At 40.9% G+C, this 576,716-nt stretch overlaps 9 protein-coding genes and 1 pseudogene across 15 annotated transcripts; 4 read left to right on the top strand and 6 right to left on the bottom strand.

The window, feature by feature from the left end:
- Window positions 1-17,520: 17,520 nt before the first annotated feature.
- Window positions 17,521-20,075, bottom strand: LOC125381420 (spermidine/spermine N(1)-acetyltransferase-like protein 1). Its single transcript, XM_048397943.1, has 2 exons — window positions 19,263-20,075; window positions 17,521-17,577 (listed from the first exon to the last, which is right to left on the bottom strand). The coding sequence occupies exons 1-2, from the start codon at window positions 20,073-20,075 to the stop codon at window positions 17,521-17,523; spliced, it is 870 nt and encodes a 289-aa protein (XP_048253900.1).
- Window positions 20,076-20,236: 161 nt separating this feature from the next.
- Window positions 20,237-22,171, bottom strand: LOC125381419 (spermidine/spermine N(1)-acetyltransferase-like protein 1). Its single transcript, XM_048397942.1, has one exon. The coding sequence runs from the start codon at window positions 22,169-22,171 to the stop codon at window positions 20,237-20,239; it is 1,935 nt and encodes a 644-aa protein (XP_048253899.1).
- A 13-nt stretch (window positions 22,172-22,184) lies between these two features.
- LOC125381418 (spermidine/spermine N(1)-acetyltransferase-like protein 1) lies at window positions 22,185-23,009 on the bottom strand. The gene has a single exon (XM_048397941.1). It carries the CDS (start codon window positions 23,007-23,009, stop codon window positions 22,185-22,187), a length of 825 nt encoding a protein of 274 aa, XP_048253898.1.
- A 34,914-nt stretch (window positions 23,010-57,923) lies between these two features.
- LOC125381417 lies at window positions 57,924-58,774 on the bottom strand (annotated as a pseudogene).
- Window positions 58,775-157,086: 98,312 nt separating this feature from the next.
- On the top strand, window positions 157,087-158,766 carry LOC124116192. Its single transcript, XM_046477445.2, has one exon. The coding sequence runs from the start codon at window positions 157,087-157,089 to the stop codon at window positions 158,764-158,766; it is 1,680 nt and encodes a 559-aa protein (XP_046333401.2).
- A 20,190-nt stretch (window positions 158,767-178,956) lies between these two features.
- On the top strand, window positions 178,957-454,670 carry LOC124116188 (nephrin-like). 5 transcript variants are annotated; one of them, XM_046477440.2, is made up of 22 exons: window positions 178,957-179,201; window positions 385,409-385,540; window positions 401,944-402,120; window positions 418,197-418,529; window positions 419,245-419,535; window positions 421,800-422,102; window positions 424,190-424,315; window positions 426,180-426,344; window positions 431,004-431,312; window positions 431,943-432,227; window positions 432,770-433,048; window positions 434,629-434,747; window positions 435,284-435,467; window positions 442,735-442,923; window positions 443,232-443,330; window positions 446,292-446,447; window positions 448,373-448,536; window positions 449,200-449,344; window positions 452,108-452,202; window positions 452,486-452,660; window positions 453,169-453,206; window positions 454,095-454,231. In XM_046477440.2, exons 1-21 carry the CDS (start codon window positions 179,126-179,128, stop codon window positions 453,195-453,197), a joined length of 3,831 nt encoding a protein of 1,276 aa, XP_046333396.1. In that variant the 5' UTR covers window positions 178,957-179,125; the 3' UTR covers window positions 453,198-453,206; window positions 454,095-454,231. The 5 variants fall into 5 exon arrangements, with proteins under 5 accessions (XP_046333396.1, XP_046333393.1, XP_046333397.1 ...); XM_046477437.2 differs by lacking the exon at window positions 453,169-453,206 and having other exon boundaries at window positions 454,095-454,670; XM_046477438.2 differs by lacking the exons at window positions 178,957-179,201; window positions 453,169-453,206 and adding an exon at window positions 368,065-369,661 and having other exon boundaries at window positions 454,095-454,670.
- A 12,016-nt stretch (window positions 454,671-466,686) lies between these two features.
- LOC124116187 lies at window positions 466,687-473,069 on the bottom strand. Its single transcript, XM_048398298.1, has 3 exons — window positions 472,838-473,069; window positions 467,671-468,714; window positions 466,687-467,286 (listed from the first exon to the last, which is right to left on the bottom strand). Exons 1-3 carry the CDS (start codon window positions 472,908-472,910, stop codon window positions 467,063-467,065), a joined length of 1,341 nt encoding a protein of 446 aa, XP_048254255.1. The 5' UTR covers window positions 472,911-473,069; the 3' UTR covers window positions 466,687-467,062.
- Window positions 473,070-475,958: 2,889 nt separating this feature from the next.
- On the top strand, window positions 475,959-492,234 carry LOC124116186. Its single transcript, XM_046477434.2, has 4 exons — window positions 475,959-476,112; window positions 478,853-478,991; window positions 480,615-480,664; window positions 483,923-492,234. Exons 2-4 carry the CDS (start codon window positions 478,885-478,887, stop codon window positions 485,743-485,745), a joined length of 1,980 nt encoding a protein of 659 aa, XP_046333390.1. The 5' UTR covers window positions 475,959-476,112; window positions 478,853-478,884; the 3' UTR covers window positions 485,746-492,234.
- Window positions 492,235-517,303: 25,069 nt separating this feature from the next.
- On the bottom strand, window positions 517,304-518,292 carry LOC125381487. The gene is made up of 2 exons (XM_048398057.1): window positions 517,836-518,292; window positions 517,304-517,663 (listed from the first exon to the last, which is right to left on the bottom strand). The coding sequence occupies exons 1-2, from the start codon at window positions 518,178-518,180 to the stop codon at window positions 517,637-517,639; spliced, it is 372 nt and encodes a 123-aa protein (XP_048254014.1). The 5' UTR covers window positions 518,181-518,292; the 3' UTR covers window positions 517,304-517,636.
- Window positions 518,293-523,315: 5,023 nt separating this feature from the next.
- Window positions 523,316-545,782, top strand: LOC124116185 (putative L-amino-acid oxidase YobN). Of its 3 annotated transcripts, XM_046477432.2 has the most exons (12): window positions 523,317-523,594; window positions 527,271-527,323; window positions 529,082-529,164; window positions 533,141-533,216; window positions 533,569-533,602; window positions 534,469-534,758; window positions 537,671-537,755; window positions 538,274-538,411; window positions 538,939-539,040; window positions 542,286-542,692; window positions 543,406-543,667; window positions 543,850-545,782. In XM_046477432.2, the coding sequence occupies exons 6-12, from the start codon at window positions 534,483-534,485 to the stop codon at window positions 544,320-544,322; spliced, it is 1,743 nt and encodes a 580-aa protein (XP_046333388.2). In that variant the 5' UTR covers window positions 523,317-523,594; window positions 527,271-527,323; window positions 529,082-529,164; window positions 533,141-533,216; window positions 533,569-533,602; window positions 534,469-534,482; the 3' UTR covers window positions 544,323-545,782. The 3 variants fall into 3 exon arrangements, with proteins under 3 accessions (XP_048254254.1, XP_046333388.2, XP_048254253.1); XM_048398297.1 differs by lacking the exon at window positions 538,274-538,411 and having other exon boundaries at window positions 523,316-523,594; XM_048398296.1 differs by lacking the exons at window positions 523,317-523,594; window positions 527,271-527,323 and adding an exon at window positions 528,056-528,074.
- The last annotated feature ends 30,934 nt before the right edge of the window (window positions 545,783-576,716 follow it).

Raw genomic sequence — 576,716 nt, 5'->3', positions numbered from 1 at the left:
TGATAAATCTCCCCTGACCAGGTATCAATTCCAGGCTGTGCTAAAGAGGCCACGCGAACATAGCGGCATTTGCACAGCAGCATATTCTTGACATTCCTGACAACGGATTGAGTTCAGATTTGATACAGCACTTTGGTAGGTGGGGGTCAGAATGTTATAAAAGCTATATACGCATACCTGCAAACATTTAAATCGCCCAACCAGGCAAGAACAGTTTTCTTCCGCTACTCGTGCTTTCAGTATGATTGGTGGGGTCCAGCTTCCTGACCTGGGCGAGGCAGCACCTACAGGACAGTAACTTCCGTATCCCAGGGGGATGTCTCTGGTTAGCAGGTGGGAGGAACTGACCAAGCTGGTAGACATCAGAGACTTGAACTTTTTCACATGCATGACTTTTACATGATGCGAGGTAACCTCAAAAGTATCTGTCTCAGAAAACTTTTTGGTGTGTGGATGCATTCATGGATGTCCAACTCTTATGAAAAGAACTGGCACAATTCCATCTTAAGTCATGATTCACCTTGGTTCTAATAACCTGGGCACGGTAAGCACATGCAAACTATATCACGAGATCAAGCTGGCAGTCCTGAGGGTACACCTCCTCCTCCCTCTGCTGTCCTTCTGTGGTCAGACATGCTGCCACGGAGGTACTGGCATGTAGCCAGCTGTGCCCGGCTCGATTGCCAATTGACAAGGACGACGCCATGTTTGTTTGTAAACACCAACAGTAGTACCTACCTGATCTTTCATGTTTGCACCTTTATCTTATATGACCCCATAGATACCGTTTTCATCAGTTGGCTTTCTCCTGCAGAGAAACTTACCCATTATATGATAACCATGACAGATCTCACTTAATTCACTTGACAGAGGTTTAAATGCAGACTCCAACATTAGTGTTTAGAGGATCAGCGTTAATCATGCAAATTATCAAAAATTGATCTAATTATTTTCTGTGTCACAGTTCCCTCTCAACTTCTAGCGCAACAGGAGCAAAGGTGACAACATAATTGATCAAGCGTAAATATGAAGTATAAATACAGTTTTTTAATCTCATACTGTCATTTACAACTGTGAATTAGAAACCTTGCTGCATTCAATGTTTTAATTGTGAAAAATATATATGTTAAAGAGCCCCTTACACACTACACTGTACTTGGAACATCACCATAAATGGTCAAGGATTGCAAGCTGCCTGCAGTCTCACACACAGTCTAACTCAGAACGTTAACAGGATATTAAAACATTTGATTAGTTATATGGATTAAACATCATCTTAATGTCAAAAGTTATGTTCAAATAAATGGGTAAGATAAAACAACCAGTGAAATTGATGCAGTCAGAAATATTTGTACGAGGCTCATTACCCAGCGCTGGAACAAGCCTGGGAATGGCCTGATTAGTAGTATAGCTTGGGGTGCACTCTCATATAGAAATTATCCACATTTAATGAGATTTTATTGGTTTGACTGCAGTGTGCATCTTGTTCAGCAGACACTATAATCTGTTTGGTTCCAGTGGCCCCAGCTTGGCACTGACGAGGAGTCAGCGCAGCTGAAGCAGCAATCTCAAATTCTCGCCCTGGGAACTCTCTGAAGCTAGGGATCAATCTCTGGTAAAGCAATATGCCTTACCCCACCAAACACACTGTAATCTTAAATTCTATATATCATATTTAATAAAACGTTTAAAAAATTAAAACCGCCAAAACTTAGTTCAATTACATCAACACTGATTACGTGCTTTTTGTGCAACCAAATGACATTTATATCTCATTATTTTGTAGTTCTGCATATTAACTGCGACCCTCTTGACAGCAAACTTTCCTTAATTTTGGTAGACACTTACTTGTAAGTGACTTGAAAAATTATTTTTGAGAAAATTTGCTGGATATTTACTGATCTCTTGTTTCAGAGAAAGGTACCTGTATTGCTAAACTTATTATCAAATACAAATTAACTGATTCAATCTCATCAATATAAATGTGTAAAGAAATCCGATCAGTGAGGCTTGGCCGTCTTTAACCTTTGGTCCTTCGCCTCTTCCCGAGGGGGCGCAAGGTGGTTGCTGATTTGGTTTGGAGCCGTGTTGCTGAACACAGCTAGTTTCCGGATTATTTGGGAGTTCCTTCCCTTGGCAACAATATTGCGGTATAGCGCATAGGTGACAACTTTTGCTTTGAGGTCACACACAACTTATGGCAACAAGCAAATTTATCAGGCCATCTGTAAGGTCACTATGGTGTCAGTGAGTCTCACTACTTTTCCCACGTTGTTCGGGTAGGGCAGAGATATCGTTAACTGTTTGTGTCATATTCCCTGGTGACGTGGTGGTTCGCCCAGACTGTAAATGTTTTATGACCTGTTTATGTTTGATAACTACTCTATTTTCTTGAGTATAGTGCACACTTTTTGAAAAGAAACACGGCTGTGTAGAAGGGGTTGTGTATTTTTCACACCATAATGAGTTTTGATGTTTTTAAGACATAAGACATGAATACACAATGCCCTTTTGGAAAGTGGTCAAATGTAACCGATGTTATTATTTGGGATAACTCTTTCTTAGTAAAGTACAGATTCTCGTACTTTTTGGGGTTGAGTCCCGGCCGTGCCAATTTACACTTGTCAGAGGGGTACTCAAAGTACGTGATCTAGACTACCAGTTGTCGGACTTTCATTTTTGTGGAAGCCTCGGTGCCTGAGTGGGCTAGATCGCTGACTTTGTGTGCTGGCGATTAGGTGCCTCACTCTGGCAAGTGTGGGTTCGAATCGCGGACGGAACTCAACCCAAAAAAGTACTAGAAGCTGTACTTTACTAAGAAAGTGTTATCCCAAATATAACATCGGTAACAGAAGACATTACCGTGAGCACGTAACACCGGAAATACCATGTTAACAAATCCGTATTGGAGTAGGCAATGTAATCTAATCACACTGTCTGGTTATAAAAAGTGTTAATTGTATATCTGGACTTGTGTTTGTAACCTATTTCATCAATTTTATTCAAAATTACAGCAACCACTGTCAGATTACCACTATTGATGCCTTGAAACAAACTTTAGTTGACAGAGAATGGATACATATATCATAAATGCCCTACTTTGACTCATTAAAAGTCATGTTCGCAATCATGTTCGCGGGAGATTCAATAGTGACTGGTCAAATTGTCCCATGTGAAAAAAAATATCTGGCATTAGCGATTAGTTTTCCATGGTTTAGCCACAGCTTCTGAGGCAGATTTAGAAAATCCAGAGGCTTGCATCTTTTGCAAGATAACTTCCAGGCGGTGAGATTTAGGCTTGGAAGATTTTCATAGAAGATGTTGACCTGGGTTGACACAGAAGATCTCAAAGTGGAGGTAGTGGGTGATGATCCTACATTAGTAGGGACAGAAGTCTGGGAAACCACAGCCTATTGGCCCAGATTGGGGCGATCAGAATGATGGTACAGTCCCCATGAGTTCTGCTTTTTAATCAACTTGTCTAGGAGAGACCATGGAAGGAATGTGAAAGCGAAGAGATCTGTCCAATCCATTGACAGGGCTTCGATCTGTAATGCCTTCAGGTCTGGTACTGTTATCCGATGATTCAGGCAAGTCGCAAACAGATCCAGATGTGGAGTTTCCCATACTGATATGATCCAGGGGAAGATGTCTCCATGGAGTGTCCATTCCGTAGCTACAATCCTTTTGCATCTTGACAGACTGTCCGCTAGGATGTTCCATTTCCCTGGAATATTTCTCGCTTCCATCAGGCAGTTGTATGAGTCAGCCAAACTGAATAAACAAGCAGTCTCTATTATCAGAGAACAAGACTTGGTTCATCCCTGTTTCTGTACATAAGCCACTACCATGGTGTTGGCAGTGGCGATCAGGACTGAGGAACTGACAAGGAGATATTTCCAACTCTGGATTGCGTAAAAATCCACCTTCATCTCCCTGCTGTTTATTTGGAGATCCTTCTCCGTTTTCGTCCATGAGGCCTGTATCTGGAGATCTGTGGGCCCTCCAGCCCGAATTCGAGGCATCCGTGAACAGATGATGTTCTGGAGGTAAGTAAGTACGAGAAATGCCCATCATGACATTGAGTCCACCAAAGTCGAAGGTGTTGATAGGTGTTAGGTATAGGAACCCAGTTTTCCATGGATTTATCCTGAAGTTCGTTGATCCAGGCTTGTTGGGGACGCAACCATAATCTTCCTCTGTTAGTCAAGTCAAGGAGTGATGTTATCCTTTTGCGGAGGGACATCCACTATCTGACCATGTGGATCGGCTGGGTTAGTGCATCGTCGATCATGAAGACCATGGAAACAAAATGATCTTCCCGGTGGGCAGAGAATGCGCTTGTGAAGGAGGATACAGTTGAGACCAGTCCTGGTCTGCTGCCAGGAAATCACCTAAGTATCTGTGTAGATGAACCAGATGGAAATGGGCAAAACTGATCACTGGTGGCACTATTCTGGCGCAATCAAGATCCCAAACGGGAGAACTCTGAACCTGTAACAAGGTTCGTTTGTCCAGCAATGTGTTGATGGCAAGAACTGCGGCCCTTAGATTTGCTCCTCCTCTTTGCGGTAGTCATAGATTGTAATCCATAGACAGAGCCAGATCAATAGGGTTTGTGAATGAAGTGGAGGGGAGAGTCATCTACAGCCACTTCTGCTGGAACCCAGACATTTGTAGTCAGGCTGACAAAAGGAATCTGATTGGTGTTGGGAAAGATCTGTTCATCAGAAGGGTTGAAAGGATTCCTTGCCAGAAGGAATGAACTTTTTCCTAGCTGGTTCCCAGAAGGAAATGTCACTGGATTGGTCTCTTGGTTGTCTGATGATTGGTTGTTGATGTTGGATGATTCATGAGCTTTGACCGCTAAGTTGATTGTACAGACGTGTCTCTCAGCCGTGTCTTGTCTGACCTCATCCACAATCTTCCCAAGTTGATTATTATTTGGGTAGATGGCTGGTTGGGTTCTATAACCCTGTCCGGAGGCCGTGTGGCCTTAGCACTGGTGAAGGTAGACAGACGTTGATAGAGACGAAAGACAAGATTCAAATAAGGAGGCCATCTCGGCCTTCTTTTGAGCAAATAATTACTCCAGCAGAGTAATAGGGATGTCCGAGGAAGAATACGAAGGTAGAGTAATCTTAGGAGTGGTCGGTTGATTAAGTGGTGGTGCAGATGACAGGTTGAGACATTATGTCATGAACAAGAGACTCCATAGGCTTTAAAACAGCTTTCTAGGAGAGGGGAGTCCAGATGTCTCTGCATGTACGTAAGGGTAAACTTCTCTATATTTAATAAATGTTCCTCCTGACTTTTCTGGGCATTTGGAACATAGGCTTTAGGATTACAGATTAGATTTATCATTGTATTTAAATACGAGTTGAATATAATTATTTACTATCTTAATTACCACATGTTTTACATGAGATGTTTTATATTTACATGTCACCATTAATAACAATTGCTTGCAAGCTCAACACAATTGATAAATACTCTAAAACACATGATTGAAAATATTAATGTACGTTGAAAAGAATATATATTGTAAATGCCAAAATGATGTATCAAGGATCAAGAATAAGTTATATTGACAGTAGTGCTTGGAGTCTATTCAACAGACCCGTGAAAACAAATAAAATGCCCCGCCAAACTTCATAAATATTATCCCTGGAAATTGTACTACAGACGTTATATGTCAAATCACACAAACTTTTCAATGACAATAACATTTTCCTGGATCATGCATTCTAATTAACACCACAAGAATTTATATAGAATTTTTAAGCTAATGGTTGTATATATTGAAGGATCTGATTGATCACAAAGGTACTCATATTTTCCTACAAAGTCACAACTGAAAAGGAGACATCAGCAAGTACATATCACAATGTGTTTTCACATTTTTCGTCAGGACCTGTACAGTTTCAGCTTACATGGGTCCTCCTTTGCTCAAAAGTTTGTTCCCTCCAAAATGCATGTGTCACGGGGTCCACACGGGTGACCAACGGGGTGCACAGGGGTTGCGTCATGCGTTGCCATGCATGTAAGGGGAATGAACTTCCAGGCGATAGTACAAAGTAAGGCTTACAATCCTGCAGACAACGCCAATTGTCATCTAACTGACTGACACCATAATTCCCTCACAGATGGCCCGATAAATTTGCCTGTTGCCTTACGTTGTGAGTAACCTCAAAGCAAAACTTTCTGAGCAAGACTGTTGTAACCAGAGCACTCAACTGCTATAAAGTCGCCAAGGGAAGCATCTCCCCATAATCCGGAAACTGGCAGTGTTTGGGAACACGGTTCCAAACCAAATCATCAACCACCTCGCCGCCCCCTCAGGAAGAGACGTGTGCTGAACGAAGGACCAAAGTTGACAGACAGTCAGGTATCACCAATCAGATTTCATTACATAGGCTGGTATATATCTAGCATCCAGCAACACAAGTGTTTTAGGTGAGCAAGCATTCTGTTAACCTGATATCTGCTCTACATGCAAATTTTAGTGACAGCTGCAGGCATTTAACAGGTAGAGTTGCCTCCCCTGAAGTAGTTATGACTAGTTACATACGCCATGCATGCAGCGGATTACATTAGTAAGATACAAGGCAATAACTCACATTGGTTACATATTGTAATCAAGTTAATGAAGAGTGTTTGCTCAATTTTCATGATTATATGAATATGAATCTTTTTAGTGGTACAGGCATCAATGCATCTATGAAAAGTATCTATTTAATTCACCCAATCACACAAATGCTATTCCTCAAATAATCATCAGTTATTTTAAATGCTTATTGATGTGAGAATTTATAACAATATTTTATTTCACATTGCCAGGAATTAAATCATTATCTGTTTTCAACTGACGCTACAGCTAGAGTATTTCAAAAATGATCAAAGGGCAAAGAGTAAATTAATAAAGTAGAATTCACTTTCATCTGATTTTATCAAAAGTGCAGACACAGAAGATGATAACTATGAACGGCCATTCGGTCAAGAAATACAAAGTTAAAATATAGGACAAACGTATGTAATGATAGTCAAATGTTATGAATAAAGAATGAATGTTACAAATAAAGGTTATTATCAACATACGAATAATGAACTCAAAATACAAAACAATACCAATGAACAACTCGCAAACAAAATATGTCATATGTAAAGAAAGAACAATGTGTACCGAAGAATGTCAGTGCACAAGAAGAACACTAAACTGTCAAAGGACAACTTTGAGTATAAAAAACACCAGATGGCGCCGCTATTTGTAAAACATTCCAAGTTAAATCAGCTTGTTCAGCTGTGTATATGATGCGTGCAGAAGTGCTCAATGTATTATGTCATTCCCCGTGCACTCAGTGTATGGCATCATATTTATGCATACATGTATATATGTGTTTATATTCTATCTATACATGTCGCTTATATATCGAGCGTGTAGTCATCGTCACCAGAAAAAGCGGCACGTTTCGATAAATAGTATACTGTGTGTAATCCCCATCTGTCTAATTAGTACATTAGTATTCAGCACACAACCTTCAATAAACACTCATTTAACACTGCACATAAATGTATTTCGTTCAGATGTTTGAAACAACAAAGGGCGAATTGTTGCACAATTCTTTTATCGGTGTGTCGAAATTTGCTCTTTTTACACGTAACAAAATCTTGGACAGCATTTTGCAGCAATCTGGCATTCTTTATTGTCACTATTGTCCTTTAGCAGTTTAGTGTCCTTTTGGGGCACTGATGATCTTTTGTACTACTTGTTCTTTCTGTACATATGACGTCTTTTGTTTGCAAGTTGTTCATTGGTATCATTTTGTATTTTGAGTTTCTTATTCGTATGTAAATATTGACCTTTATTTGTAACATTCATTCTTTATTTGTAACATTTGAATATAATTAAGTACATTTGTCCTTTATTTCAAATGTTTTGACGGAATGGTTGCCCCCAGATAACACTCCAAAGACAAAAATTAAACAAAACTGAACAATTCTGTGCCTTTTACGTGAAACTGACATGATCTGCATGTACATTATCATGTGCACATTTGCACTCTAAGTAACATGATGTGATAACTTGGAAATATAGTGAAATATGTGAGTCAAACTACAGATGAAGAATAATAACTTAACTTATGTTAGCTGCAGTCAGGAATGTTTTTCAGTTCTGGATGACATATCTACAGTGTTGTTATATAAGTCCAGTGAACAACATAGTTCGGTTGAAATAAAATGCTTACTTTACTGAAGCTATTTGTGCAGTTATGTTGGTCTTTGATTGTTCTTGAGCTGAGATGAAAACGATGATGATTGAAAACGCATCTCATGGATTTCATGATGCCTTTGTAGGGATATAATATCCCCCTGAAAGTGAAAAACACCAACTCTGAATAACATCAGCCAGTGTGGCCACACAATATACCCTGTACAACCCATGTGCACCCTGTATCCCACGCCCATTATACCTATGTTGGTACAATGTTGCACGAACATCATGCTGCCAACATTGGACAAACAGGAAAACGCTATGCAAAAGTTTTGTAGGACCAACATCAGCTTCTATCATCAAACCAACGTTAAGCGATACAGGTCAGCACTTATCCAATATCATTGTGTTTGCTGGGACATGTATAATAAATAGAATTTAATGTCAGATTTGAGTTATCAGTTGCATTTGCAACGCTGTCTTATCTGTGTACAGAAGTGGCTCCCTAAGTATTATCTTACATTAAATATGCAGGGTTAGAAATCATTAGTGCCATCGTGCCGAGGGCACACCTAACACTGTAATGGCACGGTGAATTCCTTACCTGCGTGACCCTTTGGCACACTTAATTTATTGATGAAAGTGATTGACAAGTATTTCTGTAGATAATTATGACTTGTATGTAAAATATTTTTCATAAATATGTGCAAAAACAAATTAAATTTCCTTTTTTGAAAACGATGATCAACCTGATTTAACTCTTTCAACACCAATGCCCCAGACACTGCAGGCCGGTAGACTGGCCAAGCTGTAGTACCATCAAAATAGTATATAATTTTATGAACCTACCTGTCATATCATTTATTTATTAAATCTGTCACGTTTCACAATGTCTGAAATACATATTCTAATTCAGTTTATTATTTTATCCTCTTTTCGGGAAATTATCTGCTTGTAAAACATCTTTGCTACTACATGTTTGGCCATACACTATTTGAAAGGTCTAATTAATCCTATTGTTTATAAGTATGAAAGTTATGTGTATTACATTATTTAAATAATTTATTAACAACTTAATAAAGTTTGTTTTAAATAAAAATAATGTCAGCTAAAACATTCATAACGTCCAGATTAAGGACCAATGAAGTGAAATTTAACGATTTTCGGCAAATATAAGATTTCATAAAATCCACTTGTATTTTTCTTTTTTCTTTTCATTTGTTTACATATAATATCTGTCATCACCCATTTCCCGATGATAGCAGCTATCCACTTACTAACATGAGGAAATACCTCCGTTTTCGAAGCTTCGTATGAATTACACATACGTCGAAGGCTGCAATGTCAGTATACATTAAAAAAACTTATAATCTGCTACAAGGTTCGTGATTGGTCAAATTCCTCGTGTATAACTTTCAGACTTTAAAGAAAGGTTTGGGTTAAATCATGTTATTCTGAACGTTTTAAGCATGAAATCGCGATCTATAGTAAAAATATGGAACTTCATGGATGCACAGTGCTAGGTTACGAGCTGTGACAAAGATTTCTTAAGGGCCCCCCACACTGACGCAGCGCGCGTAAAAAAATCGCAACAGTGCTATTTCAATGAACCGCCCATGCTCACGCGGCGCGCCAGCGGCGCACGGGCGTCATGATTTTCGAATCGCTCAAAAAGCGATTTTTAACACGTGACGTCCCGACACATGGGGGGATCCCCTAGTTGTGATGTCACTTCCTTTCTCAAAACACAACACGTGCTTGAGGACAGTTTTATTAATTGCTAACAAAATAGACAGAAGATGCCAAACAAAAACATTGACGAGGAGAAATTAATAATTGAAATACAGAAATACCCTTTTCTGTATAATGTGGATTCACCCCACTACAAAGACAATGAAACGGCATTAAATGCCTGCAAATCAATCAGTTCGACATTTGAGGCTTCAAGTGGTAAGTATTCGTATCATTATTATCAAAATACATTTAACAAAGAAATACTGGATACAATTTCTCCATGGTTAACGTTCATTCAGCTGACCCCTTTCTGACGGCAGCAAATTGCCATGGAACCTCCCCAGCTGGAGAGTTGAAATACTGGCAGAACTGGACAGCAGAAGAGGCTGCATGGGTACTGATTCCACCGATGTCTGCTAGTCCTTGTCTGTTAGCTTCTGCAACGGGTGCACATTCCTGTGTTTGTGGAGTATCCTGCTGAAGGAAGTTATGAAGGACACACGTAGCCAATATGACCTTCCTTACACTCTCTACCTTTAGGTTGTTTCTCCTCTGGTAGATTCTCCATCTACTGGCAAGGATGCCAAAGGCATTTTCAACGACTCTGCGACTGCGTGATAATTGATAGTTAAAGATGCGCTTAGATTCCTGGATATGGCCTCATAATGTTGTTTTTGAGCGGAAACGCTTCGTCAGCTACGATCACATACGGCATTGGTCCTAAGTCCTGAGCATCATGCAGTACAGATTCTTTGGGAAGATTGAGTTTCTGGTTTTCCATTGCCTTTCCAAATTGTGAATTTGCGTAAGTTCCACCATCACTATTTCTTCCAAAGGACCCAACATCAATGATCAGAAATCAATAACCAGCATCAACAAGGGCTAGCAGTACCATTGAGAACGTACCCTTTTAGTTGAAATATCTTGATCCTGTGTTGTCAGGGGCCTGTATAAGAACATGTTTGTCGTCCAGAGCTCCTAGACAATGGGGAAAGTTCCATGTCATGAACCCATCTGCCACTTTAAGCCAGTCTTCTTCTGTTTTGGGAGGAGCTCATTCGATAGCTGAATGCAATTGTCGAAGTTGAATCCCCGGTTGCCAAATATCTGAAATTGTAATAAACAAACGTATAGTTGATATTGGGATCAAAATGGTATTCAATATACCATATGTTGTAAAACATAGCATACTTGATATTTTTGCAATTTTCAGTGGGTGAATGTAAAACTCGTTGGAAAAGTCTACGGGATCGATACATTCGCAACAAGAGAGAACAAAAAAACAAGAGTGGTCAAGGTTCCAAGACCAGAAAACCGTGGAAATTTGCACAACTTTTGACGTTCTTGGACAGATATATTCAAGAAGCCGAGTGAGTATATTATACCTCTACATATCAATCTCATTCACAATATCAATAATCATTTCATCAAACAAAATAACATTCAATTCATACAGTTACTTGTTCGCAAGATATTAGGATAACATGATGATTGTTTAATTCCAGCACACAGAGTAACCTGACTTTGTCCGACCAAGAGGAAGAGGAACCTATGCCATCTACCTCCCGATCACGAGATACCAGTCAGGAAATGTCTGAATATGAAAACGATAGTGATGTCACCCTATTGCACAATCAACATCCGCTGTACGTATTCCAAAGAAGCCTATCAAACGCATGCGCAAACAGGAAGAAATTGATCCTGTCGGAGTTTCAATGTTGGACTGTCTAAAACGAGACGAAGCCATGGCTGCTAAATCAAGCCAAGAAAATGCGAATGATGAAGATATTTCACAAGTCCAAGCACTAAAGCGCCTACCCCCAAAAAACGAGCGGAAGTTAAGTTTTTAATCCATGAAATGATGTACAAAGCCGAATGTCTCCCTAATTCCAACATGTCTGTTCAGGTTCTACCAATGCCAGGACAATCTACGATGGGAACCAACCAGTATGGTATGAACCAGGAGTGGAACTATAATGACACACCAACCTATCAATATCTGTAAATGATATATTCAGTGAATATACAATGTACATGACATTACCTCAGTGTTATGGCAAGACGCTCTCGGGGTGAAATCGCCCGTCTACAGTTGGTTGATTTTGATAAAGATGGTCCAATATACCTAAATATTTCGTCAAACTTGGTCTTCGGCATTCTGAAATACTCAGAAAACACATTATCATCAAGTCCTAGTTCTTTCACCAATGTGTTGTATTCTCCCGTTTCTTTCTTTTTTCTTGTAGTTTATGTATCCACTTGGATCTTTTTGATTTTGTTTGTCTTCTCCTCATGAGATACAACAGGATTGCGTTTTCGTTGTTTCTGTTGGATTCTAGTCATGGTTAATGATCTGGAGCAAATAAAAGACTGTTAAATAAAATTGGATCTGTGATATATTGATATCCTTCACGAATGGTCAAAGGCATAAAACCATAATTTTTCCTTTAACGCGCTGCTTCAGTATGGGCGGTAAAGCAGCGCGTTATTGTGGAGAAAAAACGCGTTGTCGCGCTGCGCCGCTCGCGCGCTGCGTCAGTGTGGGGGAGCCTTTAGGCATATATTTGGCATTAAAGACATCGTGTCCGAGCCAAGACGTGACTTGGACGGTCTCCCCTGTGGTGTCTGGTGACTCGTGGCTTCTTGGCCGTTGTACCGGCCAACAGTGTTGAAAGAATTAAACTGGTCACCACTGCGCTTTGCGTTGACAAGCTTTGATGGTATTAGAGAAGGATCCCAACAAGAAAGATCAGAGTGACTTCCCTTTGCTTTAATGCTCAACGAGGAAATGAAATCTTTTTTATTTGAACTTTTGGACTAAAAGATGGGCTGTAATAAAAAAATTGGGTAATTTTCATTTTTTGGGGACTTTTTTTTACTTTGAAAGAGCGGCGCATCCGTAAACCAAGAAATAATGGCAGTCCCCTGTGTTCCCCTACATAATGGCCATCCCCTGATGGCGCTACAGTGTGTTCCTCTACATAATGGCAGTCCCCTGTGTCCCTGTACATAAAGGCAGTCCCCTATATCCCTGTACATAAAGGCAGTCCCCTGTGTCCCTGTACATAAAGGAAGTCTCTTGATGGCAGTTCCCTGTGTCCCTGTACATAAAGGAAGTCCCTTGATGGCAGTCCCCTGTGTCCCTGAACATAAAGGCAGTCCACTGTGTCCCTGTACATAAAGGCAGTCCACTGTGTCCCTGTACATAAAGGAAGTCTCTTGATGTCAGTTCACTGTGTCCCTGTACATAAAGGCAGTCCACTGTGTTCCTGTACATAAAGGCAGTCTCTTGATGGCAGTTCCCTGTGTCCCTGTACATAAAGGCAGTCCACTGTGTCCCTGTACATAAAGGCAGTCTCTTGATGGCAGTCCCCTGTGTCCCTGTACATAAAGGCAGTCTCTTGATGGCAGTTTTCTGTGTCCCTGTACATAAAGGCAGTCCACTGTGTTCCTGTACATAAAGGCAGTCTCTTGATGGCAGTCCCCTGTGTCCCTGTACATAAAAGCAGTCCCCTGTGTTCCTGTACATAAAGGAAGTCCCTTGATGGCAGTCCCGTGTCCCTGTACATAAAGGCAGTTCACTTTGTCCCTGTACATAAAGGAAGTCTCTTGATGTCAGTTCACTGTGTCCCTGTACATAAAGGCAGTCCACTGTGTTCCTGTACATAAAGGCAGTCCCCTGATGGCAGTTCCCTGTGTCCCTGTACATAAAGGCAGTCCCCTGTGTCCCTGTACATAAAGGCATCCCTTGATGGCAGTCCCCTGTGTCCCTGTACATAAAGGCAGTCCACTGTGTCCCTGTACATAAAGGCAGTCCCCTGTGCCCCTGTACATAAAGGCAGTCCCCTGTGTCCCTGTACATAAAGGCAGTCCCCTGATGGCAGTCCCCTGTGTCCCTGTACATAAAGGCAGTCCACTGTGTCCCTGTACATAAAGGCAGTCTCTTGATGGCAGTCCCCTGTGTCCCTGTACATAAAGGCAGTCCACTGTGTTCCTGTACATAAAGGCATCTCTTGATGGCAGTCCCCTGTGTCTCTGTACATAAAGGCAGTCCACTGTGTTCCTGTACATAAAGGCAGTCCCCTGATGGCAGTCCCCTGTGTCCCTGTACATAAAGGCAGTTCCCTGTGTCCCTGTACATAAAGGCAGTCCCCCGTGTCCCTGTACATAAAGGCAGTTCCCTGTGTCCCTGTACATAAAGGCAGTCCCCCGTGTCCCTGTACATAAAGGCAGTCCCCTGATGGCAGTCCCCTGTGTCCCTGTACATAAAGGCAGTTCCCTGTGTCCCTGTACATAAAGGCAGTCCCCTGATGGCAGTCCCATATGTCCCTGTACATAAAGGCAGCCCACTGTGTTCCTGTACATAAAGGCATCCCCTGATGGCAGTCCCATATGTCCCTGTACATAAAGGCAGTCCCCTGTGTCCCTGTACATAAAGGCATCCCTTGATGGCAGTCCCCTGTGTCCCTGTACATAAAGGCAGTCCACTGTGTTCCTGTACATAAAGGCAGTCCCCTGATGGCAGTCCCCTGTGTCCCTGTACATAAAGGCAGTTCTCTGTGTCCCTGTACATAAAGGCAGTCCCCTGATGGCAGTCCCCTGTGTCCCTGTACATAAAGGCAGTTCCTTGTGTCCCTGTACATAAAGGCAGTCCCCTGTGTCCCTGTACATAAAGGCAGTCCCCTGATGGCAGTCCACTGTGTCCCTGTACATAAAGGCAGTCCACTGTGTCCCTGTACATAAAGGCATCCCTTGATGGCAGTCCCCTGTGTCCCTGTACATAAAGGCAGTCCCCCTTGTCCCTGTACATAAAGGCAGTCCCCTGATGGCAGTCCCCTGTATCCCTGTACATAAAGGCAGTCCACTGTGTCCCTGTACATAAAGGCAGTCCACTGTGTCCCTGTACATAAAGGCAGATTCTTGATGGCAGTCCCCTGTGTCCCTGTACATAAAGGCAGTCCACTGTGTCCATGTACATAAAGGCAGTCCCCCTTGTCCCTGTACATAAAGGCAGTCCCCTGATGGCAGTCCCCTGTATCCCTGTACATAAAGGCAGTCCACTGTGTCCCTGTACATAAAGGCAGTCCCCTGTATCCCTGTACATAAAGGCAGACCCCTGTGTTCCTGTACATAAAGGCAGTCCCCTGATGGCAGTCCCCTGTGTCCCTGTGCATAAAGGCAGTCCACTGTGTCCCTGTACATAAAGGAAGTCCCCTGATGGCAGTCCTCTGTGTCCCTGTACATAAAGGCAGTCTCTTGATGGCAGTCCCCTGTGCCCCTGTACATAAAGGCAGTCCCCTGATGGCAGTCCCCTGTGTCCCTGTGCATAAAGGCAGTCCCCTGTATCCCTGTACATAAAGGCAGACCCCTGTGTTCCTGTACATAAAGGCAGTCCCCTGATGGCAGTCCCCTGTGCCCCTGTACATAAAGGCAGTCCCCTGATGGCAGTCCCCTGTGTCCCTGTGCATAAAGGCAGTCCACTGTGTCCCTGTACATAAAGGAAGTCCCCTGATGGCAGTCCCCTGTGCCCCTGTACATAAAGGCAGTCCACTGTGTCCCTGTACATAAAGGCATCCCTTGATGGCAGTCCCCTGTGTCCCTGTACATAAAGGCAGTCCACTGTGTTCCTGTACATAAAGGCAGTCCACTGTGTCCCTGTACATAAAGGCAGTCCCCTGATGGCAGTTCCCTGTGTCCCTGTACATAAAGGCAGTCCCCTGTGCCCCTGTACATAAAGGCAGTCCCCTGTGTCCCTGTACATAAAGGCATCCCTTGATGGCAGTCCCCTGTGTCCCTGTACATTAAGGCAGTCCACTGTGTTCCTGTACATAAAGGCAGTTCCCTGTGTCCCTGTACATAAAGACAGTTCCCTGTGTCCCTGTACATAAAGGCAGTCTCTTGATGGCAGTCCCCTGTGTCCCTGTACATAAAGGCAGTCCACTGTGTCCCTATACATAAAGGCAGTCCCCCGTGTCCCTGTACATAAAGGCAGTCCCCTGATGGCAGTCCCCTGTGTCCCTGTACATAAAGGCAGTCCCCCGTGTCCCTGTACATAAAGGCATCCCCTGATGGCAGTCCCCTGTGTCCCTGTACATAAAGGCAGTCCACTGTGTCCCTGTACATAAAGGCATCCTCTGTTACAGTCCTTCATGGCAGCCTGTCTTTTGCATGAAAATGTGGCTCCCTCACGTCAGTACGGTTCTGCTCAACAAGATGGGAGTAAAACTGAATAACCTTAAATGGTACCACCTTTTTTTAGATTAATGGAAGAAAAAAAAACCTCTCCACTGTGACATCTAAAATGTATCACTGAAAAAATTACATTAAAAATTTGGGCTTATTTATTCTCCTTCAAGATAAGGATGAGATAGCAACTGATGTCTCCTAAATCTTCCACATGGTCTATTAGGTTCTTTCACTTGAGCAGTGGAAGCTCCCGCTGCATGATGGAGACACAATCTTTGGCCAGACCAACCTCTCTCCAGAATTATTAAGATTGACTAACCCCATGTCGCTGATGCTGGGGAGATGGGTAACAGGAGCCATTTCTAACAGCTTCCTTATCAAGTTATTTAAAATTTTCAGGAGGATCTCATTTAAAAGAGCAACATATCTTTTTTCTTCATGTACTGATTCAGGTAGGGAAAAAATACACATTTAATTAGTTGGTTACACATAAAAAAAAAATATATATATAATACAATATGTAGTGGGATATAGAGAATCTCACCCGAGTGTCTTTTGATATCAAATATATCAACATGAGTTGATAAAAGTGGAAAAATTCCGAGGCTTGCCGAGGATTTTTGCCACTTTTATCAACAAGTGTTGATATATTTGATATCAAAAGACACGAGGGTGAGATTTTATTTATCATCCAACATCATTTTTCCAACTTTTTCAATTTGTAGACAGTAATTAGCAGTGTCTTCAGTGTAAAAAGTACTGCTAACAGCTTCAGTAGCAGAGCCATTAGTGATGTTAACCAGTGACGTCACAATGGTCTGCAAAGCATTGTGATGTAATTTCATTGCAGCGATATCTACAGTGTAGATATCGCTTGATCTAATCCAAGCGATATCTCCTGTGGGAGCCAGTTTTGGATGATAAATTTTGTTTGCAAATCAATAAGTATCAATATGTAATAGTTTGTGGCAAAATGCATAAAAACTTTATTCTAATTGGTAAAAGACGAGGGCTGATTGTTTTCCTTATTACTTCATGATGTCAAATGTTAATGTGAGGCAACACCAATATGTCATTTGACTGAAAAATGGAATTCATATAATAATACTAGAAATATCTCAGCGGCGCCAGCTTCTAGACCATGTGGTGTGTCGATTTTTAAGCAATTTGATAAATGCATACAATATCACTGTACACAAAGGACACAATGTTTCTTAATGTGCAAAAATGATGAATGTACAGAGCAATGTTGTACAACAACATCACTCTTTTTTTCTGATTGCCATAAATAGAGAAATATCCAACTTTATCGCATCACTTCATTGGAGGCCATGTGACCATGGAAAGGCATCCAACATGGCTGGTGGTGATCCTTGGCATCCAGAGCCTCAGAGCTGCAGAGTGCTGGTAACCTCACTTCCAACACTGTGAGATTTCACAGGGCACTGGCACACAAGCAACCCAAGCTCAGCATACACATATTCAACCGTGTTCAGGGCAGAACTGACAAATGTTCCCATTTCTTATAAAAAGTTCCCTGGCACTGTAGCTCCCTTGGATAACTGGTCAACAGTTTATAATATATCAACAAAGACAGACACATAACAAATGTTTTTGATATTCAGATATGTTCTGCCTAATATTGAGGATGAAAGCACGACCACATTTGTAAAGACTTTCAACAATATTTCTAAAAACAGTTGTTTTCGTTGTTATACACTAAGTTTGGTGATAAAACATTCACACTTCAAGAGAAAATTTACCCACACTTTAGTTTGCAGCTGTTATCTTGTGATTTTGAGTTCTCATGACTTATCAACTGATATAATTAATTGTACTTCCACCATCTTGCCAACAGCCTATCTCAGAACAAGTTGTCAAATTGTTTTAAGCAAAATCGGTTTAATAGATTACAGAGAAAAGAAAAAACTTGTAAGGTGGACTGTTGCATCTCAGCATTGTGTTAAGAGTTTCTGGTACAATACATTCTGAGAAAAGATGACAAAGTAGATTTCTGCAGCAACATCTTTGGCACCAAAGTTGACTTTTAGCACTGATCACAGTGCCTGGTTGACCTTTGGCACTGATCACGGTGCCTGGTTGACCTTTGGCACTGATAACGGTGCCTTTGACAATATGCACTGATCACAGTGCCTGGTTGACTATTAGCACTGATCACAGTGCCTCGTTGACTTTGAGCACTGATCACGGTGCCTGGTTGACTATAAGCACTGATCACGGTGCCTGGTTGACTATAAGCACTGATCACGGTGCCTTTGACAATATGCACTGATCACGGTGCCTGGTTGACTATTAGAACTGATCACAGTGCCTCGTTGACTTTGAGCACTGATCACGGTGCCTGGTTGACTATAAGCACTGATCACGGTGCCTGGCTGACTATAAGCACTGATCACGGTGCCTGGTTGACTATAAGCACTGATCACAGTGCCTGGTTGACTATAAGCACTGATCACAGTGCCTGGTTGACCTTTGGCACTGATAACGGTGCTTTTGACAATATGCACTTATCACAGTGCCTGGTTGATTATAAGCACTGATCACAGTGCCTGGTTGACTACAAGCACTGATCACAGTGCCTGGTTGACTATTAGCACTGATCACAGTGCCTCGTTGACTTTGAGCAATGATCATGGTGCCTGGTTGACTATAAGCACTGATCACAGTGCCTGGTTGACTATAAGCACTGATCACAGTGCCTGGTTGACTAAAAGCACTGATCACAGTGCCTGGCTGACTATAAGCACTGATCACGGTGCCTGGGTGACTATAAGCACTGATCACGGTGCCTGGTTGACTATAAGCACTGATCACGGTGCCTGGTTGACTATAAGCACTGATCACGGTGCCTGGTTGACTATAAGCACTGATCACAGTGCCTGGCTGACTATAAGCACTGATCACAGTGCCTGGCTGACCTTTAGCACTGATCACGGTGCCTGGTTGACTATAAGCACTGATCACGGTGCCTTTGACAATATGCACTGATCACGGTGCCTGGTTGACTATAAGCACTGATCACGGTGCCTGGTTGACTATAAGCACAGATCACAGTGCCTGGCTGACTATAAGCACTGATCACAGTGCCTGGCTGACCTTTAGCACTTACCACGGTGCCTGGTTGACTATAAGCACTGATCACAGTGCCTGGTTGACTATAAGCACTGATCCTGGTGCTTGGTTGACTGTAAGCACTGATCATGGTGCCTGGTTGACTATAAGCACTGATCATGGTGCCTGGTTGACTATAAGCACTGATCACAGTGCCTGGTTGACTATTAGCACTGATCACAGTGCCTGGTTGACTATAAGCACTGATCACGATGCCTTGTTGACTATAAGCACTGATCACGGTGCCTGGTTGACTATAAGCACTGATCACGGTGCCTGGTTGACTAAAAGCACTGATCACAGTGCCTTGTTGACTATAAGCACTGATCACAGTGCCTGGTTGACTATTAGCACTGATCACAGTGCCTCGTTGACTTTGAGCACTGATCATGGTGCCTGGTTGACTATAAGCACTGATCACAGTGCCTGGTTGACTATAAGCACTGATCACGGTGCCTGGTTGACTATAAGCACTGATCACGGTGCCTGGTTGACTATAAGCACTGATCACGGTGCCTGGTTGACTATAAGCACTGATCACAGTGCCTGGCTGACTATAAGCACTGATCACAGTGCCTGGCTGACCTTTAGCACTGATCACAGTGCCTGGTTGACTATAAGCACTGATCATGGTGCCTGGTTGACTATTAGCACTGATCACGGTGCCTGGTTGACTATAAGCACTGATCACAGTGCCTGGTTGACTATAAGCACTGATCACAGTGCCTGGTTGACTATTAGCACTGATCACAGTGCCTGGTTGACTTTTAGCACTGATCACAGTGCCTGGTTGACCTTTGGCACTGATCATGGTGCCTGGTTGACCTTTGGCACTGATAACGGTGCCTTTGACAATATGCACTTATCACAGTGCCTGGTTGATTATAAGCACTGATCACAGTGCCTGGTTGACTTTTAGCACTGATCACAGTGCCTGGTTGACCTTTGGCACTGATCACGGGGCCTGGTTGACTATAAGCACTGATAACGGTGCCTTTGACAATATGCACTTATCACAGTGCCTGGTTGATTATAAGCACTGATCACAGTGCCTGGTTGACTATAAGCACTGATCACAGTGCCTGGTTGACTATTAGCACTGATCACAGTGCCTCGTTGACTTTGAGCACTGATCATGGTGCCTGGTTGACTATAAGCACTGATCATGGTGCCAGGTTGACTATAAGCACTGATCATGGTGCCTGGTTGACTATAAGCACTGATCACGGTGCCTGGTTGACTATAAGCACTGATCACAGTGCCTGGTTGACTATAAGCACTGATCACAGTGCCTGGCTGACTATAAGCACTGATAACGGTGCCTGGTTGACTATAAGCACTGATCACGGTGCCTGGTTGACTATAAGCACTGATCACGGTGCCTGGTTGACTATAAGCACTGATCACAGTGCCTGGTTGACTATAAGCACTGATCATGGTGCCTGGTTGACTATAAGCACTGATCATGGTGCCTGGTTGACTATAAGCACTGATCACAGTGCCTGGTTGACTATAAGCATTGATCACGGTGCCTGGTTGACTATAAGCACTGATCACGGTGCCTGGTTGACTATAAGCATTGATCGTGGTGCCTGGTTGACTATAAGCACTGATCACGGTGCCTGGTTGACTATAAGCACTGATCACAGTGCCTGGTTGACTATAAGCACTGATCACGGTGCCTGGTTGACTATAAGCACTGATCACTGTGCCTGGTTGACTATAAGCACTGATCACGGTGCCTGGTTGACTTTTAGCATTGATCGTGGTGCCTGGTTGACTATAAGCACTGATCATGGTGCCTGGTTGACTATAAGCACTGATCACAGTGCCTGGTTGACTATAAGCACTGATCACGGTGCCTGGTTGACTATAAGCACTGATCACTGTGCCTGGTTGGTTATAAGCACTGATCACAGTGCCTGGTTGACTATAAGCACTGATCACGGTGCCTGGTTGACTATAAGCACTGATCTCAGTGCCTGGCTGACTATAAGCACTGATCACGGTGCCTGGTTGACTTTTAGCATTGATCGTGGTGCCTGGTTGACTATAAGCACTGATCATGGTGCCTGGTTGACTATAAGCACTGATCACGGTGCCTGGTTGACTATAAGCACTGATCACAGTGCCTGGTTGACTATAAGCACTGATCACAGTGCCTGGCTGACTATAAGCACTGATAACGGTGCCTGGTTGACTATAAGCACTGATCACGGTGCCTGGTTGACTATAAGCACTGATCACGGTGCCTGGTTGACTATAAGCACTGATCACAGTGCCTGGTTGACTATAAGCACTGATCATGGTGCCTGGTTGACTATAAGCACTGATCATGGTGCCTGGTTGACTATAAGCACTGATCACAGTGCCTGGTTGACTATAAGCATTGATCACGGTGCCTGGTTGACTATAAGCACTGATCACGGTGCCTGGTTGACTATAAGCATTGATCGTGGTGCCTGGTTGACTATAAGCACTGATCACGGTGCCTGGTTGACTATAAGCACTGATCACAGTGCCTGGTTGACTATAAGCACTGATCACGGTGCCTGGTTGACTATAAGCACTGATCACTGTGCCTGGTTGACTATAAGCACTGATCACGGTGCCTGGTTGACTTTTAGCATTGATCGTGGTGCCTGGTTGACTATAAGCACTGATCATGGTGCCTGGTTGACTATAAGCACTGATCACAGTGCCTGGTTGACTATAAGCACTGATCACGGTGCCTGGTTGACTATAAGCACTGATCACTGTGCCTGGTTGGTTATAAGCACTGATCACAGTGCCTGGTTGACTATAAGCACTGATCACGGTGCCTGGTTGACTATAAGCACTGATCTCAGTGCCTGGCTGACTATAAGCACTGATCACAGTGCCTGGCTGACCTTTAGCACTGATCATGGTGCCTGGTTGACTATGAGCACTGATCAGTGCCTGGTTGACTATAAGCACTGATCCTGGTGCTTGGTTGACTGTAAGCACTGATCATGGTGCCTGGTTGACTACAAGCACTGATCATGGTGCCTGGTTGACTATAAGCACTGATCACAGTGCCTGGTTGACTATAAGCACTGATCACGGTGCCTGGTTGACTATAAGCACTGATCACAGTGCCTAATTGACTATAAGCACTGATCAAGGTGCCTGGATGACTATAAGCACTGATCACGGTGCCTAATTGACTATAAGCACTGATCAAGGTGCCTGGATGACTATAAGCACTGATCACGGTGCCTGGTTGACTATAAGCACTGATCACGATGCCTTGTTGACTATTAGCACTGATCACAGTGCCTTGTTGACTATAAGCACTGATCAAGGTGCCTGGTTGACTATAAGCACTGATCAAGGTGCCTGGTTGACTATAAGCATTGATCATGGTGCCTGGTTGACTATAAGCACTGATCATGGTGCCTGGTTGACTATAAGCACTGATCACAGTGCCTGGTTGACTATAAGCATTGATCACTGTGCCTGGTTGACTATAAGCACTGATCAAGGTGCCTGGTTGACTATAAGCATTGATCGTGGTGCCTGGTTGACTATAAGCACTGATCATGGTGCCTGGTTGACTATAAGCACTGATCACAGTGCCTGGTTGACTATAAGCACTGATCACGGTGCCTGGTTGACTATAAGCACTGATCACTGTGCCTGGTTGGTTATAAGCACTGATCACAGTGCCTGGTTGACTATAAGCACTGGTCACTGTGCCTGGTTGACCTTTAGCACTGATCATGGTGCCTGGTTGTATATAAGAACTGATTAAGGTGCCTGGTTGACTATAAGCATTGATCACAGTGCCTGGTTGACTATAAGCACTGATCCTGGTGCCTGGTTGACTATAAGCACTGATCACGGTGCCTGGTTGACTATAAGCACTGATCACAGTGCCTGGTTGACTATAAGCACTGATCACGGTGCCTCAGTGACTATAAGCACCGATCATGGTGCCTGGTTGACTATAAGCACTGATCATGGTGCCTGGTTGACTATAAGCACTGATCACAGTGCCTGGTTGACTATAAGCACTGATCCTGGTGCTTGGTTGACTGTAAGCACTGATCACGGTGCCTGGTTGACTATAAGCACTGATCACAGTGCCTGGCTGACCTTTAGCACTGATCACGGTACCTGGTTGACTATAAGCACTGATCACAGTGCCTGGTTGACTATAAGCACTGATCCTGGTGCCTGGTTGACTATAAGCACTGATCCTGGTGCCTGGTTGACTATAAGCACTGATCACGGTGCCTTGTTGACTATAAGCACTGATCACTACACCACCAAGTCTCTCTGTAAGGTAGTACACTATCACTACACCACCAAGCCTCTCTGTCAGGTAGTACACTATCACTACACTACCAAGCCTCTCTGTAAGGTAGTACACTATCACTGCACCACCAAGCCTCTCCATAAGGTAGTACACTATCACTACACCACCAAGCCTCTCTATAAGGTAGTACACTATCACTACACCACCAAGCCTCTCTGTAACGTGGAACACTATCACTTCACCACCAAGCCTCTCTGTAAGGTAGTACACTATCACTACACTACCAAGCCTCTCTGTAAGGTAGTACACTATCACTACACCACCAAGCCTCTCTATAAGGTAGTACACTATCACTACACCACCAAGCCTCTCTATAAGGTAGTACACTATCACTACACCACCAAGCCTCTCTGTCAGATAGTACACTATCACTGCACCACCAAGCCTCTCCATAAGGTAGTACACTATCACTACACCAACAAGCCTCTCTGCCTTGTTCAGATTTTCAAAACCTCAACAATGCTGATTAAGTATAAAATATCATTCCCCTTCAGCAAAAACATCCAGCACATTAACCATCCCCAGATGCCCTACTTGAAAGAATATAACCATTTTGTTCCAAGGTGAAGCATCCAAATCTCCATTCACCTCATAATGGCCCCATCCTTGAGTTGTTCTGGAGTCCTGCCGTCTCTGTTAATGGGCGGGAAGCATTTGTAAATGTGGATGAAGTAGAGATGTGAAGAGCCATGTGTCTGAGAGCCTCGACATTCAGTAGTACAACTGCCGTGTGTCATTTCACATCCATTTCTTGTTTATTTCAACTTAAAACATAATTTTCTTCTGAAAGCCTTTGAAGATGAGAATTTATTATAAACGTAAGTCATAATGATGCTTGGCTGGATTGCTGTTTCTTGTTGTTTTTGTTTGGCAAGTGACCACAGTTTATGTAGATGAGAGAATCTGGCATTGATATTATTTCAGCAATATTTCAGGGTAAATCTAAAATTAAAAACCTTTGAAGTCAATATAAGGCCGTCACATCTATTTCTACCCATTTGTACATAGGGTTGTACTTCACAGCATAACACTGCCAGTGCAGCGTCAGTTGGAAGACAAAACACATAAATTCTTGCACTACACTCTCAGTGTGCTATACACGTAGCACATTGTTTAGATCTCTACAAGTATTGAGGTAAAAACTTGCAAGCCATGATGGCAAAACCAATCACGATGGCTCTCTGGGTACAGATAATTCATTATTGCAAGATTTGAGTAGGGCATTTAAATAAATCGAAATGCAGACAAATGTGTTTTCCCTCTAAAGAAATTTATCATGTAATCATTGCAGTAATAGTTTGTGATATTACGAAGAAATAATTGATGATGATTGCCACAGTCTCTTAGCAAACAACAAACTGGCCAATCAACCTCAAGAATCAGTGACATATTACAATAATATAAAAAAATGTTATTTCACTTGACCCTCAGTATCTGCAATAAAGTTGGATGGCTTTGGTGTAGAAAATAATGGTTGTTAAGAATCCTGCAATGGTACAAAGCCCAGGAGTTTGGCCCTGTCCTCACATCAGTCAACCCAGAAACCGTCTTTAATAGTGAAGGGCTCCACCCAACTCCCACCACCTCCACCATCTGAGACTGGAAGGTTCCACCCAGCTCCCACCACCTCCAACATCTGAGACTGAAGGGCTCCACCAAGCTCCCACCATCTGAGACTGAAAGGCTCCACCCAGCTCCCAACACTTCCACCATCTTAAACTGAAGGGCTCCATCCAGCTCCCACCACCTCCACCATCTGAGACTGAAGGGCTCCACCCAGCTCCCACCACCTTCACCATCTGAGACTGAAGGGCTCCACCCAACTCCCACCACCTGCACCATCTGAGACTGAAGGGCTCCACCAAGCTTCCACCACCTCCAACATCTGAGACTGAAGGGCTCCACCCAGATCCCACCACCTCCACCATCTGAGCCTGAAGGGCCCCACCCAGCTCCCAACACCTCCACCATCTGAGACTGAAGGGCTCCACCCAGCTACCACCACCTCCACCATCTGAGACTGAAGGGCTCCACCCAGCTCCCACCACCTGCACCATCTGAGACTGAAGGGCTCCACCCAGCTCCCACCACCTCCACCATCTGAGACTGAAGGGCTCCACCCAACTCCCACCACCTGCACCATCTGAGACTGAAGGGCTCCACCAAGCTTCCACCACCTCCACCATCTGAGACTGAAGGGCTCCACCCAGCTCCCACCACCTCCACCATCTGAGACTGAAGGGCTCCACCCAACTTCCACCATCTGCACCATCTGAGACTGAAGGTCTCCACCCAGCTCCCACCACCTGCACCATCTGAGACTGAAGGGCTCCACCCAACTCCCATCACCTCCACCATCTGAGACTGAAGAGCTCCGCCCAACTCCCACCACCTGCACCATCTGAGACTGAAGGGCTCCCACCACCTCCACCATCTGAGACTGAAGGGCTCCACCCAGCTCCCACCACCTCCACCATCTGAGACTGAAGGGCTCCACCCAACTCCCACCACTTGCACCATCTGAGACTGAAGGGCTCCACCCAACTCCCACCACCTCCACCATCTGAGACTGAAGGGCTTCACCCAACTCCCACCACCTGCACCATCTGAGACTGAAGGGCTCCACCAAGCTCCCACCATCTGAGACTGAAGGGCTCCACCCAACTCCCATCACCTCCACCATCTGAGACTGAAGAGCTCCGCCCAACTCCCACCACCTGCACCATCTGAGACTGAAGGGCTCCCACCACCTCCACCATCTGAGACTGAAGGGCTCCACCCAGCTCCCACCACCTCCACCATCTGAGACTGAAGGGCTCCACCCAACTCCCACCACCTGCACCATCTGAGACTGAAGGGCTCCACCCAACTCCCACCACCTCCACCATCTGAGACTGAAGGGCTCCACCCAGCTCCCACCACCTGCACCATCTGAGACTGAAGGGCTCCACCCAGCTCCCACCACCTCCACCATCTGAGACTGAAGGGCTCCACCCAACTCCCACCACCTGCACCATCTGAGACTGAAGGGCTCCACCCAGCTCCCACCACCTCCACCATCTTAAACTGAAGGGCTCCACCCAGCTCCCATCACCTCCACCATCTGAGACTGAAGGGCTCCACCCAGCTCCCACCACCTCCACCATCTGAGACTGAAGGGCTCCACCCAACTCCCACCACCTGCACCATCTGAGACTGAAGGGCTCCACCCAACTCCCACCACCTGCACCATCTGAGACTGAAGGGCTCCACCCAACTCCCACCACCTGCACCATCTGAGACTGAAGGGCTCCACCAAGCTCCCACCATCTGAGCCTGAAGGGGTCCACCCAGCTCCCACCACCTGAGACTGAAGGGCTCCACCAAGCTCCCACCATCTGAGACTGAAGGGCTCCACCCAACTCCCACCATCTGAGACTGAAGGGCTCCACCCAACTCCCACCACCTCCACCATCTGAGACTGAAGGGCTCCATCCAGCTCCCACCATCTGAGACTGAAGGGCTCCACCCAACTCCCACCACCTGCACCATCTGAGACTGAAGGGCTCCACCCAACTCCCACCACCTCCACCATCTGAGACTGAAGGGCTCCACCAAGCTCCCACCATCTGAGACTGAAGGGCCCCACCAAGCTCCCACCACCTCCACCATCTGAGACTGGAAGGCTCCACCCGTCTCCCACCACCTCCACCATCTGAGACTGAAGGGCTCCGACCAGCTCCCACCACCTCCACCATCTGAGACTGAAGGGCTCCACCCAGATCCCACCACCTGCACCATCTGAGACTGAAGGGCTCCACCCAACTCCCACCACCTGCACCATCTGAGACTGAAGGGCTCCACCCAACTCCCACCACCTCCACCATCTGAGACTGAAGGGCTCCACCCAGCTCCCACCACCTCCACCATCTGAGCCTGAAGGGCCCCACCCAGCTCCTACCACCTCCACCATCTGAGCCTGAAGGGCCCCACCCAGCTCCCACCACCTCCACCATCTGAGACTGAAGGGCTCCACCCAGCTCCCACCACCTGCACCATCTGAGACTGAAGGGCTCCACCCAACTCCCACCACCTCCACCATCTGAGACTGAAGGGCTCCACCCAACTCCCACCACCTGCACCATCTGAGCCTGAAGGGCCCCACCCAGCTCCCACCACCTGCACCATCTGAGCAGAAACCTTCTTCAGTATAGAAGAACAGTCTTAACCAAAATATACTTACAGACTTTTATCTCACCACATGGCAGACATTAAACAAAACGAGAATACTGTAGTCATTGAACGTGAGGAAGTACATTTTATTTTCAGCAGGATCATGACAGTGTTTACACCTTTGAATTGTTGCTTCCTCTCTCTGTCAGATGGTGCTTACTGGGTTCCACACACTGCTGACATGGCATGCACAGGGGGGTGGGGTGCACACTCTCTTTCTTAGGCTTACTGATTATATATCCTGTACACTGCTACACCTGGGAATGAGTTCCTCTACTAAGTTGTAGCTTAGGAATAAACCATCTTCCTTTTTCCAGGATAAGATTATGTGGACCTAATCTAAATAGAGCTAATGCCATTCCATGCTTCATAATGTCTATACCCATCCAATACCTTTGAAACGATGTGTTTTTGATATGCAAGTACAACCTTGGGTCACTTAATGCAGTGATGTTATTCCATGCTTCATAATGTCTATACCCATCCAATACCTTTGAAACGATGTGTTTTTGATATGCAAGTACAACCTTGGGTCACTTAATGCAGTGATGTTATTCCATGCTTCATAATGTCTATACCCATCCAATACCTTTGAAACAATGTGTTTTTGATATGCAAGTACAACCTTGGGTCACTTAATGCAGTGATGTTATTCCATGCTTCATAATGTCTATACCCATCCAATACCTTTGAAACGATGTGTTTTTGATATGCAAGTACAACCTTGGGTCACTTAATGCAGTGATGTTATTCCATGCTTCATAATGTCTATACCCATCCAATACCTTTGAAACGATGTGTTTTTGATATGCAAGTACAACCTTGGGTCACTTAATGCAGTGATGTTATTCCATGCTTCATAATGTCTATACCCATCCAATACCTTTGAAACGATGTGTTTTTGATATGCAAGTACAACCTTGTGTCACCTAATGCGGTGATGTTATTCCTCCAGATCTGTTCCTGCATATCCTTTTGTCTAAACTTAAAAGATTGAAGAAAACCTATTTCATTGGAAACATGTTCGATATTCCAGTTATACTCAACCAGATATCATCAAAATGTCCTTAAAGTGGCATCTGTGATATTTGGGCCCGATTTGTAACCATGGATGAGACCTGGATTCATCACTTTCAACCAGAAACCAAAATTCAGTCTAAACAATGGAGTGAGTGAGTGAGTATGGTTTTACGCCGCTTTTAGCAATATTCCAGCAATATCATGGCGGGGGACACCAGAAATGGGCTTCACACATTGTACCCATGTCAGGAATCGAACCCGGGTCATCGGCATGACGAGCGAACGCTTTAATCACTAGGCTACCCGACCGCCCCCTAAACAATGGAAGCATCTAGAATCACCAGCCCCCCAAAAAGCCAAGTCGGTTCCTTCTCCAAGGGTATTCTGCTGATTGACTATCTTGAAAAAGGCCAGACTATCAATGGAAGATATTATGCTGACCTACTGAGACAGTTGCCTGAAGCTATCAAAGCTCAATGCTCACTAAAGGAGTCCTGTTCCACCAAGACAATGCTCCTGTTCACAAATCGGTGGTTGCCATGTCAGCAATCCATGATTGTGGCTTCGAACTCATTGACCATCCCCCTTATTCACCCCGCCAGACTTCCACCTGTTTCCCAAAATGAAAAAGGAACTAGCCGGTCGCCATTTTCCTAGTAATGATGGTGTCATTTCCGCTGTGAATGACTTTTTTAGGGTCGCTGAAGAAAATTTCTTCTTGCCCAGCATCCAGGCCTTGCAGCATCGCTGGCAAAAGTGTGTAAACCTGGAAGGGGACTATGTGGAGAAATAAAGGAAAACCATCGACTTGGTACGGGTCTTTCACAGTTAGGCTTAGAACTTTTCAGCCAGCCCTCGTAAATAGACAAAGTGTTTGGAGAGATCATAGATACTCAGACTGAAACGGATATTAATCGTTGCAGCAGATGAAGGATTGGTGAGGACGAAACGTGAAAGGGATCCCAGATTGTATTGTACATCCAAATCCCCCGAACAAAAAATACATAGGACAAGTGTGGATTTAATGATCAAACTCAGTTTTGTGTGTGAAAAGTCTGTGAAAGAAAAGGAAATCCCAAATTAAAGTTGTCTTGGAATATGTGTATTGGGGTTTTCGTTTATCGTAAGTATCTACAAACGTTCTAGAAATGTCTAATGTAGGTCAAAGCATCTAGTATATTTCATTGTATTGTTACTAATGTGCATTGTTATGTTGACATACATGACATATTAATATATTGTAGTCAAGCTAAGAAATATTGGCGCAACTTCTGGTGCTTCAAATTAGGCCCCTTCCTAAAGATTAGTTGAAAAAGCTGTGTAATAATTGAAGTTTCATACATATAATCTGATTATTGTGTGGTATAGATCTAACTGTAACATGCAAATGACCAAAACGAAACAAGGTCACCCTACTTACTCTACCTGGATGTAATATTGACAATTCTAGTAGAGTATTATAAAGTAAGTTTTTACAATTATTAACCATTTTCTTTCCAGGCTACCCTCCCACCCTTCTCAAAATAATAACTTAGTTTGTCAACATTTACCACCAACGCCCATGGTCCACAGTAAGAATGAAGTTAATCTAAACTCTTCTGTAATCCTTAGATAGACTCCCTAATGAGTTCCAAGTCATCAGCACATCCCGACACTAGATAGGAAATACAGAATACTACACTCATTCTCGTTGGATACTATTTTTACGAAATGAGTGGTATTATAGCAGAAATCAACAGTCTTGATACTCTCAATTGATGTTTATTGTCCGTTATTCGTTGACAATAATAAATGAAAAGCTCATTCTTTTGTATCCGTTAACATGCTTTTCCTTTTGGTTAGCGTTGAAATGAACAGTGTTGAGGTTCAAGAAACTAGAAAATAACAAGAAAATGTTCTAAGTTACAGTGTAAACAGTGAATTGGCTAAGTTGTTACAAATACAAAATTCTACAAATATTATATCATTTGAAGATAAATGATAGCTTCAACATTACTTTAGATGAACACACATTGTATAAATATGAAGAAGCAGGTTAAAAACTTACATCTGTGTTCTGCAATAGTTCATGACATGTTTCTCCAAGATGGAGACCTTTCAAACTGAAGGTGACAGTGGATGAGGTGACAGTGGATGAGGTCACATGACTAATCCCATGATGCAACAGAACTGATTATAAGTCACAAAAACTTTTGCCTGAACCTGGGATTGAACCCTGGACCCTTATGCAGCTAGTCCAGTGACATAACCAACAGACCATTGTTAAGGTTGATATCTGTACATGAAATTCATAACATTTTTGCATAACAGATTTGTAACATAAATTATACTTTCTGCACTAACACACTCGGCCTCTTAAACAGACGGGCTGTTTAACACAAATATAACAAACAGTGCAGAAATCACAAGCTTGTATATACAGACACACTGGGTTTTGACTGATGGCTAAATTTGACAAAATCACGACTTGCTGGATAACAGCAATATAAGCTTGCTGATCGGTCGACGTAATTCACCAGTTTGAGTTTTCAGTACAGCACTCCTGACAAAACCCTTCTGATCAGGTTCAACCGACTTAACACGAGCCATGGGCCACTGAAGTCTCGGTAAACCGTCATCCATTATCAGGACAATGTCATCCACTTGGATATTCCGTTTTGGGATCGTCCATTTTTGCCGTTGCTGCAGTGACACCAAATACTCCTTTCTCCATCTGGACCAAAAGACATTGGCCAAATATTGGATCCGTCTCCACCTTTTCCGCATGTATACATCATTCTTCTGGAATTGGCCAGGAGGTGGAACAGACACGCTTGTTTTCATCTGTAGGATATGATTTGGAGTAAGTGGACATAGGTCATCAGGACTGTCAGATACTGTGGTTAGTGGCCGAGAATTGACAATTGCCTCAACTTCGCACATTAAAGTTCGGAACGATTCATCATCCAAGCGTTCATTGAAATCGTGCAAGAGAGAATTCAGGGTTTTTCGAACTGTTCTGATCATCCGTTCCCAGATGCCACCCATGTGACTGGCTGATGGAGGGTTAAAGTTCCATTTGATGCTACTTTTCAACAGGTCGGATTTGATACTATCTTGATCCATTTCTGACACAGCCTTCTGTAGTTCTCGTGATGCGCCCGTGAAGTTGGTTCCATTGTCACACCATATCTCTGAGACTTGTCCTCTACGTGCTATGAAGCGTCTTAGAGCATGAATAAAAGAGTCAGTGTCAAGTGAATTTGCCGTTTCAATATGCACTGCTCGGCTAACTAAGCACGTGAAGAGTGCCCCATAGCGTTTTACGTACTTGCGTCCATCTTTGATAACGAAAGGTCCGTAAAAATCCACACCCGTGAAGGTAAAGGGTGGAGCAGGATTGACTCTCCTAGATGGCAAGTCAGCCATTTTCTGATCACATGTTGAACCACGCAGACGTCGGCAGGTAACACAGTGTGACAAGACGTTGCGGACAGCAGAGTTAGCCTTAATAATCCAGTAGGTTTCTCTCAGCATGGAAAGTACATGGTTACGTCCTGCATGGGCTAGCTGTATGTGCTGGTCTGTAATAATCAGTGACGTCACGTGACTTCTGTAAGGAAGTATAACTGGGTGCTTCATCTCCTTGGGGATATTAGCTCTGCTAATGCGACCCCCGACTTTGAGAATTCCACTTTCAATGAATGGGTCAAGTTTATACACTGAACTTGTCCTTGGAACTCGGCCTCGTGTACCTTCACATCCTTGAAGCAGTTCAAACTCTTTGTTGAAGTGTATTTTCTGCACAAATTGAAGAATACTCTTCTCTGCTCGACTGAGGTCCTCCACAGAAAGCGATCTGTTGCTTTTAGCATGCTTCTTATTTTTGTATTGATGCTCATCGCTCCGTGACTTGAGTGAGTCAAACAATCTGTGATATATGGCTACAACACGCTTCAGACGATACCAGCTGGAGTAATGTTCCAACAATTTATTCACAGTGTTGTGAGAGCAGTCATCCTGTGATGCATCGGTTGCTGTGACTGTTTCTTCATGCATCTTCTCATCATGGATAAGATGTGGCTGTACTGGCCATTCTGATTCTGAAGAAGAAAGAAATTTGGGCCCATGAAACCAGTTCATACAGGTAAGCAGATGTGATGCAGATACACCTCTGGATGCAACATCAGCCGGATTGCTTTTTGAATCTACATACTTCCACTGAGTAGGTTCTGAAAAGTCTCTGATTTGCTTGACACGGTTGGCAACGAAGATTGGAAACCTCTTTGTTTCATTGCTGATATAGTGTAACACCGTTGTTGAGTCTGTGTGGTAGGTGACACTTTCAGGTGTAGTCTCCAGTTCCTTCATTAACAGTTGTCCGATGTGAATAGACACGTTGGCTGCAGTTAATTCCAACCTGGGAACAGTGATAGTTTTCACTGGAGCAAGCCTAGACTTTCCAATCAAGAAAGCTGTGTGAATACCGCCTTCATCGTTAGACATACGCAGATATGCTACACAACCGTATCCAACAGTGCTTGCATCGGAGAATACATGTAGTTGAACAGAAACAACATGTCCAAAATCAGCAGGTTTGAGACATCTGTCAATCCGTAGTGTATTCAAATGGTGAAGCTCTTCTATCCACTGCTCCCATGATGCCTTGTATTCCCCGGGTATGTCATCATCCCATCCGAGCTGCTTGTTGATGCACAGATCCCGTAAAATCTTCTTGGCTGGTAACAAAACCGGTGCAACAATTCCTAAAGGATCGTAGAGTGACGACATCGTAGACAATAGTCCTCTTCGTGTGAATGGCTTACTCTTCAGGTGAACTGAGAATCCAAAAACATCACCGTTGATATGCCACTGCATCCCTAGAGCGCGTTCAACAGGTAGTTCGTCATAGTCTAAATCACGTGTTTGGAGTTCTTTTGAGTGATGTTCCTGTGGTATGGATCTGAGAAGATTGCGACTGTTAGCTGTGAACTTAGTAAGCTTGAAGCCACCTTCTGCACATGATTTCTGCAAAGAGTCCACTAAGTCAATAGCTGCCTCTTCCGTGCATTCCGATTTGAGACAATCATCAACATAAAAATTGTTGCAGATTGTGTCAGCAGCAAGGCTTCCATATTTCTCTTCAGCTTTCTTTGCAGCAGCTCCAAAAATGTGAACAGCCATCCTATACTCATGTAGCTCCGAGTTCAAGTCACCATTTGGCCACCACAGAAAGCGTAACAGATCATGTTGTTGAGGAGGAACACGAACTTGATAAAACATGGCTTCAATATCAGCCATGAAGGCAACTGGTTCATTTCTGAATTTGGTAAGAACACCTATTAGCGAGTTTGTGAGATCAGGTCCTTGCAAGAGTCTGTCATTTAAAGAAAACCCTTCAAACTTTGCTTTGCAGTCAAATACTACGCGGATTTTTGAAGGCTTCTTCGGATGGTATACACCATGGTGTGGCAGATACCAAACCTTTCCTGGTACAGGTGCTAGCTCATCACTTGGGACCTTGTAGGCATATCCATTGGAAAGCAGACTATCCATAAAGGCAGTATAATGTTCATGATACTCATCATCATGTAGCATTTTCTTCCTTTGCCACATTGCTCTCTTCTCGGCTTGTTCTTTGTTGTTGGAAAAATCAATGTCTGGATCCCTGAGAGGTAATGGCAATTCAAAGTGGCCGTTAACTTCCGCGATGCCTTTATTTGCCATGTCGATAAACTGATCATCCTCTCTAGAGAAACCACGTTCACCAGGTAATATTCCAGTGTCCTTGGGATTAAAATCCATTTCAAACATATTCAGTATCACATCAGTGAGACATTCTTTTGCCGAGGTGAGTTCTTGGAAGAGCACACGATTGCATGTGAGCGTATTATCAACTGGGTTGAACTTGATATGAAGCGGCCCACTGACAGTCCATCCATGTCTGTAGAGTACGGCGAAAGGACCTTCACCTTGAGATGGAATCACTTGCTGAGGTTGAAGTGCAAGAGGACAGTTACTCCCAATAAGAAGACCAATATCCAGATGAGGTAGGTATTTGGGCAACTTGTCAGCCATAGCACACAGATGAGGCCATTTCTTCAGAATGTCAGGATTGGGAATCTGACTATGACTTACAGGTATCTCCTCTCGAGTGAAAGTTCTTGGAAGCGTCACTGCATTATCACCATTGAGATCTGACACAACAAGACCTTCCACAACATGCGTACTCACAACATGAAGTCCGTGCATAGTCCGAAGTTTCAGTGAAGATTCTGTAGATGTAGTCTCAAGTCGCTGTCTAAGATCCTCCGTTATAAAGCAGCCAGTACTCCCGTTGTCAAGTAGTGCATAGATCTTCACCAGCTTGTCACTTCCCTTTTGTTGAATCAGAACTGGAAGAATCGCTTGGAGCACAGTATCTGAAATAACAGGTTCAATGTTGTTGCATGAGGATGACACAGACTTCTCTTGATCTGGAGATACAAGAGAATCACAAGCTTCAGAAGACTTCTGTTCTACGTTCTTACTTGCAGAACGGAAGTTCTCATCATGCAGTATTGTTGGATGACACTTTCCACACTTCTTACAGCTTCGTTTCTTCATACAGCCCTTTACCATGTGATTGAATCCAAAACATCCAAAGCACATTTTCTTCTCTTGAAGATATGTCCTCCGTTCACTGAGAGATTTCTGACCAAACTGTTTGCAGGATTCAATGTCATGAGGTCCTCTGCAGAAGTAGCACGAAACACTTCGGTATTTATCCTGCTTGTGGTTCGAACTGTCTACACCAGTCACGAAACTACTTGACTTGGCTCCATCTTTCTTTGAACTCTTGCCTTGTTTGGATCCCCAGTGAACTTGGCTCTTGGATATAGCTTCCTTTCCAAACACAGGCTCATTAGCAGATCTAGAAGCAAACTCAATGAAATGCACAAGATTTTCAAAGTCAACAGGCCTGTTGTTATGAAGTTGTGCTCTGGTAACATGATCACGCCATTTATTCTGTAGATGCACTGGCAACTTCAACACAACTGCTTGCAAGTTAACAGAATGATTAAGAACAGTCATGTGTGACATAGTCTTCATTGCATGAAAACACTTGATGAGGAAGTGAGAGAATTGTTTAAGTCCATGACAATCATCATGCTTGATCTGAGGCCATGATAGAACTTGATTAACATAGGCAGTTGAAACTTTGTATGGGTTACCATACTCACTACCCAACAGGTCCCTGGCTTTAATGTAGCCTTCCTCTGGATCCATGTAGAGACATCCAGCAATCAAGTCCTTTGGTTCTCCCTCAAGCTGCTGTTCCAGGTAGTAGAGTCGATCTATAGGGCTGCTAGCATGAGGAACTATACGGGCATCAAAAGACATGATAAATGCACCATATTCTGTAGGGTCACCTTTAAACTTTGGCACCTTAGGCTGAGGTAACAACATAGCTGTTGCCATCTGTCTATGAGCTTGCAAAATCAGTTCATTCTGGTCATGTAAATGCTGGGATGTATCTTCTGTCCTAGAGCTTTTCATACCAGGAGACTTTGAAAAGGATGGTTGAAAGTCAGAAGCATTAGGGTTAAGCCCTTTCTGATGCTCGTTATCGTCCAAAGTTTCATGTTCGAATACAAGATGAGGTCTTTTGTCAAAAGGTTTCAAAATGGGGTTACCACTTTGAACAATACTGGCATTTGACAACTGTAGCTTAAAATCGGCACTATATGAACTACCTACTTCAAGACACTCGGGCATGTTGCCAGGAGATCTTAGCATATCAGGCACAGTAGCTTTGACATCAGGCATAGAAGACTTGACATCATGCATGGAAGGCTTGACATCAATCATAGAAGGCTTGACATCAGGCATGATAGGATTGACACTAGGTCTTGATGCTACAGAGATCCTTTTATCATGATCAACTAAAGTTTCAGAAACATAAGGATTACACTCCACTACACCAGGCGTATAAGTTCTTGGGTCTGCTTGTGAATCAGCATAGACTTTCTCACGTGCCTGAGATTTAGCAATTTTAATGTCTAACTTCAAAGATTGCAATTTCTTAGACTCTTCAAGTAAAGACTTTTCAACTAAAAGTTCAGCCAACCTTGCACGCTCCTTTGTATATGCTGACCTGGTTGAACTCCTGGAATGTCTCGATGACTTGAAACTTTTTGATGACTTGAATTCCCTAGAAGACACACTTTCAAGGTGATCCGCCAGGACATTCTCCATGCTAGTAATCCAATTTTCTACTTCACTACGAAACTGTAGAATGGAAATCTCCCTCTCCTGGTGACGCATCTGCTCTGAACTCTGCACATCCTCTGAAATAAGCTCTTCATAATAATTTGTGAAACATACAGAATACCTTTGACACAATTCTTTAAATTCAACAAAGGTAAGCTTAACAACATGCAAATTGTCACTACTGCTACTGAACAAGAGTCTAGAAAGTTCTGTTCTCTTCTTAGTAAGAGAAGAGAGAACACCAGTCACTCTGGTTTTCATCAAACGAATCTGTTCAGCTTTCCCTTTCTCAGTAAGTGTTCTTTGACGACCAGAACGACGTAGAATGTTCTCACCACCAGAAGCACTATCCTCCTGAATGTCATTACTCACTTCATTACCTTGTCCAGTCTCAATCACACTTGCACTTTGAGCTTGTTGTTTCTGTTCTGTAGCAGTCTCATCACCACTATCTATCAGCATCCTTTCTTCTGTGTTTATGCCTCCGTTGTCATCTTGAGCGTTGTCGTTGGGCAATACACCGTTAGGATTCATGATGTTGTAACAATCACCAAACTTCAATGAAAATTCACAAAATTCAAAATCCAAAATATGTGCAGTCTACGTTCAACAGTCTACACAATGTCTTCCTAATCATTTAGATGCAGGGAAGATTTTCTTGAACTTTATTATAGCAGAAATCAACAGTCTTGATACTCTCAATTGATGTTTATTGTCCGTTATTCGTTGACAATAATAAATGAAAAGCTCATTCTTTTGTATCCGTTAACATGCTTTTCCTTTTGGTTAGCGTTGAAATGAACAGTGTTGAGGTTCAAGAAACTAGAAAATAACAAGAAAATGTTCTAAGTTACAGTGTAAACAGTGAATTGGCTAAGTTGTTACAAATACAAAATTCTACAAATATTATATCATTTGAAGATAAATGATAGCTTCAACATTACTTTAGATGAACACACATTGTATAAATATGAAGAAGCAGGTTAAAAACTTACATCTGTGTTCTGCAATAGTTCATGACATGTTTCTCCAAGATGGAGACCTTTCAAACTGAAGGTGACAGTGGATGAGGTGACAGTGGATGAGGTCACATGACTAATCCCATGATGCAACAGAACTGATTATAAGTCACAAAAACTTTTGCCTGAACCTGGGATTGAACCCTGGACCCTTATGCAGCTAGTCCAGTGACATAACCAACAGACCATTGTTAAGGTTGATATCTGTACATGAAATTCATAACATTTTTGCATAACAGATTTGTAACATAAATTATACTTTCTGCACTAACAAGTGGACTTTCTATGGTATCTGACCAAGCGAAAGCGTAAGTGTAAATACATAACAACTTTCGTTTGTTGACGAACCTAACTGAAATTGGTTGCAAAATTTGGTTGTGCTTGAATATTGATATATGCCTAAATATGGGCATTGTTGACATTTCTATGCATACGCATTAACAACATGTGCCTGCAGTTGTGTTTGCAAACATAACAGCACCAGCACTCAATATCCTTTTGGAAGAATTTCTTCAACTTATGGTAATTCAAGCGCCATGTTCTTTGTACGCAGGACATCTATAAGAAAATTGTAAAGTCACATTAGCACCGCGCTTTGAATATCGGACCAACAGTCGGTCATTCGCACTGCCAGGGTCCTGTCTGTGCATTCAAAATGGTTCATTTTCCTTGATTCAGCTGAATTTATATCATGTCTGTACCATTTTGGGAGAGGGAAATCAGAGTGTTCGCTAAAGACATTCATGTTAACTGTACCACCATATACTGAAGACGTGAAACTCAACAAACTCAAGTCTGCTTGCATGTCAGTGACAGCTTCGAACAAAGGGCAAGGTCACCACTGGAATAAGAAAAGACAACCATGATCTACTCATAGCGTTTTACCCTAGAGATAGGGAATGTTATTGTTCACCTTTGAGATATTTTGGGCCACATAATCAGAAATCAGGCACACTTCTTGAGAGTTTTCGAATGATTTGTATCGGAAATGTTCACTTTGAGTGATCTGGTCATACAGTCGTGAACAAACAACTCCCGAAACAGTGCCACAAAAAACGCTTCGAAGAGGACACTGATGACACAACCGGATCATCCCAAGTAAGTCTAGATATCTGTCCAGATAGTTTAAGCTGACTTCATTTCACCAAGCTTATCCTTTTTTGTTAAATCAAATTGGAATTTGCAAAAGCGGTCAGGTGCATCATGCTCATTTGGGACCCTCGATCTATTGAATGGTAGTCGTACATTGTAAATGGATATAGCTCGATTATATAATATCTGTGGAAGCTCAATACATAACTTATATAGGAAACCGATTTTGATCCGTGTGACTATTTTGTTTGGTTTAATAAAGTGTTTGTTAAGATCTCTCGCTCTCATGAGATTGCTTCAGCTCTGCCTTGTAGTTGCAAAATGAATGACGTCTCGCGATTTTTTAATGAATGAAAAAAGTACTCCCGGTGTGACAGAGGTCACGGTTTTCCAATCAAAACGAATAAAACAAGGTCAACCTTGTACAACACACGTGTGACGTATGGATTTAGTACCTCACCACCTGTATCTTCACCATGTGGGTAATAAGATGTAATATCAGCCTGGCCTACTCGTCAGCAGATGATATGCAGCCAACAATAGGTGCCAGTTTCACCCTGTCCAAATCCCAGTGATGAAGAAATGTGTGATGTAGTTCTCAACAAGTGTGACACAAGATTCCACATCAGTGTACAGAGTAACCTTAAACAAATTGAGCTTATATCAAGACTATATATCCAAGATAGTCTATATATCCAAGCTGGTCTATGTCCAAGCTGGTCCATATCCACACTGGTCTGTATCCATGTTGGTCTAAATCCATGCTGGTCTGTATCCATGTTGGTCTAAATCCATGCTGGTCTGTATCCATGTTGGTCTGTATCCACGCTGGTCTATATCCAGGCTGGTCTGTATCCACGCTGGTCTATTCACGCTGGTCTATATCCAAGCTGGTCTATATCCAAGCTGGTCTGTATTTACGGTGGCCTATATCCACGCTGCTCTGTATCCACGCTGGTCTATATAAACGCTGGTCTATATCCAGGCTGGTCTATATCCACGCCGGTCTGTCTCCATGCTTGTCTGTATCCACGCTGGTCTGTATCCATGCTTGTCTGTATCCACGCTGGTCTATATCCACACTGGTATGTATCCATGCTTGTCTATATCTACGCTGGTCTGTATCCATGCTGGTCTATATCTACGCTTGTCTGTATCCAAGCTTGTCTGTATCCACGCTGGTCTATATCCACACTGGTCTGTATCCATGCTTGTCTGTATCGACGCTGGTCTGTATCCATGCTTGTCTGTATCCAAGCTTGTCTGTATCCACGCTGGTCTATATCCACACTGGTCTGTATCTACGCTGGTCTGTATCGACGCTGGTCTATATCCACACTGGTCTGTATCCATGCTTGTCTGTATCGACGCTGGTCTGTATCCATGCTTGTCTGTATCCAAGCTTGTCTGTATCCACGCTGGTCTATATCCACACTGGTCTGTATCTACGCTGGTCTGTATCGACGCTGGTCTATATCCATGCTTGTCTGTATCGACGCTGGTCTATATCCACACTGGTCTGTATCCATGCTTGTCTGTATCGACGCTGGTCTGTATCCACACTGGTCTGTATCCATGCTTGTCTGTATCGACGCTGGTCTATATCCATGCTTGTCTGTATCGACGCTGGTCTGTATCCACACTGGTCTGTATCCATGCTTGTCTGTATCCACGCTGGTCTGTATCCATGCTGGTCTATATCTACGCTGGTCTGTATCCATGCTGGTCTGTATCTACGATGGTCTATATCCATGCTCATCTGTATCCACGCTGGTCTGTATCCATGCTTGTCTGTATCCACGCTGGTCTATATCCACGATGGTCTATATCCATGCTGGTCTATATCCACACTGGTCTATATCCAAGCTGGTCTGTATTTACTCTGGTCTATATCCACGCTGGTCTGTATCCACACTGGTCTATATCCATGCTGGTCTATATCCACGCTGATCCATATCCAAGCTGGTCTATATCCATGCTGGTCTATATCCATGATGGTCTATATCCACGATGGTCTATATCCACGATGGTCTTTATTCGCTGGTCTGTATCAGCGCTGGTCTATATCCACCATGGTCTTAATTCGCTGGTCTGTATCCATGCTGGTCTGTATCCACGATGGTCTGTATCCGTGCTGGTCTATATCCACGTTGGTCTATATAGTCGCTGGTCTATAACCATGCTGGTCTATATCCAAACTTGTCTATATCCATGCTGGTCTGTATCCAGGCTGGTCTGTATCCACGCCGGTCTATATCCAGGCTGGTCTGTATCCATGCTTGTCTGTATCCAGGCTGGTCTGTATCCATGCTTGTCTGTATCGACGCTGGTCTGTATCCATGCTTGTCTGTATCCAAGCTTGTCTGTATCCACGCTGGTCTATATCCACACTGGTCTGTATCTACGCTGGTCTGTATCGACGCTGGTCTATATCCATGCTTGTCTGTATCGACGCTGGTCTATATCCACACTGGTCTGTATCCATGCTTGTCTGTATCGACGCTGGTCTGTATCCGCACTGGTCTGTATCCATGCTTGTCTGTATCGACGCTGGTCTGTATCCACACTGGTCTGTATCCATGCTTGTCTGTATCAGCGCTTGTCTATATCCACCATGGTCTTAATTCGCTGGTCTGTATCCATGCTGGTCTGTATCCACGATGGTCTGTATCCGTGCTGGTCTATATCCACGTTGGTCTATATAGTCGCTGGTCTATAACCATGCTGGTCTATATCCAAACTTGTCTATATCCATGCTGGTCTGTATCCAGGCTGGTCTGTATCCACGCCGGTCTATATCCAGGCTGGTCTGTATCCATGCTGGTCTGTATCCAGGCTGGTCTGTATCCATGCTGGTCTGTATCTACGATGGTCTGTATCCGTGCTGGTCTATATCCACGTTGGTCTATATAGACGCTGGTCTATAACCACGCCGGTCTATATCCAGGCTGGTCTGTATCCACGCTGGTCTATATCCAGGCTGGTCTCCTAAACATCAGGAGGTTCCACAAATAATCCTCATGTGACCTTTGACCTTGTTAATGGTGATCCACTGAGCATATATTTCCCAGCAATCCTTAAATGTTGTTCATGTTGTCCTACTATCAGGTGGATGATAGATACAGAGCCATGCTGTTCTGGTCACCAGGGGCTAATTAGTCTTAGAAGATGTGTATCATCTGCATTATAGGTCTCCCATTAGCTCTTAATCCATGCTACCAATTAAAGATATAATTATAATCTTGAACACTGGAGCTTTCACCAACACAAACATTCCTGAATGTATTTGGTCCTGCAGCTGTTGAGGGTGATCAATGTCTACCTTGGGTTCCATCCTGCCCTTCGTCCTCATCACAGGACATCACTTCAATCTCAATGACATAACACCAACCAATAAAATATATTGCCAGGCCATTACCCACAGAATGTAATCATCAGTTGCTGCCATAATCTTGATTACATTTCTACCAGTTTCCATAATTCCACTGTTTGTGTAGGAGGTTATTATGAGACAGAAAGGCAATGTAATGAATACAAAATCGAGCTCATTTCCAATCCATCAAAATGGGCTTCCGGACAGATCTTTCCGACATAAGAAACCCTTTCTGCCCTGACACTGCTACCTGACATGAACACGGAGTGCTCACAATAGCCACGTAGAAACTTTCAATCATCAACTTTATATGAGAGAGACAAGGCAGGTAACCATATTGTTTTCCCTATCAGAACTTTCATAAACTAACCTTGTTATAGTGCTATTTGTAATCAGTGTATGAACGGGCAAAGATGTTGACTCCCATCACTCTATGTCAAAGTAGATTACTTATGGCCATATAACTGAAGATGATGATTACGGAATTGCTGTAAGATTGATTAAATGACAATGGACTATATCAGGCTGCAAAAACACACTCATTTCTGGAGTACCTAACACGGTTTGCACCTAATGCCAGTCTATTAACAATATCTGGCCATCTCAGAATGTTTTAGAAGATATTGCTATCTTGCTGATGAAATCTGAATTCAATTTCCTGAGCACCAATAATGATTGCCTGAACATTTTGATTTAATCTGTCACACCGCTGAGGGCAAATCTGCCAAGTTCACATTGAAACATGACATTTTTGTCCATTTAAACACAAAGTTTGATTATTTCAATTTTTACCAGAGGTATAAAGTTTTAAAAATGAAATACACTAATGTGCAAATTTTCATTTTAACTTTTCCAAGATTGAAATCAAAAGTAAGTGAAAACATTAACTGTTAAAAAGCCTAAAGATTAGGGAAACAAAGGAGATGACATTCCCTGCCTACACATGATCCCACCTGCAACCAGGAGATGACATACCCTGCCTACACATGATTACACCTGCAACCAGGAGATGACATACCCTGCCTACACATGATTACACCTACAACCAGGAGATGACATACCCTGCCTACACATGATTCCACCTGCAACCAGGAGATGACATACCTTGCCTACACATCATCCCACCTGCAACCAGGAGATGACATACCCTGCCTACACATGATTCCACCTGCAACCAGGAGATGACATACCCTGCCTACACATCATCCCACCTGCAACCAGGAGATGACATACCCTGCCTACACATCATTCCACCTGCAACCAGGAGATGACATACCCTGCCTACACATGATCCCACCTGCAACCAGGAGATGACATACCCTGCCTACACATGATTCCACCTGCAATCAGGAGATGACATACCCTGCCTACACATGATTCCACCTGCAACCATGAGATGACATACCCTGCCTACACATGATTCCACCTGCAACCATGAGATGACATACCTTGCCTACACATCATCCCACCTGCAACCAGGAGATGACATACCCTGCCTACACATCATCCCACCTGCAATCAGGAGATGACATACCCTGCCTACACATGATTCCACCTGCAACCATGAGATGACATACCCTGCCTACACATGATTCCACCTGCAACCATGAGATGACATACCCTGCCTACACATGATTACACCTACAACCAGGAGATGACATACCCTGCCTACACATGATTCCACCTGCAACCAGGAGATGACATACCCTGCCTACACATGATTACACCTGCAACCATGAGATGACATACCCTGCCTACACATCATCCCACCTGCAACCAGGAGATGACATACCCTGCCTACACATGATTCCACCTGCAACCAGGAGATGACATACCCTGCCTACATATGATTCCACCTCTAACCAGGAGATGACATACCCTGCCTACACATCATCCCACCTGCAACCAGGAGATGACATACCCTGCCTACACATGATCCCACCTGCAACCATGAGATGACATACCTTGCCTACACATGATTCCACCTGCAACCAGGAGATGACATACCCTGCCTACACATCATCCCCACCTGCAACCAGGAGATGACATACCCTGCCTACATATGATTACACCTGCAACCAGGAGATGACATACCCTGCCTACACATCATCCCACCTGCAACCAGGAGATGACATACCCTGCCTACACATCATCCCACCTGCAACCAGGAGATGACATACCCTGCCTACACATGATTACACCTGCAACCAGGAGATGACATACCCTGCCTACACATCATCCCACCTGCAACCAGGAGATGACATACCCTGCCTACATATGATTACACCTGCAACCAGGAGATGACATACCCTGCCTACACATCATCCCACCTGCAACCAGGAGATGACATACCCTGCCTACACATCATCCCACCTGCAACCAGGAGATGACATACCCTGCCTACACATGATTACACCTGCAACCAGGAGATGACATACCCTGCCTACATATGATTCCACCTCTAACCAGGAGATGACATACCCTGCCTACACATCATCCCACCTGCAACCAGGAGATGACATACCCTGCCTACACATGATTACACCTGCAATCAGGAGATGACATACCCTGCCTACATATGATTCCACCTCTAACCAGGAGATGACATACCCTGCCTACACATCATCCCACCTGCAACCAGGAGATGACATACCCTGCCTACACATGATTACACCTGCAACCAGGAGATGACATACCCTGCCTATACATGATTACACCTGCAACCAGGAGATGACATACCCTGCCTACACATGATTACACCTGCAACCATGAGATGACATACCTTGCCTACACATGATTACACCTGCAACCAGGAGATGACATACCCTGCCTACACATGATTACACCTGCAACCAGGAGATGACATACCCTGCCTATACATGATTACACCTGCAACCAGGAGATGACATACCCTGCCTACACATGATTACACCTGCAACCATGAGATGACATACCTTGCCTACACATGATTACACCTGCAACCATGAGATGACATACCCTGCCTACACATGATTACACCTGCAACCAGGAGATGACATACCCTGCCTACACATCATCCCACCTGCAACCAGGAGATGACATACCCTGCCTACACATCATCCCACCTGCAACCAGGAGATGACATACCCTGCCTACATATGATTCCACCTCTAACCAGGAGATGACATACCCTGCCTACACATGATTCCACCTGCAATCAGGAGATGACATACCCTGCCTACACATGATTCCACCTGCAATTAGGAGATGACATACCCTGCCTACACATCATCCCACCTGCAACCAGGAGATGACATACCCTGCCTACACATGATTCCACCTGCAACCAGGAGATAACATACCCTGCCTACACATGATTCCACCTGCAACCAGGAGATGACATACCCTGCCTACACATGATTACACCTGCAACCAGGAGATGACATACCCTGCCTACACATGATTCCACCTGCAATTAGGAGATGACATACCCTGCCTACACATCATCCCACCTGCAATCAGGAGATGACATACCCTGCCTACACATGATTCCACCTGCAACCAGGAGATAACATACCCTGCCTACACATGATTCCACCTGCAACCAGGAGATGACATACCCTGCCTACACATGATTACACCTGCAACCAGGAGATGACATACCCTGCCTACACATGATTCCACCTGCAACCAGGAGATGACATACCCTGCCTACACATCATCCCACCTGCAACCAGGAGATGATATACCCTGCCTACACATCATCCCACCTGCAACCAGGAGATGACATACCCTGCCTACACATCATCCCACCTGCAACCAGGAGATGACATACCCTGCCTACACATCATCCCACCTGCAACCAGGAGATGATATACCCTGCCTACACATCATCCCACCTGCAATCAGGAGATGACATACCCTGCCTACACATGATTCCACCTGCAACCAGGAGATGACATACCCTGCCTACATATGATTCCACCTGCAACCATGAGATGACATACCCTGCCTACACATGATTCCACCTGCAACCAGGAGATGACATACCCTGCCTACACATGATTCCACCTGCAACCAGGAGATGACATACCCTGCCTACATATGATTCCACCTGCAACCATGAGATGACATACCCTGCCTACACATCATCCCACCTGCAACCAGGAGATGACATACCCTGCCTACACATGATTCCACCTGCAACCAGGAGATGACATACCTTGCCTACACATCATCCCACCTGCAACCAGGAGATGACATACCCTGCCTACACATGATTCCACCTGCAACCAGGAGATGACATACCTTGCCTACACATCATCCCACCTGCAACCAGGAGATGACATACCCTGCCTACACATGATTACACCTACAACCAGGAGATGACATACTCTGCCTACACATGATTACACCTGCAACCAGGAGATGACATACCCTGCCTACACATGATTACACCTGCAACCAGGAGATGACATACCCTGCCTACACATCATCCCACCTGCAACCAGGAGATGACATACCCTGCCTACACATCATCCCACCTACAACCAGGAGATGACATACCCTGCCTACATATGATCCCACCTGCAACCAGGAGATGACATACCCTGCCTACACATGATTACACCTGCAACCAGGAGATGACATACCCTGCCTACACATGATTACACCTGCAACCAGGAGATGACATACCCTGCCTACACATGATTACACCTGCAACCAGGAGATGACATACCCTGCCTACACATGATTACACCTGCAACCAGGAGATGACATACCCTGCCTACACATGATTACACCTACAACCAGGAGATGACATACCCTGCCTACACATGATTACACCTGCAACCAGGAGATGACATACCCTGCCTACATATGATCCCACCTGCAACCAGGAGATGACATACCCTGCCTACACATGATCCCACCTGCAACCAGTCATCAGGTGATGACATAGCCGTGTTCAGCCATGTTCTACGGCCTATCGCGTTGACTCACTCCCCTCTCTATCATGTCACAGACGTGTTCAAAGGGGGAAAGTACGATATCGTAGAGTCTGCTTTCAGGTCAGGATATCAATTATTATGACAGATAGATGAAGGTCATGACAGACATGACAAAAAGATGACAGACAGATGACATGACATCTGACAGACAGATGCACATACAGATGACAGACAGATGACAGACCGAGGACAGACAGAGGACAGACAGAGGACAGACAGAGGACAGATAGTTTCACAGATTTGATGACAGAGAGATGCACAGACAGATGAGACATAGGTGCTAGACAGATCCACAGACAAATGCAGACATCTGTAGGGTGTCGGTCTGAACCAAAGAACCAATTTACAGTAGTTCCAAAATGTAGAAAAAACTCAGACTGACGCTTCATACACACAGAGATTAATAGGCAGACAGACAACACATCAAATGAGAACAATAGGATTTTCCAGCTTTGTATTCGACCTCCACTAATACATCATTCAATTAACTGCAAGATAAGACACCAAGGAAGCTCATATAATTTCATAACAAATACTTCTCAAAACTTATTGTAACTGCCAATGACTCTGAAATGAAACACGTCTGTATAATTCACATTTGTTCCGTACTGGTTACCCCTTGCACATCACTTAACCATGGAAAGATGACATTTATAAGCACCATATGTTGAACAGAAGAAGCATCATTGAAGCTTGTGCTGTACCAGGACATTTTAATGAAGTCCCCCCTCCGAAATACTTAATAAATATACACATATGGCTCCTCAAATGGCATTACAGTACCTTAATCAATTTTGATACAGTGAAATAGCATGCCTCAGTTTGTAAAGCTCAGGAAAGTCTATGATGTTTACCCCCTCAGATACACAAGTTGTGTCTTATACTGCATGGAAACATGCCATACACAAGTTGTGTCTGATACTGCATGGAAACATGCCATACACGAGTTGTGTCTGATACTGCATGGAAACATGCCATACACGAGTTGTGTCTGATACTGCATGGAAACATGCCATACACGAGTTGTGTCTGATACTGAAATGGAAACATGCCATACACGAGTATTGTCTGATACTGAAATGGAAACATGCCATGCACGAGTTGTGTCTGATACTGCATGGAAACATGCCATACACGAGTTGTGTCTGATACTGCATGGAAACATGCCATACACGAGTTGTGTCTGATACTGCGTGGAAACATGCCATACACGAGTTGTGTCTGATACTGCATGGAAACATGCCATACACGAGTTGTGTCTGATACTGCATGGAAACATGCCATACACGAATTGTGTCTGATACTGCATAGAAACATGCCATACACAAGCTGTGTCTGATACTGCATGGAAACATGCCATACACGAGTTGTGTCTGATACTGCATGGAAACATGCCATACACAAGTTGTGTCTTATACTGCATGGAAACATGCCATACACGAGTTGTGTCTGATACTGCGTGGAAACATGCCATACACGAGTTGTGTCTGATACTGCATGGAAACATGCCATACACGAGTTGTGTCTGATACTGCATGGAAACATGCCATACACGAATTGTGTCTGATACTGCATAGAAACATGCCATACACAAGCTGTGTCTGATACTGCATGGAAACATGCCATACACAAGTTGTGTCTGATACTGCATGGAAACATGCCATACACAAGTTGTGTCTGATACTGCATGGAAACATGCCATACACAAGTTGTGTCTGATACTGCATGGAAACATGTCATACACAAGTTGTGTCTGATACTGCATGGAAACATGCCATATGGTGTGTCAATACGCCCTGTCCACCCCAGCATTGTCACATTCTGTATCATCTACTGTAATGAAACACTTGGGAGGCAGTTTGTCTATTGGAGGAATGGCGATGTAATTACTTTCTTTAATCTTTTATTGAGCTTCAGGCCAAATTGGTATGATCTGGGACAAGAGTGTCAGGAAAAGGAAATAGCTAAATGAGTCATTCCATTGTTCTGAGATTAAATGTCTAATTATGAAAGGGGATCATGTGACCTGAGGGCATGCCATATGAGGTCAGGGAAATGCTTTCATTCTCCTGGAAACAGATACCTTGAGATGGGACGGAATATACCCACTCATATGATCTCAAGTATCTCGTCTGACAGACCCCGACATCTCTCAAGTCTCTGACCTTCCCCACTCAAGTATCTCACCTGATATCCACACTCAAGTCTCTGACCTGACATCCACACTCCAGTATCTGACCTGATATCCACACTCAAGTCTCTGACCTGACATCCACACTCTAGTATCTGACCTGATATCCACACTCAAGTCTCTGACCTGACATCCACACTCCAGTATCTCACCTGACATCCACACTCAAGTCTCTGACCTGACATCCACACTCTAGTATCTCACCTGATATCCACACTCAAGTATCTCACCTGATATCCACACTCAAGTATCTCACCTGACATCCACACTCAAGTATCTCACCTGACATCCACACTCAAGTCTCTCACCTGACATCCACACTCAAGTATCTCACCTGACATCCACACTCTAGTATCTCACCTGATATCCACACTCAAGTATCTCATCTGACATCCACACTCAAGTCTCTGACCTGATATCCACACTCAAGTATCTGGCCTGACATCCACACTCAAGTATCACACCTGACATCCACACTCAAGTCTCTGAACTGACATCCACACTCAAGTATCTGACCTGATATCCACACTCAAGTATCTGACCTGATATCCACACTCAAGTATCTGACCTGCCATCCACACTCAAGTATCTCACCTGACATCCACACTCTAGTATCTCACCTGATATCCACACTCAAGTATCTGACCTGACATCTACACTCTAGTATCTCACCTTATATCCACACTCAAGTCTCTGACCTGACATCCACACTCTAGTATCTGACCTGATATCCACACTCAAGTATCTCACCTGACATCCACACTCAAGTATCTCACCTGATATCCACACTAAAGTATCTCATCTGACATCCACACTCAAGTCTCTGACCTGATATCCACACTCAAGTATCTCACCTGATATCCACACTAAAGTATCTCATCTGACATCCACACTCAAGTATCTGGCCTGACATCCACACTCAAGTATCTGACCTGACATCCACACTCAAGTCTCTGACCTGACATTCACACTCAAGTATCTGACCTAATATCCACACTCAAGTATCTCACCTGACATCCACACTCAAGTATCTCACCTGACATCCACACTCAAGTATCTCACCTGACATCCACACTCAAGTATCTCACCTGACATCCACACTCAAGTCTCTGACCTGACATACACACTCAAGACTCTGACCTGACATCCACACTCAAGTATCTCACCTGACATCCACACTCAAGTTTCTGAACTGACATCCACACTCAAGTATCTGACCTGACATCCACACTCAAGTATCTCACCTGATATCCACACTCAAGTATCTCACCTGACATCCACACTCAAGTATCTCACCTGATATCCACACTCAAGTATCACACCTGACATCCACACTCAAGTATCTCACCTGACATCCACACTCAAGTCTCTGAACTGACATCCACACTCAAGTATCTGACCTGACATCCACACTCAAGTATCTGACCTGACATCCACACTCAAGTCTCTGAACTGACATCCACACTCAAGTATCTCACCTGATATCCACACTCGAGTATCTCACCTGACATCCACACTCAAGTATCTGACCTTCCCCACTCAAGTACCTCACCTGACATCCACACTCAAGTCTCTGACCTGACATCTACACTCTAGTATCTCACCTGATATCCACACTCAAGTATCTGACCTGACATCCACACTCAAGTATCTGACCTGACATCCACACTCAAGTATCTGACCTGACATCCACACTCAAGTATCTCACCTGACATCCACACTCAAGTATCTGACCTGACATCCACACTCAAGTATCTGACCTGACATCTACACTCTAGTCTCTGACCTGACACCCACACTCAAGTATCTCACCTGACATCCACACTCGAGTCTCTGAACTGACATCCACACTCTAGTATCTCACCTGATATCCACACTCAAGTATCTGACCTGACATCCACACTCAAGTATCTCACCTGCCATCCACACTCAAGTCTCTGACCTGAAATCCACACTCAAGTATCTCACCTGACATCCACACTCAAGTCTCTGACCTGACATCCACACTCAAGTCTCTGACCTGACATCCACACTCAAGTATCTCACCTGACATCCACACTCAAGTATCTCACCTGATATCCACACTCAAGTATCTGACCTGACATCTACACTCTAGTATCTCACCTGATATCCACACTCAAGTATCTGACCTGACATCCACACTCAAGTATCTGAACCTGACATCCACACTCAAGTATCTGACCTGACATCCACACTCAAGTATCTCACCTGACATCCACACTCAAGTATCTCACCTGACATCCACACTCAAGTATCTCACCTGACATCTACACTCTAGTATCTCACCTGATATCCACACTCAAGTATCTCACCTGATATCCACACTCAAGTATCTCACCTGATATCCACACTCAAGTATCTCACCTGACATCCACACTCAAGTCTCTGACCTGACATCCACACTCAAGTATCTCACCTGACATCCACACTCAAGTATCTGACCTGACATCCACACTCTAGTATCTCACCTGACATCCACACTCAAGTATCTGACCTGACATCCACACTCAAGTATCTCACCTTACATACACACTCAAGTATCTCACCTGACATCCACACTCAAGTATCTGACCTGACATCCACACTCAAGTATCTGACCTGACATCCACACTCAAGTATCTCACCTGACATCCACACTCAAGTATCTGACCTGACATCCACACTCGAGTATCTGACCTGACATTCACACTCAAGTCTCTGACCTGACATCCACACTCAAGTATCTGACCTGACATCCACACTCAAGTATCTCACCTGACATCCACACTCAAGTCTCTGACTTGACATCCACACTCAAGTCTCTGACCTGACATCCACACTCAAGTCTCTGACTTGACATCAACACTACTAATCTTGTCTCTTCCATCAGTCAAACACAACCAGGTTGGAGAGCAGACAATCTCTTTACAGTGATAAAAATGTCTATCAAAACATATTCATTTCATATTAACTTATGTAACAAAATTGACAAAGATGAAACCAACTAGAATTATTTTCTCTTCTCTTCAAAAATGCTATGACTGATCTCAGTTGAAATTCCCAGAGGCAATTCAGGTCGGGTAACAAACAAACTGTCCATATTGCGTGTAGCTCACTTTACAACAGAAACTGACAGCTTGCATTGCTGATGCCAAGAACTGTTCAACTCATGTTATGTAGGTATATTATGTAGGAATAACACACATATTTACTATGTCAACTTCTGTTGGTCATTCATATTCAATCCCCACCTGACTTTCAGCCTTAGTGACTCAGTGTTCCCAGTACCATCTGGTGATTAAGGCATAAACTACTCTCATTAGCATCTGGTGTTTCAAGCATAGAATATTCCCAATACCCTGTCGATTCAAGCATGGAATATGCCAAGGAAATCTGGTGATTCAAGCACAGAATATTCCGAGTAACCTCTGGCAATTCAAGGATACAATATTCCATGTAAATCTGGTGTTTCAAGCATGGAATATTCCCAGTAGCATCTGGTGATTCAAACATACACTCTTCAAAAAAAGAAACGCACAGGTAGTATGTACTTTATTGAACCTGACTACACAAAAAATCTGATATATAAATTGGATATATGTGATTGGAAAATGTTGGTGGCCTGATATTTGACAAACAGTGCATCAAAACACAGCCATTGTGGATCTGCAATGTCTTAAACGGCATTGTTTTGACACTTGTTCAAATGTCATGGCAGAAAACAGTAAAGCAAAATGGATGTGCAAGTTATGGCATTCGTAACTCATGGTAGTGGCTATAAAATGGCAAGTAAGTATAAGCCAATAATTTGTCATTCAATTGTCAACATTTTTCAAGTTTGAAAATGCTGAGATTCAGCGCTGCCGATCAAAACATCACCATAGGATGTATCCGAAGAGGGGAATTGCAGTCCACCACACACAGTTGCACACCACTTCAATGTCCACCACAGCACCATTTGCCACCTTTGTGACCGATACAGACAGTTCAATTCCACTGCAGACTGTCCGAGAACCAGCCGACGAAGAGTTACCACCCCTGCATTCGACTGTTCCACCTTATTTTCATTTAAATGTTTCATGTTATCACAATGCCACAGCTATGGAGGCTGCAGGATGCATCCCTGGTTTGTGGAGGATATCAGACCAGACTGTCAGGAAAATCTTCGCGAGGCTGGAATAAGACCCAGAAGACCAGCTGTCGTCCCTGTTTTGCAACAGATCCATCTACAGCAATGCTTGCATTGGTGCCATATCTTACAGCCTTGGAATTTAAGAAACTGGAGACAGGTGTGGTTTAGCGATGAATCACAATTTCTTCTTCACGGGCAAGATGGAAGACAACGTGCTTATCATCATCGAAATGAGCGTTTTGCCCCACATTATGTACGTGAATTTGACAAATTCGGTGGTGGTAGTGTCATGGTGTGGGGGGCCATATCCTACACCACAAGATCTGACTTGGTTGTGGTTCAGGGAAATTTGAAAGCAAATCGCTACATGAATCAAATTCTTCAACCTCACCTTCTTCCAATCATGACTGCCAGAGAGAGCTGTTTCAACAGGACAACACTCCTCGGCACACAGCTCGTGTCACGGTAGACTACCTTCATAATGCCAACATCAACGCTTTGACCTGGCCGCCGAGATCTCCAGATCTCAACCCATATGAACATCTCTAGGATGAACTCGATCGCGGTGTATGTCAACATCAGAACATGCCGCAGACACTCACACAACTGGCGAATAAAGCATAGTCTACCCCCAGTACCCTCAGGTGAATCAAGTATAGTCTACCCCCAGTACCCTCTGGTGAAGCAAGCATAGTCTATCCCCAGTACCCTCTGGTGAATCAAGCATAGTCTATCCCCAGTACCCTCTGGTGAATCAAGTATAGTCTATCCCCAGTACCCTCTGGTGAATCAAGCATCGTCTACCCCCAGTACCCTCTGGTGAATCAAGTATAGTCTATCCCCAGTACCCCCTGGTGAATCAAGTATAGTCTACCCCCAGTACCCTCTGGTGAATCAAGCATAGTCTATCCCCAGTACCCTCTGGTGAATCAAGCATAGTCTATCCCCAGTACCCTCTGGTGAATCAAGTATAGTCTATCCCCAGTACCCTCTGGTGAATCAAGCATAGTCTACCCCCAGTACCCTCTGGTGAATCAAGCATAGTCTATCCCCAGTACCCTCTGGTGAATCAAGTATAGTCTATCCCCAGTACCCTCTGGTGAATCAAGTATAGTCTATCCCCAGTATCCTCTGGTGAATCAAGCATAGTCTACCCCCAGTACCCTCTGGTGAATCAAGCATATTCTACCCCCAGTACCCTCTGGTGAATCAATTATAGTCTATCCCCAGTACCCTCTGGTGAATCAAGCATAGTCTATCCCCAGTACCCTCTGGTCAATCAAGCATAGTCTATCCCCAGTACCCTCTGGTGAATCAAGCATAGTCTATCCCCAGTACCCTCTGGTGAATCAAGCATAGTCTACCCCCAGTACCCTCTGGTGAAGCAAGCATAGTCTATCCCCAGTACCCTCTGGTAAATCAAGCATACTCTACCCCCAGTACCCTCTGGTGAATCAAGTATAGTCTACCCCCAGTACCCTCTGGTGAATCAAAATATGATATTTCATACACCCTCCTTTGGTATCACACCAAACATGGTGCCACACAGATTCTGCTGCATCACACATGCCTCACACTAGTTCTATCTGGAACTGCAAGGTGAGCTTACAGGCAACAAGCCTGATGGACACAATATCTAATTTTCTAAAAGCAAGGTTATCTCCGACTGCATGACACAAACAGGAAAGTAATGAGGAGTGCAGAGTGGTGTTTGGGTGTACAGAGCTCAGGGGTGCACCAGCATGGAGATTACTACTGACAATAATGTGAGGTGGTGAAATTGGGTTTAACGTCGCGTCCAAAATTATTGCACTTATATAGCGATGTGCATGAACGTGTGTGTGTGTGTGTGTGTGTGTGTGTGTGTGTGTGTGTGTGTGTGTGTGTGTGTGTGTGTGTGTGTGTGTGTGTGTGTGTGTGTGTGTGTGTGTACTAGTCTGGACTGATGCTGATTTCATAATGCTTGCGCACTGAGATACCATGCCAGTTTATTTAAGATGAATACCCCACTCAAACACAGTAAATGGACTCCAAGCCGACCATTCCTTGTTTTAGCCCCTTTATGCCGTGTGCCAGGCAGGGTAACAACAAGTACCATCTTTTAACGTCTTTTGGTATGATGCGGGAGGGGATCAAAACCCCGGACCTTCCACACTGCTGGCAGATGCTCTACCACTAGACCATGGAGGGGGTTGACAATATTGTGAAGTACACATGACTGTAACACACCACTCCTCACTCCTTAGTCCACTTTTTTATTCATGGATTTAGCTTCAGTGTTTTGTTGGAACATAGAGGTTTTTTGGACTTTCAGCTGTGAATGATTAAATCAATTGACTTGTTCAATTTTGAAATCATGAAACATTAACCGAATGTTAAAAATAATGACTGGTGACTTGATCACAGTTATTTATATCTTTATGTAGAAAATTTCCCCAATATGGAAAAGTAAACAATGAACTGAGTGCCCTGAGCAAGTGGTCAGACCAGCAGTCATGGGGCTCTTACTGGTGAACGGCCTGTATGCCGGCAGTATGTTAGACTTGTGATCATGTGTATTGGAGGATGTGCTGTTTCAGTGCTTACATTACCTGGCACTGTGTGGTGGACATATTGAGCATTTTAATCACGATAATTAAATTAATAAAACTAGATTAATTGGAAACTCGTCTCAAAAATCCACCACATGACTGACCTGACAAGAGGCAACTGTTCAGCATAAATAATATCCGGAAGGCTATCACAGAAGGATTGTTCACGAAAAAACGAGTTCTAAACGATCTAACCTGACAACGCCAATTATTGGATTCTGGGATAATATTAATAGTTTGTTTGTGACAAGAAACAACAAATAGAACAAATTACACTTCCAGGTTCACGACGTCATTCAAGTGTCTGTTATTAACGTATGGCGCGGTACTGGAGATATAAGAGACAGTGCAGCTGCAGTAACCTGAATACCACAGAACGTTTAACAGAAGTATATATTTTAATAAACTCATTTATGAAAGAAAACAAATGAAGTCCAGTTGAAAGATCTAATTCATTTACATTCGTCAACCAAACACATGTTACTCTTTAAGGAAGAGAATATATGAATGTCAACTATATTATAAGGAATACAACGTTTTGGAGTATATGCTTACTCCTTCATCAGGTGAATGAATGCCATGAGACAGAGAACATATATATGTACATGTAAGGACAACAAAATTAATAAGATAACAAAAGGTGGAAAATAACAAAGGGTAGACACTAACAAGGGAAGCCAACAGATGACTGGCGCTGATAGGTGATTAACAATAGACAATGGATGCCAACACTTTATAATTCGCGTAATTCGCGCTGATAGTATGAAAGCTAGTACTTAAGTTATCATAGATAAGTAATAGGCAATGGACACTGGGCAAACGGGAGGCCAGGGGTAATTAGCACTGATAGGCGAAAGAATGGACATAGCAAAGGGCAAATTGAAGCCAGCTAGGTGACAGCACCGACAAAGATCAAAGCAATAAGTCCCAAGCACTAGGCAGATAGGTTCCCTGGTCACAGTTCATGACTGGCTGGTGTCTCCTGATGTCAATGGCTTCTCGTAGTTTCCTTTGTTGCCAGTTGTTGTTGTTGGTAGACAGGACTTTGGTGGCTTCCCATATGATGTTATGGTTTTGTTTCTTCACCGCTCCCTCAACTACTATCCTGTTCACCTAGTCTCCAAAACCATCTGCAAGACCCTCATGAACTCCGACCCCAGGCCCGAACCAGCTCCTTCACCCATCAGAATCACCATACCCTACCATGGCCCTGTCACTTATCAGATTTCCCGCCTCATCAAGAACAAATCCAACACAGATGTCACCTTCTCTAGCGGCAAGACCATCAAGACCCATCTACAAGCCAATGGCAGAGGCACAAGCAGCGCAAGTCCCAACCCCCAAGGATGTATATATACCAGATCCCCTGCAACTGTGGCCACCAGTACATTGGAGAAATCCTCAGACCCCTCAACACCAGACTCAAAGAACATCGGACCTCTGTAAACAAACTGGACCTGAAATCCACTATTTCCGAACACAAGAAGAACCAAATGTTACCTTTGTCATGTAATCACCTACATGTTCTATTTGGTAGTTTCTTACAGACTGCCGCCACGTGCCCTTCAACGAGCTGAAAAGTCGCAAATCTAGAGGCTGTATCAGGTGTGAAGCATGTTCTTGTAGGCAATATAGTTCAATGCCATTATCCCTACAGATGTCAGAAGCTGTCATGGTTAGATGAGTAGAAGGTCCATCAACTAGGAGCAGGAAAGGGCACTGAACTCCACGCTGATCAAGATCTGGAATAAAAACATCTTAGATCCATGTAGCAAAGAGTTCAGAGTCCATCCACCCATTCTCTGATCTTCCTATGACAGCTTCTTCAAAGCCCTACAACGAATTGTATGCAAATCACTGACCTGGGTACACAATAAGAGGTGGCATGTAGTGGCCACTTGCGAGAACACATGAAGTACAGTTATTTGAGACTTGTCATAGGCAGTAAAATTGTACAGCACCTGCGAGACTCTTTGTGCTAAAACCTTCCAACTTTTTGGACACATTGGGAAGCCATTATCGTCGGCGTTATAGATCCTAGTTGGATCATGAAGAAGATCTGGCTGGTTGATCTCTACAGTGATATACTGTTTAAAGTTGTCAAACCAGCCCCTCATCTTTGCTGGCATTACAAGTGACCGCTCTTTAGCTGATTGTGCCGGTGATCTTGCGGAGATATTTGGGTGTCTCTTGAGGAACCCCTTGTACCAATCTTTTCCGGGCTTGTTCTCTTTAAAAAGACTGCCATCTTCTGTTAATATTTTCTGAACTGTGGAAAGTAGCTCTTGTTTCGTTTGTCCAAAACTGATTTTCACCATGGCAATAAACCACTTCTCAAGTTTGAGTTCTGTCCTGGAACACTTCTATGGTCATATTTGCCACTATAATGATCATGAAGTGTTGTGTAGGGAATGCCATAAACTTTAGATGCTTTAGAAATTGAAATTTCATCACAGAAACAGCTTCACTTAAAATTTCTTGTGAGTACTTTTGCCTTTCTGTGGTAGACCCGTATTGGCGATTTATTGTTTCCTGAAATAAGATTACTATTTAAGGACCGCCGTCATATAGCTGGAACATTGCTGAGTGCGGCATTAAACAACAAACCAACCAACCAACCAACCAACCAACTATTTGAAGATCGCCGTTTTAAAAAGAGATTTACTCCACTAAATGCTATAATTATTTGTTAATTTTTATCAATGTGATATTACGATTTTTCATTGTATTTTTGGTGAAAATACTTCACGGTACAATATATATTGTATATTATATATTCATAAATATATATAAATATATTTATACTAGATCTATCATGTATTTTATTTTGTTTTTTAAATTTATTCACATGAGCGCATTACTTTAGGTATGTGAATAATTTCATCTAATTGTAAATCGAGTGAACACGTCTTTCTTGTGTATTTTGCATTCTATCTTATTAAGTGCAATTTTTTTATATATTATGTATAAATCTCATATATGTTAATTTTAAATAAAGGAAACATAAATATCAGTCATTTCAATTCACTGAATATTTACATATACAACTAGGACTATCGGTGGTTAATCAAGTTGGTTCGCAGTGGAAGACTAAACTAAACGAAACTAAACATGAACTTACCTTGCAATCAACTAAACGTGAAATCCCCTTGTAATCAACTTAACGTGAAATCCCCTTGTAATCAACTAAACGTGAAATCCCCTTGTAATGTAATGAACAATGGAAATGCGATAAGATCAAAAGAAATGGATTTGATACTTAAAGTGAAGTTGCCGTATGGTAACAATGTAAATGGGTAACTCTCTCTACTATTTCAATTCTATTCTATTTCTGTACTATTCTAATTCACTATTTGGTAACTTAGAGAGAGATATCCATTTGAATGCCAGAAGCCAACTGAAATAAACAGTGTCTAGAGCATGCGCATTTCGCGCTCATCCAGCAAGAAGCAAATGCTTCATGCCAACTTTAACGCTTTCCGCGAAGCTGTTGTGTACCCATGAATCAACCACTGTGTCCAGGAACATGAGACTTGTTCCCGGACAATTGTTCCCGGACGCTTCAGAACACGAGTTATCGGTAAATGCCGTACTCAAGTTTCAAGTGGAGGCCTTTTCCGATGCAGACTGTAACGACTGCCAATGTGGTGGGAAGACTGCATTGTGGGACAGAAATACGTCATCGGAAGCTAGTCTATAAATATCTGGTGGAAACCCAACTTCAGCAATTGGCTTAATGTCATGAAAATTACTGCCACTTAGTGGGTTAGAGTTCAAGGAGGCCGTGTCGCACATCGATTGTTATGGATTGATAGTACATACTTTTTGGCAATCGAAGCTTCATTCCAGAAGAGGAAGTATACTAACTATTGACATGCGCATTTATGATGGTAAATGTGTATCTTTAACGTGTTTGAGATTGGATTTATAAGTCCATTGGTAAATACCACACCATCGGTAATACCCGCCTCCGCTCTACATATGTCCCAAGTTTGGTAAAGAAATATTGTAACGTTATCAAGATCTGCTCCAGAAACAAGCACTACCGCAATTTCCATCCTAAGTCAAAGTTGTTGCCATGTAAGTTCGAAAGCTTTTTTGTCAAAAATCCCAAACTATCAAAAGTCACCAGTTCACCAGTAGACCTATCTATGTGCGCGATTAGGTGAAGGAATAATGGTACATTTTTCAAGGTCTGCTCCAGAAAGGAGCACCACCGCCATTAACAGCCTAAGTGGAAGTTGATGCCATGGAAATTTGAAAAAGATTGTTGTAACTATCAAAGGCATCAGTTCACAACTAGACCTATCTTTGTGCCAAGTGCGGTTTTCAAGATCTGCTCCTGAAACGACATATTGCATGGACCGACTGACAGTTTTATTACCCCCCACAAAATGTGTTGCAGGGGATATAAAGAACACTTGTCACTACTTCCATTAGAGAGAAGATTCACTAAATGACAAGTGAAATTGTCACATAGGCAAGCACATTTTCATGTTTGAACTCCATGTTCTATTTCCTGAAAGATGAGGATAAACATTCCTGCTGTTGATTTCACTGAAGACAGATCAACAGCTGAAGTTAAGTTTTTGAAGACAGCAGATGACAGTTTTCAAACTTTTACAGTTCAAAGGCAGGGATAATCAAATTCATTTCATGGCGTATTTTAGGCCAGCCGTCTCCACTCACATTAATTTGGTGACAAATTTCATGATTTACAGTCTTCGTGAAGAATATTTAATGTAGGATCAACCGCACAGGACAGTAGAGCTGATATGGTCGTTGCCATCACAGGTACTACAGATATGTACCCCAGGTACATTTCAGGGTACAGAAATGTACCCCAGCCACAATCAGGGCCTTCCCCAGAGGTAGAGGTAATTATGAAGAGGGACATGCTAAGTACCAGTAAGTACCTTATGATATTCATACCAGCTCAAAAGAGACTGATTTATTCTTATAGTATCTCCAAATTAAGTAGGATTAAACTGATATGTTAAGATGACATAAAAGTGAACTATTTTTGCTGTTTACTTATCAAAGTCTGCAACATTGTTTAAGACGCAGCAAGGCCACACATTCTCAACATGCCCTACAGTGATTCCTCGATATACTGCTGCCACCAGGGTCCAAGATCTGACCCAGGTTCTACAAACGAATGTTATATAAATATTCATTGCTGATGATAAACACATTACATAATTATGGCAGTGAATGGAACGTAATTGCTAATTTCACAAGCACATGAAGTATGTGTAGTTGAAATTATAATTTCATGAGTAAAACGCAGTAGATGTGATATTGGTATCTCCTTCATAGCACTCATTACCAGGCAATTAAAAGCCGGAAAATCTTGTAACGACGAGATTCTCGCGAGAAGCCCTTCTAAGATTGGACGAAAAACCATAATAAGAGGTTCAACGAGTATCCGAGTCTATAACATTTTAATTATTTTAAGTCAATAAATGCGAAACGCACAGAGGACCAACAAGTCCGAGATTGGAGGGAACACAGAGAGATTCATGATGTTCCTCAGCAAATCCAAGGCATGACATCACGTCTGGGGTGCACTCGAGTGGCCAATGGAAGAGAACAAAATCTGATTATGCTCTAAGTCTGAGTAGTGACGATGATACATTAATCAGGTTATACAACACACAAGGAGGAAGTGGGTGGGAATATCCATCTACTACGTTTTAATCATGAAATTACAATTTCAACTACACACATTTCGTGTGCTTGTGAAATTAGCAATTTCACTTCATAAGAAATGAAGTAGACATGATATTGGTAGTTCAGAGCCTGTCTGTCTGCCGGACTGTGGTGGCATTGCTGTTGCTGGCTGCAGGTCTCCGCAGATTAAAGTATTTGAAGGTTGATGCGTTTGACCAGTTTCCCAGCCTGAGAATATCAGCAAGCGAGGTTCCCTTGGCAAAGGCCTAAGATGTAGAAGTGCCTCTGATGGAGTGAGCTATGAAAATGTAAGTGTTAATCCCATGATGAGATGCTCCAGAGGCTGCGGCCCATCTAGCCAGAGTTGCTGATGAGGCCACTTTGTAAGGCCCTACATAGCTAGTTCTGTCCTCAGATCTCCATGAGGAACTCAATAGGTAGGCTTCAAGGCATGTAACTAAGCAAAGATCAGTATTTTCATTGAAAGATTCCAGTATCAAGGACTCAGGAGTCAAACCTGTCTTAGTGACCCTTGTTGGTCTGGTGAGATGAAACTCCACCATCTCCCCTCTGTCAGACATGCAGTTGATATCTAGGGCGAGTAGTTCAGAGGCTCCGGAGGCTCAAGTCAACATAAACAAAATAGTGAGGTTCGGACAGACCCTTATTGGTCAGATTCGCATTGGACCATCCAGGAAATGTCTAGATTCCCACTCTGCCTGAATGTTCTCCACTCCCAGGAGATAGATTGCACACAGATTCAGGTGTTTTTCCAGACAAAACTCCCAGATTTGTTTGGCTATCATGAGGAGGGTAGTCGTGTAACCCTTTGGTGATTCACATGCATGACTGTGGTTCGGTTGTCTAGCTGTAACTCTATGTTCTTGCAACAAAGAGTCTTGCAGAAAGCTAGGAGGCCTAGCCTAACTACCTTTAGTTCCAGAGCATTTATGTGAAGTTTGCTCTCATCCTGGGACCAACGTCCTCCTGTGTCAGTTTGTTGGCAGACCACCCCCAGCCCAGGTTGGACACATCTGTCTGTCGGATCAGATCGGGATGGGTTGCTCGGTTGTTTGACAACCACTGTAGTTCTTGTCAGCAGTTCTGAGATAGGGTTATCTCCAGGAGGCTGGCAAGTTGGCGAATAGACACCAGAATGGAGTCCCAGGGACGAATTAACAGTTCTATCAGTTCCACCAAGCAGAGAGTGTCGTCCAGGTAGATTTACCAACCTTTTGCCCGCCTGTCTCAGGAGACATGTGACTGGCCACAGCAGCTTTGGGGCCAGTTCGAATGGAAGGCTTCCGAGAGCTCTTGAGATCTGTAGCAATAGGGACTGTCAAGTAACGTGCGAAAACTAAATAAAAACTTCAAAACTTACGTACGAATAGATCAACGTAATGTTACGTTTGAGGCCATAATGTAGAAGGGCTTCTGGGTAATCTCGCGATAATCCTGTCATTACGAAATTTGCTAGCTTTTAATGACCTGTTAATGAGTGCTATGAAGAAGATGCTAATATCACATCTACTACATTTTATGAAGTGAAATTATTTCACAGTGGCATGTGACATGAATGTGGATATATGTAACGTTGATGGTAGACGATGATTCAAAATGTACGCAGACATTAGATAAATAATGATTAGTTCAAATTAATCATAGTATTATCTTACGACTGGATGTAATATATATGGAAGCCAACTGTTGTTATATTCTGGTTTCCCGGAAGAAACCTGGTCCGTTTGCCAACTTACTCACATTATCAGTCGATGAGAGTGCATTACCAAGCCAGACAAGAACTGCAGCCAAACTGATGTGAGACCAAGGCTGTGATTGGTTAATATATGATGACATTTCAAAATAATGAAAAATCAGGACACAGTCGGCGCTCTGTATGCACGTTATATACATATACATTACGTAGATATCTTCACGGTTATTTGAGCAATTTTAACAAGTTATCAGACATCTGTCTGTCTGTATACAAGAGTAGTTATTGATGAATCAAAACAATACCATGGAATTTGGATTGTTGAATAGTTTTTTTAGTTCTGCTCCGGAAATGACACCTACTTCCACTTCAGTCTAATCTGTTTCCATGGATAAAATCCAAGTTTGAAAAATTCCTAAAGAGCAAAAAGCACCACTTCATGACTTATCTGTCATGCCATGATAAATTTAACAACTGCTCATCACCTGTGTTCACATCAAGAAGCAAGTTTATACAATGTTGATTGTAAAACCTAGGTATTACAATTGAAATGTAAGACCTCAAAGCAGGTTTAGAAGTTATCTATTTCAAAACCCAGGTTTGGAAGAGAACCGCTTCAAAAATAGGGCTTGAAAGATGAGCTGGTTCCTAGGTTTACCCGAGGTGTTACGGAACCTAATGTAATATAGGGTAATACAGTGATAGGTTTATAAGCGTGTGCTTAGCTCAACTGCATGAGTGATTGTGAGTTTCCTTCTGGGTGCACACACTTTGGCTTGTGTGTGCAGATGTATCACGTGCTGTTTGTACATTGGATGAAATTTCATTGTGATTAGACGTTGCGTTCAGATGCAATGCCACGGTATTGTAAATGTTCACCTCAATGATAGCTATATCCAAATCATTAGTTCTCTAATTTATTGTTGGTAGCATATAATAACAGGTAATTTGAGATGAGCTATTGTGATCATATACCAGAGAAATACTGACTGATGGCAGCCATTACTATCACCAGAGGTCGGAAGTGCTGAGTTTCAGGTTTCAGCATTACTGATATAGCCAGAAGATGAGTCTCAGACAGTTTCAATTAGTTTTAACTTATCTAGCTCTGTCTTTGACTTCAATAAGCCATCACAAACAACCATCACCAGCAAACAACAACCAATCCAGCCCAAGTCCCATAATATACAGGCTGAATCATTTCTTCAAACCAAACAATTTTCACAAAACCTGTTAATACCCATGCGTTCACGGTATATTTCCCCTCCACACATTGCCAAACATGTTAACGCACATGCTGACACAGTATATTTCCCCTCCACATATTGCCAAACATGTTAACACCCATGCTGACACAGTATATTTCCCCTCCACACATTGCCAAACATGTTAACGCCCATGACGACACAGTATATTTCCACTCCACACATAGCCAAACATGTAAACGCCGATGCTGACAGGGTATATTTCCATTCCGCACATTGCCAAACATCTTAACTCTTTCAATACCGTAGGCCGGTATATAGGCCAAGAAGCATCGAGTCACCAGACACTGTAGGCCAGTTTCCGGCCAAGCCCTAGTCATGTCAAAACAGTATATATTTTTATAGACCTACCTTTAATATCATTCATTTATTAAATCTATCACATTTCACAATGTCTGAACTACGTATTCCATTTCAATTTATCATTTTTTATTGATGAATTAAAAAATTATTCACTATTTCCCGCAGTGTTATTGAAAATATAACTCTCAGACACACACTTCGACAACGGGTCCACATCGAACATGTCAAAGAGCAAAATAAAGACGTTTTAAACAAATCTTTAAATATATTATACAAAGTAATAAATAAAATCAACAAAAATATATCTAAAAGTAATCAAACTTACATCTAAGTTATTATTTCCATCTTTTCGTGCGATCGAGTGTAATGTAAGTCAAATGACATCTCAGCTTTCGTCGCCTTGAATTCTCGGCTCTGACACGATGTTTAATGCAAAAATTTATGCATGAAAAATCTTTGTTACAGCTCGTAACCTTGCACGATACATTCACGAAGTTCCATATTTTTAATATATACTCAACAACAAAAGTTCCTGTGACACCAATATTTTAGTGTATTTTTCAAACAAGTAACGTTTGGTTTTCAATATTGTAGTATGGAATATTGTAGTAAGTCACAAAAATGCAACTGCTAAAGAAAAGCATGCATTCAATGCAAAAGTTGACTTTTATGTAAGCCCCATACATTTCACTACCCAAGAATGGGTATAAAAACATGTGCGTTAACGGAATTCCATATGCATTGTTTAGCATTGTGCTGACAACAACCACTCAGAAAAACAACAAAATTATGCAATTATTCAACATTACGAAATGCCACGCCTGTCCGAAAATGAGCGTCTGCGAGCCATTGGTATGCGTGAAGCAGGATCGAGTCAACGTGATGTTGCAAGACAATTTAACGTCCACAGAAACACCATTTGGTGTTTATGGCAACGTTGGTAACGGACGAATGCAGTCAGAGACCATCCTCAGAGTTGCAGGCCACGCATAACCAATAATCGACAAGACAACTGTATCGAACAACACACCTACGAAATCGATTCCAGCCAGCAACAGTGACTGCAAGAAGCATCCATGGCCTTCGACGAATATCTTCACAAACCGTACAATGTCACCTCAGATGTGCAGGGACTGTCGCCAGAAGACCCGCCAGACATCCCATTTTGACAGGAAACCACCGTCAAGCACGTCTACAGTGGTGCAGACAGCGTCTACGCTGGACGGCCATGCAGTGGGGACAAGTTCTATTCACTGACGAGTCTCGTTTTCACAGCCACAGCGATAGACGGATTCGAGTGCACCGACGTCGAGGTGAACGTTAGTCAATCATTGTGTCATGGCAGAAGATCGGTTCGGGGGCGGAAGCGTTTTGGTATGGGGTGGGATTACAGCATGAAAGAGGACCCGTTTGATCGTGGTAGAGGGAGATCTCAATGGCACTGCTGTTCTACCGTTTTTGCGTCGTCATGGCCCAGGCATGATCTTTCAACATGACAACGCCCAGCCTCATATTGCTCGGCTTGTTCAGGATTCTCTTCAACAAAACAATGTGAATGTCATCACCTGGCCGGCTCACTCCCCTGATCTCTCACCAATCGAGCACATGTGGGATGAGATGGATCGGCGCCTTCGACGTCAATTCCATTATATTAAGATGTGTTACTTGCATCGCAACCAGAGATGGACACACACACTATTGATTTGTAAATTGACATTTTGGCATGTTCATGTTTTTTTATGAAATCAGCCATTTTCTAAAGTCAGTATGGCAAATTAAACTATTTGAACACTTACAGGAGTCTTTTATCTGTCGCAAACCAAAATTGTTTCAGATTTGGTAAAAAACATAACTTTGCATTAAATCTTATTCAATGTCACAGGAACTTTTGTTGTTCAGTATATATAGTGATTTCCTGCTTAAAACGTTCAGAATAACACGATTTAACAAAAATCTTTCGTCAACTTCTGAAATTGATCATATACAAGCTTGGTATCACAGCTGTAAGTTGATTGGCTTGCTTAGATCACGTGCTCAAATTTGACCAATCACGAACCTTGTAGCAGATTTCAGCAAGAAAGCGCCATTAGAAACCAATTTTAATCCGATGAAATCACTTGTTATAACTACGAAAAAACTCCAGGCGATGTTACGAGCGTGTAGATGAAGGAATAAGCTTTCCAGTGATGTGTCATATGTCAGTCTTCGACGAACATGCTATTCATACGAAGTTTCGAAAACGGGTGTATTTCTTCATGTTACTGAGCGGACAGCCGCTGTTATCGGGAAATGGGTGATGACAGATACTATTTATAATTCTTTTTAAAAAAAAATTCCAATTACATAAACAATGAAAATAAAACAGAAATAGGTAAATGGATTTTATAAAATCTTATATTTGCCAAAAATTGTGTTAGCTTACATTTTTTTATTTACAACGAATTTAAATAAGTTTTTAATGCATTATTTTAAATAATGTGAAAAACATGACTTTCATAATTATAAACCATGGGATCAGACCTTTCAAATGGTGTACATGTAGTAGCAAAGATATTTTACAAGCAGATATTTTCTTTGATAAATGTTGGCTTCATCTATCACACAAGAGTCTCTGGGAACTCAGGGCCCAGCAGTAAACACTTCTGGTTGACTGGAGTTAACACCCATCCTGACAGTGTATATTTCCCCTCCTCACATTGCCAAACATCTTAACACCCATCCTGACAGGGTATATTTCCCTTCCTCACATTGCCAAACATCTTAACACCCATGCTGACAGGGTATATTTCCCCTCCTCACATTGCCAAACATCTTAACACTCATCCTGACAGGGTATATTTCCCCCCCTCACATTGCCAAACATCTTAAAACTCATCCTGACAGGGTATATTTCCCCTCCTCACATTGCCAAACATCTTAACACCCATCCTGACAGGGTATATTTCCCTTCCTCACATTGCCAAACATCTTAACACCCATGCTGACAGGGTATATTTCCCCTCCTCACATTGCCAAACATCTTAACACCCATCCTGACAGGGTATATTTCCCTTCCTCACATTGCCAAACATCTTAACACCCATGCTGACAGGGTATATTTCCCCTCCTCACATTGCCAAACATCTTAACACTCATCCTGACAGTGTATATTTCCCCCCCCCCTCACATTGCCAAACATCTTAAAACTCATCCTGACAGGGTATATTTCCCTTCCTCACATTGCCAAACATCTTAACACCCATGCTGACAGGGTATATTTCCCCTCCTCACATTGCCAAACATCTTAACACCCATGCTGACAGGGTATATTTCCCTTCCTCACATTGCCAAACATCTTAACACTCATCCTGACAGGGTATATTTCCCCTCCTCACATTGCCAAACATCTTAACACTCATCCTGACAGGGTATATTTCCCCTCCTCACATTGCCAAACATCTTAACACTCATCCTGACAGGGTATATTTCCCCTCCTCACATTGCCAAACATCTTAACACCCATGCTGACAGGGTATATTTCCCCTCCTCACATTGCCAACCATCTTAACACCCATGCTGACAGGGTATATTTCCCCTCCTCACATGGTCAAACATCTTAACACTCATCCTGACAGGGTATATTTCCCCTCCTCACATTGCCAAACATCTTAACACCCATGCTGACAGGGTATATTTCCCCTCCTCACATTGCCAACTATCTTAACATCCATGCTGACAGGGTATCTTTCCCCTCCTCACATGGTCAAACATCTTAACACTTATCCTGACAGGGTATATTTCCCCTCCTCACATTGCCAAACATCTTAACACCCATGCTGACAGGGTATATTTCCCCTCCTCACATTGCCAAACATCTTAACACCCATGCTGACAGGGTATATTTCCCCTCCTCACATTGCCAAATATCTTAACATCCATGCTGACAGGGTATCTTTCCCCTCCTCACATGGTCAAACATCTTAACACTCATCCCGACAGGGTATATTTCCCCTCCACACATTGCCAAACAAGAACAAATAGGAGAAGATAACATTTAATTAAAATTTTAAAAATGCATGGAAGTGAATTAGGTTTGCCTGTATTACCCCAGTCACCAAAGTTAAACAAAGTTGAGAAATGCAAGATAGCCAATTAACAAGGGCAGACAGCTGGGCAGCAATTGCCTGAGTCATTGCAGGTTCTTACTGAAAATGTACTAAAAGAGCCTCTCTCAATGCAAGTCCACTGTTCTGCAGTGATTAAAACTCCAAGCTCCTGTCAGTGGTAATTATGTTACATTCAGTGAGACAGGAGAATTAACTCTCACTTAACATTTCTCATTAAACTTACAATTGACGCATGTCAATCAGATAAATCTAGATTTCTCTGTAATGATGTCTAAACAGCATGGAAGGGTAGTGACACTCTTACTGCAGCAACATACATTGATACATGTACCATTAGGTGGACTCAAATAAGTCTCAACTGAGTTGGAAATCCAATAAGAGAGATTAGCTCACCTTACACTGAATATTAATACCTAGGTAACAAAGGGGTAAAACTGGTTGCTAGAGAAGGGTGCCTATCATCTAATGCAATGAATGTCATGCCGCAGATTCTCATGTACACAGTTCCCTTCTTCAGATCCTATACTTAATGATGCCCCTTATTATTGCCGGTGTGAACCATATTGGACAGTTGATGTTTTATTATAAAAAAAACAATTATTCAAAATCGGTAATAGAAAATGACAAGATAAAAAAACATGTACTTAAAGTTCTGCAGACACGTTTATCATGCTTGGGTGCACTGTCCAGTATTCGATCACACCTGCAGAATTGACGTCGATCTCTTTTAAAGTCCCGTGCTACACACATGGCTCAGTATCGGATGTGACCCCCACCAGCAATGATGCAGGCCCTAACACGACGACGAACTGAGTACACGTGTCTCCTGACATCCTGATATGGGATCCTACCCTATTCTTCCTGCAGGGCAATTGCCAAGGCATCCCTTGTCAATGGCGGCTGTTGATGTTTCCGAATCCTGCATCCAAAAATGGCCCCAGAGGTGCTCTATGGGCGACAGGTCCGGTAATCTGGCTGGCCACTGTTATATGGTCAAGTTTTTGGCGTTCAGAAAGTCGCTAGTGACTGGAGCTGAGTGAGGGGTGTCGGTGTCCTGCTGAAACAGCGGCCATGGGTGTTGTTGCAGGAAAGGCAGTACCACAGGCCGCAAAACCTCATCAATGTAACGACGTGCAGTGAGATTTCCATTGATGATGACCAGATCTATCTTCTGGTTCCCGCAGATGCCACCCCATGACACTACCACCTCGATGAGGCTCCACTTCTTGGACACAACAACGTGCCGTTTGTTCACATCATCGGTAGATTCGAACCCGCCCATCAGACTTGAAGAGCTGGCACCTACTCTCATCGTTGAAGAGCACTCTTCCCCAATTTCTCTGCTGTCACTGCTGTACAGTCCTGGCCCATCTCAGTCTGTGACGTCGGTGTAGAAACGTTAATGTCATGCCCTTGAAAGGTTGATAGGCACGGAGACCATACAGGCGGAGTCGTCTAACAACGGTCCTTCTGCTGACTGGATGTCCAGGCTGTTTGCGGATGATGACATCACAGTTAGGAATCTGGCCTTTAGGTGAAGCACCCGTAAATATAACGGTCTTCCTGTGGGGTCGTGACCTTGGGTGTTCCACTCCTCGGCCTGTCTGCAGTACTGCCAGTTTGCCTGCGACGTGTGACAAGTCTGGCAATGGTGCACTTGAAGCAGCCCAAGATCCTGGCAACATGCTCCTGCGTCGCTCCCATTTGCAACATTAGGATGGCACACTTCACATTTTTTAGTGATTAAATTCACTTTTCTCGCAAATCACGTGAAGTACGTGCACATGTTCACAGGGAATAGTTAAGTTGCATTCTAGCAATGTGTTGCCAACTGTTTTCGTGCTGTTTGGCAAATTTGTTGAAAACTGACGACCATTGTTTATTTGGTGCGTTTCTTTTGCAAGCTAGTTTATTACCATTGATAATGTTAATGGAGCACTTATCCATGAGAATCCGATGTCAGCTGAATTCACAGACCACTAGACCACAGTAAAGCACCAGAGAGGAACTTGTAAACATTATTGTCATTACTCACCACAGAACTTAGCAACCTCATTGGCCAGTCACCGTCTTGTAAAAATACATACAATATCACATATCAATATTTATCATAATATCTGATGTGACATCACTTGCTTGTCTGTTCTCACTTGCGTTATTATACTGAGAATGTTACCTGCCTGTGGAATGCTTAGTGTCTTAGAACCTATACCCAAAATGTACAGGGAAATGAAAGAAGCATATATGATATATATACCTCAATCATGCAAAATTATCTGAGTAAAATTTTCTTTGAACTTTATAACACCATAACAAGTTGAAAATGATATCCTAATAATTACAATATGAGAGCACTTAATCCAGCTTTCTTTGAGAAAGGAAGGGTTATCCTTTCTGATCACTTAAAGTACCTGTAGATTTTAAAAATATATTTCAATTTTGATTTGCATCCAAATTAAATAATACAGATAATGCTGATGCAAGAGGTTACTAATCATGGTATCCTTCAACAACTAAACTTTCAGTAATTGAAATATTCTTTGAGAAACATTAGAACATCGAACATCTGAATAAAGGCCATACGTCAATGCAAACAAAGTCTGCTATCACAACTTTATGGAGCAAATATTACATGGTTTGTTGTAGAATAGCTCAACAAGAAACATCACCTGTTTAAAAAACAGTTGAAATAAATATTTTGCTTTCAATAGATGCTGGAGTTCCAGTTGAGATGGAGACTTACCCTTCATCGTTACTGGGTATAGTGATGAAGTCCCTTGGCTCAGAGGCTGGTGTCAGTTTATTCTCTGCTCATTTCCTATTATATCTTATTCACAAGCCCATGGAATTACATTCTCAGTTGAAGAGAAATTAAAATACAATGTAAATAAAAGATCCAAACTGAACAGGAAATGTTCCAAAGCATTCAAAATAAAACTTACAGAATTTTGTAATATCAGTGGCATAAAAAAGCACCAAGCAGTGTTTTATCTGCATGTGGGTTAGCACTGACATTTATACATTATGTACACCAACAATCTGCTAAAGCAGTTTCTATTCTTCAGATTAAATTTGCATAGCCAGGGCTCGACACATTCCAGTGGGGGAATGCCTCTGTGGTGACATACAATTTCAGCATCCTTTTTCAAAAACTGGGTACCGGTACACTAAATTAAACTTTGAGAGGTAAAATGTATTAAATTCCAAACCAGTGAAACCCCTTTTTTAAAACATTCTTTTCATATCAGAGTACATACAGTGTTTAAGAAATATCACAAACATATTATTTTTCAATGTTGCCATGAATATGTTTATATAAATGTGTGCACGTTGTTGTAGTTTGAACACAAACACAGTGATTAAGTTCCTCATCAAACAGCAGTTTATATTCATTCAAGTTTTGGCAAAACAGTTAACTGATGTCAGGTCTAGCTGGTATTCTGACATAACGGATCTCAGGTCTAGCTGGTGTTCTGACATAACTGATGTCAGGTCTAGCTGGTATTCTGACATAACAGATCTCAGGTCTAGCTGGTATTCTGACATAACTGATCTCAGGTCTAGCTGGTATTCTGACATAACGGATCTCAGGTCTGGCTGGTTATCTGACATAATGGATCTCAGGTCTAGCTGGTATTCTGACATAACTGATGTCAGGTCTAGCTGGTATTCTGACATAACGGATCTCAGGTCTAGCTGGTATTCTGACATAACTGATCTCAGGTCTAGCTGGTATTCTGACATAACGGATCTCAGGTCAAGCTGGTATTCTGACATAACTGATCTCAGGTCTGGCTGGTATTCTGACATAACGGATCTCAGGTCAAGCTGGTATTCTGACATAACTGATCACAGGTCTGGCTGGTATTCTGACATAACTGATCTCAGGTCTAGCTGGTATTCTGACATAACTGATCTCAGGTCTAGCTGGTATTCTGACATAACGAATCTCAGGTCTGGCTGGTATTCTGACATAACGGATCTCAGGTCTAGCTGGTATTCTGACATAACTGATCTCAGGTCTAGCTGGTATTCTGACATTACTGATCACAGGTCTTGCTGGTATTCTGACATAACTGATCTCAGGTCTGGCTGGTATTCTGACATAACTGATCTCAGGTCTAGCTGGTATTCTGACATAACGGATCTCAGGTCTAGCTGGTATTCTGACATAACTGATGTCAGGTCTAGCTGGTATTCTGACATAATGGATCTCAGGTCTGGCTGGTATTCTGACATAACTGATCTCAGGTCTGGCTGGTATTCTGACATAACTGATGTCAGGTCTAGCTGGTATTCTGACATAACTGATCACAGGTCTAGCTGGTATTCTGACATAACTGATCACAGGTCTGGCTGGTATTCTGACATAACTGATCTCAGGTCTGGCTGGTATTCTGACATAACGGATCTCAGGTCTAGCTGGTATTCTGACATAACTGATCTCAGGTCTAGCTGGTATTCTGACATAACTGATGTCAGGTCTAGCTGGTATTCTGACATAACTGATCTCAGGTCTAGCTGGTATTCTGACATAACTGATCTCAGGTCTAGCTGGTATTCTGACATAACTGATCACAGGTCTAGCTGGTATTCTGACATAACGGATCTCAGGTCTAGCTGGTATTCTGACATAACTGATCACAGGTCTAGCTGGTATTCTGACATAACTGATCTCAGGTCTGGCTGGTATTCTGACATAACTGATGTCAGGTCTAGCTGGTATTCTGACATAACAGATCTCAGGTCTAGCCGGTATTCTGACATAACTGATCTCAGGTATAGCTGGTATTCTGACATAACTGATGTCAGGTCTAGCTGGTATTCTGACATAACAGATCTCAGGTCTAGCTGGTATTCTGACATAACTGATCTCAGGTCTAGCTGGTATTCTGACATAATGGATCTCAGGTCTAGCTGGTATTCTGACATAACTGATCTCAGGTCTAGCTGGTATTCTGACATAACTGATCACAGGTCTAGCTGGTATTCTGACATACCTGATCACAGGTCTAGCTGGTATTCTGACATAACTGATCACAGGTCTAGCTGGTATTCTGACATAACTGATCTCAGGTCTAGCTGGTATTCTGACATAACTGATCTCAGGTCTGGCTGGTATTCTGACATAACTGATCACAGGTCTAGCTGGTATTCTGACATAACTGATCACAGGTCTAGCTGGTATTCTGACATAACAGATCTCAGGTCTAGCTGGTATTCTGACATAACTGATCACAGGTCTAGCTGGTATTCTGACATAACTGATCACAGGTCTAGCTGGTATTCTGACATAACGAATCTCAGGTCTAGCTGGTATTCTGACATAACTGATCTCAGGTCTAGCTGGTATTCTGACATTACTGATCACAGGTCTTGCTGGTATTCTGACATAACTGATCTCAGGTCTAGCTGGTATTCTGACATAACGGATCTCAGGTCTAGCTGGTATTCTGACAAACTGATCTCAGGTCTGGCTGGTATTCTGACATAACTGATCACAGGTCTGGCTGGTATTCTGACATAACGGATCTCAGGTCTAGCTGGTATTCTGACATAACTGATCTCAGGTCTAGCTGGTATTCTGACATAACTGATCACAGGTCTAGCTGGTATTCTGACATAACTGATCTCAGGTCTAGCTGGTATTCTGACATAACTGATCTCAGGTCTAGCTGGTATTCTGACATAACGGATCTCAGGTCTAGCTGGTATTCTGACATAACTGATCACAGGTCTAGCTGGTATTCTGACATAACTGATCTCAGGCCTGGCTGGTATTCTGACATAACTGATCACAGGTCTAGCTGGTATTCAGACATAACAACTGATCTCAGATATGATGAGTCTGTTGTTTAAATGGATCACATTTACCCATTTCCCGGAACATTACCATAGTACCTTGACCACTGTGCATGCCGAAGTATAATGCGCATCCCCCCCTCCAGGGGATTCAGTATTTCAGAGAATTTTCGAGTACCGAAATTATGTGGAGAAAACAATTACATCATACAAGGAATGGTCACAAAGTTCTAAGCCTGACTAACTTTCAACTATGGACCATAACAAAGTGAACTGGTCAATGTAGTACATTGTTTGAGTAGTTCATTGCAAGTGTATTTGGTATGTTGAGGCCGTTTGTATATTAGTGAACATGTTGAACCAGTTGAATGTGATAGGGGTCCAAATGGACACAGAAATGGAAAAGAACAAGTACCAAGCAGTCATCAAGTTCTTTACTTCAGAGTAAAGTACTCCCCAAGAAATTCATGACTGCATGTCACAAGTGAATGAGGATAAGTACCTCAGCTATTCCACTGATAAACGTAGGGCAGCTTTACAAGCCTTGATGATGACCCTAGGTCTGGACAACCCTCAACTTCCATCAATAAAGATTCATTCAAGGAGAAAGAAAAACTTACACTGTCAGACAGACGTATTCCCATTGCTGAACTTGAGGAAGACGCAGGTGTGAGCCTTGGATCCATTGAAACTATTATTCATGAACATTTACAGATGAATAAGATATCTGATCATTGGGTGCCAAAGTTTCTAAATTCTGATCTTAAGGAAAAAAGAACTGACATTGCCACAGAACATTTAGAACTAATTGAGGAGGATTTTTGTCAAATTCAAAGAGAGATTAGTAACGGGGAAAAAAGAACTGACATTGCCACAGAACACTTAGAACTAATTGAGGAGGATTTTCGTCAAATTCAAAGAGAGATTAGTAACGGGTGATGAAACATGGATCTACCACTATGATCCCGAGTCAAAATGTCAATCCATGGAATGGCACCATTCCACTTCTTCGGCCCCAAAGAAATTCAAGTCTTCAAGATCAGTGAAGAAAGTTATGGCCACTGTATTCTGGGATGCAAAGGGTGTGATCCTTGTTGATTTCTTAGAAAGTCCAAAGAAAATTACTGGTGGCTACTATGCAGATTTGCTTCATCGCCTGAGAGATAATATCAAAGAAAAGCGGCAAGGAATGATGACTGCTTGAGTTCTGCTACTTCATGACAATGCCTCTTTTCACACTTCTTGACTTGCAAAGGCTGCTGTGTGGCTATGTGGGTTCGAAGAACTTCTTCACTCTCCATACTCGCCAGATCTGGCACCAAGTTCTTTCCACCTGTTTCCAAAACTGAAAGAACACCTACGTGGAAAGCGCTATGATGACAACAATGACCTCAAAGCTGCCATGAATGGGTTTTTTAGGGTGGCTTTTAAAAACTTTTTCAGGACTGGAGTAAAGCAATGAGAATATGTTGAAAAATAAACTTGAAAACACTTTCACAATTGTTGGTTTTGGTTGCTAGGCTTAGAGCTTATTGCCCAGCCATCGTATCCCTTCAGTGACTTCAGATAAACAAACAGGTGAAAACAAAATAAAACTTGGTCAATACAAATTAGAAATTTAAGATAAAACATCACAAGACATGATGATTTACATTAAATATTTAAGTTGACATTGTTTTATATGCAGAGATTAAGATTATCTTGTGCATCACTTCACACATGATTTTGCCAAATTAATGTAAATAATACTGAATAATTTCATACTTTGAAGTTTACAATGTTTCTTTCATGCTGATTGGCTGAAGGGGTAGTCATCTGATCTGATATTTAGAGTTCACACACCTGTGAACAGACAAAAAAAGTTCACACGATGTGAACAATTTTTTGTGAAATTGATCGTGTGAACTTATGCCGAAACTACTTTTTGGAGTTTCCCCAAATACTCGCTCAGTGTTTACAATCTACTCGTTTTTCTATTTTCTATTTAATCCTTGCATTTATCAGCAATATAATTAATTTAGTATTGTTGCCTGGTCTTGTAACATTTCATCTGACTTATAAATAAATAAATAAATGCTTTGGTTCACACTTCAATGAACGAATCCAAACTGACGTTCAATTCTCATAATTTCACACACGACAAATCCAAACTCTAAATATAACACACCCTGATGTTGAAAATTAACACAAAACACACAAGTTTCAGAGCACTCCGTTCAATCCCCACCAGTTCATTCCACATCGTCTGAATAGGTTTGCGATTATCCAAACACAAGCAACACATTCATAAATCGGTGATATTACCAATTTGCTAGGGCCATGAGAAGGTTCACATGTTGGGGTGTTTTCCATGACTGCTCCATAAACTTCATTTTCAACAGCAGTAAGTATAAATGCGCCAATAGTGTTGGCTGGTTATTAGCGGTACGGAAGACTCCCGAGTTACCTCCCTTGTCTTCGCTCTTCTCTCGCTCATTATTTTGTACTCGCCTCGTGGTGTTCGGAAATAAAACCTCTCGCAACCGAAAAGCCTCTCCATCTTGTGTCCCAATCGTCAGTGGCCTAAGAGTGTCCGTCAAACCTTACTGGCGTGGTGGCAGTGCTACGGACAAGTTCCCACACCTGACATTCGGTTGGATCGTGCAAAACACTCAAAGTATCACAATCGCTTCACAGCAGACGATCAGTCAGTATTGCTTTTACTGGATAGCACAAGTTACACTCTCATCATGGCTAGTACTGCGAGAGCACCTAAACAGTGGTGTTTAACCAAACACGAGACAGTTAATTCATTTGAGAACTGGCGTCAAAATCTTTTGTATACATTGTCACTAGATCGGAACTTTGCTCCATTCCTAGCGACAGGTGCTACATGGCTCAAGAAAACCGCCCATGCTCCCTCGCGTGGATTTACGGATGATAATGAGGAGGTTCCCGTCGCGTTGCGACGAACACCTCTACAAAAGGTCAGTGCCCTGGAACTTATGCTTGGACAAGTAGCCAATTATTGCCCCGTTATCTCAAGGAACACTATGGTGAAGAATTCTACATCCATTGGTCAGATCTGGCAAGTTATCAGACTCCATTATGGATTTCAGTCTACCGGAGCTCACTTCATAGACTTTTCTGACATTAAGCTTGACCCTGAGGAACGCCCAGAAGATTTATATCAGCGCCTTATGGCCTTTATTGAGGACAATCTCTTGCGTCGGGAGGGTGCTATTACGCACCATGGAGTGATAATCAACGAGGACGAGGAACTTTCTCCCACTTTAGAGAACTTTGTTATACTCACATGGCTACGATTGATTCACCCTGAATTGCCAAGACTGGTCAAGCAAAGATATGGAACCGAACTACGCTCACGGACCTTAGCTTCCATCAAACCGGAAGTCTCACAGGCGCTTTCATCTCTCCTAGATGAAATACGGACAGGGGATGACGTGAAGATTATGAGGGCTGCAGCGTCCTCAGATGGCAACCGAAGATCTCCATTTACCAACAGACCTCCAAAGACCTCCCCCCAACGCCCAAACAAGATGTGTCCTATGTGCAGCCAAGCTGGTCGTTCAGACATACGCCACTTCCTCAGTGTGTGCCCACACCTGCCAGAACGGGACAGGAAATACATGATGAAGGCTAGACAGATATCGCACATTTTAGACATAAACGACAATGACAATGAGGAGACAGAGGATGTTTTCACCATCGAGCCCCCAACATCATCTAAGTCTAACCTCTCAGCACTTAGGATCCAGGTCCGCCAATCTCCATATATTGATGTTTTCCACCATCATCATGGTGTCCGCTTCACACTCGACTCTGGAGCAACCGGCAACATGATTCGCCTGTCAGCCGCAATACGTCTAGATGCTAAGATTACCAAGTCATCACAGTCAGCCCATCAAGCAGATGGATCCTCGCCCCTAGAAGTCGGTGGAGAGACCTGCATGACATTTGCGCGCGATGACAAACAGTTTTTGTTCGAAGGCTTGGTGGTTAAGGACCTCGATGTCGATGTCATTGCAGGAACCCCCTTCCTTGAGTGCAATGATGTGTACACTCGACCAGCTAAACGACAAGTGCACGTCGGTGACAATGCTACATATACTTATGGCTCTACCGACGAACCGACCACTCGTCACACTGTGCGGCGTGCAAGCCTTATACGAGCTCCCTGTGTTGCTACAGTATGGCCTGGTGAATATCTGGAGGTCAGCCTTCCCGACGACATGTACTCTCAAGATGGAACCGTGGCAGTTGAGCCACGTATCGACTCTAGACAAGTGACTACAAAAGACGACTACATGTGGCCTCCACCTAGCCTCTTAACAAGTGTCTCAGGCAGGATCCGCATCCCAAATTTGACTGATAGTCCACAGGCCGTGAGACGACATGAACACTTTTGTCAAGTCACACCAGTTGCTATCCTACCGGACAACAATGCGACAGACCATGACCCTCCAACTTCGTGTCTTAAAACCTCAACTGTTCATCACCAGGGCGCAAACTACTCTAGCCATGTCAAGTTAGATCCTGATTCTACTATTCCCCCATTGGTAGTGGCCAGTTTCAAGTCGCTTCTTGAAGAGTATGACACTGTTTTTGACCCCCGGTTCCAGGGTTATAACGGGAAGTCCGGTCCATTCCAAGCTGTTGTGAACATGGGACCTGTACTACCGCCGCAGCGCAAAGGACGTGTTTCCCAATATTCCAGGGACAGACTTTTAGAACTACAGACAAAGTTCAACGAACTTGAAGACTTGGGTGTCTTCGTCAGACCTGAGGATGCCAATATCTGCGTAGAGTACTTAAACCCATCCTTCCTAGTCAAGAAGTCTAGCGGAGGCTTCCGGGTTGGTCACTGCCTTTGCAGACGTTGGACGTTACAGTAAGCCACAACCATCCCTGATGCCTGATGTTGACTCAACGTTACGCCAAATAGCCCAATGGAGACACATCATTAGCACAGACCTCACAAATGCCTTTTACCAGATTCCACTCTCACGTGAGTCTATGAAGTACTGTGGTGTAGCGACCCCCTTCAGAGGAGTGAGAGTCTATGCCAGGTCAGCCATGGGCATGCCGGGGTCAGAAACTGCTCTTGAAGAGCTCATGTGCCGAGTGCTAGGAGAATTACTTGAAGAGGGAGTAGTTGCTAAACTTGCTGATGACTTGTACTGTGGTGGGGATACCCATGAAGAGCTCTTACATACATGGAAGCGTTTCTTACAGGCCCTACACCGGAATGGTCTCCATCTGTCAGCCGCTAAGACTGTTATCTGTCCTTCTACGGTCACGATTCTGGGTTGGATATGGAACCGAGGCACCATTCACGCTAGCCCCCACCGAATAGCGACCCTCTCGACATGCGCTCCTCCAGAGACAACACGGGGACTTCGTTCGTTCATTTGAGCTTATAAAGTACTAGCCCGTGTCATTCATGGATGTGCCACCCTCATTTCACCGTTGGATGAAGCCGTAGCAGGTTCACAAAGCAAAGACAAAATCATATGGTCAGACGACTTGTCAATGGCCTTTGCTAAGGCCCAGGCTGCATTGAGTTCCAACCGTACTATTGTGCTCCCACGTCCGGAGGATCAGTTATGGATCGTGACCGATGGTGCTGTCAAGTCTCGTGGTGTCGGAGCAACACTTTACGTCACACGCGACAGTAGGCAACTTCTTGCAGGTTTCTTTAGTGCCAAACTTCGTGGACGCCAGGTTTCATGGCTTCCCTGTGAAATTGAAGCGCTTTCTGTTGCTGCGGCCACGAAACACTTCAGCCCCTTCATCATCCAATCTCACCACAACACATGCATTCTTACTGACAGCAAGCCTTGTGTTCAGGCATTTGAGAAATTGTGCAGGGGTGAATTCTCAGCGAGCCCACGCATATCAACTTTCCTTTCCACAGTCAGTCGATATCAGGCTACTATTCGTCACCTGGCTGGATCGGCAAATGTACCCTCAGACTTCTCAAGTCGGAACGCCCCTGATTGTACTGAGCCAACTTGTCAAATTTGCTCCTTTGTCCGGAAAACTGAAGACTCGGTTGTCTGTACAATGTCAGTTCAAGAAATCATCGCCGGAGATGCTAAGTTACCCTTCACCAGCAGAGCTGCGTGGCACGACATACAATCTGACTGTCAAGATATGAGAAGGACCCATGCTCACCTGCTTCAGGGTACCAGGCCATCTAAGAAGCTCACCAACATCAAGGATGTCAAGAGGTATCTCCATTCAGTCACCATAGCTAAGGATGGATTGTTGGTTGTGCCAAGAGTTGAACCTCTAGCCCCAACTCGTGAACTCATAGCAGTACCCCGCAAAGTCCTAGATGGTTTACTCACATCCATACATATCCAGTTAGACCATCCCTCCTCCCACCAACTTAAACAGGTAGTGCACCGTTTCTTCTATGCTCTCGACATGGATAGAGCTATAGATCAAACAACGAACAGTTGCCATCAATGCTCATCATTACAGAAGATGACCCATACCATCATAGAACAGTCGACCTCTGACCCCCCAGAATCAATAGGTACGTCGTTTGCTGCAGATGTCTTGAAGCGGTCACGACAACTCATTCTTGTCTTGCGAGAAACAGTAACCTCGTACACAAGCGCATGTCTCATCGAAAATGAGAGGGGAGATACACTATGCGATGGTCTCATACGCCTTTGCGTTGAACTCAGACCATTAGACGGTCCAGTAGCTGTGATCAGAACAGACCCTGCCACCGGATTTGCCTCTATCATCAATGATAAGCTCCTTCACAAGCACAGAATAAATCTTGAGATAGGGAGAGTGAAGAATGTCAATAAAAACCCTGTTGCCGAAAGAGCCGTCCAAGAGCTAGAAGAAGAACTTCTACGCCAAGATCCTTTGGGTGGCTCTGTCACAGTTCTGACGCTTTGTGTGACCCTAGCCCGGTTGAACGCTCGTATACGGGGACGGGGCCTATCGGCCAGAGAAATGTGGACACAACAGGACCAATTCACTAACAGTCAGTTACCTATCAGCGGTTGATAACTGACCAACATTCCCAGCGTTCCAGTAATCACCGCCACAGCCAGAAGTCAAAAGCCCCGAAGGGAGTTCTACCCTCTAGTGCCCAGGTACAGGTTGGTGACCTGGTTTATCTTCACACAGACCGTAACAAGACTCGAGCTAGAGACCGCTACCTTGTGGTCCACTCAGATGGTTCTTGGTGCAACATTCAAAAGTTTGCCGGGAAGCAGTTGAGGAGTGCTTCATACAGAGTGAAACAGTCTGAGTGCTTCACAGTACCTAATTTCATGCCGCTGACGTCAGTACGCACTCATGCAGGGGCCAATGAGGATGACGACACTGAAGGAGACAAGTCAATGGCAAGCTGCCATCAACCACCAGACCCCCCTCATATTCCTCTAATCCTTTCTAGTCCTCCAGAGAATGACCCTATACCTGAGTATCAGACTCATGAGATGCCTGCACCAGCCTGCAGTTCCCCTACTATCCAAACAGACCAAGAAGATACAGTCAGCGATATTCCCGGCCACGTCTACACCTCTGAACCTGTGACTAGTCAGGTACAGACACAGAGGTACCCTACACGCTCACGTCATCTACCCAGCCGTTTACGTGACTACGTCCTTGACTGATATAGACAATCTGTGAGTTTATTCTCAAGCGAGTCATTGTGGACTCACACAGTGTGTTGGGCAGAATAATCCCATAGACTTGAGGGCAGTCTACCCTATGACGGTCTATCCTATGCTTCATACATTTTGTTTGTCACTATTCCCATAATGTTACCTTTTCTCGTACATTATAGGCAATGTTTGTGTTACATTTAGTTCACACGGCGGTTAGTGTATGGTGCCACCATTATGTCCATCTTAATTCCCAGGCAGAAAGCCCAATTCTTTACTCAGTTTCTGTTACTGGCCTTCTGGAGAAGGAAAGAAGAAGTTACGCCAATAGTGTTGGCTGGTTATTAGCGGTACGGAAGACTCCCGAGTTACCTCCCTTGTCTTCGCTCTTCTCTCGCTCATTATTTTGTACTCGCCTCGTGGTGTTCGGAAATAAAACCTCTCGCAACCGAAAAGCCTCTCCATCTTGTGTCCCAATCGTCAGTGGCCTAAGAGTGTCCGTCAAACCTTACTGGCGATGTCATCCTTATGCTCCCGTTCGACTCGAAATGCACAAACTTTACAAACTTATGTGACATCATATATAAATCCACTCGGTGCGTCGAGGTCATGTTTATATTTTTGTTCACTTTCCTGTAACCTATTTTTAAGATTTGATTTATCCCAAATATTGTTTGTTAATCTGTTCAGAGAATCAAATTATGTTGACATATTTCTAGATTATGTTGTATATATTCAAAGAACTATTTTTCTTTGCATAACTGAGTATGAGTGGGGAAAAGTATGTGACAGAGAGCATACCGACAAAATAACATTGTTGCAATGTTCTTCAGGGAAACCAGAGGACTTCTAATTTAAGCAAACATTGTTACAATATTATTCAGCAAGACCAGTAAACTACAAAGTATGAAATTATAACAGTTGAACTACAGTTTGGATGGGTTCATTGAAGTGTGAATGATTTAAAAGCGCTGGTTAAACTGTGTGAACCTCTGAGCTTGCGAGGAGGTTCACACGAAAGTTTAACCAGCGCTTTTAAATCATTCACACTTCAATGAACCCATCCAAACTGATGTTCAATTCTTAAATGAAATTTTGAATAAAATAGGTTACAAACATAAGTCCAGATCTACAATGAACACTTTTAATTACCAGACAGTGTAATTACATGGTTTATTTGCATACGTCAGTATGTATGTCAACAGTATGTTGACATGGTATTTCCGGTGCGACTTGCTCACAGCAATGTCTATGAGTTAGTGGGAAATTAAACCATCCAAACTCGTTATGCCTTGTTTAACGCGCACTCCCCTTTACACAACTGTGGTTTTTTTTGAGAAAGTGAGCACTACTATCCTCAAGAAAATATAGTATGTCGAAGGCTATTTCCATTTATTAGTTATGAAAATGAAGGGTATATACATTGCAGTTTTAATTACATGTTTCTTGTCCTTGTAAAAGATTCTGACACTTTGGAAGCCTTGGTTGGGTGTATGGTATATTTATGGACCGTGGGACAGGTAGTGTAATGGTCACATTCAAAGACACCTGCCAGGAATTCTTAATGTACTCAAATGCAACATATTTACAGAAAATGTATTTTAAGAGTAGTCAGCGTGGTGAGAAAATACATGCAAGTAGCACACAAATGGCCAGCAATAGCCATAATTAGTTCAGGAATTCATTCAGTCAATGATGTTGACAAATCCATTTGTGTGATTTTAAGGTTATGGAATTTGCTGAGGTACCTGTGATGTGAGTGAGTGAGTTTGATTTTATGACGCTTTGAGCAATATTCCAGCAAACCACGGCGGGGGACACCAGAAATGGGCTTCACACATTGTACCCATGTCGGGAATCGAACCCGGGTTTTCGGCGTGACAAGAGAACACTTGAACCACTAAGCTACCCGACCGCCCACCTGTGATGTGAAGCTATAGCATGATTGGTTGTTAAATTACCACAGGATAACATCTGCCCCTGCACAGCTCATGTGTCAGTGGCATCAGCAGATCTACAGGAGCGACATATGCTGATTCATCAAACTGTTCCATACATAAGATATACCCCAAAGCGCTAGGCTTATGTGTCTTTTCAATTTTCAAATATGTATACTAAAAGTAACGTCTAAAATAAAAACATGTAAAACAAGAAGACAAAGTCAATCAGTATCCCCCGCCCATCGTCCAATGTTAAAGACAATGACATGTGCAATCAAATGTGACATTATAAATTACCAGTTTGTCCACCTGTTTGTGGAAGAGGTTAAACACAAGAACTAATGTTCAATTAACATCTCCATAAAACTTTGTACAAATATCTGTTTTAGCAAGATGGTAATGATAAACAAAGGTGATAATCATCTTCCAGTATGTGAAGGCTAAGATATTTTTTATCCTTCAGCACTGTACAATTCACTCATTTATATATCATGAATTGTTTTGTAGAGCATTGTTATACAGGCAGGTATGGTTGCAGCTCCACCCTTTACGGGTAGTGGCCAGAGTAAGGTACACGGTATAGATAAGGTACAAAAGTTGTGGGCATGCCTTCAAAACCTGGTGAATTTCTTATACATCTACTATGAATGCTTTTATAGCTGTGTTTGTTGCAGAGTCTACTGGTGTGCCATTTAATTGAAACAACCTATAACTTGAACACTACTCCATGGATTCTTTTCCATCTGGGAGTACAGTTTTTATACCCATAGGAGAGGTGCAGTGCAAAGTTAAATTTCAATTAGTGTATTGCTTTTTTATGTTTTGAACTTAGAAATATGATGGAGTCGAGGTCGGGGTATTAGTGAGGGTATTTTGCATTTATCAATTCAATGTAAACAGCTTTTCCGCCAATGATCCAAGAGCATCAGGTATTTTTGTCAATGCCGCCTTCCCACTTTTAACAGTATCTAACAGTTTAATGATTGTGTGTTTAAGCAGCTGCTAATAATTCTATTTTGGAGATCAAGTTATCATTTGGGGGAAGGCAACCGTTTTTTTGTTATGTCAACTATATGTCCATTGTCTTGCCATTTTATTACATTTGTGTCATTTTTTCATTCAGTCACCCATGCACATGGAGAGGCCATGGATACACTTGAAGATCACCCCATGATTAGTTCTTCTGACTCTTCATTTGAGGACTGAAAGAGCTCTCCTCAGCTACTCAGCCCAAGTTCTGACTTATCATTTAACAATTAAATAAAGGTCACCTCAACCAGAATTTTACAGCCATTTTGTGACAGTAATAATAAATAAATAAATATTATATAACCTAATTGTACATGTAATTAAAAACATTTTGATATTTTTCTAGGCCATATTTCAAACTATCCCATGGTGCCCTGCCAAAAGTGAGTTCATTTCACTGACTTGCTGTTTCATGGATAGAGTCCAGAGTGAATTCAGCTTGCAGAATGTACTGCTTGCAACCTGATGTCTTAAGTAGATTGGTACAAACATTTCAGGCTGCCTGGGAGGTATTGAGGAATAAAACAATGTTGAGCTATCAATGTTGGGCCAACATTGTCTTGACGGGTGGACCAACATTGGCTAAATTATGTTGAGCCAATGTTTGATGAAGAACATGTTGGCCCAACTTTGGGCCAATGTTGAAAGCCAACATTGGCCCAACATTAGATTAACGTCTGTCATATTTATGATCATACAGAAACACAATATCCCCTCACCTGTTTGCTAGTCATCATAAAGTAACACAATGTGCCCCTACCTGTTTGCTAGTCATCATACAGTAACACAATATCCCCTCACCTGCTGAGTGCTTGTCATACAGTAACACAATATCCCCTCACCTGCTGAGTGCTAGTCATACAGTAACACCATATCCCTTCACCTGCTGAGTGCTTGTCATACAGTAACACAATATCCCCTCACCTGCTGACTGCTAGTCATACAGTAACACAATATCCCCTCACCTGCTGAGTGCTTGTCATACAGTAACACCATATCCCCTCACCTGACTGCTAGTCATACAGTAACACAATATCCCCTCACCTGCTGAATGCTTGTCATACAGTAACACAATATCCCCTCACCTGACTGCTAGTCATACAGTAACACAATATCCCCTCACCTGCTGAGTGCTTGTCATACAGTAACACAATATCCCCTCACCTGCTGACTGCTAGTCATACAGTAACACCATATCCCTTCACCTGCTGAGTGCTTGTCATACAGTAACACAATATCCCCTCACCTGACTGCTAGTCATACAGTAACACAATATCCCCTCACCTGCTGAGTGCTTGTCATACAGTAACACCATATCCCCTCACCTGACTGCTAGTCAAACAGTAACACAATATCCCCTCACCTGCTGAATGCTTGTCATACAGTAACACAATATCCCCTCACCTGCTGTGTGCTAGTCATCATACAGTAACACAATATCCCCTCACCTGCTGAGTGCATGTCATACAGTAACACAATATCCCCTCACCTGCCTGCTAGTCATACAGTAACACCATATCCCTTCACCTGCTGAGTGCTTGTCATACAGTAACACAATATCCCCTCACCTGCTGAGTGTTGTCATACAGTAACACAATATATCCCCTCACCTGCTGAGTGCTTGTCATACATTAAAAAATATCCCCTCACCTGCTGAGTGCTTGTCATACAGTAACACAATATCCCCTCACCTTCTGAGTGCTTGTCATACAGTAACACAACATCCCCTCACCTGCTGTGTGCTTGTCATACAGTAACACAATATCCCCTACCTGCTGAGTGCTTGTCATACAGTAACACAATATCCCCTCACCTGCTGAGTGCTTGTCATACAGTAACACAATATCCCCTCACCTGCCTGCTAGTCATACAGTAACACAATATCCCCTCACCTGCTGAGTGCTTGTCATACAGTAACACCAAATCCCCTCACCTGACTGCTAGTCATACAGTAACACAATATCCCCTCACCTGCTGAATGTTTGTCATACAGTAACACAATATCCCCTCACCTGACTGCTAGTCATACAGTAACACAATATCCCCTCACCTGCTGAGTGCTTGTCATACAGTAACACAGTATCCCCTCACCTGCTGACTGCTAGTCATACAGTAACACCATATCCCTTCACCTGCTGAGTGCTTGTCATATAGTAACACAATATCCCCTCACCTGCCTGCTAGTCATACAGTAACACAATATCCCCTCACCTGCTGAGTGCTTGTCATACAGTAACACCATATCCCCTCACCTGACTGCTAGTCATACAGTAACACAATATCATCATACAGTAACACCCTCACCCTCACCCTCAGTAACACAATATCCCCTCACCTGCTGAGTGCTTGTCATACAGTAACACAATATCCCCTCACCTGCTGAATGCTTGTCATACAGTAACACAACATCCCCTCACCTGCTGAGTGCTTGTCATACAGTAACACAATATCCCCTACCTGCTGAGTGCTTGTCATACAGTAACACAATATCCCCTCACCTGCTGAGTGCTTGTCATACAGTAACACAATATCCCCTCACCTGCTGAGTGCTTGTCATACAGTAACACAACATCCCCTCACCTGAGTGCTTGACATACAGTAACACAATATATCCCCTCACCTGCTGAGTGCTTGTCATACAGTAACCCAATATATCCCTCACCTGCTGAGTGCTTGTCATACAGTAACACAATATATCCCCTCACCTGCTGAGTGCTAGTCATACAGTAACACAATATCCCCTCACCTGTCTGCTTGTCATACAGTAACACAATATCCCCTCACCTGACTGCTAGTCATACAGTAACACAATATCCCCTCACCTGAGTGCTAGTCATACAGTAACACAATATCCCCTCACCTGAGTGCTTGTCATACAGTAACACAATACCCCCTCACCTGACTGCTAGTCATACAGTTACACAATATATCCCCTCACCTGAGTGCTTGTCATACAGTAACACAATATCCCCTCACCTGAGTGCTAGTCATACAGTTACACAATATATCCCCTCACCTGAGTGCTTGTCATACAGTAACACAATATCCCCTCACCTGACTGCTAGTCATATAGTAACACAATATCCCTTCACCTGAGTGCTTGTCATACAGTAACACAATATCCCCTCACCTGAGTGCTTGTCATACAGTAACACAATATCCCCTCACCCGCTGAGTGCTAGTCATATAGTAACACAATATCCCCTCACCTGAGTGCTTGTCATACAGTAACACAATATCCCCTCACCTGCATGAGTGCTAGTCATACAGTAACACAATATCCCCTCACCTGCTGAGTGCTTGTCATACAGTAACACAATATCCCCTCACCTGACTGCTAGTCATACAGTAACACAATATTCCCTCACCTGAGTGCTAGTCATACAGTTACACAATATCCCTCACCTGAGTGCTAGTCATACAGTAACACAATATCCCCTCACCTGCTGAGTGCTTGTCATACAGTAACACAATATCCCCTCACCTGACTGCTAGTCATACAGTAACACAATATTCCCTCACCTGAGTGCTAGTCATACAGTAACACAATATCCCCTCACCTGAGTGTTTGTCATACAGTAACACAATATCCCCTCATCTGAGTGCTTGTCATACAGTAACACAATATCCCCTCACCTGCTGAGTGCTTGTCATACAGTAACACAATATCCCCTCACCTGCTGAGTGCTTGTCATCATCTGTTTACAATGTCCACTTAGTTCATCACCTCCATACAGAACAGACAGCCTGCAGCTACAAGTAATCAGTACACTTTATTGTCTGCCTCATAAAGCTGTAATCTTTTCAAAAGTTTTCTCTTTCATCAATTTTTCAAAATGTGTTTTATGTGTCTTTTCTTATCTTTCCTCACTGTTAAAGTCATGTCTGATAAACAAGAATTCACAACTTCACAAAAACACTTCACATGCCTTAAAAATTGTGAAAGATTTTCTAAAAAGTGCTCCAGACAGTATGCTGTGGTCGTATTCCAGAAGATACCAGTCTGTTAGTGCCGATTCCTTTGTTAATCTCACACCCATAAAAGTCTTCCCAAATATTCCCTTGTTGAAATCAGCCTGAACAAGCAGGCCAGCACCCCGTTTTTCATGGTTCACAGTCAATAGTTGTCCTTCCTGTGAAATTTCCATGCTTGGCATGCATAGTTGAAATAGTTATAGACAATGAAATCTTTAAAACAAATAACCAACAATAAAAGATATCCAAAGGAGCTATTTTCATCTCAATTTTATTTTAATAGTAAACATTCAATCTCATCAAAGGATCACCCCAAGAATTTGAGTGTGGCTGATCAAAGGGAGGTAACTGGGGACTGACTAATGGCTCCTTCAATGTTAGCCCACCACACAAGGCAAGACAGTGACAGCAGGTGAGGTGAGGTGAAATTTGATTTAACGTCGCGTTCAAGATTATTGCACTTATATAGCGACGTGCATGCACATGTATGTGTGTGTGTGGCTGCTTGTACTAGTCCGGACTGATGCCGATTTATAGTGCTAGCTCACTGAGATACCATGCCGCAGTTTAACATGAATACCCCACTCAGACACAGTATACTGACTCCGAGCCGACCAGTCCTTGTTTTAGCCCCTTAATGCCGAGCGCCAGACAGCGTAACAACAAGTACAATCTTTTAACGTCTTTTTGTATGACGCGGCCCGGGATCGAACCCTGGACCTTCCACTCTCCGGGCGGACGCTCTACCACAAGACCACGGAGGCGGTCGACAGTGACAGCAACTGTATATATATATATATATATATACACTATACCAGTGAACAGGCAGGATGCTGACACCAATTGAGTTCAGTGTACCAGTAAACTGAAATTTTAACTCAAATGTATGTTGCTTCACACACAAATAAAATGTTCAATTTTTAAACAGATTTTAGCATTTACATATAATAAAATGAACAATGCCTTGACATTACCAGTGCAGGTGTTCTAGCCTTATATACATGTACTCTAGCATGGTAGTTCCCCCATAATGGGGGATGTACCACATTATCACCGCATGGATGTTTCTAGGATTCCAAACTAAGTGTCCATGCCAGCCAAATTGGGAAAACATCATTATTTTGTTCAAAATGGGGATTTTTTTTCCAAAAGAAAAGTCCCTAATTTTGGAGGAATGTTGACATTGCATTCTGTGCAATAATATAAAACTAAGAACTAAAGCCTCTTCCACCTTATTTGTCCTGTTGTCAGTGAACTACAAGTTACCGGTACAAAGCCAAAACACTGGCTATAAGCATGCTATATTAGCATGAATTGGGAAATGTTTAATTCCAATTTGGGAAAACCTACTGTCTTTTGCCGCAGACTTGGGGCAAAGTATTGGCCTTTGAGCAGGTGGAGGTAGATCTCTGCAGCAGGGTGAAGGACCAATTGATCACATTAATTGTTGACTAGTTTGTTGCAATGGCTGAGCTGCTCAGTTTGATGAAAATGTCCCTCTTCATGAAATCTAGCTTTGCGAAACAAGAGATGTTTTCAACTTCGCTTACTATAAGGCCTAAGTTATAATGCTACGTTTGTTTGTCTGCATTTTCACAATGCAATCTTCTGATTGGAGAAAAAAACAATACATATTTCTATGAAATGTTTACAAAATACTGTGGGACAAGGCTGACCACATTCTATAGCTACAATTAAGGTGGGACTTGTATTCAAACCCACGGTAAAATAGGGCAATGTTATTTTAAGAACCTTTTGTTTATCAAACAAGACCAAAGTCAATATGTCTCCAATTTAAACATAGTGTCCAAACACAATACATAGAATCTAATTCTATTAATGCTGAAATCTATCCAAAATAAACTCTTTAAATTCTTTGGCTTTCAAATTTAGGTTTAGTCAGTAGACATTTCTTTCACAAGGCATAATGTAACATGAACTGCTATCCAATCTATAGTAATATTAAACAACGCAGTCAATATGCAGGCACGTCTTCCTTCTGGAGTGACGAAAGTGTAAGAGTGGTAAAATAACTGTTTTCTCCCTATAATTGATACTTTTATTCTCACAAGATCAGCAAAATATATCATTGTGTATTTGTTACCAATGACTGGCACCGTTTCGAACGCCAGCAAGTCCATCATCCTGTCATTGTCCTCCATAGAGCATGCTTGGCCTCATTAGTCGATACTTCGATCAACTCATATCAGTCCTGAAATACTTCTGCACGTGCAGACGAAATAGACACCGATATTACCCGATGTCAACACCATCAATATCTTTAACGCTAAATCATCCCACGATGCCAATCAAGCCAAGAAATAAACACCATCAGCTATTTCATTTCACACTTCATTGCAAATGAATACAAACAAATTTTATGAGTCTCACCTTTTGCGCTCGATTGACCAAAGCTGTAATACATCAACATTGTACTCCGACATTAGCAATCAGGCAGGTGCCAAAAATGGCGACCTCACGTGACCCGTATTGCACCTCGCACGTGCAATAGGTACATCAAAGGTGCCGCCTTCATCCCGTAACTTCTTTCACATGAGCAATTTATTCAATTTCAATTGAATACGCCCAAAAGCAGTCGTATATAAATAATATATTAGCTTATTAGAAAAAAAATGCCGCTTGAAATTTCGATGACAAAGATGTATCATGCCGATGATTATTTTGCCAATTGCTATATATGCCCGTGGGAAGTGAAAGAATTCAAGCTGACATTTTATCAGATGTTAAGACCTTTCAGTGATGAACTGCCGTGTGTCAGGTGTCGACAGCGACCACCGCACGCCCCACTGCTGTTAGGAGATATATGTAACAGTAACATGTTATTGGAGTGTATACAGGACATTAGGTTTCAGGCCAACATCAACCAGCAATTCGTGCCAAAAAAAGGGTAGATAAAAGTGTAGGAATTGTTCGATGAATTTTCATTTGCCCTTATTGAATAGGCAACCTGACAAATTCTTTATAAAAATTGCTAGGAATTTGCATGATTTTGTAAATCAAACTGCATGAGAATTTTATTATTCCTTCAAACATTTTGCAATGAAGTTGACGGTGTGTGTGTGTGTGTGTGTGTGTGTGTGTGTGTCTAACTTCTTTTCTTCCACACAGTGGACAGGAAACTTTTGGAGAATGGTGTATTGGCCCGAACTAACTTTGAATGCTCAGTGTTCAATTTGATTGTTGAACTACATTTGATACTTTGTATTAGAAAAGACCAGTGTTGATGGGATGGGTCCGGTCTGTCTCTGGTTCCAGGACGAACGAGAATAGCATCTAGTTACTTACTATCCCGGCCGGGGTAGTGGAGGATGTTAGGAGATTTGTGTAAACCTATGTGTGTTACAGACTACAGTGTCACGTCATCGGTGTTAACTTGTGTGTCTTACAGACTACAGTGTCACGTCATCGGTGTTAACATGTGTGTCTTACAGACTACAGTGTCACGTCATCGGTGTTAACTTGTGTGTCTTACAGACTACAGTGTCACGTCATCGGTGTTAACTTGTGTGTCTTACAGACTACAGTGTCACGTCATCGGTGTTAACATGTGTGTGTTACAGACTATAGTGTCACGTCATCGGTGTTAACTTGTGTGTGTTACAGACTATAGTGTCACGTCATCGGTGTTAACATGTGTGTGTTACAGACTACAGTATCACGTCATCGGTGTTAACATGTGTGTGTTACAGACTACAGTATCACGTCATCGGTGTTAACTTGTGTGTGTTACAGACTATAGTGTCACGTCATCGGTGTTAACTTGTGTATGTTACAGACTACAGTGTCACGTCATCGGTGTTAACTTGTGTATGTTACAGCCTACACTGTCACGTCGTCGGTGTTAACTTGTGTATGTTACAGACTACACTGTCACGTCATCGGTGTTAACTTGTGTATGTTACAGACTACACTGTCACGTCATCGGTGTTAACTTGTGTGTGTTACAGACTACAGTGTCACGTCGTCGGTGTTAACTTGTGTGTGTTACAGACTATACTGTCACGTCATCGGTGTTAACATGTGTGTGTTACAGACTACAGTGTCTCGTCATCGGTGTTAACTTGTGTATGTTACAGACTACACTGTCACGTCATCGGTGTTAACTTGTGTGTGTTACAGACTATAGTGTCACGTCATCGGTGTTAACTTGTGTATGTTACAGACTACAGTGTCTCGTCATCGGTGTTAACATGTGTGTGTTACAGACTACAGTGTCACGTCATCGGTGTTAACTTGTGTGTGTTACAGACTACAGTGTCACGTCATCGGTGTTAACTTGTGTATGTTACAGACTACAGTGTCACGTCATCGGTGTTAACTTGTGTGTGTTACAGACTATAGTGTCACGTCATCGGTGTTAACTTGTGTATGTTACAGACTATAGTGTCACGTCATCGGTGTTAACTTGTGTATGTTCGGCTACACTGTCACGTCGTCGGTGTTAACATGTGTATGTTACAGACTACAGTGTCACGTCATCGGTGTTAACTTGTGTATGTTACAGACTACACTGTCACGTCATCGGTGTTAACTTGTGTGTGTTACAGACTTTAGTGTCACGTCATCGGTGTTAACTTGTGTATGTTCGGCTACACTGTCATGTCGTCGGTGTTAACATGTGTATGTTACAGACTACAGTGTCACGTCATCGGTGTTAACTTGTGTATGTTACAGACTACAGTGTCACGTCATCAGTGTTAACTTGTGTGTGTTACAGACTATAGTGTCACGTCATCGTTGTTAACTTGTGTATGTTCGGCTACACTGTCACGTCGTCGGTGTTAACATGTGTATGTTACAGACTACAGTGTCACGTCATCGGTGTTAACTTGTGTATGTTACAGACTACAGTGTCACGTCATCGGTGTTAACTTGTGTGTGTTACAGACTATAGTGTCACGTCATCGGTGTTAACTTGTGTATGTTCGGCTACACTGTCACGTCGTCGGTGTTAACATGTGTATGTTACAGACTACAGTGTCTCGTCATCGGTGTTAACTTGTGTGTGTTACAGACTATAGTGTCACGTCATCGGTGTTAACTTGTGTATGTTCGGCTACACTGTCACGTCGTCGGTGTTAACATGTGTATGTTACAGACTACAGTGTCACGTCATCGGTGTTAACTTGTGTGTGTTACAGACTGCAGTGTCACGTCATCGGTGTTAACTTCTGTATGTTACAGACTGCAGTGTCACGTCATCGGTGTTAACTTGTGTGTGTTACAGCCTACACTGTCACGTCGTCGGTGTTAACTTGTGTATGTTACGGCCTACACTGTCACGTCATCGGTGTTAACTTGTGTATGTTACAGACTACACTGTCACGTCGTCGGTGTTAACTTGTGTGTGTTACAGACCACAGTGTCACGTCATCGGTGTTAACTTGTGTATGTTACAGACTACACTGTCACGTCATCGGTGTTAACTTGTGTATGTTACAGACTACAGTGTCACGTCATCGGTGTTAACTTGTGTGTGTTACAGACTACAGTATCACGTCATCGGTGTTAACTTGTGTATGTTACAGACTACACTGTCACGTCATCGGTGTTAACTTGTGTATGTTACAGACTACACTGTCACATCATCGGTGTTAACTTGTGTATGTTACAGCCTACACTGTCACGTCATCGGTGTTAACTTGTGTATGTTACAGACTACAGTGTCACATCATCGGTGTTAACTTGTGTGTGTTACAGACTACACTGTCACGTCATCGGTGTTAACTTGTGTATGTTACAGCCTACAGTGTCACTTCGTCGGTGTTAACTTGTGTATGTTACAGCCTACACTGTCACGTCATCGGTGTTAACTTGTGTGTGTTACGGACTACAGTGTCACGTCATCGGTGTTAACATGTGTATGTTACAGCCTACACTGTCACGTCATCGGTGTTAACATGTGTATGTTACAGACTACACTGTCACGTCATCGGTGTTAACTTGTGTGTGTTACAGACTACAGTGTCACGTCATCGGTGTTAACTTGTGTATGTTACAGCCTACACTGTCACGTCATCGGTGTTAACTTGTGTATGTTACAGACTACAGTGTCACGTCATCGGTGTTAACTTGTGTGTGTTACATACTACAGTGTCACGTCATCGGTGTTAACTTGTGTATGTTACAGACTACACTGTCACGTCATCGGTGTTAACTTGTGTATGTTACAGCCTACACTGTCACGTCATCGGTGTTAACTTGTGTGTGTTACAGACTACAGTGTCATGTCATCGGTGTTAACTTGTGTGTGTTACAGACTACAGTGTCTCGTCATCGGTGTTAACATGTGTATGTTACGGACTACACTTTCACGTCATCGGTGTTAACTTGTGTGTGTTACAGACTACAGTGTCTCGTCATCGATGTTAACTTATGTATGTTACAGACTACACTGTCACGTCGTCGGTGTTAACTTGTGTATGTTACAGACTACAGTGTCACGTCGTCGGTGTAAACTTGTGTATGTTACAGACTACAGTGTCACGTCATCGGTGTTAAATTGTGTGTGTTACAGACTACAGTGTCTCGTCATCGGTGTTAACTTGTGTATGTTACAGCCTACACTGTCACGTCATCGGTGTTAACTTGTGTATGTTACAGACTACAGTGTCACGTCATCGGTGTTAACTTGTGTGTGTTACAGACTATAGTGTCACGTCATCGGTGTTAACTTGTGTATGTTACAGACTACAGTGTCACGTCGTCGGTGTTAACTTGTGTATGTTACAGCCTACACTGTCACGTCATCGGTGTTAACTTGTGTGTGTTACGGACTACAGTGTCATGTCATCGGTATTAACTTATGTGTGTTACAGACTACAGTGTCTCGTCATCGGTGTTAACTTGTGTATGTTACAGACTACAGTGTCACGTCATCGGTGTTAACATGTGTATGTTACGGACTACAGTGTCACGTCATCGGTGTTAACTTATGTGTGTTACAGACTACAGTGTCACGTCATCGGTGTTAACTTGTGTGTGTTACAGACTACAGTATCACGTCATCGGTGTTAACTTGTGTGTGTTACAGACTACAGTGTCACGTCATCGGTGTTAACTTGTGTGTGTTACAGACTACAGTATCACGTCATCGGTGTTAACATGTGTATGTTACAGCCTACACTGTCACGTCATCGGTGTTGACTTGTGTGTGTTACAGACTACAGTGTCACGTCATCGGTGTTAACTTGTGTATGTTACAGACTACACTGTCACGTCATCGGTGTTAACTTGTGTGTGTTACAGACTATAGTATCACGTCATCGGTGTTAACTTGTGTGTGTTACAGACTACAGTGTCACGTCATCGGTGTTAACTTGTGTATGTTACAGCCTACACTGTCACGTCATCGGTGTTAACTTGTGTATGTTACAGACTACACTGTCACGTCATCGGTGTTAACTTGTGTGTGTTACAGACTATAGTCTCACGTCATCGGTGTTAACTTGTGTATGTTACGGACTACAGTGTCACGTCATCGGTGTTAACTTATGTGTGTTACAGACTACAGTGTCACGTCATCGGTGTTAACTTGTGTGTGTTACAGACTACAGTACCACGTCATCGGTGTTAACTTGTGTGTGTTACAGACTACAGTGTCACGTCATCGGTGTTAACTTGTGTGTGTTACAGACTACAGTATCACGTCATCGGTGTTAACATGTGTATGTTACAGCCTACACTGTCACGTCATCGGTGTTAACTTGTGTGTGTTACAGACTACAGTGTCACGTCATCGGTGTTAACTTGTGTATGTTACAGACTACACTGTCACGTCATCGGTGTTAACTTGTGTGTGTTACAGACTATAGTCTCACGTCATCGGTGTTAACTTGTGTGTGTTACAGACTACAGTGTCACGTCATCGGTGTTAACTTGTGTATGTTACAGCCTACACTGTCACGTCATCGGTGTTAACTTGTGTATGTTACAGACTACACTGTCACGTCATCGGTGTTAACTTGTGTGTGTTACAGACTATAGTCCCACGTCATCGGTGTTAACTTGTGTATGTTACAGACTACAGTGTCACGTCGTCGGTGTTAACTTGTGTATGTTACAGCCTACACTGTCACGTCGTCGGTGTTAACTTGTGTATGTTACAGACTACACTGTCACGTCATCGGTGTTAACTTGTGTGTGTTACAGACTATAGTGTCACGTCATCGGTGTTAACTTGTGTATGTTACAGACTACAGTGTCACGTCGTCGGTGTTAACTTGTGTATGTTACAGACTACAGTGTCACGTCATCGGTGTTAACTTGTGTATGTTACAGACTACACTGTCCCGTCGTCGGTGTTAACTTGTGTATGTTACAGCCTACACTGTCACGTCGTCGGTGTTAACTTGTTTATGTTACGGACTACAGTGTCACGTCGTCGGTGTTAACCTGCGTATGTTACAGCCTACACTGTCACGTCGTCGGTGTTTTGTATGTTGCAGTGCCACGTTATCTGTGTTTTGTATGTTACGGTGTCACTTTATCGGTTTCCATGTATGTTACGGTGTCACGTCATCGGTGTTAACTTGTGTGTGTTACAGACTACAGTGTCACGTCATCGGTGTTAACTTGTGTATGTTACAGCCTACACTGTCACGTCATCGGTGTTAACTTGTGTATGTTACAGACTACACTGTCACGTCATCGGTGTTAACTTGTGTGTGTTACAGACTACAGTGTCACGTCATCGGTGTTAACTTGTGTATGTTACAGACTACACTGTCACGTCATCGGTGTTAACTTGTGTGTGTTACAGACTATAGTATCACGTCATCGGTGTTAACTTGTGTGTGTTACAGACTACAGTGTCACGTCATCGGTGTTAACTTGTGTATGTTACAGCCTACACTGTCACGTAATCGGTGTTAACTTGTGTATGTTACAGACTACACTGTCACGTCATCGGTGTTAACTTGTGTGTGTTACAGACTATAGTCTCACGTCATCGGTGTTAACTTGTGTATGTTACGGACTACAGTGTCACGTCATCGGTGTTAACTTATGTGTGTTACAGACTACAGTGTCACGTCATCGGTGTTAACTTGTGTGTGTTACAGACTACAGTACCACGTCATCGGTGTTAACCTGTGTGTGTTACAGACTACAGTGTCACGTCATCGGTGTTAACTTGTGTGTGTTACAGACTACAGTATCACGTCATCGGTGTTAACATGTGTATGTTACAGCCTACACTGTCACGTCATCGGTGTTAACTTGTGTGTGTTACAGACTACAGTGTCACGTCATCGGTGTTAACTTGTGTATGTTACAGACTACACTGTCACGTCATCGGTGTTAACTTGTGTGTGTTACAGACTATAGTCTCACGTGATCGGTGTTAACTTGTGTGTGTTACAGACTACAGTGTCACGTCATCGGTGTTAACTTGTGTATGTTACAGCCTACACTGTCACGTCATCGGTGTTAACTTGTGTATGTTACAGACTACACTGTCACGTCATCGGTGTTAACTTGTGTGTGTTACAGACTATAGTCTCACGTCATCGGTGTTAACTTGTGTGTGTTACAGACTACAGTGTCACGTCATCGGTGTTAACTTGTGTATGTTACAGCCTACACTGTCACGTCATCGGTGTTAACTTGTGTATGTTAAAGACTACACTGTCACGTCATCGGTGTTAACTTGTGTGTGTTACAGACTATAGTCTCACGTCATCGGTGTTAACTTGTGTATGTTACAGACTACAGTGTCACGTCGTCGGTGTTAACTTGTGTATGTTACAGCCTACACTGTCACGTCGTCGGTGTTAACTTGTGTATGTTACAGACTACACTGTCACGTCATCGGTGTTAACTTGTGTGTGTTACAGACTATAGTGTCACGTCATCGGTGTTAACTTGTGTATGTTACAGACTACAGTGTCACGTCGTCGGTGTTAACTTGTGTATGTTACAGACTACAGTGTCACGTCATCGGTGTTAACTTGTGTATGTTACAGACTACACTGTCACGTCGTCGGTGTTAACTTGTGTATGTTACAGCCTACACTGTCACGTCGTCGGTGTTAACTTGTTTATGTTACGGACTACAGTGTCACGTCGTCGGTGTTAACCTGCGTATGTTACAGCCTACACTGTCACGTCGTCGGTGTTTTGTATGTTGCAGTGCCACGTTATCTGTGTTTTGTATGTTACGGTGTCACTTTATCGGTTTCCATGTATGTTACGGTGTCACGTTATTGGTTTCCATGTATGTTACGGTGTTACGTTTATTCACGCCATGATGTCACATCATCCGAGGTTATGTATGTCGGTAACGAAGATTAGTAGGATGTGCGACCGCGTTTCGGCATCTTGGCCGCTGAGAGTTTAAAGGGTTTAGGACCTGCCCCACACTGACGCACTTCCAGCACATCTGGTGCCTTTAAATTGGTTCGAAATGTGCCTCTGTTCACCCAGCAGAGAATGAGTACAGAACAGCTTCCACCAGTGCATCACGGCAGTCTACAGTACAGCTTCCACCAGTGCATCACTGCAGTCTACAGTACAGCTTCCACCAATGCATCACGGCAGTCTACAGTACAGCTTCCACCAGTGCATCACGACAGTCTACAGTACAGCTTCCACCAGTGCATCACGGCAGTCTACAGAACAGCTTCCACCAGTGCATCACGGCAGTCTACAGTACAGCTTCCACCAGTGCATCACGGAAGTCTACAGTAAGCTTCCACCAATGCATCACGGCAGTCTACATTACAGCTTCCACCAGTGCATCACGACAGTCTACAGTACAGCTTCCACTAGTGCATCACGGCAGTCTACAGTACAGCTTCCACCAGTGCATCACGGCTGTCTACAGTACAGCTTCCACCAGTGCATCACGGAAGTCTACATTACAGCTTCCACCAGTGCATCACGGCAGTCTACAGAACAACTTCCACCAGTGCATCACGGCAGTCTACAGTACAGCTTCCACCAGTGCATCACTGCAGTCTACATTACAGCTTCCAGTGCATCACGGCAGTCTACAGTACAGCTTCCACCAGTGCATCACGGCAGTCTACAGAACAGCTTCCACCAGTGCATCACGGCAGTCTACAGTACAGCTTCCACCAGTGCATCACTGCAGTCTACAGTACAGCTTCCACCAGTGCATCACGGCAGTCTACAGTACAGCTTCCACCAGTGCATCACTGCAGTCTACAGTAAGCTTCCACCAATGCATCACGGCAGTCTACATTACAGCTTCCACCAGTGCATCACGACAGTCTACAGTACAGCTTCCACCAGTGCATCACGGCAGTCTACAGTACAGCTTCCACCAGTGCATCACGGCAGTCTACAGTACAGCTTCCACCAGTGCATCACGGAAGTCTACAGTACAGCTTCCACCAGTGCATCACGGCAGTCTACAGAACAACTTCCACCAGTGCATCACGGCAGTCTACAGTACAGCTTCCACCAGTGCATCACTGCAGTCTACAGTACAGCTTCCAGTGCATCACGGCAGTCTACAGTACAGCTTCCACCAGTGCATCACTGCAGTCTACAGAACAGCTTCCACCAGTGCATCACGGCAGTCTACAGTACAGCTTCCACCAGTGCATCACTGCAGTCTACAGTACAGCTTCCACCAGTGCATCACGGCAGTCTACAGAACAGCTTCCACCAGTGCATCACGGCAGTCTACAGTACAGCTTCCACCAGTGCATCACGGCAGTCTACATTACAGCTTCCACCAGTGCATCACGGCAGTCTACAGTACAGCTTCCACCAGTGCATCACGGCAGTCTACAGTACAGCTTCCACCAGTGCATCACGGCAGTCTACATTACAGCTTCCACCAGTGCATCACGGCAGTCTACAGTACAGCTTCCACCAGTGCATCACGGCAGTCTACAGTACAGCTTCCACCAGTGCATCACGGCAGTCTACATTACAGCTTCCACCAGTGCATCACGGCAGTCTACATTACAGCTTCCACCAGTGCATCACGGCAGTCTACAGTACAGCTTCCAGACATGCACACACACGGTCTCGTATGCACACTTCACGACGCATATTGCTCGCGTTGTTATAGTCAACCTTCTGACGTTGTTCAGACATAGTGCCTCAGACTATTACAGAAACAGACATCACAAATAAACAGTGAGCACAAAACACAAGCCACGGACTCCACTAATTTACAGCATTCTATTGCCCAAAAAATCCGTGTGAGACATGGACTATAAATACTACTTGCTACGGAATGTGCTCGTCATAGTTTTGCTCCTTCGTGTGGCGTCCGCACAACAAAAGCGATTTTAGTATACTGCTAGTGCCGCTGTTAATGATGCACTTTGCCAAACTCACCACTGCATGTGTTGTTGAAGTTAGACTGGGGAGTATATTACAGATACCAGGGTCGGGGTAGGAGTAGAAAGGGACATTATTTGTGGAACGTGTTTGTTGAAGTCCGGACAGTATTGCTGATAATAATGCCAGCTAATTAACAAGCTGCAGTCAACAAATGCTTTGGAATGGCATGTACGGGTATTCAACCATACCATAACGAGTTTGTGCTTGGAGTAATGTTTGGTCTTCCTCCGGTTCGTCTGATACCGTGTACTGTTTAACCGACCCCCACCCCCAACCCCAAAAGATTAAAACAACCCACAAAAACAACATCATGTGGATCATGTAAGACGGCAGAAAGTGACGTCACTGTGTCACGTGTAAGGTCAACATATAGGGTCAGAAGATGATGAACGCTAGCCGTGAAGCGAAATGCATTACGAGTAAAAACTTTGACCAATAGGAAATCCATGCAGATTTACGCGTAACCAAGCTTGCAAAGCATAAAACTAACATAGGGGTACATACTACTTCCGAGGGGTAACAAAGGGGTACAGTGTATTTACAAGGAATAACATAGGGGTACAGACTATTTACAAGGGGGTAACATGGGGGTACAGACTATTTACAAGGGGTAACATAGGGGATAAAGACTATTTACAAGGGGTAACATAGGGGTACAGACTATTTACAAGGGGCAACATAGGGGTACAGGCTATTTACAAGGGGCAACATAGGGGTACAGACTATTTACAAGGGGGTAACATAGGGGTACAGACTATTTACAAGGGGTAACATAGGGGTACAGACTATTTACAAGGGGCAACATATGGGTACAGACTATTTACAAGGGGGTAACATAGGGGTACAGGCTATTTACAATGAGTAACATAGGGGTACAGACTATTTACAAGGGGTAACATATGGGTACAGACTATTGACAAGGAGTAACATAGGGGTACAGACTATTTACAAGGGGTATTATAGGGGTACAGACTATTTGCAAGGGGCAACATAGGGCTACTGACATTTTACAAGGGGTATCATAGGGGTACAGACTATTTACAAGGGAAACATAGGGGTACAGACTACTTACAAGGGGTAACATAGGGGTACAGACTATTTACAAAGGGCAACATAGGGGTACAGACTATTTACAAGGGGTAACATATAGGTACACACTATTTACAAATGAAACATAGGGGTACAGACTACTTACAAGGGGTAACATAGGGGTACAGACTATTTACAAGGGGTAACATAGGGGTACAGACTATTTACAAGGGGTAACATATAGGTACAGACTATTTACAAGGGCTAACATAGCGGTACAGACTATTTACAAGGGGTAACATAGGGTTACAGACTATTTATAAGGGGTAACATATGGGTACAGACTATTTACAAGGGGTAACATATGGGTATAGACTATTTACAAGGGGTAACATAGGGGTACAGACTATTTACAAGGGGCAACAAAGGGGTACAGACTATTTACAAGGGGTAACATAGGGGTACAGACTAATTACAAGGGGTAACATAGGGGTACAGACTATTTACAAGGGGTAACATAGGGGTACAGGCTATTTACAATGAGTAACATAGGGGTACAGACTATTTACAAGGGGTAACATAGGGCTACAGACTATTTACAAGGGGCAACATAGGGGTACAGACTATTTACAAATGAAACATAGGGGTATAGACTATTTACAAGCGGCAACATAGGGCTACATACTACTTCCGAGGGGTATTATAGGGGTACAGACTATTTACAACGGGCAACATAGGGGTACAGACTATTTACAAGGGGTAACATAGGAGTACAGACTATTTACAAGGGGCAACATAGGGGTACAGACTATTTACAAGGGGTAACATAGGGGTACTGACTATTTACAAGGGGTAACATATGGGTACAGACTATTTACAACGGGCAACATAAGGTTACAGACTATTTACAAGGGGTAACATAGGGCTACAGACTATGTGCAACGGGTAACATAGGGCTACAGACAATTTACAAGGGTGTAACATAGGGGTACAGACTATTTACAGGGGGTAACATAGGGCTACAGACTATTTACAAGGGGTATTATAGGGGTACAGACTACTTCCAAGGGCTAACATAGGGGTATAGACTATTTACAAGCGGCAACATAAGGCTACATACTACTTCCGAGGGGTAACATAGGGCTACAGACTATTTACAAGGGTAACATAGGGGCACAGGCTACTTACAACAGATTAACATTTGAGTTTGACTGTTTACGAGGTTGTAACATGGGGTGTAGACTACTGACGAGGTTGTAACATGGGGTGTAGACCACTGACGAGGTTGTAACATGGGGTGTAGACCACTGACGAGGTTGTAACATGGGGTGTAGACTATTGACGAGGTTGTAACATGGGGTGTAGACTATTGACGAGGTTGTAACATGGGGTGTAGACTACTGACGAGGATGTAACATGGGGTGTAGACTATTGACGAGGTTGTAACATGGGGTGAAGACTGTTGACGAGGTTGTAACATGGGGTGTAGACTACTGACGAGGTTGTAACATGGGGTGTAGACTATTGACGAGGTTGTAACATGGGGTGTAGACTACTGACGAGGTTGTAACATGGGGTGTAGACTATTGACGAGGTTGTAACATGGGGTGTAGACTACTGACGAGGTTGTAACATGGGGTGAAGACTATTGACGAGGTTGTAACATGGGGTGAAGACTATTGACGAGGTTGTAACATGGGGTGAAGACTATTGACGAGGTTGTAACATGGGGTGTAGACTACTGACGAGGTTGTAACATGGGGTGTAGACTATTGACGAGGTTGTAACATGGGGTGAAGACTATTGACGAGGTTGTAACATGGGGTGAAGACCATTGACGAGGTTGTAACATGGGGTGAAGGCTATTGACGCGGTTGTAACATGGGGTGTAGACTATTGACGAGGTTGTAACATGGGGTGAAGACCATTGACGAGGTTTAACATGGGGTGTAGACTATTGACGAGGTTGTAACATGGGGTGAAGACCATTGACGAGGTTGTAACATGGGGTGAAGGCTATTGACGAGGTTGTAACATGGGGTGTAGACTATTGACGAGGTTGTAACATTGGGTGAAGACCATTGACGAGGTTTAACATGGGGTGTAGACTATTGACGAGGTTGTAACATGGGGTGTAGACTATTGACGAGGTTGTAACATGGGGTGAAGACCACTGACGAGGTTGTAACATGGGGTGAAGACTATTGACGAGGTTGTAACATGGGGTGAAGACCATTGACGAGGTTGTAACATGGGGTGTAGACTATTGACGAGGTTGTAACATGGGGTGTAGACCATTTACGAGGTTGTAACATGGAGTGAAGACTATTGACGAGGTTGTAACATGGGGTGAAGACCATTGACGAGGTTGTAACATGGGGTGTAGACTATTGACGAGGTTGTAACATGGGGTGAAGACTGTTGACGAGGTTGTAACATGGGATGTAGACTATTGACGAGGTTGTAACATGGGGTGAAGACTATTGACGAGTTTGTAACATGGGGTGTAGACGATTGATGAGGTTGTAACATGGGGTGCAGACTATTGACGAGGTTTAACATGGGATGTAGACTACTGATGAGGTTGTAACATGGGGTGAAGACTATTGACGAGGTTGTAACATGGGGTGAAAACTATTTTCAAGGGGCAACCTTGGTGCGAACGTAATATACAGTATATTTAGAAAGGATTAATGTAGGGTGTATGGACTATTAACAACTACAACAATTAACAATTAGTTATTGTTCAGATTCGTTTGGTTTTTGAAAGCACTGAAGTTTGAAGCCGAACGTTGGGGCATGTGGAGGTCCGGGGGACTTCACACCGTGGAATCCTGCATGACTCCAGGCTGACGCAGGGGTTGCTTGGCGTGTCACAGTATCCTTGCTGTCCCTTAGACGCACCGGAAAGCTATGGTAGTTGGTTCGAATTCCATATTCGCACTGATAATGTTTCTAGTCGGCAACGTACACTTGAGTACTCACGTGCTCGCGGGTTTCACCAAGGGGTAGCTAAAAAGACATCTAGACTTGCCAAGTCATTCTTGACTTGAGTTGGATTCAATTTTAATGTATTTTCTAGGGTCTGGGAGATAGGCTGGTCATTGGTTTGCTAAGTCCAGATTAGATTATTTACAGACCACCAAATCATCAAACTGCCTCGAGGCCGCAGAAAAGGTCACTTTTCTCCTTAGCTATACAGTTTTCTATCTCTGTCCTCGAGCCCGTTTATGGAAAGGAAATACCGAGAGAAACATATTTAACGCGTACTGCCATGTTGAATTGTACGGCGGTTTGTCCTCCAAGACGTGTCGTATCCGTCAACGTTTAAGAAACTGGTTGAACGTATTGCACAACGCGGCCTGCGGCGGAATGGACTCATCCTAGGGAACCTTTCTGTATTCTGATTTTGGCTAGGGTTCATATCTGTCGACAGAAACGTACCTGGGGTACATATCTGTAGTACCCGTGCCGACAGCGACCCTTTCAGCGTTAGTCCCAACCTTTAGTTACCAGTGTATTGAGAACCGATAGAGTACAGCCTCCCAGAGTCTGTAGTTGAGTGATCAGTACGTGATGTGTTTGGAATTCCAAGACTGGCAAGAGTATGTTTGTCAGTCATCTGCTGACCTCCTTTAATTTGCATAGCATGTTTGTTAACATATCCACAACTGAAATGTACTTGAGTGGAACCACACACTGTTGATGCTTCGTCTTGTTCATACGTATTGAATGCCATATGAAATGAAAGAAGTGAGAGAAATATAAATAAAATATTTATGAACTGGTGTCGTTTTACTGAATAAACATGCATGTCTGTCATCAATATCTGCCCGAGCTGTCATGCGGACAATTGAATATAATGAGCTTGTACCATCGGCATGCCATTCTCAGAGCTCTACTTGCCTCGATGCTGCAGATGAGACCCAAGGGCCTTGCAACTGTCGCCGTCCCCAGCTGTAGCACAGGCGCACGTTTCTGTAAGGCTTCAGTGTTTGATAATAGCACATTAAGTCATGCATTTCCCAAATTCACAAGTGAAAATGACTCTTGCTCAATATTCAATGAAGCTCTTCAAACCAAATTTAGAAATATATATCTCATTGAAATCATTGAAAGCGACCAAGTAAACACTGATAACTCCCACAAACTTAGACATTTTAGGACTTATCAAAGATAAATTTGAACTTAAGAAGTATGTTTCAGCAGTAAAATGTAAAGATCGTGGATTAGCTCTTACTAAATTAAGACTCAGGTTTCCTAATCTGGAGAGTGGAAGAGGCAGACACACCAACACGCCTGCCGACCAGGGAATATGTAGATTATGTAACTCAACAAGGTAGAAGATGAAACGCACTTTCTTCTGTACTGTCCGAATTATAGTTATAAAAGACAGTTACTTCTTCCAACACTAGATTTATAAGTGTCAAAATGATGACAACATTTTTGCAAGTATCCTGAATCGCTGTTCTGAAAAGCAAAATTTGTTACAAAAAGTAACTCTGACATGTTTTTAAAAAGAACTACCTTGTCAACAACGTTCAGACATGACGTTTAATCTTTACTATTGTGACTCACCACCACAGTATCTACACTAAGTGTATGCTGCCACCCACCTTGATATATATCAACTTTTATGTATCGTGAATGAAAACAATATGTAATATCTCAATGCATAATGTACATTATATGTATATTTATCATTCATATCTATAATTCTAATTGTTGCAAAATGTTGCTAGTTTATACCCAGCCTAAGAGTTTTCTGTACAATAACACTTCTTCGTTCTTGATTCTTCTGGATAATGTCTGGTCAATGTCAATACGACTGTAGCACCTAGTATAGCCTAAACTCAGGGCTTGCTTAGAATCATTCTTTATCTACAAGCTGAATGATAATCATGTTGGTGGTCCTGCGTTGTTCAGGGTGGCGCCAACAGCTCAGCGAGAAACTATGTGTTTTACATTTATAGGCCGATCAAACGAATGAAAGATGAGCAATGCTGTTATCTGAATGTGCTATGACACGTCTCGCAGTCGATGGCCCCGATGCTGAATGTGAGAGTGAGTATGGTTTTACGCAGCTTTTAGTACTATTCAAACAATATCCCGACGGGGGACTCCAGGAATGGGCTTCACACATTGTACACATGCAGAAATCGAACCCTCGCCCCGCTGGGTATTCAAGAGTTTCACATCTGTCGAACCTATGACAGATATTATTCAGGACAAAGTGGGGCGTTGGGGTAGCCTAGTGGTTAAACCGTGAGCTTGTCAAGCCGAAGACCAGGGTTCGATTTCTATATGTTTCTGCACTGCGCAATTGTTCGTCACATCTAGAATATATGTCGGAAAATTTCGAGCAATTAGAAAACAAAAGAAACGTTACTAAAATACAAATTATCTAGCACGACACATCCCCGCAACCAAGGAAGAGCTACTGATACATGCAACCAAGGGAGAACTACTGATACACGCAACCAAGGAAGAACTACTGATACATGCAACCAAGGGAGAACTACTGATACACGCAAACAAGGGAGAACTACTGATACATGCAACCAAGGGAGAACTACTGATACATGCAACCAAGGGAGAACTACTGATACATGCAACCAAGGGAGAACTACTGATACACGCAACCAAGGGAGAACTACTGATACATGCTGCAAAGGGAGAACTACTGATACACGGAACCAAGGGAGAACTACTGATACACGCAACCAAGGGAGAACTACTGATACACGCAACAAAGGGAGAACTACTGATACATGCTGCAAAGGGAGAACTACTGATACACGCAACAAAGGGAGAACTACTGATACATGCAACCAAGGAAGAACTACTGATACACGCAACAAAGGGAGAACTACTGATACACGCAACCAAGGAAGAACTACTGATACACGCAACCAAGGGAGAACTACTGATACACGCAACCAAGGGAGAACTACTGATACACGCAACCAAGGGAGAACTACTGATACACGCAACAAAGGGAGAACTACTGATACACGCAACCAAGGAAGAACTACTGATACATGCAACCAAGGAGGAACTACTGATACATGCAACCAAGGGAGAACTACTGATACACGCAACCAAGGGAGAACTACTGATACATGCAACAATGGGAGAACTACTGATACATGCAACCAAGGAAGAACTACTGATACACGCAACCAAGGGAGAACTACTGATACACGCAACAAAGGGAGAACTACTGATACATGCAACCAAGGAAGAACTACTGATACATGCAACCAAGGAAGAACTACTGATACATGCAACCAAGGGAGAACTACTGATACACGCAACCAAGGGAGAACTACTGATACACGCAACCAAGGGAGAACTACTGATACACGCAACCAAGGGAGAACTACTGATACACGCAACCAAGGAAGAACTACTGATACATGCAACCAAGGAGGAACTACTGATACATGCAACCAAGGGAGAACTACTGATACATGCAACAATGGGAGAACTACTGATACACGCAACCAAGGGAGAACTACTGATACATGCAACCAAGGGAGAAATACTGATACATGCAACCAAGGGAGAACTACTGATACACGCAACAAAGGGAGAACTACTGATACACGCAACCAAGGAAGAACTACTGATACACGCAACAAAGGAAGAACTACTGATACACGCAACCAAGGGAGAACTACTGATACACGCAACAAAGGGAGAACTACTGATACATGCAACCAAGGAAGAACTACTGATACACGCAACAAAGGGAGAACTACTGATACACGCAACCAAGGAAGAACTACTGATACACGCAACCAAGGGAGAACTACTGATACACGCAACCAAGGGAGAACTACTGATACACGCAACCAAGGGAGAACTACTGATACACGCAACAAAGGGAGAACTACTGATACACGCAACCAAGGAAGAACTACTGATACATGCAACCAAGGAGGAACTACTGATACATGCAACCAAGGGAGAACTACTGATACACGCAACCAAGGGAGAACTACTGATACATGCAACAATGGGAGAACTACTGATACATGCAACCAAGGAAGAACTACTGATACACGCAACCAAGGGAGAACTACTGATACACGCAACAAAGGGAGAACTACTGATACACGCAACCAAGGGAGAACTACTGATACACGCAACAAAGGGAGAACTACTGATACATGCAACAATGGGAGAACTACTGATACATGCAACCAAGGAAGAACTACTGATACACGCAACCAAGGGAGAACTACTGATACACGGAACCAAGGGAGAACTACTGATACACGCAACCAAGGGAGAACTACTGATACACGCAACAAAGGGAGAACTACTGATACATGCAACCAAGGAAGAACTACTGATACACGCAACAAAGGGAGAACTACTGATACACGCAACCAAGGAAGAACTACTGATACACGCAACCAAGGGAGAACTACTGATACACGCAACCAAGGGAGAACTACTGATACACGCAACCAAGGGAGAACTACTGATACACGCAACAAAGGGAGAACTACTGATACACGCAACCAAGGAAGAACTACTGATACATGCAACCAAGGAGGAACTACTGATACATGCAACCAAGGGAGAACTACTGATACACGCAACCAAGGGAGAACTACTGATACATGCAACAATGGGAGAACTACTGATACATGCAACCAAGGAAGAACTACTGATACACGCAACCAAGGGAGAACTACTGATACACGCAACAAAGGGAGAACTACTGATACATGCAACCAAGGAAGAACTACTGATACATGCAACCAAGGAAGAACTACTGATACATGCAACCAAGGGAGAACTACTGATACACGCAACCAAGGGAGAACTACTGATACACGCAACCAAGGGAGAACTACTGATACACGCAACCAAGGGAGAACTACTGATACACGCAACCAAGGAAGAACTACTGATACATGCAACCAAGGAGGAACTACTGATACATGCAACCAAGGGAGAACTACTGATACATGCAACAATGGGAGAACTACTGATACACGCAACCAAGGGAGAACTACTGATACATGCAACCAAGGGAGAAATACTGATACATGCAACCAAGGGAGAACTACTGATACACGCAACAAAGGGAGAACTACTGATACACGCAACCAAGGAAGAACTACTGATACACGCAACAAAGGGAGAACTACTGATACACGCAACCAAGGAAGAACTACTGATACATGCAACCAAGGGAGAACTACTGATACACGCAACTAAGGGAGAACTACTGATACACGCAACCAAGGGAGAACTATTGATACACGCAACCAAGGAAGAACTACTGATACATGCAACCAAGGGAGAACTACTGATACACGCAACAAAGGGAGAACTACTGATACACGCAACCAAGGGAGAACTATTGATACACGCAACCAAGGGAGAACTACTGTTACACGCAAGAAGACAAATATGTTTCACATGGTCACTAATGGCAAAACCTCATGTTCGGAAATATATCGGTGTTATTGGAAGTATATAGATTAAAGAAAATGCATGTATGTATGAGTAGATCTCCCCTGATTGGTGGAGTGTGGGCGTGGTTAATTCCGCTCTGGTGATAATTCATTTTAAGTACGGATTTTGCGACAAAACTATTGAACTGTCACATTGAAATACTTCTATGGTGTCATTAACAAGGGTCACGCCTTTCTGATTTATTTGTGACAATGAATTGATATGATGAGACGTTGCTATGGGTCGCTTCACAAACAGTGGAACGACTGAAGTGATTATTATTATGCTCAGTTAGAATAACTGAAAATAATATCATCGATATCTTCATTCATAATATACGTGCTCAATATAAACTAAGCGGCAAAAGAAAGTATAGGTTGGCAATTTGTAATTTTCCTAAAAACAGCGATAACTAGTGGAAAGTGGGTATTGGGAATATGACTGCCCAGGAACAGGTACCATAAAACACCTCACCCGAACGCGCCACCTTTGACGGCGCTCGTGCGGTGACAAAAAATGGTGAAACAGGTTTCCCGCCCATGGCATAAACTGCACGTGCATGTTAGCTGTATAAATAATGCAGGGTATAACCACACATGATGAAAGCACACAAAAGAAATGCCACGACTGTCACAGGAGCAGAGGGAGAACCATCGGTATGGCCGAAATGGGGGCAACACAAGTCCAAATTGCCAGAAGGTTTGGTTGTACACCATTGACAGTAGCCAGGCTGATTCAACGGTACAGGCAGACAGGGAGGGCACAGGACAGGCCTAGAACCGGACGACCCCGAGTGACAACACCACTGGATGACGGTCAGATACGGCTCATTCACCTGCGAAACAGATTCGTAACGGCGACGGCGACGGCAGCAACAGCGTTGGGACATCCCATTAGCCAACGTACAGTACTACGACGACTTCGTGATGCTGGAATCCGAGCGTATCGTCCTTTCTGAGGAATGGTACTGACTGCTCAACATCGACGCCTGAGACTGCGCTAGCGAGGCAGGTTCGACGCTGGCAAGTGAGAAATTTGCGTCGAGTGCTGTTTACTGATGAAAGTCGGTTTAACTTGTTTCGAAATGACGGCAGAGAACGAGTTTATCGACGCAGAGGGGAACGTTTGGCTCCGGCGTGTATTCGAAAGGTCAATCCATTCGGCGGGGAGGTGTTATTGTGTGGGGCGGTATTTGTGGAGATCAGAAGACTGATTTGCTGATTATACAGGGAAACCTGAACGCTGTGCAGTACAGAGACCAAGTGTTGCAGCCAGTTGTGCTTCCGTTCTTACAAAACCAACAGCAGGGGACATTGCTTCAACACGACAATGCCAGGCCCAATACTGCAAGACTGACTCGGAACTTTCTAAACCAGCAGAACGTTGACGTTTTGCCCTAGCCTGCCCACTCACCCGATATAAATCCTGTTAAACATCTGTGGTACCATCTTGACAGACATATTAGAGCACGCCATCAGCCTCCCGTCAACAGACAAGAATCGCAGCAGGCCCTGAGAGACGAGTGGCAACGGATTCCAGTCCACGTCATCAGAAGACTGACGTCATGGATGAGGCGGCGTATCACAGCATGCATTGAGGCAGCTGGAGGTCATACACGCTAATGAAGACAACTGTGTCGACAATGAACTTGTAGTGTGTCTGACAATTTTTTGGTGACATTTCAGACAACTTTTGAAAATGAAATTTCTTTCACCACCATTGTTTACCTTGAGCTTACATGTACATTACCTGTGATTGCACAATTTCATTCAAACTGTGGTTGATCAATCATTTGTTACACCTCCCTAGATTATATTATAATTCACAAGAAAACTTCTTCTTGTTATTTTTTTATCGATCATGGAACTCGACCTATACTTTCTTTTGCCGCCCAGTTTAGTTGAATTTGCCACAGCCAAATTGAAAGATTTCGGAAGCCATTTACGTTGTGCAGTCATGTGCCTTCAACCTTCATTTGTTGAAACCTAAGCACTGGACAATGCATCTTGAACAGAAGATGACGATGACGCGTCTTCCAGTAGAGTGTTGACCTGTACGTCTTCAGACGGGTTTGTTCATCAGTAGTTTTGGTTCATGGCAGCCTCTCCACCCGCATGGCGGAAATGGCGTCTGGATCACTTTATCCCAACCACTAGAATAAAACGCCTTGTGTCCTGGGACGGCATCCACAACTCTGTAGACTGACAGGTGATGCAGAATTGACGTCATTTCTCTCAGACATGTTTTGTTTAATCTTTACGAAGTGAAAGCTAATCTCAATAAATAATGACGAAAGCGATATAGGCGAATAACGTTTGGATGAACTTCGATCTCCCACGTTTTTTCACGTGATGTCAGGGATGTGTGCACAAGTACACCTGTACGACTAGCGACACTGTGAACAACACATCTCTATTATAATTCTTGACACTCCGCGGCTTTTCTGTGTATTTTCAGCGAAATGAAAAGGGTTCTAAAACAATATTTAGGCCCCTGTTTTAATTGAGCTCTGTACATTAAGCAAAATGATCATCTTAAAAACATCCCGGCGGCCCCTGAAAATCATATGGTTGTTCCTGAAGGCGGCACTTGTTATAGGTGTTATAGTGCAAACCATTTCAATATTTTTATTTAAAATAGTGCAAACCATTTCAATACTTATTTAACATTTCATTTATCTAAATACCTAACTGGTTCAATATGTTTCCAAGTGCACCGAAATTCTATGCCCTTTGTCTGTTTAATATATTCAGCAAACATTCGGCGTATCCCCTCTTATCATAAGCCCCTCCGGGCAGGACCCTTAATCTCAAGCGCTATCTATACATTTCAATTAACACCTCCTTACGTCGCCGGATCTTACGTGTATACATACACGTGGGACAATGACCTTGCCACAGGGCACAGCCAGAAGCTCGACTCGTGTAAGTGACAGAACAGTTCTCCCAACCCGGGAACATTGGCCACTTGGTCCCGGTGTGCATTCTGTCACTTTATTATCAACATGTACCTTATCGACTTATTCCAAACCATCAACAATAAACATGGCTGCTGTCGTCTTAAACTTCACCCCTGAGTTTTGTCATCCGTCATCACCCTGAGCTACCATCCGAGGGCCGAAACTTACGCCCTTGGACAGAGGTAAAGAGTGTGTGGTACAAGCACATTTTTTGTTTACAAAACCTCTGAATGGCGGATAATGTTCACGAGAATTTACGTAATGTCAGCTGTAACATAACGTTGAATTCAGAATTAAAAAGTTGAACGTTTGCCTGAGAGCTGAATTAAGCCTAGGTTTTCCGAGTGGTGTTCTGTACCCGAAGTTTGGGATTTCCATTGAGTGTGATCAAGGTGTGTTTAAGTAGCTTGATGTCTTTGCTGAGATTGTCCAGCTGTCTGCAACCCTGACAGTCTCAACACCTTCATCACGCTCAATGGATATCCCAAACATCACGTAGAGAAAATCATTCGGAAAACCCAGGAAAACCAGCAAAAAGATCCCATCCTCATCAGCATCCCATTCCAAGGCCCTACCAGTTTTCCGATTAGCAGACCTCCCACAAGAACAGGCAGCATAGATGTGACATTCACTCTCCGGCAAGACACTAAGAAACATCTTACACGCCAACGGAAAAGGTCCAACCCAGTCCACCCAATCCCTTGGGGATGAGTACGAGATCTGTTGCAAATGTGGAGACAAAAGTGGTGGAGATACTTCACGTTCCTTGGCAACCAGAATGGAAGGAAATTCCTCACCAGCCTATTTCCCTGTAACAAACTCAGATTCTCCACACCAACATCACTGGAAACAGGAAACTTCCAAAAACTATTGCAAGCCAAATAAAAAATGAAATAAAGAAGCCATTCATTAGAGACCAAGGCGTACCCAACCCAGCATGTACTCCACTGTACTTTAATAATATTAGATACCACATATGGACATCTGGATTGCCTTATTCTCACCACACTCAACCCCTTCTTATAAACTCTAAACGTTTACTCAGTATCCATCTGATGAAGGGGCAAGAAGTTACCCTGAAACGTCTTTACAAAGAATCAAAGAAGTTCTTGTCCATAAAAAGGTGTCATGTATTCATGTTGTTGCAACTTCTAAATGCCTATTAAAGACTTAACGGCGGGAATGTTTTCGATGGATTAGGAGTATAACTGGAGTAGGTCATCATGTCTGTCTGTTACTGATCCACCGTGTCCTCTGTCACTGTCCAACTGTGTCCTCTGTTACTGATCCACTGTGTCCTCTGTGTCCTTTGTTACTGATTCACCGTGTCCTCTGTTACGGATCCACTGTGTCCTCTGTTACTGATCCACCGTGTCCTCTGTTACTGATCCACCGTGTCCTCTGTTACTGATCCACCGTGTCCCCTGTTACTGATCCACAATGTCCTCTGTTACTGATCCACCGTGTCCTCTGTTACTGATCCACCGTGTCCTCTGTTACTGAACCACCGTTTCCTCTGTTTCTCATCCACTGTGTCCTCTGTTACTGTTCAACTGTGTCCTCTGTAACTGATCCACCATGTCCTCTGTTACTGTTCCACTGATCCACCGCGTCCTCTGTTACTGATCCACTGTGTCCTCTGTTACTGTTCCACTGATATACCGTGTGATCTTTTACTGTTCCACTGATCCACCGTGTCCTCTGTTACTGATCCACTGATCCACCGTGTCCTCTGTTACTGTTCCACTGATCCACCATGTCCTCTGTTACTGATCCACTTATCCGCCGTGTCCTCTGTTACTGTTCAACTGTGTCCTCTGTTACTGATCCACCATGTCCTCTGTTACTGTTCCACTGATCCACCGTGTCGTCTTTTACTGATCCGCCGTGTCCTCTGTTACTGATCCACCGTGTCCTCGGTGTCCTCTGTTACTGATCCACTGTGTCTTCTGTAACTGATGCATCATGTCCTCTGTTACTAATCCACTGATCCACCGTGTCCTCTGTTACTGTTCCACTGATCCACTGTGTCCTCTGTTACTGTTCCACTGATCCACCATGTCCTCTGTTACTGATCCACTCATCCGCCGTGTCCTCTGTTACTGTTCAACTGTGTCCTCTGTTACTGATCCACCATGTCCTCTGTTACTGTTCCACTGATCCACCGTGTCGTCTTTTACTGATCCGCCGTGTCCTCTGTTACTGATCCACCGTGTCCTCCGTGTCCTCTGTTACTGATCCACTGTGTCTCTGTAACTGATGCACCATGTCCTCTGTTACTGTTCCACTGATCCACCGTGTCCTCTTTTACTGATCATCCGTGTCCTCTGTTACTGTTCCACCGTGTCCTCTGTTACTGATCCAATGTGTCCTCGGTGTCCTCTGTTACTGCTCCACCGTGTCCTCTGTTACTGATCCACCATGTCCTCTGTTACTGATCCACCATGTCCTCTGTTACTGATCCACCATGTCCTCTGTTACTGTTCCACTGTGTCCTCTGTTACTGATCAACCATGTCATCTGTTACTGATCCACCGTGTCCTCTGTTACTGTTCCACCGTGTCCTCGGTGTCCTCTGTTACTGATCCACTGTGTCTTCTGTTACTGATGCACAATGTCCTCGTTTACTGTTCCATTGATCCACCGTGTTCTCCTTTACTGATCATCCGTGTCCTCTGTTACTGATACACCGTGTCCTCTGTTACTGATCCACAGTGTCCTCTGTTACTGATCCACCGTGTCCTCTGTTACTGTTCCACTGATCCACAGTGTCCTCTGTTACTGATCCACCGTGTCCTCTGTTACTGATACACCGTGTCCTCTGTTCCTGATCCACAGTGTCCTCTGTTACTGATCCACCGTGTCCTCTGTTACTGTTCCACTGATCCACAGTGTCCTTTGTTACTGATCCACCGTGTCCTCTGTTACTGTTCCACTGATCCACCGTGTCCTCTGTTACTGATCCTCCGTGTCCTCTGTTACTGATCCACCGTGTCCTCTGTTACTGATCCACTGATCCACCGTGTCCTCTGTTACTGATCCACAGTGTCCTCTGTTACTGATCCACCGTGTCCTCTGTAACTGATCCACCGTTTCCTCTGTTACTCATCCACTGTGTCCTCTGTTACTGTTCAACTGTGTCCTCTGTAACTGATCCACCATGTCCTCTGTTACTGTTCCACTGACCCACAGTGTCTTCTTTTACTGATCCGCCGTGTCCTCTGTTACTGATCCACCGTGTCCTCGGTGTCCTCTGTTACTGATCCACTTTGTCTTCTGTTACTGATGCACCATGTCCTCTGTTACTTTTCCACTGATCCACCGTGTCCTCTTTGACTGATCATCCGTGTCCTCTGTTACTGTTCCACTGTGTCCTCTGTTACTGATCCACCATGTCCTCTGTTACTGATCCACCGTCCCCTCTGTTACTGTTCCACCGTGTCCTCTGTTGCTGATCCTCCGTGTCCTCTGTTACTGATCCAATGTGTCCTCGGTGTCCTCTGTTACTGATCCACTGTGTCTTCTGTTACTGATGCACCATGTCCTCGTTTACTGTTCCACTGATCCACCGTACCCTTTTTTACTGATCATCCGTGTCCTCTGTTACTGATACACCGTGTCCTCTGTTACTGATACACCGTGTCCTCTGTTACTGATCCACAGTGTCCTCTGTTACTGTTCCACCGTGTCCTCTTTTACTTATCATCCGTGTCCTCTGTTACTGATACACCGTGTCCTCTGTTACTGATCCACAGAGTCCTCTGTTACTGATCCACAGTCCCCTGTTACTGTTCCACCGTGTCCTCGGTTACTGATCCACTGATCTACCGTGTCCTCTGTTACTGATCCTCCGTGTCCTCTGTTACTGATCCACCGTGTCCTCTGTTACTGATCCACTGATCTACCGTGTCCTCTGTTACTGATCCTCCGTGTCCTCTGTTACTGATCCACGGTGTCCTCTGTTACTGATCCACCTTGTCACTATGACTATCAGACACGTGTAAATATCCCCTTTCACGTATGGAAGTGACAGTGTGATGAACTAAACAATAATGTCTTGCCTTATCTCGTTTCCGCACAGATAGACATGCCCAGTTGTAGTTTCAGAACGCACTGAGCGACCTCTTCCACGCCACCTTTAATCTCAACAGTCTTGCATTAGGTTACATTATTCAGTTATGAAGAATGAATCAACACCATCACATCAAGAGACAAATCAACTTAATGTGTTTCACATTTTCAAAGATTCATAAAACCTGTTTTGAAATGATTTTCTCTTCATAAAACCCCCAAATCCATTTAATACAGAAGTAAGTCCGGTTTCTCAACGAGATGCTTTTTTGTATCAACCAGATACGCAGCTTCGATCATCAATTCCTTAATATTTCATCTGTAATCTAATAAACACACTCATTTCCATTCTAAAATTGATCGGTCCATCTTTTCAAGGCGGGCTGGGCTGTGCCGGGCCGAAGCTCCTGGGTTGCCGCTCTCACACGTCCATGGCAAGGCATGCATGTTGAACGTGTTTAATGGAACTTCTAATAAGGTTAATGATTCGACAGGCAAAGACACTCACATCGTGAACGATCTTTTTGTTGAGTAGGGATGAGTGTTGTTGTTGTTTTTAATAATGGAAGGGGTTTGAATATTTTTTCGTCTTACTTCCAGAAGTTGAAGGAAACCCTTAAACGTTTGATTATTTTTTTCAATCATTTACTGGGTAAGTATAACGGTGAATTCTAAACAAGCCGGGACGGATTTTACTGGGATGATCAGTTTAATGAAAACCACGACTAATGTCCACGCACGGCGAGCGCCATTGATCGGGGAGGAAATCTTTGTGGCTATTGGAGAGGTATACTATATTTGTAACCATGTCATAAACACTCTTCAAAAAAAAGAAACGCACAGGTATTATGTAGTTCATTGAACCAGACTACACAAGAAAGCCGGTATATAAAATGGATATAAGTTATTGGAAAACGTTGGTGGCCTGATATTCGACACACGGTGCAATCAATGTCTTAAACGGCATTGTTTTCACACTTGTTCAAAAATGTCATGGAGGAAAACAGTGAAGCAAAATGCACGTGCAAGTTATGGCATTCGTAACTCGAGGTAGTGGCTATAAAAAGGCAAGCATAAGCCAATAATTTGTCATTCAATTGTCAACAATTTTCAAGTTCGAAAATGCCGAGACTCAGCGCTGCCGATCGGAACATCGCCATTGGACGTATCCAAAGAGGGGAATCGTAGTCTTCCGTTTCACGCCACTTCAACGCCTGAACATATGTGTAAGTGGGAGGATGTGTAAGTGGGGGATGTGTAAGTGGGGGATGTGTAAGTGGAGGGATGTGTAAGTGGGAGGATGTGTAAGTGGGGGCATGTGTAAGTGGGGGGATGTGTAAGTGGGAGGATGTGTTAGTGAGGGATGTGTAAGTGGGGGGATGTGTAAGTGAGGGATGTGTAAGTGGGAGGATGTGTAAGTGGGGGATGTGTAAGTGGAGGGATGTGTAAGTGGGGGGTGTGTAAGTGGGAGGAGGTGTAAGTGGGGGATGTGTAAGTGGGGGATGTGTAAGTGAGGGATGTGTAAGTGGGAGGATGTGTAAGTGGGGGATGTGTAAGTGGGGGGATGTGTAAGTGGGGGATGAGTAAGTAGGGGGATGTGTAAGTGGGGGGATGTGTAAGTGGGGGATGTGTAAGTGGGGGGATGTGTAAGTGGGGGATGAGTAAGTAGGGGGATGTGTAAGTGGGAGGATGTGTAAGTGGGGGATGTGTAAGTGGGGGGATGTGTAAGTGGGGGATGAGTAAGTAGGGGGATGTGTAAGTGGGGGGATGTGTAAGTGGGGAATGTGTCAGTGGGAGGATGTGTCAGTGGGGGATGTGAAAGACACTGTACGACATGCCTTCAATTCCATTACCATTGTGTTCGCATGACAACAGTACGGAGGCCTCTGATTTGACGAAATCTAGAAATTGTCCGATTTCGTTCAAATTTTGTATATGACATGTTTTGAGACTCCGACATCAAACACTATGGTTTTGTTTTAACCGTGTCATTGGAAAGGGGACCTCTGATTAAATACCCTACCCTATTTCATTTAATCTTTAAAAAAAGCAGAGGTTGCAATTATGTCTTCCAATGCGATTGCAGAGGGACGTTCGGATATCCATGTTAACATTAAGACAGTTCCAGTTAGCTGAATTATTTTTCAATACGTACAAGATTGCCGAAAGGCTTATGTGACGTATTGCCATTCGTCTTTGTACGGCGTGCGTCATCCGTTATGCGAAATCTGTTCACAATCCAATGCATACATAAAATATGTCGAAAGATAGCATTTATAGTTCACCTGGTATGAAGTTCCGCGTTGAGCTAATGTCAGCTCCCCCAAAAGATCGAATGATCGGTCCCTAACTGACATGAAATACTCCACAGGTGGTATGCCGTATGTTCTTTTTTCGCTTTTTTTAGTCACACTTGTCTTACTACAGGATATACTAAACTGCTATAGAAAAGGTATATTTTGGCTATTTTGGACTTGACACGGTATATATGAAAACGACGGGGTGTTTTGTTTAAACAAAGTATTATTTTAACAATGTATTATTTCATAGGGATAACCCTAAATGTACAAAAATAATTATCTGTCACCCTTTATGTAAAAACGTTTACACAAAGAATAGTTTTTTACATTAAGGGTTGTTACTTACAACGCACAGACATATCGGAACTTTGCACGGGCATAAACACGTCCCTGTTGGCATTGTACCTGGGGACTGGGGAGGTCTTCTCTGGGCGCCTGCATCCCTCACTACCAAGTGTATTTGTGAAGTGACGAGATTACCGATTGTGCAGAAATAAACATCAGTTTCACGAGATCTAAGTCGCTTTGATCTGGAATATTCTAAATCCACTAAGACTGATACAAGATTCGTTGGAAGAAAATGTATTTGATAAAAAGGAATATCCACTAATATCCGCACGGAGAAAACGGAGGGCCAGCAGCACATGTCCTTCAGATTAAACACTTCATCATCGCTATATTCTTTTGGGAAATAAAAGACACTCAACCGCCACTTGAGAAGAATGACTGTTTTATAGTTATTTAAATCATGTTTGACTCGCACAACCGCCAGCGGAGGATATCAAACACAGATTCGAGAGGCAGACGTCACGCGCCATTATGTTACTCAAACACACATAACATTCCTCAGATTCCCTGTGGCGGTGTGCACGTGTACGGACGGTGAAAGGAGGGCGTGTAAGTGTAGGGACGGGGTGTAAGTATACTGATGGTGTCCAGGTTTGAGGATGGTGTGCAGGTGTGAGGGCAGTGTGCAAATGTAGGGACGGTGTGCAATTTTGGGGACGGTGTGCAAGTGTAGGGACGGTGTGAGGACGGTGTGCAAGTGTAGGGACGGTGTGCAAGTGTAGGGACGGTGTGCAAGTGTAGGGACGGTGTGCAAGTGTAGGGATGGTGTGCAAGTGTAGGGACGGTGTGAGGATGGTGTGCAAGTGTAGGGACGGTGTGCAAGTGTAGGGACGGTGTGCAAGTGTAGGGATGGTGTGCAAGTGTAGGGACGGTGTGAGGATGGTGTGCAAGTGAAGGGATGGTGTGAGGACGGTGTGCAAGTGTAGGGACGGTATGCAAGTGTAGGGATGGTGTGCAAGTGTAGGGATGGTGTGAGGATGGTGTGCAAGTGAAGGGATGGTGTGAGGACGGTGTGCAAGTGTAGGGATGGTGTGCAAGTGTAGGGATGGTGTGAGGATGGTGTGCAAGTGTAGGGATGGTGTGAGGATGGTGTGCAAGTGAAGGGATGGTGTGAGGACGGTGTGCAAGTGTAGGGACGGTGTGCAAGTGTAGGGACGGTGTGCAAGTGTAGGGATGGTGTGCAAGTGTAGGGACGGTGTGCAAGTGTAGGGACGGTGTGAGGATGGTGTGCAAGTGAAGGGATGGTGTGAGGACGGTGTGCAAGTGTAGGGACGGTGTGCAAGTGTAGGGATGGTGTGCAAGTGTAGGGACGGTGTGCAAGTGTGGGGATGGTGTGCAAGTTTAGGGACGGTGTGCAAGTGTAGGGACGGTGTGCAAGTGTAGGTACGGTGTGCAAGTGTAGGGACGGTGTGCATGATTGCATTGAAGAAAGACAGACAGACAGACAGTTTATTCAGTAAGAAGTCCATAGGCCCATAATACAGACAATGGTTGATTGCATGAACTACGCATGCCAAGGAAGTATAATCGATTAAAGTTTCTCATAGCCGTTGGACTTTATATAGATATAAACATGTGTTATATACAACATCAAAGTTTTCTGATGAAATAATTTCAGTAAAAGATGTCACAGTTTGAAACTAGATATACTGTTTTAGATACATATTTCTTTGGTCTGAATAACGCTCACATACAAGTAAAACATGAAATTCATCTTCAATAAAAGATATATAATTTTCTATACAATATTTACATAATCGTTCAGTGTATGGGACATTTGTGTATTTCCCCAAGTCAACTGCAAGTTTAAACTTGCTACATCTGAAACGAGTCATACATATTCTCAGATGTACTGGTATGGGGAGTGTAAGATATTTTTCTACATTTAACAGGGATTTAAAATGTTTATAATAAAAGGTATCAGATATACTTTTGATAGAACTACACCATGATTGTTGAAGGTTATCAGATAATCTTTGCTTAAAAAGATGAATAAATATCTTCACATTGCCAACATCTTGTGTTAACCATACATATCCAAAACCTAATTTAAACAAGATGTTCTTAATGTGAGTAGCCCATGTGGTGCGACCAGAATGGTCCAGTGATTTGAGCATTAAATAGCATTGGCGAGGCAGTCCAAACGCAGTAGCCTGCACCAATACTTGATTGCCCTTGGGAGAGGGGGGCTCTTCCGCTCTCACCTAAAACCATTGCATTGTTTGTTTGTTTTACCAGTATTTAGAAACCATTTACACATTTTATTCTGTACGTCTTTAATAATTTCACAATATGAGATGCCCCATAATTCTGCGCCGTAACAGACAATAGGCACAATCATAGCATCAAATATCTTAAATATATCTTGACAGGGTATATTACCAACTTTCTTTTGATATCTATATAATGTCACAATGGCCTTGTTACTTTGTGTGTCTTTAGAAACTTAAGATCAATGTTTAAAATGCTTTTAGTAGAAAGAAAAACTCATTTCTTGAAGCACAGAGAGAAAAACTGATAGCTGCAAGAGACAACCAAAAGTTGTTCTGGAAACTGCTCAAGGATAGTAAACCATTTAATGCAGTCACTCAATCAATTAATACTGAGCAATGGACTTACCATTTTATGTCTCTTCTTTTTAGGCAGGATCTTGCACTTGATAGCAGTATGTACCATATCCCTGACAATAATGATCTAACAATTAACATTCCTATTCTGGCACAAAAAATATCAAGTCACTTAAACCAGCTTGGGAATAATAAATCCTCTGGGCCTGATGGTATTGCTGCTTAATATTTAAAGTCTTTAGAAAAACAAATTACACCAATTTTAGTTATTATATTTAACAAAATCTTTGAGAGTGGTAACTTTCCAGATGTGTAGGGGAAAAGTATCACCTGTCCTCTGTTCAAGTCTGGTGATATGAATGATGCCAACAGTTATAGAGGTATATCACTCATTGATACCATATGCAAAGTGTTTACATCTATTCTTAATGCTAGACTACAGAGGTGGTGTGATGATAACAATATCATTGACGAATCTCAAGCTGGATTTAGACCCAACTATTCCACGACAGATCATATATTTTCACTACAGGCCATTATCCAAAAGTATGCATGTAAAAAGAAAGGAAGGTTCTACTGCTTATTTGTAGATTTCTCAAAAGCTTTTGATAATGTTGATCACAATATGTTGTTACAGAGTTTGGCTGATATTGGTGTCTGCGGAAAGTTTTGGTCTATTATTACATCAATGTACGATAAACTGTGTGCCTGTGTTAGAACCCCTGCTGCGTTATCCAAATACTTTAAGTGTAATATAGGTACCCGTCAAGGATGCATCCTCAGCCCTCAGATGTTTTTAATATTTATAAATAAACTTGTAAATTTTATGGAAAATTATGGAGGACAAACTGTCTTTATTACTAAAGACTGCCCAGCAATATATGCACTTATGTTTGCTGATGACGTGTCATCTATTGCTGATACACCTTTAAATTTACAAAAGAAGATCAATGCCTTGGAATGCCTTTGAACATTTTTGCAATATCACAGGCGTGAAGGTAAACTTGAAGAAAACTTAAGTTATGGTATTCAGAAATGGGGGACCCCTTAGACATTATGAAAAATGGAAATTTAATGGTGTATATATTGAAACTGTGTCGTTTTATAGATATTTGGGTATTGTGTTCACGCCCAAACTTGTTTGGACTAAGAGATTAAATACTCTTGCATTGAAGAAAGATCAATATTAATTCCCCATTCCCTATATTACTGCATCTGCAGCTGCAACTGATCCATGTGTCACTTTGTTAACTTGAGAAGGACCAAACTGTCTGGATATGTATGAGCACATGAGCTTGTTAGGTCACTGTGTGGGAAACAATATGATAAATAGGGTCTGCCAAGTTCCCCCCCCCCCCCCCCCCCCTCTTGATGCAGACACTTAGACAGCGCTCAACTTATCTTGCAAGCAAGCAGAGGTGTATGGATACGAAGGGTTCTGTATTTCCCCACCAGCGTCAGTGTGGTGCGAAATGCAGAAGGTCAACGGAAGCCAGTGCGTGTCATGATACAAACTGGTGGGGGCAGAGCCACCATTCCAACAACAGTTGTCCACTTCCAGTAGCAGTAGTTCCAGAAGTAACCGTAGTGAATTCAACACGTTTTAATTCATCAGATGCATCGACGGAGGTACCTGTGAATGGGTGCATATCTACCATGTATACATGTCATATCACCGCCCAGTGACGGAAGTACCTGTGAATGGGTGCATATCTACCATGTATACATGTCATATCACCGCCCAGTGACGGAGGTACCTGTGAATGGGTGCATATCTACCATGTATACATGTCATATCACCGCCCAGTGACGGAAGTACCTGTGAATGGGTGCATATCTACCATGTATACAAGTCATATCACCGCCCAGTGACGGAGGTACCTGTGAATGGGTGCATATCTACCATTTATACATGTCATATCACCGCCCAGTGACGGAAGTACCTGTGAATGGGTGCATATCTATCATGTATACATGTCATATCACCGCCCAGTGACGGAAGTACCTGTGAATGGGTGCATATCTACCATGTATACATGTCATATCACCGCCCAGTGACGGAAGTACCTGTGAATGGGTGCATATCTACCATGTATACATGTCATATCACCGCCCAGTGACGGAAGTACCTGTGAATGGGTGCATATCTACCATGTATACATGTCATATCACCGCCCAGTGACGGAAGTACCTGTGGATGGATGCACCTCCACCATGTATACACGTCATATGTATAATGTTATAGCGGAAACTACTTCAATAGTTTCTTTAAAACTTCATTTATCCAAAAATACTTAATTCTTTCAATATGTTTTCAAAGTGCACCAACAATTCTATCTCTTTTGTCTGTTTATTATATACAGCAAACATTCGGCGTATGATTATTAATCCTCTCAGGGCAGGACCCGTAATCCCCAGCACTGTCTATAAACGCCAATTAACACCTCCTTAATGACTTCGCCGGATCTTGCCTATGTGCATGTACGTGGGTCACTGACCTCGCACCACATCACGTGATACATCTGTCTACAAAACCTGACCCAGGGTGACGGGGTCAGATCATCGACAGCAGCGGACGGATTGTAGGGCTTGCCATGGCGTCGGTCAAGCCGCCGCCCGCCCAACGACTACGTCGACGATAAAGAGTCGCTGTCCGATCTCCTGCCTATGTGCAGGTGACAGAGCGGGTCTCCGCACCGAGAACATTATCCACTTGGTCCCAGTGCGCGTTCTGTCGCGTGTTTACGAATACTTGTACCATTTCGACCCGCAACAATAAACATGGCTGCTGTCGTCTTAAACTTCACCTCTGAGTTTTGTCTTCCGTCGTCTCATTGAACTACCACCCAAGGACAAAACGTGTGCCCTAGGACATATACACGTCCTTTTGCTGAGTGTACTCCAGCCACCATCTTTGATATGCTGTCAGCATAGATTCCTGTTTATACAAATCCTGTCGTCGGACTTTCCCAAAGTTAGTTATGTATCCACGAGGTCCAGCATTATTATCTCCTGTCATAGTACGAGTGTCGTGATCTTATTTCATCTTTGTGTACAGACTGGGAATGACACGAGACCCGAGGCGAATGTAGTCTTATATCTTTGGTCCAATAGAAAGTTTTATGTCAGCTGGGATGAGACAGTTATTAACGAATAGCCGGAGCTATAGTCGTTAAAAAAGATGTAATTTCACCTGACATTCTTTACAGCGACTGTTTCCAGTCATCACCCGTGTCCTGGCAGGTCTGAATGACGGCGCTGTAAGGAGCTCGGGGCCAGGCTTCCATTCCCTAAAGACATGAGGCCAATACTAGGTTGCAACCTGTTAAACTATGTAACACGGTCACGCAGAATCAATCCCTACTATCACCATACATACCCTAAAGATTTTGATAATGGCAGGATATATATTTTATGTGCGGTAGATCGATGAACAGGATAGGTTTGGTGAGTGATTGCCCGTGGGTCTGATGGTGCTGGCAATATGAAGGTGTGGTTCAGATTAGGACGGGGCATGAACATGATTACAGCCTAAGCGAGAGGTGTTGAGTGATGACTACAGATAGGAGACTGGCAGCTTCATAATGTAATCTAAACGATCATATTAGTAGCGCCTCGTTCAACGCAGAGCTCTGCTGCAACGACCGTCTCCAAGTATGACGAAGTTGTGTTAACCCTGCACAGGGAGGTAGGTTCGCCTTGTTTGAACTGACATTCCCTGTCTATTACGACACTGATTCATATCTAGCGAGGTTTCAACTGTCACACGCCTTCATGAAGGATGTGGACACAGTAAAACAAAAAGGCCAAGAGCCTTTTGTCAGTATGTCATATATAGTCTTGTCCTACGGCAACCTACTGCCGATGTCAGTATGTCATATCTAGTCATGTCCTACGGCAACCTACTGCCCTGGTGATGTCAGTATGTCATATCTAGTCATGTCCTACGGCAACCTACTGCCCTGGTGATGTCAGTATGTCATATCTAGTCATGTCCTACGGCAACCTACTGCCGATGTCAGTATGTCATATCTAGTCATGTCCTACTGCAACCTACTGCCCTGGTGATGTCAGTATGTCATATATAGTCATGTCCTACTGCAACCTACTGCAGATGTCAGTATGTCCTATCAAGTCTTGTCCTACTGCAACCTACTGCAGATGTCAGTATGTCATATCAAGTGTTTTCCTACGGCAACCTACTGCCCTGGTGATGTCAGTATGTCCTATCAAGTCTTGTCCTACTGCAACCTACTGCCGATGTCAGTATGTCATATCTAGTCATGTCCTACGGCAACCTACTGCCGATGTCAGTATGTCATATATAGTCATGTCCTACTGCAACCTACTGCAGATGTCAGTATGTCATATCTAGTCATGTCCTACTGCAACCTACTGCCCTGGTGATGTCAGTATGTCATATCTAGTCTTGTCCTACGGCAACCTACTGCAGATGTCAGTATGTCATATCAAGTATTGTCCTACGGCAACCTACTGCCCTGGTGATGTCAGTATGTCCTATCTTGTCATGTCCTACTGCAACCTACTGCCCTGGTGATGTCAGTATGTCCTATCAAGTCTTGTCCTACTGCAACCTACTGCCCTGGTGATGTCAGTATGTCCTATCAAGTCTTGTCCTACTGCAACCTACTGCCCTGGTGATGTCAGTATATCCTATCAAGTGTTGTCCTACAGCAACCTACTGCAGATGTCAGTATGTCATATCAAGTGTTTTCCTACGGCAACCTACTGCCCTGGTGATGTCAGTATGTCCTATCAAGTCATGTCCTACGGCAACCTACTGCTCTGGTGATGTCAGTATGTCCTATCAAGTCTTGTCCTACTGCAACCTACTGCAGATGTCAGTATGTCCTATCAAGTCTTGTCCTACTGCAACCTACTGCAGATGTCAGTATGTCATGTCAAGTGTTTTCTTACGGCAACCTACTGCCCTGGTGATGTCAGTATGTCCTATCAAGTCTTGTCCTACTGCAACCTACTGCCCTGGTGATGTCAGTATGTCCTATCAAGTCTTGTCCTACTGCAACCTACTGCCGATGTCAGTATGTCATATCTAGTCTTGTCCTACTGCAACCTACTGCCGATGTCAGTATGTCATATCTAGTCTTGTCCTACGGCAACCTACTGCCGATGTCAGTATGTCATATCTAGTCATGTCCTACTGCAACCTACTGCAGATGTCAGTATGTCATATCTAGTCTTGTCCTACGGCAACCTACTGCCGATGTCAGTATGTCCTATCAAGTCTTGTCCTACTGCAACCTACTGCCGATGTCAGTATGTCCTATCAAGTCTTGTCCTACTGCAACCTACTGCCCTGGTGATGTCAGTATGTCCTATCAAGTCTTGTCCTACTGCAACCTACTGCCGATGTCAGTATGTCATATCTAGTCTTGTCCTACTGCAACCTACTGCCGATGTCAGTATGTCATATCTAGTCATGTCCTAGTGCAACCTACTGCAGATGTCAGTATGTCATATCTAGTCTTGTCCTACTGCAACCTACTGCAGATGTCAGTATGTCATATCTAGTCATGTCCTACTGCAACCTACTGCCCTGGTGATGTCAGTATGTCCTATCAAGTCTTGTCCTACTGCAACCTACTGCCGATGTCAGTATGTCAAATCAAGTGTTTTCCTACGGCAACCTACTGCTCTGGTGATGTCATTGTGTCATATCTAGTCTTGTCCTACTGCAACCTACTGCCCTGGTGATGTCAGTATGTCCTATCAAGTCTTGTCCTACTGCAACCTACTGCCCTGGTGATGTCAGTATGTCCTATCTTGTCTTGCCCTACTGCAACCTACTGCCCTGGTGATGTTAGTATGTCCTATCAAGTGTTTTCCTACTGCAACCTACTGCCCTGGTGATGTCAGTGTGGCATATCTAGTCTTGTCCTACTGCAACCAACAACCGATGCCAGTATGTCATATCTAGTCTTGTCCTACTGCAACCTACTGCCCTGGTGATGTCAGTATGTCCTATCTTGTCTTGTCCTACTGCAACCTACTGCCCTGGTGATGTTAGTATGTCCTATCAAGTCTTTTCTTACTGCAACCTACTGCCCTAGTGATGTCAGTGTGTCATATCTAGTCTTGTCCTACTGCAACCAACAACCGATGTCAGTGTGTCATATCTAGTCTTGTCCTACTGCAACCTACTGCCCTGGTGATGTCAGTATGTCCTATCTTGTCTTGTCCTACTGCAACCTACTGCCCTGGTGATGTCAGTATGTCCTATCTTGTCTTGTCCTACTGCAAACTACTGCCCTAGTGATGTCAGTTTGCCATATCTAGTCTTGTCCTACTGCAACCTACATCCTTGGTGATGTCGGTAAGCAACATCTTGTCATAATCCAACCTGAATGTTGGCAAAACGTTGGATCCAGATGGACCAGAATGGACATTGTGAACAAGTGGGATTCGCCAGAATGGACATTGTGAACAAGTGAGATTCGCCAGAATGGACACTGTGAACCACATGGACACTGTGAACGTTGGAGCCAGATGGACCAGAATGGACATTGTGAACAAGTGGGATTCGCCAGAATGGACATCGTGAACAAGTGGGATTCTCCAGAATGGACATTGTTATCTACATGGACATTGTGAACGTTGGAGCCAGATGGACCACAATGGACCACATGGACCACATCGTGAACAAGTGGAATCTCCCTCTCCCTCTCTGTCTCTCTGTCTGTCTGTCTCTCTTTCTCTCTCTCTACTTGCAGCAATTTGGCTCACGTCTTCCACACCAGTGAATCAGCAATTTGTTGTAGGCAGTGGACCCTAATGGAGATTTAAGGCGCCTGATCCTCGTGACATGTTTAACTCCAAATCTCGTCACCTGATAAGCCATGCGACATTTCAAGAAGGACGAGAGTGATTTATGCAGAGTGTTGGACTTTTAATACCTGGTGATGAGCGTGATTTCTGGTACAATGCAATGTAATGTCTTCTCGTCACGACATGAAGTTCTTGAAGAACGTTCTCACGCGGTCATCTTTACAACATCTTCAGCATGGCCATGACTTGACGGAGTTGTCCCTCGATCAGGGCTCGCTAACCAACTCAGTCTGGCCCTTAGCGAGTATATATCCCGCCTCTCTATGATTGTACATGGGTCGTAGGTTAACAGGGTAACGGACCTTGACAAATTAGCGATGCGAGGCTAACTTGAGGGGTGACGCCACGAAGAAAGTAGGGATATGGTGTTATAACGATAAGGTTATTACTGTGAGCACTGATAGATGTACAGTCAATTACTCTGATAAAATCGATGTTAAGCTGTCCCCATCTCGGTCTCTGCGAGATGCTATCCGGTCTCTCTGATGTTGTAAGTGGAGCATGTGGCTGTAAGTGTAAGGGCCAAGATTTGCCTGAGCTGCCAAAGGCCCGCGAGCCGACTCAGCTATCCGGGCTCTCTGATATTGTACGGGACCCGGTGTCGGGTGGCGGGAACAATGGACATGGACTCGTGCAACCAGAACGTCTGGCGATACCACGCTGACGCTTGTACCAACACCGCTTCTACCCTACCGGCGAGGCATCTGGCCCTGAAGTTGACGTGGTCATGGGTGGATCAACGACAGACAGCCATTGCCTTCGACACTGGGAAGTTATAAGTACTTTGGGTTTATCATTTGAGTAACAGTCGTAGACATTGGTCAACCCACTTAAGGAACTCATCCCAAAAGCTAGCATATACCCGAAGGTAGTGTGGCATGTACGCATCCCATGGTTAGCATATACCCGAGAGTAATGTGGCATGTAGGCATCCCATGTTAAGCATATACCCGAGAGTAGTGTGGTATGTAGGCATCCCATGTTAAGCATATACCCAAGAGTAGTGTGGTATGTAGGCATCCCTAGTTTAGCATATACCCGAGAGTAGTGTGGTATGTAGGCATCCCATGTTAAGCTAATACCCAAGAGTAGTGTGGTATGTACGCATCCCATGCTTAGCATATACCCGAGAGTAGTGCGAAATGTAGGCATCCCACGTTAAGCATATACCCGAGAGTAGTGCGGTATGTAGGCATCCCATGTTAAGCATATACCCAAGAGTAGTGCGGTATGTAGGCATCCCATGTTAAGCATATACCCAAGAGTAGTGTGGTATGTAGGCATCCCACGTTAAGCATATACCCAAGAGTAGTGTGGTATGTAGGCATCCCATGCTTAGCATATACCCGAGAGTAGTGTGGTATGTAGGCATCCCACGTTAAGCATATACCCGAGAGTAGTGCGGTATGTGGGCATCCCACGTTAAGCATATACCCGAGAGTAGTGTACATTTCCCTGTGACACAGGATGTTTATAAACTAATTAGCTTGTGAGAACGCTGGGTAAGATGAGCTCTCAATGTTTTTATGGAAGGTATTCCGTGTCAGCTTTGTCCGGCCACATTTATACCTTTAATGACGACGTTGATGAATTCATTCCCTGGAATATCAGGAGTGCTGTTCGTGACCAAACACTCCCTTCGTCCTCGGGGAGGAACATAATTCCATAGATTCTCAAGTTCCTTATTTTTTAATGCAATAATTATTATTAAATTCCAGTAATCGAAATTTCTGACTTCTCCGATTCAATTTAAGAGCAGAAGTAAAACTTTTCTCCAAGAAAGCCCCTCGAGAATTCCCCCCTAGAATCCAGCTGACAACCAGGCGAGCAGGCGTAATGAATGTATTACTGCACCGTATTCTCGTTCTAATGAAAAGGTTTTACGTTCTCTGTAGAGAAATAATATGCTAAAGATTTCTGTCGATTATGATTTTAAAACGTGCGTGCCGATTTTGATATGGGGATGAATAAAAACAAAACGGACTGATCCATTAGAGTCGGTTTAGGCGTGTGTCCTCTAGGCCTCACATTTCACCCCAGGCGATAGACCTTTTAACGCGGTTCAGAGATCGTTTCAAACAAATACCTCGTCGTCCACATAAAGTGAATCTTGAGACGTTCTCCGCATTAGCCATGCTGCTTTTTGAAGTACGTCGACTTTCGAAATTAAAAACTAACTTCTTTAGAAGTGACACATATTCAAATGAATTCGGCTTCAGCAGCTTGTAAACGACATTACGTGTTTTAACAAATTGCCTTCGTTCTGTTTATACTTGTGAATGGGCTTCCGTTGTATTACGCTGCAAGGCGTTCAATTTAAGTGGCAATGTATTCTCGATTGTTCGCAGTTTTAAGAAGCTCCTCCACTAACGCAGTCATCATTTTAAGCGATTTATGTCCGAACTTCATGACCTTCGTTCCATCTGTCAGCCTGCAGGAACTTGGTTCATCTGAGGTTAGACACTGTTGGCAGATCCGTGTGTTTATTAATGAGTGGAATGACCTCGAAATGCATTAAAGTTTGATCATTTGTCTTTCAGTCAAGAAAAGTTTGACTGATGCTGGCCACGATTTGATAAACTGGCCAACAAGGATGGAGGGTGTCCACGACGAATGGCGATCGTTTAGAAGACAGGGTGCATTCTTCACGATCACCGTCAGATCACACACTTCGTCAGACCACTGCCCCGGCACGAACTTTCACACCCAGTGTCAGAGACCATTCACCACCGAGTCGGGGCTCACGTGTCACCGCCAATGCATAATGTCGCTCTGAACAAGATTCGTGTTGGCTCCGTCAGGGTCATGATTCGTCTGCGCGAGACCAGAAACAAAAACGTTTATAAGTGCCCGAAAAAGACTTCTTTAGTTGAATATGTTTTCTATCATATTGTACCATGACATCACAAACGCTGTTTTGAACAGTATTCAAGTTACACCACGGCGCGTCATCTTAATTTTGAAGAAAAGCCCGAAGTGATGCAGGTCTAAGACGTGTAAAACTTTTCCTGTAACCCATTAGCACGGAATGGTGCTGATAAACCAAAGATTATGAACAGTGATAATCAGGCACTCGAACTCGACCTCCGACTCCTTGCACGATCGTGCAGATTCCGCCTCAGTCAACAGGGCCACCATCTGTTACCCTCTGTGGTAGGAAGTAGGAAGCAGTTAGGGTGTCTATCGTAGTAATCAGATATAGTTTTATTGGACATCATCTCTCTGTATGAGAGAAATACTGGTCATACAGCAACAACACATTTATGAACACATAGATATTTCGGTGGGATACGAACCTGCATCCACTTGATGTGTTGTCCTTCAAGCTTCCAGCCTGTGCAAGGAGACTGCTGTCGTCACGTGGCAGTTGTCCTAGTCACCATTAACCGGGTTTGGTGAAGTTGTACATGTTGATGTTAATATTCTACCACGTCCTGGTGGTATATGTGTGATGCAAGTGCCTGTGAATCTAATTTGCACATCTAATTTCAATATATAGTATACACCTCACCCATATTTGACTTAGTGCCAAATGATATGCACTTTATTGTAGCAGGTCTAACTTTTAAACATGTTTAACAATTAATATGTGTTGAATTCGAAACATGTGCAAACATGATTAAATTTCCGACTAGGTTTAGATAATGGGGATGTTGTGTTGAGGTGGTGTTCGGGCTGTGAGACGATAGCTCATTTCATGTGTTTAGACCTAAATGTGGTTTCTGTTTAGGATTTAAACACATTCCTTATCATGTTTAGATCTAAACATGTCTTGTCTGTGTTTACATTCTAAACACATTTTTACAGTGTATTGAAGGCCAGCCAAGGTCAAAGTCGCATGCATGTTGACCTATTAAATCCGTTAACTTCCACTGGTATATTTCATGTGATTTGTAATTTCTCAATGTCAACAGAGGCCTCATTGCTTTTGTTTTGTGACTCCGCCGTAGTCGTAAATAGTCGGGTCGTGAACAGACAAAGCAGTGACAGACAAATACGAGTAGCGCTCCCACCGTCGTGGACGATGACTTCATCAATGTCAAAGAGACTGATTTTTCATGACAAGTACAGGAGACCTGGGGCCAATTCTAACACTAGACATGGTGTAGATGTCCTAATGCGGGTCTCCAGAGGTCTCGTCACGAGACACGGTGTAGATGTCCTAATGCGGGTCTCCAGAGGTCTCGTCACGAGACATGGTGTAGATGTCCTAATGCGGGTCTCCAGAGGTCTCGTCACGAGACACGGTGTAGATGTCCTAATGCGGGTCCCCTAGGGTCTCATCACGAGACACGGTGTAGATGTCCTAATGCGGGTCCCCTAGGGTCTCATCACGAGACACGGTGTAGATGTCCTATTGCGGGTCTCCAGAGGTCTCATCACGAGACATGGTGTAGATGTCCTAATGCGGGTCCCCTAGGGTCTCATCACGAGACACGGTGTAGATGTCCTATTGCGGGTCTCCATAGGTCTCGTCACGAGACACGGAGTAGATGTCCTAATGCGGGTCCCCTAGGGTCTCATCACGAGACACGGTGTAGATGTCCTAATGCGGGTCCCCTAGGGTCTCATCACGAGACACGGTGTAGATGTCCTATTGCGGGTCTCCAGAGGTCTCATCACGAGACATGGTGTTGATGTCCTCACACGGGTCCCCTAGGATCTCATCACGAGACACAGTGTAGATGTCCTCACACGGGTCCCCTAGGGTCTCATCACGAGACACAGTGTAGATGTCCCCACACGGGTCCCCTAGGATCTCATCACGAGACACAGTGTAGATGTCCTCACACGGGTCCCCTAGGATCTCATCACGAGACACAGTGTAGATGTCCTCACACGGGTCCCCTAGGGTCTCATCACGAGACACAGTGTAGATGTCCTCACACGGGTCCCCTAGGGTCTCATCACGAAACATGGTGTAGATGTCCTCACACGGTACTAGGGTCTCATCACGAGACACGGTGTAGATGTCCTCACACGGGTCCCCTAGGGTCTCATCACGAGACACGGTGTAGATGTCCTCACACGGGTCCCCTAGGGTCTCATCACGAGACACGGTGTAGATGTCCTAACACGGGTCTCCTGAGGTCTCATCACGAGACATGGTGAAGATGTCCTCACACGGTACTAGGGTCTCATCACGAGACATAGTGTAGATGTCCTCACACGGGTCCCCTAGGGTCTCATCACGAGACATGGTGTAGATGTCCTCACACGTGTCTCCTGAGGTCTCATCACGAGACATGGTGAAGATGTCCTCACACGGGTCCCCTAGGATCTCATCACGAGACACGGTGTAGATGTCCTCACACGGGTCCCCTAGGGTCTAATCACGAGACATGGTGTAGATGTCCTCACACGGTACTAGGGTCTCATCGCGAGACACGGTGTAGATGTCCTAACACGGGTCTCCAGAGGTCTCATCACGAGACACGGTGTAGATGTCCTAACACGGGTCTCCTGAGGTCTCATCACAAGACACGGTGTAGATGTCCTCACACGGGTCCCCTAGGGTCTCATCACGAGACATGGTGTAGATGTCCTCACAGGGTACTAGGGTCTCATCGCGAGACACGGTGTAGATGTCCTAACACGGGTCTCCTGAGGTCTCATCACGAGACACGGTGTAGATGTCCTAACACGGGTCTCCTGAGGTCTCATCACGAGACACGGTGTAGATGTCCTAACACGGGTCTCCTGAGGTCTCATCACGAGACACGGTGTAGATGTCCTCACACGGGTCCCCTAGGGTCTCATCACGGGACACGGTGTAGATGTCCTCACACGGGTCCCCTAGGATCTCATCACAAGACACGGTGTAGATGTCCTCACACGGGTTCCCTAGGGTCTCATCACGAGACACGGTGTAGATGGCCTCACACGGGTCCCCTAGGGTCTCATCACGAGACACGGTGTAGATGTCCTCACACGGGTCTCCTGAGGTCTCATCAAGAGACATGGTGAAGATGTCTTCACACGGGTCCCCTAGGGTCTCATCACGAGACATGGTGTAGATGTCCTCACACGGGTCTCCTGAGGTCTCATCACGAGACATGGTGAAGATGTCCTCACACGGGTCCCCAAGGGTCTCATCAAGAGACATGGTGAAGATGTCTTCACACGGGTCCCCTAGGGTCTCATCACGAGACACGGTGTAGATGTCCTCACACAGGTCCCCTAGGGTCTCATCACGAGACACGGTGTAGATGTCCTCACATGGGTCTCCTGAGGTTTCATCACGAGACACGGTTTAGATGTCCTCACACGGGTCCCCAAGGGTCTCATCACGAGACACGGTGTAGATGTCCTCACACGGGTCCCCTAGGGTCTCATAAAGAGACCATGGTGTAGATGACAATGGTGTAGATGTCCTCACACGGGTCCCCTAGGGTCTCATCAAGAGACATGGTGAAGATGTCCTCACACGGGTCCCCTAGGTTCTCATCACGAGACACGGTGTAGATGTCCTCACACGGATCTCCTAGGGTCTCATCAAGAGACATGATGTAGATAGGTGCACGTTTAGTGACAAACGTCTTTGGATCAAGGAATTAAGTTTTCATTGAAGTTTGTCTTTGTGGGATAGTGGTGTACAAAGCTGAAAAATCAAATGTTTTGACCTAATTGACCTTAGTTCTTTTCTAAGATAAATAATATGTGAGCAAAGTTCACACGGTATTACTTCCACTGGAAGCAAGTCTTTTCTTGCTTGCATTTAGGAGTATGATTAATCTTTGTGACAGAAAAGGATGGTACATTGCTGGACCCAACAATGTATCTCTGCACGGATTATTACGGATCTTTTGGGTCCAGCACAGAAGACGAATGGACTAGTCTTCAAGATATTAGAGTTAAGCCAAATTTTGAAAATGCTGATGCACGCTTTGGGCATATTACTTACTCACATAAACAAATTCTTTGTTCAAACAATTAATGTGATGCTACATGTCTGTAAATGATCGAGTCTGGACCAGACAATCCAGTGACTGACATCATGAGTATCGATCTACGCAATTGGGAAACGATGACATGCATCACCAGGTAATACCGCATTCATGTACATTCACTTCAGAACCTATCAACAATAATCATAGGTTTTGTTTGACTTGTTGTTTTCTTTGAATATAAAGTGAATGCCACAAAGGGAGGGTGTGGTGTCACATTTGACTTTCAATACACGTTCACAAAACACTACCTTGAATCGCATTTTTGGCTAGGGGTCAGCAGTCGTATTAATTTGGAGACTCATTTATTTCAAGATTTACAATATATACATATATATACATAGGAAACATGATGCGAGTGATCACTTATATATATCCCTTAGAGAAGACGGGAACGAATGGGGGACACTGAGATTGAATTGTGTCGTCCGCCGATTGACAGTTCAACAGTAACCGAAGATCAAGTGAGGTATTTTCATAATTGTTTAACATTCAAGGTGAGGGTTCTGATTGGTTCTTATGCTTATTGTGTTAATAAGCTGTAATTGAATAGATAATTCAGGGTCTGTTTATAGCGATCGATGGCTACCTATATTTTTTATAATATTTCATAACTGCAACATGGCGAGGAATCACCCGTAACACGACGGTTACCGTATTTCCTATATATATACACACGCCCCGATGTGGCATTATATACGTTACTTTTATCTGTCGGTATTTGAAGTTTGTTACACATTTACTATAACAGTATGGATCTATCATCTGTCTGTATGTTATCCCATCAATACTGGGACTTTATGTTGTAGACCTTATATGTCACCCTTAGTCGTCAAGTGATTACAGTCCACGGGGTTGTGAGACAATCCTGAGACAATTTAAAATCAAAATATATCACTTGTTCCAGAATAAATGTACAATAACACATTAAATGTAAAGTATCGATCTGCTTCTTAATAACTCATTACATCATTACAGCAGATACACAAATATATTTCTGCCTCGATATCTAATCGGTGCAAATGTACATTCATATACAAAGACAACATAATGACGACATGAACATATTATATAGATAAACTATATACAAAACATACCCCGTGTGTGACACGAGAGTGTAACATGCCTTCTGCCAGTCGTCTCATTCGACAGTCACATGACCCTAAATACAGATACAATATTAATTATAATAGTGTAAATAACATATGAATAATTGAGACATATACATGCATCACTGAAATACAACTTCAGTCATGCATACCACTATCAATAAATACATGCATACATCTAGAGGGATATGTACAAAGTATAGAAATACACCAGATTTTCTAAATAATAGCAAATATGCATCAAATACCAATATACAAAAAATACCAAGTTACCAATGGATTGAAATATAAAATATATGTATAGATAAGCAATACTCACTAATCCCATCACACTCACCTCATTCACTCAACCTATCGTTTGTTTATGTTATTTAAAACATATTTTATTACTTATATATTTGATTTATATTGATGATTAAAAGCATAATGTTTAGATTGATATACATTAATTATGATTACTAACCTTGATTACTTCATCTTTAATCCATTGAGAATTGCTGTGCAGTGCAGGTGTGTGTGCAGCATACTATTAGCAATGGCAGGTGAGAAAGGGATTTGAATTGAAAGGTATACTAATTGGCTAACACCGGGTAAACTTAATGATTCAGCAAACAATAGAACAAAACACCCTTGGAAGTAAAATAGACCTTTGACCTTTGACCCAGTAGAAGCCTATCAGTAGCAAATACTGATAAGGACACAACTAATGATATATAGGAAACCAGGAAATGACACAACCCTCTTTTGAATCAACAAGCTGAAATAGAAAAGACATGATACCTTATCTACACTAAAAATACTTACATATTTACAAGCTGCAGAATTAACACCTACTACATTTATACCTGAAAAGATTGACCAGTCCTCTGAGTACGAAACATTCCACTTATGAAGACCGGCCGGGGCAGCTTGATGTAACGCTGACAGGTCTCTAGGAAGCGCTGCTGTACAACTTAAATGGGAAATTAAATGTAACCAGACATTTCATAATGCATATTTTGGTCGAGTTTAAATTTCGAGTTGTAAAAATCTTCAGAACGCCAACTGAATTATATATATTATGAGCACACTTTAAATATTCTGATTTTATTTATCTGCTTCTAAACATCACACCATGACAAACAAGAACATGAATACATTTGAAATTACATGTTATGTGGAGAAAGCCATGACACGCCAAGGTTAGAATCAGGTTGAATTTGGAATTCGAACTCACAGGAACCTGCCACGCCCAAGGAACGCAACTATTTTGCGCCTCAGTTGACCGAGTCACCCACACACTGACTTACGCAAACATATATAATTAATTTATCTTATCTAAGCTCAAATAAGTAAAACCAGAAAGTTCAATCCACCTGGAGCCAAGAACAATGTTTAGTCTCTGGAGCTGAGGCAATCTGGACGTGCCAAATCAATCTAGACTTGAGTTGGCTTCCTTTGCTAATTTATTCTCAATGGCTCGGGAGACAGACTAAACTTTACTTCAATATTATGTATGGTTGTGATCATTGTTATTTTAATGAGCGCTTAGAAAATCATACATGATCTCAGTCACAGAGTGTTTGAAGGAACGATTGTTGATCATTACTGATATTTTGAATCATTTCGATGTTACCAATACTCAACATTTAGCTTGAAATAAGATAAATATGGGATATGATATGTGACATATTGGATCAGTTAGATCCACATTTCCTTTGATCTCGTTTTTAATTTCGATGGCTGAAACCAGAGCAATATATCGCCCACTTATCCTCTCTCCTCCCAACGCCAGACATTCCCAAGAAATCTGTTCTCTGCGAGCGCCGTCGGTTTAAATCCCACAGGATTTGGTCTAATAGACTTGTCTAACCCAATCCCAGAGGAAAACGCGGAGTGGTTTATGCAATTAATCAATATATCATGTACATTTTCATATATGTGCTAGTCAGCCTCGCCGACAACCCCTCGGTCATACTGTAGCGAAACGATGACGAACGATTAACGCTGAATATGTTTCTCAAATGAGCTTGAGATGGATCGGCATTAGTCATGCCAGCTACTCGGGTGTAGAAGATGTTTGTGGCCGTCACGCGCCAGTGTATCCTGTGGTTGACAAATGCTGTACATCCGCCAGTGTTTGTGTCCAGGTTATAGGGTTTACACACAATCCTTAATTTTGCGACGGGAGCGATATGTTGTTGTCTTAAGAAGTGTCAACTTTAGCCCAAAATAACTGATAATTCAATTAAGAGACCAGTTCATCTCCTGACAAGATGTTTGCCAATAGTAACACGGCACAAGCAAAACTGTTGGAACAACGTCCCTCCATCATGGGGCAAATAACCAGAGGACAGCTGGGGTTCAAGTATCACGAATGCAAGGACAATACGGATTCGGATGACAAAAATGATGATAACATCATTTGTCTCCGTTAACATACCCGACCAGTTGGCATGAGAAACAAAGAAACGTCAAAGAAAATAGGCTCCGTGTTATTTGTTCAATTGCATAAACGGAAATCACGTAATGCACGTCCATGTCAAACGAACATCAATCAAAAGTCACCAATCACCACAACAAACTGTACCGCGTTGTCCAGACGACGGTGAGGTACTGAAGTTTTCAAGGTGACTGATTGGTGATGAGGCGTCAGCTGAACTCTTGCCGTCGGCGTTTTTATGGCGTCCTGCCACAGACTCCCTGTAACGCTACGCAAAACGAATTGTATCGTCATTTCTTTTCAATCTTATTTCAATTCCCGGGGGTAACACGTATCACCACTCTCCAGCCATTTAGAGGGTTTATGTTTTATTGAGTGAATCATTAATCAGTTAACAAACAGTGTCAGTGACTTAACGTGCTCTTATGGCCCTGCTAGTCTCCGCTCGACCTCAGCCTAACCAACAGTAAACGCCTGGTAGAAAAGTCTCGAAACGAGCTCGCCGCTTCATCCTCTTTCCTTTGGGACCAACATCATTAAAAGCTTTTTTGCCTCCGGCTTAAACAATGTTATGTATTTGTGTTCTCTCTGAAAGAAATAGTAATAATATTTCAGTTAAGGAATCGGTTGTTTTCACTGGTTCCTGGTTCCAGCGACTTGACAAATATAAGGAATCCCAGCCGTCACCGTTCATGGCTCCGATATCAAACTGAGCTTCCTGTTCATTAAGGTGATAACTTACCTCGCACAATATTGTCACATAAAGCTTCTCGAGTTGTAGATGTTATCAAATTTCCCTTTTAGATTCTTGTATTTAGATATTATTGGATTCCAGCTCCAGAAAAAAGTGATTTTAGAATGTGTGACATATCAAGTGCGTGTTCACATCTCCGTTCAACACCAGCGTCGTGCTGTCGGGTCCGATCTTTGATGGTGTTGGCAAACTCGCATATAGATTCAGATATTCTGACATGGAGTTGGTGATTGTATGGAAACATGCTTTGAAGGTGTCAGGGTTAGACAATCTCAATGACATTATACTCATGGGCATACGCAGCAAAGCCAATACGAGGTATCAGCTCGTGATTATTCCAGTGCTTAATGTAATTTCAACCGTTCACACCGCTAAACTAAGTCAGTTGCCACAGTCGTTTGCTTTTGAAAACTGGCTGAACAAGAACGTCACGTTAGCGAGTCAGGGAGGGCAAATAACTTAGCTTAGTGGGGTTGTTTGCTTGTTTGTTTGCATGTTTCACAAAAAGTGCAATAAGTCAGATATTTGACGGCGATCTGTAAATATGTACGTTATTACTATATGACGATGTCACGCCATCGGGGTGCAATCAGCCAAGTCACCGGGCCTCCCCATCCGATCCATTTCACTTTTTTTTGACCAGCATAGGTTGCTGGGGACCTATTCTACCCCTGAATCCCCGCGGGTACACATGTTGGTGATGTGTCGACTTCCATGTTGGTTGGCATTTATTTATTTAAAATAATCAGCCTGATTTTGAAAAGAAAACACCTTGCAACATTTATGGTTTTGTGGCAGGCAATGTTTTGGGGTTATTTTTCAACAGTCTAAAGCTTAATTTTTTTTTTCAAGAATTTTGGTGGACAATTTATTGTTTTCGATAAAATCCAATTCTGGTGTGCCCCGTTGTGATATTGCTAAAGGCGGTATAAACCATACCCACTCATACAATCATACACTGAGAAAAGATGCCTGCTATAAATCTTCTATCCGATATTGTATACAGTGATGGGACATTTTCACTGCTCCACGCCTGTTTGAGCAGATCTACTGCTTTCATGCTCAGTTGGAAGGATACATGTTCCCTTGGTTTGGTATTCGAACCCAAATAAGACAAAAACTACTCATCTATTAGGAACTCTGAACATGAGGCACATGACTTGAACTTGGACATCCCCCCATGGGTTGTTCAACTTGATTTATCTGCACTACCCCATGTTCCACTCGACAAGGTGGAAGATGTGTGGTCAGACACGATTGCCGATAGCCCCGCAGAACCCAAGAACCACTTTGGCTGCTCTGGATATCGGACAGCTATCTTGAAGGGTGGCACCACAAGGTGAACCAGCCAGCCAGGCATAGCCTTCCACGAGGCGGTGCAGCTTATCCAGAGAGAGTAGTCCAACAAAGAAGTCGGCATCCTGAGGATGTACGGCCATCCTTCTGCACTTCCCTGTAAGCGACGTTACCGCCAAATCGACACCCTCCTTGGGTCACTGAAAGACGACTATGTGTCCGGAGTATATATTTCAATGAATGTGTACATTTTACCTCAACATGCAAATACATTTATATGCATTAACTACGGTAATGAAATCGATGAGCGGTTCTCCTCGTTTTATTTGCCTGGTACCGGGAGCGCCAAATACCGTGTCAATGAACCTAGTCTGAGCCCTTACTGGTCCCGGGAGCGTCACCATGACTTCTCCTTCTAAATATCAACTGTGGCACTCCAGGGCCGAAACCAGACTCACATCCTGGCCGTGCAGTGTTACATCACAGAGACGGGCCTAGCAGGGGGTGAAGGAGTGCACACACGCCACTTGTGAAGCACACTAAACATTCTAAAATTTGGAAATGTTATAGTTGATCGCGTGGACTAAATTTAAAAAGAAGCTGTTTAAAAACGTAGGGGATTCTCGGAAATGACTTATAATTTCTAAAAATGTAAGATATATTAGCTTCTAGTAAAGCTGTATGATAATAATGAACGAATACCCGGTTGTGAAATATGACAGTAGATGGTATGACCACCAACGATCTTGAAGGATGATAGGGTAAGATGGGAAATGTCAAAGTTGAGTTTTTGTGATCAGTAGTGCGAAATACCGCCACGGTTTGCCAAACATTCATTCACTCAGCGAGGCATACTGCGTCTGTCAACGACGATTTGAGGGAGCCCCACTCCTCTTGCAGCGCCTGGCCAAGTTCAGTCAACGTGGTCGGCGGCCTATAACGTTGACGCACACGTCTCCCTGTCATGTCACAGACGTGTTCAATGGGGCAATGGTCTGGGCTCACTGCTGGCCATGGCAGTTCATGGATTCTGTGTGGCTGGAGGTGAACGTTGACGATTCGTGCACGGTGAGTACGGGCATTGTTGTCCTGAAAGACAAAACGTCGACCCACGCATCATGCAAAGGGGACAACAAAGGGTGTCAGTATGTTGTCCCGATGGTGCTGTCCAGTGACTCATCATTGTATAATATTGAGTGGGGTTCGCTCAGTCATTGTGATGCCACCACACACCATAAACGATCCCCCGCCAGATCTGTGATGATGTCTCGGGTTGACATTGGCTTGGAGTTCATTTCGACGTCACCAGACACGACCAGGCCTACCATGGTAGTACAAAGACAATAGGGACTGAAAACATGATGATTACCCCTGTTTCGATATTGTGTACACCGCTAACGCCTGTTAGCTATATGACGATTTGTAACTCGTCTGACATGTAACTCGTACTCCAGTAGCCTGATGAAAGATTGCAGCAATTTGATTCGCCGCATTCGTAGAGCCTGGTTTCGGACCAATCAATCCTGTATTCTTGTCATTTACCCGGGACGCCCTGAAAAGGGTCGATCGTAAACATTTTGGAATTTTTGGGGACGAGAGCCGGTCAAAAGTTCTAACTATGGGTCATAACAAAGTGAACAAGTCAGTGAAGTATATTGTTTGAGTGTTCATTGCAGGTGTTTTTGGTCTGTTAAGGCCGTTTGCATATTAGTGACAGCCAGTTGATAGGGGTCCAAATGGACACTGAAATAAAAAAGAACGAGTACCGAGGAGTCATCAAGCTTTTGACTTCGGAGAAAAGTACTCCAGAGAAATCCATGGCCTCATGTCACAAGCGTATGGGGATAAGTTCCCAAGCTATTCCACTGTTACACTTTGGGCTGGGAAAACAAGCCTTGATGACGACTCTAGGTCTGGACATCCCTCAACTTCCATCAACGAAAATTCAATCAATGAATGCTGACTGCTGGAGCTCTACGACTTCATGACAATGCTTCTTCTCACACACCTCGACTTGCAAAGGCTGCTGTGCGACAATATGTGTTTGAAGAGGTTCCCCAGCCTCCATACTCGCCAGATCTGGCCTGTTTCCGCCTGTTTCCTGAACTGAAAGAGCACCTTCGTGGAAAGCGCCATGATGACAACGATGACCTCAAATCTGCCGTAAATGGGTTTTTCAGGGTGGCTTAAGAAAACTTCTTCCTGACTAGATTTGAAAAGCTTCAATATCGATATGAGAAGTGTATTGTAAAGCAATGATATTATGTTGAAAAATAAAATTAAAAACAGTTTCACAATTGTTGGTTTTGTCTGTTAGGCTTAGTGCTTTTTGACCAGCCCTCCTACCTATACTATAGTCTTCTAACTACAGGCTGTGAAACACTGAACGTATTGGCCACTGCACGCTGATTTATGCCAGTTTCCTGCATGCCAACAGTCCGTAGACGCTCCGCGCGTTGCAGACACCGCATTGGTAGTTGATACACAAACAATGAATGAAATCAGGTGAATCACAACTGTATGATAAGCAGAATCAATTCGATTGACAGAATAATGGCCAGCTGAGATTAATCGACCTTATACTCTAGTGACACAACACCTTATACTCCAGTGACACAGCACCTTATACTCTTGTGACACAGCACCTTATACTCTAGTGGTAGATAACACCACACCTTATACTCTAGTGGTAGATAACATCACACCTTATACTCTAATGATTAATAACACCACACCTTATACTCTAGTGATAGATAACACCACACCTTATACTCTAGTTTATTGATAACACCAAACCTTTTACACTAACGATAAATACCACCACACTAACTAACACACATTCTTGTTTAAGGACATAACACCTTATACTCAAGTGTCTGATAATACAGCACCTTAAACTCCAGCAAGTGAAAACAAAACATCTTGTACTTTAGTGACTGATGACATGGCACCTCGGATTATAGCGAGTGATACACAGCAGCTTAACTCTAGTGATTGAAAACACAACACCAAAAACTTACATGATTGAAAACACAACACCTTAAACTTAAATGATTGAAAACACAACACCTTTAACCCAAGTGAATGATGACAAGACAATTTCAAATTTAGTGACTGATAACTTTGTTACCTGGACTTTGTAATCAGAACGCGTAACATCTCTCCCAATACAGGCTATTAATATGACGTGTCATTGAACTTGAGCGATTTTAGATGTGTGTGTGTGTGTCATTTGTCCATTTCGTTGAAAGCGCATTATTGATACCCAACCTCAATTGGGGCAACTGTCATGCCAATATCGGATGTTGTGTGACTTTAAGTGTTAATTTCGTTGAAATTTTGATCTTCTCAATACATCTTACGTCATGCAAAATTATATCTTTTGGAGTTTTTAAACTGAAATGTAATTTAAAACTATGGTAGAGTTTCTTCGGCCGTCGGTTCACAAACAGGTGGTGTGTAGTTGTAGGGGCTGATAGACACACACATGGTTGATACACACATACATGGATGATACATACATACAGGAATGATACATACATACAGGGATGATACATACATACAGGGATGATACACACATACAGGGATGATACATATATACAGGGATGATACATACATACAGGTGGTGTGTAGTTGTAGAGGCTGATAGACACACACGTGGTTGATACAGACATACATGGATGATACATATATACATGGATGATACACACATACAGGTGGTGTGTAGTTGTAGAGGCTGATAGACACACACATGGTTGATACACACATACAGGGATGATACACACATACATGGATGATACATACATACAGGGTTGATAGATACATACAGGTGGTGTGTACTTGTAGAGGCTGATAGACACCACATATGGTTGATACATACATACAGGGATGATACATACATACAGGGATGATACACACATACAGGGATGATAAATATATACAGGGATGATACACACATACAGGTGGTGTGTAGTTGTAGAGGCTGATAGACACACACGTGGTTGATACAGACATACATGGATGATACATACATACAGGGATGATACACACATACAGGGATGATACATATATACAGGGATGATACACACATACAGGTGGTGTGTAGTTGAAGAGGCTGATAGACACACACACAGGTGGCATGTAGTTGTAGAGGCTGATAGACACACACATGGTTGATACACACATACAGGGATGATACATATATACAGGGATGATACACACATACAGCTAGTGTGTAGTTGTAGAGGCTGATAGACTCACACATGGTTGATACACACATACAGGGATGATACACACATACAGGGATGATACACACATACAGGTGGTGTGTAGTTGTAGAGGCTGACAGAGACTTACATGGATGATACACACATACATGGATGATACACACATACAGCTAGTGTGTAGTTGTAGAGGCTGATAAACTCACACATGGTTGATACACACATACAGGGATGATACACACATACAGGGATGATACACACATACAGGTGGTGTGTAGTTGTAGAGGCTGACAGAGACTTACATGGATGATACACACATACATGGATGATACATACATACAGGTGGTGTGTAGTTGTAGAGGCTGATAGACACACACATGGATGATACACACATACATGGATGATACATACATACAGGGATGATAGATACATACATGGATGATACACACATACAGGGATGAAACACACATACAGGGATGATACACACATACAGGGATGATACACACATACAGGTGGTGTGTAGTTGTAGAGGCTGATAGATACATACATGGATGATACACACATACAGGGATGAAACACACATACAGGGATGATACATACATACATGGATGATACACACATACAGGGATGAAACACACATACAGGGATGATACACACATACAGGTGGTGTGTAGTTGTAGAGGCTGATAGACACATACATGGATGATACACACATACATGGATGATACATACATACAGGTGGTGTGTAGTTGTAGAGGCTGATAGACACACACATGGATGATACACACATACATGGATGATACATACATACAGGGATGATACATACATACATGGTTGATACACACATAAATGGATGATACATACATACAGGGATGATACACACATACAGGTGGTGTGTAGTTGTAGAGGCTGATAGACACACACACATGGTTGATACACACATAAATGGATGATACACACATACAGGGATGATACACACATACAGGGATGATACATATATACAGGGATGATACACACATACAGGTGGTGTGTAGTTGTAGAGGCTGATAGACACACACATGGTTGATACACACATACATGGATGATACATACATACGGGGATGATACACACATACAGGTGGTGTGTAGTTGTAGAGGCTGATAGACACACACACATGGTTGATACACACATACATGGATGATACATACATACGGGGATGATACACACATACAGGTGGTGTGTAGTTGTAGAGGCTGATAGACAGACACATGGTTGATACACACATACATGGATGATACATACATACAGGGATGATACACACATACAGGTAGTGTGCAGTTGTAGAGGCTGATAGACACACACACACATGGTTGATACACACATACATGGATGATACATACATACGGGGATAATACACACATACAGGTGGTGTGTAGTTGTAGAGGCTGATAGACAGACACATGGTTGATACACACATACATGGATGATACATACATACAGGGATGATACACACATAGAGGTGGTGTGTAGTTGTAGAGGCTTATAGACACACATATGGATGATACACACATATATGGATGATACATACATACAGGGATGATACACACATAGAGGTGGTGTGTAGTTGTAGAGGCTTATAGACACACATATGGATGATACACACATACATGGATGATACATACATACAGAGTTGATACACTTACACAGGGCTGATACATACACACGTGGATGATACACACATACGAGGCTGATACATACACACGTGGATGATACACACATACGAGGCTGATACATACACACGTGGATGATACACACATACAGAGTTGATACACACACATGGATGATACACACATACATATATGATACATACATACAGGGATGATACATACAAGGATGAAACAAACATACATTGTTGATACACACATGCAGAGTTGATACACACTTACATGATTGATACACATATTAAGGGTTGATACAAACATACATTGTTGAAACACACACACAGGGACGGTACACACATATATGGATGACACACATATACAGGGTTGATACACACACATGAATGATACACACGGGCTTGATACACACATACAGAGTTGATACACAGATACAGAGTTGATACACACATACAGGGCTGATACACACATACAGAGTTGATACACACATACGAGGCTGATACACACATACAGGGCTGATACACACATACGAGGTTGATACATACACACGTGGATGATACACACATACAGAGTCGATACACACATACAGGGCTGATACATTTATACATGGATGATACACACATACGAGGCTGATACATACACACGTGGATGATACACACAAACAGAGTTGATACACACATATGAGGCTGATACATACACACGTGGATAAAACACACATACGAGGCTTATACATACACACGTGGATGATACACACATACAGGGTTGATACACACATAGAGGGCTGATACATACACACGTGGATGATACACACATACGAGGCAGATACATACACACGTGGATGATACACACATACAGAGTTGATACACACATACGAGGCTGATGCACACACACATGGATGATTCACACATACAGAGTTGATACACACATACAGGCCGATACACACAGCTGTTACACAGATACAGGGATGGTGGTACACATAAACAGGGATGATACACACATACAGGACTGATACACGCATACATAGTTGATACACACATACAGAGTTGATACACACATACAGGGATGATACACACATACATAGTTGATAAACACATACAGAGTTGATACACACATACAGAGTTGATACACACATACAGAGTTGATACACACATACAGGGCCGATACACACAAACAGGGATGATACATACAGAGAGGATAAACACATACAGAGTTGATACACACATACAGAGTTGATAAACACATACAGAGTTGATACACACATACAGAGTTGATACACACATACAGAGTTGATACACACATACAGGGCCGATACACACAAACAGGGATGATACATACAGAGAGGATAAACACATACAGAGTTGATACACACATACATAGTTGATAAACACATACAGAGTTGATACACACATACAGAGTTGATACACACATACAGAGTTGATACACACATACAGGGCCGATACACACAAACAGGGATGATACATACAGAGAGGATAAACACATACAGAGTTGATACACACATACAGAGTTGATACACACATACAGAGTTGATACACACTTTCAGGACCGATACACACATACAGAGAGGATACACACATACAGGGATGATACACACATACAGAGAGGATACACACATACAGAGTTGATACACACATACAGGACTGATACACACATACAGGACTGATACACACATACAGAGAGGATACACACATACAGAGTTGATACACACATTCAGGACTGATACACACATACAGGGATGATGCACACATACAGAGTTGATACACACATACAGGCCGATACACACAGCTGTTACACAGATACAGGGATTGTGGTACACATAAACAGGGATGATACACACATACAGGACTGATACACGCATACAGAGTTGATACACACATACAGAGTTGATACACACATACAGGGATGATACACACATACATAGTTGATACACACATACAGAGTTGATACACACATACAGGGATGATACACACATACATAGTTGATACACACATACAGAGTTGATACACACATACAGAGTTGATACACACATACAGTGTTGATACACTCATACAGGGCCGATACACACAAACAGGGATGATACATACAGAGTTGATACACACATACAGAGTTGATACACACATACAGAGTTGATAAACACATACAGAGTTGATACACACATACAGAGTTGATACACACATACAGGACTGATACACACATACAGGACTGATACACACATACAGGGATGATACACACATACAGAGTTGATACACACATTTGAGTTGATACACACATACAGAGTTGATAAACACATACAGAGTTGATACACACACGAATGACTGATACACACATACAGTACTGATACACACATGCAGGACTGATACACACATACAGGGATGGTGGTACACATAAACAGGGATGATACACACATACAGGGATGATACACACACACAGGGATGATACACACATAGGGCTGATACTCACAGCTGATACACACACAGGGCTGATACTCACAGCTGATACACACACAGGGCTGATACTCACAGCTGATACACACACAGGGCTGATACTCACAGCTGATACACACACAGGGCTGATACTCACAGCTGATACACACACAGGGCTGATACTCACAGCTGATACACACACAGGGCTGATACTCGCAGCTGATACACACACAGGGCTGATATTTACATACTATTCGTGTGTACTGATGCAGACTGTAGTAGTCGATGCACCCAAAATTTCTACTGTTCACTCTGCACCGAATGATTGATGTTGAACTGGATCTTTATTGTTTTGCTGTCAGACATTTTCTGTTCGTATTTTCTCTTGCGGATCAATAGAAAGACATTTTACTGGCTCAATAGATTTTCACACTTTAAACTTCATAATGCATTATGAAACGTACGAGAAGAGTGTTGAATGTACACTAATAGGAAAGTTAAGGTTTCCAGCACACACGGCAACATGTTCAGCAACACGCTAGATCCGATTGCAAAAAGAAATTCTCTCTGAAACAGATACTTGCGACGCTAATATAGTGAAGGATAATATCTCTTACGGTTTAAATACAATAAAACATGACACATGCGTCGCCTTACATTATCACCTGACAAATAACAGCTTCACACAAAAAGTGCATGAGAAATACAGGGATGATACACACATACACGTGGTGTGTTGTTGTAGAGGCTGATAGACACACATACGGATGATACCCACATACATGGATGATACATACATACAGGGATGATACACGCTTACAGGGAAGATACACACATACATGAATGATACATATATACAGGGATGATACACACATACAGGTGGTGTGTAGTTAGTTGTAGAGGCTGATAGACACACACATGGTTGATACACACACACATGGATGATACACACATACATGAATGATACACACATACAGGGATGATACACACATACAGGGATGATACACACAAACATGAATGATACACACATACAGGGATGATACCCACATACAGGGATGATACACACATACAGGGATGATACACACATACAGGGATGATACACACATACATGTGGTGTGTAGTTAGTTGTAGAGGCTGATAGACACACACATGGTTGATACACACATACATGGATGATACATACATACAGGGATGATACACACATACATGGATGATACACACATACAGAGTTGATACACTTACACAGGGCTGATACATACACACGTGGATGATACACACATACGAGGCTGATACATACACACGTGGATGATACACACATATGAGGCTGATACATACACACGTGGATGATACACACATACAGAGTTGATACACACACAGGGATGATACACATATACATGGATGATACATACATACAGGGATGATACATACATACATGGATGATACATACATATATGGATGATACATACAAGGATGAAACATACATACATTGTTGATACACACATACAAAGTTGATATACACTTACATGATTGACATGACACATGCTTCGCCTTACATTATCACCTGACAAATAATAGCTTCACACAAAAAGTGCATGAGAAATAAAACAGAGGCCAGGCAATGATGTCATGATGTAGTGGTCACAAGTGATGCAGCTGTAGTGAACGAGAGTTATCAATGGCGCAGCTGTAGTGAACGAGGCCAGGCAATGAGGCAGCTGTAGTGAACGAGGCCAGGCAATGAGGCAGCTGTAGTGAACGAGGGTTATCAATTTCGCAGCTGTAGTGAACGAGGCCAGGCGATGAGGCAGCTGTAGTGAACGAGGGTTATCAATGTCGCAGCTGTAGTGAACGAGGCCAGGCAATGAGGCAGCTGTAGTGAACGAGGGTTATCAATGTCGCAGCTGTAGTGAACGAGGGGTATCAATGACGCAGCTAGAGTGAACGAGGCCAGGCAATGACACAACTGAAGTGAACGAGGGTTATCAATGTCGCAACTGTAGTGAACGAGCGGTATCAGTGACGCAGCTGTAGTGAACGAGGCCAGGCAATGACACAGCTGAAGTGAATGTGGCCAGGATATGGGGCAGATGTAGTGAACGAAGCCAGGCAATTTCGCAACTGTAGTGAACGAGGGTCATCAATGACGCAGCTGGAGTGAACGAGGCTAGGCAATGACAAAGCTGGAGTGAATGTGGCAAGGATATGGGGCAGATGTAATGAACGAAGCCAGACAATTTCGCAGATGTAGTGAACGAGTGTTAGCATTTACGCAGCTGCAGTGAACGAGGCCAAGTAATGATGCAGCTGTTGTAAACGAGGGTTAGCAATGACGCTGCTGGAGAGAACCAGGGTTAGCAATGACGCAGCTGGAGTGAACGAGGCCAGGCAATGACGCAGCTGTAGTGAACGAGTGTTTGCATTTACACAGCTGTGGGGAACGAGGCCAGGCAATGACGCAGCTGTAGTGAACGAGGCCAGGCATGGACGCAGCTGGATTGAACGAGGGTTAGCAATGACGCAGCTGGAATGAACGAGGCCAGGCAATGACGGCAGGAGTGAAGGAGGCTAGGCAATGACGCAGCTGGAATGAAGAAGGCCAGGCAAGGACGCGGCTGTAGTGACTGAGGCCAGGCAATGAGACGCGGCTGTAGTGAACGAGGGTTATGAATGAGGCAACCGTAGTGACTGAGGTCAGGCAATGACGCGGCTGTAGTGAACGAGGGTTATGAATGAGGCAACCGTAGTGAACGAGACCAGGCGATGATGCAGCTGGAGTGAACGAGACAAGGCCATGGCGCAGCTGGGGTGAACGAGGGTTAGCAATGAAGCTGCTGGGGTGAACGAGGGTTAGCAATGACGCAGCTCTAGTGAACGAGGGTTAGCAATGATTCGTCTGTATTGAACGAGGCCAGGCAATGACGCAGCTGGAGTGAACGAGGGTTAGTTATGACGCGTCTGTAGTGAACGAGGGTAAGCAATGACTCGTCTGTAGTGAACGAGGCCAGGCAGTGACGCAGCGGTTGTGAACGAGGCCAGGCCATGACGCCGCTGGACTGAACGAGGGTTAGCAAAAACGCAGCTGTAGTAAACGAGGCCAAGCAATTATGTCACGACACAGTGTGCCCGCTCGCTGCTGCAGGCTATAGGACCTGGTGTGCTAGTGTGAAGACGTCTCTGCCCACTGTCCAGCCAGGGTATCACCACAATAACTTTTCCCTGGCCTGCTTTCACCAGCGGGTCTTGTGGGACGAAGGTGTAGAAGCCTTAACAGTTGTTAAGAGAGTTTTACGTGTCAATGAGGAGGAAGATCAATGCCCAATGCCAGTTTACACTCGTATTTCGCATGTTCAAAGGAATGCGGTTCCAGGGGCCTGTTAACCTTCGCATGCTAAATTCACCTTAATACGCTGACATGAAACAGTGACAGATTTAGTAAGAAAAGTATGTTTTTATGTCAAACATGAAGAAAAATAGTTTTCCATCGTTCCTTGGTGGAGTCACACTGTATCTGTTCGCCATTGTCATAATCATTTTAAAAGATCCCAAAAGAACAATGAATAATCGTTTGCTTCTAAACGCTCTATGAAATATGCCATTAAACACGATGGACTATATCAAAACAATATATGCAACGTACGCTTAACACTGTCTAATGGTAAACCAGGCCTTAGATGTAGGTGTAGTATCTATGTATTGACACATGTATAGACAGCAGGCTACCAGACTAGAATCCTCATCGTGTGATAATGGAGAAGGGAGGGGGTGGGGGGTGGGGGTGGGGGTCATGGAATTCGTCCATAGTTTAATGAAAACGAAGCTCAACTGAACATGAACATGTCGCAGTCGTTTTGCATGGATATGTATCAGCGAGTTCCGCGCCACCTACTGATGGTCTAACGTGTGGTAATGTTTGCGACGTCTGAAGCAGATCTTCTACACACTAATCTTAAGAGCTATTTCCCCCGGCGACTACAGCTTTTGACGACATCGTCTACAGCGACGCTGCTATTCCAGAAATATTCAAGCTTCTGAAGCTGGAGGTTAGCTCTACAGCGTCTATAAGCGAATACATAGTGCGTTCGTTTCGTATGCTTGACATCGGGTTCAATTTCCAACATGGGTAAGATTTGTCAACTCCCTTCTGTTGGTGTATTCCGTCGCCGCCATTGAAGGCCGAGATAGAAATGTTCCCACGTTCTTACTTATGATTTACAACCATGTTAGCATGAATGTTATATTCTTTTCGTCGAATCGAAAATGCGTTTATTCCGACTGTCGTGTTCTAGAGCCCGATGTTCCCGACTGTCGTGTTCTAGAGCCCATTGTTCCCGACTGTCATGTTCTAAATCCCGAACTTTCCGACTGTCGTGTTCTAGAGCCCAGTGTTTCCGACTGTTGTGTTCTAGTGCCCAGTGTTCCTGACTGTCGTGTTCGAGAGCCAAGTGTTCCCGACTGTCGTGTTCTAGAGCCCAGTGTTTCCGACTGTTGTGTTCTAGTGCCCAGTGTATCCGACTGTCGTGTTCTAGAGCCCAGTGTTCCCGACTGTCGTGTTCTAGAGCCCAGTGTATCCGACTGTCGTGTTCTAGAGCCCAGTGTTCCCGACTGTCGTGTTCTAGTGCCCAGTGTATCCGACTGTCGTGTTCTAGAGCCCAGTGTTCCCGACTGTCGTGTTCTAGAGCCCAGTGTTTCCGACTGACGTGTTCGAGAGCCAAGTGTTCCCGACGGTCGTGTTCTAGTGCCCAGTGTTTCCGATTGTTGTGTTCTAGTGCCCAGTGTTTCCGACTGTCGTGTTCGTGCGAGGATCACCTAAACACTGTTTGGTGTACTTTATAAATTTTAATCTGTACATGATAAATAAAATGTTGGACACCACTTATATATACTCCAAAACAATTTCCCAGATGAAAGCTGAAACTCATCAGACGCTTCTATTTTAGCCCATGGGTGGGGGCAGGGAGCAGAGTCTTATCGATAAATGTACGGGTTATCTCTAGCCGTGTTTTGTAGCATTTTGAATTGTCATGACCAGGCATGGGCATCACGTTCAAGTAGAGACAGAAACTTGCACGTTACGACTGCCGGCGTATTTAGAACCTCCAGAATGTGATGTAGTTGTAGCAATAGGCCATTAACGTTTCTATGAGGAATCTTGATGGTGGCGACAAAAGTATTCATCCTACGAGACAGATGAAGGGGGGATGTTGTTAAAATGGAAATAGGCGTCATATAGCCAGACGAGGGGGGATTCTAATTCAGGCGGAATATCCGGGTGAAACATCCCCACATGTCACTCATCAAGGTAGTACATCCCCACATTTCACTCATCCAGGTGGAACATCCCCACATATCACTCATCGAGGTTGAACATGCTCACATGTCACTCATCCAGGAGGAACATCCCCACATGTCACTCATCCAGGAGGAACATCCCCACATGTCACTCATCCAGGTGGAACATCTTCACATGTCACTCATCAAGGTGGAACATCCCCACATGTCACTCATCCAGGTGGAACATCCCCACATGTCACTCATCCAGGAGGAACATCCCCACATGTCACTCATCCAGGTGGAATATCCCCACATGTCACTCATCCAGGTGAAACATCCCCACATGTCACTCATCCACGTGGAACATCTTCACATGTCACTCATCCAGGATGAACATCCCCACATGTCACTCATCCAGGTGGAACATCCCCACATGTCACTCATCCAGGTGGAACATCCCCACATGTCACTCATCCAGGTGGAACATCCCCATATGTCACTCATCCAGGTGGAACATCCCCACATGTCACTCATCCAGGTGGAACATCCCCACATGTCACTCATCCAGGAGGAACATCCCCACATGTCACTCATCCAGGTGGAATATCCCCACATGTCACTCATCCAGGTGGAACATCCCCATATGTCACTCATCAAGGTGGAATATCCCCATATGTCACTCATCCAGGTGGAACATCCCGAAATGTCACTCATCCAGATGGAACATACAGGTGGAACATCCCCACATGTCACTCATCCAGGTGGAACATCCCCAAATGTCACTCATCCAGGAGGAACATCCCAAACATGTCACTCATCCAGGAGGAACATCCCAAACATGTCACTCATCCAGGAGGAACATCCAAGCATGTCACTCATCCAGGTGGAACATCCCCACATGGTACTCATCCAGGTGGAACATCCCCACATGTCATTCATCCTGGGGAACATCCCCACATGTCACTCATCCAAGAGGATCATCCCCACATGTCACTCATCCAGGAGGAACATCCCCACATGTCATTCATCTAGGTGGAACATCCCCACATGTCACTCATCTAGGAGGAACATCCCAAACATGTCACTCATCAAGGTGGAACGTCCCCATATGTCACTCATCCAGGTGGAACATCACCATATGTCACTCATCCAGGTGGAACATCCCCACATGTCACTGATCCAGATGGAACATCCCCACATGTCACTCATCCAGGTGGAACATCCCCATATGTCACTCATCCAGGTGGAACATCACCATATGTCACTCATCCAGGTGGAATATCCCCACATGTCACTCATCCAGGTGGAACATCACCATATGTCACTCATCCAGATGGAACATACAGGTGGAACATCCCCACATGTCTCTCATCCAGGTGGAACATCCCCACATGTTACTCATCAAGGTGGAACATCCCCACATGTCACTCATCCAGGAGGAACATCCCAAACACGTCACTCATCCAGGAGGAACATCCCAAACATGTCAATCATCCAGGTGGAACATCCCCACATGTCACTCATCCAGGTGGAACATCCCCACATGTCACTCATCCAGGTGGAACATCCCCTTATGTCACTCATCCAGGTGGAACATTCCCACATGTCACTCATCCAGGGGAACATCCCCACATGTCACTCATCCAGGAGGAACATCCCCACATGTCACTCATCCAGGAGGAGCAAGTATGTCACATGTGATACAGTCATGAATGGAGCAAGTACGTCACATGTGATAGAAGTCATGAATGAAGCAAGTACGTCACATGTGATACAGTCATGAATGAAGCAAATACGTCACATGTGATACAGTCATAAATGAAGCAAGTACGAAACATGTGAAACATTTCCGAATGAAGCAAGCACGTCACATGTGATACAGTGAAATATGAAGCAAGTTCGTCACATGTGATACAATCATGAATGAAGCAGGTACGACAAATTTGAAATATTTACGATTGAAGCAAGCACGCCACATGTGATACAGTTATAAATGAAGCAAGCGCGTCACATGTGATACAGTCATAAATGAAGCAAGCGCGTCACATGTGATACAGTCATTAATGAAGCAAGTACGACATATGTGAAACATTTCCGAATGAAGCAAATACGTCTCATGTGATACAGTGAAATATGAAGGAAGTACGGCACATGTGATACAGTCATGACTGCGGCAAGTACGACACATGTGAAATATTTACGAATGAAGCAAGTACGTCACATGTGATACAGTCATGAATGAAGCAAGTACGTCAATGTGATACAGTCATATATGAAGCAAGTACGACACATGTGAAACATTTCCGAATGAAGCAAGCACGTCACATGTCATACAGAGAAATATGAAGCAAGTACGTCACATGTTATACAGTCATGAATGAAGCAAGCACGTCACATGTGATACAGTCATAAATGAAGCAAGTACGACACATGTGAAACGTTTACGAATGAAGCAAGTACGTCACATGTGATACAGTCATGAATGAAGCAAGTACGTCACTTGTGATACAGTCATATATGAAGCAAGTACGTCATATGTGAAACATTTCCGAATGAAGCAAATACGTCTCATGTGATACAGTGAAATATGAAGGAAGTACGGCACATGTGATACAGTCATGACTGCGGCAAGTACGACACATGTGAAATATTTACGAATGAAGCAAGTACGTCAATGTGATACAGTCATTAATGAAGCAAGTACGTCAATGTGATACAGTCATATATGAAGCAAGTACGACACATGTGAAACATTTCCGAATGAAGCAAGCACGTCACATGTCATACAGAGAAATATGAAGCAAGTACGTCACATGTTATACAGTCATGAATGAAGCAAGCACGTCACATGTGATACAGTCATAAATGAAGCAAGTACGACACATGTGAAACGTTTACGAATGAAGCAAGTACGTCACATGTGATACAGTCATGAATGAAGCAAGTACGTCACTTGTGATACAGTCATATATGAAGCAAGTACGTCACATGTGATACAGTCATGAATGAAGCAAGTACGTCACTTGTGATACAGTCATATATGAAGCAAGTACGACACATGTGATACAGTCATGAATGGAGCAAGTACGTCACATGTGATACAGTCATAATTGAGGCAAGTACGTCACATCTGATACAGTCATAAATGAAGCAAGAACGACACATGTGATACAGTCATAAATGAAGCAAGTACGACACATGTGAAACATTTACGAATGAAGCAAGTACGTCACATGTGATACAGTCATATATGAAGCAAGTACGTCACATGTGATACAGTCATGAATGAAGCAAGTACAACACGTGTGATACAGTCACGAATGAAGCAAGTACGTCACATGTGATACAGTGAAATATGAAGGAAGTACGTCAAATGTGATACAGTCATGAATGAAGCAAGTACGTCACATGTGATACAGTCGTGTATGAAGCAAGTACGTCACATGTGATACAGCCATGAATGAAGCAAGTACGTCACATGTGATACAGTCATGTATGAAGGAAGTACGTCACATGTGATACAGTCATATATGAAGCAAGTACGTCACATGTGATACAGTCATGAATGAAGCAAGTACAACACGTGTGATACAGTCATGAATGAAGCAAGTACGTCACATGTGATACAGTCATATATGAAGCAAGTACGTCACATGTGATACAGTCATGAATGAAGCAAGTACAACACGTGTGATACAGTCATGAATGAAGCAAGTACGTCACATGTGATACAGTCATATATGAAGCAAGTATGTCACATGTGATACAGTCATGAATGAAGCAAGTACGTCACATGTGACACAGTCCCGAATGAAGGAAGTACTACACATGTGATGCACTCATGAATGAAGCAAGTACGTCACATGTGACACAGTCCCGAATGAAGGAAGTACTACACATGTGATGCACTCATGTATGAAGGAAGTACGTCACATGTGATACAGTCATATATGAAGCAAGTACGTCACATGTGATACAGTCATGAATGAAGCAAGTACGTCACATGTGACACAGTCCCGAATGAAGGAAGTACTACACATGTGATGCACTCATGAATGAAGCAAGTACGTCACATGTGATACAGTCATATACACTGCAAGTACGTCACATGTCTCAACAAGTATTCAATGTAAGTAAGAGCAATAATTCTAATTTACTTTTACATTTACTGGTGATGGTGGCATTACAACTGAACTGTTCCAGCGGTATCAGCAAGCAGTTTCTTCGTGAGAGCAGGCTTGATCTGAAGACGACGTACCTATACAGGACATGCTTAATTAGACAGAAAGGGGTGACTGACACAACTAAACATGATCAGAACTCGGAATTCTCAGATCACCAATCATTTAATCATACCTACGCAATATCCCGATTCCAACTCCTCGCACACAAGAAACCAACAAAACAAACTGAAGGAGAATGCAAGACATGAACGCGTTGTATCTTCAGATCCCCCAACACCCCCCACCTCTCCCTCCCCTCCCTCCCCACCGGTTACGTGGCACATTCATCACCCTGGACATGGACAGATACACCATTCATTACTTGTGGTTTAATATGGAAAATGTCAACCAAGTATTGGCTTGGCGGCATGAATTGTCGCGCCCGTGGCGAGACAAATACCAATAAAGCACATATCAAAACGAGTGTGATGAATTCTTGTTATCATAAAACTATTAAACCAGGGAATTTATTATTCCGTGGTTGTTTCCAAAGTGTGGGGATCTTGTTTAAATCTGTTCAACAATATTCCAGGTACATGACGACGGTATGTATATAATCTAATTTGGACCAGACAAACCACGCCCCACGCCGTTATTGCGTATCAGACGTTGTTGTTTGACTTTTTAACGGAGTGGGTTCTCTACCGCTCGTATATGGTTTTAGTAATCGCGCCCCTTTGTCAATTTCTATGCGTCCAGGGTGCTTATTATGATATGTCATGTACAAGATTATCAATAAGTCGATCCTTTCTTCGTTATCCACACTTTAAAATTAGATTTACTACGTCTCAGAGCATACATTCTCTGCTCTGATTTCTCAGTCAGAGGTTTCAATTAATGCAAGTCCCACCATCATGTTTCTGATGGCATGGTCATGTTTCTGATGGCATGTTTATGTTTCTGATGGCATGTTTATGTTTCTGATGGCATGTTTATGTTTCTGATGGCATGGTCATGTTTCTGATGGCATGTTTATGTTTCTGATGGCATGGTCATGATTCTGATGACATGGTCACGTTTCTGATGGCATGTTTACGTTTCTGATGGCATGTTTATGTTTCTGATGGCATGTTTATGTTTCTGATGGCAGGGTCATGTTTCTGACGGCATGGTCATGTTTCTGATGTCAGGGTCATGTTTCTGATGTCAGGGTCATGTTTCTGATGGCATAGTCATGTTTCTGATGCCATAGTCATGTTTCTGATCGCTGCTGATAATGTACTGATTGATAAGATAGTTATTAAACCCTTCATGGAGAAGAAATTCATTGAAATTAAACGAGAAACAGCTTCAGATAATAAAAGCTTGTAAAAATATAATTTGGTTACAAAAATCTCCCACAAGGAGATATTAGTGTTTCTGTGCTGTGAACAGACCGTTATAACACGACTTCAAAATAATCTAGCTAAGTGGAAAATACTCCACGCTACAAGGAAAACACTTCGTCCATGACAATACATGGAAATGAAAGATCTTAAGATTGGAAACTGGATACTTTAACTTTATTGATAACAATGTCCACAGAGATGTTCAAACAATTTACGATGCAGTCCATGCTTTCATACGCCCTTAAACAGAAATAACAGAAGTAAATGTGCGTAGTTACACGGGTATTTAGTCCCAACATGTTGTATAAATCTCCACTCCATTGGCAACAGATCCGGTAAAAGACACCCCATGAAGCGCTATGTCTCATAAAGATCCGAAGATTGAGACGGGTTATGGAATCAACTATTCACAGCGTCTGCGATTGACCACCACGCCGGGAACATGACCTACTGACCAGTCATTGTGTGTAGATCAGGTGGTCTTAATAATTGATAACAATGTCCACCCCCCCCCCCCCCCCTCCCCCCCCACCCCACCCCCCACCCCCCCTCAACCCTTCAAAACAACAGCCTACGTTAAGTGTTGTACCTTCATATTATACGTGTAAAATAGTGAGTGAGTTGTGTTTTAGGCTGCTTTGGACACTATTCCAGTTATCTCACGGCGTGTCAGATTAATGTGGGGGAAAAGTCCGAAGTGATGCGGGTCTTAGAGGTTTAACACTTTGGAGAAACCCACATACACGGGTATGGTCCTGACAAACTAATGATCATTGTGTAACTAGGCTGGAATTATGGAGTTATATTTTAGTTAGTTATACTAACGAGCCTATGCATCGTCCAACAAAAATAGCGTGGCGAAATCGACATCTGGTTTGTAAACTGCCGTGCAGATTTCGGTCGACTGCAGGATTTGCAAAGCATGTGTACCGTCAATTTAGCGTCAACATATATATTCCAAATCTTTTCATGTTTTGTATCAAGCTGCTTACGTGATTTGATGCACTTCGTGAAGAAAGACCCGTATTATTACAATAGAGATCTTGATTATCGATCAAATCGTCTTGACTGATCGGCGCCATTTTGTTGGAAGCAAATGCAAGTGATATGAGAGGTGGAAACCTTTCAATAGGAGTGACACAGAAGTGACAAAACTCGTAATCGCCACTGGTTGTCCTACTGTCGAGCTCAGAAATTCCAGCCTAGTTCGGCAAGGGTGGAAACTTGACTTTTAAAGTCAGTTAACTCCCTTGCCTCAGGAAGATGACGGGGATAATGAATGCCCCGCCGTAGAGACGCAACTGACCTAACCGCGGTGCGTCCTTCAGCTAGGCCCCCTGCTGTGTTGTGAGGTGTATGTATGAACACACGGCCGTGCTATAACATTATCGTAAACGCTTGTAGACAGTTTGCAACAAACGTAATCTGCTCGGTGTAGGGGGACAACATTGAAGTACAGTCAGTTCAGTGGAGATATGCGTGTCAGGAACATGAGGGCTGAAGACGTACAGTCTAGTATGTGTATTACATTGCTTGTTCAACGAATTAATTCGGACAGCTGGATGTATTTACAGACCTGAAACCCCCATCTGACGTAGAGTTGCGACATTACAAAAGTTCGTATGGTGACATAATGGTGAAAATCGAGTTATATAAGAAGTGAAAATACGAGGTATGGCAGGAAGTAAATGTAAAGTCGTTTGGGATTAAAATGTTTATTCTTAATATTATGGAAAACATTATTATTTCTTAATGAAAGGCATCGGTATGTTCATAAACTGGGGGTAAAGGAAAGTACATGTACTTATATATCGAGTGCGTTTCTTATGTAAATTAATATTGAAAGAGCCAACGAGTGAGTTGAACAGTATTCCAGTTTTATCAAGGCGTGTCAGATTAATGTGGGGGAAAAGTCCGAAGTGATGCGGGTCTTAGAGGTTTAACACTTTGGAGAAACCCACATACACGGGTATGGTCCTGACAAACTAATGATCATTGTGTAACTAGGCTGGAATTATGGAGTTATATTTTAGTTAGTTATACTAACGAGTCTATGCATCGTCCAACAAAAATAGCGTGGCGAAATCGACATCTGGTTTGTAAACTGCCGTGCAGATTTCGGTCGACTGCAGGATTTGCAAAGCATGTGTACCGTCAATTTAGCGTCAACATATATATTCCAAATCTTTTCATGTTTTGTATCAAGCTGCTTACGTGATTTGATGCACTTCGTGAAGAAAGACCCGTATTATTACAATAGAGATCTTGATTATCGATCAAATCGTCTTGACTGATCGGCGCCATTTTGTTGGAAGCAAATGCAAGTGATATGAGAGGTGGAAACCTTTCAATAGGAGTGACACAGAAGTGACAAAACTCGTAATCGCCACTGGTTGTCCTACTGTCGAGCTCAGAAATTCCAGCCTAGTTCGGCAAGGGTGGAAACTTGACTTTTAAAGTCAGTTAACTCCCTTGCCTCAGGAAGATGACGGGGATAATGAATGCCCCGCCGTAGAGACGCAACTGACCTAACCGCGGTGCGTCCTTCAGCTAGGCCCCCTGCTGTGTTGTGAGGTGTATGTATGAACACACGGCCGTGCTATAACATTATCGTAAACGCTTGTAGACAGTTTGCAACAAACGTAATCTGCTCGGTGTAGGGGGACAACATTGAAGTACAGTCAGTTCAGTGGAGATATGCGTGTCAGGAACATGAGGGCTGAAGACGTACAGTCTAGTATGTGTATTACATTGCTTGTTCAACGAATTAATTCGGACAGCTGGATGTATTTACAGACCTGAAACCCCCATCTGACGTAGATTTGCGACATTACAAAAGTTCGTATGGTGACATAATGGTGAAAATCGAGTTATATAAGAAGTGAAAATACGAGGTATGGCAGGAAGTAAATGTAAAGTCGTTTGGGATTAAAATGTTTATTCTTAATATTATGGAAAACATTATTATTTCTTAATGAAAGGCATCGGTATGTTCATAAACTGGGGGTAAAGGAAAGTACATGTACTTATATATCGAGTGCGTTTCTTATGTAAATTAATATTGAAAGAGCCAACGAGTGAGTTGAACAGTATTCCAGTTTTATCAAGGCGTGTCAGTTTAGTGTGGGAGGAAAAGGTTGAAGTGATGCAGACGTTTACCGCTTTGATGAATCCCACGTTCACGGCTACGGTGCTGACAAAACCCAGGAACATAATAGGGGTGAAGCGGGATTCGAGTCCACAATCATAGGTGTCTCGCAAGCCCAAGGGACGCCACTCTGCACAGTGAATTGACAGTGAATCGACAGTAAACGCTTGGGCCATCCGTGCCCCCGAAAAGTGGTTAAATTCCTCATTCCTGCGACAGTTTGTATAACATAATATGTGGCTAGGTAAATGTTTGTAAACAAATTGGTTCAATGAAGTCTGGGGTAAGAAATGAATTTGTTTGAAATGAAAATTTATACCGACAAAAAGATAAAGTATCTAAGATACCCACCAGCAGTTGTGTATTATGCGAAAAAAAATTTAAATTAAACGTTTTAAATCAAATCATATTTTGAAAAATAATACTATGTAGAATCATTCTTTGGGTGCTGTATAAGCTCCAGTGTAGTTCATTGTTTGGATACAATATCGCTAATATAAAATATTTTCAATTGAAAATCAAACATAAAATCAACCCAGGCATAATTTCTTTTTCTACTCAGTTTGACTTCAATATGTTCTTTTACCCTTCTTTAATGTGCAGGTGCTTTATATGCCCAAGTATAGTATTTCCAACATATCGACAATGAGCAGGCAATGATGACTTTTCACCATGTTCCTGTATTATTTGTACACCAACATCTTATAGTAATGTCAGCTTCGATAATTAGTTCATGTTCAAATATTCGACACAGTTTAGCTTTACCTCTGGTGTCCCCATAAATAATAAACATGGAAGTTTTGAAACGAAAATAATAATTTTCACAACAATTTCAAGAGTTCTTCTTCATTTCCCAGATGTGGCTGTTTTAGTGGGCAACTCATCCACGCTAGACCTTTCCCATGAGCCTCTCTTCGCACACGTGTGGTGACCGAGCACACACTGAGTGAAGCGTCGCCTCACCCAGTGTCTGGCGCACATTGTGAAGCGCACTTTCTCGTCCGCCGCTGCATGCTTGACGTCGTCGCTGAGCTCCATGCCTTTTGGGCTGATAGCCTCCCTTGCTGCACAAAGTGATCATCACTCACCAACGGTGTCATCAGCACATTGCCTGTCATTCTGGTAAAGATTTCGTCCATTTGTATCTGAACATGCGTCATGCCGAAACACAACACTTGCTTCCGCGGTCAAAGTCGTAGTTCCTAAACCTATTCAACTCTAGATCAGACATCGTCATCCTGTTGGCTGTCGTGCCGAAAACCCAACCCCGGTAGGTAGTATTCAAGGCATATCTGGCAAACGTCACAACAGAAGCAGCTGGTGTGCTGGGTATATATATGTACGTTACGTTAACAATTGCGTACCAGTGTTATACATGCAATCAACAAAGAGTGATCAATGAAGAGTTTTCACCGGCCACCGAATCCCTTTGAAGATTCCCGGTCAGTCTCCTGTTCCCAAGTCGTGGATAGATGATAATATGCCGTATAGTTGAGCCTGGACAAACCAGTGGTCGATGGCATAAGCAACGATCCGGGAGGGTCTGGGTCCATGCTGCTTCACATAAACCAGTGACGGAAGACATATTACCTTTCCCGAACCACACGCCTATGCCATTGATCCTTTGAAACTGTTATTCATGAACATTAACAGATGAATAAGATATCTGCTCTTTGGGTGCCAACGTTTCTTGATTCTGATCTTAAGGAAAAAAGAACCGATATTGCCAGACAAAATTTAAAGCTTATTGAGGAGGTTCGTCAAATACAAAAAGAGATAAGTAACAGGTGATGAAACATGGGTCTATCACTATAATCCCGTGTCAAAACGACAATCAAAGGAATGGCACCATTTCACTGTTCCGGCACCAATGACGTTCAAGTCTTCAAGATCAGTAAAGAAAGTTACGGACATTGTATTCTTGAATGCAAAGTGTGTGATCCTTGTTGATTACTTAGAAAGGCAAAAGACGAATACCGGTGCCTACTATGCTGATTTGCTTCATCGCCTGAGAGATTATATCAAAGAAAAGCAGCAAGGAATGCTTACTGCAGGAGTTCTACTATTTCATGACAATGCCTCTTCTCACACCTCACGACTTGTAAAGGCTGCTGTGCGACAATGTGGGTTCGAAGGGCTTTCTCAGCCTCCATAAACGCCAGACATAATCACCAAGTGATTTCCACCTGTTTCCTAAACTGAAAGAATTACTTCATGGAAAGCGCTATGACGACAACCATGAGCGGGTTTTTCAGGGTGGCTTCAGAAAACTGTCAGGGGAAAGGGGAGTTCCAGGTACATGACGGGTTGCATGCATGGATGGATATGTCAGGGGAAAGGGGTCAGCCAGGTGGATGACGGGATGCATGCATGGATGGATATGTCAGGGGAAAGGAGTCAGCCAGATAGATAAAGGGATGCATGCATGGATGGATATGTCAGGGTGAAAGGGGACATCCAGGTTGATGAAGGGATGCATGCATGGATGGATATGTCAGGGGGAAAGGGACATCCAGGTGGATGAAGGGATGCATGCATGGACGGATATGTCAGGGAAAGGGGTCAGTCAGGTGGATGAAGGGATGCATGCATGGATGGATATGTCAGGGAAAGGGATCATTCAGGTGGATGACGGGATGCATGCATGGATGGATAGGTTAGGGGAAAGGGGTCAGGTGGATGAAGGGGTGCATGGCATGCATGGATATGTCAGGGGGACTGCAAGGCAGGTGAAGGGGTGCATGCATGCATGGATATGTCAGGGGAAAGGGGACAGCCAGGTAGATGAAGGGATGCATGCATGGATGGATATGTCAGGGGGAAAGGGGTCAGGTAGATGAAGGGGTACAGCATGGATGAATATGTCAGGGGGACAGCAAGGCAGGTGAAGAGGTGCATGCATGCATGGATATGTTAGGGGAAAGGGGTCAGTCAGGTGAATGAAGGGATGCAGGCATGGATGGATATGTCATTGGGACTGCGAGGCAGGTGAAGGGGTGCATGCATGGATGGATATGTTAGGGGAAAGGGGTCAGTCAGGTGCATGAAGGGATGCAGGCATGGATGGATATGTCAGGGGAAAGGGGTCAGCCAGGTAGATGAAGGGATGCAGGCATGGATGGATGTGTTGGGGGAAAGGGGTCAGGTAGATGAAGGGGTACAGCATGGATGGATATGTCATTGGGACTGCGAGGCAGGTGAAGGGGTGCATGCATGGAAGGATGTGTTGGGGGAAAGGTTTCAGCCAGTTAGATGAAAGGGTGCATGGCATGCATGCATGCATAGATATGTTAGGGGGAAAGGGGTCAGCCAGGTAGATGAAGGGGTATATGCATGGATGAATATGTCAGGGGGACTGCAAGGCAGGTGAAGGGGTGCATGCATGCATGGATATGTTAGGGGGAAAGGGGTCAGCCAGGTAGATGAAGGGGTATATGCATGGATGAATATGTCAGGGGGACTGCAAGGCAGGTGAAGGGGTGCATGCATGCATGGATATGTTAGGGGGAAAGGGATCAGCCAGGTAGATGAAGGATGCATGCATGGATTGCTGTTAGGGGGATTTTTTGTTCCAAATTACCTCCTGAGATGGTTCCCCTTGCTCTTAGTTCAGTGATTTTACGTTGTGAAAGTAGATAACTATAACATTTTGCCCTGACACTGGTCCATACACAATAAACCTAAAACCTCAGGGGGCTCTACTTATGAGAAAGTATTGCGTTACCCATGTGAAAGCAATGTTATACCCACATGTATTAAAAATTATATTTATTCACTAAAAAACTACAGTAACAGAAGGATGGAGGACACTTGATGAAGTGTATGAAGAGGCTGAATCACTTGATGAAGAGCCAAGCTGATGCAATGGTGACGTCAGAATACACCACATATATGATGTAACCATGAGTACCCATCACGTTCAGACCAGATTTCTATGATGGGACGAAAGACTGGGAGGATCACCTGTCACACTTCAAAAAATGTGCTAGGTGGCTGGCCTATGGACAAGCAACTCTCGGTTCTTGCTGCCAACCTAAAGGGGCTAGGACGTTCTACATGGGACTGGCCCCACATGAGAAGAGGTCACTGCATAAGCTAGTTACGAAGTTTGGGAGTGGGAGTCAACAGAGCTCATGGCTTTCAAGGCTAGAAGTCAGACATGGACAGAATGCAGCGTCAGTTTTTACCGATGACCTTAAACAGATGGTCTAAAGGGTATACATTGACTTGGACAGAAGGCACAGGAAGCTACACAAGAGGAAGTAGGAATCTTTCAGGAGCGGTGGAGGTGTTCGAGGCATTGGTTGGTAACCCTGGAGAAGAGACAAGTCAGGGCAGTAGGGAATAGAAATCAAGGAGGGCTTGCTTCCAGGAAACTTGAGAACGCACCCAAGCCTAATGAAGATCTTCAGGGTGATGTGCTGAACAGGATCATGGGAAGGTTAGAGAAGCTTGAACAGGGCAACTTAACATATGAGAAGAGAAATGATCGACCTCAAAGTCAGGGAACTTATTTCATCTTCAAATCAAGGGAATATTCTATAAAGGACTGCCCGATGTACAAAAGGTGCCAAGAACAGATGTCCACCTTGAATGCTGGATCTGCAGGGATGCAGGGAAAAGTCATCCTGTCGACTCAGTAGTCCATCAGGAGACGGTGAATTCAAGGCCTGAAGATGCTGGTATCCGAGTTCGACTGACTGGGAACTCTAAAGGGGGTTTGGATAATGGATTCTACATTCAGGGTGTCATATATGGTGTAGAAGCAAACGTTCTTGTTGACAGTGGCTCAACCATGACAATATTATCAAAGAGTTGAAGGACATTGACGTTATTTCTGATGGACAAATATACACACGTCCTATCTTTGTGTATGATGTAATTCCGGAATCAATACTGGGTCAAGATTTCATCTTGAAGCATATGAGTGCCATCGACTAGAAACGTCTAAAGCTCAATTCAGGGGATTCTTCCTTAAGATGTTGGATTTCATCCGAAGCTGAAATGAGTTTTTGTGTTGAAGTGAGTGAGACCACAGTTATTCCACCTCATTCAGGAGCCTTGATAACATTGAAGATACCCAGCGCAAATAAACTTGCTTCATCTGGTATGACTCCGCCTGGAGTCCATGTACCCGAATGTGTAGTAGATACATCTAAAGAGGTCAGAAAATCAATGTCTTTAACTTCAGTCCTGATGAAGAGTCAGTGTACATTCAGCTGGAAGAACAAGACAGTTGTGCGTCAGTCCATTGCAATGTTGATGCTGATATTTCAAGCTCAAAATCTACCCCTTTGCCTGAACACCTCAAGGACCTTTGAAAAAGAAGCTCCCTACATCTCCCTATGGATGAGCGTGAAGATTTGACAGTTCTTATTGCAAGATGCAAACAAGTCTTTAGAACTTCATTGGCTGACCTTCGCATTAGCACAGGAAAAGCCTATCCCATTAAACAACCTCCAAGACGGCAACTTTTCGGGAAAAGGGAAATTGAAAAAGAAGAGATGCAGAAGATGCTTGAACGGGGAGTTATTGAACCTTCAACAGGCGCCTGGGCATCCTCTTTTGTCCTAGTACGAAAAAAAGATGGATATATGCGCTCCTGCGTAGATTATCGCCAGCTGAATGACGTCACCTTAAAGGATGCAAAACCTCTAACAAGAACAAATATTGCCCTGATGCCTTGGCGAATTCAACATTGGGATCAGCTGAATGTTTACTTTGGAGTGCTTTATCGCATATGGATTGAGGATGATGAATCCAGGCTGCAGATGATTGTTCCTCAGAGCCTTAAAGATGACATTTTGAAGTACTACATGACATTCCATCCAGTCCACACTTGTGCAGAAAGAAAACTCTGGAGAAAGTCAAGTTCTCTTTCTACTGGTTTGGCCTCAAATGTGAGGTGGAGAATTACTGTCAAACCTGTGACTGCTGCACAGCAAGGAAACAACCAAGGGGACTCCTTAAGTCCCGTTTCGTGGAATTCACAGTTGGAGAGTCTATGGAGTGAGTTTCTATGAACATCTTAGGACTTCTCCCCCTGACAAAGTCAGGACATCATTCCATCCTTGTTTTAAGTGAATGTTTCGCTTAGTGGACTGAAGCTGTTGCTATCCCAAACCAGGAAGCTATCACAGTCGCTAAAGCTTTTGTGGATGTGTTCACCTGTAGGTTTGGTGTGCCTATATGCAGATACATACTGACCAAGGCTCTACATTTGAGTCAAAGCTTTTCAAAGACATCTGCAACTTTTTACAGATCCACAAGATCAGGACAATTAGCAACAGGCTACAATCAAATGGAGGTGTTGAAAGGTTTAACAAAATCTTGCTCAGATGCTCACAATGTATTTGTGAGGAGGATCAGAAGCAGTGGGACGAGTACTTGCCTCAGGTAATGATGGCCCACAGAGCTTCAATGCATGCCAGTACTGGGCGCACACCCAACAAAATGGGCTTCAGGAAGGAGATAGTTCTACCCATGCAAGCAGTCATTGGGAGGCCAGAGCTTCGGTATTAGGCTGATGTTGAAACCTATCCTTTAACATTTGAAGGTAGGCTGAAACGAGCTCATGAAGCTGGTAGAAGAACATTGGAACAGGCAACAGAATATCAGAAAAAGAAAAATGATCTCAAGACCAAGGGGACAAGTTTTAAGGAGGGGCAAGCTGCATGGCTCCACAACCCAGTGCAGAAACGTGGGGTCTGTCAGAAGCCCAGGTCAAGACTAGTTGGAAAGGACCCTATCTCATCGAGAAAGGACAGATCATGTCACGTACCTTGTGAGAAGGTCCCCTGAGCAACCGTTGAAGATGGTGCAGAATAGGAACATGTGGCAGTCTTTTGGCACGAACAAGGAACTGAAGAACCATCTGGCAGCGGCACCCCACTGTAAGCTGAAGGTAGTCTGCATCCTTTGCCTCACGTTCCAGTCCTTCTTGAGAGTATCTGAAGGGTTTATTCTCCCTTCAGTGTGTTATATTACGATAGACAACGTATACGTATACTCTATACTTGTATATACTCCTTAGATTATTATACAAGCATATGTGTCATGCTGATTGTACGAAACGAGTGTCAGAAATCTTGTATTTTCAGCGCGAGATCGAGGGTAATAGTTTCCTATAATGAGAAATAAAACACTGCAGCCCCGGGTGGTTTATTCCCCCTGCAGTGTTTTATTGTACGATAGAGAACGACCACGATTCGTTTATTTCTTATATGAGATATCAACATAATGTACAACCTCTTTAAGGATGATGATAAAATGTATAAGCTTTAAAAACTATTTACCCGTATTTCAATATTGTTGATTCTCTGAATAGAATCCGACCTCGGCAATGTAGGACAAGTCCATTTTATGAACAGGTGAGTTAAGTTTGGTATTTCCCACATAGTCTCACAATTCTCACGTCGATTATCTGTACCTTTTCTCCGAATTCATTTTTTTCCGGGCCGCGGGACAAAGTGAATTGTCATTTCTCTCCCACTTTTGGATGCGATCGTTCGGTCTCATAAGCGTTGCCCAGCTAAAACTATGGGGAACACTCCCCTCTCAAAAACAACGCTGTCCAATATACGACGTCATCAAGTTGCGAGCGAATATTCGATTCACCAGAAATGACGTCATGATAGATTAATGTTTTATCGTGAAATAAGCCACGATTCGTTCTTCATTGTTCTTTGCGATTTATGGAGTAGCTATCTTATATACTAGTACTTGTATACTTTATGCTTGTATACTCTATGCTTGCATACTCTGTTGGCCCGTGAAGACACTGGTGAGAATAGGTCTTCAGCAACCCATGCTTGCCGTAAAAGGCGATTATGCTCATCGTAAGAGGCGACTAACAAGATCGGGTGGTCAAGCTTGCTGACTTGGTTGATGCATGTTATCCAATCTCAATTGCGTACGTCGATGCTCATGATAACAATCACTGCATTGTCTGGTTCAGACTCGATTATTTACAGACCTCCGTCTGTGTGCGCTCCGCTGAGTGCGGCGTTAAACAAACAAACAAAACATACTCTATGCATGTATATTCATTTCCTGTGTACTGTATTCTTGAATACACAATACTTGTGTATTGTACATTTGTATCCTCTATGCCTGTATACCCTGTGCTTGTAATACTCTACGCTTGTATATTCTATGCGCATATACTATATACTTGTATACAATATACGTGTGTCCTCTCTACTTGTATATTCTATACTCTATACTTGTATACTCTATGCTTGTATACTCTATACGTATGTAGTCTATATATGTATATTCTTTACTTGAAGATTCCATACGTGTATAATCTATACTTGTATTCTCTATCCTTGTATACTCAACACATGTGTACTTTACACTTGTATACTCTATATTTGTATGCACTATACTTGTATACTCTTTCCTTGAAAATTCCACACTTGTATTATCTATGCGTGTATACTCTATACTTGTAAATCCTCTCCAGATTATTTTACGGGCATTAAATTTTGTGTCATGCTGATTGTACAAAACGAGTGTCAGAAATCATTCCAGTGCGAGATCGAGGGTAACGTATGAAATCATTACACGAGTTTCCTATACAAAAATATCAAGACAGAAATAAAACACTGTAGCTCCGAGTGGTTTATTCTACTTTGCAGTGTTTTATTGTACGATAGAGATCGACCACGAGTCGTTTATTTCTTATATGGGAGAGCAACATAATGGACGAGTTTCCTATAATCAGTATGACACACATGCGAGTGTAATAATTTCCTTATTACCCATTATCGTAATCCTTTTGGGCTCTCCTTTTGAAAAAAATATACACTGATCACTACCGCCGTCTAAGAAAAACAGAATTGTTGAATGATGTCCACAATCTCTAGCTATGACGTCTGTTCTAGTGTGACGTCATTCCGAGTACGTCACAATAAGATTCGAATGCGGTCAACACTGACGTAAACAGTACACTGGTGCGTGTGAGGTGTGAGGTGTGAGGTGATATTTGCAGTAATGCACACACGAGTTTTATGACCTCGGTCATTTCTAACCCTATGGGTTATATACTTGTATATTCTATGCTTGTATGCTGTATACTTGTATATTCTATATGTGTATACTAATGGCTGTATACTGCCGACTACAATGAGGAACGAGCGAGCGAAATACTTTCAGTATACCTTGCCTACTATGAGGCCCGGAATTCCGTCGTGTTGACGGAGGAGTATACAGCATGGCGTGGACTGGCCTCGTGTTGACATGTGAGTATACAGCATGGCGTGGACGTGCCTCGTGTTGACAGGGTAGTATACAGCATGACGTGGAATGAGACGTGCCTCGTGTTGACGGGGAGTGTACAGCATGACGTGGAGTGAGACGTGCCTCGTGTTGACGGGGGAGTGTACAGCATGGCGTGGAGTGAGACGTGCCTCGTGTTGACAGGGTAGTATACAGCATGACGTGGAGTGAGACGTGCCTCGTGTTGACGGGGAGTGTACAGCATGACGTGGAGTGAGACGTGCCTCGTGTTGACGGGGCAGTGTACAGCATGGCGTGGAGTGAGACGTACCTCGTGTTGACGGGGGAGAGTACAGCATGGCGTGGAGTGAGACGTGCCTCGTATTGACGGGGAAGTGTACAGCATGGCGTGGAGTGAGACGTGCCTCGTGTTGACAGGGTAGTATACAGCATGACGTGGAGTGAGACGTGCCTCGTGTTGACGGGGGAGAGTACAGCATGGCGTGGAGTGAGACGTGCCTCGTGTTGACGGGGGAGTGTACAGCTTGCGTGGAGTGAGACGTGCCTCGTGTTGACGGGGCAGTGTACAGCATGGCGTGGAGTGAGACGTACCTCGTGTTGACGGGGGAGAGTACAGCATGGCGTGGAGTGAGACGTGCCTCGTATTGACGGGGAAGTGTACAGCATGGCGTGGAGTGAGACGTGCCTCGTGTTGACAGGGTAGTATACAGCATGACGTGGAGTGAGACGTGCCTCGTGTTGACGGGGGAGAGTACAGCATGGCGTGGAGTGAGACGTGCCTCGTGTTGACGGGGGAGAGTACAGCATGGCGTGGAGCGAGACGTGCCTCGTGTTGACGGGGGAGTGTACAGCATGGCGTGGAGTGAGACGTGCCTCGTGTTGACGGGGGAGTGTACAGCATGGCGTGGAGTGAGACGTGCCTCGTGTTGACGGGGGAGTGTACAGCATGGCGTGGAGTGAGACGTGCCTCGTGTTGACGGGGGAGTGTACAGCATGGCGTGGACGTGCCTCGTGTTGACAGGGTAGTATATAGCATGACATGGAGTGAGACGTGCCTCGTGTTGACGGGGGAGAATACAACATGGCGCGGTGCGGGACGTGCCTCTCATCGATAGTAGTAGACAGGCAGCAGATGACATCCTTACCTTGATCGTTTGGTGATGGGGCTAACCTCTTTGGTTATGTGGACTAAGCGTCCGACCTTTAGATTAGAAGTTCCGTGGTTCGAATTCCAGCACAAGACTTGGACATTTTATTGCAGCTACACTATGAACTACTGGTTTGTCTTGACTCGATTGACAGTCGCCTGTACAGCTGTGATAATTCTCCTTGTAACATCGCTCACTGTACACGGCCTTGCACCTCCCTATTTGTGCGTTTTCTCAGAGTGTAATAATGTACTGCCGTGCAAAAGAAAGTATACACTTGAAAATTGGATTTGAACAAAAAATTACAAACATTATTAAACCGTACGTGGGTCATTCTCAGAAAAAGTTTGAATTCCTGTTCTTCTGTCACCATTGGGTAATAACTGACATTATTGATAACAAAATAAGTTTAGGTAATAATCATACTTTTGTTTCAACTTTGCGACAACAAACAATGCAAAATGTGATTAACATTTGATGACTGATAACACAATACATTTTCTAAAAATGAGAAAAAGACCCTCCAAATTCCTAATTTTGAGCAATTTCCGAATTTATCAAAGAAAGATAATTATAGAGATAATTGCAATGTATTATTTTGTAAGTGGTTACAAATTATATATTAGACAAGCAATTACTATTCTCATGCAATAATTATATTTGAAATATAAAAGAAAAAGAAAACTGTTGTTGGGAAAATGTCCCTCGTGTTACCAAGATCACAATTAAAGCCATGACCACCCTCATTGCATCCCACAATTCCATCTTTGGACTGGAATCCCATGTCTACACGCTGTCCTACCAATGGTGGTCTGAAGTGGAGCACTCATTTCAAGTTCAAGAATAATTTCCTTGGAGGTGAGTCCCATATCCTTCTATATGTTCTTCCCTCCTGGTACCATCCATACTGACGTATTTATCAACTTGTTGGCATGCTTGGTTAATTCAGTACGGGTACCATGCACATGTAAACAATGACTGTAGTGTGTATATTTTCATAAACTGAAAATTTATAGATAAACTTTTCCAGTTTTGTAAACTTATTTTGTTACGTCTACTTTTTCTCAAACAGTAGTTTCACCATCGGTAAGACGAGACTTGACATGCAGTTACCTTTTGCCAATTTGCATAAGTAAAAAAGGAATAAATTTTCATGTTTATGTATTCTCAAAAGGTCATGTACGTATTATTTGATATTTGAACAAATGGTGATTCTGATCAATGAATGTTGGATTTTTTCAAACATGTCTACATGATTATCGATAAAAAGTAAACAACACTACATTTTGTTTGTCAACTGTGTGTGACCACCCACTGCGCTGCGGTTGACAAGTTAAACCTCGCCGTCACACTCACAACTCCCTGTGTGAAAATAATGCGCTAAATTAACCATTAGTAAAGTGTCGCGCGACATGACAATAGCTTGGGTGATCATTTTGATTTCTCAGTCCTTCTCCTTCCCTGAAGTAAATGTGTGTGTTGCTTTAGTACAAATATCTTTTACGAGCATAGCTAATGCATTTCCCCTGCGAGTTCAAAGCCTAATGTCGTCTTTCTATGTGATCAATGTTTTATTGTAGCTTCTCAATGCCCTTATGGAATTTCTACATCGGAAAGTGCTATCAAGCGTCGCTACTATTAGCCGCACAACGTATTAGATATGAGAGTTTAGGTCGCGACGCGCCGTATTTGTCACAGCTTTTTCTGTGAGGTTCTTTTGTTATTTCCGATAATTTCTCGCCACAATCTTACACCCTCTGGTCTACGGCTGGAAATAGTCATGAAATCTCATGTTCAATCAAGTTATCTTCGTGATGAAAAAAACATTAAACATAGATGATACGGAATGTGATCACTCGTATTACGGTAAACATCCTTGCTGGTGATGTATCGACAGTGTCAGCCAGCAGCGATTTGTCCAAAGTCTACCCGGTTTGCGCTGCATGGATAATATGCATATGTTTGTTGAGTTGAAATATTTAGGCAAACATTAGTGGAAATATTGGAAATGTATTGCTTACAATGCATACCATTCACAAAGTGTAACTCGTTTGAGCCTCAATATATAAGTAAATGTATTAGATATGTCGGTTATTAGGACTCAAAATCAAATAGTATATCTGAAAAAGAAAATGTTTACAAGCACTTGTTTGAATTAAATACTTTCCTTCTATTTTCATCTTCTCCTTCGCCCCGAGACGCCAGTTGGTGGTCGAAGCCTAAATGTAAACTGTTAAGTTCTATGTAATATTGCCATGCAACCGTAGATCGTGTAGTCTTGTCCCCGTCATGCCTTTGAAAACAAGATCACCAACATAACTCAGAAACCTAATCGAGCAGCTATACACAAAACCTGCTACCTGGAGACAAAATAAGATTCGCTATAATAAAACCCATCATTTCAATCCGCGAAATAATCCCACTTTATATTCTAATTTTCTTTTTTCCTCAATGTCTTCAAGACGAATTCTTTGGGTTAGATTTGTTTTATTTCATTCATTATTTTGATATTCGCACTTTTATTTTCCTCTAGAGACTGAATAAAATAAGCTATAATATTAAGTCGCATTCGGAGTGAAAGACATTGCTACAGAACAGAAATCAATACTCCGTAGTTTTATTGGTGTTCATCTATAGGAACGACCTTAAAATTACTGCAGGTTATTTTTATTGTATGATTCTGTTATTTTTCATTTGTGCTGTTGATTTCTGTTTAATGTCTGTTTTGAATGGGTCTACTTTATTATAGCGACACTTCAAAATTTCAGCGCTGAAATAATCGTCCGGTAGAAGCACGCGGCGTAGCCGACGGAGTATAATAGATTGGAGGGAAATAGTATGTAGTCTAAATATAGCGTCACTGTTAGTTTTGAGTGAGCCAACCCACGTGACTTTGCGTTTAGCAGCGGCAATCATCGTGTCATCTGCTAGCGAAGCTTTAGAACAAGTTATGATATTCTTCTGGATTTACAAGAATGATGTATAGACATTGGTTTAAGTGATTACGATATCACTGGGGAAATCAGAGTGATTATTACAACGAAAGGAGAAAATGTCAGCTATGTTTCTATCAACGAAAAGAAGTTCTGACAGTCTTTGGATCATACTCCCTTTCATGATTTTTGAAGGTAAGCAACTTGGAACTTTTGGATATCAGCAAAGTTATATAGTCCTAAAAATGGTATACCTCATGTGTCTCAGTGCTCGTGTATTGATTAATCAAGGTACATTAGGCCTACTGCTATCGAACGTGGTAACTGAGGTGGAACTGTTCATGTAGAACCTTGTAGGTTTCTCCCTAACTGAAGAACCAAAACATGGTCGGAATTTCTGTTGTGGTGTCATGTTTCTCAACTAAGAATATTGGAGAGAGGTTATTTGCACCTCCTGCCTATTGCTGGTTTTGTGTCGGCGCAATGCTTGTTGTTTTTTGTTGTAAAGTGATAGCGGCGTCTTCGTTTTCTTTTGAGACATGCATGCTTGTTAGAATGTCGGCACCTTCAAAGGCCAACCTGCAGATGGAATCCATTTCACACACCCTGTTGATATTGTCAAGTCTTGTTGCATAAAATGATGAACAGCTTTTGTCTTTTGACGACAATATCAGATTATTGACATGTGTTAGTAGTATTAATTATTGTTTGTTTGATTTTTACGTTAATTTTTTTTACTTTGTTCCATTAGCCTAGATTACACACCACCAAACTTGGCACTTTTATCAAATAATGAAATGAAATAACAATACAATTTGTTTGTTGATTTTACCAGTTTCCCCTTAAATCATTCAGCTATAAAATATGAATGTGGATGAAAGATTCAGAATTGGAAGTTCTCTTAAGTGCCATAGGATAGTTTCATTCATTAGATGCACGTTCCTGTTTAGTTATCAGGCCTATGGCCTAGTTAGGCAGTAAATAGTGTTAATTTGAATGTGTTTCTCGTTCTCAGTCGTCAGGTTGTTCTATTGAATCTCTAATCTATTCAGGCTATGCTCACTGAAGTGAATCGAGCTTGTTCTGACGTTGTCACTGTAGTGAAAAGTTATTAACGAGTGTCTATAGAGCAGCATGGCCTCAGAGTACACACACTGACAATACATATTCGCTGAATAGCGGAATGCAGTCTTTTCAGATGTGACCTGTACTTGTGAATTCGTGTGCTTGAAGTGATCAAGTGTTGCAATTTGAAGGCCCTGTTTATGAATCATTCCTATTTTGCATGTTTATTGATCATTTATAACTGCTCTGTATATATATGTTCTAGGTTTATACCTTGGTGACTGCTTTTTGTATAAAGAGACCCATATGACATTGCAATAATTCTGACATTCATAGAGGTTGGGATTCTTTTTTGTGGGGTACTTGAGTTTCTTAACAGCTAACATTCATATGAGTTTTCTTGTGTACTGAAGTTTCTTTTTAGTTAAAATGAAATCATAATAAAAGTTATTTATGCTAGTCTAGTTTACTTTTCGAATTAATTATATATATATATATATGAATATATTGGAGGTGACTTTTTGTATTAGTAATATTTAGATACAAGTCATGTTTATTAAACAAGGAGAATTTGAGGATCTTGTGTACAGATTGATTACAGATCAAGTGAAAAATAGGTTGAACTTCTCATGACAAAAATCATAAATATATTTTCAAGGAACCTTTTTGTTGTCTCAGCTGACCATATCAACAGTTATTGTAAAGGTTGAAAAAATACTGTTTCCACGTAAATTGAACATTGTTAATTGGTGTCCATCATATGTTTATACCACCCTCCAACTGCAGGGTCTCACCTCAATAAATCCGAGATCAATGTTAAGCGTTTTTGTGTTTATGTCAGTATTGCAGATGACTATTAATGGAAAGGATATGTAGTTTGGATCTTTTAGTAGTTCATTTTGAGAACCTTGTTTCACATAGTTGAGAATCAATTAACACATTTTCTTTCTGGAAGGTGACTATATTCCCTAAACCAAACATCTGTTTCAATTTGCTATTGCCTGGCATGAATGTTAGACAGTCACTGAAGGTTTCAATTCTGTCCTAGTCAGAAAGAAAAAGATTATGACATATTATGTCCTTTGTTACTTTTAAGTCTGTAAAGTGTTTATATTATTATTAACCAGTTGGAATATTTTCTGTAGCAATGCCGAAGCTACTTCTATTGTTAATGGTATATACATTAAAGGCATGTTGTATTTACAAGGAGTAAGTTGTATTGAATACTGAACTGCATATTTTATTCAAGTATTGATCCAGTAATTTTATAACCTCACTTTAACATGTATGTGGTAACAGGTTTGTTTATGATGTGATCACTGGTCGTCAGCTAAATAAATTCTAAAATCCCCATGTAATCCCATGTAATCCCCATGTAACAAGTGTGTGGTGTACAAGTGAAAAGACATTAAAAACACTTATCTCCATGCATGTGTGAAGTTGAAGAACCGAGGTGAAAGACCAAGCTGTCTGTCTTTATGAATTTATCGTCAGGAAATCCTAATGGACAAGCAAACTTCATGGACTTTCTGCAACCTAGTTATTGCTCTTTCTTGTTGAAAGTTCATAACCTGAACAATAATTGTTTGAAGCTCCTATGGCTGAGTCATCATTAAGTTCCAAGTACATGGTTTGATCATCAGATCTAGGCGTTTGTCATCTGCCCAATCTGTGTGACTGCTTTTGTGACACTGGAAGATGCTTTGTCTAAAGTCCATTTTCCGTTTCCAGAGCAGAACTCCAAAACCATTGAATATTTCCAGATGAAACTTGCTATACAGATAAGTATAGTGGTGAACTGGTACCTTTAGACGATTTGGGATGTTGAAAAATACTGAACAGCATTGTGTTTTTCTTCACTGAACTGAACGTATCCAGTGTCAATGAACCAAAAGTTGGGTATCATTAGCCAAACTCCTTTTCCAAGTTGCACCAGAACAATCGGATATGTCATCTCCTGATGACTCGCATATAATTGTGCTGTGATGCATGTATGATTTCATGTATGTGTGTGTCGGTACACAACTTTCCATCATCTGATGATCTGAAAATGAATGATAAATTGTTATTCATATGGTTTGGACAAGACAAGAGTTGTCAAACATTAAGCAATTTTATTTTTCTGCATATTTGTGTTGGAAAATGTAGTTTTTGCTGCTGATGCTGTTTTTTAACATGTATCTAGTTTGTATGTATTGTGTATCATGTCACAATCTTGTGATAAGTATTGGATCATGCATGGTTAGAACTAAACTCAAAAGCTTCACTAGCCCTGGTGAATGGGGAAATTTGAAAATTTGTACTAGCCCACAAGAATTTGTACTAGCCCCAGGCTAGTGGGCTAGTGTTAATTTTTATCCCTGTCATGGCCTAGTGTATGTAATGTTACAAGCCTGTTTTGTTCTATTTGTTCATAACATGTGCAAAAGTGATACATGAAATGAGTCCAGGGTAAATTATAGGTCTGTAACAATTATTCCATCCTCGTTTATCCGGTGTATCATACTGCCATTCAATTCGGATATGCCCTGGAACTATTCCCCATCTGTGATTGTTCTATTTTGAGTCTGGTTTGAATGACACAACACTCAAAATAGCTGTCCAATCAAATTTCATGATCGAAACAAGTGGCGACATTAACAGTGTTATACTTGCTTTATTGCGTGCTGTCTCATGTACCATTAGGAATGTCTTGTAGAATATGTCTTCTTCTGGCTGCCAACTACGGTTGTTGATGTTGCGAAACAGCAGGGCCCTGGATTCATTCATAACAGCTAGTACCATAATTGGTCCTGTCCTGCGAGGCCGTGATTTTGAATGAGACTCCATGCAAAACTTGCATTTAGAGGAGGCATTTTGATTGCTTGTTGATATAATGCTCATGAACGGGAGAAATTCTGTTCTAAGTTAGTGATAAGCGATATTGAGATAGTGATGTCACTTCCGAAACAAAGCTTTTGTGGCAAATGGGTCCTGATCTTACTAATAGAATAAAGATATAATACACTTGATAATCTATGATGATAAATTAATGTGACCACACCAGACTATGTGTAGTAAGTTTTAGTCTTCACGCATTAACTTCTAAATAACATGAAAATAATTATGTGTGTTTTCAAACTTTATTATGTTTATGACATTTGTTCTTTGACAGACAAAGTAAATGAAAGTGACTTACTTGATTTCTATTTGCTTGAACTGTTAAAGGTATGGATGGCATTTTCTAATTTTAGGCTGTTTCATTAAATACGACATCAGTGAGTACCAGCCAGAAGAGGCTAGCAATAAACACAAAAACATCATTGTGTACAAATGTTATGTGAACAATACATCCATTTTTGTCACTCAGTTGCTAAATTCATACTTTTTGTTGAACGAAAACAAGCCTTCTTAACCATGTGTTAACATCAAACTAGCAAAGAAAACGTTTCTAAGAAAAAACATTGTTGGCAGCAACAGCTTCATTTTTTGCATGTTTTAACTGTTCACAGGTAATAGTCTAAACTGGATGTGTAAACGTGAGTGTGAAGGGGTAGGAGGCGGAGAGCATGCCGAGACGTCTTGACGGCAGGGCTCACATTTTTGGCAAGAGTCCTCTTGTTGATGTAAAGCAAGCAAGTTTGCTCTTGTGATTTGCAATCGGAAAACAAAGTTTTCTTTCTCTTAAAGAAAGTCGTTACACTAACTTGAACTATGTTTCAACACGATGTTCAAACTAGCCTGCCTACATATCAGATGGTGTGGTAAACAGTTCATAGAGACTGTTCAGAGCACATGGGAGGGACTAAGACAGGGGGTGGGTGCAGCAAGGTAAGGGATGGATGAAGGGAAGAGTTGAGTGTTTTAGGGTTTACTTATTTACTCAGGAAATTGTTGAAATATTTGAAATATATTTTACTTATGGAAACAGTTTCCATTGAAGAATAGGAACCTGTATTAAATATTTATTATGTGATAATAATGCTAAAAATAATTGCAGTGACAAGGGTGAGGGTCTGTTGTGTTTTGTTTTTTATTGCAAGACGTTGATGTTGATTCATCGGGTAAATTTGCTTGTTGGTCTAAGAGAAGTTTCATGATTTGTTGATACTTTATTTTAAAAGATAATTTTAACAAGCTTCACTTCCCCAATTGTAGCCTTGATGTCTACATGATTAAAAGTTTGGACCAGTTGACAGCATGAATAGACAAACAATGACAACCACCCATTTCCATTGAAAATGAAGTATTTTGTCAGTTTGAACAAAGTAAGGGAGTACATGGTGATTCATGTTAACTGAAGTCAGTAATATTATTGCTGCACCAAGAATTATGTCTGTTCAAGGTATTTTGTCAACTGTCACCAGGCTTGATTCATGGGAAGCATGAATTATTGGTAACACGAATAGCAAGTTAGCCTACACGTATAGCCTAAGCTTCATATCCGTCTTGTGTTTAGGAATTAATGATGGAAAAGAAACTACCCTGGTGATAATAAATTCACAGTATGAGCAACTATCCAGGTTGGGCTACAGTGACACCATCAACCAGTGCATGACATCATCACCACATCTCACCAGTCAGCTCTAACAGTGACACAATCAGCCAGTGCATGACATCATCACCACATCTCACCAGTCAGCTCTAACAGTGACACAATCAGCCTGTGCATGACATTATCACCACATCTAACCAGTCACCTCTAACAGTGACACAATCAGCCTGTGCATGACATCATCACCACATCTCACCAGTCAGTTCTAACAGTGACACAATCAGCCAGTTCATGACATCATCACCACATCTCACCAGTCAGCTCTAACAGTGACACAATCAGCCAGTGCATGACATCATCACCACATCTAACCAGTCAGCTCTAACAGTGACACAATCAGCCTGTGCATGACATCATCACCACATCTCACCAGTCAGCTCTAACAGTGACACAATCAGCCTGTGCATGACATCATCACCACATCTAACCAGTCAGCTCTAACAGTGACACAATCAGCCTGTGCATGACATCATCACCACATCTCACCAGTCAGCTCTAACAGTGACACAATCAGCCAGTGCATGACATCATCACCACATCTCACCAGTCAGCTCTAACAGTGACACAATCAGCCAGTTCATGACATCAACACCACATCTCACTAGTCAGCTCTAAGAGTGACAGCATAATATTGAATAATTTGTGACTACCATTAAAGTATTGAATAATGTGTTAGTACCACTAAAGTACTGAATAATGTCTTACTATCACTGAAGTATTGAATAATGTGTGACTACCACTAAAGTATTGAATAAAGTGTTACTATCACTATAGTATTGAATAATGTGTGACTATCACTGAAGTATTGAATAATGTGTTACTACCACTAAAGTATTGAATAATGTCTTACTATCACTGAAGTATTGAATAATGTGTTACTATCACTGAAGTATTGAATAAAGTGTTACTATCACTATAGTATTGAATAATGTGTGACTACCACTAAAGTATTGAATGTGTTACTACCACTAAAGTATTGAATAATGTGCTACTATCACTGAAGTATTGAATAATGTTTGACTACCACTATGTCTAAAAGCATATTGATTGATCATCTTGAAGTTTGATATTTCATTAGCCAGAACACGGTGTGTCATGGATAGGTTTTAGTGGTTCAATAAAATCAAATATGGTTCATTTCTGATAGGTGATTTCATTCCATGCTCAGCTTCAGATTGATATCAATACTTACAAGTTAAAGGTCAAGTTGCCCGTGAAATCCAGGGCTTAGTGTCAGCATTGTGAGGAATAAGTGACTTGGGGATTCATTAGGGGCAGGTGGAGGAGGGAGTCACTGTACCTCAGCCAATCTGTCACGGATCCATCGTGTGTATATTTGGGACAAAATTCCATTCTGATAAAAGTTCAACATCAGTTATTTTTGACAAATCGAAATAAAAGTGTTCAGATGTACGTAGGTCAAGTCACAGATTGAAGAATGGACATGATCAATAGTCAATATTCCACTTCTCGGGATTTAATTACCAGAAACAGTCAAAATGTCCAATGCATACACAACAACATTTCCTCAGCTTAAAGAAAACAAACTTTTCTTATAAACTCTACCATACATCATAACATGAGTTGAATCCAACCTGCTGAGAATTCATTTCAGATTAGTGTTTTATGAAGCATTACCATGTGATTGGGAGAGTGAATGTCAAAACCTTCCACAGTAATCATTATTCCAGCTATATCCTGGCATCCCATATATAATCGAATCTGGACCAGACCAGTCCTGGTTAGTACAATTGATAAGGTGGTATTTGAGTTTTTAATTTTTCCAAATCATTTTGGCTGGAATTGAAAACTTTTTGCCTAAAGTTCTATTGGCACAATAATTTATTTCTGCCTGTCATAAGTATTATGAAAGTCGGTATTCTATGGATAGTGATAAATGAATGAAAAAGTAAAGCTAACAACTGACCTTTTTATTTCTGTCAAATTAGAAAACACACAAGTGTGTCAAATCTTGGTTTGGGCTAGAGGTACCATTAACTTGACTTATCACAAGTTAGTAAATTTGTGTACAAATTGCCGACCTTGAATATTGATGATAAGGTTGCAGTATGTACTACTATACACATGGCAAGCTTAATAATGGTAGTGAATTGTAAATATTTAGACCAACATGGACAGTAAGATGGACATTTGAATTTCACACATTCTGGTTTCATAAATGCAAATACTTACTTTAAGTTTCCAGAGAATTTGTAGATGAAATAAAAAGTTCTACATGAGCAACTTAACCAACTGTTCCAGATCATGGTGTGTCCATAAATAACCTGTAAAAGCTTGAATAGACACTGCCAGATGTGTGTACTGATGTATTAGTTCATCCATGAGTTGGCTGTACATTGTCACTTTACTCAGTGCATGTGGTGCGACAACATAGTTCAATTAGTAGTCTTTTGGGAAATACTTTAGATTATGGTTTTGATGTGATATAATTAGTTGTGTAGGAACTATCATTGGTCTCCATTAGAAGTGCCTCAATGCAGGAAGAGACTGGAATTTGTTAAGCTAGGTTTAAGGTTGGCAGTGAGATTGATGTGGAAATATTTGTCCAGACTTACTGTGTGTACTTAGCGACATTGTTACAATCTGGTCTCATGTACTTAATGGCTGCAACAGGAAGTACTTGTCTGATACAGAAGAAACTAGATAGAGTTGAAACATCCAGCAGTGCCTGGACACATTCTTACCTTATTAAGACGTTTCACATACATTGAATAATTGCATTTTGCAGTGCTACTTTCAATATATTTTGTGGTTTATGGCATAATGAATATCTTGAATTAGATTCTGCTTTGGAATTTCAGTGTGAATTACTTTCAAAAGAGAATATGAAACGAATCTATCATGAAATTTAAGCAGTGTTATAAAAGAGCTTGAAGGTCAAGGTGTACTTGTTGTTCTGTTGATGTTAAAAGTTGTAAAGTAAGGGGTCCCTAGATTCATGTACCAAAGGAGTGAATCTGAAGGACCCCAGTAACACCCCCACACCCCCCACACAATTCCTCCATTTTGTTTATTTGCTGTCAAATACGGCTGATGGATGAGAAAGGTTCTAGAACATTATATAATTCCCAATAATCAAAGAAAGGTATGTAATTCCCAATAATTAATTAAACTTAAAGGTTTAGTCTTTGTACATTTTACCATGAATTGTTAGTTGTTTATTTCTATGTCTACACAGGTGTAGTTTAAGTGTCAAAGTTTCCACACAGTAAGAGAGGGGCACCAAACAATAAACATTTAATAGTACTTGATCCCATGGATCATGGATGACAATGTTCAATAGATTTGGAATGTAGTTGTAATATTATGAAGATGAAGCAAAGTTTAAATATATATTTTCAAAACATTGAAAATTGTTCTGTTGTTTTTCAAAACCCAGTGTGGTATGGACAGTGGAACATTGTGCTTTTGTATGTATGATATTCATATTCTATGTGCAGTGAAAAATTAGATGAGAATGCAAAGCTAACGATTGACCTTTTATTTCTGTCCAATTCCCAATCCAGTTTTAAGCCTGAGCATGCACAGAGACAGGCTGCCATATAGTGGAGATGTCAGTGACTCCTTCACCAAGTGTCTGCAGGATTAGCTCCCTCCATGTGGCTGCATATTTAGATGCACAAGTTGTGCAGCCTGCTGTCAAGTTGTATGTGCCATCACACAACCTACACATGCAGTCTCACCATCACTCCTTCAGTGAGTCCTGTCATAATTTGATCAGATTGGACTATGGTATTTTAAAACCATTTTTGACTTTGCCAATGACTATACAAGTGCTACAGGTACACCTGTGTTATTTCCTGAATCCAACCTAGCTATGTCATGGGAGAATGTGTTATTGATGAAAAGGTCTAAAACAGGCTGGCTGCATCTTCATTTTTGATGACAGGATCTGCAGGGATATTGAAAAAGTCTCCCAGAAACTGTTTGATTTAAACTACATTGCTAGGGAATTTTCACTGAAATAAAAAATACAACACTTGTACATTTTAGACTGAAGGCACTGTAGCATACAACAGATCAATGGCATTCTGCTGCAGCCACAGGTCAAGTCTTGTGAGGATGAATCTGTGATGTTGAATATTCTATCTGTTTGTTTATTGTGTATTTAAATAATAATTTATCCAATCAATGCAATAGTCCTATCTGATGCATGCTATTCTTGTGTGGGCAGTGAAGCCCCCTAGGTTCAGCTTCTCGCGTACATTCATTGTGTAATGAATACAGGACATGTGGGTCTAATTATTCCTGTATGACACAGATGATATTTCCTACAAACCCTATCTATCTTGTCGATACAGACTAATTAATCTGGAGTATTATGATTCATTTTTTCAGGAATTAATGAGATAAGAGTTACTTATGGTAATGAAGAAGTGTTGTCTGTACCAGCATAATGAGAGTACAGGGCCCTATTGTGCTGATAAAGGGCATCACCCCATATTATGTTGATGGAAAGGTTACGAACTATGCTAAGGATGGCAAAAAAATATCAGTTTATGTCATTAACAAGTTTCCTTTAGTCATCTTTAATTATTCAAGATATGAGATTTTGATGAGTCTGTTTCCCAAACTGCTGCCAAACTACTCAAGAAATCTGGGACATATTTGCTTCATTGTTTTTCGAGTGCTAAACAGATTCCACATTCTCTTTAGAGTTATTTGTGTTTTTTGCCTGTCTGACGAGGAGTATGTTTTCAGTATGCCTTGATAAGCAAGGGATTATTTAGTGTCAACAAGGACCCATGTGGATGGTGTTGGACAGGTCCCTGGCAGTCCATGCTGGTTGGTCAGAAAAATGGGGATGAGTTGGTCTCAATGGCTTGTGTACATGAATTGTACTTGGCTGACAACAACTCTCAGCCATGGCATTGCAGTTGTGACATGTACAGCATTGATTGCTGCAACTGGTTGCTCAATGAGGCATGTAAGTGAGTGAAATACAACCAAGATGTCTTTCTGAACCAGAAGTTGATGTCAGTATGTATCCACATCAGCCCCCAGACAGCAGCAGGCACAGCTACCTTGTTCATGGGCCTGTCTTGTTGACGCCCCCCTCATTGAGTATATAATAATTCTACATAGAAACAGACAGAGGTATTACCAATATAATCATGTGTTATTTTAGCAACAGAACTTCAGACTGATGTGAGTACTTTTGAGTCAAGTGACCATTTACCTGTGAAAATGATGGGTCTGGTATCAGAAACCTTTGGTCAGGGATCCATACCATTCAGAAATTGTTTTTTATGGAGACAATGACCGGGACTCCCTGCCGATCTGAAGCACCAGAACTATAACAGTCTTCCTTTATTTCTTCATTTTAAATTAAAAACATTTTTCAAAGCCAATGTTAGTTTTTTAAATTGAACTAAGGATTGCCATCATGGTCATAAGGTGTTTGTTTCAAGGATCTTAGGAATATTAGTTTTCTGTCATTATTTATACTGATATCTTTGTATGTAGATATATGGGCTCATTCATTCAGGTTATTCATCTCACCTGAGGTGCAACTGACTGGTACCTGACAATACATGGGTGTGGGGCAGTCAGGTAGGATATACAGTAAATTATGGTTATAATGAACTCAACATGCTCAAAGGGATGACCAATTTTAGTTCGTTATTATTGTAGTTCGTTTTAAGCATATACAGCATATATACAGCAAATGCCCTGGGCCAAAAGACGTATTTGTTATATCTGTCAGTTCATTATAAGTGTGTTCATTATAAATGTAGTTGACTGTAGTTGTAAATATGTACAATACTTACTGTGTGTCTCCATCAGCTCCCATGTAGTTTTTACTGTGTTTGGGATGAGTAGTGTGTTAAGTTGATAGTCATTTACTTGCTGTATGTACATCACAGCAACATCAGTAGTAATTTTATATATGGTGCCCTTTCCACCATGTAAAACAATAGCGTCTGTTATGTGATTGATGATGGCATTGTGAAACTCAACCTAACGCCATCACACCGATATGCCTATTTACATTCATTTATCGTACATCATACATTGTAGCCAGTGGCTCACTTCATACAGGGGAATACAGCACTAATACCACGAGGGCTCTTCCAAGAGAACAAATAGCCGTGTTCATTAAATGGCTTGTCCGTTATAAGGATTCAACTATAAATGTGATTCTACTTACAATGATATCTGTTTGTTATTTTGGGGCTTGTATGTTTTTTCTAAGTGAAATTCAGCTGTTGGAAGTTTTTTTTAATTCATGAATGTGTCCAAAAACATTTTAGTAAAAATTTGGTCAGGTCCTATCTTCCTACTGGGTCTGACTGATAAGGTTTAGTTCTTGTTTAACATGTTTAGGAATGTTTTGATCATAATTCATTATAGGGCTGGGACGATACACCAACACTGCAATCCAATATGTATTACGATACCTTGCTCACGATCCGATACACATCATGATACTTGCATGTGCTCTTATCTGTGGTGCGTAAGCCATCTTTTTTCCCCACGGAGAGGATGGCTGAATACCTGGCATACTTAGGAATATTTACTAGGCAGTGTCACGTATGGCACAGTGGATGAAAATATTTGTTTTTGTTTTTCATTTCACTGCTAATTAGTGTTTGGTGAAACAGTTATTGAAGCATTCATCTAAGGTAAGAATTGATGTTTTTTACTTAGTGTGCAACTGTGATTGATGTTTGTATCAAGAAGAAAAAAATTGCATTCCCCCGGTCCTTAAGTGTATGATACAACTTCTATAATTCAAGCTGTACCATCTATTAATCTATCATGCTATAACCCAGGTTCTTCTTTAGATTTGACTGTATTCCAACCCTTACATATATGTCTGAGATGACCACACAACTTGCTGACTGCCTGGTCCCCATTGGAATGCTTCACAGTGACCTGATATCAGACTGTAAATTTGTCTCTCATCCGATGAATCCTCAGCTTAAAGTCTGCAAGCTTCCACACCTTAATTTGATGTTTGGTTCTTTGGCTATCCTCAGAAAACATTTGGACACCTTTGGGGGTCGGAATTGATGGCCGTTAGAGTCCAGGTAATTAGACTCCCCTGCGGTGGTTTTAATGTCACTCTGGCCAAAGTGATTATAGCCAGCGACAAATAACCAGAGAGTAATACTTGTGTTTCCTTAATGCTTCATGCATTGGAGTCACAGTCCAAGTATGAGTCTGACACCATTGGTTGGTAATCCTCAGATGAACTGGGTTTTCTTTATGTCCAAATAAAGGATTTCCACATCCTATGGGATATAATTATCAAAGACATTTAGGTTCAAATTGCCTGCCTAATTTGAAGAAAGTACATTTTTCATAGTTACTGCCCAGAATATATGTCCTTCAGGTGGAGCTCACCTTGCAGGTAGTTTTGTGACCTGTTAATCTTTCAGGTGCATTTTATTGCATCTTTCAAATTAAGATCACAAAATTATCTTAAATCCTTAATCTAAATAAAACCTAAATGACACCTGTTGAAAAGTATATTGAATAATATACCATTTCAAAATGGAGAGTGCACAATTTTAAATGGTGATGGGTATCTACATCTATCTCATTTTAAATCCAATGATGAAATGTTTTCGCTTCAGTTCTAATTTCAAAGGCCAGATTTGTACAAATAGCACACCCTATTTTATAGCATTGAAGTATCAATTTAATGAAAATTGCCCAAACCATGTCAGCATTTCCAGTTTGTTTTAAAATATTCTTGTTTGTGCATCTATAAATGTATGAATGTATGTAAATATGTGTATGTGTACCTTCTTGTACTGCTGATTGCATGTTGAAGCTCAGTAAATTTAGTTACTAACCATGTCATCTGTACCAGGGGGTAGCTTTTCATTTCTTGTTTGTCAGATTGAAGTAAGTAGCGAAGAAGTAAGCCATGTTGAAGGTGGCAGGCAGCAACAGACTGCTCTGGGAGAGTTAGTGTAACATGTCCATACGACACAAGGAGTGCAGTGCCAGATACTGCTTGTAGATGGCAGGAACAGCATTTGGAGCACATGAACGGGAAGGAAACTCACAGTTGCTAATTTGAACAAAGGTTAAAGTAGATAACTGAGTAAACTCAAGCCACTTTACAGAGAGGGTGCTGTTGCCTTCATATTCACTCACCATGGCGTACAGTCACAAATCTTACAATTGTCAGTGTTTGTATTCAAGGTGATTCCTGGGGTCCTTATGGTTTGTAGTATTTGAATCTAGGGACCCACTCCATTTTTGACTGTTAAAATCTAGTGTTTTGACAACTTTTACACTGGTTGAAGTGTCACAGTGAACCGTGATATGCATACCTAACCCTTGTCGATAATAAGGATTTTGATTACTCTGTCCTTGAACTGACCTGTCACACTCTCACAGAATGTATTTCCAAAGGCAATTAGGTGAGTTCTGAGAGTAACATAGGGATAGATGTCAAATCTACCAGAAAATCACTAATGCTTTCTAGACAGACAAATCATGTATAAGATATAAGATTACAGAACTGGTGTTAAATTTGCTGCAGTTTGTGATGGTGGTTGCTCCGCAGTGTCTTGAGCAGCATAATGTTCTCTGGAAACAGCCTCTGAAGCAAGGCCTGATCAGATTATATGTCACTTGTGTCAGGATTTCCCCAATAGAAGCACTTTTTCATACAGTAGATGTGGCATATTATCTGAATTGATACATGTATTATTAACACTGCATGACACTGTGGACTGTGGTCATTGAGGCCTACTCTGGCCCAGACCGTCTAGTCGTGTGGCCCCTCATTGTACTGCTGCCTTTGTCCCCAGGGAGGGCTCCTCTCTTCCTCACGCAATACAACTTTATTATTGTCTTAATAAGTGGACCCCCTAGTCCAGTTGGCCGTGATCTAACTGCAGTCGGCCACCACTATGGCAGCCCTGTAGCATTGATTTCCTCGCTACTAACTTAATAAAAGAATTTTAATATCAGAATTGATATCAGAGCAAGATGTAAGATGGTTGGCCTACTGTCATCTTCATTATCAGGCAACGGCAATCCCAGATGATAATTGCTTTTCCCCCTTGATTGTTGTCACTTGTTTGAATTAATTGCTGGACACTGTAGAAATTTATGCTCGTGGATCGATGGAGAGTTGCTTATTTTCCCATCAAAGAGATGCTAGTTGCTGATTTGCTATCTAGAGTTTTCATGGTCTCTGATGGAAGAAGATTGGTAAGATTTTGTCAGGATATATTGAATTATATCACCAGTAACTGCTGTGGTTCATGATATACTTGATACAGAAAAGACTTCACCAGAAAAAGAGGAAGGTTGCGTGACAGAACAGTGAGTGTCCAAGATAGGTTATTCTCTATTATTGAAACATCAATATTGTGCAGACCAGAAGTATCAAGTATTGCTCTGCCCCAGATTTGTTCTGCATTGTCAGAAACAAAATGATCATGGAAAGTATTGGTGTCTCAAATCTCTGAGCCAATAAGCATTGTTGAAACAGGACTTGTCTTGAAGTCGCAAAGGAATTGAACTTCAAAATTTGAATTTATTTTGCACAATTTCCTTCAAGGTCAGGATAGATCTGAAGTTTATACTCATGAGACAGATTTGACAATGTTTACCTTGACAAATACAAAGTAGGCATTTATTCATTGATCAGATTTAAAAGAATATGTCTGACACACAACAATGAGAAGCACAAAAGAAGTTTTTAATCATCATGCTTCGTGATCAAGGTTTGAGTGAGCTAGCATTCAGACTACTCGTCTCAATCTTGATATAGGTTGGGAATAAAATCAATGGTAGAACCTGCCTCTTGGGGAATAGTATCATGGTTTCAGTGCTCAGCATGCATAGTCAAATCCTTGCCCAACCACGCTTGTCCATCTTCCATAGGGCTATCAGTGTCTGTTGACACGTTCCGTACTTATTTGGAGCGTGGTTTGGCTATCATGTAAAGGTTAATTTTGGATCACTATTGGCCAGAGTGGTTTGTGTAGGCTCCCTTTTTAAATGAAAAAAAGAGAAGTATTTTGTGACTGGAAAATTATTACCTTTTTTCCCAGAGCATTGATTTTGATTTTAGCCCAGATTTGAATCTCTCTTGACGCAATGATTGGTTTTAGTCTCGATGGGACTTTGTTTTTTTCAGCGACTGAAGAAATGTGCTGAATTTTATGCAATTGGAATGAAAGTTTACATTGAAGTTACTGTGGGGCTAAGGCCGACAATAGATAGCAGCCACTACATCAAAATCCAATGCTTGTTGCCAGAAGTTTTTTTCTTTGTGGCTCGAGGTATTTGGTGGGTAAACAACAAATGTTCACCCTGAATCTTACATGTGTCATGTTCTCAGTGGTTCTTGAAATCACCAAGTGTAATATGCTCTGATGTGGTTCAGGTTTGACAGTGAAATTGCAGAAAAATGTTTCAGATAATAGATGATGACTCTTTTTGATTAAAAAAACTCTCATGGTTAGTACAAATGTTTCCATTTTGTCATTTCAAATATGTTCGTCAGGTACCTGCAAGTTCAGCTTTATGATTAGCAAATTATTCCTGGTGTGGTCGATCACTTAAGGTACTGGAATATTCAAGAAGAGTTAAAACATAAAGAAATCAGTGGTGTTCACATGCAAGGTCAGGTTTGGTTGCAAGCAAGTAGTCTGGCAGTTGTGATGATAAGAGTTAGCTTTATTTTAGAGGGAGCTAAGCTGTTTCACAATCTGGATTGTTTTCATTTGTATGCATCCAAAAACTCATAAAACATTTTAGAATTTCAGAAGGATACGCTAATGGGCAAAATCTATCTTATTAGTGCTTTTTTGTCCAAGTATGAGATATCACCTAGCTGTTGTTTTCCGGGATGACCTTATATACTATTTTCCTCAGATGACAAAGATATTTGCGTAACCTAGGTACAGATATAATTTAATAAGTTGGATATGGTAAGATATTTTGATTCCTTCATGACCTTCAATCAGATAATACTGCATGCCAAATCATGAAATTTTAAAGGGCTCTTTTTCATATTCTTTGTTTGTATTTGAAGACTTTTTCATATTGTCTGTGTTTGACGTAACCATCCGTGTGAAAACATTTTGCAATCGGCGGCCAACAATTGAATCCATCTTCGTTTGATCAAGACGATTTATCAGATCAATCATGCTGAAAATAAGTTAAATTGGATTGAATCGGATGGCCTGCCGAACGGAATTAGAAGGATTGGGTTGCATTGGCGCCACTATTGCTGCAATTTCATAGGCACCCTGCGTGGAAAGGATATGATCAGATACTCTAAATTACAGATGAGTGATGAAAGACAAAAGCAGTCTAGCTCTCTACTGCAAGGTGTGTTATTTCAGACACACATACATTCAACAGGCATTCCATTACTGGTTAAAGACTAGCTTTTTATCAGAACTATTATGCTTTTAAGTAACCAATTTGATTTGACCTATTATATAGTTATTTGGAAATAAAAATATTATTTTGACCTAAACAAACAAATGGCCTTTGAATTAGTGCTTTACTTAGAATTATAAAACATAAGCCTAATTTGCTGTTTAGTTTTTCTTGTTTAAGGCATTATTGAGTTAATAGTGAAAAATGGGGTTATGCATACTTCTTGTCAATTTTGTATATAACCCATCTGAGTACTGTAGGCGCTGGACTGGTCCAAACATTAACTGGGACCAGAAAATATCGAGTGAGTGAGTGAATTGGGTTTATCGCTGCTTTGGACAGTGTTTCAGTCATGCCACATTGTGTCAGCATAATGTTTGTGGAAGTTTGGGATCACAAAGCAATCTTAAGAGCCACTGTCCTGGGTACACAGTGCTGACAAACCAAGGATCATAACCCGGTTTAATATGGAATTCGAACCCTGAAGGGATGCAGGGAATGCAGGGTATACTGAGAACATACAAATACCTTTCATTAGCTTGTTATCAGATCTGTAAGCTGGATTACCTGTTAAACATAATTCTACAATGACTTTCAAAATATTCCAATCTGATTGTTCAAGTTGAAAAATTATAATACTTTTACCATTGGTTTAAGCAGTTTTATCACTCTGACTGTGAAATTAAATAGTTTTCATAAAGCTCATCGTCCCCAGTATGGATTGGTGAGCCATTTCAGATAGTGAAATTAGCTGAATGAGGTTTTTTTATTTTAGAGAGTTATGTTGTCAGGTCACATGAAGATTATTGCTAAGGTGTGTGTAGAATATTGTGACATCTGTAGAACATACATGATATTGGTTCTTTCCAACTAAACCTGGAAAGGTTGCATGTCTATCATTCCATGTAGTACAGTATTGTGATGTAGGGCTGTGGCTGAATATGCTAGGTGATTATTTTCACCAACCTACAGCAGGTACAGTAAACTCAATGTTACTACACTTATTACCTTTTCTAGAGATGAAATATTTTAATGTAGATAAATGGAGATAAACCTACTACTGATTTCCTACCTCAGAAATCAATATTTAATACCTCAAATTTTGTTATAAATTATGTTTTTAGTATTTTAGAAAGAGATATGTAATACATCAAATATGACAGTAGGTCTATGGAAGGTATACATCTCCTGATATGAAACTGTTTTGGTGAGATGGCTCAAAAGAAATATTATGAAAACCAACCTTATTCTTGGTCACATAGGTCATGTGTTATATTTTACAGGTGTGGGCAAGGCTACGCCAATGTCAACCATTTAGCTAGGCCAGACAAATCTAGGTAGTGCACAACTAACCTTTATCATGTGTTTATACTTCAGTGGTGTTTGTAATAGCAGGAAATGTGAGAAAGTGGCTAGATATCCAGGCTTTCACTCGTGCCATGTTAAACCTGGTTTGGATGCTCTTTTGAATGTCATTTTTGATCTCATTAATAATTAAATGCTAACTTTCTTATAGATGATACAATGCTGCCTTTAAGTACATCTGTGAATGTACTTGGTTTCCACAGAAATCTGTTGCCAAAGAAACTAAATCATTTAAGCATCCAGATTTCATTGAAATTCAAAACCCCATTTCTCAATTTTCTTGATGCTAAAGTTTCACTGACTCAGTTTACACATTTGCATTCGAAATCTTCTCAGAAGAAATCAGAGAAATGCAACCTGCATACTTAGAAGGAGGGATTCGGCCTGCAATGCACGGAACATCACGCAACTCTGCTGAAATTGTGACATGCTTTTTTCTTCAAGCATTTTTTTTCTCCACCCATTAAAGTCTCTTTGAAGAGTCTGAACACATTAAACGATGCAGTGGAGAAAAAACAGAAGTTGGCCATTCATTATGGCTGGTAGGATGCGGGCAGTGGGGAGCCCCAAATAGAAGATGCGCGTTATTGTATGTTCACGTCATCGATCTGTTTGACTTGCACCTCGCTCTATGGGTGATCTGAGAAGGCAAAACGACTGATAAGTGGCCCAATTCCTGTCCATGTTTGACTTTATTTCACATGGTTACTTTGCAGAAGATGCTCTTGTTTATACGACATGATTGTATTTTCTCTTGTTATTTTCTCTGATAAGAAGGTGGCCACACAAGATCATGTTGACTAATGTTCACAATAGCTATCAATGGGCGGCTCTTGTGTCAAGAGAGTTTGCTTTTGGGATATTTCAGAGCTCATAGAACTTGTCATGTTTGAAGTTAAAATTAAAGAAAATATTGACCATCCTTATATGGTATATTGAGAACATTTCTGACAATCGAATGATTGTGATGAATTTTATCTTTGTATGGGAATATTGAACTAGTTGAGATGTTCAGTGTTAGACGTCCTATTTAATGCAGTGGTATTCAGTCCTGTATAACAGACTCCTAAGTAAGCTTGTTTCTGAGTATGGGTTTCTAGAAGTGTTACATGATGGCTTTTGAACGGAAATGAATGGACTTTGTGTCATCTTATATTAGAACGTTACATGGATGTGATAACGATAGATTGATCTGGTTGTATTGTGGAAATGACATTGAGTTAGTATGTAACCAAGACTGTAGTATTGACAATACATCAACCAGTCAGTGGTACAATGATAAATACAGTTTTATCATGCAGTCAATGAAATTAGCAACAGTGTGTGTGACATTGGAAGTAATAGATGACACTTTATCATGGTGTAAGTAGCTGTGTGATATGCTTACTGGTGTGGAAGACACAGAAGCACTTTTCAGCAGATTTATGACTAGTGCACTGCATCCAACATAACCTTGTAATGTAAACGGCTTATATCAGGTTTATTATTATATTGTTTGTAAATGTGTTAGAAATAGTAATGAAGTTGTAATGATACTGATGGAGGTGAGTGAGAGAAACAGCAGCAGCAGCAGTTTGCATGGCAGGAAGCTGTTATCTACTTGGTTTCTATGCCTTCAATAGATAGATTGATGCTGCCACTTTTAAGGTAACTTGAATTCTAAAAGTGGGCTACACACCTAGCGACCACATGACAGTGAAAAACAAGGAGTTGACTCAGGACTTGAACAGTATGTGAGGCTTAAACCTATGTTGCAGCATTTTGTGTAATATTTTTATTATATATTTTGTTCCAACAGTTAAATTTCTTATAGAAAGATTATCAGAGAAAGTTGACAGCATTTTTTATAGCTGAGGAGAAGCTACTTTGTCACAATGTTATTTTGTAATGGCCATTTGCTGTGCGTTATCTTGTTGATTGGGCTTCAACAAACTCACACTCATAAATCTAGGAATGAAGTGGACAGTGAGTGTGTAGATAGGACTAGCTATTGTGCTGGGACATGTTGGACATATCTGTCTACAACAGGGGACATAGGGTACAACATCTTAACAAGAGCACATTTCATGATGCAGGACTTGACCCAGCATGTGTATGGTACAGACACAGTTCATAATGCAGGACTTGACCCAGTAAGGGTAAGGTACAGACACAGTACATGATGCTGGACTTGACCCAGCATGTGTATGGTACAGACACAGTTAATGATGCAGGACTTGCCCCAGCATGTGTATGGTACAGACACAGTTCATGATGCAGGACTTGCCCCAGCATGTGTATGGTACAGACACAGTTCATAATGCAGGACTTGACCCAGTAAGGGTAAGGTACAGACACAGTACATGATGCTGGACTTGACCCAGCATGTGTATGGTACAGACACAGTTAATGATGCAGGACTTGCCCCAGCATGTGTATGGTACAGACACAGTTCATGATGCAGGACTTGACCCAGTAAGGGTAAGGTACAGACACAGTACATGATGCTGGACTTGACCCAGCATGTGTATGGTACAGACACAGTTAATGATGCAGGACTTGCCCCAGCATGTGTATGGTACAGACACAGTTCATGATGCAGGACTTGCCCCAGCATGTGTATGGTACAGACACAGTTCATGATGCAGGACTTGCCCCAGCAGGTGTATGGTACAGACACAGTACATAATGCAGGACTTGCCCCAGTAAGGGTATGGTACAGGCACAGTTAATGATGCAGGACTTGCCCCAGCATGTGTATGGTACAGACACAGTTCATGATGCAAGACTTGACCCAGTAAGTGTATGGTACAGGCATAGTTAATGATGCAGGACTTGCCTCCGTAAGGGTATGGTACAGGCACAGTTCATGATGCAAGACTTGCCTCCGTAAGGGTATGGTACAGGCACAGTTCATGATGCAAGACTTGCCTCCGTAAGGGTATGGTACAGGCACAGTTAATGATGCAAGACTTGACCCAGCATGTGTATGGTACAGACACAGTTCATGATGCAAGACTTGACCCAGTAAGTGTATGGTACAGGCATAGTTAATGATGCAGGACTTGCCTCCGTAAGGGTATGGTACAGGCACAGTTCATGATGCAAGACTTGCCTCCGTAAGGGTATGGTACAGGCACAGTTCATGATGCAAGACTTGCCTCCGTAAGGGTATGGTACAGGCACAGTTAATGATGCAAGACTTGACCCAGCATGTGTATGGTACAGACACAGTTCATGATGCAAGGCTTGACCCAGTAAGTGTATGGTACAGGCTCAGTTAATGATGCAGGACTTGCCTCCGTAAGGGTATGGTACAGGCACAGTTCATGATGCAAGACTTGCCTCCGTAAGGGTATGGTTCAGGCACAGTTCATGATGCAAGACTTGCCTCCGTAAGGGTATGGTACAGGCACAGTTCATGATGCAGGACTTGCCCCAGTAAGGGTATGGTACAGACACAGTTCATAATGCAGGACTTGCCTCCGTAAGGGTATGGTACAGGCACAGTTCATAATGCAGGACTTGCCTCCGTAAGGGTATGGTACAGGCACAGTTAATGATGCAAGACTTGACCCAGCATGTGTATGGTACAGACACAGTTCATGATGCAAGACTTGACCCAGTAAGTGTATGGTACAGGCATAGTTAATGATGCAGGACTTGCCTCCGTAAGGGTATGGTACAGGCACAGTTCATGATGCAAGACTTGCCTCCGTAAGGGTATGGTACAGGCACAGTTCATGATGCAAGACTTGCCTCCGTAAGGGTATGGTACAGGCACAGTTAATGATGCAAGACTTGACCCAGCATGTGTATGGTACAGACACAGTTCATGATGCAAGACTTGACCCAGTAAGTGTATGGTACAGGCATAGTTAATGATGCAGGACTTGCCTCCGTAAGGGTATGGTACAGGCACAGTTCATGATGCAAGACTTGCCTCCGTAAGGGTATGGTACAGGCACAGTTCATGATGCAAGACTTGCCTCCGTAAGGGTATGGTACAGGCACAGTTAATGATGCAAGACTTGACCCAGCATGTGTATGGTACAGACACAGTTCATGATGCAAGGCTTGACCCAGTAAGTGTATGGTACAGGCTCAGTTAATGATGCAGGACTTGCCTCCGTAAGGGTATGGTACAGGCACAGTTCATGATGCAAGACTTGCCTCCGTAAGGGTATGGTACAGGCACAGTTCATGATGCAAGACTTGCCTCCGTAAGGGTATGGTTCAGGCACAGTTCATGATGCAAGACTTGCCTCCGTAAGGGTATGGTACAGGCACAGTTCATGATGCAGGACTTGCCCCAGTAAGGGTATGGTACAGACACAGTTCATAATGCAGGACTTGCCTCCGTAAGGGTATGGTACAGGCACAGTTCATAATGCAGGACTTGCCTCCGTAAGGGTATGGTACAGGCACAGTTAATGATGCAAGACTTGACCCAGCATGTGTATGGTACAGACACAGTTCATGATGCAAGACTTGACCCAGTAAGTGTATGGTACAGGCATAGTTAATGATGCAGGACTTGCCTCCGTAAGGGTATGGTACAGGCACAGTTCATGATGCAAGACTTGCCTCCGTAAGGGTATGGTACAGGCACAGTTCATGATGCAAGACTTGCCTCCGTAAGGGTATGGTACAGGCACAGTTAATGATGCAAGACTTGACCCAGCATGTGTATGGTACAGACACAGTTCATGATGCAAGACTTGACCCAGTAAGTGTATGGTACAGGCTCAGTTAATGATGCAGGACTTGCCTCCGTAAGGGTATGGTACAGGCACAGTTCATGATGCAAGACTTGCCTCCGTAAGGGTATGGTACAGGCACAGTTCATGATGCAAGACTTGCCTCCGTAAGGGTATGGTTCAGGCACAGTTCATGATGCAAGACTTGCCTCCGTAAGGGTATGGTACAGGCACAGTTCATGATGCAGGACTTGCCCCAGTAAGGGTATGGTACAGACACAGTTCATAATGCAGGACTTGCCTCCGTAAGGGTATGGTACAGGCACAGTTCATAATGCAGGACTTGCCTCCGTAAGGGTATGGTACAGGCACAGTTCATAATGCAGGACTTGCCTCCGTAAGGGTATGGTACAGGCACAGTTCATAATGCAGGACTTGCCCTAGTAAGGGTATGGTACAGACACAGTTTATAATGCAGGACTTGCCTCCGTAAGGGTATGGTACAGGCACAGTTCATAATGCAGGACTTGCCCCAGTAAGGGTATGGTACAGACCAGGGGTCCGAAAAATTCAAAATCCCAATCGGACATTTGCATTTAGGCCAAGCCCCCTTCAAATAGCGTATTTTAGTACGACTTTTCACACACATTACAAGTTTACGTATTCATAATATGATGAATTATGAATTGTTTCAATTTAAATTGTTTAATTCACCGGACAATTAATAACAAATAAAATCATTTTAGATTTACATGGAAAACATACGTTTGTTTCTTTTATAATAACGATCTTTTAACGTAGTGAACGGTCTAATTAATATTCATGAGTTATATTCATGAGTCTGCTCAAGTGTACGCGTTGTAACATTTGGATCGAGACTATTATCCCATATTTGGTTATCACGTGACCTCACGGGAATTTATTTTTTTTAAACTAAAGATTTTTTTAAAAACAAGACAGATAATTTAATCACAAATACAAAAATATCGTTGATAGCAATAGTTATTTGAATACTTTTTTCATCTGTACTTATTTATTGACCATAAAAAAATTGGATATCGATCGTCCGAGAAAGCAAAATGGCGGTCAATCAAGATTCAATATACGACTAGCTACTGAAAACAATAAAATCTGCAAATCCTCATTGTATGTCAACCAAGTGAAAGTCATTAGCCACGACTTACAAAATGATCGTCCAGACTTTGAGGGTTTGGCAGATCCGCTCGACTGATCTGCATCGGTCGACTGGCTGTCGTCACGCTTTCGCTTCTTGTCTGAGGTTACGTATCGTAGCATTGTGAGGATAATGAGGTACATCGATGATGCAAGGTATTAGTGTACAGTTGTAAACACCTTTCACTCAAATTAACAAGATGTTCTCAGTAATTAATCCTTGATTAATCAGTGTCAACTCAGTTTATTGCCTATTACAGTGATTGACCGATTGGACTATCATGTAGGTACGATGTATTTACAGCAATCAAAACAAACAAAGCTTGTCAGTGTAGTTAATCTTCATTGTGTTGCAACTGCAGACAGAAACTGCTCAGTCCTAACTGTTGATCATGTCCGGTCAAAATTTAAGAATGTCCGGACAATACTTTTTAAAATGACCGGTAAGCAATATTTTAAAACGGACATTTGAGATTCCCAATCGGACATGTCCGGCGCATATGACGGTTTCCGGACCCCCGGTACAGACACAGTTCATAATGCAGGACTTGCCTCCGTAAGGGTATGGTACAGGCACAGTTCATGATGCAAGACTTGCCTCCGTAAGGGTATGGTACAGGCACAGTTCATGATGCAGGACTTGACCAAGTGAGTTTGCAGTACAGGCACAGTTCATAGTGTAGGACTTGAGTCAGTGAGTGTATGGTACAGGCACAGTTCATGATGTAGGGCTTACCAGTTAGTTAGTGGGCTAGCTAGCTTGCCAGGTGGGACAAATATCTAATCTCATAGACGGGTCACAGCTCATTTATTTCGCTCTCACACAGGTGCTAAAAGCAGTTCACGTATGCTTGTTTCCACCTGTGTGTTTGATCTTCTCACCTGTTGACGAGACAGGTACGCTACCTGCCAGCTAACAGCACATAAACACTGTTGAAGTCACTTGCTTTCCACTCAGCTTGACTTTTTATTGCAAGGTGTGTGGGAAATGTTAATGGTTTACCATCTATTTCAATGTACATATATAAATCCAGAGGCAGTAACATGATGCAAGTAAACCAGAAAATACACATCTTAAGGGCTGGTAATATAAACAGCATTGGCCTTAGAGAGATTGAATATAACCACTAGTCTTTTGTACTTAAAAGGATGTAACTGAAATGAACACCCAACTGATACTGTCTAACAATGCATCTAGCAAGGGACCCTGAAGAACCCTGAAAGACACAACCAGGTCTGTCTGTGTGTACCTGCTCATGTGTATAATGTAGGATGACACTGAACAAAGGAAAACAGGCATTTTCAAAGGCTGTATAAAAGCTGTGATGTTTCCGTATTGTCCTTTTCAAACAGGAAAGTGACAGTGTTGGAGAGGGGGTTGACATTGGTTTGTTGGGGCTGGGAATATTGCTAGTGTATGTGAAACATTTAACACTTTGTGCTTGACATAGTTTGAAAATAATATTGCTGAAAGACTGCCCTAGATTACTCAAATAGAAACATGTAGTTATGTGGTTTCATAAAGATCTTAAAGGTTATACAGAGTGGCTTTAGCTGGATAGATGCTAAAGGTTAAAGAACCACTCCCTAGGGTAAATGACATCTGTAATTCACAGTTTATAAATACATATAAATGCATGATCTCAGCAAGTAAACAGAAGTGTTTAGATGCATGTTTTCATGTTCACACACTGGTAATGTGTTATTTGAAACACATAAAGCTTATTGTTCATTCTTCATGCAGACTATGTATGCATGTAAGACTAAAATATTTGTACAACAGGACCGCTGTATCAAAATGATTGGTATTTCTTCATTTTAGAAAGTGGTAGAAAATCTGTGGTCTTTGTGTTGTGGGTTCTTGTGTTCATGTTAAGAATTCTTGATTTCTTGTTTAGAAGACAAGTTAAGCATGTTAAGAAAAGTTAAGAAATGATGTGACATTAGCCCGAGACCTGCTATGAAAATCTTATTGGCTTGGATCTATGGCATAAGATTTCAGGGTTACAGGCAACAGTAGGTCACAATGCATGCTGCCCTCTGTGGACTACGGTAGAGGAATTAGGCTTTGGTTTTAGTCTGACAGTTTTTGTATCGTAAAATAGTTTGGTATATTCTTTTGGCACTTCTTTACCAACTGAGCCGACATCTTCCTTCAACTACAGTGTTCCCTCGTTATTGCGCTCTTCAATCTAGCGCTAAGTCAGTTATAGCACGCGGTAAACAATGGCTCCCAAAATTGACTGACATTTTTAATAAACTCAAGTTTTCCAATGACACGATGTTTCCTCCCATCTCAGAAAACATTATCAGCTGATCACCACGATCACTTAACATAACATAATACCAGTCAACAAATCCGTAGATCGTGTGAGGTAGGCAGAGCATGTGTACTGTTTTGTTGGTCATCTACCACCTACGACTCGATCTTAGTTAAACCACTGATCATCTATAACGCTCATCAATGATTTGGACCCCGAAGGCAGCGTTGTAGCGAGGGATCACTGTACCTGAAGATTCATGTCAGAACTGTATTACCGTATTCGACGTAATAAGCGCCCCGCTCTAATAAGCGCCCACGGCGATAATTGCTCATATATTGGCTAGTGAACAATTCCAATTAGCACCCCTTCCGATTGATCAGTGTACACAAGACTTATTTATTCGCTTATAATACGCACTCGTGTGTTATATGCTCTCTTAATTATGGGCAATTGAATTCTGAAAAAATATATCTGTCGTATATAAACATTTCAGACTGTCAGCATAAACCACGTAATTTATCTTTCAACTGTTTTTTTCACCAAAATAATATTCTTATAAGAGCCCCCTATTTCTAATTTTGAGAGCGCCCTGGGCGCTTATTACGTCGAATACGGTAACCCTATTTTGGAGAAGTCTGGAGAAAGGACAAAATACCTGCTGTGCACATTTGTTTGTGCCAAAAATATGCAAGTTTCTCTTAATAGTGAAACTATCTTTAAAAAAGTTGAAATGTTTTTCTAAAAATATAGATTATGAATGTGAAATTTATTGTGATTTAATGTTTCAATTGCTTTTATAAAAAGTAATAATTTCTGATTATAGCTTTGAAAGTGATCATTCTTAACTTATTGAACTAAAATGAATATACCTGATAATGTTCGCTTTGTTTAGTTTTCATCATTAGAATTGGAAAATAAATGCTTTACAAGATATTAGAAAATGAGAAATGTTGTTATATCCAAAAAAACCTCCATGGTTTATGTGTCTTTAATGCAATGATGTGCACAAACTGGATATTCATATGCCAAAATGACAGACTTCCATGTCGGCTGCCATCAAATAGAGGCATTATTTTGTAATCAATATGGAACTATCCAATGGCGTCATTCTTCTTAGACCATGATTTCTATTTGAGCATGAAAACCTTGTACCAATATAGCTGTACAGAACATATTGTCAGGGAGGCTTAGTAGAGCTGGCCATTGAATCCAGTGTTTGAACACGAAATTATGGCTTCATATTGATAAATTTGTCTGTAAATGAAGTTGAAAGATAAATATTGATTTGAAGTCTTGTATGGTGAAGCGAGCTATGTAGATAAAAGTTGAATATGATTTGCTTATAAATTGGCATTTGGGCCATAGCTAGAGTGTATTATTTCAATAATAACCATTAGCTGGAGAAAGTTTTTCAACTTCTGAAGATTATGTGAACCTTTCACAGTATGTGGAATTTTAGAATGATGCAATGCAGCTTGAAGAAGGGGTTGTTTGGTCTGTTTGTTATAGGATAAGTACACTGTGAAGCCTCAATGATGTTCACTTGATAGATTAGCTGAAGGCTGTGTCGTGCTAAACTGTATATTTGTCATCTTCAGGTTAGACATTCAGATTGACTGCTTGGAGACTTGTACTAGCATCATAGTCATGGTTAAATAGATGTTTTTACCCCACCAAGACAGCTTTGTTTACTGACAATAGACATTTGTGGTTTTAAATCCTAATGGTTTTTTTAATCACAAATACCACAATCTTCATAGTCATTCACCTCATGACCGGGGTGAAGTGAAGGATGAGGTGTGGTTGGGGCCCTTTTGGCCCAGTGAAAGTGACAGAAGTAAAGAAATCTTTAAGATATTATCAAAGTAATCAGACATATTCATATGGCTGAATATACAGAAGATTTCTGGGTACCGTTGTACAAAATAACCTTAGCACTACGAGTGTCGTAAGTCTATGTTAAGATATGGGAGTTACGATCACCTTAGCGCTAAGACATTTAAATATATGGCATGAATACTAAAGCAGAAATAAACTGAACATTTTTTATTTGTTTGTTTGTTGTTTAACACTGAACTGAACAATATACCAGCTATATGATGGTGGTGGGGAAATAATTGAGTCTAGACCAGACAATCCAGTGATTGACATCATGAGCATCAATATAGGCAATTGGAATATGATGACATGCATCAACTAAGTCAGCGAGTCTGACCACCCGATCCCGATAGTTGCCTCAAGCATTGAACATTTTTAACACAAGATCTTGTATATAATGAGAATAACTGGCATTACTTCTCTACAGATTTGTTAATGTGCTAGTTCTGCTGTTTTCACTTTCAGAAAGTTATTTTCAAAAGATTTGTCTGCAGAGTTTTGATTCTTACAAATTCACAAAATATATTCTGAAGCTGGCAGTGTTGCTAATTAACCTGTGACTGATACTGTCTGCAACATGATTTAATTTGTTAAATATAATGGACAATTCTTTTAATGAGTTTATTCTATATTCCATTTCTGATTAATTTTAGATAATGTAAGCATTATTACAAACATTGACATGTCAGATAAAATCTTTTTGCTCTCAGTCACACCTGGATTTGTAAAATATGGACTATGGATGAAACATGATAGCTGTTATCAACCTTAGAAGCTGCCATTACTTCAATGAAACAAATGTAAAGTACGAAGACATTATTTCGTCAGTGGGCGGTGACCCTCTTCTTACATTTCCACTTCAATCAATTAATGGCCCAGTCAGGCAATAGGCTAATCTTTTCACTCATTTCTCAATATTCTTCATGATATCTGATCTCGACCAGTCTGATGGAGAAATTGCATGTGTAATTCATTATTTCTGGATTGCTGGTGTTTGTACACATTTCAGGAAATGAAAACCAAAAAAATATGCATCCTGTCCACTTGGTTAACCAGGTCTGGTGTAGTTCCTCCAAATGAATGACACAAGTTCAATAATGCTGTTAACAGAGGGCAAAGCTTAATAAATGCCTCTTCGATCGGATGAACTGTCACAAGATTAACACAACTGTTCCTTTGATACATGACCAGCGAGTGCAGAAACAGGTGAATTGAAAGGACACTTTCTTGCCAGGTTTCAGTGTTACTTAGAAGGTGGTAATTGTTTGTTTGAGTTTTATGGCACAAGGTGACATTTATTCTTATGAATTGTAGTTTGGTGAATGTTCAGCATTGCACATCACACAGACGTTTGGAATACAAATGGTCTTTTTTCTTTGATGAAGTCTTTGATAGTGAAAAAGTGTCTTCCACAAGAAAACTATTTTGGTTTCTTCAGTATCAGTGAGGATGTGGCTATGCATCTAAACTGGCTATAAATCAGAGAGGATGTAGTACAATCTCCTGTGACAGTTAATGTGCTTGATGGCATGTATCACCAGCTGTGGATGAGAAGATGAGTGGTCTTTCCCTAGTTGAACTTCAGAAGTGCTACCTTCCAATATAGTAACCAAAGATTTCACCTTACTTGACAATATCAGCATCACTGCTTACAACACAGCCACAGTGCAGTCTTTGCAAAGAAGACAATCATCTCTTTAGCGTATTCTTGAGTGAAGGCTAAAAGAGGAAAATCTTTATCCTTTCTTGTAGGGCATTGTTCCAGGATCTTTACTTGACTTGTGTTCTTTGTGTAGAGACTTATGTCGCCTCCTCTCCTAAAAGCTGTCTGGACAATTTTGAAACACTGGCTAATTCTGTACTGATGGCTTCCTTCATGGGACTTGACCACACTTATTCCAGTTTAAATCGCCTATTATGTTTGTTTGTTCCGGCTCAGCGGATATTCCATCTCCTACCAACTTGAAAGAAATGTATTAGGCTCTATTGATGTCTCCAGTTTTGCACCAATGTTAAATCATTCATGATGTTTAGTCTCAATTTGGAGGAAAATTGAAGTGCACCATTAGCCAAAGGGGGGTGTTTCCTTCAGTTGGTCAGCCTGATTGGCCTGTGGTCAGCTGTGGTCAGTGCCACTGCCATAGTAGTTGGTGATTGAGGGGACCAGGATGGCAGTCTGATTTGGCCCAGCACTCTCTTAACATCTAACTAACATTGTGTAGGAGTTAAAATAGACACTCAACTTGATAGCCAAGAGTGGTATATAGGGAGGAAACAGCAAGCTATATAGTCGATAAACACTGGCTCACCTCTTTCCCCAGGGAATGTTTCTAGGAAAAGGAATTTTTGAAGCAAATATGGAAATAGTGTACAAAACAATTTGGATATACTACATGTTTTCAGAAAGTAGTGCATTTCATCAAGGCATTCATATGATTGTCCTGCTTGTGATAAGTAATTCAGGAATGCAGGTTGTATAACAATGAATGAAATCATGTTCATTTTGGTTTTAGGCTATCAGCCTGTGTGCATTACAGTATGTCATAATAATACTATTTACAATTGCAGTTTGGAATATTAACAAAGTTTGGACAGTTTTCAAAACAGGCAAACACATGTTCTGTAGTGAAAAATGACAAAACCATGAGCATGTAACACCAGAAATACCATGTCAACAAATCTGTCCTGAAGTATGCAGTTTAATCTGTTGTATAAATGGTATTAAAAGTGTCTACTTTATATCTGGACTGTTTGTAATCCATTTAATTATTTTCAATCATTTCTGTTTACATTAATTTCGGCAAAATGGATTAAATGGATGCATATACATATATAGAATGCTTAGTCTCAATAAGAATTATATTTATTGTAGTTTGACAATTATGTCATCTTGTTTTTGTGATCAAAATAGCAAGACATGATAATTTGTATCTCTCTGTATATAAGACAATGATATTTATCTCAAATTTCACATTTTCATTGACCAAGTTTGTTATCCCCTGTTAGTTCACCTGAGGCGGTATGATGTTGTTGTTTACAGCGCATAAGACTTAAAAAATCCTTTTTTCTCAAAATACTGCAACCCCCAGTGGAGAGTGCACATTATGCTTGGGTGGGCACGATCCTATGTTGTATAGTGCCTTGTCTGAGCTTGACTGGTCCTATGTTGTATAGTGCCTTGTCTGAGCTTGACTGGTCCTATGTTGTATAGTGCCTTGTCTGAGCTTGACTGGTCCTATGTTGTATAGTGCCTTGTCTGAGCTTGACTGGTCCTATGTTGTATAGTGCCTTGTCTGAGCTTGACTGGTCCTATGTTGTATAGTGCCTTGTCTGAGCTTGACTGGTCCTATGTTGTATTGTGCCTTAATTGTCTGAACTTGACTGGTCCTATGTTGTATTGTGCCTTAATTGTCTGAACTTGACTGGTTCTATGTTGTATTGTGCCTTAATTGTCTGAGCTTGACTGGTCCGATGTTGTATTGTGCCTTGTCTGAGCTTGACTGGTCCGATGTTGTATTGTGCCTTAATTGTCTGAGCTTGACTGGTCCTATGTTGTATTGTGCCTTGTCTGAGCTTGACTGGTCCTATGTTGTATTGTGCCTTGTCTGAGCTTGACTGGTCCTATGTTGTATTGTGCCTTGTCTGAGCTTGACTGGTCCTATGTTGTATTGTGCCTTGTCTGAGCTTAACTGGTCCTATGTTGTATTGTGCCTTGTCTGAGCTTGACTGGTCCGATGTTGTATTGTGCCTTAATTGTCTGAACTTGACTAGTCCTATGTTGTATTGTGCCTTGTCTGAGCTTGACTGGTCCTATGTTGTATTTTGCCTTGTCTGAGCTTGACTTGTCCTATGTTGTATTGTGCCTTGTCTGAGCTTGACTTGTCCTATGTTGTATTGTGCCATGTCTGAGCTTGACTGGTCCTATGTTGTATTGTGCCTTGTCTGCGCTTGACTGGTCCTATGTTGTATTGTGCCTTGTCTGAGCTTGACTGGTCCTATGTTGTATTGTGCCTTGTCTGAGCTTGACTGGTCCTATGTTGTATTGTGCCTTGTCTGAGCTTGACTTGTCCTATGTTGTATTGTGCCTTTTCTGAGCTTGACTGGTCCTATGTTGTATTGTGCCTTGCCTGAGCTTGACTGGTCCTCTGTTGTGTTATAGCTAGTCTGTGAGTTGTGACTGGTCCTCTGTTCTGTTGTGGCTAGCCTGTGTGTTGTGACTGGTCTGCTGTTGTGTTATGGCTAGTCTGTGAGTTGTGACTTGTCCTATGTTGTTTTGTACCATGTCTAAGCTTCACTGGTCCTATATTGTATTGTGCCTTATCTGAGCTTGACTAGCCCTATGTTGGATTGTGCCTTGCCTAAGATTCACTGGTCCTATGTTGTTTTGTACCATGTCTGAGCTTGACTGGTCCTATGTTGTATTGTGCCTTAATTGTCTGAACTTGACTAGTCCTATGTTGTTTTGTACCATGTCTGAGCTTCACTGGTCCTATATTGTATTGTGCCTTATCTGAGCTTGACTAGCCCTATGTTAGATTGTGCCTTATCTGAGCTTGACTGGTCCTATGTTGTTTTGTACCATGTCTGAGCTTCACTGGGCCTATATTGTATTGTGCCTTATCTGAGCTTGACTAGCCCTATGTTTGATTGTGCCTTGCCTGAGCTTCACTGGTCCTCTGTTGTGTTATGGCTAGTCTGTGAGTTGTGACTGGCCTGCTGTTGTGTTATGGCTAGTCTGTGAGTTGTGAGTGGTCTTCTGTTGTGTTGTGGCTAGTCTGTGAGTAGTGACTGGTCTTCTGTTGTGTTGTGGCTAGTCTGTGAGTTGTGACTGGTCCTCTGTTCTGTTATGGCTAGTCTGTGAGTAGTGACTGGTCTGCTGTTGTGTTATGGCTAGTCTGTGAGTTGTGACTGGTCCTCTGTTCTGTTATGGCTAGTCTGTGAGTTGTGACTGGTCCTCTGTTGTGTTGTGGCTAGTCTGTGAGTTGTGAGTGGTCTTCTCTTGTGTTGTGGCTTGTCCGTGAGTTGTGACTGATCCGCTGTTGTGTTATGGCTAGTCTGTGAGTAGTGACTGGTCTTCTGTTGTGTTGTGGCTAGTCTGTGAGTTGTGACTGCTCCTCTGTTCTGATGTGGCTAGTCTGTGAGTTGTGACTGGTCCTCTGTTGTGTTGTGGCTAATCTGTGAGTTGTGACTGGTCCTCTGTTGTGTAATGGCTAGTCTGTGAGTTGTGAGTGGTCTTCTCTTGTGTTGTGGCTTGTCCGTGAGTTGTGACTGATCCGCTGTTGTGTTAATTGTGTCTAGTGTGTCAGATTTGACTTGTCTCTTTTGTATTGTGGCTAGTCTGACAGGTTTGACTAGTCATCACGATAATTTGTTTGTGTTTGATGGTTGTATCTTTAGATAACTCTATCTCGGGTACTCTTTGAAGATTTTAAATGTACTTGTGAGTTTTCTAAGGAGATTGTGTGAGATTTGATGTCTTCCTTCATACTGCACACTCAATGTGTGTATAAGTGTTGGATTTCAAGATTTTGTTTTTTTATTATTGGCTTCCTAGGCAATTAATCATATCTGCAAATCCTTATGACCGACATAGACACAGAAGATTGAAAACCTGAAACCATTAATGAAAGATTTCAGCTAAGACATTTAACCAGAAATCTTTCTATTCATCCTCAATATTTGATAATGTTTCATCATTAACAAGGCATGCCTAACTCTTGTTAATTCTACATTTCCACATTAGTGATGAAATCATGCAGCATTATGACATGATATTGATGTGGAAATTGATGATGCATGATCAAACAGCTGATAAAGACACCTTGTACGTTGTAGTGTTGCAAATTACATGCCATCAGTTCTGCAGTATGCACGCCTCAGCAGTCAACTCATCTTTGTCTTTCTTGAGCTTGAAGACATTCTTGTGCATCATTATTTGATGGAAGGGAGGGATTTGAAGCTGAAAAAGCTTAAGCTTGAAAATTAAATTTGGTTCATTGAGTTTGTTTCCTTGGGCACTGCATGTGTGGTAATTCTTTCAATGGTAGTCACAAGGAATAAAGTAATTGATAGCTCATCGCGATGTCCACAACATGTGTTGTGTGGTCGTTTGTCACAAGTAGAATAATTTATTAACAGGATGCATCAACCATTGATGACTTGTAATATAGCTTTGACTTAACAAAATGCCTGTTAATCACATTGTTGTTGATAAATAAGCAGCAAATACATATTATACTGTTAAGAATAAGGCAAGGACTAGAAGAAACATTTGACAGACTGAGTCAAGTAGTAGCCCATCTGTATACAGATGGATTAAAGCAGGCCTTGTCCACACTGTGATCTTAGCCCAAATCACAACTCCATTGTTGAACGTAGACTTATGAACTCTTGGTGTAACAGAGACCTGGAGCAGACAAACCAGGGGGGCTGCCATAGGAGCAGCAGGGAGTTACTCATGTTAGGTAGCAGGATAACATCAGCCTCTTTAGAGTTTCCAGATGGGGTGAGTGAGTAACAAAAGGTTATTCCACCCTGCAGCCACGATATTACAGCTGCAATGATTTTGAGGAAGTCTGGCGGAACTAAACATATATATTGTATATATATGACAGCATCTTTTGTTCTGTGGCTCTTATAACTACACATCCAGGTGAGCTACAGTACAATGGGACTTTTTATATATTATATGACAAGTGAACATGTTTAATATAAAAAAGTGTTAAACTATTGTGGTTTTTGAGACTTTTACATATATAATGTGTTGGTCTACTGACTCCCCACAGGAAGTATTGACTTTGAAGTTCTCCATTGCCCCTGTGAGTGATGTGTTCCCCGTTGTATCACAAGCTTACAACCTGGCCTATACCTGTGTCCAGTAGTATTTGGCCAGTGCTTGCTTCGGGGAATTCATCAATACAGGAACATTTAAAATGTCATCTTAACAGATCAGCCCTAGCTTTACATGCAGCTTGATGCTATGGTGGTGCATACATCAGATCACATGCCCACAATTGATTGGGGATTGTAGGAGACAAAAACATTTCCTCGCCTATTTGTAATGGCTGGCGACGAAGGGATCACATTTTGCTTTTCAGATTGGTTTTAAATTGGATTAAAGCTTGATCGACTAATTTTCGAGCTTAGAATTAGACGAGGGGATGTAGTTTTGCCATTACTGTTGAGCTGTTGTGATGGCTGGTGATTTAGAAAGTCAGACTGATTGATGAGGGAGGGAAAACATATTTTAGTTGAAGAGAGAAACCGAGTAAGAAGATTCTTTGGCACTTGATGTTTCTGGTGTTTTTGTGTCAGGGGAGATAGTAATAAATACATGATGAATGTCGCAATATGTGGAAATGTCAATTCCTGTATGATTAAGAAAACCTCGCCTCCTAATATCTGTAACATAACACAAGTTGATTGAAAATGGATATTGAAAAATTAGTTAAGTGTTTTTCTGTTTGATGAGTAAAAATTAAATAGTTTCTGTATCTTTACTTGAGGAATAGAAACAAACTGTTTGTGTAAAACATATCCAACTTGAGTGTATGCATGGACAAGCATTATGCTGTTGCATCATGATTTGTGTAGACATGGGGTAATTAATTCCAGAAGGCATGCTTGTTTTCCATTTTGTGTATTCAAAAGAATCCCTTGTTACAGTTTACTGATCCAGTTCTAAGCAGAGTGTTCAGCAATTACTAGAGCCAGCTGATACTGCCTGTAATACAGTTACACAGTCACTAAAACTCACACAAAAACAACATTTGAACAAGATTCTTCAGCTTGTTTTACTCCTACATAGAAAGACACTGTGTTATCTTTACCTCCCACATCTTTCAATACTTATTAGTTGTTTCCTCTGATGGACAGTTGTGAGTCGCAGTCCCTAAATAAGTTGGTAATAGGCTTTTTTGTAATTACAAAAACGAAATAGGGAAAAAAATCAATTATTCACAGGATATACTGATACACTGCAAACAAATGGTTCTGTTCACTTGAGAAGTATATAGTTTTTATAAGGTAACTATCACAGTCTCCGGTTTAAGTGAAGACAGTGTTACATGCAGTTGTTAGGAGGCCTGCGTCCATGACAGATGTCAAAATTCTACTGTCAGAGAGGAAAAAGTGAAATTGGTCATGGTACTTGTTTTTTTCTAGCTAATGCATTTTTGTAAATGTTGTATTTTAAATTAGAATCTCCAGCCATAGCAGTAAGTGGCTAGTACTGTTTCTGACACTAGTTTTATGTGTAACTAAATATGTAATGATTTGTTTGTACATTATGCTAGATGTCATTTTCTAGAAGAAATTGAGTGAGTGAGTTTATGTTGTATTCCTCTTTTAGCTGTATATCACATGACATTTCAGTTTTTGAGGGAATGTTTCTTGGTGAAACCTAGAAACAAATTTATGGTGCCGAATCAAGGGATTCGACCCCACAACCAGAGAATGCTGGCACTGCATATAGAGTTTTCGACCACTAGGCCACCTGTAGCCTCCAGAGATGCTTCATTTTACACAGATATATACTATTAATTTTGGAAGGGTACCTTGGACCGTATTTTATAGATAAATTATGTATTTTTGTCTTTATTAACACTTTTCTTTTATTGTCTATGAGTGACAACTTTCAACTGTCATCTGACAAGGTATATATTTTATTCCGTATTTATAAGTTAAGCAGCATATTCTTTTAGATATGTTCCTCTGTTAGGTCGTTTGGGGACCCAGGATAGAATGTCTCCCCAGGACCCCGTTGCTAATCACAATAGGTGACTAAATGAGGAACCTTAGGAATTCCAGGTTAGAATTGGGTACCCAGCAACCTGTTCGTTAGTTGTAAGAGGCAACATAATGGCTGGCTGGTCAGGATCAGTGAATTGTTTGATGGCGAATCAGCATACCCTGATGGCATGGATTGCTGCTCATAATATCAATCACAGGATTGTCTGGTCCAGACTTGATTATTTACAGGAATCTGTCATATAGCTTGAATATGGCTGAGTGCAGTGTTAAACAATAAACACATACACACACGCATGTATACGTCTTTCAGAAAAGACCTGGTCCCCCCCAAAGTGATCTTATGCTTAGATGAAGTATGTGTCGATTTCTTCCACAAGATGATCACTGCCTGCTTAAGATCTATACAAGGGAGAAGTGTATTTCTCAAACAGAATGGTAGATCAGCTCAGTAAGTTGTTAAAAGGTGTCTAATCCATTTAGTGATTACACCTACAGTGTTACGCTTATAAAAACACACTTCAAAGTAGCTGTGCATTCAGTATGCATACATCAGAAGTGTGACTAAAATTGATGGTGAAAGTAAAAGAGAAAAGCAGTTATTTGATGCTCTAGTGTCATGGCTACAACCCAGGTTTACAGGGCAATGGTGGGTAGCTCTAAGTACACTCTAGTGTCATGGCTACAACCCAGGTTTACAGGGCAATGGTGGGTAGCTCTAAGTACACTCTAGTGTCATGGCTACAACCCAGGTTTACAGGGCAATGGTGGGTAGCTCTAAGTACACTCTAGTGTCATGGCTACAACCCAGGTTTACAGGGCAATGGTGGGTAGCTTTAAGTACACCCCAGTGTCATGGCTACAACCCAGGTTTACAGGGCAATGGTGGGTAGCTCTAAGTACACTCTAGTGTCATGGCTACAACCCAGGTTTACAGGGCAATGGTGGGTAGCTCTAAGTACACTCTAGTGTCATGGCTACAACCCTGGTTTACAGGGCAATGGTGAGTAGCTCCAAGTACTCTCTAGTGTCAAAGCTATGTACTTTCCCTTGACAAGTTTTTAAGTTTAACAACCCTTTTAAATTATGTTATGTGTACAATCCTAAAAACAGATTAAAAAGTCATCTCATCACACTGATTTGACAATGTTTTAATACCTAATTCCTAGTGATTAATAAGGGGCTGCTAAGATGATGTTAGCTGTCTCAGAGTACTGACTGAAGGTGATTAATGCCTGCCTTGAGTTTTTTGCCGTGATGATTGCAACATTCCATCAGAGATAGCTCTGAACTCCATACCCAGAAAAAGGTCTCCATGTAATATGTACGAACTTGAATCGTAAATTATCTCTTCTAAATAAGACAATGAATAAAGTGAACGTATCTGAACTCAATTTATTATTGCTGCAAATTTCTGTTCAATAGGATGACAGATTTAAGAGATTTGAACATAAAATAAAAGCTTGCCAGGATTATACACATGTCTTGAATAAACAATAGTATGAAGAGCTTGTGGAAAGCCAACAAACTGAAGCAGTAAATCAGGGTATTATGGTAAATATTTCTGCAAGGTATGAAAACTTGATTACCTGCGTATATCATTTCATTTTATTGAAAATGTTATTTTTGCCATTTACTTGACATTTATGAGTGTTTGTGTATGTGATTTGGTGTGAATGTTAACCTGTCACATTGATTTTTTTGATTGATGCAAAATAGTGAATGTCACTGAACCATTTATTCCACATTTCAAATTTTCAACACTTTTCAACATTTCTCAGCTCTGATATCATAAAAGATTTCCTCAATATGTTATTCTGTAAACAAATGTTGATCAACATTTTGGAATGGTTAATTGTTGAGAAGCCTAGTTTTGGGCAGGCGAAATAACTCAGTTGGAAATATCCACATTTCACATGAATGGTCAAGCAGACAAACAACTGTGGATTTGTAAGGAGTAATAGTTCACATTATTCAAGCAGAAACTGAAGAATAGTCATATTTCTGCAATGTTTGTTAAGTGATACATAGTCTGTTCAGGTTTTCTCCCATATTTGTACTTTTTTTCAGAAAGAGATCCTTATGCTGGAGCCATTAGTCACTGATTCAGGAGTTCCTTATCATCAACACTGTGATTTCTTTGCCTGAAGCACTGACTGTAAGACACTGTGTGTGTATGTTAGGTATCAAGACAAGTCTACAATCCCAGACCTGGCTCTAATAATACAGGAACAGTCTGTGTTCTTTTGTTGTACAGCGTCCTCTGACGTCAAGGCAATAAACATTGCACATTGGAAGTTCAATACAGGATCTGTTACCTCACTGTTGAAATAACATGATATCTTGCCAAGCAATGTCAAAATGATGACTTGGATAATAGGGGTTAGAATACTGCTTTAAAAAAACATGTTGCAATTGTTGTGAAACGTCAGACATTAGTCAGACAACCTTGTTGATAGAAATAAGACTGACATGTTGGTTTTGCTTATATGTGAAGGTGAATAGTTAAAAGGGTATCTATATATGGAACAAGAAGTGGTCTTGAGATTATTCAGCACTTTAGTGTCCCTATTAACTTTGACTTGGTTGATATTCTATCTGTTTGCTCAGAAAAGATTTCTTCTGATTTTTGTGGCTGTTATGTAAAATAGCAGTGAGAATATGTAGGGAGTTGTTGATGTGTCACTTACTCAATGTTTAAAGATGAAAGGCTAATCAATAGTGTGTTCAGCAGTCCTCAAAGCCTATGTGGTGTCTGGTATGTCTTTGACTGGAGGGGTCTTCTTGTAGGCTGTTTTTGGAACACAGAATGTCAGTGTGCTGTCATGTATACTGTTGTCAGAATCACCTGACCCACTCTTACCTCCATGGTAGGTGTCAAGCCCACAAGTTCAGGGAAACATTCACACACCAACTTTGTAAATGGTCTCACGTTCATATGGCTTGGATACAGGAACCGTTGGTTTTCTTGGAAGTGATAATATATTTCAGATAAACCGTGCATGCCTAACTCTGTATTTGTGGTTTTCGTGATATGTCTTTGGGAAATGCTGTATGTATCACACAATATGTTACGAGACTGCAAATTGTTTTGGAAAGCAGATGTGCAAGTGAGACACATCTGAACAAATGGAATGCATTGATGGTGGATCATAGGTGGATCAACATGTCTGTATTGAAATGCATCTGTCTGTGTTTCTGTGGCCAGATTTTACCAGCATGTCATCGATAGGGTATGTTGTGGTGTTGGTATGTAGGTGGTAGATGGACTGATAGACAGAGGCTGGTGTGTCTGAAGTCCTACAGCCTCCAGATACAGCTTTGATAACCTAGAACAACATCGTCCCTGTCTCAACGTGTATACATTTGGCCAGAGTTATCTTCACAGTTCAGTTTCAAGCAACATCTGGTCTTGGGCATAAACTTGCTTCACAACTGCTGCTTTCTGTTAATTCACCAAGGTAGAATCTCCTGCAGCACTAACCAGCCTTGAAAGTAAGGCTAGAATTCCTATTGACTGTAAGAGCCAAGCAGCAAGGACACATCAGCCTACTTGTTATGGTTGTAAAGGATTGTTTCTACAGGCTCCTTCTTTGACATGCTCATGTATAAAATAACAGTTAGCTCAGCATGATTTAAAGGGACAAACTAGAGGTGACCAAACATCACTTTAACAAAACTATTATTTCATAAATTATTCTGTCAGTAAATATTCTGTTTAGTGCACTTACATGTACATTAGGAATGTTAAGGCAAATAAGCCAACTGGAGTGAGGCTAGTTAACAATAGAGAATCTAAGGTTGACATGAATGATAGATGAGCACAATACTGGCATGAGCGGCACATGTTTAGTTCAGAGGTGGCAATTAGTTACGCCAGGCATATCCAATTATGATCCTGATTGCCCACATTGTTGAAAAGTAATTGGTCAAACCCTATGTTAATCATCTCAACAGGAATCCCCACATCTGCAGTATATCCCAACCCCATGCTGAATTAGAAGGACACGCTGAAGGCCTGAATACCCATCTATACAATCAGCTCAGTAAAATGCTAGTCCCTGTAGACCTGGACTCTCCATAGGGCACTGCTGCTCATACAAAGGCTCTCTTCATTATAAGCATGTTGTTGCTCTAGGGGTTTGTCCTCATTACTCCATGTTACTCCATGTAGGGACCACGTGTATGTGGGGATCTATGGGCATTCAATGATGCCATATTACACTTGTTTTAGTCCAGCTGCTCTGAAGGTCACAGGGGCCCTGAATGTCTTGGAGGAGTTTAGCCTTATCCATTATTCAGCAATATGGTGTTGATGAAAATGTCATGTAGGCTGAAGCATGTAACAAATGTTGCCTAGTCAATGTTGTTTCTCAATATATAGGAACACTCCAGAGTGTGCAAGTCTTATCCTGAAGGTATCAAAAGCATCTAAATAAACCATCAGGATACATTATGTAAGTAATGTGTTTATTATCTTTCACAGTAATATAGTTGATTTATTTTGAATTAAAGTGAACGGCATCATCAGGAACAAGGCCTAGTTGACAGGTGGAGTGGGATAGGCTCATGTTATCCTTTCTTCTTCACCTACAACATGTTCAAGAAAAAGCTGCTGAATTAATCAGTTTAAAACACAGACATACTGGCTGCTGTGAATAATGTGTTCACTGTATATCCAGAAGAAATATTAGTTGTGTGACTGACCCTTTCTTGTATGTCTTGAAGCAGTGATACAAACAGACTAACATTTAGTCTCTGAAATCTTATATTACACAAGATCCTTGACTCTAAAAAAAAAAATTCCCTATGCTGATTGTGGAATAGAGCTAGCTTGAGCTGGCTAGACATGCTTTTGTATGCATTTCTAGATTATGTTTTTTCATAAAATAAATATATTCCACGGTCATGGTGCAGGACTATGATACAAACAGCAACAGAGTTCCCAGGCCCTTCCCCTCCCACCTCTACTGAGTGGTCAGCCCTGAGCAAAATTGTTCATGGACAATAACAAATACATCTAAATATATCTGAATTTTGATATTCATTGCATGCCCAGAATAATCTGCCTTTATTATTGGTAACTCTTTATATGCCTGCATTGTAAGTTCCTGCATCAGAAATATTCAATGTACATAAACACCCACAGGGGTCAGAGTACAAAACATGAACATGACTACTTATGACATTTGTTAAATGTATGTAAGTTGTAAAGAAAGGAATCAACTTCTTAAGTGAGTGAGTGAGTATTGTTTTACACTGATTTTAGCTATATTCCAGCAACACCACATCAGGGGACACCAGAAATGGTCTTCACACATTGTACCCATTTAGGGCAAACACCTTGACCACTACGCTACACCACCGCTCACCATGCAATGTACATGTGTTAGGTTTTACTAGAGTTGATGTGTACAAATTACAATAAATATTAATATTATTAGATCTTCATTTGATGTGATAGATACTACATGGAAATGGGCTCTCTTCATCTGGTGACTTTCATGTTTGTGTCATTGACCAAAAAACCCTGAAGTTGAAGTCAAGAAGAAATTGTTTATTGGGGAGACTGGCTTAACATTTAGGCGCCCTGGCTTAACATCTAGGCGCCCTAGAAGCAGCAGTTAGTGCTTTGCATGGAACAACTTAACTGTACACATCATTATGAGTGAGTTGATGGCTTACTTTCTGTTTGAAGTAGTTCCTAAGTAATAGCATCTGAGCTAGTTGTAGAACTTGAATTGAATATAAAAGCTTTAATCATTCGTAAGTTCTACGAGCCAAGTGCACTGAATCAGACAAACGTGGTAGTGGTCAGGATGAGGCCTTTAACCATTGATCTTGGTGGTCATGTCTTGTGGTGCTTATATTGAGATACATACAGGTTAGCACCGAAGGGTCCCTAGGGACCGGACAATCTCTGCCATCTCTGTGGATGCCCAATAGCAGTTTCTGGCTCTAATGGTGTGCAGGCAAGGGGAAGGGGGAGACTGCAGCCCCTGGGTCCCTGGTGATGTAACACTTCAAAGAGATCCCCTTGGTTGTGGTGATGATATTAACATGCTTGCGTGTGATGATGAGGCAGTTGATGATGCTATGTACATAACACCACAGGGTAATTGGCCGGTGAAATTAATATGGGCTTGATATGTGCATTCTGATATTTACGTTTCTTAGAACCAGTGTTTGTGGAATGGACAGAACATTGGTTATAAAAGCTGAAGATGTTTCTGTAACTACATTTTCATATATGGTATAAACGTATTGGACAGTAGCATATGTTTTTTTCAGCTCCATCTTGAATAGTTACATGGCAGCGCAGAGCTGTATTCATGAAAATATTCAAAAGAAATTACATGTTTGTTGTTACAACAATGTCTGTCGCAGTGTTAAGGAAATGTGAAAACGTAAAGGCTCATATGTAATGTGCGTGCCCGGAGGCCTTGAAAATATCAACAATTGTTGTTTTTAATAAAAGTAGGAAATAAGTGCTCTTCTTCCCGTGTAAGATCTTTCTGGACATTTCAAGTCTACGGGTTTCAGAAAATACCTCCTAGCTGCAATAGCCTTGCAACAGGCCATCTTTTTAATGGCATAGGGTGATTTCAATATTTTTACATTAGAGCATGGCAGACTGCTAGTCTGTTTCTTGAGCAGATTAATATGAGTGATGGCATATAAAATCTTCTATTGTGATTTTGTCATTTGTAAATTTCTGGTAGAATTTCATTTATGTTGTGTCAGTTGTGGCTGGCACTGCGCCATGGCCTGTCCATTTACAAAATCACAACACAGCCTCTTTCACAATGTTAAAAGTGGTCATTCCAAGAGCAGGGGCGTAGTATGATTGGCATTCTCTCTCTTACAGAATGCAGATCTGGACAGTTGGATTCTTTTTTGCCAGGAAACTTTTAGATTACTTCTCAAAGTGCATTGGCTACATTGACAATAGTAATGCATGTTTTGGATTTGTCGGGGGATGTTTTGTACTGGTGGTATATTGGCGATGAATATGTTTCATCATGTTAAATCAGTGAAGAGCTTTGAATTGGGAGTTCATGTTCAGAAAAAGAAAGCAAGCTTGACTCTAAACCACTCCACTTTGTTTGTTAAATCATCTTATATAGCTGTGTTTCTCCTACATACAGATGGGGTCAATTCATCATTCCCCAAACTAGGTTCCTTTAATTATATATGTCAACAGGATTGGGCCATCCCTGTGGTCAGATTGATATTCCAGCCCACAATTTCCTATTTGTTGATGACAAGGACAGAGGACAAATCTTGAAACTAGTGCTAATTGTAAATGTTGACCTACCTGATACAATAGAACAGGAGAAATGATATTGCAAATTTGCAGTTAAAATGGCCATCTTTGTAACTAACCTTTTATTAATATATTTTCACTCCGTAAATTCCGGTTGCTTTGTTTTGTCATACTTTAAGAGCAGTAGGATCTGCATAATCCCATCATTATAAGTATATCTTACATGAATCCTGATATCACCAAGAAGACAACAGATACAGGAGTATTAGGGATGAGTGGATCTTCATCCAGACACAGTTCTAGTATTACCACACATGATGGATGGAAAGCACAAGCAACTAGGCTGCTGGTGATTTCTGTACACAAATACACTGAACCACAAAAGAAACATCATCCCAAGTAACATTGCATGAAAAGTTGTCATTTAAATATCTGGGTAATTTTTGTCAAAGTTTCTAAAATTTAACATTACCTAAAAACAAAGCAGATGGCCCTGTGTTAGTCAGCAAGGTCCTGTAATTAAGGAGAAGGTGGCCCTATGCTGTCCAGATACATCCAGCCTCAGGAATCAGTCTCAGGCTAGTTGGGTATATACAGTCAAATCCTGTTGTCTCAAATTTGGATGTGTCAATTCCCCTGGTTTGTCAAACTCACAGTCAGGTCGGGTCCTGGCTAGGTCGGACAGAAAAAGCTTGAGTCGGATGAGTCGGGCTCTGGATAAGTCAAACTGTTTCTCTCGTCCCCAGGAGTTTTAGGCATGGGATTTGACTGTACATGTCTCTTTTTAATAATAAATTTTTAAAAAATGGATAAGGAAGGATAGAAGTTAGTGGTATTCTGGTGATTTAAGACCAGGTTTTCATGCCTTAGGAGATGTTAATAATGTATTGGGCATAATTGGTATTGGTTATTATTTTGTGAGAGAGACACTTTTGTTCACAGGTGGAGTATTTCACCCCTCATTACTCAATTATACTTAACTAGGTGCATCAACAGGGCAAAGGGGGGCAGCAAGTTTGTGAACTGATGCCCTGAAAATGGAAATCAGTGATAGAATGCTTCAGGGAAGTAATTAACACCACACTTCCACACAGAATTCATGCTCCAGCTTACATCTAATGGTAATCCTCAGACTTTAGTTTGTGTCTAAAGTCAACTTGACCAACTATGTTGACAGTGACCAGTATACATTCATTATTGACCAGTGGCAGGCTAGTTGCACACCTAGTTATTGACATCACTAATAGCCAGTTGAAATGTTTGCTGAAGACCATGCTGTGTTGATTGACAACTGCTTGTCATTAATCAGTCAAATACCTGGAGTCACACTTACATGCCAATTTCAGCCAGTAAAAGAGGTGATAAGATGGACAGATTTCATGCTGTGCATTCAGTGGAAGAAAATAATTTTATAATATATGAACAAAAATTTGGGTTGGATTGCAGATGATATGAAAAGGATGAAGCAGTTTGTGCATTAAAACAATATATATATGTGTGTGATTGTCACATGAAAGTTTGGAGCTATTAGTTAAGTCTATGCAACAAATGGAAATAGATGTTTATTCACTAGACCCACCAGTGAACTTACTACCTTATCTGTTATTCACCAGACCCACCAGTGAACATACTCTATTACTAATCATCTGTTATTCACCAGACCAACCAGTGAAGTTACTCCGTTACCTGTTATTCACCAGACCCACCAGTGGACATACTCATCATCTCTTATTCACCAGACCCACAAGTGAACTTACTCTGTTATGTTATTCACCAGACCCACCAGTGCACTTACTCAACATCTGTTATTCACCAGACCCACCAGTGAACTTACTTAACATCTGTTATTCACCAGACCCACCAGTGAAGTTACTCTGATATGTTATTCACCAGACCCACCAGTGAACTTACACATCGTCTGTTATTCACCAGACCCACCAGTGAAGTTACTCTGTTATGTTATTCACCAAACCCACCAGTGAACTTACTCATCGTCTGTTATTCACAGACCAACCAGTGAACTTACTCTTTTATGTTATTCACCAGACCCACCAGTGAACTTACTCATCATCTGTTATTCACCAGGCCCACCAGTGAACCTACTCATCATCTGTTATTCACCAGACCCACCAGTGAACCTACTCATCATCTGTTATTCACCAGGCCCACCAGTGAACTTCCTCTGTTATGTTATTCACCAGACCCACCAGTGAACTTATTCTGTTATGTTTTTCACCAGACCCACCAGTGAACTTACTCATCATCTGTTATTCACCAGACCTACCAGTGAACTTACTCATCATCTGTTATTCACCAGACCCACCAGTGAACTTTCTCATCATCTGTTATTCACCAGACCTACCAGTGAACTTCCTCTGTTATGTTATTCACCAGACCCGCCAGTGAACTTCCTCTGTTATGTTATTCCCCAGACCCACCAGTGAACTTATTCTGTTATGTTTTTCACCAGACCCACCAGTGAACTTAATCATCATCTGTTATTCACCAGACCCACCAGTGAACTTACTCATCATCTGTTATTCACCAGACCCACCAGTGAACTTCCTCTGTTATGTTATTCACCAGACCCACCATTGAACTTATTCTGTTATGTTTTTCCCCAGACCCACCAGTGAACTTACTCATCATCTGTTATTCACCGACCCACCAGTGAACTTCCTCTGTTATTATGTTATTCACCAGACCTACCAGTGAACTTACTCATCATCTGTTATTCACCAGACCCACCAGTGAACTCACTCATCATCTGTTATTCACCAGACCCACCAGTGAACTTACTGATCATCTGTTATACCAACCACACATATTGGGGCACATTCTCAGTCATTTGTCATTAGCCAATTGAATTCATCTGGTTCTGTTGTTAATTAATCTTTGTGTGAATTCATCTGCTTACTTTTCTTCCCACCTATAAGTTTCTCTGACTGCCCACTGATTTGTCTGACCATCTTTTCCTTTCCTGCCATCTCATCAGTCCTCTTGTCATTAATTTCTATAATCCATCTGTCTGTCCATCCTTTTCTGGCATCTGTTTGCCTGTCTGTCAATGTCTGACTTGATCCATTAGTCTGCCTGTCCCTCAATTTTCATCCATAAAAAGGCATTCATCCATGAATATCCATCCATTTCAATGAATCCATCTGTCGGTCTTTCTGTCGATTTCTACCCACACACCACATGTTTGTGTGCGAGTGGCAGACTACCTGGATGTATGTGTACAACATTACAGAATTCAGGGTTTTATGTGGGCTGTGGATCCAGTGATTGTTAAGAAGTTTTTCTGGCCCTGACAGTGGGAGTACCTTATCGAAATTACAAGACTATATGTCTGGTCATCCAGGTGGAGGTTTGATTACCTTCACTTCACACATGTTTAGATAAGTTGCTTGTACTTTTTGAGACCTCTGTTAGCTCACCTGTCAGGAAGGTGTCTACTGTACCAGTTAGACCAAGTGTGCTGCTCTGTTAGCTCGCCTGTCAGGAAGGCATCTACTTTATCAGTCAGACCTAGTGTACTGCTGTTAGCTCACCTGTCAGGAAGGAGTCTTCTCTACCAGTTACACCTATTGTGCTGCTCTGTTAGCTCACCTGTCAGGAAGGTGTCTACTGTATCAGTCAGACCTAGTGTGCTGCTGTTAGCTCACCAGTCAGGAAGGAGTCAACTGTACCAGTTAGACATGTGTGCTGCTCTGTTAGCTCAACTGTCAGGAAAGAGTCTACTGTATCAGTCAGACCCAGTGTTCTGCTCTGTTAGCTCAGCTGTGAGGAAGGAGTCACTGTACCAGTAAGACCTAGTGTGCTGCTGTTAGCTCATCCGTCAGGAAGGTGTCTACTGTACCAGTTAGACCTAGTGTGCTGCTGTTAGCTCATCCGTCAGGAAGGCGTCTACTGTACCAGTAAGACCTAGTGTGCTGCTCTGTTAGCTCACCTGTGAGGAAGGTGTCTACTGTACCAGTTAGACCTTAGTGTGCTGCTCTGTTAGCTCACCTGTCAGGAAGGTGTCTACTGTACCAGTCAGACCCAGTGTTCTGCTCTGTTAGCTCACCTGTCAGGAAGGTGTCTACTGTACCAGTAAGACCTAGTGTGCTGCTGTTAGCTCATCCGTCAGGAAGGTGTCTACTGTACCAGTTAGACCTTAGTGTGCTGCTCTGTTAGCTCACCTGTCAGGAAGGTGTCTACTGTACCAGTTAGACCTAGTGTGCTGCTGTTAGCTCATCTGTCAGGAAGGTGTCTACTGTACCAGTTAGACCTTAGTGTGCTGCTCTGTTAGCTCACCTGTTAGGAAGGTGTCTACTGTACCAGTTAGACCTTATTGTGCTGCTCTGTTAGCTTACCTGTCAGGAAGGTGTCTACTGTACCAGTTAGACCTAGTGTGCTGCTGTTAGCTTACCTGTCAGGAAGGCATCTACTGTATCAGTTAGACCTAGGGTGATGCCCTGAGCTCACCTGTCAGGAAGGTGTCTACTGTACCAGTTAGACCTAGATTGCAGCTCTGTTAGCTCACCTGTCAGGAAGGACTCTACTGTACCAGTCAGACCTAGTGTGCTGCTTTTGTTAGCTCAGTTGTGAGGAAGGTGTCTACTGTACCAGTTGGGCCTAGTGTGCTGTTCTGTTAGCTCACCTGTCAGGAAGGTGTCTACTGTACCAGTTAGACCTAGTGTGCTGCTCTGTTAGCTCACCTGTCTGGAAGGCGTCTACTGTACCAGTTAGACCTAGTGTGCTGCTGTTAGCTCACCTGTCAGAAGGGGTCTTCTCTACCAATGCTTCTCTGTTGACTGATATTCTAAAAAATGAGCACCAATTGATTTCATGTGTATTTGGCTGTATTGGATAAGTGGCATTTAGTCCCAAGTGGCTATGGATATTGTGTAAAAAAACATACATACTTGTCAATTAAGTCTTGGTCTTCATGAACACTGACAGAAATTCAACAACCACAAAATTATTTGAGAGAAAATATGCCAAATTATTGCCAACCAAGGGCTTGTGAGGGTGTGCTACTGTACTGACATAGGCTATTCTTCATCATGCTGACTTTACATAATTCATTATCTTCCATTACACCGAGATAAGAAAAACCTCCACATGCCCCAAAATATTAGCCTATCTGTTCTGGCGTAATAGCATTAACTTCTCTGCTAATAAAAAATAATCTTCCTTTTCAGTGGGTTTTTAAGGTTAATTAACATGATTAAGGAAGTTCACTTCCAGTAGTTTAAAAAATAAAGTTTTTTATGTTAAGACCTGACCATGCCCTTGTCTTGCCCTTGTCATTGTCATGCCCTTGTCATGTAGTCTTGGTGTACATTGTTACACTGGAACAGTATCTGTAGAAATGGAATTTGTCAGAAATGTATTTATGTTAGATTAAAAAAAAATAGTACATGTTTATAGGGTATTTAGCACCTACAGTTATCAGCTGATGTATAAACAACAGAATAAACCTTACATTTGACTGCAGATAACAGTCTACATCATATTAGTTATTTAAGGATATTTCTTAAATATATATATATATATATATTATTTTCTTTATTTTGCTTAGGATACTGACATTGAAAAAGTACCTGGTGAATATTTCAAGCAGGCATGTCAATATGTCATAGAATTTGATGTATTTCGTAAATGGCAGCTCCAGAAAAGCTGGTTGTTCATTACAGAATGTAACAGGATGTTGAGAAAGATTACTCCTTGGGATACATTGCGTGTTGCATTCCTTTACCTCCCCTTGTTTCTTTGAGCAGGTTAATTTCCTGCCATCTCCCCTGGGACATGCTTGTAGATAAACATCTAGGTAATCACATGGATGATGGTCAGTGTCTTTGATGCCGTGGCGATAAATCCGTCTGACCATGCAATGGATTAAGGGCCAGAGTGCTACACCTTAAATTGAAACAGAATAAGGCAGATAGTTTGTGCTTGTTTATGGAAATCGAGTCCGACCTGAATGTAGGTTGGGATGCAGACACTGGGTACATACTCAGTAGGTTTTGATTCCGGAACTGCATCAAATATTTTAGCTGTTATCTTTATTAATTAAAGATACATGAATCTTGTATGATGTGTAAACTCCTTTCATGTATATAAAAGTTCACAACTAAGCATGGATGTCAAGGAATCAATTGTCTAACCCTAAGGTAAGAAATAAAAGATTTAGGGGCTCCCTTAGATTAAAATACTTTTGCAGTGAGCCTCACGGACCCCAGGACATTCCTAATTTCAAACACTGTTGAGGCATGCAGTAAAGCCCACACCCCTGTATTCACATGTACAATCATTGTTAAATCAGCAAAAGTGATCTAAGCATATAATTTAAAAATGTAATTTTCCCAAAATAAGGTTTGTTTGTAATGCTTCATCTTTCTGAAAATGCTTTTATTTGAGTAATAGAGGGTGTGTTGGCTCCAAGTATGTTCTTGTCCTTAACCCTGTACCCTGCCTGAACCCTCAACTCTGCCTTTTCTTTTCCCTACATTCTGTTCAGTCCCCACACTCTAACTCTCACCTCTGTCCCATACCACTCATCTCAACCTCACCTGTACCCTCAACCCTCACTCTAGATCTCTTCCAGGTACCCCAAACAACTCTAGCCTATCCACTCCCCTTCTGTTAACATTCAACCAGTCCCCTTCACTCTCATCTTGTTACTCCATCCACTGTACCCATCCTCTCCCCTTCTGTTTAGTCCCCTAATGCTCAACCCAATCCCCTTCTGTTTTGTCCCCTAATGCTCAACCCAATCCCCTTCTGTTTAGTCCCCTAATGCTCAACCCAATCCCCTTCACTCTCATCTTGTTACTCCATCCACTGTACCCATCCACTCCCCTTCTGTTTCGTCCCCTTATGCTCAACCCAATCCCCTTCACTCTCATCTTGTTACTCCATCCACTGTACCCATCCACTCCCCTTCTGTTTCGTCCCCTTATGCTCAACCCAATCCCCTTCACTCTCATCTTGTTACTCCATCCACTGTACCCATCCACTCCCCTTCTGTTTCGTCCCCTTATGCTCAACCCAATCCCCTTCACTCTCATCTTGTTACTCCATCCACTGTACCCATCCACTCCCCTTCTGTTTCGTCCCCTTATGCTCAACCCAATCCCCTTCACTCTCATCTTGTTACTCCATCCACTGTACCCATCCACTCCCCTTCTGTTTCGTCCCCTTATGCTCAACCCAATCCCCTTCACTCTCATCTTGTTACTCCATCCACTGTACCCATCCACTCCCCTTCTGTTTCGTCCCCTTATGCTCAACCCAATCCCCTTCACTCTCAACTGTACCCATCCACTCCCTTTCTGTTGACCCAACCATCTCACTCTCCCCCTAGGTACAAGAAAAGCCTTACCACATCCCCCTCATCTCTGTCTCCTTCCCCACCCCTCTACTCCATAAGATAACCAGTAGCTAATGTCAGTAGCCACCTTCAAAGACTGTGCACCATCATTGTGTGTTAGAGTTCTGCGTTTGAGGATATGATAATCCTGCCTCTAATCACCTTCACAACACCTCGCTTACAACTGGGAGCTGCACTTGTAAGCATCATGGCTGTTTGCTCTCCCAAGTTTTTAAACCTCAAGCATCAAAATAACTTTTGATGCAAGATGCAAAGTTTAGCATTGAAGCCAACGTGGCCTTGGAAAAAATTGGAGAAATATTGTGTCATGTTGGTCAAAATGTGTTTGAGATTTCAGCAGTTATTTTGGGACTCTGTGAACCTAATAATATTGTCTTCAAAGAGACTTTGGTTCTCATTAACACTTTGTTCTAGACAGCGTTCTAGGCGGATTAAGTCTGGTTTTCCTCAATTGCTTCTAGGGTTATTCCTATAGGGTATTCTTGGATGTTTGGCCAAGAAAGTGGCCACAGTAGAAATTTCTGATCACAAAATCCAGTGTTGTTAATATTTTCTTATGTCAGCTTAACGTTTGTTTGAAGTTATGGCAACAGAAGAAACTTGACACAGCTTCAGCAGAATAATCATGGAGTGTGCGTCCTTGTGAACAATCAAAGCCTGTTGGTATTTTCCAGTGACTTGTCTGCATGTAAACCTGCATCTACTGCAGTCGGTAACAGCAGTCTCAGATCATCACTTATCACTACATTTTCCATGCAAGAATTTGGTTAATACCTTTTGTTTGTGCTTTATTGTTTTTTTATGTTCCGAACATTCTTAATGGACTAATTTATTGATTCTTTCAAATTGTGGGTGAGAGATAAAAACGACATTGAGAACATGAATAAATGTCCTTTTTTCATCTCGTTATTCCATATAGGAAAAGCTTTATTGTTTCAGCTCTTGATAATTTTCATTTAAATATTATAAAGTTTGATAAAGATATAAAGAATTTCAATCTATATTACTGTGGAGTTGACGAGAATTTTGAAAATTAATTTAAAAGGTCATCAGAATTTTTCTCCTCTGACAGTCTGACAGTAGTTGGACACATGAATGGCCATTGAAAGAGAGAATATGATGTCATGAGAATGTTACTTTGTACTCAATATTTCTTGTCATTCAGTTATTTACCAATGTCTAGACATATATTCATATGTGGTGAATAGCAGATGACAAACCTTGGTGTGAAATGTATCATCAGTTAGACCCCAGCACACACCTGCAGGATAGAGTGGATAGGTGTGCCATAGCTCAGCTTCAAAGAAGTTTGTCACATTCAGATGTACATTGAGTTGTCTTTAGTCTACCAGCCTGCAGGGTTTCACAAGGCCACTGTTCTGCTGGAACAGTGAAAGTTGTAAGGATTAGTGGTTTCTTCCCAGTATTTGATACGGTTGCCTAAACACCTACACTCAGTGTCCACAAGTGACAAAATCAATGCTTGTGTCAAAGCAATAGCAGAGACTTTGGTGTCTGTTCTGGCAATAAGTTGGTCAGTTTAAGTTTTTAATGAAGGAAAGCCTGAATAGTACCTCTATTCATTCTATTTATTAACCAATGACAAAACCTTTATTCTTCTTCTCAAGGCCTTTTGTTTTTATCAATCAACAGGAAATCATGTTATTCTTCTTATCAACCAATAGTAAAGCCTTTTCTCAACCAATTCTTATTTTCTTTATCATCTACAATCAATAAAGTCTTCTATTTTTAATTTCAACCAATAACAAAGCCTTTTATCCTTATCAATCATCAGGAAAGCATTTTATTCTAATCAACCACCAGGGAAACCTTTTATTCTTATCAACCACCAGGGAAACCTTTTATTCTTATCAACCACCAGGGAAACTTTTTATTCTTATCAACCACCAGGGAAACCTTTTATTCCAATCAACCAGCAGGAAAGCATTTTATTCTAATCAACCAGCAGGAAAGCATTTTATTCTAATCAATCATCAGGAAAGCATTTTATTCTAATCAACCAGCAGGAAAGCATTTTATTCTAATCAACCAGCAGGAAAACATTTTATTCTTATCAACCACCAGGGAAACCTTTTATTCTTCAGAGTAACTAAAATGGCAAAGGCTTTTTCCATCTACCAATAAGACACGCCTTTTATTCTTATCAAACCACATTTTTAAGAGTAAAATTTCCTGTAACTCATTAATCAAAACTCTCCCTTTGTTTAGGTAAAAAGAGACAACTAGCAGGGAATGTAGACTTCATCAACTGTCCAGTAGGAGGTTGACTGCATGTTCTACAGTTGGCATGCATTTTTTGCCAGTGTTACATCATACTAGCCAGCAATAGAAATCTAGCCTCCTGTTTTCAATTACATCATTTACCGAGCCATGCAAAAGATAAGTGGAGAAATATGTGCACAGAGCTGTTTGGACTGTGTACATAATGAAGTACCCATGAAGATCCAGGTTAGAATAGGTCTTCAGCAACCCACACTTGTCCAGGGAGGGGACTATGCTTGGCATAAGAGGCGACTTTTGGGATCGGGTGGTCAGGCTTGCTGTCTTGGTTGATGCATGTCAACGTATCCCAATTGTGAAGATCGATGTTCATGATGTCAATCACTGGATTGTTTGGTCCATCATACAGCTGAAATATTGCTAAGTCTGGTGTAAAACAAAAAGAACCCAAACATTATGAAGCGTGATGATGTTCCTCTGTCAAGAAGACATCTTTAGGTTTAAACCTCTAGCTGGTGGCTGTGTATGTCAGTGGATAGTCAGGATTGTTTAAATGTTATTAATATATTGGTAATGATACCATTTCAGACATGCCTCTGGGTCTAGTATATTCCTGATTGAGCAATCCTGAGTGAGGCAATCAGTATTAAGTGGGACTTGGGGGAAGTTTTCTTGTAATGTAGGATCTTTGCACTGTCCTTCATGATATGTGGTAAGATTGGAAATAATTGGACACAGTATTGCTCTATATTTTGTGGTTTGTAATTCAGTGCCTTTCTTCAATATAAGTGGAAAACATTTGTGTGGTAATATGTTATCTATTGTTTGTTCTGTCTGCTCCGTGATAGATGGTGGAGGGAAGCTCAGCTCTGACACACACAACACAAATTGGCGTTGATTAGTTAATGACAATTGTAAGGAAAATAAACGATTGAGTGATGATAATCCTAACTATTGATTGTTGATATTAACATGAGCATGAACATCCAATAAATATGATCATATGAGAATGTGGCTATTACTGGAGCCCACATGGGATGCTTCCTCAGGTGTAAGTATACTGGGTGGTGGGGTAGCCTTGCAGTAAAGTGTTTGCTCGTCACTGGGCATATCTTCTTATATTTGTTTAGGTACTAACCTTTGAATTTGACTTTGAAGAAAGGGACATTTTCATGTTACTATTGTTACCATGCTAGAGATTTGCATTTTGATTTCAAAGAAATAAAAATCAACTTTAAAATCTGTTTGGCTTTCAGAATAATACCACTTTCAACTAGGGCTGTGTATTGCCCCAAATTTCGTATTGCGATATATTGCGATACATTCCTCTGTACTGCAATACGTACTGCAATATGTTGTGGAAGAAAACTTATTGAGTTCTGTCCACTGTTTAAGATACTTTTATCTCCAAATTTAATCACAGTACAATCATAAAATGTTTAGCTTTATTCAAAATGAAAAAAGGGGAAAACCGTAACGTTCAGACAAAACTCACAATTGTATTTGTGTCTGACTGGCTGTGCTATTCGACTCAAGAATAGTGTGTGAGTTGGGTTTAACGCTGCTTTTAACATTATTCCAGTTCAATCGCGGCGTGTCAGCTTAATGTGGAAGGAAAGCCCGAAATGATGCAGGTCTCAGACGTTTACCACTTCAATGAAACCCACGAGCACGGGTATGGTGCTGACAAACCTAGAAACATTATCGGGGCGAACCGTGATTCAAACCCACAATCATAGGTTTCTGGCGTGCCCAAGGGACACAACTCTGCACAGCGAATCGCGGCGCCTTAGACGACTGAGCCTCCCGTGCCCCCAACTCAAGAATAGCTGTTTAAGGCACCATAATGGTAAAGTCCAACATGCAGTAAATAATAGTGGTATCATTGCTCTAGACTCAGTGATATCATGGATGCATTTAGCTTATAGGTTCAGGAAGAAATGTTGGAGGTATTTAAGTATCATATGGGTCCAGTGTTTGTGATGACAATATCAGTTGTTTTAACTCTTTCAACATCAGTCAACTAGAAGCGTTTACTGCTGTGACACCGAGTTCCCAGGGACTCTAGTGTAATAGATAAAGCCAACATTTATCAAGGAAATTATCTGCTTGTAAAATATCTTTGCTACTGTATGTACACCATTTGAAAGGTCTGATCCTATTGTTTATAGATATGAAAGTTATGTTGATCACATTATTTAAATAATGCATTTACAACTTAATTAAGTTCGTTGTAAATAAAAAGATGTGATCTAACACATTCATAACGTCCAGATTAAGGACCAAGGAAGCGAAAATTTGACGATTTTCGGCGAATATAAGATTTAATAAAATCCACTTACATATTTCTTTTTTATTTTCATTGTTTATGTAATTGGAAAAACATTTTAAAAAGAATTATAAATAGTATCTGTCATTACCCATTTCCCAATAACAGCGGCTGTCCGCTCAGTAACATGAAGAAATACCCGTTTTAGAGGCTTCGTATGAATAACTCGTTCGTCGGAGACTGGCATATGACACATCGCTATATAGCTTCTTCCTTCGTCTACCCGCTCGTTACATCATCTTTTCGTAGTTATAACAAGCGATTTCACTGGATAAGAATTGGTTACTAATGACGATTTCTTGCCGAAATCTGCTACAAGGTTCGTGATTGGTCAAATATGAGCATGTGACCTAAGGCAGCCAATCAATGAATGATGAATTAAAGATTTTGACGAAAGAATTTTGTTAAAATGTGCTACTCTTAACATTTTAAGCATCTTATATTAAAAATATGGAGCTTCGTGGATGTTTCATGCTAGGTTACGAGCTGTGACAAAGATTTTTCATGCTGAAAATTTGACAACTTTTAGATATATTTTTGTTGGTTTTATTTATTACTTTGTAGATCTATACTATATTTAAAGATTTAAAGAAGTCTTTATTTTGCACTTTGACATGTTCAATGTAGACCCGTTGTCAAAGTGTGTGTCCGAGAATTTTATTTTCAATAACATTGCGGGAAATAGTGAATAATTTCTTAATCTATCTATAAAAAATGATAAATTGAAATGGAATACGTATTTCAGACATTGTGAAATGTGATAGATTTAATAAATGAATGATATGACAGGTAGGTTTATAACATTATATACTATTTTGACGTGACTACGGTGACTAAGGACTTGATGCTTCTTGGCTGGTATAGATGATCTACAGGCCTACGGTGTTGAAAGAGCTAAGCAAGTTAAATTTGAAAACAGAAAATCATTGTCAATATACTGGAACATCACAAACGTGATGTGTATACGTAAATATTTTCATTTCATATTGCGGTTTACCGGCATACCCGTAATACTGTGTAGCCCTACTTTCAGATTCTTCTACTGGAGGTGCCAATTAATTCCTGGCTTTTTTTAAAGTTCCTGAGTTGACTCTTTTGTTGACACTTTAATCTATCTTTTTGTTGGCAATGAATGCACTGGAAAAAAAGATGACATAAAACGAAGCGTTCCAAGATGTGTGTAATCTTCTAGCTCCTACTTAAGTGACACAAATTGTAGCAGTAAATTTCTCATTCAAAATTATAAAATCTATTTTTGTTGTATGTCTTATTGATAGCATTGACGTATGTACTTAGCTGTGGTCATAGCACTGATATAAAGCTGTAAAATGATGCAGCTACAGTGTTTGCTGGCTATAACACCCTTCAATATAGAACTAACTCAGTAAAAGCATGTGGTAATGCATGGCACCCAAAATTTACTTACAATTTTGCAAACTCAAGTTTTGCACCGACACAATGTTTTTCTCAAGCTCAAAAAACATTATCAGCTGATCACCGTGTGCACGTAACACTGGAAATACCAGTCAACAAATCCGAACAGAAGTACCGTATATCGCTGTGTATAAGGCGAGTTTTTCGTACCTAAAATAAGGGGGCTAAGAAGGGGGGTCGTCTTATACACGGAGTCGAAGATCTCACATTTTTTTCCACTGGCGATGTCAACCGGCGTCAGATAGCCAGCCGAGCATTTGACAATAAAACTTCACATTTCGTCCTGAATAACTGTTCCAATAACTATTTCCATACATAAACATGATTTGTATCTCTTTTCCTTGAATAAAGTTTAATAATTTCTGCAAATAAAGTTGAAATGACCCTCGCCTCGATGCAGATTGTCAAACCACCTGACACGGTAAAACAATCAACATCCGCGAGTAGAGAGCCGGAAGTACTGGTAAGCATTTGCATATTGCACATGTGACCTAACATGTGATAACCGGTGAAGCTGAAATCAATTCCCGCTGTTTTTACAGTTGTATTAACAAGTGTTGGAGACAGTGTGTACAAGTGATTGTGGAATAAACACGCTGAATGTGAAGCAAACATAAGCCTAGTTAGTTACAACATAGTTAATTGGCGATTAAATTACTCACCATTGTCTCTTATATGTTATTACTTCATAAATGAATTTTATTTTATGGGCACCAATTTGGTGTCGTACCGTGTAAACACAAAATGGCGACGTGTGCTGGAGTTACACACGCGACCTATCATTGTAGAAAAAAAACAACGCAAGATAAACATATTTTTATTGCATATATAAGGTTTTTGTGCGCACTTGTGATGTGTGCGAAATACGCATCAGTCGGAAAGCGCACGTTAAATCTCCAAAGTAACAAACTAACTTGTGATGTCCGTGTGCGAAATACGCTACAGTCGGAAAGCACACGTTAAATCTTCTATATCAGTCAGACTTGTGATGTGTTTCATTCCCAGTCGCCTTATACACGGAGTATAGGATTTTGGGTTGATTTTTAAGGCGTGTACAGGGGGGTCGTCTTATACGTGGGGTCGCCTTATACACAGCGATATACGGTACATATATCATAAATGCAAGACATTGACTCGTTAAAAGTCATAATTGTGACAGTTTGACTATTACATGTCAACATAACGTTTTCACAATTGAAATACACATAGCGCAGCAACTAAAATCACACGATATTGGAATATATTATTCCTGATAAAATAATCATTTCAGATTCAATTTCTTCTGACCATAGAGTCAAAATTCTTTGAAGTTGTATCATTGGGTACTTTTTAACTGAATCACCGGTAGATTAGGAGAAAGCATGTGTGCAGCTGATTGCTATTTCCAGTTTAGTTTACGAGAAATCTTAATCTCTGTATATAAAACAATGCCATAGAGAGCAGGAAATTAAATGGTAAATCATTATGTCTAGTGATGTTTTATATCAAATTTCATAACTTTATTGACTGAGTTTGTTATACCTGCTCTTTCAATTGAATTCGCTGAAGGGATACGATGTGTTTTTTTTTAAAGCGTACAGCACTTGATAAATCGTTTTTTACACTATGAAACATAAACAACTAGGCTACTATTCTAATCTTTTTTCAAACTCTGAAATGTGCATCGTTGATTGGTTTAGGTAGGCAAAGCATGTAGTGTTGTGTTGGTCATCCACCCCCTACTACTCCACCTCGATTAAACCGCTGATCATCTATAAGGCTCATCAATTATTTGGACCCCAAAGGTAGTGTTATAGCGAGGGATCACCGTACTCCTTGCTGTCTGTTTTGTGTCATCGGTGGCTTTGAAGTATCTTTCTAAACAGATTGTGCAGCATTAGAAATTGGCACAAGTCCTGTAGTCCTTACCAAACTGCCCAATAGTAAAGGTATCCTAAGGACTAGCAGAAATCGGCCCTTTTTAAGGGTTTTGCTATACGTTACCATGATAAGGACTAGTGGACAAAAGCTGTTAGTTTCTAACCCTGCTGTGACACGCTATATTTCAAATAAACACAATTATCACTCCTGGACATTTGTGTTCTTCGTTCAGAATGTTTTAACATCCCAGGTGCGAAGTGTTATAATTGCCTTCAGTTTTACTGCACATTTCTTTACTTCAGAGATGTTAAGGCAGTTTGCAGAGCATTTTTTGTCACAACTGACGGAATTGACTTCACCAGTGTAAATATTTTCCAATTAGAAACTGGCTTAGTGAACTAAAGTAGCTGCTAGAAGGTTTTTCGTGAGTTATCTTTAGTTTTAAACTTAATCAGAATCCTTTGATTCTGTTAGTTGTGTAATTAAATCAGTGTTGAATAGAATATTATGAAACCTCAAAATAACGGAGTCTTTGTTTTCATTTCTTTGTTTCCTTTGACTCAAGAGAGTTATAAATTGATTTGAATCCATCTTTGATATAGGTTTTTGAATTTCTTATAGAAGTTCACAAAGTTATGTTTTGTGTATATATTTCTGACACAGATGTGCTCCCTTGTGATATATATCAAGATTATACTTGTTTTTTAGATTGATGAAAGTTCCTGAATAAATAAGGTTCAGAGACTAGTTTTTCATATTCCCTCCTGAATCCTTTATTGAATTATTTAAAACCATGGAACTGCTTGCTTGATGCTATCAGAGGGCATCCACCATGGGTCTGTCATACAAAGCAGTCTTGCTATGAAACTTTTCATCTCATTCGCTTAATCATACACATTCTTGAGTCACAGCACTTTTGATGGCTTAGTACTTTAAGGACTTTTTAAGATCGCCAAAACATTGTGACGTTTGCTGATACTGTATGATAATAGGCAGAGAATGAAGGGTCCTGTATCATACTTTGTGGTTGATGCATAGTGTATAGATTTTGCAATTAACATGGAGACGGCTAGGTGATGATTGGCTTGAATGGCAGCATTTTCCCCTCCCTCTTTGTGTACTGTGTTGTAGGGGAAAGACATTACAGTGAAGCTATTGATCACATTGATTTCTCATCAGAACATCGATAGTCAGACATTGTTGCTCAGTACAGTCACTTAAGCTGGAGCCGTATTTGGAAATGACTACAAAGAATATTGTAGGAGATTATGTTTACAGGAATGTGGAGGAAATGGGAAAGAGGTTTTGGAAGAAAAAGTTTACTCAAAATTGTTAAATTAGAAAGGAGGCTTTTTTCTTTGCATAGATTTGAGAATATGGTTGATGAGATATTTCATGATCTGCCTACTGAATCTCACACCACAGTATTTCTCAAGGTCAGTTTGATGATGCTTACTGCCTTCCTTTTGATCTTACAAGAAGCTCAAGGAAACTTTTTTGTAGAGGTCTATGCAAATTTCATACTAACTTCATTTTCTTGTAACATAAAAAGTGTTCTACATTTGTCACTGAACCTGTGTCCCAGCTAGACTGTTTGAAAATGTTTAAAAAAATATGATTTAGAATATGTCCTTTCTGACTTGAAAAGAGCTATATGTTGTGTTTAGTAATGGTGATGATTACAAGGGTACAGCGATCGTAAAGCCGGTATTCATGTGGTTGCTTGTGTGTTCTTGGAGAAGTGTCAGCATGTACAATAATCTTGCCTCCTGCCCAAACACAGAAAAGCATGCCGAGGAATTGTTTAAATGATTGCATCATGTCACGATAGAAACAGTGTACATATTGTGTGTATGGCTGGTGATACCTGAGTCGTTACTCCCCTTGTTTAGGATGGGGAACACTTGCTCCTACAAGCTTCGTTAGTGGCATGCCAAAGAAATGTTACACAAAATGAAGAATGTTTTTGGGCAGACATCTGGAAAATGTTTCACAAACTCTGTCTTATTTAGAACTAGATGTAATGCCCTTTGTTATGTTTTCTGTTTGAGTGAGCAGGGGTTTGTGCATGGTTTATGCAGAAACTGCTGTGTGGAGCTGATCATTTAGAGATTGGAAAACTCTGCTATGTCAGTTTGGCTTGCAGGGATAATGTAATGTGATAGTGTTCACTGTAGTTGTGGTAGAAATGTGATTACATATTTCCAGAGAAACAAGAAAGCATAAGACTGAGGAAACATGGCCTGCATTAAGAACTATTATATGTTTAATTTTTTTCAGTCAGTAGGACACCTGCTTCTTATATGTAGGTTATGTGTCCATGTCTGTTTCCGTGAAAACAAAAGAAAACTGTACTTTGCAAATAGTAATTTGATTAGAACCTTCATCTGGAGTTATTTTTCATAGAAATAGCTGTTTAAATTATGATATTTCTTGTGTGCACTGATCTTTTTTAACTGTCATGGTGTTTGTGTTGCCAGTAATTTCAGGCAGTACTCACATAATTCCAAAGTTTTGGATGTTTTTGAAAAGGAACAATAAGAGTAAAATCCAGTTTGTTTAATAAACATTACTATTTTCATAGTGTAGACTTTTTTAAGGTTGTTGAATTATATATGGAAAGGAAACAAAAGAAAGGGCTGTTGATGTAATGTGATCTCACTGGTTTCCATCGAAGCCCCCATGAGTTGTGAGATTCCTGAAAGAACTGATTATAATGCTAACATTTTTGTCAGCTCGTCAGTTTTCTGTGAAAAACTTGTCATTCATTCCAACAAATGGACATTTATAAGACAAGATGAAAGACAAATGGCCATGTGTATATCAAAGTGATCTTAATCCGCTAGAGAGTGTCAGACATGTCAGACCGGGTTCCTTCTGATGGTCAAGTAAAAAGAAACAAATTTATGTACATGGCAAGTAGACATCTGAGTTTTCTGGAAGTTGCTTTTCAAAACAAGATTGACATGTTTTTTGTGATGCCTGAGCATGTTTAAGTATTGCCTATTAGGTTCCCAGTATTGAAAAGAAAAGGTCAATAACATGTTTGCTGCTGACTCTGGAGGTAATAAATCTACTCGTTCTGCTATCAAGGACTGTGTGGGGTTTATGCTGTTTTTAGCAATATTGCAGGAATAATTAGTTGTTGCACACGTTGTAGCCATGTCGGTTGGGTCTGAACCTGGGGCTGGAGGTGATGAACAAATACTGCAGCCACTCTCTTCATAAACTAGCATATAGCCTATGAAATCTTTTATTACACAGTGCACACCTCTTCTCTAAATAAAAATGAAAACATTCTCAGATGCTGATAGAGCTGGCTAGACTTGATTGTATATGATCAAGGTTTTTGTTTCAATCCATGTATTCCATTGCCATGGCGCAGTACTGTTCCCACCAAACCATTTTGTACACTGATCAAAGACACTGTTGATTTGGAAGATCATGGTTTTGTTATGTATTGCTTACTTCTGTTGGTGATTCACAAGACAAAAGTGCATAAATATCCTGCTTGATATCTTGTACAGATATGTATTACCCTGTACCTACTAAAATTATACGTTTAATACGTCTAGGTTTAGAAGATTTTGTAATGATATTTCAACAAACTCTTAATTTATTATGTTTATTTTTTGTTTCAGGTAAGTGAGCACTGAAGTGATGTAAAGGCTGCCTGTAGCACAACAAAGGAGCTCTGTTTGGTGGGAATGTCTGCAGTGTCAACATACGCCATTCCAACAGGGCCAGCGGACCCTTGTCAGCCTGGTGTAGTGCTTGTGGCCACAGTCCTCCCCCTCGCCTGTTACACAGACAGGGTCTCAGTAGCATTGTGTACCTGAGTGTTGGAGTTGTGGAGGGGACATGGGGTTGATACAGACATACTGTAGTTGGGGGGAGAGACGGTAGAGACAGACAGTAGTGTAAATAAGTTACGTTAGGGGTTTAAATACAATTGTCCGACACCCGTGCCAAGTAAGGTTTAGAAGTCTGTCAAGTAATATACGTTTTCTCGCATGCTGTGGACAAGTAGAACACACAAAATGAACTGTGTCAAGTTTCATGAGAATGTAATTATGTGATCCTGGTATGATATTTGATTGGCTAATATTTTGGTGGTGTCCCAGACTGGCAATCTAATTTGACTACAGCTGCACCAGTCAACCAATGGGATTAATACACTTCGATGTCAGGCAGGTCAACAACTAGAACCAGGCTTGTTTCATTTGACTGACTTTTGAAGCTTCCTTAGGCCTAGCTTTGATGAAATAATTTACTTGAAAACACAGGTCACTGTTGAGGCTCACATGCTCTCTATCGTGAAAACTTTGTTGAGACATAACAGTCAAATTACAACAAATATGCCTTTTTACGAGTCAAAGTATGGCATTTATGACATATGTATCCATTCCCTGTCAACTAAAGTTTGTTTCAAGGCGTCATAGCAATAATCTGGTTGCTGTACATAACGGTGAGTTGTGCGATCTACCGATCCCTTTAAACACAATTCAATCTAAAATTAATCTAAATTGAATGAAATTTTGAAACAATTTAATAAAATATGCTTCAAACATAAGTCCAGAGATACAACGAACGTGGTTTTATAACCACATAGTGTAATAATAGTACTAAATTGCAGACTTCAGTTCGGATTTGTTGATTGGTATTTCCAGTGATCAGCTGGAAATGATTTTTGAGATGGGGAAAAGATATAGTGTCAGTGTAAAACATGAGTTTACTGACAATGTACATAAATTTTGGCAGTCATGGGTTATCGATATATATAGTTATATTGAAGGGAGCAAAAGCGAGGGATCACTGTAAGTAAACCTGCAGTATTTTGCTTCGAAGCACATGTCAAATCAGTAAGCTAGTGAGGGAAAGAGTAGCCTCCCTTTGCCTCATTAGCACCAGGCTCCTCACAGCGATAGCCCGTTCGCGGAGCTCTCTATACTATCGCTGCCACCAGTCAAAACTCCCCACTGTGATAGGTGGCCCCAACCATGCTTGGAGTTGAACTCGCAACCGAATGACCGTCATGTTTACAAGTGACGACTGTCGTGACACTTACAGCTGCTAAATTACTGTTCTTTGCTTGTCAATTTGAATTTCTATTTCATTAAAACTATCATTTAATTGATATAGTAAGAATGTAAGGGAGATTTTCCGTTAGTCTGCAATCTCCAACCAATCTGATTATACAAACAACAAAGTAAATTCATCTGGAAAACATGGTCAGTCGTAAACTTTTTCAAAATGAAATATGATGGCATTCTGAAAGACATAAACAAAAATATAAACGTTACTACATTTGGGCTTAGAGGGCAAATTTCAAGATTCTTGTAATGGCCGCACCCACACTGGGGGCAGCGATGCTACCGAGAGTGTCACGAAGGTGTCACGTGCTGGGAAGGAGCTTGCATTAGCACCCAACATCCTTCCCAGATCGTGATACGTTCGTAGCCTTCAGGGTTAAATGTATTCGGCGTCCCGACAGTTGTCACTTGTTTGTAAACATGACGGTCATTTGGTTGAGAGTTCAACTCCAAGCATGGTTGTGGTCATCTTTCACTGTGGGGAGTTTATACTAGTGGCAGCGAGAAAGCTCCGTGAACGGGATATCCCTGTGAGGAGCTTGCATTAGCAGCCAGAGGGGTATCTTCAATAACAATTTGCATTGCCGTTATCGCACATGTCAGATCATGTCGCAGCAGTCTATTTTAAGTTTCTTCGGTGGTGGGGACAAGCTTATGTCTTAGACATATCTTGTCTTTAGTGAAAGAGGCTGAACCTGAGGGTGTATCATGCAGCAGCAGATGTGTTATTAGACTCAATGTGTCTGTGTTGAACATAAGATAGGGAGTAAATAAATAAGACAAATGGGTCAGTCTCACTCGTTAATTACAGAAACCTATGGAGGTCATGTATATCTCGGATTCTCAATTCTGTTGATTTAAACTTAACTGAATTTATGAGTTTGATTTTGGCCAAGTACATTTTAGAATATGGCAAGTAGGAATATTGGTCATACTTGCCCTTGGTCAAGCAACATTTGTCAACCCCAAAATTTTCAACCCCTGACCATACCTGTGCTTGTGGATTTCAACAAAGTGTTAATCATCTAAGACATGCATCACTGCAGGCTTTCCTCCAACATCAAGTTTAATGCTGTGATATGACTTAAATATTGTTCAAAGTTGTGTAAGACTAAACTGTTTGCGAAACATATGCTGAGGTGTTAAAACAATTAACCCATTAAAGACATTTAGTGTTTTTGTGCAAGTCTCACTTCATGTGTCAAAAGACCCATCACTTATTTCACCCATCAATATGTACATTTCAGCTGTAACTGACCAGAGTAGACTGTCATGTATCATAGACTTCTGTTTTACATCTATCCTGTGGAAGACGTTCTGGTTTTACTCTTGAGACTTTTATTTATGACTGATCAGAATAATGACAGTATTTTGGAAATCGCAAGCAGAGGTTATGAATTGACCCATCAAGTCTCTGTCCAATTTGTCATGCACACAAACTGTCTTGTGCCTACAAGTCTTGCAGCAGTGATCCACTTGGAACAATCATGGTTTTCTGATTTTGATGTAGGGGTTGGTGCACTGGTTGTGTGGGGGTGACGGCGTGACTGCTTTGTGTGTTGTGACATCTTGATGGTGGTGAAGAGACCACAAGAGCCTGGCTGATGCAAATGGGGTGCTTCCAGATCTTGTATTGAGTAGGCGCCAATGGTCACAAGGCAACTCCAACGTCTCTACACAGGAAACTCCTATTAAAGCCTTCATCTATAAGATATAACAAAATAAAATTAGGTTTAGGTTGAGACTTTACTGTATTAATTCTTAATGTGTTGGAATAGGCCTGTGTTGTATCAAGTCTTTTTGAAGACAGTTCTGTACTTGGAGTGATTATTATTATTTTCAAAAAGACTAACATTTTTTACAGTCTTTTAGGTAAAATTAGAATTAATCTTTATCTTCAGATCCGGTGACTCAAAGTCAAGTGAGTTTATATCATGGCCTGCTCAAAAACCACTGGACCAATAAAACTGAAACTTTATTACACACTTGTTTTCACATTGATGACACCCCAATTTGTTCAAGAGGCTTGATTATCTGGCCATCACTCAGCCATATTTGTTCGGTATGTGATGTACTTTGACGTATGTGTGGGGCTCAATACATATGAGGGGCGTTCAATAAGTTTTGCAACTTCAATGTAAGACCAAGTCGCAGAATATCTTTGCACTTATATTTTTCAATATAATCTCTATTCACCTCAATACACTTATTCCATTAGTCCTTCAAGCTTTTAATACCACTTTTATAGAAATCTGCACATTGGCCCTCTAACCACGCCTCTGTGGCAGCCTTTATGTCCTTGTCATCCTGGAAGCGTCTTCAACGTTGGGCAGATTTCATTTGCCGGAACAGGAAATAGTCACTGGGGAATAAATCTGGGTTGTAGGGTGGTTGATTTAACTGTTCGAATCCACATTCACATAATTCACATATGGATTTCTTTTGCTTTGCATCCCTCCTTGGTAAGGAACTTTATGACAGCGCGTTGTTCATGTTTGAGAGAATCCATGATTGTGACCACCCTCAGGTGAATGAAGCCATCACATCTATATTATTGTTGTGTCTGAAACTTGTTATGACATGTGTCAACCTGATGTTATGACGAGTGTCACACATGCCACAAGTTGACATTGTTTGTGTAAACACAAATGCCCAAGTTACAAAACTTAATGAACGCCCCTCGTATGTTCTGGGTTTTTTAGCAATATTTTTACCTTTTTTCAACATTTGCAATTTAGAACATGCTCTTAAGTTCTCCAAAAAGCATTGTTTTGCATGGTACACATCATCTACTCCGAAAGCACATAACCAAGGAAACTGGAACTTCACATATACACCAGTGATAACACCTGAATATGTTGTAGAGGTTTCATCCCATTATCAATATGGCTGCCATGGTCATAATGAAATTTGGTAGTTTTGTTTTGGGACTCATATATATATATGTTCTGTTTTATTGTGATAGCTTACATTTTGACCTTGATTTGGACCTTTCGTGTTGGACTTGGATCATAAATTCTCTCAAAATGTATTTTCTCTCACAGTAAACATTATCTCCTCAGAAACCACTTGACCAGTGGAGATGAAACTTCACATGCTTGTTCCAACCAATGATGACATCTGAATTATGTGAAGAGGTTAAAATATGATTTTCAATATGAAAGCTGTGGCAGCTATATAAAAACAACTATTAACTCTTTCATCACTGGCTGCCCCAGAGTTATGTCCCTTGAGACCCTGCAGTCCCTGACACTGACAAGGCCTGTACACTGGCCTCCCTGGCAGTATTATTGGAAAATCACACTATCATTTTTGATGCACTTTTTCTACCAGAAACTTGCTTTTAATATACATTTATCATATACCATTGTAAAGAGGATTAAGTATACTTTAATATTCTTTGTTGTAATTGTCTCTAACCTTTGTTATTTTCTAATTACAGGTGTTTACAAGTGAAATAAAACTTGAAAACACTGAAAAAATGAAAACAGACAATGAATTTTGGCTCAATTTGTATTACAAATCACAAAAATAAATCACAGATACAAGGTAAACATAACACAGTGGTCTTGTCATCTTGGACGGCACAGGTAATCCCAGGTGTTACAGGTAAATTCTCTTCATGCACATCTGTAAACAAATAAACAAGTTTACAACTCTTGGTACTGACTTTGTTTTCTATACTGATGTCATATATTACTTATGATACACTTACAGCCTCTTAGGTAAACTCGTTAACACAGGTAAACTTGTTAACGCAGGTAAACTCGTTAACACAGGTAAAAACACAAATATTTGATTTATTTTGTTCTTTTTCAGGATTTGAAACAAAAATTAAGTATTTAAGTTTTTAAAAAGTTATTTATCACATTATCTGAACATTGAACCACAGCTACTATAAGAATGACATCACAGGGAAGATAACACAGATTGATCTGAAGAGGGAAAGATTGTAAAAGGACGGAAAGATCGTAAATTCAAGTTCTGCAAATATACAAGTTGTGATAACATATTTACAATACACTGCTATTTACAATTGCATAATAAATTAAATCAGTACTTTATTAAATCAATTAATAAATAAATAATCATTACAGTTACTAAAATTTAAATTAAGATGTAAAAAACAAGAAAACAAACATGAATATGGAAATAAATTTTATTCAAATTGAGCGAAATATAAGGACATACGACAAACCGGCAAACTACAATTCGGATTGCGATCAGAAAAATAAATTTAAAAAAAAAGAAACAGATACGTCATGCCACTCACCTTTGTTGTTGTTGTGATCGCTCGTGCACGTGGCTGGATTCTCATTCGTCGCACTGATAATCTGTTCAAACACAGAATCATTGTAAAACAGTTGGAAAAAATCAATAGCACGACTCTTCACTCACCGTGTCAATATATATTCTTGAGTCCGGTCGCCTCTTCAAAATCCCTCATGTCTCCACTATTGTGGTCCCTCTGCCACTCCCATTCTCGAAAGTTGGCCGGGGGGGGACACCTCGTCGAAACCGTCAAAATCTTCTCGAAAATATTCGCGAAATTCCCTCTCCCCTTCGCGTAAATTATTCAATTCAAACACATTATTATTCCCGATATAGTCGTTGTTAATCATCTGATCGCTATCCGAATTGTAGTTGGCCGCCATTACGCTTGATTTACGATTCAAGCGAGAAAAATACCTGTCGCGAAAACAGGTGACATACCCGCGATTTTCGCGCCAAAAAGACGGGGAAATTCCATCGAATGACGTGTCAATACGTGTAGATCTCGTTTCCATATTTAGAACGAGATTACACACGAGAAAGGAAGTAGAAAGAGCGATTTTGTAAACACGCTCGCGCCGCCCGATTTATCGGGCAGCCGGGTTCTGGGCCACGGCTTATGCTGCCTGATTTTTCGGGCAGCCGGGTCCTGGGACACGGTTTATCCTGCCCGATAAATCGGGCAGTCGGGGCGAAAGGATTAATAGTCAGTATTCATTTCTGATATGTAATACTTTCTAAATCTCTCAAAATGCATTTTTAATTGGCACTTTAAACATCTTCTCTGAAATTACCTGACTGAGGAAACCGAATTTTGGCATGCATGTTTGTCTTAAAGATACATCATATTTTGTTCAAATCATTGGGAGTTTACTGTTTTTTGTGAAACAAGTAAAAACATTTGTGCTCCTTTAATAGAAGATATAAGGCTCAGAGATGAAACTGTGTAAAGTAAGTGTAACTGTTGTGCATTGCAACATTGTTCTGGAATCATTGCAACAATGTTCTGAAATAGATTCATTGGAAACATTGAAAATTTGTTAATACTTTTGGCCTGAAAATATTTGAATAGCAATGCTGACAGCAAGTTTTGTTGAAAGGATGTCTTTGTTAACATTTTAAAATGTTGACTACATATGCAGGTGAGCCACAGTGCTGTGGCACTATTGGAAGTGTAATGAGCAATTCCATGATGCTTGCAAGTATATGTAAATATATTTAGTTAGCAAGGGTTAACATTTCCTTCAGGTAATTGCAAGGAAGATTGTATTTCAATAGGTTGCGACATAACCTTGTCCTGATATGATATGTCAGAGGTGGGGTCAGGGGAGAGTAACTTGACCCCATTCACATCAGTTCTTTTAAATTGGCCTCTATAAATCTTTTTATCTGCCAACAGACTTAAGGCACAAGACAAATATCCCTTATAAAAAGCCTTATTGTGATAAATGAAACATGATCATTGAATCAATTTCTAAATGAAGGGAAATGGGTGATAAAGATTGTGGACCGTTTCTCTGCTATAAACACTGATCCCTTGGCCAGAATATGTTTGTCTCTTGTTTCATTTGACTCTGCCCTGGAGAGGAAGATGGGGCGCTGTAGTTTCAATAAACACATGACATGTAATTAATTCATGTATTACACCAGTGTTGACGAGGCATGTCCAGGGGGTGTCAGTGAAGGTTCATTTAGAGCATGCGTTTTGTACCTTGTGCCCCCAGGCCCCTTGTGATGATGATGGACAAGGGACAGGGACAGGGGGCTACTCATTTTGGTCTGTCTATTGCTGGGGGCAGAGCATCTTCAAAGAAAATTCCTCCTTATGATATTAAGGAATAAGTTTAGGTCTGGTGTGCATCTAAGAGATCATACTATTGCTCTGTTGGTTAGAAGATAATGTTCTCCTCCTTTGTTGTTGTAACAAAGCAGATGTTGATCAAGTGAAGAGATAGCGTGAGTAGGCAGTGTGAGTAGGCAGTATGCTAGGTAAGGTACCACTCCTTGCTTGAAGAGTGAGTGTAAGTAGGCAGTATTCCAGCTAGGATACCACTCCTCAAGTGAAGAGTGAGTGTGTAAGTAGGCAGTATTCCAGCTAGGAAACCACTCCTCAAGTGAAGAGTGAGTCTGTAAGTAGGCAGTATTCCAGCTAGGATACCACTTCTCAAGTGAAGTGAGTGTAAGTAGGCAGTATTGCAGCTAGGAAACCACTCCTCAAGTGAAGAGTGAGTCTGTAAGTAGGCAGTATTCCAGCTAGGATACCACTTCTCAAGTGAAGTGAGTGTAAGTAGGCAGTATTGCAGCTAGGAAACCACTCCTCAAGTGAAGAGTGAGTCTGTAAGTAGGCAGTATTCCAGCTAGGATACCACTTCTCAAGTGAAGTGAGTGTAAGTAGGCAGTATTGCAGCTAGGAAACCACTCCTCAAGTGAAGAGTGAGTCTGTAAGTAGGCAGTATTCCAGCTAGGATAGCACTCCTCAAGTGAAGTGAATGTGTAAGTAGGCAGTATTCCAGCTAGGATACCACTCCTCAAGTGAAGAGTGAGTGTGTAAGTAGACAGTATTCCAGCTAGGAAACCACTCCTCAAGTGAAGAGTGAGTCTGTAAGTAGGCAGTATTCCAGCTAGGATACCACTTCTCAAGTGAAGTGAGTGTAAGTAGGCAGTATTGCAGCTAGGATACCATTCCTCAAGTGAAGAGTGAGTGTAAGTAGGCAGTATTCCAGCTAGGATACCACTCCTCAAGTGAAGTGAATGTGTAAGTAGGCAGTATTCCAGCTAGGATACCACTCCTCAAGTGAAGTGAGTGTAAGTAGGCAGTATTCCAGCTAGGATACCACTCCTCAAGTGAAGAGTGAGTGTAAGTAGACAGTATTCCAGCTAGGGTACCACTCCTCGTGTGAAGTGAGTGTAAGTAGGCAGTATTCCAGCTAGGATACCACTCCTCAAGTGAAGAGTGAGTGTAAGTAGACAGTATTCCAGCTAGGATACCACTCCTCAAGTGAAGTGAGTGTAAGTAGGCAGTATTCCAGCTAGGGTACCACTCCTCAAGTGAAGTGAGCGTAAGTAGACAGTATTCCAGCTAGGATACCACTCCTCAAGTGAAGTGAGTGTAAGTAGGCAGTATTCCAGCTAGGATACCACTCCTCAAGTGAAGAGTGAGTGTAAGTAGACAGTATTCCAGCTAGGATACCACTCCTCAAGTGAAGAGTGAGTGTAAGTAGACAGTATTCCAGCTTGGGTACCACTCCTCAAGTGAAGTGAGTGTAAGTAGGCAGTATTCTAGCTAGGATACCACTCCTCAAGTGAAGTGAGTGTAAGTAGGCAGTATTCCAGCTAGGATACCACTCCTCAAGTGAAGAGTGAGTGTGTAAGTAGACAGTATTCCAGCTAGGATACCACTCCTCAAGTGAAGAGTGAGTGTAAGTAGGCAGTATTCCAGCTTGGGTACCACTCCTCAAGTGAAGTGAGTGTGTGAGTAGGTAGTATTCCAGCTAGGATACCACTCCTCAACAACCACAGCTACACAAATAATTGTTCATAACAACATTCTTAACACAGCTGTACACAGTTCACATACATAGGTTGTGTTCCAGGAACTGTTTTGGAAGAAAGGATTGGAAGACTTTTAGAACACGCCTAGTCAGAAAAACAAATTCATGACATCTGTAAGCAATTGGATGATTTTTACAAACGTCACAATTTTGATGTTTTCATTTTTCGTTTGGATGAACAACCAGATTGTAAACATTTCAGTACCCAAAAACAATGGATTTGAAAAATTATCAACTGCAGGTGGATCAGGATTCCCTCAATGTTTGTTTCTTTTTTGGCTAACAAGTTTCCAAAATTTTGGAGATCTACATTTACAAATTTCTGTCTCTCAGAAGAAAATGAAAAATTCAAAATAGCAAAGGCACCAATTCATTTGCAATGTGTCATTAAGATACGTCATTTGGCATTTCAGACCATCTTCGTAAACAATATGTGACCGGTAGCTTCTATATGATCCACCAACATCACTGTGACAGGGCAGTTCCCAGCATTGTGACTAGCCTCAAAACCTCCAACATGGAGCCAAATACATCAGGACGTGATTGCAGGCTTACCATACAATTTCTCATGTTGTGTAGGGGATTAGAGAGAAGCAAATATTTTTCTAGCGGGAGGGCTGAAACAGTTACTTCCTACATGTAACAGGTAAAGACCTGCCAAGTGCAGGTCCTCTTGCCGCCTTGTTATGTTCATATTTGACAAATGGATTATAATTTCTAAACATTTGAGCCAAGTGTGATATGTCAATAGCTATTTCTGCTTTGTTCAGTCACTTCTATCCATATGTGTTATGCAAACAAAGGTGACACAAGTTTGTCCACTTCAAGCCAACTCTTTCTTTTCAAGGTTCTTCGGATTTAAGAAACAAGGAATTCCTGAAAATAGATTATGAAAGACAATATTTGTGTCCAGATGATGACTTCTAAAGAGAGAATAAATATTTCTTCATTTTTTAACCTTGTCTTTGAATGAAAAGAGAAATAATTGGAATTTTTATTTTTCGTTTTATTATCATGAAAGATTGATGATCTTAAGATTTGAAAAATATTGATACCATAAGGCACAAGAGATGCTGAAGTAATAGTGAGACTTTACATTACTTGTAACTTTAAAGACATTGGCGTATTCTGATAATTGGATGTAAAAACAGTGTCTGAGAGTATATGGCAAGAATTACATCATCAAAAAGAAGGAGCCTTTTGACTAAATCTTGAAAGAGAAGTGTTTTTAAATTTGAGTGTTTGAAGTGACTGTCTTATGCTGGTGGTGTGCTTTAAGACATTATGGTAGAAAAGAGACATGGGCTTCAGTGTGTATTATAAAGTTGTTAGACTTTGAGTATCGGTCATTATGCTCATAATAAAGTTTTCTTTTAAGTCTAATGGGAAAGTATGTCTGAAAAGTCACCGATGGATTGTATGAGCAAGTGTTGACATAAACTGTCTTGTACCAATACCGTATATCGCTGTGTATAAGGCGAGTTTTTCGTACCTAAAATGAGGGGGCTAAGAAGGGGGGTCGTCTTATACACGGAGTCGAAGATCTCACATTTTTTTCCACTGGCGATGTCAACCGGCGTCCGATAGCCAGCCCAGCATTTGACAATAAAACTTCGCATTTCGTCCTAAATAACTGTTCCAATAACTATTTCCATACATAAACATGATTTGTATCTCTTTTCCTTGAATAAAGTTTAATAATTTCTGCAAATAAAGTTGAAATGACCCTCGCCTCGATGCAGATTGTCAAACCACCTGACACAGTAAAACAATCAACATCCGTGAGTAGAGAGCCGGAAGTACCGGTAAGCATTTGCATATTGCACATGTGACCTAACATGTGATAACCGGTGAAGCTGAAATCAATTCCCGCTGTTTTTACAGTTGTATTAACAAGTGTTGGAGACGGTGTGTACAAGTGATTGTGGAATAAACACGCTGAATGTGAAGCAAACATAAGCCTAGTTAGTTACAACATAGTTAATTGGCGATTAAATTACTCACCATTGTCTCTTATATGTTATTACTTCATAAATGAATTTTATTTTACGGGCACTAATTTGATGTCGTACCGTGTAAACACAAAATGGCGACGTGTGCTGGAGTTACACACGCGACCTATCATTGTAGAAAAAAAACAACGCAAGATAAATTTTTTTTTATTTCATATATAAGGTTTGTGTGCGCACTTGTGATGTGTGCGAAATATGCATCAGTCGGAAAGCGCACGTTAAATCTCCAAAGTAACCAACTAACTAACTAACTTGTGATGTCCGTGTGCGAAATACGCTACAGTCGGAAAGCGCACGTTAAATCTTCTATATCAGTCAGACTTGTGATGTGTTTCATTCCCGGTCGCCTTATACACGGAGTATAGGATTTTGGGTTGATTTTTAAGGCGTGTACAGGGGGGTCGTCTTATACGTGGGGTCGCCTTATACACAGCGATATACGGTACATCACAAAGTCGTCACATGTCCTTGTTTCGAGGAGTAGGTCAAAAGACGTTTCTGTTTCGTTCCAATCTAACAACAATTCTTTGCACTTTTTGAAAGGTTAGTTATCAATGAAACTATTAACTTCTTCTCAGTGCTCACAATTTGCTGAATGTTGAATTGAAGTTTTAGGGGTCCGGGGGTTGTTGAAATAGTCTCAACATGTAGTATTGTGACATGTGCTTGATTAAAATTCAAACACATTCACACAACATGTCAAATATAAGACATTTTTATTATCATATTGCTCTGGTATTCAGATAACTTCTACAAAAATGTGCAGAAGTTTTTAGAGTTTGAATTCTGTTTTGGTAAACAAAGAAATATTTAAAATTCCTCAGAAGAATATTTTGTTTGAAAACAATTTTCAAACTTGAGACAAAAGCTAACAAGTTTAAATGTAAGTCATGATTGCATCATGATAGTGATGACTTGTGGAAGAAAGAAGCCAGGCACAAGGATGAGATGCGAAACTGGCTGAGGGTGACAGCGTAACAGTGCCACATAGACTGGCTGAGGGTGACAGCTATACAGTGCAACATAGACTGGTTGAGGGTGACAGCTATACAGTGCAACGTAGACTGGCTGAGGGTGACAGCTATACAGTGCCACATAGACTGGCTGAGGGTGACAGCTATACAGTGCAACGTAGACTGGCTGAGGGTGACAGCTATACAGTGCCACATAGACTGGCTGAGGGTGACAGCTATACGGTGCCACATAGACTGGCTGAGGGTGACAGCTATACGGTGCCACATAGACTGGCTGAGGGTGACAGCTATACAGTGCAACATAGACTGGTTGAGGGTGACAGCTATACAGTGCCACATAGACTGGCTGAGGGTGACAGCTATACAGTGCCACATAGACTGACTGAGGGTGACAGCGTAACAGTGCAACATAGACTGGTTGAGGGTGACAGCTATACAGTGCAACGTAGGCTGGCTGAGGATGACAGCTATACAGTGCAACATAGACTGGTTGAGGGTGACAGCTATACAGTGCAACGTAGACTGGCTGAGGGTGACAGCGTAACAGTGCAACATAGACTGGTTGAGGGTGACAGCTATACAGTGCAACATAGACTGGCTGAGGGTGACAGCTATACAGTGCAACGTAGACTGGCTGAGGGTGACAGCGTAACAGTGCAACATAGACTGGTTGAGGGTGACAGCTATACAGTGCAACATAGACTGGTTGAGGGTGACAGCTATACAGTGCAACATAGACTGGCTGAGGGTGACAGCGTAACAGTGCAACATAGACTGGCTGAGGGTGACAGCGTAACAGTGCCACATAGACTGGCTGAGGGGGACAGCTATACGGTGCCGCATAGACTGGCTGAGGGTGACAGCTATACAGTGCAACATAGACTAGCTGAGGGGGACAGCTATACAGTGCAACATAGACTTTCTGAGGGTGACAGCTATACAGTGCAACATGGACTTTCTGAGGGTGACAGCTATACAGTGCAACATGGACTTTCTGAGGGGGACATACAGTGCAACATAGACTAGCTGAGGCTGACAGCTATGCAGTGCAACATAGACTAGCGGAGGGGGACAGCTAAATGGTGCAACATTGACTGGCTGAGGCTGACAGCTATACAGTGCAACATGGATTGGCAGAGCTGACAGCTATACAGTGCAACACAGACTGGCTGAGGGTGACAGCAATATGGTGCAACATGGACTGGCTGAGGGGGACAGCTATACAGTGCAACATAGACTGGCTGAGGGTGACAGCGTAACAGTGCCACATAGACTGGCTGAGGGGGACAGCTATACAGTGCAACATAGACTGGCTGAGGGGGACAGCTATACAGTGCCACATAGACAGGCTGAGTGTGACAGCTATACAGTGCAACATAAACTGGCTGAGTCTGACAGCTATAAAGTGCAACGTTGACTGGCTGAGGATGACAGCTATACAGTGCAACGTAGACTGGTTGAGGGTGACAGCTATACAGTGCAACGAAGACTGGCTGAGGGTGACAGCTATACAGTGCTACATAGACTGGCTGAGGGTGACGGCTATACAGTGCAACACAGACTGGCTGAGGGTGACAGCTATACAGTGCTACATAGACTGGTTGAGGGTGACAGCTATACAGTGCAACGTAGACTGGCTGAGGATGACAGCTATACAGTGCCACATAGACTGGCTGAGGTTGACAGCTATACAGTGCAACGTAGACTGGCTGAGGGTGACAGCTGTACGGTGCAGCACAGACTGGCTGAGGGTGACAACTATACAGTGCAACATAGACTGGCTGAGGGTGACAGCTATACAGTGCAACATAGACTGGTTGAGGGTGACACCTATACAGTGCAACATAGACTGGTTGAGGGTGACAGCTATACAGTGCAACATAGACTGGCTGAGGGTGACACCTATACAGTGCAACATAGACTGGTTGAGGGTGACAGCTATACAGTGCAACATAGACTGGCTGAGGGTGACAGCTATACAGTGCAACATAGACTGGCTGAGGATGACAGCTATACAGTGCAACATAGACTGGTTGAGGGTGACAACTATACAGTGCAACGTAGACTGGCTGAGGGTGACAGCTATACAGTGCAACATAGACTGGCTGAGGGTGACAGCTATACAGTGCAACATAGACTGGTTGAGGGTGACAGCTATACAGTGCAACGTAGACTGGCTGAGGGTGACAGCTATACAGTGCCACATAGACTGGCTGAGGGTGACAGCTATACAGTGCAACGTAGACTACGCTGAGGGTGACACCTATACGGTGCAGCATAAACTGGCTGAGGGTGACACCTATACAGTGCAACAAAGACTAGCTGAGGATGACAGCTATACAGTGCAATATAGACTGGCTGAGGGTGACAGCTATACAGTGCAACATAGACTGGCTGAGGATGACAGCTATACAGTGCAACATAGACTGACTGAGGGTGACAGCGTAACAGTGCCACATAGACTGGCTGAGGGTGACAGCTATACAGTGCAACGTAGACTGGCTGAGGGTGACAGCGTAACAGTGCCACATAGACTGGTTGAGGGGGACAGCTATATGGTGCCGCATAGACTGGCTGAGGGTGACAGCTATACAGTGCAACATAGACTAGCTGAGGGGGACAGCTATACAGTGCAACATAGACTTTCTGAGGGTGACAGCTATACAGTGCAACATGGACTTTCTGAGGGGGACATACAGTGCAACATAGACTAGCTGAGGCTGACAGCTATGCAGTGCAACATAGACTAGCGGAGGGTGACAGCTATATGGTGCAACATTGACTGGCTGAGGCTGACAGCTATACAGTGCAACATGGATTGGCAGAGCTGACAGCTATACAGTGCAACACAGACTGGCTGAGGGTGACAGCAATATGGTGCAACATGGACTGGCTGAGGGGGACAGCTATACAGTGCAACATAAACTGGCTGAGGGGGACAGCTATGCCGCCATCTTAAAAACGATTTTATTCTTTGTTTGGTTGAAAGTCATATGCAAATAGATAAAATACAGCAGAAAAATTGTACCAAGAAATGAATGTATATATATGGTACAGCAGTCCATCTTGAAAATGCTTTACTACCAGATATATATTTTAAACTTTTTTTAGCTGGATAGAACAGCTGAACTAAAGGTTGCAGACTGTGTAAATTATTAACTCAAGTGGAAAAAAACAACACTGACGACATACAGTATAATTAGGAAGTGTTGTATATAATTGAATGATGAGTTTAAGGCTGTAAGGTTATGTGAGAGAATGTGACTGGTCATTGAAACAGTGGTGTGCTTTGGCTGCAGGTATTCCAGCATGGCTAGTTCTGTATGGTTGGCCTTGGATTACTAGGGTGTAATGATGTGATCATACTGATGTATGTCAACTGTCCATGGCCCTGTCAGTACATCAATGACAAGTTGAAACATCCAAAGTTATTTACATGATAGTATCAATAGCTGATTTAGTTAATATCTGACAAAAATGAGAAGAACTGTACCTAATAGCTGTTTAAGTTAATAGCCGACAATAATGAGAAGAACTGTACCTGATAGCTGTTTTAGTTAATAGCCGACAATAATGAGTAGAACTGTACCTGATAGCTGTTTTAGTTAATAGCCGACAATAATGAGAAGAACTGTACCTAATAGCTGTTTTAGTTAATAGCCGACAATAATGAGAAGAACTGTACCTAATAGCTGTTTTAGTTAATAGCCGACAATAATGAGAAGAACTGTACCTAATAGCTGTTTTACTTAATTGCCGACAATAATGAGTAGAACTGTACCTGATAGCTGTTTTAGTTAATAGCTGACAATAATGAGAAGAACTGTACCTAATAGCTGTTTTAGTTAATAGCCGACAATAATGAGTAGAACTGTACCTAATAGCTGTTTTAGTTAATAGCCGACAATAATGAGAAGAACTGTACCTAATAGCTGTTTTACTTAATTGCCGACAATAATGAGCAGAACTGTACCTGATAGCTGTTTTAGTTAATAGCCGACAATAATGAGAAGAACTGTACCTAATAGCTGTTTTACTTAATTGCCGACAATAATGAGTAGAACTGTACCTGATAGCTGTTTTAGTTAATAGCCGACAATAATGAGAAGAACTGTACCTAATAGCTGTTTTAGTTAATAGCCGACAATAATGAGTAGAACTGTACCTAATAGCTGTTTTAGTTAATAGCCGACAATAATGAGAAGAACTGTACCTAATAGCTGTTTTAGTTAATAGCCGACAATAATGAGCAGAACTGTACCTAATAGCTGTTTAAGTTAATAGCCGACAATAATGAGAAGAACTGTACCTAATAGCTGTTTTAGTTAATAGCCGACAATAATGAGAAGAACTGTACCTAATAGCTGTTTTAGTTAATAGCCGACAATAATGAGTAGAACTGTACCTGATAGCTGTTTTAGTTAATAGCCGACAATAATGAGAAGAACTGTACCTGATAGCTGTTTTAGTTAATAGCCGACAATAATGAGAAGAACTGTACCTAATAGCTGTTTTAGTTAATAGCCGACAATAATGAGAAGAACTGTACCTAATAGCTGTTTTAGTTAATAGCCGACAATAATGAGAAGAACTGTACCTAATAGCTGTTTTACTTAATTGCCGACAATAATGAGTAGAACTGTACCTAATAGCTGTTTTAGTTAATAGCCGACAATAATGAGAAGAACTGTACCTAATAGCTGTTTTAGTTAATAGCCGACAATAATGAGCAGAACTGTACCTGATAGCTGTTTTAGTTAATAGCCGACAATAATGAGAAGAACTGTACCTGATAGCTGTTTTAGTTAATAGCCGACAATAATGAGTAGAACTGTACCTCTCTAAATTCCTGACAAGCTTCTTCTAAATCTAGGACGTGGCCGACATAGGCATGGTCATCATGGTAATTACTTTTAGGATGGCTCAGGTGAAGGTACTCATCAAGCTATTGCAGTACTCCTTCATACGACATGTACAATACCCACAACAGTCCACCGTAGGAACAACATGGCTGTATGTCGTTACAGATCCATGATGTCTGGCAGCAGTGTGTGACAATACATGCTGTATGTGATAAGCCGATCTCACACTTAAGCCGAGGTATTAACTTCATCCTTGAAATCAGTGTCAAAATGATATTTTTGGAACATAAGCCGCACCACCAACCTATATATATCTCCTTATCATGATTCGTCATCAGAAATAAAGCATCAACAAATTTGTTTTGAATTATGCAAGTTAATCCTGTTGTTACACAATCTGGTAATTAAAAGTGTTCCTTGTATATATATGGATTTATATTTGTAGTCTATCTTATACATTTTATTCAATATTTCATTCAGTAATGTTACATTAATTTGTGTGTACCTCCAATACTTACAGTTTCTGTTTACCTGCCCGCTTTGGCCCATGGTGTGACAGCACCAACTCACATCATCCATAGCCCCAAAATCAGATTACACCTTGAAACAAAACTTTAGTTGTCAGAGAATGGATACACATATCATGTTGTAGTTTGACTTTTATATGTCAACATACTTGTTAGTACCAGTGTTAGGACATGTTGTATAATTATCTCATACAGAGATATATTGTGACACTTGTTAGTGCCAGTTTTGGGCCATATCATATATTTAACTCATACAGAAATGTATTGTGCCACTTGCCAGTAGCAGTGTTGGGACTGGTATTGTAATGTATAACTGTTATGAAGCAATAAAGAGTTACACTTCTATTTAAGAGTGCCTTTACGAATTTGGATAATATACGTTTCCGATATGGTACATGAAGTGAAAGACCAAGGCAAAAGCAAGGCAGTCTTGTTAGATGGATTTGAATTTGATTGTACAAGACTTGCAGAATTGATTGAATTGGAGTTGAGCAGCAGACACATTTCTTTGAGCCCATAATGCATCAGACGAACACCTAGCTGCATGTAGTCCTAATGTGTCTCCGACCAAGGCAGTAAAACACTAAAACAGGGGTTTTCCCTTGTTCATATAGAAGTTTATGTCCTTGGTATGACGATAGGTTGTTGAAGCAGTGATTAATACTTGTCTAGAGAGGAGTCAAATCACCCCTCTGGATTCAGGCCTGATAGAGGAAGAGTTGAGCTAGATCATATAAAGTAAGTATTATGAAGAATATAGCCACAAAGACGAATATGGACATCAGTGATTTTCCCAGCCTTTTTTGTTTGAAAGACAGAGACTTAGTACATACTATGGTATTTCATAGAGGCCTGGGCTCATTCCAATGTCTGAAATTGTAATTGTCTGAGCAAATATTTGGTCCCTTTGGGAGTGGAAGATTCAAGAATAATGGTGCCAGACTTGATTAATGAGCACCAAGGTGGTAGGTTAATTAGAGTCTTGATATTACTTCTTAATTGCAGACAGGGTCAGTTGAAATTGAGCGGAGCTGGACACAAGGCAGATCATGTAATTACGCCCTGATATAGCTACAGTGATAGCTCCCCAAGTACCAGGCTGGTTATGATAGTGATATAATAGTGAATTAACCTTCCTGCTTGCATAATTATTCTTGATCATGGAAGAACAGAATGAACTGCAGGACCCTTGCTACTCTGTGTATTTGTCATTTTCATTTTATAGCTTAGCATTACATGGTCCTCATATAGGGCCATGGTAGGCCTGTCAGATTCAGTGTGATCAATAGTGTGTGCCATGTCCATCATGGCTGGTCTCAGCTCTGGAAGCAGTTAAATCTAGCCAATATATCTTCTTAATTGGATTATACATTTTTGTGCACATTCAAGGATCAAAGGTTGTAATAAAAGAAAGATCAAAACTATTTGAGATTGTCTTTTTACTAATTTATTGTTTGCTTGAGGGAAATGTCAAGACTCTACATAAGTATAAGCACAGTATATTAAGCACTGGTATATAAAGAAAACCAAGGCTAAGATAAGGTCGGGAGGATGTCAGTCATCTAGGAAGATGACTGTGGATCATGGGGAGGTACTGCTAGAACAACTCTCACTTCACTCCTCAAATCAGTCAGCATTGGAACATTTACCACATATTTAAAATATCATGAAACTTTTTCAGAGATTTTGCAGTTATATTTTTGAAAGCAGCTGGGCCTTGTGCAGAGAGCTTGCTCCATTACTGAAACTCTTTAGATTGGCTATGATTGTATTGTTGGTAGTTATGTCTTGTATTGGTCACTTGATTTTGTGACAGCCACTGTCTCCGAAATATTATGTTTCTAGCTTGTTAGATTTAGACTTCATTATGTCTTGAAAGCAGATCCTGTCCCATGGAGGAGGTATTTTCTTTATATGTCTACTTATATCAAGCAGACCCTGAAACAGATGGGTAAGCTTTCTCACAATGGGTTGCCAGCTGTTGGAGTTCCAACCCTGTTGGGATTCCAGAGCAGGTCCCAGACTTCTCTCCATGCATATCAAGAACTACACTGAAGACCAGGTACAAGCTGTAAAATAATATGAGGTCAGTGTCATTGCAGTGTTACATCATGACCAAGAACCTGGATCAGTTATACACTCCAGTTTTGATAGGTTCATTAGATGCCACATCATATCATTTATTGTTTTACATTGTATACCTTCTCTACTGACATAAGTTCAACAATCACTGTTTCTCATCACTGAGATGGAGCTTCAATATAAATGATTACGTATATACCTTAAGATTTTTCTATTTTACAAACCATTTGCAAATGAAAAATCAATTGGCCAAGAAAAGGAGACACTATTCAGAGCATATTTCAACCAACACTAAACTCTGGTTTTATTTTGGTGAAGTAAGAGCTGTGACTCAATAATGCTTGAAGCAGTCATAATTGGCCCAGTTCCTGTGGAGTGAACGCAGCAAGCAGTCTCACCACTGGAGAGAGATGCAAACTGGGTGCCATCCTTTTGTCTCCTTCATGCCTCAGTGATGTGTTTGGGATTTAGCCATCCCTCTTGGTTTGTCTCTTTGATAAGTGGCAACTTTTCAGTTTACATTTGATGAAAGTAATATTGCAGAAAAGTCATCACTTCAAAAGATATATCAAATGATATAATGACATACCTTAGAAATTGGTGTCCAGTTGTGTATGTCCTGAATCATGTCTTAAGCTCCATCATCACATGTTTTTCTATTTGACACTATCTGGTTACAAATGTTTACCAGCGGACGTTGTTACATCCAGGGTTAAGTATGATATATGAAGCATGTTCAGGCAACTTTTGTAGCCAATTATTTGATGAAAGTTGCGGGGTTATGATAGCCAAGTGTGATGTGTAGTGAGGCGATACCAATAGTGGTGGATGTAGATACCATGTCAAATATGTACACATCAGACATTGACGAGGCATAGTTAGTGAATGTGGAAAGTGTAATCAACAAGCGTCGTCTCTGACTGTTATGTCATGTCCGGAATGAATTATGCTTCCATCCTGTGAGCCCAGCTATTTCCGGACTCAGTATGATTTGTTCTTTGATCTTGTAGGGAAATAAATCTCAAGCATTGTCAATATCAATATCATTACAACCAATAGATTGCTTGCCAGTGCAGATTTCAAACTACGAGCAAGGTTTTTGAAAGTTAGATCAGAGGGCTGGTAGAGGCAGTGCTTGATAATGGCCAGCGTTTTCATTAATGGCCACATTTGCATGAAATAAATGACATGAAATTGATCCTGTTGATACTCCAGTTGACATATTTGCTCACTGGATGCTGCAATGAAGAGGCTTACTTACAGTGTAAATTATGAAAATATGTATGGAAGATGAGGGAAGAATGAGTACTAACCATTTGTGTTTAATGATGCCGAAGACCTGTGTGCAAATTAACTGCCTCCCTGATAGCAAGTGGAGAGCAACATTTTGGGCGGGCGAAAAGGTTCTGAAATGCCCTGGCTACTGATATTTTATTTTGTTACTGCTAGTAACTTTGGCCAGCAATATGTTTAGACTATTTCACACACTGCTGAAGACAGGTTGAATGATGTAAGAGACATGCTGTTTGAATGATGTCACAGACATGCTGGTTGAATGATGTCACAGACATGCTGATTGAATGATGTCACAGACATGCTGGTTGAATGATGTCTTCGACATGCTAGTTGAATGATGTGCTGGCTGGTTGAATGATGTCAGACATTCTGGTTGAATGATGTCACATGTCCTGTTTGAATGATGTCACAGACATGTTAGTTGAATGATGTCACGGACGTGTTGGTTGAATTATGTCACAGGCGTGCTGGTGAATGATGTCATAGACATGCTGGTTGAATGATGTCACAGACATGCTAGTTGAATGATGTCTTCGACATGCTAGTTGAATGATGTCACAGACATGCTGGTTGAATAATGTCACAGACATGCTAGTTGAATGATGTCACAGACATGCTGGTTGAATGATGTCACAGACATGCTGGTTGAATGATGTCAGAGACATGCTAGTTGAATGATGTCTTCGACATGCTAGTTGAATGATTTCAGAGACATGCTGGTTGAATGATGTCACAGACATGCTAGTTGAATGATATGTCACAGACATGCTGGTTGAATGATGTCACAGACATGTTGGTTGAATGATGTCAGAGACATGCTGATTGAATGATGTCACAGACATGCTAGTTTTATGATGTCACAGACATGCTAGTTGAATGATGTCTTCGACATGCTAGTTGAATGATGTGCTGGCTGGTTGAATGATGTCAGACATTCTTGTTGAATGATGTCACATGTTCTGTTTGAATGATGTCACAGACATGTTAGTTGAATGATGTCACGGACATGTTGGTTGAATTATGTCACAGGCGTGCTGGTGAATGATGTCTTCGACATGCTAGTTGAATGATGTCTTCGACATGCTAGTTGAATGATATGTCAGACATGCTGGTTGAATGATGTCACAGACATGTTGGTTGAATGATGTCAGAGACATGCTGATTGAATGATGTCACAGACATGCTAGTTGAATGATGTCTTCGACATGCTAGTTGAATGATATCACAGACATGCTGGTTGAATGATGTCACAGACATGCTGGTTGAATGATGTCACAGACATGCTAGTTGAATGATGTCTTCGACATGCTAGTTGAATGATGTCAGAGACATGCTGGTTGAATGATGTCACAGACATGCTAGTTGAATGATGTCTTCGACATTCTAGTTGAATGATATGTCACAGACATGCTGGTTGAATGATGTCACAGACATGTTGGTTGAATGATGTCAGAGACATGCTGATTGAATGATGTCACAGACATGCTAGTTTTATGATGTCTTCGACATGCTAGTTGAATGATGTCTGTGACATGCTAGTTGAATGATGTGCTGGCTGGTTGAATGATGTCAGACATTCTTGTTGAATGATGTCACATGTTCTGTTTGAATGATGTCACAGACATGTTAGTTGAATGATCTCACGGACGTGTTGTTTGAATTATGTCACAGGCGTGCTGGTGAATGATGTCATAGACATGCTGGTTGAATGATGTCACAGACATGCTAGTTGAATGATGTCACAGACATGCTGGTTGAATGATGTCACAGACATGCTGGTTGAATGATGTCAGAGACATGCTAGTTGAATGATGTCTTCGACATGCTAGTTGAATGATGTCAGAGGCATGCTGGTTGAATGATGTCACAGACATGCTAGTTGAATGATGTCTTCGACATGCTGGTTGAATGATATGTCAGACATGCTGGTTGAATGATGTCACAGACATGTTGGTTGAATGATGTCAGAGACATGCTGATTGAATGATGTCACAGACATGCTAGTTTTATGATGTCACAGACATGCTAGTTGAATGATGTCTTCGACATGCTAGTTGAATGATGTCACAGACATGCTGATTGAATGATGTCAGAGACATGCTGGTTGAATGATGTCACAGACATGCTAGTTGATGATGTCTTCGACATGCTAGTTAAATGATGTGCTGGCTGGTTGAATAATGTCACAGACGTTCTGGTTGAATGATGTCACATGTTTTGGTTGAATGATGTCACAGACATGTTAGTTGAATGTTGTCACGGATGTGTTGGTTGAATTATGTCACAGGTGTGCTGGTTGAATGATGTCAGAGACATGCTGGTTGAATGATGTCACAGACATGCTAGTTGAATGATGTCACAGACATGCTGGTTGAATGATGTCTCCAACATGCTGGTTGAATTATGTCACAGGCGTGCTGGTTTAAAGATGTCACAGACATGCTGGTTGAATGATGTCAGAGACATGCTGGTTGAATGATGTCAGAGACATGCTGGTTGAATGATGTCACAGACATGCTAGTTGAATGATGTCAGAGACATGCTAGTTGAATGATCTTACAGACATGCTGGTTGAATGATGTCACAGACATGCTGGTTGAATGATGTCACAGACGTGTTGGTTGAATGATGTCACAGACATGCTGGTTGAATGATGTCACAGAAATGCTGGTTGAATGATGTCACAGACGTGTTGGTTGAATGAAGGCGACTGGGATCAGGTGGTCAGGTTCACTGACTTGGGTGATGCATGTCATCGTATCCCAACTGCGTGGATCGACGCTCATTAAGTCAATTACTAGATTGTTTGGCCCAGACTCGATTATTTACAGACCTCTGTCATAAAGCTGGAATATTGCTGAGTGTTGCGTTAGACAACAAACAAAGGACAAATGGTAGAATGATGTCACAGACATGGAAATGACTTCACCACCTTCCTGAATGAGGCCAACATACAGGCATCTTCAACTGCTTTGTCACTATAACTAAAGAAGGGAATTTATTGCCATGGCACAGCTCCTCCGGAATCATTTGAATGCATTTTGTGATAGATGCTGTGTATTCTTATGTCATAACCCAAATGTTAACCGTTAAAAATTGAGAAGGTCCCAAAATTTCAATACCAAAGAAGCAACTGTCAAAGAGCAATGCTTCTTGGATAAAAATGATGAAAATGATGAAACTAGCTGCTCAGTTACATAAGGCTGCTTTGACAACTACCAGTTACAGATACATGTTGATTTGTAATGTAGCTGTCTATATCAGCTGGTGTAGTTTGTACATTCTGTTGGTTTCTTATGCAAGCCTTTGAGGTTTTATCTTTTATGGTCATTATAATTTTATTTTAGATTAATTTAGAATGGATCAACAATTTGGCAAGTAAGACCTTTGTGTTTTATGTGCACTACAGGGTCTCAGGCTTTTTATGCAGCTAACTTGATGCAGCTGTATATTCAGAGATGCTCTCATGTAATTCCTCAGCAATTACATCCTGATATATACAACCTGGTAGTTACTGTAGACAAATTTTAGGCATGTGGCTTAGGATCAGAAGGTGTATGTATGTTCAGATACAGCACTGTAGAAATGTCAAGGTGGCACTTCCAGAACAGTTATACTCCTAAAACTATTCAGGTAGTGACAGTACCTTGGTCACCTTGTTTAGAATCTATACTAGAACTGAAAAGTGGCTTTCAAATATTTGCTGCCCCTTTCACTCATTGTCTTCAGAAATAACAGCATGACAATTTTGTAAACATTAGTGAAGGATTTCACTCTTTGAATAAAACAGCAAATCATGCAGTGGAGATGATTAGATTAAACATGTGAGGAAAACGGAAGTAATGGATTGGTTTAGTTTTTAAAAATGGTGGCAATTATTGTCATTATGTTAAAAGATGGAGTTTTCAGAATGTGTATCAGTCAGGTTTGATTTATGTGTGTGAGCTGATGAGTGCAGCAATTGGCTGACACTCCATCCATGGTGAGCTTCAAGATGGGGCTCGAGGTGTGTGGTGCTGGCACAGATATGTGCAACCTTTCTTGTGCTCAATAAGACATTTCATGTTATGAGAGAATGTAAATCCAGGGCCTAGATTTTCGAAACGATCTTAGCCCTAAGATTATCGTAAAGTTATCGTAAGGAAATCGTAGGTTATCGTAGCCTATTTTCGAAACTATCGTAGCTCTAAGATATCTTAAATTTGTCGTAAATCTAAGATAGCTCTATACCTGTCGTAAGTTTATTTTATCTTCATCCAAGATGGCGGCATACTTTTCCATAGATATTGTGCCAAACAACTAGTCCGCTTTACGTTCAAACATTGACATTTAATTTTGTAAAACTGAGTGATTCAAACTGACACTTCGAAAACACGAAGAACGCATCAAGGATTTCACTTCAAAAATGTTCTTAATTGCGACAGCGATACACATAACTGTGGAGTCGATAGCTTACATTATTTTTCTATCCAAGTCCATGCTGAAGAAGAGTGAAACATACCTTTTCGATAATTTGGGAAGGATAAAAACGGAAGGTGTCGGCAGGCTACAGTAATGACCGTGACCTTATTGATAGTTTAGGGGGAGCTAATCTTAGTTCAAACTCTAGTTGAGAGTGGTTTCCCTTTGAATTCGCCCGGGACACCTTGCTCAATGGTACAGTTTTCATAAACCGCAGAGTTCAATGTCAATGTCAATGCTTTAGTCTTTATTTTCGCATTTTATAAAATTATATCAATCTACATATGTAAAAACAACCATAAAGGTTTCGCATAAGTTTTTACATCTAAAATCGTGTGGGACGGGTGGTTTTAATAATTGAATTTTAACTATACAGTGTAGTATTTATTGACTTAACAAGGAAATACATGTGATCAAATATTTGTATACATTATCTAATATTTTTCTTGCAAAAGTAATTGTAATTTGTTTCGTTTTAAATTCAATACCTACGTTATCTATATCCTCTTGAAAGACAAATATTTGATAAAAAGTGATTAAAAACTGTCTGTTGAACAATTGCATTCTTTAAAAACAGGTGATTAACGGCATATAGATGTATTCCCTTATAAATATAACAATTTACTGAAATTTTGACAGCAAAAGTTAAGCACAGATTTTTGTATCGACAAATCAAATAAAAAATGAGTTCCCATGCTCGTTCTGGTTCTCGTCAAAATGTAGCATAGATTGCACATTGTCCAAAATTCACATTCAAATATATGTTCGCAGAAAAAAAGTGTATTGAATGAAATTTACTGATCAACATAAAATACACATTTTCAACACAAGAATCTTTGCATTCAATAAACCGGTTTTAAAATATTTTGGTCTTTTTAATATTTAAGTCTACATCTTCCCGTTTTATGTTTTACAAAAATAAAGATATCCTTGAGACCATTCAGACAATAAAATCGTTGTAACGTATAGGGTCAACGGACAAATACTAGTGAATGATCCTGAGCAATTCTGTCAGACAAGCCAAATATCATTGAACTACGTTCTGGAATAGATTTGACACATTACAAAGTATTTCGCACCTCAGCCAGATTTAAATGAAATCAGACAAATCAGTTTATTAGCTCAACTTAATTTAAAAGGATAGAAAATGACTACATTATATGTATGTTCACGTTAACTTGTGGCGTGTTCCATGAGACAACATAACTTGACATTCCTAAATTATCTCTCTTTGCGAACGAAAATTAGTGTCACTTTTAAATTTTGAAAATAATTATGGATCTAGATAGATAAAAAAATAATTTCATCATCTAAATACTAATAGCTTGATATTGTATTTAAGTCCTTGGTTTATTCGTGAAATATATTGGATACATAAGTAACAAAACAAACTTAACAAGCTTAGATTATCATATAAACTTGCTTGTGGGTGCGCTGCTTCCTGAACAATTTTTGTTTTGAGTGTTTCCACGTATAATGTTGGTGTTTACACTAATATAAACTTGACTTTTGACATAAACATAAAAATAAACAGTATACATCACTTAACATCAGACTTGAACACGCATGTTAAATGCTGAACGCATATGCAGCTGGGAAATCCCCGTGACGTCACTGGGAAACACCCCGCTTTTTCAATCTCTAACACAAATGAGTTCTCTGTCAGAGTTACGACAGGTATCGTAACTCTGAACGATCTGCGACAGGTTTACGATAGTTTCGAAAATCTATCTTATCTTAACCTTAAGATATCTTATCTTTGAACGTAAGTTGTTAAGATTTATCTTAGCTACGATCGTTTTGAAAATCTAGGCCCTGGTTTTTAGCTCACCTTGATCAAAACATTAGTACCTATCACTAACCATTTTGTATCATGGATGCACGAGCCGTCTTTGATCATTTTAGGATGTGTTTCATCTTTTGTCGAATCCATGAGCCTCAAGAACAAATATTTTGCTTCAATAATATTGTAATTTGTTAGAAATTGAATATAAACATGAAAGAAGAATTGAATTTTCAACCTTTTCTTTCAGTTTGCCTTTCACATATTCTTATGTATGTTATATCAATGAAAATATTATAGGAATGAATTTAGCTGTTTGTAAGTCTCCTGATGGATATGTCTAGTGAGGTATGGCATGGATGTTGTGTGTTACCACGGAAACTATCTTATCACAATTACCTGCAGAAGATATGAGTTGAAAAACTGAAAATGATATTGCAGATTTGACAAATTGATATGTGATTGTTTTAGTTTGTTTGAGATATTCTAGATTACAGTTGTTTGATGTCTAAGTGAGTTTCCTTTGGTTTCTATGGTAAGTAGTTTCATCATATATTCCAGACATGACCTTATCATTTCCTCCAAGTAGACAGTGGGACATATTGAATGACCATAAAGCAAATATCTGACGGGTATTGTAGCCGCTTGGTGGACAATCGAAGCAATGAGTGTGTTGTTTGGAGTTGGTTGCCAAGAGGTGTGGGAAAGGAAGAGGGGTGCAATTTGGGGTTCAAAGTGCAGAGTGGGAAAATATGAGTATCTGTTTGTGCATGGTGGGTGGGTGTAGCAAGAGTGCATGGAAAGAATTTGGAGGGTTGCATGTGGGCTGAGGATAGTGCATGCAGTTGCCAATTACCAAAGTGGTGTAAATCCATTTCGCTAAAATGACACCTTTTGTGACATTTGTTAGTGAAGATGAACACCATGTACAGTAGCACATGGATGGAACGAACCAGGGACCGGAGAGATCAGGTCGTTATTACCGGGTTTTGTATATATATAATCAGACCTGTCAACCCCTCATCATGACAATGTGGGAGATTTGACTTCATAATGGGGGAGATTTGCCTCCAAAGGGGGAGATTTTTAAAATAGTGAAGATAAGATAATTTCCAACTTTTATTTTTAATAATGTTACTAAGAAAACCAAATATTTTGAAACAATAAATAATCAATAAGTTTCTTAGACGTACAGCTTGCTTAATTTCCGTTTGCATTTTCCTCCTCCAAAAATAAACCCAGCACAATCTACCAATATAACTTTTGTTCAAAGATCATCTCAGATAAATGCAAACAGACATTGAAATTTCACAATTGGTAGCTTGACCAGTTGACGACGTGTTCAAATCCGACCAGTTGTCAGGCTTGGTTACGGTGCAGGTTTTCTGAGTATTTGGCGCGATATTGGTTACAAAATTCGCCAAAGAAATATCAAATGCATTTATCCTGACGCAACATCATCGCCCCTAATTTCAATAAGATATACTAGGGTTTTTCTGTCTGCGGTAGTCTATTGACAGTCCCATTACTTTGCTTCTTAAATTTCCTAGAAATGTTCACGTTATTCCATTCCAAGAAATGTTTGCCATATTTGGAAGTACTATTACGTTTTACTACAATTTATGAATGAAATGAGCCTTGTTGTCGTTTTTGACCTTTCTGACCTTGACGTATATTAATCTCATTGGTTGACTAGTACTGTTGTAAGCAAATTAGATTGCAGATCTGGGACGCAAGCAAACTATTAGCCAATCAAATCGTGTAAAATAATCACATGATACATTCTCGCGAAATTTGATAAAGTTCTATTTTGATATTTTCTGTGCACACAAGTCACGATGTCAGTCAAAAGGAAATTTATAAGTTTCACTTTAAACTTTGACTTTGAAACCCTAGCTGTGAGGAAGCCTGATAGTGTAACTCATTGTTATTTCGACTAGATCTACCCAATCAACCAATCACGCATAGTGTTGTTTCTGAAGACGGCGCTTACAGGACATATTTTGTTTTCATTTCAAAGAGTTCAATGACGTAACTTTGAGGTATGTTGATGTTTTAACAAAGTTTCTGACAAATCTGATAACCAACAGTCATGTATAACTGGACCGGCCATATGTATCTACGTTCTTAAATTATGGAAGAATAAACACGCTAAGAACATGAAGCTAACAGTTCATTTCATGAAGTGATGAATACTTGGCTGATTTTTCATTTCAAGTTCAACCCTTCAGGCACCTGTTAGGACTATCCGAGTTTTCTTAACAGTTTACATTGTTCAATCGTTCACCATATGAATTTAATTACCAGTTGATAACTGGACAAAGGCCCATCTGGGTTCCCCCTGCGGGTGGCTGTGATAAGGGTCGCTAATCCGGGAGCCTACCGGACAGATCGGGACGCAAACTTCCGTTTATTGTTTTTACTCACGGGACAATGGAGGCGAATTTTTAAAATAATGAAGAATTCTGTTTTGCGGGAGAAATAGTCCATCATGCGGGAGACTGGGAGATTTCTTCAAATTGCGGGAGTCTCCCGCAAAATGCGGGAGGGTTGACAGGTCTGATATATATACAATTTCTCTTGGAAACATCCGTTATCTAGGATAAAACAAAACACAATGTATTGCAGACAAGATTGGTCCAATTACAGGTAAAATTAACATAAAACAAGTTTAACAAGGTTGAATCATCATCACTGCGATTGTGTTCGGAACTGATTGTGTAGCCAGTGACACAAATAGACACTGGACCCGTGAAGATCCAGTGTAGAAGAGGTCTTCAGCAACCCATGCTTGCCGTAAGAGGCGACTAACGGAATCGGGTGGTCAGACTCGCTGACTTGGTTGATGCATGTTATCGATCCTAATTGCGTCAATCGATGCTCATGATGTCACTGGATTGTCTGGTCCAGACTCGATTATTTACAGACTGACGTCATATAGCTCGAATATTGCTGAGTGTGGCGTTAAACAACAAACAAAAAAACAAAACAAATGGACACTGAGTGAGATTTCACAGTTCATTCAACAAGTCACTAGTTAATGGTATTTGGGCTTGAGGGGGATCAAATATCAGTTTGCTGTGTTCACTGTATTCACTGTATAGAGTTCGTTATACATGTACATTTTATATGATGATATATAGGAGTGAAATCAGGGATTTTGTAAGCTTTCTATCTTGTACTGTACATCTGTAATCAAGTGATAATAGCCTGTATCTCACAACTTTTCAGGAAGAATATGCTATGTAAAGTTGAATAAGGATTGAAAATGGTATTAAATAAGTTTATTGAGGATCATCACCTAATGAGTTCATAACAAATCTAAAGTGGGTCACTCTGGAACCATGAGTAGTAGTATAATCCACTGACATTAGTTTGTTGTAACACACCTTGCTATATACTTGTTTCTGCGGTTCAGCTTAGCTCAGTAACCACAAAATCCTAACAGAAGAATGGGATTTCACACAAGCCTACAGCAGTATTGGCCCAGTTGCGAAAAACATGATCCTTGCTGTGGGCCAGATGTACCTTCTTGTTGGAACAAATGCTGTGGTTTCTCCACTCTCCGCTTGCTGTCTTCCCCAGCTTGTTCCATCTAATTTGCTCATCTTTCAAAGGTAACGAGATGAGAGTATCTTTGTAAATACGCTTGGTGACGATCCTAGCTCCGGGCCACTTTTTGACTTGGCATGAAGGAGAAATCGTTTGGGCTGAATCCTGCTAACACGACATCTTTTTCACCAACTGAAGACTGATAAACCAGTATAGGGTTCAAGTTGACATTGAGTGCGCCAGATTGAGAAAGTACTGATTTTCTGACACTTGTAACCGTTTAAATTTCAATTTAGACACATTGCCATGCTCCTCAAAAACCAAAATGGGTGAATGGTTTTCTAGGGGACAGCTATTGCTGGCAAGTGACAGGCAAGCAATCTCCCCTCCAGTCTGGTTGGAAATAGCAGAGAAAGATGTTTTTCTTATGATTTTGTTAAATGCATTGAGAAATATGATCATGTTGGGAGTATTAATCCTCAATACTGTTTCAATAAAAACCTTAAACTTGAATTGAGGATTTGAATGAAGATTACAAAGCTTTTAACAAGTCTCAGGTGTTCTATGCCTTGTGCAATAGTGTGCACCATGGGTTTCTTTGATGTGTCTTGCTGGGGAAATATCCCTGGAATTTGGTGACTTCTTCCCATGGATGCTTGCAGCGGAACTGGATAATGCCAGGGGAGTTCAGCCAAACATAGAACAGTCTCACTGCTGTTGTTGTTTCTTCTCAGGAAACAAATCTACCATCCACTATAGAATAAGAACTTAATCTTGGTGTACTGTGCTATTTTTTTTATGACATTCAAGAACATTAGAGTCAAAGATGCAATGGTTACTTAAGTTTTATAGATATTTGACAAGTTGATCATAGTCATACTCTTCCTATAGATGTGTGACAAACTTGGCATCCTGCAATAACATGCTGCCATGTGCAGCTGCATGGAGATCATCAGTGTCATCTCAAATTGATGAAGAAATGTCACCTTGGGAAAAGAAGGCTTACGAAGAGATTCTGGGATAAATGGCGTTTGTCCATGTCATACTTGATTCTCAATTCCCGGAATCGTTTCTTGATAGATCTACTTGATCTACAGTAGGATTATGTGATATTTAGACATACCTTCTTGAAGAATGCCACATTTTCAGGTTTGGGAAAGATCAAAGTTAAGATCTGTAAACCTGAATATGATCGGCTGTCCCTGGAGAAACGTTTGGAACTGGCTATGATGTAAGATAAATGTAGGGATATTCTGTTCTATTTGTGTGAAAAGCAATTAACAGTTTTGTTCATTCTGCTTTGTGAGGACAGTTAAGTAGGGCTCTGTGATGTGTCAGTTGTTTAATGCAATGGTTTAACACACTGAGGCAATATGAATGGCCCATATAAGACTCATGTTTAGACTATCTCTGAGAAACATGCAGGCCAGCAACCTATATACCCATTATAATAAACATATCTTTGGATTAATGTCCATTACAACAAAAGATTTGTAAGACAGAGCAAGCAGCTATGCTAGAAGGACTTGGACCTATATAATCTCTATATATCTGACACTGATATTCTAGCATTACTTTGAATGTTTTTCAATACCAGGGATTATCCTGGAATTTTTTACCTAAGAGAGAAAATCTCCCTTGGTCCGAAAGCAATGAGATTTTTTGGTGTGTGATGAGATTTTTTTTTTTTCAGAGATATTTCAAATTCACACAGTGGAAAATTATTTGATTTTCGGTACTTAATGTTCGAGTAATATTACCAGATTATTTAGATTTATTCAAGGATATCCTATTTTTGAACATTAATTATTCCACTGAGAATACATGTATTTAAAAATATTAGCATTAGTATTAACAAACAATTACATTCGACTTATATTTCTGTTCATTGTCTACTTTAGGAGAAATTACGCTAATATTTATGTATTTCTGTTCATTGTTGACTTGATTGGGAATTATTCGTGAGGACAATTATAGATCGTTTAGGAGTCATGTTTACAACCATCAGCTGTTCGTTTCGTTGGCATGCAGGAGACAACAATCTGCAGTTATCAAATTTCGACAATGTGTGTTTAGATCGTAATTCAACATATTTAGAGAGATGACATGAAATAGTGACTGTTGTAAATGGTATTACAGTTTGTTGGCCAAAAAATATGTTATTTACATTCCAGAAATTTTGTCAATTTTGCCGTCTTATTTCTGTCTGAAGTGTGTACCATATCATGGGCCGGGACTCTGACCGTATCAAATGAAATCTTATCAATATGAACTTTTCACTTAATTAGAAGTGACAGTTCATTGTACAATGACTATTGTTTATTTCACACAGAAGGCGGCGTGTTTGCCATGTGCAGCAGCCAGAAAATGTTTACGAGTAATCGGAAGTTGAAAAGACTGTTGACATTCACGATGTTTAAGAGTAACATTTGAATGATTAAGTCACAGCTTTCAATTTTTATGGTCAAATTTGGAAGCGAACGTATCGTGGTGTATTCTAAAAAAATCTAAATCCAACTTGCTGTTTAGCCACTAGAAATAGTTCAAAATTTGTAATTCACGCATGGCCATTCTTGCATGAGGGTACATTCATGAAAACTTTTCCACCAGTGCCGTCACCGGCTTGGCGAATCTCATAAAAAATTACGATCCTTTCTGATGTGAAATTTGTAGATTATTATGGAGAAAGAGTTGTACAGTGTTCCCTCGTTATTGCGCCCTTCAATGTTTAACTAACTTGGTTACAGCGTGTGGTAGAGCATGGCTCCCAAAATTTACTAACATTTTCAATAAACTCAAGTTTTCCAATGACACGATGTTTTCCCCCATCTCAGAAAACATTAGCAGGTGATCACAGCGAACACCGAAAATACCAGTCAACAAATCCTAACTGAAGAACGCAATTTAATCTTATTATTATGATATCTGGTAATATAAAAAAATGTTCATTGTTTATCTGGACTAATGTTTGCAATATATATTTTTTAATTATGATCAAAATTTCATTCAATAATGTTTACAATAATTTCGTCGAAATCGTATGCGAAGTGATCGGTAGATCGCACAACTCACCAATATTAACTGCAACTACGGTCAGATTACCGCTATTAACGCCTTGAAACGAACTTTAGTTGCAAGAGAATGGATACACATATCATAAATGCTGTACCATGACCCGCTAAAAGTCATATTTGAGACAGTTTGACAATTAAATGTCAACATAACGTTTTCGCAATCGAAATACATGTGCGGGAAGTCCCTACGGTGACTGGTCAAAACCGTTCCATACGTCAAAAAATATCCTGCATACAATCTGTACCAAAGTGCAACTAAAATTACACGATATTGGAATATATTATTCCTGATAAAATAATAATTTCAGATACAATTTCTTCCGACCATTGCATCAAATTTCTTTAAAGTTGTATCACTGGGTATGTTTTAACTGAATCACCGGTAGATTGGGAGGAAACGTGTGCACAGCTGATTTCTATTTCCGGCTTAGTTTACGAGAAAATACACACGGTAATCTTAATCTCTGCATATAAAACAGTGCCTTTGAGAGCAGGAAATACATTGTAAATGGTAAATCATCATGTCTGGTGATGTTTTATATCAAATTTCATACTTTTATTGACCAAGTTTGTTATAGGTCTACCTGCTTATTCACTTGAAGGGATACGATGTGTTGTTTTTTTTAAAAGCGCATATTATGCTCAATATATCTTTTTTTACACTATGAATCATAAATAACTTCTACTCTAATCTTTTTTGAAACTCTGAAATGTGCAACTAGATCGTGTGAGGTAGGCAGAGCATGTATACTGTTTTGTTGGTCATCTACCACCTACGACTCGACCTTCGTTAAACCACTGATCATCTATAACGCTCATCAATTATTTGGACCCCCGAAGGTAGCGTTGTAGCAGGGGATCACTGTATGTATATCCATTTAGTTTTTGTTTTGCTGTCATTCCAAAATCGAAATTTGCTCGCGTTTTGAAACTTTACCCGTGATTGCCTTTTTTCTCTCTTGATTCCTGCATGGACGCAAATACATGTAGATCAACGTCTTTGATTTCTGATAGGATTTAGGTCCTAAAAAAATATGTTTAATGACTTGGAGTTGTAGAACAAGGAATAAGATTTTCGTGTGCTACCACAGTGTTTAGTTTGTAAAAACAAACACTTGTTTTGCCAATCGGGGATAAAAAACCCACCATTGTCAGCTGATGCAAAGTTCCATGCAGTGATATAAGTTTTTTATTGACATTTTAGGTATGGTAGATGAATTTATTCAAGCAATACGTCATTTTTTATTTTTGTAGGTGAAAAAGAGAGTCTTAATGCAGATAAAACTATTGAAAGATCTTTTGGATTTTCAATTGCGCTGATTGAATATTGATGCAATATTTACGACAGCTATGCGAGAATATCGTGGAATCGCGGCCTAAGTCAATCCCTGGTATTGAATACATATTGAAAAACTATGCATTTGCAAAATAGCTCCGCACAATAAATACAATGGGTTTTTGTAGTCAGTTGTTATTGATAAAGAAAACTCTAACACTATAGATTCAATGTCTGAAGTTTTGTCGAAGTAGTTCACAGTGAAGACATTTCCAGCATTGTTTCTATCGGAACAATTGGAACAATTTTGGCCATTGGGTCATTTGTCCTGATGAAAACCTTGTATGTCATATTGTAGCTTGATCAGTCACAGTGAAAAATTTCATCTGCGAATTTAGTAAATAAATCCAAGCTTTCATTTGTTTTAATGAAGCATTAATGTCTTAGTTAATAACACCACTGAACATATCAGTGACAGTAGGTACCGGCAGCCAAAATTTTAACTACTTGTTTTGACACAACAAACTGACCTTTCTTAACCTTATAAGGAACACAAGCAAAACAAAAAAAGAATTATGAAGATATCCTTATTAGTTCTTGAGATATTGTCAATCAAACATCCATTGTCATAGACGTGGGCAAATTTAATTACATTTGGACAATTTCAGCATTAATTCATAACAAAACAAAGACTAACAAAAGCAAACAAAAAGCATTTCAACATAAAATATATCACTCTAAACCATTTGTAGAATTACTGTCCACATCTGACTACATATAATTAGACATATTTAGCAATGAAAAAGATGACAAAATCTTAAAATTTGGTTGTGGAAAAATGTGAACAGATGGCCTATTTGTATCATTTTTTATTTTACTCTAAAACTATTCAAGCAATAAGTCTGAAACTTTGTAGACTAATAGTACACATTTCTGTCAATGACATATTCAAATGACAATATATTACATTAATAAATGAGGATGTCTTAAACAAATTAAGAATATGAAATATGTCACAAGGACCATCAACTGTAGCAAAATACTGATTCATGTTTATTTACAAACAACACAATAAAGGGTCAAATTCAATGTCTCAATTTCATTAGTTTCACTTCTGTGATTGTTGACATGGCTCATATTAGTAGTAATACAAAATATTAATAATAATATTGTCCTTTGAGACTGAAGAACATGATGTTTGCTGAGATGGACCTCTTGTTTTTCTTCCATTGCTTCATTCAATTGTAGGAACATGACCAAGTCTGGAAGTCTGGAAAGTTCTTTCTTCGCAAATTCCAGAGACAATCGGGTGGCTTCCTCTTGCAACGTTAAATGTTCAATGTCCTATTTTAATGATGAAATAAAAGTTCAATTAAAATCCAAATCTTCCATTTGTTTCTCAGATTTAGATATTTTCTCTGTAATAGGGTCATTGAATGTCTTTGTTTTCTTTTCTTTTTTTTCTTATTTCAGTTTTTTGATTGAAATCTCAAATCACCCTTTCTGATTTGGTTACCTTTAGAAGCGGACATCAAGGGTGAATTTTTTACCGCTGACAGTGGTGACAGTTTAACTTAACATACATAAGGCACTGTCGTCTTGGGGCTTTTGTCAACTGGGATGTCATCTAACTTTATTCGCTTACGACAATGGGGGTGGACAGGCTGCAGACAATGTGAAGACTGTATTTTTAATGTCCAGGGCCCCGTTCCTCAAAGTGATCTTAGCGCTAAGGTGATTGTGAACTTTCTTCAAATCTTTTCTGAAGCATTGTTCATTCAACCTACATCAGATAGATAGCTGGCTGCTTGACATATCCATGACAGAAGAAAATCTTCTTTCAGTCCAAGATAACAACATTGGTTACTGTGTTTTGTGGCACTTGTTTCATTTAAGCAATTCATTCTGTGACACATTCGCTTGGCGAAGATAATGCCCAACAAATTCTGCTTGAAGGAGAAATTCATCCTAGTGAGTTTTTAGAATTTATTAAAGCTCAGTGTTGTGGAGGCTGAAGTTCGGAAATGTTTGAGGCAAAATCTGTAAAATTGTCCTTTGTCTTTCAGGTAATAAAGTCAGATCAGGTTTGCATGTAGATCAGGTTAGTCTGTACTGATGATTGTCTAACTCTTCCAGGTGAATTGAAAATAGATTTCCATTTGTTGAAGTTTTCATCATCTGCCAAAAAATATAAACATTCAATAAATAACTAAAATCATGAGAATAGCATGTAGACAGATGTATTTCAGTTCCATTATGAAATAAATAACAAACACTTATTGGATATTGGATTGGAATTTAACTTACTTGGTAAATATGACATTGTAAAATGTTTAGTTGAAGCCATGTAATCGCCAAAATATGTGTACCAGTAAATATAGGCTTTATCGTACTAACATTTGCAAACATCCATTAATAATAAGTTACTTTCGTCGGATGTAAGCAGATTGACTATTAAATATCAACAATAAATTAGTTTTCATTCTTTTATTATCGATATGTGAACATATTATTTGAATATTCCAAAAACGGAAGTGGCTTGATTTCGATAAAAATATCATGACAGTAGACGTAAATCGTCAACCGAAATTACATTATTGACAATCAAATACATGAAAGTGCTTCAACATATGTATGCATATTCAGTGACAAAACATTTGCATGAAAGCGGACCCTTTATATCCGCCATCTTGTATTTTCACGCGAATTTTTGTGTCTTCATCCTCAAAAAGATCGTAAAAATATGTTTGAATAATCATTTTTCAGATACGATTTTAAAACACTATATAGGTCAGTCATTCAAAATATTAAATATATCTTAATTTTTTTTCAATCAGCACTAAAAACCATGGTAAATAATAACAGAACTCGCCATGCGGCGATTTGTTAATGTTTTCTTAGCGAAAAATAGCAAATTTTATATTTGACATCGGCAGCTATAACCATTCCAATCTGTCCACAAAGGTTAAAAGGATTTATAAATGCAAATAAAGGGTTCAATATTACCTACTTGTTCATATAATGTAGTTGATGTGATCTCCATTGAATCCTCTTCGCTTGTCATCGTACCATGGTGGGTCGCGCGCTTCGTTTTAAAACATGGTCGTGTTTGTTTTGCTCGGCGCATGTGCGACAGACAAGCTAGCTTTAGTTTTGTACACTTGTTAGAAAGTAAATTTCTTGAGGCGAGCGTCCAGCAGCACTAATTAATAAGGTTCATTATAGTGCAATGCCAATTAATATTAGAGGAAAAAGGACAATCTTTATTGTAGTATTTTTTATATTTTTATTAATCAATAAATATGAAAGTTATGAGCAAGTGAAAACGGACCATTTTTGAGAATTTCTATGAATTCCACTTAGTTTGCAGGTCTGCTGCCGGTACCTAGAGGCAGACACTTGTGTAATGTAAAGAGGTTAACAATTATAGGCATTATACACACTGACAACAAGTTCATATTTCTTCTCCCATAAAGCAGAGAGATTACCGCTGGTATGAAGCACCGAACAAAAGCATGTCAACAAATGGGTACTGAAGTTCAGAACTTTGTTAGACCTTGTTTTGACCTTTGCGCTTTGACCACACTGAAAGCTGAAACATCTTATGGCTATTACTCAGCCATTACAAAATGTACGATTATTGCACTTATGGGACCTAAGTTTGATTTTTGCCCTTGGATCATGCTTCTAAGGTCTCTAGAAATGCTAGACTGAGCTTTTGCATGTATGTTTCTCCTTATGATGCCATCATATTTTGTTCAGATCATTAATATTTAGTGTCACTTTTTAATCTTCAGTATTTATTTGAATATCATGGATAATAGCAAATTACTTATTTTAAACTGTTGACTACATGGTCAGATGAGCTAAATTGCCAGTTTCTCTAGTTTCAGCAACCCTAGGTTGCGGTAAAAGGTTACTAAGCTTGTTGTAAGAGGCGACTAACAGGATCGGGTCGTCAGGCTCGCTGACTTGGTTTGACACATGTCATTGTATCTCAATTGCATTGATCGATGCTCATAATGTCAATCACTAGATTGTCTGGTCCAGACTCGATTATTTACAGACCACAGTCATATAGCTGGAATATTGGAGTATGCCATTAAACAGCAAACAAACTATCTTTGTCATGTATAACGGCCAAGATCTTACAAGTGGAAGATGATATGCACGATTTCTTTCAGTTTCTTCAGTAGTAAAAATAAAAATGCTGACAAGATGTCTAGATAAATAGTAGTTACATGGTAATGATTCTGAATTATTGTCATCAATAGATAGATACATGATAGCTTTTTTGAAACATGCTTTTACACACCTATTAGATACAATCCATGGACAGGTGTACCCATTCTGCTTATATGATGTAACTCTTTCGTTGGAAAGTCATGATAAGCTGGCATAATTTGGACATTGAAGCTATTCCAATGTGCTTATGTCAAAGTAGAATGAACTCTGGCAATGATACTTCAGTTGGATTCACAAGCTGTCAACAACAAGATACAATACAGCTATATATCATGGATAAGGAAGAGAATATATGGATGTCAACTTCTTCATAATAAAGAAGTTGACATCCATATATTCTCTTCCTTATGTGTATCACTTCTAAATGCCTTTCAAAGACCTTGTATATCATGGATAGATTTAAGAATTGCCAATGAACAAGTCTGAATCTTAATGTGACCTGAAACTAATGTAAACAGATGTAAAGAAAGTCATTTATTTTAAGTCTGCAAGATGTAGGCAGTTTGAAATAAGGTTGGAGTTTCGTATCTAAAAATATACAAGATGAGAGAGCTTCCAGAACAATATGTAGGTGCTGAGAGATTTATGTACACAGCACTGTAACAAATGATGGAAAGCATTCCAGGAAGCAGTGCATTTGTAGGATGCAAGAAATAACAGCCAACAAGCATCATGTTTGCAAGGTCATATTCACTAGGAATTCCAAAGCAAGTCAGCCACACTATGTAAATTCTTACCTTAGGTAATAAGATTGTTTAAGAAAGTTACATGGAAGAGAACCATAATGTGTCTTGTTTTAAGGCCTATACGTTACACCCCCAATGTAGCCCGTTATGATTGCTGACATGTTTTAACATATTTTGCAGGCACAGTCTCCGTAATGTGCTGTCATATTGGCAATCCTATACTAACAGCATAGCTTTGAGCATACACAACCATGTTTTATGGTATGGTGGCTTACATGTTTCTTCTCCAACCACCACTATTACATATTTCAGTGCAATTTCCCTGAGACTTTGCAGTCTTCTTTTGACAAACCTTTTCCAAGATAAGTTTGAGGTTCAGGGTTATTGCCTATTTTCTGTATTATGGGGAAGTATTTGAAAAGACTATCAATTATACCAGCTAGACAACACTATGTGGAATTAATTTGAAAGATTGCATTGAAGATTATATAATTAAGAAAAAAGAATCATATCAGATTGAAAGGTTGCATAGGTATTAGCATATGGTGACATTAATTACTTTGAAAATAAAAGCTGTGTTGTTGAATATCAAGGAAAAGTGAAACTGCTAAGACGGAAGATTTTTCACTGGTATGGAATGAAACCTATGGAATGTTTTGATAAGAAGCAAAGAAGGGCATGTCCTTCACACATTCCCCAACACAAGATACATCAGCAGCATAGGTTGCACACTGCACACTTTACTGAACTCCATCACCGACTCAACCACGATTTGTGTGTACAGAATCTTCTTTGCTCAGCAGTTTTGTGAAATAAATATTGATGTCTTTGCCCTAAACTGTAAATGTCATTGAGCACGCAAGTTGTGAAGACAGAGCTATGAGCAGTGACATTATACAGCCAGAGCTGTCCTCTAGCCCTGCTCTCTGGTCCCGGTACTTTCAAATGTGTAACAGGGGACAACCAGGGAACACACTTTGTTGCACAAAGTTTTTTTCTAGTCACATGTTTATTGTAATGATCAATGCTACAGACTTTGGCTTGCAGGAAGACTCCTAAACTCTGGCGCCAATGGTGTAATCCAAACTTTTTTGCCTTGGTGGTTTTAGGAGGGTTTAATGGTGATGGGCATGAAGTAAGCTTGTTTGTATACTCTCAGAATTCATGTTCCTCCGTTAATGGTGACAACATTGTCTAAGCAGATCTCTACCAACCATTTCACTGTGCTACAATATTGGCTAAGTCAAGATGAGTTTGTTGAAAAACATTGGATATTGATGTGGATTGTGGACCTGTATATTGCAGGAGACAGTTATGGTTATGTAATAAAGCTATGGAAGTGGTGTTCTTCAAATTCCGTACTTTTGGAATGATGGTTCAGTGGTATCTTGGGATAACCTCATGGTTGGGTGTTGTTGAAAGAAAGATCTTTGATTTGCTGACAGCCATTAGAGAGCTTTATGTTGTAATCAGGAAAATCTGCTGTATACTACAGGGTTAATAGTCAATTCCCTTGAATGATGTCAGTGAAGGAAAATATGACATTTTAATTGTAAACTTAGTTTTAACTGTTTGCCCAATCAAGATATTTATTACTGCCATTTGTTTACAATCTACAATTGAATTTATGTTTTGCTAAGTTAATTCTGATGGAATCTAGGTTTTTCGTTTTAATGCAAACAACATGATATTTCAGATTTTCAGTTTTGTTCAGAAGCAAGAAATTGTAAAATTTATACCATGTTTAGACTCAAGTAAACAAGCTTTAAATTTTTATACTATGTGTAGTGAAAAAATAATTAAAACCTGTCATGATTATTTCTAGAAGATGCCTGATGAATGGAAATCTTTGCTACCATAGCTCCCAGCTATCTATCAATATTTGTACTGGCAATTTGATATCAGTAAAACTTGCTATCAATATTTGTGACTAACATTATGTATTTGAGACAAGTAGGCAATCACTTTTGAAAACTAAAGACACTGTTAGTTTTGGCTCTCTAGAATTAACATCTGTATACAGCTGGAAGCATTTTCAAAAGGAATATGAAATATTATGTTTGATGACCAAACAAGAATGACTCTATTTTGAGCAGTCCAACATTTTAGTTGCCAACTTGAACAGTTTTTTCATGCAAGAGCAAAGAAAAATCATCTTATTTCATGTCATCATGCAAATACTATAATCGCCTTTGCATGTCTCTTTGAATGAAGAAATTTAGTTTTTGGGTGGACGCTATCTCATTAATTCTTTCTGACAGAGTAACACGACGGCTTGGAGCGTTGTGTTATGGGACGCTGAAAAGATTGACGATGTGCGATATTGAACGGCGATTATCACATATTTGGTGGCCACTCTGAGGAGGGGAAAGTTGCATTTAGTTTTATTTGAAGAACAAAACGAGTCAACAAAAAGCAGATCTTCAGCTGAGCTGGAAGAATATTGACTCTAATGCTTAAGGTCTGCAGCAACAATGGCTTGGGTTGGTCCACACGGTAGAAGCGTGGTTACCGCTTCTGTGGCTTGATTTCCATCCAACCTCTGTCCTATCGTACATTGATCATGTCATAATGACTATTTGAAGACGCTGTAAGAACCAGTCATAATTAGATTTTTAAATGGAGGGGCGGCACACATGTGTGCTTGTGTGTTTGACTGGGGCCAAGTGTGGAAGACTGGGGCCGGGTGCACTGACCAGCAGGCACAATCAATACCGGTGTCCTAAGGCACACTTGTAAACTTGCTTAAATATTGTGTTCCACGCATGTTCATTTGCACGATGCTTTGGCACTATGGATGAGTTAACCAAAATAAAAATTTGCATAAATTTAACTATGAATTTACAAATTATTCCGAAACTTTGGTCCTTATGATGTTTATGCTCCTTATTTTTAGATTTTGTCAACTTTTGACATTTGGATGAGGACAATAACCCATATACAAAATGTACGAAGCCTTGACGTCTCTTTGGACGGAATTCCTTGGTATAACTACACCACTGCCATTCTAGGTTGGGGTGTACATAAATATACCAAGGAATTCTGTCTGTCCTTCTGAGGTCATTCTTTGTGTGCGACCTCTAACTTAAAACTACTGCATGAATGCTTTAGGGAACAGTTTCCACACTAATAGAAGAGGTGCAGTGCAAAGATTGATTTTGATATGTGTATTTTCGTAAAAAATATGATTTTTTACCGTTCAACATAGAATATGTTTTTACTTCAAACATTTGTGCGACCTATTACTTGAAAAGTACCTCATGGATTCTTTTCTTATTTGGGGTACAGTTTCTATACCAAAAGGAGAGGTGCAGTGCAAGGTTTGATTTGCCATAAGTTGATTTTCTGAGAAAATATTGCTTTTTTCATGTTTTGAACTTAGAAATATGTTGGAGTTGAGGTTGGGGGTATTAGTGAGCACTGCTCAGTGCTTGCCTTGTTCCTGAATGTTTTGTTTTGGCCAGCATGCATTATGAAAGTCACTTCATAAAGACAGACAAATTGTTTCTCTGAGACTAAAAGCTAAATAATAGTTTTTTACCTGCAACACATTATTTTGCATATCTTCAACACAACCCAAGAAGATCCGGGTTAGAATAGGTCTTCAGCAAAACCCATGCTTGTCATAACAGGTGACTATGCTTGTAAGAGGCAACTAACAGGATCGGGTTGTCAGACTCGCTGACTTAGTTGATGCATGCCATTGCATCAGAATTACATGGTTGCTAATTTCATTCCCTTGATTCTCTGGTCCAGACTTGGTTATTTACAGATCACCCTCATATAGCTGGAATTATTGCTGAGGAAGGCCTTAAACAACAAACAAACAAATCTTCAACACATCCAGTCAAAGATTTTTGTTGCAAAATTGGAGGCCAAATTATATTTTGCAGTGATTTGGGGAACAACTTAGTTTTTACCCCCCCCCCCCCCCCCTCGAATATCAAATGGTAGGCCCTTCAGCCTTCATCTGAAGTGTAAGGAATACTTCTATATGCTATGTCAGTGCAAGTGTTATGAATAATTCCCTTGGGTTGCACTTCCATAAAGACGCTCAGAGTAACAGAATTCAATATTGACCCTGAATCAGGCTTGCTATGTACTTTTAAGCTTTTTAGTCTGAAATAATTGACAGTTTTGTGAAACGACGGATAGTGTTATTCTTTTCAGTGGATGAAGGTGGTAGGTTTTTGCTTCTAACAGTCGAGGTAGAGGTTGCACAAAGCATCAAGTGGCTGTGCTTATTGAGGATTTGGAGGGTATAGATATCTCTCAATTAAGTCTTTGGTCTGTGTTTGTTTAAGGAGAGAGGTTGTGATTCGTCTTTGTACACAGTCTGACATTTAAATTGTAAGATTGATTGTGTAAATCTCCACTGACTTGGGAGCATCAAGGCTATGCTGCTACATTTTCACATATCTTGAAAATTCTCCCTCTGTTTAAGAAAATTGATTTGAAAACATTTGTCCAAAGGAACTGTGATAGACTTTGGGCCAGGAGTCTTGATCAGATTTCTTTTCACTGACGGAACATGGCTGATGACATTGCAAACATTTGACGCCAGTCTGGAGGTTGATTTCCATACTTACATTATCAATTGCAAATTTGCCAATTTTGAAGAAATATTTGTGTGAGGAAACTTGATAATTAAGCGATTTGGGGAATTACATTCATTGTGACGGACGATATGCCCCAACAAGGACATATATACTTGAAAGTAATGTCTGAGGCGTTTATGTACAATGTGGAACTGACTAACTTGTTTTGTGAGTTGCTAAACATGGAAAATGAAATCAATTTCACATCTGTGGGTGATTATTTGTCACAGTTGTGGCAGCATGATGGAAGCTTCACATAATGTTTATGGAGTTTTAATTAGTATTTATGACTGGGAGACCTTGTGTAGACTAAGATTTTCTTTAGAATAGACTATGTTTTGATAACCATATGTAATGAGGAGATTTGTAGATTTGGAGTGGAGATCAGATTGAAATGAAAGATTGCTTGGGTTCAGGTATTCACCTCCAGGTTCATATGTTCTATCATTTAGAACTTTTTTGTTGTTTTTTGGTCTGTGTAAAATCAATTTGTCGTTGAATATCATAACATAACGGAACTGATGGCGACGTTAATCTTTAAAACTTGCTTAAAGCTACACAGTTGAAATTTGCAAGTATATTGCACATCAGCCATTCTGTCCAAACTCAAAACAGGTTTTGACCGCTGTCTGCTTCTGGTCATCTGGTCAGTCAATTGTTGTTGACAGATTTACTACTTACAAAAATTTCCAATCTCCTAGAGTAATCAAGCCAGCAGATTAAGTTTTGTTTGTTGGCACTTAAGAAGGGCATTGGTATGTTGTGGGTGAGTTGAGAATGTACTGATGACTTTCCCATTCACAGACCTTGTGGCAGGCTAGTACAGCAATTACATACATGCCACATATAGAGTTACTTATACCTTGTCAAACATGGCACCGGGTCATAGAGACTGGTGTATGTACCATCAGTTCCATAATAGAAAAGCTTGGTGTTCACAGCCTCTACTTTTTGGTAGCTAAAGTATATAGCCCCTTGCCCCAGGCAGCCTTGACACTGAGGTGCTTCACAATTTCTATGTGAAAGTAAAGGGCATATGTTGGATACTGGAGACCTTCTGGCACTGATGGAAATACGAGCATCATCTCCATCCTCTCCATCTCACTACAGAAACTTGATAGATTTCTGACCTATGTGTAAATGTTTCTGATTGGGAAATTTCACAGGCTTCCCTCTCCTGGTCATGGCATATCTTTGATAGTATACTGATTTGACTGAGACAACTTCAAGTTCTCAGCATAGAGGCTGTAGGAATCTTTGTTTCAGCGATAGAAACTTAACAGTTTTTGCCCACTATAGTCCCTATAATCATAACACATAGAGCAAAACTCTTAAAAAGGGCAAATTTCTACTAGTCCTTATGAGACATTAACTAGTTAACAGGACAAGTGTAAATTTCTAATGCTGCATGATGTCATAAAGGTATTCATATTTGTTGAAGATATCAATTTATGAAATTTAGTTAGTTTTTGTATGGTAATTTTGTGAAGCAATTTCTAAATTCTCAGAAACGACAACTCTCTTGGAAGCACGACTTACTTGCACATGTTAGATGTGCAGAGAGTCCTCAGTGATGTTGCAGAGATTTATTACAAGATTACCTGGGTGTACCATGTACAGATTGGCCAGCAATAATTTCAAACAAGCATTGCCAGATGGACAGCTATTTCCTATTATTTTGTATGAAGGTATTGTGATTATTTTAACCTTTGCTAATTGATTTTTCTTCTTCTGTTTTCAGGTAAGTGTGTGTTGATGTGAGATTACACTTGGCACTTGTCAGTCATGTGAGTATTCTACTTTGACAGTTTTCTATAGCTGTCAATCACTTCTTCCAACAGCAGAGTGAACCTAGCATCACCTTATTCCACAGACACCCATAGTAACTGGCAGCAGAGGCCTGGTCCCTCATACAGATCCTGAAACAATATTATCCAAATCTCACAACCAAGTCTACCATACTTTGGTAAACATAGAAGACATTGTCTTAGCTCTTTTCTTATGTGTATCAGAAGATGATTTAACCAAGAAAATCTTTGAAAGTATTTTAATTCCAGAGCCTTAACTGTTTCAACACCAGTCAACCAGAAGCTTTACTTCTGTGACACCGAGTTCCCAGAGACTCTTTGGTGATAGATGAAGCCTACATGTATCAAGAAAATTATCTGCTTGAAAACATCTTTGCAACTATATGTACATGTTATAAACCATTTGAAAGGTCTAATCCTACTGTTTATGAATATGAAAGTTATGTTTATATATATGTTTCTGTCAAAGTGTGTGTCCGAGAATTCTGTTTTCGCTGAAATTGTTGGAAATAGAGAATAATCTTTTAATCTATCGATAAAATGTGATGAATTGAGATGCATATTTCTGACATCGTGAAATGTGATAGATTTAATAAATGAATGATATAACTGGTAGCTTTCTAAAATTATGTGCTATTTTGACATGCTAACAGCCTGCAGCATCTGTCGGGGTGGGGACTCATGACTTTTTGGCCAGTGTACCAGCCTGCAGTGTTGAAGGAGTTAAAGTCGGTGTGTCAGAAGCCCAACTGGGGGTGGGGGGATTACTGGGGAGAATGGGTGTCGAGTATCCAATGCTGGTCCACACAGCTGAGTTAAATATGGGTAGCCCATTGGTGGTTGTAGTGTGATGATTTAGCTGTTTTTGACCTAGCTGTATTTTAGCCCTCCCACTGTCAACCACTGGTGTCCCTGGTCCAGTCTTAATTGTTTACAGGCTGTCTTATACAGGAATATATTGTTTACTGTGGTGTTAAACAACATTTGTTCACTCACTACAGTTGTTTATTGTTGCATGGAAGAAGAGGTGAACACCTCACAGACACAGTCAGTTCGTTGCTTGACGAGGGTCACTTGGTAGGTGAGTGTCATGAAGATTGGGCTTGAAGCCAGGCTTTTAGATAAAGACCAAGCTGCAGATAGTGTGGGAAGTTTGTGGGTTACCTCAAGATCTGCTTACATCACAACATTTCATGAAAGATACCGACAAATGTAACGGAAGATAACAAAATGAGGAGGGGGAAATTACAACTTCAAAGATAACGGAGAGAAAAATGAGAATTTTATTGATCTGGGCTGCCATATCATATATGTATCTTTACACTTGTTTGGGTGAGGAAATCACATGCAATTGGCAAAGTTACCATTATATAAGGAAATAGGCAGTTTTGGCATTTCATGCTGCAAGTCTGACTGTAGGATTGTGTCCTGGTGCCATATCACGTGAACATCAGTGCTCTTTATGTTCAGTGATGGCTGAAGATTCTAAATGCTATACAGATCAGTTTTGCAGATAGGAATTGATGGTTTCTTGTTAATTGCATAAATTATTGAACAAGAGAGAGGAGAAGAGAGACATGAATCTTAATTTTTTCCCCCTTTATTTTGTTTTATATGACTGTTAATTCAAGCATTTATGATATAGTAGATACTTTTTATGTCCCAACTTGAAGTGGGTTGGGAATACTGGATCGGAGTTCATCCGTCTGTCCGATTTTCAGTGTGTTTTTTTAAACACTGATGTTACTGATCACGATCTCAAATGAGTTTAAAATTGATGTCTTATATTTATTTAGTACAGAGTTATAGCCCTTGCTCCATGCTTTTCAACATACTGCATTAAATGGGAACAAGTTTTCTCAGAAACTACTGAAGTTACATGAATGAAAGTTACATGCTCATCTTAGAGATACTTGGGGTCAACTGCTGTACTATTGGGCCAAGAGCTTTACAATAGAAAGTGAAGCTATATTCTCGTGGTGTCGACTTTGTGTTGTTCATGGCCGGACATGAATGATGAACAAGGTCATATTTCTGATCATGTGACTTTCCTCATATGGACTTGTTACTACGACTACAACAACAATGCTCATATTGTAGAACTGGTAAATTCAGAAACTGGGACTTGTGCAAGCAAAACAGTTGACTAGGATTAGTGAAGGCATCCTTGTATAGGTGTGGAACGAAGAAGCGAATATATGACAGTTGTTTAGAAATTTCAGAAAAGAAATATTTTGATTGTTCAGTTGATAATTTTATTCAGTTTCTAAGTTCATCAGAAGCAAAATGATCGTTTCAGTAAATGAAGATAAAGAATTGAACTTGATCAATATGGATCCACAGACTTTTTTGACAGACAAGACAAATTCAACGTCTCAAATTATTTGTTTGAATGAGTAAGTACCTATTGATAACCATTTTCCTATGTATATGCACCATGGTGCAAATTATTTGACGAAAGGTGTCGGTTGCCCCACCCCCGTTACCCCATGTTTTTTGTTTTAAAAATTTCATAAAGGAGGGTTGTATCCCCCTTGAATCACCCTGTGCTGTCCAGCTAACAAAATATATTGTTCTAGAAACAGAATGAACTTACCGTAGTGCACCCCCCCTTTACCCCCTGTTTTCTACTTCAATATTTCAACAACGGGTGTTGTGCCATCCTTGAACCTCACTGTGTTGTCTGTGTAAGAAAATTTTGATCTGCAGACAGTGTTCGGTAGAAAAAGTGGAGGCCTACAAAACCTCTCGCTTAGATCTTAAATAACTAAACGCGCATGCATGAAAAGTGTTTCATTCGACATCTTACGTAAAAACGTTTGTTCAGTTATAGGAACCCAAATACTGCCATCTTAACGATACTTGTCAAGACTGTGTTTGAAAATTGATGCCACAAATTATTATTGTATACAGTTACGGCCCTAGATCCATGTTATTTTACTTTGTGCACAGTGTCTGCAATGGGGTGTCTGCAAACTGCTGAAGTGACATGTATGAAACTTTGCAAGCTTATCTCTAAGAGATACTTGAGTTTGAGAATTGGTGCCATAATTTATTTTTTCCAGAGAAGGGGCCTTTTGTATGTATTAATTTCACATTAAACAATTTTTTTGATGACATAAAACTACCCAAGCGCTTATCTGTCCTTAAGGCTTTGAAGGACTCTTCTTTTCATAGTTAACGTCCATGTTATTCCCTACTTATTTAAAATGTTCTGATGTGCCCCATGGCGGGTGATAGTGATACTGGTGTTGTTCTTGTTGTTAATTGATGTTATGATATTCCTAGCTATTTGACAAGGCTGTACAACTGGCCATCATGTTACACCATTGTGTGAAAATGAGGTGGAAGTAAACTCGAGGAGACCACCATCATAGAGCATCAGTGAGTGTGGTGTCATCTCAGTTTGTCCAACCTAGACACTTTGTTGATTTCGTAGGAAGATAGATTTTTTTGCACGGCTTCTCTTCAAATAGTCGTGCTTATTTCTGAACCATCAACCATTAATGATCTGTCAGTTAGTCAAAGAACATTTAAGCATTAGAACACAGATGGAAATAAACGGGCAAACTTGGCTTTTGTTGGCAGCCCTTTCTGGAGTAGGGTAGTTCTTTCCAATCAAGGAGTGAGCAATTCAATTAAGTAAGGGGTAAACTCAATCTAGCGTCAGTCTGTAATCTGTAACACTTGTAGAAGGAGGGAGGCCACAATTGGACAGATAGATAGTTTACTTGAAGCTTAACATGACAGTAGATGGGGGCAACCTCTGTGGTGTGGTGGAGTCACGGGACACACCAGCAAACAATCACTGTCCACCAGCACCATATCAGCTCACTCGCTCTTTGAATTACCAGTGTAACATGTTGGGCACACTTTAATTGAAATGCGCAATTTAGGCAGTTGGACACTGGTGATGTTGCTTTAAGGGAAGAGAAGCAGGTGCTGTGGTTAATGACTACACTGTGTATACAAGTAGGTAATATACCAGTTTGTCCCAGTGCCAGGAGCTGTTCACACATGCAGTGAAGGGTCCTGGTGTCAAGATGTTCGTATTTTCCGTCTGCCAAAATAATAATTGTCATAAACAGACCAACTTGTAGGGTGTGCAAGGGCCAGTGTTTTTTTTATCAGGTTGCAATGTTTCTTTGGATGTTTACTTTTTGTGATATGATATCATCATCCATATTTCACAAACATTTGCAGAGATTATTGATTCTGAGTTGCATGTTTTTCCTATTATGTGCATATTTGATTCTAATAAAGATAAAATAGTTTGCTTGATCCAAAAAATGTAAATCCAGTGGCAAATAAATATGATTTCACATGAGTAAAGAGATCTGAATGTGATTCTTAAAGCAGTACAAAAATGCCTCCTTTCTGACAGAACCATTTTCGTTTTGTTTCTATTCTAAGAACAGTGATATGATTCGTATTGATTTCATACCTTGTCAGAAAATTGGTTTTACATATGAGACGTCAGGATGCATATCATTGGTGATGGAATTTGTTCTCCCACAACTGACTGCCTATTGTTTGTTCATGTATAGCATTTACAGTGACCTTATCTTGCATGAATAAGTTGTAGTGTGCTGCTTGTGGCTCCCTGTGGCCTGCAGCAGTGGTACTGATCAACATAAGCAATAGTTTTCAGCAAGTGTTAGCTCACACTGTTTTGCAATTCTTTGCTCTGGTAGGTTGAAATACAAAATACACTTGTGCAGCTCAAAAGTTTTAGCTTTATTTGTTGTGGTTTGAAACACCAAAATTCTGCTTCTGTTTAAGTGCAGCACAATGCTTAGTATTGACAGCAACATGAACTAACTCATCTTCCCGGGGCATGGGAGTTAACTTACTACAAAAGTCCAGTTTCCACCCTTGCTGAACTAGGCTGGAACTCCTGGGCCCGATCGTAACGCCACCAGTGGACATTACGAATTATGTCCCTTCTATGCCTCTCCTATGGACCAATCAGATTCTCGTATCACTTGCATTTGTTTAAAACAAAATGGCGGCGCCCATTCAGGACGATCTGATCTATAATCAAGATCTTTATTGTGATAAAACGGGTCTTACATTGCGAGGTGCATCAAATCATGTGAGGACCTTGATTATAAACATGAAAAGATTGGGTAAATATCTGTTGACAACGAGTAGGCGGTCACATGCTTTGCAAATCATGCAATCGACCGACATCTGCATGACAGTTTACGAAGCGGATTTCGATGTCGTTTGGACTATGCATAGACTCGTTAGTCCAGCCCAACTGTAACTCCACAATACCAGCCTAGTTCAGCAAGGGTGGAAACTGGACTTTTAAAGTCAGTTAACTCTCTGTAGATTGTACATAGTTGTGTCAGGAAGGGCTTTTTTATCATCAAGCAGTTACAGTGGACAGAGGTGACTGGCTACAGGTGAAATGCATTCGATACATTGTTTCATTCAACAAGAAAAAAGGTATTTTTGTAAGATTTTTGTAAATGTATCTTTTTGTTTTTTCTTACCAAAGGAGTGGTGAGGCAAATAGAATGCGTTTGAACTATTTCTCTTTTTTGTTTTGTTAAAGCTGCTTTTGCCCCTGGCTGGTTGAATGTAGCTGTAAACAGAAACATTGAGAGTAGCCTAAGCTTGATATTGTGACATGTCCCACAGGCAGAAGACTCCCATGGACAGGAACTGGTAGTATGCAAGTGTTTCCTATTGTCACAGTTTACTTCATTAGAACATTTTGTTTCTGGATTAAACAGTGAATATTTGCAATTGCTGATAGACTGATAGAAGAAACGTCTGAAACAATATCTGGCAAAGTCATATTACAGAAACTGTGTTGAAGAGAAAATAAGAATAGGAGAAGTAAGTATAGGTTAATATTTCTAGAAATAAAGTGCAGATATTGTATGTTATGTGCAGTTTGATAATGTCCATATCTCTCTCATGTTTGATCAATACGTGACAACAGGTGGAAAGTTTGTAGTGTATTGTATAGACTATTGTGTGAAGGTGCAGCCTACTGTGATGCACCCCTAGTCCCCGATGAAAAAGGAATGCATCCCTCAAACAGGGGTGTTCGGGCATGTAGTAGAAAAACAGTCTCAAGACAAGCTGTTCTCTCCTGACCTACAACAGAACATGATGTGTGTGCAGATCATGTTGAAGGGTTTTATATGAAGCATTACAACTAACATGTCACACTTTCACAGAAGAATCATCCCATGTGATCCTCAACCAACAAAATCAACACATTTTGTTTGCGGTGTGTTGTTAGTTGTTTATCTTTCCAAGGTTTGGTACAGTTTATCTTAAAAGATATTGTGAATGTCAGTGTTAGATGTATGTTAGACGGAGTATGTGTTCCAGAGTCGGGCAAGTACTAGGAAGTAATGAACATAGAAACAAATATGGTTAAGTTTCATTCATTTAAGATTTATATAAATTAGACAATGATAATTTCCTCAACAATAATAATTCTACATATTGTCTCTTTGAATGCAAATTGCAACTATCCAACATGTTTGAGACCCTCCCTTGATGTGACTTGAGACAATTGTTTTCTGCCATTTAATTGAGGCAGTGTCGCTGGTATTTGTCTTCAGCCAGCCACTTAGAGTCAAGTGACAATGTGAAATGTATATAATTAATGTTTTGATAAGTAATTCAATTACTTTGTTGTAATGGGACAATAGGAGTTAGCTCAGGAAAAAGACATATCAGTTGGTTGTTTAATGTTCATATCTCCTCAAACCCAGTGTTCCATCAGTGGAATCTTCTTTCTGTTCATTAAAGGACCTCAAGAGATAAATATCTAATTTAAGGAATAAACTGATAAAGGAAAGCTAATAAACTTTATAGCTAATATTGCTATATTAATATGAAATGAAAACAAGTTGAGTAATGAAATATGAACTCGCTTTATGAAATGCTGTAAGCCTGAGTGTCCCTCTGACAAATAGCATCTCAGATGGGATTCGCATCTCCTGCAACTGAAGCTAGGGAATCCAGCTAAATTGAAATGGGCTTTGGTGGGGTCAAGGTGTCACTCACAGGATTAACCCCTCATGTTTAAATTGAGAAACAAATCAGTGTAATCTGTAGGCTGTCTCGTGGGTAATGGCGTTAGGGTTAATTACAGTTATGAAAGCTATTGGATGGTTTCACTGTTGTGGTTAAAATTACTTCCACATCAACCCTATGTCATTGAAGTTTCAACAGTAGAGAATTGTCTGGAGTTTTCCCAATATATGGAATTAAAGGGTTAATTGAGTTTTGACTTCAGTTAGTTTGGTTTGACCTTTGGTCAGAGAGGATATTTTGGAAGTCTGGGCTGAGGCAAGATTTCATCATGAGCACCATGCTAGGTTCTCATCTGTCAAGATGAAGATTGTCAGGGTTCCAGCATGGATGATTGTCTGTGGGTTCCGTATTGTGTCACAATGCATATATAACCTGCTGGAGTCTGGGGCTTATTGATGTTGGTACTGAGAGGACCAATAAATTTCAATTCACTATTCACCAAATCTCTTTGAACGTGTGGCCACAGTTGGTGCTCTTCACAATGTCATAGGTGTGGCTAGTACAGTGACTATATTAGTCTGTGTCAGTTTCCTAATACTATTTATGTGAAAACAGTTGCAAAAATAATAAGTTATTTTTAATGCAGCAGCATTAACTGGCAGATATACTTGAAATATATATATAATTCATGAAATTCTGAATTCTGTTCAGAATTTCATGAATTGATATTACAAGCTTAGTAGTCTCTGTACACTAGTTATTTGATTCACAAAGAATAACAGAAAAGCAATGGCTTACGAACAATAGCGTTTGGATAGAAAGATCTTAAAATATTCTGATTGAATTTCCAGCACTGAAGTAAAAGGAACACACAGTACATTTGATGTTAGAATGAGCTCGATATTACAGACATTGTTTACCTGGTCACAACAAGCTAGCATGCTCGGAAATGCATGACAGTGATAGTGTGTGCAATGTACGTCTTCATTTGTCAATCAAAGCCACCATTTGTAGGAATATCAATTGACAATATGCTAATGCAATGTCAGATATATCTGTCAGATTGTCAGAAAATTGGACAGCTGAACACTTGGCCGTTAATTGAAGTGGCCAATAACTGCAACCATTCTAGACATTCAACAGGCACTGTTGAAGTGAAAACATAATTTGATTGCTTCTGGGAATTTGAAAGAAAAAAATGAACGTCTTGAAATTCTCTTGTTTTGAAGAACTGTGTTTGAAGTGGACTATTTCAAGATGTCTCTGGAGTGTTTTCAAGTGGTTTTTTTTGTAGACGCAGTATACAGTGTAGAGTTACTCTGCTTTATGTCTCTATACAAGAACACACATGACTTCTCATGCTCATTTGGTAAGGAAGGGAACAGGTAAATTGGCATTTGTGGAGCCTGTAGCTCACTAGGTGTTCAGTGTGGCTGTATGGGTTCTGGTTGAAGGCCAACTAGTGAAACTAATTTGGTGAGGTGTTCAGCCCTTTTGACTTTGATGTAGGTATTTAGTTGTTTGGATATCTGCTTTGATAGCAGTCTTCAGTTGACAAGAGGGGGTAGATGGTCAGCCAGGGTTGTAGCAGGACTGCTGACCCATCTGGTCAGTGTGCTGGAATGATAGTCTGGGGGCACATGGGAAATCATGTCGACAGGATGATCAGGTCTGTCCAGTGTCTTGACCATTTGAACACATACTGCCAACAGGAAGCTTTGATTTGACAGCTGATTCTGCTGATGAGAAAGAGAAGACTTGATCATATATACAGGCACCAGGGGAATCTTGTTATGCCTGTCAGATATTGATTTGTGTTCATGTTGGTCTTTAGTCCCAGGAAAATGTGTGAGGCCAATATCAAAACAACAAAGTGTGAACTTTCATAGAGAATAAAATCATTTTAGATGAAGATGAGTGTAATATTGTGTTTATTTAGTAGCAGTGTTCTGGTATTCTGCTTCAACAATTCTTTGATAGACACAGGAATAATGTTAAACTGATCTATTCCCACTTCAGATCTTTCAAGGAACATCTGTATTACTGGCTTTGTTGTTGGGACAAAATTTGATGACTACAAAAGAGTCTTATTTGATGATAGTCACAGGTGTAAGGTGAAGGCATCATAGGTGTGAACAGAAGACAGTGACAGGTGTAAGGTGAAGGCATCATGGGTATGAACAGAAGACTGTGACAGGTGTAAGGTGAAGGCATCATAGGTATGAACAGAAGACTGTGACAGGTGTAAGGTGAAGGCATCATGGGTATGAACAGAAGACTGTGACAGGTGTAAGGTAATGGCATCGTAGCTGTAACAGAAGGTATTCATGGATGTAAGGTAATGGCATCGTAGCCTATAACAGAAGACAGTGATGTATGTAAGGTGATGGCATCGTAGCCTATAACAGAAGGAAGTCATGTATGTAAGGTGAAGGCATCGTAGCTATAACGGAAGGAAGTCATGTATGTAAGGTGATGGCATCGTAGCCTATAACAGAAGGAAGTCATGTATGTAAGGTGATGGCATCGTAGACTATAACGGAAGGAAGTCATGTATGTAAGGTGATGGCTTCGTAGCTATAACAGAAGGAAGTCATGTGTGTAAGATGATGGCATCGTAGCTATAACGGAAGGAAGTCATGTATTTAAGGTGATGGCATCATAGCCTATAACGGAAGGAAGTCATGTATGTAAGGTGATGGCATCGTAGCTATAACAGAAGGAAGTCATGTGTGTAAGATGATGGCATCGTAGCTATAACGGAAGGAAGTCATGTATGTAAGGTGAAGGCATCGTAGCTATAACGGAAGGAAGTCATGTATGTAAGGTGATGGCATCGTAGCCTATAACAGAAGGAAGTCATGTATGTAAGGTGATGGCATCGTAGACTATAACGGAAGGAAGTCATGTATGTAAGGTGATGGCATCGTAGCTATAACAGAAGGAAGTCATGTGTGTAAGATAATGGCATCGTAGCTATAACGGAAGGAAGTCATGTATGTAAGGTGATGGCATCGTAGCTATAACAGAAGGAAGTCATGTATTTAAGGTGATGGCATCATAGCCTATAACGGAAGGAAGTCATGTATGTAAGGTGATGGCATCGTAGCTATAACAGAAGGAAGTCATGTATGTAAGGTGATGGCATCGTAGGTATAAGCAGAAGACAGTCATTGGTGAAAGGTGAAGGCAGCTACTGTAATATTATGGTGGTAACTGTGTTAGGTTAAAGTGGAAAGCAGTTGTTGGACTAAGGCGATATAGTTGAAGGGTTTGCGGAATTAATAGTCAATCATCAAAACTGATGTGTAAAAATTAGAAAATGAACAGATTTGTAACGGTGTTGAAGGTAGGACAATAGCTAGATCACTAAACATGTCATGATAGGTTATCAAAATAGAGAACTCAATGTCTTTACCTGGGTCGAACAAGGCTGCTTCACACGGTTGATGATGGACTGGTTGGCATGGTTGCCAGAAGGGCACGGATGGTAGAATCGGGCATGTGTGATGCAAAAGGAATGACGTGGCTAGGTTGTTTGTGTGAAGCATTGCAAGTCTGACCCTTTAAACTATCTGCAAATGAAATCGTTACAAGAATGATTTATTTGACAACTTGGGTGGGGTTGCAAGTATCCTGTGGTGTTCTTCACTTTATATTTTACATGTATACTCGTATTGCCTAAAAACATGTTGAAATTAGAAAAAGATATATTTGGATCATATGATTAATTGTGATGTTGTAAATCATGTTGATCAGACAGGATCATGACAACTCTCTGGCAGCAATGGCCTTGATGTAATTCTGTCATTCCTGGAAATTTGTCTTGATCATTTCAATGTGACTAGCGTGACATGTGCTCCTCTGCTTGGTGAGAAGTGAGGTACACGACTTCCTGCAAAACCTTGAAGCCACTAGTCCTGAATTTGTGTTTGGGCATGAGTTTCAAGAGAATTTACTCAATTTTAATAAGCAAAGTATACTAGCTTGAGATACATTTGACTAGACTCTGACAAGAGCCTTAGGTTGTTAAATACTGGGACTGTTCTGTATGGCTGGAGGCCCGTTTCTAGCATTAATCTAAATGTGGTATTTTGAGCAAGCAGACAACATAGTATTTAAAGGATTTGAATCAAACTAAGAAAATACTTTTGAGCCTAAATTATGCTCTTATGCTTGTTCCCCCCACAAATAATGTTTTTTATCTTTTTTTCCACGAATTTTTTATATGCATAATAAATATATCAAGGAGGCCAAATTGTTAATGTATCGATCGCATAAAAATGCTATTAGGAACTAATTGCATGAATAGCTATATTTCTTAGGAACTCATAACACCACGTTGTCTCTTTGCAACATTGAGCATATGTTTCAGCAAGAATGTTTATTTAGAAAGTATATTGGACACCTTCTGCCATTTTGGTAAGAGATGTGCACAAGTTGCTTCCTAATTTACTGTTTCTTAGTTTTTGGACGACAGGTTTTGCTGTCTTGCTTAAATAACAGGGAGTTTTGGGGGCTTGCACCCTGCACAACAGCTTCAATTAATTGCTTTTGGAAGTGAATGTTATTTTTGACGACCAAAGTTAAACAAAATTCTACATGTTTTTTTAAATGTGGCCTCGATGGATGTCACTGATGAGGTTGTTGCACACAATTTTGGAACTTCTATTTTCATGTACTTTTGCGATGTTGATGTCCAAATTTGTATCTTGTGGGTTTAATCATACCAAACCATTCAAACACAAGCAGAGTCATTTCTGCTTATTTTTAGTTTTATTGCCCTGTTTTGCAAGTAAAAACACTCCTTTTGGGAACATCGAACAAACATGGTGGATAGGTGTCTGGTAAAATACATGTGTACCCATGTTTCATGTATGTCTAGATGTAACGAAATTGTTAAAGTGAAAAGCTGCTTTTATGGTACTATTAACTTTTGAAATTACTCTTTTTAACCCCTCATATTACTCCAAAGCTTCAATCAGGGTTAGCATCTTTGTATAGATGACCACTCCTGAACCAGCTGTCTATCAGGTGTGTATGTATATAGGTGAACACAAGACACTGCCCTGTCAACTACAATAGAACATCTTGTACATGAAGACCATGTTCACATGAGTTTATGTTACATGTCCTGCATCAGTGAACCCCAAGTAGGATAAACTATAAACATTTGCTTTCTTCATTAGTGGGGGATTGTTTGGTGTTGATCACCTTATGCTGGTATAGTGTCAGCTGCAGAGAGCCATCATGGCAGGCCCAGAATGATGATACATAGTTATCATCTCTTTACAATCTATTGAAATAATTAGGATTAAAAACATTTTGACTATAGGTGTGTGTTAGTGGTTGTATTGCTTGAGTTGCCATCCTACTGGGGCAGTGGAACCTGGTGCTCAATAACAGCTTGGGGGAGAGAACATCCATTGGTGTGTTTGCTGATTTCACTGTTCAGATAAATAGGAATTGAAACTTGCTTTTTGTTGTAAGATTGAAAGAACCTTCCAATAATCAATAATGCATTTTTTGTGTAAATGACACTTAGTGACAGTGTGACAAGGATGATCGCCAGTTTGCCTAACTAATGAGAACTGATGGAATCATTATGGTTGAAGCTTTTCGAGATTATATGAAAACTGGAGTAAGCGAGTGAAATATTGAAGGTCACAGTTGAATTGAGTGAGAAGCACAAACTGCAGCAGTGAATAGCACTGTTCATCATCAAGCCATCTTCCCTGGCCTCACAAATTAATTACGATCTCTAGGAAATGCACTTTACTTGTTCCACCTCCATGAACACTAGAGTGGAACAAAAGGTCCCTGCAACAAAGCTGTACCTGCTCACACCTCGCCATACATTTCCTGATCACAGTGTTGATCTCAACACACACCAAACCAGAATAAAACCAGTCCACCAAAGCAAGACTTATCAAGCACTATACCTCTCAACCAGTGTCAATTTTATCACGACCTTCACCAAATTAAATGTGTGTAGGGCTTCAGCAAGCGTTGGTTGTAATTGTATCAATCTCATTGTTCCTGGTCTCAGCCTGATCGGGCAGCTGATTCCATTTTATTGACCATTTATTCCTCTGATTTCGTCTGAGTACAGTCAGCCCAGGATATTGGGGCTTCCAAACCACAGCCAAAAGGAAGTCTCGTACTGATTCAATCCCGTTTTCACACTGAGGGTATTAACTTTAAATTGAATAGTCATATTTGTCAGGTTTAGAGAAAGCCACATCACATGACTACCGAAATTAAATTTGTTATACACTTTCTCAACTGCTATATAGAACAGATTATCAGAAGATTAGTGATAAGTGATATGTTTGTCACTATGTTTAGTCCAGTTAGGTATTTTTAGTAAGGAGGTTGTGGTTTATTGCAGTTGGCTCCCAAAGACCTTGTTTATTGTGTTGTGATGAAGACATGCACAGAGGGAATTAAACTTGGACTGGACTGGTTGAGTTAATCTCTCAGTCATAAAGCAATGGTTGGTGCATGCAGGTTTCAAATTTTGTTAAGAGCATGGCACTAATGAAAGAAGTGTGAAAGTGTTATGTGTCATGTTGTTACACTAGCCTTGAACCATCATCTTACTTGACCTTGGTGCACAGTCATGTAAATCTTTATAGTGAGTCAGTGAGTTGGGTTTAACGCTGCTTTGAACAATATTTCAGTTATATCGCAGTATGTCAACTTGATGTCGGAGAAGTCTGTGATTTCAGATCTTAAAAGTTTAGTACTGGTGAAAACTTGTGAGCAGGGGCACAGTCCTGTCAGGGTGAATCTGGCATTCGAACCCACAGTCATAGGTTTGTGGCATGCATAAGGAATGCAACTCTGAACAGCAATTTGTGGCACCTTAGATGACTGAGCCACCAGTGCCTCTTCAGAAATGTATTGATGATTTCCTAAGCTGTCAGATCGTGCTGTAATGTATAGTGCATTTTCAGATAGAATATTTGGTACATCCTTTCATGTCTGATTTCTGCTTGCTTTATGGTTCATTGATTTTACACAGATATGAATGTGTGGTCATTTCAGCTCTGGTGGTAAAAAAAAGCCTTCATAGGTTTGTTCTGTGTCTATATTGGCTAGTAGAGTATGAGATGACTGTAGGCTGGCTAGGTCAACCCATACCTAACATTGTACATGTATTAAAGAACTTATACCTTCATAATTTCATGTGTATTTCCAAATGCTTACCAGTTTCAGGGCAGCTTTTAGTCATTAGACTATAGGTATGGAGTGATGATTGTCTTCTTTTCTGTGGAGATTCCAGGTTCGAATATGTCCCCATCACTAATAAATTGAATAATACTGAGTGTGGCATAAAACATCAAACAAACAAGCAAACAAATGGGCCAGTAACTATTTCTTTAAGTAGAATGCTCTCAGCCGGTGTGATGATATCCCAATCAGCCGAGGTTTGTTCAGCGCAGTAGGAATGAACAGGGTAAACTACAATGTGCCAGCGTTGAGACCTGAATGATTGTACTATGCACATCTAGCACATTTGTGACACTGAACTTGCAGATTTTTGCCTTTGCAGCAATGGCTGTTGAATTTGATCCTTTGGGAAATTGGAAATTCAGATTTTATTTGGGTCCCAAAGTGTTATTTTTGATAACCATATTGAAAATTGAAATTTTCTTTTTGACATTTGAAAAGGATTAAGTTTAATGTAAAAGATCACTTAAAGATGTGATTTTATAAAAAGGTGCCAGTTTGTCATGTCTGAAGAATTGATTGTAGTCCAAACAAAGAGACTCATGTCAATCAGTTCCATGAAAGGTCAATCTTCTGATAAATTATGAAATATATTTCCCATAACGATGTTGAAATGAATACAATGTGTCATTTGGCTACATATAACATTTGCAAAAAAGAGTTTCAAAGTTTCGTATTTCGAAACAGATGAATTTAAGACTATAATAAATTTGAGTTTGGCAGTTTAAATGATATTGCATGTAAGATATCTGCCACTTGCAAGAGGAGTGGGCATTGAAATCAATACATTTTTCCATAAAAAGGGGTTTCATATTGACTACAAAAAACTACCGAACAAGTAATTGTGCACTTTTCTGATTGCTTTCATTATTCTTTAACTTTGAGAGTGAGGTGTACACACCAGACCCAACAATGTAACCAAGGACTCTGTTTTAAAAATAATGTAAATTTTAATTCCATTCATTGGCACAGGTTTAAGTGTATGGAGCTGATAGATTTTGCATCTTCATCTATTTATGTTACAGCAATGCCTTAAATTGTTAAGATTTAATCTCTTAATTTGCCGGATGTCATAGTAAAAAAGAATTAATCTAAATTCTGCATTGTAGTAGCTGGAGTAGGCTGTTAATGCTGCCTCAATCCTGGCTGTTGAATTAAGTGACTAGATACAGAAGCCTGCATCACAGCAACATGCTGGTCAACCTGTAGTTAAGCTATATGACTGAATTGTCCATCATGGTAATTGGAAAGTAAAGATGGCAATTTATGCCCCATCAGGAATCCCAGGCAAACTCATAAAGCATCTCTCAACTCCATGTGCAGATAGCTTGTTTGAAGCACTTTGAACCTGCCCTCATCAGTTAGTGACTACCTTGTCCTGAGCCCCTAAATCTGCCCTCAACAATGGCTGATGACCATCTTGTCAACTGGATGTAAATCAGAAACTGCCCTCTCTGAAGATCTCGTCAATCTGCACTCAGCACAAAGTGAATGTCTGTTTATGAGATTTTGATGATGCACATGCGGCCTTCAGCTTGTAATGATCCTGCTGGACAATGCACTGGTCAGAGACATGACCATTAGTGGATGAACCTCTAAGGATAAACCAGTTAGCCTTGAAACGTTAGTGTAACCATGATGGCCATTGAACAAGGAGTTTGATATCTCTGGCATTTCATGTTATTTTTGTACAGTTTTGCTTCACAGAAGATTTTGGTTACCTGAGGTCATGGTTGCAGAGCTTCAGATTGGACAAGTCCTTGTGCACTAGGGTTGATATTGCTCAGAAATAAGTTGTTTTTTTTATAGTGGAATGACCTGGGCCCTGTCAATTTGAAGTACTGCATGCGTTATGATGAGTCAAAATGAATACATCAATTCTTCCATCAATATCCATCATACTACAAGGCCTCTATTGCAAGAAATATTTCTTAGTTGCACCTCTCCACAGGCAATAAGTACACAAACACTTTGTGATGTGATGGTAGTATATACAGACTTGGAGGGTCTGTTAAGTGGAGAACTGGCGTCAGCTCAGAGAAGTGGCCATCGGTCAGTCTGGACTAAGGCCAGAGAAACATGAGTTCCTGGTCAGCATTTAATTAACTCTGGCTTAAAACTACATTCCATATTTTCTGCTTGTTAGGTACACATGCTGGAACCTAATGCTTGGCATCTTGTGAGTCTGTGTGTGGATAGACCTGATTGAAAAATAGGACTTAATCAGTACACCTTCAAAGCTATGCATCCTGCAAGTATGTTGGGTGTGATGATGTTGGTTTGTGGTTGGCCATGACAGTGACTCCCCAGTAATATATTTGCATGCTTGAAGAAATATGTGCTAAAGTTCAGATGAAACAATGTTTAGAATATGAATAAGGTTATCATTTTTTGGAGTCCAACTCATACCGGAGACCATATATATCTTGATGCTCCTACCAATACAACTAGGACATCAACACACTCCTGGCAGCACTGCTGTTGTTAGCATGTTCAAGTATGGATGTGTGATAGTCTTAGGGCTATGATCACTTTCTGTAAGTCAGCTCCATTTTGCACCAGACTAAGTAATAGCCCAGTTTATCTTGTGTGCATGGATATTTGGTGAGCCTGATCTCACTGAAGGATTGTTCTTATCAGACAAAAATGATGTTTGAGAAACCAGGAGGAATAATTTATGACTAACTAGCAATTCTCTTGTGAGGAAGTGAGGTAATATTCTGGTTTTATTTAGTAAATTTATTGTGAAAGCTGTGATGTATTATGTAAGTTGTCTGCATGTGAAATCGATGTACCATAATCCCTGCAGTTAGCTGCCAGAGGAGTGCTGCTGCTGCTTGGTAAAAGGGGCACTTACTGTGCTTGGGGGCATGCAAAGCCAGTCATCCATGGGGGATGCAACACACTATGCACAGCTGCATCCTTCAGGCATGCCAAGAACCAATGATTATGGGTTTAAATCCAAGTTTTTTCCTGAGTATCTTTGGTTTGTCAGCACCAAATGTTTCATCTTAGGCTCAGTAGCATTTATCATTTATGCTGAGTTAAGGACAGGCTTACCCTTTACGCAAACACCTGGTGTCATCTCTGATGTTCAGTGATCCATTCATATTGTTCATATAATGTAGCCCAATGAAACTAAGACTGGTTCTTCTCTGGCATTGATATTTTAAATTTCCACCTGTTTCACAATGGGATTTCCTCCCACATCAAGCTGATGCTTGAGGGAACTGAAATACTGTTCAAAGTCACTTACTGATTGTGTTTATTGTCCCCCGCCGCGCGAAAGCGCGAAGCGGGGGATATAGTATTCACGACCGTCCGTCCGTACGTCCCACCTGTTTGTTGCCGCGATATCTCAAGAACTAAACTCTGGATTGTCTTCATATTTTGGAACTATGGTGTATATACAGACTCCGCAGACACCAGTCGGTTTTGGTGACCTTGACCCCATTTTCAAGGTCACATCAGGCAAATCTGCTTTTGGAGTTGGAAAACGGTGTTGCCGCGATATCTCAAGAACTAATCCCTGGATTGTCTTCATATTTGGAACTATGGTGTATATTCAGACTCCGCAGACACCAGTCGGTTTTGGTGACCTTGACCCCATTTTCAAGGTCACAGCAGGCAAATCTGCTTTTGGAGTTGGAAAACGGTGTTGCCGCGATATCTCAAGAACTAATCGCAGGATTGTCTTCATATTTGGAACTATGGTGTATATACAGACACCGCAGACAGCAGTCGGTTTTGGTGACCTTGACCCCATTTTCAAGGTCACAGCAGGCAAATCTGCTTTTGGAGTTGGAAAACGGTGTTGCTGCGATATCTCAAGAACTAATCGCTGGATTGTCTTCATATTTGGTACTATGGTGTATATACAGACGGGGGACATTTCGTCACTTTGTGACAAATACTTGTTCCAGATTAATTTGCTAAGTATTTGAAAGTTAACCAGCCATGCCCATGTAGTGGTTTTATTTCATACATACCCCTTTACAGAAAAAATGTCAAAATTCATCATTATCAGGACTCCAGTGATTTCATAACTATCAGTTAACAAGCCTCCATAGGTCTTTAGAACAGAATTACTTTGGTTCTGGAAATAAAGTAGTATTTACATTCAACATAATTATACTAAGTAGTATTTGCCACATTGGAACATATTTATACCAGGTAGTATTTACCACATTGGAACATATTTATACCAAGTAGTATTTACCACATTGAAACATATTTATACCAGGTAGTATTACCACATTGAAAACTATTTTTACCAAGTTGTATTTACCACAATGTATCTTAATTATACCAAGTAGTATTTACCATATTGGATCTTAATTATACCAAGTAGTATTTACCACATTGGAACATATTTATACCAATTTATATTTACCACATTGGTAATAATTTATACCAATTTGTATTTACCACATTGGAACATTTTATACTAAGTAGTATTGACCACATTGGATCTTAATTATACCAAGTAGTATTTACCACATTGGATCTTAATTATACCAAGTAGTATTTACCACATTGGATCTTAATTATACCAAGTAGTATTTACCACATTGGATCTTAATTATACCAAGTAGTATTTACCACGTTGGATCTTATTTATACCAAGTAGTATTTACCACATTAGATCTTAATTATACCAAGTAGTATTTACCACATTGGATCTTAATTATACCAAGTAGTATTTACCACGTTGGATCTTATTTATACCAAGTAGTATTTACCACATTAGATCTTAATAATACCAAGTAGTATTTACCACATTGGAACATAATTAATAAATAAAGAGTTTCTTGTTGTTAGATACAGGAGTTGACCTGTGTTTATCTGGCACATGGAACAATAATTGCAGTCGTAAAACTTAAAAAAAACCACTCATCTCAACCATACTTATCTCTGATCAAAAGCACATTATTATGACCTTCATTTTAAAGAAAATAATACTTTAATGTTAAATTGTCATATCTATCATTTAAAATATAGTTTCTTTGATGTTAGTGAAAAAGTAATTGGAAGTACAAATACTTAATTCATGAAGGCTTGTTCACCCGATTCTCCAATGTTTTTGCGAAGAATCTTTTCAAATAGTTTGACATATTAGGGCTTTCTACAATCAAAGAATGAAACAATTATGTTTCAAGGTCATCAGAAGCAAGATGAACATGGAAAGAACTTATCAAGAGTTTATTCGAATTTTATTGAAAATGTTGGCTCAAAATAACTTGTGGCTTGAGGATGTATTTTCCCCCAGACAGAAGAGCTATGTTTTATGGTGTATCAGAATGAGCCCCGCGCCTTTAAGGCCCAATTTGTGTCCTGGTCACTACAGTTTGATAGCCATCACTCAGGTTATTAAAGAAGCAGATGTGTCTATTAGATGGCAAGCACCCATACAATCTGTGGCCATAGATAACAGCTTTGCATGGTGTGGCTCGCGTCACATTCAATAATGATACAAGTACCATTATGATCTTTCATGATGTGTCTTGCAAGGTTGGCCAGTGTGATATAGTGGTAGTGCCACTACTGCCATGGAAATTATTTGTGAATGGTTTCTGTAGGTGCTTGTATGAAAAAAATGTTTTTTTTCCTTGAATTTAAAATAAAATTGTGTGCATTATGATTGATTGATAAATTTTCAGCAACTTCAGCAGTTTTGGATACCAATATTTAAGAATTTTAAAGGAAAATTGATCTGAATTCACAGTCAAGCCAAGTTAGAATTCATTATTGTTAGAAGCAAGTCAGATTAGCTTTCTGATATTTCAGTGTTAGGACTATGAATACACTGCTAAGGAAAAATGTCTGTCTTCCTTGTTGAGTAACGTATATATGATATCAGTACAGGCTCATGAAAACCTTTCAAATCATAGGAACATTTTGGGGTGAGATTTGTGTCTGATTCTAACAAACGGTCACATTTGTTTCTTTACAGAGACAGAATTGAATTTTAGTATGTACAAATGTGGTCATTGGAAGTTGTATATGTTCTGGCTGTAAAAAAAGGATTGGAGGGAGGATTGAAGAGAAGGGTTGTAAGGAAAGTTGTAGAGAAGGATGGAGGGAGGATTGTAGTGAAGGGTTGTAAGGAAAGTTGTAGAGAAGGATGGATGGTTGATTGAAGAGAAGGGTTGTAAGGGAAGTTGTAGAGAAGGATGGAGGGAGGATTGTAGTGAAGGGTTGTAAGGACAGTTGTAGAGAAGGATGGATGGAGGATTGAAGAGAAGGGTTGTAAGGGAAGTTGTAGAGAAGGATGGAGGGAGGATTGAAGAGAAGGGTTGTAAGGAAAGTTGTAGAGAAGGATGGAGGGAGGATTGAAGAGAAGGGTTGTAAGGGAAGTTGTAGAGAAGGATGGAGCGAGGATTGAAGAGAAGGGTTGTAAGGAAAGTTGTAGAGAAGGATGGAGGGAGGATTGAAGAGAAGGGTTGTAGGGGAAATTGTAGAGAAGGATGGAGGGAGGATTAAAGTTAAGGGTTGTAAGGAAAGTTGTAGAGAAGGATGGAGGGAGGATTGAAGAGAAGGGTTGTAAGGAAAGTTGTAGAGAAGGATGGAGGGAGGATTGAAGAGAAGGGTTGTAAGGAAAGTTGTAGAGATGGATGGAGGGAGGATTGTAGTGAAGGATGGAGGGAGGGTTATGGAGAAGGATGGAGAAAGGGTTGTAGAGATGAATGGAGGAAGAGTTGTAGAGATGGATTGAGGAAGGGTTGTAGAGATGGATGGAGGGAGGGTTGTAGAGATGGACAGAGGGAGGGTTGTAGAGTTTGATGGAGGGTGTGTTGTAGAGATGGACAGAGGGAGGGTTGTAGAGAAGGGTTGTAAGGAAAGTTGTAGAGAAGGATGGAGGGAGGATTGAAGAGAAGGGTTGTAAGGAAAGTTGTAGAGATGGATGGAGGGAGGATTGTAGTGAAGGATGGAGGGAGGGTTATGGAGAAGGATGGAGAAAGGGTTGTAGAGATGGATGGAGGAAGAGTTGTAGAGATGGATGGAGGAAGGGTTGTAGAGATGGATGGAGGGTGAGTTGTAGAGATGGATGAAGGAAGGGTTGTAGAGATGGATGGAAGGACGGTTGTAGAGTTGGATGGAGGGTGAGTTGTAGAGATGTATGGAGGGGGGCTTGTAGAGATTGGTGGGGGGGGCGGGGGGTGTAGAGAAGATGAGGGGAGGGTTGTAGAAAAAGAATGGAGGGTGAGTTGTAGAGATAGATGGAGGGAAGGTTGTAGAGATGGATGGAGGAAGGGTTATAGGGATGGATGGAGGGTGAGTTGTAAAGAAGGATGGAGGGAAGGAGGGTTGTAGAGATGGATGGAAGAAGGGTTGTAGAGACGGATGGAGGGAGGGTTGTAGAGACGGATGGAGGGAGGGTTGTAGAGATGGATGGGTTGTAGGGAGGCATCTTGATGATAGACCATCTTGAGGATTACTCCAGAAGGAGGGGCAGGACAACTTATTTTCCTTAATTAGTTCCACACAATTACAAGATATTGAAATAATTCTTGATCAATCCCTGATTCTTGTGATGATAACAAACATGAAGCCTGCAGACTGAGATAATGTTCAGCGTTTATTGCTAGTTATATGCCAGGCTGCAAATGGTGATTTTGATTCTAATTGTAGCCTATAGCTAATGGGTAACCGACTCCACATCTGGTCTGTGTAACATCATGGCAGCCACATGTGCTTTCTTATGTTCATGTTCAGGAGGAAATGATGATATATGGCATCAATAAAATATAAACAATGAACTCATGGAATTGCAATTACAGAATTAGGAAAGCATTTTTGATTCCTTTGTTCAAGATTTGATTCTTTGTTTTGTAATTAGGCACCATGTTTGTCATTATATTTCATGGTTTGTTTATATGTGTCATTTATGATCCAATTTTGTCAGAATGAATGAAGTTATGTAATGACAGTTAAAAATCATATTAGATTTCAGTGAATTAATTTGGAAAGTGATGGAGTGATGGATCAGCAGTAATTAGAGCAGAATGAACAGACTTAGGCTGTAGTTGCCTGGTAGATGAAGCAGAATCCTGGCAGGGCCACAAACACAGGAGGGCAGAAGCAGATATAAATGCAAAAAGAAGGAAGCAGTGACCAAGGTTCAACAATGTACTGCTCTTCTAGTTCCAGATGTGACATTACACACCTTTCAGATGACATAATGGAAATTGTTTGGAGATATGTTGAAGAACATGAGAAAGTCTCGTCACATATGAATAGGTATCATGACAGTGGAAGCAAGGGGCTATCAAAAGATGTACATATCAATGCAATGTGTCCCTCAATACTGTGTTGAAATAAAATAAAAAGTATATCAATCTAAATATGATTTTTACCCTTCAATAATGTTTTTGCTTTGCTTAGGCCATTATTCAGGAAAGTATTTTGCCAATAATGGTACCAAAAGAAAACATCTTGAAAGAGCATCCTGAGGTATATTTGCTAAATATCACTTTATTGGGTCCATATTGGGTGGTCATGGTCAGTGGTCGGGGTCGGTAGACAGGCTCAGTTGACACTCAGTGGACAGACTCAGTGGTCAGGCTGGGTGGACTGGCTGGGTGGTCAGACTGGGTGGACAGGGTCGATGGTCAGACTGGGTGGACAGAGTCGATGGTCAGACTGGGTGGACAGGCGGGGTGGTCAGGCTGGGTGGACAGGGTCGATGGTCAGACTGGGTGGACTGGCTCGGTGGTCAGACTGGGTGGACAGGGTCGATGGTCAGGCTGGGTGGACAGGCTCGGTGGTCAGACTGGGTGGTCAGGGTCGATGGTCAGACTGGGTGGACAGGGTCGGTGGTCAGGCTGGGTGGACAGAGTCGATGGTCAGACTGGGTGGACAGAGTCGATGGTCAGACTGGGTGGACAGGGTCGATGGTCAGACTGGGTGGACAGAGTCGATGGTCAGACTGGGTGGACTGGCTCGGTGGTCAGGCTGAGTGGACTGGCTGGGTAGACAGGGTCGATGGTCAGACTGGGTGGACAGAGTCGATGGTCAGACTGGGTGGACTGGCTCGGTGGTCAGGCTGAGTGGACTGGCTGGGTAGACAGGGTCGATGGTCAGACTGGGTGGACAGAGTCGATGGTCAGACTGGGTGGACAGAGTCGATGGTCAGACTGGGTGGACTGGCTCGGTGGTCAGGCTGAGTGGACAGAGTCGATGGTCAGACTGGGTGGACAGAGTCGATGGTCAGACTGGGTGGACAGAGTCGATGGTCAGACTGGGTGGACAGGGTCGATGGTCAGACTGGGTGGACAGAGTCGATGGTCAGACTGGGTGGACTGGCTCGGTGGTCAGGCTGAGTGGACTGGCTGGGTAGACAGGGTCGATGGTCAGACTGGGTGGACAGAGTCGATGGTCAGACTGGGTGGACAGAGTCGATGGTCAGACTGGGTGGACAGAGTCGATGGTCAGACTGGGTGGACAGGGTCGATGGTCAGACTGGGTGGACAGAGTCGATGGTCAGACTGGGTGGACTGGCTCGGTGGTCAGGCTGAGTGGACTGGCTGGGTAGACAGGGTCGATGGTCAGACTGGGTGGACAGAGTCGATGGTCAGACTGGGTGGACAGAGTCGATGGTCAGACTGGGTGGACTGGCTCGGTGGTCAGGCTGAGTGGACAGAGTCGATGGTCAGACTGGGTGGACAGGGTCGATGGTCAGACTGGGTGGACTGGCTCGGTGGTCAGGCTGGGTGGACTGGCTGGGTAGACAGGGTCGATGGTCAGACTGGGTGGACAGAGTCGATGGTCAGACTGGGTGGACTGGCTCGGTGGTCAGGCTGAGTGGACTGGCTGGGTAGACAGGGTCGATGGTCAGACTGGGTGGACAGAGTCGATGGTCAGACTGGGTGGACTGGCTCGGTGGTCAGGCTGAGTGGACTGGCTGGGTAGACAGGGTCGATGGTCAGACTGGGTGGACAGAGTCGATGGTCAGACTGGGTGGACTGGCTCGGTGGTCAGGCTGAGTGGACTGGCTGGGTAGACAGGGTCGATGGTCAGGCTGAGTGGACAGAGTCGATGGTCAGACTGGGTGGACAGGGTCGATGGTCAGACTGGGTGGACTGGCTCGGTGGTCAGACTGGGTGGACAGGGTCGATGGTCAGACTGGGTGGACAGAGTCGATGGTCAGGCTGAGTGGACTGGCTGGTTGATCAGGCTGAGTGGACAGGCTGGGTGGACAGGGTCGATGGTCAGGCTGAGTGGACTGGCTGGTTGATCAGGCTGAGTGGACAGGCTGGGTGGACAGGGTCGATGGTCAGACTGGGTGGACAGAGTCGATGGTCAGGCTGGGTGGTCAGGTTTTGTGGTCAGGCTGGGTGGACAGGCTGGGTGGTTAGGTTTGGTGGTCAGGTTTGGTGGTTAGGCTGGGTGGAAAGGCTGGGTGGTCAGGTTTGGTGGACAGGCTGGGTGGACTGGCTTGGTGGTCAAGTTTGGTGGTCAGGCTTGGTGGACAGGCTGGGTGGTCAGGTTTGATGGACATCCTGGGTGGACTGGCTGGGTGGACAGGGTAGATGGTCAGACTGGGTGGACAGAGTCGATGGTCAGACTGGGTGGTCAGGTTCGGTGGTCAGGCTGGGTGGACAGGTTCGGTGGTCAGGCTGGGTGGTCAGGCTCAATACACAGCCATCTACATTACCGTATTTTCTTGAGAATAGTGCGCACTTTTTTCCCCAAAAAAACACAGCTGTGTAGAAGGGGGTGCCATTATACATGAATTAATGAGTTTTGATGTTTTTTCCCCCATGGAAAGAGTCAAAGACATTACCGCGAGCACGTAACACCGGAAATACCATGTCAACAAATCCATACTGAAGTACGCAAATTAGTCATGTAATTACACTGGCTATAAAAAGTGTTCTTTGTATATCTGGACTTATGTTTGTAACTCATTTTATTAATTTTATTCGAAATTCCTTTTATTGTTTTAATTAATTTCGGCGAAATCGTGTGTGAAGCGATCGGAAGATCGCACAACTCACTGTTATTAACAGCAACCACGGTCAGATTACGGCTATTGACGCCTTGAAACGAACTTTAGTTGACAGAGAATGGATACATATATCATAAATGCCATACTGTGACTCGTTAAAAGTCATATTTGGTTTTGTTGGACGATTCTATGTCAACACGTAATTCTCGCGATCTCGTGCACGGGAGCCTTGACGGTGACTGGTCAGACTGGTTCCATGTAAAAAATATTACCCGGCAATAGCGATCAGCTGCTTCGCTTAGGGTTATTATTATTTTAAATATGTTTAGTAAAAGCTGCATCTAAATTAACAAGATATTGGAATATATTATTCCTGATAAAAAATAGTTTCAGATACATTTTTTGCCAATCCTTGCATTAAAATCCTGTAAAGTTATATCATTGGGTGTGTCTTGACCGAATCACCGGTAGATTCCAAGAAAACGTGTGTACAGCTGATTGCTGTGCCTGGCTTAGTTTACGAGAAAATACACAAGGTTATCTTAATCCTTGGATATAAAACAATGCCTAGCAGAACAAAAAATACAATCTAAACGGTAAATCAACATGTCTGGTGATTTTTTATCTCAAATTTCGAATTTGTACTGACCAAGTTTCTCATCACCCGTCCGTTTGCTGGACTTTGCTAAAGGGGTATGGTGTAAAAAAAAATTCTGCACTTGGTATTCGATTTTTTTTTCTCCAAAATATTGAATCCGCTAGAGGGGGGTGCGCATTATACATGGGTGTGCACTATACTCAAGAAAATACGGTACTCATAATATATATTCTTCAGTGTTATCTAGTCAAGCTATTTTTGTTAACATTTTTGTTTATATCTTCATCAAACAAAAAGACATGTTCAACAAAAGGTTTTACGTACTGCTATGGAGTACGACTGAAATATGAATAATGAAATCTCTGTACAATATTATCTCTTTGTGTTGCAAAAATATTGACTACACAGTCATCATGGGGTTGATTACAATCTATCAACTCTGACATTCTGTTTTGTGAAACGTGTATATTTGAAATAGACCTATACAATGAAATTCTTCACCGACCACCTTTGGTCTCTCATTCCATTAGTTGATATTTAAGAGTGGCACATCTCCACATGAAGCTATGTTATGTCACCAATCAATCCTGTTTTATGATCATCATAATGCAGATCATTTTGAGCAAGATTTTACTTATCTGTAATCCAGTTTTGTGTGGATGACAATGTGCGTAACAGTGACACCACAGTTTCCATGTATTTCAGGCATTGTCATGTCTCCTAGATTACCTGCCTTCATTACCTCCCTTCATTACCTATTGCATCTTAGCATAGATTTGTATTTGTTTGTTTCTCTTCAAGTTGCATGTCTTCACAGAGTTGACTTCACTCGATGATGGAGGTTCAGCTCAATGTCTGTAATGAGCTGTAGGAGCAACTGTATGACAAGGTACCTTTGTAACATGAAATACCACTGCCTTCTCTCCAAACGGTGAACAAGTTTAGGATTGCGGTACTTTGTGAATGTAAAGCAAGTGTTACCAGACAGTGTTTATTCATAGGTCAGTGTGGTCATTGAGACTGTGATAGTGTTGTAGTTGCAGTGACAGTTGGACAGCTAATGGTCAGCTTCTTGCAGCAAGTGAAATATTCATGGGCTGTAGAGGCTCCTGTTAAAATTAACCTTCCTCTGTCCATTCTACTTTCCTAGTTGTTTGCTCATCCTAAAGAATAAATATTCCCCACATGAGGAGGAAACCTCAGACTGTTTGTGATATGTGTAATAACTGAAAACATGCAAATAAAAAGTTACATTATTGGCAGGCAAATATTTAAAGAGCTTCAGTTGTTGGCTCTTTTGGGAATGTAAATATCACTTCACTGACGTAAATATCAAACCCTTGAATGAGTCCTCCTTCGTAATTTGTCTATGACTGATGTCTGTTTCAGTCCGTCATAGGTTGTTAGGAACCCCTGTCTATTGCTGCATGTGCGTGTCTACGTGGGTAATGGGTGTCAGGTAATATCCACCTGAAATGTAGGAATCAGTGTCCTGCGAGTTGCCATCTCTCTAAGCAAACTGTAGTAAATGTGTATTGATCATGTCATGTTCCGAGACACTCTCACTTGTTACTCTGTCTTGAAGGAAGGGTAATCTTCTTTGCTTCATGAAATATGTGTCTGCGATTTGAGCTCTCATTACCCTAGCATTAGGACACACTTATAGCAAAACTTTCAATAGTTTTTTAAAAGATAAATTATTATGCTGCACTCTGCTATTTTTGGGCCATAAAACTTCAGTATATGAAAAGATTGGCACATTCCTTAACAGTGCTGCCCTGAAGCCCTGGAATATTTGTGGTCAGCGTCAGAGCATGGGAGTCACATGGTGGCACATTGCCTTTCCAGTCATGATGACAGCCAGTATCTTCACACCTTACATTGGTCATATGTTTTCCAGGTCCTTCACAGGAAATGAGCACACGACTCCCTCCTCTCCTCCACTGAATGTTTGGCATTGATCGAAAGTTCATCATAGATCATTGGTTATGATCAGTTTCTTCCAACCTTTCAATCTTGAATTATTATCTGTTACCAGTATGTTGGGTATTTTCTCGAAATTACATGTTCAATTACCAGTTTCTTTGATGATTTTAAGGTTTGAAATCCCATTTTTTCAAATGCAAATGTCTTCCTTGGTTGCATTGAGACTTGTGTTTATGTGTCATTATGTATTGATATTATTAATGGTAGAAACTTTGAAACAAGCATGATTATTTTCGTCCAGAGTCAATTATGGTCACTGTTATTGATCATTGCATTGGTGAACTGTTAGTTATCGATTATGATCAATCACTGGAATATCACAACTCCCCCTTGAGTCCCTCCCATGAGGTTCATCTGTTTCAGGGACTGATCAATGTTTATTGTTGAATGTTTCAGCGTGCCTGAACACAGTAAAGTTGACATGACGGGAGCTTAGTGCTGTCTTTGTCAGGGTAGTTTCCAGATGTGTTAGTGTTGTGTAATCTATTTAAACATCCTTTGACCAGAGTTCATTCAACATGTACGTCTCAAATTAAGGTACTTGAGACATACGTATTGAGCAGTGAACGTTTACCCTGCAGTCATGCCCTTCGATTGTACACTAATTACAAGCTGACATTGTCTTTGTACTCCAGGAACTCAACATGCTCCTGTCACATGGATCTCAGTCTAAAAATAATCTATTAACAACAACAATTTTACTCTGAAACTTCCTTTAATTTAGTTGAGTTAGTACATCCAGGTTTTAGACTGTCATACTGTGTTAACATCAATTTTATTGCATGTTCCTGAGTTCACTCTTTTATAAAATACAAGGAGATCATGAAATTCCCATGTTGCTAGAAGTGTGGGTTCAATTAGATAAATAGCATTTGAAGATTTATCACCACTATTGGTGCAGATGTTTATTAAGTTTGTGGTATATTGTGCAGTAGGTAGACCGCAGAGTATTGATCGGCTAAGGGGGCTTGTGTTGTAGAGATTGGAATATGTGACTATCATGTCGCTGTGTGTCAGGGGAGATGGTAACTTGGTTTGGGAGGTAGTGAGTTGATCAGTGAGTGAGACAGTGTGATTCCCGTACTGCTGACGTGACTGATGGACTTGGCGTTGTGGCCTTAATAAGGAAATGATTCAAGGAGTGAATAGGTTCATAGAGGGATAGGCTTATATAGGGCTGAGTTGAAGGGAGTATTGATGACAATGATGGTGCATTAGAGGTGGGAGTCGTTGACAGGCTGAAGACACTGGAAGAACTTTCAGAAAAAATATTAGTAGGTTGATTGGGTAAGGTTTAAGGAGTACAAAAAGGGATGTAGTAAGTTGGTGCTGCATAGATAGATTTAAAGGTGAACGTGCAATGGCTGTGTGGGGGGATAGGTTGCTAATGGGTAGATGGAAAAATAAGAACCAGAGAAAATGGTTTTGTTGAGAAGTATTGGGAAGATTGATGGACATGTTTTGATGGAATGAAGATGGTTTATTGGGTAACAGGGTATTTGATGGAAGGATGGATGGGAACATTGATTGATGGTAGATGGTTATTTAGAAAGGTGGAAATCAGATAGATGGACATGTGGTTAATTAAGTAGTTGGAAAATGGTGGTTTTAATAATTCGGTTTGTGGTAGATGGATGGTTGGGAAGTGCATGGTGTGCTTTGGGTGGATGGATTGATGGCAAAGGAAATGGATAGAAGAGGTTGTTTGGATAACTGGGAAGATGGTCTGCTTGGATAGTCGGTACTGCACGTGTGGTTAGATGGATGGAAGATGGTCTGCTTGGATAGTCAGTACTGCATATGTGGTTAGATGGATGGAAGATGGTCTGCTTGGATAGTCGGTACTGCACGTGTGGTTAGATGGATGGAAGATGGTCTGCTTGGATAGTCAGTACTGCATATGTGGTTAGATGGATGGAAGATGGTCTGCTTGGATAGTCGGTACTGCATATGTGGTTAGAAGGATGGAAGATGGTCTGATTGGATAGTCAGTACTGCATATGTGGTTAGATGGATGGAATATGGTCTGCTTGGATAGTCGGTACTGCATATGTGGTTAGAAGGATGGAAGATGGTCTGCTTGGATAGTCGGTACTGCATATGTAGTTAGAAGGATGGAAGATGGTCTGCTTGGATAGTCGGTACTGCATATTTGGTTAGAAGGATGGAAGATGGTCTGCTTGGATAGTCGGTACTGCATATGTGGTTAGAAGGATGGAAGATGGTCTGCTTGGATAGTCGGTACTGCATATGTGGTTAGAAGGATGGAAGATGGTCTGCTTGTGTAGTCAGTACTGCATATGTGGTTAGAAGGATGGAAGATGGTCTGCTTGGATAGTCGGTACTGCATATGTGGTTAGAAGGATGGAAGATGGTCTGCTTGTGTAGTCGGTACTGCATATGTGGTTAGAAGGATGGAAGATGGTCTGCTTGGATAGTCGGTACTGCATATGTGGTTAGAAGGATGGAAGATGGTCTGCTTGGATAGTCAGTACTGCATATGTGGTTAGAAGGATGGAAGATGGTCTGCTTGGATAGTCCGTACTGCATATGTGGTTAGAAGGATGGAAGATGGTCTGCTTGGATAGTCAGTACTGCATATGTGGTTAGAAGGATGGAAGATGGTCTGCTTGGATAGTCAGTACTGCATATGTGGTTAGATGGATGAATAAGAGATTGCAGGTAAGTCTGTAGTACGTTAAGAGGAAACACATGATCATACACTACTTGTTTCGATTCATTGTTTGCAGAGATTGTTCTGATTTTATTGTAAATGGAGAAAACATCCAACAGAAAAATTAGGACACTTGAGATATGTTGCACACACTGAAGATTATTCAATGACTAAGCAGTTTAAACTGTTTTATGAATATTTGATGAGGATATTGGTGTGACTGTTTTGCTTTTTCTTCAGCCTTGCTGTTAGATGGAACATTTGTTGAACAGTACTCAGTTTTGTTTGTTTGTTGTTTAACGCCGAACTCAACAAAAGTCCAGCCATATGACGGCGGTCTGTAAATAATCGAGTCTGGACCAGACATTCCAATGATTGACATCATGAGCATCGATCCACGCAATTGGGATACGATGACATGCATCAACCAAGTTAGCGTACCTGACTACCCGATGCTGTTAGTCACCTCTTACGACAAGCATAGTCGCCTTTTATGGCAAGCATGGGTTGCTGAAGACCTATTCTAGTACTCTAACATAAGAAAGATGATCCTTTAACGAAACAAGCTTAACTTTATGAATAATCCTGATGTATGTAGTGTTAGTCTAGAGGTGACAGTTCAGGGCAAGGGTAGGATCACTCTGCTTGGGAGCATGGTCACAGTTTATTACAGGGTCTAGCTGGGCATGTTAACTCAGAAACTTGATATTCTGGAACTCGTGGTGCTTTTTGTTGAGAGGTTAGTTGTCTTGTCCCAGAACATGATACCCTGGCATTCATTGTTCTTCAATCTGACTAGGAATTATTACAATTGACAGGTTGAATATTGTATTGGCAGTTATGTATTAAATTACAAAAGCTTGTGATTGAAAATTCAGTTCTCTTTTTAGTTGCTGCTCATGATATCACAGATGCTTTGCCCTGAGTTGTACATGAATTGTTTAAGAAACTATTGGAGAAGACAATGTTATATTCATCTCGTAAATGGATTTGTAAATACAGTATGGATTTTAGCATAAAATGAAATTGTTTACGGTTGAAAACACATCATTCTTCCGAAAATATGGTGACAGAACCAGAGCTGGTGAAATTAGGTAGCTTGTGTAGTTTATAGATATGTAGTGGTGTTGGATATTGAAGGTGTCAGTTCTGAAATTGGATAGTACTTCAATGTCAGCATGTTTGGGGAAACAGGAACTTGCTTACCCAGGAGTACTTTATTCTCTGGCATTGTTCATCAGTGATTAAGACAAATTAAATAATTGTTACTGGACTCCATTTCAAAACAATGATGGTCGTGATGTTGTCAATATCATATTGGAGTGTATGGTTAAATATCCTTCACATGCCCTTGTCCATAACTCAATAATGACAACACCGATCATTTAATATTCACATGGAGGGTCACACGGTGAAGTGTGTACACTGCTGGAGCCTGGCCACCCAGGCCACTTGACCACTGGTCAGTCACCATATACACAGTACAGTGGTCAATCCTTTAAATACCAGGATCAAAAGGTCAGGAGACTCGTTATTGGATTCCATATTTAAATCTATTGTCTGCACAGACCAGACAGAGATGGTCAATTTCACTCATTGATGCAATCGACTTTGATGTCTTGGTATTGACACCAGTGTTTTAGATGTTGGCGATTGCAGTTGTGGCCTTTGTGAATGGAAGTGATGCTTGTAATGATTGTTGATGGCTTTGTAATGGATCAGTGCACAGAGGAGAAGGAAGATCACTCAAACAGTTTGCACAAACCATCATTACACATGCTGTGATGAGTGAATATGCTAGAATTACAAGAAACATGAAGAAGATAATACATGATCGAGATGCTGAAATATTTCTTGAATGAAACGGCATGACGGCATAAATGTGATTCTATCCCTTGTAAAACACATGTCACTGTTTAGGACAGTTTGAAATTACTTAATAAGAAAACCAAATAGATAAAAGTCATTAAGTGTTTATTGTGCTAATAGTTTTTTGAGTAAGAATATAATTGCAAACAAAAAAGAACTTTGCAGTCTGTGCCAAAAACTTTTAGTTTACTAGTCTGAACTTGTATTGGGACATTATTTTCTGTAGATGTATTCTTAGTATATAGATTCATACAAACTGATCTTACTGGACCATAAGAAATTTGGCTTGACAATGGATCAGGTCATAGACTGGTTTGATATAACTGGAAAATGTGTCACTCAAAACTCATTGTCATTAAACCACAGCCAGCTAGGTCAGTGTGAGAGGCCACTATACTAGGTTGTGACCAGCTGAGCTTTGAGCAAGATGTATAACTGTATTTTTTGTCCTCAGGTTCAACAAAAGTTGTTTGCTCAGTGTTGAGATGTTCGTAAATATAATGTGTTGAGGGTTCCTAACAATTGTTTGGTGTCTCCTTTTCGATTATAAATTGATGTCTTATGTGGTAAAGGAAAAGATAGTTCAACAGAATTCCAAGACCCACCACAGAATATCACATGGTTGTCAGTTCCCTAGCTCCCTACCCAGTTCCCCCTACTGCTCCTACTACAGCTAGTTGTGTCATTGCAATGTGTTGTTCAACAAAGATAGCATCACTATATGCCACCATGACATCTGCACACTTCAACTGGAAATGCATCAAGTGGGAAGATTAACATTTATGTCAAGCTTTCAATCAAAGGCTTGCAGTTACCATGTGTGATGGTTCAGCTTCCGTTTTACATTTGATCTTCTCATGTGTTGGTTATTCTGAGAATTGTGATACCATGAAACAAGACTGCAAAATCATGCATACATCATCATCAAAATATGTTGAGATAATCATCCTTCTCTTAATCTTTAGAAATAGAACCAAGATGATCACTCTGTCATTGTTCACATTTAAACTGGTATTGACATAATAACCATGTGATTCAACCATCATTAACAGCTGTTTGATCATGCAGGAAGGCAAATTTTCTTCATATTTTTCTTCATCCCACTTAAGTTGAATTAGAAATACAGTATTTTCTTTCCTCATCTGAAGTGTTAAAGTTTAATCCAATGGATCAGTATTGTATTGTGTCTTGGGTGTCATCACAGGTTTACAGCCAGCATTGTGTTCACTGGTTGCAAGTTAATGAGCCTTTTGTTCCATTTCTTTGTGGTGGAATCGGACTAAATCAATTGTCTGTGACAAGTATGGTTGTTGTCAATTTCATGAAGTGCTGGACAGACAAGGATGCTAGGTTGTCACGGGGACTGCAGCATGCCATCTTGACAAGTCAGTATGGATTCATAGGCACTTCGCTGTAGAGTGAAGAGATTTTTCAAATTGGCCATTTGTGGCATACCCATAATTACTGCTGGCAGCAATGAGACTGTGTTTAGTGTGAAAATACAAGGTATGGATTCCACCTTCACATTATCAACATGGAGCAGGTTTTTTCTCCTCTCCATCCTTGCCTGCATGGCAGCTGATGGAAATTCAATGACATCTAAGAACTAACTGATGTTTGTCAACAAAATAGGTTACCAGGACAACTTTATCATATATATGACAAGTCCACTTATATTTGTGACATGGTGCATTTCAGATGCACATGGATCTTGCCCTGTTCTCATAAATTGTTCATCCTCATGTAACTGTTATAATTGAAAGAATAATAGTTAGGTTTGAGTTGACCTTGGCATGTGGAGACTTCACCAGTCATTACATCTGCACAGAAGCCCAAAACTAAATGTGTACAGCATGTATGCAGCGGTAAGGGGAGTTTTTTCAACTGGGTGTTTTTGTTTGTAGGTTTTTGTATGAAGATGTAGGATTATAATGTCTGAGTAGCTGATGTAAAGTGACATGATTACATTTCCTTATGTAGAGCAGGCTAATAAATGTAAGTGTTGCTGTTTTCTCTGTGGTTGTTGCTTACCAAACAACTCTCATGTCTTTTTATAATGATTACTGTCATAATGCATGTGTAGCATCATCTTGTGTAAAATAGTGGCCAATCTGTCTTGTGCTTCCCACACTAAATTAGGTCTTTGTGATAAATTAATTACAAGGCTAAACATGGAAATAAAGGGCTTGTCATACAATAGACTTGACATATCTGCAGGCCTGCAGGCTGGCTGTTGGTCTTGACTTTCAGGCATGTCTAGGTAATTATGCCCCACTGCAACACTATCACTACTCACTATACAACACCATGAAGGGAAATCATCTAATATCAAAGTTTCAACTGAGGGATGCTCATGTTTTCAAATAATGAATTGGTCCACACATTTTGTATTTTTTATTTTACAGATATTTTAGGTCAATTATTCAAGGATTATTGGTATTTTATGTATATTTTCCTTTAAAAAGTTCTTGAAATTATATTGAGTGTATAGTAAATGAAAGATCCAGCTGTACTAGAAGCATACATTGATTCCATTTGATGGGAGAAAAGTGCTGACTATGTATGATAGGCATAGATTTCTCTGAAATGGAGAATGCTGCTTGAAGTGAGAGCAGTGTGCTACACTGCTGTGATTATGTTCCTTATTGGTGCTTATTAGTTTACATACATGTTGAACTAAGCTAACTAATTCACAAAGGAAACAATTAATAGGTGCATACCATCAGATACTTTGATGTTAACGGGTCGATAGTTTGACTGAAATAGCACAGCATGTAGTGAGTGTAGGACCCCACGTCCAATCCTCAAGTCTGTGTCAAGTCCAACTCACCAGAGAGTAGGATCCCCAGCACCATAAGGACTGTCAAGTCCCTCTCACCAGAAAGTAGGATCCCCAGCACCATCAAGTCTGTGTCAAGTCCAACTCACCAGAGAGAAGGATCCCCAGCACCATAAGGTCTGTGTCAAGTCCCTCTCACCAGGGAGTAGGATCCCCAGCACCATCAAGTCTGTGACAAGTCCCTCTCACCAGAGTGTAGGATCCCCAGCACCATAAGGACTGTCAAGTCCCTCTCACCAGAGCGTAGGATCCCCAGCACCATCAAGTCTTTGTCAAGTCCAACTCACCAGAGAGAAGGATCCCCAGCACCATAAGGTCTGCGTCAAGTCCCTCTCACCAGGGTGTAGGATCCCCAGAACCATCAAGTCTGTGACAAGTCCCTCTCACCAGAGTGTAGGATCCCCAGCACCATAAGGTCTGTGGCAAGTCCCTCTCACCAGGGTGTAGGATCCCCAGCACAATCAAGTCTGTGTCAAGTCCCTCTCACCAGAGAGTAGGATCCCCAGCACCATCAAGTCTGTGTCAAGTCCAACTCACCAGAGCGTAGGATCCCAAGCACCATCAAGTCTGTGTCAAGTCCTTCTCACCAGGGTGAAGGATCCCAAGCACCATCAAGTCTGCGTCAAGTCCCTCTCACCAGAGAGTAGGATCCCCAGCACCATCAAGTCTGTGTCAAGTCCAACTCACCAGAGCGTAGGATCCCAAGCACCATCAAGTCTGTGTCAAGTCCCTCCCACCAGGGTGTAGGATCCCCAGCACCATCAAGTCCCTCTCACGAGAGTGTAGGATCCCAAGCACCATCAAGTCTGCGTCAAGTCCCTCTCACCAGAGAGTAGGATCCCCAGCACCATCAAGTCTGTGTCAAGTCCAACTCACCAGAGCGTAGGATCCCAAGCACCATCAAGTCTGTGTCAAGTCCCTCTCACCAGGGTGAAGGATCCCAAGCACCATCAAGTCTGTGTCAAGTCCCTCTCACCAGAGTGTAGGATCCCCAGCACCATCAAGTCTGTGTCAAGTCCAACTCACCAGAGCGTAGGATCCCAAGCACCATCAAGTCTGTGTCAAGTCCTTCTCACCAGGGTGAAGGATCCCAAGCACCATCAAGTCTGTGTCAAGTCCCTTTCACCAGAGTGTAGGATCCCCAGCACCATCAAGTCTGTGTCAAGTCCAACTCACCAGAGCGTAGGATCCCCAGCACCATCAAGTCTGTGTCAAGTCCCTCCCACCAGGGTGTAGGATCCCCAGCACCATCAAGTCCCTCTCACGAGAGTGTAGGATCCCCAGCACCATCAAGTCTGCGTCAAGTTCCTCTCACCAGAGAGTAGGATCCCCAGCACCATCAAGTCTGTGTCAAGTCCAACTCACCAGAGCGTAGGATCCCAAGCACCATCAAGTCTGAGTCAAGTCCTTCTCACCAGGGTGAAGGATCCCAAGCACCATCAAGTCTGTGTCAAGTCCCTCTCACCAGAGTGTAGGATCCCAAGCACCATCAAGTCTGTGTCAAGTCCAACTCACCAGAGCGTAGGATCCCCAGCACCATCAAGTCCCTCTCACGAGAGTGTAGGATCCCCAGCACCATCAAGTCTGCGTCAAGTCCCTCTCACCAGGGTGTAGGATCCCAAGCACCATCAAGTCCCTCTCACGAGAGTGTAGGATCCCCAACACCGTCAAGTCCCTCTTACAAGAGTGTAAGGTCTCCAATACAGTCAAGTCTGTGTCAAGTCCCTTTCACCAGAGTGTTGCTTCCCCTTGTTATCACCCACAGGATGAAAGTGTCAGTTACAAGCCGATCACTCATTGTACCCGATTACATATTGAGCGAGTGTTTGAAGTGGGCTAAGTCGACAGTGACATGTGGACATTCCAAGCCAAGACCAATTACTTCTGCTATGGGACACCAGCACTGAGCAATTTCTGTTTGTCCTTTCTATCAATGCAACATTTGTCATCCCTGACTGATTAGTCCGATCAGTTATCAAGTGATGTTGGCAGTGTCATCCTTGATATTGACAATGTCAGTAGCAGATCAAGACATTGGCTTGGAGAAGATCTGTGATGTCATTAAGTGATATGAGCAACATAATGCTGAGATCAGGAAGGCTGTAATACAAAGATGTCCATCAGATATAATGATTATTTTGATGACTGCCGTCTTCTCATCTCATTAGCTGTCCCGAGATATTTCAATCGTCTTTGATTTAGGATTGACATCAGTAATACCATCTTGGAAAGTCTGACTTCATGTTCTTTGATTCTTTCCTCTTATACCAAACTTGTCTCCCAATCTGCTAAATCTTAATATTGCTCAAGTTGCTCCGTTGGTTCTGCTGGCTCCTCAATGGCTTTTGATATGTTTTGATAGAGATGAGATTAGTCCTGAAAAGCTCCTTTTTATCTCTTTTACAGGACTTGTTGGCCTTGACAAGTTCATCAAGCGTGAAGATGCTACTGATATTTGATTTTATTGAGCTTGCTACTGGAACCACCATCCTGGCTGGTTTGCTCAATTAATAAGATTAATTTAAGCCCAATCATGTCAGCGTAGCCATCAGAATGTTACAACAAGACTTCTATCGCCTCGTGACTTTAACGTCTGCCAATGTTTGGCGTCTGCTCAAAATGAAGGAGTCATCAGACGAGACTGTATTGTGATGCTCCGGACCTTAAAATGGCGAGTTCGTGTTTCCATGGATATGCATGTCCTCGTCGGATTAACTTAGATTCTGTAGTAACCTCGGTCACCGAATTGTGTTTATTTCAGCTATTGATATGGACCTTTCGGTCATCTAATACTGAGCCCGTCTGAAATGGGTTTACTAATTTTGGAAAATATTTTTGATTGGTGCAATGTTGATTTATCGCTTGAGCAAGTCTGTTGATGTTTCTTTTTCTGGGATGAAAGATTTTCTGTCAAGTTGTGTTTTCGTTGCTGAAGAGAGGTGTGATGGAATTTATCACATTTCATAGATAGTTGTTTGATCATGCAATTGCAGACTCGTTTTATTTTCTGACAGAATGTCATTGAAACTGTTTTAAAAGGGCCTTGTATGTTTAGGTAGGAATTATTCATGAGCATGATACCTGACCATTTTCTCATTTTGACTTAAGAAATAACTCTTTGAAGTCTTTTAGTTTTTTTCAATGAAATGTAGTGTACTTCAGAATTTGGCCTTTGATGTGTAGTAATGGAGTTCTTTTCAGGCTTATGCGACTTTTCAATATACATGGATATTGAAGTATAGAGGTATGCTGTATGTCCTGGTAGGTCATTATGTCTCCCCCAGAATGGAGGGAGACATATTGTTTTTGGCACGGTTCCCGTCGGCGTTGGCGTCGGCGTTCCCACCGTTTCCGGACCATAACTCAGAAACCGTTTAATATTTTTTCGCGAAACTTTGTATACACATTAAACCAGCACTGAAGTGGTGCCTTTTGCTATTTAGAGATTTTTGACATTTTTATTTTTTCTCGTTTCCATGGAGATAACTTGAACATAGACTCTGAATGGGGGTAAGCTTGGTTTCCGGACCATAACTCGGAAACCGTTTAATATTTTTTCGCGAAACTTTGTATACACATTATCCCAGCACTGAAGTGGTGCCTTTTGCTATTTAGAGATTTTTGACATTTTTATTTTTTCTTGTTTCCATGGAGATAAGTTGAACATAGGCTCTGAATGGGGGTAAGCTTTGTTTCCTGACCATAACTCAGAAACCTTTTAATATTTTTTCGCGAAACTTTGTATACACATTAACCCAGCACTGAAGTGGTGCCTTTTGCTATTTAGAGATTTTTGACGTTTTTATTTTTTCTCGTTTCCATGGAGATAACTTGAACATAGACTCTGAATGGGGGTAAGCTTGGTTTCCGGACCATAACTCGGAAACCGTTTAATATTTTTTCGCGAAACTTTGTATACACATTAACCCAGCACTGAAGTGGTGCCTTTTGCTATTTAGAGATTTTTGACATTTTTATTTTTTCTCGTTTCCATGGAGATAAGTTGAACATAGGCTCTGAATGGGGGTAAGCTTTGTTTCCGGACCATAACTCAAAAACTGTTCAATATTATTTCATGAAGTTGTAACATATTAACCAAGTCCTGAAGTGGTGCCCATTAAGTGTTTGAAATTTCTAGGAGTTCTATTTTTGTCACTGTTATTTAGTAATGGAGGGTGGGAATGAAGAGATGGGATTTAACGTGAAGTAAACGAATGAATGGGGGTTAGGGGAGTGGGGGGAGACATATGTTTTTACGAGTAAAAACACTTTCTAGTTGATACTTTTGATCAATGTCCTTTGGGTGATAACTTGCATTAATTTGATTCTGTTTCTTTAATACTAGAAAATGACAGCGTGGTTTCTGTTGGCCAAATAGAGATACAGGGTTGCTTCTGCTTCACATTGCTGCAGTTTCATGTTGCTGCACATTCATGTTACTACAGATTCATGTTACTGCAGTTTCATGTTCCTGCACATTCATGTTGCTTCAGTTTTATGTTACTGCAGATTCATGTTAGTGCAGTTTCATGTTGCTGCACATTCATGTTACTGCAGATTCATGTTACTGCAGTTTCATGTTGCTGCACATTCATGTTGCTGCACATTCATGTTGCTTCAGTTTTATGTTACTGCAGATTCATGTTAGTGCAGATTCATGTTACTGCAGTTTCATGTTGCACATTCATGTTACTGCAGTTTCATGTTGCTGCAGATTCATGTTACTGCAGATTCATGTTACTGCAGTTTCATGTTGCTGCACATTCATGTTACTGCAGATTCATGTTACTGCAGATTCATGTTACTGCAGATTCATGTTGCTGCACATTCATGTTACTGCAGTTTCATGTTACTGCAGTTTCATGTTGCTGCAGATTCATGTAACTGCAGTTTCATGTTGCTGCACATTCATGTTACTGCAGTTTCATTTTGCTGCACATTTATGTTACTGCAGATTCATGTTACTGCAGTTTCATGTTGCTGCACATTTATGTTACTGCAGATTCATGTTACTGCAGTTTCATGTTGCTGCACATTCATGTTACTGCAGTTTCATGTTACTGCAGTTTCATGTTGCTGCAGATTCATGTAACTGCAGTTTCATGTTGCTGCACATTCATGTTACTGCAGTTTCATTTTGCTGCACATTTATGTTACTGCAGATTCATGTTACTGCAGTTTCATGTTGCTGCACATTTATGTTACTGCAGATTCATGTTACTGCAGTTTCATGTTGCTGCACATTCATTTCGCTGCACATTCATGTAACTGCAGTTTCATGTTGCTGCACATTCATGTTACTGCAGATTCATGTTGCTGCACATTTATGTTACTGCAGTTTCATGTTGCTGCAGATTCATGTTACTGCACATTCATGTTCCTGCAGTTTCATGTTGCTGCACATTCATGTTACTGCAGATTCATGTTACTGCAGTTTCATGTTGCTGCAGTTCCATGTTGCTGCAGATTCATGTTGCTGCAGTTTCATGTTGCTGCACATTCATGTTACTGCAGTTTCATGTTGCTGCACATTCATGTTACTGCAGTTTCATGTTGCTGCAGATTCATGTTACTGCAGATTCATGTTGCTGCAGTTCCATGTTGCTGCAGTTTCATGTTACTGCAGATTCATGTTGCTGCAGTTTCATGTTGCTGCACATTCATGTTACTGCAGTTTCATGTTGCTGCACATTCATGTTACTGCAGTTTCATGTTGCTGCACATTCATGTTACTGCAGATTCATGTTGCTTCACATTCATGTTGCTGCACATTCATGTTACTGCAGTTTCATGTTGCTGCACATTCATGTTACTGCAGTTTCATGTTGCTGCACATTCATGTTGCTGCACATTCATGTTACTGCAGTTCCATGTTGCTGCAGTTTCATGTTGCTGCACATTCATGTTGCTGCACATTCATGTTACTGCAGTTCCATGTTGCTGCAGTTTCATGTTGCTGCACATTCATGTTGCTGCAGTTTCATGTTGCTGCAGTTTCGTGTTGCTGCTGCTACACTCTGCTGCTGTTCACTTTCATTTAAAGATAGTCAGGCTGTCAGGAATTGAGTATGTTAAACTATGCTTGATAAAAAGACAACATCCTTTCAAGTAACGATTTTACAAGATCAATATGACCCGTGAAGATTCCAGGGTTGAATAGGTCTTCAGCAACCCGTGCTTGCTTTAAAAGGTGACTATGCTTGTTGTAAAAGGCGACTAACGGGATCGGGTGGTCAGGCTCACTGACTTGGTTTAATGCATGTCATCGATCCCAATTGCGTGGATTGATGCTCATGATATTAATCACTGGATTGTCTGGTCCAGACTCAATCACTTACAGACCGCTGTCATATAGCTTGAATATTGCTGAGTGTGGTGTTAAACAACCAACCAACCAACAAGATCAATACAAGAGTTCAGATGTATGAACCCACTTGTAATAAGATGATACTGAGTTTGAAAATGATAATTACATTTCTGAATTTAAATATTTTGTATTGAAGACCATAGGGTGAGCTACAGTATCAATATGCTTGATCGGCTATGTTGATATTTGGTGGGGTAGCTTGGACATTTACTGTTAAACAATGATGTAAAAAACACAAAGTACAAATTGCCATCACCTCTTATCACAAGACTGATTGTTTTGTAGTAACGGTGATAGGAACTGTGCCAGTGGCAGCTGGAAGAACTGAAAATTGTTGGGCAATACATTTAGCAATGTTTAGTTGATTTATTGCCAGTTTGCTATGCTGCTTCTTTCACCACTATCAGGTGTTTATTGCACACCAATAATTTCTGTATCCTGTTTCAGGAAAACAACTTGTCGCTTCAACAAAAGCAGTGTGTTCCAGAATGCTTTAAATGATAGATCAGGCAATTTCATGGTTTTCCCTCCCTCATCACTTCAGATGTATCTACTTTTTTGACCACTGAAGATGTAATTTTGTACATTTGTGACTTGAATGGACAGAGACTGGTTTAATGTCTGTCATCACGTTCACCTTGATTGATGGGAGAGGCCAGCGCCCTCTAGGATACCAACAGACCAAGCTCATCTGGCATTTGGGGTTTTTCACTTTAGTGGCTTTGTTCGACATTAATCATTCTGAACTGAAGGTGGTTTCCTGAAGCAGACACAACTGAGAAATGGTGAAAGTAGTCCGACTCCCTGAAATGATGTTTTTGTCATATGGAACCTGGCTTTGTTTCATCATCTAATCATATTGAGACAAGGTTTCATTTAAAAGTTGCTCTGTCCAAGGCATAAAGTATCATGATATTTTAGTCCTAAGTGGTAGTAATGACACTGGTGTCTTCTATTATATGAAAAAACTGATGTAGAGTGTACATCTGACCATTTCTTATTTTCACTCAAATATTGTATTGTTATTTCAGTCCCTGGGGAGTTTGAAACATGTTTAGGCTACATGTTCGAGCTTTCCCTTGTCACACTGAAGCAGGTTGGTACTGAGTGTGAAGTATATCTTGTATCCCTGGCTGCATATGCTGAAAGCTGCTGTGAACCACAACATTCACTCCATCTGCTGATATCATTTCTTATGGTTAACAAGTTTTAGATATGGATTAATTACTGACTTTTGAATATTTTTTTACACTGCATCAGTTAGGCCAGACTTTTTGGTTAAACTTCGTTACGAACCCCAAAACTGAAATGTGAATAAAAATATAGCAGTTTTTTTTATTACACCATCCAGAAAGAGGTAAAATGTTAATAGTAAATCCACTCATTTATTGTGGCTACCAATATAAAAATATTAAATGATATCCTATGATTACAGCCTGTTGAACATTTATCTAAATAACTTCAAAACAACAAATTATGTCGAATCTGTGTCTTTAAATGAAGGGAGATAAAATTAACTTACCAATTTGTAAACTATAAGTTTCGGTCTGTATTCTTCCAGTCCCCACTTTTTTCCTACCTACTTTACGCTTTGAAGAAATGACATTATATGACATAATATGACATAATAATTGGGAATATCAATTTTGTATTTCTTCTTAAACCCTGAACAACAAAAACAAGAGGAATGTTGAAATGAGCCCAGCTGAAATATTGAAAGTTGGAGTCAGTATTATTACATGATATCACTTGAGATATGCATATATCTCAGCAGTTTGTGGAGGGCAGTAATCAACATAAAACAGTTATTCTATGTTCAAAGATTTTTATTTTTTTCTAGTTCTATTTTTGTAAAGGAATTATACCTATAGGTTTGGTCATTAGCTTACCAGCTCAAGTTGACTACCTCTAGGAATTAGCAGGTGGAAATAAACTCCCATCAGGGACTAGCCAAGTTGTCAGGAAACTCCTACTAACACTGACATGAAGTTGTTAAGGAAGTAGTGCCAAGACCAATAAGTAGTTGTAGAGACAGTGGCATCAGTTTCTCCGATTGTGATTCGCAGGTGGGGGTAATTACATTAGCGTTGTGATCTATCTTGATGGTGGTGTGTCCAGCCGTGGTCCGAAGACAGGGGCCAGTGTTAACTGACCGGAATAATTGGCCTCAGTGGATCATAGATCAGGGTTTATTGCCTGCCGATGATGTCTGAGACCCTGCCTTCCTGGCACTTCTTCCGCACGTCCTGATTGGTCGGGACTCAGCTCATACTGGATTAAAGGAATAGCCAGGTACTGATTTCATCTGTTGGAGGCACTCTTGACTTCTGTATATATGTACGCATTCAGTCATCAAAGAAGGATTTGCTGAGTTCAACTACTCATTTTGAGACTACCTGAGGATATTTGTGTTAATTGTGATCAAAATATTTAGACAAGAAAACACATTTATTTATGTATTTATCTTAGAACTGTTGTGTCATCAAGAATAAATGGTTTAACTGTTGGTGGGTTGTTGTATCTTGCAAGTTCTTTCTTTACTGATGTGACATTAACCATTGTGTATACATACTAGTAGTGGGTCGATACACTGATGCATCGGTGGATCACGATTTATTTACTTCTTGATACAAATATTGATCACAGTCACACACAAAGTGAAAAAATATCGATTCTTACCTCAAATGTTTGCTTTCAGAACTGTTACACCAAACACTAATTAGTGGTGAAATCGTTAATATTTTCATCCATTGCACCATACTTGAAACTGCCAACTGTAAATCTTCAGTGTGCCAGGTATTTGGTCATTCTGTCGATGAAAAAGATGGCTTACACACCACAGATAAGAGCACATGCAAGTATGGTTATGCGTATCAGATTGTCAGCAAGGGATCATGATAGGTATCGGATCGCACAGTTGGTGTATCGCCCAGCCTTAATGCATACTGTGTACAAGACAACTTATGACTAAATTAACTTATGATTAAATTGTCTATGATGTTTTGTTTTTTTCTTCCTTCAATTAAGCTACTAGGGATTTACAGTCAGGATAAAAGTTACAATTAATATGTTTTTTTACAAAGAATACCGTAACAAAATGCACCACTTAACTAAGGCAATTCATTATTCATCCTAAATATCACACAGGTTGAACATTCATTTGGGAAAAGAATTCCTAACCTGGACCCAAGGGAGGTTACTCTCACATGTAAATGAGGCTTCTGAGAATTGATTGGCTATTGTTTAATGATAAAAGTGGACTTGGGGGATACCATCAGGAGCCATATGGCATTGGAAAACTAATTGTGTCTGTGAGGCAAAGTTAATAGTCAACAAGGGAAACATATTCCTGCTGCTGCATGGGTGTTGGAGAGATACATGAGATTTATTTACATGTTTGTTGTGAGGATTCAGTGGAGGAAAAAATGTCATTGTGTGTTTGGTGTTCGAAAATGATACATAAATATATTTGCAATTTGCTTATTTAAGATGTAAAGCAAAGTTCTGTTTGTTATGCAATTTGAGACAATTTTAGATGTTCTTTTTTGATTTTTTTGTTAAGTGAATAAATGTGATTGAAATAATGTCTTAACCTCATTTTATAAACCACAGATAGAGATGATAGGTAGAACCAGGTACAAGCAGTTTTCTAGGAACTCTCCCATCCCAAAACTTCTCGACATTCAATACTGTCATGTTTGTTTACAACAGCCAGGTCAGTAACTCCATTCCCACTTCCTGTTACAATCTGGCCACTGAAGCACTTCAATGGTTTGCTACCACTGACAATCACTGCTGCCACATAACAAAAGAAATCATACAGACAATGCTGCTGTCCTCTGACAAACAGAGAACACTTAGTGCTTTAGCAAGAAAGAAAATCGCTTAGGATTGAAGTTTCACTCATTAATCCTGGGAAAAGATTATCAAAGTGACATATTGGGTAAACAAAACTGTGGTTATTATGCATTCTAAGAACCTACTGGGGAGGTAGATTGTTTCAGTTGAACAAGCCGGAAAAGTTGGATGTTATTGATTGAGTTGATATTAACGGGAAACTAATATCTCTAGGTGAAGAAGCCTACAAACTAGCCTTCCTGGAGTTTTTCTAATGGGGATTGTGAAAGTTAGAATATCCCAATAGTTTCAGATGGAAACTTCTCGAAAAGTTCGCCAAATTCTCCTGGAGATTTGGCAGTTCGTTTTAAGTAAGCATCAATCACTGAGACAGTGTTCCAGATTGATGGCGCTGGAATGGTCTTGAGTTCAGTTGAAGATCAAAAGGATGAAGTCTGTTCATTTAGCACCATCTTCGCCCTTGCATATAGCATCATATATATTTTATGACCTGTCATTGGACAGTGGAACAAGATCTGCAACCAACACCTTGTCTTTCTGTGATTCCTGATTGCTGGTGCTATCTATATGTTGACATACAGTATACACTAATTGCTCATCACTGAGAGGTGACTGGTATCACAACTGGGACTGTAACAGGTACACTGCTGGGAGAGAGCGTCACTCACTCATGACTTCTGGGGACGTACATAGTCACTGCAAAGCCATGACTCACAGATCATTTAAGAATTGACTTTTAAGAGTGAGAGCCAAACTGTATGAGCGTCAGAGTATATTCATACTCAAATGAACTCACACAAAGTCAATTCTGATAATCCTTTACACAATTTTTTACCTCAAAGGATGTAGGCCTTGATCTATACACAATTTTATTTAGTACGTGTGACTATGTGTGACTTCATGTTTAAACAGACAGCCATACAACAACACAACCAGCTGTATCATGGAGTAAAATAGTTCCTAAAAAAGATTGGTGTCATGAGCGTATGTATTCACAACTTGCTCTTCAGAAACATCTGACACAACACATATGTTCAAGTAATATCACCATTAGATGAGAAAGGTCTGTTAAGAACTACTTCTGTAAGTCAGTCACTATGACATATGACAGTGTTACAAGTAATACATTTACATCAGGTACAAGAGTCCTAAATGGCCAACATGATAAACGTGAATGGAGAGATTTGGAAGTTGTTAATGAGCCTGTGGCAGTGACAAGTTTACGTCATCATTGATCAATTGGCCAGCCATTGAAAGGTGATTAAAGATAAGTCAAAAAGACACTAAGGTAAATTCATAGGTTGCTGCAGACTGTCACTGTCAGCCTAGATACGGATCGAGTCGATACTATGATAGTTTGGATGTGTATTACCTCGTTTCAGCGGGGATATTCGTGAACAATCATGCGGTCGAACACTCTGATGTTTCTTAATGTATACTAACATGCTGACTTCAAGATTGAAGGGTCCAAATGATCAGAACGAACACTTCTATATATATTCGTGGTAGGGAATTCTCAGGGGTTCCCCCAGGAATGTGGCAGTTGTCCGTCAGTGATTACGTCATTACAAGAACATGGTACATGAAAAAGGTGTGAAATTCAAATTTTGTTGTTTATTCACTTATGAACGTCATGTGACCGACATCTCATCCAGTGGAACCCATATCTTGTGTAAGCTTCAAATTTTTTTTTTTTAATGCTTTGGCAAGATGATGCGCTTGTTTTGTAAAATACCATTTTCATAATCTGTATACCCTGTGGAGATTCTGAGGGAAGAGTATGGTCATATAAATAGGATGTAGTGGTCAGACTTTGTAAATTGAATGATTCTCTGTCAACATGCGTGGTTATGGATTGTAGATGTGTAGAATGACTTTCTGCCAACTCACAGTTACTGATTATATGTTTGTTGTGATGTCACCAATGCTTGGGACTTATTCACCCTGAACAGATAACCTGTAGCAGCTGGTACATTATTCTATTAGCAGTCCTAGAGTTAGGAAGCTAACATTTAAAGTGATGCTGACAGTAAAGAACTTTGATGACATTTTCTACTGTACCTATATGGGCAGGTGAGCTTGTGCTGTGACACCAGTTAGACATCCAGTTGGTCCATGTTTAGGCGCTTCTCTTTGTATGGAGTCTATGATGGATGGTAAGCATCACTTTGGAGGCAGTGGTTATTGGATAAAGGCAAATTGTATTGGATTAAAGCAAAATACTGTTATCAACATTCCCCTTAAATAACAAGCTGTGATTTCATTTGACTCCTGAAGTGTATGGATGAATTTCAAATGGACTTTGTTCAATTGATCCATGGTTGTGCACAGTACACTGCCAGACGCAGTTCTCGGACTGAAGCTGAGGTATCAAAATGAAGTAATGAAGGTAAAGATAGGCAATTTTGGGGTGTGAAATCTATCCAGAGTTGGTCAGGTTAATGTGAACTCAGCCAGAAGAACATGTTACATGTGGACATAGGAGTAACCTGAATCAAAAATTGTCCTGTGCAGACTCGATCCTGCACTGTAAAAATACTTAGTAAAATGATGGGCGAAACACAATGGTCAACTAGAACCTACGTGGGCATACCTGAACTTCATGCACAAGCCACAGAAAATTGGACATCCCTTTTGATGATATATTGGTTATTTATTGTATGCAAGAGTGCATATATCATGGTATTTCATGCAACAAATCTTACTGATTCTGCGTACATTTTGGTGAGATAATCTAAATATCAGAAATTTAGTTTTGTTTTATGGTAGGTTTTAAGACATATTTATCAAGGAAACAGTGTTTTTAGATAACCATATATAACACAACATTATTTATTATGACTTGTGTTGTGTTGTCATGGCTACATGCTTGATGAAAGAGAGGGAAACAAATGCATCTTTCATGTTTTTATCTAACAGTGTGGGTTTTGTGGGCTGTCTAGCCGGATAGGAATATTCAAAAGTAATAACATTTGGACATCTAAAGCAAATAGATGGGTGGATGGATAGATGATACATGGCACAGTTTTATACGTGTTTGTTTAACTGATACTTGATTGCATGTCTCATACAGATTTTAGTAAGCAAGTGTCAGTATTATTGCATTTCCTGAGACAACTAGTCTAAGTATGCCAAACATGGAATGATGCTTTTTGAAACTTGAGATGCATGAAAGCACATATTTTAAAGAAAGTAGTGTTGTGTATAGGTATGTCCTTGGTGTTGTTGGGGGGAAATGACATCATTTATTTTTTTAAATATTTATTTATTAATAGCCTATGCAAATATCATTACAGAAATACTAAAGAAAATCTTCAGTGAAGTGAATCTGTCCTACCTGTACCTCTGTCATGGTAGCCATGTACTGTTGGGATCAGTGGAAGCTATGTCAAGCCCTGATTCTGACTCAGAGGCTGACAAGATGACATGAGTGTGCTTGTTGTAGATGTTCATTGTCTGTCATATGCCTGACTCACAGAAACCAAAACCTTTTTCAGCTTCTTTCTAACCAGTTTTGTTCTTTTGAAAATTTGCAGTACAGTGATAACTGACTTGATATTGTGCAGCTACCCTAGCTTCCTTGTTGCCAGTCATCATCAGTACATGCTGCAAGAAGCAACAATGAACCAGCCTTAAGAGGGGGACAATGATTTATCACCTAACGCTCAGTTATCCTCCTCAGTATTTTTAGACCCTATGTATTGGTAATATCCACTGAAGATGTTCAGAAGAATTTGAAACGTTACTCGTGACTTGACCTCTAATCAGCACCCCTCAGGGGTTGTTCTCAAGACTATGGCATGTAAATGTATTGTGCATTGCTGGTAGTTAGATTATACAAGACTCTTGTGGCCGGCAGTGATATCCCATTTACCGTCTGTGGAAAATATATGAATGAAGATTTGCTTGAATCTAGTTATGGGAATCTGTATTGGACTTTAAGGGCAAGACCTCTCTGATGAGGGGCTTAAAATTGGGCATTTGGTATTTGACTCTTTAAGAAAGACAACCTTTCTTATGCATTGGTGTTTCATGGAATAAAAGTTGATTCAGTGCCAGTTTAAAAAAAATCAATCTAGGATTTGAGTATCCTTGCTGTGAAAACTGACAGGAAAGGATTGAAAGATTCAATAATCAATGTCAGTGTACGAAATATTATTTTCTTATTTGAATAATAATTATATTTCAGTGAGGAGATGTAGAAGTGATATTAAATCATCTATGAATGATTTTAGGTGTGACTGACATATAGCTGAAAGCAAGAATTAATCAGATTTAGGAGCAGTTGTCATTGCGATGATAAAGTAAGTTGTTTATCATCTTGAAAGACTTAGAGTGTTTATGTGTTTTTCTGATTGTACAGCAGCTATACTCTAGGGTGTCATCTAAAAAGGGAATCTGATTGAACTGTGGCTTATTCTGCCTTCTCTTTGCTCTCATGAGGCACTAGATCCCCAGCAATTACCCTTGTTGTAGACAGTGACTGGGGAGTAGCTTGCCTCAGCTCCACAGTGGGGATGCCATCTGGGAAGATTATCATGGGGCCTCTTTCCACAAAGTGATTATGTCGCTACTATTGTCCCAGCTCCTGTCCTTTAACATAGACTTAAAACATGAGATGGTGGAACTGGTCCATTGCCGATAAGCTATGTAATCCTACAATGATGGCAAGATAGGAGATCACACTACTGCTGCTGGTTTGCCCAGTCCTGCTTTTGAGACGGCCATGATGTACCTGAGGTATTGCTGACGATGTCTACATGCCTGCCCCTCCCTGTTCTTTGCAGAATAGGAACCTGGTCATTTACTACAATGGTGTTAGTACCGCAAGCCACAGCCGGTATTCCCAATCTGTTGTTGTCCTCCTGTACTGATGGAGGACTGGATAGATTAAGGCTGTGACAGGATCCCTCAAGGCACCTTCTTTGCTGTACAATCAGTATAATCTGTTACAACCCTCACAGATTAAATATCAGCTGTTAATCCACTTGCCATCTGATTGTTGCAAAGTCTCACATGGAACCTAGGGGCATTGGATCTTTATGATATAGTTCCCAGAATATTTGAGTTATCTGCTATGAAGGACAGACAGGGGGGCAGAAATAGGCTTGAAGATGTCCAGATCATCATCATAGCATGGTTTAAGGCAGTATATTCCACTGTGGGATCTAAATCTGAGGTTCCACTATTGTGAAAGGAGGTCTTAACGTACAAAGTACCCTCAACAGTGCTACAAGTATCCTGACACATCACGTTGACCTTTTCTTTATACTGTTAAAAGACCACCAATTGCTTTAGCTGGCCCCCAGCTCTGAAGCGCGATTCCCTGAAATTAACTTTCTCTTTCTTATTCCTACACCAACTCAAACCGCTGCCCAAAAGCATTTACAGTTTGTGTACACTTTCTTGATTATCGTTTGGCCAGAGGAATTTCATTTTTGGCGACCGACAACCTAGTGATTGAGTATACGTTTGTGCCATTCTGACAGTCTCAGGAGAGGAACAAGCTCTAAGAAAATTGACAAGGAAATATCGATAGCAGGTAGTTGGTATAGGGCATGACGAATTGATTCGGGGCATTTGGTGTCGGAGCGAGCTGCATAGAGGTATCATGTGGTGATGAAGTTTGCCAGAGACTCACGACCTGTGCTCATAACTCTTACAGCTAAATAATTGCTATTTGTCCCAGCTTGAGATTCCCCTACCACTCTATGTGTTACACTTGTCACTTCAAGTTTAGACAAACTGCCTATCAACCCTGATTGACACAGTGTTGGAGGAGGTTTTTAACCTGCCAGACCACTAAATTTATATTTTTTACCAAAGAAATGGCTTAATTTCAGTTCCTCTTTTCATCTTGAAAAAATACTCATTCATATGAATTGCCACAGTGCTGCTTGCTCATTGTGAAGTTGGAAATCTAAGAATTTCGGAAATGGAACTATTGCATAGCAGTGCTTCATGAGGACTGTTTTAAAAACATCCACAAACAACCACAGTAAGATGGTTGTTTATGGACCCAGTGCATAGAAATTCTTTATGCTAGAAAGAAATTATCTGTGGTGGACAGTGTGAATGTATATATCATGGTGTAAGAAAGGTTAATGTTATATTGATTGACAGAAAGTCTGCTTGCCTCTGTAGCTTTGGGTACACTTAGTTTCTAATTTGGGAATCTTGGACTTTTGATATTCGTGATTGTTTATGTATGCCTTTGTGGTGGTTATTGCAATTATGATTGCATTACAATGTGAATGATGATAATTTTGTGGTATAATCACAGTTTGATTTGTTGTCTTGAGAAAATGAGAGGGACGATAGGTGATGACATATGTCAAACAGTGGGATAATTCATGTGGTGTCTGTCTGCAGGGTGCTCCTAGGTTAATACAGGACCAGGTAGGCCGTATCCTGTAATTAATGTGCAGTCTGTCTGCATGGTGCTACTGGGTTAATACAGGACCATGTAGGTTGTATCCTGTAATTAATGTGCAGTCTGTCTGCAGGGTGCTACTGGGTAAATACAGGACCATGTAGGTTGTATCCTGTAATTAATGTGCAGTCTGTCTGCATGGTGCTACTGGGTTAATACAGGACCATGTAAGCCGTATCCTGTAATTAATGTGCAGTCTGTCTGCATGGTGCTACTGGGTTAATACAGGACCATGTAGATTGTATCCTGTAATTAATGTGCAGTCAGGGTGCTACTGGGTTAATAAAGGACCATGTAGGTTGTATCCTGTAATTAATGTGCAGTCTGTCTGCATGGTGCTACTGGGTTAATACAGGACCATGTAGGCCGTATCCTGTAATTAATGTGCAGTCAGGGTGCTACTGGGTTAATACAGGACCATGTAGGTTGTATCCTGTAATTAATGTGCAATCGGTCTGCATGGTGCTACTGGGTTAATACAGGACCAGGTAGGTTGTATCCTGTAATTAATGTGCAGTCTATCTGAAGGTTGCTACTGGGTTAATACAGGACCATGTAGATTTTATCCTGTATTTAACGTGCAGTCAGGGTGCTTCTGGGTTAATACAGGACCATGTAGGTTGTTTTGTGTAATTAATGTGCAGTCTATCTGCAGGATGCTATTGGGTTAATACAGGACCATGTAGATTGTATCCTGTAATTAATGTGCAGTCTGTCTGCATGGTGCTACTGGGTTAATACAGGACCATGTAGGTTGTATTGTGTAATTAATGTGCAGTCTATCTGCAGGGTGCTACTGGGTTAATAAAGGACCATGTAGGTTGTATCCTGTAATTAATGTGCAGTGTGTCTGCAGGGTGCTACTGGAAGTATGTTAGCCCAGTAGTAAGGGAGGTATGTTAACCTAGTAGTAAGGGAGGTATGTTAACCTAGTAGTGAGGGGAGGTATGTTAGCCCAGTAGTAAGGGAGGTATGTTAGCCCAGTAGTAAGGGAGGTATGTTAACCCAGTAGTAAGGGAGTTATGTTAGCCCAGTAGTAAGGGAGGTATGTTAACCTAGTAGTAAGGGAGGTATGTTAACCTAGTAGTGAGGGGAGGTATGTTAGCCCAGTAGTAAGGGAGGTATGTTAGCCCAGTAGTAAGGGAGGTATGTTAGCCCAGTAGTAAGGGAGGTATGTTAACCCAGTAGTAAGGGAGTTATGTTAGCCCAGTAGTAAGGGAGGTATGTTAACCTAGTAGTAAGGGAGGTATGTTAACCTAGTAGTGAGGGGAGGTATGTTAGCCCAGTAGTAAGGGAGGTATGTTAGCCCAGTAGTAAGGGAGGTATGTTAACCTAGTAGTAAGGGAGGTATGTTAACCCAGTAGTGAGGGGAGGTATGTTAACCCAGTAGTGAGGGGAGGTATGTTAACCCAGTAGTGAGGGGAGGTGTGTTAGCCCAGTAGTAAGGGAGGTATGTTAGCCCAGTAGTAAGGGAGGTATGTTAACCCAGTAGTAAGGGAGGTATGTTAACCCAGTAGTAAGGGAGGTATGTTAACCCAGTAGTGAGGGGAGGTATGTTAGCCCAGTAGTAAGGGAGGTATGTTAATGCAGTAGTGAGGGGAAGTATGTTAGCCCAGTAGTGAGGGGAGGTATGTTAGCCCAGTAGTAAGGGAGGTGTGTTAGCCCAGTAGTAAGGGAGGTATGTTAACCCAGTAGTAAGGGAATTATGTTAACCCAGTAGTAAGGGAGGTATGTTAACCCAGTAGTGAGGGGAGGTATGTTAGCCCAGTAGTAAGGGAGGTATGTTAATGCAGAAGTGAGGGGAAGTATGTAGCCCAGTAGTAAGGGAGGTATGTTAACCCAGTAGTAAGGGAGGTATGTTAACCCAGTAGTAAGGGAGGTATGGTAACCCAGTAGTGAGAGGAGGTATGTTAACCCAGTAGTAAGGGAGGTATGTTAATGCAGTAGTGAGGGGAAGTATGTAGCCCAGTAGTAAGGGAGGTATGTTAACCCAGTCGTAAGGGAGGTATGGTAACCCAGTAGTGAGAGGAGGTATGTTAACCCAGTAGTAAGGGAGGTATGTTAATGCAGTAGTGAGGGGAAGTATGTTAGCCCAGTAGTAAGGGAGGTATGTTAACCCAGTAGTAAGGGGAAGTATGTAGCCCAGTAGTAAGGGAGGTATGTTAATGCAGTAGTTAGGGGAGGTATGTTAGCCCAGTAGTAAGGGAGGTATGTTAATCCAGCAGTGAGGGGAAGTATGTAGCCCAGTAGTAAGGGAGGTATGTTAATGCAGTAGTGAGGGAAGGTATGTTAGCCCAGTAGTAAGGAAGGTATGTTAACCCAGTAGTGAGGGGAAGTATGTAGCCCAGTAGTAAGGGAGGTCTGTTAGCCCAGTAGTGAGGGGAGGTATGGTCGCCCAGTAGTAAGGGAGGTATGTTAATGCAGTAGTGAGGGGAGGTATGTTAGCCCAGTATTAAGGGAGGTGTGTTAATCCAGCAGTGAGGGGAAGTATGTAGCCCAGTAGTAAGGGAGGTATGTTAATGCAGTAGTGAGGGAAGGTATGTTAGCCCAGGAGTAAGGAAGGTATGTTAACCCAGTAGTGAGGGGAAGTATGTAGCCCAGTAGTAAGGGAGGTCTGTTAGCCCAGTAGTGAGGGGAGGTATGGTCGCCCAGTAGTAAGGGAGGTATGTTAATGCAGTAGTGAGGGGAGGTATGTTAACCCAGTAGTGAGGGGAGGTATGTTAGCCCAGTAGTAAGGGAGGTGTGTTAGCCCAGTAGTAAGGGAGGTATGTTAACCCAGTAGTAAGGGAATTATGTTAACCCAGTAGTAAGGGAGGTATGTTAACCCAGTAGTAAGGGAGGTATGTTAACCCAGTAGTGAGGGGAGGTATGTTAGCCCAGTAGTAAGGGAGGTATGTTAATGCAGTAGTGAGGGGAAGTATGTAGCCCAGTAGTAAGGGAGGTATGTTAACCCAGTAGTGAGGGAGGTATGTTAACACAGTAGTGAGAGGAGGTATGTTAATCCAGTAGTAAGGGAGGTATGTTAATGCAGTAGTGAGGGGAAGTATGTTAGCCCAGTAGTAAGGGAGGTATGTTAACCCAGTAGTGAGGGGAAGTATGTTAGCCCAGTAGTAAGGGAGGTATGTTAACCCAGTAGTAATGGGAAGTATGTAGCCCAGTAGTAAGGGAGGTATGTTAACGCAGTAGTGAGGGGAGGTATGTTAGCCCAGTAGTAAGGGAGGTGTGTTAGCCCAGTAGTAAGGGAGGTATGTTAATGCAGTAGTAAGGGAATTATGTTAACCCAGTAGTAAGGGAGGTATGTTAACCCAGTAGTAAGGGAGGTATGTTAACCCAGTAGTGAGGGGAGGTATGTTAGCCCAGTAGTAAGGGAGGTATGTTAATGCAGTAGTGAGGGGAAGTATGTAGCCCAGTAGTAAGGGAGGTATGTTAACCCAGTAGTGAGGGAGGTATGTTAACACAGTAGTGAGAGGAGGTATGTTAATCCAGTAGTAAGGGAGGTATGTTAATGCAATAGTGAGGGGAAGTATGTTAGCCCAGTAGTAAGGGAGGTATGTTAACCCAGTAGTGAGGGGAAGTATGTTAGCCCAGTAGTAAGGGAGGTATGTTAACCCAGTAGTAAGGGGAAGTATGTTAATGCAGTAGTGAGGGGAGGTATGTTAACCAAGTAGTAAGGGAGGTATGTTAATGCAGTAGTGAGGGGAGGTATGTTAGCCCAGTAGTAAGGGAGGTATGTTAATGCAGTAGTGAGAGGAGGTATGTTAGCCCAGTAGTAAGGGAGGTATGTTAACCCAGTAGTAAGGGGAAGTATGTAGCCCAGTAGTAAGGGAGGTATGTTAATGCAGTAGTGAGGGGAGGTATGTTAACCAAGTAGTAAGGGAGGTATGTTAATGCAGTAGTGAGGGGAGGTATGTTAATGCAGTAGTAAGGGAGGTATGTTAACCCAGTAGTGAGGGAGGTATGTTAATGCAGTAGTGAGGGGAGGTATGTTAGCCCAGTAGTAAGGGAGGTATGTTAATGCAGTAGTGAGGGGAAGTATGTAGCCCAGTAGTAAGGGAGGTATGTTAACCCAGTAGTGAGGGAAGGTATGTTAACCAAGTAGTGAGGGGAAGTATGTTAACCAAGTAGTGAGGGGAAGTATGTTAACCAAGTAGTAAGGGAGGTATGTTAACCCAGTAGTGAGGGGAGGTATGTTAACCAAGTAGTGAGGGGAAGTATGTAGCCCAGTAGTGAGGGGAGGTATGTTAGCCCAGTAGTGAGGGGAGGTATGTTAGCCCAGTAGTAAGGGAGGTATGTTAACCCAGTAGTAAGGGAGGTATGTTAACCCAGTAGTAAGGGAGGTATGTTAACCCAGTAGTAAGGGAGGTATGTTAACCAAGTAGTGAGGGGAAGTATGTAGCCCAGTAGTGAGGGGAGGTATGTTAGCCCAGTAGTAAGGGAGGTATGTTAACCCAGTAGTGAGGGGAGGTATGTTAATGCAGTAGTGAGGGGAAGTATGTAGCCCAGTAGTAAGGGAGGTATGTTAACCCAGTAGTGAGGGAAGGTATGTTAACCAAGTAGTGAGGGGAAGTATGTTAACCAAGTAGTGAGGGGAAGTATGTTAACCAAGTAGTAAGGGAGGTATGTTAACCCAGTAGTGAGGGGAGGTATGTTAACCAAGTAGTGAGGGGAAGTATGTAGCCCAGTAGTGAGGGGAGGTATGTTAGCCCAGTAGTGAGGGGAGGTATGTTAGCCCAGTAGTAAGGGAGGTATGTTAACCCAGTAGTAAGGGAGGTATGTTAACCCAGTAGTAAGGGAGGTATGTTAACCCAGTAGTAAGGGAGGTATGTTAACCAAGTAGTGAGGGGAAGTATGTAGCCCAGTAGTGAGGGGAGGTATGTTAGCCCAGTAGTAAGGGAGGTATGTTAACCCAGTAGTGAGGGGAGGTATGTTAATGCAGTAGTGAGGGGAAGTATGTAGCCCAGTAGTAAGGGAGGTATGTTAATGCAGTAGTGAGGGGAAGTATGTAGCCCAGTAGTTAGGGAGGTATGTTAGCATGATTTCAATACGTTTACTTAGTAAAGGGTCATATGTAGGAAACTGAGGCCAGACATTCAACTAAAACCAAAAACAAACAAAATGTGACCAAGATTTATTTCTTTAATACAAACATAAACCTTTGAAAAGGTCATGTCCATTGAGACCACCCCCGTGGTCTAGTGGTTAAGCATCTGCCCGGAGAGCAGAACTTCAGAGGTTTGATCCCCGGCGACGTCATACCAAAAGACGTTATGAGATGGTACTGAGCTTGTAATGCCTGTGTGATGCTAGGCATTGAGGGGCTATGACAAGGACTGGTTGGCACAGAGTCTTCTGTGTCTGATTGGGGTATTCATGTAAAACTGCGGCATGGTACCTTGGTGGGCTAGCTCTATGAAATCGGCATTAGTGCGGACAAGTACAAGCCGCCACACACACACAGCCACACTTCCGTGCATGCACGTTGCTATATAAGTGCAGTAATCTTGAATGCAATGTTAAAACCCCATTACAGCCATTGAATATTCAATTAACTGGGTCAACCTTTCATTACCTGTGTAAGCACACAGTTACTAAGTATACCAGTACCAGTCTATTTTATAACCTTGAGTAAACAGTTTCAGTGCACAAAGAATCATAGCTCACTGCTGTTCATAAAAAAGAAATTTCATAACCCATATATATTTAGTGAGATTGTACAAAGTTTTAATTGGCCTGATGAGACTCATACGTGGTATGAGTTGAAAGCACTAGCCATTTCAAACTGTGTTCAATCTTACTCCACTTATTTAATTTTTACCTTCTTGTGCCTGAGAGTTAGAACCTTACTCTGCTTTGATATATGCAATGTTCAATTCAATTATCATTACTCAAACTATATCTGATTTACCAACAGTTATCTCACCTGCACATAACTGGTAATGTCCAGCTATCAGATCTACTCGCATTTGAAAATGACAACAGCCTGTGATAAAATGTATAGAAATATCACATTGTTTGCAAGTTAAATGCATCATTCTTGTAATCACCAAACTCGTTAACCATTAATGCTGCCTTGTCAAAAAGGGGTAATACCCACTCTTTCATCTGACCAATCAGAGTGAATCTATTCAGTATCAACGAAACAGAATTCTTTTCTATTTCTGTGATGATCCAGACATTGATTATTTGCCATTTGGATGAACAAGTTCGTATTACTGAAGAAGAGCAATGACTTGTGTCAAAAGAATGTTCCATTTTCTGAATCAACTAACAGTAACACAGGCTACAAACATCAAAAGATAAGCAACAATAAGTGTGATTTTGAAAAACCTGTGTGATCATTGCTACCAAAATGTACAAGACAGAGTAAATAGTTAAAGTGAATCGTTAAAGAGGTTGGTGATACAAGAAGGATATATTAGCTTAACTTGCGAACAGTGTGATATTACTCCTGGCAGTTTTCATCAAAGGATTGATAATAATTCTTTTGGAAGTATGATTTGCGAAAGTATATATCATAGTATTTTTTTAAGGTCAATCTTCATTTACCATCAGCAAAGTTTGCAGTAGCATAGGCCTTTTGAATATTTTCTGTTTTAAAAAACCAACATCAATATTGAGGCAATTGGGAAAATAAAAATAAATATAAAATTTATTTATTTCTTTTTGCTGGTTGGAGGCTTTTTTGGTGGAAATGCAAACTGAATTTTTTTAAAAAGTCACCCAAGGTGCCTGAAAGAAGTCGTGATGAAAATTTATATTAATGTTTTTATGATTAGAGGGTTTGAAATACTAATGGATCATTTCTGCCTGTTACCTCCTCATATGTCATCAATCAAATCCGTTCCACTCCCCAAACCCTAACCCTTTGCTTCTAGCTGTCTGTCTCATCCATTCTCATTCAAGTATTTAAGTCATGTGATGTAAAATTCGCTGAAAAAAACATCATGGTTACTTGAAATTTCTTGATGTCTCATATTTTATGGTAGCTAAAAGTTTTTCTGAAAGCAAAGGAATGAAACATTGACCACAATGTTCAGATGATTAAATGTGAAGTGTTTTAAACATGATTGGACCAGGTCCCTAAGCATACTTCAGATTGTACAAGTTGTGTCTTGCCTCTCCTACTAGCTAGCATGCTCTACACGATTGTATTCCTAGACTAGCAAGTCACTGACTCAGGCTGTGGGCACATCTTGTAGGTTGTGTAGATGTATCACAATGCAGCAAGTCACCAAGCCAGGCTGTGGGCACCCCTTGCAGGTGGTGGAGATGTGTCACAAGGCAGCAAGTCACCGAGCCAGGCTGTGGGCACCCCTTGCAGGTGGTGGAGATGTGTCACAAGGCAGCAAGTCACCAAGCCAGGCTGTGGGCACATCTTGTAGGTTGTGTAGATGTGTCACAAGGCAGCAAGTCACCAAGCCAGGCTGTGGGCACCCTTTGCAGGTGGTGGAGATGTGTCACAAGGCAGCAAGTCACCAAGCCAGGCTGTGGGCACCCCTTGCAGGTGGTGGAGATGTGTCACAAGGCAGCAAATCACCGAGCCAGGCAGTGGGCACCCCTTGCAGGTGGTGGAGATGTGTCACAAGGCAGCAAGTCACCGAGCCAGGCTGTGGGCACATCTTGTAGGTTGTGGAGATGTGTCACAAGGCAGCCAGTCACTGAGAGAGGCTGTGGGCACCCCTTGCAGGTGGTGGAGATGTGTCACAAGGCAGCAAGTCACCGAGCCAGGCTGTGGGCACATCTTGTAGGTTGTGTAGATGTGTCACAAGGCAGCAAGTCACCGAGCGAGGCTGTGGGCACCCCTTGCAGGTGGTGGAGATGTGTCACAAGGCAGCAAGTCACCGAGCCAGGCTGTGGGCACATCTTGTAGGTTGTGTAGATGTGTCACAAGGCAGCCAGTCACTGAGCCAGGCTGTGGGCACCCCTTGCAGGTGGTGGAGATGTGTCACAAGGCAGCAAGTCACCGAGCCAGGCTGTGGGCACCCTTTGCAGATGGTGGAGATGTGTCACAAGGCAGCAAGTCACCAAGCCAGGCTGTGGGCACCCTTTGCAGATGGTGGAGATGTGTCACAAGGCAGCAAGTCACCGAGCCAGGCTGTGGGCACCCCTTGCAGGTGGTGGAGATGTGTCACAAGGCAGCAAGTCACTGAGCCAGGCTGTGGGCACATCTTGTAGGTTGTGTAGATGTGTCACAAGGCAGCAAGTCACCAAGCCAGGCTGTGGGCACCCCTTGCAGGTGGTGGAGATGTGTCACAAGGCAGCAAGTCACCGATCCAGGCTGTGGGCACACCTTGCAGGTGGTGGAGATGTGTAACAAGGCAGCAAGTCACCGAGCCAGGCTGTGGGCACATCTTGTAGGTTGTGTAGATGTGTCACAAGGCAGCCAGTCACTGAGCGAGGCTGTGGGCACCCCTTGCAGGTGGTGGAGATGTGTCACAAGGCAGCAAGTCACCGAGCCAGGCTGTGGGCACATCTTGTAGGTTGTGTAGATGTGTCACAAGGCAGCAAGTCACCAAGCCAGGCTGTGGGCACCCTTTGCAGATGGTGGAGATGTGTCACAAGGCAGCAAGTCACCAAGCCAGGCTGTGGGCACCCCTTGCAGGTGGTGGAGATGTGTCACAAGGCAGCAAGTCACCGATCCAGGCTGTGGGCACATCTTGTAGGTTGTGTAGATGTGTCACAAGGCAGCAAGTCACCAAGCCAGGCTGTGGGCACCCCTTGCAGGTGGTGGAGATGTGTCACAAGGCAGCAAGTCACCGATCCAGGCTGTGGGCACACCTTGCAGGTGGTGGAGATGTGTAACAAGGCAGCAAGTCACCAAGCCAGGCTGTGGGCACCCCTTGCAGGTGGTGGAGATGTGTCACAAGGCAGCAAGTCACCAAGCCAGGCTGTGGGCACCCCTTGCAGGTGGTGGAGATGTGTCACAAGGCAGCAAGTCACCGATCCAGGCTGTGGGCACACCTTGCAGGTGGTGGAGATGTGTCACAAGGCAGCCAGTCACCGAGCCAGGCTGTGGGCACCCCTTGCAGGTGGTGGAGATGTGTCACAAGGCAGCAAGTCACCAAGCCAGGCTGTGGGCACCCCTTGCAGGTGGTGGAGATGTGTCACAAGGCAGCCAGTCACCGAGCCAGGCTGTGGGCACATCTTGTAGGTTGTGTAGATGTGTCACAAGGCAGAAAGTCACCGAGCCAGGCTGTGGGCACCCCTTGCAGGTGGTGGAGATGTGTCACAAGGCAGCAAGTCACCGAGCAAGGCTGTGGGCACATCTTGTAGGTTGTATAGATGTGTCACAAGGCAGCCAGTCACTGAGCGAGGCTGTGGGCACCCCTTGCAGGTGGTGGAGATGTGTCACAAGGCAGCAAGTCACCAAGCCAGGCTGTGGGCACCCCTTGCAGGTGGTGGAGATGTGTCACAAGGCAGCAAGTCACCGAGCAAGGCTGTGGGCACATCTTGTAGGTTGTATAGATGTGTCACAAGGCAGCCAGTCACTGAGCGAGGCTGTGGGCACCCCTTGCAGGTGGTGGAGATGTGTCACAAGGCAGCAAGTCACCGAGCCAGGCTGTGGGCACATCTTGTAGGTTGTGGAGATGTGTCACAAGGCAGCAAGTCACCAAGCCAGGCTGTGGGCACCCCTTGCAGGTGGTGGAGATGTGTCACAAGGCAGCAAATCCTTAAGCCAGGCTGTGGGCACCCCTTGCAGGTGGTGGAGATGTGTCACAAGGCAGCAAGTCACCGATCCAGGCTGTGGGCACCCCTTGCAGGTGGTGGAGATGTGTCACAAGGCAGCAAGTCACCGAGCCAGGCTGTGGGCACATCTTGTAGGTTGTGGAGATGTGTCACAAGGCAGCAAGTCACCGATCCAGGCTGTGGACACACCTTGCAGGTGGTGGAGATGTGTCACAAGGCAGCAAGTCACCGAGCCAGGCTGTGGGCACATCTTGTAGGTTGTGGAGATGTGTCACAAGGCAGCAAGTCACCGATCCAGGCTGTGGGCACACCTTGCAGGTGGTGGAGATGTGTCACAAGGCAGCAAGTCACCGAGCCAGGCTGTGGGCACCCCTTGCAGGTGGTGGAGATGTGTCACAAGGCAGCAAGTCACCGAGCCAGGCTGTGGGCACCCCTTGCAGGTGGTGGAGATGTGTCACAAGGCAGCAAGTCACCGAGCCAGGCTGTGGGCACATCTTGTAGGTTGTGTAGATGTGTCACAAGGCAGCAAGTCACCGATCCAGGCTGTGGCCACACCTTGCAGGTGGTGGAGATGTGTCACAAGGCAGCAAGTCACCGAGCCAGGCTGTGGGCACCCCTTGCAGGTGGTGGAGATGTGTCACAAGGCAGCAAGTCACCGAGCCAGGCTGAGGGCACCCCTTGCAGGTGGTGGAGATGTGTCACAAGGCAGCAAATCACCGAGCCAGGCAGTGGGCACCCCTTGCAGGTGGTGGAGATGTGTCACAAGGCAGCAAGTCACCAAGCCAGGCTGTGGGCACATCTTGTAGGTTGTGGAGATGTGTCACAAGGCAGCCAGTCACCGAGCCAGGCTGTGGGCACATCTTGTTGGTGGTGTTGATGAGTGAGGACAGGAAAGGTCAGGGATATTGGTCAGTATGGTCTGAAGTGGTTAGTTGCAGACTCTACTTGATTCAACTGATACTTATGTCCACAGGCAGGTATGCTTTTCTTGACTTAGACAGTCCCTTGAAAACCTGAAGGTCAGCTGTGATTGCTGTTGTCCTGTAATTGAAGCTCAACAATGAAGGCAGTAAAACCTAGAGGTGGAGATCTTCATATTGTTTTGCAGTAAGTTAATTTACAATTGGAATTTACATAAACAATTTGTAATTGCAGACAGGTTCAATGATATTGGCAGGGACCTCACCATGTTGTCAGGATCCTGTTGTGCAAGGGTACTGATGGATCTATTCATTGATATTGGCTACTGATATGGTATCTTGCAGTTAGTAGATTCACAAAGTACATGTGTTCAGGATTGTTTGAAATTACAAGATTTCCATATAGTCATGAGGTTATTTTATCAGATTAGTTATTAATCAGGCATGTGGCATGATCCTAAGAGCAGTGTGACATTCTTTAAGAGTGGAATGACATCCTTCAAGAGTGGTGTGACATCCTTCAAGAGAGTCAATAGTGGTGTGACATCCTACAAGAGCGGTGTGACATTCTTAAAGAGTGGAATGATACCCTTAAGAGCGGTGTGACATTCTTCAAGAGTGGAATGACATCCTTCAAGAGTGGTGTGACATCCTTCAAGAGAGTCAAGAATGGTGTGACATCCTTCAAGAGTGGTATGATATCCTTTAGAGCGGTGCGACATTCTTCAAGAGTGGTGTGACTTAAATTTCATTGAAGAAGTCAGCCTAAAATATATAAGTTTCTGTTGTGAATCATTTTGGAACCCAGCCTAAGACAAGTGTAATGCTTCGAGGTGTTTTTATCAGTCATGTAATGTGTGTATCAACTCACATATCCCAGTGCTGACGTGAAACTACCAGTGAATTCCCAGTCACAGTCATACATGATACACTACAATAATCCCAGTAAAGATGAGGAACGTGTGTTTGCTGAGTGTCTAGCAGCCCTGTAAGGACACACAATGACAAATCAGGGACTATTTCTAGGATTGGAGGATTTATTTGCAACATCTTGACCCATTATACCATTGCACAAAGCTGGTGTTTACCTACAGATGTATACAGGCCCATTAACACTCATTTACTCCACAAGTTTTGGAAGATTGATTTCCAGAGCAGTGCCAAGATTGGAAAACCCTTTAACAGGTTACAGAAGTTTGGCTGTTGGCACCGAAGGCATCTTAAACCATGTCTATCCTGAGAATTGTCCTGATGAAATGTTAATGCAGTCTTGGACTGGAGGCCAATTTCCTTCAATGAGATTGATTCTTGTCTGTTACAACTGCCGCAGAGATTGTCTAATTATCACAATAAAACATTTCTCACCTTTTCTGGACAGCAGTGGTTGTTTAAGGTGGATGTTTTGAGGGCTGTAATGGGACCATAGCTTGGAAGTCCCTACAGCAGATCTCCACATTGTCACTAAGGCATCAGATGCATCTTAGTCATTGTGTCTGGCTTGTTGGGCTTTTTGGAGACACTACTATAGTCTTGATCACAAACTGTAAATATGGGCACTGCTGTCTGAGAGCTGCGGTAGCAGTATTATCTATCCAAAGACGTTTGATGCCTTTGAGATGTAAAACATAATTCTTTACCTGACCAAAACCCCATTTCAAAAGTTCATAGAATTGCATCTATCACAACTCATTCTGTCTACATTGAATAGTGATAGTTGTGGCCCCAAAACCTAGCTGTAATGACTGTTTGTCAGACCAAGTCCTCGTCTCTCAAATGTTTTGTTGGGTCAGTATGATGTGTTCCTGCATAGCCCAAGTGACTGGAAAGTCCATCATTTCAGGCTCAGCTCCACCAGCTAAGGCTAGTCACAGAAATGTAGTTGTCAAGCTGTCTTTTTGCTAACCTATATTTCATGGAGGCTTGGGGTATTTTAATCATGGGTTTTGCCTTCCACATCCAGCAAGCTAACTGAGAAAAGTGTCGGTTGAAATACCACTCCCTTATATGTTTCAGATTCTAACTGTGTTAAAAGGGTGTATTGATTCTTTAATTAAGCTTGCATGCTGTGATCTATCATTATGTTACCTGGCAAAAATAAGTTCTCCCAGTTGTTGGTGATTGTACAGATGATGTTCGTGTGTTACAGCTAGAACATGTCCCCTTATTTAACATCTATTACTGACCATCCAAACACTCTTGAAGAATGTCAGACTGCTCTTGAATGATGTCACACCGCTCTTGACACTCTTGAAGGATGTCTTACCACTCTTGAAGGATATCACACTACTCTTAACACCCTTGAAGGATGTCACACCACTCTTGAAGGATGTCACACCATTCTTGAGGAATGTCACACCACTCTTGACACTTTTGAAGGATGTCACACCACTCTTGAAGGATGTCACACCACTCTTGAAGGATGTCACACCATTCTTGAAGAATGTCGCACCACTCTTGACAGTTTTGAAGGATGTCACACCACTCTTGAAGGATTCACAACACTCTTGAATGTCAGACCGCTCTTGACACTTTTGAAGGATGTCATTCCACTCTTGAAGGATGTCACACCAATCTTAAAGTGTCACTCCACTCTTGAATGTCAGACTGCTCTTGACGCTCTTGAAGGATATCATTCAACTCTTGAAGGATGTCACACCACTCTTGAAGAATGTCACACCGCTCTCAAGGATATCATACCACACTTGATGGCTGTCACAACACTCTTGAAGGATGTCATTCCACTCTTGAAGAATGGGACACTGCTCTAAAGGATATCATGCCACTCTTGAAGGATGTCACACAGCTCTCAAGGATATAATATCACACTTGAAGGATGTCACACAACTATTTACTCTCTTGAAGGATGTCATTCCACTCATGAAGAATGTCACACCGCTTTAAAGGATATCATGCCACTCTTGAAGGATGTCACACCACTCTTGAAGGATGTCACACAAATCTTGAATGATGTTGCATCACTCTTGAAGGATGTCACACTACTCTTTAATGATGTTGCATCACTCTTGAAGGATGTCACACTACTCTTTAATGATGTTGCATCACTCTTGAAAGATGTCAAGTCACTATTGAAGGATGTCACACTACTCTTGAATGATGTCACACTACTCTTTAATGATGTTGCATCACTCTTGAAGAATGTCATGTCACTCTTGAAGGATGTCACACTACTCTTGAATGTCACACCACTCTTTAAGGATGTCACACTACGCTTGAATGATGTTGCATCACTCTTGAAGGATGTCACACTACTCTTTAATGATGTTGCATCACTCTTGAAGGATGTCACACCACTCTTTAATGATGTTGCATCACTCTTGAAGAATGTCATGTCACTCTTGAAGGATGTCATGTCACTCTTGAAGGATGTCACACTACTCTTGAATGATGTCACACTACTCTTTAATGATGTTGCATCACTCTTGAAGAATGTCATGTCACTCTTGAAGGATGTCACACTACTCTTGAATGTCACACCACTCTTTAAGGATGTCACACTACGCTTGAATGATGTTGCATCACTCTTGAAGGATGTCACACCACTCTTGAAGGATGACACAAATCTTGAAGGTTGTCACACCACTCTTGAAGGATGTTGCATCACTCTTTAATGATGTCACACTACTCTTGAATGTCACACCACTCTTGAAGGATGTCACACTACTCTTTAATGATGTTGCATCACTCTTGAAGAATGTCATGTCACTCTTGAAGGATGTCACACTACTCTTGAATGGTGTTGCATCACTCTTGAAGGATGTCACACCACTCTTGAAGGATGTCACACAAATCTTGAAGGATGTCACACCACTCTTGAAGGATGTCACACTACTCTTGAATGATGTTGCATCACTCTTGAAGAATGTCACACCACTCTTGAAGGATGTCATTTGATTCTTGAAGGATGTCACACTACTCTTGAATGTCACACCACTCTTGAAGGATGTCACACCACTCTTGAAGGATGTCACACTACTCTTGAAGGATGTCACACTACTCTTGAATGATGTTGCATCACTCTTGAAGGATGTCACACCACTCTTGAAGGATGTCACACAAATCCTGAAGGATGTCATACCCAACAGTAATTATAGGCAAATAAAGGTTTCCATAATATAATGTAGTTAATTCCAAGTATCATTTAGTTCCAAATTATTCTCTACCTGAAGCTTAGTTTGGTAAACATTGAATATTAAGGTTTAAGGAGAACGATCATTTAATGTGTGTGTGTCATCATTGGTGAAGTACATTGGTCATCCCAGTCATTAAGATTTTAGTCTATTCTCTTGATCTACATAGAAACATTGGTTGCTGACTCTGTTTACCGCCAGATTTAGACAGCTGTCATAATTTCTGTTAGTTTCAGTGAGGCTCAGCAGCTTACTTGAAGACATTTCTTTCTTACAAGTGTCACATCTTTGAAGATGTCAGCTATAGCTACATGAGATCACCTACAAGTGAGGTCTATCTGAAAGCATAGATGTGATAGTATCAACTCCTAATAATGACCTGACAACACCTTCTTAGTTTTTATTTCCAGGATTTCCTGACTCAAATCCAAGCAGACGTCAAAGGGCAATGTAATTCTTGATCTCTTGGTGACAATCTCGTAGGAATATACCCAGTCCTGAGTTGGACTTCTTCAGCATTCTGTATGCCACAGGCATCAGTTTAATTGCACATGCCACGACTTTGTACATGAAGCCCGCGACACCATGGAGGAGGTTTTTCTGCTAATGAGAGGAAATCCGTACTGGCTGATTTTGGCTTACGGGAGTTTGGCAAAGAGGCTTTAGGAAATGATGTCCTATGATCGGAAACATTACTTTATTATTTTTTTTAGGAGGCACTATCTCTTTGAGGAATTTGTGCACATCTTTTTGCATTTCTTCATCAAGGGTGTTGTCAGAATTTATTTCGTGAATAGAAGTTGTGGCTCGATTCTTTGAAACGTCTATTTGCTTACAAAGAGGAAATCAATGATGACATTTTGACATTTGGAAGAACATGCCTGTCACACTGATTATTTCGGTTTTCAGAAAAAAAAACAGTAAGTGGAGGGTTTTTTCCCAGTCTCCAAATTGACAGACTGCAAGTAAGATGTAATTTGTTGCAAGAATAAGATATTTTTTTATATAGTTTTGCTGCATCTGTGGTTTTGTAAAATAAATGCATACCAATTGGTTAGTATTTTTTGGATAACTCTGAAGTGCACGATTCATCTGGTCAGTTACTGTTGATTTCCCTTATGTTGCACAGATTCTTAACAAATGTGTACGTCACATATATATCATACCAGCTTCAATATCATACCAGCTTCATACCAACAGCCCAAGGTATTTGTACTTTTCATATTTCTCATATCATGGTTAACAATGAAACCGCTCATCTGACATATATTCAATATTTTTTACATCTGCTTCATGATGTACATGCTTTACTATTGGTTGTATATACACCACAACTGGCCTCACTTCCATCTCATAAAGGTCAAGGGTGACTGAGGTTCAGAACGAGGCTAGGATTGTGTGGTCCTAGCGTGGCATGTGAGTCGCCCTTCGTGATAATAGTACACAATACCATGTGTAAGCTCTTGACTCGTGGGAGGCGTGGTGTAAACACGTGTCACAGGGTTATCATATACAAGCAATATGGATGGGATAATTACAAACATGTCTGTTAGAACCTGTGTCATACTTGCAGCCTACATGTGTATCATGCTGCATTGTTATTGACCTCACTTAAATGAACTTGAAGTTATGTTTTGTGACATTATTGAGACTGTTAGGTAAAGAATGTCCTTGGTGATTTGGTTATAGGAATTAAAGGAGATGCTTACATTCCCACATTTAAAGAAGAATTTGTATTTGAAAACTGTCAAAACATTTAAGCTAAGTTTAAGCTGAAGGTGATCTGTAATCAGTATGTTTATGTCAACTGTGATAAGATGGAAGCCTAACGTGTAAATTGACAGATTCTCCGCCTTCCTGTTGCATAAACTTAGCATCTGTTCTACAATGTGGACTGTTTTCTGTATTAAGCTGGCCCTTGAATTCCACAAGTTAATGGTCACAGGAAAAAGAGCATCATTCCTGAGAAATATAAATTGTGACAAAATTGCGGCTTTTTCTTATCTATATTTGTGGATTTATGAGCATTTCATGCTCCATTTGAAGTTGAAAAACACTCAGCACATTGTAAAGTTTCCATTGGTCAGCAAGTTAGCTACACTCAAAGCTTTCACCCAGGTAATGAAGATAAGGTATCTCCTAAATGAACAAATAAAATGCCCATCAAGGAAATAAAGATCTTAATTAAGCACCCTGGGTCCCTTATTGTGTGTGGTCTGATGCAGTGATGCTTGTTAGACAGAGCGAAGGAAACAGATATTAGATTATAACCTTATTTCTCAGTGAACTAACATGAGGAGTTTCAGAGAATGTGAGTGCTAGCTCACATAATGATTCAATCCTGCAGTGATTAGTTCTGCTTGCAGTATCTCAAATCGTAGCACATGGCTGGTGAAATGTGTATTTTGAATGATAACTTTTCATATGGTGGTTATTCCTTTCCTGCCATGAAGGTTATTGTCAGAGTTACTACACTGAGTTCAGTTGACCTCTTTGGTTAGATCACTATTCAGAAATTACATGTGATGACATAGCATTTGTGGAACTGTTTGTAGTACTTGTTTGCTGATGCACTTGGGCAACTGGCCCCACGGATTTACATGGAAAGTTTAATGTCAAATTATTATTTTAATGGTTAGGAGGGTTGTCTTAAATTCATTAACTATATCAGTAATTGAAAAGGAAAATAATGAAACAGTATTTAAATGTTTTTTATGTTGACATACAAATCATTCGTATCTGTATGTTATCATGATGTTGTGTATCTTAATGGAGATAATCATGTAGTTTTCTTCCAAAAAATAACTTTCTAATTAATTTTTTTTATCATTCTGCTTGTAACACATTTTCTATTTTAGCTCTTCCATTCTTTGATTATTAGATATTTTAGCAGTGTGACAGATAGCATGCATATGTTCCACATATTATCAGTGCTGTACTCTTGCAAAATTCATTACCAGACATGGTTATTTCAAAGCAATGACTGTGTAATCAACTGCCCTGGGATTGGCTGAGCAAGTGGATCCAGGATTCAGGAGATTACACAGTGTAATGTTGATACAGTTGTGAATTCCAATTAGCCACATCCAGATAATATCCTGCCAGACTTCTATCACAATTACCTGACCAGGCCCCTCGTCCTCCTGCTCCATCACAACCGTCTCCAGGCTCAGCTTCATCTTCGCTCCACAACACATAATGTATGTGTAATTTTACACTTCATTCTTTGTGTTACCTTATGAAGGAAGAAGGAAGGGCAGACTGTGATTTAGACACTTGTCTAGTAAAATGCTGTTTGGTCTGGTATATAATAATATTAAATCTGCTCGAAATGAAAGTTCAAGCTCGTGTATTCAAAAGTTTTTGACACTGACTGAAGTGGATTGTATTTGAAACCATTTTATCTACAGAATAATTCTGACAGGAGCCAAGACACCATGTATTTCAAAGTTTGACAATTGAACGTGGGCAGTCTACATGACAATATTATCCATTGTGCTACCCCATCACCTTCCATTTAAAGATACCATAATGTTTAGTTTACTAGTTTAAGATAATACTTTAATAAAAGAAAAAGAGAAATGTATTTCAAGTACATATGGAGAACTGTCAACTTATTTGAGGATTTCCGCCTTTGAGGGAGTGTGAGAATGTGACCCTCTGGATGTTTGTTCATGAATGTCCTCTTTTGTATTGTAATAGTGAGGGAAATGTGTGTTGTGCTGGTCAGAAGTCAGGGAAAGGTAGGTTGGTGGTGTTGAAGGAATATATCCCTGAGGTCATCATGTTTGGAATTCATGTAAGATGAATGACGACATTAGCCAGACGCGCCCACTTACACTGACCAGTCTCTGGCCGTTCAGGAAGGTCCGCTCCAGTCCCTCTGGGATATTTATTTTCTCCGGCTTTGTTGGTTTGCAGATTGCATTTTTCGTCAAGGTATAACCTCGAACCCACTTTAATCAAAATTGTAGTTGGATCATCAATACATTTAATACACTCCAGTCAATGGCAACACCAGAGGTTATTGGAGAGTATAAACATATTGGACATGTAGTCTCATCAGCAGCAACATATTGCTATATGTTGAGATTAAATGGTGATATTCATGTCCTGCAGGTGCTGGATATATAAGACTTGGCAGAGGAATACCAGCTTTAATGCATTGTATTTGCAGTGATGAGTGCCTTTTGGTAATTAAATGGATTACCTTGATATTAGATAGCTGATTGCTTCAAAGGCAAGACTGTAGAGGTCCTGAAAGTAGTAATAAGTGAAAGAAATAGGTGGCATGAAGGAGAAAGTAGACACAAAATATGATATGACTTCAGACGTTTAATTAAAAGTTATCATCATAAGCATTCATTTACTGTTGTGAGCAGGGGTCCGGAAACCGTCATATGCGCCGGACATGTCCGATTAGGAATCTCAAATGTCCGTTTTAAAATATTGCTTACCGGACATTTTAAAAAGTATTGTCCGGACATTCTTAAATTTTGACCGGACATGATCAACAGTTAGGACTGATTCTGTCTGCAGTTGCAACACAATGAAGATTAACTACACTGACAAGCTTTGTTTGTTTTGATTGCTGTAAATACATCGTACCTACATGATAGTCCAATCTGTCAATCACTGTAATAGGCAATAAACTGAGTTGACACTGATTAATCGAGGATTAATTACTGAGAACATCTTGTTAATTTGAGTGAATGGTGTTTACAACTGTACATTAATACCTTGCATCATCGATGTACCTCATTATCCTCACAATGCTACGATACGTAACCTCAGACAAGAAGCGAAAGCGTGACGACAGCCAGTCGACCGATGCAGATCAGTCGGGCGGATCTGCCAAACAATGAGGATTTGCAGATTTTATGGTTTTCAGTAGCTAGTCGTATATTGAATCTTGATTGACCGCCATTTTGCTTTCTCGGACGATCGATATCCAATTTTTTTATGGTCAATAATTAAGTACAGATGAAAAAAGTATTCAAATAACTATTGCTATCAACGATATTTTAGTATAAATTTGTGATTAAAATATCTGTCTTGTTTTTAAAAAAATCTTTAGTTTAAAAAAAACCCTTTTCCCGTGAGGTCACGTGATAACCAAATATGGGATAATAGTCTCGATCCAAATGTTACAACGCGTACACTTGAGCAGACTCATGAATATAACTCATGAATATTAATTAGACCGTTCACTACGTTAACAGATCGTTATTATAACAGAAACAAACGTATTTTTTCCATGTAAATCTAAAATGATATTATTTGTTATTAATTGTCCGGTAAATTAAACAATTTAAATTGAAACAATTCATAATTCATCATATTATGAATACGTAAACTTGTAATGTGTGTGAAAAGTCGTACTAAAATACGCTATTTGAAGGGGGCGTGGCCTAAATGCAAATGTCCGATTGGGATTTTAAATTTTCCGGACCCCTGGTTGTGAGTACATTAACTCTTTCAACACCGTAGGCCGGTTATCCAGCCAAGAAGCATTGAGTCCCAAGACACCGCAGGCCGGTTATCCGGCCAAGCCGTAGTCACGTCAAAATAGTATATATTTTTATGGACCTACCTGTAATGTCATTCATTTATTAAATCTATCACATTTCACAATGTCTGAAATACATATTCCATTTCAATTTAACATTTTTTATCGTTAAATTAAAAAATTATTCACTATTTCTCGCGATGTTATTGAAAATAAAATTCTCGGACACACATTTCGACAACGGGTCCACATCGAACATGTCAAAGAGGAAAATAAAGACGTTTTAAACAAATCTTTAAATATATTATACAAAGTAATAAATAAAATCAACAAAAATATATCTAAAAGTAATCAAACTTACATCTAAGTTATTATTTCCATCTTTTCGTGCGATCGCGTGTAATGTAAGTCAAATGACATCTCGGCTTTCGTCGCCTTGAATTCTCGGCTCGGACACGATGTTTAATGCAAAAATATATGCATGAAAAATCTTTGTCACAGCTCGTAACCTAGCACGATACATTCACGAAGTTCCATATTTTTAATATATATCGTGATTTCCAGCTCAAAAAGTTCAGAATAACACGATTTAACAAAATTCTTTCGCAAACTTCTGTAATTTATCGAACACGAGCTTGGTATCACAGCTGTAATTTAATTGGCTGCCTTAGGTCATATGTGCTCCAAATTGAGCAATCACGAAACTTGTAGCAGATTTCAGCAAGAAAGCGTTATTAGAAACCAATTTTAATCCAATGAAATTGCTTGTTATAACTACGGAAAAAAAACAGTCGATGTTACGAGCGTGTAGATGAAGGAATAAGCTTTCCAGCGATGTGTCATATGCCATTCTTCGACGAACGTGTTATTCATACGAAACCTCGAAAACGGGGGTATTTCTTCATTTTACTGAGCGGACAGTCGCTGTTATCGGGAAATGGGTGATGACAGAAACCATTTATAATTCTTTTTAAAATGATTTTCCAATTACGTAAACAATGAAAATAAAACAGAAATAGGTACGTGGATATTATGAAATCATATATTTGCCGAAAATCGTCAAGTTTTCGCTTCCTTGGTCCTTAATCTGGATGTTAACAACGTGTTAGCGTTCATTTTTTATTTACAACAAATTTAATTAAGTTGTAAATGCATTTTTTTAAATAATGTGAAAAACATAACTTTCATATTTATAAACCATTGGATCAGACCTTTCAAATGGTGTATAACATGTAGTAGCAAATATATTTTACAAGCAGGTATTTTCTTTGATAAATGTTGGCTTCATCTATCACACAAGAGTCTCTGGGAACTCGGTGTCACAGCAGTAAACACTTCTGGTTGACTGGTGTTGAAAGAGTTAAGCATTGCCTTCACCACTGACACACAATAAAATAAACAAAGCTATTGTAACTGGGAAAGTTTCTTGAAACCAGTTTTTTTTTATTATTGTACAATGTTGCATTAATTGACAATATATACAATTGTTTAAGAATCCAAACTGAAAGGACCAACAGGAAATAATCTTCTGTGACTGCATATCACCAATGTGATGCCATCTGGGGGATGCGGCTCAGTGAGCTATGATGCCATGGACCAACCCATCTTGGAGAGCGGGAAACACCTAGGTTACATAGACCATGTGGTCCTCCTAGACACCCTGGGTACCCAACCCATCTTGGAGAGTGGGAAACACCTAGGTTACATAGACCATGTGGTCCTCCTGGACACCCTGGGTACCCAACCCATCTTGGAGAGCGGGAAACACCTAGGTTACATAGACCATGTGGTCCTCCTAGACACCCTGGGTACCCAACCCATCTTGCAGAGTGGGAAACACCTAGGTTACATAGACCATGTGGTCGTCCTGGACACCCTGGGTACCCAACCCATCTTGGAGAGTGGGAAACACCTAGGTTACATAGACCACGTGGTCCTCCTGGACACCCTGGGTACCCAACCCATCTTGGAGAGGGGGAAACACCTAGGTTACATAGACCACGTGGTCCTCCTGGACACCCTGGGTACCCAACCCATCTTGGAGAGTGGGAAACACCTAGGTTACATAGACCATTTGGCACTTATGCGGGCAGTGAGAGACAGAGTGTTTCATAATCCAGAAATGTACTACTAGTGAGCAGATTGTTTGAGGATGAATTTTCCTGACTGGGTTTTCCTTGACAAGCTGATGTTTGAAAAAGATTTAATTTTTATGGATCTGACCGATTGGTGCCAAAAGGAGCAATCAGAAGAAAAATATGAAAACAGTTCATATACATTTATTTGTGACCGCTCTTTCTTTGATGGATTAGAAAAGTTAAAAGATACAACTACATGCACCCTTCTAGATAAGTCACTAGTAACTTAACTTACCTAGTACTTTAAGTAAATAATGCATGTAAGTAATGCATTCTGTATTTTCTCTGGACACTTAGTCAAGCAAACCCTTTCAGATGTCAATAGATATGCATGATATTGTAAAAATAGTCATACAGTAAACAGTATTAGCATTTATTTTGTCTCAGTAAAGTTACTGACCAGAACAACTTCATGCCAACTGAAAACTACATAGTACTGAGCTGCACGATATAGTTGTATTTCAACCAACCTTACTGGTGGGATCAGATCATGTAAACCATTAAAAAGTGTGGTCTATTGATGTCCACAGACAAGTAGTTCAAGTAGACAGTCATGTACTTAGCTGTAGATTTAGACTCTAGATGCCAACCGTAAAAACCATGAGCCCAGATATATATATATATTACCAGGAGACTCAGGAATTGCTCAGCAATTGACGGCCATTGTTATTTCAGGGGTCACTGGCTATCATTTCTTCTTCAATCCCTGCTAATCACTTGCACAAGCAAATGTGGTTTATTCAATCATTTCAAGTGTTAAAGTACAGGACCCACTTGCAAAACATGATCTTAGTGCAAACAAGCATATTCTTACATAGACTTAAAATGATCAGAACATAAGATTTATATGTGGCCATTGAGTTTAAACAGGTAAGAAAAAAACCTGGCTTTGGACTAAAGAATATAAAAGGATTTAGATTAGACTGCAGAACTGGTTACCATCTTATTGTCTATAATGTCAGCTTCAATTGTTTCTCATGTGTGTAAGATGTCTGATGCATATGTATAGGTGATATCGGCTGCTGAAACTGGTACTGTCAGACCAGGGATGTGAAGCAAGGGATTCACCCAATATCGTTTTATAGGGCAGCAAGTATGGCATAACTACTATTGTGGGATATATGATGGAATATTAGCTGAGAAAGACAATAGTATTTCCTGTGATGAATTGATACAAGTCAGTGATAAAAGCCAAGGGAAGATGTGAGTGATGAATGGTTATGGCCTATGTGGAAGGACAGAAGATACATTTATGCTTGAGGGAAATATTAATAGAAAGATTTGCTTTGACATTGTTTGTGGAATTGATCCTGGTTCATGGATCTCCCACTGTTTGATGTGGCAGTTTATACTTGGTATTTATAGTTGGGGTATGGAGGATTTGTATATTTAAGGCATGTGGTGCGGATTAGATAGAATTAATGTGCAGGGATGTTTGATTGACGATCAAAATGTCTGCCATCTGATGGAATGGAAGGTTTTGTTGCACACAATGTAATAAGGAAGATGGAGATATGTCATAAGAATTCTGCTTGTGGAAACATTTTGTCCCCTGTTTGACATATCTGGTACTTAAGCTTAACCAAGAGCTGTGACGAGAAAGAATGATTGCCTTAGAAGGATGAAAGAGTTATTTAGCTGTAGCTTCTTTACATTTTACATTTGTCCTTTTCTGGTATAAGATGTATGGTTTAGGAATGTTTGTCTAAACTTATTATGCCAACCCACACAGGTATGATAACTGTGAGAAGGATAAACTCTATCCTTAAAAAACAAATGTTCTGGTTTATTGACTGGTATTTGATAAGAGAATTGTATACATATGGATATATAGGTAACTGTGCTGAAAATGTTTGACCTGATTGTAGGACCAGGTTAGAGGTTAGTGGTGGCACGTTAGCCTGTGCAGAGTGCGCAGACACAAATAAGGTAAAGTTCAGCAGCATCTGTCACCGAGAGTAGTTGGATGGGTGACCTCATGCGAGAGTCTCCTGAGTTTTCTCGGTCTTCTGTCCTGCCCACACTGAGCACATTTAGCACATGTTGTGTCTTCTTAAGCAAGTGGCTTTGTTTGGAATGTGCCTCTGTTCACCCAGCAGTGAATGAGTACCCGTTAGGATGAGATGGTAATGTGACTGCTAACCTTCTAGCCCCTCACGGGCAGCTTGGGTTGTTGTGTAGGGTTAGAGTCATTGGAGAAGGGTTAGAGTTGTTGGGGAAGGGTTAGAGTTGTTGGGGAAGGGTTAGAGTTGTTAGGGAAGGGTTGGAGTTGTTAAGGAAGGGTTGGAGTTGTTGGGGAAGGGTTAGAGTTGTTAGGGAAGGGTTAGAGTTGTTGGGGAAGGGTTAGAGTTGTTGAAGGATTAGAGTCATTGGGGAAAGGTTAGAGTTGCTGGTGCAGCGTAAGGGTTACGGGTTAGAGTTGTTGGGGAAGGGTTGTTAGGGAATGGTTAGAGTTATTGGGGAAGGGTTAGAGTTGTTGGGGAAGGGTTAGAGTTATTTGAGAAGGGTTAGAGTAGTTGGAGAATGGTTAGAGTAGTTGGGGAAGGGTTAAAGTTGTTAGGGAAGGGTTAGAGTTGTTGGGGAAGGGTTAGAGTCATTAGGGAAGGGTTAGAGTAGTTGGGGCAGGGTTAGAGTCATTGGGGAAGGGTTAGAGTAGTTGGGGAAGGGTTAGAGTTGTTGAAGGATTAGAGTAGTTGGGGAAGGGTTAGAGTTGTTAGGGAAGGGTTAGAGTTGTTGAAGGATTAGAGTCATTGGGGAAGGGTTAGAGTTGCTGGTGCAGCGTAAGGGTTACGGGTTAGAGTTGTTGGGGAAGGGTTGTTAGGGAATGGTTAGAGTTATTGGGGAAGGGTTAGAGTTGTTGGGGAAGGGTTAGAGTTATTTGAGAAGGGTTAGAGTTGTTGGGGAAGGGTTGTTAGGGAATGGTTAGAGTTATTGGGGAAGGGTTAGAGTTGTTGGGGAAGGGTTAGAGTTATTTGAGAAGGGTTAGAGTAGTTGGGGAAGGGTTAGAGTTGTTGAAGGGTTAGAGTAGTTGGGGCAGGGTTAGAGTCATTAGGGAAGGGTTAGAGTTGTTGGGGAAGGGTTAGAGTCATTGGGAAAAGGTTAGAGTTGCTGGTGCAGCGTAAAGGCTCCTTGGCCCAGGTTGGACTGGAAGACTGGTTATGTCAAGCACTCAAGGTAGGAAGCTCAGTGTGAGGCTGTCAGATGTGAGGTCTGCTTGGCTTACATGTAAAGTAGCTGGGATGAAGGAAGGGCAAGCAGAGGGGCTGCAGATTGTAGCTGGATGTGCTGTATGTGTGGGTGGGTTTTGAAAATGATATTGATTGCAGGGCAGGGGCACACTTGCATGTGTGAGATACTACTGGGTGGTTGTACATGGAATCAAGGTGTATGGGTAGGGGTGTAAAGGAAGTTTTTCAGGAGTGAAAATGATAAAACCTTGTAAATATCTGCTTTTGTTTTGGGAACAACTTACATGTTTGGAGTATTCGCATTAGCAATTGTGACCCCACACACCCTCTCACACTCACACTCTCACACACACACACACACACGCACACACGCACACACGCACACACATACACGCACACGCCTGTGTGGTGATTACCTTGTGTTTGAGTATGCTTCTCATTGCTCATACACACCTAACAGGAACAAGAAAGGGCAAGTCCATTGTGGCACTAGGGGTAACAGTACATTGACAAGCTACCATAGATAAAATAGGTATTCCTGAGGTGAATGGAAGTATCCATGTTATAGACATATCTTATGCAGGATGAAAGTGTTTATGAAACAAATTTCAAGAGAGAAATATTTTCTGAATTCAAGTTAAGAAAATATGTAAATTTCTGAAATGATAAATCAATACTCAATGTAGGGAAGCATTTTTCTTGCAAATGCACAGTTCTTTTTTTCAAAATATGAAGTGGTTGTTCATCGATTAAAGACCTAACTGAATTTATCTGAATTAAACTAGTCTGCTTTACACACATGGAGAAATACATGCTAACTGAAATGTCAAGTAGGCCTAAAAAACATTTTCTGGAATCACATGTTAAAAAAGGAGTCACTTTTATAGAATGACCTTGTGCTTTCATTTGGTTGACCTTCAGAATCAGTTGTTCATGAGTCTTTGATTTCTCAACAGGATTATTTGTCAATCGTGCTTGAAAAGAAACCTGACAAATTCAAACATCTTTGTTCAAATTGATTTATATTAAATTTCGACAAAAAAGACAAGGCAATGCTAAATGTTAACTTTTTCCAAGGTTCATTTAATTACAAGGAAAACAATTTTCACATTTCTTGTGTAAGTTCATTAGATTACATAATAATCAATAACTTGAATGGAGCGGTGTCTCTTAATGGACAATCTCCAATATTCAAAATCCATTCCAAGTAATTGTAGAAAGCTCGGCAATGGTCCCTGCTGGTTGCAAATGCCATATTCTTTCTGTGCAAGTGTCTAACCCCTTTCACAAGTCGCACAACTAGCTCCGCTACAAGTTGGATTGGTTATTACATGGCTGCCTCAGTACTTAGCAGATTTCTCTGGGACAAGATTGCTGGAGATTTAACACTTATACATGATGTCAAAGCGTTTGCTGTTCTAGACCAAATTTTTTGAAGGCATCAATATAAGACATGTTTTGTTTACAGAATGATTTGAACTGGCAAACATATCTTTTTAAAAAGTATCATGATACATCATATATTTCATAGAGTTTTCTTTAATTGAAATGTTGCCATTAAAGTGGAAAATGTTAAAGGTTGATTGAAAGCTACAAAGGTAAACTAGCTAACAACACCTTCCAGAACAGTTGTAGCACAGTCAGGGATGTAGTGAATAATAAAATCACCAGCATAAGATGAACCAATAACAATCAGCAAACGAGCCATGGATGATAACACCAAAGCCCTAGGGAGTCCCAAGTACCAATAGTGAGACAGCCATAGGGAGCCCCATGACTCGTGGTGAGCTAGACAGCCCTTGGGGAGGCAGGAGGGAGGCAGGAGAGAGGAGAGCTCTGCTTGTCTACAGTGAGGGCTAGGATCTCCCCTCCACACCGTTGCCACCAAAAATAACTCACTCCAGTTCCAGGCAGGCTGGGTGAAATCTTAGACGGAGGAAGAGATAGAGGGAACATGCAACATGAGCCTGCAATGTTTTTACCTCCATCAGCCATGAGAGAGGAACATTCTTTGTGTTGTTTCGGACAACTCTCTCCCAAACTGTCCAACATTTGACTTCCCTTGTGGATTCCTGTACAAGATGGACCTATCTTAGAGACTGTTGGGGAAGTTTGGAAGTTGTTGTGCATTGTTGTGAGTCAGAAGATGAACTTGGCCTCCATGCTCTCCATTTTGGAAGGAATTATTTATCTCCTCGCCACTCCCCCATGCCAAGGTGTAACCCATGTCTGTTTCATCAACTGAAAGCTTGGACGTGCTAAGTGGCTTTTTGTAACAAGAAATAAGTGAAAGAATTGACTGAGATTTTCGTTGATGTGTGATAGTAAGGAATAATTCAGTCTGGGTATTCAGTCCTTTGAGAGGTCAAAGGTGAGAATGTTGTAACCGAGTTTCCGCCTGCTTCCCAGATGTGAAAATGTGAGTAATTCTCAGGAAGTGAATTTAGAAGACTTTTTACAAGGAAAGGTGTCCCTGGGTTTCAATGTGACTAGTAATCTATAGTTGCCGTGTCAAAGAGTGTTACATAAACTTTAAGGGAAATCTATGTTTGGTTTAAAAATCATTTGGAATTCCAGTTTCATTGGAGTGAATTAACTGTCATGCATTCAGTGTTTAACTTTTGATGAAAGTTGTTGCTTCAAAAACAGGATCTACCATGGAAAAACAGGAGTTTTTAATGTCTGTGTGTGTGTGAGTACTCACAAGGTTTTTCACATGAGGAATCAGGACTTTTAATGTTGTGTCGATGAGGTTGCAACGTATTGATGCGCACCGGTCTTTCTCCCTTCAGTTTGCGACTGCAGAGAAGTGAAAAGATATTGATCCTTATAGAAATAGTGGAGAGCTCTTCCATGTTCCTAACTGTAGGTTCTTCGCGCCAGTTTCTAATAACGCCTGTCATGAGAATCTGTTAAGGGGGTTTCTTTAAAAAAAATTCAGTCAACTTGGACATCGTTCCATTTGGATTACAAAAGCTCAAGGGATTAGACACACGACGATACAAAACTAAATATCGTAAAACTAGTCTGGCTGATCAAGTTTTTACACTGACATCTGTCCCCCACGCAATTTGGACGTTTTGAGAAGAAAACTTTTCTGATTTGATCAGTGCAAATTTTCACAGCAGCCTAACATACTCTCACATGTATTTGAGGCAAACTTGTAACAAATATTAAATTTGGCAGAATTTTGTTGTTGATAATTTGCCAGTTGGCTGTGTTTATCCTGTTTTGCCTTTGAGTTTATGTGTCAGGTTTTCTTCTTCTCATAATTGTAATTTCATATTTCTGCACACCCAAACTTTGGAAGGAGTTTAAGCACTGTCTACTCTTCTGTGAATGGAGTATGGTTAGGACAGTGGGAAAGTGAGAACTTGCTTAATAAGAAGAGATTGGATACTAACAACTGAAGCAGACAAGCACATATATCATGGCAACTTTGAACATTCTGGATATTACAATAACAGGATTAATCTTGTTTGTTTATTCTGGTAAGTATCAAATCTTCTTTTATCAGGAAATATATGTATGGCATACAACATTGTTATTGAGAAGTATAGAATGAATGTCAGAAACTGCTGTTGTGTGTTATTGAGCTAAAAAAAATCATGTTTACATGTCTGATAATATTATTGTTCTAATGCTGCAGTAGTTCTTATATAATGTATTAAATTGCTTGTGAAGGCATTAAAGCATATGTTTGCGGATATGAGTGGAACAAGGACTGTTTGACTGGGAATGTCATCACTGTATCTCTCTCCCAGTAGACCACTCATTATGTCCTGGGCCATAATGTCAGCACATTGCAGACATGGAGACAAAGCACTTTCAAATAACACTTGTCTTTCATCTCTACGGATGTAAGTTTTTGTTGATGTAAGTGAACTTAGTTTATCAGGAAATATGGGTTTAACAAAATACAGGTTTTTAAGAACATTTTGAAGCAACCAGAGATTCCATTAAGCTCTACACAGGTTTTCAAGACTTCCATTTATTTATAAATCGTCCAGTTATGGGATAGATTTAGAAGAACATGTTCTTTCAGTAAGCTGCAAGAAAGCATATCGGTTAATGTAGTTCTTCCATCAAGGGCTTTTCTGGTCTGAGCACTGTTTCACAGAGAGTCTATCATAATTCTATTTCTGTAACATTGACTTACAATACTTGAACGCTATGATCACTTTGTGGAATGCATGTACATGGATGTGGTCTGTTTGCTTGCTGGTCATGTACACCGAGGTGAGCAGTCTGTTTACATTGACTAGGAAGAGTCTGAGTGCAGCGGAGAAGCTCAATCTGCTTTGTTGTGGTAACGATCATGGCAAAGATCCTGTTCGGGCAGGGGGAAGTTTCATATTTCATTCTTTCTATTGACTAAACTGACCAATAGTTGGTTGTAGGTGGTGGTCCTTGGTGGTGGGTACTGTGGCTTACTAGGCTTCACTATTTGGCATAATGATACAGCTGAACAATCTATGTTGTATTGAACTTGTATTCATGGGATAGAGAATTCAGTGTTAGATTCACCAGCACTGTTGTTCTTTAGCCAGAACTTAATTCTCAATTGTTCAGGTTTGTATAGGACAAGTAGAAGTTACCAATATCTAGAAGGTGCATTTTGCTATACATCATCACAAGGACATGCGACTTAAAGGAATTAGATAGTCTGACCCTAGAGAATATGTTGAAAATGAGTTCAACTCAAGTCTAGAATGATTTGGCTAGTCTTGACTTTCTCAACTCTGAAATTGAGGATGTTCTGGGCTCCATTTGGATTTTATTATTTTTATTTTGTAGATATATATTTTTAAATACGATCACTTTATTGCTGGGACTAAATGTCAGCCTAGGAATCAATTTCTTCCACTGGATATAACATGCTGCCTCAAAGTAAAACTTGAGTAGGGCTAGACTTTCTGGATAATCTTAGTATCTTACAAGTCAGCTAAACAATCTTATCTGTACTGTCAGTAGAGCTGTAGTCAGCAAGGAACTGTTGTTTTTGTTATGCTATCTCCCTAGTAATGTAATGGGAATTGACTCATTTTCAACCAGCAAGTCTTGTCTACCTTAACGTAGCTGTGTGGGGGTTAACAGATGAGATTTGTTGTAGCTCAGCCTTTGTGTAGGGGAGGTAAGCAGGGCTGACGTGATGACACAGTCTCCCAGCATGTCAGATTTGAGTGGTGGTGGAAATATTGAATTTGGCTAACATCCAGCGCCCAACAAGTGGAGTATTACTATGTCAGAGCCACTCACAAGAATGTTTGTATGCCACTCTGTCAAGATACCATCATATTGTGTGCGTAACCTACATTTGTCATCCAGTGGACCATGTGTTTCATATATGTATGATGTAGCAACTAGTTTCTGTGAGTAAGTTTTGCTTAGGGCAGAGAAATTATGCTAGTCTTATTAGAAGCAGGGAAGAAATCTAACTATGCACTTATCATGTCATTTGGATGTATAGAGGAGCTGCTTCCACGAGACAGCACATCAGACCCTGCTCTGCGCAGTGTAGTGTGTTGATTGAGACATCGGCAAATCAAATGTGTCAAGTACAGTTCATCCAATCCTTTAACCAGACCTATACACACAGTATATATGACTGCCACATCCGAGGAAGGGAGTGGGCAGGGATACTCAGATGCTTCAACCAGTAGACTACTCCTGCCCCTCAGATGATCAGCAATATAGTTTGTGGTCAGCATTCATGATGATGATGATGATGATGATGATGATATGAGCAAAATAGGCAGGTACAATTAGTGGTGATTGGTTCCATAATGGACATGTTCCTTATGATGATGATGATGATATGAGCAAAATAGGCAGGTACAATTAGTGGTGATTGGTCCCACAATGGACATGTTCTATATGATGATGATGATGATGCAATTAGTGGTGATTGGTTCCATAGTGGACATGTTCCTTATGATGATGATGATGATGATGATGATGATTATATGAGCAAAATAGGCAGGTACAATTAGTGGTGATTGGTCCCACAATGGACGTATTCTATATGATGGTTTTCATGGTGATTGTGGTATGATTTTCCTTTCCGCATGGCTAGTACCAGAACATGAGATGTCCTTGTACTATTTCTGACTGCCATAAATCCTGAGGCATGCCAGTGATCTACGTAACTCTGTCGTCCAGGAGTTGGAGAGGGGAGGCAACCCAAGTAAACAGTCATTAGTCACCAAACCTTTTAAGTCAAGTGACTGGGTGACAGCAAACATAATTGACAATGTATTGACTTGAGGACTTCAGTAAGCTATGTGCTGCCCATCACAGGGCACATTGAGAAGGGTCCAGGGGGATATCCTGTTTTGAAACGTGAGTCGTCGTGATTAAAATGCTACAAGTATGTGTATTGGTGGGATGATCTCAGGGAGAGTGCAAGGGCTCAGATGTCTTGTTTCACATGTGCATGCTAGATTGGTGCCAGACCTACATGTCATGTTGGGCTTGTCACCAGATGTATCTTCCACAAGTTGCACCATAATGTGGCCTCTCTTCACTCCTCCAGGGAACATACTGACATTGAAATATACATTCTGTTGCACTGATCCAGAAAATGAGATTTATTTTACAATCATGTACAGTAAGTGGCTGATTTGGTGTGACAGTGATGGGGTGGGGTGGGGTGGGGTGGGGATGGGGGTTGGCTTGGGGGGTATTGGTAGGTGGCAGGTAATCAAATCAAGGAAATAAAGAAAAGCTGAATGACAGAGAATGGATACATATATCATAAATGACATACTTTGACTCGTTAAAAGTCATATTTGTTTTTGTTTGACAATTCTATGTCAACATGAAATTCTCGCGATCACGTGATCACGTGCGTGTGAGCCTTGACGATGACTGGTCAGACATGTTCCATGTAAAAAATAATACCCGGGAATAGCGAACAGCTGCTTCGCTTAGGGTTATTATTATTTTAAATATGTTTATTAAAGATTGCATATAATTAAGAAAATAATGGAATATATTATTCCTGATAAATAAAATAGTTTCAGATACAATTGTTGCCGATCCTTGCATTAAAAATCTTATAAAGTTATATCATTGGGTGTGTCTTGACCGAATCACCGGTCGATTCCAAGAAAACGTGTGTACAGCTGATTGCTGTTTCCAGCTAAGTTTACGAGAAAATACGCAAGGTAATCTTAATCCCTAAATATAAAACAATGCCTAGCAGAACAATAAATACTATTTAAACGGTAAATAAACATGTCTGGTGATTTTTTATCTCAAATTTCGAATTTGTACTGACGAAGTTTCTCAGCACCCGTTCGTCTGCCGGACTTCGCTGAAAGGGTACGGTGTAAAATTTTTCTGCGCATAATATTCAAATTTCTTTTTTTCCAAAATATTGAACCCGCTAGAGGGGGGTGCGCATTATACATGGGTGCGCACTATACTCAAGAAAATACGGTACACAATATCATATTGATATTTTCCAATACTGTCACAGAAGAATTAATACACAATTATATAAATTATACCCACTATCTTGGGGCATTTGTATGGACTGAGTTCCTATCTATGCCATGTAAACAGTACACGCTTCATCCTGTCTACATAACATTCAATATTGATGACATCACAGGTAGCCTTGTGTAACCCTTCTTCCCATCTCACAATCTGAAGGCTGGATTATTGAATGAAGGAGTACCATTTGAACAGTACAAATATATATAACTTGGGCCCCAATACGTTTTATTGCAATATGAGTTATGTGCCCATACATCAGCCCTAGTTATTTCTAAAGTGGCTATGATACCATCACAATACTGTTGCAATAATGTGGAGTCCTATTGCAATACAATCGCAATAATGAGATTATCCCCAAAAGTCACCACTAACTATCTGGGTATAAACATTCTTCATTGTATATCTGGACTTATGTATTTTATTAACTTTCTTTAAAATTTCATTCAATATTGTTTGCATTAATTTGGACAAACCACTTTATTTACAGCAGCACCAATCAGATTATTGCAGTGGCGCCTTAAAGGATGACATAAAATGGAGATTTATATCATCAATGCCATACTTTAACTCATACTTGTTGTAGTTTGACTGTTATGTCAACATATTGTTTCCGCAATCAAAATTTATGATTTAAACTGAAACAAAACAAAAGTGCTTTCCTCATGGTTAAATTATTTTGAATTAATATAGTAAAGGCTGCAACTACAATAAGACAATGTTATTGTTGATAGTTTTAGACAAAATTTCTTCCAATCATTTTACTGAATATTTGTTGATGGAATCACTGGTAGATCTGGAAGAAAATGTGTGTACAGCTTATTGCTTTTTCAGGCGTAGTTTACATGAAAAAAACTTAACTTCTGCATCTAAAACAATACCTTGCAGAAAGTAAATACTATTGAAATGGTAAATCATCATGTCTAGTGAAGTTTTATAGCAAGTTTTACATGTTCATTGACCAAGTTTGTTATCTCCTGTTCATTCACCTCAAGGTCTGATGAATAATGTGAACTGGTTGTCTGGTGAATAATGTGAACTGATTGTCTGGGGAATAATGTGAACTGATTGTCTGGGGAATAATGTGAACTGGTTGTCTGGGGAATAATGTGAACTGATTGTCTGGGGAATAATGTGAACTGGTTGTCTGGGGAATGTAGAATTGGTTGTCTTATGATTAATGTGAACTAATGGTCTGGTGAATAATGTGAACTGATGGTCTGGTGAATAATGTGAACTGGTTGTCTGGGGAATAATGTGAACTGGTTGTCTGGTAAATAATGTGAACGGATTGTCTAGTGAATAATGTGAACTGGTTGTCTTGTGATTAATGTGAACTAATGGTCTGGTGAATAATGTGAACTGATGGTCTGGTGAATAATGTGAACTGATGGTCTGGTGAATAATGTGAACTGATGGTCTGGTGAATAATGAGAACTGGTTGTCTGGTGAATGTAGAATTGGTTGTCTTGTGATTAATGTGAACTAATGGTCTGGTGAATAATGTGAACTGATGGTCTGGTGAATAATGTGAACTGATGGTCTGGTGAATAATCAAACAGATTGTCTAGTGAACAATGTGAACTGATGGTCTGGTGAATAATGTGAACTGATTGTCTGGTGAATAATGTGAACTAATGGTCTGGTGAATAATGTGAACTGATTGTTTGGTTAATAATGTGAACTGATGGTCTGGTGAATAATGTGAACGGATTGTCTAGTGAATGATGTGAACTGGTTGTCTGGTGAATATGTACTGATTGTCTGGTGAACAATGTGAACTAATGGTCTGGTGAATAATGTGAACTGATTGTTTGGTAAATAATGTGAACTAATGTGAATAAATATGTTGCAAACTGATGGTCTGGTTCAGGAGAACTGATGAACTATAGTGAAGTAATTCAAGACATCAACGCCAGAGAATAATGAGCCTTGTATATCTGCCACAACAGATTTCATATGGCTTTAACGTGGCAATAGAAGGATAAGAATGGACAGGATGAGAATGTGATGGATAGAGAATGGATAGACTTAGAGGATCAATCTTTAGTTCAAAGTGTGTATGTGTGTGGACATAGGAAGGAGAAGCCAGGAAACACTATACCCAAATTTCCTCTGATTGAGCCTTGTACATGTCAGTGCAGTGAAGGATTGATTGTCTGGGGCTAACAGAGCTTAACTGACAACGTGGCAGGGATGCTTGTAAAGATGGCAAGTGAAATTTCCACATGGGGCTCTTCAGTTCTCAGTTTTCAAACTATTACTTAAATGATTAAAGTTTTTCTCCTGAATGGTAATGTAACTACTTGAAATTGAAACATGGGTAAAACTATAGACTTAGTAGAGTAGTGCAATAGCTGTAATCAATGTTATCATCGAAGTAGTGCAATAGCTGTAATCATTGTTATCCCCCGCCGCGCGAAAGCGCGAAGCGGGGGATATAGTATTCACGACCGTCCGTACGTCCGTCCGTACGTCCGTACGTCCCACCTGTTTGTTGCCGCGATATCTCAAGAACTAAACACTGGATTGTCTTCATATTTGGAACTATGGTGTATATACAGACTCCGCAGACACCAGTCGGTTTTGGTGACCTTGATCCCATTTTCAAGGTCACAGCAGACAAATCTGCTTTTAGAGTTGGAAAACGGTGTTGCCGCGATATCTCAAGAACTAAACACTGGATTGTCTTCATATTTGGAACTATGGTGTATATACAGACTCCGCAGACACCAGTCGGTTTTGGTGACCTTGATCCCATTTTCAAGGTCACAGCAGACAAATCTGCTTTTAGAGTTGGAAAAAGGTGTTGCCGCGATATCTCAAGAACTAAACACTGGATTGTCTTCATATTTGGAACTATGGTGTATATACAGACACCGCAGACACCAGTCGGTTTTGGTGACCTTGACCCCATTTTCAAGGTCACAGCAGGCAAATCTGCTTTTGGAGTTGGAAAACGGTGTTGCCGCGATATCTCAAGAACTAAACACTGGATTGTCTTCATATTTGGAACTATAGTGTATATACAGACTCCGCAGACACCAGTCGGTTTTGGTGACCTTGATCCCATTTTCAAGGTCACAGCAGGCAAATCTGCTTTTAGAGTTGGAAAACGGTGTTGCCGCGATATCTCAAGAACTAAACCTCTCGATTGTCTTCATATTTGGAACTATGGTGTATATACAGACACCGCAGACACCAGTCGGTTTTGGTGACCTTGACCCCATTTTCAAGGTCACAGCAGGCAAATCTGCTTTTGGAGTTAGAAAACGGTGTTGCCGCGATATCTCAAGAACTAATCGCTGGATTGTCTTCATATTTGGAACTATAGTGTATATACAGACACCGCATACACCTGTCAGATTTGGTGACCTTGACCCCATTTTCAAGGTCACAGCAGGCAAATCTGTTTTTGGAGTTGGAAAACGGTGTTGCCACAATATCTCAAGAACTAATCGCTGGATTGTCTTCATATTTGGTACTATGGTGTATATGGCGGGGGATATTTCGTCACTCTGTGACAAATACTTGTTATAATTGAAGTAGTGCAATAGCTGTAATCAATGTTATAATTGAAGTAATGCAATAGCTGTAATCATTGTTATCATCGAAGTAGTGCAATAGCTGTAATCAATGTTATAATTGAAGTAATGCAATAGCTGTAATCAATGTTATAACTGAAGTAGTGCAATAGCTGTAATCATTGTTATAACTGAAGTAGTGCAATAGCTGTAATCAATGTTATAACTGAAGTAGTGCAATAGCTGTAATCAATGTTATAAATGAAGTAGGGCAATAGCTGTAATCATTGTTATCATCGAAGTAGTGCAATAGCTGTAATCATTGTTATAATTGAAGTAGTGCAATAGCTGTAATCAATGTTATAATTGAAGTAGTGCAATAGCTGTAATCAATGTTATCATTGAAGTAGGGCAATAGCTGTAATCAATGTTATCATTGAAGTAGTGCAATAGCTGTAATCATTGTTATCATCGAAGTAGTGCAATAGCTGTAATCATTGTTATAACTGAAGTAGTGCAATAGCTGTAATCAATGTTATAATTGAAGTAGTGCAATAGCTGTAATCAATGTTATAATTGAAGTAGTGCAATAGCTGTAATCATTGTTATAATTGAAGTAGTGCAATTGCTGTAATCAATGTTATAATTGAAGTAGTGCAATAGCTGTAATCATTGTTGTAATTGAAGTAGTGTTATAGCTGTAATCATTGTTGCAATTGAAGTAGTGCAATAGCTTTAATCATTGTTATAATCGTCATATTGCAGTGGCAGGATGACTTTATTTACCTTCCAACAACAGATATGTCCTGACTTAGACAACATGGGAGTCAAGGCCTAAATAGTCTGTCATTTCCTGTAATCCACAGATTGAATGAATGGATTTTGAATCTGTACCTATTTAGCTTCAAACCATGTACATTTTGGTTAAACAAACGGTATATTATTTACTGGAGGTGTTACAGCTGTCAAACTATTGATAGTGTATTAGCATAGAAGCAATGTCGACAACTGGTATTGTCATCGATATATGACTGTTGGTCAATTGCAGTGCATCAGTTGTTTGATGGATTGTTGCGGCTGTGAGTGACTGTTGTTGAATGCCTCCACTGTCGGCAGTATTCCAGCTCACTGCAACCTGTAAGTAATCCAGTCTGCTATATATGTTTAGTGACTGAAAATGCCATTTGGGCACAATGACATTTAATCTGTCCTCAGACCCTGACGCTTAATACAGGCTCTGGCTACTGGGGACCAGTTCTTCCCTGGAGCCCCAAAGGGCGCTGTGACATCAGGTGTGCAATCATCATCATCATCATCATCATCATCATCACGTGGAAGTAAAACTTAGTAAACTGTCTCTCAGTACACAGACATACCTCAGGAGTTCATTCTTTCTGTTTTACCAGTGAACCTACATGTCTAGAGAGAGGTGCAGGCCCATCAGTGTGTGTGAAGTAGTTTGGCAGGTGAAAACTGAAGCAGAAAAATATACTGTAGTACCAGCAGCTGCTAAATGTGTTGTTGAATGGGGCTAATTTTGCCGAATTGAGGCTCATGGTATTTGACTGTGTTTGACATGCCAAGTGTACTGTTTCTTTGGGCAAGAGATGGAAGGTAGTCATAGAAACTCCTTCCGCAGCAGTTGAACCTTGTGCTTTTGGAAAATGTCACCAGGACTGATAAGTATTTTTTATTTTTTCTGAACTAAAACTAGTTGTCTAATAAAGGTTTCTTAAGAAATGCCAAATACTTCACTAGTAACCTTCATGCTGAATTCCATTAATCTCCAATCATATGTAAGTATGGAAAATATTGATGTAGATCTGGCTTATTTGAACAACATGACTTGCAACAGATTTTTTCATATTGGTAAAAGCTGATGTATTATTTTGAGAACATTCTTAATTGTTTGTGCTCTTAAGGAGGTTACACACAGGAGGCATCAGTCTTCAGGGATTATGTTAATCAATGCATACTCAAAAGAAAATTGTTATTTAAAAAACTGTATCCAGCTGGTGGTTGATTAATTAAGTATGCTGTAGAATTTGTTGATGGTATTGCCTGAATCAAGTACTTGTGTGTGTTTACTTCGCGAAGAACTGGGTTAGAATTTGTCTTCATCCGGTGGTCAGACTCACTGACTTGGTTGATGCATGTTTTTGTATCCTGATTGTGTAAATCAATGCTCATGATGTCAATCACTGGATTGTCTGGTCCAGAATCTATTATTTACAGACCGGCATCACATAGCTGGAATATTACTGAGTGCAGTGTTAAGCAACATACAAATAAACAAACAACTTATATGTGTTCAGAAGGCTTGATACATAATTATGTGTACAAAAATATGTCTTTCTCTGTCATCCTAGTCTCTAAGTATGTACCTCTTTAGCTCTTCCACCACACTCCTTGTTCCTAGTCACAGGAACATAGATCGGATAGCATGTATTTTATGCTCATAGCTTACGAAAAGTTTGCGGACCTCTTGTTTGGAAGACATTTTAGTTTTTAATGCCATCGCAACTAATATAAAAAATAATTTGGCGTGCATATCACAAAGTGGTCTTGTGGTTACCTCATGTCAAAACCTCAGAAAGATTGGTTTATGCAATTTGTTCACAAACCAGCCCCATTTCCTTCAAACTCCAAACTGTTTGTGTCCATTCAGTAATATGCTTTGATGTACATGCTAGGTAATAACGTTATTGGTTTGAGTGAAAGATGTAGCCTGATGTATTTCCTTTCCAACTTCGTTGCTTTGTTACATTATCTTTTTCTCCTATATATTATCTTGGCCCCAAGAATAGTATTTTGGTTACCTGGACAATATGATAGGAGACTTGAGTATGTATAGACTAATGTGTAGACTTTTATTAGCAAACGTCTCAGTACAATTTTAATAGACTCATGGCTAAAATCGCATACCAACAAAAGGAACGAGTATGATAATATCACACAATCAAACTAGTCTAGAATTCATTTGTTCATGTTTTTGATTAATCAGTATTACATTTGGATGAAAACTGCTTTTACCCTAATGATGTCACCAGTAGCAGACTTTAATAATGACAGTGCAACTCAACCTGCATGCAATATGTTCTCTTCAAAGTCATACAGATGTTATCTTTCAAACAGTATATTTATCAGCATTTTCTGTGTATTCTGTTTGCTTGTCCGCACACAGTTTCAAGGTCCGATCTTGTTGAGATTATTTAAACCTACAACAATGGATTTATGGCTCTAGATGTGGGTTTTGACTGCTGGGATAATGTCATGAATGGATACAGTAAGGATGAAATGCTGTGTTTCTGTTTTGTTGTGATTGTTAAACATGGGCTCAGGCGGATCAAAGCCTCTTGATTTGTGATGGGTCTGATGGCAGTGACAGAATTGCACAAATATTGCAGCAGACTGCGTCCAGTTACAGATCCAATGTTTGACAAGAATACTGAATGTGAAACTGGTCAGCCTCCTGCTACTACTAGTTTGAAACACAGGGGAATGACATCCTTATTTATAAGCCTTGGGTGCCGTTGTACAAAACAACCTTATCGCTATGATCGTCGTAAGTCTATGTTAAGGTATGGGAGATCACCTTAGCGCTAAGATCGCTTTGTACAACAGCACCCTAGCCTGGATGCTTTGGTCTGAATCATTTATAAGCTTTGGTCTGAATCCTGAATAAGCCTTGGTCTGAATCATTTATAAGCCTTGGTCTGAATCCTGAATAAGCCTGAATCCTATATATATAAGACTTCGTTTGGAGGTCCTGACTCGATTATTTACAGACCGCTGTCATAAAGCTGGAATATTGCTGAGTGTGGCGTTAAACAACAAACAAACAAACAAAACAACATTTAATTAAGTTTGTTTTAATTATAAAATGTAACTTCTTTGATAGGCATTTAGAAGTTGGAGTACTAAGTAAGGATAAAAATTTATGGATGAACAACTTCTTTATTACAATTAAGAGCAACGTTTTGGTGTAGGTTCTAACACTGTAATCAAGCAAGTCACTGTCCTCGTGTATGAAAAATTTCAGATTAAGACGAAAGGTTTTGGTTAAATCGTGTTATTCTGAACGTTTTAGACAGGACATCATGACCTATATTGACTTTGTGGATGTATCATGCTAGGTAATGAGCTGTGATACAGGTTTCTCATGCATATATTTTGGAAATCTGGAAATGGAGACGACGAAAGCCGGGATGTCATTTAACTTACATTGCACACTTTTAGAAGTTTTTGTTGATTTGTTTCTTTATATAATTTATTTAAAGATTTGCTTGAGATGTCTTATTTTTGCATTTTTGTTACATGGACCTGTTGTCGAAGCGTGTAGCTGAGAAAAAACATTTTCAATAACATTGCGGGAAATAGTGAATAAATGTTTAATCTATCTATAAAATATGATAAGTTGAACTGAAATATGTATTTCAGATATTGTGAAATGTGATAGATTTAATACATGAATGATATGACAGGCAGGTTAATAAAATTCTATATTTAATGTGGCTACGGCTTGGCTGGTGTACCAACCTGCAGTGTCTGGGGACTCATGACTTCTGCGGTGTTGAAAGAGTTAAGCCTTGGTCTGAATACTATATGCGCTTTGGTCTGAATCCTAAATGAACCTTGGTCTGAATCCTATATATATGCCTTAGTCTGAATCCTATCTAAGCCTTGGTCTGAGTCCAAAATAAACCTTAGTCTGAATCTTATATATGCCTTGGTGTGAATCCTAGATAAACCTTGGTTTGAAAGCTATATATAGTGTTCCCTCGTTATTGCGCCCTTCAATAAAGCGCTAACTCGGTTATAGCGCGCGGTAAAGCATGGCTCCAAAAATTTACAAACATTTTCAATAAACTAAAGTTTTCCAATGACACAATGTTTTCTCCCATCTAAAAAAACATTACCAGGTGATCACTGCGATCACATAACACCGGAAATACCAGTCAACAAATCCGAACTAAAGTACGCAATTTAATCCTATTATAATATCTGGTAATACAAAAAATGTTCCTTGTTTATCGGGACTAATGTTTGCAATATATTTTTTAAATTATATTCAAAATTTCATTCGATAATTATAATAATGTTTACAATAATTTTGGCGAAATCGTATGCGAAGTGATCGGTAGATTGCACACCTCACCGTTATTTACAGCAACCACGGTCAGATTACCGCTATTGACACCTTGAAACGAACTTTAGTTGCCAGAGAATGGATACACATATCATAAATGCTGTACCAATGACTCGCTAAAAGTCATATATGAGGCAGTTTGACTATTAAATGTCAACATAACGTTTTCGTAATCGAAATACATGTTGCGCAGGAAGTCCCTACCATGACTGGTCATAATCGTTCCATACGTCAAAAAAAAATATCCTGCATACAGTCTATACCAAAGTGCTATGCTTATGGTTCTTATAATTTTAAGTATATATGGTGGAAGCTGCAACTAAAATTACACGCTATTGGAATATATTATTCCTGATAAAATAATAATTTCAGATACAATTTCTTCCGACCATTGCATCAAATTTCTTTAAAGTGGTATCACTGGGTATGTTTTAACTGAATCACCGGTAGATTGGGAGGAAACGTGTGCACAGCAGATTTCTATTTCCAGCTTAGTTTACGAAAAAATACGCACGGTAATCTTAATCTCTGCATATAAAACAGTGCCTTTGAGAGCAGGAAATACATTGTAAATGGTAAATCATCATGTCTGGTGATGTTTTATATCAAATTTCATACTTTTATTGACCAAGTTTGTTATAGATCTACCTGCTTATTGACCTGAAGGGATACGATATGTTGGATTTCTTAAAGCTCATATTAATACTCGATAATTTTTTTTTTACTCTATGAATCATAAATAACTTCTTTTCTAATCTCTTTTGAAACTCAGAAACTTGCAATGTAGATCGTGTTAGGTAGGCAGAGCATGTGTACTGTTAAACGTTAAACCACTGATCATCTATAACGCTCATCAATTATTTGGACCCTGAAGGTAGCTTTATAGCAAGGGATGCCTTGATTTAAATCCTTTATATGTCTTGGTATGAAACCTGAATAAGGCTTGGCCTCAATCTTATATGCCTTGGTTTGAATCCTATATATGCCTTGATCTGACTCCTATATAAGTCTTGATCTGAATCCTATAAGCCTTGGTCTGGATGCCTTGGTCTGAATCCGATATATGCCTTAGTGTGAAGCCTAAATAAACCTGGATTTGTGTCCTTTATTTGCCTTGATCTGAAGCCTAGATATGCCTTGGTCTGACTCCTATAAAATCCTTGGTCTGAATCCTATGACTTATATTCTATTAAACTATAGACTGTAAATGTTAGATTGTGCTGTGCTTGTGTGAGTTATGTATGGACCTGTGTTACTGTGTGTCAGATAAATACAATAAACAGTATCATTGTCCTCAGTGATAGAATGCGTCTCAGTATACCTGAATTCTGTAAAAGCACCTCCCTCATTTGTTGGTAGAAACGATAGGCTTGGAGTTATAGATAAGAAAATAAAATTCCTTAAGATCAAACTGAAAATAATTCACTTATATATGGGTATGACTCTGAATGTTTCACACAGTTAATTTTTTATTCCTCCAAGCTTTCTTCAGTTTGTTTCATGACATGATCACATGACAGATCTCTCAACTAATTCAAATAAAAAGCCAAATATTTTAGGACAACAGTTTTTGTATGGAATGGAAACAAAGTGACTTAAATCTATTCAGATGTTTATATTTTATTTTTTTTAGCTAAACAATTCAATGAATCTATAAAGATATGTTTTCTATAAAGTTTATATTTAACTTCTTATATCTTTTAGAGCTTTTTATGGAGTCATATAAACATGTTTTTGGTAAGTGTATTATTTTCTTGTAAGTACTTCCAATTTTTGCTGCAGGTGTCAACATTGGTAGTTACAGGAAAAACAGAGGTGTTGAGGCAGTGAAAAATGTGTAGCATTTGAATGGAAAAAAAATTGAAATATATTGTTTAAGATTCCTTTATTTCACACGCTCAGTTTATAGGATTAGAAATGCCAATCATATGTGCCACCAGCAGCAAGGGAATTCTTAAACTACAAAACATAGCAATTAGCCTGTGGCATGAAACAAATGATTTTCATGCCAACTTTGAAATACAAGAAACATTTAAAAAGATTTGTAGGTACATGTACACAGCAAGCAGTGCATGAAACAGTGCAGGGTCAAAAAGAAGCATGACACTCTTATGTCCATTTCATATTTTTCATGACCACTTCATTTGAAAACTGCAAAAGGTCTGAAGTTGTTCTGTGTATTTGTTGTGTTCACTGTGTATTCACTGGGCGGACATTGAATGGAGCGATACTCTGTTCATGGTATAGCATTACAAAAACTACAGCGAGAGTGCTGGGTGTTAGCAGTCCTGTGCTAATGTTCACTGCTTTCTCGGCGCACAGTAATTGAATTTCTTCAACCTTGTGGACTGAATTGAGTGGGAATGGTATTTAAAAGTCTTCTCTCTGATAGAGGCTTTTAACAATGACAGTTGGAGAAAAGTAGTGAAATGAACGGCTCAATGACATCAACATTACGACAGATTAAATGCCATTGAGGGTTGTTTACATTGATTTGTAGGTTTTGTTAATTTCTCAATCTCTGTGACAAAAACTTGTTAGATTTCCAACTGTGTAATTGACAGATAATAAAAGAAAGTGTTGTGTTTGGAAAGAGAGGTATTCTTCCAAGTCTGATTGAAGATTGGAGTGAAATAGTTCTAACTGGAATGAAATGGTATTTATGTTACTGCAGCAGGCTGTGATTGCGTGTGATATGCAGGGATGTGTTGAGGCATTAGTTTGATGGATGTGTTAAAAACAATACTGGAATGTCACCGGGGAAATGATATACATATTTGTCAAGATTTGCTTGGCCATAACTTTTGTTTTCTTTGGCAATACAATGGCCAACATCCTCCAAGCTGGTGGGCATATTTTCCGCTATCTGTTTTGAGATGCAGTTAATTTTTGTCACTGCATCAGGGTGTGGAATCCTTGTCACCATCTTGATGAGGAGAATCATGGTCAACGTCCTTGGGACTACTCATATGACTGCTACTCTAGTCACATTTAAGCTTCTTTCTGGTAAACTTTGGTGATTGTATTGATATTGTGATTGTCATGAGATATCTGCCTTGTTTCAGTGTATGCAGTGCAGAGGTTCAGTGAAGTGCCAACCAACACCTCGGTGATACAAGGCCAGTCCGCCCTCCTCCGCTGTGTGGTCCGAGACAAACAGGGATCCATACAGTGGACCAAGGATGGCTTTGCCCTGGGTAAGTTGGGTGATGATGATGATGATAAGTTGGGTGATGATGATGATGATGATGGTAATGCTGTCACTGATAGCTGACAAGATTGGTACATGTGCGATGATAATCCACAATGACATGTTAAGGATGCTGCTTGACTGTCGATAACATCAAGGCATACAATGCTCAACACTGAAAGTGAGTTGGTCATGAAATTCTATTTTTACAAAACCAAAGTATTATAAAGCATCTTATCTCAAAACTGTTTAACTGAAATACAGGGGATGTTGTCATGTTTTTTTTCCATTTATTACTCAGCATGAATGGTCCTCCTTTAGATAAATGTTGGGAATCAATTTTTGTGTATGTGAATACTTGCATAGAAGTCAAGTACAAAAAAACTGACAGTCTCCTAGTGTCAGCCCCAGGCCAGGCAAGTGTTGGGATCTCATCATACTCAAAGTCATCATCTTAAATGTTAAGTTGAAGTTTCTCCAGCAACATTTCACTTTGGCTAATGGGTAAGTGGTTTCTGCACTTGCACCTAAAGTGTTGCTAGCAATGATTGGAAATATCATGACTGATTAAAGAAACCTTCAATGTCAAAGTGTTCAACAAGACAACGCAAAGCCTATAAGGCAAAGTTAATTCCTGATGATTTATTGTTAGTTTTTCCCTCGATATTCTGGTCATGATACGATACGTATCTCGATACGCAACGATAAAAAAGAGTACTCCAGTACTCCAGCATATATTAAATGTCAAGGCTTCAAGCATGTCAGGATTGATACTTTCATTAGTTTAAAACAGTCAAAATTATTTTATAATAAGAAGACTACTTGTCAAGCTTCAAAGTGGAACTTTCTCTTACCCTCCGTCAAAACATGTCAAATTTCAAAACAGCTGGAAACTCCAAAGTTCAAACACAAGAAAATAATCAATGCACTTCACAGTGTAAATAGTTCAACTTAAGGTTCTGTTTCAGAAAAAATAAAATGTCAACATTGTCAGGGGACAGTGATACCCTCTCTAAACGGGGGTGGAGTTGTGGGGGGTAGATGACCAACACAATAGTACATGGTCTGCCTACCTAACACGATCTACGATGTACACTTCAGAGTTTGAAAAAGGATAAGAATAGATTCATAGTGTAAAAAACATATTTATTGAGTGTTATGCGCTTTTAAAACAACACAATGTATGTCTTCAGCAAATTCAGGTGAATAAACAGGTATTACAAACCTGGTCAATAAAAATATGAAATTTGATATAAAACATCACCAGACACGTTGACTTACCATTAACATTCTATTTTCTGCTCTCCAAGACGTTGTTTTATATGCAGAGATTTAGATTATCATGTGTATTGTCTCGTAAACTGAGCCGGATATAGCAACCAGCTGTACACACATTTTCTCCCAATCTATTCAGTTAAAAAGTACCCAGTGATATAAGTTCAAAGAATTTGAATGCAATGGTTGGAAGAAATTGTATCTGAAATTATTGTTTTATCAGGAATAAAATTTTTCAATATCGTGTTACGTTTTTACGTATGGTACAATATGACCAGTCACCGTAGAGAATTCCCGCACTACATGTATTTCGATTGCAAAAACGTTATGTTGACATGCAATTGTCAAGTTGCCACAAATATGTTTTTCGAAGAGTCAAAGTATGGCATTTATGATATATGTATCCATTCACTGGCAACTAAAGTTCGTTGCAACCTGCAATCTGACCGTGGTTGCTGTAAGTAACGGTGAGTAGTGCGATCTACTGATCACTTCACATACGATTTCGCCGAAATTAATGTAAACAATATTGAATGAAATTTTGAATAAAATTAATAAAATATATTACAAACATAAGTCCAGATATACAATGAACACGTTTTTATAACCAGATAGTATAATAATAGGATTGAATTGCGTACTTGAGTTCGGATTTATTGACTGGAAATTTTCCGGTGTTCCCCGCTCGCGCTGATAATGTTTTTCGTGATTGGGAAAAACATCCTGTCAGTGAAGAAACATGAGCTTATTAAAATGTAAGTAAGTTTTGGGAGCCATGCGTTACTGCGCTCTATAACCGAGTTAGCGCTATATTGAAGTGTGCAATAGCCAGGGAACATTGTACAAAGATGTGCATTCCGTATCATGGTGTATCGATAAAAAGACCCATGTGTATCGTGTATCGTATCGTTGGTCAAGTATCGCGATGCATCGGAATATCAGTGTATCGTTTCACCCTTAGTATTTAAGCAAAAAAAATTGAATTTCAACACTGACAGCAACATTGCTGTCTTTATATTGTTTTAAAGTGTTGATAGTATATTTAGGTAAGCTACAGTGTCATGGCACTATTTCTGGTTTGCATGTGCTGTAAGCATGTTCTGCAGGCACTCTTACACTATCAGAATTTTCACTGTACCTGAATACTATCAGTGACTTGTACCTGTATCAGTAACGCATGAAACTACATGAATATGAACAGTATTAATGAGTGGTGAATTTCCTCACAAAAATAATGATATTACCAATAACTGTGTGTTACCTGTACTTCAAAAGGGGTCATTATTGATATTCATCTTCAGTGTTCAAGGCTAAACGTCTGGTAATGCATAATGAATCTTGTATGTTCCCTGAAGTGGTTGTCTGTCAAAACAGAATCTAAAATGTTAGGGTTTCTTATACTAGAATTCTTGAGCTACTATTACATGTGACTCATGATATCCTATATGGTATTGCTAACAATGTATATTATGATGGCAACAGCTCTTGAAGAGCCTTCTTCCTGCTAGAAGACACTGTAAATGTCCAGGGCTAGTTCCATTGTGTGCTGACCTCATATATATTTACAGTTCCTTTGCATGAAGCTGAAGTAAGTGTATTTCTCTCAGCAGAGCCTGCAAACAAATTGCTTATGAGATTGACAAGCCTGTATGACATAATCTCCTCCTGAATGATTTGGAATGAAAATGTATTGTCAGAAAGGCCAGAAATGGCTCATAGCAGAGGCCATAAATCAGGAAATTTGGAAACTATGAAGCTATTTTGCGCATGATAAACAAGTCTTTATAACCAAATTTGCCAGAAAATGTTTTTGTAGAAGCAAAATTTTGCAAAAAGGATTAGATTAAAAGAGCATGGCTTGTTGATGGGATTTGATGATGAGACAACAGTGATTAAATCTGGCGTAAGCCTCCACCAGTTTCATGGCTCATCATCACTGGTTCATCAAGCTGCAGTTTATTACATAGAGGGTGTTCCTTCAATGGACCGCTTGTTGGTTGCATCGATCCTATGCTCTCTTGTGGTTCTTGCTGTGACGTTTACGATGGGTTTAACAGTCATTTAGTGGTTTAAACACAGCATTAAAACCTGTTAGGTCATTTTCTCTGGTTCATTATCAACCCCCTCCTGCCTCACCAGCCACAGCAGTGTCCTGTCTCCATTGGGACACCATTTGGAATAGAAATGGAATTCCGGAGTCGACAAAATAGGTTGAGAGTGAATTAACCTTAAAGCTGACTTTTTCAAATAAAGCTCCTGATAGCATTTCTTAGAGTAGATGCCTAGTCCTCTAATTAGAAAAAAAAGAGAAAAAACATTGTTCTTGAATTGAGTTAAAAGCCTTTTTTGTTACAAGCAAAATCTTTGATAAGTGTAATCCTCGAAGCCAGACAGGCAGATCTAGTATAGACTGTGGGATGTACACCATGTGATGACGCTGCCTGACGTGGATGTGTTGTTCGCAGGAGGTAGCAGGGTGTCAAGAACATCACACCCAGTAACATGTAATGAGCACATACTGGAGTGGACAGGTGAATAAAAAGCCCTTCCGCGACATAAAAAGCACAGTCTGGGATTTTAAAGAAGGAAAACAAGATCTAGGACATTATGAGAAGAATATGATTTGTCTAGTGCAGTGAAATGCAAGGTAGAATAAATTGTCATTGACATTATAAGCAGATTATTGTGTGAATGAAATATAAAAGGTTAATAAAACATTGTCTAATACTATGAAATAAAATATGTCAATGATAATAAAGGAGGATTGTCTAGGACAATATAGGAAGAATGAAATGTCTAGGACATAAAAGGAAAAAACAAAAACCTTTCTGTGATATTACAAAAGGAATATTGTCTATGCCGTGGAGAAAGGTTATTATAAGCTTGTGTCTAGATTTATAGGCAAAATAGCTGTGTCTTGAGTAACATGAATAAAGAAAATGATTAAACTGCGTTAATGGTTTAGTCTCTTCACAGCACTCCTACCTGTGTCCATGACTTCACCAGCACTGGTATCTGATGTTGTCACAGCCAACTCCTTGTCTACCTGTGTCAGTGACGTCGCCTACACAATACATACCCCAGCAGCAGGATCTGATGTTGTCACAGCCAACTCCTTGTCTACCTGTGTCAGTCACGTCACCTACACAATACATACCCCAGCTGCAGGATCTGATGTTGTCACAGCCAACTCCTTGTCTACCTGTGTCAGTGACTTCACCTACACAATACATACCCCAGAAGCAGGATCTGATGTTGTCTCAGCCAACTCCTTGTCTACCTGTGTCAGTGGCGTCACCTACACTATACATACCCCAGCAACAGGATCTGATGTTGTCACAGCCAACTCCTTGTCTACCTGTGTCAGTGACTTCACCTACACAATACATACCCCAGCAGCAGGATCTGATGTTGTCACAGCCAACTCCTGGTCTACCTGTGTCAGTGGCGTCACCTACACAATACATACCCCAGCTGCAGGATCTGATGTTGTCACAGCCAACTCCTTGACTACCTGTGTCAGTGGCGTCACCTACACAATACATACCCCAGCAGCAGGATCTGATGTTGTCACAGCCAACTCCTTGTCTACCTGTGTCAGTGACTTCACCTACACAAAACATACCCCAGCTGCAGGATCTGATGTTGTCACAGCCAACTCCTTGTCTACCTCTGTCCATGTGATGTTACCTACACAATACATACCCCAGCAGCAGGATCTGATGTTGTCACAGCCAACTCCTTGTCTACCTGTGTCAGTGGCGTCACCTACACAATACATACCCCAGCAGCAGGATCTGATGTTGTCACAGCCAACTCCTTGTCTACCTGTGTCAGTGGCGTCACCTACACTATACATACCCCAGCAGCAGGATCTGATGTTGTCACAGCCAACTCCTTGTCTACCTGTGTCAGTCACGTCACCTACACAATACATACCCCAGCAGCAGGATCTGATGTTGTCACAGCCAACTCCTTGTCTACCTCTGTCCATGTGACTTCTCCTACACAATACATACCCCAGCAGTTGGATCTGATATTGTCACAGCCAACTCCTTGTCTACCTGTGTCCATGATGTCACTTACACAATACATACCCAAGCAGTAGGATCTGATATCCCCTTGTCTACCTGTGTCCATGTGACGTCACCTACGCAATACATACCCCAGCAGCAGGATCTGATGTTGTCACAGCCAACTCCTTGTCTACCTGTGTCAGTCACGTCACCTACACAATACATACCCCAGCAGCAGGATCTGATGTTGTCACAGCCAACTCCTTGTCTACCTCTGTCCATGTGACTTCTCCTACACAATACATACCCCAGCAGTTGGATCTGATATTGTCACAGCCAACTCCTTGTCTACCTGTGTCCATGATGTCACTTAAACAATACATACCCAAGCAGTAGGATCTGATATCCCCTCGTCTACCTCTGTCCATGTGACTTCACCTACATAATACATACCCCAGCAGTTGGATCTGATGTTGTCACAGCCAACTCCTTGTCTACCTGTGTCAGTGGCGTCACCTACACAATACATACCCCAGCAGCAGGATCTGATGTTGTCACAGCCAACTCCTTGTCTACCTGTGTCAGTGACGTCACCTACACAATACATACCCCAGCAGCAGGATCTGATGTTGTCACAGCCAACTCCTTGTCTACCTGTGTCAGTGACGCCACCTACATAATACATACCCCAGCAGCAGGATCTGATGTTGTCACAGCCAACTCCTTGTCTACCTGTGTCAGTGGCGTCACCTACACAATACATACCCCAGCAGTTGGATCTGATGTTGTCACAGCCAACTCCTTGTCTACCTGTGTCAGTGGCGTCACCTACACTATACATACCCCAGCAGCAGGATCTGATGTTGTCACAGCCAACTCCTTGTCTACCTGTGTCAGTGGCGTCACCTACACAATACATACCCCAGCTGCAACATCTGATGTTGTCACAGCCAACTCCTTGTCTACCTGTGTCCATGACGTCACCTACACAATACATACCCCAGCAGCAGGATCTGATGTTGTCACTGCCAACTCCTTGTCTACCTGTGTCAGTGGCGTCACCTACACTATACATACCCCAGCAACAGGATCTGATGTTGTCACAGCCAACTCCTTGTCTACCTGTGTCAGTGACTTCACCTACACAATACATACCCCAGCAGCAGGATCTGATGTTGTCACAGCCAACTCCTTGTCTACCTCTGTCCATGTGACTTCTCCTACACAATACATACCCCAGCAGTTGGATCTGATGTTGTCACAGCCAACTCCTTGTCTACCTGTGTCCATGTGACTTCACCTACACAATACATACCCCAGCAACAGGATCTGATGTTGTCACAGCCAACTCCTTGTCTACCTGTGTCAGTGACGTCACCTACACAATACATACCCCAGCAGCAGGATCTGATGTTGTCACAGCCAACTCCTTGTCTACCTGTGTCCATGTGACTTCACCTACACAATACATACCCCAGCAGTTGGATCTGATGTTGTCACAGCCAACTCCTTGTCTACCTGTGTCAGTCACGTCACCTACACAATACATACCCCAGCAGCAGGATCTGATGTTGTCACAGCCAACTCTTTGTCTACCTGTGTCCATGATGTCACCTACACAATACATACCCAAGCAGTAGGATCTGATATCCCCTTGTCTTCCTCTGTCCATGTGACTTCACCTACATAATACATACCCCAGCAGTTGGATCTGATGTTGTCACAGCCAACTCCTTGTCTACCTGTGTCAGTGGCGTCACCTACACAATACATACCCCAGCAGCAGGATCTGATGTTGTCACAGCCAACTCCTTGTCTACCTGTGTCAGTCACGTCACCTACACAATACATACCCCAGCAGCAGGATCTGATGTTGTCTCAGCCAACTCCTTGTCTACCTGTGTCCATGATGTCACTTACACAATACATACCCAAGCAGTAGGATCTGATATCCCCTTGTCTACCTGTGTCCATGTGACGTCACCTACACAATACATACCCCAGCAGCAGGATCTGATGTTGTCACAGCCAACTCCTTGTCTACCTGTGTCAGTCACGTCACCTACACAATACATACCCCAGCAGCAGGATCTGATGTTGTCTCAGCCAACTCCTTGTCTACCTGTGTCCATGATGTCACTTACACAATACATACCCAAGCAGTAGGATCTGATATCCCCTTGTCTACCTGTGTCCATGTGACGTCACCTACACAATACATACCCCAGCAGCAGGATCTGATGTTGTCACAGCCAACTCCTTGTCTACCTGTGTCAGTGGCGTCACCTACACAATACATACCCCAGCAGTTGGATCTGATGTTGTCACAGCCAACTCCTTGTCTACCTGTGTCCATGTGACGTCACCTACACAATACATACCCCAGCAGCAGGATCTGATGTTGTCACAGCCAACTCCTTGTCTACCTGTGTCCATGATGTCACCTACACAATACATTCCCCAGCAGTAGGATCTGATGTTGTCACAGCCAACTCTTGTGTCTGAGTTGTTTATCCAATGAACCCATGACATGAGTTTAATCTTCTCAGCCCACTTCAATTTAATGGTTAATGAAGTAAAGCTGTGCTCCGTGTATATTAATTTTCTAATATAAGGCAATACATTGTTAAAGTGTCAAACAGTCTCTTAAAAGTGGCACCTGACAAAGCTGGTTGATATCAGTCATATGAACATCAGCTTGTGGCTTACATATGTGTATGAGGGGACTTTTATTGAGTTTTCTTCATATGGCTCCACTGGAGGCAAGTCAGTTCTTTTCACAATCCATTTTAAAATATGCAGGTAGTGACTAGCATTGTGGCTTGTTTTAATAACTCCTGGCTTTCATAATTTGGTACTCGACACTGATAAGTTCTGAAATTACTGACCTCTGAGTGAGGAGAAGTTATTTTGTTCAGTGACACGAAAGATGTAGAGTTGAGATGGAAATATTCTGATTTGACATATGAAAAGTGTCAGACCAGTGTGGAAAAATTCCTTTATTTGGTACATTTAATAACAAAGTGTTCATGGCAGACTGAGTGAAAAAAAAGACCCAAAATCAATGGGCCCCTTAAGGCTATTACAGTCATGATGGCAGCGGCTCAGCAGGAAAGAAGGATGGAACTTTGCATCTGTTTTCGCTGAATCAAATTTAGGGAGAATTGAAGGGGAGGATTTTAGATGTCATGGATAGTGATAGTGAAGAATTATATGTAACCATTGTAAGCTTGCAGCAAATCCCTATTTTGTAATACAAGGATATATTTCTCCTTCAAACTGAAGTCATTGGGCAGGCTGTGGTCACCAGTCTGCAGGGATGGCTCCAACATGGTGAAGGAGGATTCTGGTGTTCACAATATTTATTGTTGTGCAAACTGATGTTTGTTGATGAAATCTGGTATTATATCCGCTGATTGTTTGTGTTGTAATTGTCATGTAGTGAGCAAGATGCTGTACATGTGTACAGTGTTTAGGGAGGAGCAGAGGGTGGAGAACTCACTGCTTGTCACATGCTTGGAGTTGAGTATTAGTGTGTCTATTACGCCGTCTACTGTAATGTATATATAGTTCTACTATTATTACATTTGGGCTTCTTGCATTGTTAACATTGTTTGCTGCAACCTGTGTCAGCCAGCAGATAGATACAGCAAATATGAAGTTATTGGATGAAACAGTGCTATGGTTATGATATTGACAGAGCTGTCTTCAGCTCTCTACTTCTAACATTATGACTGCTGCTATCAAGAAGACCCTTGTATGTAGCTGCATCATCAGTAAATACTTGGGTTGCTGACCAGAGGTATTTTGTAAAAATATCACCCAGTTTAATTTTCATTAAATGTGAAGCCAAGCTTTAACTCTAGCAGTCACAAAAATCAATATAAAAGTTGACATGTGGTGTTTAAAGCTTTAAAGTCCAGACACGTTGATTTTGACAGTTCACTTGCCTCATGACTACTAACATTTGTTGATTTCCACCCCAGCACTCACTGGTGTGTTACTGCCAGCTCATATGCATTAAGCTTATATGTTGACAAACTTTACAATGCAGGGCTATATGCTGGGCTATTCAGGGCTATGCTGGGCTATTTTTAAGTTATACATGGTTGTGCTTGGTTGTACAGGGCTGTGTTAGGCTATGCTGGGATATGCAGGGCTATACTTGATTATACAGTACTGTACTTGACTATGTAGAGCTGTGCTTGGTTATTCAGGGATGTACAGGGCTGTGCTGGGCTATGCATGACTGTGCAGAGCTGTGCTGGGCTATGTTAGGCTATGCAGGGCTGTGCTAGGCTATGTTAGGCAATGCAGGGCTGTGCAGTGCTATGTTAGGCTATGCAGCGCTGTCCTGGGCTATGTAAGGCTATGCAGGGCTGTGCTAGGCTATGTTAGGCAATGCAGGACTGTGCAGGGCTGTGCTAGGCTATGTTAGGCTATGCAGGACTGTGCAGAGCTGTGCTGTGCTATGTTAGGCAATGCAGGGTGTGCTGGACCATGTTAGGCTATGCAGGGCTATGTTAGACTGTGCAGGGATGTGCCGGGATATGTTAGGCTATGCAGGGTTGTGCTGGGCTGTGTAAGGCTATGCAGGGCTGTGTTGGTCTATGTTAGGCTATGGAGGGCTGAGCTGGGCTATGTTAGTCTAAGCAGGGCTTTGCTGTGTTGTGTTAGGCTATGCAGGGCTGTGCTGGGCTATGTTAGGCTATGCAGGGCTGTGCTGGGCTATGTTAGGTTATGCAGGGCTGTGCTGGTCTATGTTAGGCTATGCAGGGCTGTGCTGGGCTGTGTTAGGTTATGCAGGGCTGTGCTGGTCTATGTTAGGCTATGGAGGGCTGTGCTGGGCTATGTTAGGCTATGGAGGGCTGTGCTGGGCTATGTTAGGCTATGGAGGGCTGTGCTGGGCTATGTTAGGCTATGGAGGGCTGTGCTGGGCCATGTAGGGCTGGGATCTGAATTTTGATTAAGGTCTAGAACATGTATCTGAACCCCATAGTTTGACTGTCAAAAGAGAATTTAATTCACATGCATTATGTTCAGATTGGATTGAGTTTTGACTCTTAATGGATGTGCTTGCTCTTTACACTGACTCACAAAAAGTCCCCATAATACTGATGAAAAGCTTCTAAAACAAATTTGCTGTTCTTCTGATTTGATTCATAAGATTATTCATTAGTATGTTTGAGTGTTGCATAAGGCCATGATGGTGCATAGTTAATCAGAGTGATTATCTTGGCTGTTAGCTCTGCCAATATTTATCCTACTCACAAGCTGTTGGCTTGACAATAGTATCCTCTTTCAGTACAATTGTTTCTATTTGCAATGCAAATTGTCAGCAGAAAATGTCAAAATTTAGAATAAAAATATTGTAGATGACTGAACTCTACCAGGATAGACATAGAGCAGCTTGCTCCATCTGTGCAGCAGGAGCAGCAACTGCCAGGGACCAGAAGGTGTGGCAGTGGTGGGAGGCATATTGCCATGTCTTCACTTGTCATACATCCCATCATGGTCGGGATCACATGTTGGCCCTATTGTGGGTGAGCTGTTTGGTGTATCACATGTCCACATTGGATTTCATGATATTTGCAACACATATCAACTAACTAACTGATCTAAACTACCGTATATCGCTATGTACAAGGCAAGTTTTTCGTACCTAGAATTAGAGGGCTTTCACAGGGTTGAAGAATTTTGATGTTTTTTCCCCAACACAAAGACATTACTGTTAGCACGTAACACCAGAAATACTTTGTCCAAAAATCTGCACTAAAGTACACAAACTAATCATATAATTACACTGTCTGGTTATAAAAAGAGTTCATTATGTATCTGGACTGATGTTTGTAATATATTTTATTAATTTTATTCAAAACTTCATTCAGTATTGTTTATATTCATTTCAGTGAAATCGTATGTGATGTGATCGGAAGATCTCACAACTAACCATTATTTACAGCAACCACGGTCATATTACCGCTATTGACGCCTTGAAACATAAATTTTATATATATATTGTAAATGCCATACATTGACTCTCTAAAGTCATTTTTATTGTAGTTTGACAACTATATGTAAACATAAAGTTTTCGCTATCGCGAGCGCGGGAGCATTGACGGTGATTGGTCAAATTGTTCCATACGACAAAATATCCGGGAAAATAATATTGAAAAAAATATTCCTGATAAAATAATATTTTCAGATACAGTTCTTCTGATCATTGTATCAAAATTCTTTAAAGTTATAGTAGTGGGTAATTATCAACCAAATAACCAGTAGATTCTGAAAAATGTGTGTACAGCTGATTGCTTCTCCCAGCATAGTTCAGGACAAACTGCAGATGGTAATCTTAATCTCTGCATGTAAAACAATGCCTTTCAGAACAGGAAATACAATTGCATCGATAAATCATCATGTCTGGTGTGTTTTTTATCTCAGATTTTAAATTTGTCTTGACCAAATTTAATTGTTATGATCTGTTTGTTTCCCTGAATTCGCTGAATGGATACGATGTAATTTTTTTCTGCAGAAGACAAACACGTTTTTATTGCAAATGTAGGGATTGTATATGCGCTTGTGACGTGCTTGATTCTGATTCACTTTATAGACAGGGTATATAAATTAGCATCGATTTTGAAGGCTTGTACAGGGGGGTCGCCTTATACAGGGCGTCACTTTATAGACGGCGATATACTGTAGTTGCCATTTTTTCGCTTTGTGGATTATGAGTATCAGTGGCAGTGGTATCGTTTCAATTTTTGAAAACTGATACTGGAATTGATAATTCTATCTTTATCCGCTGCCCTGAAGTGGGGCAGGGGATATAGGAACAGAGTTCGTCCATCCGTCTGTGGGCTGCTCAAAGAGGACAAATTTTCTCTAAAACTTAAGTCAGAGAAATAAAATTTTATTCACTGACGTTACTGGTCATGATCTCAAATGTGTTCGAAAATTGGTGTCGTAAATTCATTTTTAATGAGTTATGTCCCTAGCTCCGTGCTTTTCTACTTACTGCATACTGTGTGAAATGGGGACAAGTTTTCTCAGAAACTACTGAAGTAACATGAATGAAAGAGGAGGTTCTACGAGATACTTGTCAAGGCTGAGTTTGAAAATTGGTCCTCTCAGTTATTGTTTTACAGAGTTATGTCCCTTGTTATTATTAAATTTTAAAATTTGGATTTGAAAATTTGTATGAATCATGAAAAGTCATATGACATGAATCCTAGCTTTATAGAACAGTGACATAAGACATAAGGATTGGTTAGGCCACACTTTTTTTATTTCTTGGTTCACTGATTTCAAACTCATTTCAAAAGTGAGAGGCCAATTTTGTCCTAAAAAGTTAGGTTGGTATAAAAAAAATTTATTCCGGAGTAACGAATGTAAAACAACTCAATCTTTCAAGAACAATTTTAATTTATTATATTCCTTGCACTCAGCTTGTGCACAAATGGCAGTATAGCAAAATTCATGTCATGGGTGGAAATGCATGAAAGACGCCGCTATTTTGGCAGCATGGGCGACATTTAACTCTTTCAACACCAGCCAACCAGAAGATTACTGCTGTGGCACAAGTTCCCAGAGACTCTTGTGTGATTGATGAAGCCAACATTTATCAAGGAAATTATAACTACATGTTTGGCAATGCACTATTTGAAAGGTCTAATTAATCCTATCTTATATAAATAGGAAAGCAATGTTTAAATAATTCATTTACAACTTAATTAAGTTCGTTTTAAGTTAAAAATAATGTAAGCCCTAACATTCATTACGTCCAGATTAAGGACCAATGAAGCGAAAATTTGACGATTTATGGCAATTATAAGATTTCATAAAATCCACTTACCTATTTCTTTGGTATTTTCATTTGTCTACGTAATCAGAACATTATATTAAAAAGAATTACAAATAATATCTGTCATCACCCATTTCCCGATGATAGAGGCTGTCCACTCATGAGGAAATACCTCAGTTTTCGAAGCTTCGTATGAATAGCATGTATGTCGAAGGCTGCCATATCAGTATCCATTAAAAAAACCTTATATTGTTTCACCAACATAATCTGCTAAAAGGTTCGTGATTGGTCAAATGTATGCATGTGACCTAAGGCAGCCAATGAAATTACAGCAAAGATACCGTCTTGTGTATGATAATTTTTAGATTTTGATGAAAGGTTTGGGTTAAATCATGTTATTCTGAATGTTTAAAGCATGAAATTGCGATCTATATTAAAAATATGGAACTTCATTGATGTATAGTGCTAGGTTACGAGCTGTGACAAAGAGTTCTTAGGCATATATTTGGCACTAAAGACATCGTGTCCAAGCCAAGAAATCGAGGCAACGAAAGCCGAGATGTCATTTGACTTACATTACATGCGATTGCACGAAAAGATGGAAATAATAACTAAGATGTCAGTTAGGCAACTTTTAGATGTATTTTTGTTGATTTTATTACTTTGGCCACTTTGTATAATATATTAAAAGATTTGCTTGAAATATCTTTATTTTGCTATTTGACATGTTTGATGAGGATCCGTTGTTGAAGTGAGTGTCTGTGAATTTTATTGTCCCCCGCCGCGCGAAAGCGCGGAGCGGGGGATATAGTATTCACGACCATACGCCCTTCCGTACGTCCCACCTGTTTGTTGCCGCGATATCTCAACAACTAAACACTGGATTGTCTTCATATTTGGAACTATGGTGTATATACAGACACCGCAGACACCAGTCGGTTTTGGTTACCTGGACCCCATTTTCAAGGTCACAGCAGGCAAATCTGCTTTTGGAGTTGGAAAACGGTGTTGTCGCTATATCTCAAGAACTAATCGCTGGATTGTTTTCATATTTGGAACTATGGTGTATATACAGACTCCGCAGACACCAGTTGATTCTGGTGACCTTGACCCCATTTTCAAGGTCACAGCAGGCAAATCTGCTTTTGGAGTTGGAAAACGGTGTTGCCGCGATATCTCAAGAACTAATCGCTGGATTGTTTTCATATTTGGAACTATGGTGTATATACAGACACCAGTTGATACTGGTGACCTTGACCCCATTTTCAAGGTCACAGCAGGCAAATCTGCTTTTGGAGTTGGAAAACGGTGTTGCCGCGATATCTCAAGAACTAATCGCTGGATTGTTTTCATATTTGGAACTATAGTGTATATACAGACACCGCAGACACCAGTTGGTTTTGGTGACCTTGACCCCATTTTCAAGGTCACAGCAGGCAAATCTGCTTTTGGAGTTGGAAAACGGTGTTGCCGCAATATCTCAAGAACTAATCGCTGGATTGTCTTCATATTTGGTATTATGGTGTATATACAGGCGGGGGACATTTCGTCACTTTGTGACAAATACTTGTTTTCAATAACATTTCGGGAATAGTGAATCATATTTTTATCTATTGATAAAAAATTAGAAAATGAAATGGAATACGTATTTCAGACATTGTGAAATGTGATAGATTTAATAAATGAATGATACAACAGGTAGGTTAATAAGATCATAAACTATTTTGACGTGACTTGGCCGTGACTGTGGTGACTCGTGGCTTCTTGGCCGGTGTACCGGCTAACAGTGTTGAAAGAGTTAAACTGGTCACCACTGCACTTTGCGTTGGCAAGCTTTGATGGTATTAGAGAAGGATCCCAGCAAGAAAGATCAGAGTGACTTCCCTTTGCTTTACACTCGCGGAGCAAATGAAATAATTTTTTGTTTGAACTTATTATGCATTTTTTAAAGTGAAGATCGATGGTAAAAAAAGGAGTACTTTGTATTTCTATTTTTTTTCCTCATTTGGACTTGAAAAGAGCGGCGCATCTGTAAACCAAATAATTATAAAAATGTCGCCTTATGAAGTGACCCCTTGATATATATACCCTGACAGCCATCAGGATGAATGGATGTGCAAGATACTATCAGGACTTAATATTTGGTCGATATGAAGCAATTCTGTACACAAAGGTATAACAAAAACTAAACTCAGGCAATAGTTTGCTGACATGGATATGAGACAATATCAAAATACATTGCACAAATCCATTTGCTGAAGTAAAATAAAGATATTTTCCAAAATTTATTCAATTTGGTTTCATGAGTTTAAGTCAATGTAGATCATTATAACACACATTTGAAAATCTGGGTTTCAGTGCCAGTTGTTGAGTTGTAGGTCAGGTTGGCTGTGATTTACCTCACTAGCTGCAGAACTATTGCTTGGATGCAGGTTGGGATTGTAATGTTGTAAGTGGAATCTGTCAAGCAGCACTTGTGGAGGGGGAGGCAGCATAGACTGGGGTGTCCTACACCTCTCAGGCTGATACTTTACTCTATTGAGGAACTAACTCGTTGTACGAGCCAACTTGATTATTTAACACATGTTTTAAACTTGGCGAAGATTAAAATTCTTGTTTAGGGCTAGCTTATGGCTGTAATAAAAAGTTATTTTTATCAAGAAAGCTTGAGGATTGAAATGTATTGGCCTCTGTTGGACTGTATGGGCAGAGTGCCAGTGTTGGTGGTGTGTTTGTTGTGAGTAGGGCTGTCAACCAACACTTGTACATGTTAGACAGGGGTCAGAGTGAGTCTCACTCACTGGCTAGGTGGATTCTTGGTAGAGCTGTCAGTGGAGGGATGGGGGGGAATATGACCCCTGGCATCAGGGATGTGGGGTGGCAGATGGAGGGGTGGGGTGGATTCTGCTAAGCAAGGTGATGGAGTTTAGTGAAAGGAGAGAGTAGGGGAACTGAAGGTTGGGATGCTGTTTGGCCAGATGAACTTTACAACTGATCTGGATTACTTATAAATCAGATTACTTCTCCTTCAACTTCCAGATGTTGGGAGGTCATGTTAAGTGTTCTATTTTGACTGTGGAGACAGATTGACAGACAGTAGGAGATTCTCAGTATAATGGCTGTGGCAGGTTTGGTATTTTGCTTGCATTTTGGAATGTTTGAACCAATGCTATCTAATACATATGAACCATTGGCAACAGGCAATTCAGAACATCATTGAATGGGAAGTGCTTAAAATAAAAATGAGTACAAATCCAATCAAATTATCCTGCAAAAATATCAAGTAAAATTATTTACAAAATGTCATTTGTTTTGCAGGTTTTGATCGTAGCATTCCCGGATTTTCCCGCTACTCAGTGGTGGGTAATCCCCCAGAGGAGTTTAACCTGATGATAGTCAACACCCAGCTGGATGATGATGCCGAGTATCGATGTCAGGTGCTGCCTGCTCAGAACAACCCTCCAATACAAGCCTTCGCTCATCTTACAGTGCTAGGTTAGTAGCTTCAGTTACCCAGTGTAACCCTCCAATACAAGCCTTCGCTCATCTTACAGTGCTAGGTTAGTAGCTTCAGTTACCCAGTGTAACCCTCCAATACAAGCCTTCGCTCATCTTACAGTGCTAGGTTAGTAGCTTCAGTAGCCAGTGTAACCCTTCAATACAGACCTTCGCTCATCTTACAGTGCTAGGTTAGTAGCTTCAGTAGCCAGTGTAACCCTCCAATACAGGCCTTCACTCATCTGACAGTGCTAGGTTAGTAGCTTCAGTAGCCAGTGGAACCCTCCAATACAGGCCTTGGCTCATCTTACAGTGCTAGGTTAGTAGCTTCAGTAGCCAGTGTAACCCTCCAATACAGACCTTCACTCATCTTACAGTGCTAGGTTAGTAGCTTCAGTAGCCAGTGGAACCCTCCAATACAGGCCTTCGCTCATCTTACAGTGCTAGGTTGGTAGCTTCAGTAGCCAGTGTAACCCTCCAGTACAGACCTTCGCTCATCTTACAGTGCTAGGTTAGTAGCTTCAGTAGCCAGTGTAACCCTCCAATACAGACCTTCACTCATCTGACAGTGCTAGGTTAGTAGCTTCAGTAGCCAGTGTAACCCTCCAATACAGACCTTCACTCATCTTACAGTGCTAGGTTAGTAGCTTCAGTAGCCAGTGTAACCCTCCAATACAGGCCTTGGCTCATCTTACAGTGCTAGGTTAGTAGCTTCAGTAGCCAGTGTAACCCTCCAATACAGGCCTTGGCTCATCTTACAGTGCTAGGTTAGTAGCTTCAGTAGCCAGTGTAACCCTCCAATACAGGCCTTCGCTCATCTTACAGGGCTAGGTTAGTAGCTTCAGTTACCCAGTGTAACCCTCCAATACAGACCTTCGCTCATCTTACAGTGCTAGGTTAGTAGCTTCAGTAGCCAGTGTAACCCTCCAATACAGGCCTTGGCTCTTCTGACAGTGCTAGGTTAGTAGCTTCAGTAGCCAGTGTAGCCCACCAATACAAGCCTTGGCTCATCTTACAGGGCTAGGTTAGTAGCTTCTGTAGCCAGTGTAACCCTCCAATACAGGCCTTGGCTCTTCTGACAGTGCTAGGTTAGTAGCTTCAGTAGCCAGTGTAGCCCTCCAATACAAGCCTTGGCTCATCTTACAGTGCTAGGTTAGTAGCTTCAGTAGCCAGTGGAACCCTCCAATACAGGCCTTGGCTCTTCTGACAGTGCTAGGTTAGTAGCTTCAGTAGCCAGTGTAGCCCTCCAATACAGACCTTCGCTCATCTTACAGGGCTAGGTTAGTAGCTTCAGTAGCCAGTGTAACCCTCCAATACAGGCCTTGGCTCATCTTACAGGGCTAGGTTAGTAGCTTCAGTAGCCAGTGTAACCCTCCAATACAGGCCTTGGCTCATCTTACAGTGCTAGGTTAGTAGTTTCAGTAGCCAGTGTAGCCCTCCAATACAAGCCTTCGCTCATCTTACAGGGCTAGGTTAGTAGCTTCAGTAGCCAGTTTAGCCCTCCAATACAGACCTTCGCTCATCTTACAGTGCTAGGTTAGTAGCTTCTGTAGCCAGTGTAGCCCTCCAATACAAGCCTTGGCTCATCTTACAGTGCTAGGTTAGTAGCTTCAGTAGCCAGTGTAACCCTCCAGTACAGGCCTTCGCTCATCTTACAGTGCTAGGTTAGTAGCTTCAGTAGCCAGTGTAACCCTCCAATACAGACCTTCGCTCATCTTACAGTGCTAGGTTAGTAGCTTCTGTAGCCAGTGTAACCCTCCAATACAGGCCTTGGCTCATCTTACAGGGCTAGGTTAGTAGCTTCAGTAGCCAGTGTAACCCTCCAATACAGGCCTTGGCTCTTCTGACAGTGCTAGGTTAGTAGCTTCAGTAGCCAGTGTAGCCCTCCAATACAAGCCTTGGCTCATCTTACAGTGCTAGGTTAGTAGCTTCAGTAGCCAGTGTAACCCTCAAATACAGGCCTTTGCTCTTCTTGCAGTGCTAGGTTAGTAGCTTCAGTAGCCAGTGCTACCCTCCGATTCAAGCCTTCATTCATCTTACAGTGCTAGGGGTTAGTAGCTTCAGTAGCCAGTGTAACCCTCCAATACAAACCTTCGCTTTTCTTGCAGTGCTAGTTTAGTAGCTTGAGTAGCTGGTGACACCCTCCTATACCCGTAGAAGAGAATAGATTCGGTGGCCAGTGCAACTTACCTATCCATGCCTGTGCTTATCTTACAGTGCAACCTACCTGTCCATGCCTGTGCTTATCTTACAGTGCAACCTACCTATCCATGCCTGTGCTTATCTTACAGTGCAACCTACCTGTCCATGCCTGTGCTTATCTTACAGTGCAACCTACCTGCCCATTCCTGTGCTTATCTTACAGTGCAACCTACCTGTCCATGCCTGTGCTTATCTTACAGTGCAACCTACCTGTCCATGCCTGTGCTTATCTTACACTGCAACCTACCTGTCCATGCCTGTGCTTATCTTACACTGCAACCTACCTGTCCATGCCTGTGCTTATCTTACAGTGCAACCTACCTGTCCATGCCTGTGCTTATCTTACAGTGCAACCTACCTATCCATGCCTGTGCTTATCTTACAGTGCAACCTACCTGTCCATGCCTGTGCTTATCTTACAGTGCAACCTACCTATCCATGCCTGTGCTTATCTTACAGTGCAACCTACCTGCCCATTCCTGTGCTTATCTTACAGTGCAACCTACCTGTCCATGCCTGTGCTTATCTTACACTGCAACCTACCTGTCCATGCCTGTGCTTATCTTACAGTGCAACCTACCTGTCCATGCCTGTGCTTATCTTACAGTGCAACCTACCTATCCATGCCTGTGCTTATCTTACAGTGCAACCTACCTGTCCATGCCTGTGCTTATCTTACAGTGCAACCTACCTGTCCATGCCTGTGCTTATCTTACAGTGCAACCTACCTGTCCATGCCTGTGCTTATCTTACAGTGCAACCTACCTGTCCATGCCTGTGCTTATCTTACAGTGCAACCTACCTATTCATGCCTTACTGTTCCTGTGTTTGTGTAAGCACTGAGAGTCCTTTTTGTAATGATTGTTCCAGGTGTTTGATGTTTCTAACTTTAATTAAATTCCTTTACCCTGAAGTTGAAAACAAAGATGGATGTTGGTGGAATTATAACTATATGTTTAGCCAAATTCTGCCAGTATGATTAAGTGAAATATTTTCCAAAACACATTGCCTATAATTTAAACCAGATATTGATTGGCTACAGTCATTGTCTCTGATACAATTAATAATCGCTGGTGTGATGGGGGCCTGTCTGATTCTTTCATCAAATGTTTGGGAGTTGGCTATTCCCCCCCCCCGGGAGTGATCCTATCTCCCATTTTCAAAATATTCCGGAGCCAAGATGTCCGTTGTGTCAGCAGTAATAAACATAACATTTGCCGCCCACATTTTCCGTATTTGACGTAATAAGCGCCCACAGTGATATTTTCTGATACATTGTCAAGTGAACAATCCCAATAAGCAACCCTTCCAATTGATCAATATGCACAAAACTTATTTATTCGTGTAAAATACACACTTTGTATAATACACACCCTTTTGTATCGGCTGCGAGTATATATATGACTGTCATGATCCATATTAAATTATGCAAGTTGACCATTTTGTTGCATTTTTTTAGTGTTCATTGTATATCTGGACTTACATTTGTAATCAGTTTTATTCAAAATTTCATTCAATAATGTTTACATAGATTTCGGCGAAATCCTGTGTCCTTCCGATACTTATAACTTCAGTTGACCCCGTTCCATTGGACCTGCTTTACCACATACATACTCATACAAACAAATGTCACAGTTTTCTTTTAATGAGAAAATATCTCAAAATGTGATAAACTATTTCCATTTGTGTAGTTTCCATTTGTTTACATCACATAGCTTCAATGACACAGTCACTTTGATGTGTAAATATGTATTGTCGTGCACCTCACTGTCGTAGTTTTAGTAGCATATTTATATAATTATGCAAAACAATATGTAGAGCATTTGTTTATAAAAGAGAGAAAAGTCTGGTCACGTGATATGCAAAATATGCACGATACGATGGGGGATAATTTAGAAAATGTTTCAGATACGCATCACAGCATACATCAAGGTCTAACACTCATTTACAGACATATTTCCCAACAATTATGTTCTGATTTCAAGCTTGGGTATAGTGTGTGAAACAGCTGTGTAAAGGGGGGCTAGTGCATTATTTCATGATGAGTTTTCATGTTTTTTGGCATTGTACCATGAGCACGTAACACCGGAAATACCAGGTCAAGAAATTACTCATGTTATTTCACTGTCTGGTCACAAAAACTGATCATTGCATATCTGGACTTATGTTTGTAACCTATTTTAAAGATTCCAAATCTCATTCTGTATTGTTTACATTAATTTCAGTGAAAACCTTTGTAAAGTTATTGGTAGATCGCACAACTCACTGTGATTTACAGCAACCATGGTCAGATAACCGTTATTGACACCTTGAAACGAACAAATATGACTTTTAATGAGACATTTGAGATAAAACATCACCAGACATGTTGATTTACCATTTAAATTGTATTTTTTGTTCTGCTAGGCATTGTTTTATACGCAGGGATTAAGATTACATTGTTTTTTTTCTCGTAAACTGAGCTGGAAACAGCAATCAGCAGTACACACGTTTTCTTCAAATCTACCGATGATTCGGTCAAGACACAACCAATGATTTAACTTTATAGGATAGTAAATAGTATATTCCAATTTCTTGTTATTTTAGATGCAGCTTTAACTAAATATATTTTTAATAATTATAACCCTAAGCGAAGCAGCTGATCGCTACTGTCGGTTATTATTTCCCACATGGAACCAGTTTGACCAGTCACCATTGAGGCTCCCACACACGTGATCACGAGAACTACGTGTTGACATAGAATCATCTAACTATAACAAATATGACTTTTAACAAGTCAAAGTATGGCATTAATGATATATGTATCCATTCTCTGTCAACTAAAGTTCGTTTCAAGGTGTCAATAACGGTTATCTGACCATGGTTGCTGTAAATCACAGCGAGTTGTGCGATCTACCAATAACTTCACACACGTTTTTGCCGAAATTAATTAAAACAATATTAAAAGGAATCTTAAATAAAATTTATGAAATAAATTACAAACATAAGTCCAGATATACAAAGAACATTTTTTTATAGCCAGACTGTAATTACATGATTAATTTGCGTACTTCAGTATGGATTTGTTGACATGGTATTTTCTGTGTTACTTGCTCACGGTAATGTCTTTCCATTGTGGGAAAAAAACATCAAAACTCATTATTGCGTGTATAATGCACACCCCCTTTCTACCCAGCTGTGTTTTTTGGAAAGTGCGCACTATGCTCAAGAAAATATGGTAGAGTAAATCTGCAACTAAAATAACACGATATTGAACAATATTCATCTTGATAAAATAATAGTTTTCAGGTACAATTCTTCATTGCATCAAAATTTGTTAAAGTCATATTATTGGGTAATATTTGACTGAATCACCGGTAGATTGTGAGAAAACGTGTGTACACCCGATTGCTGTTTCCAGTTTAGTTTACGAGAAAATACACACGGTAATCTTAATTTCTGCATATAAGACAATGCCTACAGTCTTGAAGGTAATTTAAGGTACTGACGTTTACTACAATATCTGAAAAACTATTGGACCTACTCCAGTCAAAGTTGGTATGAGATTATTAAACAGTCATACATAACTGGATATTACATTTAAAGACAATCGGTGCATGAATAAAAAATCTGTCTATTTAGCTATCACTATATTTCATCAACAACCAGACCTGTTCGTCACGGATGGGACGAGCATTCATTGAAACAGCCATCTGCAAAATGCTTCCCCTGCGTCACAGGGCCATATGACACAGTTTAACCAATCAACTCAACTCGAAAGGGTGCACGGGAATCACGCACACACGAATACAGTGTTAAAGTTGGGCGTCTCAACATGCGTTATTCCCGTGTTGACAATGACAAGTTCAATCACGTTATTTCAACAACCAACATTAATAAAACTGTAAATATTTTGTTTTGCAAATTTGTCTCGCAAAGTGTTTAGTAAATCTTTTCATTTGTACCATGGAATTTTTTAAAAACCTTTTCATTGCGAACATTGCAAGAGACATTGTGTCAGTGCAGTCTGCTGGTCAATGTTGGCCAATCATGCTCCCCATACCTCTGACATGGAATACAGATGTACTCCCAGTTGATTATGAAGAAACAAGTTGATTACCAAACAGGTGCAACACTAATTGCTTAATTGATGGTAAGCTTTACCTGAAGCTCTTGGTCATTGAGACTGATACATATCGTTCGTGTGAAGTGTATAAATTTGTAACTTGGCAATAAACTAAATTACCCTGTTCTTCTTTTGATATATGTAGCAATCAATAAACAAATATACCAAACTAACCACATGTTAATTGCTTTATTTGATAACAAGTGTTACTGGTTGGTTTGGCTGCTGTCTTGTCTGATCCTATAGTGAGCCTCACTTACGACTCACTGATCCTCTTGATGTTTTTGCAAATTGTTGATGGGCATTAAAACCGTGATACCGACAACTTTACTCAGCCAGCAAATATAGCGGAAGGGCCAACACTCAAAGATACACCTATACGTATGACACTTGTCAGGGCGTTATGCTTGTTTACAGATATTGAGGAGTTTGTGTAACAAAATATAATGTTAACGATTATTGATGTTCATCAAAGCAGACATGCTAATAATTATTACCGGTACTAATTTGTTTAGAATTGACACACTTTAGATGACAGTTTCCCACATATTCCAGATTTTCTCTGTCATTGTCCCAGATTCTTTTTGTTTGCTGTTCACCGCCATACTCAGCAATATTCCATCTATATGACGTCATTCTGTAAATCATTGACTCTGGGCCCGACAATCCAGTGATTGGCATCATGAGCACAGATCTACACAATTGGGATATGATGACATGCATCAACCAAGTCAGCAAGGGTTGATATCTCTGAATGTGTTTGAGGGTTTAAGTCAGTAGCATTTCTTCAGCTCTTAAACTACACACAAGCCCCAGCTTGTATTTACCTCACAAGGTTACTTCCCTTTAGAAGCTGTATGAAACTACAAGGAATTTCATTCAAGCTGTAGGAGGGGTGGGGTAGCCTAATGGTTGAAACATTCGCTCATCACGACGAAGGCCCGGGCTCGATTCCTCACATGAGTACAATGTGTAAGGCCCATTTCTGGAGTCCACCACCGTGATATTGCTAAAAGCGGTGTAAAACCATACTCACTCACTCCAGTTGTAATCCTAATTCACCTGTCTTGCTGTGATGCCCTTGTAAAACTCGAACCTCTATGATAGGCAGGAAATATTATCTGATAGCCCTAGATATAAGGGAGGGCATGAAGTAGAGGTATTTATGTACCTCACACAATGTTGTCTCCTAATATGCACATGTCATTCTCAACCTGGTGCTAAATACATAGTTTCCACCTATTTTGGACCTTATTTCTTTCTTACATGGAAAGGTCAGGATTGGGTAAATTTTGTTGAAAGTACAGCAACCAGTAAAGATCTCAGTTTCATGTATTTAACCAGAGAGAGAAATTAGACTCGACAGTAAACTTTAAAGTAGCCTCATCTTAACTCATCTCCATCTCCTTAAGTCTTGATGTAGGTGAGGAGGGCTCGCTGGTGTTTGTGGTGGTGGGTGTAGTGAAGTGATGGGCATGACATCAAGGTGTAGGGTATCTGTAAACATAGGGTTTACACTGCTGACACTGCCAGTAACACTGTGATATGTCTGGAGCTAACAGTCACTATGAACATTTATGTGTTATTGCTTGTGATAGAAGAACAGCAAGTCTGTTGTGCATGTTTGATCAGCCTTGTTTGAATGGATCATGTTTTGTATTCATGTAGACGGTTTGCTTATTGGTTGATCTTAAGATGGCACAAACATGTCTTGCTTTTGTATTAACAGCAGCTATTATTTGAAGAAAAAGCTTTCATTAGAGCTGTTTGTGGTGCAGATTATTTGAAGATGAAATGTAACGAGATTGCAGCTGCCGACATGATCAGATTTGTACTTGTTCTCCAGATAAAGGTGAATGCTCTTGTAGCCCTTCAATGAAGAACTTCAGATTAACGCAGGACATTATTGCCAATCCTAAAAAACTCATTAATTGTCAAAAGAAAAAAATCAAAACCGACAACAGCATAATACTTGACAGAAATGAATGAGTGCTGTATCATTTGTTGCCTGTAGGCGTGAAATTGACTCGCAATGAGCAACATTTTGATATTGACTAATTGTAAGCATTCCTCACCATCGTCGGTGCTTCGGAAGTTGGTGATTGTGGCCAGCAATGTGCCGCAGTTTAAGTGTAGCCAGTTTTTATCACAACTTGTACAAAAATGTGTGCTAGAAGATGAATTTGTGTGAAAGCATCATCTCTTGCGGAAGAGTTGATGAAAAGGCAGTAGCTTTGAAAACTCATTAGGTCTCTGCTTTGTAAAATTTAATTTTCACTGGGCGATTGATTTCTTTGCTTCTGGTTTTCGTCAGATATTGTTTCTTGTGTTAAATCTGCTTGCGTTACATTGGAGGCCCCTCACTGTACTTTTTGTTTCCTTTCGATACTAGACGCTTTTGGAAGAAAAAAAGTTGTGTAAATCAAATTTCTAACATGTAAGTGCATCAAGCATTGTGGTGAACTGCAACCAAAATGAGAATTTTTTTGTTTTGAGAGTAAAACATTGACAGATAACTTATCACGTAGAGGAGTTTAATTTGTAAAGAAAAAATGTAAGAAAAATCAGAAAAGATGAATTTATTTAAAGTGTGGCCCAGTAGAAAGACTCAAAAAGATTGAAGTGGAATGAATTGAAGTGAGCTTTTTCACAATCTCATCAAGAAAAACAAAAGATTTAGAATATTTCTTGAAGGCCAGAAATACTCTAGTGGGTATTGTGGAATGATCATGGTGGGTGGAGAAAACCGGCAGATTAAGTCCAAGATGGCAGGATTTTTTTATGGTGTCCTTGTTTGAATGGATCATGTTTTGTAAAGTGGAAAAGATATCATGTTACCCACATTATGCCAATCTGAAACTGTTAATCATTGCTCTACAAATTGAGTTGAATTCCCTGTGGATTTATGCTGATTTTGAAGGAAGAAATACATGTGATAAATGAGACCAATTATGTTTAATTGCATGTTGCTTGTTCCAAGGCCTAATTGACAAAGTGAGTTATGTTTCGTTGCCATTAAAATTGCCTTACTGGGTAAAACCACTTCAAACAACTATCTGGTCGAAAGAAAAAGGTAACTAGCAGTGTAAAGATCTTTCAGCATGTATTGACTATTGATGGGGGAGATCAGTCGTATCATTGTCAGGCAGCTTGAATTAGTTTTTCTCCAACATACCAAGAAGAGAAGGAATCGTTATTGAGAGAACCCTTATTCAGTGAATTCACTTTATACACTGATCTTGTATGTGTTTTCCTCCTACTGTGAGGTTCCCTGGAAAAAATACAATCTGTCCCTTGAAAGAGCTAAATTTTAGTTTGTCTTAATCTGTGCATGAAACAGAGATCTACTGTTGGCAGCTCATGTGTTGAAAAGAATTACAACAGTGTAGCAAAAGAATGAATGACTCCACCTCCAACCAACCCACTCACTTATGTAGTATCAGGAGAGCAGCATGATATTTCATTCGACACATGGAATATCCTATTTATTATATACTTTTTGTGTAGTTGTCTAGATATCGCAGGACACCAACACCACCACCAACCCACTCACTTATGTAGTATCACTGTGTAGATATCGCAGGACACCAACACCACCACCAACCCACTCACTTATGTAGTATCACTGTGTAGATATCGCAGGACACCAACACCACCACCAACCCACTCACTTATGTAGTATCACTGTGTAGATATCTCAGGACACCAACACCACCACCAACCCACTCACTCACTTATGTAGTATCACTGTGTAGATATTGCAGGACACCAACACCACCACCAACCCACTCACTTATGTAGTATCACTGTGTAGATATCGCAGGACACCAACACCACCACCAACCCACTCACTTATGTAGTATCACTGTGTAGATATCGCAGGACACCAACACCACCACCAACCCACTCACTTATGCAGTATCACTGTGTAGATATCGCAGGACACCAACACCACCACCAACCCACTCACTTATGTAGTATCACTGTGTAGATATCGCAGGACACCAACACCACCACCAACCCACTCACTTATGTAGTATCACTGTGTAGATATCTCAGGACACCACCAACCCACTCACTTATGTAGTATCACTGTGTAGATATCGCAGGACACCAACACCACCACCAACCCACTCACTTATGTAGTATCACTGTGTAGATATCTCAGGACACCACCAACCCACTCACTTATGTAGTATCACTGTGTAGATATCTCAGGACACCAACACCACCACCAACCCACTCACTTATGTAGTATCACTGTGTAGATATCGCAGGACACCAACACCACCACCAACCCACTCACTTATGTAGTATCACTGTGTAGATATCGCAGGACACCACCAACCCACTCACTTATGTAGTATCACTGTGTAGATATCGCAGAACACCACCAACCCACTCACTTATGTAGTATCACTGTGTAGATATCGCAGGACACCAACACCACCACCAACCCACTCACTTATGTAGTATCACTGTGTAGATATCTCAGGACACCAACACCACCATCAACCCACTCACTTATGTAGTATCACTGTGTAGATATCGCAGGACACCAACACCACCACCAACCCACTCACTTATGTAGAATCACTGTGTAGATATTGCAGGACACCAACACCACCACCAACCCACTCACTTATGTAGTATCACTGTGTAGATATTGCAGGACACCACCAACCCACTCACTTATGTAGTATCACTGTGTAGATATCGCAGGACACCAACACCACCACCAACCCACTCACTTATGTAGTATCACTGTGTAGATATCGCAGGACACCAACACCACCACCAACCCACTCACTTATGTAGTATCACTGTGTAGATATCTCAGGACACCACCAACCCACTCACTTATGTAGTATCACTGTGTAGATATCGCAGGACACCAACACCACCACCACCAACCCACTCACTTATGTAGTATCACTGTGTAGATATCTCAGGACACCACCAACCCACTCACTTATGTAGTATCACTGACTCACTGTGTAGATATCTCAGGACACCAACACCACCACCAACCCACTCACTTATGTAGTATCACTGTGTAGATATCGCAGGACACCAACACCACCACCAACCCACTCACTTATGTAGTATCACTGTGTAGATATCGCAGGACACCACCAACCCACTCACTTATGTAGTATCACTGTGTAGATATCGCAGGACACCACCAACCCACTCACTTATGTAGTATCACTGTGTAGATATCGCAGGACACCAACACCACCACCAACCCACTCACTTATGTAGTATCACTGTGTAGATATCTCAGGACACCAACACCACCACCAACCCACTCATGTAGTATCACTGTGTAGATATCGCAGGACACCAACACCACCACCAACCCACTCACTTATGTAGTATCACTTTGTAGATATTGCAGGACACCAACACCACCACCAACCCACTCATGTAGTATCACTGTGTAGATATCTCAGGACACCAACACCACCACCAACCCACTCACTTATGTAGTATCACTGTGTAGATATTGCAGGACACCAACACCACCACCAACCCACTCACTTATGTAGTATCACTGTGTAGATATCGCAGGACACCACCAACCCACTCACTTATGTAGTATCACTGTGTAGATATCGCAGGACACCAACACCACCACCAACCCACTCACTTATGTAGTATCACTGTGTAGATATCTCAGGACACCAACACCACCACCAACCCACTCACTTATGTAGAATCACTGTGTAGATATTGCAGGACACCAACACCACCACCAACCCACTCACTTATGTAGTATCACTGTGTAGATATCGCAGGACACCACCAACCCACTCACTTATGTAGTATCACTGTGTAGATATCGCAGGACACCAACACCACCACCAACCCACTCACTTATGTAGTATCACTGTGTAGATATCGCAGGACACTCACACCACTAACCCACTCACTCACTTATGTAGTATCACTGTGTAGATATCGCAGGACACCAACACCACCACCAACCCACTCACTTATGTAGTATCACTGTGTAGATATCGCAGGACACCACCAACCCACTCACTTATGTAGTATCACTGTGTAGATATCGCAGGACACCAACACCACCACCAACCCACTCACTTATGTAGTATCACTGTGTAGATATCGCAGGACACCACCTCCAACCCACTCACTTATGTAGTATCACTGTGTAGATATCGCAGGACACCAACACCACCACCAACCCACTCACTCACTTATGTAGTATCACTGTGTAGATATCGCAGGACACCACCAACCCACTCACTTATGTAGTATCACTGTGTAGATATAGCAGGACACCAACACCACCACCAACCCACTCACTTATGTAGTATCACTGTGTAGATATCGCAGGACACCACCACCAACCCACTCACTTATGTAGTATCACTGTGTAGATATCGCAGGACACCAACACCACCACCAACCCACTCACTCACTCACTTATGTAGATCTATATATCATACACCCTGAAACACATAATAACACAATAAATACTAAGTAAAACATTATCATTAATGCTAGATACACAGCATAGGCTTATTACAAGTAATTATTTACATATATTAGTCATCCATTAAACACAAGATAGACTGAACCTTAAACGATTATACTAGAACATATACAGTATGTACATGATCAACGATACCGACATTCAAGGGAGATAACTCCTTGACTTTCATTTGACTATAATATATACACAATATATATACATAATATAAATGCATAACGCTTACACATTCTGCATAAACATATACAATACTTTAAGACAGAAATTAATGATATGATATTACATTAAATGTGGTCATCACAATTAGATTACATTGTAAGTCTTAGACAAATATAAATAACACAATGCATACCCTGTGGGTGATACAAGGGTGTGGATCCAAACTGCCTATATAGCAACACCCTAGATTATCTGAATAAACAATACATAGACTAAAACACTATTTAACATTTAATATATTGAACAAAGTAATACACACATTTTCTTTACAATGATTTGCATTGTATCACATCTGAATCTCTACATTACAAAGCTTATTAAAACACTCTTGAGGTAAAACACTTTCACACATATTTCATTGAAGTGATAGAATACATTTTAGTGATAAAGTATGGATGTTTAGCTTATCCTATGCAGATTTAAATATTTAGACATAAATCAACATTTATGTTAGATTACATACATTTAGTTTACTTCATATAACACTTTGAACATATTGTATTATTTAAATACAACACAAGATAGAGATTATAACCATTTAACTCACCTGATTTAATATTCTCTCTTTACACTTTGCTGGTCTGAGCAGTTCTGTCAGTTTATGTGCTGAGAGAGTATGCAGTGTAATCAAAGCATGCAGTTTAACAATAGGTGTTAGCTTGGCCAATCAGCAGATGAAGCTTCTGGCCATGGGGCAGTTAGTAGGTAAGACAGGTCAGATACACTTTGTTATAGCTGACTGAAACGGACAACTAGTTATATATGATAAATATACGTAAAAACCTAAAATGAAATTAAAACAAATATATACAAAAACTACATCGGCCACATAGATATCGCAGGACACCACCAACCCACTCACTTATGTAGTATCACTGTGTGGATATCGCAGTACACCACCAACCCACTCACTTATGTAGTATCACTGTGTAGATATCTCAGGACACCACCTCCAACCCACTCACTCACTTATGTAGTATCACTGTGTAGCTATAACATATGGCTTATGATGAAAGCTGTATACAGGCTGATGGCCACTGCAAGCAGGTGTCTGTTACAGTGTTGTAGTGTATTCAAGTACAGAACCTAATCCATCACAGAACTACAAAGACAGACAATTCCCTCATTATGACACGTACCTGTATTCCCTTATGCACAACAAAAGTCATCTTGATCACTGTGTTTATGAATGTCTGATAAAATTGATATGAAGGGAATAAAGGTTATATACAATGAAAGAAGACTTCCCTATTTGACTAATGATAAAGAAGTTGGCAGTGCCACCCCTGAGTGTAGCTGACCTTAATTACTGTGACGACATTAATCTTTCAGGGGTTAATAAGATGTTTCATTCCCTGGAGGATTCCCTCGTTCTCCGGGAGAACTCTATGAGCAAGTGTTATAGTCTGTTTTAGGCGTCTAGAAATTCTCTTTGATGTGGCGAGCCTTGGAAGCCAGTAAAATACAGTGTTTGAATAATGGAGAAGCAAGTCAGTCATGTTGGTTGTATAAATCTTGATGGGTTTTTTTTGACAAAAGCAAGGTTTTTGATGTCTCTGAAACAAATGTGTCATTGTGAAATAAACATGAAAAACTGATTATGTGTACTTGATTTATTCTATAGAATTAGTACTGTTTCGCAATTATACAACTGCATCTTACAATTATACTTTAAACACAAATTAATATTTATCTAAAGATGTAAATGTAAGTTTGTAAAATTATTTTATCAAAATATGTGGCATTGTGATAATTCTATGGCTATTTGATAACAGTAAGTACTGGATAAGTCTATGGGTGTTTGATAACTCTAGGTACTTGATAACTCGATAGGTTTTGATAACTCTAGGTACTTTATACCTCCATTGGTATATGATTACTCTATAGGTATTGGATAACTCTATGGGTGTATGATAACTTTATAGGTACCGTATTCAACATAATAAATGCTCACAACGCTCTCAAAAATAGAAATAGGGGGCTCTTATTAGAATATTATTTTGGTGAAAGTTGAAAGATAAATTTCATGTGTTTTTTTTTTATAACTATGTTCATGTACGACAGATATAGTTTCCCAGAATTTAATTGCTTAAAATTACAGGTGCATATGCGTAATATACATTGATCAATCGGAAGGGGTGCTAATTGGGATTGTTCACTAGCCAATATATTAGCAAATATCGCTGTGGGTGCTTATTAGAGCAGGGTGCTTATTACATCGAATACGGTATTTGATAACTCTATAGGTATATGATAACTCGATAGGTATTTGATAACTCTATAGGTGTATGATAACTCGATAGGTATTTGATAACTATAGGTGTTTGATAACTGTTGGTATTTGATAACAATAGGGATTAGAAAACTATAGATATTTGATAACTCTATAGGTATTTGATTTAAGAAATAAATGCCCAGAGCGGTTTATTCCCCCTGCAGTGTTTTTTGTACGATAAACAATGACGACGAGTCATTTTTATTATGAGAGTTTTTTATATGAGAAATCAACATTTTGTACTGCCTCTTTAAGGATGATAATGAAATGAACAAGCTTTAAAAATATTTACCCGTGTTTAAATAATGATGACTCCCTCAATAGAATCAGACAATGGTAATGTCAGACAAATCCATTTTATTCAGAGGTGGGAATTTCCCGCATAAACTCACAATCATCACTTCGATTACCTGTACCTTTTCCCCCCAACACCAATTGTCATATACCCCTGCTTTTGGATGCCATTGTTCGGCCATTGCGTTCATCTGTGTTGCACAGCCACATCTTTGGCGAACCTGTCACTATACACCAATATATGATGTCATCAAGTTGTAAGTACATGTTTGAACCTCCAGAAATGACGTCCATGATAGAACAATGTTTTATTGTGAAATAAACCATGCTTCATTCTTCATTTTTCTTGGCGATTTATTGCGTAGCTATCTCATATAAGTATATGATAGCTATAGATACTTGATAACTCTGTAGGTATTTGATGAATTAATTTGATGAAATATTGTTAACTGTTTCAGTGCCGCCAGCAATGCCGGAGATCGAAGGTTATACCAACGGGTCTGTGGTGGAAGTTCCACAGACCCAGGTTCTGCTTAGTCTCACATGTAAGGCAGCCAATGGACGACCACCAGCCACTATATCCTGGTACCGGAATGGGGTGAAGGTCACCAATAATGTCGAGTATTCCACACAGTCAACAACGGGGGACAAGCGATCAACAGCCATCAGTGTCGTCCGCATTCGGCTGACACAGCGGAGAGATGAAAACAATGCAATATATACCTGCCAGGCAACCAACACAGCAATCTCGGGCCCTCCCTTGACAACAGTAGTGCAGATTAGTATCTTAGGTTGGTACAAACCACACTTCATGGTGTTGATGTGTATTGTATGTTTCAAAGCGTTTCAAACTGTCCCCGGATTAGAAAGTTAAGAATTCAGTTGTGAATGCGCTTCTGTGTTCGAGGAATATATCAAAGCAGTTCAGGTATGTTGAAGACATGTTGATTTTACAGGTAACGTTTTTCGACATGCATGAGTTGAGGCTATTGTGATGAGATTCAGGACATCTCATCTCTAGTCCTCTGGAAAGTAAACTGTCAACATCTACCAGGCCAGACTTCTGGTTTCCTTTCTGGACTTTTAATGTAGATGATAGTATTAATGTATTACTTTTGCTATTCATAATTTGGATGAAATACTGATGATGTGACTTAAACTTACTCACTCAGTCCCTTCAGTAGAAATGACAAAGACATGATACTATTACACACACAGACTGATGCATTACAGGCAGGGGGCACAGTTTGAAAGTCTGTCCATTGACAGTGTGGTGAGTAATGATGTGTTGGAAGAACTATTTTGTCAAAATTAAAGTGTTGAGAATTTAATCATTTAGAGATTTATTTGCTTGTACCTGGACAACCATCACAAAACATCCTCCTTGTCTGTAAGGGTCACATCCCTGGCAGGTGAGATCATATATATATAAGATTGTGTTTGCTGATTTTGAAGTAACTCAAGTTATATCCCCAAGTCCACTGATTGTTGGCTATTTCTTTACAGAGCCTCCGGGTGCCCCTGAGATTTCAGGATACACCGACCAACAGATTGTGCGGACAAACGACACTCTGCAGTTGACTTGCACATCAAGGGGAGGTAATCCTATCGGGACAGTCGTGTGGTATCGGAATGATGAGCAGGTGGACTACTCCTACGTCAGTGGCAATGATAAGGCTGTCAATGAATATACCTTCACAGTCAACTCCTCGGACAACGACGCCATCTATCGATGCGAGGTGTCCAATCTTGTGACACAGCGGCCGTACACTGCCCAGTACAAGCTCATTGTACATTGTAAGTGTTGTGTGGACAGTGGATCACAGGGGTAGGCAGGGGACATTGTAAGTGTTGTGTGGACAGTGGATCACAGGGGTCGGCAGGGGACATTGTAAGTGTTGTGTGGACAGTGGATCACAGGGGTAGGCAGGGGACATTGTAAGTGTTGTGGGGACAGTGGATCACAGGGGTCAGCAGGGGACATTGTAAGTGTTGTGTGGACAGTGGATCACAGGGGTAGGCAGGGGACATTGTAAGTGTTGTGTGGACAGTGGATCACAGGGGTCGGCAGGGGACAATGTAAGTGTTGTGTGGACAGTGGATCACAGGGGTCGGCAGGGGACATTGTAAGTGTTGTGTGGACAGGGGTCAGCAGGGGACAATGTAAGTGTTGTGTGGACAGTGGAACACAGGGGTCGGCAGGGGACATTGGAAGTGTTGTGTGGACAGTGGATCACAGGGGTCAGCAGGGGACATTGTAAGTGTTGTGTGGACGGGTCAGCAGGGGACATTGTAAGTGTTGTGTGGACAGTGGATCGCAGGGGACATTGTAAGTGTTGTGTGGACAGTGGATCATAGGGGTCAGCAGGGGACATTGTAAGTGTTGTGTGGACAGTGGATCACAGGGGTCAGCAGGGGACATTGTAAGTGTTGTGTGGACAGTGGATCACAGGGGTCAGCAGGGGACATTGTAAGTGTTGTGTGGACAGTGGATCACAGGGGTCGGCAGGGGACATTGTAAGTGTTGTGTGGACAGTGGATCACAGGGGACATTGTAAGTGTTGTGTGGACAGTTGATCACAGGGGTCGGCAGGGGACATTGTAAGTGTTGTGTGGACAGTGGATCACAGAGCTCGGCAGGGGACATTGTAAGTGTTGTGTGGACAGGGGTCAGCAGGGGACATTGTAAGTGTTGTGTGGACAGTGGATCACAGGGGTCGGCAAGGGACATTGTAAGTGTTGTGTGGACAGTGGATCACAGGGGTAGGCAGGGGACATTGTAAGTGTTGTGTGGACAGTGGATCACAGGGGTCGGCAGGGGACATTGTAAGTGTTGTGTGGACAGTGGATCACAGGGGTCGGCAGGGGACATTGTAAGTGTTGTGTGGACAGTGGATCACAGGGGTCGGCAGGGGACATTGTAAGTGTTGTGTGGATCACAGGGGTCGGCAGGGGACATTGTAAGTGTTGTGTTGACAGTGGATCACAGGGGTCGGCAGGGGACATTGGAAGTGTTGTGTGGACAGTGGAACACAGGGGTCAGCAGGGGACATTGTAAGTGTTGTGTGGACAGTGGATCACAGGGGTCGGCAGGGGACATTGTAAGTGTTGTGTGGACAGTGGATCACAGGGGTCGGCAGGGGACATTGTAAGTGTTGTGTAGACAGGTCAGCAGGGGACATTGTAAGTGTTGTGTGGACAGTGGATCAGAGGGGTCGGCAGGGGACATTGGAAGTGTTGTGTGTATCACAGGGGTCAGCAGGGGACATTGTAAGTGTTGTGTGGACAGTGGAACGCAGGGGACATTGTAAGTGTTGTGTGGACAGTGGATCACAGGGGTCGGCAGGGGACATTGTAAGTGTTGTGTGGACAGTGGATCACAGGGGTCGGCAGGGGACATTATAAGTGTTGTGTAGACAGGGGTCAGCAGGGGACATTGTAAGTGTTGTGTGGACAGTGGATCACAGGGGTCGGCAGGGGACATTGTAAGTGTTGTGTGGACAGTGGATCACAGGGGTCGGCAGGGGACATTATAAGTGTTGTGTAGACAGGGGTCAGCAGGGGACATTGTAAGTGTTGTGTGGACAGTGGATCACAGGGGTCGGCAGGGGACATTGTAAGTGTTGTGTGGACAGTGGATCACAGGGGTCGGCAGGGGACATTGTAAGTGTTGTGTGGATCACAGGGGTCGGCAGGGGACATTGTAAGTGTTGTGTGGAACACAGGGGTCAGCAGGGGACATTGTAAGTGTTGTGTGGATTACAGGGGTCGGCAGGGGACATTGTAAGTGTTGTGTGGACAGTGGATCACAGGGATCAGCAGGGGACATTGTAAGTGTCAATTTTTTTTTCTGTCAAACAATCTGTAAGAAAGACATGGCCATCCAGACTTACCATACACTACTGAGTCGTTGGTGGCTTCCCACGTTTGTCTTAAAGCAGATATATGTGTGCACAGGCTAGTATGTTTGTAATGCATGATGACCAAGACTTCTTCCTTTTTTTATGCGTTTATCTTGAAATGTTTTTGGATGATTTGTCACTGCATCCTATGTGTTTCAGTCTCCCCAAATCGAGTTGCAATAAGTGGTGGTGACCGTCCAGCCAAGGCCGGTCAGACAGTCAAGCTGGACTGTGTGTCTTCCAACAGCAATCCAGCTGCCGTCATCACATGGTTTGCCAGGGGGAGACAACTGGCACAGACTGATACCAGGGTAGAGGATTCACCAGACGGAGGCTATATATCGAAGTCAACGTTGTCCGTCCAGCTGTCACATCAAGATCACAACGTGAAATATACATGCCAGGCAACCAATCCAGCGCTTGGCCAGAGTGTGGATGACACGGTCACCCTTAGTGTTTTGTGTAAGCCTCCTGTAATCATCATGTAACTTGTAACTGTCTCTACGTATGATTATGTTTTCCCTCGTATTGATCAGTAATAATCTGGGAAAAGATGTCAGTATTTTCCTTTTGATTAAGACAGGTTTATGGAACATGTTTATGTATCGAATATCATTTTTTGAAACAGCATCTGTTACTTAGCTTTCTAACAAAATTATGACACAACTGATCAGATTACCTTCCAAAGAACAAATACACTTGAGGACCTGTTTACCCAAATAGCTAGAAAATTAACCATAGTTATCAAAATAGATTGTCTTCAAGACCACAACACTACCAAACATGACAAGAAGGACCAAGGTTGCAAGTAGCTTATGATAATCCATTCATTGTAATGATAGGTTATTGAATGTAATGATACATTATTGATTGTAATGGTAATTCATGGATGGTATGTAACTCTTGCCCAGAAAAGTAAATAGCTTTTCAATGGAAAATGTATTTGTTGGGTAAAAGTAATTTGTATTCCCCAGATAAAAAACTACCTTCGTTGACTTTTTTTGAATTTCAACAAAAGAAGAATACTACTGTTCATGTCCATCCTTGACCAATTTGTCGGTGGATTGACCAAATTGTCAGTAGACAAGCCAAATTGTCAGTAGACATGGTCAAATTGTCAGTAGATATGGCCAAATTGTCAGTTGATATGGCTTAATTGTTCAATGAACATGGACAAATTGTCAGTAGATATGGCCTAATTGTCAGTTGATATGGACAAATTGTCTGTAGACATAGATGAATTGTCAGAACATATGGCCAAATTGTCTGTAGACATGGACAAATTGTCATTAGTTATGGACAAATTGTCATTAGACTTGGCAGAATTATCAGCAGATATGGACTAAATGGATGAATCATCAGTAGATATGGACAAATTGTCAGATATGGCTGAATTGTCAGTAGATATGGCCAAGTTGTCAGTAGATATGGCCGTATCATCAGTTGATATGGCTGATATTGTCAGTTGACATAGACAAATTGTCAGTAGACATGGCCGAATTGTCAGTAGACATGGACAAATTGTCAGTAGACATGGATAAATTGTCAATTGATATGGCCAAATCGTCTGTAGGCATGGATGAATTGTCAGCAGATATGGACAAATTGTCAGTAGAAAAGTAGAAAAGTTGGAGGGCTTTTAGTTAAAAAGATTTCACAAAAGCTCTATGGAATTGACCTCCTAAATGGATGAATCATCAGCAGATATGGACAAATTGTCAGATATGGCTGAATTGTCAGTAGATATGGCCAAGTTGTCAGTAGATATGGCCGTATCATCAGTTGATATGGCTGAATTGTCAGTTGACATAGACAAATTGTCAGTAGACATGGCCGAATTGTCAGTAGACATGGACAAATTGTCAGTAGACATGGATAAATTGTCAATTGATATGGCCAAATCGTCTGTAGGCATGGATGAATTGTCAGCAGATATGGACAAATTGTCAGTAGACTTGGCCGAATTATCAGTATATGTGAATGAAATGGATGAAGCGTCAGTAGATATGGATGAATTGTCAGATGTGGCTGAATCGACAGTAGATATGGGCAAATTGTCAGGGGATATGGACGAATCATCAGTAGATATGAATGAAATGGACGAATCATCAGTAGATATGGACGAATTGTCAGATGTGGCCGAAATGTCAGTAGATATGGACAAATTGTCAGTAGATATGGCGGAATCATCAGTAAATATGGACAAATTGTCAGATGTGGATAAATTGTCAGTAGATATGGCCGAATCATCAGTAGATATGGCCGAATCATCAGTAGATATGGACAAATTTTCAGAAGATATGGAAGAATCGTCAGTATATATGGACGAATTGTCCGATGTGGCTGAATTGTCAGTAGATATGGCTAAACTTTTATTTCAAGGTACTTCAGTCGGTGAAAAGTTGGAGGGCTTTTAGTTAAAAAGATTTCACAAAAGCTCTATGGAATTGACCTCCAGTCAAAGCAGATATTCCTATATATATATGCCTCCTCCATTGCCTCAGTTGAAAGGGCCGTCAGTTGACGACACTGTGCACTGCCTGCTTCAGATCCCCCCAATAAGCCCAGCATCTCGGGATACACAGAGGGCAATGCAATCAAGGCCGGAGAGCTGGCCCGCATCACATGCCAGTCCTCGGGAGGGAACCCTGTAGCTAAGCTCAAGTGGTACAAAGGTGAGTCTGTGTACCTGGGAGATGTCATCCGTCAGACATCCCCAGTATGGAGGTAGGGTGACTGGAGGACACAGCAGTTCCTAGAATCTAACAGCTTGAAGAGGATTTCCCCAAGATCAACTGGGATTTAGTTTTGTTTCAAGTTTTAAAAGGGGGGAAACTGATTAAATGAGAACATAATATCAGTGAGCAAATAATCTTAATTGAATAAAGGCCCATATGAAGAATTAGTTACCATATATGATTGTAGATGTAAAAGTTACACTTTCATCAACCTATCTTTCTGTTGGTTAAAAAACTACATTGTATCACTTCAGGTAAACGAGCAACGGGATAACAAACTTTGTCAATGAAATTGTGACATTTGCGATTAAACATAAATAGACATGATGATTCACCATTTCAATTGTATTTTTTGTTATGGTAGGCATTATTTTGGATGCGGGAATTAAGATTACCATGTGTATTTGTCTGAGCTGGAAATTGAATCAACTGTTCACACGTTTTCTCCTAATCTACAGGTGATTAAGTTAAAAAATACACAATACTATAACAGAAAATGAATTTTATGCAATGCTAGGGGAAAAAAGTATCCTTAACCACTATTTTAAAATGAATAATATATTATGATTTCTTCAAGTAAAAGTAAAGCAGTTGTGATATCTATTCATTGTTTGTCAACTAAGGTTCGTTTCAAGGCATCAGTAGTGGTAATATGTTGGTAGTTGCTGTGAATAGTGTGAGTTTGTGCTGTCATGGTATGTGGTAAAGCACACCTTATTGAACGGGGGTAAACAGAAGTTGTAAGAATCTGAGGGACAAACGATTTCGCCGAAATTAATGTGAACAATATTAAATGAAAGTTTGAATAAGATTAATAACATAGATTACAAACATAAGTCCAGAAATACAATGAACACTTTTTATCACCAGATAGTATAACAACAGGATAACTTGTGTAATTCAGTATGGATTTGTTAATATTCTATTTCCAATGACGAAAAGACATAGTTTTAGGTTGGTGGTCCGGCGTATGTAGATCACTTAACATTTGGATGCAGATTTCAAGGACCCAAGTTAATACCTCGGCTCAACTATGAGATCGGCATATCTATGGCAGGATTCGGTAACATCAAATAGACTGATGGGACTAACGGAAAAGCAATATTTTTGATGAAATATGCGGGCATTATCAGTACTATATTTTTCACCATATTGTATTTTACCTGTGAGCTTCATTTCAGCGTTACTCATCGTACAATTATGTAGTGACTATCAGAGACAAATAAGAATATTGTAAAAATCGCATCAGATTTTCTTGTCAATTTTGAATTATGAGTAGTAGAAAATGGTATTTCCAACAGTCTGCGTAATCTGCTAAAACCTTTAAAAAAATCTCATCATTTTGGATTTAGCAGCATTTTCATTTCATATTACAGCCTTGTCAGTTAAAGATGATTAAAATATCTCACACACTTTGCCCTCTTGCATGTGTCATTTGAAGTTTTTAAACTTTTCCATCAAGAAGTTTTGGTGATGTTGCTTGATTAGAACTTTAGAAAAAGAATTATCCTTCACATTTAAATGATTAGAAATATGACTTGAAGTAGACAGCTTTACTACCCAGCATGTTGTCTTTCTAAGGTGAATGCTAGGATAAAGTATTATGTGAAACATGGATCATGAAGATGAATTGATATTGACATGCTTACAATCCTGTGTCCTTTATATATTGAACTGTAAATGATGTTATGGCATTTCATGGGAAGAAAAATGAGGGACTGAGTGAAAGAGTCTGTGATTGGTGACAATACTCATCCTGTCAAGTTGTCGTAATCATTTTTCACCTTTTGCATGATTTCAGGATCGAGGAAAATATCTTCCGAGAACACAAAGCGTGGCAATTTAGCCCGAGCTGTGATACAGGTGGTGGCCACACCGAGTGACAACGGAGCCACGTACAAGTGTACCGCAGAGAATGAAGCTACCTCATCACCCCTTGCAACCTACGTCAATCTGACGGTCCTGTGTAAGTTATCTTCCAAACTAGTGGTATTTACATTGCATGGATTGCAGTTGCTTTCAGCAAAATCTAAACAGCACCACGTGGACAAGGTGATACCAGACCCCACTGCTGGTGCGTTAGTCCAAATTCCAGTACTTTAATACAAACCGGGCAATCATTACTTTTCCTAATTACTTTACATCATAAAATTAATGTGAGGATGAAATTAGTGTCATAAATGTCCCTTGCTTCCATTAATACACAGACACAACGTTTATCTGGACACATGAGTTAATAACCACGTTCAGTGCCCGCGCTGGAGAGTTGTTGAGTACAGTAGAAACAGTTGTAGTGACTACATAACATTGTGTTGTTACTTGTTATTTGTGACCTGAAACTGTTACAATCTTCAATGGTTGACCTGAAGGCTCCTGCCATTGGTTTCATGCAAGTTAGATAGCAAAATGTAATTGTATACTACAAAAGATTTTCTTTGTTTCTGAACTTTGTTTTAAACATAATAAAATAATGACATTTGGGAGATAGCACAGGTATAACACTAGAAATCATTACCACATCATCAGCAAATAATAGCCAAAGTTTCCCAACAGTATCTGGATGTAACCATCTGCGCCTTTACACATAGTTTCTATTTATTTTGCCAGTTAATAAATATAGAAAGTAAAGAGGAAAGGACTTACCCTTGACTAACATGTAACTTGCTTTCAGAATTTCAGGAAAATTGATCTAAGTATGCTTAATGACGTGATGTCTCTGTAGTTGTTAGTATCCTTAACATTACCTTGTTTATGAGGAGGAATGATAATACCCACTGATTAGTCTCGGCAAAACTTAATTTTTTAAAAACCATTACACATAACTTGTAAATATGGAATCCTCCTAGACGCTATTCCTGTCCTCTTTCTGCTGACTAGTCGTCATATTGTAAGCCTTCTACTTTCGCTGATTAAACCAGAGCTTACGCTCTCAGTTTTATGACCAGACAGAGGCAGTGGTTTTATTCAAATCTGCAAGATACTTAAAGGAACTAATTATGAAATAAAATACACCAAGAAAATCTATGCACACATGAGTTTATTAACATATAATGCCACGCATACACAATTGTGGACTCACGCCGACCACATGGAAAATGGCCGCTCACCACAGAGATCACGATCTGACCATGTACACATAGAGGCTGGTTAGTTTGTTTGTTGTTTAACACCACACTTACCAATATTCCCACTATATGATGGCGGTCAAAGAGGCAGATAATATCACTCACCGGTGACGTGATTACAAGCACACTCCAAACAACGAGCCACAACGGTGCATCTATCTGTCAACCATATCACAATGCCACAGTAAATATACCTGGCGTATTCTATGAACCCTAAATGGTTTTGCCATTTCACTCATTCCGCATGTGCTGAGCAATGGTTCTGTTTCGTTGCTCAATCAACCTCAATCAGCTCGATTATTTGTTTGTGTAAATCTAAACAACAACAATATCGACCTGAGAGTGGGGTCTGTAATATGCATGTACAGGGAAATAAATTCTTTGAAATTGCAGATGGCACGAGGAAGCTTTGGATATAGTCAAAATCTAATTATTTCATGCTGAACACACTCGTGTCCACCTTTTACGTTTGCCTTTTGATTCGCTTCACCTTTATCACAGACTTTCATTATGTTCACTTTTGATGTTGTAATTAGCAATCAAGGCTTGCTGTTGTTACAGGATATTGCACATGTTTTCACTTGTTAAATAACTGTAATAATATTGACTGGAACTCATTTAGTTTTCAATATATGCTTGTGCTGGTCACCATTCTAAGACTGTTAGTTCTTCTAATACACTTGAAAATTTCTAAACATAAAAACTTCACAATGCCCTGCTGATGGTCAGTATAGCAATCTCACATTGGCGATATATCGGTACTGATACTAACGTCTGGCTATGATATGTCCTGCAAGTGACCTTGGCAACATAGTGGCCAAGGTCAGAATTCTTCAGGTTTTTTAAACAGTCCACATTTTCAGACTTCTCAAATTGCTTAGATCTTTAGTTGAAATAAGATCAGTTGATTTTTAATATGACATTGATTAAGGTCTATGACATGTCTGTGTAAGGTATCTCAGTATGAGACATGAAGTGAAAGGTAGCCAAACATTTGGTGAGGTGAGGGGAGGTGATATTGGGTTCAACGACGCGTCCAAGATTATTGTACTTATATAGAGACGTACATGCTGCTTGTACTAATGCCGATTTATAGTGCTAGCTCACTGAGATACCATGCTGCAGTTTAACATGAATACCCCACTCAGACACAGTATACTGACTCTGAGCCGACCAGTCCTTGTTTTAGCCCCTTTATGCCAAGTGCCAGACAGGGTAACAACAAGTACCATCTTTTAATGTCTTTTGGGATCGAACCCGGGCAGACGCTCTACCACTAGACCACGAAGGCAGTCCTAAAAATTTGGTCAAATTTCGACATTGAAACTATGCACTGCTGGGATGACACAAACTCTTACCTCACACATTTCAATATCTACAATAGGACAACTAACAGTAATTATAAGGATTGTTTCAACGACCCTAAAATAAACCTGATAAGTTTTGCAAGTTTCTAAGTAGTCCAGTGTCTCCAAGAGTTATTCAGAAGGACTGCCAGTCCCAGGAAACTAGTCTTCTGTGAAGGAGCTTTATGAAGTGCCAATATCTAGATCTAAACCTTGTCAATATGACAATATATAACTGTCAGATGCTATTTGTTACAGGTCAGTTCACAATTAATGCTGTGTCTTGTTCAGTAACAGTGCATACCAACAAAAGACAATGGTCCAGAAGCCATTTGGAAAATCAGTTGAAAAAAAAAGAATTTCACCAATAAAAAATCTTGTTAGTTTTCGTAACCAATTTAGTGAGCACTTCGAGGAATTTATTCTGTGTTGATTAGAGTAAACATTATGCCTGGTTCCCTCACACACACTGGATGCTCCCATTAGCTCCCATTCTTGCAATGTGTCACCAACTCAGAAGGCTCGGCCTATGCAGGGTTTGTGTATGCCAACTGCAGGTCTACAGGGAGGATCGGGCACTCCATGCCGGGCTTTCCTCACGCCGGACATCACCAACACAGGGGGATGACCACAGAAATAGCCTACCCTCTTCTAGTAATTATACTGTTGGCCTAGACTCATATTACTTACATGCCTTCATGAATATTGGAATATTGCTGTCTGTGGTGTCACTTCCTCTATTAGTTACAAGGAAGGTATTGTTTCCCAGCTGCAGGGTGCCATATTACATCACTTAACCCAGCAGCAGCAGCACCTTTCTGTGTGACTGATGTGTGTAGGTGATGCTGCCAACTACCATTGATGTAGGCAGTGCAGGGAGACACATATCATAGAAGGGATTATACCAAAATATCCCGCCTGCTGATTCAGGAGAGATAAACAATGATGAAGGATTTGATGGTGGGGCTGTTCTCAGCGGAACTAACGCTGTCCAAAAGTAATCAGATTACCGTAAGGACAAAGTTAAGTCTGAAATATGACTATAGACTATGCTTCAGTTGCAACTGGAAACTGTTTATGTTGGTATGCATTAGCGTCTGATATAAACCAGGTTGTATGCAGGTTGGATGCCATGGATGGAAATCTATATACCGGTAGTTGTTTATTCAAATAAGAATTTGATATCAGAATGCTATTAAATACTAATTCTCAAAGCTTTAAAATTATAACATAAACGTTCGCATCTGTGATCATGGTAAGGCTTTATGTCTACTGTTTAAAAAAAACGAGGGATGTAGTGGGCAGCTTGGCTGTCTGTCTGTCCTTCATCAATTTTCTGTTTCCGGAGCAGAACTCCTAACCGTCAAATATTTCTTGTTGAAACTTGCTATACAGATCAGTCAAGTGTTGAACTGGTGGTGCCTTTTAATGATTTGGGATATTTTAAAAAAAAGTAATTATGTTTTCATGACAAGTTGGACTTGACTGAAAATGAGGGTAGTGCTCCTTTCTGGAGCAGATCTTCCAAACCGTTACATATTTCTAGATGAAACTTGCTTTACAGATCAGTCTTGAGATGAATTGATGTTTTTTTTGGTTATTTAGGATATTGAAAAATACTGTACAGTTTTATTATTTTATTTCATTACCATTGAAGTAAATGGCAGTGAACCAAGAATGGGGTATATGTAGCAAAACCCCATTTCTAAATTGCACCAGATTGGGGGGATATGTCATCTTCTGATGACTCTTGTTATTTATAAGTTGGTTCACAGATTTTTCATTTTGTAACGGTGGGGGAAAAAAAGAGCACTTTCAATCTTTTTCGGTCTTTTGTGTAAAGATATGGGTTGGTAGGTGTTAAAAATATATAACTTATAATTATATGTCATGATGGCCAATATTTTGAACAATTATTTAAATGTGCTGTTATGGTGAGTTTAATATCTTGTATGGGACATGTATGGAAACAATTTGTGATATATTTTATTGCTAAATTCAGACTCAGTAATAAATATACTCTCAATTGATGTGTTCAAGACTAGATCAGTGAACAACGTTGTAGCTTTGTAAGCTTGCCTTCATTTTTTATCTGTTGCCATAACAACATGACCTCTTTCAAATTATGTTTACTGTTATTTCCCTCACTGTCAGTCCCCCCAGCATCTGTGAGAATCACAACATGGCCGGCCAAACCTAAAGCAGGACAGTTGATGAACATCACATGCGTGTCAGCGTCCTCCAACCCAGCGGCTGACATCACCTGGATCAAGGGAGCGGACCGACGCCGGGTCCAGGGCATTGACAGAGGCGAGGTGGAGGCAGAGAATGATGGCAGATCTACCACAAACGTCCTCGAGTTTATGCCAACATCAGCAGATCACAATGCTTATTTTGGTTGCCAGGCCGCAAACAGAATATTTGGGCAAGCCGTGACTGATGCTCTGACACTTAATGTTTTGTGTAAGTAGATAATGCCACGCTGGGTCTGGTTACCGACACATTACGCATTATACTGCTATTGGAATTGACAGTAGGTCTATGCATTATTTTGAAATTAAAAGCTAATCAGAAAATAAGAATGAGAATTATGTTTTTCTCATCATCTGGTCTCATGAGGCAAATGACAGATTTACCTTGATGAAAATGGAAGAAAACATTCCTATTTTGTGTAAGTTCACTCGATCCACAAATGTGAAGAACCTTCATCATTACATTGACATGTGATTTGTTTGTGTTGGTCAGGAGGGTCTCATTTAGAATATGCTTGTACTGCTTCAAGCAAGAATTGTGCACCAAAATTTCAAATTTACCAGGGAAATCTAAGTGTGGTGAAACCGATCAAGAGACAAGTATGGCAGGGTCAGTGTAAAAAGTTTGATCTCATTATCTCTGTGCGTTAGCTGATATAGAATTATCAGACCTGTCTATTAAATAAAATACATAGAATTAAATAACAGAAACAAGGTGTGGTGATAGATGTTATAATTCAGTCTGTGACAGAAATGATTGAAATTTGCATGAAGAAATGTTTAACATGGTCTCATGTTTGCCTTTCATATCAGGTTCATGATTGTGTTGGCTTTATTTCAGTTGCACCTGAGTTTAACAGTACGGGTGTCCCAGAGAAGGTGGATTTGATAGAAGGAAACAGTGTGTCACTGAACTTCTCCGCCTACTCCAACCCCCCGGAGGTGACGTACAGGCTGTACCGGGGGGATGTGCAGCTGTCCCTGCCCAGTGACATCCCCCGCTTTAACCTGGCCAGCGGCATCCTCAGAATCACCAAGATCCGCCGTGGTGACAGAGGGGACTTCACCATGAAGGCTTCTAATGCTGAAGGCTTCACAACCCACAACTTCTCCATTGATGTCCGATGTATGTAGAAGATAGGGCAGATAATCTGTGTATTTCATCCTAGAATAGTATACATTCAAAGTTCTGTGAACATGGCTAGGGTTCATCATGACATATATATATATATATGCAACACTGTAATTACAGGTAGTAGGGTTAAGTTGCTGCTACGGAGATATTCTAACATATGAGTCTCACCAGTGTCTTCCTTACAAACCTGTAATATATCCCTGAGTCAGACAGTGGCCAAGGGCTTTTGTAGAACGTACATGATAGCGTACATGGCGTGGGAGTTTAGTCCTCATCTGTTAGTGGTGTCCTACCAATACACAGTGGAGCTCAATAATCTCTCTGTGTACTGGATGCTCTACCTGATGGAGTATTGCAGTTGAGAACACGTTATTTATGCCTTGATGTCAGACAGTGCAGAATGAGGCCTCATTGTGTGTGTCATCAGTCACTCAACCGGTGCTTTCAGTATAAGGAGTGTTGAATGTGTGGCAATTAGCATATGATATGTTGAGAAGTATATGTCTTTATGAGAGTGATTTGTTTAACTCTAGACCCAGCCACTATAAAGAAGATCTCAGGGCAAGTGATGGAGGACGAAGGAGGTGTGGCATTCTTTGAATGTATTGGCGACGCCAACCCCATCACTGCCAACATGGTCACCTGGTCCCGCGCCAACTACGACATGTCCAAGACAAGGCAGACGTATGAGAAAGGCAAAGCACATTTGACCGTCCATGAGTTGTCCCGAACGGATACGGGTGATTTTGTATGCACTGCAGACAACAAGATCGGCAAAACTGACACCAAGAAGGCTAAACTGATTGTCAAGTGTGAGTACATTCAAACATGGTTGTTGCTTTATTATCCCCCACCACGAAGTGGAAGGGGGGTATAGGAATGGGTGCCGTCCGTCCGTCAAATTTCGTTTCCAGAGCAGATCTTGAAAACCGTACCATATTTCTTCAACAAACTTGACACATAGATAGGTCTAGTGGTGAACTGGTGCCTTTTGATAGTTTGGGACTTTTAAAAAAAATAATTTTCGAGTTTCCATGGCAACAACTTTGACTTAGACTGAAAATGGCGGTAGTCCTCGTTTCTGGAGCAGATCTTGAACACCGTACCATATTTCTTCACCAAACATGGCACATAGATAGGTCTAGTGGTGAACTGGTGCCTTTTGATAGTTTGGGATTTAAATTTTTTTTTTTTTCGAGTTTCCATGGCAACGACTTTGACTTAGACTGAAAATGGCGGTAGTCCTCTTTTCCGGAGCAGATCTTGAAAACCGTACCATATTTCTTCACCAAACTTGGCACATAATGTCATCTCGCAGTATTGAATACATTTCCTTTCTTGTTGGTAAGTTCTGCATTGCTTTTGTGTACGTTCCTCTAAAAGTGTCATGGACACAGTTGTTGAATTTACTGACTAACTTCATGCAGAAACACAACTCATTACAAATAGAACAGTGTAACTGATCTTAAACCTACTCAACTGTTTAAACACTGCCTCCTATTCTGTATATATTCTTGTCAACCATGCTCTGTACTTCACTTGCTTGACGATGTTTGAACCTACACCGAAACCATCGCTCCTAATTGTAATAAGGAAGTTGTTCGTCCATATGTCTCATCCTTACTCATTACAAATACAGTTAGGCCATTTACAAAAAGGCCCAGTGAACATAGTTCACAGGGGCTAATGCATTGCACACAACCGGACATGTCATATTGGCGGGGGATGTGAGTATTTGCTGCTTGTTCTCTGTAAGACCATGGGTGTTCCAGGTCACAATAGGTCCCCAGGACACCAGGCTTGTTGTATTGGGTCTGGTGGTCATGACGTGGGGCACTGCTGATTAGGTGTCGTCATGGTCCCTGGACCAGACTTGAATACTCAAGGCTGCTGTGAGATGACTGCGATGTGGTGAACAATGTTCACTCACTTGTGTCCAGAACAACTAAGGTATAGCCTCCTCTGTACCTTTATACTTCATAAAGCTTGGAGATGCTGAGTTACCAATTACAAAGTCATTTCACATTGTTTGCTTCTTGGTGAGTGACATTGTCTTGTATTATATTTACACACTACCCTGTTTCAGTTCTGAACACTTCCACTCTGATAAGAATGAGAAAAGGTCTAACAATTTCAGGAAATAACTTAAGGCTGCATCTCTGGAAGCAAGCTGGCTGACAAAGATAGGATTTTTTGTTGACAAAAATATTCATCAGAAACACATTATTGGCATTGAGAGCTAAAGCATCTTATGGTTCAATACATTTGAGAGTATGTTTCAAATTGAAATCAAAATTGACAAAAAGGCATGTTTGGGTGAGCTTAGGAAAGCCCAGGCAGGAATGTTTGCAGGCAGTGTGAGAAGACCATGACTTGGGTGTGTTTATTCCAGATGCACCGGTCATAGATAAGTCCCCCCAATACTCCAAGGCAGCCAGTGAGGAGAAGTCGACGGGGAAGCTGATCTGCAAGGCATCTGGGGCCCCCAGCATCACATTCACATGGTTCAAGGTAGTGGGCAGGACAGCACTGCAATAGTTAACGCACCTATGTCACAACTACGGACATATAGCACTGGCAGTTCAGGGCCTACACACGTTTAGAAGAGAATCAATCACATACACAGCCACTCAGTATTTCATATAGCTTTTGTCTGTTATAGTATTTTAACAAGTTAGATTTGTTTAAGGGAAGGTTAGCGATGCGCTACAGTCCACTGCTAATTTCCAGTGTAGGCCTAGATGTTGCCATTACTACAATGTGTGAATAGAGACTTTGGCGCTTTATGATTTGAGTAATATGTACCTGCAACATTGATATATTGAAAATAAATATACTTGATAAAGTAGAATAATTTTTATTGTTTGAATATCATGGCTAGTGTTTTAATGACTTGTATCCAACTTGCTAGGACAGCCATTGAATATGATTCATGTTTTGGAAATTTGCTACAGCTGTTTTAATTATAAGTTGCTTATGCAAGTCATGTGACGTGTGTATTATAAAGAGCTTTCATGTAGGTCTTATTTTCAACTGCTTGTTTTCAGAATGGTCAAGCTATTGACACATCCAAGTCAAAGTACTCTGTGTCAAAATCCAAGTCTGGTGACGTTGACTACACCAACACACTCCAGGTGAAGGCGGTGGCGAAAGGCGACTACGGACGCTACATGTGTAAAGCCACCAATGACAAGGGCACCGATTCCATAGAGATCGTCTTGGATGGAACAAGTACGCTTTGTATTATTTCATAGGTCAAACTTTCCAGACATAAACAAGTTTTAGATGAAATACATCAGGATTAGTAATTAAAGCTTGTCTTTTTTCAACTTCCTATGCAATGGTGAACTTGCTTTTTTGAAGATTATTTGTGGTATTACGTGTAATAGATATACAACCGGTTCCCTTCATTTGAGTAGTGAACTGAAATAAACTTCCTGGTGTTGTTTTCATGAATTGTAAAGAAGAGGCAGACAAGGTTGGAAATGGAGTAGGAATTACAGTTTAACCTCAACATGTCTGTTATTTAGGTGTGCAGAGTGTCTTGGTGCTGGCGGTAAATAGCTTACCGGAGCCTCAGCTCAGCAATTATGTAGAGTTTAGCTTCACATAAACAAGTACGTTTAAGCTGGGGGTTGCATTTTGTCTTGTCAATGTGAAAAAGTCAATTATGAAACATTAAAAAAAGTCATTGCGTACTAATGTTCTGAGTGATGCAGACGTAGAAACCATGCAGGATCATGTAGGTTTTTTCTATTACAAACATGGGACATCCTTACAGTTGGAAGAGGTTGTTTTCTGCAGACTTTACTCCTATGACTTGCCACACAATGTACTGAGTGTACCTGTCAGTCCATGTACTGAACCATTGAGTGAGTCAGTGAGAGTGAGTATAGTTTTACGCCGCTTTAGCAACATTCCAGCAACATCCTGGCGGGGGACACCAGAAATTGACTTCACACATCGTACCCATGTCGGGAATCGAACTTGGGTCTTTGGCGTGAAGAGCAAACACTTTAACCACTACTCGACCGCCCCCCATGTACTGAGGAATGGGCTCATCACTTGGTGTGACAGAGTACTCTTATGTATGATGGTTGCTGACTCTCCTCCACTGGTTTGTGTGAGCCAGACAGTATTCGGCTGCACTGTTCGGCCTTGGCTTGAATGTATTCAGAATTAGTTATTTTTGTGTTTTTGTGTGTTCAGAACTTCAGAAACACATGAACCATATGTGAAGTGTGATACTCTCACTTCGCATGTAAGTTAATGTCTCTTTTACATTTAAGTATTGTTGTTGTTAAATAAAGGTTATGCTTTTAGTTCTCTGTGGATGGAGCGTGTCAGAGGTACCGCTGCTGATCAGTTCTCCAGGGATTAGCAGTTGTTATCACAAATTACAAAACTAACTTTTCTCAGCCAATTTTTATCATGTTTAGGTTCTTTACATCCCTATATCGCCGCGTCTTGCGTAATTGAATTTGACAAGTTGGAATTGACCATGCTTACTTGCAATGGAATTGGAAGGGACTTTTTTGCTGTTTTAAAAGTTGAACTATGGTTTGGGGAACACTTGATATCACATTTAGATTGAACCCAGTGACATGGATTCTGTGAGAAAATCAAGCTGCGTGAATCTGTGTTCCATAACCCCAGATAAATAGATCAGTTTTTGTAATTATTTCACCAGCTTTTTCATTTGTGTTTAATAAAAGTGTTCATATCATTCAATACAGCAATTCCTTCTCATTGTGTAAAAACCCACCATATCAATCAGGATAGATATTAATGCTGTCTGTTCCAAATTGCCTCTATGAATGTCAATATCTTTTTGGCCTAATCCATTTTGAAGATATGAAATTGAGACTGATTTTTCTGGATTATGCTGCATGAGGATCTGTGGTTTTGTAGATTGATAGGATTTAATAAAAAATGCATTTCCATGCGTAACTTAAATACCAAAACTTACAATTTGCCACTTGAGTTGCTGCTTATTTAGGGCTTTACATCTTGCTACAGCTGCCTTCATGTGTAGGTTGTGTGTCTTGGGTACAGCTGTCTTCATGTGTAGGTTGTGTGTCTTGGGTACAGCTGTCTTCATGTGTAGGTTGTGTATCTTGGTACAGCTGCCTTCATGTGTAGGTTGTACATCTCGGTACAGCTGCCTTCATGTGTAGGTTGTGTGTCTTGGTACAGCTGTCTTCATGTGTAGGTTGTGTGTCTTGGTACAGCTGCCTTCATGTGTAGGTTGTAAATCTCGGTACAGTTGTCTTCATGTGTAGGTTGTGTGTCCTGGTACAGCTGCCATCATGTGTAGGTTGTACATCTCGGTACAGCTGTCTTCATGTGTAGGTTGTGTGTCCTGGTACAGCTGCCTTCATGTGTAGGTTGTACATCTCTGTACAGCTGCCTTCATGTGTAGGTTGTGTGTCTTGGTACAGCTGCCATCATGTGTAGGTTGTACATCTCGGTACAGCTGCCTTCATGTGTAGGTTGTACATCTCGGTACAGCTGCCTTCATGTGTAGGTTGTACATCTCGGTACAGCTGCCTTCATGTGTAGGTTGTGTGTCTTGGTACAGCTGCCTTCATGTGTAGGTTGTACATCTCGGTACAGCTGCCTTCATGTGTGGGTTGTGTGTCTTGGTACAGCTGCCTTCATGTGTAGGTTGTACATCTCGGTACAGCTGCCTTCATGTGTAGGTTGTACATCTCGGTACAGCTGCCTTCATGTGTAGGTTGTACATCTCGGTACAGCTGCCTTCATGTGTAGGTTGTGTGTCTTGGTACAGCTGTCTTCATGTGTAGGTTGTACATCTCGGTACAGCTGCCTTCATGTGTAGGTTGTGTGTCTTGGTACAGCTGCCTTCATGTGTAGGTTGTACATCTCGGTACAGCTGCCTTCATGTGTAGGTTGTACATCTCTGTACAGCTGCCTTCATGTGTAGGTTGTGTGTCCTGGTACAGCTGCCTTCATGTGTAGGTTGTACATCTCGGTACAGCTGCCTTCATGTGTAGGTTGTACATCTCGGTACAGCTGCCTTCATGTGTAGGTTGTGTGTCTTGGTACAGCTGCCTTCATGTGTAGGTTGTACATCTCGGTACAGCTGCCTTCATGTGTAGGTTGTGTGTCTTGGTACAGCTGCCTTCATGTGTAGGTTGTACATCTCGGTACAGCTGCCTTCATGTGTAGGTTGTGTGTCTTGGTACAGCTGCCTTCATGTGAAGGTTGTACATCTCGGTACAGCTGCCTTCATGTGTAGGTTGTGTGTCTTGGTACAGCTGCCTTCATGTGTAGGTTGTACATCTCGGTACAGCTGCCTTCATGTGTAGGTTGTGTGTCTTGGTACAGCTGCCTTCATGTGTAGGTTGTACATCTCTGTACAGCTGTCTTCATGTGTAGGTTGTGTGTCCTGGTACAGCTGCCTTCATGTGTAGGTTGTACATCTCGGTACAGCTGCCTTCATGTGTAGGTTGTGTGTCTTGGTACAGCTGCCTTCATGTGTAGGTGTACAGCTGCCTTCATGTGTATGTGTACAGCTGCCTTCATGTGTAGGTTGTACATCTTGATACAGCTGTCTTCATGTGTAGGTTGTATCTCTTGGTACAGCTGCCTTCATATGTAGGTGTACAGCTGCCTTCAAGTGTAGGTTGTACATCTTGATACAGCTGTCTTCATGTGTAGGTTGTATCTCTTGGTACAGCTGCCTTCATATGTAGGTGTACTGCTGCCTTCATGTGTAGGTTGTACATCTTGATACAGCTGTCTCCATGTGTAGGTTGTATCTCTTGGTACAGCTGCCTTCATATGTGGATGCACAGCTGCCTTCACGTGTAGGTTGTACATCTTGGTACAGCTGTCTTCATGTGGAGGTTGTATCTCTTGGTACAGCAGCCTTCATATGTGGGTGCACAGCTGCCTTCATATGTGGGTTTACAACTGCCTTCATGTGTAGGTTGTACATCTTGATACAGCTGTCTTCATGTGTAGGTTGTATCTCTTGGTACAGCTGCCTTCATATGTGGGTGCACAGCTGCCTTCACGTGTAGGTTGTGTGTCTTGGTACAGCTGCCTTCATGTGTAGGTGTACATCTTGGTACAGCTGTCTTCATGTGTAGGTTGTATCTCTTGGTACAGCTGCCTTCATGTGTGGGTGTACAGCTGCCTTCATGTGTATGTGTACAGCTGCCTTCATGTGTAGGTGTACATCTTGATACAGCTGTCTTCATGTGTAGGTGTACAGCTGCCTTCATGTGTAGGTGTACAGCTGCCTTCATGTGTAGGTGTACAGCTGCCTTCATGTGTAGGTGTACATCTTGATACAGCTGTCTTCATGTGTAGGTGTACAGCTGCCTTCATGTGTAGGTGTACATCTTGATACAGCTGCCTTCATGTGTAGGTGTACAGCTGCCTTCATGTGTAGGTGTACAGCTGCCTTCATGTGTATTTGTACATCTTGATACAGCTGCCTTCATGTGTAGGTGTACATCTTGATACAGCTGCCTTCATGTGTAGGTGTACAGCTGCCTTCATGTGTAGGTGTACAGCTGCCTTCATGTGTAGGTGTACATCTTGATACAGCTGTCTTTATGTGTAGGTGTACAGCTGCCTTCATGTGTAGGTTGTGTGTCTTGGTACAGCTGCCTTCATGTGTAGGTTGTAAATCATGTTACGGCTGCCTCCAGTGTACTCCTTCTTTGACTATTGACAGGTGTCCATGATATACCTGCAATATACTGACTGTGGTGTGTACTGCTCATATTGAACAGCGCCTTGCTGGCTTGTTTGGCATGTTGTCTCTATGTTCTATAAAGCGGCAAGTAGACAGCATTGGCAAAGTCAGTAAAATTATAAATGCAGGTTTTTCTTTTTGGTCATTCAAAATGTCAGCAACACAATTTTTTGTTGATATTTTATTCATTTTGTTTGAAACTCCAGAAACTATCAAGCCTTTTCGGAATCATGAATTGTAGTTATCTCAAAAGGAAATTTGCCACTTTATCTCAATTGAGAACACATCATTAACTGTAAATGGATTGATAATTTCCTTATCACCTCCCTTGAGTAAATGGATAGTTTTTAACGAACAAAGTGCCTGTCAAATTATGTTTTGCCTCAGTTTATCAATGTCGAGTGATGACAAAACGATTTGCCGACCAGTCTTGTAAGTATAGTGAGGGATATGATATTGATCCCCATATCATTAGAAGATCTAATTCCTTCATTGTGTACTCCAGAGTTCTCTATCTAGGAGCAGACTTCATCTTCTGTATGAGAGTTCTAATTTGTCAGAAATAACAGGAAGACTTCTGTGAATGGCAGTATTGTTCTCACCTAGAGACGGCTTTATTTGATAAGCATTGATCAAAACTATCAAGTGCTGTTTTCCTTCTTAGAAGTATTCTAAAATAGATAAGAAAATGCATGAGGTGAGGCAATGTACATATTTGACACATGTTTGGAATTATCAGCAGCCCGACAGAAACATTTTCAACAGCTGAAATGCTAATTTGATTTCTCTGCACTTTATCGCTCTGGACACATATTTCTTGTATTTCCTGTTTAGTAAACACACGGACAGTTGTGTCAAGTTGTTCAGTGATTCTTTTCTTCAGTGTTCCAGGTGCAAGCAGTGGGTAGGTAAAGGCTTCAGCCATACGGTTGTAGAGTGTTTAATATTCTGTTGATGGTTAAAAGCATAAACAAAGGGTTTAGATTGGTTCTTGGTACGGTACTTGATGGATTATTACATCTGTTTCTTCACAATTCTTTTTCTCCCATTAGAAATACTTTTCCCCCATTTTGTATGTGAAAGGGATTGTGGAACATGTTGTATTGTTTTTAGTTCACCTGACTGAAAGTTGCATGAGCTTATTTCATGGGCTGTTTGTCTCATGTCAACAGTTGTAAACTTTGTCTCCTCAGAAACCGCCAAACTAATGAATCTGAAACTTCACATGCTTGTTCCCACAAATGATGACACCCCAATTTGTTCAAGAGGTTTGAGTCCAAGTTTCAATATGGCCACCAGGGAAGCCTTGTTGAAGAAGCTATTTATTGCCATTACTCAGTTTTGTTCAAAATGTCATGGAATTTGGTGTATATGTAGTTAGTGGGGCTCAGGATATATATGTTTTGGGTATTTTTTATTTTAATTTTATCTTGATTTGACCTTTGCACTGGTTATACTCATGAATTCTCTCAAAATGCACTGAAACCACCATCTTCTCAGAAACTACTGGACCAATGAAGCTGAAACATCACATACTTGTTACCCACTAAGAGGTTTGATTAAGGTTTTCAGTGTGACAGGTATATTGAGAAATCATCTATTAATTCTATCTATTAATTTATAAATCTATTTGGTAGTTTAGTTTTTTGTGGGATTCAACACATATGTTCTGCAATTTGAATACAAAACTAGAGAATGATCATCTTCTTTTGATGTTGTTCTTAATTCTCTCAAAATGCATTTGGGCTCTGTAAATATGGCTAACTTGTGAACATTCTTGTCTCCTGAACTTTGGCACATATGGTTTTCCTTATGATAACATTTGTAGTTCAAATCAGCAGGTGTTAATTAGTATCAGGTTTTCCCTCATTGTTCATGCAGAAAGTATGTGAATATCAATACTGACAGCAACTTCTGTTTGGTGGTTGTCTCTGTTGACATGTTGACTAAATATCAAGGTGGGCTACAGTGCTGAGGCACTTGATTTTAGAACTATTTGTAACGATTGAATTTATTTTTAAATGATTGAACAGTAGGATATAAAATTATTAAAAGGTGTCATGAATGAGGAGAACAGTTGAAATTACTCTGGAATATAAAGACATGAGACTCTTTAGCAATAGCAACTCTCTTCTGACAACATTTCCGGTGCACATTTCTTGTGTCAGGAAATGACTGAATGTACGTATGTCTTCATGTACTACTACTGACTTCTAAATGTCAAGCAAAGACTACTCTAGACTACTACTACTACAACTACTCTACTTATTGTCCATGCATTTTATCTGTACTAAATTGTCTTAGTTGATCCAATTTGTGTGTTTTTCTTCACATTCTAACTTTTGCTTTGGTTTTCTTTAACCTATGCCACATCGTTAGTTTGAATATTTTGAAAAGCAGACCAGTCACTTGAAAGTGTCAATCTATATAATCTTCATGGGGTTTAAGGTGGGAAGTAAGAAACCAACTTGTCAATCAAATTGCCAATTAATACAGTTGAGTGTTTTCAATTGAGCTGATTTCATGATCAACCAGTAGAGTTTATGTCATGTTTTATTTGGGCATCTGATATGAGAAACTTGTGATCTGTGTAGGTAACTCAGTCGCTTGAACCTTCCTGGCCCCTAATGAGACAGCATGGGGACCTGACTGGTTGTATGGAGCTGGTAGGCTCCATTTCACCGGTCACAGTCACTGTTCTTCATCACCGATGCTGCCTATGTTTGACTCCTAGTGTTTGACTCCCTGTGTTGGGACTTGTTTCAGGTAAACCTGATCCACCATATGACATCCAGTTCGTCAACGCTACACACAACACTATCACCATCTCATGGAAGCCAGGGTTCAATGGTGGACTTATCCAAAACTTCCAAGTGAGATATCGCTTGAAAGGAGAGAGGGGGTTTGTGTACATTGATATCACCATCCCTGCCACCACCACCTTTATAATTAAAGGTAAATTGCAACATACTATTTCATCATCATGCTTGACTACATGAACAATAAATATTCCTGTTAAGACATCTACTAAATATTTGTTGTCCTTTTCTCTAAGATTCTCACAAGTTTATCCATATGAAATGTGTTTAGTGATGAGCAAGTCTAGGAGTCCAGCAGAATGTCTGTGTGAAAGTGATATTAATGGCTTGTAACACACAAAGTGTCAGTAGTAACTGCTCCGTTTCAGGGAATGGGGTTGCCGGTGCCAGTAATCTAAATATAAATGTTCTGTATGAAACAATTATGTTGTTGTTTTTCACCAGGTTTAAAGCTCGGTAGTGAATATGAAATAACAGTACTAGCATTCAACAGTAAAGGGAAAAGTGAATTCCAGGAACAGTTTATCACAGCAAAAACATCAAGTAAGTAAGGAGTCTTGCTGCTGTGTGCAGCAGCAGTTTTATGTATAAATGATGTGGTCAGTCATTTTTTTATATAACAAGCAAATTTCTTTACATAATATGAATGAGAAAGGGCTCAAATTACCTTGTGTTTTGCACATTCATGTAGAACATGGCTGCCTTACAGTGAGATGTAGAACATGGTTGTGTTACAGTCACATGTAGAACATGGCTGTGTTACAGTCACATGTAGAACATGGCTGTATTACAGTCACATGTAGAACATGGCTGTGTTACAGTCACATGTAGAACATGGCTGTGTTACAGTCACATGTAGAACATGGCTGTGTTACAGTCACATGTAGAACATGGCTGTGTTACAGTCACATGTAGAACATGGCTGTGTTACAGTGAGATATAGAACATGGCTGTGTTACAGTGAATTGTAGAACATGGCTGTGTTACAGTGACATGTAGAGCATGGCTGTGTTACAGTGACATGTAGAACATGGTTGTGTGTTATGGTGACATGTAGAACATGGTTGTATGTCCATCACGAAACTCGTTAGAACCAAGCCCTATCAAATCAGAATATCTGTGACAGCCAAGTGTCACACATCCCGCAGAAACCCAATTCACAGAGGAAAATATTTTTTTTCAAGTTTTGAGGTCAAGCAGGATGAAACAGTTTGAAATTGGCGTCTGACATTTAATCAATATGTCATAGACCTGTAATTGTGCTTCTGTGAGGAGATTGTAGTTTTCTGAAGGTGTTATGTGTTGGCTGTGTTTGTGTGAGATTGATTAGTTGGACAAGTGTGACAGACTTGTGCCCCGTGGAGCTTGCCGCACAGACACAAACTTTAACAGATTGAAACCATCTTATTTGAAGATGGCAAAAAAATGTTTTCTTTAAGTGTTGCAGTTGCTTGAAGTAGAGAAAAGATGTAACTTTTCAATTTTTGCATCCTGTATTAAGGTATATCAAAAGTATATAAAGTTTGAAGGAATCTTGAATCTGTCATTGTTGGGATTAAGAGGGTTAAGAGAGGAAATTGGAAGTCAGTTTGATCCTCGATAATGGAGAGGGGATTCACAAGGGAGGCTCATTAGTGTAATTAACATGTGGCATGTGAACTGGCTACCTCTTGATAAAAAGTGCTGTCACTTTCCATGTACACTGCATAAGAATTGACATGTCACACGGGGGTTGTGAAAGATGACTGCAAGTAGCAGCAGATGACTGTCCACATCCGATGGTTCTCAGGGACCGTACATGACCTGCCAAGTGATGGACCTTACATCGGGCACTAAATTCCATTCACATCACACAAAAAAAACCAACATAACTGTGCAATTTCTTTGAGGAAGGAGAAAATCATGTATAACTTTGCTAGTATTGTATATATGTGAGGCAAATGAAGCCAGGGTTTATTCAATGTATGTTACAACTTGGTTTGCAGGGAGAAAAGTTTTGTTTTTTAGAAGTTTTTGAGACTGAATCTTCTGCTGCAGCATCCGTATCTGAGCATGTACCGTATTTTCTTGAGTATAGTGCGCACTTTTTTTCGAAAAAACACAGCTGTGTAGAAGGGGGTGCGCATTATACACGAATTATGAGTTTGGATGTTTTTTCCCCCCATGGAAAGACATTACCGTGAGCACGAAACACCATGTCAACAAATCCATACTGAAGTACGCAAAATACTTATGTAATTACACTGTCTGGCTATAAAAAATGTTCTTTTTATATCTGGACTTATGTTTGTAACTTATTTCATCGATTTTATTCAAAATTCCTTATAATATTGTTTTTATTAATTTCGGCGAAATCGTGTGTGAAGCGATCGGAAGATCACACAACTCACCGTTATTAGCAGCAACCACGGTCAGAATACCGCTATTGACGCCTTGAAACAAACTTTAGTTGACAGAGAATGGATACATATATCATAAATGACATACTTTGCCTCGTTAAAAGTCATATTTGTTTTTGTTTGACGATTCTATGTCAACATGAAATTCTCGCGATCACGTGATCACGTGCGCGTGAGCCTTGACGGTGACTGGTCAGACATGTTCCATGTAAAAAATAATACCCGGGAATAGCGATCAGCTGCTTCGTTTAGGGTTATTATTATTTTAAATATGTTTAGTAAAGGTTGCATATAATTAAGAAAATAATGGAATATATTATTCCTGATAAATAAAATAGTTTCAGATACAATTGTTGCCGATCCTTGCATTAAAAATCTTATAAAGTTATATCATTGGGTGTGTCTTGACCGAATCACCGGTCGATTCCAAGAAAATGTTTGTACAGCTGATTGCTGTTTCCAGCTTAGTTTACGAGAAAATACGCAAGGTAATCTTAATCCCTAGATATAAAACAATGCCTAGCAGAACAATAAATACTATTTAAACGGTAAATAAACATGTCTGGTGATTTTTTATCTCAAATTTCGAATTTGTACTGACGAAGTTTCTCAGCACCCGTTCGTTTGCCGGACTTCTCTGAAAGGGTACGGTGTAAAAAATTTCTGCGCATAATATTCAAATTTCTTTTTTTCCAAAATATTGAACCCGCTAGAGGGGGGTGCGCATTATACATGGGTGCGCACTATACTCAAGAAAATACGGTAGATGGTGTTTGTAATAGGTGGATGCAGTATCTTGATGGATGGAACAAGCCAGTTACTGGTGCCAAAATCACATGCAATCAGCAGGACATAACTGAATATTGACATGATGCTTGTGTACAAATATTTTACTTGAATAAAACAAAAGCATGAAAATGTAGATTTTTTGAATAGTCCAAAATATATTCTTGAATAGTTGATATTTTGCATGTGTGCTAACTTAAAAAATGCCATATTATAGAGGTGCATAAATTGTAGTTATCGTTGTTAGATTGTAGCAAGAGTAGCTTGGATACATTTTTTGTTATCCCGGGATTTGACTACACAATGTTTATTTCATCAGATGTAGCTCCCCCTGAAGACATCACCTCAACACTGCCGACGGACGAAGTCCCCGTAATCATCATCCTCGTCGTGTGTATTGTGGGAATCTTCCTCCTCACACTCAACGTGGGATTAATTCTGTTCTTCGTGAGAAGGCGCCGTAAGCGGCTGGAGAGTATGTATAATGGTGACTACTCGAGTTAATTGATGACTGGCTGTATAGAACATGATACTGGTACACACAGTCTTCAGCTTGTTCTACATAGCATTGTGCCTTTTTTTCTCCATAACAACACTCTTCTTCTTCTTTTTCGTTTTTTTGGCTTTGACTGACAGGACCCAAAGTCCTAAATCAAAAAATTGATTAATAAAAAGCTGGCTATGTTTTTACTTGGCCAGTAGGTCTCACTTCCATGAATTAGAAAAATACAAGAATCTATGAAAAGTGACTATCACTACCAACGCCTCTTGAAGGTAAACTTCATTCTCTGATATGGGAGTTATCCCACATTTAAGACAAAATAACTGCTGAATACGATTAAACACAATGAGCTGAACAAATGAACTTTTCCACAGCACAGTATTGGTGCTACGACATTGACATTGACCAAGTTTTGATGGCAAGTGCTCCTTCGTAATGCTCAGTGTATTGAATATGGTATCACTGTATTGTGGCCATAGCTTTGCTTTGCTAGATTTGTAAACATCAAACAAAGGCCACAACAAGTGGGCTGGGATTTTATGAAAGGGATCAATTGACCGTATCATGGAATTGTGTTGCTGTTCGAGTTTAGAAGAAGCCCCAATCAACATTTAAAGGAATCTATGTGTGGCCTTAAATGGCCATTTGTGGGTTATGTTTGGTTGAAAACTGTCAAAGTGATATGAGGGAGAGTTAGTGCGGCCTGGACACATTCACCAATGTGAGGGATTGAAACTAGGTGTTTGGCATGATGAGACAATGTTTCAACCACAAGCCTACCCAAACACCCGAACTAGTACCTGGACAACTAGGGTGCAGCTGAATGTAAATATAGGCCGCAAGTTCCAGACCACCTTGTTGTATGTTGTCCATCATACATCTGTCAGCCATCTGACACACATTAACTTTCAAGTGCCATGTCAGAACTCGGATTTGCCATCAATTGTTTTGTTGTTTTTAAAACTAGTATGGTGAATAAACTCATTTAACAGCCATGTGATAGCAACACTTTCCTTTTGGCTGAATAAGGCATGGCTGAATGTATCGGTCCTATATGTAACTGTCACCTCACTCTCAGCGTGCCTGGTGAGCAGCAGTGTCATGGTGCTATTTTCATTTTGTATCCCCCCAGTTTGAAAAACAGGAGGATATAGCGATCAGCATGTCTGTCCGTCCATCAGCCGTTCATTTTCTGTTTCTGGAACCGTTGAATATTTCTTGTTGAAACTTTCTGTACATATCAGTCTAGTTGTGAACTGGTGCCTTTTGATTTGGGATTTTAATTTTCCTCTTTTTTTTATGTTTTCATGACTGTAAGTTGGACTTTACTGAAAATGAGACGAGTGCTTGTATTAGGAGCAGAACTCCAAAACCGTTGAATATTTATTGATGAAACTTGCTATACAGTCTGGTGGTAAACTGGTGCCTTTAGATGATTTTGGGTCTTTGTTTTTATTTTTGTTTATTTTTTTTTTTCATGACAAGTTGGACTTTTGCTAAAAATGAGGGTAGTACTTGTTTCTGGAGCAGAATTCCCAAACCGTTGGGACATTGAAAAAGAACAGAACAGCATTTATTGTTTTCTTCGCTGAAATAAAGGTATCCATTGGCAATGAACCAAAAATGGGGTATGAGTAGCCGGACTTCATTTCTGAATAGCACCAGACCCGGGGAATATGTCATCTCTTGATGACTCTTGTTATAAGAGGAGTTCCTATTCAACAAACCTGCAACAAACAGATAATCAGTCTCTCAATGTGGAAAAGTCTGTTTAACTTATGAAAAAATACCAGATAGTATGAGATAAAAAAGTGATTGACAGCTTCCATGTGGGAGAAGATTAAGGTCTTGAAGTATTTAGATGATGGGACTGTAGCCTGTTAACCCTGACGTTGTAGATGGCAGCGACACAACGAGCCACACCAACACGTTCGAGCTGTACGGACACACCAAGGGGGACGGAGGGGTGTACCCCATGTCTGCCTCAGAGGATGGCCGCAGCTACGGCACCTATGACAAGAGCATGGATGACTTCTCAGATGATTACAGCAAAGACTATGAGGTGAATGTCAAGTCTCTACGCAGAAGGAGCAGGGTTGTGGCATGCATTGAATTGTCTCTGTGATAGGTTAAATGTGTACTCTTCGTGTGAGGAAACATGTAAATGATTATTCAGATGAGCGACAAATGGCAAACATCAACACGGAATTCAGAAAGTATTTCTTTGCTAGTTACTTTTAAAATTAACGTAAAGAAACACAGGTATAAGGAGAGAATATTGACCAAATGTGGTATGTATTATTAGATCTTTGTAATTTTCTGTAGAAATGGTCTGTTCCAAGGTGTATAACCATGTGGGTAATCCAGGTAAGAACAGGTTTCCAGTTTCTCGTCCATGGGGTAAGGAGTGAATCAGCCAATCAGGACCTGTGACTTTGTTGATTCTGTGTTATTGAAACTCAGGATGTTGCTCATAATATCAATCACTTGCTTGTCTGGTAAGTTTTTCATTGTGATTTGGTTGGAGCATTACACACTCAAGCATTTAAAAAACAACAAAAAACGAATGACAGCACTACATCATTTCAATGTCTATGTTAAATGTTTGGATAGTTGTAACTCTACAGATCTCTTATGGATTCGGCTTCAGATATTAGTGTTTATCCTGTAAAGAATATTTACCTTAAAGAGTTGAAATGTATATTTCTGTTTTTGAATATTTCAGAATGATGACTGCAAACGAGTTTTTCTACCCCAATCAGACTACGGAAGTCGGCCATATACCCCAAACAAATTAGATTCCCCTCGAATGGGACATAAACAGACATATATCCTGGACGATCAAGGGAGGCAATCGCCTTGGACAGAAGGTAAAATTGAAGCTCAGCACCTTTCTTTCATCACTCCCCAGAGCATTCCCTCGCATAGTCCTTGTTGCACCCCCATCTAGTTGTGCCTCTAGACACCCTCCATCTTCCTGATCTGAGCATGGCAGTCGTCTTACACAAATGATGAGATTGTTTTATCTGACAGTTGCAAGATCCTCACTTAATCATTGACATGCTCTGGTAGAAGTAGAAAAAAGATTACAGTTGCCACAGATGTCACATCGATCACGTTTGTGTTTGAGATTTTAATAAGAGCTGCCACAAAGAACTCCTATGCACCCAGAGTGACACCAAAGTCAGTAGGATGATCAAAAGTTCCTTTTATTGACATCATGAAAACGGTAATGTTGCCCATGTTGAAAGTTGTTGCAGAACACAGTATTATGCTGAAGTGGTGCAGTAGATGCAATGTGTTCCAACTGCAGTGCTGATAAAAAATGACATCAATATATCAAAATTTTCCATTTCAAGGGGAAGAAGGTGGTTTGAACACCACTCTTCAATCCAACTGTTACTGAATATCCTTGTAACAATGAGACACACAGGGCGATAAGGCCTGGACCTGAACATATTGTGGAGTGTCTCTTTAGAGCTATATGGTGTCTCACACAGGGCAACAAGTCTGGGGTCTGAACTCACTGTGGAGTGTCTCTTTAGAGCTATATGGTGTCTCACACAGGGCAACAAGTCTGGGATCTGAACTCACTGTGGAGTGTCTCTTTAGAGCTATATGGTGTCTCACACAGGGCAACAAGTCTGGGATCTGAACTCACTGTGGAGTGTCTCTTTAGAGCTATATGGTGTCCCACACAGGATCTGAACACACTGTGGAGTGTCTCATTAGAGCTATATAGTGTCTCACACAGGATCTGAACACACTGTGGAGTGTCTCATTAGAGCCATATAGTGTCTCACACAGGGCAACAAGGCTGGGATCTGAACACACTGTGAAATGTCTCTTTAGAGCTATATTGTGTCTCACACAGGGCAACAAGGCTGGGATATGAACACACAGTGGAATGTCTCTTTAGAGCTATATAGAGTCTCACACAGGGCAACAAGGCCTGGACCTGAACACACTTTGGAGTGTCTCTTTAGAGCTATATAGTGTCTCACACAGGATCTGAACACACTGTGGAGTGTCTCTTTAGAGCTATATAGTGTCTCACACAGGATCTGAACACACTGTGGAGTGTCTCTTTAGAGCTATATAGTGTCCCACACAGGACCTGAACACACTTTGGAGCGTCTCTTTAGAGCTATATAGTGTCTCACACAGGATCTGAACACACTGTGGAGTGTCTCTTTAGAGCTATATAGTGTCTCACACAGGACCTGAACACACTTTGGAGCGTCTCTTTAGAGCTATATAGTGTCTCACACAGGATCTGAACACACTTTGGAGCGTCTCTTTAGAGCTATATAGTGTCTCACACAGGACCTGAACACACTTTGGAGCGTCTCTTTAGAGCTATATAGAGTCTCACACAGGGCAACAAGGCCAGGATCTGAACACACTTTGGAGTGTCTCATTAGAGCTATATAGTGTCCCACACAGGACCTGAACACACTGTGAAATGTCTCTTTAGAGCTATATAGTGTCTCACACAGGGCAACAAGGCTGGGATCTGAACACACTGTGAAATGTCTCTTTACAGCTATATTGTGTCTCACACAGGGCAACAAGGCTGGGATATGAACACACAGTGGAATGTCTCTTTAGAGCTATATAGAGTCTCACACAGGGCAACAAGGCCTGGACCTGAACACACTTTGGAGCGTCTCTTTAGAGCTATATAGTGTCTCACACAGGATCTGAACACACTTTGGAGTGTCTCTTTAGAGCTATATAGTGTCCCACACAGGACCTCAACACACTTTGGAGCGTCTCTTTAGAGCTATATAGTGTCCCACACAGGACCTGAACACACTTTGGAGCGTCTCTTTAGAGCTATATAGTGTCTCACAGAGGGCAACAAGGCCGGGATCTGAACACACTATGGAGTGTCTCATTAGAGCTATATAGTGTCCCACACAGGACCTGAACACACTTTGGAGCGTCTCTTTAGAGCTATATAGTGTCCCACACAGGACCTGAACACACTGTGGAGCGTCTCTTTAGAGCTATATAGAGTCTCACAGAGGGCAACAAGGCCGGGATCTGAACACACTATGGAGTGTCTCATTAGAGCTATATATTGTCCCACACATGACCTGAACACACTTTGGAGCGTCTCTTTAGAGCTATATAGTGTCCCACACAGGATCTGAACACACTGTGGAGTGTCTCTTTAGAGCTATATAGTGTCCCACACAGGACCTCAACACACTTTGGAGCGTCTCTTTAGAGCTATATAGTGTCCCACACAGGACCTCAACACACTTTGGAGCGTCTCTTTAGAGCTATATAGAGTCTCACACAGGGCAACAAGGCCGGGATCTGAACACACTATGGAGTGTCTCTTTAGAGCTGTGTATGACTTGTTGTCCATGTGGGGGTGTTTCACGACAGAGAATGTAAAGTGACAGAAATGTTCAGTGTTTGTGTGTGGGATTGTTACAACTATCAGTATCACAGACTCTGCTGTCACTGTTGCCTCACAGAACCGTGAAATTAGTATTAGTCATAATGATGTAATTAAAACCGAAGAGATTATTTTGGTTTCTAAAAATCCGGTGTCATGCATGAGACAATGCTGGAAGACGTGATAATGCTGAATGGATAACAAGAATTTCTTTCAACAGATCCCTATCGTGTTGCTCTGCCCAGGAAGAAAGGAACATTTGAAAATAGCCCTGACAAATCCGGCCGCAGCAGTAGACAAGAAACTAGACCCAAAGTGAGACTTGTGGATTGTATTATATGCTTTAAACAATATAAAAGTGAAAAATTATTGTTTTGGTGTAAAATACAATCGTTGACAGAGTTAGAAATTAAGGATATACATGAGGGGTCTTTGTAGAAACCCTAATGTGAAAAGTAAATATTAAGGGGGATTTTAGAGGATTTTTAGAGTGTCGAAGAGACAGTTTAATAGATCCACTATAATTATTACTGAGCTTACAGATCACCATTCACAGCTTGTGACCAGACTTCTAACATAAGGTGTACTTTGTTGGTAGAGTATAACAGATTATTGTGATCGCCCACCAAGCCGTCCACCCAGCAGAACGGGTAAAACACCACCACCCCCTCCCGTCCGAACCTCCAGCCGGGGAGCCGCTGATCAGTTACCTCCCCTGCCAGCCAGGAACTATGGTCCCCAGGACTTGCCACCACGCTACACCTCACCCCCGGGTAAGAACGGGAGCTGTGCAAGTCAGCTTCTAGTATGATGGAAAACAATATCAGAATTCTGAAAGGTTTTACATCTCAGAAAATTTATGGCTGTTTTGTTCATTTACATCATTTAGATGTCTTTTCAGTTAAGTGTTTCTCATGTATGGGGAGGCCTTGTCCACATTGAATATTTGAGGGAAATTGAAGAACAAGTTTTGGAGAGATAGAGATTTGAGGGAGAATTAAAAATACTCAGTTGTATGTGTGTTTTTTGTATGAAGTATTATTATAGAGCAGTAATGTATAGTAGGAGATGGTTGCATGTTGCATCCTAATTAATGCATGTAAGGGGTGTGTGCAGGAACTGTAACCGACCATAAGGATCTAGACAATACATTCTGTCATGGTCTCAGTACAACTTCATGTATGTCGCTTCCACCCAGCTGCTTTAGATTGCTAAGATTGTTTCACCACCCTGCATGATGTATAATTGACAATGCATGTTTCACTACAATTGTTGATTCAGACTATCACGAGGCAGAGAGTCATATTTGATTGCATGATGTGAGTAGAGGTCAGGTTGAAACATCAATTCAGGTCATTCTGTGACCTTGATCAAATATTCTAAAACTTTCACAGCTCTGCTATTTCTCAATGACTTACTAATCAGTTGCAGGTCAGGCAAGGGTTGACATCACTACTTGACCTTGACCTTGCAACAACTTCTCTGATGCTTCCACTGCTTCTTGATCAGACATGAGCCTGTATAGAAACTGGAGAACTAGTATTTTAGTTTAGATTCTGTAATTGAGATATCATGTATATGAATGTGGATTTTAAAAAAATCTCTGAACAATATTTCTTGGTCTCATGCCTGGTCGATGCATATTGTAGTGAAAATAACAACCTAGCTAGAGCTGCACTTGTGTTCGTGTTTTGTAGCAAACAGTTCATACAACTAATGAAGCAATGGTTAGGTATGACTAGTTGGCACTCACTTTTGTATATTCATCATCGTTAATGTAACTTAAAAGTGTTTCTGTATAGCTCAAACTTCATGTTCATTTGTGGCAAGATTCCTTTTTCCACGTGTATGCATAAATAGCTGGTTTATATATATTGATGCTTTTAGTGGCTCGCCCCAAGGGACAGCTCTTGGCAGATAAGCATTCATCTTCTCTTGCATTACATATCACCGAGCATAGACGATTCACAGTTGTGCAGAATGGTGTCTCCATGTCAGAATGGATTTTAATGCATGAATTTATTAAGAATTGTCAGAAGTTTGTTGAGCCATTTATATCCTTCAGTCTGTGCATGTTTGCAACAGGATTAGCTGCTTCAGCCTTCAGTTGTAATGTGGCAGACTCAGCCAGGTTTCAGAAGTGCAATGAAATACTAAATACAATTAGTTGTCAACACCAGTAAAAGATATATCAAATCTTTTCACAGGCAACATTGATGTGCTATCTCCAAACATCGTGGCCAACCTCAACTATGACGGCCCACCCATGAGGTCTCCCTCCCCACGTGCAATGCAGAACGGTAATGAGATGCGGGGACACCTTGTGTAGCTACGAACGTCTTCCCCACTGCTAGAGAATGCAGAGAAACAAATGTATCAGGCTTTGTTTCACCATGTATGAAGGACAAGATCTGTAGAAATCAGGGCGGCTGGAGTAAAGTCAGTTCTGCAGGGTTACTGTTGAAGCCAAAATGAAAGATTTTATTCTGCAGCCAGAAAATGCTTAAATGAGGAATTGCTCTTAATTGTTAATAATGTGTTGGGAGATAAAGGCTTTCATTTCATGCAAATATGTGTAAGGAAGCACTGGACTGAAATTAGTTAGTACATTAACCAGTCCGACACATAGTTCTTGAGCTCAGCATTTGTAGATCAATCTAAGGCTTAAAAAAATAAAAGAATTGGTTCTCAGGCAATGACTTTTGAAAATACAGTGCAGGCGGTGGTGTTTTGTTTTTTTCTTGTTTGTTCAAACTAGTATGTAACTAAATGTACAGTTGTGTACCATCAACCTGGGAAAGGGCCTCCCTACATAAACAAGCATACAAACTGCTATTGCCACCATGACCACAACACGAGATGCGCAGTAAAGCAGTGCACATGTGAAGGGAAGTAACTGTGGGCTATATTAGATTGCCTTGTTTTTAAGTATTAGGATTTTTATATTTTTTGGAAAATGGAAATAAAAACAAAATGTGCAATAGGCTTTATGATGATGCAGGCGGTGCCTGAGAACCAAGACTATTATCTTTTTTCAGCCTCAGTAAGGCTGGATGCACGCCTTGAAAACTTTGTGATAAAGTCATCATATTTGACAAAATGCTTGGAATTTCATTGTTTAAATTGATGTAAGGAAAACCCAAACGATCTTAATGCTAAGTGTTGTTACTATCTCCCTGAATGTTTGTGTATGTAGACATGAGTATCATGTGCAGATGAGGACACAGACGGGTCAACTAGTGCACGATGAACACGATACTGGTCAAAGTTCTAGGACATTGAATGCGATACAAATTGAATCCTTGATTCACCATCTATGCATAATGCCATTGATACATGGCACTTTGAATGCTTGTGTATGTGACAACTGCTAAACTAGCTATCCGAAATTAAATAACCATAGCCATATGGATCTTGAGATCTGTTAATGTTTATTTTGAATTAGATTTACAACAGTTCTATTTATGTGCAATATTTAAATTTGCATCTCAGATTAATAGCTTTGTTATTTTGTTATTGACTGCAATGCTAGTATGTTTTGAGTGTTGCAGAATTGTATACTATGCACCTACAAATCAAAGAATGGCTGGTGAGATACTTGGTCAAAGGGAAGCAACTCTGTCATGAGGTGCAGTTGAAATATATCTTGTCCAACAAAGTCATGAAGTGATATTGACATTCTTCCAAGCTAACACAAGCACAGTTGATGATCATATGATTGTTGTGTTTTATGAATATTAAAGGTAGTATAGTAGTCTTCATTTGTTTATATCACAACTTGGAAGAAATCTGTTGACAAGAATGAGCTTACATGAAATTTTGTTTAAATCATAAATGTGCCATTGTGAAACTGATTCATTGGAACAAAGGATTGTGATTCAGTATGACACATATTTCATGTTTGATTGGCAGGTCAGACACAGCTCATCAATACTGGTGCTATAGACATTTATTCTTTGTAGATTTCACCAAAACCTGCGTGAACACATGTTTGTATGAATGTGGAATTTAATTTATATTGTCATATGTTGTGTTGAAATGAAAAGCTTTAAAACACTAGGGAGCATGTAGCACATTAATGGTAGTTTTGTACATCGGTTGACATTGATTTCACAACCTAGAAAAGGTTCTTTAAAGCAAATGAGGTTTAGCAAATTCCATTCAACAGAAAATCTATTTATTATCAAATTCTCTCAATCTACTGCTAGACAAAGGACATTGCATTACGGGTCACGTCAGAACAACCTTTCATCCGACCAATCAGAGTGTCCTTTACCAGATCAGGAAGGTGACAGTCGGAATGTGTTTTCTGATCATGCAACCTCGAAAAAATTAACACGGGGTATTCCGAATGACAGTTTTGCGACTGAATCCATACACTCTAAGCCATCTATAAGCCATTCCAGAATTTTCTTTTGTTCAGTTTTCAAATTTTTAATCGAGAATTTGTCAGAATATGTTTAGAAGGGTAGTCGCCAATTTGAAACTAGTGCCGTAACTCATAAGAAAACTGCCTTCTGATTGGCTAATGTTAACTTCTTAACAGTCATTCCATTGGTTGGTCAAAGTTTGCAAAAGGTCGGTCTGACATGACCCGTAATGGGATGCCCTCAGATCTTTGTTTAGCGGTAGCGTGAATTTGATCTGATTTTATTGAGATTGCAAATTCTATCAGCAGAAGTTTGTAAGTTATGTTTTAGATAGCATTGTATCTGTTGTTTACTGTTGTAGCAGTGAGGCGGACTACCTGTATATATCTGCAGAGTGTAACATAGGTTATTTTTATATCACTGTAAATGAGGCTCATTCTCCTGTTGTGACACTGATATTATAGCGTTTTGTCAAAAATATTCATATAATTTTCTTTTTTGTTTCTATCAAAACATATATTGTAGATACTAAATTTAGCAGATGTTAGTTTCAGTTTAAGACATTGTTTATGAATACCATTATTAATTCTGTAAAAATATTTTCAACATGATCATATTTTGTTTCCATATTGTTACATGTCCAGTTTTCCAATGCCTGACATTACTCACAAGCTTACTTGATATTGCTTTTGTAAATTGTCATAACTATCCTTAAGTTCAGTATTAAATGAAGAAATGTGTGACAATAAACCAGGCCAATTCCCTTTCTTGTACATACTTCATTTTACATATTTTGTAAGTCAGTGATCTATAAAGCATGAGGAATTTGTTTTTTTATTGAACAGTATTTTGTTGTTCATATTTCTTTCTTTTTTCCATAAAATCATGGTAGGATCTTCTGTAAAACATGGAGAAAAAAAGGTCTGGCAGAAACTAATTACAGAAACTATCGTCTTGTAAAATGCATATCATTAGAATCTCTCCAAGTATGTATCAGGCTGTTGCATATCATGTGAGTTCAAGGGTACAGTGATGCTTCTTCCAGCAATGTGGGCTGCGTGGCACAGGGGACCTTCTTACCAATGGTAGCTAGGAAACATTGTGGATCATAAAACAGCTTTCTTCTTCAATATGCTTTTGACAAAGAGCTAGAAGAAAGCAGGCGTGCAAGTGTTCACTTTCCTTAGAGAAGGCAAGGATACCTTGGGGTAAAAGTGTTCACTTTCCTTAGAGAAGGCAAGAGTACCTTGGGGTTAAATGTTCACTTTCCTTAAAGAAGGCAAGGATACCTTGGGGTTAAATGTTCACTTTCCTTAGAGAAAGCAAGGGTACCTTGGGGTTAAATGTTCACTTTCCTTAGAGAAGGCAAGGATACCTTGGGGTAAAATGTTCACTTTCCTTAGAGAAGGCAAGAGTACCTTGGGGTTAAAATGTTCAATTTCCTTAGAGAAGGCAAGAGTACCTTGGGGTTAAATGTTCACTTTCCTTAGAGAAGGCAAGAGTACCTTGGGGTTAAAGCATTCACTTGTTATGAAATAGTTTGACCAAGGTTACAAATGTTGGACATTCATTCTTGCTATCCCAAGCATGATATGGCTGCAATATTGCTACAAGCTGCATATAATTACTCACACACTATCTTGTTGATGCAGGTTTAGACTGTGTTACCTGTAGTTTCTAGGAAGAGTGAACACTTTGACTGAGGTAACAGTAACACACAAGCAAGGCTTGGCTGTAGTTGAACAGACTGTTTGGGGGATTACTGAGAAGGTTAACAAGCTCACATTCAGTGTAATGATAACAGCACAAGGGAGAAAACTTAGGAATGAAAGTTTCATATATCAGTTGTTTTTTTCTGAACTATTTCTGATTTGAAAGCGTGGACTTGGTCTTCATTTGATTCATTGTCAGGTAGCAGGTGTTAGTGTTTAATACTCTCCCCTGAGTGGGCCCTGCATCAGTGGAGCCAGCAGCAGGGGTGTGTCCATATTGTACATACCTGTATTTAACTGTGTGTATTTAATGTACAAATGTAGCAGTGCATCAAACAATGTACATTGGATGTGTGAGAGAATGCATGATTTTCAACTTTGTACAGGAGATCCAATATATCAGTCACACTTGCCTTTACTTCTGTATACATCAATACCACTTCTGTATACATCAGTACCATTTCTGTATACAATACCACTAACCCAGTGTGTAGTCATCGTGTACATTTCAGTACCATGTATTGGCCAACATGCTCAGAAGGCTGTTAACACAGACAGGCTATTACACTGGTATAAAAATCAATACATCTGTCTCACAGAAAGGGTTTTGTTTACACAAGGGGACCTGTTAATGGTCCTTGCATATTAATCAGAGGAAAGGCAAATTATGACATCAGCTTGGAGCAGAAATAATTTCTGAATTTAGTATTGTTTTTTATACAGAAGCCTTTAAACTGCACCTTGATATATAAATGAATTCACCATTGTAGAACTCATTTTCAGTGTTAATTTTAAGAAATTGTGAAAAGAGATTTTGATATTTTCATCAAGAGAAATGTCTCACCTGACCTCTGAGAATGAGTTTCTGGGTCTCAAGTTCTCCATTTGCTGTGAGGCGTGGCTGTGAACATCTGTGTTGGGAGCTGCAGCCATGCTAGACACATCTAGTCACATCAGGTTTCTGTCTTCTACCTACCTGCATTAATTACTGAAATGTATCATAACAATTTTATCAGTAATAAAGTATATTTTGATTGTCTAGTATTTATTGAGTCTGTTGTGCTGTTTGTCATTGAAGAATGATTGAGTCATAACATTGAAGATGGCACTTTTCAGTCAATGTCTACAAAGCTGGACTAGACCATGTAGGCCCTTGTTCCACAATGCTGGACTAGACCATGTAGGCCATTGTTCCACAATGCTGGACTAGACCATGTAGGCCATTGTTCCACAAAGCTGGACTAGATCATGTAGGCCATTGTTCCACAAAGCTGGACTAGATCATGTAGGCCCTTGTTCCGCAATGCTGGACTAGATCATGTAGGCCCTTGTTCCACAATGCTGGACTAGATCATGTAGGCCCTTGTTCCACAATGCTGGACTAGACCATGTGGGCCCTTGTTCCACAAAGCTTGATAAGACCATGTAGGCCCTTGTCCCACAAAGCTGGACTAGACCATGTAGGCCCTTGTTCCACAATGCTGGACTAGACCATGTGGGCCCTTGTTCCACAAAGCTTGATAAGACCATGTAGGCCCTTGTTCCACAATGCTGGACTAGACCATGTGGGTCCTTGTTCCACAATGCTGGACTAGATCATGTAGGCCCTTGTCCAACAAAGCTTGACAAGACCATGTAGGCCCTTGTTCCACAATGCTGGACTAGACCATGTAGGCCCTTGTTCCACAATGCTGGACTAGATCATGTAGGCCCTTGTTCCACAATGCTGGACTAGATCATGTAGGCCCTTGTCCAACAACGCTTGACAAGACTATGTAGGCCCTTGTTCCACAATGCTGGACTAGACCATGTAGGCCCTTGTTCCACAAAGCTGGACTAGATCATGTAGGCCCTTGTTCCACAATGCTGGACTAGATCATGTAGGCCCTTGTTCCACAATGCTGGACTAGATCATGTAGGCCCTTGTTCCACAATGCTGGACTAGACCATGTGGGCCCTTGTTCCACAAAGCTTGATAAGACCATGTGGGCCCTTGTCCCACAAAGCTTGGACTAGACCATGTAGGCCCTTGTTCCACAATGCTGGACTAGATCATGTAGGCCCTTGTCCAACAAAGCTTGACAAGACCATGTAGGCCCTTGTTCCACAATGCTGGACTAGACCATGTAGGCCCTTGTTCCACAATGCTGGACTAGATCATGTAGGCTCTTGTTCCGCAATGCTGGACTAGATCATGTAGGCCCTTGTCCAACAAAGCTTGACAAGACCATGTAGGCCCTTGTTCCACAATGCTGGACTAGACCATGTAGGCCCTTGTTCCACAAAGCTGGACTAGATCATGTAGGCCATTGTTCCACAAAGCTGGACTAGATCATGTAGGCCCTTGTTCCACAATGCTGGACTAGATCATGTAGGCCCTTGTTCCACAATGCTGGACTAGATCATGTAGGCCCTTGTTCCACAATGCTGGACTAGACCATGTGGGCCCTTGTTCCACAAAGCTTGATAAGACCATGTGGGCCCTTGTCCCACAAAGCTGGACTAGACCATGTGGGTCCTTGTTCCACAATGCTGGACTAGATCATGTAGGCCTTTGTTCCACAATGCTGGACTAGATCATGTAGGCCCTTGTCCAACAAAGCTTGACAAGACCATGTAGGCCCTTGTTCCACAATGCTTGACTAGACCATTTAGGCCCTTGTTCCACAATGCTGGACTAGATCATGTAGGCCCTTGTTCCACAATGCTGGACTAGATCATGTAGGCCCTTGTTCCACAATGCTGGACTAGACCATGTAGGCCTTTGTTCCACAATGCTGGACTAGATCATGTAGGCCATTGTTCCACAATGCTGGACTAGACCATGTAGGCCCTTGTTCCACAAAGCTTGATAAGACCATGTAGGCCCTTGTTCCACAATGCTGGACTAGACCATGTGGGTCCTTGTTCCACAATGCTGGACTAGATCATGTAGGCCCTTGTTCCACAATGCTGGACTAGATCATGTAGGCCCTTGTCCAACAAAGCTTGACTAGACCATGTAGGCCCTTGTTCCACAATACTGGACTAGACCATGTGGGCCCTTGTTCCACAAAGCTTGATAAGACCATGTAGGCCCTTGTTCCACAATGCTGGACTAGACCATGTAGGCCCTTGTTCCACAATGCTGGACTAGACCATGTGGGCCATTGTTCCACAATGCTGGACTAGATCATGTAGGCCCTTGTCCAACAAAGCTTGACAAGACCATGTAGCACATGACTTAAACAAATGGGCTTGTCCTAATATCCAAGCTGTCCAGACTAATGGAGCCCTTCAGTGTGATTTTCAGAAGACTGCAGGTCATTCATTGACATAAACATATTATTTGACAAGAAACGGCAAGTATGCTCTATGTACATTTCTAACATTTGGGCACAATGAATCAGACTTGGTAATATCACCATCAATTTTAAACCAAACAAGATAGGCAGAAGTAAAGCATATCCAGAAAACATGATAATAATAACTGTAATCAAGATGATAAACTTCGTAAACCATGCTTGTACTAGTCCGGACCCATGCCGATTTAGCCCACTTAGATTCCATGCCTGAGTTTAACATGAATACCCCACTCAGACACAGTATATCGACTCCCAGCCGACCAGTCCTTGTTCTACCTTACGCCCGAGCGCCAGGCAGGGTAACAACAAGTACTCTCTTTTGACGACATTTGGTGGACATGCATGATATCCATGTCGGTATTATATATACACAGGTTTCCCCCCAGCTAATGAAACGATCGCGTATATTTTGAACCGGCTGGTGGTAATACCCAATCAGCTTGCAGGCCCAGTTGGCTGTGCTAATTAAGCCACGCCTTCTCGTTAGCTTCGTTTGGGTTGTGACACATACAGACCTCAAATTACGTACTTTTAACTAAGCACAGCAGCGCTAGGTTTACGTTTTCACACTCTTTTCTCGGCAATCGTATTGTACATCAGACCGCTTCATAATGATTTGAGAAAAATCTATTTATATTTTTCGTGATACTTGCACTTTAACTATTCGCCACTGTGTTTTGGTGTTTGTAGAATTAATTACAGTATCTAGTTTGTGGTTATATTCAGCTTCACAGCTCCTGATTTCTGCAATAATCATATTTCAATATTTTCTAAATTTATCCCCCTCTTCCGTCAACGTATACGTTTTCTAATATGGCCATTCGCCCAGGGGCCATCATTAGGGCGGATAATAACTTCTTTCTCAGGTATATGTTTTGACAAAGGTCATTGAACTTACACAATCCTTTATGCTTCGTTAACATCTTTATTGTTTAGGACACATTCCCAATCTATATCGACATGTTACTCTGAAAAGCCTGGATATGAATTCCTGAAGTTAAAAATAAAAAGAGTTTTCCGTCTGTTTAGGAGGCCATTGAACAAGTTGTACCAAACAGTGATCACTGCACACGGGAGACGATACCCCACTTGACTGTACTGTCAGGACATGGAACAAATACAAGATCAGTCAATGTAGATCATTTCTAACGTTAGTCGTGCAGGCCATGGCCTTAATACGTGCCGTCTTAAACTAACAACGTGACAATGTAAAGTCAGTTGTTACTGGCATAATCAGGAAACATTGCCACTTGTACACACATTCAGTAATACTTTACAGAGAAATCGCTGACAGTCCTTGGAGATAAAATCCTCTACAAATCACTGATCATGTTGATGAGTCACCGCATTCTTGTTTAGGTTAAACATACATGTTATTCTAATGAAAAGGATTGGGCACAAACTAGAACGACCCCTTCCACAGATTTACATGCATGCATATTTACAATTGATACATTAAGTGACAGAAAGGAAAGATGATAAATAGGGAAACGTTCGTCCATTGACATTGCTCACTCGAACCTTTTTGTTTTCTTTAGATATATGTATGTACATTCCTAAACATGTTTCCGTTCACGTGATTTAGTAATGCTTCATTGCCAACTAGCTTCAAGTATATTGAACAATTAACAATACAGAGTGCGTCAATTCATTTCTAGCTGATTTAATAAATGGACAGTCAATGAAAGAAATATATGAATATTCACATGGATCCTTTTAAAAACCTTTTCTAAGTAATTCATTTTTACATTCACTATCACCATGTCCTTATTTTATATGTATAATGTTAATTATTCCGGGGGCATACGAGAAATATGGTGAAACTGTAGATTTATTAGTTCTTAAACTGGATTTAAAACGTGAGATTTCAAAATGCATTTGTTGAATGGGTAATGTATTCCACAATTGAAGAGGATGGTATGAACGAGATTAAGAAATCATTGTCGTATTAAATGCATATTATATTATGAGCAGCTCTTCGGTTGTGTGCTATGTTTGTCCCTACAGAGTGAGGTGCAAGATCTTTAAGGTATGACGGTGTCATATTGGTATACATTTTTTTATAAAATGAACAATTTACGTTTTTTTCTCTGCGCTCTGATAAGGGCTCAAAGGTAGTTTCCACGTATATTTTAACAGAAGTATAACGACAATTTAATACCCAGGTGTTTTTTGTGTGTTAACATTTTTCCGTGTTTTCATTATCCAAAAATAATCATCAGAGATTTATGTGACTTTTTGCGGAAACAAAAATTGATTTTGTTTTGCAGAGATTAAAAGAATTAACCAATCGTCAGCCTATTCGTTAAGTTTGTTTTTAAATGCTATTCAAAGTATTTTCTATATATTCAATGTTATTGGAAGATATGCCCAGCGATGTGTCGTCGGCAAATGATGTTGAACAGTTCGTGTTATCAGTAATATCATTGATATACACAAGGAACAGGAAAGGGCCCTGGCGTACACCAGCTTTTAACTCTTCAGTATCAGACAGTGTGCCATTTAAAAAGACAGACTGTTTGCGAGGTGTTACGTAATCAGACACTCTAATAATTCATCGTTTAAACCATAGCATCTCACTATGCCATACTCTATCAAACGCCTTCGAAGTATCACAGAATGCCATCCAATAGAACTTTGTTATCGACTGTTGTGCACACTTCAATTCTTCTAGTTGGTGGCCGGTCCCGTGACAGGCTTGGAATCCTAATTGACATTTGTACAACAACGAATTCTCATGAAAAGAATTATGCACGAACTTGAACACAACTCGTTTGAAGCCTCCCGATACAGCTAATCAAACACATTAGTATTTTATTTGAGGATAGTGTTGGATCACCATTTTTATGAAAGTGGCATTGCATGAGCTATAATTTCCATTGCCTTGGTTAGGTACGCGTTCTCAGCGAAAAATTATATATTAAACATAAGGCTTCAATTAAAGACGCTACAGTATGTTTTAGAAAAAAATAATATTTTTGCGATCTGGGCCCTAAGTGTTATTGAAAGGGTGATAATTTATTATATCACTTATTTCATATTCGTTTATTCTCGTTGTGCTAATGTTTTACATATACACTTTTTCACATTTGGCAGCCCCGCCTCACTTCCAGCAACATCTGTTCAAGACATGTTTAACCTCAAAAGCTTTATCTAAATCTGAGTAATATATTTCGGCTTTCGTCTGTATACCTGCGCACTGGGGAAAAAGATGGCGTCCATCTCGCAACAATTTCCAAAAAGAAAATTTGGTTTCTGGGTATAATTTTAAAACGAAATTGTCGAAATTAGAGTAAAACATTTCCTTTGCGTAACATTTCATATTATTTATTTGTTTTCTGAGCAAAGTTCTGTCTTTGTCTTCATTTGTTTTTCTTGCAGTCTTAAGTAACCTAAATATTTCTTCTCCTTATTTCTTTCCGTAATTCAGAATTAAACAATGGTTTATCATTAGGTCGAATTATAACTATTTTAGACGGTGCACACATTTTGATATAATTATTAAATTATGAGTAAATTATTCAATAGATTCATCAATATCTTTACATTTGTTAAAACCCGTGAAGATCCGGGGTAGAATAGGTCTTCAGCAACTCATGCTTGCCGTGCAAGGCGACTATGCTGGTAGTAAGAGGTGACTAAGGGGGTGGTCAGGCTCGCTTAGATCTATGCTCATGATGTCAATCACTGGATTGTCTGGTCCAAATTCATATAGCCGTCATATAGCTGGAATTTTGCTGAGTGCGGAGTTAAATAACAAACAAAACATTTATTGAAAAGGTCAATCCAATCAGTTGATTGAATGAGATTGTTTCATTTATCAAATTCACCACTTCGATAACACCATATATCTTTAGTAAATGATGACTTGGTTATAAATGCGTTTTCACTGATATATACATGCCCCTGTGATCACTAGTCACATAATAAAAACCAATCACCCCAGAGTCATCAACAGGAACATCGTCACTTACAATTATCGGATCTAGTAAAGTACTCGTTGTTTTTTAAATCCGAGTAGGTTCATTTATGAAATTGCATAAAATTGTCCTGTCTAACAAATCATTGATATGCAGTTTTCTCTCAGACAAAAGACCTTCATTCATATATCCAACAATCACTAAACTACATATAATGTCGAGCGCATCTTCATTACTGTCAACTAGGTGATTCCAGAAATTATTGTTATGATACTCGGGTTTGTACACAACACACAGTATCAATGATTGTTTTCTGTATTGATATCTGTATCCTTATAGTAACTGTTACATCAAGAACATTTTCTAATACAATCCATTTTAATAGGCTTACGACCCCTACCCCAAATGTAGTTCTATCATCTTCTTCCTCTTCTTCTTCTTTGTGTGTGTGTGTGTGTGTGTGTGTGTGTGTGTGTGTGTGTGTGTGACAGTCGGAACAATACTCACTTATTTATATTATTGCGTACACCTCTTCTTTCGAGGTGAAATACAGACACACATTTCTCCTGCTGGTTATTTTCACGGTTCAGTGGGCCCGGGTTGAGCTCCACGTCCCCGGCAAGCTGTAGATACAACAAGAGGACAAAGTCATCGATATCCCCCGCAATGGTAACTACTTGTCGTGGATAAAATATGTAACTTGTTTGAAAAATATTTGTTTAAAAAATCCCAAGCCATAAAAAGGCATCAGTTCACCACTAGACCAATCTATGTGCCAAGACATATTGCACCACGGGCGGTGTCCATGTTAATACCCCGGCACACCGGGTACATGAAGGAATGCACATGCTTTCCATTCGGTATAACGCCCACTGTGTGCAATTCGTTCAAGACAGGTTTTTTAGCGACATAATAGATATAATTTTAGCTAGCTTTGCTGTGTTAGGATTGTAATTTAACACGGAAAATCCCAATCGTCACACGATGTTGCGCAATGTCATTTACCCACATGTAGGATTGATTTTTGGAGTAGGTGCTTTTTGTTTGGCGACATAATTGACGGCGGTATATTTGGATCGTAAACTTGCATGAACAAGAGCAGATCACACGGACACATGAAACATGATCAAATGAGGGACGCAATGTTAAGTGAGCCCAAACAAAGATACAGCTGAGTGCTGCTTGATGATGATAGTTTGTGCATGAGGATAGGCACCACGGAACAGAGTAACATCAGGTGAGACTATGTTCAACAGTTACTAGTGTTCACGGGAGTGCTGATGTATAGGTGTAACACACCATACGATGTGTCCGCGTTCTAGCATCAGGAGCTGTGCAGCAATACAGTTTCTTCACGTCTCGGGAGATCCATGTGTGGCTAGGGGGAGAATATTCCAAGGATATTTTCAGTTTCAGATAAAACCCTGGACGCTTGTAGTGATAACTAAGTTTATTGCAAATAATAAGTGAAAATAATCCCCAAATCAATGTCAGGTAATTGTCATTAACCCATATACAAACTTTTAGTTCTAATGAAAAATGACTTTTGTCAGTGTTGTGTACATGAATAACAAATTGAAACGCAAAACTTTTAATTTGAAAAAACAAGAAACCACTAATGTTGCAAACGTCTGGAGTAAGATCTGCAAACACGTAAGTATGTACTAGTGACCAAAGTGTTAGCAGCAAGTGAAAAAAGGCTATCTGATAATAGCACTACAAAGCTGCTGATAAAAGAAAAGAAGAAAGTGGCCAGTATAAATGACCTTCTGGTACAAATCCCTCAACCTTTCTGAAGTAAATGACATGAAACTAGACGAGATTGAACATCACTGTCCTGCCTGGGGGGATGACGTCACTGGCTGGGCAGGGGAGTTTGTTTGCAACAGTTTTATTCTTTTCTCCCAGTCCTTTATGTCAACGGCTATTGTATCTTTCTTGTCATCCAGCCTGTCCGCGCATGGGCCAGTCTTGCTGGTGAATGCGATTCCGCGGAAATTTCCCTTGACCCTAACTTCAATAACGTAGGTGTCCTCCTCACCCGCCGCTGTCCCCGCCGATGTCCCCTCCTGACCCACCGCTGTCCCCGCCGATGTCTCCTCCTTACCCACCGCTGTCCCCGCCGATGTCTCCTCCTTACCCACCGCTGTCCCCACCGCTGTCTCCTCCTTACCCACCGCTGTCCCCGCCGATGTCTCCTCCTTACCCACCGCTGTCCCCGCCGATGTCTCCTCCTTACCCACCGCTGTCCCCACCGCTGTCTCCTCCTTACCCACCGCTGTCCCCGCCGATGTCTCCTCCTTACCCACCGCTGTCCCCACCGCTGTCTCCTCCTTACCCACCGCTGTCCCCGCCGATGTCTCCTCCTTACCCACCGCTGTCTCCGCCGATGTCTCCTCCTTACCCACCGATGTCCCCGCCGATGTCTCCTCCTTACCCACCGCTGTCTCCACCTCTGCCTCCGATGTTGAATGAAACGAAATCTCGACTAGATTATTGATCTCGTCTTCTCCATATTTGTCTCCCTGTTCGTTATGCCATAGCATGTTCTCAGTGATGTCGGTCATGATGTTCGCCTTAACAACCTCATGCATGTCCGGGGACATCAGGATTCCGTTAACAACATAATGGTGAGTTGGGGGGCCGTCCCCTGTCTGTGACCGAGTTGCTTTTTTCCGCTCTTTTTCCTGCCCTTTTTCCTCTTCTATGCCGTAATAAATTGCTCCCCCTTCTGTTAGCTTTGTAAAGGCTGTAACGTAATCAGATAGGCGATCCATGACCTTGTTGGTGATGTTATTAATATTCTGCTCTCTGATATTATTACCATCATTAGTCTCAGTCTTCTTCTGGGAGTCTGTGAGACGAAGGCGCTTGAACTGCACATCTCTTGATTTATATCCAGAAAGAAGTCTTTTCTTTTCTCTACCCTTTACTTTTATTTCTTGTTTATTCACGTTATTCTCTTCGTGTGGTTTCGTTTCTGTGGAAACACGTGTCAGCACTCCAGCCAGTTCTCTTGCCTTGGGCCTGATGATGCTGCCATACCTAGGCATGTACGTGTTGAAGTCGCGTGTGGAGATGGACCCTGACCCGGAGACGTGCAGCAAGATGTAATCTGTGTACCTGTGGCCCGCGCCTGATTCCACCCCCTGACAGCCATCTATCCAATAACGGGTGTAATTCTCACAGAACGGTGTGTCATCCTCAATCATGTTGCTTAGATCATTTTCAACCTCATCAAACCTATCCAGAGATGGACCAAACTTCTGATCCCTGCCTGTGACGTGGATGACCAGAATGCCCCCCCGTGAGTTCCGCAACGAGCACACTTTCTTCAACAACTTTTCTTTAAACGTCTGTCTAGTCTCTTTCCGAAGGTGGAACAGAATGCTCTGCGCCACATCCATGTGCAGTGTATTTCTCTCATTTATATTATCTATACATGCTTTATACTTCTTTTCGCATTTACTGCAAGACATGTCTGAAACAACAAAGAAAACGATTCTATACAATGTCAAGCTGTTTTGACAACTAGTATGACGTACATGTAAACATTTTGACAAAGTAAATTCATCATAATAAAACCATTGTTTCAATTGACTTGACAAGATTTATTCAGATTTTGGGACCTGGAACAACCAGATAGTACAACCTGTCTAACCTGGAACAACCAGATAGTACAGCCTGTCTAACCTGGAACAACCAGATAGTACAGCCTGTCTTACCTGGAACAACCAGATAGTACAGCCTGTCTTACCTGGAACAACCAGACAGTACAACCTGTCTAACCTGGAACAACCAGATAGTACAGCCTGTCTTACCTGGAACAACCAGATAGTACAGACTGTCTAACCTGGAACAACCAGACAGTACAACCTGTCTAACCTGGAACAACCAGATAGTACAGCCTGTCTTACCTGGAACAACCAGATAGTACAGCCTGTCTAACCTGGAACAACCAGATAGTACAGCCTGTCTAACCTGGAACAACCAGACAGTACAGACTGTCTAACCTGGAACAACCAGATAGTACAGCCTCTCTTACCTGGAACAACCAGATAGTACAACCTGTCTAACCTGGAACAACCAGATAGTACAGCCTGTCTTACCTGGAACAACCAGATAGTACAGCCTGTCTAACCTGGAACAACCAGATAGTACAACCTGTCTAACCTGGAACAACCAGATAGTACAACCTGTCTAACCTGGAACAACCAGATAGTACAACCTGTCTAACCTGGAACAACCAGATAGTACAGCCTGTCTTACCTGGAACAACCAGATAGTACAGCCTGTCTTACCTGGAACAACCAGACAGTACAGCCCGTCTAACCTGGAACAACCAGATAGTACAGCCTGTCTAACCTGGAACAACCAGATAGTACAGCCTGTCTAACCTGGAACAACCAGATAGTACAGTCTGTCTAACCTGGAACAACCAGATAGTACAGCCTGTCTTACCTGGAACAACCAGATAGTACAACCGGTCTAACCTGGAACAACCAGATAGTACAACCTGTCTAACCTGGAACAACCAGATAGTACAACCTGTCTAACCTGGAACAACCAGACAGTACAGCCTGTCTAACCTGGAACAACCAGATAGTACAGCCTGTCTAACCTGGAACAACCAGATAGTACAGCCTGTCTTACCTGGAACAACCAGATAGTACAGCCTGTCTAACCTGGAACAACCAGATAGTACAACCTGTCTAACCTGGAACAACCAGACAGTACAGCCTGTCTTACCTGGAACAACCAGATAGTACAACCTGTCTAACCTGGAACAACCAGATAGTACAGCCTGTCTAACCTGGAACAACCAGACAGTACAGCCCGTCTTACCTGGAACAACCAGATAGTACAGCCTGTCTTACCTGGAACAACCAGATAGTACAACCGGTCTAACCTGGAACAACCAGATAGTACAACCTGTCTTACCTGGAACAACCAGACAGTACAGCCTGTCTTACCTGGAACAACCAGATAGTACAGCCGGTCTAACCTGGAACAACCAGATAGTACAACCGGTCTAACCTGGAACAACCAGATAGTACAACCGGTCTAACCTGGAACAACCAGACAGTACAGCCTGTCTTACCTGGAACAACCAGATAGTACAGCCTGTCTAACCTGGAACAACCAGATAGTACAGCCCGTCTAACCTGGAACAACCAGATAGTACAGCCTGTCTTACCTGGAACAACCAGATAGTACAACCGGTCTAACCTGGAACAACCAGATAGTACAACCTGTCTAACCTGGAACAACCAGATAGTACAGCCTGTCTAACCTGGAACAACCAGACAGTACAGCCTGTCTAACCTGGAACAACCAGACAGTACAGCCTGTCTTACCTGGAACAACCAGATAGTACAGCCTGTCTTACCTGGAACAACCAGATAGTACAGCCTGTCTAACCTGGAACAACCAGATAGTACAGCCTGTCTAACCTGGAACAACCAGATAGTACAGCCCGTCTAACCTGGAACAACCAGATAGTACAGCCTGTCTAACCTGGAACAACCAGATAGTACAGCCTGTCTTACCTAGAACAACCAGATAGTACAACCTGTCTAACCTGGAACAACCAGATAGTACAGCCTGTCTTACCTGGGACAACCAGATAGTACAGCCTGTCTAACCTGGAACAACCAGATAGTACAGCCTGTCTTACCTGGAACAACCAGATAGTACAGCCTGTCTTACCTGGAACAACCAGATAGTACAACCTGTCTAACCTGGAACAACCAGATAGTACAGCCTGTCTTACCTGGAACAACCAGATAGTACAACCTGTCTAACCTGGAACAACCAGATAGTACAACCCGTCTAACCTGGAACAACCAGACAGTACAGCCTGTCTTACCTGGAACAACCAGATAGTACAACCTGTCTAACCTGGAACAACCAGATAGTACAGCCCGTCTTACCTGGAACAACCAGATAGTACAACCTGTCTTACCTGGAACAACCAGATAGTACAGCCTGTCTAACCTGGAACAACCAGATAGTACAGCCTGTCTAACCTGGAACAACCAGATAGTACAGCCTGTCTAACCTGGAACAACCAGATAGTACAGCCTGTCTAACCTGGAACAACCAGACAGTACATACATGCACTGATTAAAGCAGAAGGAATTGAGAATATATGTATAAATCTGAGTAAGAAGTTTTATGTTCAATGAAGAGCACTGATCTGTTGTTAACCCAAAGAATATTTGTTTGTTGTTGTTCTCGATCTACGTGGAATTGAACGCCTAAATTGATTTGACCAACCTGAGACTTGGTTTATTTATTTATCACACCAAATAATTCGCAGGTGCAACACGAAGTTCTCATTACAAGTTCGAGCTTGAAGCTATGTGTTCCAACAGCGTACAGTTCAAGTTTCATTTTTGTAGCTATTTTGCAGCGATGGGGATATTTTCAGCGTGGTACCTTCTCAACACAATCTATGCGATTCTCGTGGGGCGAAGCAAGAGATTTTACGACGCGTCAGACAATGTTCACTCAGGTATACAGGGAGTACGATTACATCTCTAGTTAAACTAAATTAAGTACAAGCTCCACCACACTGCGTGACACCTTCGCTACTTCGGTACTCCCCGACACTATGGAATGATGCATCACTGCAGTCACTTGGTTTTTGAATAAGCACTGATGTCAAGATAGACACAATTTTATGGATAACAACTTCTTTATTACTGTGAAAAGGGACGTTTCGGTATAGGTCCTTATGCCGTTGTCAAGCAAGCAGTCTTACTCAGATTTATACAGTAATAAAGAAGTCAACTTTTTAGTAATGACTATCAAACAATTTAAAGCACTGATGTACCAACATATTTCTGAATGGTCATTAATTTCCATTTTGGGGGACGGAGCATGTACACTTGAAATCTTTATCAAATACACATTGTAGACATACTCGTCGGGAAAAGTGCACAGAAAAACGTTAAAAGTTTGTTAGCCTGTCTGGCTCGGCAGGACTTGTCGGCTCGGAGTCAGTATACTGAGTCTGAGTGAGGTATTCATGTAAAACTCAGGCATGGTATCAACGAAATCGTAACGCGCGGCACAGTGACAGCCCCACCACCACCACACACATACCTTTGAAACAAATGTCTATGTCGGGTGATTTGCAGCTATAATTAGGACAAATCAAATACCCGTCCTATTCGTCCTAGATGTCACATTATATGTCTAGTTTCGGTTTAGAGCTCAGTGACACTGGGGTAGGCAACTGAGCACCATATGCCGTACATATCCTACACTGCAGGCCACGACGTGTTCACGGCAGTACATCCTGCACAAGGGCGGATGCAGTATTTTCAGAAAGGAGGGTCCAACATATCACAATCCTCTCTCAGTCAATGTTACTGCCTACAACACACTACATTGGGTTTTCAAAAGGGTTGGGGAGAGGGGTGGGGTCTCTTTTAACCTGAGATGTTCAGCTTGTCCCTTATTTTGCATCGTTGCACAGATGCATCAACTGCATAAGCAGCATTGATATCCATGCTAAATGGGCCTCAGGGCGGTGCAGTCCCAGCAGAACACCCACACCCACACACCGGGATGAAAATGACAGCCCTTCTACATACCCGTAGCTTGTTGTTCCGGCTCACAGTGTGTGCTTGTTGTGGGTACAGTGTAGCTATCTGTCGACCCAAACATGATAATATCCAAGTTCGAGACAAGATGATCCTCTTAAACGGGTAAACTTGCCACGGCGATAGTGACGACAGTGACGAACTGTCAGCAGAATTCGACCTGAATGCTGCACGGTATACCCGTGTACTTCCTGGTTGGGTGGGTCTCATATAGTGTTAGTGTTACGGGAGGGAAGTAAGTGCTGGGGCTGGGACGTGACCAACACTGGCCCAGCAGTCGGGTCGATCAAGCTTAAGACTCGGCTCCATGGAAAACACAATACTCAACGTTTGGCACAATATGCTGGCATGCCAACCAGGCTGAATTATTGACATGTTATACCTGCAAGTGTTGAGTCTGTGGGTTGTTGCAGTAGCCATTGAACCATTGTTGGTTCGCGAACAAGTACGTTTGAAGTTGAAAGTGTATAGGTGCTAATAAACACAACACCTTACACAAAGCTAAACAAAGTATCAACGCAACATTCACAGCTGCTGCCTAATTAGAGAGTGGGCCATGTGATTTTCAGGTTTCAGATTTTGGTTTTATATAATATTGTTAATGCTCACGACTCATATATTATTTGTAACATAAACAGGCGTTCAATTTAAATATGATTTATTACTTGCCCGTGAAGAGACCACTCTTTAAATAAACATACACCTGTACTACATACACATTGTGTAATACCAAAGCGCGTGCTGATGTACTGCGGGAACAAGTGTCACGAACAAATATTGAAAACTCTCAACATCCCTGCATGGGGTCATTCAACGATATTGCGTGCAGACTGAGAGGAGCTTGTAGCAGTATGCTTGTAATATTTTTCATAATTCTTCGGTGCCATTATTGTTTAACAGACATGTTCGTGTTGCAGGACTTTTGCAGGACCTCCCAGAAGACGCCTACAAGGCTATGCTATTTCTGATAACTGGTTCTGCTGTAACATAGAATATATTTCGGGACGCCATTTTCTGTGGCAGGGGAGAATGTAGCAGTATGCTTGCAAATAGAATATTGTTAGATTCTAAAGTATCATTATAGTAACATGAATTAAATTAATAAGATAACCTAAATATTTAACATTTATTTTCCTAAATACTTGTATTAACCAGCACTTGCACTAATCTACTAATTCACAGGTAAGCTAGTTCTGTATATAGCTTGGGTAGTTCAGCCATTTCGTTCTTAGGTCCATGGCTATTGTCACTGGGTCGTTCAGGGCTTGGCCTGTGATTAGGTGCTCTTTGTTATCTAGCTTTTTGCATGTTCTCTGCAATCATGTGGATACCCTGATCACAACTTCTACTTGTCAGTCAGCACATATTTCTCTACACTGAATCATATAGGGTAAGTTCATTTTATTGTTACTTTATTTATCTGGAAGCTTAGGTTACTATGTATTTTAAGCATTGTTGTTGTATATAGTGTTTTAGCTAGCATTGTATTATGACATTGTAATGTATTCTTAATAGAACTTAACTGTGTACATTATATTAAATAGATATAAACTGGTTAGAAGTGATATATGTATATGTATCATGTATATATGTATAGTATTTTGTAGAATTTATAATGCTTGTATTCCATGCATGCTAGTGTAACTGTGGCTATGTAATATACTTATATGTAATATACTTGTTTGTGCAGGGCTATTCACTGCACGTCTGTCTATAAGAGAGGTTCCAGCCTGCGTCCCTGAGACGAGGTATGCTATTTATGTTTTATTAATTATGCATGATTAACTATATATAGAGTGTAATTTGTTTTATCTGGAAGGATTTGTTCATATATATATGCCAAAAGTAAGGAACTATAGATCTAAATGTATTATTAGTATTGTTGTTATTTAGTGCCTTTATAAAGTCCATACTCATGATATTTATATCAAATGATGTATGTTTTAGGGCAGATCCGGACTACCGTGTAGTTCTCACTCTACGCCCATTGAAAATAAATGCCTTTGAACCCAACTAGTACTCCCTTATCTTTGAGAGGACCAGAGTACCGCTGTAGAAAGCTTATGCAGCTCCACGATCACAGCAACACTGTTGCTTGGATGACATCACATGACATTGTTTCGCCGGTAGAACAAAATTCCACACTCCGGCGCAGTGGTGACTCAGCATAACACTATCCTGGCTGGCTGCCGGCCGCATGGAACTATGGGTAGGAGACTGAATAAATTCCACAAATTACGTCATAGGGTATTGTGACGTGATTGCAAACTTTCTTGTGCAGGACCCCATTCCAAAAGGCGATCGTCACGCAACGACTCTTGTACGTCTATGTCACTCTCCTACCCAGAGTTCCTTGCGGCCGGCAGCCAGCCAGCATTGCGCCGGAGTGTGCGTCTATGTATGTTTGTTGTTTGGTTATTGTTAACGCCGCACTCGGCAATATTTCAGCTACATGACGGCGGTCTGTAAATAATCAAGTCTGGATCAGACAATCCAGTGACTGACGTCATGATCTGTATTTATGGGAGAATCAAATACACAGTGAATCTGATACTTGTGTGACGTCACAATGCAACAGTTGAATTCGAGTGAACTCAACAATCAGCATAGTCTACAATCAGCATGACGCACACATTATCGTGATCAGTAAGGAAGTACTGAAAATGTTCACATCCGTGCCCATTTTATATCATGTCCAGTCCAGTAGAAATTTACAGGTGGCAAAAAATCACCAGTGGTCAGGATTGTGTTTGGTATGGAGAATAATTAAACGCATTCATATACCCCCTAGAGGCCTGAAGGGCATACGTGTTGTATTTTTCCAACAGAAAGTTCCCGCAGTGAGGCTAGATCGCGTAGAATATGGTATACCATGAAGACTGGAATCACCCATTTCGGTACCATTCAAAGTTATGTCCTCTGTTTATGCATATTAGTTAGCACGTGGTGTATAGAAGTGATCACAGTGCCATGTTAATTAACTATGTCTATCAATATATAATAACCTTACAAAATATTCTGACAAATTTGTGGTCTACGGGACTACGACATTTGTGTATGTCTTCGAGGTCTCACAACGTACAGGGTAACATAACTTATTCAGGTCAGAAACCCCCGATATCTAAAAATAACCCACATGCACAGTTCCGCCATATTCAGGACGCGCCGGGAAACGGATATGACGTGGGTTAGGACATTCACACAAAATACAGTTGTATATGCTTTGAAATTGTCTATCATCATGTCAGCAAATGCAAGCGCCAAATGTAAGTTATTTACTTTTCATATAGACATTTAGGCAAATACTAACTTAAAGGATCAATCGAGGGCCGATCTTTTCCGAACCTGCTGGACTGGGCTACCTGTGTCGCCTTCAGAGGTAGATTTTAGATATATTTTCCCGATACCGTCCATATGACAGTTTACTTGTCTGAACAAATTCGCCTGCTCCGGTCTTGTTATTGATCGTTGAAACGACATACTTAGACATACAATATCCATGGCGGGTATGAGATTATCTGCTGGATCAAGCCAGCCTTGTCACTGATGTAGGTCATGACCTGGACCTGTCACGTGATCGGTCTCTTAAAACAGGCAGGTAGAATTCTTTCATCCTTGTTCAGGGCAAAGCCTCACAAGTTTCTATATGATCAGATAAAATCTATTTCCTCTTCACTGCCTGAGATTTAACTTAACTAAGACTCTCAGTAAACAGGCTATCATGTATATCATATGCACCTGTAGGATCTGGAATATAGATTAGGAGATGTTGGCTACTAAACTCATGAACGTCCAACCTTGCACTGTGAGTGGGTATGTCTCTGGGTGATGATCTGACCACCCCTTCAAACAAGTCACATCAGCTGAACCCTGAGCACACCTGGATCCTGATTTCCCCGTTGCATGGGTTCCTTAGACACTCTGTCAGCTTTCTAAAACAATATACTTTTATTTCTGTACCACCGTGTTTTGGAAATCTGGATCTTAACAGATCACCCAAGCAGAATGCAAGTATTCCTTTCATAGAACTCCATTTTGGATGTAGATGTCTTGGCGCTAAGAAACATCATGTGTTATGTAAGATGTATTTACTTTGAAATGTTTCCTGTTGTCAAACAGACAGTACGTCTCAAATCAATACATTAGAGCTCTGGACAGTGAAGCCGACAATGCATGCTGGATTCAGTAAACTGGATTCAGTTTTGTTTTTTAAAAGAAGCAAATTGAAGAGATTCCCAGCCTGATTAGATTAGAAGCAAAGTGTTAAGCAAAGCCTAGATAACAATATAAGTATACCTCAGCTGTATAAAGCCAATCACACTCTACCCAGGAATCCCTGCAGCCAGTCAAGTCACATCTTACAGTCTCTTCATGTGTTTTTAAGTTTCATTTTGGAAGAATCTACACATTTAGATAAACATACGTCATTAAATGTTTAACTTTAATTGAGAAAATATCCAAAAACGTGAAAAACTATTTCCATTTGTGTATATATCCTATAATGTCATGCACCTCACTGTTGTAGTTATAAAATTAGTTATCTATATAATTATGCATTTGTTTACAAACAAGAGAAAAGTCCGGTCACATGATAATACTACACTGGTCACTGAAGCAGAATCGGAATAAGGTCGAGAAGATCCGAGTAAGCTCGGGGGTAATTGGCTGTTGTTTACATACAAAGCTTCAGAACGGTCAACGTCCTGTCCCTTTAATACAACATATGACCCTACACTATAAAACTCATGTACTCACTAGACACCTGCCCACTTTAGCATGTTTAGATTGTTATGCAGTCAGTAGTTTGATGGTAAGTACTATAACACAGGATTGCTACCATGTGTTGATGATGGTGAAAAAGGAAGCTACATCCTCTCGCACCAAGGTGCAGACCCAGTACAGCATGGTGTATTAAATATCCACGACAGTGTAATAGCACATCTTTTATTATTTTCATTCGGAACTCCCCACCTGAAACAAATGAACTGTGTTGTGGTTTGTCTGTCATGAACTTTTGCATTTTCTACTTTACTCTCAAACTACAAGGCCCTAAGCAGCTGAACGTGTGTATGAACGATCACTGTCACAGAGGCGCATGGATAGAGAGAACACCCTACAGGGTTAGATGTACAGCAACACTTACCATTGCTGGTGGGCATGGCAGTATTTAGAGTGACAGCCCTAGTTACCACGTACATAGGCTTAGATTTGCCTGGAGAGCATGGGACATAATCAGCCTAGACCAGGTGCATACCAAGCTGGAGGTATGACATTCCAAAATTTCGGCTGAGGGCGGGGAAGAGGTGAACTAAGAAAGCCAAGATGCAGACGGGGACCTTTAGTAAGAAATTGTAATGCACCAGACATTGCTGGACCCCCCTAGTGCCATGTTGCCTGTATGGACACTGCAAGATCCTGCTTCCACTTCTTGTTCAGTTGGTCAGGGAAACTGTCTCTCCAGTAGTCAGGAGGTGCAGGTGAAACTGCTACCACTTTAGCGTGTTGCAGTGAATAGTGTGCAAAGCAGGGACATTTCTGCTGTTTTAGCTGTTGGTAATTGTAACAATGTAAACAACAGTGTTTGTGTAATGTATCTTCATTTTGGGAGATATATATAGGAACTTTTTGAATGTTCTGTGAGTGTTCAATCTAAATGTGTGAAAAATGATAGGATGTGATATGAGTGTGCCTCAATTGTTTTACACAGTCAGAAGATCCGGGGTGGAAAAGGTCTTCAGCAACCCATGCTTGTTGTAAAAGGCAACTATGCTTGTCTTAAGAGGTGACTAATGGGATCGGGTAGTCAGCCTCGTTGACTTGGTTGATGCATGTCATCGTATCCCATTTGCTTGGATTAATGCTCATGATGTCAATCACCATATTGTCTGGTCCGGACTCGATTATTTACAGACCTCCGTCATATAGCTGGAATATTGCTGAGTGCGGTGTTAAACAACAAACAAACAAACATTAGTTGGGTTGGTCTAATTTCCTCCTGTTTCCTAGGCACTCTGTCGTGATGCTGCTGACTCCACACCATGTGTGAGGCGCCATCTGCTGGCACAAAACGACCACTACCAGACAGTGCCACTGACCACGAGCACACCAAGCGACAACGAAGAGAAGCATCTTCAGAATCACAAGAGTAAGACTTGCAATATTGATAATAACTTGTTAGTTAGTGCCAGTGACATTTTGGTGTAGATTCTTACACATTAATCAACCAATGTTATTGACAAGGATGTCATTAATCATGCATGTATGACACTTTGAAGGCATGGCAATGAAAATCAAGAAATGTGAATGTCTTTGCATAGACAAATAAATTAATACAGAACTCTATGCAAGAGATTTTGATGTGATCAAGATAGTGTGAGTGTTTAATCTTCAAATCCTCGGCTAATGTACATGGTAATATGAAGCTGTGCCATTAAGTTTAGTTATCATACCTCCGTGTCAGAATGATGAGGTCTGATTGGTCCATGTGGTGTTGATAAAATACTATGTATCCTGCCTTGGTGGGAATAAATTTCACAGCGGATGAATAAATCCCTTATACCCGCCACAGCAAGTCAGGCGGCACATGGATTTCTAAGGGGATGAATAAAATCCCTTTTCCCCCGCTTCAAAGCAAAAAGTCATGTGACATAGCACAAGTTAACCTCGGCTCAATTGAACTGCTGTTTTCTATCATTTTTTAATTTGTTTTAATTCCAATTTAAATGGGCCGTATAAAACCTCATGTACTTTGAGTGATTCTGCTACAACTATATTCTATCAAACCTACAATGACGCCATCCGAACATGAACAGTCCATTAGCAGAACGGTGGGTTAGGGTACTATTAGTGTGTCATGGAACCAAACATGCATCATGCGTTAATATATTCCTAAGATGCAGGGGTCTGATAGAGAAACTGTGTTTTGCATTGAAACATTCCGATCAAGTTCATCACAGGGTCAGAAGTGATGCGTGAGTCGAGTGGAGAGAACTGATACTGCCTATGTCCACTGGTAGATGACAGGAACAAGCAAGCACTCTTATGCTAAACCAGAATTGTGGGAAAATGGTGGGGAATACCGTAATTTATTGACTGTTATGGGGCTCTATTTGTTCCAATATTGTTGTTTTATGTTATTAGGATTCGCTGACATACAAAGAAGGCATTGAAAGAGTGTCGCACAGCTACAACATACGTGAACAAACACCCCCCCCAAAAAAATTAGGCAAGCTCTGGAACATTTATTTCCACACTGCATGTCACTATTATGACGTCATATCGCTCATTGTGACTGAAAGATATGACCTCACAGTTGTCTACAAATACCAAATGTGAAGCTCTCTGTGTTCCATAAAACTTGAAATACACTCTCTCAATCAATGTTGATATAGAATTGTATTATCTGCCAAAAATGTCGTGATGGCAAATCTGTATTTTGCTACCTATAATTTACAAACAGTAAACTACATTTATAACAAACACCCTTATAACGAACTGGTGGATATAACAAACTATATTTTATCCTGGCCATTTGCTGTTTATATGTGTATATGCTTATAACAATCAATGGTTATAGCAAACTAAAATTAGTGGTTCCTTTGAGTTCGTTATAACCGTAGTTTACTGTATCATTATAAGGAAACCCAACTGACACTGACTAAGAAAGAAGTATTTTTCTATGAATATGAGTTTTTGTGGTGAGGCAGGTGGGAAATCAGCATCAAGTGATTTCCAATTATCCTAACAGTGTGATTGTTTGTATTGTCAGCCCATCTGCCCCACCTAGTGAGGAGGTGTTTGTGGACTCGTCCTGGCTTTGTGAGTATATGACCATGGTAGTATTTCACTCCCATGTTTCTTCCTCCACTCTTGCCCAACCCACTCCCATGTTTCTTCCTCCAGTCCTGCCCCACCCACTCCCATGTTTCTTCCTCCAGTCCTGCCCCACCCACAACCATGTTTCTTCTTCCAGTCCTGCCCCACCCACTCCCATGTTTCTTCCTCCAGTCCTGCCCCACCCACTCCCATGTTTCTTCCTCCAGTCCTGCCCCACCCACTCCCATGTTTCTTCCTCCAGTCCTGTCCTCCAGTCCTGCCCCACCCACTCCCATGTTTCTTCCTCCAGTCCTGCCCAACCACCTTCCATGTTTCTTCCTCCAGTCCTGCCCAACCACCTTCCATGTTTCTTCCCCAGTCCTGCCCCTCCTACTCCCATGTTTCTTCCTCCAGTCCTGCCCCACCCACTCCCATGTTTCTTCCTCCAGTCCTGCCCAACCACCTTCCATGTTTCTTCCTCCAGTCCTGCCCAACCACCTTCCATGTTTCTTCCTCCAGTCCTGCCCAACCACCTTCCATGTTTCTTCCTCCAGTCCTGCCCAACCACCTTCCATGTTTCTTCCTCCAGTCCTGCCCAACCACCTTCCATGTTTCTTCCCCAGTCCTGCCCCTCCCACTCCCATGTTTCTTCCTCCAGTCCTGCCCCACCCACTCCCATGTTTCTTCCTCCAGTCCTGCCCCACCCACTCCCATGTTTCTTCCTCCAGTCCTGCCCAACCACCTTCCATGTTTCTTCCTCCAGTCCTGCCCAACCACCTTCCATGTTTCTTCCTCCAGTCCTGCCCAACCACCTTCCATGTTTCTTCCCCAGTCCTGCCCCTCCCACTCCCATGTTTCTTCCTCCAGTCCTGCCCCACCCACTCCCATGTTTCTTCCTCCAGTCCTGCCCCACCCACTCCCATGTTTCTTCCTCCAGTCCTGCCCAACCACCTTCCATGTTTCTTCCTCCAGTCCTGCCCAACCACCTTCCATGTTTCTTCCTCCAGTCCTGCCCCACCCACTCCCATGTTTCTTTCTCCTGTCCTGCCCCACCCACTCCCATGTTTCTTCCTCCAGTCCTGCCCCACCCACAACCATGTTTCTTCTTCCAGTCCTGCCCCACCCACTCCCATGTTTCTTCCTCCAGTCCTGCCCCACCCACTCCCATGTTTCTTCCTCCAGTCCTGCCCAACCCACTCCCATGTTTCTTCCTCCAGTCCTGCCCCACCCACTCCCATGTTTCTTCCTCCACTCTTGCCCAACCCACTCCCATGTTTCTTCCTCCACTCTTGCCGCACCCACTCCCATGTTTCTTCCTCCAGTCCTGCCCCACCCACTCCCATGTTTCTTCCTCCAGTCCTGCCCCACCCACTCCCATGTTTCTTCCTCCAGTCCTGCCCCACCCACTCCCATGTTTCTTCCTCCAGTCCTGCCCAACCCACTCCCATGTTTCTTCCTCCAGTCCTGTCCTCCAGTCCTGCCCCACCCACTCCCATGTTTCTTTCTCCTGTCCTGCCCCACCCACTCCCATGTTTCTTTCTCCAGTCCTGCCCAACCCACTCCCATGTTTCTTCCTCCACTCTTGCCCAACCCACTCCCATGTTTCTTCCTCTACTCTTGCCGCACCCACTCCCATGTTTCTTCCTCCAGTCCTGCCCCACCCACTCCCATGTTTCTTCCTCCAGTCCTGCCCCACCCACCCCCATGTTTCTTCCTCCAGTCCTGCCCCACCCACAACCATGTTTCTTCCTCCAGTCCTGCCCCACCCACTCCCATGTTTCTTCCTCCAGTCCTGCCCCACCCACTCCCATGTTTCTTCCTCCAGTCCTGCCCAACCCACTCCCATGTTTCTTCCTCCAGTCCTGTCCTCCAGTCCTGCCCCACCCACTCCCATGTTTCTTCCTCCAGTCCTGCCCAACCTGCTTCCATGTTTCTTCCCCAGTCCTGCCCCACCCACTCCCATGTTTCTTCCTCCAGTCCTGCCCCACCCACTCCCATGTTTCTTCCTCCAGTCCTTCCCCACCCACTCCCATGTTTCTTTCTCCTGTCCTGCCCCTCCCACTCCCATGTTTCTTCCTCCAGTCCTGCCCCACCCACTCCCATGTTTCTTCCTCCAGTCCTGCCCCACCCACTCCCATGTTTCTTCCTCCAGTCCTGCCCCACCCACTCCCATGTTTCTTTCTCCTGTCCTGCCCCACCCACTCCCATGTTTCTTTCTCCAGTCCTGCCCCACCCACTCCCATGTTTCTTTTTCTCCAGTCCTGCTCGACCCACTCCCATGTTTATTCCTCCAGTCCTGCCCCACCCACTCCCATGTTTCTTCCTCCAGTCCTGCCCCACCCACACACGTTTCTTCCTCCAGTCCTGCCCCACCCACTCCCATGTTTCTTCCTCCAGTCCTGCCCCACCCACACACGTTTCTTCCTCCAGTCCTGCCCCACCCACTCCCATGTTTATTCCTCCAGTCCTGCCCCACCCACTCCCATGTTTCTTCCTCCAGTCCTACCCCACCCACTCCCATGTTTCTTCCTCCAGTCCTGCCCCACCCACTCCCATGTTTCTTCCTCCAGTCCTGCCCCACCCACTCCCATGTTTCTTCCTCCAGTCCTGCCCCACCCACTCCCATGTTTCTTCCTCCAGTCCTACCCCACCCACTCCCATGTTTATTCCTCCAGTCCTGCCCCACCCACTCCCATGTTTCTTCCTCCAGTCCTGCCCCACCCACACACATGTTTCTTCCTCCAGTCCTGCCCCACCCACTCCCATGTTTCTTCCTCCAGTCCTGCCCCACCCACTCCCATGTTTCTTCCTCCAGTCCTGCCCCACCCACTCCCATGTTTCTTCCTCCAGTCCTACCCCACCCACTCCCATGTTTCTTCCTCCAGTCCTGCCCCACCCACACACATGTTTCTTCCTCCAGTCCTGCCCCACCCACTCCCATGTTTCTTCCTCCAGTCCTACCCCACCCACTCCCATGTTTCTTCCTCCCATGATGTCTTTGTTCTGTATGTTAACAGTCATGATGTCACTGTTGTGTATGTAAACAGTCATGATGTCATTGTTCTGTTAACAGTCATGATGTCATTGTTCTGTATGTTAACAGTCATGATGTCATTGTTCTGTTAACAGTCATGATGTCATTGTTCTGTATGTTAACAGTCATGATGTCATTGTTCTGTATGTAAACAGTCATGATGTCATTGTTCTGTTAACAGTCATGATGTCATTGTTCTGTATGTTAACAGTCATGATTATTTTCAGACATGGACTGCAGTTATTGCAATAAGCACATGAATGAGAACCTGGCATCCCGATTCCATGGTGAGAAGCTTGTCCTGCAGATGCATGCCCAGTATGGTGTGTTCAGCAAGAGCAGCAGAGGATACGATGCCAGTAGGGAGGAGGTGAAGCTCTTCAAGGATGAATTCCTGAGGAAAGTCTGCAGTTTGCGGAACATGAGAGGTGGTGTCTTAATCATCCATGTCACGGGGAAATCAGTGGAAAAAGGCCCATCGCTTGATGACTTTGATCAAAAGGTGGGCGAAGAACTGAGCAGAATGGTAGAAGATGACACAATGTATGTTGAAAACTATGATCGTCGCTGGTATATGGAACAACAGAGTTATGTAGACGAACACGGGCAGCCACATAATGAGACAGTTTACCTGGACTATATTATCTTAAGTGTGAAGGGCTCATCGTCAGTGTCAACAAAAGATTTCAATACTCTTGTCACATGGGATGGGAGTAAAGAAAGACCCAAGGCGAGGGAGATCTCCAGACTGTTATGGAAGCGTAGCCTCCAACCATGCTTCCCAGATGAGCCTATGGATGACTGTGAGTTTATTGAAGGTGAAAGGGTGGATCTGTATGAGAGTCGGGACATTCAGCTCAAGAGACTGTTTGAGAAGGACCTTGTGAAGGATCTCCATGACCATGCAAGCTTGGTGGACAAGTCGCTGGCCTACAGGATTGCCTTTAGGCTGAAGGAGAAGCTGCATCTCTTGGAGTACATGACGTCATTCACCAAACTCAAGAATGGAGGCTCCTTCTTCTGTGGCATTGAAGAAGAGAAAATAGTGCTGGTGACGGAGAAGAGCAAGAGTTCGAAGAAGAGCAAGAAGAAGAAAAAGAAAGCACAAGGTTCAAAGGTAGTAACAGAAGATGACAAAGAGGAGGAAGTTGATCCTGCAGGCTCTCATCTGACTGCAGCCAATGTCCCTGGTGATATTCCTGTTCTGGGCAGTGTAGTGAACACATGTGACCGTGGAGGACCTCATGTGGCAACTCCAAATGTTCCTGACACAGGGATAGCAGTGAACACACACAACTCTTCTTTACAGGGGTTTAATTCTGTTACCAGAAATGCCAAAGGAGAGAATGAATTAACCAACAAATCCTTTACAAAATGTGATGATGTAAAAATGTCTAACATCAGGCTGTATACAGATTCAATAATACCAGATGCAGGTGAGCAGATTCAAGATGTTGCTAAATCAGCTCAGCAATCAAATGCTCAAAGTAGACTAGCATCCACACATACACAATCTGGAGTTGAGTCTGGACTAGGAAATGATAGACATGAAAAGGGTGTTGAGAAGGCTGCGAGTGAGGTGCCCTCTGTGCCCGGAACAATGGGGTCACCTCCTGCTGCGGATGGGGTGGTAAGCCAGGGCTACAAGACAGGCTATAATCTAGTGAAGGGCGTCACACTTATGCCTGAGGAGAGGCTAGAACTGCATGATGAGATCTTGCGATGTGTCCAGGAAGACATGTTGTGGCTAAGGAGTGATGGCAGTGTGTTAACGAGGGAGGAGATAGCAGGTGAGGTGGAAATCCGATTCCACTGCACATCAGTGGCCTGTCAAACGTTCGTAGTTGAGGTGCGGTGCAAAAATGTTTTCTCAGGAATTGTGTTCTACAAGAGCTGTGGCCCAGATGCATTCAGACTTACGGGGATCTCGGAGAAAAGACCTCGGGTTGTTAGAATGGATCCCAAGGAGTGGATCCTTCTGCTCAAGAAAGCCATGGAGTGTGATAACTGTGAGAGCACAATATGGAAACTTCGAGCAGATGAAGGATAAGTTTGGGTACCGTACTTTCCTGTGTAAAGCTGTGTAGAGGGGGTGTACATATTACATGCTGTCAATGAGTTTCGATTACTTTACCCAAAACACAGACATTTAAGAATTAATGTCAATATTTTTTACATGTATGGAGGTATATACGTAAAAACAGGTGTGCAAACTGTGAAAATCTGTGTAGCCATAGGCGGATTTACTCAAAGTGTGCACACCAGATTTTATGTTTATGCCTCCATATAATCTCTGATTACACAATTTATTCTATATCTTGACTTATGTTTGTAATCTAGTTTAAATATATGATTTCATTCAATATTGTTCACATTAATTATGGCAAAATTGTGTGTGAGGTGATTGGCAGATTACACCAATTCACTATTATTTACAACAGACCAGATTACCGCTAATGACTCCCTTGAAAGAAACCTTAGCTGTCAGAGAATGGAACAATGTGTCATAAATGTCATACCTTGTCCCACAAAAAGTGCATGTGATACACAAGAAAATACGCAACTGTTAGGCAGTTTGCGCAGATGGAGCATATGTTTGAAGGAAAGAGAGACATATCTTGTTGACACATTTGTTTCCCAGCTGACGTTTAGTTTGATTTTCTGACTTGACTATGACTGTGCAAGTGCTGGTATGCTGTTTTTATCAAATATTCAGGTTATTATTAAGTCTGGAGTGATCAGGAACTGTGCTTCACTCTTCACTCTGGTTTGTTTTTACAAGCTTTCGAAGCCTCTTACCTGCTCAAGCTTCCTGATGTAGACCTGTGCAGATGTGGAAGTGGCGCAGCTGTCATCGTGGCATCATTAACATTGTTACCAAGTACTGTTTGTTTGTTTGTTGTTTAAAGCCGCACTCGGAAATATTGCAGTTATATGACGGCAGTCTGTAAATAAAGGAGCCTGGACCAGACAGCCCAGTGATATACTGCTGTGTAATAGTTACTCACCAGCCAGGGTATAATTCTATGCAGGTCACATCTTGTTCCAAATACACTCAGAATTCAGGCAGGCTGTGATGATTACACGTTCACAACATGGATCTTGGTGACATAACATTGTTTCTTGTGCTACAAATATCAAAGGAGCTGTCTGCACACTTGTCTCTGAAATAGCTATAAAACATCCTGTGTGCCCCTGAAGATGCCTGGTCGCCAGTATGTGAGGGTCGCCAGTCGCCAGTATGTGGGGGTCCCCAGTCGCCAGTATGTGGGGGTTGCCAGTCGCCAGTATGTGAGGGTCACCAGTATGTGAGGGTCCCCAGTCGCCAGTATGTGAATGTCGCCAGTCCCCAGTATGTGAATGTCGCCAGTCCCCAGTATGTGAGGGTCGCAAGTGGCCAGTATGTGAGGGTCGCCAGTCCCCAGTATGTGAGGGTCGCCAGTCCCCAGTATGTGAGGGTCGCCAGTCCCCAGTATGTGAGGGTCGCAAGTGGCCAGTATGTGAGGGTCGCCAGTCCCCAGTATGTGAGGGTCGCAAGTGGCCAGTATGTGAGGGTCGCCAGTGGCCAGTATGTGAGGGTCGCCAGTCCCCAGTATGTGAGGGTCGCCAGTGGCCAGTATGTGAGGGTCGCCAGTATGTGAGGGTCGCCAGTCCCCAGTATGTGAGGGTCGCCAGTATCTGAGGGTAGCCAGTCGCCAGTATGTGAGGGTCGCCAGTCGCCAGTATGTGAGGGTCGCCAGTCGCCAGTATCTGAGGGTCACCAGTCGCCAGTATGTGAGGGTCGCCGACAGTCACCAGTATGTGAGGGTCGCCAGTCGCCAGTATCTGAGGGTCGCCAGTCGCCAGTATGTGAGGGTCAACAGTCGCCAGTATGTGAGAGTCGCCGACAGTCACCAGTATGTGAGGGTCGCCAGTCGCCAGTATGTGAGGGTCGCCAGTATGTGAGGGTCCCCAGTCGCCAGTATGTGAGGGTCGCCAGTCGCCAGTATCTGAGGGTCGCCAGTCGCCAGTATGTGAGGGTCGCCAGTATGTGAGGGTCGCCAGTATGTGAGGGTCGCCAGTCGCCAGTATGTGAGGGTCGCCAGTCGCCAGTATCTGAGGGTTGCCAGTCGCCATTATGTGAGGGTCGCCAGTCGCCAGTATGTGAGGGTCACCGACAGTCGCAAGTATGTGAGGGTCGCCAGTCGCCAGTATGTGAGGGTCGCCAGTCGCCAGTATATGAAGGTCGCCACTCAGAGCCCCATGACCCAGTTCATATCAGCAGCTTGTGTATCACTGGACATGAACATTGTTATAAACCCTGTCGTGTCACCACGCTGGGGGTAACTTCCCCATGTAGATTGTAGTTTGCATACCAGTAGGTGTCTTCAGATCTTTAATACTGATGGCAGAATGTAGAAGTACTTTATGCCAATAAGCCACAACGCTGCCCTATGTGAACAGTGGTGAATGATAATGTGAGGACATATAGTCAGTGGCTCTCCACATTATCTGGAGACTTGGCCACAGTTGATCATCCCAAACTGGCTTGCACAAGACTAAGATCCAATGAAAGTCTTGTCGTATTGCTACAGTGATATTAGAACACAGTGCTTTGCAGACCAGTGTGTTGTCATCAGTTACCATGATGTCCTACTCGTTGATAATAGGAAATTATCCTCACCCTGCCCTGGATATTGGAAACTTATCCTCTCGCCTTGATATATTTTATTTACGGAAGACCCTCGGGTGTGATGTTCTTTTTGTATCTGCCACCTGGAAGCGACAGTGTTATGCTAAGTGCAGGGTTGTTTTCCTTTCCAAAACATAGGTGTGTAGACTGTTGGCTCTCTGTGTTATTTACAGTGGAAGCAAAAGGTTTATGCAGGTGCATTGTTGTTGCCTATTAGTTGGGAACTTGGGACTCAGTGTTCAGTGTTGTAAAATCTATTAATATTGTTTATAACAATCAGTCACGTCTAATATTTCATTGGTATCCGTCAGAGATACATTTATACGATAATTTTCAATTTCATTGATGAACAGAAATTCTTGAATACTTGTTTGAATTACAGCACCTCTTTCAAATATCTTTGTCTCAGACACACAGCCTTGTGTATTAGCGAATATGCATTTTTATTTTTTTATATTTCATTTAAGACACACACACTGCTATATAAGTGCAATTACCTTGAACACGTCGCTAACCCCAGTTCCCCTCATCACCTTGCTGTTTTCCTGTTACATGAGTATCTCCCAGCTCTCCCCATCCATGTCAGAGGTCAGGGGGGTGCTTGCTGCAGGTTGTGTCCAGATGCAGCACACTATAACCCAGGCACTCTTTGACATTTTGTTATATACGTTTCGTTCCAAGCAAAGTCTTGTCTGTTTATTTTGTAAAATATCTAACATTTTGTTGAACTTTTATTTTTGTTAGAAATGACCATGCATCTATTTTCATGATTTTACATGTGTCAGAAAACCAAAGAGAACATTCCAGAAAATGTGTTTACAGCATTTCTAATTGTGTTGTTTTAGTTAAGGTAATGTATACTTGGAAGCTTCTTAGCTTTTGCAGATAAAAATAATTTCCTATGGTTTTCCTAATTTATGTTCGTGGCAGTTGGTGAGACTGATAGCAACTTCTGACTTCTACAGATGTATAAGCTTTACCAGGTTCTAGTTATGTTGATGTTCGCTTAGTACTGATTCAGGCTTGAACTGGCAGGGTTTGCCTGGTCCAGACTTGAACAGTAGTGTCAGTGATGTTTTGTGTGATGGCACGTGGTGCACATCGGGTGAAGTCATGTGGCTGGAGAGAGAGGCGACTTGTGTCTGTGTATCTATTCTGTCCATCACAGAATCACAGGCCACACATCGGGTGAAGTCATGTGGCTGGAGAGAGAGGCGACTTGTGTCTGTGTATCTCTTCTGTCCATCACAGAATCACAGGCCACACATCGGGTGAAGTCGTGTGGCTGGAGAGAGAGGCGACTTGTGTCTGTGTATCTCTTCTGTCCATCACAGAATCACAGGTCACACATCGGGTGAAGTCGTGTGGCTGGAGAGAGAGGCGACTTGTGTCTGTGTATCTCTTCTGTCCATCACAGAATCACAGGCCACACATCGGGTGAAGTCATGTGGCTGGAGAGAGAGGCGACTTGTGTCTGTGTATCTCTTCTGTCCATCACAGAATCACAGGTCACACATCGGGTGAAGTCGTGTGGCTGGAGAGAGAGGCGACTTGTGTCTGTGTATCTCTTCTGTCCATCACAGAATCACAGGTCACACATCGGGTGAAGTCGTGTGGCTGGAGAGAGAGGCGACTTGTGTCTGTGTATCTCTTCTGTCCATCACAGAATCACAGGTCACACATCGGGTGAAGTCATGTGGCTGGAGAGAGAGGCGACTTGTGTCTGTGTATCTCTTCTGTCCATCACAGAATCACAGGTCACACATTGGGTGAAGTCATGTGGCTGGAGAGAGAGGCGACTTGTGTCTGTGTATCTCTTCTGTCCATCACAGAATCACAGGTCACACATCGGGTGAAGTCGTGTGGCTGGAGAGAGAGGCGACTTGTGTCTGTGTATCTCTTCTGTCCATCACAGAATCACAGGTCACACATCGGGTGAAGTCATGTGGCTGGAGAGAGAGGCGACTTGTGTCTGTGTATCTCTTCTGTCCATCACAGAATCACAGGTCACACATCGGGTGAAGTCGTGTGGCTGGAGAGAGAGGCGACTTGTGTCTGTGTATCTCTTCTGTCAATCACAGAATCACAGGTCACACATTGGGTGAAGTCATGTGGCTGGAGAGAGGCGACTTGTGTCTGTGTATCTCTTCTGTCAATCACAGAATCACAGGTCACACATCGGGTGAAGTCATGTGGCTGGAGAGAGAGAGGAGACTTCTTAAGTGTCTGTGTATCTCTCCTGTCCATCACAGAATCACAGGTTATGAAATGGGTGATGGATTAGTGTGGTTAAAGTTTTGTCAAGTCACGCATTGAGCCCTTCTTGGTGTCCACACTTGCAGTGTACACTGATTGTCAGACCAGGATAAGGCTGTGAGCCTGCACCAAGTGTATGGAGCCTAATGTATTGTGAAACACATTATTGTGCACAACTTTCGAAGACTGCTGTGAGAAATGTTGTACTCCTTGAGTTTCAGCCAGGTTGGTAATAGTTACGAACCAGTATTGTACAAAACTGTTGTATGAGAGTACCAGATTGTGACTTGTCTAGGACTAGGGGAAAAGACTCGCGAAGAATGCTTGTGTGTGGCAGTGAGTGACAGGTGTGTGTCAGGGACAGGCCGGTGAAACAGAACATTCGTACCTTCAGTGGGCTTGTCACCTGCAATTAGGAAGGGGAAACATCTGTTTCAGTCAGAACAAGAGTTGCAGAGTTAGGGCACAAGTTAGTTCATGTACTTCTAACTGTCATAGAAACCATTGTAATGATATATTGTTTGAATCACTTGTGCGATCTGTGGAGTATTGCGTGATTCGTACAAAACAACATAGTAACTTAGGTTGCAGAGATACCAATAATGTAAGGCTCTTGTAGAGCTCCCTCCAGTCTCTCAGACATTAGTGTTAATATGCTAAGGCTATAGATGCTGTTCTGCTTCTGTTCATTATGTGAGGTCGGTGTAACCAGAGTGAACAATGTTGATACAAGGAATCCGGCCTGGGGGGCATGGTGCATTGACTCTATTTGGGTCCTCATGTTGCAGATGTATAGAGTTGTTACAGATGCATGGAGTTATTACAGATGCATAGAGTTGTTACAGATGGATAGAGTTGTTACAGATGCATACAGATGGATAGAGTTGTTACAGATGCATAGAGTTGTTACAGATGGATAGAGTTGTTACAGATGGATAGAGTTGTTACAGATGCATAGAGTTGTTACAGATGGATAGAGTTGTTACAGATGGATAGAGTTGTTACAGATGGATAGAGTCGTTACAGATGCATAGAGTCGTTACAGATGGATAGAGTTGTTACAGATGGATAGAGTTGTTACAGATGGATAGAGTTGTTACAGATGGCTGGAGTTGTTACAGAAGGATAGAGTTGTTACAGATGCATAGAGTTGTTACAGATGCATAGAGTTGTTATAGATGCATACAGATGGATAGAGTTGTTACAGATGGATAGAGTTGTTACAGATGCATAGAGTTGTTACAGATGATAGAGTTGTTACCGATGGATAGAGTTGTTACAGATGGATAGAGTTGTTACAGATGATAGAGTTGTTACAGATGGATAGAGTTGTTACAGATGGATAGAGTTGTTACAGATGCATAGAGTTGTTACAGATGCATAGAGTTGTTACAGATGATAGAGTTGTTACAGATGGATAGAGTTGTTACAGATGGATAGAGTTGTTACAGATGCATAGAGTTGTTACAGATACATAGAGTTGCATAGACTTTACAGATGGATAGAGTTGTTACAGATGGATAGAGTTGTTACAGATGGATAGAGTTGTTACAGATGGATAGAGTTGTTACAGATGCATAGAGTTGTTACAGATGGATAGAGTTGCATAGACTTTACAGATGGATAGAGTCGTTACAGATGGATAGAGTTGTTACAGATGGATAGAGTTGTTACAGATGGATAGAGTTGTTACAGATGCATAGAGTTGTTACAGATACATAGAGTTGCATAGACTTTACAGATGGATAGAGTCGTTACAGATGGATAGAGTTGTTACAGAAGGATAAAGTCGTTACAGATGGATAGAGTCGTTACAGATGCATAGAGTTGTTACAGATACATAGAGTTGCATAGACTTTACAGATGGATAGAGTTGTTACAGATGGATAGAGTTGTTACAGATGGATAGAGTTGTTACAGATGGATAGAGTTTTTACAGATGCATAGAGTTGTTACAGATACATAGAGTTGCATAGACTTTACAGATGGATAGAGTTGTTACAGATGGATAGAGTTTTTACAGATGCATAGAGTTGTTACAGATACATAGAGTTGCATAGACTTTACAGATGGATAGAGTTGTTACAGATGGATAGAGTTGTTACAGATGGCTGGAGTTTTTACAGATGGAGAGAGTTGTTACAGATGGATAGAGTCGTTACAGATGGATATAGTTGTTACAGATGGATAGAGTTGTTACAGATGGATAGAGTTGTTACAGATGCATAGAGTTGTTACAGATACATAGAGTTGCATAGACTTTACAGATGGATAGAGTCGTTACAGATGCATAGAGTTGTTACAGATGCATAGAGTTGTTACAGATGGATAGAGTTTTTACAGATGCATAGAGTTGTTACAGATACATAGAGTTGCATAGACTTTACAGATGGATAGAGTTGTTACAGATGGATAGAGTTGTTACAGATGCATAGAGTTGTTACAGATGCATAGAGTTGTTACAGATGGATAGAGTTGTTACAGATGGATAGAGTTGTTACAGATGCATAGAGTTGTTACAGATGGATAGAGTTGTTACAGATGTATAGAGTTGTTACAGATGGATTGAGTTGTTACAGATGCATAAAGTTGTTACAGATGGATAGAGTTGTTACAGATGGATAGAGTTGTTACAGATGGATAGAGTTGTTACAGATGGATAGAGTTGTTACAGATGCATAGAGTTGTTACAGATGCATAGAGTTGTTACAGATGGATAGAGTTGTTACAGATGGATAGAGTTGTTACAGATGGATAGAGTTGTTACAGATGCATACAGATGGATAGAGTTGTTACAGATGGATAGAGTTGTTACAGATGGATAGAGTTGTTACAGATGCATAGAGTTGTTACAGATGGATAGAGTTGTTACAGATGCATAGAGTTGTTACAGATGGCTAGAGTTGTTACAGATGGATAGAGTTGTTACAGATGGATAGAGTTGTTACAGATGATAGAGTTGTTACAGATGGATAGAGTTGTTACAGATGGCTAGAGTTGTAACAGATGGATAGAGTTGTTACAGATGCATAGAGTTGTTACAGATGGATAGAGTTGTTACAGATGGATAGAGTTGTTACAGATGGATAGAGTTGTTACAGATGCATAGAGTTGTTACAGATGGATAGAGTCGTTACAGATGGATAGAGTTGTTACAGATGGATAGAGTTGTAACAGATGGATAGAGTTGTTACAGATGGATAGAGTTGTTACAGATGCATAGAGTTGTTACAGATGCATAGAGTTGTTACAGATGGATAGAGTTGTTACAGATGGATAGAGTTGTGAGGTCATGAGATGATGATCAGGAGTCGCACAACGGGACACTTTATGTAAACTGATTCCCTTCAGACGATGATACTGTTTTGTTTAGATTCTACGTGGACTTTGGAAAGAGCAACAGATGCAGATCCTAATATATACTGGGCTTGGGGTAGTGTGAATGTGCTGGTTTTGTAGACATTCTAGATCTACATTGCTATGTCAAATGCTGAATTGTTCCTGACAATGTAGATTAGAAACCTTAGTATCGTCATTATTATTATTATTATTATTATTATTATTATTATTATTCAAATCAAGGTAAGTACATTGAGATACTGTGTATGTGTTCAGGACAGTTCAGGATTTCTGCTGGTAAGTAGAACCAGGATGTATTCGTTTAAAGTGAATGTTACTTCCTAAATACAGTAAACAACGTTTATAGCGAACACGCTTATAACGAACTGACGGATATAACAAATTTAGTTTTAGGTCCCGGCCATTTGCAGTATGTATGCTGTGTATATGCTTATAACGAACTATGGCTATAACCTACCAAACTTAGTGGTCCCTTTTAGTTCGTTGTAACCGTAGTGTACTGTTCTGTAAGTCCACATGCGTTGGTTGTATGTGGATATGTCGACGGCTTTCTGTTGTGGCGGAGGCACTTCACCACCGAGACGAACACACTACACAGACATAGGGAGCTTTCCATATTTAGTGGGATATGACCTTTGGAGATATGTTTTTCTCATATGGATAAAACATTGGTATTTATAGGATTTATGTATGCTACTGCGGTTGGATAATAAATGTCTAGATGTCCTCAAGTGCAGCTGATATTCCATTGATGAAGTCATAAGACTCGACCTATGTCATGCAGCCAGGTCAGAAGGCAGCAGCGTCAGCTACTCAGCGTTTTACAAACAAACTATTGTGTCCTTTATGCATGCAAACTACATGTGGACCTGTGATCCTATGTAAGTCACGATGCATTAAGCAGGCCTGATACAACAGGATACTGTTCAAAGCTGCGTCAAGGCCAATTGCATCTCTGTACATCAAGTTGATCATCTTTATCTGATAGATAGTTTTAATGTAGTCAGTCTTTACTAACATTTCACTGAGACATCTGCAGTCACGTCAGTTCTGAGAAGCTGTGGGTCATCTTCACCTGACTGCTGATAGTTCCTCTGTTGTGATATTACTGGGGCAACACTTAATGTACAAAATGCCAGGAATTTTCGCTATCAGTCCTGAGTGAGTGAATTTTTTGTAAGTACCAAGCTTTGGCGAGAAACAAAAAAGTGTTGCCCAATACAGACTTTTGCTTCATAGCAAAAGGCCGGGCTAACCCTAGGTTTATGTCCACAAGATGTGTACCCTGCCCGGCCTGATCAGTCAGTTGACCACCGTGTATCTGGCTATGGTGATGTGAATAGCCTTGGCCACAACTTGCCAGTGTCTATGAAAGTGTAGGTGACAAGATACATAGCCACAACTTGCCAGTGTCTATGAAAGTGTAGGTGACAAGATACATAGCCACAACTTGCCAGTGTCTATGAAAGTGTAGGTGACAAGATACATAGCCACAACTTGCCAGTGTCTATGAAAGTGTAGGTGACAAGATACATAGCTACAACTTGCCAGTGTCTATGAAAGTGTAGGTGACAAGATACATAGCCACAACTTGCCAGTGTCTATGAAAGTGTAGGTGACAAGATACATAGCCACAACTTGCCAGTGTCTATGAAAGTGTAGGTGACAAGATACATAGCCACAACTTGCCAGTGTCTATGAAAGTGTAGGTGACAAGATACATAGCTACAACTTGCCAGTGTCTATGAAAGTGTAGGTGACAAGATACATAGCCACAACTTGCCAGTGTCTATGAAAGTGTAGGTGACAAGATACATAGCCACAACTTGCCAGTGTCTATGAAAGTGTAGGTGACAAGATACATAGCCACAACTTGCCAGTGTCTATGAAAGTGTAGGTGACAAGATACATAGCCACAACTTGCCAGTGTCTATGAAAGTGTAGGTGACAAGATACATAGCCACAACTTGCCAGTGTCTATGAAAGTGTAGGTGACAAGATACATAGCTACAACTTGCCAGTGTCTATGAAAGTGTAGGTGACAAGATACATAGCTGCAACTTGCCAGTGTCTATGAAAGTGTAGGTGACAAGATACATAGCTACAACTTGCCAGTGTCTATGAAAGTGTAGGTGACAAGATACATAGCTGCAACTTGCCAGTGTCTATGAAAGTGTAGGTGACAAGATACATAGCTACAACTTGCCAGTGTCTATGAAAGTGTAGGTGACAAGATACATAGCTACAACTTGCCAGTGTCTATGAAAGTGTAGGTGACAAGATACATAGCTGCAACTTGCCAGTGTCTATGAAAGTGTAGGTGACAAGATACATAGCTACAACTTGCCAGTGTCTATGAAAGTGTAGGTTACAAGATACATAGCTACAACTTGCCAGTGTCTATGAAAGTGTAGGTGACAAGATACATAGCTACAACTTTTAAGTGATTTAGTTACGTATAAAGTTTTACTGTTGTTAAGTTAAAAACCGACATGGAAAACCGTTATTTTTGTTCGATTGATATTGAGGGCCAATGAGCAGCCAGTTAGCAGACATCTTTAGGGTGTTGGGCAACAATCTAGCCGACAAAACAGATGTTAGATAGTAAACACATCAGACATTTGACTTTTCTTGTCACATAACATGTTTATGTTTGTTTTACCCCAACAAAATTGATAATTTCATGAGTGAAAATGTAAACATCCGGTCCAAAGATAAGGCAAACATGCTGTCACATGCATCACTGCATCAGCATGTGATACCTACTCATCCTACGTTCTGAGTCGTACCATGCATCTCAGAGTTCACAAGTAAATGACGAGTATTTGAACACATTAACGCTTTTCCGTAACGCGAATGTCTGTTGAAAGCCTGTCTTGCATCCTTAAAACATGTACAGAAATAACTTCGATATACTGTACTATAAAATGCACAAAGAAATACCCTATTGTTCAAGTACCATTGCATGTAAGGTTTATTCACATCTTCAGGACACTGCCTAGTTTCATTTCAATAAGTGACATACGATTAGGATCAAAGCTACATGGTATTTGGATAAATCTAACTTGAAGATGGGTGAGTGTCCATACACATGTAAATTGTGTAAATGTAATTGAAATAAAACAAACTAAGCGGCAAAAGAAAGTATAGGTTGGCAATTTGTAATTTTCCTAAAAACACCGATAACTAGTAGAAAGTGGGTATTGGGAATATGACTGCCCCGGAACAGGTACCAAAAAACACCTCACCCGAACGCGCCACCTTTGACGGCGCTCGTGCGGTGACAAAAAAAATGGTGAAACAGGTTTCCCGCCTATGGCATAAACTGCACGTGCATGTTAGCTGTATAAATGCGTTCGTCTGCAGGGTATAACCACACGTGATGAAAGCACACACAAGAAATGCCACGACTGCCACAGGAGCAGAGAGAGAGAGAGAGCCATCGTTATGGCCTAAATGGGGGCAACACAGGTCCAAATTGCCAGAAGGTTTGGTTGTACACCATTGACAGTAGCCAGGCTGATTCAACGGTACAGGCAGACAGGGAGGACACAGGACAGGTACTGACTGCTCAACATCGACGCCTGAGACTGCGATGGGCGAGGCAGGTTCGACGCTGGCAAGTGAGAATTTTGCGTCGAGTGCTGTTTACTGATGAAAGTCGGTTTAACTTGTTTCGAAATGACGGCAGAGAACGAGTTTATTGACGCAGAGGGGAACGTTGTTTTCGAGAGGTCCATCCATATGGCGGGGGAGGTGTCATGGTGTGGGGCGGTATTTGTGGAGATCAGAAGACTGATTTGGTGATTATACAGGGAAACCTGAACGCTGTGCAGTACAGAGACCAAGTGTTGCAGCCAGTTGTGCTTCCGTTCTTACAAAACCAACAGCAGGGGACATTGTTTCAACACGACAATGCTAGGCCCCCATACTGCAAAACTGAATCGGAATTTTCTAAACCAGCAGAACGTTGACGTCTTGTCCTGGCCTGCCCACTCATCCGATATGAATCCTATTGAACATCTGTGGGACCATCTTGACAGACAGATTAGAGCACGCCATCAGCCTCCCGTCAACAGACAAGAATTGCTGAAGGCAATGAGAGACGAGTGGCAACGGATTCCAGTCCACGTCATCAGAAGACTGATGTATTCGATGAGGCAGCTGGAGGTCATACACGCCATTGAAGGCAACTGTGTCGACAATTAACTTGTAGTGTGTCTGACAAGTTTTTGATGACATTTCAGACAACTTTTGAAAATGAAATTTCTTACCACCATTGTGCAATCACAGGTAATGTAAGCCCAAGGTAAACAATTTCATTCAAACTGTGGTTGATCAATCATTTGTTACCTCTCCCTAGATTATATTACAATTCACAACAAAATCTCTTCTTGTTATTTTTTTATCGATCATGGAACTCGACCTATACTTTCTTTTGCCACCCAGTTTATTTGGTCATTCGTCTGATCAATGTTTGATCATAACCAATTCATTGACAAATCCCATACCTGGTAACAGGAGACCGAGCAAATGATCCCAAAACACTGGTGGTGTAACAACTCCATCAACAATGCCAATATGAGTGTGACCGTCTTTTGATACAGGCACGGAAGCGCTGGCGGATGTTCCAAAATGCCAACAAGTTAGTCCCACTGAGATCGTGTCGTCGTTCCATCTCATCCCAGACATGTTCCCTGGGTGGAGGTCTGGAGAAACAGCCGGCCATGGCAGTACAACAATGATATGCTGCCTCAAAATGTATATGATAACCCCTGCACCATGTGTGCGGGCATCATCCTGCTGTAATTTGACGTTACAATACCACCCCATATCATAATACTTCCGCCCTCAAACTGACGTTAAGTAACGCAAGTGTCGCTAAAACGCTACTGGACGCCTATAGACCCTTGCACGACCGTTAGTGGTGTCGATCTGTGAACAGTGCCCTGTTCCAGTCTACACCAAGCTAGGCGTGATTCCGTAGATGCACCAGCCATATATGGCTGTCTTGCTGACACGACGCGATGACCACCCTCCCGTCACAAGTCCTGGGTGTTGAGCTGCTGTAGATAACTTCTTCAAAGTGATGAAAGTGCGTTTTGAAGAACATTAGAATGTCTGTCATCTTTGGTTTGCGCCATTCCTGTTTGCAGCATACCCACTGAGAATAGACGTTGATTTCAACAAGCCGTGGCATCAGAGCATCAGATAGCTAAACATATCATTGTGCTGTTCACATTAAAAAAACAACAACACGTGTATGACTTTCATGCCCCCAACAAACACGCAAACATCCAATTTGTGCACCGTGTATGAACATCTTAAAGTTGATGACATATAGTGCCATGAATATGAATTGAAAAATGCATTATTTTTATTGAATTATAGTTTCAGACAGTTTCTTTTTTCCGTGAGTAATGTATCCTTGTCCATGTAGCATCGTACCCGACCCATACCCTGTTTGTCTTAGTGTAGCATCGAACCCTACCCACATCCTGGTTGTACTAGTGTAACATCGAACCCGAACCATACTCTAATATATTCCCTCAAAACATGGGTCAAACAAATACAAATTTTGGAACTGAACGGTAAACTGAAGTTTATATAAAATGAAGAAAGCGAATTGACTACGAGACTGAAAAACGACTGTTTCCAAAAATCTGAGGGTGAAATTAGGAGTTGGGTGCCAAAGGGTTGCTTCGGTCTGTGTTATGAGGGATGGACGGAATGAGTAGGGACACAATAACCAAAACAGACTGGTTCAAATCGAAATCTACTAAAACATTCTCTCTTGACAAGACCTCAAGAGGATTCGTAACATCTGCCATGTTTCTGCCAATTCTGATGTTCCTTTATTGAGGAAGTCGTCGACAGACATCTTGCCTCAAGAAAAGTCACTTATATTGCCTCATCATTTAAATTAAGTGTTTTCGCGTTTTTAATTCAGTCAAAGTGAAATAAGATGAAGTGATGTTAATTTTCACTCTGATGTTCCTCTCAAGAAATCCGCCGAGTTGAACTGGAAGGCATGTGACCATCTTCACATGCCGGTTTAGTGGGTACAGTTACAGAAATAGTCAAGTGCATCTTCATGGCAGTAGCGACAAGGACAGTTTGGATCAGCTGATGTAAACATTTTTTAATCTGTCAGCATATAGGTCGCTACAGCCAAGTCTCAGGCGCCAGTTCACAATTTGGTTAAACCGAGAGCCATAATTTAAATAATATTTGTTTCAATGCTTTTCGTCACCTTTTATTCTTTTAAAATCTGTCAATGTAATGGCTTCAGTATACGATCGATTTATATTGTTTTCACCACTATTTTGCCTTTTACGCCCAGTGGAATATATTCCAGCAGATAGGACGAATCGTGACTGATTAATCTCTGGCTTTGACGTTTTATTTCTCCCTCTGATTTATATGCCTAGAGTCGTTTGTGTTCTACTGATGCACAAACGTAAGACATATCGGTATGAACACTGCGTGTCGGGGCAGTCAATGCTGCATGTGTTGTTTTCTACTGCACGGATTATTCAGATCGGCGGGTTCATTGGTCAGGTTGCGATTTTTCTTTAGTGTGTTTAGTATTGTCTCTTTTGTATGGTAAAATTTTCATATCCACAATTCACATTCGTTAGCCTTGGGTGCGGACTTCGCGGGTTCGAAACTGAAAAGTGATCTGTCATCAAGGTAAATGACAGGGAAAAATGAAGTTCTGTTATTGCCAGGTAGTGTTTAACTGAATTCAGTTAGTTAATACATGATCAAAGACAAATGAACCATGCTCTAAATAGACGTTAATCGGTGGTACTTGTTGTTACCCTGCCTGGCGCTAGTTAAACAAGGACTGGTCGGCTCTGTGTCCGAGTTTGGGGCATCCATGGCATGGTATCTCAGTGGGCTGGCTCTATAAAACCGACAAGTCCGGAATTGAGAGTCGCTGTTAAACACCCACCCACCATTTTAAGGAACATAAATTGTTTCATCTTGCGTCGACCGCAAATCTGTATAATTTGTGAAGTGAATGTAAAGGTATGTTCTCAATGTGCCTTCAGTAAAACCTTGAGATGATACGGGCTGATGCTCAGAAAGTGTAATGCTAACTCACCCACGCACCTAGGTGTCAAATGAGCTGTACCTGTCCGCATTATAATCTATAAAGTGTGGAGTGAATTCACCGTGAAATAAATATATCAGTCCTTTTTTCCACAGTCAAAACATAATTCAATTCAAACATGTGCATTTACTACACATAAAGCCAATGAAGTACGCTCCATGGCTCTTGAAATTAAACCGGAACTTTTAAAAAAACATTCATTATTTTAACTTGCGTGGGCCGCATACAGAAGGTTTCCGAATGTCAAATCAGTATACTGTGTGGAATGAATGGAAACACACCCACGCATCTGGGCGCCACATGAGCTGGCCATATAGCCTGGACATTATATCTTTCTGTAGTTAAATGTTTGGGATGTATGTGCCGAAACTAGGCACCTCCCATTGTTCAACTAATCAGGTAGGGGAAATATTAGATGCAAGGCGACTATATATACATCATTTATTCTCTCCACTGCACCGCAAAGTCAACCGTGTGTAACGGTTAATTGACATTTCTATAGCCAGTTTTGCTATTGTCCATATCATACTTCAGCTATGTGGCTGCCACCCTATAACTAAGATGTAGTTTATAGATGTAGATACCTGTATAGTTTAAAAAAATACAACATTACTACACAACATAGGATATGGATTATTATATACTTTTATTTAAAATGTTATAAAACAAAACGACCAGCACTTTACATATACAAAATATACTTCCACAATCAGACAGCGCTACATATCACACATCATTCATCACATATCATATCACATATTATCAGGGGCGGTCGGGGAGCCTATTGGTTAAAGCGTTCTCTCGTCACGCCGAAGACCCGGATTCGTTTCCCAACATGGGTACAGTGTGTGAAGCCCATTTCTGGTGTCCCCCGCCCTGATATTGCTGGAATATTGCTAAATGCGGCGTAAAACCATACTCACCCACTCACTCACATATTATCATATCATATATCACACTTACTTTCACAGATTACTCAAGTAGTACAATGTCAGATTCTGTCTACATAAGACATGAACCCCCTTTGCCCGGCAACACATTCTGGCCTGTGTGTCTCACGTCCCTGGCCAAGTCCTCTACACTTCTTTTTTCTCGGTTTCCTAATAGCATATTCATTCAGTTGCACTATTCTCACTTCGACAAAAGACTACCACCCACACCCACACCCACACCCACACCCACACCCACACCAGCCATGTAACAGAGGTATGGTGTGTGTTAACAAATCGATTGGAAGCTCAGAACGTTGGGGTGAGTATGGTTTTACGCCGCTTTTAGCAATAATCCAGCAATATCACGAAGGGGGACACCCGAAATTGGCTTCACACACTGTACCTGTGGAGGGAATCGAGCCTTGTTCTTCGGCGTGACGAGCGATGGCTTCAACCATCAGGTCACCCAACCGTCCCACTATAAGTAAAAAATCGGAGGTAATTGAAAATGAGACTATAAATGCTGGTGTTGAATTATTCTCTAAATGCGTTAAACAGAATGTTGACTTCGGAGTACCTCTCTTTCTAAACGAGTGCCTCACCTCACCCACACAGGGTCTCTCTGGAACCCTAACGTTAAGCAATACTGTATGTTTTGTGTACAGGACATCTGCTTGCATTCCTGGTTCCAGTCCTCGTGTTACAATCAACAGACAGACATTAGTTAGGAGAGGAATACATTTTGAGGCGTGGCAAGTCCACATTATTATAGCTACAAACACGTTTCAGATATAAATACATTACATGAGTCGAGGAAATAGTTGACCTGTATATTGACGTTGCAGGATATGAGTATACCGATATGTCACTATTGCACTATAATAAAGAAGTTGTTATCCATAAACGTTTTGTCTGTTTTGTCATCCGTCAACTTCTAAGAAATGCGTTTCGGGATATATGTTGCTATGAAGTCGTCAGGCGTAGCGGGCCTGATCCTAGCGTGCTCGCCACAACTCTATTGCGGGTACCAGAAAAAAACCATGGCCACATGACTTCCAGGGAGAAAAGTTACAATAGGTGGAAATATCTGGGAGATCACATGTTGTTTGTGAGTCATGACAGCATGTCAGCCGTGACAAACACACATGTCCATGTACCTATTGTGTCTGTGGTATACATGTAACACCACCACTTCATCAAACCGAGCTCGAACTGCATATGTCTTGTTGCATATATTACAATGTGATGATCGAGTCTATGCATGCAGTTACGATGCGATGAATGATGCCATGCATGCAGTTATGTCGTGATGAATGATTATATACATGCAGTTACAATGCGATGAATGATGCCATGCATGCAGTTATGTCGTGATGAATGATGATATACATGCAGTTACGATGCGATGAATGATGCCATGCATGCAGTTTTGTCGTGATTAATGATGATATACATGCAGTTACGATGCGATTAATGATGCCATGCATGCAGTTATGTCGTGATGAATGATGATATACATGCAGTTACGATGCGATGAATGATGTCATGCATGCAGTTATGTCGTGATGAATGATGATATACGTGCAGTTACGATGCGATGAATGATGCCATGCATGCAGTTATGTCGTGATGAATGATGATATACATGCAGTTACGATGCGATGAATGATGTCATGCATGCAGTTATGTCGTGATGAATGCCATGCATGCAAATATGATGTGATGAATGATACCATGCATGCAGTTATGTCGTGATGAATGATGCCATGCATGCAGTTATGATGTGATGAATGATGCCATGCATGCAGTTACGATGTGATGAATGATGCCATGCATGCTGTTCCAAAATTAATTGTACTAAATGTTGTTTGTTCCTCAGAATGCATTATTTGATTTCAAATAAATAAAATGTATCATCATAACTTTGGTGACCCCTCTCCCTGACCCCCGAATATCAAGTTTATGACAATACACAGTAGGGAACATTATTAAATTTTAACAACTGCTTTGTTTTTTACCACATATGTCTTTGGTGAAGCACAATCCTTGAAAGTGTGTGTTTCACATATAGCTTCCTCAGGGTTTCCTGACAAGATCAGTGGGCACTTTCAGCACAAACTGGTCAGGTGTCTAGATCTAAAAAAAAAGGCAATGATATCTAGTAGAATTTCATGGCATAGTGATTTTCCATATCTAGGAGAAAACCTGCCAATGGAGTATAATTTGTAATAAGTTTCATACAACTTCACGCTGAAGTGTCTTCAGCTGATTAATAGCCACACCATGACTACTGTTATAAGGGCATTTGTACATTCTTACACGTTTACATTTCACCGACGTGAGTCGTTCGAGTCCCGAAACAGCTTAAATAACCTTTCCCTTTACAAAAAGTAACAATGGACGTTATTTTCGTGCCGTATACATTGCAACATCATTCATGAAAATGCTAAGAAACAATTTAACCACCCGTTCTAGCACTTTCTTAATAGTGAATACATGTCGTATACGCCATGTTTGTTTGCCTTGTGGAGGCCGCCATTGTGCAGTCATTGCCTGGGTCAGTGTGGCGCCAGCGCAGCAGACCAAGGGAACCAGGCTGATACTGAGCTTGTACAAAGAAATTGGTCATTCCAAGTCAGTACTGAGCGTTATGTATTGTCAAAATACAGTTTGGGTGTAATATTCCAATGTCGAACAGGTGAATTGTCATTCAAACTCAGTATGGTGCGCATTTAAATATCGGTGAATTTGTTAGTAATTCCTTGTCAGTATTTGAGCATTTTATTATCAATATATATTTGGGTTAAATATTCTACAGGTGATGTAGTCATTCAAAATCAGATTTGGATTACATATTGTATAAAATATTCCAAGATTGTACAGGTGCATTTGCCATTCCAGGTCGGTATAGAGTTTTATTCATTTTTGAAATATATAATATAACAGGGGCGTCGTTCATAATCATTCCTTAGTTAGCGGGAACCGGGTTGCGAACATATAGGGAGCTCCCGTCACCCACCGATACCCGGCAATTAAAGAACCTTTCCACGTCAACACTGGTCGTCTGACTCATCAGCAATAAGTAAAACCCTAGCTCTGATATACGCTCCTACTAACAACGCAATAATTCGTCTTGCAACTCCAACTCGCACCCAAGACGCTACCAAACAAGGGACCCTACACCTGTCTAACCCCGGTAGACAGGGAGCCCATAAAACACCATCCACTTTAACACTGGTAGTCCGACACAAGGTCAGTGTTGTAAATATCGAGCTCTAAGAACTGCAGGCACCTGTGATGCCATGATACAGGGATTCCTACACACGCCGATATCCGGCAGCCAGGGACCTAAAACTGACCATCTACATCAACACTGTCCTGGCAGTACGTTAACAATAACCCGCGATTCAGAGAAACGCCTTTATCCGGCAATGTATCACTGCATTGCCACACGTTAGGCTTTAAATGTTTTCTGATAGGATATTGAATTTCTGACGATGGCACCACAAACCCTCTACTATACATGTATAGGTCTGTGGAGCAACTGCCATCATGTGATGTTGTAGATATCACAAGGGAAAATTCCAATATATACAAAATATACCATTTGTATATATGGTATATAAAAAAATATACAATTTTGTATATGTGGTATATCCAAAAATAAATTTTGTGTATATATGGATAGAGTTTACCACTGCTTAACTCAGTTGTTTCTTACTGGATTCTCACAATGTGTGGTTGATATTGAAAATATTACTAATAATACCGGACAGTTTTATTGCATGTGACAAATATACTTTAAAACTATGTTCATTATGACAACTATATTTGGAGTGTTATGAAATAATTGGCATTTATTAATGTTGACAGCATTTTACATAATAAAGAAAGTTAGATATATAATACGTCCGCCTACTGTTTACAAATAAGATGATCTATACATACAAGTACTTCAGAGTAGTTTTAAATAGTATATACCTAAGGATGTAAACATATTGATGTAATATGTTACACTGTAATTATGTTATATATATTTATGTTCAGGTGTGTCCCTGTAAAGCAAATGTCTGATGTTGTGACATCATAGGGCACAGTGCCATACACCTGGTGAGGACATTTATATTTTACAGGGACACACCTGAACATAAATATATATAACATAATAACAGTGTAACATATTACATCAATATGTTTACATCCTTAGGTATATACAATAACCCTAAAATATATATTCTAATTACTCACCTCATCATACAGACATACAGACATACATTCATACATGTGCAGCTAGGTGCAGAACCTTAATTTACGGGTAAATAGCTCCAGTCTATCAATAAATGTACTCATTATGCTTAGTTACACAATAAGTTAAGTAATATCAACATGAAAATGCTAGTTAAGATTATCTATTATAAACATACTTACATAAGGTATTTAAGCAAATTTAGCCTAACTACATTTACCTGAATACGATGACTGATATGATATATATTTATCACACCTAACAATATAAGCATTATTAAAAGAAGTTAAGAAACCATACATATGCACCTTAACAAACTCTTCAAAGCACTAAATAAGAACACATAAATATACAATTCAACCAAACTAACCTGTGACAATTGACTCAATTATATCAGCGATGAACCGACTGCTCCATACATAATCAACTACAAGTGTGAATTTAAACTGACCAGTCCCATAATGCACCCTGTCACTGAAAGTAAGGGGCTGGGGCTAAACAATAGAAACCAGAGAAACAATAGAGAAGGCAAGCGCAAGGGTGACTGTGCTATTGTATTAGTGAAGCAGGTTAGATTGGAGTGTAGACTAAAACTTAGGTATTAAAATAAGAGGTGACCTTAAAATACACTTGATGATATATACATAATTACATACTACTACATTTATTTTGTATTAAAACAACTGGCATCAACAAATTAACCTGCGTTTGGTGATTCATTCACATAAACCACTCCGGTTACATTGGCGTCGTCGGCAGGATGTAACAGTTGTTACAGTAAGGCACCCAGTGACAAGTGACAACGATGGACACTAGCTGTCCATGGATGAATGCGACAGAGATCTGTGTGCTCCAGGACCCGTGATGTGAAAGTAATGTAACTACATAATGTATCAGTTACTTTGTGCCATCATCTTTTCTTGAGCTTGCCTCTCAGTGTATAGACAGCGATCAACTTGTATTGTGCAAGAGCTTGATTGACACTTTCGTTAAATTATATTGTGCGTTCTGTGAATGACAATTATTCATGTGAAGAGAAGAGGATACCACTGCTGTGATCATGTAAACAGGCATTTATCTTTTCTGTATGTTTAAATGGTTTGGAGTTGTCTGTTGTATATTTGACATTTACATATAATATTTACTGCATAGATTTGTACAGTGCACTTGGTAGTCTTAATCATACCGGCCGGTCATTAGTTAGTTACCACATTAGTTAGTTAGATCATTAGTTTGTTATAACATTACTTAGTTAGATCATTAGTTAATTATTCCTTTAGTTGCTATACAGAGTTGTGTCCCTTGGGCACACAAGAAACCTATGATTATGGGTTCGAATCTCGGTTTGCCCCACTTGTGTTTCTAGATTTGACAGCACCATACCAGTGCTGAGGGTTTAACCAGCGTAGGTGTCTAAGATCTGCCTCACTTCGGGATTTTCTCCCACTTTGAGCTGACATGCCGTGATATGACTGGAATATTGTTCAATGCGGCGTTAAACCCTCACTTACTCACTCATTTAGTTAGTTAATTAGTCTACAGATTTTTTAATTTTATGGTTAATTTGTTAGTTTCTTAGTTAAGTAGTTATTTAATTAGTGTTATTAGTTTAACTTGTATCATATTAGTACCCTCCATACATCTTATTTTTTCTTCTTCTTTTTTTCTTTGCGTTTGCAGCGGTCGCACAGCTTACACTTGCACACCATTACTAACGTTTGCACTTCAAAACAACATTGTTTAGTTAGAAGTTAGAATATACATATGCAGTTGCAATGTTGGAGATCCAGCTCAATCACTTTACTTCTCTGCTACTAGTGTCATAGATATAGTTTTATTTATTTTTTGGCGCTAGTTGTTAATACTATACACAGGCATGTCCGATCAAATGTCAGAAGAGGAAATTTCGCAACTTGTTGCAACATTTCAGCAGCTAAAGGTCAAACCTAAGGCTGACTCACCAGAAACCTTGTTAAAGTGGATGTCTGAGTTTTCAACTGGCTCTGTGAAAACAGAAGATGTTTCCCATGCCTTTGGAACTCAACATCCTAGTCACCCATCTGCAGCTCAGGTGTTTACCGTATCTCACCCTCCCAGTTTACCTTGCTTCTCGGGAGATGAAGGTAAAAGTAATGTGTCATATGACTTGTGGAGATACGAAGTGGATTGCATATTGAAGGACAAAGCACATTCAGGGGCGACAATTGAACATTCCATCAGGAAATCTTTGAGAGGGGAGGCCGCCAGAGTTGCTATGCGATTAGGTTCCACAGCTTCTCTTTCATCGCTTTTAGATAAGCTAAGGTGTGTTTATGACACAAGTGATTCTCCAGTCAACTTATTGGCAGCCTTCTACACAGCACGGCAGCGGGACGATGAGGACGTCAACACTTGGTGTTGTCGTCTAGAAGACCTACTTAGTAAGGCTGTAGACGTTGGTGAAGTTATCTATCAAGACACCAACAAGCTCCTTCATTCCATGCTTTGGACAGGACTCAAGCCATCAATCAAGGATGTCAGCGGACACAAATTTGATTTATTCTCCGATTTTGATGTTTTGCGAAGAGAACTACGGCAGATTGAGCGGGAACACAATCAACGCAGAGGTGACGGAAAGGTCAAAGGTAAACAGTCTGCAACAAGTATGGCGGCTGTAACTGAGACAACCACCCAAACAGAGTTGAAGGAACTTAGAGGAATGATCAGGAGCCTTACTTCTGAAGTTGCATCTCTCAAGAAACAACAGCAACAGCCACCACAGGATCACTATCAACAGCCTACAGGAGAACAAGCTCGATTTCAGTCGAAGTCCTATGATCAAACAGACAGGAGCAACACTGGATGGTATCCTCAATCTTCTTTTCAGACGCAACGATATGACCAGTCACAATATAGAGGCAGATCTAGAGGACGACAATTTGAGAGAGATGTACAGTGCTTTCGCTGTGGACAGTTTGGACACATAGCTTCAGCATGCAGGGTCAGGATGGACCATAGTCGCCAGCATTTAAACGGGAGATGCCCTATGCGAAGGGGTGGCCCATAGGTCTCAACAAACAACAGACTGATACTCAGAGATATGATACAACAGCACTTGTAGGAAATGCCAATGAAGTCGATGTCTGTATTCAAGGAATCAAGACAAGAGCTTTATTAGACACAGGAGCTACAGTCTCCACGATGAGTCAGGCATTTTATGATCAATATCTCTCCAGTATTCCTATCACCCCCATTACAAGTGTTTTGGATGTTGAATGTGCTGATGGACAGCCTCTTCCATATACAGGTTATATTCAGGTTGACCTTGAGGTCAACGGTATTGATGCTGAATCTCAGTCATGTCTTCTACTTGTAGTTCCTACTAGTAACTATAATTACAAGGTACCAGTTCTACTTGGCACCAATATATTATCTGTTTACTTGGGAACTTGCAGACATAAGCATGGGGAAAAGTTTCTTCAAGATGCGAACCTTCACACGCCTTGGTATTTAGCTTTTAGGTGTATGGTGCTACAGGAACGCAATCTTGTAAGAAGACATTTTCAGCTGGGATTAGTCAAGTGCGCAGGAGTTAAGAAGGTTATCATCCCACCCAACTCAGACGTCACTATCTCGGGCTATATTGACAAGGCGCTTCCCTATCGCAGTACATGTGCTATATTGCAAAGTACTGTCCGTTCAGCTATCCCTGATGACCTTGACATCTCACCCAGTTTGATCACTTACAGAGAGAAAGGATTCGTGGATGTCAACATTTCCAACATTACCACAAGGACAGTAGTCATTCAACCTCATGCACTTCTTTGTGAGATCCAGCCTGTCTTTGTTGAAGAACAGCCTACCTTGGAAGACAATTCTCAGGACAGCACTTCTCTCATTAATAAGATGGACATAGAATCTTCAAGAATTTCAACCACTCAGCATGAAGAGGGATTGAAAGTCATCTCAGACTATTTAGATATTTTCTCTCATGGTGACCTTGACCTTGGACACACTAGTACAGTGAAACATAGGATCGACCTCATTGATGAACGACCTTTCAAACAACGACATAGGAGAATTCCACCATCCATGCATAACGAAGTAAGAGATCATCTACATCAACTTTTAGCTAGTGGAGTCATTCGTCGATCACGATCACCTTGGTCTTCTAATGTAGTGTTAGTACGCAAGAGGAATGGATCTTTGAGGATGTGCATTGATTTTAGACAGTTGAATCAAAGGACAGTTAAAGATTCATACGCTCTGCCACGGATTGAAGAGATGTTTGACACCCTCAGAGGATCCAGATTCTACTCCACAATGGATATGAAGAGTGGATATCACCATGTCGAATTAGAAGAACATCACAAGGAGAGAACAGCTTTTTCTGTGGGACCCCTTGGATTCTATGAATTCAACCGGATGCCCTTTGGTTTATGCAACAGTCCTGCCACTTATCAACGCCTCATGAATGACTGTTTTGAAGATATGCATCTCCAGATATGCCTTATCTACATGGATGATATCATCATCTTTGCTGATACCTTTGAAGAACATCTTGACAGGTTGAAGAAGGTATTTAAGAGACTCAAAAACTGTGGATTCAAGCTTGCCCCAGATAAATGTAGTTTCTTCAAGGACAAGATCAAGTTTTTAGGTCATATCATTTCGGAACAAGGCATCGAACCAGATCCAGCTAAAGTTGAAAAGATAAAGTCATGGCCCCCACCAAAGAATCCAAACGAAGTGAGACAGTTTCTTGGATTTGCAGGGTATTATCGGAGATTTGTGCAGAACTTTGCTGCAATCACCAAGCCCCTGTCAAGTCTTATGCCTCCACCAACGCAGACAAAGAGAACAAGAAAGAAATTGAGTCAACAACCATGGACATGGGGACCTGAGCAAGACAAGGCATTCCATTACTTGAAAGAACTTCTGGTTTCACCTCCTATTCTGGCTTATGCAGATTACAGTCTACCATTTGAGCTCCATACAGATGCCAGCACACATGGACTTGGCGCTGTTCTCTATCAAGAGCAGGGTGGACAGAGACGAGTGATTGTGTATGCTGGTAGAGGACTGAACAAAGCTGAGAAGAACTATTCTGCACATCGTCTAGAGTTTCTAGCTTTGAAGTGGGCAATTACTGAAAAGTTCAACGATTACCTCTATGGTACCAAGTTCAGAGTTTATACAGATAACAACCCGTTGACCTACATTCTCACTTCCGCAAAGCTTGATGCAACAGGACATCGGTGGTTAGCAGCCTTGGCAGCGTATGACTTTGACATCAAGTACCGCCCAGGGATTAACAATGCAGATGCAGATGGTATGTCACGTTTACCAGGAATAACGACACGTGGAGACCAGGAGCATATGTCGGGCGAATCGGTAAAGGCTGTATGTAACGTCATTCATGCCCAACCTTATGTGGAGAGTTTATGTATGCAGGCGGACGTTACCCACGAAGAGAAGCTCGACACTATTGGTGTTCCTCTAGCAAGGATGTCACATAGGGATTGGAGGAAAGCGCAGTACCAAGATCCTATCTTACGATAATGGACAAGATGTTTACAGTCTGGCAACAAACCAAGGAGACATGATTTCTGTGATTCCAATGCTCATTCAGCTTTGCTCAAGATCTCAAGTAATCTCCATCTTCAGCGGGGAATTATCTACAGAGAAGTAATAATCAACGGAGAAACTAGACAACAGTTGGTATTACCGGCAGACTACATTCAAGATGCATTAGAAGGTCTTCATAACAGCGTGGGTCATCCAGGAAGAGACAGAACCTTGGCACTCTTGAGAGACAGATTCTTCTGGCCAGGCATGTCTAAGGATGTTGATGACTGGATTAAGAATTGCAGAAGATGCATCTGTCGGAAGACTCCAACCAACCAGAGAGCTCCACTCATTGGAATTGAGACTACTCAGCCACTAGAGCTGGTGTCCATGGATTTCTTGGACCTTGAACCATGCAAGGGAGGGAAACACAATGTGTTAGTTGTTACGGACCACTTCACTAGATATGCACAGGCATATGTTACCAACAACATGACAGTCAAAGCCACCGCTAAAGCCTTCTTTGACAACTTCATTGTTCATTATGGGATTCCACAGCGGATACACTCTGATCAAGGTGCTAACTTTGATGGGAATCTCATAAAGGAATTGTGCTTACTTACTGGCATGAAGAAGTCCAGAACCACACCGTATCATCCCATGGGCAATGGCATGTGTGAGAGGTTCAATCGCACTTTATGTGACATGTTTGGAACCTTATCACCTGACCAGAAGAGTGATTGGAAATCACATATTGGGCCTCTTGTACATGCCTATAACTGCACAAGGCACGAGTCAACTGGACAGTCACCATTCTTTTTAATGTTTGGTAGAGAGCCACGTCTTCCTTTAGATCTTGCTTTTGGGCTAGAACTTGGTTTGACACAGTCACTTGCAGAGTATACCAGATTACTCAGGGAAAGATTGAAGAAATCTTATGAACTGGCTGTGGCGTCAGCTAAAACATCTCGAGAGAGGCAGAAGAAAGGCTACGACATTAGAGTGAGAGGAGCCACACCACAGACTGGAGACCGCGTTCTAGTGAAAATATTGGCATTTGATGGTAAACACAAGCTCTCAGATAAGTGGGAAGAAGATCCTTACATCATTCTGCAACAGCCCAATCAAGATGTGCCCGTCTTTGTAGTGCAGAAAGAGAATGGTGAAGGTCGACAGAGGACTTTACATAGGAATCTTCTCTTGCCCATTGGTGCTCTTCATGACCCTGGAGAGATTGAAATATCACATGAACCAGAGCCTATATCATCCAGACCTGTACCAAGACCAAGACGGTCTAAGCCACAACCAAAGCAAGAGACACTCCCAGATGAAGACATTGGTCAGGAAGACATCATTGTAGAGATCCACACCCCAAATAGAGATGCTGCAGCTGCTGGTATCCCCACAGATACCAATCAAGAAGTTCCTGCAGATATGGATACTGCTTCTCAGGCAAGTGGTGACGATCATGAGGCTGAGGCAGCAGTGGAGAACATTTCTTGTGACGACGGTCACATCCCAGGAGAGGGAGAAACAGAGGTGTATCCTACTGATGATGAAGTGGATGAAGATGCTGGTGCTACTACTCCAGATCTACACGAAGATGATGTCATTCCTTCATCTGAAGACGAAACTAAAGATGATGATACAGTTCTGGATCAAGTTCCTTCAGCTGAAGCAGAACATGTTGACGAGATGGATGTCACAGGTGATGCTGTTCCAGATACAGACGGAGCTGATGTTGTTCCACGAAGGTCAACACGTGAACGACACCCTCCAAGTTGGATACATTCAGGGCAGCATGCGCTTAGTCAGGCAGCAGTAGAGCCAGATTGGATGGTTAGGGTTCGTTATCTGGAGCATTTAACGAGCGCTGGAACATTGGAACAGACTACACCGGACATCACGAAAGCATTTATATCTATTTTAACACGCCAAAACTCAGAATGACGAAGACGTCATTTCCGTGGGGAGGGAAGAATGTAGTAGTATGTAATTATGTATATATCATCAAGTGTATTTTAAGGTCACCTCTTATTTTAATACCTAAGTTTTAGTCTACACTCCAATCTAACCTGCTTCACTAATACAATAGCACAGTCACCCTTGCGCTTGCCTTCTCTATTGTTTCTCTGGTTTCTATTGTTTAGCCCCAGCCCCTTACTTTCAGTGACAGGGTGCATTATGGGACTGGTCAGTTTAAATTCACACTTGTAGTTGATTATGTATGGAGCAGTCGGTTCATCGCTGATATAATTGAGTCAATTGTCACAGGTTAGTTTGGTTGAATTGTATATTTATGTGTTCTTATTTAGTGCTTTGAAGAGTTTGTTAAGGTGCATATGTATGGTTTCTTAACTTCTTTTAATAATGCTTATATTGTTAGGTGTGATAAATATATATCATATCAGTCATCGTATTCAGGTAAATGTAGTTAGGCTAAATTTGCTTAAATACCTTATGTAAGTATGTTTATAATAGATAATCTTAACTAGCATTTTCATGTTGATATTACTTAACTTATTGTGTAACTAAGCATAATGAGTACATTTATTGATAGACTGGAGCTATTTACCCGTAAATTAAAGTTCTGCACCTAGCTGCACATGTATGAATGTATGTCTGTATGTCTGTATGATGAGGTGAGTAATTAGAATATATATTTTAGGGTTATTGTATATACCTAAGGATGTAAACATATTGATGTAATATGTTACACTGTAATTATGTTATATATATTTATGTTCAGGTGTGTCCCTGTAAAGCAAATGTCTGATGTTGTGACATCATAGGGCACAGTGCCATACACCTGGTGAGGACATTTATATTTTGTATGTATTTATAGTGATATGTACTTTAATTGTGTGTTACGTATTAATGCATTTATCATCATTCACCTATTATTGATAAACTATGTTTGTCAATTTATTATATGATAAATCTCCTGTAATGTTTACAGTACAGTAAGACAAAACTAATCATGCTAACTATGATTGATCATAACAATGTATATAATCATATTTAAGATTCTAATGTTTGTCAATAAGTTATAATGTAATGATTTATTTGTATGTGTACGTATTGTGCATATTGTAACTCTGTGTATTTATTTTCACAGGGCCGTTTTATTTTGTATTAAAACAACTGGCATCAACAAATTAACCTGCGTTTGGTGATTCATTCACATAAACCACTCCGGTTACACAGTGACGGTAAAATAAATTTATCGTGAATAGCGGCAAATATGAATATATACAATTTAATATATATGTTTCTGTTATGTCATGTCATTGTATGTTGATTCTGAATCTAAAATATTGCTTGATATTGTTTGCCAAACAGTTGTATGCACTGTCCATCGTGATACTTCTACTTAAGTATATAAAAAAGAATGTTTGTCTAGACATGCGTTCATTGTAAACAAGGATTAGTGTGACAGGATAACTAAGTTTGTCATCTGGTATAATAGTTTATTTATAGAAGAATTGTGTCTTGAACGCAGCATGGCCACATATTTACACTATTCTTTCATGTCATGAGAAAATATGTTTCTATATTTCTCGATTTTACACTTTTCCCTTTCCTCTGGACATATAATTATTATTCATTTGTTGTTGCTACTTTTTAATAATGATAAGGATGGTGTAAAAGAGTGGATAAATAGAATTTAAAGTCATTAGGAGACGCTCTAGGAAATCTTGCAGGGAAAGCTGCATCTGCACTTCATGGTATATTAAGAAGTATTGTATCCTGGCTCTAGACTTTATTCGCTGAGACAGCTTAGTCAAAACTATTTATCCAAATCATGAATAAACCTGCCGCAATTCCACCTACTCTAAGTGTTGTTTTCTGATCGATATGTTGTTGATTTTGAGTAACAATATGTGGTGTTTGTTTAATTACTGAACGTGGTTGAGATGTTACTTCTGTGTTTGGCTGAATTACAGCAGATGGTTGTGGTTTGACTATTCCTGTCTCACCCGTGCTTGGCTGAGTTATTAAGACAGTGTTAATATCTGAATTGATACCTAGTGTTTGTTTATCAGTAGTAATTACAATTTTATTATTATAAGCTACAACTTGAACAATCTTAAGTTCCATGTTACTCGGTGTCATATACAGACCTGTCCCAAAACATAGTCTACTTTACCACCAGCATACTGTAGAGCATCTTGATATAGGTTGTCGGCCGAAGTTGGATCAACAGGTGACGAAATAGCATCCTCTACGTTTCAGCAAACTGCTTTTGTGCAACAAATGCTGCGAATCCACCAATGATGTTTGCGCCTGAGCCCCAACAACAGCCCATTAACAACTGAGTCATTAAGTCTTTCAATACCGGGGTGAGTAATAACTTCTGATTTATTTAAAATGAATTCCAAGCATTTTCAGCATCTTGTGGTTGCTCAACCTGTTGAACAGCGAATACAACTCCACCCTCACAGTTCATATGATCATCTCTCCACTCGTTACTCGAGAGAGCAATGTCCTATCGAAGCCAACCACCTTTCAATAACTATTGCTGACTTCTTGAACAGAGCGTGTGCCACTGTATGGGATACCTAGACCATGATTAACCCCATGCATACGCCAATCTAAATGTGTTGAAATAGCAAGTTTCACCATACATATGTTCATATGCCCGCCGATTGTATTGATTATTTGATGGACTCCATCCTGTGGAAATGGTTGACTTATATCTGCAAGGATACGTCTAATCTGAGTATTATATAATAAGGATTTTTAAACCGATTCAACATATTGTTGATGTGAAATTCGTCATTATCAATAAATAGGACAAACTGAATAGGTTATTACAGACAGGTGTTCAAAAGTCCCAATGGTCATGGATACTCGTTACGTGTTTTATGTCATGTTCATGTCGTCATTAATGTCAATTAGGCAGGCACATTCTTGGTATTAATAATCGTGTATATGCTCAAACAGTTTTTGTTTTCACATTGTCAATTCAAATTGAAGGAACATTATCACGGCCCCAAACGCGAACGTTCACTTCTGCCTCAAGTCTGTAGACACATTCTGGTTCCACTAGACGGTTACTGTAAAATAACTTGGTTTATCAGGGTTGTGTTATGTACTCCAAGTTGTGGGGAAAACTCATGAAACATATGGCTGACATAATGAAAGCTTGCTGATCCTTTGTTTCTCGTTGTACTAATGACAATGTTTCACTGATTGTCGCCAAATGGTAACAGCAGCCTCTGTCCCGCTCAGAGACAAACATCAACGGTGTCCTCCCATTAGTTAGACGTCCCAATAGTTAGACAGCTTATAACAACACTTTAAACGGTTGAGTGCACACTAATCCTTATGCTTGTTACCTCAGACTTTAAAATGGAATAGTCCAGATAAGATCTGACAAACAAAGCAAAGTAGCTTTAAATAGATACTTTAATATTATACTTAACATTTAATGACAATTTACATTTGATAAATTTTATACAGTTTGTAAAAACACTTTGTGACAGTTTTTGGTAATGTACACTTTACATTTAATAACTATTACAGTTTATATCTCCCAGACGAAGCAAGTGTGCTAGGTGACAGAGGCCTGTTGAGTCGCTCTTGACCTTCTGTCTTCAGTTGTCGAAAAAGCCGGCCATAGGTTGTTGCTTGGCGATCTGGCAAAAGGGCGAACACTAGAGGGAAGGTGTTGGGACCAACTCTGGCATGAATGATGTATACTTGATCCCATAAACCTGGACATGCTGTGAAGGTACCATCCATGTAAAGGGTGTAAGCTTCCTGGAGGTCCATCTGTTTTCTCTGACCATTTGTCTTCAATGTCTACTGCTGACCGCGACCTGGGTAACGCTGAAATGTAACGCCTGAACAAGAGCAAAGGAACAGTAACACATATGTTACATGAAATATTGATAATGATTTCATTAACTTGAAATCACGGTTTAAGAGCGAAACAAGTTATGTGGGACGTAAAAAAAAGAAGTAAATTCTAACCAAGTCAAAAATACGGGATGATATTTACCTGTAAAGTGCACTTTTCACGCTCTGCTGGCATGTTGGCTTCATCTACTTGAGTGACTTGCTCCTCGTACAATGCCTGCATCTGTGTGGTTTCTTCTCGCGCTCTTTTACGAAGATTGCTGACAAAGTTCACTCTGGTTTCATCTTCAGGCGGATGGTTATGTTCCGACTGATTGCAAAGAAAGTCACCGACAGTCGTACATTTCCCATTGCACGTCTTGACGACACATCTCCAATGTGTGCAGGTTTGCCTCTCGCGGTTTCTGTTGTAAATATATCCATCTAATATCAACTGCTCACTTCCACGCGGAGAGGTGATGTACGCTACTTTCCTTAAACCAGCCATATCGATACTGATAATGAGACGTACCCCAAGATCATTTTTATTTGTTTGCTGAGTAGATAATCTAAACTCAACTCCTTCAACTGATCATACAGTTAGACAATTAAGCTACTCCATAGTTTACATAGTTAATCTCATGCCTATTGAACGTGTGCTGAGAGTAAGGTCATTTAGGTTAATTAAACGAAATTATAACATATATACTCCCTAAACTGTGAGTCCCCTATCCCTACTCAGTACTTTAATCTAATTAGGACTGATCCATTACACCTGTAGGTATATTCCCTCTTTGCCGAAATGAACATGTCTAACAATTGGGACGTCTAACTAATGGGATATAACATCAACACATGGAGGTCAGGAAGCTATGTAACCGTCAAGGCAATGAGGGACATGTGGTGGAAGGAATAGCCTTGCTGTGGACTTACTGACCTCATGATCAGTCTGACCCGAATAATTGGAGCGCCATTTTATCCCATTTTGCTGTTAACATTCTGTTTAAATATGTTTGTCCTATGAAGTAAGACGACTACGTCACTATAATTTACAAGCTACGGGTAATCGGGCCACAATAGATAGATATCATGTGTTAACAATGAAGACCATACACAAGGAGACAGTCCTTGGTTAAAGAATAACACCCGCTGTCCCTGTAAAGACCTTGACGTGCAACTTGTGTGCAGATGTTTCTACCTCTACATATTCGTGTAACACGCATTTAAGAAACAAAATCATATCTGGAAGATTATTTCGGTATGAACTGCATGTCACCATGATACATGTCAGCTTATGAAAAATCGTCAAATTATATGCGCGCATAAAGTTAACCTGAAGCAATTTGAAAGAATACCACAGATATTGTTTAGGTTTTAAGTCTATGTTGTAGTTATGAATGTAGGACACTGAAATATAAATAATCAGTCAGGCGTTGTGAAGGGTAAAATAATTTGGAACAAGAGGTATTTTACTGGATTTAGTTTCCAAGATAATTAATACACATCACAGATATTGTCATAAGGACAAAAAACATTTTAGCCAAATATAGGAAGAGTAATCCATGTCAGCATCTGTGCTGTCGGTGTTTATGTAGTTGTTACAGTGGATTTGTATCACAGCATGAACTCAACAGATCATTATTATATCCCAGTGTTGTTTTAGAGTTATTCAATCTCGTGTTCCTTTTTAAAACTTACAAGGTTCTTGTAAACTCATACACACAAACGAACACACATACACGCACGCACATACACACCAAAATTTGAACATAGCACAGCACCATTGGCAGATCCCGATTGCATTTTTAACTATATCCATATATTAAGTGAGCACAGGTCGTTTACCCGAAATTCTCATAGACGACTACAATCACATTGCAGAGAAGTGTTAGTTTGCTAAAGTTTGATATAATTCCTTTTATGTTTATGCATATTTGTATCAGATAGACATGTATTTTATCCGTAGAAAGGCAGTCAAGCCTACCGTACAATTCACAGTTACAATTAATTTTTAAACTCAGAACAAAATGAAATGTTTCATACTTTATCCTTTCAAAATTGAGGAGCCCCCATGACGTAAATATTTTTAAAATAGTTCTCTTGATTCTGTCCAATAATTAAATTGTCTTATCTATCATTACTTAAATTGAGACAATGTTATCACAAGGCCCATCTGCTTACTGGGATAGATTACAGCATCGGATGAAACAAACCATGACCGGTATTTTCAAAATTGTAGTTCTTAGTTTGTATGGCCTCAAAGCAGTGGCGTGGGGGAAATTCGAAGCCCGTAATAAATGAACATGATATATCAATAATACGTGTCTTGGAGTCAGATATGGGTCTATGACAACGTGTTATTGTATTATCGTATGGTAATATAAGTTATTATTCTTTTCATATCGAAACCAGAATGATTTTGTTGCTATATAAGTATCAAAAATAATTTAAATGTAATGAAGACTTATTTAATCAAAAATCTCCTGGTGTTTATAAATATAAGATAACTAACATAGGAAATCCTAAACGTGTCATATATACATTAAATAATGTCACCAATTGTAAAATCATGATTAAAGTAAGCATCAGTTCTAAAAATTTGAAATAATATACATTCGAGCATAAAAAGTTTAGTACATGCATCTTCAAATGGGACTCCACATGGACAAGACGGATCGGGGAAGATTTGCCATTAGTATCGCCGTACCTTATTTCACAATTGCAAGTTGTCTGTTAAGATACTTAAATTATATGAACTATATGATCGTTTATGATGTTGTGTCATAGACTACATGAACACACAACAAATGTTAAGTAATTATATGAAGGTGATTTCATAAACATAATTTTATCCACAGCTTATTCTGTTGAGTTAGTTTAATTCCAACGGAAATGTTCATGCATCAATGTTTTATGAAGTTATGTACAAACGTAGATTTGTACCCTTGGTAAATACATATAGCTGTACATCTTCCGTATTTGCAAACAGACAAAACGATTACTTGTTACACCTGAAGCAGATGACATCTTTACTACCTTTGCGTTACAAAAGAAACTGAGCATATTCTATCCCAGTAGATGGAGAAGAGGATAATCCCATTGTTGTTTGGTCAGTTAAGAGAACTGTTACATGAGAATATGTAACTATTAGCCACAATTAGAGCCTTTGGTAGGATTAGAGGGAATGATAAGCATAAACTTGCTGAGTATTTTATGATATTCATGCTAGCTCAAAAGAAACTTTGATTTATGTTTGTAGTACACCCCAAAAAGAGGGATTTCACAAGTGATATATTAAGATGGCATACAACTTATACATACTTACGTGTATAAACTACTATCAAACAGTGAGGATAACAGGTGTTTGCATAGAGGGGAGCGTATCCTGCACCACCGGTGGAACAAACACGTGCAAAGGCAAGTTAGTTGTTAAACACGAAAAACACGGAAACGTATGGCACAAGTCAAAACAGAGAATTTCATCGGACATAACTCAATTTTCTACTTCTGTGGTAGTCACCAATCAACCCATTTATACTTCCAAAAATAACTTTAACCCTTTTAAAGCTTTTGAGAAACTCAAAAGTATGGGTATGGTCTGACAAAGCAAGCAGCACAAATGGGGCATGTTTCGGCCAATGATTAGAGTATTCTTGCAAGTCTAACCGTCCAACAGGAGTTATTTCTGCGACATGCTATTTCAAAACCCAAAATTCAGAGTGATATTTATGAAAAGAAAAATTAAAACAATACAAATATAAATTCCTTCCAGGTGAAGGCTATCACTTGAAATCAAAATAACAAAGCAGATTTTAGTCAATGACACATCTCTTGGGGTAGAAGTTCATCTCTGTCACCATTCTATGGTATTTTCTTACAAAGTTGTAATATACGTGAAAGGCTTAATGTTGCTGATAAAGCGCAAAGATATAAACTCTAACTGACTGCTCAGTAACATTCATGTAATATTAGTAATATTCAAATAAGTGTTCTTGTTCTAGGTGTGTGTGACGTGGATACATATATATAAGCGTATAGAAGAAACGTCAACAAACTTGTAACTATGAATAAAATAATAAATAAGCGATGTCCTTCATATGTAACTGATCTTATACCACCAGCTGTGTCACAAAAGGTCAGTTATAATCTCAGAAACAGACATGATTTTGTAGTTCCATTTGCACGGACATCTACGTTTAAAAGGTCTTATATTATAGATACATAAGGCCAATGGAATAATCTATCATCAGGAATCGGGGATAGTCCGTCAATATCTTATTTTAAAGCTGTCGCATCTGAGCAGCCTACATCACCACCTATGCACTATAATTGCGGTGAGAGATCTACAAACATATTGCACACTAGATTGAGACACAATTGTAGCACACTAAATTCCAACTTGTTTCGTGTTAATTTATCTGATACTATTTCCTGTAAATGCCATTCCATTTCTTCTTCGAAGGTACCTTATATGATGATATTAGGGAGACATTACTGACAGCTATCGATAATCTCGGAGGACAAAAAACTCTACATAGTATTCTTTTTGGTGATCTAAACTAAGATGTTTTCCTGAATACAAAAATATTCTTGTCTGTACACAAATTTAAAGAAACGACTAACAGATTCAGTAGCTAGCATATTATTGTTTCCAAACTGTTAATCATTAATATTGTTAAATCTATATACAACACTAACATGTATAATATTAGCATATGTATGAGTGAGTGAGTTTTTACGCCGCTTTTAGCAATATTCCAGCAATATCACGGCGGGGGACACCATAAATGGGCTTCACACATTGTACCCATGTCGGGAATCGAACCCGGGTCTTCTGCATGACGAGCGAACGCTTTAACCACTAGGCTACCCGACCGCCCCCAGCATATGTATGAGATGCACACTGTCTTCACTTTCCAGCACATTGTACATATCCTTCATATGAGCACTGTATATATATTGCGCAATATGTTTCCACAATGTGATGCTTCAACTGTAAATTGTTCATTTTCATTATGCAATATTATGTGTAACTGTATATAGGGAGAAGGTGGTAATAAGTGCTGCACTTGTGCCCAATCCCTTTGTCTTTTTGGACAATACAATATCATGTTTAATAATAATAAAAGGCAACCAATGTATTATGATCAGGGTCCATTGGTATCCCTTCAGCAAGTGCGAATCAGGTCCTAGACACCGTCCTAACACATCTGCTTTGTCATACAGTCGAACCTCGCTTATCCGGACAGATGCTTTTTCTAAAATGTTGTCCGGATAAACGAGTTTCTGGATATCTGAATACTTTGTTAACTGACCAGAAGTCCTTCCCCTACCTCAATTCTACCGAGGCATATGTGAAATGAATGGCAAAAATATGATTTATGAAGGATCGACCAATTACTAATAAAATACATTGTGCTGTACAGACCTACGCAGCATGCTGTGACAGCGCACCGTATTATTGAAACGGCTGAAGAAATGCATATGTAGCCTAGTTTAGACTATGCACTTGTTTTGTGTACAGATATGACGGCGAGGTTAGGGCAACCTGACACACATGAGCATTAATAGCCATGTTTGCCTCTACTAGTTGACTGCCAAGGTTGAACTCATTCATGTGTGAAAAATGCTGTCGAGGCATCTGTACATCTTCTTTGTCGAATTGAATTTATTAAAGTACATCAAGATGAGGCATCATATACATTCATATATATTTGTTGAGCACGAAACCATGAAGACATTTCCTCGAAACTATGGGCGGCCATGTAGCTTCAATATCTTATTAAATTATATCACTGAACATTGGTCAAGGTGTGTTCAGTAAACAAAGATCTGAAGGGCTGTATTTCCTTCATCGAACACACTCTGCGTGTCAGTTTGTGACGGATTACGGATACGAACGAACTAGCACTTGTTTGGCAGGTAGGTTTTGTTAAGATTTGATATCTTGTTCTCTCTGTACCCTCTACTTCCTTAATCACAATTTAAATCCTAAATAGACTTTCGGGCCTAACACTGTGGCAATTTTAGACCCTCTGTTTCTGTATTTACTTGAGCTCATTTCCCCTAATGTTTACATCATCTCATAAGACTAATTCATCAATGATGTCAAAGCTGTCTGACATGTTTCTTATGAACAGTTTATGAAGCTAAACAATGTCCAAGTGACTTAGGCCAAAAATACGCGCTATCCATTTATCGACGTTTGTATGTGATTTTTGGGGAGAGGAGGTGCTAATTATTCCTTAAAAACAGAGATCACATCAGATTACTAATGAGATGGTGATAAGGCTTAGGTTATGAAACAATCTGAACTCACAGTCTTGAATTACTACACGATACACTGCCTGGGACTCAAGCTTCAATGGCTACAGTGTGCAAAGATTGTTTGTGAATGAGATAAGCTATATTGTTAGATTTAGTTCTCAGGATATTAGTTCTTGAAATGCATGACGTAGCAGTCCCCCCATGTACTCAATATATGCTATTTCAGTATCCAAGTATCTTCAGACAGACAGTGGAAAATATTCATCCTTATTCCAACACAATATTTACAAGCAAATGAGGAAAAGAGACAAACGATTTCTGTGATGAGTGAAGCACTGTATGTGTGTGTGCGCGTGCGCGTGCGTGCGTGCGTGCGTGCGTGCGTGCGTGCGTATATATATATATATATATATATACTTATTGCCACTTCCACGCAATATATTGTAGCACCTCATCTGGCCTACACTAAATACAAATGGTTACTTCCGCACCCCTGTTGTGTAGAATGGTACTGTCCATTAACCCATTAATGATTTCATTCATTAATATGAATTAATGACCTGAGTACATGGGCCTTTGAACTAATCCGATGTTTTCATAGTGGTATCTGATCCTTGAGTTTGTTTTGACTGTTTATACAGGATTACTGTTATAATCCACTTTTAACAGGTCTACTCATCTCAAAAGTTTTGTAAGTGTGTATACATTACCTTACCTGATATAATCCAATCTGAGCATTTTAACAGGTCTACTCATCTCCAAATTTCTGCAAGTGTATATATATACCTTAGTAAGTACTATTGTTTCTCTTTACTTTGATCAACGAAATAGCTTTCACATATCATCATTGATAAACTTCACTGTGTGTTTCGAAGTCAAATCTCTGTAAGGCATCCTGCACGGCTTCGTTCATGTTTACCCTCAAATGTACGATAGAAAAATCTGTGTGTCTTTCGCGCGTCAATCTTCTGCTGTTACAATCGTTATATCAAAGTTAACTTATGTTTGGGGTCTTGGTGAAATTTAATCACAATGCAATTAAATCAAGCGTATCAGAAGAGAAATGTCGATCGTTTCGTGACACCATTAACGACTGTAAGTGATCAATCACATATACTTACTAGATAATATCATCCGACACAAACACATTTCGATATTAAATGTACTTGATTAACTGATTCTTGTATCATTTTGCTTTGCTAATTACATCTGAAACGTTTTCATTCTAAACAATTCCGAAACAAGCTTAGGATACAAACATATTTAGGCATTAAAACCCGTTTCACTCATCGGGCAAGGATTAAACACTATTTACAACGTTGTTACCAATTAGACGTCTTCTAGGGAAAGGAAGTGCCCACTACTAATATAAAGACAGAGATCATTAGATTATTTTATGCTATTTGAGTATCCCAATATCTTCAAAAGTCATTTCACAGACATTGAAATATAATCATCGTTATTCCAATACAAAATATACATGAAATGAAGGATACGAGAAAAAAGTTTTCTGTTGTGAGCGAAGACTCAACAAGAATGACAAATTATATGGAACTTTAACTTGAATGATAAAGGAAAACATTACGCATAAAACACTTACATGTATAATACATTATTACAAATACATTCGCCTACATTCTGTGAAAGAGTATTCTTAGTTGTACAATCTGAGTTTAAAGGTGAATAAGGTAAGACTGTTGCATGCTAGTAAGTGTGACCTAGAGGATTAAATTGAAACAACACTTGTAATATTGTTACTGTGAGGTACGATGTTACAACTTCACTTATAAGGACATATCCCTCTTTTAAGAACCCATGTAGTTTCCCCAGATAGTACCATACACGTGTGAATTTCAGGTTTGTGCATGTTGTCAGAATGTTTAAAAAGCTGTAATTCTGTACAAACTCCAGAAAAGTCATAGAATAAAACTTTAGGCTTGGTTGAGTATTCAACTGAATTTATTCTGAATATCTACCATCCCCTAAAAAGCTTGCATATTATTGTATCGTTTACGGCGGAAATTCGAGTAGATGGTGAAAGACTATGAATTTTCCTTTGTAAACACAGACTTGATCTAAAACAAACTATTTGTCTACCGAAAATGAAAATTCATAACCTCGAATTTACTCAGGAATTGACTTTTAAATATTCTGAGGGTAGCGTATGTCGGGGCGAGGATTATTTATATATTTATCGAAACGTAATTATGTGAATCATTTCCTTTAAACAAACATATCTGTTCATAACACAACAGTATAGTCATTGGATTATATAAAGCTTCAACACATAGCCAGCAAGCATATAAACGTGTGAGGGAGTTCACCCACATGTTTAAGCATGTTTATAGTTTCAGTTTATCGTTAATAGTATCAGTTACAAAATAAAGTATGTCATTCCGCTTGGATGGCCAGTCCCTGGTGTGTTGTTTGTTTGACATTCCCTTTCTGCTTGAGAAATCAGGACTACCCTTAATCTTCTTCAAGGTGTACAGTTACATGTAAGAATCTACGTTTTGACACATTCACATTCACACATTGAGCATGGGAGTTCAAACAAGTGCTTCAGATAAAAGAACGTTTATGATATATATACAATTATATGTTCTTAACATTTGTTGATGTGCACTCATGTCCTCCATTACTTAGTATCATAAGCAGCATGTAGTTGTCATATTATAATTATCCTGACAGCCAATATGCACTTATTGTAAGGTGATATGACGTCAAACCAATGGGGCGACTACAAGTATTCGGATAATTAAAATAGTGGTATAGATCCAAACAAGTATTGTTGATAAATAGTGTTCTTTCATAACATACATGTAAGAACAAAAAACTAAAGTTTCAAAAACACTGGTCATGGAGACTGTAACTTATCCCAGTGTAACTTATCCCAGTGAGCGGATAGGTCTTGCCATATCACGGTTTCATTCTAAGTAATGGTAAATAAGACAATGTTATTAGAGACAACACAACCATTTTAGTGGGCACTAAATGGATAAAAGAAGAAAAACATTTCCTTTGTTCTTAGATAGTTTATTAATTAGTCGTAAGTGTGAATTGTACTGTGGGCATCATGACATTTCTTCGAATATATATAGTACCTATCTGTTTGCTATGAATACAAATTAATATAAAAGAAATGAAATGAAACATTAGCTCACTAACTACTACTACTCTACAATGGATACAATGTGTGAAGCCCATTTCTGGTGTCCCTCGCCGTGATATTGCTGGAATATTGCTAAAAGCGGCATAAAACCATACTCACTCGCTATTCATGTACAACGCGTCTGTTAAAATAATATTATGTATGTCCGTTTATATACAGGATTTCTCTTTTACGATTCGTCGGAAGTGACAAGATTAAAGTTGGAGCTTGCGGTAAGTACATTTTTTTGGTTCCCTAAAGTACAAGTAGATATCTTCAAAAAGCACTATGTACTATGGGGAACAGCGTAAAATAAATTATCAACAGTGAGCGGGCTGTTTTTCTTTCAAACTCTTTCTCTTTCATGTTTTATTTCCTGAATGATGAGAATACTTCTCCTGCCTTTTGATTTCATAGAAGTTAGATCATCAGTTATACATGTTGTATGCAGTCTAGCATTGTCGTGTTGAAGGATAACTTGATGGAAACAACATGCGGCTGAAGAGTTTCATCACAGTAGCGTTGGGTCGTTCAGTTGCGTGGCACTAGGTATATTCTACCTGTGTGAGAGAAATTTGCCTACATTATTTTGCTGCCAAAGCCAAATCTTTCGATCTGCCGATGTCGGTGCACCCTAGCTTACCCATATTCTCAGTGCGGCATAAATCGCTTACCCAAATGTCGCTGAACAATGTTCCATCGCTGTTTGGGGCATATACTGCTTGCGGCTCAGTTGAGAATTTGAGAATTGCAAATAACGTAGCCGTATGAAGCGGACCTTGGAAAGCCATTGTAACATGGGGACGGCTCGACCTGGGTCAGTCAATTGACGTGCCATGCTTTTCGTATCGATACCAGAGGAATTGATGGTGTCTTGGCACACATTTCAACATCCTGGCTACAACTGACTGCAAGTCTCCTGTTTCCTATCGACCTACGAGGCTGCTCCGTTAAGCTTCAGTGAGACGTGGCACGACGTCACAGGTAAAACAGTTGCTACCAGTCAAAACCACCCCACCATGAACGTGCATTGATCCTATTGTAATGTGGTGTTACCATTCTTACTTTTGCAATATGCATGTGGTCGTTGTTGCGCTTTGAACGATTTAAACAATGACAATTTAATTATTAAGTATGTATATGAAGACAACAAGGTATGAAATATATCATGTATATTGTTATGGTTCGGGTAATGATGTCGCTCTGCCACTACTTTGGGTCATTTCCATAATATTATGCTCCTTGCATTTGCAATTGGCCAATCAGCCTCAGTTTCAGTTAAAAGTGTTGTCATGTCGTCACATTGTCATACTGCAATTACACAATATCGGTCTGTTGTCATACCATCATATTGTCATATCAAAATATTACTCTATTACCATGTGTGTTCTTTTGCCATATCGTATCGCGTGACCATATCGCTTTATGGCATTTTTGCTTCGAATTCATCGTGATAACATGTCATGTTATCACCATAACGTGTCGTGTCGTACTATCGCTCCATCGTCTAATTCTATTGTTTTGTCATTGTGTTTCGTATTATCGCTTTGTCGCGCGAAAATGTGTGGATTTCTCGGAGCGATATGGCGAGGACCCCTCCTTCTCAGTGACCATCTCCTTATAACACGTTGAACAAAATGCAGGTGTGCAAGAGAACTACCACAACATGAATACTTCTGTCAAACTTCTACGATTCGATCGATTCCTGATCTGGCTTGAACGTTGTTGACTGCGTCGTCAAAACACTGACTCGCAGGGATGAAATAGAACTTCCGTGTAGCCATCTGACACAAACATGGACTTTGAAACATTCTTTCTGATATATTGTCACTAACAAAACAAGGATCCTGTAAAACAAGGATGTAACACCTTGGTGTACATGTATATGTAGGCCTTATCAGTGACGGGATGCTCTCTCCCTCAGATGCGGAATGATTTTCCCACCAGCCATCTCTGTAGACATTTAGGATCTTCATCCTTTGTTTTGATAGGAACCAGGAACAGACTATGGAGAGGATGATTTACAAGCGCGTCAGTTTGGTGGTTCTTTTGACGGTACTGCAGAGTGGCATGGGTAAGTATCTCTGTTGTGCTTTTATTACCCCAGTATCTGCAATAAAAAAACATGTATCATCCATATGATACAGATCCTTTACCAGAGTCAATATCTTTTTGGAATTTATAGATTAACTGTATTATTACAAAGAATGACATGCCCTTTAAATCAGCTTTTCACTCAGCATCGAATTTCACACAGTAGGGGATGTCAAGTGAGTGAGTGAGTATGGTTATACGCCGCTTTTAGCAATATTCCAGCAATATCACGACGGGGGACACCAGAAATGGGCTCCATACGTTATACCCAATTCGGGAATCGAACCCGGGTCTTCGGCGTGGCGAGCCACCAGGCTACCCGACCGCCTCAGGGGACGTCAAGAAACATACGTTGGAGTTACTGTTATTAAATAAAATGGAGATGACCAGATAATTGTCAATGTAATATTTCTAACACATAACTGAATGATACGCAAATCTGCATAACTCGTGAGGATCACAATGACTGATTATTTGTGATAAGTATTTGATATACAATCTTGAATCGTAACAAGTTTGCTCTCTATCTTGAAACACATTACACGTTTCTAAAAGCCGGATTTTACTCCATTGAAAGAAACGCAAATACAATAGGAAATGTATGCTGTGACCGGCTTTATGTGGTGTTTTCCGATATGAATTAACTTTGGGCTTTTATTTGATATGGAGCTTCAACTTTGAGACATATGATCACCGTGTATTGTTGTATGCACAAGCACCATTGTCCTGAATGCTCTGACCAGATTTTCTGACATTTCCAAGGCATTAGAGAAAAAGTTGATACTCCAGTAAATACTTGATCATAGAGTTTTCGAATGCATTCCTTTTTATTGTAATAGGTGCTGAGCTTTCCCAGTCCTTTCTAAGTGTACTAGGGTTTGACATGTGAACGTTTCCTTAGGTGGGGAAACATTTGTAAACATATAATTTTCAAATGTTTTCAAGCCTAAGAAAGTTATGTATCATTCCGGATATCAAAAGTATGTATTTGAATAGTTTATGCTCATAATATCGGTACTAAAATAAGATGATGATACGTTTCTAACATTTTAAATATTGGGTTAACTATAATTTCACTTATACTGAAACCCTTGCCATCAAGGTTCATATGCCCCCATTAACCTTTCTGTTAAGGTTCTGGTTAAATAGAACACTATTATGCAAGCTGAAACGTTCCCATTAGGTCATCAATTTAATCGCTTCACCAGGTTGCCAGTTCTTTTGACAATTGAGTGGGAGTGTGGGAGACCAGGGCTTCCGATAAATGACTGAGCCATTGAGCGTTCACTCACATGTTATAATTCACATTGGGTATCGATAGTTCGTGCGGTATTCAGTGTATTATGACTCTCGTCCCGTCAATAGGATAATTATTAAATTTTCGCTGTGTTCATTGAAATTCCTGCATTCCGATTAGCTAAATTGGTCACATGTTATTGCATTCCTTTCCCAATGAATGTAAAAACTTAAGCCATGCCCACCGAGGCGGACTTCTTTTATTACTGCGGAATGTCGGGGAATCCGTATATTACCGTCGAGGGAATCCCCTTTCTGCTTACGTGTATCGTCATGCACAGGACATTTAGCGACATTCATGCATTCGCTCGCCTGTTGGTTTTTTTATATTTTTTTATCCCTAATGGCTTCTGTTCCACAACTTTCATGTCTTCGGGTTTCATTTCTAACTAGCATTTTTCAAACTGTGTTTTCCCGTTTTCAGGGAACATATCTATTTCTTTTGAGTGATTGAGTGATTATTGTTTAACGCCACGTCAACAATCGTCTAGCTATTTGCGTGGATTGTTCCCAAGAATTATGGCTCACATTTTACCGTACCGTTATTTTGCAGACCATGTCATTTGAAACAGCCGCCTTCTCCCGGACATATTTCTTCCGGTTCGTTACAGTCTGACTGTAGCAGTTCTTCTCGTCTCTTGTCCAATGAACATTGTTTTGATCCTACCCTCTGTTTATTGGCTACTGACCGTGTAGGCGTGTCAAGTTATGTGCAAAAATTAAACGATCACCTGATTCATGTCACGCCACAGTATGTATTCATACACCTGGAATGTTTTTCAATCTCGTCATTTTTGTCTGTTTTGATCTATACTGTTTTTGGTTAAACTATTACAGATAAAACATGTTTTACGTTGACGAATTTAATTATAAGCATTGACTGTGTATTTCTTTTCGGTTCGTTGAGGTATGAATCGAAAAACCGATGTGCAAACTTTTGTAAGAATCCGCTACACGGATTCATACAGTTTGAACCGAAAACAATACACAGTCAATCCTTAATTGCAAACCTATGAGTGGTTCTGTTCAAAATAATTGTACTTGTATACTGTTTTAGTTTGTAACTTCTACTCAACATGTGTTGACGTGTTAGATAATTTCGTTACAGTGATACAAGTTAAAATAAGCAAGATGTTGCACAGTTGTGCATTATTCACTACAGTGGAATTCTTGTGTACAAGATGCCTGCATTCAGTCCGTAAGAAAAGAAATGTAAAAACATCTGTGTGCGCGAGCTGAAAAGCTACATTAGGTTATTGCGAATATTGGATTATATAACTTGTGTACGCAAGCAACTCAAAAGGTATATGGTGATTTACAAATGCAGTTTTCGTATTTTACAAATACGCAGCTTATCTGGAGATCGTGAGAAGTATGAATACATTAACATCTTGTACAGATCACCCCATTTCCCCTTCCCCTCCCATACCCCATGGATTATAGTAGAATATATCACACGAGCACCTCGCATATACAAATATACATGATCACCTCGCGTACACAAATATAAATGTACGTGCACATGCTCGCACACGGGTCTTAGTAAAGCACTATGGTAGCCTTGACACATTCCATAAAATCACGTTCTTATCAAATATCATAAAGACATGTTGATCAGTTTGCATACATATTTAACAATGAAGAGAACAATCTGCAAAATAACGGGACGGTTAAATTTGAGCCATAATTCTTGGGAACAATCGACGCGAATAGCTAGACGATTGTTGGTGCGGCGTTAAACAACAATCACTCAAAAGAAATAGATATGATTCATTTTGTAACACCCTAAACAATACAAATATAAACCATGTCATAATTACTTAAAAGCACCGCGCCAGGAAAAGTACCAGACGCCTCAATCGCTTACCCGTCAATATCATTGCAAGGAGAGAAAGGACTCCCGCTAACAGTGAGGAGTACTAATTAAACATTCCAATAATGTTACACGCCACTATATCAGTTTTATTTGTAACTTGCTAATAATTTTGTTCGGCTTTTTGCACATACAAAACAATTGTAGAATAATATACATAGCAATATCCCCCTTTCCCAACATTTTCAATGCAACACAGTGCTCAACCTAAAACTCTTCATTTTGCACATATACAATAATTAAACACGAATACATAACAGTTATCTCCCTTTACTGATATATACAAAGAAAAACAATTTTGGATACATCATGTATACAAAATTGTATATTTTTGTATATGTCATATATACAAACTTGTATATTTTTGTATATCTCATCATTCCAAACTTGTATATGCTTTGGATATATCATCTTTCCAAAGCATATACAAGCTTGTATATATGGATTTTTTTGGCAGTGTATAGTCAGGTAGTCCATTAGATTACAGATGGATATAGCGTGGTACTTGTTGTGTGAACCACTAAAGTAAACGTTCAGTGAGTTTGACACAAACCAGAAAAAAAACCCGAATGATGCAGTCTTCCTCAGAAATAGAAAATGATTTTCGGGAGTAGCGGGTACCAGAAAAAAACATGGCCACATGGCGTTACACGTGACTTCCAGAGAGAAAAGTTACAATAGGTAGAAATATCTGGGAGATCACATGTTGTTTGTGTCTTCCTCAGAAATAGAAAAAGATTTTCGAGAGTAGCTATAATGTATGAAAGGGTTTCTTTGTCGGCCACAGCTAAGCCGGATCTTACTTTGATACAAAAGACATGGGACACTTTGCCTTCATCACTGACGCTCTGGCTGGACTACAGGTAAGATGATCTTTCTTCTAGTTTTCAGCAGGAACGATTAAATACGTTTTCAGTATCTCAAGAAGTTTGCGTTGATCCGATACATAAGACATTTTATTTACTTGCTTTTCGGATTTTACAGGAAAATACCTGTCGGTGGGTGGGGAAAAAACAAATCAGCTTTTTTATTTTTCTGTACTGTTGTGCATCTATGTATCTTGTCAATTTCAGGAACAAAAAACTTTATTCTGACTTCCATGTTTAATATATGTCAACTTCAGTTGGTCCTTCTTCAGAAAATATGTTGTAATGCAATATTCTATCAACAGAACAATTTCATTAAAAAAATAATCCATTTCAACAAAATTTACAGGAGATCGGCTGATCCGTGAAGCAAGTGAACAAAGGTATGGCCTGATTGCAAATGATTCTTGCCACACTACTGCAATATTTGTAAGACTATGTGTGGCACAACTTCTGTCTCCACGCAGTATGGAATCTATGAAATAATCCCCAAGGTTTAATGGATTGCTTTGAAAATTGTGAGCGTTAAGGAAGACTAAATAAAATAGAATAATATCAAAATGAACTTCCATAATAACCGACTAAAACTATTTTGATAAATCACTACCTACAATACCTTGCATTTACATGGGTACCAAACTGAACAAATCAAAGCTTTACGAGATGTCTTTCTTTGTACAAAATGCCAAATTGATCAAGTACATGTTGAAAATTCAACCAACGATTGGCCCAACTGAGTTAACATTACCGGCCCGAGGGGTCTGAAGAAACAGCCGGCCATAGCAGTACAGTAAATTTCGAAATACATTTATTTTTTATTGAACTTTATACGAAGCACAGTTAATTTTTTCCTTTTGTATAAAAAAGTCCTTCATATAATTAAAATGCAGAAATTCTGTATTTCTCTTTTGAATGCTTCCTTTGTTTGTTATTATACACAATGACTGTCAAGATGAGACCAGAAGTATGTGAACATAAGCCTTTTGCCAAAATCGCATTTTTTGTTAATTGTTGGTGAAAAAAAGCCCATGGGCTGATGGGGGTTTATAGGGGTTGAGCATTTATTGGTGAACTGCGCTTGTTTCGTGGACCTGCGCTCAGACTCGGCGACACAGCACATTACTTGGCTTGCAATTGTCACATGACATTAAATTAGCTCACGTTGTGTTTATATTTTGGGTCACGTGACTATAATGTTCCTTCTGTTCACTCACATAATATGTGTGATCTGAAACTGGTGCACTTTCAGTTACGATCCTCAAGATGAGCAGCAACTCTGAACAATGTCCGATTTATCTGCGCTGTCCACACCTGGACACAGACGACCCCCAGGTTTTACAACAGGATCTCACCTGTAAACCTTTCTATGAAAGCATAATGGATGGCGGCCTTTACCACGCCTATGCAAAACAAACCTGTGTGAACAACCCGAAAGACTATTATCAGAAACAGACTAAGAAGCCTAAACACGTCCTGGTTGTCGGGGCAGGAATGGCTGGACTCTCGGCAGCGTATGAACTCCGGCAGACGGGACATCAGGTAGGCGTACTGGATCTGTTCTTGGTTGAAGTTGCCTGCTTACACGATGACACTTCAGTTAAGAAATTAATACAAGAGTTGACACATATGGTTAAGTACTATGGGTTGTGGGTTTCAAGCTCATCCTGACATGGTCACTTATGTCGTTGGTCTTGCTCGCCGTCAGTTTGTTAGCACAGTACTGGAAATACATGTATACAGATCAGTATCGTAGTCACATAGTTCCCAACATCTTCCCATTGGACGTTGTGTTTTTAAAGGACCACAGGCTGCTCATAAGATCCTTTACAATGAAATAGGGTTTCCATTTTGTAAATAGCGAATTGGCCACAAAGGCCATTGTCAGAAATAGAGTGTGTGGAATCAGTTGTCTGTCATATTTTGATTGTACGTTGTAAAGATTTTGTAATTGAAACGATTCATGTACATATTGTTCATGCAACTTCTCCTCATCTCGTCAAAGTAGACTTTCTTGTTACATTACTTGGTTTCTGGTAGTTCTATTTTAGGCAATTGTTTTAAGACACATGGTTATGACAAGTTCTGGGGCATTGGAAAATAAGATCATAATAGGGCTGGTTCAGATTAGCATGTGATCCTAACATATTTTGATTTAGAGAATTGTGGTCGTGAATGCATCTTGTCACTTGGCGTAAATAGTCACAATAACAAACAAACAAACAAAGAAACAAACAAACATACAGACACATACACATACACAGACAGACATAGACACAGATACATAATACAAGGGGGTCACACTACTGACTGTATGTGGTGCATCTCTTCATCGTATGCCTATTTGACACTATTTATACCACAATCAGGCGATAAACACTTTATTGGAAAAGAAGATATGTTCTTATTATGAAGGATGTCGAGGCAGGTTCCTCGAAAGAGTGAGTGAACTTTAATTCCGTGTCTACAATATTTCAGCCATAGAGTGATCAGACTCTAACAGACTGACACCAAATAGTTTCAAAACAATAAGCACAAAACATCTATATAGATAGTTGTATAGTTGTGAATTCAAGTTTTCAAAATTATTATTGATAATAATTACCATCAATTAAACTGTTTTTCGACATACGCACGTTTCCAGTGTGTTATTTTGGATGTTATGTTACTTTTCAGAAATAGGTAAACGTTGCTTTAAGACAAGAAATTAAAATTTCTTTATGATGGCAATCAATGAATCAAAGTCATCAGTGAAATATTGCTGTAGGGTATTTTAGCTTATTCAATCATGAAAATATTGACGTAATCACGAGAAAGAAGAACGAAAGGTCAGAGAACTTAGGGATGATACTTTCCTAATGTAAGACTTTGTACATCTAAGCGATACTTCTACTTACATATTGCGTGTTTGTTTGACATACATGGATGTTCATTGGATGGTCTATGATTTGGCTACACACTAGACAAAAGCACTGAGCCGAAGTTCTTCGTTGCTTTAGCTCCCTTAGCATTAAGAAATATATACGTCTGGTTTTATTAAATAACTCACGGTTTAAGATACCACACGCTAACCTATCAGATGTTAAAACCAGAAAGTCTAATGATTCAAGCTCCTATCCAGTTTGGATCATGTTACTGTTAGCTTCGGAAAACACATTCTTACTGCTCATTTGCATTTTAATCCAGAGTCACATGATTCTAGCCCTGCTTCTTACAAGTAATTAGTACCATAAAATTATACGGTTTCGAAAAACACTTCTTACTGCATATGGATTATACCAGAATGTCCCACGGCTCCAGCTCCATCTGTAACTAAGTTATCACTACATCCAGCTTTGATTACCTAACTTCCTGTTTCAGAAAACTAATTCTTCCTGCATTAAACCAGAAAGTCCCGTGGTTATACCTCAGTTTATAACAAAGTCATTTGTATTTCTAGTTTGGATAACACATGCCTATTGCATTCTGATAATTAAAACTGAATTCCAATTGTTCTAGCTCTGTTTGTAACCAAGTTTGAGATATTTCTGCTTTTGATTATGTCACCTGTGGTTTCGGAAAACACATACTGACTAAATTAGATCTTCAAACGAGAAATATTTATGGCTGCAGGTAACTGTACAATGTAGTTATTAGTTATTCCTGTTTTGATTATGTCCCTTTTAAACTGTGAGTCGCATCACTGTAGTTATGGCAAAGTTATGCTTCCGGCTTAATGTATGTCACTTCTTATTTCGGAAAACATATTGAGTTTTGTAGAACTTCCAACCAAAAGGACCGTTCTCTCAAGCACAATCATCAAGATTGATAATTCCGTGGCGGATTAATTCCGCTTATGATTGTAAGTGCCACTTCCCCGTGACCAACAAAAAGCAAACAGTCCACATATTTTATTGGCGCTTCCTGCTTGTGTCCCCTATCCTTAATCGACAGTGAACGGTGTGGTTTTAAACATATTTTAACGACACTTCTTTTAATGTCAGGAGCATAATAGCAGGAGCAACTATTTTGACCCGAACTGATTTAGTAACAGCACAAAAATATGATAAGAAAACTAATCTTGGGTCAAAGACTTACTGATACAAATATTTTTATTTGGTCTTCAATCTCATTTAGTGATTTTAACCATACTTGTGTATACAATCTGAACAGAAGTCCAAAACGTGCTAGTGTTAGAAAGAAACATGATCATGATGATGGAATTTATGGTTGGCTAAGTCACCGTAACCCATTTTGCCTTGGTGGGTCCTTACACTGTGATGAGCGGCATTCATCCCATCCCCATCATGGTGATTCTTAGTCTGTCATCACCGTTGTCGCATTCGTTAACGTTGGTTAACAAAGTGGTAAACCTGGTTGACAATTTAGGCATTTGGCTACATTTCCAGGTGAGCTATAGTTCCTTGTATCTTTTCATGTCATACTAATTTGACTCGATGATGATCCCTCCACAGGTCACCATCCTGGAACTTCAGAACAGAGTAGGAGGCCGTGTCAAAACATTCAGAGAACCATTTGCTAAAGGCCTACACGCGGAAGGTGTGTGCATTGATTTTTAGAATGAGTTTTGATTATTCATCAATAATTTAACAACGATACTTCAGTTTATCGCAATAGAATAAATTACTAAACTCTCACATCCTTGCACAAGTAGTAGAACCCACGGAACTCACTGACAGGACTGAAACTGATGTAATTAACTACACTTTTGTTTGCTCATTTGATGGTGTCTTGACCAACAAAATAATGACCAATTTGACAAGTCTTTTATGTGTCATCAGATACTTTCATTAGAAACAGAATGCATACAAATTTGTTAACCTAAGCACGGGGGGCCAATTCCACCCTAAGTACCATGAAGGAGATTCTGTAAGACTAATATAGGCGTTACAGAACCCAATCAAATCAACCAGGCACCTATACATCCTTCTTGATTTCAATGGAATTTGCAATTAGGAACCCGATTACTTTAATACTATTCATTCCATATCATTATGCCTATACATCATAACCTTTATTCATAACTTTCGTTGCCATAGAGTTTTGTTTTTGAGCAGGTGGTGCAATGCGGCTGCCGAATTCACACTACCTGACTCATCACTACATAAAACTCTTCAACATTAAAACACGGCCATTCCAAAATGTAAATAAGAAAGGGTTTTTCTACTTCTACGGTGATAAGATTAAGATGTCAGGTAAGTAGTCAACAATAAGTATGTATATTGAGCTACCTGATGAAAAGGATTGACAAATTTTACATCCCCATTTCGTCGCACAGTAAAAACACTTGCGTTGAAAACCGTCATGAACAAGCCATGACATGCGAGACATGCAGGTCATTCATTTTAAGAGAAAATTTGTTGAACAAACCCCAATAATCATTCAGGTTTTCCTGAAAGAAGAATACAAGTCATCAATAATCTAAGAAATCCGGAAAAGTCTGTGAAGACATATTGACATATTGTTGACATCACAAGCAGACGTAGACATTCAAAAAAGCTCTATGCAGGCTGAAACATTGGAAAGTGTTGTTATATTATAAAAGAATATTGTTTAATAAACAAGTAAACGGAAGAAATCAATTCATCTCTACACAAGTCTTAAAAGTAAACTATCTATTTAACGGTACATCTAGTAACATTGGACATTTACATTAAATAGTTTAATTCGGTTTGTATTTAACATCCACAAAAGTAAAATAAAAAGTAAATCTTTGCTCTAGATTGGGATACGGATCCAGGATACTACTGCAACAAGTACTGGGAAGGATGGGACAAAAATCTCACCCCAGAAGAGAAAAAGACCCTCTTGATCAACGACATAGGTAAATAATTGATAGTTATAACCTGGATGCTGTCATTCCCCCTAATCCCACCCTCATATAATTCTCCCGTCGGTGGGATGATTGTAACAAATGTCGTACCACCCGCAACAGCTTACCTGGAACAAAGCATGCTCCCGTAGCAGTTAGTGCGTTGATTCTAGAGCTGCTTGCATAAACTGTTAATCTGGCTAGCCCCGAATCCTTCTTGTTGATTACTATCAGACTGTCTAACTGCAATCTATGCAAGCAGGCACACAGCAGGAAGGCCTCTATCTCACTCAGAAATTGGGTCACCACAACATACCATAGAATTTCCGGCTTGGAGCATATTCCTAATCACACTTGAGGGCTCAACGACAGTCAACGCCCTCATTCGAGATTGCTGCACCCATGTCTCGCTGGGATCCCGAAAATACATTAACCAGTAGGAGAGAGAGGTCATGCCAACGCAGGTGTATTCTGTGGATCGTTTAGAGAGCTGAGCTCGCTTGTCATTTACTACAGGTTCTCCGCCGTATGGAGACGGATCAGTACTATCAGAGTCAGTTCTGTTGATAAACTGTCTATTAATCCTGCCGCTCACGTTGAACAAATATTCAACTTCTCTGAATTGGAGAAAGGTGCGTTAGAAGTCGTAAGTGATCTTGGTCCAGGGTTTTATGTGCACTTCTTCTAATGGCCCTATCACACATAAACGTTTTAGAGTAACTTGCACGTAGTATGTAAAAGACAGGTAGTACGCTGTCATACGTCGAGCTTTCATCGAAAAACCATGATTTTGGCGTATACATGACGAGTTCACCGTATATGCAACGTATGTCTAACGTATTAGTGCGTATCACTGACTTATACATAACGTATGACAACGTATGAGAGCGTATTGCCAGCGTTCGCCTGGAGTGTTCAACGTATGGTCAGCGTATGTATACCGTATCACTACCGCGCTCAGCGTAGGGGAAAGGTGCCCAAAACGGGCCCCGCGGTACTATAACTAGTGGTGTACATCCATTCATCAAATAACTTCAGTCTTCGCTCTGTCAACATCATCAAGATGCCTCCCAAGGCGAAACCAGACAGGGGCCGAGCAAGAGCCAAGAAGACCACACCTGCACCTGCTGTACAAGATCCTTAGGAGGAAGCTGGAGAAGCTCCTGTGGAGGAAGCTGTAGAAGTTCCTGCGGAGGGAGCCGTCCGCTCGCCCTCACGGCGAGGACCAAAAAACATTTCCTTGACTATGCCAGAGGAAGAGACCAAGTTGGAGTTTCTCGATGAAAGTCCAGTACTCTGGAATGTCAAGATGACCGATTACAGGAGAGTCGACAAGAAAGCCAAGCTTTGGGAGGACCAGGCCACGCAGATGGGCAAGATCTCGCCTGAAGTTTGGATCAAGTCCAGGTTGGGGTTCCTCAAGACTGTAACGAGACACTGTCCTGAGCCCTGCTCCAGTTTCAAGGCCACTAATTTGGCGCACGTGGGTGACCTGCGCCGAACAGCAAGGATGATGATATCACGCCCTCCCCTTCCACATCCAAAGTGCGCAAAGGCAAGTGGCCACAGGATGACGATCTCTTGCAGTCACGCCAGAAGAGAGTCCACGAGTCCGGTGAGATCCCCAAGAGCATCACCGAGTCCCACCAGCAGCCCATCATCTGCTCCCCCTTCTCCCATTTTCACGGATCTGGTAGTGTCAATTGTAGGATGTCATGCTGATGTTGGAGAATGGCTATTTCTTCTTGGTGCAGCCTCTCATGATCCTTCACCTTCATCTTCTATGATGTCTCCATCAGAAGTAATGTGGGGGTACGGACCTGGACCCAATATATACAGAAACCCCCCCAAAACGCTAGTACTACGGTACAAATACGCAAACTTAACGTTAGAAACACGTTTAATAAGTTATTTTGTCGTCAGACGTACGTCTAATACGCCATACACTTTGGGTGTATACGTTATACATACGTTGGACATACGTTAGAAGTAAGTTACGCATACGTTATCAATACGTTAGCTGTACAGTACACTTTCAGCCAAATTGTCGACGTATATCAGCGTATAGGTAACGTATATCTGGCGTATATAAACGCATGTAGAGCGTACCTCTAACGTGTGCCTGCGTATAATTCATAAGTTCCCATACGCCTAAAACTTTGTGCATGCACAAACATGTGTTTAAGCCTCGGCGTACTACAACATATACCAGCGTGCTTTTAACGTATAAAACTTCCACCTAACTTATCCATACTGTGTTTCAGCGTTGTCGGCGTTTTGGCAAATATTCTCATACGTCGCCACACGTTACTGCTATACGTTGTACTCACGGTTGTGGTGTGACAGGGCCATTACTACCAACATGTGTCTTGACGGAAGGAACTGATGATGTCGTTAGTGGGAGCACCTATTCATTATCTTGGTCAGCATGTGCACTCTTACATGGGTGATTCACATGCTCCTAAGTGCTCTCACAACCTCTGCCCCAGTCAGTGTCCAGGACTTACGTTATGTAGTGAATCTCAAGAAATAGGAAACATCCGAGCACAACAGCTGATTTCCTTGGTCAGGAAGTTGGTCTGTTGAATTTCATCATGTATTTGCCGCCAGTGCAAACAAAACGATACATTGAGCCTGTGCTAAATGCTTGTTTGTTCTTTAGCGCTGCAATATTCCAGCTATATGACTGTGGTCTGTAAATAATCAAATCGAATCCCATCACAATCCAGTGATTGACATCATGAGCATCGATCTACGCTATTTGGATACGATGACATGCATCAACCAAGTCAACGAGCCTAACCACCTGATCCCGTTAGTCGCCTCTTGCGACAAGCATGGGTTGCTGAAGTTCAATTCTAACCTGGAATCTTCACGGGACACTTTAGTTGGGATCGAGCTGTTTTAGTCAAGACCTTTGATGGTGCGACGACCCTTTGTTTGGGTTTTGCATGAGCGGCTCAACACTACCTTTGAAGGTTATCCACATGACTCGTCGTATGGTCTGGTCAGATTATGAGGCCCTGAACGATATCGGACGGCGTTGCTGATGCCCCCGTAAGGCACTACATAATTAGTTTACTCTACTTTGCGAATTTGTTGCCAGCTGTTTAAATTCATGAAAGATCCGGGTTAATATTCGAGTTATGTTTGTAGCTGATTGTGTGCGTGATATTATCTGAGTTGAGATAACCCTATTAGGTGTATCTTGAAATATTACCAAGATTAACCATATTTGTACATGTGTACTGTTTTAGACTCGTACTGGGAAAAAACGATTGAGCCACTAAAGCAGGAACTAGTAAGCGATATAAGTCCCGCAGGCTGGAACACCTGGGTTGAAAAGTGGAGCAAGATGTCAGTGCAGGAGTTTCTTGAAACTGACATCCATCAGGACTCAAGTGAACATCGCCTGAGACCATGGCCCCTGATAGCCATTGAAGCCTTAAAAGTCCACGACTATTCTCCCATGTTCGACTGTAGCTTGGTGGAATATCTCCGTGAAATCATTGGCGATTGGTGGAAGGATCCTCTGTCCACCCCTGCTGAAGGTCTGGATACAGTGGCGTGGGCCTTCATGAAGAAGAACACCTGCGGCTGGAATCCTGATGTGAACCTCAGTAAGGACATACAGTATGGGATAAAGGTTCTTTCTGTTGAACGGGTAAGGATAAACACAAACTAATTTTGAAATTATAGTATTGCAAAGTATCTCTTGTTTAGGTCAGTGTATAAGGTACATGGTCAGAAGTGGATTTGTTATGTATGACTTTTAAGTTTTGTGCTCCTTTGATCGAGAATTATTTTGTCAACATTCTCAGTACTTTTTTTCTAGATTTGTTTTGCAGTTGATAATGTTTGGTTTTCATGTTAAACTCACCTCACAGGCAATCGACAAACTCTCATCGCATTTACACTCAACGTGGAAATTATTTACTATTCATTTGGCACTATGTATTTACTTCCAATAAAAGATGTTGAACATTGTTGTTCAGGATAAAATATTTAAAAACGACCAAATCATCAAAAATACGCCATGCTGCGAATGGAATAGTATGAAAAAGATTGCCATAGCTTTGAACCAGTTTGACGTGAACACCAGACATGCTCAGTTAGTTTGCATAGACTTCATATTTGGGTTTGGGGCGTTACTCTTGTGAAAATATTTTCCCAGAAAATGGTGATTGTAAATAATTTAACCTCAGGTTTTTACACAAAGAAACATCGTTCACTCACAGGATGTTGAGAAACATAATGTAGTGTAGGTCCAAAAACAATTGCGTATTTAGAACAATTATTTTGTCTCAAATATAATTCCAAGCCGGTACGTTACAGGAATAGAAACTAAAAAATTCAAATAATATCAATTGATCGCAGGTTGGAGATCGAGAGGTGAAGGTCGTTGGTCAAAATGTGACAAGCCAACAGCAGCATGAGTTTACTGGCGACGCCGTCATCCTCACTGTGCCACTGACGGTGCTGAGGAACATGGAGGTCGATCTGACCATAGAGAAACAACGTGCCATTGCGAACGTGCGTTATGAAGCGTCAACAAAGATATTTCTCCAGTGTAAAACCCGTTTCTGGCAAAAGCCGGATGGCTTACAGGGAGGATTTTCAAAGACAAACCTTCCTATTGGTAAGTTTGTCTGAACGAAAATGTATATAAGATAGTGTGTAGAGCCAAATATGTTTATTGCTTTCTCTGACTGCTTGTGTTGTTTTATAGTTCTGTTGTTCTATGAACAAAACCTTATAAAACCTTTCTTCAACCCATTATGATCACATAAATGAACAAGTTTTACTGTTGTCTGTTTCCAGGCCATCTCCACTATCCCGATTGGTCAGACTCGGGTATTTCTGCTGAGGAACGAGGAGTTCTCATGGTTTACACCTGGGGCCAGGATGCTCTCATCTTTGGGGCCCAAACCCACGCAGAAGCCATCGAGAACGCTGTGAAACAGGTCGCCAAAATACACAAGGAAATCACTGAGCAATTCGAGGTTGGTGCCGTTCAAGCCTGGTATAGCGACCCTACATCTGAAGGTGCGTTAGCATGCCTAAAACCAAACCAGTACAATATGTCCATGAAAGAACTCGTCAAATCGGATCACCCAATATACCTGGCTGGGGAAGCCATATCCTGGAGCAATGGCTGGATACAAGGTGCCATGCAGTCTGGTCTCAGGGCAGCGTATCAGTTCTTCTGCCAGAACGAGGAAACTGATAAGCACAATTATAAAAGGCCGCGCCCTGGCCAACGAGCAGGCGGTAAAAGGGCGAGAAGAGAATAGTTAATCACACATACAATGCGCTGGAAATGTTGTGAACTGCCTTTACTTATGTGTTTTATTGTTGGATATTTCATTTATGAGTAGTTTTCTATACCATGCACAGATAATACATTTGTCTTACCTTTGATTAACCTCTCGGCATCTTCCACACCTGTCTACGTTTAACAAAGTCATAGATTCACAGGCCTATTATTCAGGTCCACTGTGAGAACAAATTCCATGTTGAAATGTTATATGCCCAGTATTGATTCCGGACAAACTGCTGGGAAAGCCGACACACATGTTTGTTTGATGATGCCATAAAAACGAAATATATAAGAATTGATTGTTCGATGTATTTGATACGTATACGGATACCATGGACAATGTTTAGATGTATACTTTCAAAAGACAGTATAATTCTTTCTTTTTATTATCTAACTATTACTACGCGCAGAAACAGGCCTCATACATTCGACATGGTCCGTGTGGGGAAACACATAAATATCGCGTAAATGTGACACGTTGCTTTATAAGAAGTGCATATTAAAAAGACATTTAAGAATTGACTTTCACTTTGTGTGAGTTCATTGGGGTATGAACCTTCTGATGTTAATATATTATTTTCAACTACACTTCAGTGATTCCGTCACGGATGGTGTTTAGTAGATGTGTTGCCAAATCGGAGTGACGATACTGTCTGTTGTGTCGGATGGTTTGACCCTGATTGGTGTGATTATGAGATGATACTACACTGAATATTTTAACGTTTGGGATAATTTGGCATATTTACTAAAGAAGTGATACTGCACTGAGCCTAGTTGCCTAGGAAACCCTTTACATGTATGATAAACAATAGGCTAACCGTATTTGTGGAAGAATGTAATAAAATATGATATCTCATACACAGGCTGGAGAACGTGGCTTTGGACCAAAATGCTTGGACACGATGTTCAAGGCAAAATATATAACCTAATCACAAATATATACAGTAACATATACTGAATCATGGTAACATATACTGAATCATGTAACTTGTACATGGTAACATGTCCCACTTTTCCCCGTGCTGAACTGGCTAACCTATTGAACACCAAACGCATATCTGTTATAAAAAAATATCGAAGTTCATTCATATTCCTGAATAGTCATTTTAGTGTAAGATAGATCATTGTGCTTCTTGTAGGTTAGGCTAGGTTTATACTTGTCCGCAAATAAATAATACGTTGATGACCCACAAGTTTACTTACTGTTACTGCATTACATATTTTCTGAAAAAATCTAACACTATTTGTACCATCTGTAGAATTCAATGTTTATCCGAAAAAGATTATCCACAACATTACAGTTTATCCAGAACCAATAAACTCAATCATTGTCTTTATGTACTTGTCATCTTGCTGTGTCATGCTATATACATCATTTTAATTGATTGTATTGCCCCTGTACCACCTAGAGTGAATAAAAGGGTGTTACCAACATTTGACAAATTCATATCGTTTTTAACATGTTCAATAATTATCTCATTGAAACAAACAACACTATGAAACAAAACAAAAACATGATAAAAACTATATGCATGATATATTGTTATCAAACCCTTTGTGATCGATATTCCTCACCATATCTGCCAACCACCATTTGAGCGTCTATACAACATGTTGCAGGAATATTAATTGGGTTTTGTCGTAACGACTTATTATGAGCTGATTTCGGAAGAGGATTTAGTGAAAATCAGTAAGAATGAATAAGGAGATGACCCAGTTAGCTTTCAGAGGAAGATTTGATTTAGGATTTAAGTTGAAAGTCAACGTGACACCCCCCCCCCCCCCCCCCCCCCCACACACACACCTCACCCACACCTCACAACCCACCCACACCACACCTCACCCACACCCACACCACACCTCACACACACACACACCACACACCTCCTCACCCACACCACACCTCACCCCACCCACACCACACCCCACCCACACCTTACCCACACCCACACCCACACCTCACTCACACCTCACCCACACCAACCCCACACCCACACCCACACCCACACCTCACCCACACCCACACCACACCTCACACACACCACACCAACACCTCATCCACACCACACCACACCTAACCACCCACACCCACACCACACCTCACCCACACCACACCCACACCTCACCCACACCTCAAACACACCCACACCTTACCCACACCCACACCTCACCTCACCCACACCTCACCCTCACCCACACCCACACCCACACATCATTCACACCACACCCACACCTCTCCCTCACCCACACCCACACCTCACTCACACCCACACCACACCCACACCTCACCCACACCAACACCCACACCCACACCTCTCCCTCACCCACACCCACACCCACACCACACCCACACCTCTCCCTCACCCACACCCTCACCCACACCCACACCTCACTCACACCCACACCACACCCACACCTCACCCACACCCACACCCACACCTCACTCACAATTCTTTCCGTGACGCGGTCGACCACTTACAGTGAGGTGACAAAAACACTGCGGTGAACTTCAAATATCAGACCAGACGAAACCAAGCACATATGCGAGTGGTTAAAGCTATCGCGCGTCACGCCGGAGACCCGGTTTCAATTCCCAAAATACCTTTGAGTATACATGTACCTTTGATATTCGTTAAAAGATCACAGCCATAGATGTTAGATTTTGGCACCATTCTTTGCCAGATTGTGACTTGACAAGGTCTAAGTAATTGACTCAGTGTGGTCTCAGCGAATTGAAAGTGTGTATTGCTTGACTGAAACATTTATCAATTTGCGGTTTACTTGAGGGATAATATACTGAACCGCAAAAGAAACGTCACCATGGAAAGATATATGAGAAACCTTATTTGTCCAAACACTGCAAGCATACTCTGAGACATATTAAAGAGATGAAACTTGGCAAAACTGCTCATCAAGATTGAAATTAAAGTGTCAAATGTTCTTAAAGTGAAACACAACACTAGTCTCTGAGAAAACGGCATCACAAGTCAATATCTCGTATGTCCGCCATGTGAATTGATGGCTGCCGTGCAACGTGGATACATGGAATGGATGAGACGGTTGATGAAGACAACAGGCACTTGAGTCCACACTCTGAGGAACCCATGACGCAGTACAGCTGCAGTTGTCGGCCTTGGTCGGACGTCATTCAGCCGTCTTTAAATCTCGTCCCACAGGTGCTCAATGGTATTTAAATCGGGACTGAGGGCAGGCCACTGTATGGTTCTGATGCCATTCTGCTTAAGGAAGTCTCTTGTTGCTCTCGCAGTGTGGGCACGGGCGTCATAATGCTGAAACTCGTGGTTGCGGCGACGTGCCAAATGAGGTATGGCGTATAGTCTCAAGACTTGATGAATGTACCGAGCTGCTGTGACACCATTGTCTCTCCCTGGACCGATGTTCTGGAAGTCCACAGAGCCGACCCTCTGTGCAAGAACAATTCCACCCCACACCATGATGCTCGGACCACCCCACGAGTCTCTCTCATCAACACAAGCATCCGAATAACGTTCTCTACGTCGTCGCCAGACCCTCTCTCTGCCATCGGCTGTTGACGGCAGTAACGGCTCCCGTCCTAGAAGAGGACTCTTCTCCATTGTTGGTGGCGCCAATGTTGGTGCTGTGTTGCCCACTGAAGACGGTCCCGGCGATGACGTGGTGTCAGAATGAGTCCTCGGTGTGGTCTGTGACTGTGGAGGTGTCTGCTCGTCAATCGTCGACGCACGGTGTCCGCAATAGTGTGTCGCTGGTGTGTCCTAATGGTCTGTCGAGCAGTTTCCGCAGCAGTAACAAAGCGATCTTGAAGATGCTGTCGCACAATCTGACGATCCTGACGTCGGGTGGTGACCCTTGGTCTTCCACTACGTGTTCGGTCATCTGTAGTGTTGGTGATCTGGTACCGTTGTTGGCGCCTGTTAATGGTCCTTACGTGGACTTGAAATGCATTGGCTACGTGCCGAGCGGTTTGTCCAGCTTGCAATCGTCCAAGGGTTTGGTGTCGCTCATTTCTTGTCATTCTTGGAATGTGGTAGCAATTCAATAACGAATGAATGTTATCCGATCTGGGTGGATTTTTATAGGGCAAGAAATGGGGGAACGCATGTGCATTTCAATTTGCACCAAACTCACGTGCATCGGGTTACCATGGCCGTTGCCGTGATGCGTTTGGGCGATCGGTTTTATTGTCATCTGCTTTGGGGTTTTTATCATCAAATTTCATTTTTCCGGACAAGGTGATGTTAAATTTTAGAAACTTTGACAAATATTACCCAGACATTTAAATGACAACTTTTCATGCAATGTTACTTGGGGTGACGTTTCTTTTGCGGTTCAGTATATAATCGGCGTGTTCCACAATTGCATAAATGTAACGCCGCTTTAAAGGGGTGGGAATTCATATCATTATATATTCATTATTCATTTTTATCTCGCAGAAAAAAATAAGTTGCTTTATTCTTCTTTGTTACCCCAAAATAAAACATTTCCAGTCTTCTTCTGATTTTATTATTTTATTTTTGTTATTTAATTTAGTACGGACAATTCGAGTTATATCTTATCACCATTGACGATGAGTGAGTGAGTGAGTATTCTTTTAACGCTTTTAACAGTATTCGAGTTATATCGCGGCGTGTGAGCTTAATGTGGGAGGAAATCCCGAAGTGATGCCGGTCGTTTACCCCTTCGGTGAAACCCCACGAGAACGGGTATGGTACTGACAAACCTAGAAACATAATCGGGACGAGCTGGGATTCGAACCCACAATCACAGGTTTCTGGCGTGCCCAAGGGACGCAACTCCGCACAGCGAATCGCGGCGCCTTAGACGACAGGGCCACCGTGCCCCCACTGAATATTTTGACGTTTGGAATAATTTGGCATATTTACTAAAGAAGTGATACTGCACAGAGCCTAGTTGCCTAGGAAACCCTTTACATGTATGATAAACAATAGGTTTGCCGTATTTGTGGAAGAATTTAATACACACACACACACACACACACACACACACACACAAACACAAACACACACACACACACACACACACACACACACACACACACACGCACACACCATTGGCGCTGAAAATGACTCATTTATATATTTGAATAAAAGTGTACTTGTTATTTTGTTTGTTAGTGGGGTCCCGTGACCTGCCATTACAAACATATGGACCATATCAGGGCCTGTCTTAAAGAAGTTGTAGAACACCCACAACTATAAGATTTTATTTTGCAATGCAATCAGCCATGACTAATTAACCATAGTCTTCTTAACTTCTTTTGATAAGTATATATAGAGATTTTAACCTGATTTATTTCGAGCCATGATCCGCCACGCGTGAAGGTAACATAAAACTAAATACTTTATGATGTTTCAGTGTGTCATACTGTTGTCCGTAAATATTCTTCTTTTTATTTTTGATTTATGATCAGCTTGTATTGTGTCTCTTGTCTTGTGCAAATCTACAAGTATATGTACTTGCAGATAGTAATTTAATAAACACCGCTGTGAGTGAGGGAGAACGGTTTTACGTCGCTTTTTACAATAATCCAGCTGCGGGGAACACCAGAAATGGGCTCCGCACATTGTACCCATGTGGGGAATCGAACTTGGTCTTCGGCGGACGAGGGAATGCTTTAATCACTAGGCAACCCCACTGCCCCCGTCGCTGTGACGTTTATCACAGTTGACAGGTGTACTTATGTAAACTACACATAAGGGAGAGATATTATTAGAGACTCTATTATGATTAAAACCCACCTCAGCCTCCCCCCTCTGAGGTCAGGTTTAATGTTGTTTTACGTATATACTTTTTATCGTATAGAAACACATTACACATGCGACCACTATAGTTGCCAAGAGGGAATATTGCTATACCGCGAGAAAGCGACAGAGCGATAAAGCGAGAAAGCGATGTCTCCTCTCGGCCACCATACATGTTTGGGACTGGAAACTAACTTCGAGATAACTGTAACTGCGACACATCCGCTTCGACACTTCGGAGGTTTAATAATGATGAATAAAGAAGGAATACGCAGGCATCAAGCTTTCACTTCGAGACAACAGTAAGTTCGACACATCAAAGTTGGACACAACTGTGTTTGACTGTCGATATTACCGTGCCTAAATGATGATTACATGGTACATCCTGCAAATGTTTGATATTGTTACAAGGCAAACATAGGTGTTTGGCTAAACTATCCCAACCAAACATTTTGTGTTCGCTGGTTGGCGTGGCGATTTATTCATTTGGAATACTTTTATCATGATTGTTACTTCCGAGGGGGTAATTTGGGATGTTATTAGCTCACTTCCCATCATATGATGGTCGTTACCATTTAATTATTTACTTAAGGTTCAATTTCTTGTCTGAAGGTTCTATCAAAACTCTCTGACTCGTAAGGATGGGCAAGATCACAATAATATTGCAACGACCATTTCAGACTCGCATTTATCGCCTTCTTCAAGTATATCAATTAGTGCTTTTGGATGCCTTTTGTGTTTTTGTACTGTCATGTAGAAATTATTGATATGAACCCCGGCTGACTTTTCAATATCTTTTGACACGCCTTTTGCTTTTTGAAACGGATACATTATACCTTTTATTGTTTTTTTTACAGGCGACTTAAGAATAATTGGAATTGCACCTGTGGTCGTTTTGTGAGATTCACAACCTTCTAGCATTTCTCGTCTGAAAGTTGAGGTCGTTAAGATTACTTTCTTTCAAGTATAGTTTTAGAAAAGGTTTGTTGATCTCCTTAGGTACACAACTAGATGCAGCTTAATGGAGATAGATAAGATAAGAGAAAAAAATGATTTGCACAGTTGATTTGCACTAAAATATGTCAAAAAGGAAATGGATGACATTAAAATATGTACGTAAGAAAAATTACTATTATGGCAGTGTGAAGGATGGGTATGTATATATATAGCACAGTATATAGTATGAGGATGCGCTTATTGAGAGAACCTGACCTAACTTTGACTCGTACAGTTGACCAGTGAAGGGCTACTGAGGCAAGTGCACAACAATTAAAAGTTCTGAGTGAAGAACAAACAGAGAGTACAAATGTTCATGCCATTTATGCACGAGACCATGCACGAGGATGCACACGCGAGACAAGGAAGGACAAAAAGCAAAGAGGACATTATGAGCACAGGCGAAATGCACAGTATCCAAGATGTAGGGCATGTGGCTATGATCACATGAAGGATAAATGCCCGGCTGCAGGAAGAATTTGTGACAAGTGCGGTGGCAGACACCACTGTGCAAGTATGTGCAAAGCAAGACAGCCTATGTCAGATAGACGAGACCGCCCTGACAACAAAAACAGACATGTACATGTTGTGGAGAATTCAGAGTCTGAAATTGAGGATTTTGACCAATTATTCATAGGAATGCTGGAGTCAGATTGTGATAATGAGGACTGGAAAGAAACTCTGACAATTAACAAGAAACAGGTAGAGTTCAAGCTTGATACTGGGGCACAGTGTAATGTCATCTCCAAACGAGTGTATGACAGTTTGAAACTAGTAGATGTACAGTAGTCAGAATCTTAAACAAGCCTAGTTTCGTATTTTGGATATAAGACGGCCCCACTTGGACAATCAAAGCTAGAGTGCAAAAACAAGGGATTTGGTTACAAGACACTGTTCCAATTTGTCAAAGACGACAGACCTAGCATTCTGGGAAAGAAAACATGTACAGTATTGAACTTGGTGCAACGCATATATGCAGTTGAGAGACCTAAAATCACATTGAACTTTAGGATGGTGTTACACCTGTTGTTCATCCAAAAAAAGTGCCAGCAGCAATAATGGTTTAAAGTAAATACTGAGCTCAACCGAATGGAGAAGCATGGTGTCGTTGTCAAACAGACAGTACCAACCAGCCAGGTGAACAGCATGGTTACTGTAGTCAAACCACACAAGACGCGCATATGTATAGATCCTAAAGATCTAAACAGGGCAGTGAAAAGAGAACACTATCCCATTAGACCTGTGGAAGAAATCATGTCACGCTTACCTGGTGCTAAAGTATTTACTGTTCTGAATGCTGAGTCCGGGTTCTGGTAAATCAAACTGGATCAAGAAAGCTCCAAACTGTGCACCTTCAACACACCATATAGTAGGTATCGCTTCACAAGGCTACCTTTTGGAGTTAAATCAGCTCCAGAGGTGTTCTAGCGAACAATGTCTCAGCTACTAGAGGGCCTTACTGGTGCAGAATGCATCGTTGATGATGTTCTAGTATGGGGTATAGATGTACCGCAATATGATAAGAGACTGTATGCAGTCCTAAATAGGATACAGTCAAGTGGTCTGAAACTTAACAGATCAAAGTGCCAGTTAAGAATGACAGAAGTGTCATATGTTGGACATCTTCTGACAAAGGATGGACTCAGACCAGACCCTGAAAAGGTGAAGGCTATTAGAGAAATGCCAGAGCCGGAAAACAAACAGGACTTGATGAGATTCCTGGGCATGATTCAGAACCTAGGAAAAGTCCTAGCAAATCTCCCCAGTGAAACTGCGCCACTGACGGAGTTGATGTCAAAAGACATTGCATGGCACTGGGAAGAACCCCAGAGATAATGCTTCAAGAATTTGAAGAAACAAGTGACAGACACCCCGGTACACTCCAGTTTGCATCACAATCACCAACAAGTGCACAGAAGAGATATGCACAGATCGAGAAGGAGATGCTGGGAACCCTGCATGGGTGTGAGAAATTCCATCAATATATATATATATGGAAAACCTGTCCTCGTAGAAACAGACCACAAGCCCCTTGAAGCAAAACCATTGTGCCAGGCTCCACAAAGATTGCAGGAAAAAATGTTGCTCCGTCTGCAGAAATATGATCTACTGGTTAGTTACCACCCAGGTAAAGAACTTATCGTTGCTGATGCTCTAAGCAGAGCATATCTCTGAGCTGATGACAATTGGTTCGATGAGACAGAGCTTAATGTGAACTTTATATCACAACTACCTTTCACTTCATCTAGAGTGGAGACATTCAAGTTTGCCATAGCAGATGACCCACAACTACAGCAATTGAAATCTGTCATTTTCATTGGTTGGTCGTCGGACAGGAAAGATGTTCCAGATTGTGTACAACACTTCTGGAATATTCGTTACGAACTGACTGTAGTTGGGGATCTAGTCTTCAAGGGAAACAAACTAGTTGTTCCAGGGGCACTGCAAGTAGAAATGCTACAACAAATCATGAAGCATACCTGGGAATAACGAAATGCAAGCATCGAGCAAGAGATGTACTCTTCTGGATTGGAATGAACACACATATTGAAGATTGTGAGATACCAGAAAGACCATGGGCTAAAGTTGGTGTGGACTTGTTTGTATACAAAGAATGGATACCTGTTGTGTGTGGACTACATTTCAAAGTACCCAGAAATTGTGAAACGAAATTACTTGTCAAGCAAAACTTTTGTCAAGCAAAACTACTATCACAGAAATGAAGACAGTCGTTGCTAGACACGGAATAGCAGATGAAATCATGACAGATAATGGTCCACAATGTTCAAGTACTGAGTTTCGCATATTTCCACAGGCATGGGAATTCACCCACATGACATCAAGCCCAACATATCCACAATCGAATGGTCAAGCTGAAAGGTCAGTAAAGACTGTCAAGATGATGTTAAAAAAAGGCAGAGGCAAGTGGAAGAGATGTTTACTTGTCCCTGCTTGAGTACAGAAATACACCTGTGGACAAAGTGAACTTGTCGCCAGCACAGATGCTGATGGGCCGGCGCTTGAAGAGCCGCTTGCCTGTGTCAAAAGCACTTCTCCAACCACAAGCACACGATCACTCCCTGCTTCAAAGACAACTTGAAAAGAGACAAGATCTACAAAAGTACTACTACGACAGGGAACCAGAGAGTTGCCTCCCTTGAATCCGGGACAATATGTCAGAGTACAGGAGAAGAGCGGGTGGAATCCTGCTGTTGTGACAACAGTCGACCCTTCACCAAGATCATACAAGGTGACAACTAACAGTGGCAAAACATCCAGACGAAATAGACGTCACATCTGAACAACAGCGGAAGACATTGGCAACATGAGGGACAAGCAAGAAATCACTCCAGAGTTAGATAACACTAAAACAGTAAAGTCTGAAACCCATGACAGCCCAAACGAAAATGCCATTGAAAACACAAAGCCAGTAACGACCAGTTCTGGTAGACCTCTCAACATTCCCAGAAGATATCAAGATTGAACTGTTTATGTTCTCAGTTACCAGTTCAGCATTCTATGTTCATGGACTTTACTGTGTTTAAAATTTAGTTAGTTTCACTTTCTGAAGAGGGGATATTATGATAAAGGGTTTCGTTTCTTTTCACTTTAAGAGGAAGGGAGGTGTAAGACAAAGGGTTAACTGTGACGTCATACACATGTACGTTAGTGATAACGTAACACGCATGTTCCAAACCTGATGACGTAGTAAACTATTTCTATGAATCCACCATGCTTGTTGCTCAATCTATAACAATATGGTGACACGGCGACCTATAAAATCAACGTTTATATATTACAATGTATATTGGGGGTTTACCATTATACTTATACATGTGATATGGTGAAATGGTGACCTATACAATCAACGTTAATGTATTACAATGTTTATTGTGAGTTTACCATTATACTCGAACGTGTGGTATGGTGACATGGTGAATTATATAATACACACATATATTACAATGTATATAGTGAGTTTACCATTATACTCGATTCTGTGATATGGTGACGTTTAAATTCAACGTTGATATATTACAATGCATATTGTGTGTTCACCATTGTACTCGAATGTATAGGCCAACATTGTGTGAGGAGGGGACCCACCCATATGACACTCCGTGACTTATGCGTTATGGCAGTTGGTAAAACTAGGCTACTTTTCCGTATGTGACGTTATTGCCCTTCTCTAGCCGTTCTTACTCGGTGTAGCTACGCATGATTAACTACGAATACAATGTGCGTCATCAACTCATATAATTTATACTACAAGGGTCATGTGTATCTTCAAACGCAGCGCATAGCATAATTCCTAGTATTCTGGTCTTATTAGCAGATAAACTCTTAACTTACCTGGATATGGTCCGCATGAAAATTTGCTCCATCATTTCCTTAATCTTTAATTTGGAGCATATTCTTTGATATTCGAAGGATATCACAACCTGTTAGAAAGCTAATTTTGATAAAGCCGTTGTGGCTTGTTCAGTCCATGTGCACGTCCCGAGTCCGTGCAATTAACCCAGGTGTGCCAGAATCTAGACTTGTTTATTGATGAGTATGGACATAATCTTCATATTATTATTTAATTTATCAATCTATTTTGTTTTATATTTATCTGTTACTTCTGTTCGCACAATCTGTTATGAAAACATATCTTATATTATTTCCCCTTCTCAGTTATTTTCTCATTATTCTACACAAAACTATGGTGACTTTGATTTTATCCTGTTTTTACTGTTTAATTTACCAATATTTATCACTGACATTTCCCCCAGCAAATCCTTGTGTTTTGCTGTCCCTATTATGCAAATATTACCTTGTATATCATCACTGTTATTTCCAAATGTATCCTGAAGACGTCTTCACACTTTCACTTCCAATCACCGATTGTCTGTCTGTATATATAATACTTGGCTTGAAATGAACTTCGACGATGAGGGTTGAAAGTGTACATTACAGGCAGTCGGTGGGCATATTTGCAACAGCAATGTACTCAAAGAACACGCGTACATTCCATAATTGTTTACATTTTTGTAATGTGGGTATTGTATATACATCACATCTTCTCTACCATGTTATCCAACAAATGACTATGTTGCTCTGCTGTGGAGATCTCCACCCAAATCCAGGCCCTCATAGACTATCAGATCTGAACATTGTTCAAATAAATGTACGCAGTCTTAAAGGTCAGATAGTTTTTCAAGTTTGTTTATGTTTTCAGTACTGAGCCAATGTACCTGGATAGCAAGCATGTCGTCCGAGTCCCGAATGACTCGTCTAATATGGTCACTGTTGTGAAGAATACCACGCACATTCCATGATATTGACAGTAGCGGGTGACCTCGCCCAGGTGAACACTGCCAAGCTGACTGTCGTTCATTTCCCGAGGAACGTCAGTATGTCACGTGATTACGTTGTCAATTGCGCGGAGACATACAGAACTACTTTTGGCTAATTCCTCAATGTCTAAAAATAACATTAAAAATAATTAGGGAAAACTGAGAGCGACATCGATTTAGGCTATGAATGATGCAGGCTTTGAAGTCAGACACATCATGTACATGTGAGGTCACCAAAAATGAAGCGTCCATTCGAAACTACAACAGAGAATGCTCGGCTTGCCAAAAAAATCACCGAGCTCCACACTATCGTGCCTCAGTAAATCCAACCGCGCCGTCTCAAGTGGTAATCCCCGTCATCAGCAACCGTAGTATGACTCAAACACACACCAAACGTTCACAGAATGTTAATATGTATCCATTTTCAGCATGAGCCGGGTCTGGATTTCTTTCCAATTCCAACGCTAACTTTACTGGGTGCAACTTGTATTTCAAGCGAATGGCATTGCGGTAGCCACCAATTTCTGCCGTTGGTAAAACCAAGGTATGTCACTCCAAACAGAATGTTTGGGACGGAAGATGTCACGACGTTACTACTCTCCGCGTTGATATAGTTTTCTGTCAATAATTAAAGTTTGATGTTTAATGGATTGTTTTGTTATGATGTATGTAAGAGGGACGTTTAATATGTTTTGCAACTTGGGCATTTGTGTTTACACAAACAATGTCAACTTGTGGCAGGTTTGACACTAGTCATTACATCAGGTTGACACGTGTCATAACAAGTTCCAGACACAACAATAAGTTAGATGTGATGGCTTCATTCACTTAAGGGTGGTCACAATCATGGATTCTCTCAAACATGAACAACGCGCTGTAATAAAGATCCTTACCAAGGAGGGATGAAAAACGAAAGAAACCCATGATCGCATGTGTAAAGGGATGGGTAAGGATGCTCCTGACTATTCCACAGTTTGCCGTTGGTCTCTACAGTATAAAAGGGGTAGGGAGTCCATAGACGATGACCCAAGGTCAGACAGGCCTTCAGATGCCAGCCAGCCGGAACCCATTGCTGCTATAGAAAGAACAATTTTGTTTGACCGATGACTGAAAGTATCTGAACTTTCTAGGGAATTCCAAATATCAGTTGGAACTGTTGTAACTATTATTCATGAGCATCTTGGTATGCCCAAGGTATACCTAGAAACCATAGTGTTCTCAATTTATATTCACATGCACTGTATATGTCTCTGTTGTCGTCGAACGTCCTCTTTGGTAGCAAACGTGCATGGCAATCTGCACAGTCAGAGAGGATATGTCTAACTTGTTCGAAGGGATTATTTGCGTTGATATTTGACATAACAAACAATGTAACCTTTGGGAAAAGAATTGCTACCCATCCAAATCGTCAACGGCAAGCATACAGATAATCAAGGTCTTAAATAAACACTGCTAAAATAGTCTTTGATATCACGTTATTATTAGAGGCGTGAAAATCAACAACACTTCTGCGTCATTACAACGTCACGGATGGTCTTAAATATAGTTATTTTGCAAAATCTGTGAGATAAACAAGCTCATATTTAGCTAGCTCTAGAGTATATAAGATTAAACGGTGAGTCTCCGGTTCATACTCCTTCCGACTGGCATCTACAACATTCCCAGGTCCAGAACATCTTCAAGCCAATTGAAGAGTCTGAACGCATCACAGTATCAAGACAAGCAGAGATGGATGAAATCAGGACCAACAGCACCGATGTCTTGAACGATACTTTCACTGTAACCGTCCTCAGCATGCTACCATGCGATCTGCACTTCCAAACACTGGCTGATATTGAAACCCAATTCAAGTCTGTGTATCAGTTCAGAATACAGCAGCTCCTTCAGGGTCGAGGCATCTACAGCTTGGGGACTATAGGAATCTCGGTGACCTATAATATGGTAACATTTGAACCATCTACCAAACTGGAGATCCTTTCAGCCAGTGATGCTTTTGTTATCCTCACTGACTCATCATCAGTCGAACTAGCAGTAGATCTCCAACGGGACATACAGGAACTAGACTGTGCCAGGGTTAAACCTGCCATTGTTACAACACTTGGAGCGGATCTAAACGTAAAGCTTGAATGTGAGTCAAGTAAAGACCTGGCGTGCCATCCTGAATGCAGAGATTCATGTTTTCTGAGTGACTCATTTGAAACTCTTTTCCGTGCTATCGAGAGAGACGTAGGCTTTATTGTGCCACCCAAGAAAGCAAGAAGTCACTCAAAGCCATCCCGTTTTGTTTAACTGGGGAAAATTATAAAAAAGCGGTTATCTTTGTCTTGAGCTGTATTGCATTTGTGAAGTAGCTCAAAATCGAGAGCTTTTCTTGAAAGACATTCCGAAAATGTTAATATGGACTTTGACCGTTTGAACCCGAAAGCTATGTAGAAAGATGAGAATGTATGTATCTATCTATTGATCCTTACAATAAAGAATTGTTTTCAAGTTGCTCTTCGGGTCCTTTCTCAGGTTTGTCCCAACACATTGAAACTGTATGGGTTATATTCGCGCTTTTCAAATGACCTGCCAGTTGTGGGGGACCGAGGTGAGTGAACGCGGTTTAACACCGCTTTGAAGGTTTAAAGGTTATTTCAGTCAAATGATCCAAGCATGATTTCAACTTCTGCATTCTGTCTTTTCAACGTTTCGGTATAGATGCTATTAAGATGAAATCAATGTCAACGCTAGTCTTCAAAAGTCGTAGACGTTAACCACTTTGGTTAAACCCGAGAGCATTTGTACGGTGTTAGGTAGGGAGAATATACCTTTCAAAGTTAGTAATTTCCGGTTGAAAAGTATACAAAAAGTAAATAATTAAAAAGAGATTGCATGTATCTCGTGAAATATCATGTTTCTGTCTTCTCAGTATCACTCGATGAGAGAACGATGATATTTCACTCGACACCTGAAATATCCTCTCTCTATATAGTTTAAATACATATTCAAGGGTGTTCAATCGTCTTATAACAAAAATTAATAACAAATTTTCTTAAAAAATTACAATAACTGTATCGTTTTTAAAGCAAACTTAATGGAGTAGACACACACTGTAAGTCAGTAAAGTGTAAATCATTTTAGGTGAACAACACTTTTAATGCAATCATTAATATAGAGATTGATAATTAGTAAGACTATTATCAATTACTTATTGTATAGTTGTCTACCGGAAATTACTAATGTATAATGGCTCATTTTCAAAGCAAACTGGATGTAGTAGAAAGACACTGTGAGTCAATAAAATGTACATCATTTGAGCTGAAATTAGTAAATTAGTAGTTTTCGGTAGACAACTATACACAAAGTAATTAATTAATAGGATATAGCATGTATCTCGTGATAGATCATGTTTCCCTCATCTCTTGACGGGGTCTCTCTCTTCTCAGTCTCACACGATGAGAGAAACATGATATTTCACTCGACACCTGAAATATTCAAGGGTGTTCAATGGTGTCTTCTAACTACAACTGTTCATATTATAACAATAAAAGAACAGTATTTTCTCACTAATTTTCATTTTCAATCTCTATAATAATGATTGTATTAACAGTGTTGTTCACTTATTTTTTAAAAAGCACTTAAAAGAAATCAAAGTTGCTAAATCCTTACAACATCTAATAAATAGAATTACTACTACAGTTGTCTTGCAGTATTGTTAAATGGAAATCAGGATATACTAGCAGGACAGATCATGGTTGTAACTGACTCGTCAACATATGTTACCAAGACAAGAAAATAAATACAGACATCTAATGCATCTTTTTATGTTTCATACACATCTTCTCAGGATAGTCTGCATGATTTGTTGTCTGTTGAGACATGTCTGTTATTTACTGCTATCTTAAGAAAGTGAGTGTCAGAATTGTGTTAGAAACGGATGAATGAAGTAACGACCATGATGACTCTTAGCACTAAATGATGGACACAGAGTAATATGGGAAAATATTTAACTTCAAACTATGGTGACTGGTATGTCTGATTGGTTGCCCAGTTGGAAGTTGTTTTATGCTTTTCGTTATTTCATTTTCAATTGTTAAAAAGGCACTGTTCAATGATGTCCGTGAGCTGCAAATGTAGGAAAACATCTCCGATTTCATTACACAGACGTCCAATGAAACGAAATTGTATTTTTTAGATTTAAATGCTGCAATAGTCAAGGACTTGTCGCGGGAAATATCATAATGACTAATAGATAAAGTGAGTGCATTTTTTCATCGATGCGATGTTACCAAAGACTGCCTCGTTGTTTTCTGGGGCAGAAAATGCCGTGGCAATATATCGTTTTTCATGGCGTTTTGCAGTTACGTTCAATCGTTTAAACTCGTGCTTTGGTGGAAGACTGAACAAATGTTGATATTCTAATCAAACAATTACCACAAAGCACGTGCTAGTTTAAATTATTAGAAGTAAACAACCGTTTTTAAATGAAGGTGGAAAAGGGTAACGTTTGAGCTTGGCTCCGTCTCTTCATGTCACAAGTTGTCGCAGTGCACATTGATTCAGGAACCAGACCGGAAGCGACAGGTTGGAACGTCTCTTATATCATTTCAAAAGGAGAATTATCACCCTTAGGAAAAAAAAGGATCTCCCATTAAGACAAGTATTCGGTTACTTTGATAAAAATTTCATTTTCCTTTTTTCAGTATTTTTATTGAGCTTTTGATAAGACAACTAGTTCACTAGTAAGAAGATAACATTCGAAGCACTCATATTGAAACAAATTGGTCTTTTGGATAACTGAAGAATCTATTGAATTGGTCTCCACTATGGCATTTCCACGATGCTTCACTCAATGTCCAGCTCCAAAGAAGTCGCTTTTAATTTCGATAAAATGCAAAAAATGAGAAGAAACACAGGTCAATGTAGGTCGATGTTCTATCACGATTCTGTCAGTTGCTAAACCCACACTGTTGCAAAAATACTTTGTGTATGTCATAAACATCTGGGGCGTTAAAATCGACGACTTTCAAAATGGAAATTACGAATTACGAATGGACAGGTGCGATAAACAACGTAAAGCAGATGCCATAGCAACCCATACTTCCTGTCATCGACAGTTCCAATACATTGACATGGTAAGGGAAATGATAATTTCCGTCGTTAGACATCTTTCCGAGGCAAGAGAGTTCACTGATTATAAAAACAGTCCAGTTTCCACCCTTGCCTTGCCGTTTGAAACAAATGCAATCGATACGAGAGGTGGTATCTGATTGGTCCATAGGAGAGGCTTAGAAGGGACACATATATCCCAGCGCTACGATCGACCCCAGGAATTCCAGACAAGTTCGGCAAGGATGGAAACTGGGCTTTTAAAGTCAGTTAACTCTCTTGCCTCGGGAAGATGGTCGTTAGATGGAAACCAGACGCATTTTCTGTACAAACCCAAGCAGAAATGCAAGACAGTGGCCTAAGACTATCTGTAGGTGACAAGGGTCACATGCGTTGTAATAATACTCTTAGTAGATCACGAAAAACAATGAAGAATAAACATTGACAGTCAGTTATGGAAGACGAAGCTATATCTAAGATTATCTTCATAAATCCCTTTCCTTCATTAATCACTTATATCGCTCCCGAATGCCCCCACTCCCTGTGTGGGTGTGATAGGGTGTATGAGTAAAGGTCCAAAATGATTATCTTCAGTTAAATGCGGTCAAAAGTAACCAAATGCTTGCTTAGAATTTGTATATAGACGCTGGATTCCACTTCGCATAGAATGAATGGTGGACGATCAGCTTTCGTCGCCATTCGAGATGGAAGCCACTGCTTTGTCCATACCTAATTACATCCTTCCATGACAACGTTTCCATAATGTTAACGCCGACATATTAAAGATTTGCAGTTTGAGCGTCAGTGTCCGGCAAGTTCAGTCCAACAGTCGTATAGACATGACGAGACTCTGACTCTGAAACAGCAGTGTATGGACATGAAACATAGCAACATGATGCATCCATCGTCAGCGTCTTTCTACACAATTCTGACAAAAAGGAACCATTCTAGCATTGTCAACACTTCCAAAATAGATTTCTTTACATCAACATAATTTGTACCTGGTACGGTGTCATGGTAGGGTGGCCGTGCTTAAACATGTTGCATCCATGTTCAGCGTATTTCTATACAATTTTAACATAGAGGAAGCAGTATCTATCGAACGCATGTATCTCTATAAAATGTAAATGTGTGATCTGTTACATTTTAGTATTGTTAAAACTTCCAAAAAACATATAGATTACACGACATCTTTAATTGTTATTGTTATTTCTATCTGGAACTGGTAGGGTGAGGTGGTTATGTTGTCGTTTCACTTTGATTCTTCTGAATGTCCTGAAACGAATGACAACAATCAACTGATTCCCAATGGTGACTACGTCATGTCAATGTAATTGAAGGCAGGCCTTAATATGATTCTCATTGTATCACTTCGGGCGTTCCTCTCACATGAAGCTGACATTCTGTGATATAACTGAAATGCTTCACGCACGCACACACGCATGCCCATTGTCAAAGATTAGACATTAACGTACATACCTTTTTGATTCCGAGTGTTTCAGTCTTTGATCTGAAACAACCAAAACAAGAAACTCTGTCTGATATAAAAGGAATAAGACGATGCAACATTTATTTCACGAGTGCATATGATCGACTGTGCTTGTTGTATACAGGGTTTCATTTTGTATATATTTTCATTTAATTTGAATAGTGGTTGATTATTCAGTGACAAGATTAAGTGGCAGGTTTTTTTTATAAGAGAACTGTGTGAATGGGATATTACCTTCTGTTGTGTTTAGTTTTAGGATGAGATGGAGGATTTCAATGACGAGAACGAGGATGAGGACAGCTGCAACACTCCCCGCCAAAACAACAAGAGTTGGGATGTGAGTGCTGGATACTGACGTTCCACCCACCGCTAAAACAAAACATACGAGTATATACTTGAGTTGGATCTGAGAGCTAGTCACTGACATCCATCACATGTATACAGGTACAGCTGCTTCATGGCACATGAACAGGGCATACAGGTACAGATGCTCCATGGCACATGAACAGAATATACAGGTACAGATGGTCCCTGAAACATGAACAGGGTATACAGGTACAGATGCTCCATGACACATGAAGAAGGTATACAGGTACAGATGCTCCATGGCACATGACCAAGGTAAACAGGTACAGATGCTCCATGGCACATGAACAGGGTATACAGGTACAGATGCTCCATGACACATGGACAGGGTATACAGGTACAGATACTTCATGGCACATGAACAGGGTATACAGGTACAGCAGCTGTCGCACAATCTGACGATCCTGACGTCGGGTGGTGACCCTTGGTCTTCCACTACGTGTTCGGTCATCTGTAGTGTTGGTGATCTGGTACCGTTGTTGGAGCCTGTTAATGGTCCTTACGTGGACTTGAAATGCATTGGCTACGTGCCGAGCGGTTTGTCCAGCTTGCAATCGTCCAAGGGTTTGGTGTCGCTCATTTCTTGTCAATCTTGGAATGTGGTAGCAATTCAATAACGAATGAATGTTATCCGATCTGGGTGGATTTTTAAAAGGGCAAGAAATGGGGGAACGCATGTGCATTTCAATTTGCACCAAACTCACGTGCATCGGGTTACCATGGCCGTTGCCGTGATGCGTTTGGGCGATCGGTTTTATTGTCATCTGCTTTGGGGTTTTTATCATCAAATTTCATTTTTCCGGACAAGGTAATGTTAAATTTTAGAAACTTTGACAAATATTACCCAGACATTTAAATGACAACTTTTCATGCAATGTTACTTGGGGTGACGTTTCTTTTGCGGTTCAGTATATAATCGGCGTGTTCCACAATTGCATAAATGTAACGCCGCTTTAAAGGGGTGGGAATTCATATCATTATATATTCATTATTCATTCTTATCTCGCAGAAAAATATAAGTTGCTTTATTCTTCATTGTTACCCCAAAATATAACATTTCCAGTCTTCTTCTGATTTTATTATTTCATTTTTGTTATTTAATTTAGAACGGACAATTCGAGTTATATCTTATCACCATTGACGATGAGTGAGTGAGTGAGTATTCTTTTAACGCTTTTAACAGTATTCGAGTTATATCGAATGTGGGAGGAAATCCCGAAGTGATGCAGGTCGTTTACCCCTTCGGATATATTTGGCATATTTACTAAAGAAGTGATACTGCACAGAGCCTAGTTGCCTAGGAAACCCTTTACATGTATGATAAACAATAGGCTTGCCGTATTTGTGGAAGAATTTAATATAATATATAATATACACAGGCTGGAGAACTTGACAAAAAATAACTGATTTATATATTTGAATAAAAGTGTACTTGTTATTTTGTTTGTTAGTGGGGTCCCGTGACCTGCCATTACAAACATATGGACCATATCAGGGCCTGTCTTAAAGTAGTTATAGAACACCCACAACTATAAGATTTTATTTTGCAATGCAATCAGCCATGACTAATTAACCATAGTCTTCTTAACTTCTTTTGATAAGTATATATAGAGATTTTAACCTGATTTATTTCGAGCCATGATCCGCCACGCGTGAAGGTAACATAAAACTAAATACTTTATGATGTTTCAGTGTGTCATACTGTTGTCCTTAAATATTCTTCTTTTTATTTTTGATTTATGATCAGCTTGTATTGTGTCTCTTGTCTTGTGCAAATCTACAAGTATATGTACTTGCATATAGTAATTTAATAAACACCGCTGTGAGTGAGGGAGAACGGTTTTACGTCGCTTTTTACAATAATCCAGCTGCGGGGAACACCAGAAATGGGCTTCGCACATTGTACCCATGTGGGGAATCGAACTTGGTCTTCGGCGGACGAGGGAATGCTTTAACCACTAGGCAACCCCACTGCCCCCGTCGCTGTGACGTTTATCACAGTTGACATGTGTACTTATGTAAACTACACATAAGGGAGAGACATTATTAGAGACTCTATTATGATTAAAACCCACCTCAGCCTCCCCCCTCTGAGGTCAGGTTTAATGTTGTTTTACGTATATACTTTTTATCGTTTAGAAACACATTACACATGCGACCACTATAGTTGCCAAGAGGGAATATTGCTATACCGCGAGAAAGCGACAGAGCGATAAAGCGAGAAAGCGATGTCTCCTCTCGGCCACCATACATGTTTGGGACTGGAAACTAACTTCGAGATAACTGTAACTGCGACACATCCGCTTCGACACTTCGGAGGTTAAATAATGATGAATAAAGAAGGAATACGCAGGAATCAAGCTTTCACTTCGAGACAACAGTAAGTTCGACACATCAAAGTTGGACACAACTGTGTTTGACTGTCGATATTACCGTGCCTAAATGATGATTACATGGTACATCCTGCAAATTTTTAATTGTTACAAGGCAAACATAGGTGTTGGGCTAAACTATCCCAACCAAACATTTTGTGTTCGCTGGTTGGCGTGGCGATTTATTCATTTGGAATACTTTTATCATGATTGTTACTTCCGAGGGGGTAATTTGGGATGTTATTAGCTCACTTCCCATCATATGATGGTCGTTACCATTTAATTATTTACTTAAGGTTCAATTTCTTGTCTGAAGGTTCTATCAAAACTCTCTGACTCGTAAGGATGGGCAAGATCACAATAATATTGCAGCGACCATTTCAGACTCGCATTTATCGCCTTCTTCAAGTGTATCAATTAGTGCTTTTGGATGCCTTTTGTGTTTTTGTACTGTCATGTAGAAATTATTGGTATGAATCCCGGCTGACTTTTCAATATCTTTTGACACGTCTTTTGCTTTTTGAAACGGATACATTATACCTTTTATTGTTTTTTTTACAGGCGACTTAAGAATAATTGGAATTGCACCTGTGGTCGTTTTGTGAGATTCACAACCTTCTAGCATTTCTCGTCTGAAAGTTGAGGTCGTTAAGATTACTTTCTTTCAAGTATAGTTTTAGAAAAGGTTTGTTGATCTCCTTAGGTACACAACTAGATGCAGCCTAATGGAGATAGATAAGATAAGAGATAAAAAAAAGACTTTATTGTCCCAAGGGAAATTCATGTTGCACAGTTGATTTGCACTAAAATATGTAAAAAAGGAAATAGATGACATTAAAATATGTACGTAAGAAAAATTACTATTATGGCAGTGTGAAGGATGGGTATGTATATATATAGCACAGTATATAGTATGAGGATGCGCTTATTGAGAGAACCTGACCTAACTTTGACTCGTACAGTTGACCAGTGAAGGGCTACTGAGGCAAGTGCACAACAATTAAAAGTTCTGAGTGAAGAACAAACAGAGAGTACAAATGTTCATGCCATTTATGCACGAGACCATGCACGAGGATGCACACGCGAGACAAGGAAGGACAAAAAGCAAAGAGGACATTACGAGCACAGGCGAAATGCACAGTATCCAAGATGTAGGGCATGTGGCTATGATCACATGAAGGATAAATGCCCGGCTGCAGGAAGAATTTGTGACAAGTGGGTGGCAGACACCACTGTGCAAGTATGTGCAAAGCAAGACAGCCTATGTCAGATAGACGAGACCGCCCTGACAACAAAAACAGACATGTACATGTTGTGGAGAATTCAGAGTCTGAAATTGAGGATTTTGACCAACTATTCATAGGAATGCTGGAGTCAGATTGTCAAGCTTGAAACTGGGGCACAGTGGAATGTCATCTCCAAACGAGTGTATGACAGTTTGAAACTAGTAGATGAACAGTTGTCAGAATCTTAAACAAGCCTAGTTTCGTATTTTGGATATAAGACGGCCCCACTTGGACAATCAAAGCTTGAGTGCACACATAAGGGATTTGGTTACAAGACACTGTTCCAAGTTGTCAATGACGACAGACCTAGCATTCTGGGAAAGAAAACATGTACAGAAATGAACTTGGTGCAACGCATATATGCAGTTGAGAGACCCGTGTTACAAAGTCCAGAGGTGAATAAAGATATTCTGGGAGAATTTCCAGAACTATTCAACAGACTGTGTTGTATGCCCGGAGAACATCACATTGAACTTTAGGATGGTGTTACACCTGTTGTTCATCCAAAAAAATTGCCAGCAGCAATAATGGTTAAAGTAAATACTGAGCTCAACCGAATGGAGAAGCATGGTGTCGTTGTCAAACAGACAGTACCAACAAGCTAGGTGAACAGCATGGTTACTGTAGTCAAACCACACAAGACGCGCATATGTATAGATCCTAAAGATCTAAACAGGGCAGTGAAAAGAGAACACTATCCCATTAGACCTGTGGAAGAAATCATGTCACGCTTACCTGGTGCTAAAGTATTTACTGTTCTGAATGCTGAGTCCGGGTTCTGGTAAATCAAACTGGATCAAGAAAGCTCCAAACTGTGCACCTTAAACACACCATATAGTAGGTATCGCTTCACAAGACTACCTTTTGGAGTTAAATCAGCTCCAGAGGTGTTCCAGCGAACAATGTCTCAGCTACTAGAGGGCCTTACTGGTGCAGAATGCATCGTTGATGATGTTCTAGTATGGGGTATAGATGTACCACAATATGATAAGAGAATGTATGCAGTCCTGAATAGGATACAGTCAAGTGGTCTGAAACTTAACAGATCAAAGTGCCAGTTAAGAATGACAGAAGTGTCATATGTTGGACATCTTCTGACAAAGGATGGACTCAGACCAGACCCTGAAAAGGTGAAGGCTATTAGAGAAATGCCAGAGCCGGAAAACAAACAGGACTTGATGAGATTCCTGGGCATGATTCAGAACCTAGGAAAAGTCCTAGCAAATCTCCCCAGTGAAATTGCGCCACCGAGGGAGTTGATGTCAAAAGACATTGCATGGCACTGGGAAGAACCCCAGAGATAATGCTTCAAGAATTTGAAGAAACAAGTGACAGACACCCCGGTATACTCCAGTTTGCATCACAATCACCAACAAGTGCACAGAAGAGATATGCACAGATCGAGAAGGAGATGCTGGGAACCCTGCATGGGTGTGAGAAATTCCATCAATATATATATATATATATGGAAAACCTGTCCTCGTAGAAACAGACCACAAGCCCCGTGAAGCAAAACCATTGTGCCAGGCTCCACAAAGATTGCAGAAAATGTTGCTCCGTCTGCAGAAATATGTTCTACTGGTTAGTTACCACCCCGATAAAGAACTTATCGTTGCTGATGCTCTAAGCAGAGCATATCTGCGAGCTGATGACAATTGGTTCGATGAGACAGAGCTTGATGTGAACTTTATATCACAACTACGTTTCACTTCATCTAGAGTGGAGACATTCAAGTTTGCCATAGCAGATGACCCACAACTACAGCAATTGAAATCTGTCATTTTCATTGGTTGGTCGTCGGACAGGAAAGATGTTCCAGATTGTGTACAACACTTCTGGAATATTCGTGACGAACTGACTGTAGTTGGGGATCTAGTCTTCAAGGGAAACAAACTAGTTGTTCCAGGGGCACTGCAAGTAGAAATGCTACAACAAATCATGAAGCATACCTGGGAATAACGAAATGCAAGCATCGAGCAAGAGATGTACTCTTCTGGATTGGAATGAACACACATATTGAAGATTGTGAGATACCAGAAAGACCATGGGCTAAAGTTGGTGTGGACTTGTTTGTATACAAAGAATGAATACCTGTTGTGTGTGGACTACATTTCAAAGTACTCAGAAATTGTGAAACTAAATTACTTGTCAAGCAAAACTACTATCACAGAAATGAAGACAGTCGTTGCTAGACACGGAATAGCAGATGAAATCATGACAGATAATGGTCCACAATGTTCAAGTACTGAGTTTCGCATATTTCCACAGGCATGGGAATTCACCCACATGACATCAAGCCCAACATATCCACAATCGAATGGTCCAGCTGAAAGGTCAGTAAAGACTGTCAAGATGATGTTAAAAAAAAAGGCAGAGGCAAGTGGAAGAGATGTTTACTTGTCCCCGCTTGAGTACAGAAATACACCTGTGGACAAAGTGAACTTGTCGCCAGCACAGATGCTGATGGGCCGGCGCTTGAAGAGCCGCTTGCCTGTGTCAAAAGCACTCCTCCAACCACAAGCACACGATCACTCCCTGCTTCAAAGACAACTTGAATACAGACAAGATCTACAAAAGTACTACTACGACAGGGAACCAGAGAGTTGCCTCCCCTGAATCCGGGACAATATGTCAGAGTACAGGAGAAGAGCGGGTGGAATCCTGCTGTTGTGACAACAGTCGACCCTTCACCAAGATCATACAAGGTGACAACTAACAGTGGCAAAACATCCAGACGAAATAGACCTCACATCTGAACAACAGCGGAAGACATTGGCAACATGAGGGACAAGCAAGAAATCACTCCAGAGTTAGATAACACTAAAACAGTAAAGTCTGAAACCCAAGACAGTCCAAACGAAAATGCCATTGAAAACACAAAGCCAGTAACGACCAGTTCTGGTAGACCTCTCAACATTCCCAGAAGATATCAAGATTGAACTGTTTATGTTCTCAGTTACCAGTTCAGCATTCTATGTTCATGGACTTAACTGTGTTTAAAATTTAGTTAGTTTCACTTTCTGAAGAGGGGATATTATGATAAAGGGTTTCGTTTCTTTTCACTTTAAGAGGAAGGGAGGTGTAAGACAAAGGGTTAACTGTGACGTCATACACATGTACGTTAGTGATAACGTAACACGCATGTTCCAAACCTGATGACGTAGTAAACTATTTCTATGAATCCACCATGCTTGTTGCTCAATCTATAACAATATGGTGACACGGCGACCTATAAAATCAACGTTTATATATTACAATGTATATTGGGGGTTTACCATTATACTTATACATGTGATATGGTGAAATGGTGACCTATACAATCAACGTTAATATATTACAATGTTTATTGTGAGTTTACCATTATACTCGAACGTGTGGTATGGTGACATGGTGAATTATATAATACACACATATATTACAATGTATATAGTGAGTTTACCATTATACTCGATTCTGTGATATGGTGACGTTTAAATTCAACGTTGATATATTACAATGCATATTGTGTGTTCACCATTGTACTCGAATGTATAGGCCAACATTGTGTGAGGAGGGGACCCACCCATATGACACTCCGTGACTTATGCGTTATGGCAGTTGGTAAAACTAGGCTACTTTTCCGTATGTGACGTTATTGCCCTTCTCTAGCCGTTCTTACTCGGTGTAGCTACGCATGATTACCTACGAATACAATGTGCGTCATCAACTCATATAATTTAAACTCTTAACTTACCTGGATATGGTCCGCATGAAAATTTGCTCCATCATTTCCTTAATCTTTAATTTGGAGCATATTCTTTGATATTCGAAGGATATCACTACCTGTTAGAAAGCTAATTTTGATAAAGCCGTTGTGGCTTGTTCAGTCCATGTGCACGTGCCGAGTCCGTGCAATTAACCCAGGTGTGCCAGAATCTAGACTTGTTTATTGATGAGTATGGACATAATCTTCATATTATTATTTAATTTATCAATCTATTTTGTTTTATATTTATCTGTTACTTCTGTTCGCACAATCTGTTATGAAAACATATCTTATATTATTTCCCCCTCTCAGTTATTTTCTCATTATTCTACACAAAACTATGGTGACTTTGATTTTAACCTGTTTTTACTGTTTAATTTACCAATATTTATCACTGACATTTCCCCCAGCAAATCCTTGTGTTTTGCTGTCCCTATTATGCAAATATTACCTTGTATGTCATCACTGTTATTTCCAAATGTATTTTTGAAGACGTCTTCACACTTTCACTTCCAATCACCGATTGTCTGTCTGTATATATAATACTTGGCTTGAAATGAACTTCGACGATGAGGGTTGAAAGTGTACATTACAGGCAGTCGGTGGGCATATTTGCAACAGCAATGTACTCAAAGAACACGCGTACATTCCATAATTGTTTACATTTTTGTAATGTGGGTATTGTATATACATCACATCTTCTCTACCATGTTATCCAACAAATGACTATGTTGCTCTGCTGTGGAGATCTCCACCCAAATCCAGGCCCTCATAGACTATCAGATCTGAACATTGTTCAAATAAATGTACGCAGTCTTAAAGGTCAGATAGTTTTTCAAGTTTGTTTATGTTTTCAGTACTGAGCCAATGTACCTGGATAGCAAGCATGTCGTCCGAGTCCCGAATGACTCGTCTAATATGGTCACTGTTGTGAAGAATACCACGCACATTCCATGATATTGACAGTAGCGGGTGACCTCGCCCAGGTGAACACTACCAAGCTGACTGTCGTTCATTTCCCGAGGAACGTCAGTATGTCACGTGATTACGTTGTCAATCGCGCGGAGACACACAGAACTACTTTAGGCTAATTCCTCAATGTCTAAAAATAACATTAAAAATAATTAGGGAAAACTGAGAGCGACATCGATTTAGTCTATGAATGATGCAGGCTTTGAAGTCAGACACATCATGTACATGTGAGGTCACCGAAATGAAGCGTCCATTCGAAACTACAACAGAGAATGCTCGGCTTGCCAAAAGAAATCACCGAGCTCCACACTATCGTGCCTCAGTAAACCTACCGTGCCGCCTCCAGCGGTAATCCCCGTCATCAGCAACCGTAGTATGACTCAAACACACACCAAACGTTCACAGAATGTTAATATGTATCCATTTTCAGCATGAGCCGGGTCTGGATTTCTTTCCAATTCCAACGCTAACATTACTGGGTGCAACTTGTATTTCAAGCGAATGGCATTGCGGTTACACAAAGCCAGTAACGACCAGTTCTGGTAGACCTCTCAACATTCCCAGAAGTTATCAAGATTGAACTGTTTATGTTCTCAGTTACCAGTTCAGCATTCTATGTTCATGGACTTTACTGTGTTTAAAATTTAGTTAGTTTCACTTTCTGAAGAGGGGATATTATGATAAAGGGTTTCGTTTCTTTTCACTTTAAGAGGAAGGGAGGTGTAAGACAAAGGGTTAACTGTGACGTCATACACATGTACGTTAGTGATAACGTAACACGCATGTTCCAAACCTGATGACGTAGTAAACTATTTCTATGAATCCACCATGCTTGTTGCTCAATCTATAACAATATGGTGACACGGCGACCTATAAAATCAACGTTTATATATTACAATGTATATAGGGGGTTTACCATTATACTTATACATGTGATATGGTGAAATGGTGACCTATACAATCAACGTTAATATATTACAATGTTTATTGTGAGTTTACCATTATACTCGAACGTGTGGTATGGTGACATGGTGAATTATATAATACACACATATATTACAATGTATATAGTGAGTTTACCATTATACTCGATTCTGTGATATGGTGACGTTTAAATTCAACGTTGATATATTACAATGCATATTGTGTGTTCACCATTGTACTCGAATGTATAGGCCAACATTGTGTGAGGAGGGGACCCACCCATATGACACTCCGTGACTTATGCGTTATGGCAGTTGGTAAAACTAGGCTACTTTTCCGTATGTGACGTTATTGCCCTTCTCTAGCCGTTCTTACTCGGTGTAGCTACGCATGATTACCTACGTATACAATGTGCGTCATCAACTCATATAATTTATACTACAAGGGTCATGTGTATCTTCAAACGCAGCGCATAGCATAATTCCTAGTATTCTGGTCTTATTAGCAGATAAACTCTTAACTTACCTGGATATGGTCCGCATGAAAATTTGCTCCATCATTTCCTTAATCTTTAATTTGGAGCATATTCTTTGATATTCGAAGGATATCACTACCTGTTAGAAAGCTAATTTTGATAAAGCCGTTGTGGCTTGTTCAGTCCATGTGCACGTGCCGAGTCCGTGCAATTAACCCAGGTGTGCCAGAATCTAGACTTGTTTATTGATGAGTATGGACATAATCTTCATATTATTATTTAATTTATCAATCTATTTTGTTTTATATTTATCTGTTACTTCTGTTCGCACAATCTGTTATGAAAACATATCTTATATTATTTCCCCCTCTCAGTTATTTTCTCATTATTCTACACAAAACTATGGTGACTTTGATTTTAACCTGTTTTTACTGTTTAATTTACCAATATTTATCACTGACATTTCCCCCAGCAAATCCTTGTGTTTTGCTGTCCCTATTATGCAAATATAACCTTGTATATCATCACTGTTATTTCCAAATGTATTTTTGAAGACGTCTTCACACTTTCACTTCCAATCACCGATTGTCTGTCTGTATATATAATACTTGGCTTGAAATGAACTTCGACGATGAGGGTTGAAAGTGTACATTACAGGCAGTCGGTGGGCATATTTGCAACAGCAATGTACTCAAAGAACACGCGTACATTCCATAATTGTTTACATTTTTGTAATGTGGGTATTGTATATACATCACATCTTCTCTACCATGTTATCCAACAAATGACTATGTTGCTCTGCTGTGGAGATCTCCACCCAAATCCAGGCCCTCATAGACTATCAGATCTGAACATTGTTCAAATAAATGTACGCAGTCTTAAAGGTCAGATAGTTTTTCAAGTTTGTTTATGTTTTCAGTACTGAGCCAATGTACCTGGATAGCAAGCATGTCGTCCGAGTCCCGAATGACTCGTCTAATATGGTCACTGTTGTGAAGAATACCACGCACATTCCATGATATTGACAGTAGCGGGTGACCTCGCCCAGGTGAACACTACCAAGCTGACTGTCGTTCATTTCCCGAGGAACGTCAGTATGTCACGTGATTACGTTGTCAATCGCGCGGAGACACACAGAACTACTTTAGGCTAATTCCTCAATGTCTAAAAATAACATTAAAAATAATTAGGGAAAACTGAGAGCGACATCGATTTAGTCTATGAATGATGCAGGCTTTGAAGTCAGACACATCATGTACATGTGAGGTCACCGAAATGAAGCGTCCATTCGAAACTACAACAGAGAATGCTCGGCTTGCCAAAAGAAATCACCGAGCTCCACACTATCGTGCCTCAGTAAACCTACCGTGCCGCCTCCAGCGGTAATCCCCGTCATCAGCAACCGTAGTATGACTCAAACACACACCAAACGTTCACAGAATGTTAATATGTATCCATTTTCAGCATGAGCCGGGTCTGGATTTCTTTCCAATTCCAACGCTAACATTACTGGGTGCAACTTGTATTTCAAGCGAATGGCATTGCGGTAGCCACCATTTTCTGCCGTTTGTAAAACCAAGGTATGTCACTCCAAACAGAATGTTTGGGACGGAAGATGTCATGACGTTACTACTCTCCGCGTTGACATAGTTTTCTGTCAATAATTAAAGTTTGATGTTTAATGGATTGTTTTGTTATGATGTATGTAAGAGGGACGTTCAATATGTTTTGCAACTTGGGCATTTTTGTTTACACAAACAATGTCAACTTGTGGCAGGTGTGACACCAGTCATTACATCAGGTTGACACGTGTCATAACAAGTTCCAGACACAACAATAAGTTAGATGTGATGGCTTCATTCACTTAAGGGTGGTCACAATCATGGATTCTCTCAAACATGAACAACGCGCTGTAATAAAGATCCTTACCAAGGAGTGATGAAAAACAAAAGAAACCCATGATCGCATGTGTAAAGGGATGGGTAAGGATGCTCCTGACTATTCCACAGTTTGCCGTTGGTCTCTACAGTATAAAAGGGGTAGGGAGTCCATAGACGATGACCCAAGGTCAGGCAGGCCTTCAGATGCCAGCCAGCCGGAACCCATTGCTGCTATAGAAAGAAGAATTGTGTCTGACCGACGAGTGAAAGTATCTGAACTTTCCAGGCAATTCCAAATATCAGTTGGAACTGTTGTAACCATTATTCATGAGCATCTTGGTATGCCCAAGGTATCTGCAAGATGGGTACCTAGAAACCATAGTGTTCTCAATTTATATTCACATGCACTGTATATGTCTCTGTTGTCGTCGAACGTCCTCTTTGGTAGCAAACGTGCATGGCACACGTACCTGCCTTAAATTTGCACAGTCAGAGAGGATATGTCTAACTTGTTCGAAGGGCCTATTTGCGTTGATATTTGACATAACAAACAATGTAACCATTGGGAAAAGAATTGGGACCCATCCAAATCGTCAACGGCAGGCATACAGATCATCAAGGTCTTAAATAGACACTGCTAAAATAGTCTTTGATATCACGTTATTATTATAGGCGTGAAAATCAACAACACTTCTGCGTCATTACAACGTCACGGATGGTCTTAAATATAGTTATTTTGCAAAATCTGTGAGATAAACAAGCTCATATTTAGCTAGCTCTAGAGTATATAAGATTAAACGGTGAGTCTCCGGTTCATATTCCTTCCGACTGGCATCTACAACTTTCCCAGGTCCAGAACATCTTCATGCCAATTGTAGAGTCTGACTGCATCACAGTATCAAGACAAGCAGAGATGGATGAAATCAGGACCAACAGCACCGATGTCTTGAACGATACTTTCACTGTAACCGTCCTCAGCATGCTACCATGCGATCTGCACTTCCAAACACTGGCTGATATTGAAACCCAATTCAAGTCTGTGTATCAGTTCAGAATACAGCAGCTCCTTCAGGGTCGAGGCATCTACAGCTTGGGGACTATAGGAATCTCGGTGACCTATAATATGGTAACATTTGAACCATCTACCAAACTGGAGATCCTTTCAGCCGGTGATGCTTTTGTTATCCTCACTGACTCATCATCAGTCGAACTAGCAGTAGATCTCCAACGGGACATACAGGAACTAGACTGTGCCAGGGTTAAACCTGCCATTGTTACAACACTTGGAGCGGATCTAAACGTAAAGCTTGAATGTGAGTCAAGTAAAGACCTGGCGTGCCATCCTGAATGCAGAGATTCATGTTTTCTGAGTGACTCATTTGAAACTCTTTTCCGTGCTATCGAGAGAGACGTAGGCTTTATTGTGCCACCCAAGAAAGCAAGAAGTCACTCAAAGCCATCCCGTTTTGTTAAACTGGGGAAAATTATAAAAAAGCGGTTATCTTTGTCTTGAGCTGTATTGCATTTGTGAAGTAGCTCAAAATCGAGAGCTTTTCTTGAAAGACATTCCGAAAATGTTAATATGGACTTTGACCGTTTGAACCCGAAAGCTATGTAGAAAGATGAGAATGTATGTATCTATCTATTGATCCTTACAATAAAGAATTGTTT

The sequence above is a fragment of the Haliotis rufescens genome, unplaced genomic scaffold (assembly GCF_023055435.1).
Source record: "Haliotis rufescens isolate VD_foot unplaced genomic scaffold, xgHalRufe1.0.p SCAF_18, whole genome shotgun sequence".
Lineage (NCBI taxonomy): Eukaryota > Metazoa > Mollusca > Gastropoda > Lepetellida > Haliotidae > Haliotis > Haliotis rufescens.
The sequence above is the reverse complement of the archived record's forward strand: the minus strand, read 5'-3'. Positions and strand labels throughout refer to the sequence as shown.

Bases quoted from the DNA above. Each gene is read 5' to 3' on its own strand.
- LOC125381487 (XM_048398057.1), bottom strand. From the start codon at position 518,180: ATGGCTGGTTTAAGGAAAGTAGCGTACATCACCTCTCCGCGTGGAAGT. The intron at 517,664-517,835 runs GTAAATATCATC...GTTACATTTCAG, and splicing joins GTGAAAAGTGCACTTTACAG to CGTTACCCAGGTCGCGGTCA.
- LOC125381418 (XM_048397941.1), bottom strand. From the start codon at position 23,009: ATGATCAGTGCTAAAGGTCAACCAGGCACAGTGACCAGTGCTTATAGT.
- LOC124116185 (XM_046477432.2), top strand. From the start codon at position 534,483: ATGAGCAGCAACTCTGAACAATGTCCGATTTATCTGCGCTGTCCACAC. The intron at 538,412-538,938 runs GTAAGTAGTCAA...TCTTTGCTCTAG, and splicing joins TGATAAGATTAAGATGTCAG to ATTGGGATACGGATCCAGGA. The intron at 542,693-543,405 runs GTAAGGATAAAC...AATTGATCGCAG, and splicing joins AGGTTCTTTCTGTTGAACGG to GTTGGAGATCGAGAGGTGAA.
- LOC125381419 (XM_048397942.1), bottom strand. From the start codon at position 22,171: ATGATCAGTGCTAAAGGTCAGCCAGGCACTGTGATCAGTGCTTATAGT.
- LOC125381420 (XM_048397943.1), bottom strand. From the start codon at position 20,075: ATGATCAGTGCCAAAGGTCAACCAGGCACTGTGATCAGTGCTAAAAGT. The intron at 17,578-19,262 runs GTAAGTGCTAAA...CTTGTGTGCCAG, and splicing joins ATAGTCAACCAGGCACCGTG to TGCCCTGTGAAATCTCACAG.
- LOC124116188 (XM_046477437.2), top strand. From the start codon at position 179,126: ATGTCAGCTATGTTTCTATCAACGAAAAGAAGTTCTGACAGTCTTTGG. The intron at 434,748-435,283 runs GTAGTGGGCAGG...GCTTGTTTTCAG, and splicing joins TCACATTCACATGGTTCAAG to AATGGTCAAGCTATTGACAC. The intron at 443,331-446,291 runs GTAAGTAAGGAG...TTATTTCATCAG, and splicing joins TATCACAGCAAAAACATCAA to ATGTAGCTCCCCCTGAAGAC.
- LOC124116192 (XM_046477445.2), top strand. From the start codon at position 157,087: ATGTCACTCATCCAGGAGGAACATCCCCACATGTCACTCATCCAGGAG.
- LOC124116186 (XM_046477434.2), top strand. From the start codon at position 478,885: ATGTGTGAGGCGCCATCTGCTGGCACAAAACGACCACTACCAGACAGT. The intron at 478,992-480,614 runs GTAAGACTTGCA...TTGTATTGTCAG, and splicing joins GCATCTTCAGAATCACAAGA to CCCATCTGCCCCACCTAGTG. The intron at 480,665-483,922 runs GTGAGTATATGA...GATTATTTTCAG, and splicing joins TGTGGACTCGTCCTGGCTTT to ACATGGACTGCAGTTATTGC.
- LOC124116187 (XM_048398298.1), bottom strand. From the start codon at position 472,910: ATGTTTGGGTCGACAGATAGCTACACTGTACCCACAACAAGCACACAC. The intron at 468,715-472,837 runs GTATGTAGAAGG...TTGTTGTTTCAG, and splicing joins GCCGGAACAACAAGCTACGG to ACATGTCTTGCAGTAAATGC. The intron at 467,287-467,670 runs GTAAGGAGGAGA...GGACATCGGCGG, and splicing joins AGAGGTGGAGACAGCGGTGG to GGACAGCGGCGGGTGAGGAG.